Source organism: Heterocephalus glaber, unplaced genomic scaffold (assembly GCF_053883595.1).
Source record: "Heterocephalus glaber isolate CG9 unplaced genomic scaffold, H.glaber_assembly_v1.0 deba00001497, whole genome shotgun sequence".
NCBI classification, from domain to species: domain Eukaryota; kingdom Metazoa; phylum Chordata; class Mammalia; order Rodentia; family Bathyergidae; genus Heterocephalus; species Heterocephalus glaber.
Genome location: NW_028258320.1, coordinates 3,000,670 through 3,577,385, shown reverse-complemented (window position 1 = coordinate 3,577,385; position 576,716 = coordinate 3,000,670). Strand labels below are relative to the sequence as shown.

Genomic DNA, 576,716 nt, shown 5'->3' with positions numbered 1-576,716 from the left:
ATTTTATAAACATAACTATTACATAAAGTGCTATAGGTAACTATAACTTTTATAGATCAGAGACTAAAGGATTAAGATACTGTACATACATGCAGATTCCCCATGATAAATGTATTTATATATCGCAAATATATAAAAAATAAAAATTATAAACTATAATGCTATAAAAGCAGTCTTATAAATATCAATCAAGCCCCCAACTGACATGGACGGCTCACTGGTATTAGGGTTAGAAGAAAGTTGAGTTGTAAGAGGGCTCTTTGTATGAAGGCAAGGCAGAGAGGAGAAATATCCCATCAAGAAACTGAGCAGATGCTGCCGCACTAGGTGCTGGACGTTGAGAGATGAATCCCTTGCATTTAAGAGAGACTGCTTAGAAATCAAGACATTTTTGAAAGGCCCTGCACAGTAAGTGCAGTTTATACATCTCACATCTCTAGCAAATAGCAATGAGGATGTTTAACTCCCACCCTTGAGGGGAGGGGTCAGAAAGGAGATTGCTGGAAGGCTCCACAGGGGGCCACTGAAAGGAATTTAGGAGATGGTGTGGTGTAGATCAAATTTATGAGGGGGAAGCAGCAATATCTGTGGACACTGTTGAATTTGGCCACCTGACACATTTTGGGAATGGCGAAAGTTTTGACAGTCACAGGACTGGGTAGAGAAATGGAGGTGCTACTCAGTGATATGTCCCAAACTGATCATTTCCCTTAGTCACTTCCTCATTGCTAGGACATGATAGCCATCACACATAATTTAAAAGGGGAGAGGTTTATTTAGGCTCAGTTTCAGATGCCTCGGTCTACACAAGGTCAGCTTGCTCCAAGTTAAAGTGGCATGGTACAAAGGTATACTGCAAAAAATCTGCTGGGCAAAAAGGAACAGGGAGGGAGATACACCTTTCTAGGCCATGCCCCCAGTGACCTGCCTCTTCCCACCAGGCCCCACCTCCTAACAGCACATTCAGCTCTGAATTCATCAGTGGATTCATCTACTCAGTCCAGGGCCCTCAAGGTCTACTCGCCCTCCATAAGTCCCACATCTGAACACATGGTGCTCTTGGGGACATTGTAGAGGGAAACTCTAACACCGCCCAGCCACCTCAGCTACAGGACAGTTGAGGAGAGTTACTGGTAAAGCCATGACGTGGCTGCATACCCCATGCACCTGATGCTGGCCCCAAAGTCTGAGCTGTTCTAGGCTGCAGTTTGGCTCTCCCACCTCCCTGGGGGTCTCATGGAAAGGATACAGTCAGACATGAAGGGCTGATGGTTTCTAAAGTACAAGAGCAAGCAGCCTTGGGTATCTGGAGATCGAAGACCACATCCTCTGTGTAGTCTTTCCTAGGATCAGGCTCATCCTTGCAGGTGTGCTAATGGCCAAGTGCCTTCCTCTGGCCCCGGCTAGTGGAGTCTCTCCTATTGCAGCAGTCTACAGCCTTTAGGAATCCATACCAAGTCAGAAAAGAAAAATCAGTTTTTAAAAATATCTTCTCCAAGGTAGGTATCTGCCTACCTTTCTACCTGTATTTCCACTACCGTTATGGAGTTGGGAATTTTACCATGTGATGTTGATAGATGCTTCTATGTTGGAGGAGAAAGTCATCAATCTACGAGCATCTGTTGCCAGAAATACAGATGGTTCTTTCATTTATCATGAAGATGGAACCAGGAACTAACAGGTTTTGAAGAGGAGAGGGAAAAGGAATTGAAAGTGTTTGGCTATGGGATGCTTAATTTGGGAAGTTTTTCAGTTTGAGGGTTGTGGCCAGACAGGAAGAATCTGAGTAGAAGTTAAGGTAAGCTTAGACTCATCAGACCATTGCTTGCTCATTTGAGTCTTGGCTCCAGTCTTAAAGGCTGGGCTCTATTTACACCTGGTTTAAACCACCTGGGCTGGCCCAGACCCCGAGTAGGATGAGTTGGATGTGGAGAATATCATTGCTATTTGGCTGGTCACTGAACCTCATGAGCCTCCATTTCCTCAACTTGAAGTTGGTGAGGGGCACTCGCCCTTTAATCACAGAATTGGTAGGTAGAAGAAATACAAAGCCAATAGTCTGTGGAGGTTCTGAGCCTTGCCAGTGCTTCATCCCTCCTTGAAAGTTGATACTGGGAAATGGAGCAGGAAGGGAGCCAAAAGGGGAAAGCAAAGAAACTCTAAGGTGTTGAAAACAGACACTATGTATCAGAGGATAAGAACACAGATGGGGAATCTTGTTAGGCTCTCTTTCCTTGCTACCAGCTTGGAACAGAGAGTATATGCCTCATGCCAAGTGTCCAGGGACCTCAGGACTAAAACCAGAGAAGCAAAGCTCATACAAAGCTGCAGGAAAACGGGGGGAATTGACTGATTCATGCAGCTGCTTCTGGAAAACGTCACTGTCCTCACCACCAACGCTTGACAACTATAAAAGTTTGCTTTCTGATGCTGCTCTCTGGGGCAAAAGGCAAAGATTGGGTTTTCTGGTACCTGGGGTTCATCGCTCAAGAGCTTTCCCAGAGCTCTGCAGGGCAGACCCGGATGGGAGTCCAGCCTTTCCCATCCACACCCAATGGCGTGAGGGGTGAAAACCACAGGGGAAGAATCTCAAAGTTCAAGACAGGAACTGTGGGTAGTCTTGTATTAAATGGTTTCTATCAAAAGCAGAAATATTAGAAAAGATGGGCTAATTTTAAATTATCTCAGATTTTATTTGAAAATACCAAAAGAATACTCAATATTTATGAAAAGTAGAATACCTGAAATACCAAATACATTATATATGTGTATATGTATGAATACATAGATGTATCATCTGAGAATGGAGGGTAGGTGTTAGGAAGTAGGAAAAACTTGTTCAAATGGGAAGGGGGGGAGCAAAGGAGGGGGAAAGAATGAAAAGGGGTTTTAGAAAAGATTGAAGGAAAAACTGAAAATGGCTTTTGTACGTAGGGGTTGAAGAGAGGGGAGGGGAATGGGGAAAAAAGAATTAAGACATGTACAGGCAGGAATTCCCCGTGACGAATGTGATCGTTGTGCACAGCAAATATGTACTACTAAAATTTTTAAAAGCAAGAGAAAATTGTAAATGTTACAGGGTGAGAGGGCAGACTCATTGACTTCTTGCATTCAGTGTTTCTGTTGAAGTCAAAGTATTAAAGGAAAATAAGTTCCATTCTAGAAAAGTATATCCAGGCAAGGTAAGACATGACTTAAATATTCTCAGGCAATCAAGGTCTTAGAAATTTGACAAAACAACTTTGAACATGGGCCTTTTATGGCAAGTACATACCTTTTCCAGCTTTGCTGAGATATATTTGAGATTAAAATTGCATGTATGTAGGGTATATGATACAATGTTTTATTACATGTACTGTAATCAAGCTAACATATCCATCAACTGCCCCAAATAACAGTTAAGATTAACTTAGCAATGTGATATGTATTAACTGTGATCATCACCACCATGCTGTGCATTAGATGTCCAGAATTCATCCCACATAAGTGAACTTAATATCTCACCATTTCTCCACCCTCAGTCCCTGATAAAAATTTCCATTCTTCTTTCTGCTTTTAGGAGTTTGGTTTTTTTTTATTCCACCTAAATGAGGATCATGTAATATTGTCTTTGGCTTATTTTACTAAGCATAACATCTTCCAAATTTGTTCATATTGTCAGAAATGGAGAGACTTCCTTTTTCAGGGCTGAATAACTGAATACTCCATTGTGATCAAAATATACTCTGACTAGTTAAATTTTAAAAATTTTTAGTAAAACATTAACATTAATTTCCCTCAAAATACATCCCCTTGCTCAAAATACTCATCCCATCATTCTTGCCACTTTCTGAAGCAGCTCTAGAAGACCCCTTTCGTGACTCTTTATAAGGGGGCGATAAACACAAATGCTGCTGAGTGCCACCCAACCCAATGGAAAGGCAGGTTCATAAAAACACGATGGTGTGTCCTCCCTTTATTACTGGGTCTGCTACCCTATGACTTATCGCTCCTCTCCAAAGTTGAAATGACCATGGAAGATAATTTTTAATTGATTCAGGGCATTGCCACAAGAGCACACCTAAAGACACAAAGAGGACTAGAGCTACATCAGAAAGTGGCAAGAACAGTGCCATACATGATTATAGCAGCATAGCTCACAACAACTGAATCATGCAAACGGCCTCTAAGTCCAACAGATGCATGGATAGAGAAAATATTTGTATACGTATTGGAGTACTACTCTGCTATAAAGGATAAATTTGAGTCATTTGTAGGAAAATGGATGCACCTTGGATTCATAAGTGAAATCAGACACACAAGCTTAAAATACCATATGGCTTCTTATATGGGAAACCCAAAGAATAAATTAAAGAGCAAAATAAAAGCTGGACAACCGGAAATAGGGGGCTCACTAGTAAATGGGAAAGGGAATCCAGATGTTGTGGGTGGTGTAAAAAGAATTAAGATGTGTCATGGATGGAGGCTGGAGATTTAGCTCAGTGGCACTGCACCTGCTTTGCAGGTCCTGAGTTCGATCTCCGGTACAAAAAAAAAAAAACCGTCATGGACATCGTATGAACTGCCCACAGTGAATTCATTGTATATGGTATTCATTATATACCACAAACATGTATTAAAAATGGGATAAACGTATTCAAAGTAAAGAAGTATTTTGAGGAGAATTAAAGGGAATGTGTCTTTTAACGTAATTTTATTTAAACACTGTATTTTTGAATCATACCTCAATTTTATCCTCCTAAGTTTATACATTTTCTTTTTTTGATATTGTGAATGAGATTGCTTTTCAGCTAGTCCACTGTTACATAAATGAAGTGAATTCGGTAGATTTTTAGGGTACTAAATGAACAGCCAGGAATCTTTCACTTTGATATCAGGGTTATAGTAGCCTCATAAAATGTTAGGAAGTTGTTTGTTTGCTTGTTTTTGAAGAGTTTCATAGATTGCTATTCTGTGAATGTTTGGTAAAATTTAGCTATGCACCCATCTGGGCCTGGGCTGCTTTATTGGGAAACTTTGTATTACTTTTTCAATCTTTGCTGTTAGTCAGCTCATGCTTGATTTTTTTTTTATTCAGTTTTGGCAGGTTTTGTTTCTAACAATCCATTTCTTCTAGAATATCCAATTTGTTACTATATTATTGTTCACAATAATTCTTTATCCTTTCTGTTTAAGGTTTCTATTATAACCATGTCTCCTTTGATTTCTGATTTTTAAAGTCTTATTTCTCTAACCAAAAGGTTTATCAATTTTGTTTTTCAGAAAACCAATTCTTAATTTGATTTACAGCTCTATTATATAAAATAGACAAAGGAAATAAAACTATGATACAAATACACAAGCAAGCTATTAAAAATAATATATATTACGATGGCTAGATGTAAGATGTTAAAAATACATCCAAATATTGAACTGAAATTGGATTATCTACACACCGGCAGCAGGTGATGAGAAGATGTAATTAAGAAAAGAACCATTTGCAACAGACTATCAAGGAATTAAGAATAAGTCCTACAAAAAGTATAAGACCTCCATAGGGAAAAGAATTCTTAAATATTTTTAAAGAGCCAAACAAATGGAAAATTATAGCACGTACATTGATTGAAGGCTTACTGCTGGGATTTAACAGAACTCAGTAAGATGATTGTAAATTTTGTATGGAAGAGTAAATGGCCTATGTTCTCTGATAAAGGAATAGTACAGAGTGAGCATTACTATCTTGGGTACGACTACCATGATGCTATATTAATTTAAATTGTGTGGTAGTGATAGGATAGAAAACTGATAAATGGAATAGAAGGCCCCAAAACAGATTATAACAGAATATTGTATTCTGGGTGAAGGGAGGAATTTTCCAACAAATATAGCTGGAAATCGTCAATTCAAATAAAACTTGATCACTACCTCATACCGTATCCACATACTTTACAGAAATTAAATAATTCACCCATATTTCCCACTGAGTTTTAAAGGGTTTGTTTTTTGTTTTTTGTTTTTTGAACTTTGGTGTTGGGAGAAAATTACAACCCAAAAAGGATTAACTATCAAATATTCAAACTTAACAAAAAGTTTGTAAATTATCCCTATAAAGAACAAAGGAGATTTCTGCAATGTTTAATAGTAAAAAATTAGTGTTTAAAATATTTCAACAAATAAGGACCAAGTAAGCAAAGGAAAATGGACATTTTGTAGAAGATGAAACAAAAAGCACAAGGAAATGCTTATTAGTGATTATAAAAATGAAAAAGTCACAATGAGATACCATTTTATACCTATTCAGGTGGCAAGGACTTTGATGGCTCCAAAATATTCTAAAGTATTGGAAAATCTGAATCTACAAGGTTTAACGGGGAGAAATATAAATTGGTGCAATAACTTTGGAAGATGGCATTAATGAGGGCCACATTGTGAAGAATTCTTTGCCATATGTATGCAGGAGAATTGCTTGACTAAAAAGATTGGTGTTCTCTCCTAAAGCTGAGTTTTCAAACTTTTTCCAAATCTAGATAATCCCCTATTCTGCTCAAATACACATTCTAGATCCTGAAACTGGAAGACACAATAGATATAGTTTTGACCAGAGTTTTGAGTGGAAATAACGTGTCCCTTCCATGCAGAGCACTGATATACTGGTTCCAGATCCTCCAGAGAGCTCCTTTTCTTCCCTCTGACACAGCCACTGTCAACATTTGAGGTGGTGACCAATTTGTGAGCCTAGGCCTTGAGGGACTACAGTAAACAGCTTTCCCTGTTGACTACAAAGAACATCATGTATCATAAGTCAGATATAAACCTTTGTAGTCAAGTTTCTGAGTCTTCTGAGGGATATTTGTTACTACAGCATCTGATAGCCTATTCTGACTGATACATGTAACAGACTGTTCTAGTACCAATGTTCACAGTGGTTTTGGGAACAACCCAATTACCTAATTCCTAAAGGAGCATGAATAAACTGATAAATTTACTTGGTGGGAAGTTATTTATGGGAGTAAAATGACCACAATGGGCTGCTATCCCAGGCTCCTAGGGCCAAGAAGGTGAGCCGGTCCCAGCACCCGGAGGGAAGCTCCCTGCCTCCATCCCAGGCTCCTAGGGCAGAGAAGCTCAGTGGGTTCCAGCACCCGGAAGGAAGCTCCCCGGCTGCCATCCCAAGCTCCTAGGGCACAGAAGGTGGAGCCACATGGGTGCCAGAAGCACCCCCTGTGGAAATGAGAAGACACATAAACAAGCCTCAAAAACAGACTTCCAGATCACCTACAGCAACCCCAAAGGGAAACGAGATGGAACAATCTGATACTCAACCACCTGGACACTCTGAACTGGCAACAAAAGAGGATCTGGGAAAAATGAAATCAGAAATAATTACTCAGATAACAGCAAAGATTTTGCTCATGGTGCCAAGACGTGATTAACAAATCTAGAGAGGACACAGATAAAAAAAATAGGGGATCTGAGGAACATGATGGAATTCCAACATAGAAAACAAATGGAATCCATAAAACAGATACAGATTTCCAAGAGATTAAAAACTCCATTGAAAGTCTGCGCAGCAGAATGAACTAATGTGAGGATAGAATTTCACATATAGAAGATAAGATTCCAATTAGTGATGAGGAAAAGAAAAATTGCTTTAAAATTGTAAGGGAACATGAGAAATCAATCCAGCAGCTGCTAGACGATGCAAAGAAGAATAACATAAGACTGATTGGAGTCAATGAAAGAGGAGAGAGTGCAGGTGACATAAACTGTTCACAGAAGTGATAGCAGAAAACTTCCCAAGGAGGGGAAAAGAACTTGACATACAGATAAGTGAGGCATATAGGACTCCAGCTAACCTTAATCAAAAGAAATCTACACATAGGCATATAATAGTTTGGATTCCAGAAATCCAACAGAATAAAATTCTACAAGCAGTGAGAGAAAAGAAACAAATTACATACAAAAGAAAGCCCATCAGAATCACAGCAGACTTCTCAATTGCAAACCCTCAAGGCAAGAAGAGCTTGGAGTGATGTATTTCAAGCCCTAAAAGAAAACAGCCTCCAACCCAGATTGATGTACCCTGCAAAACTATCTTTCAAAATTGATGGAGAAATAAGATGCTTTCATGATAAAGAGCACCTCAGGAACTTCATGAATACCAAACCGGCACTCCAAAAAATTTTAGACAATACCCTAGGAAAAGACAATGAGGATCACAACCCCAGGAAACCCAGCAGAATGAATCCATTGGGTGTGACAAATTAAATGCAAAGGGGGAGAATCCAACAAAAAGAAAAAGTCATGACAAGGCTTTTAAAACTTTTGACTTCATCTCCCTAATGAGTGTATAATTCAATCTTATTATTGTACTGTTTAGTACTTTTCTGATTCTAGAATTGCACACCACTCCTTGTGCTATACTGGCTATTTATCATTTTCTTATGTCTACATTTTAATTGGGTTGTCTATTAATGAGCTCTAAGAATTCTTTATATATTCTGCTCATAGGTTATATGCATTGTAAATATGGCCTGTTTAAGGACTACTTTTCATTTTAATGATGTCATTTAAAGTTCTAAATTTTGATGGAATCTCATCAATTTTTTTATACATCATGGTTTTTGTATCCTAGGTAGTTCTTGCCTACCCTGAATTCATAAATATTTTCCCTTATAATTTCTTCTTAAAGTTTTATACTTTTAGGCTTTCTTATTTAGGTTCATAGATCCCTTCGTTATTTTCATGTATGGAAAAAAAGGGTTGAGATTAATTTTTTATATACAGATACCAGGTGTTCTAGTGCCATTTGCTGAAGACACTATCTCTTCCTCGGCTCTTGAATCGAGTTTGTATTCTATAAGATGCTAATGTTAAATAATCTTTCAAAACTCAGTGGACCATATATGTATGGTTCTATTTCTAGATTCTGTTTTATTCCAATGATCTATATGTCTTTCCTTATACCAACACTGCCTTGATTACTGTAGCTTTAGAAGAAGTCTTAAAATTGGGTGCTAAACGTCTTCCAACACTGTTTTTGTTTTTGTTTTTTTTTCTGGGTCCTTTGTACTCCTACATAACTTTAAAATTTCAATATCCAGTTCATTTATAGCAAGTATACACAGACCTGAATTTTTATATATACCTTGTGTTTTCTAATCCTGCTAAATTCAAGTACAAGTTCTAGGGGCTCCTAGAGATTTCTTAGTATTTTCTCTGTAGATGATCATTTCATCTACATATAAAGATTTTGCTTCTGCTGTGCCAATCCCTATCCTAGTTGTGTCATTTTATTGCCAGATTATTTTGGTTTAGACCTATGTTTCAAAGTCTAATGGACAGATGAAGAGTAGGCATGTCTGCCCTTGTTCCTCACTTTAGGGAGAAAGCACTGTATCGTATCCATTTATAGAAGGAGTTTTTGTTGGAAGTATGGAGTTACATGTCTTTGATCTGTTGAGAAGGTTCTGTTCTACTTCTAGTCTCCTGATAGCTTTTACCATGAACAGCTGTAGAATTTAGTCCAATACTCTTTCTCCAACTAGTGACAGGATCATATGGCTCTCTCCTTTCCTCTGTTAAAATGATTACTTTTAGGGGTGGATCTTCCAATGCTGAACCAACACTGCCATCCCTATAACAAAATCACTTTCTACATCCTGCCAGATCTGACTTCCAATAGTTTGTTTTGTTAAACAAATTTCTATGTTCATACTTTTTTCTTCTATTTATCCAGTTTTAGGATTAGCACAAATGTTGATTTCCTAAAATGAGGGGAGAAGTGTTCCTTCTTTTTTCTGCTTTGTTTGATATAATTTATCAATTAAAATGTTTGAGCCTGCTGTTGTCATATTAGGTTTTCAAGCTAGGAATATACTTTCTTTAATAGGTGCTATTCAAATTTTATATTTCCTCCAGAGTTAGTTTCATTGATTTGTCTTCCAAGGTACTTCTTAGAAGTTGTCAAATTTATTTCAAAAAAGATTTTTGTAATATGCTTTCTATATCCTTTTAAATTTTGTAAAATCTGTGGTAATATCTCCTAGATCTTAATATTGTAATTTAAAAAATGTATAACTGATATTGTGTAACAGGAAGAAAAGGTCTAAAAGAGCAGGGGAATTGGAAGGGGTAGGGGAAGGAAAAAAAGGGAAAGGAAAAAATATGAGAAGAGGAAAAAAAAATGGAAACAATGTCTTTGCAAATAGGGAAGGGTGGAGGGGAGGAAGGGGGAAAAAAATAACCCAGAGACTCATGTAATGGTACAAGATTCCAATGATGAATGTAACTGTACTGTATACCTAAAATGTACCAATAAAGTTAATGGGGAGAAAATGACCACAATGACATTTAATACTATTTGAGACTTAATGTAAATTGAAAAATTCAAAAGTTGAGTCATATTAGGGGCGGGGATTTAGCTCAGTGGTTTCACCACTTGCTGCGCAAGCGCAAGGACCCAAGTTCGATCCCCAGTACCAAAAAAAAAAAAGTTGAGTCATGAAATATATATTCTTATATATATATATTTCATATGCCATATGTTTATGAAATTTAAAACTCAAATGCAAACACTCCTTAGGAATATGTATGGTCATGGTAAAATTATATACAAAGCAAAGTAGAAAAGTAATAAATACAGGGTTCAGGGTGGTGTTTACCTAAGGCAGGAAGAGCTGGGGTATTGGATGGATAAAATCATCTTGGTATGTGTTGGTTATTATCCAAATCTTAATTTTGAAAGGATTGTCAGTGGGGGGAGTATTTTAGGAGAACTTACATTAAAATGGAAGCTTATTCAGTTTGATGATAAATGATTTGTGAACCAAGACTATAGCCAATCATAATCCAACTATAATTATCTAAAATTTTTTAAAAACATAAAATAACAAGATTGATCCTATTATCTTTGCAAAGAGGAGTATATAGATGGAGAGATTCTTATCCATCCAGAGTTTGAGTTAAAATGCTGATCTGAACCATCCTAGTATTAAGTCCTAAGAGGAGGGTAATCTCAAAGGATCATTCTTTTTAATTCTTAATACAAGTTGTATCAATAGGTTTCAGTGACATTTCCATATGCACATTGTGTACTGATTAAATACAGCTATCTTTACCCTCTCCTGTTCATCCACACTTCCCAATCTCTCGTAATAACTATTCTTTCAAGGTGGCATTTTCACCTACTATATGAGAGTATGTGAACCTTGTTTGTATATGTGGCTTAACTCAGTGTAATGTCCTGCAGTTCCATCCATTTTGCTGCACATGACAGGATTTGATTCCCTATGGCCAAATAATACCCTATTGTGTGTATAATCCATATTTTCTTTAGTCATCTACTGATGGGCACCTAGGTTGATTTCACATTTGTACTGAAATATAGGCACACAGGTATCTCTTTACTATACTGATGTAATATCCTTTGGATAAATACCCAGGAGTGGAATAGCTGGATCAAATGGTAGACCTATTTTTAGTTTTTGTTTTGATTTAGAAATCTCCATACTGTGTTCCATGATGACTGTACTAACTTTCCAACCAACCATATTTGAGTTCCATCTTTTCCACATTCTCACCAACAATTTATTCTTTGTCTTTTGACAAGAGCTATTCAAATAGGGGCAAAATGGTATAAGAGTTTAATGTACCATATTTTTCTATGAAGTTTAGTTGTTTACTATTAAAGCAAGAGATAATTTCTGAAGCATGGTCCCAGGGAACAGGATGGTGAACAAGAGAGCTCTCAAAGGCAGAGAAGTCAGTTTGCTGAGACATGTCAGCAAGTAAATGGTGCTGTGAAAGCCAGAAGGGGGTTCCTAATCCAGGTTGTAGTGAGAGAAGTTACTACCCAGTGAGATCTAAGTTGCAGGTTGGATCCATCCAGGTAAAGGGTTGCAATGCTCCAGCTCAAGGCTGGAAGGTAGAGGAAGATCGTGTAGTTCAGGCAGAGCAGTGTTGGGGTGAACATTTACAGGAATAAGGGAGAATCTTTGGAAATCTGATTGTGGTTTAGACCCAAGCCATATTGTCCAGTCCACTACCACCAGCAATAGAGCTGTGGCTCCATCTTTAGTGGGATGTCCCTAATGTGTTTTTTTTTTCTTTTTCTTTTTTCCTAATGTGTTTTTAAATTGCTTGTAAGATAAGTGAAAGAAAATATAGAAAATGAATGACATCTTCCAGAAACTCCATACATGCCATTATGATGCCAGAGTCTCATGAGCTTCTAACTGAACTGGCCAGAAGTTCACCATTCAACCAAGAAGTGTCCATTAGTTTCCTGATAGTAGATAGGAAGTTGTCTTTTATTCCACAAAGGAGACCCATATAGCTGGTGGCTGTCACTCATGTCAGTGTGTTGAGGGGAAATAAGTGGTTGTGTTCCAAATCACAGAAGTCTGGTGTTGAATTATGGATGTGTAGAACTATAAAATGGAGCTGGTAAAGTGTTCAGCAAATCTGTGTGTAATCATTGTATGTGCAAAGGTCACCTTGTGTCTGTTGCAACCAATAGGTTCCGACACTGATCTATATGGGGTATGGAACAGCATGGATCCAAGTGGGATCAGCAAGTAATGCAGATCACAATGGGGAAAGAGATCCTATAAGGATACATCAATTTCCCAGTACAAAGGATTGGCACTATCAGGTCTGCACCATATGTCTGTTTCTCAAGATAATGTGTTTGTAAACTAAGCTTAATATAATAGCCTACTCTCTACTTTAAATTTATTCCTACTCGTTTCAAAAATGAGTGTGCATATCATAAAATATTTGCAGTGTGTAAAGCCACTTGGTATAAAGTCTAAAGTTCAAGAACTCTTGAGTATTGACAATTAAGTGTTTAGTCCAAATATCTGAGCCACCAGAACCTTCTCTATAAATATGATGCAATTCTAATCCAAGAGCATCACATTTACATATGCAGTAATTGAGCTATAAACATGGGGATTAGTTACAAGAAGCCAACAATCCCAATGTCATTGTTCCAGCATCTGTTTGTGAAGGAACCCATACTAAGATTCCAGATGCATGTAGTTTATTTTGGATGTGATCCCAGGAAACATTGGGGAATGGGGACATGAAATTGGGAAGGATAGCAGCCAGTAAATGATGTATCACCTGCCATTATGGGCCCTTGTAGTATAGTCCCATTGAGGAATTCTGAGAGCTATTGTAGGAAATGTGTGTTGGAGTTATCCTACCCAAGAGGCAAGGCGGGGGGGGGGGAGCATCAGCTCCCAGAAATCATTAGTTGAGGCTACTAATGTATATGTGTCCTCAGGCAAGGAATAAGGTTCTGGGGGATGGAAATCAGGCCAGCATGCACTGAAGTAGAAGGGGCTGAAGAGGTAAGTAGGATACACACTGTCTGCTACACCCAGCTGGTTAGTTTTGCTCTTTATCATGCTATAGAGACACCATGCATGGAACGAGTGTCTTAGATGGCAGGAGGGGTGACTGGGTCACGCCAGCAGTAGCAAATAGCTCCCTGAGTATCCAATGTAAAGAGACTGAGCTGGCTGGTATGAACTGCAGGATTTTACTGATCACTCACTCCCACCCAAATATGAGAACCAGGGCCACCCAAGTCTGGATCCTCGTGGAGAGAAGTCATTCCTCAGGGTATAGGCAAGTGGGCTTACCCAGGAATGGGTGCCCACAAATGACCACCTGAAGCACTGCTTCTCAAAGAGACCCTGAGGACCCCTGCACCAAGTGCAAGAGGGAACGTGTTAGAGGTAGATTTGGGGCTTCATCCCATACCCACTGAAGCTGACCCTCAGCCTCAAATGGGATAGCTTCACCTTTAGGAAGAAACCCCAGCAATTCCAACACAGGACCCCTCGCACAGTGGCTCTTAGATTTTGCTACGCCTAGAATCACTGAGGGACACACCCAAGATCATTGGACCAGAATGCAGGCATGAAATGTGGACATTAGGACGCTTTGAAATCCCCTTGGGAATTCCAGACAATAGCCAAGTTCAAGAAATCAGTGCTCTAAATTAGCTCACAGCAAACAGATGGAAATGGTGCATGGCTGACCGAGGGAAGCTGGGCTTTGTCACCTTTAAAGTGCTTAAAGCAGGCTCCACTTTCCTCCTGGGCTTCAGAAGTCTTACCTAACTCTCAATTTACTGAGTGTAGAAAGGTAAAAACGCAGGGGTCAGAGAGCTCGTTGAATTTAGTTTTTTTTCTTTGCACAGAATGAGCATTCTTGATATTCAATGCCAGCATCCAGTGGGTGTCTAACAAGTCGCTGTTACACAGAAAGCCAGACATGTGGGGACCCAAACATCCCAGGCATCCTCACTGCCTGCCTGGCTAAAAACTGCATTCATAAACTCACTCGTTTTTCTTAATTTCAAAGAAAATTTTGATATTTTAACATCCTAGCCAGCCTCCTTACAAATAACAAAAGCAAGGATTTGGGACAGAAATGTAAAATATGTATATAAAAAAATCCACAAGCCAAGGGTTAAAAAAGCTTCCAAACCACCTATTAAAAACTACAAGCTTTAAAGAGAGAAAGACATACAAAATTTTGCACATACATGGTACGAGGCTGAAGTGCTTTCAACTTGTACCTCCAGTATGAAAATATGGTTCACCTGGATACATCAGAGGACTCGTGCGTGTCTATGGGTATTACCACAGCATTGGGCAGCTCCCCATTTATAAGTTAGAAGTGCCTCCTGCTTGATTTTTCTTTTGAGAAGTTTATGTGCAAAATAATGCCACAGTGAGCCTCAAGAATTATGGTTTTACATGCTTCTCTAGGGTATTTCATTATGTAGAAAATTGTTAAAGCTTGTTATTAAATATCTTCCGCTCTTTCACTTCAATGTGCCCTGTTACCTTCAGCTGAGTCCAGCTTCACTCTTGGGGTCCAATGAGCCTAACCCTTGCCTCCAAACAACATGAACTTGGCACTGTGTGGGTGAGCAGCAAAAACCAATGCAGTATCATCCTTTCGTGGGTACCAAGGACCTCTCGCTGGGTTTTGGTATGGGCAGCAGAGCTGTCAACTTCAAACTTTCCAAAAACTAATATGAAGGGCGATGGCTAAAACCATCTTTTAGAGGAAAATTAGTTTTCCTATGGGGTTTGTTTGCCAAATTATAAAGGCAATTCAATTGTACTGAACCCAAAGTATGCTTACTTTGATTTTTTTTTTTCCTGGAGCCAAGAATTACTGGCTTCATGTATTGCACAGTCTTTTTCTTATGATCCAAAACTCTCAGCAAAAAATATGAAATATTCAAGGTAATAGTCCATATTCTTTCCATCTCAGTTTCAGCGCAGTGGAGAAGAAAGCATCACTTGGGACATTGCGTGAAGTTTGCTGAGCTCTGCCTGCTTAGGGATTTTTTTTTTTTTTGGGAAATGCTCAGTTCTCCCTGAAGTGACTCTTTTGAATATAGCTCCTATTTCTGGCTTCTTTACTCTGCCATGCAGTAAGAGCTGATCTATCAGACTTGCTGCACACACACATGCACACCTGAAACTGGATTGGCCAAAGCTCCAAACTTCAGACTCTGTGTTCTGAAAGAGTGAAGAGCTGTTCCAAGTCTGTCTGTTATTCTGGTCTCCTATCTGTCTGCTCCATCTTTCTCTAATCTTCTAGATGGCAGGGTTCAAGTCAACAAAGTTCAGTCAGGAATGCAGAAACCATGCCAGTACTTCGAGGGGGAAATTAACCCGAGGTGGGCCTCAGCTGCTCTGCTTCCGGTGATGCCCTCCCCACCTGTCCCATTTCTGCCTGTGAGCAATGAGATGTGTATTCTGGGTTGGTCAGTCCTAGTGATAACTGAGTCCCTGGGTTCCAGCAGGAAGAGAGAGAAAGGCCCTTCCAACTCCAGGGCAGATCCGCTGGGGCTCAGAGCCTGGCTCGTGGCATCTTCTGACAAGCAAGTCTCACCACTACTCCAACTGGGGCTGGTCAGGACTCCGATACCTCATGGCCTTCATTTATACTCACCTTCTGAACTTGCCTCTCCACCAAAATTGCTCCCCTAAATTTCAAAGCAACCCTCATCCTGTGTCTGCATTCCTAGATAGGTACGTTAGCAAGAGAGGAGCAAAGCCTGGCTTAGCCAACAAAAGATATCACACAAAGAGTTAAAAGCAACAGTATTATAAGTTGATATTCAGATGAAAATAAAAATCTTAAGCTGCTTTACCTATAATTTGTCTACCTCCTTCTCCTTCTGCTCCTCCTTGCCCTTTTAAGAGAGTAAGGAGTGGGTATGTGTGCCAAGGCCCTTCCTCTTAACCCCAAAATGCATAACCAAGAGGCTCTACTGCTTCCAGTTCTAGTACAATGTGAGCCATCTGAAGTTTGGGTGGGTCTAGGACTGGGAGCCATTCGCCTTCTGGTATTTTAATCATCTATTTTTGTTGTTTTAGTGCATTTTCTTTGGCTAATACCACAATACCATAAACTGGATACTTTATAAAGAAGTGTTTCCTTTAGCTTACTATTCTGGCCCAAGGTCAAAGTGCCACATCTTGTGGTGATCTTGCTGATGGGGTTCCAGGGCAGCCTAGGTTGTCACATCACATTGTGAGGGACAATACTTAAGAGGAGACCTACTCTCCACATAACCCATCAGTCAGGCAGACGGATTGATCCATTCAGGTAGGCAGGGTCTAATCACCTCCTAAAGGTCCTGCCTGATCCTATCTCTTAATAGCTCATAATGGGGATTGAATTTCAGCCTGAGTTTTAGAGCAGGCAAACCATATTCAAGCCGTAGCAGCTATGTAACAAAATACTCTGAAGTTTAGCAGCTTTGAATATTTATCTTGCATGGTTTCTAGAGGTTGGGAATTCAGGAGTGGCTTGGTTGGGTGGTCCTGATTCAGAAGGCTGCTGAGTGGATGTCAAGCATCCAGGGCTGGAGGATCAGCTCCAGGCTCACTTGAATGGTGATTGGCAGGACTTGTTTCCTCCCAGGCTATTGAATTGAGGACCTCAGTGTGTTCCACCACCCATGGAGACCTCTGGATGTTTGAAACACATAGGAGTCAGCTTGGCCCACGATAAGTGATCTAAGAAGGGCAGAAAGCCTAAACTAGAAGCTGCCATTCTTTTTTTATAACTTAATTTCATAAGTAGCATGCTATCCCTTCTGTATGTTATTGGTACCAATCCTAATATAAAGAGGGAGGGGACCCCACAAACATGAAGACCACTAGGTGCCATCTTGCAAGTCGACTGCCATGACTTCTTAGTCCTCCCACTCAGCTTTTGCCAAAGACAAGTACTGGAAGTTCTTTGTCCACTTAACAATGAAACTGTCCTTGCTTTTCATTCAGCTCCTGTTTCTCTAAGGTGCAGTGTGAACAGAAGGGACGCCTGGCATTCTAGGGTCTCATGGAAATACTACCTAATGCTATTACACTATAATCACAGTAGACCAAGTGAGTACATTCACAGAATTTGGGAGTCAAGCACCATATTAAAGGTTTGAGGTCTCGAGTGCCTAGCTGGTCCAGGATCTTAAAAGTGAATTGAGTTTGGATCTTTGCTTGGCCTGCATTACAATTATCTTTCCGAGGGTCAGGGGAGACTCACTCTGGGACATTAGTGTGAAAGTGGCTGCACATATAATGAGTCCTTGTCAGCTAACCTCATTCCACATGGAGAGGGTAGGGCTTTTGCTAGGGCTGGAACAAGTGTAATTCAAAGCAAGCCCTTTAATCTCTGGTGGATATAATGGCTTTTTGCTGTCACAGTTCCTTCATCTAAGAAAATCATTCTCAACCACTGCTCAGGAATTTTCTACTTCTCCCAGGGAGCTATAGTTCGGATGCTGTTAGAAAACCAGTAGGGGAAATGATTTTGGTGCTGTCTTTGGGCAATAAAATCAGTCAAGTTCTGGGGAATCCAAAGGCTAAAGACATATAAGATTTTAGAGATTGTGAGAAGGGCATCCTGTTGTATTTCACTGGATTTTTGAAGCATGAATGTGGGGAAGTCGTCTGAGGGATTCTTTTACTCCATCAACAGAGGACTTCACCTCTGGTCACCGAAACGTGTGATGATTTCTCCCTCCCCACAGCAATCAGCAGGGTGCCCTTTAATCAGTTCAATTCTGATGTTATCTACTTGTATATAGGATCAGATCCCACAGGCTAAAATCCCAGACCCACAAAACTGCTCCCACACAGGTGTCACTGGCAGGAATTAGATTGTCTGTCACCGATACTTCTGACCAATCTATCATCAGGTTCTCCAAACCCACCTCCTTAGGTTCCATTCATTTGCTAGAGCAGTTCATAGTACTTGGGGTAAAAACCCTTAATTATATTTGTCCATTTATTATGAACTTTAGGGTATTACAAAGGCTACAAATCAAGTACTGGAAGGAGCAGCAGAGGGAAGAGAGGTTTGCGGGGAGTCACATGGGAAGGACAGAGCTTCTGTGTCTCCTCTTGGAACACCCCCCTCTCAGTACCTCCACAGGTTCAGCTGCATGGTAGCTACCTGAATCCGGTCTTCTTGGGATCTTGTGGAGGCTTCCTTGTGTAAGCATGATTCATTACATCACTGGCCAATTTAGAGATCAACTCACCTTTGATCTGTCACTCCCTAGAGATTGGAGGGTGAGTATTATGGTTTACATGAAATGTTCCCCCCAAGCCTTGTGTGTTCAGAGGTGGGGCTTTGGTAGATGATTGGATTATGGAGGTTTGTAGCCAATTTGTTAGGAGGTGGTCACCGAGTTGCAGGTCACCGAGGGCATAACCTGGAAGGGTTTATCTCCTCCATGCTCTATCCAGCTACCATGATGTGAGCAGTTATTCCTCTGGTATGCCTTTCTGCTATACTGTCCTGCCTTGGAGCCACTGGACTGAAACCTCTACAAACTGAGCCAAAATAAACATCTCCTCTAATTTGTGCGTGTCAAGTATTTTGTCCTAGCAATGAGCAACACAATAAAGGCAATGGAGCTCTGAAAGTCTTTAACCTTCTAATTATGCCATGGTTTTTCCAGTGACCCACCCCCATCCTAAAGCTATCTGCCTATTAATATACATAAGGCACTCACCACTCTGTACAGACCAAGAATTTTAGGAACTGTATGTATACCAGGAAGTTAGGATAAAGACCATATGTACTTCACAACATCGCAGGCAGGTTCTATGGTCATTCAAATTGGGCTTCTGCAGGGCTTAAGTAAATGGAAATGTCAGGGAGTTTATTGGGCTTCTTTGTTAAAAAATATTTTCTCAGAAAAGGCTATATTATATGGTAGTAATACCCAACCTCCGAAATCAGTGGCGCAAAGATTTCTCTCATATTTCATATCCATAATGGGTCCATTTGGGTGTTCTGCTCACTGTAGTCTGCCAGGGGCCCAGACTGGCAAAGTGAACTTGGCAGGTGATAATGCAGAAAGAGCCCTCCGGAGAGTCCACAGCAGAATTAAATACCCAGTCCCAAACAGACATATATCCTTTCTGATCACTTCCACTCATAATTCAGTAGCTCAATTGGTTATAGAACCCCACCCAACTACAAGGGAACAGGAAAGTCTTTTATGAGTCTGGAGCAAGGAAGGTGGGTGAGTCTTGGTAAACAGCATTACTGATGACCACACATGGCATCCCAATGAAACTGAAACCCAGATTTTCTCTTCTTTGACTTTCTTGTGTACCTTAATCTCCCCAGATAGCACTTCATCTGTGTTAGTGTCTACTTCATCTGTTAGTGTCCACATTTGGCAACAGCAGTGTTGGACTAGAGACCGTAATGTGTACTGTGTTCTGGAGATATCACTTATTTAGGAAATGCTATCATAACTAGGTGGCATGGGTCTAGAGTTGGTGCCATGGCCTCCATGGGTCTTATTTACCCTTTGGTAAGGAGGGTACCTTTTGGCAGAGAGGAGGAGACTTGACATTGGGATTAACTGTGCAGGCCTGGCATGATCCCATCCACTCCAGGGGAAGACATCTCAGGATGCTGCCACTGGGGGGGAGTGAGAAGGTCTCAGCAGAAGAGGACTTTATTCTTCCTACACTCTTAAAATTTCTTTCATTAAGAATCTCAGTGTTTTTTGAGGTACCCAGGGTTAGCAGTAAGAATTTGGTAATACCCTTGGATAATGGGAGGAAATAAAGTAGCCCATGAGAGCTAGGACTGGGGAGAAGGAGCTGTTGGGCAGGATTTATTATTGTTCAAGCATGCAGCCACCACCAGAAATGTGACCTGGAGCTGCAAGACATTTTCTATCCTCTTTCAACTTGCCAGTCTCCTAGGAGTGGCTGTCATTGCTTGACCCCGATGAGAAGCCAGCTAACGAGTGATAGATATCCAGGACTCCAGTTCCTAGGCACCAGCTTCTGGGGGCAGAGGAGGGCAGGAGAGTGAAGAGAAGTGAACAGACTCAACAGAGGTTATGGCTTGGGCTGAAGAAAATTGCAGTGATTGGCCAGGGTTTTTAAAATTAAGTTTACTGGTACATTTTAGATATATAATATGATGATATTCATCATTGGGAGTTTGTACCTTTACATGATGTATCTTGGTTCTTATTTTCTCCCCATCTCCCTGCCCTCCTTTAAAACCCTCCACCCCTTCTAAAATACAAAGACTTTATTTCCATTTTTTCCTTTTCTCACATTTATTCCTTTCCCTTCTTTCTTTTCCCCTACTCCTCCCACTTCTCCTTCCCCTTTGGATCTTTTCTTATTTCACATTTATTATGTCTTTTGATCCTTATTTACACTTTCAGTTTCTCATACCAGAGAAACTATTGGTGTTTACACTTTTTCTTCCTATTTATTTCACTTAAGATTATGGCCTCAATGTGCATCCACTTAGCTATAAATGTCTCTAGCTTCTCATTCTTTATGGTTGAGTAGTACTCCTTTTTTTTTTTTTAGTACTCCACTTTATATATATAAAAAAACACATCTTTATCCAGTCTCCAGTTGATGGGCAATTGGGCTGTTTCCAAGTTTTAGCTATTACAAACTGCCACTATAAACATGGGCAAGCATATATTGTTGTGGTATGATTCTTTTAATTCTTTTGGGAAGATACCCAACAGGCATAGCTGGCTCAAATTTGAGGTATCTCCATACTGACTTCCACAGTGGTTGCACCAGTCTGCATTCCCACCAACAGTGAAGGTTTCCTTTCTCCTCACAACCCTGCCAGCATTTGTAATTGGCTGATTTCTTGATAGCAGCCATTCTTTCTGGGGTGAGGTGGAAGCTCAGTGTTGTTTTCATCTGCATCTCTCAAATGACTAGTGATGTTGAACATTTTTTCATATGTTTATTTGCTGTTTCTTCTTCAAGAAATGTCTGTTCATTTCAGATGCCCATTTTTGGATTGGGTCTTTGAATTTAGGGGAGTCTGATTTTTTTAAGTTCTTTATATATTCTACATAGTAGACCTTTTTCTGAGGAACAGCTGGTAAAAATTTTTTCCCACATTGCGGGTTGTCTCTTCACACTGTTGGTGGTTTCTCTTGCTGAGCAGAAGCTTTTCAGTAGATGAAATTCCAGTGTTCTTTGTGCTAGTTCCTGTGCGACTGAGGTTTTGTTCATGAAATCTTTTCCTACACCAATGTCAAGAGTTTTCTAGCCAGTTTAATGTTTCTGTTTTAATATTTAGAACTTTAACCCATTTCAATTTTAGTTTAGTGCATGGTGAGAGATACAGGTCTAGTTTTAATCTTCAAGTTGAAACCCAATTTCTCCAGCACCATTTATTAAAGAGGCTATCTTTCCTCCAGTGAGGGTGTTTGGCTCCTTTGTCAAAGATGAGGTGGCTGAGTGTGTCTGGAGTTGTTTCTGCATCTTCTAACCTGTTCCACTGGTCCTCAGGTCTGTTTCTTTGCCAGTACCATGCTGTTTTATCACAGTAGTTTTGTAGTATAGTTTTGAGTTGGGGAGTGTGATCCCCCTACCTTGTCTTTGTTGCCTAGAATTGCTTTTGCTATTCTAGGTCTCTTGTTCCAACTGAATTTTTGAATTGTTTTCTCAAGTTCTGTGAAGTATGCTGTTGGGATTTCAATCAGGATTGCATTGACTCTACCTAGCAGTTTTGGAAGTATGGCCATTTTCACTATATTGGTTCTTCCTACCCAGGTGCAAGGGATGTCTTTCCATTTTCTGATATCCTCTTTGGTCTCTTTTTTCAGAGTGCTGTAGTTTTCAGAGTAGAGGTCTTTAATTTCTTAGGTTGATTCCTAGTATGTCACTGGAATTTTAATTTCCCCCAAGAGAAGGAAATTTTTATTTTCTCCATGGAAATGGAGAGTTGATTCCTAGAATTTCAATATTCCTTGGGGAATTTAATACTGTGAAGGGATCCATGTGGTTCCCATTTGGGGCAGTCTATGACCTTGGGCTGAGTGTCTTAGTCTATTCATTTCAGAAACTCCTAGAGCCAACAGCAGAACTGCCTGGTTCTCTGGTCCCAGAAATTTATAAGAATTGGTATAGGTGCCAGGAGGCAGCCTCCTGCACTGCTCGCCTCCCCTCCTAACCAGGTTTGCACAAAGTAGGCGACAGTAGAGGAGGAAACACTTGCGCCCCTTTCTAACTCTCCTTGCCATCCAAGGAGGACCTGTTACCTCACTGAGGTGCTGAAGTGTCAGTCGGCTCTCCTTTACTAGTTGGGGCGGGGCTGGGGTTCCCCCCCTCCCCGTCAGGCACACTGATCCTGCCCCTTAGGAAGAGAGAGCTCTGGGAAGCTTCGTGGTCTTTGTGATGTGGGTAACTTCACCAAAGCCTCTCCTTGCAGTTGAAGCTCTGCTTTTTCTAAAATCTGGTGGTTCCTGATCAGTAACTGTGGAGTTGAGGGAAATGGTAGCCCCTGCCTACACCTCTAACCCAACCCTGGGCTTAACTCAGAGCTCTGTTAAGAGTTTCCATGTCACTGGCCTATCTAGTAATAAAGAAGCACTTTGAGTCTAATTCTGCTTTAAATTTTTTGTTTTATAAACGTGTCCTCGAAGGTAGAATGGACCTACATTGTTGCTTAACCAATATCCTTTTCTCCTTCTTACTATTGCTATTTTGGAAAGAGCACTTTCCTTTTGAAAAATTTTTAGCTCCTACCAAGCAGTTTGAGTGGGAGATTGTCAATCACAGAATATAGGGCAGGTACCTGATTCAAGATGGACCAATCAGAGCAGCAGTAATGATTGGCCCTCGGTGATCACCTGCTTATTTTCTGCAAGTGCTTGTTGTTCAGCTGGTCATTGGCTCAAAAGTGCCTTTTTTCAGGTACTAAAGCTTGTAAGAGATAAACAAAGCAGCCAGAACCCATGAGGGAGTCTTCCATTGGAAACAAAATGCCCAAAGCAACAGAAATTTGGAAGAACCTTCCCGAAAGTTCATATAATCCCTGCTAATCCAGTATTCCTTAGATGTGCCCACAGCCTTCCTGAAGCCAGAAACATTTCCTTTTTGTCTAGGTGTGATGGGATTTCTGTCACAAGCAGGTGAGTCCTGACTGATTTAGACAGGGATTAGGGAGAAAGTGTGGGCATTTGAGTCCCAGCCATCATACTACCTTCAGCCTCAATCCTTAACAGTATGGATTAGATAAAGTAATAACACACAGTCAACAGTGATCAAATCTCCTTAATGGTTCAGCGGATCCTGTTAATTTCAGGGCTTTTGGAACATTAAAGCACCGTGGCAGAATTCATAGAGCATCAAGTGACGTGGGAACTGGGGAAAGCAAGGAGATTCTGCAGCATGAGGAATATCTACCTCACGGCCCAAGATGTGGAGTCAGAACTTGATCTCATAGGTTATGGGGACCCACAGTCTACCATCCTAAGACCCCTGACCCCTCTATTGAGGCAGAAGAACTCATCTGCCGCAGGCTGGTATTTCTTGTCTTGGGGTAGAGGAGCAAGCAATCCCTTATTTAAAATGACCTCAAGAGTTCCAGAAGCAGAATCTAAGCTCACTGCACGTCCTTAAAGGCATGAGGCTAGAGAGAATGGAGCAATGGAGTCAATGGCAACCTTGGATCCAGTTTACCCTTCCTCCCTGGTCCCTGGCCTTCTCATATCTGAAATGACATTTCCACTCAGCCCAGGGAAAGGCTCTTGAGCAACCTTTGCTGACTCATGTACTAACCAACACCGCCATCTAGTGGGAACCTTTGGAAACCACCTCACGGGCTGACCCCCAGGTTCTGTACCTCATTGACCTGGGGCAGAGATACCCATCCTCTGCCTACCCTCTTAAATTCAGGCTCTTTGCCCCTACTCTGCCCACTGTGTGTACATGAACACAAATCCCTACATAGGAACAGGGCTCTACAACCTGTGGGCTGTGCTTACTAACCAGGCTCTGTGTTCCTCAGCGAAAACACTGCTTGCCACCATGCTTCCTAGAGTCCATCCATCCACTTGGTATAAAGTAGGATGGCAGTGTTGTCCAAAAATAGCATTTTTTCTGGATCTCACTGCCTATTTTAAGTGGGCTTTCACCTCTTCACATTCCTACCCAGTAATTTTAGGAATTGTCAATGTTAACTATCATCTCTGGTCGTCCTGGTGACTGTAGTGTCTACTGTAATTTTTAAACTACGTTTTAGTTCACTGGGCTGATGTATCCTCTTGCAGTTCGGTGATGGTTCCTCTCTACCCAGACTTAATGAGCTACTAAAGCCCATGTGAAATGTTGGGGGCACTGTCACCGGATGGCCTCTAATGTCTGAGCAACTGGTGCCATTTTCAAGGGAATTGGATATTCCAAAGTTGCTGTTAAAAGGGCACCATCTGCCAGCAGTCATCGTTGATGGCCCTCCTACACACCCAGTGTCCCATGAGGGCATAAAACTGAGGTTTCTTCCTCTACAGTCCAAAGCCTGGCAAAGAATTCATATCAGAGAAAATCACCTATAATTTCATGTATGCTCATTTATGTCTCTACCTCAATTTCTATTCACTTCTCAAACCTCAGGTCAGAAGCGCAATGACTCCATTAGCAACTCTGGGCATAGTTCCACCAAGGCCAGTAGGGATTCTTTTCTGAGCACTTCAGTGTGAATCATGGCCAGGCCTGACACCCAGTGGGGGGAGGGCTAGAGAGCTCTGCAGTACTGGTCTGTTTCTCAGCTTGAGAGAAGGACATATAGTGCAGGATCCTCGGAGCTGAACCCCTGGCATGATTCCATGTGAGTGTAGAGGGCCAGGAAACACCTGACCCACCGTCATCTTGTTGCATATTACGTTTCTCCTAGAATCCAATGAAAGGAGGAAAATCAGAGGGGAAAGAAGATCAAGGAGGATATCATCACACCAGCGTTAACCTAAGTAGAACATGTCCACATTGTCAGGTCACTGATGGCCTCCTGACATGATGTCCTGCTTTCCTTCATGTAACATGGAATTGAAATTATTCAAATGAATTGGCTGACTTGGTCTCCAATCGGTTCTGCCAGCAGTGAGATAGATGAAGAGGTGTTTTTATTTTTTGTCTATTGTTGGTCATGCCTTTTGCAAGGTTGCTGCTGTCGGCATAAATCCAAAGGATGATGATGATTCTCTCCCATTGGCTGATGGCTCCACCCTGCTTTTTTGAGAATCTGGCCTGTCTGCTCCACCTATCTCCTGGGAATGGACAGGAAGGGGTGGGGCTTTCAAGGCTTCTGCAGGGATAGAGTTTAACTGGCCCCGGAAAAAGGCAAATGGCTCAGTTCTGCAGAGCAGAGACCTGGCGTTCAGCTCTCCTCCTGCATCATCGTCCCTGTGTCAAACATTATTCAGTTCTGTTTAGCGAGGTCTTGGTGCATTCCTATTGCATTCCAGGGCCTGTGCTGCAGTCAAGAAGTCTACAGTTTATCAGAATGCCATGGTTATGGGGGAAGACATAAAAGGTGAATCTAGATACAATAGGCAGGACCATGGAAGGAGGGAGGGAGAAAGCTATTCAGCCCATGAAAAGAAACAGCAGACATTCAGAAAGGACAAGATCAAAAATAGAAACTGGTATGACTATATGTATATATATACACACACGTATATACATATATACATATGTATACATATATATGTGTGTGTGTGTGTGTATATATATGAACTAAAGGTCAGAAACAACCCAATTCAAAAATGTGCAAAGGTCTTGAATAGACATTTTTCCAAAGAACATTACCAGTAAATACATGAAAAGATAATATTCGAATTATAATCAGTGAGATAACTACTTCACACCCATTAGGATGACTACTATAAAGTAGAAAATATTAGGAAGAAAGTGGAGAAATTAAATTCCTTGTGTATTGTTGGTGGAAATTGAAAATGTTGTAGCGGCTGTGGAAAATAGTACAGGAGTTCCTGAATACTATGGAGGTTGTCATGTGAGCTGGCACTTCCACTGCTTGGTTAAAAATGCAAAGTTTTGTAAACAGGATCTCAGAGAGAGGTCTGCACAATCACATTCACAGCAGGAGCATTCACCCCAGACAAAACATGGGAGCAGTGAGCTAGCCACTGACAGAGGACTGCAAAGGCAAAATGTGGCATTTATACACCACGGAATGCTGTCCGACCTCAGAGGCAGATCTGACATGTGCTACAACCTGGGAAACCTGAGGACATTGAGCTGAGTGAACTAAGTCAGACATAAAAGTAGGTGATTGCACTTATATGAATAAGTGGTCAAAATCAGACAGAATAGAATGGTTGTTCCCAGAGGTGGAAAGGGGAAAATTTTTTTAATTTGTGCATCAAAGGATACTATCAGAGAAAATGGGCAGAAAATATTTGCATTAGATGGGGCATTGGCGAGCACGGTGTAGAGCTTTCAGTCTTACAAGATGAAAAGAATTCTTCCAATAGACAGCACTGAGGGTTGCACAATAATAGGAATGTGCTTGATAATTCTAGAGCTGTACATGTATGACATAATTTTCTGCACACATTATACTTCATTCAATAATAGTTTTAAAACAATGTGAATATGCTTAATACTAAACTATACACTTAAAATGGTTAAGATGGTGTATTCTGCTATGCATTTGGGCCACAATAAAAATACAAATTGAAAAAGAAATACCCAAATACAGAAGAGAAAATGTTCAGAAGCTCCTGCTGGAACATCCAAGCAAATGCCGCTGCAGGCTCACTCCTTTGCTCTGTCGCAGCCTGCTCTGCTGTACGTGAATGGTCAACAACAAAACCACACAGTACTGAAATGGGCAAAGAACAGATGAGAGTGACGCCAGAGACACATGAAACACCATGGACATTCTAGACCAGGGGCCAATGTTACCCATGTGCCTGTGTTTCACCATGAAGATTTCAACATGCAAACTCGGAGGCCATCACCTTTGAGGTTTTGTAAATTATGTTCTCTTACTTTCCTCTTATCCACTGATCAGAATGGCTTGCTGCCACCTCTTTCCCATCTGGTCAAACCTATCATTGTCACACCTGTATGTCCATTATCCCCACAAACTGGGCTGGGTCATGAGTTGTGGTGTTCAGCTGTACTTACCCCTTCCAGGAAGGGCTCAAACCTAGGTGAATGTGTGCCTGTGCATGCTGGTGTAGTGGGGCTGCCAGTGTGCAGGAGTGCCATATAATCAGGGACATGACTGGAGCTAAATCCTGAGGAGGGATTTAGGGTCTGGCATGTCAGGAAAACAATGGGCAGACCAGCCTGGCAGGGACTAGGGTTCCAAAGATGCTAGGAGGGACTATTATGGAGGTCAATGGTCAGCACATTTGTGGTCAGGCTCAAGGCCATGCCCTGTGCTCTCAAGTCCTCCAAATGTCAGCTGCCTGTCCCCATCAGACCATGCATTGTAAGTACCTGTCCAGTGATCTTGGTTCTGTGGCAACACAATGCTCAGAAGGGGGTGGCATAGACAGTGTGCTTGGAGAAGAGTGAGCTGCCCGGGTCAGAGTTGTGGAGCAGATGGGATGATGGTTAACAGGGGTGATGTTTGGCAGAGATGCCTTGGTGTAGTGGGATTCAGGAGACCCAGGACCAAAAAGTGCAGGAAGAAGCAGCCCTGTAAGACCTGCCTCTCACAGGAAGGGGATGCTCGGGTCCACCTTCTTGGTGAACAAGTGAAGGGACCTGAGTTGCCAGAGTTCCAAGATTAGAACCTGGGTTTTCACAGCTCACGATCCAGTGATCCTTTTTACTCCTGTGAGCAGCAGCTGAAATGATGGGAGTGCTAAACTTGGGAGACCCAAGCTGAGCCCCAAGAACCATTCTCGCCATTCCTAATGACATATGCGAATCAAGCCTGGCCCATGTAAACTACTAGCTCTGCCTTTGGTACCCCAATAAACAGGGAGCAGCTGTCATATTTCCTCCATGTCAGATCTCTTTCGAGTGGCTCCTTTCTGCTTCATTCCTTCTCCCAAAACAGGGAGGTTGTGCTACTCCAAAGCTCAGGCTCCTGGGGCCATGGAAGGGGTAGGTATGGTGGCTTTCATGTAGAGTGGATTTTCCTCACTGCATAATTACACATTCTCACCACTGGAAATCTAGAGAATAAAGATAATTTTGGCTGAAGCAAACTGACCATAACCACATTCCTAAACACACAGCCTCATCAGATGAGAATGTAAAGTCTCACACCTGGCTTGGGACCCCCTTTCTGTGGTTTTCTTAAGGTTCTTCCCATTACAGGTCTATAACCTCAAAAAAATAAATGAATAAACACAATGCCCAACTCTTTCTCCAAATACGTACCCTTCAGGAGTTTAAAATGGAGGTAGAGCTTTTCCTAGAAATCTCAGGATAGAAGGAAGAAACAGTGGGACAAAGGGAAGGAATTGAAGAAATAATAGCTAAGAGTGTCTTCATACTTAAATAACCCACCCAGTAGTAAGGAGAAAATGTCTAAATGATACACACTTAGAGATATACTAGTGACATTCCTGTATCGTAAGGATAAAGACATTTCAAAAGCTTTCAGAGATGAAAAAGTTTTTCTACAAAGGAACAAGAATCACAAAGACATGAGATCTTATCCACAGTTCTGGAGGCTAAATGGCAAGGGGGCAGTGCCCTTGGAGAGACATGGCCCGGGCAGCATTCTGCATGCAAGCTATCAAATCAAATTGAAAAAATGTGCAAGCCCAGGTCCCATGAGATGCATTCTAAGTGCAATTATATGCACGAGAGATTTATAAGGGAAAAACACAAGAGATGGGATCCAGGGGTGATTGGGCAAACTGTCACCATGATGCTGATTCCACTGTATAAGAGACAGGGAAGGTGGGAGTGCTGAGTACTGAAACTACAGTGCAATTTTTAGAGAGTTAAAACAAGCTTGTGGGGAGATCTCCTGCCCAAGTGGAGTCCCTGTTTCCCAGCTCAGCCATCAGCTGGGGCAGTACGTCAGTCTGTGTGAAGACACAGGTGGGAGGAGAAGCTGCAGGTCAGTTATACTCCCTGCAGCACCTGGCACAAACCCCTTCAAGTGGTAGACAAGCTTTCCACTTCTGTCCACTAAAGATTGAACCACAGTACCTGGCATTCTGCTATAAATAAAAGCTAATTAATCAGAAGCTCTTAAGCAAATTGATTAGGTTTTTATTTTTTAGAATCTATTGAAAATGTACAGAAGCAATGTTAATGGACAGAACCAAAGTGTTGTCCCCCTTTTGACTTGGTGTATGATTCTTTTCACTTTGCCAAGGATTACAAGGAGATGGAATACTCATCTTTCCAAACAGGTATGCCTAAACATGAGCAAACAAGAATACATTTGTTTACAGTGCCATATAGGTAATACTGGAACTAGAGGCAGAAATTTTGTCATTCTTTCAAAAGCGTGGCTAGGAAGGGAGATTTTAATGTTTTATACTATTCATGTTTATCCTATACATATGATTAATTTTTATTGTTTTTAGATTGTATGTTCAAAAACTGCTCGAGATTTTTTTAAACTAGTTTTTTTAAAGTGTGGGTAGATCCTTTGGTTACTCAAACATGAAACAAAAACCTATACCTCATAAAGAAACTGAAGTCACTGTTAACCTGAATGCAGACATTTCTGGTAGAGCCTAGCAAAAGTGTTCTATGTAATAGCACAAACGGGACCAAACTTCAGCAAGCCACGTCCTTGGTGCCAGTGGAGAGATGTTTACAAATTAGTTTATCTGCCTCTGAGTTCTTTGGTCTTGGAGATTTTGGTTTTGATTTCCTGGAGGTAGTTCTGGGACTACACCTAGGAGCATAAAAGATCGTCAGGTATATCTTTATCTTACACTGGTAGTAGAATTCTCAAAATAATTACAAGTCAATGTCAAAGCTCATGCCCAAGAATAATCCCCAAAATAGTTATTCTAAAAAAGAAAACCTTAAAGAGTGAAGTCTCTGAAACGTTGAGGATTTTTTCTAGGGGAGAGGCTATGACTAAACGTTGTGGTATGGATATTGCTGTCAGTTACCTGAGGGCAAGAAGAAAGGAGAGAGAGCCAAAGAGGAAAGACCCACTTTCCTTAGCTGCAGGCAGGGGGAACCCTGGGTTGGCCAAACCTGGAGGAGCCCCTTTGTGAATGAGCCTAGATTTCAGGTTTCTAGATGCAGTGATATCCAGTACCTAGCATCATGTTTGCCCTCTGTCTTGTAATCTTCCTTTATTCTTAAGACATTCCTCAAGGTGTACCACAGACTAGTCTTACCTGTAAGAAGTGAAGGAAAGGATCAGTGTCCAGGCTTGGCCAAAACTAGTATAATGAGAGAAGCAACAGCCAGAAGCAGCAATCTACAGGTAGCAAGAAGAGCCTGAAAGAACTCTAGGAGTGTATCATTGGGCCAGGCATTCTCTAAAATATCAAGAGCAGGTCACTTTGGTAGAATGGACTTCCTGTGGTTCATGGGAGTGGTTTCAAACCCTTTTCTATTGGGTATGAAAAGGAAGACTGGCTCCTCAAAAGTGGAGAAATCAGATATCGGGATTAAAATTATTGTTCTGCAAGTAGGCATTGATTTCTGTGTTTAAAAAGATACATTTCTTTAGATTTTCTTGGGCTTTCAATGAGAATATTACATATGCTATATACCCTATGTGGAATGCTTCACTTTTATCCTTCCAAACCTTTTAGTTTTCTTACCGCCCTGCTTAAGATTTTGAATGGCACCCACTGCGGTTATAAAATGTATTTATCTCCTTGTCTGTTGATATGTGGGTTTCTTTAGTTTCTTTTCTTTTTTTTTTTTTTGTAATCTCCCATAGTGGAAGGAACCCAAGGGCACTCTACCACTGAGCTACATCCCCACCCCTTTTATTTTCTATTGAGACAGGGTCTCACTAAGTGGCCCAGACTGGGCTCAAACTTGGGATCCTCCTGTCTCAGTCTCCCAAGTAGCTAGGATGATAGCTATGCAACAAGTCCGGCTACTTCATTCTTTTAACAGTTTACTTTAGTTATTCTAGTTAGTTTCTTTTTCAATATAAATTCTGAAAAATCTGACTTAAATCTTCATAGAAACTAGGTTAAACCGGAGGAGAAATGACGTCTTTACTACTGATATATTTTAATACATGAACACGGTGTACCTCACCATTAATTTATCTCACCAATGTTTAGTAGATTTCAGCGTACAAGTCCTGTACAAGGTTTGTTAAATGCTTAAGTATTTAATTTTTTAAGCAATCAAATAGTATTTTATTTAAAAATTTGATGTCTGTGTTCACTGACAATGTATATTTACCTTTTTTCCTGTGACATTGCTAAACTCTATTAGTTCTAGGAGTTTTACTTTTGGTTTGTTGGTTTGTTTTGTTTTCATGTCCTTGAGGCTTTCAATATAGATCATGTCATATGCAATCAGGAATAATTTTACCTCCTTATCTTGATGCCTGCTTTTTCTTGTTTTACTGCACTAACTGGAACTCCCAGCACTGGATTTAAATAGTGGTGAGAGAATATTTCTCCCTTGCTTTTAGTCTTAAGGGGAGAACTCTCAATCCTAAACCACCAAATGTAACTTTATAATGTGAAATATAATGCCATAGGATTTTTTTGTAGATACTGTTAATCATATTAACAGTTCATATTAATCTTTTAATGCTTATTCTGAGTTTTTACTTTCTGCCGTTTACAATAAATTATCTTAATTATTTCCTCTATATACATTTTAGTTACATTTCCAACAACATTATAATTAAATAATTTTAAAAGCTGGAGAGAAAATGTTTACTAATATATTTAATCTTTTCGTTATTCCTCATTTCATCCTGGTGATCCAAGATTTCTTGTTTGTCACTTTCCTGCTGTGTCTGCAACTTCTCCTAGCCATTCTTTTAGGATAGATTTGTTGGTGACAAATTCTTAGTTTTTCTTCATCTGAGAATGTCGTCATTTTCCCCCTTCCTTGGTGAAGAATATTTTTTCTGGATGTAGTATTCTTGTCTACCAGTTCTTTTCTTTCACACGTGCAAAGTACTGTGGCATTTCCTTCTGACTCTTGGGGCTTCTGATGAGAAATCACTATCATTTGAATTGCTTTGCCCCTATTGATGAGGTATCATTTTTCTCTTACTGCTTTCAAAATTTTTTCTCATTATCTTTCGAAGTTTGACTATAGTTTTCAGAAGTTTGAAAATGTATAATCTTTAGCCACAACTTAGTTTTCCCAGCTTCTTAAATTGATAGTTTTGTGTCTTTGGGGTGGGGGTGAAAGTCCTGGCACCCCATTGAGCCTCCTTTGATGTCACCACAGCAGGAAGCAGTGGAAGTTCAAGCTCCTGCATGTTCTCCACTCACCTTCTGAAAGGGTGGGAGTTTTAAAAAAAATGAAACAAAACAAAAAAACAGACCTGGTATCTAAGAATTGGCCTCCAAAGGCAGAAGGTGCTGAAAAAACAATAAACCCAAGATTTCACAAAATGTAATTTATTAGGACTTCCAGACAGAAATGTTTCTTGGGGGCAGGAAGACAGGAAGAGCCCTGTACCTCAAGGCAGAAGGGACCAGTTTATATGCTAGACTAAGATGATTCATAATCAACTGGAATATACCCAGCCTTTCTCAAAAAGTATTAACATGTCCAACATCAGTTAAGAAACACTCCAGGCATCAGGGGCCAGCACACTTGGCTAACTCAATGACTGTCCTGTAGGATTCAAGAAAGATGTGGGCCAGAGTCACTGGTGAACAAAATGGCAGTTATATGTCCAAGATGGCTGCAGTCATGTCAAGCTGGATCCTCAAGGGGTCCCAGCACTCAGGAGCCTGAGTTAGGAGGATCACGGAGTCTTCAAGGCCAGCCTGAACTACATAGCAAGACCCCATTTCAATAAAATAAATCACCAGTTCATTTAGAAAAGAAAATCTGAATAAACTTATTTTTAAGTTGATGTCAATAAGCTATGGTTTTCCATGACAGTATTTTAAGTTTTCAAATTTACCAGCATAAATCTGTTTATAGCTTTCCTTTTAGGGTTTCCTGATACATCTGCAGCTATTGCTCCCTTTGTATTCATATGTATCATTTGTTCCTCTCTCTTGTTCTTGCTCTTTTTTCCCCTACTTTATCTCTGGTGAAGGTTCACAGCAACTGTCTCTTCAAAAGACCACATTTTGACATTTTGGTGATACTCTGTGTATTTTTTATTCAATTAGTGAATTTATTGTTGCAAAATACTGGGTAATAAACCACCATAACTCAGTGTGTAAACAGCAAGAATTTCCTTTCTAAAAGTTGACTCAGCTGCACTGAGCTACTATACTGAAATCTGACTCCACTTTGGAGCTTGTGTTGGGTCTTTTCTTGGACCTGGGATATAATCTTTTGGTGATCAACAGGCAGGCAAAAGATTGAACTGCAAGACCATATAATAAGTCCTCCATTCCTAACATTCACCAGCATTCTACTGGTAAGGCAAGTCAAGCATGAAGCCCCTTTCCACTGGCACAGGGAATTACTCTACTCTGCCCAGTAATCCTGTAGTTATCTTTTCCCTGTGGGTCAAGGGTGTGAATGTATACAGCAATTCTATTGTAGAGAGTAAAAACCTGAGTTCAATAAGTCTGCTGTTCAGTTATGTGCTGATCTTATCTTTATTGTCCTCCATTTAATTACTTTGGACTCTTGTTATTTCTTTGGTGGATGATTAACTCATAAATTTTTAGACTTCTTTGAGCATATGAGGCTGTAAATTTCTCTAAAGGTACTGCTTTAGCTGCACCTCAGGAGTTTGGGTGTGTAGATTTTCATTAGCCTTCACTTGAAGGATTTCCTAATGTTCCCAGCAATATTGCCTCTCTCCCCAAAACTACTAAATAATGTTTTTAAATTTTCAAATGCACTTTCATATCATTTTGTTTTACTTTCTAACTCAATTGTATACTGGTCAGCTATAGTCTGTATGATATTCTTTCAGTATTTTGTAGGGAGTTGTGGTTCATATGTGGCTAATTGTCATCAAGACTTCATATGTGTTTGAGTAAAGTTTATATTTTAAAACTTGGGTATAAGGTTTAATGTTTATTATACCACAATTAACATCTTCCAAGCTATTGTTAATTTATTACTTGATCAAAGTTAAAGTTTCTAAATTGGTTTATATTTGCCATAGATGATGATCACATTCATTTGAGGAAATTGGTCATATATATCAGGTCTTGATCATTTTTTAATACCTTTACCTCTCTCTCCCTTCTCTCTCCCCTTTCCCCTGCTCCCATTCAAGAAATCTTGTCTCCTGCCATCTCTATTTTTTTTTTTACTCTATTTCTATTTTGGGTTTCTCATAAGAAAAATCATGTGATGATAACCTTCTGCATCTGACTTATTTCACTAAGCATTATGGTCTCAAGATCCATTCATTTTTGTACAAACAACTCAAATTCGTCCTTTATAGCTGAATAATACTGATCTCAGAAATTTTTTTTTAAATCTTCTGTTGAAAATGAGTTTTGCTTTGTATACTTTGCTTTGTATACTGAGACTGTTTCATGTATATAATATTTAGAAATGTCACATTTTCTGAATTGAAATTTTATTGTGAAGGAACCTTAAAAAATTTTCTAGATAGTTTGTCTCATTTTTAGATAGCTACACTAGCTTTGTCTGGTTAGTATTTGCTTAGAATTATCTTCTTTCTACTCTTTTATATGTGACCTTTTTGTCCCTTCATGTTTGAAGTGACCACTTATGAACAGCATGCATACAGCTAATCTTTTAAATATAATCCAATTAGACAATGTGATCTTTTAAATGATTTAGCCCCTTGATATTAATTGTGATTATTGAATATTTATATTTACTTCTAGAGACTCTTTGTGCCACCAAATTTCATCCATTATAAGACACATTCAAATATCTTTGAAATTAGAGCGCTTCTTATAATTCATGGTGTAATTAGCATCTCTCTAGCAGAAAAAATTTAGATGTTTTCTACAACCAGTGTCATCTTAGAGCCTATGAAATACAGTATTTACCCTTTTCTCAAGTTTCTTTCCTCCCCTTTATGCTTTCCCATCTTTATTGATTTGTCTAAGATTTTTTTACTTTTTTCTCTTGTTTGTATGTGGAAGTTACATTCTATCTATCATTTTAGAGAGTACTCTTAAAATGGTACCAAGCAGGCTCGAATTAAATTTTCAAGCTAATCAGTATTGTATTTGAAACTTTCTAAAAGCTACCCCTGAGATAAGAACTTCTAAGCATTTGGGAAGTGATATGGAGATGTATGCAGTGTGATCAAAATACACTGTGAATGTTTCAATTTTTTAAAATGATTAGAGGAAAAGACACATTGCCATTAATCCCCCCAAAATGTTCCCCTCTCCAAACACACTTAACCTCTTGTTTTTGCCACTCTAAAGCATTTCTGAAAGTCCTTTTTCATTCTTTAACGAGGTATGATCAAAAATATGATGAATACAGCTACCAGGTGCCATCCAGTGGAAAAGCAAGCTGATAAAAATATTAGTGTCTTTACTTGTTCACCTATCTGGCATCCCCTCAAATTAGAATGATCATGAAAGGTAAATATTTTGAAACCATTCAGGACATAAAAACAGCCAGAGCAGCACAACTAATGACATGAAAGAGGACTTCCAGAACTACTTTAGAAGATGGCAAGGACAATGGAAAAAGTGTATTCACAGCAAGAGGGGGAAGTATTTTGAGGGGGATTAATGGCCAGGTACAAGTTTGAATGTTTGGGTTCCTAGGATTGGATAGAGAAGAATGAAATAGATTTGTATAACATGATACATTTTTCAATCTCTATATCCAAACTGAGTTTCAGATAGCAACCAGTAAGAATTTTCAGAGAAGGATCTATATAGTTTAGCGGTTTTGTTTCATTTTCAGCAAGAATCTGTTACTAAATTGAGTCTATTTTTTTTAAATGACTGGTGTTCCCCACTCCTACACAATACCTTGACCTACCAATCTGTAGGGCTTCATTATTTCTGTAATCATTAAAACTACATTAAGTGCTGTTGCTTGATGCTATGTGCTGTTTATTCTATTTTGGTAGTCATCACTTTTCTGGTTTTAAGATCTTTCTTCCTTGTGCTTGTTCTTCCATGCATCAATATGTCTAAGTGTGTTTCCTCCTTTCTTTATGCCATTCAGCGATGTTGTAACCATAAAGCTAGCCAAAGAAAAAACAGAGGAAGTGGATCTGCCAGAATTGTGCCAATACCATTTGGGGGAAAAATGAAAGTAGACTTTAATAAAGTAGTGATGAACTTAGTGAACAAAATTAGCTGAGAGCTAGTTAGGTGACTTAAATCAATCAAAACCGAAAGATCATAAAGTGTGATGTTTAAGTATGAAGTGTCCCCAAACACTCATGCATTGAGGACTCGATTTCCAATGTAGCAATGTTCAATGTTCAGGGGTGGGACATGGACAGGTGACTGGGTCATGAGGATGCTGACCTCATCTGTGGATTAATCAATGGACTCATCCACGTGAGTTCATAACAATGATTTTACTAATAAGTGGCCCTATTCAGAGGAAATAGGTCACTGAGGCATGCCACAAAGGGTAAATCTTGTCCTCAGACCCTTCCCTCTGGCTTCCTTGCACACTCTGACGCCTTGATGCCAAGAATTGAGCAGCTTTCCTCCACGATGCCCTTTTGTCATAATGTTTCTGCCTTGGAGCCAGCTGACCATGGACTGAAACCTCTGAAACCATGAGCCAAAATAAACCTTTTTTTCTTTAAGCTGTGTATGTCAGGTATTTTTGTCCCACAAGCCAAAGCTAACTACAGATTATGTAATTCAAACAGGAGGCAAGGACTCCATCTGAAGAGAGTGGACTTGGAAGGCTCCTGTAATCTAGAGATTTCAAAACCTGGACTCAGTACGTCAACCTGTGATGTAGGAAGAATCACACTGGATATGGGCAGCTTATGTTAAAATGATAATCTTTACATGCTGGGAATTTTGTATGCATGAATTTGGCACAGTAAAGTGAATGATAAATTGACTTGTGATTTTAAATCAAATGTGTGCTTGATTTGAAGTTGAATGCCATAACAGGAAATGACTTAACCATTTTAACACTGATTATAAATTAAGAGAATTTGTATTAAAGAGTTTCTTAACATAGGAAGGATTAGCTTCTTGGATCATAAGTTTATTAAGTTTAGGTACTCTAACTTTGTAAAGAAAACATGTAAATTTAATATATTTAAGTGTTTAAAGGAATTAGTCTGTTCAACTCAAGTTTACTTAACATCAATAAAAATCAAATTCCCCTAAGTAATTAGTCCAAATTATACTAAAGGCTCTTTGGAAATAATTTATGTAAAATTTACTGGGTTTAAATGCTACAATAAAATTTATAAGGGAAATTCTATCTTTCAAATTTTCACTTAAGATTATAAATTTAAAACTTAAATCCAAATAAGTGAAAATTAACCCCATGCACAAAAGGTGCCACTGGACATCAAAAATATCTAACATAGAAAATCTCAGGATTCATATTCATTATCAATGTAATGTCTTTCTGGCTCCTTCTGTCTCACTGTCTGAAATTCCCACTGGGTATAATTGAGCCATTTCACTCTGTCTTTCATGCCTCTGTTTTGTTTCCTTACCCAGAATATAGCAAAAACAAATACTTCTAAAGTTATCTTTTCCAATTCCCAGTTCTATCTTCATCTAGATCTGATCTATTCACTGGGAATTTTTCTTAATTTCAGTGATCCTATTTCTCATTTCACAACTTTGGACATTTCCTCCTTGAACTGCTGCCTTTGTTCTTAAAATCCCTTCTACTCCCCAAAACCTCCCTGGAGTGAGCAGGTACACCATGGCTTTTGCTGACTGAGGTCCCCAGACGGCTGGAGGTCTGGAACTTTCATGGCTCACTTTTCACACGTCACACGCCTGACTATACCAAGTTGTTCTCCCATTTATAGGAATAGGCTCTAGTTTCCAGAGTGGCATCAAAAAATGAGTGATCAATATCTATTGGTTAGCTCTCCATGGAGAATAATTTGAGCAATGGACTATATGAAACAGGGCTGAGCAGATAAATTATTTTTTCCCTGCTAATCAGAGGTGGTGTTTCTTTTTGAACACTTTTCAGACAGGTCTTAAGCAAACACGCCTGCTAAGTGACCAGCTGTGTTGGTTGGTCTTTCATGGCCTCTCCAGAAATAGTGCCTGGAGTATTAATGCACCACATACACAGCGTCAGTTCTTTTCTTGCCCCACTTTCTCTCTCCTTCACCTTCATCTGCTAAATAGAATAAAATTTCTCACCTCAATCCTTGTCTCAGGCTCTGCTTTCCACAGAACCACAGCTAAGAGTCTTTAAAACTTGATTCTTTTTGAGAATCTCGATCTTCTCCCATTTAAAAACTATCATTTATGAATGTACCTATCAGCCAGAAATTATAAAAATCTTTAAAATAATTATCCTAAATTGTTGAGAATCCAGTCTTGCTATTGATATTGCTAGTACTCATGGATTATTTCCTTGTGTGTTTTGTGATTTGGGGATTATGAGTTTATCTTCATTTTTAGACTGTGAGGCCACCCTTAGCAGAGCCGTATCAAGGGGAACCCTGAGAATCCTTAGCCGAGGTTTTGCCCTCCCAGAGATGATCTGTACACACTTTGTCACATATTACCAGCTTGGGAATTCAGTCACATGAGAAGTAAATGGCAAACTCTGCCTTTAGGGAGAACAGGCAGCCTGGGACATCCTGGGACATCCTTTCTCTTTACTCAGATACAAGTGAAGACCAGAAGGCTTCCATGATTTCCCTTTTTGCTGATGGGATGATTTGGGTTTGGGTTCCTACCCTTTTTCTGAAGATATAGTTGCTCCTGGACAGTGCTCAGCTTTAAGCGCAGAGACTTTCTTAGGGTTTCTGAGGCAAACAACCCTGTCAGGACAGCTGCAGTAGCAAACTCAAGACTACCACTCTGGTTTTCAGTTTCCTGTCCAGTTTGGCCTCTGGTGTTTGTATTATCTCAGCTATGCATTTAGAACACTATTTTTATCATATTTTAATGATATTTTATAATTGAAGTCCTTTGTAACCTATAATGCTAGAAACATGTAAGACAAGGTCGGTCTGTAGTGTAATGACTGAAGTGGAGTGCATTATTACCACTTGTCAAGTACTATTACAGGCGTATTAAATGAACTAACTCATCCTATCAATAACTGTATGAGGTAGGCACTGTTATTATCTCCTCTCCACTGTACCAGTCTGGAGAAGCCAAACTGCAGATGCCAAGATCAGAATAATTGCACGAGGACAAGGATTTTGATTAGGGAAGTGTTTTGTGAAATAGGAAATGGGAAAGAAACTGACAAAAACTGGGAAGGTCATTAAAGCATAATGCATGTCTAACCCAGAGTGAGGGAGAAAGGGAAGAGAAACATCTTAGACTGCAGAACAATCTTAGGAAAGTTAGGCAAAGCTGTTGGAGGGTCTTTGAGTCAAAGTGGGCTACAAAAGGAGTCGATGACTCCCTGGAACTGGTGGTCTTATTGTTCCTATAACTCTGTCCTTGGTGAAGAGAACCCCATGCGAAATGTGGTCCTGGCACAGGGGCTGTGGTGGATCCCAAAGTGCAGCATCTGAGTCCCTTGGCTAATTATGCTCTGTATCATGGTCACCCCACTCCCCACCACATACCTGGTACATAGAGAAACACAGATTCAAACATTGCATTTTTTTTCTGGGTACAAGTTATTTTTAATTTGATTCTACCAGGAGCTCTACAGGAGAGAAAATAAAACACTTGAAAGGACCTTTAAAGATAAGGACCTTCAAGGTCGGAGGAATATGAATTTGACATCGACCTTTTCAATGTACTGTTATGATGCATATTCCGTTACTCCTCTCACAAGAAATCTTTCTTTGGGGAGGTAACACGTATACATTTCCCCTGCCTTTCTTCCTTCCTTTTCCCTTTGTTACACAGATGTGATACCTGGAACACGGTGGTCATTTTGTAAACCCAGTATTTGGAGGGAGAAACACCCCTGAGGATGAAAGAGGAGAAATCTAGAAAAAGTCTAAGAATTCGTGACCTAATGGAACAATCGCCTCCACTCTGCAGGTCCACCCAGCTTTCTTCTATGTGAGAAAATAAACTTGTCTACGTCACTGATTTTTGAATAGCATTTACAACCAAGTACAATCCTTCATTGATATACAGCCCCACTCTGACAGAATTTGTGTCTTCATTCTTCATCTCAGTGGTTCCCCTTGGAAGGGGAGGATACGGTGCCAAGGATAAGAGTCAGAAGGAGACTCAATTTTCCCTGTTTTCCTTTATATTTTGGAGTTTATACTATATAGAAAGTAATTAGGATAAGTATTTTAGGATAATACTTGCCCGGTATATAAAAATTAAAAATCTTCCGCCCTATCACTGTTCCCCAGTAAGACTTTCAAAATGGCCTTTGCAATCCAGCCGCTTCACGAAAGCTCCTCCCAGGAATAACAAAGCTCGTCAATTTGAAGATGAGCATTTTTCACATTTCAGTAGCTCTGACATTGACACTTTGGTCACTGTTGGCCAGGTGGCAGCTATGGCATAGTTATCATTGCCTGCGCACACACAAACTTAGACCCTCGCTCTCACTGAATGACCTTTACATAGTTTGTTGACTGAAACACTGGGGGCTTGCTGTTGTCCAACACGGGGTCAGAAATAGTCTTGATTGTTGTCTACAAACCTTTTATTACTACCTTTTGCTAAAATCATCAAACTGTCTTATCAAAATTTATAAAATGTGCATCAGATTCTTGGAAGAAAAATCCAAGGACAATAGTGGAGTGTTCTTAGGAGTATTACTAAGGCTCCTGATAAACCCAGAGGATGACAGGCAGGGCAAAAACTGATGTCAGCCCTCCCTTGAAAAGTGATTACGTGGGCCTAGATTCTATGGGGAAATTTTAGTGCTACTTTAACTAATTTTTTAAAAATGTAAGTCAGATTTATTGAGGTGTAACTTACTAGCCAGGGTCTCGGCATTCAAAGTTGTGCCCAATCGAACACTCCTGCTGCCTTAACCTCCTGAAGTGCTAGAGTTACAGGCATGCACTATCACACCAGTAGAGTTAAAATTTTTATTTGACTTGTGCAGAGTTTCGGGGTACAAGAATGATTCAATACATGTGTACAATGTGTAATGATGAAATCAGAGTACTTAGCATTTTCATCTCCTTGGATGTTTAAAAATTTTTAATGTGAAATTATTGTACATATTCATAGGCTATAGTAGACTTCAAAACATACAGTGTATACTGCTAAAATCAGGATATTTATTTCCAGCTCTTTATTTGTGTTTGGAAGCTTCAAGCTCCTCTCCTAGTTCTTCATAAAATACACAATAGATTATTGTGAACCCTGGTCACCCCACTGTGCTGTTTAATACTAGAGCTCCTTCTTGCTAGCTATATTTTGATACCCATGATTCAAGTTGTTTTATTGCCCTCCCCTCACCTTTCATTGTGTCTTTAATTTGCTCTTCCAAGTTGACTGATGATGTTGCATGTCATCTTCGTGGGTTTGTTTGCTATCCATACATCTTCCTCAATGAAATGTCTGTTCAAATCATTTTTAACTGGAGTCCATGTTCTTATTATTGAGTTATAGGAATTCTTTATGTATTCTGGGTATCTTTTACAGGATATGTTTTGCATTATAGTACCATTGTCTCTGGTTTGTTTTTCATTTTCTTAATAGTGTCTTTCATACAACACAATATTTAAATTTTATGAAGGCCAGTTTGTCAGTTATTTCTTTTATAGCTCATTTTTTTGGGGTCTTATCTAATAAATATATGCCAAACTCAAGGTCTTAAAGAGTTTCTTGTGCCTTTTGGAGAAATTTTATGGGATTTATGTTATAACTAGGTCTATAGTCCATTTCAATTTCATTTTTGCATGTAGTACAAAGTATGGGTTAATGTCCAATTGTTTCATTACCACTTGTTGAAAAGACTATCCTCTCTCTGTTGATTCAACCTTTGTTAAAACTCAGTGGACAGCATAAGCATGAGTCTGTTCTCTAGTCTGTCCCATTGATCAGTATCTCTTTTTGCCAATTCATGCTATCTTGATTGCTAGAGCTTTAAAGTAAATCTTGAAATCAAGTAATGTCTGTCATCCAACCTAGTTGTTTTTCAAACTATTTTGATTACTCTTGTTGCTTCCTTCTCTTTATAAATTTTAGAATCAGTTCTTCTCTTTTTACAAAAAGCTGCTAAGATTTTGGGATTTGAGGATGGTGTTGAATTTATAGATCAATTTGGAAAGAGCTGACATTTTAACAATACGGAGTCTCCCGGTCTACACACACAGTATATCTCTCCATGTATTTAGATCTTTCTATTTCTCTCAGTAATATTTTATAGTTTTGAGCATAAACCTACACATTCTATTTGATTTATTGCTAAGTATTTCATGGGTTGTTTTGGTATTATACATTTTAAAATTAGAATCATTCATTGATAGGACATGGAGATAAAATCTGTATACTGAATTTGAGACAGTCACTAGCATCCACAGAGCTATGGGGTCAGCTAATGTATGGGAGGTTGGGAGGGGCTGAGGAGTCAAATTGGTTTTTAAGGACTAGGATCAACAAGCACATGAGAAAGTGGAGAGCAAGGAAGACAGTTATTACTGGGTGAGAGGCAAGTGTATGTGTGAAATGCATGCACCACTAAACTAATCTACAGTTACCATTCCTTTACTTTGTTAGCATAGTAAAAATAAGTCCAAAGCAGAGACCTAAGATGACAATGACACATGTGTTGCATGAAGTGAAATGATGAAGGCCATGGGGACAACTGGAACTCCACCTCCACACGCCAAGACACCAAGAGACTGGTCCCTGCCTCCTTCAGGAGTAGGAAAACTATGCTTTGTCTTTCATTTGGGGTCAGCATGGAATTTCTGTGCCCATGTGCTGTTCCCGTTATGCTTGAGCACATGACTAGAGTCTTGTTCCAGTGCTAAGAGGCCTCTGTCTAGAGAACACAAGACCCCATGAGGTCGATAACATATTCACCTTGCACCCCACAACCTGCATAAACTCAGCAGGAGCTTTTATTTTATATTCTTTAGGACTTCCTGTATACACAGTTCTCTGCAAATAGTTTTATTTCTTCTGGTCCAATTTGTGTGCTTTGTATTTCTGTTTTTCTTGTGCTGGCTAGACTCTGGTATGTTGAATAGGGCATTATTTCTCTTATGTGTGCACAAAGCTGATATGTAATAAATCTAAGTATAAAAGAGCTTTCAATAAATATACAATAAGAAAATCTGAATAACAAGAGACCATTTTGTCATCATTGGTAGCTATTTTCTTTTTCCAGTGACACCTGAAATAAAAGTGTATTTTACTGTTGATGGTGGTGGATACAATGAGATCGTACACTTAGAACAGCCACGTTAGTTATCCATAGACTCTGATGTGAATAGTGAGTGCATTTAAGTTGTATAATGTGGAGGCCCAGGAAAGGGGTTACGTGTGCCCAGGGAATTAATAGTTTGTATTGTTATCTCTTGTATCATTTCATTTAACTGAAGCATAATGTTTCAGTGTAAATTTGAGCCAGGTCTACTACTTGGCATTCTGTAAGGTTGGAACTAGATGTTAATCATGATCAATTTAAACAGGTAATTCTCAAGCTGAAAGAGATGAGATTTTAGCTTATCTACAAGCTAACAAATTAGCCTGACACAGTTGCAGGATGCTTCAGAGGACACAGAATACCTGGGCAAGAGACTGCAGACTGTACTGCTTCTGCCACAACGGGGAGTGGGAGTGTTATGTTTTGTGACTCCAAGAGGAGTCACTGCCAAGCCCAGATGCAAACTGAGAATATAATAGATTTGTGCCAAGCCTGAGAAATCCCAAACTGAGGATACTTGAGTCTTGAAAGGGGTTGAAATATACCTGTCTGCCTTTTGCCCCCCACACACATTATCCCTAATATCCTGGACATCAAACTCCCCTTGGCTCCCCAGGGAGACCCTTCCCCCTTCCAAGGCCATCTATACTCCAAACACCCAGAAGAAGATGGGGCACACTGTGGTCAGGGTTCCTACTCAGAAGAGACCCATAGAGAATTGAGTCCTGCAGTAATACACCCTCAGTGGTCACCTGGCAAAGGTAATTCTGAGTAGATCATAGTGCCCATCCTACAGCGTGTCCTGACCTGGGCCAGGCTGCCCATATGCTCAACACACCCGTTTCCCCTTTGCCTGGACTCTAGACCTGCAGTGTGACAACCCTTCCCAAACTGCTTTTTAAACATATCTACACCTACCATCCTTCCCTTCCATTCTTTTCTGTCGCAACAACCAAGGTGGCCTGACATCTTTTAAAGGAAAAGACAAAACCAAACACTTTTTGCAAAACCCCTGGCTGGAGAAAGATTGTCTGAGAATTATTAGGACTCAGTTTGGAGGGGATGAGAGTATCCAGCTGCCCCTGGGGGGGTTCTTTGCCCCAGAGAGCGCAGCTGGACTGAGGTTGGGGGAAATGACAGGAAGGAGAAGCATCCAAGATGTGTCTCCGATTCCCCAGGCTTCGGTGTGCACCTGTGGACGTTTACGGGCTGCTGCTGATAACTTGCCGCATGTGTCCCAATGTCTTCCTTGAGAAAACAGAGCCAGGGAATCTCTTGCCATCACTATGTCCCTCTGGATTTTACATGGCGCTATCTTGCCTTTCTCCAGCTCACTGCCTCTGTCTGTCTCACACTCGCCCATCCTCCCTTCCAGTCTGCTCTGGAGTTCATCTGAGTCTTCAGTCTCTGAGCCCACTCCATTTTATCTCCTCTATCAGCTCCCTTCCAAACTCCCTCCTTCCCCCATCCATCACTGCAAGCACTCTATTACCCTCAGCTCCAGTCTTGCCCAATTCTCCTTACTGAATGTCCCTGGCAAACCTCCAGTGTTGGATCAATTGTTCATGCTCCGCTCCTACTACCAGCCCACTCCAGCTACAGGGGACAATCATAAAGCAACGAGGCTTGGAGCAAAAGCAATCTCTCTTCTGCATTCTCGCCAGACATTCACTTCACAATCTCATCTCAGCAAATCTTTTGATGGTTGTTCCTCAAGTTCCCCTCAGATATGAAATAGGGTGGGCATTTGTTGGTTGACTTCACAGCATGCATTCTGGAGTTTTCTTTGAGGAAGCACCCCCTCCCCCTTTCTCAGTGATGGGGTTGGGTGGCTTTGGCCTTATTCTATCTCTAGGGTTGGACACTGGGATTAAGTGAATGAGCTCCCTTATTTCTCTGGCAGCACCAAATGGTGCCTCATGGATGAGCACAGCAACCAATGGGCCAGAGAGGCAACAGGAGGCAGCTGTTGGGGCTTCTGGGAAATAAGCTTCCTTTGTTCTGCAGGAGCCTCAGAGGAGACTTTGGGTGTTGCAGTGTGGATGTGAAGCCTAACTGTGGGAACCTGTGGAGCCAAAAGGGCCAAAAGAAACACAGGTGTCAGAGTCCTGATGGCATCCTCTGGCTCAGGCTGTGGCTGGCTATAGCAGGCTGCCTTGAGATTTCTAGAACTATCAGTCATGGAATGTCCTCATCGCTTGTATAAAGCCAGATGTGTCCAGCTGCCTGCTGTTTGCAACCTAACTGATGCCCCCTTCTAAATTTTTCCCTGCACCCCATTTCTCTATATCACCAGCACAAATGATCGTGCCTCCCAGTGCGAGGAGGAACTAGAAGTCATCCGGTGGGAGGTCCAGCTTACCTCCCTGTTGTCTAAGTATTTTGAGTCGGAGCCTGTCTTCCTCCTTCCTCCTAGTCTTTCCCCCGATGCTCTCAGGGACTTGGATTCTTGTATGTGTTTTGTCTGCCTTTTCTCCATTCACTTTTCATTTCATTCAGAGTGCATCCACTATATATATATATATATATATATTAAAAAGCCAGCCAGTACCTGTTCTCAACCTGCTGCTTCATTTTCCTGTCTCTTTTATTCTCTCTCATATTTACTGGGGGGAATTGTCCTACTACAAAGACTTCAGCTGGGGGTATGGTTGGGTGGGAATCTGTGGACTCTTCTGAGGGGGAGCTCATAACAGAGGTCTGGGTAGAAGAGATGGATCTAGCTTTTGTTCTTGTGGAAGCACTGTAGTTGGTGGGAACTTCCAATGAGTTGAGAGCATGGAAATGGGCTGAAGTGGAGTTTGTGAGGCATGGACATCTAAGGCAGAAGTAGAAAGGAGCAGGACAGAAGCTTGGTAAGAGGAAAACGGGGGGTGGGGTGGGGGGTGGCGGGGGCTAGGGTAAAATCACTGGATTTGACAGTATCGGTTTCAAAGCGACAGAGCGGGCCAGAATTGACCTTCAGTAGGTAAGAGTAATAGATGGGAGGAGAGGAAGAGGGAAGAGCAAGGACAGCTGAGGAGTCACAGGTGAAGCAGATACAGGAGAAGAGGCGGGGAAGAGACACTAACAGGAAGATGGCTGGGCAGCTCTGAGGCTCAGGTCTGGGGCCCTCCCTGAGAAAGTGTAAGTCAAGCCACAGCGTGGGTCCACTGGGCCATGCATCTAACCCCCAAGCCCTGTGGGTGGCCCCTACCAATGCTCACCCTTGCACATGCCAAGCAAGTTCCTGCAGTATCCGAGAAGAACCTTGGGTGGAGGTGGGGAGAGCTCTCTGTGCTGTGAAGCTCTGGACCGAAGCTTCCTAGAGCCCTGGAGGTTCCCAGGAAAGGTGGGGGAGGTTATCAGCTGGGCATCTGCCCACCCTAACCCCTCCGCCTCCCTCCCTGCCTGCCTTCACCATGATGCAAGCCATGGCTGGTGTTATTTGAAATGTGCCTCAAGGAGGCGTGAGGCAGCTTTAGCATAGTAAAGTAGATGAGAGTACGGTATGTGAACAGGAGATTAATCATTGCAGAGACAGAGGCTGGATAGGTCCGCTTGTAGGTAAAAGCTTTTCTCCGTTTCACTTTTTCTGAAATGGAAGCCAGGATCAGGATGGGAGCGGGGAGAGGTGTAGAAGTTATCACAGTGCTTGTCCTTTGACCTTCAGTTCCAGAAGCTAGGACAGGACTCAGTCAACACCTTCTGAGGTCCCCTCCTCCTTTCCTGACCGTGAATGAGCTTTGAACACTCCATACAGTCATGCCTTGGAACTCTACTGCTTTAACACTCATGGAATTTGGTACTCAATGCATTTTACTATGAAAATTTTGCCCCTGTACTTGCCCTTTGGTACTCAATGAGCAAGCTAGAGCTTATTCATGTTGATTTCCTCGGTTGCCTTGTGACTCACTACTCTTCAGCCAAAGCAATTTGTTTGGAACTCATGACTTTTTGGTACTTGTCATGGCTCCTGAGACCAATTAACAAGGAGAGTGTTAAGGTACCACTGTATTAAAATACAGCCCAAGGACTTGGCCGTTCCTTTCCTGCATGGACTTGTAACATCATAATTCCTCCACACTTACTGATCATGCACCAGGGAAAGAAATGATTTCTCTAAAGCTGAGCAGTGAACCTAAGATCCAGAGAGGCAGTGGCTCACTACAGGACTGCCAATATAGCCCCTTTTTTGGTTGTTTTTATTTTTAAAATAAATTTTACTGCACATATTTGAGGCTTACATCATGGGGTACATAGAAATCATATAATGGTTACAATGATGAAGATTAATATATGGATCATTTCACTTTTCCTATGCTGTAAGAACAGCCATAATCTACTTATTAAAAAATTCGTAGGAGAATGTATTTCTTACTTTAGTGCTCAGTTGTACATTAGCTCCACGCTTATCCTACATATGTGATACTATTTTGTAAACTTTGGCCTGTACCTCCCCATTTCCTCTCCCCTGTCCCACTCGGTAACTACTGTTTCATTCTCCCTCTGTGTACTTCAGCTTTATTTTTAAAAATCAATATATAAATGAGATCATGCAGTACTGTTCTTTGTGTGTGGAGACTTCCTTCCCCGGGCCAGGCTGTTACCCTTGGGTGATAAAGTATATAATGTGATCGTTGAGGGTGCTGTACAGATAGGACACCACCCCCAGGCTCTGTGGGACAGCACAGAGCCGTGCTCTTTCCTGCCCTCAGAACTGCTAGAGCAGGAGGAGGGGCAGAGCCAGATGTCTTCTGGAGACACAGCAAGGGCCCCCGGGCTCACTGAATCATGCCCGATGCTTCCAGGAGGGGCTGAAAGTAGATCTGGCAGGGAATCAGTTTATTGACACACAGGAAAAACAATATGGATGAGATGAGAGGCCATCTGAGATGCAGATAGATGATCCCAGCCCCAGCCCCCAGCAACAAGTCTGGCTTCTTTATTAGTGTTGACTATTTCATAGCATGGGATCTGCCCCGTGCACCAATTTTGAGGGGTGGGGACTTCTCCTCCATCTTGACCTAGGAGAAGAAACAGAGCTGTAAAACTTGGTTCTCTTGCCTGGAAAGATAACTAGAACCAGAGAAGGAAGGTGTGCAATCTTCTTGTTGATAAAAGTTTAATTTACACTTGGCCAGGTTCCATGTGAACTCAGGTCTGTAATCTCTTATGTGTGATTCCAAAATCCAAACTACTTCTGAAGCCTGGAAGTTTTTCTATGCTTTGTGTCAGGAAAAATATGACCACCTGATACGAACTATGTGTAACCATTATCTGAACCACTGTGTGAATGTTTTCTTCTGGATTATTTGATTACTGGAGGCTTCCCCAACCCAGCCCATGGCCTGCTCTCATACACTTTTACACATAAATACTATATAATATATAATGACTTTTCCAAGTTCCAAAGTCTCTTTAGCCCCTTAGCCTTCAGATAAGATTTTGGATTTGTGTTCTGATGTCCTTCTGCTCCATAATCTTTAGGGAAGGGATAGGGAAAAAGTCATGTTATATTTCATAGAAGTTATTTACTTAAAATTTGGCTTTGATATTGGCTGTGTCCTTGGCCCCGTTTCTCAACCTCTTTGAGCCTCATCTTAGATATTTCAAAGCAGAGCACGATCCTCTTTAATGTCTTTTGCAACTAGCACCCTGTGAAGTGGGTGAGACAGGCAGCTTCCCCTCTGCCATGAGGAAACCAGAGAAGTCAATGGGCCTGAGGTTTGCCAAGGAGTTGGTGTGAGGACTGGCAGTCAGATATGGCTGGTGCGGAGGCAGGGCTCTTTCCAATCAATCACCTGCCGAGTCCACAGTGGCTCACCCCTCCCTGGCTGCTGCAGGAGGGAGCGGCTCACACAGTGTGCTCAGCCTGGCCAGTTCCCAAATGAGCAGGAGGCCTTCTGAGGTGTTTCCAGAAATGTCAGCCTTTGTTCGCTCACTTATCTCTCCACCCCAATAATTACCCCAGTAAGATCTAACCAACAGCAATCACATAGCCAGAAAGTACAGCCTGATCTTGCCTGCAGCAGCCAGACCTGCATGAATGGCCTTGATTGTCTTAGGGAAATGAAAGGGTGTTTTCTGGTTCAAAGTAGAACCAAGTGTGAGTTACTGTTCTCAATGTGTGGGCCTACACAAGCATACAGTTCATACCTCCAGTTCTGTAGCTATGAATCAAATAGGCACATGTAATATCCCTTGTCTCTGTGGGCCTGGTGGCCAGGACAGCAGAGTCAGAGTGTGGGTGTCCATGTGCAGAGCTTCCTATTATACTGCCCTCTGCTTCCCCAGTGCCTCCCAGTGATGGAATCCAAGCAGGAACCTGAAGGCTAGAGGGTCCATAGAATCACTTTCTTAGGGCCAGAGCAGGACAAAGAGAGCTGGAAAATGGCTCTTAGACAGTTAAGTAAATGGAGAGCAAACAACCCAGAATCCAAAACAAATATCCAAGCATCCCCTTTTAATGACGGCAGGGAATGTCTTTTAGGGAAATGGTAACAGTGGGAATTCATGTCCTATAGTAATCCTCCATTGCTGTGTGACAAGTTACCCCCATAAGTAGTGGCTTAAAATATTTGTTATCTCATGCTCTTTCTGGGTCATGAATTCAAGAGCGGGAGAGCTGGGTAAGTCTTGTTCAGAGTCTCATGTAGTTGCCACGAGGATACTAGCAAGGGCTTTGCCTGGAGCTAGAGGCCTCTAGGAGGTTTCGTTACCATCATGTAGGCCTCTCCAGAGAGCTACCCAGGACATGGTAACTGGCTTCTCCCAGGCTAGGGAGGGAGGCATGGGGAGAAAGGAAGAGGTAAGGAGAAGGACAGTTTCGTTGATGACTCTCAGCAGTCTAACACCATTACGGCTGCCATAGCCTTTTAGTTCCTAGCTCAGCCCCCATTTAAGGGGAGGGGAATCAGATTCTGCCTTTTGCAGTAAAGAGTTGTTTAAGACTCTAGGCCTATTAAAACCCACCATCTATCCAGAAAGATCAGGAAAAATGATTCAGGGTAATTTCATAATAGGAAGCAGAGCTTGGGAGCCCTGTTGGAACCTGTTGTCTTGGCAATCCCTGTGCCTTCTCAACCTTCCCAACTCATTACCATAGTTACCTACCCGATTTCCCACTATTGTTCCTGGCTACCTATTCTTGGAAAGCAGTTAAACTAATCAGAGCTGAGGTGGTCATGGTCCTTGATAGACCCACAGATCCCTTCTGGGAGTCAGCCGATTCTAATAGAAGCTCTCCTGGAGGTGCAGTGAGCCCTAAGGAACAATGTCTTTAATCTCTTTCATGTGGGAAAGGATGATTTCAGTGACACTAGCAAGGTTCTCCAAAACAACGAAGCACTTATTCATTCTATGACTTAATTCTCGCAACAAAACTGAAACCCATCTTTAATTGCTAATGGACAAGAATGTTAAACCTAGTACTAGAGGGAGAGAGACAGAGAAAATGGTGGAAGTTGGATGTGAAACTCCAGGCTGATTCTCAGTGTGGGGCTCCAGTTGAGCTTGGCGAGAGGGCTCCTGAAGCCATAACCCACCACCCCATCTCAGCAGAGTGGGGAGCCCACTCCTGGACCCAGGGAATGGGATAGATGGGATAGGTATGCATTTCTTCCGGGCGATGGTGGAGGGAGATGATAAACACAGCAGTAAGAAACAACTATTAGATTGCCTCCAGGTCTCTAGAGGCCCAAGCTAAATATGCGTGAAGGCTGTGATTCTCAGAATTTTTGTCTCAGGAATCCTTTACACTTTTAAAAAGCACCAAAGATCCCAAAGGGCTTTTGCTTATGTGTCATATCTACTTCACATCAAATTTCTAATGGACTTAATTGGCAAAACTGTATGTAATCCATTGGTTGTTTATAACATGTTTTGAAATACATATGCATGGTGGACTGGCTAAATTAAGCAAATTATCATAGTCATTATCATGTCTTTGTGGTGAGAACACTTCAAATTTCTTAGCAAATTTTCAATAATATACTGCATTCTTACTGTAGCAACCATGTTATACAATAGGTATCTTGAACCATTTCATCTTTGTGCTATATTTAGTGATATTAGAGATGAATACTGAGAAATTTTTAAAATAGCTCATTTAAAATGTCAATACTTATTATACAACGTAATTTATGAAAGTGGCTGTTTTTCAAAACAAATTGGGAAGAAAAATGTCATGGTGTTTCATTTTGGTAAATTTTTTTAATGCTTGGCTTAGCAAAAGGCAATCAGATTCTCATCTGTGCTTCTACATTCAGGCACTCATGGACTGACCCATTGTGTGACCTATAGAAAATCCCTTGAACAGTCATAAGAGCAAGCATGTGGGAAGGCAAATAATATCTCGGCATTATCATGAAAGTAGTGTTGACCTTGGAAATCCAGTTTGAGAATTGTTGAATTAAGGAGGCATTACAAAGGCTATTCTTAAATTTGCTGATGACGGGCTCAAAGGAAGAGAAGCTGGCATCAGCACCTTGTGGCTCCGGGACCATGACTGACCCAGACACATATGGGCACCATGCTGGTTTGGGCATACAATGAGTGCAGCAAGAAGGAATAAACTGAGGAGCTGTTCAGGAGAGTGGGAAAGCTGCGTGATGCATTAGGATGGAAGGAAACATTGCCATGGTAAGATAATTTTACTATTCACCAATAGGAAGAAGCCTAAAAGCCAGTTTGCTCTTTGCCATGCTTTTTCTCTCCTGGAAACCATGAGTGTTCCAAGTAAACATTAGCTGCACTGTCAGCTTGGCACCCCGGGACAGCACTGACAGGAAAGAACCACCAGCTAGCCTTTGATAGGCACGCAGCTCAGATGAGAAAACAATCAGTTGTAGTTTTCAGCTAGTGACATGTTAGGGTTGTTATTATAATGGTGCAATCTAGCCCATCCTGATGGACATAGCCACCAAACTGAAAAGGCAAGTGAAGAATATGGAATCCACCATTTAATGCACATTTTTTAGAAGATCACAGTGCATTAAACATTGTGCCAGGTGCTAGCATTACAGATGATTTAGATTTGTCACCAGCTCTCAGAGGAGTGCAGGTCAGAAGCCATATAAACTATACCACTCTGCTGTCATTGGGACTATTAGCAATGGGCAGGATGAAAACAAAATCCTTGAGTCCCGAATCAGTCAGAGATTGCCATGGTCAGCCAGGCAGATGGCATAGTCACCTGGGGTTTGTGAAGGGACATTTTGCCAAAGGAACCATTTTTGAGATGTGGGCAGGGCTAAAGGGGCCAACAGGGATGCTGCGGCATCCTCGAGGAAATCTAGAGGAAAACCTATCCCATCCACTCCAGTCTGAAGGAATGAGGGTTACAAATGGTGCTGCTGACCTAATGAGAGTTGGAATCATGGCAGAAAGGTCATGTGACACTAGCTGTAGTTGAAGGGTACAGGCGTTGTCAAAAATGGAGCAAAACAGGGATCAGGAGGAACAAATACTGGCTTCTCGGTCTGCCTGCTTACTGGTCTCCTGCTCATGACTCAACTGGCCCACTCTACCTGGAAAGCAAACATAAGAGAACCCAGGTAATATATACCACATCCAGTTGGTAGCTGTCAACCGTTAGAGAAGAAACAACAAACATGTGACCTGAAATCTTTTATGGAGGGTTAGGATACAGCACATGTAGGAAGGAATGGATCAGCCGGAAATCAGATCACTGGAGACAAACTGTAAGGGGGAAGTTGCATCGTATTTTCTGACCTAGCCTCAGAAGTTATGCAAGATTATCATCACCCTATTGTGCTGGTCACAAGGAAGTTACAAGCCCACCCAGAAGCAAAGGGAGGAAATGAATTCCACCTCTTTTTAGAGAAGCCGGGTTCTAAAACAGCAAACCAATAGCCAGTAGCCACACCTGGCTTTTTACACATGAATTAAAATTCAAATGTGATTCACGTGACTAAGGAACTGCATTTTAGGTGCTCAATAGCCACATGGGTACTTGGAATGGTTCCACTGCTGCAGAAGGTTCTAGAACAACGAACAGGCGAGGCAGGAGCCATTACATTATCCTCTTCCAAAACTGCCATCCACCACTCTGACTTGCAGACAAAAGTACTTGGAATCTCTGGAAAATGAATCACAGTGGTGCAGTGACTCACATAATATTGTACACAAAGGCTGTCAGTAACTGCTGCTGTTTACTACAAAGAGGTGAGCACTTGTATGAAGGCTTGCAAATGACAGGTCATGATAGATAGCTCCAGGGACTAAAAGTAGGCCCAACAGAAGGTAATCACAGAAGGGTGATTTCTATACCAGGAGACTCCATCTTTGTGGGATCAAAGGTCTCTCTGAGCATGTGATAAAAGTTACTCCTCCCCAGAAAAAAAATGAAGATACACCGCCATGTATTTAGTTTCAGGGGTCTATAGAAACTCACTCCCAAAAAATCTAGCCATGGACTCTTCAGATCAAAGCTCTTGAAGATATTTTCATACCCCGAGCCATTACAACTAATGTCCATTGTGAATCCTTTTTAGAAGGTAAGGGATGGAAGACGGGGGAAGGAAGGAATAGTTTGGATAAGGAGAAAGTACCTACCAGCTGATCAGAGACCTGGGACCAGACCACTACTGGTAATTATGGTGTGTTACATCCTTGAAATGGTTCCCTAAAGGCAATCTTGTGCCTCTTGTATCCAAAATACCTAGCCTTAATGATAATTAATAACTGTTGAAAATAATGAGGCACATTTCTGCTCAATACAAATAAGATGTTATGGGCAGGGAAGCATTTAAGTAGAACATTAGGAACACTGACTTTTCCAGCACTAGAGGTGTTCAAGTAAATTTGCAATGATGTAGATAAGATTTAAACTTACAAGCTCAACTGAGTGTGCTAAGGTCTTTTCCAGGTCCGGAATTACAAGGATCAATAAAAGTGATAGTGTTATCCTTCACCTGGGCCTATCACATACAACTTGGATAAACAGGGTGGAATCTAGATAGTTTTCATGTAGCTGGTGCAGCTTGGTAGCATTTTGGGTGAGTTCAGAGTGTGGGGGTTTCCTTTGGAGGATACAAGATTGCCTGTGGAGATGTTTCAAAGTTATAATGTGCTATCATTACCTCTAGTGGTGTGCTCCCTGACCAGCTGGAAGATGCTGTTCTCATTATCCCAGCACCCATCCGACTTCTTCAAGTGGTCTGTAAGTATAAAGACAACTTCTTCCTTAAAGTTCATGTCTCAGACCTGCAAATAAGTGGTTGTCATCCTCCTTGCTCCCATACCTGGTTCTCCCGACAATTCAGACCTAGATAAACAAAGCAATGCACAGAGCTTGAGCAGTCCTGACTGGGTCTTCCAGGCCCTTACAAACAGACTTGTTGGACCCGTCCCACCAGTTTCCAGCATACTCAGATATACATTCATCTTCCACAATGTGTTATGTGAACTTTGGGCAACTCAGCTGAATTTAAAGCTAAAATTACCCCCAATGTCTCTGATAGTTTCATAACATTTGTAAAAGTCAGTTTTGTGCAATTCTTCAAGATCAGGAGCCATATCCCCACTTCCAAATATACAGTTAGTCTGTATATTTGGCAGTTAGTCTGTTCTGCTCACTGTTTAATTTTCAAAATTCTATGGCAATAGTTTTGGATAAAATAGGCATAATGGTTTGGTGTAATGATTCTTGATAAGTAAGTTCATTACTGAGTGTGTATTATCTAAAATCTTGAAGACTATAGTTCCATTTTTCAGAGAAAGGCATATTCCTGTCATCTGCAAAACTCTGAACTTGACTGTATAGTTGTAGGAATCAGATTATTCTGGATTTGAAACTCAGTTTTGAATCCTATCAGCTGGGAAAATTAGCTTCTCTAAACCTGATTTCTAAGTTGCAAAATGAGAATTCCATTCATGCCAGGATTGTCATGTTGAGTGATGGACTATAAAACAGGAAGCATTCCGAAAGTGATAACCCATCCATTCTGGGTGCTTTTTTTTTTCGTTTTTGTTGTTTTTCTTAATCAGAGGCCGGGACTGTTAATGCCCTCTGGGGGCACAATTGGAGACGTGTATCTTAAAAGAGGGAGCTGAGGGCTCACTCCGCCAGCCCAACTCAGCATCCTTCAGAGACCACCCCCCCCCCCCAGCACTCCGCCGGTCCTCGCCAGGCCTCGATTTAAATGTAACACTGGATACTTATATGTCTTTCGAAGCTCCATTACTGCAGCAAGCCACAAAGCTCTAATGTGGCGTGCCGTCCTTTTTGAGAGGTGAACATTACTGAATGGAGATCGCTGATGGAAGTGGTAAGACTGTTCCAGGACAAGTGTACCTTGAAGTGGAGTATGACTATGCGTACGGAGCAAATGACAGAAGGGTGGGGATAAAACAAGGGGAGCAGCACATCTTGGCGAAAAAGCCCAGTGATGGCCGGTGGCAAGTCAACCGGATGAGAATTCCAAAGCGTTTTACGTGCCGGCCCAGTATGTGAGGGAGCTCACCCACAGAGCCCTGCCACCCATGAAGCAGGCAGCCCGACTGCCAAACAATCCTATGAAAATGATCCAGAGTCTGCATCTTCAGCGATCCACAGAAAATGTGAACAAACTGCCTGAGCTTTTGAGTTTTGCAAAGCTCTCACCGTCTGTTCAGGGAACAGGTCTTATTGGCGATGCCAATCAGACTTTTGGACCCAACTATAATCCAGGTCAAATTCTCACCCTAAGCCTGGACGTGACCCACAACAACAGAAAGTTTAACAATGACACTCTCCCAAGATTTCCAGCCAGAACAGGACGCACTTATTTGATCACTTTCCTGGTCAGTAGTTCTTGGACCTAGAGAAAACTAGCGTCCCCCAGGAGCAGTCTTGTGATTCAGCAGGAGAAACCTCAGAGAGGATACATCAAGATTCTGAATCTGGAGACCAGCTCAACAGCAGCTCCACGAAGCAAATAAGGACAAATTCACCTCCAAATCAAGGAAGACCAGATTCTCCTGTGTATGCCAACCTACAAGAACTGAAAATATCCCAGTCTGCTCTGCCCCCCCTTCCTGGGAGTCCAGCAGTTCAGATAATGGAGAATGGGAAACTCATACAGATAGTTCATGACATTGTTACTACTATAACCAAGGAACACAGGAAAGAACTTGGAAACCACCCTGCTGGAGCTGGGATGTAAGCATGAGCAAAGATTTCCACAGTCAAGGAGATCAAGAGCTTCTTTCATCAGAAGAAAACTACCACAGCATTTGTTACAGCCAGTCAGACCAGATAGTCAGTGTGGTTCTTCTCCAAGGAGTTGGTCAGAAGAGTTGGATGAACGTGGGCATATGTTATATACCAGTGACTATACTAATGAAAAGTGGCTCAAGCATGTCGATGACCAAGGTAAATAATACTACTACAGCACGGATGGATCTTGGTCCGAGTGGGAGCTTCTGAAGTATAATGCTTCATCCCAGCAGCAAAGAGAAATAATTAAAAGTAGGAGCCTGGACAGGCAGCTGCAAGAACCAATAGTATTAACGAAGTGGAGACATGGCACCATTGTATTGGACACTAATGACAAGGAATCTCCAACTGCCTCAAAACCCTGCTCTCCTGAAAATGAATCTTCTCCCTCTTCACCAAAGCACCAAGACCCAGGTCAAGAGAAGTATGGATTGTTGGGTGCAACAAAAATGACTGAAAATGGGAAGAAGGTCCAAAAGAACTGGCTGTCTTCCTGGGCAGTGTTGCAGGGCTCATCTGTACTTTTTACTAAAACTCAAGGAAGTGGTACAAGTTGGTTTGGGAATAATGAGTCTAAGCAGAGTTCACAGCGGACCTCAAGGGGGCAAAGATTGAGATGGCCAGCAAGAAGAGCGCATTTGAGCTGAAAACTCATCAAGGCACAGAACTGCTAATTCAGTCTGCTAATGATGCCGTTGTTAATGATTGGTTTGAAGTTGTTAGCAGTACAATGAATAACCAGGCAGTAGAAACTGAGGGAGCAATAGAAGAGGAGATACCAGATTCACCAGGAATAGAAAAGCAGGATAAAGAAAAGGACCAGAAGGATCTTAAAAAACTTCTATGAAAGTATCTATCTAGCATAGATTCTTCAGAACAGAAAAACACCAAGAAAGACTTAAAGATGCCCCACTTTGCAAGCTGTGTGTGAAAAAGGTTATAGTAAAGATGAAGTATTTGGAGCCAATCTTGCTAATTTGTGGCCGAGAGAGAATGGCACAGTGCCAGAATTTGTGAGGCTGTGCATCGTGCGGGATGAAGAATAGGGTTGGGATGTCGGCGGGATCTCCAGAGTAAGTAGCAACATCGCCGTGATCCAGAAGCTGAGGTTTGCAGTCACCTGTGATGAGAAAGTGGACTTGAATGACAGCAGGTGGGAAGACATGTCAGTACTGGAGCACTCAATGTTTTTTCAAGAGTTGCCAGAGCCTCTATTTACATTTAATCATTTTAAGGATTTTGTTAATGCAATTAAACAGAACCAAGACAGTGCATTGCTGCTGTTAAGGATCTAATCAGACAGTTGCCAAAACCAAATCAAGACACAATGCAGATTCTTTTTAGACACCTCGGAAGAGTTGTAGACAATGGAGAGAAAAACCGAATGACTATCAGAGTATAGCAATTGCTTTTGGTCCCACTCTATTAAAGCCAGAAAAAGAAACTGGTAATATAGCAGTTCGTACTGTTTACCAAAATCAGATTGTAGAATTAATTCTTCTAGCATTAAGTTTCATCTTCGGACGTTGATTTTTACGGAAGATAACCTGTGGGGTGGAAGCTGGATTCCATCAGATTTCAGATCTTTATACGCAATGTGTTTTATTTTTGGACCAAGCAGTGGCTCTTTTGATTTGCGCTTTTTGAGGGGTCAGAAGGGAAGGGAGCATGAAGATGCCTGTTAGGCCCTCATGTTTGCTGCTTTCTTGCGAGGTGATAAAACTGTAATTCGAGATTCATTTTTATCATGAATGTTTGTATTTTATACTCTGAATTTCAGTAAAAATCAAAACTTAGAATTACAACCAGTCATAGACAAAAGAAAAAAAGGGAGTTGATTGTCCTACAACCACGGCCTGGATTAGGGTGAAGTGAGAGAGTGAAAGTGCAAGATCGGTCTTGTTTTCACTTAAATTTCTGATATTTCTTGATTGGGGGGGGCATGGATTTTAATCTTTTGAATTAACACATTGAAATATTTTTTTTCTTAACAGTTTTGACTCTCCAACCAGTACGCGTTTTCCTGGCCCTAGTCCTGCCCTGCCTACAGCTTCTGCACTGGTTGCGCCATGTCCTAAATTCGGGACTTTTCCTGGGTTGACACTTCGGAGCTGCAGCAGCTGCCCGCCAGAAAACTGGCAGAGCGATGGGACTACAGCTCCCAGAAGGCCGCGCGGCACGCTTGCTGATTGGCTGCGTGTGTCCCGCCCCTGCCCCTCCTTGCCAGGAAGACCCAGCAAGTCCCCAGCTAGTGTGCGCCGAGGTCTGACCGGCTGGGACCTCCCAGCTGTGGCCTGATGGCGGGGTGGCCCGTGTCCCGGATAATACGTTGGCTCCTGAGGTCCAGCGCCAGGGGCTGCAGCTCTGGGGCTCCAGTGACGCAGCCTAGCGCCACGGAGCCCTCGCGACCCACCACAGAGGTGAGCCTGCCCACGGGCGTCCGCGAAGTCCTGGGAGCTTGGCCCGAGTCCCCTGTCCTCACCCGGGAAGCCCCAGGCCAGCCTGTTTTCGGAGGCAGCTTATGGGAGGGACCCCGGCCGCTTAATGGGGGGTAATGTCCCCCAGATCCGCTGCATGGGCTCACCTGCTAGCCCAGGAGAAACCCCTGGCAGCCTACCTTCAGACACTCCTGTACCCCCAGTGATCTCCCCTCCCCCACCTCCAGGTGTCAGCTGCGCCCCAAAAGGGGGACCACTAGGGGTAGGACCTTGGGCCTAGGGAAGTGTTTTATTAGTGCCCCCCAACCCTGGCTCACCTCCAGCCTCTTCCTTAAACATTTTCGCTCCTATTCCCCAGTGGTGGGTGTTTGCCTGCGATTGGGTGTCCCAGTGACACCTGCCTCATCATGTGACACTGACCAAAAACATCAGCTCGATGGGTGCCACCATCAGTTTTCACTTTGTAGTCACAGGGCTCTGTGACCCAGCTTTCACTTCTCTGTGCCACCTTGGTTTCCCTTGGGAGACTTCAGCCTCATTCTAGAGGGGAACGGAGCAGGACCTCGGCTTTTCCAGAGTTGAGGGTGGGATCCCTCGTCCTAGACAAAGCCGCTCAAAGTGTTTCACATCCTAACAAGTTGGAAGTATGTTGTTTTGCTCCTGTGGTTAGAGAAACACTGAGGGGAGGAATGTCTCTTCCCTTGGTGGAACTTCTTTCCTAGAACCATCTCGTCATCCTCCTCGGTCTCCCAGGACTGGGTTTCCCATCTTGGAACTCTGGTACCAATCATTGTCCCCTCTCTCTTGCTCAATGAGGGTCAAGCTTCTGCCCAGACTGATTGCTTTCCATGGATGCCAGCCCCTCTAGGATTCTGAGATCAGCAGCCCCGTTGTTGGGAAGTGAAGCATTTTCTGGTGGTGTTGAACTCTGACATTAATTGAGGAAAAATTGGTACAGCAAAGGTAGCTGAGAGGCCTTTAAAGACTTGGAGAAGGGGGAAGTTTCTCCATTCCTTCTAATTTATTTTGTCACTTTCACGAGAAGGCCTGTGCCGGGGGACTTGATGTGTGGGGTTCTGTGATCCTCAGCGTGAACACAGTGAGGGAGATGGTGCATCAAAGTTAGTCACTGGAAAGTGAGGGAGAAGGAACTCAAATCCTGACACCTGTGCTCAGGCCGCCTCTCTGTGAGAGGACTAGTGGCCACCCTCGCCCTTGCACGTCTGAGGTAGCAGAAAGCACAGACTGGAGCAGACTGCAGGAGTCGAATCCAGCCCCAAACTTATGGGAGCCCTTGGATAGTGGGGCTCCTGCCTTCCCCGAATTTTCCCATAGGGCTTAATGTAGGGCTGTGAAGGCAGTGGGCTTGGCAAATGCTTTCGGTTGCTTGAAATGCAGCTCGTGAAGAATCACATGGAATAATAATCTGAGCACTGGACAGGGAATCCTACATTCTCATCCTCCTGTCCCCAGTTTCATCTGGCTCCTGGGTTATCACTTCCTGTCTGTAAATCCAGAGGGTTGGACCAGCCCATCTTATGCAGCAGGGAAAGGTAGAGATTCGTCTTTAAGCGGATCTCAGAGGTGAGGTGAGATGCACATGTCCAGCCCATCCACAGAGCTTGCCAGGCAGAAGCAGGGATGGGTATTTGGAACCCTGTCCTGCCTTCCCTTCCCACAGGGCGCCTCTCCCCATCCCGAGTTGGGGTCTGTTTTGGGAGAGCCAGAGTGGAAGGCAGCTCTGTTCGTGTGTCAGGTGTGAGAAAGAAGTGAAATGTTAAGTGGGAGCTGGTGTGCAGAGCAGCTTCCAAGTTGCACAGGGACCCTGGCATCCTGAGTGCAGTGGCCTAGACATCTTCCCAGGAGGACTTAGCCCAGCCCAGGTGCACCCCCTTTCTCCCTCTGAAGGTCCACGCAGGCTCTCTTGGGCAACAAGGGGCTGGTCTGAGGCCCTGGGCCTGCTCCCTGTAGCAGGGGCTGGGGTGGAGGTCACTCTGGATGAGGCGGAGTTGCCCAGCTATTCAGGACGCCAAGAAGGACCCAGTGCTGGCCAGAGACCAGGCAGGAGGGAAGTGGTGTGAGAAGAGGTAGGAAGGAGGACAGCAGGGTGGCCTGCGTGGAAAGGGGGCTCTACAGTGGATCCTCTTGATTTCCAGTCCACCCTTGAAACTCATGTCCCAGGGAAGTGAACTGTGGCTGCCAGCAGCCATAGGAGTGAGGGCCGCACACTTGGGGTGGGCATGGGGAGAGGGCAGGAGAGCCAGGATACTTGGCTGTGTCCTCTCGTTTGCTAGAGATCAGTTGTAGGGAGCGCCTGCTACACACCATCCCAATAGCAGGTAAGTGGGGCCACTGATATTTGAGATTGGAATGGATACTTTTTCTCCCCAGTAACCCTGCTACTCTCTAGACTCTAGCATGATTTAGGGACTGGCCTTTACCATTCCAATCAAGTGCCTTTGAAAGCAGGGACCCTCCCTTAAGTCGCTCCTTGGTACCACCCTTCCCCCCCCCCCCCCCCGCGTTGACTTACTGCTACCCACTATGTCAGGGACTCCTCCTATTGAGTTAGGATTATTATCTACACAGATGAGGAGACGAAAGTGGAGATTCAGGTGTGTGCTCCAACTTTACCTGCTCCAGAGTCTGTCCTTGGAACCCAGCACATTTTGCTCTACCACTGGAGTAAAATGGCACCCAGGACTGAGATCCCTGGGCCAATGCTGCTCAGGCCTGGCTGCAGAGTAGGGAGCCGAGGCAGAATCTTTGGGGTGAGGTTCTTGTTTCAACTCTTCTAGAAGCTCTTCAGGTGCCACCAAGCTGGAGAACCTGTCCTAGACTAAACCATTTGACAGCTTGAAATGAAGGACTCATTGTCACTCCTGCACCCTAGAAGCAGGCAGGTCTACTAGCTCATTGACACTGGTTCAACACTTGGAACCAACATACTGTGATCCATGCTGGGGATACTGAGGCAGGACAGCTTCCCACAGGAGAAACCACCCGGTCCAGGCTGGAGGCCCAGGAGCTCTCTGCTACTTTCCATGGGTTCCAGCCCATCCTAAGTGAGCAGGGTGGCTGTATACTGTCAGTTCCCTCTGAATCCTGGGTGCCTTCGACTGGTGTGAATACTTTTTCCTCCAGGAGATTGAAGGGAAAGGGGCAAAAGTAGAATGAAAGTTGGATGTGCAGCGTTAGAGGAAGGAAACAGGCTTCTGGGAGGGATGAGACTGGTTAATGTCCGAGTGATGAGCGTGCATAGCTGGAAGGGTGCGTGGTGGAAGGAGCTGGGAGGTCCAGGACCAGTGCCTAATTAGACTGCCCCTTGCTCAGGGTTCCTTTCTGGCTTCTGCTGAGTTATCTTGGTCCTCTCCCCCTTTCCCAGTCCCTGAATTTATTTTGTCCTCTTACCCAGTCACTCCCCTGCATGTGTTAAATCGGGGTGTGGAGGACGACCTGTTGGCAAGTGAAGGGGTGGAGTTTGGGGTGATTGACAAAGGACTGCATTGCACGTAACTGCTAATGGAAAAGAAGGTACAGCTCAGCCGTGAACCTGATTTTTAGGGACCTCCCAGAGCCTGTGGCCATGTCGCCTCCCCTTGGGTCCTACACAATGGCTGCCTAATCCCGCTGCTGGTACTGGGTGGGGTGAAGAATAAGACTGAATCAAGTTCCCATGGGCCCATCCCTCCACTTCCTTGCCAAGCCGAAGTCCCCACCCTCAGCTGAGTCCTAGGAGGTGGGCCTGTTCCCCAGCCTGCCGATGGGAGGGACGACCCCAGCTTCCCCAGGATTGCAGGGTCCAGATTGATGGGAAGCTGAGAAGCATCGTCCAAATGTCAGAGCCAAGCGAGGGCCAGCTCACCGGGGACCCTCCCCAGCTTCTCCTGCCCCTGTCCTTGCAGGAGCTGTCCAGGCGGCAGCAGTTCCTGCGAGAGCATGCATCCCCCTTCTCCGCCTTCCTCATGGACAGCTTCGGCCGGCAGCACAGCTACCTTCGGATCTCGCTCACCGAGAAGTGCAACCTCAGATGTGAGTGGCAGTCCATCTGCTGACTCGTGTATCTTCTAAGAGCTCCTCAGGCCCAGAGAACTGCCTCTGTCTTCCAGTTCTACCTCCCACTTTCACACCCTCCCCTGCCTTGCCTGGGAGGATAATAAGAGTCCAGGTTGAGTTTCAGGATTATGGACACTGGGTCCTACTTGAGATTAGACTTGAGAACAGAATTGCCATGGGGTTTAGGATTCAGATTACATCCTAGACCTCTCACTCTTCAGGGCTCCTGCTTCCCTTCAGTTCCCAAGCCCAGGATGTGGCCACTGGCAGGGGCAGTGGACATTATAAACATGTGATCCACACAGCAGTGCCCACGACAAGCTCTGCAAGCCACAGATGCCCCGGTCCTAGGACAGAGCACCAGTGCTACATAACCCTGTGCAAGGAGCACTTTGGGGTGTATCCTGCTAGGTGGGCTTCCTCAATTGGGTCCTTCCTCCTCCTCTTTCCCTCCTTCCTTGTTCCTCTTCATTCCCTCTCTCCCTGCTACTGCACCTTGCAATAAGTGTATTTCACAGGTCAGTGAATATACTTGTGTTTGAGAGATGTTAATCACACAAAATACGACATTGCACATTTTGATCTTACCTGTTTTGTCTCAAGAGTCCAATTCTAGACCCACTGTGCCAGTTTGACTTTGTACTCCATCAGGTCTTGACCCAACCCTTGGAAAAGCAGAACCGGAAGTAGTGGTAAAGGGTGGTTCCACCCCAGCTGACGACCCCATTCTGATAATAACCTGCAGCATACAGAGTGAATTTTAGTACACTTGTGGCTACAGAGGAGAGCAGCTTTCCCCGGGCCAGAAAGGCTTCCTTTACCTCCTGGCATGGCCAGAACAGTGACAGCCACAACTCAGAGCGAGGAGGAGGAGTGATGCCAACAGGAATGGAACCAGGGCCCTGGTCTGTCCAGACAGGCCCTGCCCAGCTGCCCCTGAGCTGAGGGAACAGCGTCTTGGCATCGCCTACCCCAAGCAAGGCCCTGCTGTCCACCTAGTTCATCACCTTTGACCCACAGCCTCGGCTCCCAGTGAGGGTGGTTAAGGCCAGATTTGGGAGGAGGGTCGCCAGCCTGGAAGAGATGAGCTAGGTGCTGAGGAGGAGGTGTGTACCACTCAGGATTCACTGAGGTCTCTGTGACCTCTGGATGAGGTTCAGGGAAACTCTGGGCCTCTCCACCTGGGGTACCCAATTCCTACCTCATCCCTTTGCCTCCTTCCTCTCACAGGCCAGTACTGCATGCCTGAGGAGGGTGTCCCCTTGACCCCCAAGGCTGACCTGCTGACCACTGAGGAGATCCTGACCCTTGCTCGGCTCTTTGTGAAAGAAGGCGTTGACAAGATCCGCCTCACAGGTGGAGAGCCGCTTATCCGGCGGGACGTGGTGGACATCGTGGGTGAGTTGGACGTGTGTCATCCTTCCTCATCCAGCTGTGCACCAGTGGCTTGCAGTCTCATGGAAATCAGAGTCTTCACCAGGAGGCCGCCATAACCAGGCTTCCGCTGTCCGTGGCTACTTCCTGTCTACCACTCTGGCTCTTTCCTCTCCAGTCCCACAGCTGGGCCTTTGCACTTGCTGTTCCCTTTGTCAAGGGCTCAAGGCTCTGCTATGCTCACATTTCATCTTCCTTGGTCACTATCTGAAGTGCACCTCGTGTACTTAACCCCCTCCTTACCCCATCCCCTTAACCTGACTTAGTCTTCTTCGTAACACTTCTCTCAGCCTGGCATTGTTTGCTTGCATGTTTGTTTTTCGATTGTCTGTCTCTTCCCTTCACTGGCATGAAAGCTCTGGGGTGGCTGGGGCACGGTGAGCTCACAGCAGTGCCCCCAGCACCTAAACCATGCCTGGAACATACTTGGCGCTCACTGGGATTTGCTGAATGAGTGAAGGGTGCGTCCAAGTACAGTCTTTGGAGTAAGACATACAGCCTACAGTACTTCTGTTTGAATTTCCAGCTATGTGTGCCCAGAGACAACTTTTACAGCTTCTTCTAAACCTTGGGGCAGTGAGAATACCTATCCTGTAGGGCTGTCTGCTACCCCAGAAGGAAATAATTATGGTGTGCCCCAATGTGGTGGGTGCTCATGAGGAGGGGGAGCTCTGCAGAGCCATGGGCTGCTTCTGAGCCCCAACAATGGACAGAGAACTTGCCTTGTGTCATGAGAGGTCAAAACCAAAGGACAATAAGGCTCCGTGTTCTTCATGGCTGTGCCCTACATGCTGCTCTGGATAGGATCTCCCAGCCCTCGGCTCTTTGTCTCATTTCCTGTGTCTGTCACTTTCTTCACAACTTGAGAGAGGTTTATTGAGGCTCATATTTGTAGTCCATGGTCTCCTGGCTCCAAGGCAGAACCATATGGCAGAGGAAAAGCTGCTCACCGCATGGGAGCCAGGAAACAGAAGGGTGGAGCTGGGGAGGGAGAGGCACCCTTCCAGGTCACACCACCTAAGAGCAGTTCAGCTACAGCACCCTATGTGCCAGTCCCCTTCCACCACCCTGCCTCTCAGCGCATGAAGCTTTGCGGGACATTTTTATCTAAACCGTAGCACCTGGTTCAGTAGAGCGCCTTCTCAGATGTCTGGTACTGTGTGTGAATGCAAAGATGAGTGAGCCATGGAGGAAGCAGCTGCTGGAGTGGGTTGGTGAGCCATGGGATAAGGGACGAGCGCTGGAGGTGCTCTGGGAGCCCTCTGAAAGCCCCCCCTCCCTCCCTTCTCCATGGCTGGCTTCCCCTGACCCCTCACTTCCACACAACCTTGGATCTTGTTGCCAAGATGGCCCAGCAGGTTGACTCCATATTCCAGCAGCTGCTCAGAGCTGAAAGACAGGCTGGATCCCTGGAAGAGCTGACCCTGCTGAGCCACTTCCTCTCTTCCCCACCAGGGAATGGGTTCCCTCTTTAATCCTTGTCTTGCAGGGCCTTGGGGAGACCAGAGAGCGAGGATCACTGGTTAGTGAGCATGAGACAGGATGACAGCATGGATACAGGAACCCGGAGCATTCCATAGGAGCCACCGTCTGGCATAGGGGGAAGAGTAGGAACCAGGAAAGTTGGCAGCCTGTTCCTGTTCTGCCACCCTCAGGCTCTGTGAACTTGTCTGTGTTTCTTACTCCGTGTTAGATTCCTGTGGCTGAGACAAAACCCTAACATACACAACTTGAATCAAAGGTATATTTTGACTCAGTTTCAGAACTTTCAGTCCATGGTCAGCTGGCTCCAAGACAGAGGGGCCTGGCAGAGGAAAGCCACTCACCTTATGGCAGCCAGGAAACAGAGAAAAGGAAAGAGCTGAAGAAGAGACATCCCCTTCAAAGGCACACCCCCAGTGACTCCCTTCCTCCAACTGGCCCCACCTTCTGCCACCCGATCATCAGTGGATCAATCATTATTGATAAAGTATTTAAATTCGTCCATTTTACTGATGCAGTCAACACCCTCACGATCCATTGACCTCTCTAGGCCCCGCCTGTGAACATTGCTCCCTGGGGGATCAGATCCTCCATACCTGAGTTTTTTGGGGGACACTTGATATTTAAACCCTAACTCCTTGGACCGCAGCTTTCTCATCTGGACCAGCCACTTTAAGGACTGTTCCTGCTGTGATATGACACATGTGATACTGCTTCTGGCTGATAGCTTGGGGTGGGCAAGGGTGATCACCACGTAGCTGCTTAGGACAGGAACCTGCCCCGAGTGACCTGCTCTTGAGGATTCGCCTGCACTCCCCCAGCCTTCTCCCCAGAGCTGCCAAAGAATGGCAGCTATAATGCCTCGAACTCCTGCAGGGCACTTTGCCATTTCTCAGGCAGCTTCTCTGGTCTTCCCAGACAGGCTAACTCATAGAAGAGGCCCGAGGGACAGGACGGGTGGGTGCTAGTGGGAGAAAGGAGAGAGCAGGAGTCATAATGGGAATGGTCACACACCTGTTCCCACCGTCCCAGGTGAGCTTTGAGGAATCTCCCCCAAGGGCAGAGGGCAAAGGTCAGTTTGGTGGTCTCCTTGAGCCTGCAGTCCCTGCCTGAAGGTGCGGCAGCCTTGGGAATGCAGCAGAGCTTCCCATGGGGTTTGCACCACACGTCTCTGGCTCCCTCTGTCTGCAGTCACTGGGGGCAGGGGAAATGGGTTTAAAGTAGTGCTGCCCACAAGGACTTCCCAAAGTGGTGAGACCTTTCTGTATCTGTGTGGCCACATTCGGCAGCCATTACCACATGTAGCCTCGCGCTTAGCCCAGGACTAATGTGACCATGAAGCTGAGTTTGTCATTTCATTACTTTGGAAATTTGAAGAGCCTCAGTGGCTGGCAGCTGCCACACTGGACATGTTAGGAAGTAAGGGAACTGAATATACAGGTTCTGTGATGATGTCAGAGGTCTTTGTAGAGCTGCCTTGGATCTAATTTCAGATTGACTTGTGGCTGTCTAATCAGGGCTGCAGCTTTATTTTCTTCCTCTTTTCCTTTCCTTCCTTCTATCCTGCATTCCTTCTTCCTTATAGGGAGTAGCCAGATCCCACAGCTTAGACCCCTGGGGAGATTTAATGCCACGGAGCCATTGACTGATTTTGAAAGGGGTGAAGTTTTGTCTTATTTTTGATGGGCTCCGGTTGCATAAGATCACATTAAATAAATCGCAATCAGTGCACGAGATATTCTTATAGCTTAATGTTATCAGTTAACGAGACCCACTATGCTCCCTCCTCCCACTTATTTCATTTTACTTTACGAACACTGAGGACAACTTTCATCAACCTTTCTGGCCTTCCTGTTCCTGCTCCCTTTCCCACCCCACCCCTGCTGTCTCCTAGATTTTCTTTATACCTCTCTTGCTTTATAAAAATTAATGTTTTTAAAATTTTATTAGTATCATACTGTGTATAGTCTTTAAGGGCTTGCTTCATTAAATGGTTGAGGGAGACAGGGTCAGGCTGGCCTTAAACTCTCAGTGATCCTCCTGCCCCAGGGGCTGGGGTTGCTCCACCATGCCCAGCTAAGGGCTTCCTTTGACAGCAGTGAAATTCATACCTATTATCCAGAGTTGTAGTTCTTTCCTTTTCTCTTTGCACTCCCGTTCCCTTCAGTGACTGTACCATACTTGTTCGAGAACACTGGAGTTGGTTCAAGTTTTTTTCTACTTTGTTCTGATGCACATTTCCTAGCATAGACTTTCTCCAGGAGCAGAACTGCTGAAGCATAGGACATGTGAATATTTAACTTTGGGTAACTATGGGGCCCTATCTAAAGTGGTTGTGCCAACTTACACTGTAAGAGATCCTGTTGGACATCTTTCTCAACACTTGTATTATCATTCTTGATTTTTGCCAGTTGAACGAGTATAAAATTACATTTCATAAGGTCTTGATTTGTATTCCCATGTTTAACAGCGATTTCAGGCATCTCTTCACATCTGAACTAGCCATATGTATTTCTCACTGTATTGTCTAATCGCGTCTTTTGTACATTTTTCAGTTTGGTGGTTCCTACGCGTTGAAGGTGTTCAACAAGAAGGTTCCTTTGTATGTGTTGCAAATACTTTCTCCTAGCCTGAAAAAAGCTATACATTGTATAATGAGTTGTTTGAACACTAGCAATTCTCAAATGTATCAATGTTTTATTTTATGGTTGGTGGGTTTATCTTATATTGATGAAACATCAAGGTCAGATCAACTGCCTGTGTTTCCACTAAAAAATTTAAAGTTTTACATGTAAGTCCGTAGTTCATCAGTGGATGATTTTTAGGAATCCAGTTTAGTTTATATTTTAAAAAGTGGTCATCCATATGGAAAAAATATTTTTATTAGTGTGTGTTAATTTTACACAGAAGGTTTGAACATGGTATTTTCATACGTGCATATAACATTTCTGATCCCATCCATCCTGTTCTCTCCCTTAAGGCCTCCTTCCTCTTCCCCTTATTCCCTTCCTCTTTCCTAATAATAATCTCACTTAGATGGCCATTTTTTCTGGTTCAGTGTATTGAACATTCCCCACTTCCTCCATAAATCTGACATGTAGGCATCAATTTGTTCCAGGCTCTGCTCTGTTCTGCTTTCTGTGTGCCAACATCATGCTATCTTAATCGCCATCGCTTCATAGTAAGTCCATTATCCATCCGTAGGGCAAGTCTCTTTTGCTTCAGCAATGTCTTAGTTATACTAAGCCTTGCACTTGTAAATTTCAGAATTAGTTGATCAAGCACCATGAAGAGTCAGGGGTTTTAACTGCACTGAGCGGGGGAGAAGGGACACCATCTTTGCTCATAGCCTCCCACACCACTCCTCTTCCATGGCTGTCTTTCTCTTTTGTCCTGCCCTTTACTCAGGGACCGCATTACTCAGAGCCCCTTATCTGCAAATCCCCTCTCTGATGGCATGCTACATTTTTGACAGCTGGGTTCTTGGAGCCAGAATTCCCAGGGAGCAGCCCCTCCGCCACAGCAACTTCTGAGTCTTCTAGCCTAATTTCCTCCATTCCTCTTTGTCCTGGATGTGGTGATACACTGGTCCCCAGCATTGTTAGTCTGAGTGCTGTACTGTGCATTGTTACTCCTGTCATCCTCCCCGCACTTTTATTTGCAGCCCTTTCCTCATAGTCCTTTTATTTTAACCATCTGGGCTGAACTCAATTTTATGCTAAGATCTTGACAAAGTTTTCTTTTTTTTTTAAAAAAATGGCATTTTCTGACCTTTTTTTCCCCCCAATCCATTGCCAGCTCTAGGAATGCTGTGTGTGTCTGTTTAGATTCTAAGTTTTCTATGCTAACAATCATAGCAACTGTAACTAAAGACAGTTTTTTATTTCCTATCTATATGCTTGTAATTTTCTTTTCTTGTCCTATTACCATATCCAGGACCTCAAGTTTACAGTGTTGAATAGCAGTGGCAAAGGGAGACTGCTCCCAAAGTTGTCCCATTTAGAATGTTGATTCTTGTAAGTATTTTTCACAAACTTTCCTTCAGGTAATGAAGTTTCCTTCCTAGTTTAAAAAGTTTTCTTTAATTTATCTGCAGATATTAGGATGATCTATTGGGGTTTGATTCTGGATGACATTTATAGCTTTTCTAACATTATACTTGGAATAAGCTCAACGTGAGCTGATATGTTATACTTTTATGCCCAGTTAGGTCTAGTTGACTAGTATTTAGATTTTTGCATCTGCATCCATGTGTTCTTACATTTATCTAAACTGATGTTGGTATTATGTGTCAAAGAATGTGTTTCCTGTTACTCTCTCATCTGTGAGATTTTGTATAAATTGGTAGTTATCACATCCTTGCATGTTTGGATTTCATCCTGTAAAGTATATGTGCCTGGTATTTTCTTTGCATGGAGCTTTTAAATGCTTCTGGTTTTCTTTCTTTGTTTCTTTTTTTTTTTTGGTACCAGGAATTGAACTCAGGACCTTGTGCTTGTGAGGCAGGCACTGGCACCACTGAGCTAAATCTCTGGCCTGCTTCTGTTTTTCTGATACTTGCTCTATTCAAGTTTTATATCTTGTTTGGAGGCAGTTTGGGCAAATCATTTTTATGATATAATTAGTGTATATTAATTGTAAAAGAATGCATTTCATTATGACTTTTTTTTTTGGTACTAGAGATCGAACTCAGGACTTCGTGGTTGTGAGACAGGCGGTGGAACCACTGAGCTAAATTCCCGGCCCTCATTATGACATTTTCACACAAGCAAATAATGTGCTTTGATAGTATCTACTCTCCCAAATACTCTTAACTCTCTGCGTCCCTTTCCCCAATGCTCCCCCTTCTATTTCCATGTCATATTTTCTGCTGTGCCTCACATATGAGAGAAGTCACGGAATACTTCCTTGCTGAGACTGACTTTATTTTGCTTAACAAGATAATGGTCTCCAGTTCCACCCATTTTCCTGCAAATGAGATATTTTGTTCTTCATGGCTAATAATACTCCATTGAATATGCCATGTTTTCTTCATCTGTGGACAGGGATCTAGGCTGATTCCATATCTTGGCTGTTGTGAATGGTACCATGATAAACGTGGGTATGCAGGTATCTCTAGTATGTTGACTAATTTCTCTGGGTGTATACCCAGGAGTAGTATAGCTGGATCACATAGTGGTCCTCTTTTTAGTTTTTTGAGGGACCTCCATACTGTTTTTCATAGTGGCTGTACTAATTTACATAGCCACCAACAGTATATAAGGGTTCCTTTTCCCCGTATCCTCACTAGTATTTATTTTTGTTTTCTTGATAATACTGTAGTCGTTCCTACTGGAGTGAGATGCAGTCTCAGTGTAGTTTTGGTTTGCATTTCCTTGATGGCTGAAAATGTTGAGCATCTTTTCATAGTTTTCTTGGCCATTTATATACTTAGAATTGTCATTCAGTTCATTTTGCTGATTTATTGGTCGGATTGCTTGTTCTTTTGGTATTAATTTTTTTAAGTTCTTCATATATTCTGCGTACTAACCCTGTCAGAGGGATACCTGGCAGGTTTTCTTGCTGTCCTGTTGGGTCCTGTTCAGGAAATTTGTGCCTGTGCCAATATCTTGAGGTGTTTCCTGTTTTCCTCTGGTACTTTCAAAGTTCCAGGTCTTACATTAAGGTCTGACTCATTTTTTAGTTGATTTTTGTACAGGGTGAGAGGGACCTCATTGTATTGTCTACCGTTTTCTCAGGACTGCTTATTGAAAAGGCTCTTTTTGCTAATGTATGTTTTGGCTCCTTTGTCAAGAATTAGGTGGCTTGAGATGTGTGAGTTTACTTCTGGATCCTCTATTCTGTTCTGTTGGTCTGTGTGTCTATTTTTATGCCAACACCCTGCTGTTCTTGTTGTGGCGGCTCTGTGGTATACTTTGAAATTAGGTACAGTAAAACCTTAGGTTGCAAGTAACTTGTTCTGTGAGTGTTGCACAAGAGGAGCAAACATTTCTAATAAATTTTAACTTGATAAACAAGCAATGTCTTGCAATCAGAATAGTACGTGATGCTGGACATCACATGATCACAGCTGAACCAATGGCTCTTCGTCTTTCCCTCCTCCTCCCCATGGGATTGTGGGTGATCATCTCCCAGCAAGAGGTTATGGAGGAGATCTCATACAGAGGAGGAGAAAAAGACGGAGGGGTCCCTCACTTCAAGTGAGATTAGGGAGATGTGTAAAATGTGGGAAACAGAATTTTGTAGAAAAGCACCACCTGGATAAGGCTGTAGCAGTGTGAGTGATGAATCTGTTTAATGACAATGCAATGTCACATTTTGGCAAAACCCTCAGGAGGTGAAAGCAAGTGTCATTAGATAAGTTCCCTGTGAAAGTTGCACTGAAAGAGAAATATTCCATTGAGCCAATAGATAGCAGTGATTCCATTAGTGATAGTGAAAATCATCCTACACAGTAACCGTCTTCTCGCTTATCTTCCTCATACCAGCATGAAGGTTTTCAACGGTAAGTGTGGGTTAATGTATTTACTTTTCTTTGTATTTTGTATTTTCTTATTTTGTGTTATATTACAGTATTGTAATCATTTTTATATGGATGTTTGTGGGTTGTAGAGCAAATCATCTGAGTTTCCATTATTGGGAGATTCGCTTTGATATCCAGGTGCTTTGTATTACAAGTCTTTCTGGAACAAATTATGTTGGCAAACCAAGGTCTTACTATTGTGAAATCAGCCTTGTTCTTTTTGCTCAGAATTGCTTTGGCCAATTGTGTCTTTTGTACTTTCATGTGCATTTTAGGACTGTTTTGTTTTCTGGTTCTGTGAAGAATGTCATTATTTTGATGGTGATTGCACTGAATCTTTAGATTGCTTATAGTAGTACCACAATTTTAACAATATTCTTCCCAATTCATAAACCTGAGAGTTCTTTCCATCTTCTAGTATTGTCTTCAATTTCTTTCTTCAGTGTTTTATAATTGTAGATGTCTCCCACCTCCTTGGTGTGAGGTTCATTTTCAGGTTTTCTTTTTGTTTTCCTGACTTCTTTCTCAGCGAGTTAATTATTGTGTATAGAAAAGCTGCTGGTTTTCATGTTGATTTTGTATCCAGTTACTTTGCTGAATTTGATTTTCAGTTCTAAGAGGCTTTTGGTGGACTCTTAAGGGTTTTCTAGGTATGAATCATAACATCTCAGATAATACAACTTCCTCCTTTCCTATTTATATCCCTTTTCTTTCTTTCTCTTGCCTGATTACAGTGGCTAAAGTTTCCCATAATATATCGAATAAGAATGGTGAGAATAGATACCCCTGTTTCATTCCTGATTTTAGAGGAAATATTTTCAGGTTTTCCCCATTCAGTATGATATTGGCTGTGGGTATTTTGTAGATAGCCTTTACTATGTTGAGATTGAGGTATGATCCTTCTATACCTAATTTATTTAGGGTTTTTATTATGAATGGATGTTGAATTTTATCTAAGGTTTTTTCTTCATCTATTGAGATAATCATATGACTTTTTAAGCTTGTAGTTACTTCCCTTGTTGCTGGGACGAAATAGCCCAACACCCAAAACTTACGGATGGAGAGCTTTATTCAGACTCATGTTTCAGACCATAGTTGGCTAGCTGCAGGGCAGGACAGGATATACAGGCTTTCGGCCATGTCCCCGGTGACCCACTCTTCAGACCAGGCCCCCATCCTAATAGCAAGTCAGCTGTAGCCCCCATAATGCAGTCGCCTTTCAGAAGTCCCGTCTTTGAGTACATGAGGCTTTGGGGAACATCCAGATATAAACCCTAACCATTCTACTTACCTGGTCTGTTATATTTATTTATTTGCATATGTTGAGCCAACCTTGCATCCTTAGAATGCAAAGGTTCAGTAAATCTTTGTTTTTTAATTGTCATTATTTCTGACTTCATATTTGTTGTTAATATTGTTTTCTTAATCTGTTTTACTTGAAATTTTGTCCTTTTTAAAGTCCTTTTTTTTGTGCTTTTTTTTTTAAGCATACATTTGCCAGTCTTCAGCGAGCCAACTGTTGGATTTGTTGAAGCTCCTTATTTTAGATTTGTGTTCTGTTTCATTATTTCTGTTTCTCACCCTGCAAGCCGCTTTCATAGCTTACTTTTTAGAACTTCTTAATTTTTACTTTGATTTGTCCTTTGATCCGTACACTATCTATGGGTAGTATTTTTAATTCAAAACATATGAGAAATTTTAACGTATATTTTATTATTACATTCTAATTGTATGGCAATCAAAGAATGTTAGCCATATACTTGTTCTTTAAAATTTGCTGAGGTTTATATTATGACCTAGTAGATTGGTAGTTTTTAGTGACTCTTTTTTGCATGAAAAAAATGTTCTCTAATTGTTGAGTATAGAATTCTGTATTCATCTATTGTATCTGGCTTGGTAGTTTCATGGTTCAGGCCCTTTGTGTTACCACTATCGTTGGTTTTCTGTCTGCTTTACTTGCCAATTATAAATGAAAGGGTGGATTTGTTCACTTCTCCTAGGGATACTATGCTTTTTGTTTTATATATTTGAGGCAATTTTATTAGTCATACAAGTTTAGAATTGTTATATTGTTTTGGTAAATTTAATCTTTTTATCATGGGCTGGTTTCTCTTTAATGATACCTTGGTTTTCAGATACATGTATTTTATCAAAGTTGTATCGGCTTCCTTTTGGTTTTAGTATGACTATCATATCTGTTTCCATCCTTTTACTTTAAACCTTTCTTTGTTCTTATACTTTAAGTAATTTCTTATCAGTTTATAGCCAACTTTTGTAGCTGCTATCAAATCTGGAATTCTCTTAATGAATGAGTTTGGTCCTCTCGCCTGTATTGTGATTATTGAAATATTTGGGCTTGTTTCTGTAATCTTATTGTAATTCATCTTCAGTTTTTCTTCCTCTTTGGCTTAAAAAAGACACACATGCCCCCACCTGCCCTCCAACAAAAGAAGAACGCTGTCCTTTTTACAGACTCTTCTACTCCCACGTTTCTTTAGCCCTGACCAATTCTTATGTTCTCTAGAATTTTACTTTGGGGCTGTGACGAATTGCTGCCCCCTGCTTCTCTCAGAAACATGTTCTCTGTCATCCAGTCCAACAAAAGCTTCACCAAGGTGGCTCCTGGCTCTTAACCCCCACAGTTGTGCCGCAAACATTTGAACTTTTTCCTGTCTTACTAGTCTCTCTTCTGAGAGTGTTAAGTGTGGGGCTTTTATGGGAAATCTTATTAAATCTTGTCAGCCAGGTAATTTTATAATGTTTTAAGCAATAGATTAGTACCTTTATAATGTTAATTGAATGCACATATTATTTTACCTGCAAGCATCTCTCCTCCAATATCATACGAACATTGCCTTTTCTTTTAGAGTCTGCATTTCTGTTCAGAGAAGTTCATCAGTTTGGCTTTTGCTCCATTAAGATGAGAAGATCTGTTCCTCAGGAAGTTAGTGTTTGTATTTTATCTCCTCAGATTCTTAAAATAGTATGTCTTTAAAAAATAGTATTTATTGAATGGGCTTTTCTGCATCTGTTCTGTTAACATTCAGTAGAATTTCCTTTTAATACTAAAACAGTTGTCCTAGGTTTGGGGGAAATCTGTTTCATTATTTCTTTAAATATTTCCTGTTCTCTGTTGACTCTTTCCTTCTAAGGCCTCTATTATCTGGGGGTTGGCCCTTCTGCTTCAAGCCTCCATGTCTCTTCAGTCGCATTTTATTTTCCTTCTTGTTTCCTGGGAGTTCCTCACTTCCAACTCACCAGTTTCTCCTGTGACTGTATCTGTTGTGTTCTTTGTCACAGTTATGCTTAGCTAATACTTCCCCTTGTTCCTGTTTACTATTATAGACTTTACTTTCATATTTTTAATATATTTTAAATTTTCTTTTACTGTGTTCATCACACTTATCTTACATTCTCAGTCTGCCTAGTTTAATACTTTTTCTCCTATTGGTATATTTTAAAGGACTGTTTTGGAGGGGAGCCCCAAAGTGTCTTTGGTTTGGCCATGAGTTGAGGTTCCCTGAGGGTTCCAGCTATCCTGTGTGGCTCTGGTTAGGGGGAAAGGTTTAAAGCCAGGTCCTAGTATTCAGCAGGCCTGAGGAGCTCACGGAAAGGAGAGGGGAGTGTGAAGTTGTTCACGCATGTTCGCCAGCTCCACATCTAACTGCCGTGTCCTTCCAGTGGTTCCCAAACCAGCTGTCAGAGCCTTTGCCACTGATGTCTTCAGGAAGGGGACTTGCAGTGCTTGGGCATCAGTGCAGGAGGCGAGAGCGGAGCTCATGCTGCCTTCCTTGCCCTTGACTCTCCACGTTTGTGCCAGTCACCATCCACCCTGGCTGCCCCTCTTCCTGTGAGTTTCTTGAGAATTTTTACGGTGCCAGATTGTGTGGTTCTCCAGGCTTGACTTGGCAGAGGGAGCCATAACCGCTGCTGATTTTCCCTGTTGGCAGAGCCAGAGTTAAAGTTCCTTTGTTTTTCGAACAACTTTTATTTCTAAAATTTTATTTTCTTTTAACAGAAGGAATGTATGTGTATCTGAGATAAGCAAAAGGAATATTGCTGGGAACCATTTGTAACCACTGTCAACATTTTGTGTGGTGTCCTGTCTGCCTGCCTTTTTCTCTGCATGCAGTACTTCCCGTATTTAATCCACTGTCTCTGTTTCGTATCTGCAGGGCATTGCTCAACCCCAGCATAGGAGTTTGGGGTCATGTTTCATTGCATAATACTCCAACATCTACAGAAAACAGTTTAACCAGTTTTGCACTGTTGGCTGCCTGTATTATTTCCCACATGCCTTTATTATCCATTTCCTAGTCTGGACGTGAAATTTCAGGTCAAAGCCTTTGCAAAATTCCATACATAACTTCACATGAGAGCAGAAACTGGGTATATGAGGTGTGATGGAAAAACATGGTGTGTTTAAATTTTTTTAATTAATTACAATAAAAGACACATTGCAATTAATCTCCCTGAAAATGTTCCTCCTTACTTTGAGTACACTTATCCCGTTGTTCTTGCCACTTTCTGAAGTAGTTCTGGAGTCCTCTTTCATGAGTGTCTTTAGTCGCCCTGTCATAGCTGCCTTCTTGTGGTCATTCTGATTTTGGGGAAGAGCCAGAAGGCACACCATGCCAGATTTGGTGAATATGGTGGATGAGGACACAGCATCATGTTTGGGTTGAGGTTTTTTTTTTGGTACTAGGGATCGAACTCGGGACCTTGTGCTTGCGAGGCATGTGGCAGAACCACTGAGCCAAATCCCTGGCCCCATGTTTGTTTTTTATGAACCTCCCTTTCCATTGTGTGGCACTCAACAGCAGCATTCACTGTATTTTTGATCACACCTCATAAAGACATGGAAGGGGAATTCCAGAGGTGCTTCAGAACACGGCAACAAGAGTAAGTGTGTTTGAAGTGAAGATTATTTTGAGAGGCATTTAATGACAATATCATTTACTATAGTAAATTTTTTTAACATTCACCATATTTCTTAATTGCCTTGTGTATAATTTTATTCTTATACTTTGAGTATGTGCTTTTCTGTGCAGTCCCACTAGGATAGATTTTTTTTTCTTAATTTGGCCAGCTTCTGCTGCTTTTCTCTTAATTCAGCTTCCCTTGTGCCCTTTACTCCTGGTTTCTGCTTTCACATGAAGCTAAGCCGGTTCTTCGTCCCTTCTGGTAGTTTGACGGCAGCACCTGATCCGAGGGCTTGAATGATCTAGGCAGTGACACTGTCCGTGTAGCAGAGTCAGCTAAAAGGGGACGTGTGTTGTGTGTTTCCCCACACTATAAAAGAACTTGTTCATTCGACACAAAAACCTTAGTTGTTGCTGAGTAAATCCAAAAGTCCCCTGTAATCCTACTGAGCAAAGACAGCTACTGTGAACATTTGGACACAGAGTTGGAGAGCTCTGTTACTACCATGAAATATTGGAGGCAACTAATGTTAAAGAGAAAAGATATAGCTCTTGCAGAGTTCAAGTTTAAGATCAGTTGAGCCCTCTTAGTTTTCCCTCTGGTCACGGCAGTGGATAGCGATGCCAGGAGCATATGTCAGAGCTGCAAGTGGTCACACACTTGAGCCAGGAATGCAGACAGAGGGCCAGGTCCCAGGGTTCGAGCCTTTAACACATCTGAACCATAGTACATGGATACTCTTTTCTACTGATTTTATTGGATTTGCATGTGAGCAGGCAGATGCTTTCCAATACCATTCTTTTCACTCCTCTGTTCATTTGAATGCAGCTCCTAGGAATCCATTCTGCTCAGTGTTCAGCCTGCTCATTTGCCTTTTATGTGTCCTGCTTTCCCTCAAGGTTTTTCCTTTCTCTAACTACAGTCAGCCCTCTGTATACCCAGGTTCTGCACCTGCAAATTCAATCAACCACCAGTCACAAATACTCAGGGAAAATGGTACATTGTTACTGACGTGCCCTGCATAATTAGGCCCACCTGGGTGGCAGCTGTACTGAACAAGGCCGACTTTCTTTTTCCTTGTCCTTGTCTAAATATTACGTAAGCACTATTTGCATAGCACCTATAATGTATTAGGTTTTATAAGTAATATTGAGATACTTAAGCATGCAGGATAATGCATGTAGTTTATATGCAAGTCCCCCACTGTTTTTGTTTTATGCAAGGGAATTTAACATCTGTAGATGTTAGTGTACCCCAACCAGCAGGTTCCTGGAACCAGTCCCCTGCAGATAACCAGAGATTATAATACATATTTTTTCAGGAATCTTAGTTTATTTTTGTTCTCAAGAGTCAGTATTTCTTCCAGAGAAGATAACTGCTTTTCATCTTTCTTGGTGTAAGGATTGATCCCAAGCTACATCCCCAGCCCTTATTTTTTGAGACGAGGTCTCACTAAGTTGTTAAATTACCCAGAATGGCTTGGATTTGTGATCCTCCTCCCTCGGCCTCCCAGAGCGCTGGGATTATAGGCAGCAGGTGGTGCCACCATGCCCTGCAGGACAGCCACCTTTAAAAAGAATCGTCTTCTGCTGTCTCTCTCACTGCTGCATCCTTCACCCTTCTGTTGGTGGCTCTTGTCTCTCTTTCACAGCTGTGGACCCCCTTCGGGCATGGGTTGTTGCTGGCTGTAGGTCTCGGGGTTCTGTTTCCGGAGTGTCACGGCACTACCGGACTTGTCCCCACCAGCCACATCAGTTGTCTTCTCTGGTGTCCCAGCCTGGCTTCTGCTGCCCCTGCCTGCAGGGTGGGTGAGGGCGCCTTGCCCAGCCATCTGCACACAACTCAGCCAGGCCGCTCTGTGCCGTGCCGGGCCGGGCCCCCTGCTCCTGGGAGTGTCACTGGTCCCTGCCTCTCTGTCTAGAGCCGCCTTCTGGATGCAGTCTGGGCCATGGTCGCCTGTCTCCCTCTGCTCCCACCCATTTTTTTGGTTTGTTTTGTTTTTTGTCTCAGTATTTTGTTACTCTTCTGGGGCACCTAGGACATCCTTACCTTTTGGTACAGTTAGGAATGTTATTTCTAGGGAATTTTGGCAGAATGGAGGCGTCAAATAGCAGAGAACCTGAACACGTTTGTGTTCGTGTTACACGGAGCTGCATGAACTGTATGGCTGGTTATCCAGAACACAGGTCTGGAGTCCGGTGCACACAGACTTGAATCTTAGCGGTTCTGACCAGCTGTGTGACTTCACGCAATTTTCTTAATCTCTCTGAGCCTCTTCCTTATTGAGGATAATTTACTCTGAGCTAATGTATGCCAAGACCTCTGCACAGAGCAGGCACCATCTCTTACATTTTGTGCTTTTTATTTGTGCATTCTTATTAACACTTTCTTGCTGGCTTGAGGCACCAGTGATGCATTCATGACATTTCATTGGGCAGCTTGTACCACTCAATGGCACCATACCAAGCCACCTGATGGACAATCATGCATGTACTACCAGTGGTTCAGAGCCGCCCAGCAGCGACATATGTGAATGATGTCCCTGTCGTGCAGTGGAGGTCACAGAGAGCCCCTTGTTCCTCTGTTTGGACCAAGTTTTGCCTCCATCGCTCTTCCTGGCCTCACCCGTCTTACACCCGTTCTCTCCCCAGCCCAGCTCCGCCAACTGGAGGGCCTGAAGACCATTGGAGTGACCACCAATGGCATCAACCTGGCCCGGCTGCTGCCCTCACTGCAGAAGGCAGGGCTCAGTGCCCTCAACATCAGCCTGGACACCCTGGTGCCCGCTAAGTTTGAGTTCATCGTCCGCAGGAAAGGTGATGCATTGCGGGGTGCAGGGCGGGTGTCCCTGCCTGGCCCAAGTGGCTGAGCCAACCAAGGGTTCTGGGCTCTGTGGATAAGCGCTTTCCCTCTCCTCAGGCTTCCACAAGGTCATGGAAGGCATCTACAAGGCCATCGAGCTGGGGTACCGCCCCATCAAGGTGAGGACTGTCCCTGCTGCTGACTTCCGCCTTCCTCCCTGCTCAGGTCTCCTGGCTGGGGACAGTGACATCTGCCCAGTGCCACTGAAGGGTGCCTCCTACCACGTCCGTGCCAGCTGCAGTCCCAGCTCCATCCCAACCCTTTCACAGGAATTAGGGAGAAAAGCAATGACCCCAGGGAATCCCTGAGACTTCAGGAGAATTGGGTGGGTTGAAGCAGAGTGGCTCCCCCCATAGAGGACCTTGCAGGCTCCTGCCACCCAAACAAAGGTCATCCCCGAGAGGGTGCTTGTAGATGGCCCTCACCCTCCCCGTGTCCTGTGTCCCCGCCAGGTGAACTGCGTGGTAATGCGAGGCCTGAATGAGGACGAGCTTCTGAACTTTGTAGCCCTGACCGAGGGCCTCCCTCTGGACGTGCGCTTCATAGAGTACATGCCCTTCGACGGTCAGCGGCGGATGGGGGCCTGGGGCTCAGGGGGTGGGCAGGGTGGGCTCTGTAGTGGGGGCTGCCATGGGCCCAGAGCCACACTGGGGCCCTCACAGGTGTGAAGGACCCACCTGAGCCAAGCAGGACCCCCTGTCTTCCCATTCTGAAGGGAGAGAAGCAGTTCCTCTGAGTTCCTCTGCCGGGCAGGAAGGACTTTGAAGACCCTAGGTCCCTGCAACTATGGTTCTAAAGCCTCCCTGTGACCCCCAATCAAATGCAGGCAACAAGTGGAACTTCAAGAAGATGGTCAGCTACAAGGAGATGCTGGACACCATTCACCAGCAGTGGCCGGAGCTGGAGAAGCTGCCGGAGGAGAAATCGAGCACTGCCAAGGTTAGGGAGTGGGTGGGCAGGGGACAGATCCGCCTCAGACACGAGTCGCCCATCACCCAAGTGCCTGGCTCCTCTGGAAGGAGGGGCTTCCTGATGCCAAGGAGAGGGAGCTCGGGCTCAGCAGCACCCCCACTCCCTGGCTGGCCCTCTACCCCCAGGCCTTCAGAATCCCGGGCTTCCAAGGCCAGATCAGCTTCATCACGTCCATGTCCGAGCATTTCTGCGGGACCTGCAACCGGCTGCGAATCACCGCTGATGGGAACCTCAAGGTGAGTGTCTGTCTCCCTAAGTACTCTGAGGCCACCCTGTCTCCATCTCCTCCCACCTGAGTTCCCCAGTGGGCGTGGAGACCAGCAGGGCACGCTGGGAGGCTGGCCATTGTGTCAGATCTTGGGAGCAGGAAGAGAGTGAACTCATGGCTCTATGGCACAGTCACCCTGATCTCTTCCCTCCCCTCCTCCTCGGAGTCCCTGAAGTAGTTTTCGGTTTGTTGCGAGCCCCTTTCCCGCACTTGGAACTCGCAGAGGAGAGGGGCAAAGGATCAGCATGCCCCTTTGCCCCATCTGGTTGGTCCCTTCCACCATGCCAGGGACTCAGCTCTGGAACCAGCATCCATGACCCATGAGTAATGAGCCCAGTGCCTGGATTCAGCCCTGTCCTGCAGGGAATGCAAGGACCCATCTGCTTTCAGACATAAAATAATCCCATGGGGATTCCAAGGTGAACCTCTGTCATGGGCGTGGCTCGCCAGGCAGCCAGGGTGAGGAACCTCAGGGCCGAGCACTGGATGGGGCAGCCTTGGAGCATCTCGGGAGGAAGAAGGAAGGGCACACACCTAGGGCTCGTAGTGATGGAAATCAGACTTGGGCTGTGGTTTAGAAGGAGTTCTGCTGGCAGTAGAGGGAGCTCTGTGAGGTTTTTGAACGAGGGGGAGACGTAACCCCCTCCACCTTGGGTATGAAGCTGGGAAGGCTCAGTAGCTGGCTATTAAGTGATCGGCAGAAAACTTTAGCCTGTGAAGGGAAGGTGGGATGGAAGAGTCAAAGGGCTTGGGTTGCCTGGAGAAGGGGAGGTGTCGATGTGGCTGCCGGACCTTGGGACCTGTTCAGGCTGACGGCAGAGGGACTGAGTTTGGGTGCGTCCAGTTTGACATCAAAAGGGACCATCCAGCGGGTTGTTGAAAAGGATAGAGATGTTCCTGGGATGGAGACAGTGGCCTAGCAGGAAGTGGGAGGTGGGTTTCTGAAGAGAATGTAATGGAGCCTGTCTAGAGTGTCTAGGCATATCAGAAACCATAAGGGACATTGAGGCACCCCGACACAAATGGCAGCCACCAGCGTCCCGCTTAGGTAGGAAGGCCAGGAAATGACGTCACTTGCCACTTCTGCCATGAAGGGAAGCAGCTGTTGCCAGGTGTTGAAGCAGGAAAGAAATGCCTGACCCCACTTTCCCTTCACCTCCTGATCTCCCAGGAAGAAGCCAACCAAAGCAGAGTCCACAGTTTTAGAGAAGGGCAGAGGGTGAAGCCTGGGGCCTGGTAGGGTAGAAATGGGTTATCCCAGCACAGGGTGAGCTAGTTACAGCTTCTAGCTTAGAATCTACTGCTGTCTTCTCTCCAGCGCTCTTCTGTCTCTGTCCACAGTGCCCTGTGCAGAGCCACCACATAGTAGGTGCTTTATAAGGTTTTGTGGAAGGAAGGTGGGTGTCTTGACTGCTAAGACGCCTTGTCCACCCCTGGGCCCCATAGCACCCAGCCCCTCACAAAGCTTGGAAGCAGGGAGCCATTGCCACCGACCCTCGGTGGCTGCTCAGACTTAAGGGGAGGGGCAGGCAGTGACATCCTCAGGTGAAGGGACCAGGTGGGGCTGTGCTGTGCCTGCTACATCTGGGGTCCTAGCTCCACCTGATTGGGGTCAACTTTCATGGTGACCAAGGCCATCCCCATCACAGAGGAAGACCTGGAGCTGGATCCTTCTGTGCTGCCTCTGTTGGCATCTACTTCCCATTCAGAGTGAATTGCATACTCGAAAGGAAATGTGACTGAGTGAGACACGGGCCTTGGAAAGTCCAGGTCTCTTCCTCCTCCAGCACCTCTACTCCTCATGGCCAGGCGTCCTGCCGTGGGTTTGATCGCCTGGCCACTGCCGTGCAGCCTGGGGCTGAGCAAGGTGTGTTGTCCTCGTCCCCACCCAGGTCTGCCTCTTTGGGAACTCAGAAGTCTCCCTACGGGACCACCTGCGGGCCGGCACCTCAGAGCAGCAGCTGCTGACCATCATTGGGGCCGCAGTGGGCAGGAAGAAACGGCAGCATGCAGGTAGGGACAGGCGGGCCACACCACCGGGCGGGAGGCCTGGTGGCATTAGGGGTGAGATGACAGAGCCCAGGGGGAAGCTCTGTCGGCCCTGCCGGTGCCCACCCGCTTCTGTGGGAGCTCTGGACTCAGCACACGATGATGGGTCTTCTTGGGAGACAGGCACGGCCATGCTTAGCAGGCCCCCCTAATTCTCTTGGGCTGTGAGCAAGGGAGTCGCTGCCTGCCTGTCCCCACACAATGCCTCTGCCAGGCAGCGCAGCCACTGGCTGTCCTCTGGGCTCTGGCCTGGGTGGCCTCCTGCTGGTGCATGGGGGAACCCTGTGTCAGGATGCCAGCAGCTGAGTGCATGCACCCAGGGCTGTCGGGCCACCTCTGGCCACCCACTGACTTCAGCAAACTCCCCTCTCCCACCCTCCCTCTCCCTTCCCTGCTGTCCTCCCCTCCCCAGGCATGTTCAATATTGCCCAGATGAAGAACCGGCCCATGATCCTCATCGGTGGGTGACCCATCAGTACGTAACCAGTAACCACTCCCCCTTGTCATTTGGGGGTCCTGTGGGGTGGGGCCCCTGCCACGAGACACCCCCAGCTCCTGCATCTCATCCTGACCTTCACATACTTCTCCATCTTTTCCTACCCCTTCAAGCCCTGTGTCTTCCCTGTCTGCTGCACCCTCTCACCACACACACCACGAAAGTGACCATTCCCTCCCACCAGAAATCGGCATGGGGCTTCTCCAAATCTCATGATCACTAAATTCATTCATAGTGGAACCCTTGATTAGAGACCTTGTCCTCGGCTCTGCAGTCTCCCAGCGTGGACACAGTGGCGGGCGAGGATCCCTTCCCCTGTGCAGTGAGGGGTGGCCCATGAATGTGTCTGTGGACTCCTGGCCCCGTGGGTTGGTGTGTGGTATGTCGGTGCCAGGCACAACTTGGGACAGCCAGCTATAACCTTACTGTGTCGAGGAGACAGCCTGGATCTCCACTTCCCAATATCCAGTAAGCTCTCAGGAACGTGGGAGCTCATGGGCTTAGACAGGATGCTTCCCATTAAATCACTCTGGGTGGTGTCCTGCCCAGGGAAGTGGGCTGGCCCATGAGGAGCTGGAGGGCTGCTGCTGCCCCAGCACGATGCCCAGTGAGAGCCACAAGGCCTTGTCCCCCTGACCATACCCACATCCATCTGTATACTAGACAGTGAAGAGCAGTGAGCAAAACCAGAGGAAGAGTTCTCTCCAGAGGTTGGAGCAGGACTGGGCCCTGTGCCCATGTTGGCACAGCGAGGCATTAACCTCAGGGATGGCGCAGTGCTGGTCTGCTTCTGGTACACCAGAGCTGCCTCGGACAGGGCCTCTGCCCTTCCTGTGCATGGGAACCACCTGGGGATCTTGTTTCAGGTTCTGATTTGGGAGGACTGAGGTGGGCCCCCATCCAAGTTCTTGGGGGGGAGCCTGGTACTCTCAGGCCCTGGCCCACCGTTTGAGTAACAGCAGCCTGGAACACCCTTCACAAGGCCTCTGGACTGGTAGAATCCGCCTGTCAGTTTTCATGGACTTTTGATGTGGTTGAGTGGATTTAAAATACATTGTTTCATTTATTATTGTGTATCCTAAATGATTACCATTGGCCAGGCGTGGTGGTGCACGCCTGTAATCCCAGCACTTAGGAGGCTGAGGCAGGAGGATTGCCGCGTTCAAGGCCAGCCTGGGCTACATAGCGAGACCTTGCCTCGAAAAAAAGAAAAAAAAAAGATTGCTGTTAACCCCTCATCGATAATATGAAGGTGTGAAAGTGACTATAATTGGTAACTTAGGATAAGCCTTAGCTCTAGTTTTAAGAAAATGGAAAGACATTGAAGGCGGAAGCCTAGACGGTGTGGGCTCTCTCAGCTGCTTTTGAGAAGGCAGGCCCAGCGGGCCACACAGCACCATGCCTGGCCATCCTGCCAAACTGGTGCAAACTTGAACCGAGTGTCCCCTGTCTACCTCCCATTTCCTTTCTTCTTGCTATGCTTTTTCTGTGCCCTTCCTCTCCCCAGTATGCAATGTGGGCTGGGAAGGAGGTGGAGAAAAGGACTGGTTACCTTCTGGGCTCAGTCTGTTTCCTTCCTGCCTTCCAGGGTTATTTTTGATGCTCCAGGATTCCCCACCAGCCAGTCCAGTCATCTCCTCCTGGGACCCTGTCCCTGCTCAGGGCTGGAGGCCCAGGCTGCTTCCCTCTCACCTGATGGCAACTTCGTGGAAAGAACACTGGGGCCCCCAGGCCCCTGCTCTGGCCTGGCAGCGGCCAAGGTCTGGATCCCCTCTGAGACTCTACAGCTCCCTTGCAGACTCCAACACCACCTCAATGTGCCTTAGCCCAGGGACCCGGGCTCCTGCCACCACCTCAGGACCCTGGGCAACCTCAGATCAACTCACGCATGTGGACGCGGAAGGGCGGGCAGCTATGGTGGATGTGGGCAGGAAGCCAGACACGGATCGGGAAGCTGTGGCCTCCGCTGTGGTCCTCCTGGGGCCTGTGGCCTTCAAGCTTGTCCAGCAGAACCAACTAAAGAAGGGAGATGCCCTAGGGGTGGCCCAGCTGGCTGGAGTCCAGGCAGCCAAGCTGACCAGCCAGCTGATTCCTCTGTGCCACCATGTGGCCCTGAGCCATGTCCAGGTGCAGCTGAGGCTGGAACCCGCACGCCACGCCGTGGTGATCCAGGGCTCCTGCCGGGCTCGGGGCCCCACTGGGGTGGAGATGGAGGCGCTGACCTCCGTTGCTGTGGCTGCCCTCACCCTGTATGACATGTGCAAGGCTGTCAGCAGGGACATCGAGATAGGGGAGATCAAGCTCGTCAGCAAGACCGGAGGCCAGCATGGGGACTTCCACCGGCCATAGAAATCCCACCCCTCCTGCACCTACAATTCGGGCCAACAGAAAGATGTCATGTTCCTGCAGTCTGTTACTAAAGCATGACCGTCACCAGTCAGAAGCCAAGGTCAAGCTCCCCTTGTTGCTGGATGATTGTAATAACCTGTGAAGCTCACTTTGTACAAAGAGGGACCCCAGCAGGCCTCAAAGCCTTCCAGGACTGAGTTAATGGAGGGTTTGCCAAGTGTACCACGAGATGCCTGGAAAATCATGGCATGTTTCTTAGGCTCTTATTTCAGCCTGGCCTGTGACTTATTTTGGGTTTTCACTTCTCCTGCTTCTATGGGGAAAGAACAAGGGCTCATTCCATCAAGGAACCCACTTTGACAAAGGAAAAGCACAAGCTTGCACCAAGAATGTTTCACAACTCCTCAGCAACAGCTTTGAGAAGTCACAGCCCCTCCATCTCTGCCATCCCTCCTACAAGACAGCCACCTGTCCCCTCCATTTGCCCAAGTCTGGGCCCCAGCCAGCCTGTAGGCCTTGGGCTCCTCTTACCAGAACCACGAGTGGGCTCAGCCCGGAGGAATCCTGGCGGACCACTTCTCCCACGCCTGGTCTGCTCCCACCCCTCTTTATTCTGGAATATATCAGGGAGAGGAGAGCCAGAGGTTACCTTCACTCTCTCAGCACCCAAATAAAGCCACAGTGCCAGAGTTGGAGATGCAAGACTAAGGTGTGTGTCTGTGGGGAGGGCACGGTGCTGCTACCCCCTCACCTCCATCCTAGCCACTCGTGGGGGAAGAGGGTGACGCTGGAAAGGCCAAGGGCAGGTTCTGTCTCTTACATACATGTGTCCTGGCGTGGATGGGGTTGGGCTGGGTGTTGCCCCCAGCTACTGAAGAGTGCATTAGAGGTTCCTGGTTTTCCAGCCCCAAACCTGTGCCTGGCCTGCTGGAGTCTCTCCTTCCTGTGCATGAGTACCTTTGAGTCTGGCCCTGGTGATGCCCCAGCCTTGCTTACATCTGCTCTGGGCCGAGGTGTGCTGGCACTGGCCAGTGTTCTACAGACAGCTTTCTGGAAAGCAGAATTTCCAGTGTCACCAATACTCTCAGGCTGTCCCTGGCAGACCAGATGGTCTGCGGAACGCCTGAAAATGTGACAGTTGGCCCTGCAGGACCTGGCTCTAGCACATACAGGCTGTCCCTGCTCCCTGCCCCACCCCGCATCCCCTTCTGGGAAGAAGCACAAGTTTCTAGGCAGTGTGGGGAGGGATGGTATGGATTTAATAGTTCTTAGTATTACAATATATTCTTATAAAAAGGTGCAGGTAAAAAGAACACTGCAGATTTTGCACATGAGCCTCATCTGTCATCTGAGAGCTGGTGGGAGCATCCTTGGCCTGAAGGTTGGTGGACGTCCCTGGGACAGGACAGGGGAGATGGTCACAGCTCCCCAGTGGTGGCAATGGGACAGGGGCCAGGAGAGCCTGAGCCAGAGCTTTCCCCACCTGGCTGGAGAATTTTCTCCCAAATGTAGTTCCCTAACTAGATAGGTTGTAAGTGCTGGCTGCTGCTAAGAAGGGTTGCATGAGGTTGACAGCTGGAGAATTCTACCCAGAGAGAGCCGGAGCAGGGGGACATGGGGGAAAGGAAGACCGAGGGACGTGTTAATAGCCTTAATTATTTAACATCAAGGACCAGCTCAGCCATCTTCATGGGCACTGGCCCCTTTCTGCTGACCATGGACCACCGTGATGGTCCACGGCATTGTTGATCTGGCTACAATGGCATCAACTAGTACCAAGAACCACTGGCCAAATCTAGAAAATAATAAATAGGAAAGAAAAAGGCTGGGCTCCGGAACAATGTATGCACCCTCTGTAAACAGTTAAACTGAACTTTGCCTATCTGAAGATGGACTGAGTCTTAAACTGCTTTCCTATTCCTGTCTTTCCTGGTGCATAGCCGGTTTTCCATGGCAGGTAGGAAGTCCAGGATTTGGATGTGCCTGTTGCATAAAAGTGGAGCCCTCCCCTGTTCCCTGGCCCTCACATGTTGGGCTGACTCAGCCAGGCCAGTTGGGGACAGGACCCTAAGAGGCCACCATCCCATGGTCTGCTTCTTGCAGGGGGAGCCCCTGGGGTACAGATGGGCCCAACTGAACTCTGCAGCTGCTCTTCCTAGAAGCCTTGCCTCACCTAGGCCCTCACCTGGGCCCCAGGATGGCCAGGCTTGCACTTGCTCAGATCCCTCCCACTGCAACACACCCGCCCACCCCCTCAAACCAACACACATGCTGGGCTCACCAACCTCACTTCCACGTGGCTCTGTGCCCACCACCCCCAGGCATCTGACTCAGCAAAGACCGGCAGCAGGAGGAGGAGCGCAGCCCAGCAGTCTGTATCCTGGCAGAGAACCTGAAGCAAAGGAGCAGGACAGAAGGGCCGGGCCAGGCTGGACTGGACTCAGAAGAGAAAGGGGTGGGACCAGTGAAGAAAATAAGAGCCTCGATGGAACTGACCTCACTCCCTCCATTTAGAAAATTGGCCTAAATACAGCAATCTTGGCCATCCCATGAGGACACTTCAAGATGGACAAAAACAAAGGAGAGAACGGGAGGGCCAGAAGTGCCCTGAAAGCCGGGGAAGAACCAAACAGCACCAGAGAGCAGGCACCCCCGACAGAGCCGGCCACTGTTCTCCATCCACGTGGCCCCAGCATCCCGGCCCGCAGCCTGATGTCCCCAATAGAAGCTGGCCTTAGAGATGGTGGCCAGTAAAGGCACAGGGCAGTTCTGGCCCCGAGGACTCGACTCCCCAGGCCAGGCACATGCCATTCCAAGTGGGTCTCCTGCAGAATGGACGGCCAAGGTGGCTTCTGCCCCATGGTGTTAGAGAAAAGGTGTGCTCGAAGTGACGATACGAAGTGGCAGACCGGGGAGCTCCTGCAGGAGCTAGGCCTTCAAGTGTTACCCTCTGGTGGGGCACTGTCGGCCACAAGGGAGGTCACTGTGTCGCTTTGACCATGGTCAGGCCCCGTGGGGCGTGGTCCCAAGGTCCCTGTGCCTGGAGCATGAGATGCGCTGATGGAAGTCTCTCTCTCAGATCCCCCTTAGCTGATTCAGCCAGTACCCAGGAGTGAGCCCTCATCCTGGAAGCTAAGGGTGAGTTTCTGGATGGTGCATTCGTTGGAGGGAAAGACCGAAGGGCCTACACTGTAGGAAGCTGCTACTTCGTCCTCACAGCTTCGGGCCCTGCCTCGTCTTCCCAGCATGGTGGTTTTTCTGGAACAGGCCAGCGCTGAGCTAGCTGCTGTGACACAGGATGCCTCTCCTGTTCCCATCCAAGGGGAAAGTTGGTCCCCAGGCGATCTAACCCCTCTGCCACTCCCCTCGGCTTGGCTCCGGAGGTCTGGGCCTGAATTCTGTCCTGACACGTGAGTGCCGGGGTGGGGAACAGGTGCCCGCGGCCTGGGGTTCCTGCGCAGGGCTGTCCCAGCCAGGACTCAGAAAGAATCTTGTTTAGGGGAGACGAGAGGAGCCCCTGAAGGTAAGCAGGGGAGACACCTGGTCAGGTGCACAGAGTCCTCGCCCCAGGGCCCAGCCCTGGGCTCCACACCCAGCACCGAATGGAAATTCTCTGCCTGCTCCGCTCAGCTGCTCAGCTCTGCGCCCTGCCCGTAGCTGGCTCCAGTGTGGCCAGTCCCCAGTCAATAATTTAGCCGGTTCAGAGCCCGCTCGCGGGTGCCCTCCGGGGCCTGACTCCCTGAGCGCTTGCGGCTGCGCTTGAGCTTGGACAAGTCCTTGTCAAACACTTCCCCGGAGCGCAGGGCCGAAACCAGGTCATCGAACTCGCCGCCCTCCTCCAGCTCCAGAGAGCCACCCGCCAGGACCTTGCGTTGTCGCTGCCACCGCTCACGCTCTCGCTGCTCCTTCAGCTGGGGGTGGGGAGACGCGGCTGAGCCCGGGTGGGCACCACGCTCCTTCCCGGATGCCACGGGTCACCTCCCTCAGCCCGGGGCTGACACCCACGGGCCCCTCCAGTGTCGGCCCGGCCCAGCCTCTCACCATGGCCTCCATGCGCGCGCGCCGCTCCTCCTCCTCCTTCCTCTTCCGCATGGCCTCTAGGTCCTGCCGGGCCTCCGAGAAGGCCTGCAGGAAGGTGTCGAAGATGCCGAAGAATTCATCCGGCTGCATCCTGCTCTCCTGCTCCCCGAAGTGCATCAGCGCCTTGGCAAACTGCGGAAGGGAAGGACAGGCTGGCAAGGTCACGGGCATGAGGGCTCAGCCCTGCAGTCAAAGCAGAGCCCAGCCCGAGGCTGTGAACTCCTGCATGCTTGGGGTGGGGAGCCCCATCATCAGGGGGATAGCTGCTGAGGAAAGGCTCGAGGCCTGGGATCACCACCTGGGAGCCTGTTAGAAGTGCTCAGCCTCAACACTCTTACCCTCCACCCCAGGCCTCCTGAATAAGCAGCCACGTTTCTGAAAGTCCCATATGGGTCCATGCCCAGGTTAGTATGAGCGGCAGCTGAGCTGCAGGTTAGGATTCTGACCAGTTCTATCATTGACTCTTAACTTCTCTGATCGTCCATGTTCCCACCTGTCGACTCTCGAATGGGACCGTAAGCTTTTAGCAGACCCATAAGGTGAGGAGAGTCATCCAGACACCAAAGTGGTGGTCCTGCTTGTCTTGGAGCAGGGACACGGTTCTTCAGGGCCCGGTGGCTGTCCCTGCTAGGCCGTCTGGTAGCCAGGGTGAAGGAGCTACAGCTAGTTGAGGCTGAGGTGGGGGCAGCAGGAATGGCTTGGGGGCATGCTCACCTTATCCCTGGCCTCACTGAGCTGGTCCTCCAGCTCCGAGAAGCTGAAGCTGGACACCGTGATGAAGTCACTCATGATGGGGACAAACTTGTCACTGGGCTCTCGCACTTGGCGTCGCTGATATTCCAGCTCCTGGGGAGGGAGAGTTAAGTGCTGTTTAGATAGACTCAGGGTGAGAGGAACTTGGCATTCACTCCATCTCCCCGATCACTCATCAGGACATCGAGCCTGCCTTTGGGAAAGGGAAACCCTACGTACATAGGTCTCAGGTTGATAAGGACCATGATAAGGACCAGGACTGCCGTCTTTAGTGCCTTCTCAGCCCAAGTGTGGTCTGAGGCTAGCAGCACCACCCAGAAATCTCAAGAAATGCAGGCTCTCAGCCCCTCACCCCAGGCCAGTGGAGCAGAGCCTGCATTTGAACAAGACCCACAGGTGACTAGCGTGTGGATTAGAGGTATCTTTCTAAAGATCAAAGCTGGTTCAGATGCCACTGGGCCATGGGCCACACTGAGTAGCATTTCAAAGGTCTGTGGAGTTGGATATATTTCCTTATACTTAAGCTTGGTCTCAAGCTCCACTTTCCTTTTCCCTCCCTCTTGCCTTCACAGTGAAGATGGGACTAGTTTCTAGTTCCTAGATTTGAGGGACACAAGGGTGACAATGTCTGAGCCATGGATAGTATGAGCTGAGAAGCCATCTGAGCAGGAATGGTGGGGACCAGAGCCATGGCACTACAGTCTGAATTATTTGTTTCTCCACCAAAGTTCCCAAGGTGAAGGTATCCGGAAGTGAGGACTTTTAAAGGTACCAGGTCATGAGGGCAGAGCCTTCTTGAATGGGATTATCACCCTTCTAAAAGAGACCCAGGAACTTTGCCCTTTCTACCACATGCAGCCACAGTGTGAAGGCTCCATCTTTGAAGAATAGGCCCTCACCAGACACTGAAACTTCTGGGACCTTGATCTGGGGCTTTCAGTATTGTCAGAAATAAAATTTTTTTCTTGCTTCTAAGCTGCTCCGTTCACTGTGTTTTGTTGTGGCAGCATGAAGGGACTAAGACACCTGAGTCTCCAGCAAAAGTCAGCACCCGGTCTTCCCTGGCCCAGGGACAAGGTGAAGAGACACAGGGCCTTCTGGTAACAGTGGTCTGCATTGTCTCCAGCCAGCCCTCAGTTTCCCCATCTACTAGAGTCACAGGGCAGACTCATGTTCATGCTGCCTTGTTGCCACGTGGGCGCCATATTCCTCAGTGATACAGAAAGTGTCAAATGGATGTCTCCTCTTGGGGTTGTCAGGGGTGTAAATTTAGTCACCCAATTACCCCTTCCTGAGGGCTGTACCACTGTGCCAGTTGTTCCAGCAGCCCAGCCAGGAGCTCTAGATCCCAGAAATGTCTCAGAGGCCACCACTGGATACAGTGGTGAGTAGGAGGAACAACCTCAACAGCATCCCCCCAGTCCTGGGCAGGGGTAACACACTTACCACCTCGACGGCTCTCAGGCCCTTCTTGAGGTTGCTCACCTCCTTCTCCAGCTCTGCCAGGCTGTCAGGAGAGAAGAGATGGCAAAGAAGAAAAATCAACTTCGGTGTGAGGAGCCAACGTTGGTTCAGGAAGAGGGGCAGAGGGAAGCACAAGGGCCTGGTGTCAGAGGGCTGACATGTGGCCCTGGCAACTCACTTCTCTCCAAACTGTCAGCTCTCTTATAACGGGATGAAAATTCTGCCCCACAGATCCTTCCAGATTAGCCGTTCCCTGCTGCACATCAGAAGGTCTCTAACACATGAGCTCTGGCTGAGATCTAATTACGTTACCTCCAGGTAATGCCAGCAGCTCACAGCCGGGGGCTATGGTTTGGATGCACCGCCAGGAGTTCACATTGGAGACCAAGTCCCCAAATTCATATAATGGTCCTTGGAAGTGGAGCCCGTGGGATTAGGGATAGAGAAGATCATCAGAGTGCTGTCCCAAGATGGCACTGGAGCCTTAGGAGGAAGACCCCAGCTAGCACACTTGCTCTGTCTTGCCGAGGGAAGCATTCAGCCCTGTGGTTATGTTCCAGGTACTGGGCAGACTGGGCACCATACTCTTATACTTCCCAGCCTCCAGAATCATGAGCCAGATGCTTAGATTTTTGTTTTATTTTGTAATGGCGATTGAACTCCCAGGGTCTTTGCACTGAGCTACATCCCCAGACCTTTTTAAACTTTGCTCTGAGACAAGGCCTTGCTAAGTCACTAAATTGTCCGGGCTGGGCTGGAACTTAGAATCTCCCTGCTTTAGCCTCCCAGAGGGCTGGAATCCAGGCCTGCACCACCATGTCCAGATTCGACTCCTAGGTTTTATGTATTAGTCAGTGAGTGATTCCATGATAGCGACAGAGAACAGACCGAGACACAGGGTATCTTAAGTGCAGTAAGCATTGAGTACTTGGTTAGCCATCACATTTCCGGTGCTACCAGACATGGCTTCTACTCACCCATATGTTCAGGCCTGATTTCTACAGTAGCTGCTGGTGTCCAAACCAGTAAAGGGCATGGTCCTGACTCTTCCAGATGGGTGAGTCTTTTGGCTGGGTCAGTACCCTTGTCTACACCCATGGCATGGCCAGAAAGTTATGGCACAGATCCTCCAGCCAATGACTGGCATGGTAGCCTGGAAGATTTCTCGGTGCCCTCACCTCTTGAGTGGCATGGCCAGGGTGAGTTTTCTATATTGTTTCCCAGAGTTCCCTAGTGGGGTGCAGCCCACGGTATCAACGTAATCATTCCTGTTACGGGCCTTCTGTCCATACCCGGTTCAAGTTCCCTACTCCTCGACTAATGTTTTCTAGAATCATCTCCAAAACAAGGTATTAAGAGCAAATTGCCTTTGTTTGGTTCTCCAGAAAGGAGACCCCAAAGCATTGCCCATCTCTAGTAGGTCCAGGAGGAAGGAAAGCCAGATGCTCATGATCACAGGGAGAAGGAAGCCCTGGAAGAGGGGTCTCTCACTTGACTTTGGCAGCTTCTGGGAGATGCTGTAGCTCCAAAGGTAGGCTCAGGATGTCAGGGAAGTGTTTCTCCAGGATCATGATCAGGTAATGGAGCAGAGAGATGTTTCTGTGGATAAGTCAGGCGAGAAGTGAGAAACCCGGGAGACTGGGCATGGGGGAAGGGAGGAAGCTAAGGTGGGTGAAAGGCAAACAGGTGAGGAGCTCTGGGGAGGGGACTGGAGGGTGATAACAGGGAGGGAAGGGGCCAGGTGGGCAAGATGCCGAGGAAGCAGGGGTCCCCACCTGTCGATGCTGGACTTGGTGTCGGCGATCTTGTTGAGGCTGGCCACCCGGAACCCGTAGGCACCCCCGCGCTGCCCCTTGTTCATGAAGTTGCCGATGGCCAGGATGACCTCCAGCATCTGCTTTAGACGTTTGCTGCATGTCAGTTCCCGGGAGGCCAGCAGGATGGCTGGGAGAGGGGGACAGGTCAGAGCCCTGCATAGACCAGGCCAGGACACTCCGAAGCTCAGACAGCAGCTAGCAAGTGTGTCTGAGACTGGGGGGGGGGGGGCAGAGACCTTACAATGTTTCAGGGAGCCCTTTCCCTTCTTCCTACCTCCAGGGAAGCAGATAATGTCACCAAGGCCAAGTCACCACCAGCCCTTTCTCAGAGTGTACCCCCTTCCTGAGAATGTATTTGAAAATGTCTCATCTTGCACACAAAGACTATTATAGTCTTGCTGACAGTTTGCCCTTGAATGGGATGCTTTTACTTTAAACCTAACACATCAAACTTTTATTTTATGCATCTTACATATTACGGAATTGCTTCTGCCTATTTTGAAATTCTGTATTTTATTGTTTTGGGGAAAGACAACTCCATCAATAAAATTATAATATGTTATCAAGGACAATATTCCTAGATTTTCTTCGCTCTATAAAGTAACAGTGTGAGCTAGAGTGGATAATGTCTTAGATTTGATGATGATATAACTTATTTGACACTCAAACATAATTAAAATTTTAAATACAATTTTTTTAAACTATATTAAAAATATAATTCTATTTAAAATTTTTTTCTCAAATTTTAGGCATTTTAACCATTTCTCCCAAAGCTTAAATGATAATTTTCCAGAAATACAAACCAATAGTCCATTCTGATGTGTATGCTCTGGCCCTTCCTTAGTTTGAATCCTTAGTGGATTCAAATTCCTACACTGAGATTTTGGCTCCTAGTTATAGAATATGTTTTCTGAATATTAAAATTAATGATAAGACTTTTAGCTAATGCCAAACAGAAAATTCCTAATGTTGCTTATCACGATGTTATAGTTTCAATATAAAATACCCCAAAGACTCATGTATCAAGGATTGATCATCAAGACAGCAATGGATTAATCCACTGGTGAGCTCATGGCTGAATGGGCTATTAAGAGATGAGGCCCAGTTGAAAATAGGGTTACTGGGTCTTTGAAGACTATAACTGGCTCCCACCTCCTTCCCCTCTGGCTCTTCTTTTGCTCTCTGCTTCCTGCCTACCATGTGGTAGGCAGCTTTTCTCTACCATGCCCTTCCACCATGATGTTTCTGCCTTGGAGTTGCATGACCATGGACTGAACACTCTGAAACCATGAGCCAAATAAATATTTGATCCTCTAAGTTTTTTTTCATAGGCATTTGAGTCATAGCAACAGAAAGCTGACCAATACAGAAGATAAAAGGAAACCCACTCAACTAAAGTCTGAAGAAAACATCAAAAGCAGTTAAAAATAAGTAACTGTACAAAAGAAGCCGTAAATGAGTTTTGTCTGTTGCACCTAAGTTAAACATATGCATACTCTATGACCTAAAAGCAACATCACTCTTAGTGGATATTTGAGCTGTTTCCAATTTTTTTTAAATTATAAATGGAAAGAGTAAATTATGTATATTATAGAATGGAGTAAAATGCAGCACTGAAAATGAATTCCCCACTGGGGATTAACTCACAACGATAATAATAAGCAAAAGAAGCCAGCATAAAATTATTCATACCATATTATTGCATGTATATAAAGTTCAAAACAGACAAAAGTGATCTAGAAGTCAAGATAGCTCCTCTCCTTAGAGGGAGGGGGAGGGATGTGTTTGGGAGAAGGATAGGAAGAGGCTTCTGGGGTTAAAAACATTCCATGTCTTGACCTGTCAGTCACATGTGGGGTTTCACTTCATAATAATGCATCAAATCTTAGGATTTCTGTATTTATATACATGCACATCATACTTCAATAAAAAGTTTATTTGGAAAAATAATTACTCATAAAAGTTTCCAGCAATTCATATTTCTTGGGATGGCTTTGGTAAGGCTGATTTTCTGTTTGAAAAATTTGCAAAGGAAGCCTCCTAAAAAATGCTAAACTGTTGGCAAAACAGAAAATGACAAGAATTCAAAGGAAATCAGTGTAAATGAGAAAACTCCCATCTGCAACCAGGATATTTTAGATACATTCACAATAATAATATATCCATGAATACATTCATGAGAATATTACTTTTGCAAGCGTATTCATCTTGACTCTGTTCAATAAACGCACTCACAATACGAATCAGTGAATTTGGCATAGGAGGCAATGAACATATTCATAAGGAGAAGATAGCCAAGAATACGATCATGAACATATTTACAGAAAAACTGGTAAATCTGTCACCTGTGGAGCATTGGCTTTTGGCAAATTGACCCAGAGCCACGCCCCTGCTGGGGGAAGGAAGAGTGGGTGTCAACAGCTCAGGACCCTGCTGGGACAGGCTAAATTTAGCTCCTTCAGGAGCATCTTCCCCAGGGAGGAGGAGGAGGAGGACTAGGGATCCCAACTCCTCCACAATCCTCTGCTCTTCAACTCAGATGACCACACTGGTCCACTTCTACACCAGGTATGATCAACATACACAGTGAGGGTTTAAATTGTATAAAGCAATTCATTACCATAAAAGACATATTGTCATAAATTTCCCTCCAAATCTTCCCCCTCACTTTGAACACTTATCCCATTATTCTTGCCTCTTTCTGAAGCAGCTCTGGAAGCCCTCTTTGGTGAGTGTTTTCACAAGCTGTGATCAAAAATACAGTGAATGCTGCTGCCAAGTGCCACCCTGTGGAAAAGCAGGCTTGTAAATACGTGATACTGTATCTCCATCCACCTTATTCTCCAGGTCTGGCACCATGCAACTTCTGAGTCTTCCCTAAAGCCAAAATGACCATGAAAGGTAAATGTTTTGAATCAATTCTGGGCACAGTGGCAGCTACAACAGCACAACTGAAGACACTCATGAGAGAGGACTTCCAGAGCTGCTTCAGAACATGGCAAGAAGGATGGGATGCGTGTGTTTGAAGCAAGAGGGATTTTTGGAGGGGGATTCATGCCAATGTCTTTTACTGTAATACATTTTTAAAATGTAAATATTCACAATATATTTCAATCACACCTCAAACAACTTCAGGCGTCTCTTCCCCACCTCACCCTTGGGCCATTCGGGGACAGTGGCCATTGCTCTAGGCGACCCAATCTCCCAGAGGACAGCTATAGAAGAGCAATTTTCCCTAGCAATTTTGTTCTCATCAGCACATCTTGTTCTGTGTAGCTTGATATTAAAAGGAGACTTTAGACAGCATGCACTGCTCTTCGGGGGAGTTTAGGAGGAGGCTGCTGGGCTTAGGCCCTCCTCATGGTGAAGCTACTCTGCTTCCTTAGCCCTAAATGGCAACTGCACACACTTACTCAACTAACCTGAGACACACAGATAGTTGAGTCTATAGCAGAAAGTGGAGATGAAGATAAAGATCCACCCATCACCACTGGGACAAAGAGAAACAGCCAGACAGAAACTCCTGATATTTTCCCTTGGCCCTCAGGCTGATTATGATCATAGCCTGCAGGTCCTTGGCTGTGTGAGGGAGCACACTATATGTATGTGTGTGTGTGTGTGTGTGTGTGTGTGTGTGTGTGTGTGTGTAAGAAACGGGGTGCAGGTTACCAAAAATATCTGCCTCCAGCTCTGCACGCTCCATCCTCCCCAAAGCAGCCCACTGGACCCCAGGAACAGCCTGCCTCTCTCTGGACTGGCATCTCATGGAGTGTTGACTGCCCCTCGTGTCCAACAGGGGGCGCCATGTGCTGCTCGGCCCCTGGCCCCGCACCCTCAGAATCTGGACATGGTTTATTCTGCTCTGTGATCCCGTCCTCACCCCAAATGAGCCAGCCAGCCTCACCCCTTCTGCCCACCATCATGCCTTCCTGCTTTTTCCCACAGCCTCCCCCACCACCCCACAGGCAGCCCCAAGGAAATGCCCACTGAGCAACACCTGGATTCCTATCCTGGCTCCATCACCCATCCATACCACGGTGACTACCACAGCCCACATTAGAGACAGAGAAAGGAGGCCCATGGGGTTGATGACAGCACCCACCCCCAAGGTTCTTGTGGGGACCCAATGAGACCATTCACATATGGTGTTTCACATAGCACTAGGTCCAGGGGCCCCAGAAATTACACATTTCTCATCTGGAAACATCCTGTGTTAGAAGGATTTTCCTGTTTGAGAAAGTCAGGCACCTCCACGGATCACTTCACACAATTTCCCAGTTTCTGGGTGGCTCACACTTAAAATGATATCCCTGGAAGTGTCCTATGTGCTTGGGACCTCAGCTAGATACAGAGGGAGCCAGGCGTGCATGCCAGGCATGGCTGTGTATCTGTGCATCCTTTCTGCCCCACGCTGGCCCAGATGCCATCAGACGCCCCTCCCTGCAGGGTCCCAGTGCTGAGGCATAGAATGTGTCACAAGGTTGGCACACGTGCCAATAGAAACCAGGGCATTTTTCCTGTCATGGTCATAGTTTTACATTCTGCCCTTGAAATTGATTTTTCTTTTGGGTTAAGAATAAGGAAGGCATCTCCCTCTGCCTCCGCACATAGGTCCCCCAGACGCCTCCCCACCCCAGGCCTCCTCCCACTGTCAGCCCTACCTTCCACTTTGGGCTTGGCCTCCACCAGCCGCTCCTGGAACTTCTTCTTGAAGAACAGGGCCTGCAGTCGCTGCTGGTAGTGGTCAATCCTGTGGGCAGGTGAGCTATGTCACCAGGCAGCCACCAACCGGGCAAGAAGGCAGCTTCTGCCTCCTCTTGAGCCTGCTCACCTCCCACCCTGCCCGGCCACCAGAGCCCACCTGCCCAAGCCCAGCCCCTCTCCCCTCCCCTGCAGCCCCAACCTGCTCATTTCATAGAGGAAGCGGTCAGCACGGGCCATCCGCTCAATCTCATGCTTGTGCTCCTCAAGGAGGTCAATGTCACTCTTCTCGGGGATGAACTTGAGGAGCTGCAAAGAGTAGGTGCCTGTCAGACAGGAAACTGGGGAACAGCAGATCCGAGGGTGTAGGGGTGGATGGTCAGAGGGTCCCTCGTGTGGACAGATCTGCTAGGAAGGGGGTGGCAGCGCACCTAGTTCTTCACGTCTTGATTTGCTTGGCCTCCTAAAATGAGCTACAACTTACACACAAAGTACACTATTCTGAAGTACACAGTTCAATAACTTTTGTTTTTAAGCAAACTTTATGGAGATATGATCTACATAAAACACACGCATTTTAAATGGGTAGCTCATTGAGTTTTGTCAAAACCCTCCACCCACTGAAACACAAGACTAAGATACAAAATATTCCCCTCCTCTTAGAAAGATCTTTGGCTTCACTTCAGAAAGCCACCCCCACCGCCCAATATAGCCTCAACTGAATTCTACCAGATCTGTCTACCAAATTCTATAGATTTGTCTGCTCTTGAACTCTGTATAAATGAACTCACACTGTATGCTACATTGTGAATGTGTCCCCCCAGCTTCATCTGGTAATGAAGCCTCTGAGAGATAATCAGGATTAAGTTGAAGTCATGAGGATGGGGTCCCCATGATGGCATTAGTGGTTTTATAAGAGACTCAAGCTAGGATGCTTGCTCCAAGTTACCACGTGACGCAGCACATACCCCTTACCAGATGCTGGCGTGAAACCTCTCGGACTTTCTGGGCCAAATTAACCAATCTCATGTATTTTGCCATAGCAACAGAAAACAGGCTGCAACATTCTATGTTCCTTTTTTACATCTGGCTGTTTTCACACAATCTAATGCCCAAGAGTCATCCATGCTGAGTCTTGGTTGTTTTGTTTGTTGCTTGTATTCTACTGTATGAATACAGGATTTTACAAATAAAGTTGCTATAAATATTCTTGTGTCTTTTAGCCACTGTTTACACTGGTTTCTCTTGCGTATATACCTAAGTGTGAGGTTACCAGGCAATAGGGTAGGGGTATGTTCAGCCTTAATGTGCTCTGCCAAGTAGTTTTCCACAATGAAATTGTACCAATAAGAATGTCAATCACTTCACATCCTTGCCAGCAAGTACCACTATCAGTTTTTAAAATTTTAATATTCTACTGCATGGGTAGCTTTCTCACCGTGGCTCGCTGTATTTCTCTGAGGGCCAAGAGGATTGAGCTCTTTACAAATGTTCACCAGCCATTTAGACATCCTCTTTCATAAAGTGTCTGTTCAAGTCTTTTGCTCATTTTTAAATTGCTTTGCCGTTTTCTCATTTGTAGAGTTCTTTATTGTGAAGGTGAAATATTTGTTACGTGTGTGTGTGTGTGTGTGTGTGTGTGTGTGTGTGTATGCGTGCGCGTGTGGTAGCTACCTTCTAAGGTTTGGCTTGTCTTCTCACTCTAGTAATACTGTCCTCCCTTTTGATAGACAGTAGGTTCTTCTTTTTAATTGATGTTATTTTTGCTTGGTGTTTTCTAGGTTTCTCTTAAAGAACACAACAAATAGAGGTAGATGAGATTTGGAGAAGTGGCTACTGTTGCCCTGACTTTGGCTTGTGACCTAAGAAAGATTTTACTTCAAATCTCCTTCCACAGCCTTCTCAGAGATCCCTGGCAGCTTTTGCCAGCCTTTCTTCAGAAAAGCTTAACCAGGGAAGTTTCTAGAAACCAGCTCTCCAACTCCCCCAGCTTGGTCTCTCCTGGACCCAAGAGTCTCAGACTCTCTGGGGGCTCCAGGGAGGGGGTGCAGCTGCCCCCAGGTTCAGCTCCCTTCTGGTCCTCACCTGCTCCAGCATGTCCTTAGCGAGGTCCTCCTGCTCATCCATCTTCAAGATGGCCTGCCGGATCTCCTCATTAGAAAGCTTCAACCTGAGGCAAAGTCTACCCTGAGCAGCCTGGCCCCTGGGCCCAGGGCAGCCTCCAACCCTTCCTTTCCAGGCCACATGGCCTCATCCTCTGCTCTCTCCCTAATGTGGACTTAGGAGCACTTCGTGGTTCCCCCTCCTCTGCAAAACCTTCTTCTCAGACTGATCTAACAGGACTCACTCTGCATACGCAGTGATGAGCATCTTATTTCTAAAGCAAGGCTTGAGCCCCTGGTGTGTTGTTTGATGCTTGGTCAGAAATGAGGGGGGCATTTGGAGGGAAAAGGGACACCTTCGGTAGGGACTGAAGGCGCAGGGCAAAGGGTTTCTGATCCTCTTTCTCCTTGTCCCTAAAACATCTACAGCATCTGCATGGGATGGGACTTCAACAGGCCCCTGAGGGGACCATTTCCCGCCCCCTTCTCAGGAGACAGAATGGCACTCAGTCCCTAAGGGTGCCTGAGCTCCCACACAGCTGCTCTGAGTGGTGTGGCTCCCCTCTGGGAGGGCTTGGTGAGACACCTAAGGGCACCCCCACAGCCCTGTGTGTCCTCCGGTGTGCACACTGTGGGGAGCTCTGGGGATTCAGCACGGCCCCCACCCCCAAGAGGAGAAACTGAGGCCCTGGGGGAGGTAGAAGTGGGGGCAGATGTTGCAGAGGTGCTGGGGGCGGCACTCAGCATAGCAGGGAGGCGGTGCCCCCTGACCCTGGCTCTGGGGTGGCTCTGCACAGAAGCTGTGCTGTTAGAGCAGATACTGCCCTGTTTGTTCTGCAGCCCGGGAAATGCTTGGGGGCTGAGATCATGGTGCTCAGTGGCCTAAGCCAAGCTGGGCCCTCTGTGGGCTTTGAGCGACTCAGCCGCCAGCAGTTTCCAGCCTACAGAGCCCCAGGCTGCGGCTCCATGGGGTTCCCAGCACAGGGCTCTAGATCTGTGAGTGCCCCTCCCCAGGGCCCAGCCAGGGCCTTGGAGTGCAGCAGAGGCTGCGATCACTGCTCCAAGGCACTCAGCTGGACCCCCTCTCACCCCAGAGAGCCAACCCCAACCCCCTTCTCTCCCACCAGGAACTCCCAGAACAGGTTCCCGGGAGAGCACGTACTTGGAGAGGAGGATGATGCAGTTCTGGGCCCTCCGGCCGTCAATGACCGACAGCTCTTTGACCTTGCGGGAGGCCAGGTAGATGTCCTCAGTGGAGCCCAGCTCTTTCTGCAAACAAGGAGCCAAGGGGAAGGACTGAGGGGCGGGTTCTCCCTAGTCCTCTGTTTGCCCATCCCCAGAAGCCACCCTCCTGCCAACCTGGGGATGCTCCTGAGAGAGAGAGAGAGAGAGAGAGAGAGAGAGAGAGAGAGAGAGAGGAGAGAGAAGAAACAGACAGAGACGGAGAGAGAGACAGAGACAGAGACAGAGACAGACAAAGGACAAGAGAGGAGGGTGTTTCAGAGCTGACTCTCACAGCCTGGATCGGGGGCTTTATCCTGGACCAGAGACGGACAGGGTGTGCATGCAGAACCCGTGGTTAGAGATCAGGCTATGGCCCCCTGGGGAAACATCTGGTGGACGGGCAAGATGAGGCTGACACTGCAGCATCAGCAAGGTGACCTGGCCCACCTCGGTCCCTGCAGGACCAACTCCCACTGCCCCACCCAGAGGGCCTCCCAGGCTTAGGGTGAGAAGCCCATCCAAAGGCCACAGCTCCTGACTCCTGGGCACTTCAGGTATAGCCCACGTGCACCCACAAGGTCAGCAGGGTGGAGACCAAGGCAGAATTCCACCCAGAGTTCCTTTCTCTGGAGTACAGCTGGCAGATTCTCAAGAAATCTAAGATCTCACCCCTTCTCCCTCTCGGGGCCCTGGCAGTGGAGGCAGGTGGCTAAGCAGTGGACCATTCTTACTCTAGACACTTCCTCCAAGCCCATGCTCCACACTACACAACTCCAGGGCCACCACGCACACCACCATCTACGTGAATTATGCCCCTGGAATTGTGCAGTGCCCAACCTGAGCAGCCTTACAGAATGCCTTGCTTGCCTTGGGCCTTGGTAAGCTCAAAAATCTAGAAGCTTCCTGTCACTCCAGGGGCCCTCCTACGTGCCACCCTACATGGCTGAGAAGGCAGGGGGTGACATGGACAGGCCCTCACTGCTGGGCCCCGGTTAGGGCCAGAGCCCAGGCAGAGGCTGAGAGTCGGAAGGTTCAGAGCCCAGAGTGACTCACCTGCTGAGAAGGATTAGTTATCAGCTCCTAGGCAGGCAGCAGCCACAGGTGACAGAGAATTAAACATGCACAACGTTAGTCAGAGGTTCGGTTACTGGGAAGAGCGGGATGGGTGTGGGGGTCCTAGCAGCTACTCTGTGCACCTTGACCCCATGAGACCCCATGCTTGGAGACACGAACCCCAAAGCAGTACTGCGCTCGCAGAGAAGCCAAACAAGCAGAGGGCAGCCAGCTCCTCCTGCATACACTGGACCGGGGGACCCCAGGGAAGCCCGGCGTCCCCACCCCGTGGCCTGCCTGTCCTGCTCTTCCTCTCCTCTGCTGAGAATCTGCCCGAAGTGAGTTCACCTTTCCTGTGTGGCAGAGACAGGAGGGACAGAGCGGAAAGTAGGTGTCCTGAGTCTGCTCCCTGCCCTCATCTGTCCTGCGACATCTAAGGGAGCCGAGGAGGCCCAGCCCATACCTCCCTTTCTGATGCCAAGGGAGTTGACATCACCAGCTCGGAACCTGCCTCGGGCACGGAGGGAAAGCTGTGGCTCCCACGACCTCTTTCCTGGGGCCCCAGGATGGGACAAGGAGGTGACTAGCCCAACGCCACCTCTGGGCTCACTCCTGCTTGGCTGCTGTGGCTTCAGTCACCGAGACAAGGCAGCCTCAGCCTGCTGAGTGGGCTCCGAGAGGACTGCTAGAGTCTTCCAATCTCAGCTCAACTCAGCAAGCCGGTAGAGACCAGACCTGGTCTGACCTAAACCCCACACCCATTCCCCCAACTGCCCCTGCGCCCCGCTCTCTGTAGGCTGGACAGGCCAGGCCGGACGTATAGCGTGAAGGGACACTCAGGCCAGAGGGAGATGTGTGACCGCCATGCCAGACCCACATGCTCCTCTGTCCCACTGGGGCTCTGACTCTGAGAAGCACAGGGCTACAGAATCCTTCCAGCTCCGGAGCCTCAGTGGGGCCTGGGGCCACGCCTGCCCTATCACGGCAAGGTCTACACTGCTTCCCGGAATTAGGAACAGAGAATCAGACGCCTCAGACACCACATTTAAATCTTTTTTCTAGGACCCCAGGACAGGGCTGGAGATGTAGTCCCATGGGTCCTGGGCCCTGACTGCCCGAGGGAAGGGTCATCCATGGGGCTGGACTTGGGAAAAGCAGGCCAGGGCGTCCCTTCCAGGCCTCCCCACCGGTACTGGAGTCCTGGATGTGAACCCAGGCTGAGCAGGGAAACCAGGAAGATGACAGCCCAAGCCCAGGGGAAGCAGCCCCGGAGCAGGCTGGTCAGGGAAAGCAAGGACCTTCAGGCAATCATTCCCAAACTGGAGCAAAGGGCCCCCAGCATGCAGCTACCCTGGGGTTCCTGGGCCCACACTCATCTCTAGAATCATCCAGTATTTGAAAGAGAGCTCTGAGAATCAGCATTTTTGGCAATTCCCATGGCACAGCTCCTTCCTGGCATAGTTTGAGGCCCATGCCTCAGGAATGCCCTGTTTTCGGCCACCTGCCCAAGCCCCAAACCTTTGTGGGGCTGCAGGCTCAGACTCACGGGCCGGGTGTGTGTACCTAGAGCCCGTAGGGTAGGCCAAGGCCTCTATGGGCCTTTGGGCTCCCCAATGACAAGGAGCAGAGACCTTCAGCCCCCTCCCAGCAGAAACCTCTGCTCCGTGGACACGTGAGGTGTTGGGAGAGGAGAATACAGTGGCCAACATGGATTGAAAAGTTACAATGACTCCTAGGTATCATCTGTGAGTCCTAGGCCAAAGACAGCAGGGAGCAACGGTGGCCAGGCCTTGAGATCCCACCTCCAGGGCTCTGGGTCATAAGAGAGAAAGGGCCAAAAGGCCATTTCATCCGTGGCTGAGTGAATATCAGCTGTGATGCACTGCGGCCACACACCTCCAGTTCCTAGAGCCACGTCGTCCACAGGAGTGTGGTACCACAGAGAATCGAGTTGTTCAGTATATGGGCAAGGAAGGGAAGAAGGGAGGGAGGGAGGGAGGGAGAAGAGGGGGAGAGAAGGAAGCAGCCAGGGAGGAGGGGAGCGGGGGAGAAAGGGAGAAAGGGAGGGAGGAAAGGGCGAAGGTTCAAGTTCAAGGGGTGTGTCGTGTGGAAGTCGAGACCCAAGCAGCCAGAGGGGGCGAGGTCTTACCTGATGCCTCTGATAGGCTGAAAACATTTTTTCAAAATCCTCTAGGTCCAGAATCCGAAATACCTGCATGTCATCAATCTCATTCCATATGGTACCAGGGACCCGCTCCTAAGATTTGGGGTAGAGAGGAGACCCCCGTTGGCTCAGTTCCTTCATGATGGAGACGCCCAGCACTGCACTGACCCCAGCTATCCCCCAACAGCACGTACTCCAGTGGCCAGGCTTTGGGACCTTCAGAAAGGGTGGCACTCCCCACTCCAAACCTCTGCCCCTCTTCAACACTCTGCTCCAGGACAGAGGCCAAGACACTTTCCTTCTCCTGCTTTTCACCCGGGGCCACATGGAACCACGTCCCAGATTCACTGAGGTGCTGAGCAATGAGTGGGCAAGTAGGAAAAGGGACACACTGTGCACCTCCCAGAAAAGCAAAAGCAAAGCAATGCTCCAGCACTCCGCACAGGCCAGATCTGTACAGTGCCCTGCAGGTGCTGCTGTGTGGCTGTCACTGGCCGGACCCACACACATCTGGGACTCTCTAAGCCTCTGCATTTCCCATATCTGAGACAGTCATTTTCTTTCCCAGCATTTTGCTCCTACTTTCCCAGATTCCAGAAAATGGATCCACACCAAAGGTTAGGACAGCCTGGGCCCTGGAGTGACTCTGCTCAGACCAGTAAGGCTGAGGCACAACTTCCTGTGGGTCAGACGCAGGAGGGCATCCCCATCCTTCATGACCGGGAAGGGCATACAGTGTCACGGTGCAAGGACACTCCACGGAAGCACTGCCCCGTCTCTGGGTAGGACCCCTGCACTGGTATCGACAAAGGTTTCTTTGTTGGCCAAGCCCCCAAATGTCCCAGAGTTCTCACAAGGGCCTGCTGATGGCTTAGAGGACAAGAAGACAGGCACAGAGCTCCAAGTGCAGAACACCAGCCCCCAGTGGACCCCTCCAGCTCCTCCTGGGATCCTCACTCTTCCGGAGCTTGCTGTTCCCGGAAAGGGACTCTCCGGCTTCCTCTGTGGGGGCAGCCAGACCTTCTGCCCACCGCCACCTCCTCCCGCCATCTCCCCCTCAGAAGGCCTGCAGAAAGAAGCATACCTTTCACTCACTTTTATTTTCCTAAACTCTGAAAAGGGGAGGCTAGGCCAGAGTCAGGGGGTGGGGACATTCCTGTGGCCTTCCGAAGGCCAGGGACCCTCATGTGGAATGCCGGGCTGAGAAGCTCAGAGCAGCAAAGGATACAGGCAACTGGCCAAACCCAACACAGACACATTCTTCTCATGGTAGAAACAACCATTCTGAGCGAGCATGCGTGTGCGTGTGCGTGTGTGTGTGTGTGTGTACACGTGCATGTGCAAAGGAGCATGCATGGGGTAGAGGAGACTGGGGAGAGGTTCTGGGTACCAGGAAATGGGGACACGGGAAGCAGAGAGGGGATGGGATGGAGACTTGTGTGAGTAGGAGGCGCCGAGTGACGCAGAGTCCCCAGCCCATGGAGTGGGAATCCCCCATGGAGGTCCAGATAGGGCGGCGTGAGGCACAGGTTCTGAGCCAAAGCTTTCCATCCCCTCCTTCCTGGTGGGGCCAGGGGAAGGAAGGGGCAGGAAGAACTTCCACAGGACAACAGACAGGTGTTTTCCACCCTCTCTTACATCTTCCCCGACACCTGCCCAAAGGAGCTGCAGGGATGACTGAAGCCCAGAGCCAGAGAGAGGTGGGCCTTTTCCGATGGTCACCACATCTTAATCTCTACCACGCCCCTCTGGGTGCCCACCTATTTTCATGATTCTCGAATTTAGGTTCTTCACTACTCTGCCCAAGACCCTGCCATCTGCAGTCTGGAGTGCCGGGAAGTCTGGCCCTCTGGAGACATCCTCTAACTACCAGGGAAATCTTTCTCAGGAATGTAAGTCATTATGTTTTTCCCCTAAAGAGCATTCATGGCCTTGGGGGCTGGCTAGGCAGCCCAGCTGGCCGACATTCCCATTATGTGGGCCTATGGGCAAACGGAGGGGTGCCATTCTTACCCTATGTCATGTGAAGGGAAACAGAATCTCGGAGCTGCTCACCTCACTGTGCTGATATGAGGATTCAAGCATGCATGGTAATGCCACTAACAGTAACTAATCTAGCAGTGTTACTAAGACTTTCTGTGTGTTAGTCTTTGTTCCAAATACTTTATGTATACAGACATTCCTCATTTAATGACTGAGTTCCGGTCCTACAACTGAGCCATTAAATGCATTGCTCATTAAATGAGGAATTGTATGTAGTATATACATTGCAATATTCAGAACAAAGAAATGGTCAAAGGAAACTCCAACCTGGTGACTTTGCTTTTATTTGCATAAGTCTTACACGCAGTACTGTAATGTATAACACATCATAAAACTACAGTGCTATAAGGTATAATCAGCAAAAATTACAGTACTGTACAAACAAGGTGTACTGCACAAAAAAAGACATTGAGGCTGTATCAACAAGATGTACAGAACTGTACAAAAAGAAAAAAAAGAAAAGGCAAGTCATAAGTCCAAGTGGCAGGGCAGGTTGCAAGTTCAAATAGCATGCCTCAGTCATTAAACAGGTAGGTCATTCAAGGAGGAATATCTGCATTAAATCAGACAATCCTCACAGCCATCTCTTGAGATGAATATCGTCACTGTCGCCATTTTACAGGTCAGAACCTGAAGCCCAAACTATAAAATAACCTACTGTTGGCACACCAGTGGGATGGGCTAGCAGGATCCCACATATCACTCACTGCCCCTCTACCCATCTCCTGCCCAAATGTCTACCATTTCTTTGGTTTGTTTTTTTTTGGTAGCAGGGATCGAACTCGGGTCCTTGCGCTTGCGCAGCAGGCAGTGAAACCACTGAGCTAAATCCCAGGCTTATGTCTACCATTTCTAAAAATGCTCCTCATCATCTACTCTGTCCACTTTCCAGTCCAGGAATGACACTGGCCACCTCAGAGTGATCAGGGATTCATGCAGACGTCACTATTCCTGGACCCCAGGCTAAGCACAAAGCTCCCTATATGAAAAGGTCACAGAATTATTAGTTACCCTGTCTATACACCTCAGCCGCCACTGACAAACGTTGCAGTATAATCTCTCGCCTCATTTTTAACTTGTAATACAGAAGCCCAAAAAAGTCTTTTTTTTCACCACAATAAAAATAACATCATCTCTGCTCACAAACATTTCTGCACAGCCTCCAGCTTCTGGTTCTGGAAGTAGTGAGCCTGCACATGAGCAGTTGGTCTTTCTGGCCAGGCAGCAGCACCCATAGGGCACAGCCGTGCATGCAATTGCTACAAGCTTGACCAACCTGGCTCCAAAGCTGCCATAGCTCACATGGACATGTTTTCAGAGGCCCCGGAGACTAGGAACGGGCTCTATTCATTCTCCATGTTTCCACCCAGATTGCACAGACAGGGGTGGACGGAATCTTGGAGATCATTCCAGAAGGGAGGGAGCTGAATGATTTCCATAGGTTTGGTTTGAGGTCAGACCCTCCCCTTCAGCCCCTACCCTGGATCTCTAGGTGTTTCCTGAATACACTTCCTAATGTGACAAATCCTAAACTCTCCCAGCGCAGCGGCATCTATGGTCCACCACCAGAGGGCGGCATCTAGCACACAGCTGACCACCCACTTCATTCCCTGGTCTACTTCACCACCTCTTCCCTGAGCTCACTGAAACTCACATGCAAGGTAACTGAATTCCCCACGAGTGAGTCCAACGGGTCCATGTAAGAGGGTCTGAGTGTATCCACAAGCCCCAGCTCTGCATGGCTGAGCCTGGAGTGTGGGTATGGGCTGAGCCAACAGAAACCCATGGCAATGCATGTGTTCACCGAAGGGACAAAGCCACCAGCCCTCTGAGTAGGAGCCACCATCATATAGAACCAGGGCCAAGACTTTGTCCAGGGTGTTCGAGCAGTAGGGGTCCACCGAGACCCACACTTTCTCTAAGCTCACTAGAGTCCAAGACAGGAATCAGCTCCTACTCGTGAGCCTGGGTCTGGGGATTATCTGGATAATGCTCGTGAAGGCCTCTCACTGTCGGTCTAGGTCTGTGCATGGCCTGGACATCTCGTAACAGTGCCACACGGTATCGCCACCTTTAACATTACTACGTGATTTGGAGTGCAATCTTTGACGACTGGATGGTGGTGCCTATGTAGGTAGACTATGTAGATCATGTAGGCAACAGAGGAGGAGAGGAAGGAGGCGTGCAGGCCTGAGCCCCACACGTGGCCAATTGCACTGAAACCCACGTGTACCAAATTTTACATGTGCTTGTGCAACGTGGCCAAAACACAGCGATTACTGACCATAGTATCTCAGCTGACCTACAGATGTGAGCACCCGTGAAGGCAGCCATTTATTGTTATTAGACAGATATGTAAGTTTGCTTACTTAATTATTAAACTTCAGCTTGCTGTGTTATTTGGTTGTAAAATGATAAGTTAAAATATCAATTAAGGAAGCCCCGTTGCCCGTATACATGAACCACGTTATATTATATATTCAGCCCAACAATCGCTCTTTGCTCCATGCCATCCAGGAAGCCAAAAGATTGGACCCTTGTGCTCTAGAACATGACCAATGTGCCCCCCCCCACCGCCATGGATGCCACATGGCTACATCTTGCCAAACGCTTAGTCCCTGGTACACATGTCCTAGTCTTCACCAGGATGCGAAGCCCAGCCCAAGCTGTTGCCCTGAAATGTCTACCCTGTACCCCAATTGTGCATCTCCCTGAAACTCCAGCCTAGCCCTGTCTTGTTTTATTTGGCAGTGCTGGGTCCCAGCCCAGGCTTGTGTAGGCCACAGCCTAACCTGGGCTCTGACTTCCGCTACTCTGCCCACCCCCAGCACACTCAAGTGTGGCTCCACCAACAGGAGCACTGCCACTATGTGCCAAGTGACTTTCCAGGTGTGGTTGTTCTCCAGCAGGCCAGGAGCTGTCTGGCTCCAGCAAACCTATGTCGGATGACCCCTGTGACCTCCCTCGCCGTCCTACCCAGGACAGCACAGGGAGGGACCAGCGCCCCCCACAGGTGGCAAGCCCCGTGCTGCTGTCCCATCCTTGCTGCTCACCTCGTTCAGCTTGACCCAGTTGAAGGACTTCAGCGGGTGGGAAGGCTGTGGGACGCGCTTTTTCCTGAGTGGGACATCACTGCTGGGGAAGGGGTCCTGAGGGAGGGCTGGGCTGAGGCCGAAGCAAGGCGGAGCGCCCGGGGGAGTGGGAGGCCCACCGGGAGGAAGGGGGGGCGGAGGCGGCGGGGAGCAGCAGGCAAAGGCGAGAGGGGGTGAGGGCGGAGGCGGGTCATCAGCTGTCCCGGAGGAGGACAAGGGGAGTGGGCCTCCGGGGGGAGGTGGGGCGGATACAGGGCCTCTCTGTGAGGGACAGAAAACCAGAAAGACAAAGCCATCAGCACAGAACCTGCAGCTCCCTCGGCACCCTCCCTCTCCTTTTTTCTCCTCTGTCTACACAAGACTCTGGGTCAGCCTCCCATCTCCCACTCCCATTTTTCTCTCTCTGCATCCCACCTATCCAACCCCCTACACAGTAAGATACAAAGGCACACACACAAATACACGTGGACACTGGACAATCAGAGTCGCTGTCATCCCAGAGAAATAGCGGGATGGATACATACAAGTGTACAGGCTACTGAAAGCTTAAACTGAGAGGGTGAGGGGAGCAGAAATCCCCCCTGCACTCTGCTGTCCAAGGTGGGCTTCCTGGGACAGTGTCATCAGAGGAAGGGGCACAGTGTTTTCTAACCGACCCAGAGGGACCCAGACATCCCCGATGGTCCCTTGGGTCCTGGCCTGAGCCCCCAGTTCCTGTTCTCCTTCATCATAGGGTCCTTGGCTCCACCATACACCTGCTTCCCCACCGTTCTGCAGCCCAGGTCTGTGCTGAGCCACATAAAGGAGGAAAAAGTGTCCACATACTGAGAGTTCACTGAATTGTGCCACCAGCTCTGCCACTTGTCCCCTAGCCTGGCGCAGCTCCTGGGACTCTCGGGCCAGCTTGTCCTTCATCTTGTTCAGCGTCCGCATCATCTCTTCCTTCTCCAAAGTCTTCGTCTCGCATTCCCGCTCCTTCCTCTCCAACCGGCTCATGAGCTCCAGGTGCTCTGGGAGGACACAAAGTGACCATGGGTGCTCTTCCTGGGGGAGGCAGTGGGGACCCAGGCTGGCCGGGGTGGTGGAGGAGGCGTGGGCTGCACACACGTTGGGCAGGGCTGCTCACCTTTCCGGAACTTCTCTGCCTGCTCTCGCCACTGTTCAACTTCATTCTCATTGATGAGCCTGGGTGCAGAAGAGGGGAGGGGCAACGTGGCTGCTGGCCATCAGCTGACCACTTCCGGAAGACAGCTCTCCAGGCCAGGTTGGACCATGGTCTCCGATCTGTGCAGCCATGCCCAGGAGACTAGCATTCTGACATTCCAGATGTCTCTCCAGGTGTCATTCCTGCCCAGTTATTATTATGTGTCCCCTTGGACCACGAGAGCAGAAAGGACCCTGAACGACCTCGATCCAATCCCTTTGTGCTACGGGTGAAGCTACTGAGGTTCAGGGACCAGATGGGGATGAGAGCCAGTTAACAGCAGAACTGGGACTAAATCTCGAGTTTCCCTTAGTTATACAAACTATTATGCCCCTTGTGAAAATAGGTCCATGCATCTGGGAGAAAGAAATACCAGCCCTACCACAGCCAAGGCTTCCAAAGACCAGCATGTAAAAGCCAGAAAAACTGCCCCTGCCCAACAGCACAGGAGGGGGCAGAGGGTGAGGGAAAACTATTGAAAAACTAGCAGGGCCTCATGTAGGTCAGACTCCTGTAACAAGGAGTTAAACCTAGACAGCGGGTACACCAAGGGTAAAATCCCAAGGTGAGATTCCTAAGAATCATTTATTTTATAAATGTGATGGGTCAGATCCATGACTTTTGGCCTCAACCAAATCGAGGATATAAAGAGGGGACAGGGCATGAAGAGGGGCCAGGATTTGGTGCTGAGATTTCTTTGGAGGGAGCCACTGCCCTGATCCTTGGGGTGCTACATCCTTTACCCCCATCCAGGGAAGGGCTTTCTTTGGTCCTTCCCAGAGTTTTGCCCCATGTTCCCTGGCTCTGGGAGGAAGGAGGGTAGATTAGGGTCCCACTCGGGGCCTGGCAAATCCACAGGGTGAAGGACAGATGAGGTTAGCACCGCTGTGTGGGACCCGCCTTGCACCTAGTTGGCAGGCACGAGAGGGCATGTGAGAGTTGCCCATGGCTATGATGGGCAACAGCCAACCTCATGGTGGGAATAAGGTGAGCAACAGGAAGTCCTTCCCAGGGTCTGTCTGGGAGAAAACTAGGAACATCAACACTGTAGGTGGGCGTGCAATGGGCTACCAGGGAACCAGGGCCTGGCAGGAGGGCAGGTAGCAGCCAGCCACCTTGGAAAACTCCATGAGCTGGCACCCAGCAAGGAACCTGTGATGCTCCCAGGAGCACAGCGATGCCTGCCCAGGTGCAGAACCCAGGGAGCAGGAAGCCAGCTTGCTCCATTACCTGAGCAATTCAGACCTTTTCATTTGCCCTTCCTGCCCCTAGGATACCTCTGGAAGAGGCCAAACCTGGTTGGCCAGTGGAAAGGCAGCTGGAAGACAGATAGGGTTGCAGGGGGAAGTAGAATGGAGAAAAGACGCAAATTGGAACACGAGTGCCCTTCTGGTTCCAATCTCCTGGCCTCAGCCAGTAGAGGAGAGAGGCAAAGCTAAGTCCAGTCTTGAATGCTGATTTACACCTGCAACCTGCCCTCCTAGATGCAGCAGCTTAAAGAAATCATAGAAATTCTTGCCCAAGGAGGAACAAAACATTCATCAGACCTGAGGGGTTGTCAGCCTCTGATAGCTGGGAACGCTTCTCCACTACCGAGTGTAAAGGGCTTGCAGGCAATAAAATCATAGCTGCCTCTTGGTTACTTTACTAAGCATCCAATATACGTCACCATCTGACTGCACAAATAAAAACGAGAAGAGTTCAAAATTCCTTTTCTACTTGGCTTTGGGACGCAATCTAATGAATCTCTGAGAGAGAGTGTAGCTCCTGAAAGACAGTCAGCTCAGACATTAAAAGTTAAGTAAAAGTTTAAGATTAAGGGCCGGGATTTAGCTCAGTGGTTCCACCACCTGTCCCGCAGGTGCAAGGATCTGAGTTCAATCCCCGGTACCAAAAAAAAAAAAAAAGGTTAAGATTAAAAATTAGTGTGCTAATGGGAGGTCTCATTATTAACTGATATAAATTTGAATTCATTTCTCTGCATCCCTCTCTATTCAGGGTCTCTCAGTAGCAAACTCTGACCACCCTATTACCAGGCTGGTGCTCAAATAGCCATGCTGTGTCAGGGGGCAGCAAGCTTTGTAGAGAGGACCACAGTAGACAGTGTAGGTTCCATGCACCACACCTGTCATATAGTCTTGTGCTTGTCTGTCTGTATAAAACACAAAAACTGTTCTTAGCTCATGGTCACACAAAAGCAAGATGGAGGCTTGGAGTTATCCTGTGCACCCTGTAAATGTGTGTAAATCCCCTCCAACCCATGCAGTGGGTTACTGAGAGTGGAGAACATACCCTGTACACCTGTACCTACTATAGGATCCTCTCTGGCCACACATCATGTTGCTACTCACATTTAAATGAAGTGTAACTTAAAATTCAGTTCCTCAGTCACACCAGGCATACACTGCATTCGGCTACCTCATTGGACAGTATGGAAACAAACCATTCCCATGCTTAGAGTTGTACTGTAAGATGACCATTTGGGGTTGACCAGACTGAGAGAGCTGAGGTGTCCCCAGAGAGACCCAGAGTGGCAGGTAGATGAAAAATGGCAAGACAGTCAATGGCTGGCCATTACTCACATGTTGACAATGTTCTTGACATTGAAGTTCTCCAGTGGGGCCAGGTCAGGGTCCACGCCCCGCTCGTCCTGCAGGACAATCTGCTGCAGGATGCGGTCCAAGAGCTGCCACTGCTGGAAGTAGCCACCGTTCCGCTTGTCTGAGGGACAACACGCATCACATCTGGATTGGGCTCAGGGGGCCCCGGGAGCCCTGCCCGAGACTGCTCTGGCTCCTGCTGGTGGCCCCGACTCCCACAGGAAGCTCCCAGTCTGACGGAGGAGGCACTGCAGCTGCTAACAACAGAGGCTCCCAAATCTAGTCATCTCTTCATCACCTGCACCTGACCTCACATGGACGCGCCAACCCTCCCAACATATTCCTTCCCTCCACAGATGCTCCCTGGCTGCCTTTCTTCCCTGTTGGGACTCTGGGCATAGTATGGCCTGGACATGCAAACAGATTTTTTCATTATCTATAAAAAGCACCTGTTCTAAAATATTATGTGCCTAATAATGAAGTCTCCAGGGAAATTTTTTTTAAAAAGATTTCAGGATTATCCATGTTAGTGCTCTGCAGAAAAGATGAATGGGACTGATTGCAGATGTGCATTGAGAGAGCATCCCAATGAGTTAGAGCGGGGATTTATGGAAACCAAAATTTCTTGGGGGAGATGTGACCTTGAGCTATGAAGACAAAGGCCTTGTGTGTTGTGCCTCATCCCCTACAGCCCTACCCCGGCTGGGTGTGGTCTTCCTTCTCACACAAGAGCCACTCCTTCTCCTCCTTGGCCCTTGATCCCAAGATTTCATCTCTACTGACTACCAACAGAAGTCAACCAGGGTAACCTGACGTCCAGTTCCGCCTCACCTCAGCAGATCACACCCTTAAAGCCCCGTTTATGAAGAGAATAGAGGGACCCACTCGTGTTGCTCCTGGGACAAAAGCACAGAAACTCCTGGGTGCAAAAGAAATGAGGACTGGTGGGGGATTTAGCTCAGTGGTTTCGCCGCCTGCTGCGCAAGCGCAAGGACCCGAGTTCGATCCCCGATACCAAAAACGAAAAAAAAAAAAAAAAAATGAGGACTCCCAGCTCCTCCCAGATCTCCCACGGAGACTCCCTGTGCTGCAGTTTGGAGACCTGATAGCTTCCTGGTCTGGCTCACTATCTCCACCTCCCTTGCCTTCCCAGGGATCCATCCACACGGGCACTGCTAAGTGGCAGAGCTGCCCATTTACTTTGCAGCCAGGTAAAGACAGCAAGGCTCTCAGAGGTGGAACACGTCTCACTCAAAACCCAAGAAAGGGGAAATTTCCCCTGTATCTAAAGAACTCACTCAGCCTGTAGGACGGAGATGAGAATGTGTGCTGCTGGTGTCACTGTGAGGTGCAGAGACAATGGCTTGCTACAGAACCTTACACTGTGCTGTACTCTGCTGCCCATGTGAGCCTCGGGGTGTAGGGGCACAGTGAGTGGAGAGGGACAAGCAGTAGGGGAGCAGAACAGGAGGGAGAAGACCTTGTTTCCACCCACTGAGCCCCGGAGGTGGCATGCAATGAACTGTAGTTGTTAACTGTCACCACCAGCACCCCCATTTTGGCAAGCCCGACTAGGCTGACCATTTTGGTGGACTACAAGAATTTTCAAAATGTTCTATTTTTATGAGACACTAAACTACCAAATATTACAGTGATAGCTGATTGCCAATTGCATTCTGGAGTAGTTATTAGCAAGTATGTGTCATGGATTCGTACACTGTGCTCACCTACCTATAAAGAACTTAACCTCCTGCTCCCAAGATGCTATCTGGAGTTTGTAAGGAGACACACACCCAAGAGGATTAGGGTGAGGGTCAGCAAGGACTAGACGGAAGAGTTGATAAAACACATCACACACACACACACACACACACACACACACACACACACACAAACAGCAAGCTCATCACATATCCGGGCTCCTCTCTTAAGCATGAAACTTCTTTTTGGAATTAACAAAAGGACTTCTAGGAGGCTGAGACAGAAGAATCTAGAGGTTGGAAGCAGCCTAGGTGACTTGGCAAGACAGTCTCAAAATAAAAAAGGGCTAAGGATGTAGCTTAGTGCAAAGGCCCAGGGACCAATCCCTAGTACACACACACACACACACACACACACAGTATTGAGTACTCCTGTCATGAGCTGACCACAGAGCTGTCTGATTTTGCAATGATCAAGCCACTGCTTGCTGGATGAAGATGTTGGAGTTGCTCAGAGCCAAGTCTCCAGCTCCTCCCCAGGGTGGCAGTGGATGTCCTGACCCTGAGAGGGAGGCGCCCGAGTCACGGGCCCGTGGCTTCCAAGGACAAGTGCAGAGCAAGACACAGTCAGACTCCCCAACACAGAAAGGGCCCTCCTAAGTCCCGCGTCTCCGCCTGCCCTGAGCCGGGCTCAGCCCTCAGGCAGCCAGGCGGCAGGGTACTCACAGGGCATCTGCAGACAGTGGTGCAGGACAGAGAGCAGGCAGGGGTAGGCCTCGGTGTGCTTCAGCTTCTTGTGGATCAGCTCAAACATCTGAGAGGCACTCTTGGTGTCAATGTGGACCTGAGGGTGAGGGGCAAGGTGACTGGGGAGAAGACTGTGTCTCCATCGCTGAGCCCCTCTCCTAGGAGGGCTCCTCTTCCCCTGCCTCTGGCCCAGGCTCGAAAGGAGAAAGATGGAGAAAAGAAGAGGGGAGAGAGGCTCATGACATAAACAAGGCTTTCTGCTTCTCAGCACTGTGGGCACCCTGGGCCAGATAACTCTCCCTGCAGGGGCTGCCTTTGCACTGTAAGATGCTCGCCAAAATCTCCAGCCTCTGCCTATCCAAGCCAGCAGCACCCTGCCCTTCGCACCCCTCCCTCGCCCCCAAGTGTGACAACCAAACTGTCTTCAGCTTTGCCAGATGTGCCCTCATGGGGGAGGAAAAGCACCTGTGGCTGAGAACTACTGATTCCAACTAAAGGGAAGAAGCAAGAGTGGATGCTTCAGAGTAGCACATGGCCTGTGACACAGGTCCACGACCTCAGTTCAAGTCCCTGATCTACTCTCGCCATGTGACAACTGCAGGCTGACTGTCCCCTCTAACCGTAGCTCATGAGGCTCAGACCCAGGCTTTGGTGAGAATACAGTGGGCAGTGGTGGGTTCTCCATGCACCACCCAGGAGGAGTTTCCTGTTTGGGGAGGATTTTTTTATAATATGACATTGAGCCAGTGGTGGTGTGTTTTCAGGATTGCTAAGCATGACCTGGTTAGGGGTAGGGAGAGGGGACTCAGGAAACTGCTAGAAGGCACAGAAAAATCATCCCAGAAAGGCCCTGGAGACTACTCATGCACAGGAGCTGGCTCTCTTTGCTTTGGGGGTTGTGGTCTCCTTGGGGCGATGACCAGATGGGACCCATCGGGAGGCCCCCAGAGCCAGCACCCCTCCAGGGCTCCAGAAGCAGGACCTGGCCATGGGGCCCCAGTGGACACTGCCCCCCCCAGCCCTGGACCGGAGCGGCTATTGCAAGGCTGCCTGGGACCCCAGTGCCACTGCCCCACCCGCAGTTCCTCACCATGTCAAACCTCCGGGCCAGCTCCAGGTCATCCTCATTCCGGACCATCTCAAAGAAGTCTAGGTGCCTAGACAGGGTGGGGGACAGAGAGGTGACTGCTGAGCCATCCGTGCTTTAGGGTTGCAGTCCCTTCAACCTCGGCTGCACCGGAATGCCTCATTCAGTTGAGCCTAGGCAAAACCATAGGCCTGCACCCCCTCCCCTCTGCTTTTAAGAGCCCTCGACCTGCCTTCCCAGAGTCCCAGCAGCATAGACCAGCACTTCTCAAATCTGACACGACTGGCATTTTAGGCTGTTATCCCTGGCTGTGGGAGGCTGATCTGGGCACTGCGGAATGTTTAACAACACGCATGGCCTCTACCCACGAGATGTCAATAGAATCTGCTCCTCTAAACGGGACACTCACAAATGTCTCCAGGTATTGCCAAGTGTCTCCTAGAAGATATAATTGCCCCCAGTCAAGAACCGCTGTCCTGTATTTAGCTTCCTCCACATCCTCCTACGGTTCCCAAGTCAGCCCTCAAAGGTAATCTCTGTCTTGTTTTCTAACCACAACAACATGGCGACTTGGTCCATCTCAGAAGGATCCATCTTCTCTCCCTAAACCCCCGGTCACAGAACAGCCCATACTGATGCAAGCAGAGGGCTCACTGGTAACACAGAGTTTCATTAGGTCCTTCCACCAGCAAGGGCTTAGCAGCATGCATTTGGGGCGGGCTCTTTCCATGTTAAGCAGGTGGGTCCTACAGGATGTTGAGCACCCTTGATCCCAGCAACTCATGGCATAGTACCCCCAGCAATCAACTTGAAAAGCAAAGAATGCCCCAATGTATTCCCAATGGCCCCCTGGGGGCAGCACTATGGATGAGAACTGTCACATTCCCCTGTTTATCACCTGGGGACTGAGACCAGCAGGTCAGCAGAGGACAGCAGAGGACATCTGTCCCCCTGTCTCCCACAGAGTTGATTCGGAACCTATGCTGGGCATGGCACGCGGTCCTATGGGAAGGAGAGCCTTGGCAAAGGTGCTTCCCACCCTAGCTGAGCACGGCCCCCACACATCTGCCCCGGGACCCACCCAGCAGTCGAGATCTTACTTGTCCAGGATGGCATTCTCATGTTGCCGGAGTTTGTCAATCACAGGCTGTATCCCCAGCATCAGAAACTCATACCGTAGATGTAGCCGGAACTCCAGATTATCCTGGGGGTAACCGAGGGAGAACCAGAGTCAGTGGGTGGCCTGGTGCCCCCAAGAGTCGCTCCTGGAGGCCCCATCACCACCCCACTCAGAGTCCCACCCCATCTGCAGCAAACTCACCCAGAGCTGCTCAAGCCTCAGAAGTGTGAGAGAGACAGAAAGATGGCCTTGACCTGTCATCTCTCAGAGCAAGCCCACTGCCCAGTCCTTTCGGGGGTCCTGCCTCATGTCCTTCCAGAGCCTCACCAGTTTTCTTAGCCTCTGGCCTCAAAGAGCAGAGCTATGAAGTGACACCAAGCAGGGGCTTCAGCGTCAGGCAAGTCCTGCCTTCAGTCTGTCCTGTCTCTTCTGAGTTTTGTGGTCTTGGCAAAGCCTTAGTTTCCTCATTCATAAAACAGGCATGACCCAGCTTACCTACGGGGATGATGGTCACTAAAATTACCAGATGCAGGACAACTACCAACTGATCAGAATGGATGTCAGCCATAGAGAGCTGGCAGTGACAAAGGTGATGCAGGTGTCAGGGACAGGTTATTCCCCCAGCGAGCTGTACCTGATGCAGGTTAGCAAGACTGTATCCAAAAACAAATGTGTGCTGGCAGAAACCAGGGAAAGGCAGAGATCACTAAATTGTTCCTCTTGCCCTCTTTGTTCTTCCAGTTGACCTTGACAGCGGCATCTGATTGCCTTCAGAGTTTAGAGCTTTCATCTGCTGTTCAAGTTCTTCTAATGTTGCTATTTTGATGGTCTAAGAATCCAATCCTGATCCCAAAGGAAAAGCCACGGCTCCTAACAAAGTGCTACAAGACCACCACCAACTCACCCAGAAAGTGTCCAGAAGCAGGCCTCTAGAAAGCTCTAGAAAAAAGGGCTAGAAGCTTGCCTTCCTCTCGTAGATGATCCCCTGCCACCCTGATCAGCCAGACTTGCTGAGAATCTGTCCTTATTCTGCTAATAGCACTGTTCTTCATAGCCTACACCGACCACTGAAGGAAATGCTCCATTTCAGTTAGAACACGCCATGCCGACTCCCTAGAAAAGTCCCCAGACCCCTCCCAGGTTTAGGTGAAGCAGGAAGAATTTTGTAGGCAAATAAAGTCAGAATTTGTCCTTCACACAGCTAAGAAGAACCACCGATAAGACAGATTGTAGGTTACACAAGGTTTGGGGCTGGCTGACATGCTGTTACCTTAGTGTCAGTAAGCCCCACTGAAGGATGGAAGAGGCTCTAAAGATAATTTGAATGTGATATGCTTCCACACCAACCAGATGCTGTGGCTCTTTTCTCTGCCACTTACTCAGGAAGGACACAAATACACACACACACACACACATGCACACGCACACACACACCCCGGTCCAGGGACAGTGAGACAAGGAAAGGGGCCTCACCTCCCCAGCACCAGCATTGAGGACAGCGTTGATAAAGGACATGATGGCTGTTTTCAGGTTCACTTCATCCCGGTACCGGCCCAAACTTCGGTCCAGCTCGTTTAGCAGAGTCTGGATGGGAAGGCAGAACAGGGTCAGGTTCAGGGTTCAGGATCCTAAAGATCAGGTTCTAGCCCTTCACCCCTGGCAGGAGTCCTGTCCATTCTCTCCACCCACGTCATCTCCCCAGGCCATCTCAGACACCTCTGCAAGGAGCTGCCACAGCCTCGCCATACCACAGCCTCAGCCCTGCTCAGCCCTGGGCTGTGTTCCTTCTGCAGAGCGGGGCTGCTTTCGAACTCCTCCAGATGGATCCCCGAGTTCTCCCTTCCCAGCTCAACAGCCCCACAGCTACCTTTTATCCCCTTTTCATCTTCTGCAAAGAGTCAGGGGCCGCACTCTGCACACAGCAAGTGCTCGAACACCTTTGATGACAGGATAAAAAAATAGCCCATCCTGGAGCATAAACCAGACTTGGGAACCGGTTCACATCTACAGAGGACCTCTCTGTGCAGGGCGAACACTTTATACTTATCAGCTATTTCAGTGGCCCTTTTCTATTAGGTCCCAAAGAAGAACAGAGGACAGTGTGGCCTGAGGTCCTGGAGCTGACCCCAGTGTCCCAGCTCTGGGCACTGGCCCCTGGCCCCAGCCTTGGACCTAAAGTCTTGACCCCAATAATCACACTCAATTCAACAATTCTTAACTGAGCTCCTGTCATGAACTGGATGCTGCGCTCAGAAATGCAGAGCCACGAAAAACAAAGCAAAGTGATACTCCAGGCTCCAGGAACCCATATCCCAGTGAGGAGGACCAGTCCATTTCCCAGCCAAGTGCACAACTCTTAAGCCCTGGTGTCTGGCGAGCTGAGCCCTCTGACCCAGCCTCTCTTCCTTCTGTGAGCAGGTGTGCAGCCCATGCTGTCCCCTGCAGCATGCATCACCTCTGCTCAGCTCCGCCCTGGCACAAGGCAGCCAGGCGCCCTACCCACCTGGAAGCGCGTGCGCTCTGCCGCGTACACCTGGTAGTGCAGCATGGCCTGCAGGACCTTCTTGTGGCCTCCGGGCACGAGGCACACGGCACCCAGGATCTCCAGCACGGCCACCTTGGTCTTGCTGTTCTCAGTGCGCAGGCTCTGTGCGATGGTGCTGATGGCCTCAGGCTGTGCCAGCACATGTGCCCGCCCCTGTGAGTTGTTCATCAGTGCCTTGATACAGCCGATGAGGGAGGTGTGGATGCGGCTCTCACAGGTGGCGTGGTCCATGCTCCGGAGGAAATTCAGCAGGCAGGTCAGGCCCTCCAGCTCGATGAAGCGGGTCACGAACCTAGGGGCCAGAGCCATCAGCAGAAAAGGCTGCCTATGTCTGTTTTCCACTTTTTATACATTTTGCAAACAGCTACCTTCTTACCTGTGTACAATAAATCCTACTGCAGTAGCTACTTCATTCATTTACAAAGTTTATCCAAAGCACTAAAATCCTACCATCGGTCAAGAACAAAATCTTGCATCTCATTTGCATACAGTTGACTGTCACTTGCATAGCTAAAATGGGATTAGGTAATGGGATGACTGGACAACTGAAGACTCATCTCCAATAAGAATGGGATTTCAGAGAATTATAGTGAGATGGCCACACAGGGAGGCCATTAGACCTATTGAGTCAAGGGACCAAGGCAGTGAAGTTACACTTCTGGAGTCCTTGAGAAAACAGTGGAGTTATCTTGAGTGTTAGCAGAAAACATTAAAACCCATTTAATTCAGGGGTTCTTAGCCTGGAGTCTGGGTTCCCCTGAAGGGTCTATGGGTACCAACGATTTAAGGGTTCAGAGACTTGGACAGGAAAAGAAAATTACATCCTCATTTCTGATAACCTCTAGCTGAAACTGAGCATTCCCTTTAGTGATGGATGTAGGCTATAAAGGACAGTACTATTAGCAGAATCTGTGACTTTGTCACCCAAAGAAATCATCAGTATTTTCATAGCAGATTTTCAATTCAGCAGCTATCTCAAAATATCGCTCACACTCAGCAGTACTTCAAGATGATGGTGGTTATCAGACCCGTTGCCAGCTCTTGCTGAAGACATAAAGAAGCACATTTACTGCAATCTCATGCATTTTTAATACTCGGTAGCTATATTTTAATTGAACTGGTTTATTTTTTAACCCTATTTATCTAGTTTATTTGGTTATTTTAAAAAATATCATTTTTGAGAAGCAGCCCATAGATTTATTCTGGGTACCAGATATCCATAGCAACACACACACTGAAAAGAGAAAGGTTTTAAATTTTCATTTAGTAGCATAATTAAATATACGAAGAAAGAGTCATAAATGGAGCTTAGGAAACACTACACATAGTTAATACATAAATGTATCTATAGGTATATTATACTGTTGTCCAAATGTGCCTAGAACAATAGAATATGCTCTCGGATTTAGCTGAACAATAGGTATTTTTTACTTTTTTCTATTATGCTTTTCCATATTCCACAACAGTTCTAGAATGACTATGCATAACTTTTGTAACTGGAATTTTATTAAAGGAAATTAAAATGAATTGAAGTGGGATGAACATGGCAACCCCTCCCTCTCCGAAGCTCTTTGCTTCCTGACTACCTTATGCTTTCCTGCATCCTTTTCCCAGAGCAACCCCAGCTAGCAGAGGGCCTGGGGACTAGGATGATGCAGCCTTTGGCTCCTAGGGCAGAGACCTCAGGACACATAGCATTTCTGTAGCCAATGTCAAGCTATTGATCTGATGTCACTGAATGTGAGGTTGGAAAGAGACATGCCGTTATCTAGTGTCTCCACTGTACATACCACTGGACACAAACTCAAAAGCAGAATGAACAGTAAAGAGAATGCACAGTAGCAGAACGTAGAAGAAATAACCAGGTAATTAGAGAGTGATACCTTTCAAGTACCACCTTTAATATACCTTATTTAATCATAAGTTTATATAATTTAAATTTTAATCAAAGCTATGTGGAACAACTGGTTTGCAAAACTGCCGAAGATTTAATGAGTTCTCACCAGCTGACATGAGCCCACTTCCAACAAACCACCAGGCAGAGCCAAGTGCATGGAAGTCCCGCGGTCTTGGTTGTCTTCAGACCCCCAAGCTTGTGGTGTGGGAAGGCGGAGGTGTCCTCCTTTGGGCTAAGGCTACCTATCCTCCTTTACTTGCCTACGTGATGGCTGAGTCTCCTCCACAGACTCCACAGACTCCACATTTCCCTCTAGTGGCTGGATATTTCTCAGGCCACGTGCCCACCTTCCTCCTGGCTGGGATACACAGTCCCTCTAGCCACTCTCTTTCTCTGTTCTCCCCCATACAACCAAGATTTGACTACTTGACTACCCTTTAGCGAACTCCTCAGGACCCCAGGTTTACTGGACTTGACTGTGCTGTCCTTCCCTCTTCATCTGCCGAGCCCCAGCAGCTTCCCAGCAGAGCATGGGTGAGGGGGTGGAGAAGGTGAAGGGACTCCGGGGGATTCTGGGAGTAGATCTCGGACCACCATGAGGGCAGGGCTTCAGGAAGTCAGGGGACAGCCCACCCAGGTGGGGAGGAAGTCAGGGAGGGAAATGAGCAGTCACCTCATGGGCTGTGTCCGGAGAGCCGTCTTCAAGTCTTCCACAACCTGGTTCCTCACCTCTGTCTGCTCCTCATCGAATGCATACAGACTCTGCATCTGCACCACCAATGGGGAAAGAGGGACAGAAGTCATGGCGGGCAACTCATCTCCCTCCTGGCCCTGGGGAGACTCAAGGACCACTCTGGCCTCGGGAAGGGCGGGGCCTCAGGGAATGGTTACTAAGAGGGTGTTGGACTCTGAGAAGACCCAGGTTCTGGGACAGGACTCTACTTTCCTCATCTGGAAAATGGGGAGACTCTGTTTCCCAAGCTTGTGCGATGTCCAGATGGGTTAATACATGTCTAAATGATTAGGGGACTCTGAAGTCCCACAGGAGAGAGGAAGGACTTCAAGATCTTGAGAATGCTAGGAAGCTGCTGAGCAGGGCACAGAGGGGCAGGAAAGGGTGGCTTCATGCTGGGGGCACACAGCCCATGTGGCTGTTCTAGGTGGAACCACAGCAGGAGAGGAGCAGCCACTCACCGCAGCCATGGAGTTGATGCGGTCAATGTAATAGTCAGGCCAGCTGGTCGCCAGTTTGTTGGGGTCCTCCTGCTCCTGGAACAAGAAGACAGTCAGTCTGGCCCAAGTGGCAAGGCAGCCCCCTGGCCAGAGACCCTGAACTTCAGCCAACAGGGGGCTGCAGTTCCCAGCCTGCCCACAGGGGGCGTCTTGAGGGCAGAGGCAAACTCCCAAACCTTCCATCTCTTCCCGGGTTAAAAGCAGATTAGGAAAACTGAATCTTACACCCAGGCGATGAGCTAGGCAGGAGCTATGCAGGTGTACATTTTCTAAAACGGTCTTTTTCTCTGGCCATATTTGCTCTGCCTGTATTTAGTAAAATATAACTGTATGGAGGTTGAGTCTAATACAAGTTTGTCCTTATATTTTGTACATCTTTCCTTTTCCTGATAATATCATTCTTGTATCATATAAAAGTGTTGGTCTGGGTTGGTTTGGAAATTTAAAAACTTGAGTCTTTCTCTCAGACAGCTTAAGAATGCTAATACAAGGCATTTGGGGCAGTGCCAGGTACACAGCAAGTACTTGATAAATACCTAGCAACTACCAAAAAAAGGAGTGGGGTGCTCCTGAGGCCTCGGGCTCTGGCAAGGGCCTCGCGCTCTGATTTAGTTGCTGTCACTTTTTGCTGTGCAGCTGGGAGGGAGAAGGGTTAAACCTCAGCCCCAAGAGGAGGCTTAGCTCCTCCCCTGGTGTGAGCAGGAATGGAGGGAGCCTGGTGGGTCTGGGTGCCCACTGGACCCCAAGTGGACCGGCACCAGGGCGTGACCTCGTCCTGCTCCTTCCTGTCCCTGAGCCTAGGTCACTCAGGACACGCCCTCCTGTGCTCTCAGCCGGTCAGCACCAAGACTCACCTCCTCCGCACCTCCCTGGGGAGCCTCTGCGCCCCCCACCCCCACCCCGCGCCGGCTCTGTCCACCAAGCTTCACTATTCTGTTTCATAAAACCCACACTGTCCACCAGTGGGAAAGCCATTGCTCTGTCTTCCACCTTGGGGAGGGAATCACATGGCCAAAAACAGCCACATCAGCACACACACATTTTCCTGTGTCAGCTGCCTCACTGCTACCCAGCTCCTGTGCGTTTAATGAGCACCTGATAAATGCCCATCACTCAGTGGTGAGGAAAAAGTCATGGTCTCAGCCTTGGCTGTAATACTCCAGGGCCAAAAGCAGCAATAAACGCTGTGGTAGAACAGTCCATACGAATGGGGGCCGACACGCAGGCTGTGAAGGGTGGAGCAGGAGTAGATTGGGAGGACTGAGGTATTAACAATCATTTAGGTTACAGCAGGTGGGGAGGATGCCAGAGACAGAGGAAATCCATGTGGGAAGGGAGAGCAGTGTGAGAAAAACCTCCCACAATTTGGTTTGGAAAACAGTGAGATGCTCTTATATTTTAGTAAGTCTTTTACTTTAGCTACATTAAGGGAACCCCATAGAAATCAATGTGGAAAGTGGAAACGTATGAGATAGCATTACTTCTGAATTTTATTTTTCCTTCCTTCCTTCCCTGACTTGAGCTTTTTAAAAGCCTTTTTCTCTCACAATGAGATTCCTGGACACAGAGATGTATTCTGCAGGTGCTTAATAAATGTGCACTGTGACCCAAGGCAAAAGCTTGCAGCATGCACATCCCTGTCTTCACAAGAGAAGGGCTACAAATGGGCTAGCACTGCCAAGAAACCAGAGGGAGGAGACAAAATTCCTTAAGCCCCTGGGGAGGCTGAGGCAGGAGGATTGCTGCAAATCAGAGATCAGCCTGCACTACATAGTGAGACCTTGTCTCAAAAAGCCAAAAATAATAATAATAAACCCAGAACCCAGCACGCCCCTTTCTAGGGAGGACCACAGTCAGGAGGCCAAGGTGCCTTGAAAGGAACAAGAGAAGAATGAGGACCTATGTGTGACCCCCAGCCTGGGACAGGGTAGAGGCGGAAGACCCATAGAGGATCCTACCACACTGCTGCCAACTGGCTTCTTAGGACGAAGCCGAGTGTGGCCCAGGGCTGCGCACAAGAAGGGAGTGAGACTCCTGTCTCGGATCTCTGGTCCACACCACTCTTGGAAGCCACAAGTGCCTCAGTCACAGGGTCTTCCAAAAGGAAGCCCAGCCCGCCGTGTGCACCCCAGAAGGACAGGGGTCTTTTCCTATTTCCTTCACTGTTGTTCCCCAGTGCCCAGAAGCAACTGGGGCACAAAAGCAGCTGCTGAGTGTGCTCCAGCCCAGACCCCAGGACGCTGCAGGGTTCAGAGGGGCACCTTCTTCTTGCTGCAGTAGATCTGCCACTTCTTCTCTGGAGGCAGGGCAAAGACAGCCTCCCGGTTTTTGTCGGTGAGATCCAGTTCATCCTGAAAACACAAGAACAAAGCTGTCTGAAACCCAGGAATGGCTGCAGTTAGAACACTCAGCCCTGCAGGGGACTGCAGCACCTCAAACCTACCCTGGGCCCACTCCCTTTCTCCCAGAGATTCAGTATGTGATGCGACATTTCTTTTCCTGCAACAGGCACAGCCTCAGCCCTTCTGTAATCACGTTGCCTTCCTTCCTGTCCACACTACATCTCCTCCAGGCCACCCTGTCCTCTGCCCTCCTCCTGCGTTGCTTTGCTTCTCCCTCATCCTTTACATTTTTGTTTTGCAGCACTGGGGATTGAACCTAAGGCTTTGGCAGGAGCTCCATCCTCAGCCCGTTCTCTAAATTTTGAGACAGGGTCTAAGTGGTTAAGTTGCCCAGGCTGAGCTTGAACTTCTGATCCTCCTGCCTCAGCCTCCTAAGGTCCCTCATCCTCTTGCTCAGGGTTTTTTATTTCTTATTTCCCAGCCCATGGGGCTGCTGATCTGCTCCACAGCAGGGCTGCCTATGGGGACAGCCCTTTCCCACCCAAGCACTGAGAGCAGGCTGTGCATACTCGAGGCTGGGGCTCCACCAGGCTGGTCTGCACTTTCCAAGAAGGTGGAACTGGGGAGATTCCAAGGCCATCATATTTGGGGGTCACTCTATAGGTACTTTGGGGTGACTCTGGTGTCTTAACAGGGATGGGACTGCTCCTCAAAACCAGCCGTCTTACTCTACTAGACTTCCCATTCTGGAGTCAGGACCTGTCTGAGAAGTCACCTCTAAATCCTAGGACCCCCACAGGAAGGGAGGACTCAGTACTCTCCCCAAGGAAGCTTTCTCGTTTCTTTGCTCAACACTTGCCTCTAGTTTCCTTGCAAGCAAGACTTGGCTCATCCTTGCTTTTGCTGAAGTACCTTGCAAGGATCCCGCTTAGCAAAGATGCTGAGTAAATATTTGTTCACTAAAAAAGAAAAGAGCACCTCTCGTAATATCCTTCTTTTAAAACTCATGTACTTGGGGCTGGGGATTTAGCTCTGTGGTTTTGGTGCCTGCCTCACAAGTACAAGGTCCTGAGTTGGATCCCCGGTACTAGAAAAAACCAAAAAACTCATGCACTCTACTCATGAAAACATCCCTAATATCTATCAGGCTCCAAATGCTGTTCTATACCAGTAAACACTTTATTCTCCACCCCATCCTGGGGAACGGTATAAATCAGGAAACAATGAGTTTTCCTAAACCTAACATGAGAAGGAAGCCAGACAGCTTTGCCATCTAAACCTGCAGGGTCTCATCTTACATCGGGCCTGTCATTTAAAGGGCTGGGTTGGCTTAGCCAGATGCATCTATTAGAAAATGCAAGGAGGAAAGCAAATTCCAAGCTACATAGCTTCTCTCCTGGCGTGACTCCTGGCCCTATGAGAATGGGAAACCTGGAGCTCACATGAGATGGGCTCACACTGAGAGCTGCAGGCCAGGGCAGTCTGGGTCTCTCTGGGTCTGCAGGTTTTGTCTTCCATCAGACCTCTGAAGAGAGCAATTGTGCTTCCTTCCTGGTCGGAGCCTGCAGTTTCACACACAGGGCTTCTCACGAAGCCAGGCTGGTGTGCTGCTCTGGACAGGCATTGCAAAGAGTCAGGAAGTCAGGTGCTAGGATGACCGACAAGAGGTCTGGCTGCCCGTGGCTAGGCAAAGGATACGGTCAGCCTGGCCTCAACCCAGTCCTGGGCATAATACAAGAATCGCTACCTCCATATTTCTAGCTAGTCATCTCCTATTCCAAAGTGCACAGTCTCTCCCCCAAAGAATCCCACTCTATCCCTTCTTCCTTCCTCCAAAATAAAAGGATCCCTGGGAAACTCCAGGAAACAGAGGGGAAGAGTTGGGATGTTCCTTGAGAATTCTCACCATCTTGTCAGGCCATAGAACCTGGTCCTGCCCTTTCCTACAGCAGCCAGACTGCTCCATTCTAGGGTCTGGATGCCAGTACTAGTCTCCATGGTATCTGCCCCGGTGACTATTTTTCCTACACACCTGGTGGCTTCTAGGGGGCCAGCCTCAGCCCCAAGAGGAGTTTGGCAAGGAGGAGACCCAGCATACGGGCTCCTGTCTCAGTCCCAGCCTGCTTGTGCTTCCTCTCCCCACCCCGCTGTGTGAGCAACCTCCCTGCCCCGCTACTGACCACAAGCTCCGCAAAGCAGACATTAAGCTCCTCCGGGTTTGGGATGGGGCTGGAGAACTCCATGTATTGCAGTGGGCGGTTGTCCTGGAGATTGATCTCGGGGAGCTCGCTGCCCCCAAAGCAGCACAGGAAGCCCAGGCCATGGCGGCTCCTCTTGCGGGGGGCCATGCTCACTGTGGGCCGGGCGGTCAGCAGGCAGGTGTCCTAGGTCCTCATGGCGACCTAGGCAGCAGAACAGACAGCACAGGGTGGTTGGGCATGGCGGCAAGTGGTCATTCTGCCCTCAGAACCTCTTGGACCCACAGACTGTCAGGGGCTCTCAGTCTAATCGTCAAGGCTCCCTCGCTTCTCCCACAGTTTCTATTTCCTCCACTCTCTCCACCTGGAGGCATTCACATGTCCTTTCCACCAGGCCAGCCCAGCCTCTCTCCCCATGCATCCTCCCTTTGTTCCCAGAGAGAAGAGGGCTGCAGCCCCAGAAAGCAACTCCCAGGTGGTCAGAGCTGGTCTCACCTACACTGTCCATGACTTGCATGTGGGACTCGATTCCCTGTCCTCAGGAAGACAAGATGGGTCGCTTACTCACTTGATTCATTTCAGGCTCTCAATTTAAAGTAGCAGGGAGTGAAGGGTAGAGGTGGGCAGGCAGGGAAACACTAAGCTTGTATGTGGCACAGCTGAGAGCAGGGGCCTTTAGCGGAACAGAGGGTGGAAAGTTCCAGTCTTGTTCAGTGTCCTGCCTGGCCTGCTATACACAGATATGTCAGGGTGAATGGGAAATCTCAGCAAGGTGGTGGTTCACCCGTCTATCTTGAAGGAGCCTGGTGGTCCTCAGAATGATCACCTGGGTGTTGTGAGCCCAAACCCTGGATAAAGGGATAGGGATGACCACTGGATGGTGCTCAACACGTAGAAAGAAACCGGTTAGATCTGCCTTTCATACCAGCCAAGAACAGAAGCACCAATGGACAGAGGCTGTGATGAACATCCAACAACAGGACAATGGTGGAACAGAAAGGGTTAAGTATCTGGCTTGCCACCGGTCAAGCTGAGTTCAGTGATGACCAGATCGAGAAGAACACTGGCCCCAGCAATGGATGTCCCATCGCCCCTAAGTCAGTAAGTCCAACCGTCAGTACACAGGCCCCCCGCTCAGGGAGGAAGCATGCTTAACCACTGGTCCTTAACCACTTACCAGTCCAATTACTTAAATACAGGATGACCAAAAATTGCATACATTTTTTGTAAATTTTTATAAAATAATATAACAGGAAATAGAAAAATGACGATTTTATCAAACGTATTCAATACAAGGATCCTCTAGTTGAAATGACACCTCCCCAAGCGACATTCGGGATAGTAAACAAACACGCTGCCCAAGTGACGCTCTGGGTAAACAGTTAATTGATCAACATACTTTCAGACCACCTGGACAGGGTCAGCAAAGACCCTCAGCTCATGCACCAACTACTGGGATGCCATGCTGTACTTAGAGATCTTAATTTTTAGTACATATACATCAGATTCTATTTTTAATCTCTACTCACTTGGGGAGGGGGTGTCAAGATATATTTTGAATCCCGATTCTTAGCTGTTTCTCCTAGATTGCGCTCATCACAGATGAGACGTGCCACCATGTTCACTACCTACGTCACCGATGAGACACTGACTCCAAGGACACAGACCTCAAGGACACAACAATCCCACCCATGGACCATCCTTCCAGCAGCTCTAAATCCATGGACTATGCTCTTACTCAGTTTTCTTTTCCATAAACACAACATGCGAGGTTGTTCCTAAAGCCTTTGGAACTCAAGATACACTAAATGTAAGGCACTGTGGACCAAGCTCTAGAATCTTATCATAAAAGAAAACAAGATAATGTAGCATAACTTGTTCCTAGTGAACTTCCGGTAACTCCCAAAGGACATTGCTTTATTTTCTAACTCTTAATCTAGCTAATAATGCAGTATAATCATATCTGGCCATTCATCTAAGCTATGATCCATTTAGAACTTTTTACTGCCTCTGTTTTTATTGTTATAAAATTTGTGATGGGCTTTTTAAAATAGGTTCAGGAAGCTCTCAAATACTACATTATCTAAGGATGCCTTGTATCATTGGCTCTCAAAGAGTAAAGGCTCCCTGAAGGCAGGGGCCATGGCTCCTACTTCTCTGCCATCCACCCCCACTTCAGAGTATCTTAGTCACTTTCCTTATTCCTGGGACAAAATTCCAACAGCTGCTCCTTAAAGGAGAGGTTTATCTTGGCTCAAGTTTGTACAGGTTTCAGTCCAGGGTCCGCTGGCTCCAACGCAGGGTGGCATGGAATGAGGGCATGCTGGAGGAGAAGCTGCTAGTATGTCATGGTGGCAGGGAAGCAGAGATCAAGGAAGGAGCCAGTAAGGGAGATATAACCTTCCAGGTGACACCCACAGTGACCCACCTCTTCCAACCCAGTCCTACCTCCTAACAGCAAGCCACCTATACTGCCCCTGTAATCCAATCTCACCTATGATTGATAAAATGAGGCTTTAGGGCAGTGGTGGCGAGCTTATGGCATGCGTGCTGCACCAAGTTGTTTGTTATCATTGAAAGCTCTAAAAGGGTCTCCATTGCTGCTCTCGGGGAACATCCAGATGTAAACCATAACGTTCTTCTGGCCCTGGCCCCAAAAGATTCATGCATATGTCTTTATGCAAATTGCATTTAGTCCATCTCTAAGAGTTGCCAAAGTCCTAACAGTTCCAGCATTAAAGTCTCCTTTGAGACTTAAGGCAAACTCTTAGCTGTGAGCCCCTATAAAAATAAAAAAGAAGTTCAAACACTTTCAACACACAATGACATGGGGTAAGCATTCCCACTCCAAAAGGGAAGAAGAGGGTGAGAAACCAATGGAATCAAAGCAAATTGAAGCACAGCAGGGGAAACATTAAATCCTATAGCTCTATGTCCAGCACTCAGGACAAGTTGTGGCAATGAGACATGAACTCCAAAGGGTTTGGTTGGCTCTGCCCCTATAGCATTGCTAGTGGTTGTAGCCCTCATGGATCCTCTCTTGGGCTGGCTCTGCTTACTCCCTGCGGCTTTCCTGAGATGTTCCACATTCCTGCCTTCTGTAACTTTCTAGAATCTTCACTGCACTTTTGGCTTCACTCTCACAGCTTCACACACTGCCCTCTCAGGAACACACACCCTGGGCTCCCAGGCCTTCTTCTGAAGTCTGGGTGGAAGCTTTCCTGACCCCACAAGTCTTGCTTTCTCCATGTCTATAAAACCAGCACCATGTGGATGACACCAAGGTCAGCTGTTGGCTTCAGCGGTAGCCATGCTGCTTTGCATCATGGCTGCTGAAGCCTCTGAGTGCATGGATAGCTGAGCATGGTAAATGAAATCCTGGGGAATCAATTCCCTAGGTGACCCTTCTCCAACAGAGTGTCTTGGGACTTCCTTCTCAAACCAAAGTCTTTCACTTTTGCAACTTTGAGCCTCCTAGGAGTGGGGCCTTGCAGATTTCTGACATACTTGCAAGCCATTTTTCGTATTATCCTGATCCAAAGTGCTTGGCTTCTTTTTAATGCTATTCTTTTTAGCAACCAAGCTCTCCTCTGCTACTACTTTATAGGGAGTTCCTTTCTGGTGAAAATGAAAACTTTTCAAAAAGGCTTTTTGTTCCTGATATTCAGGAACAAAACCTGCTAAAAACAGCAAGCAGTATCCATGCCACAGCTTCAACATTGGACTGCTTTGAAATGTTCCCCACCAGATCAATTAGTCTGCCATCCTTAATCTTAGTCTCCCACAAAGTTTCAGGACATGAGCAAAATATAGACAAATCTTCTGTCAGAGCATAACACACATGGCCTGGAGTCCAACTGCCATGGAGTCCTTGTTCCAAACAGAAACCACCTGAGCCTAATCTTTACTGTCTGCATTTCTGCCAGCATTCAGATCTTCTGAGCTCTGACCAGAATCCTGACAAGAATCTTGTATCAAGCTCAGATTACAGCATTCTAGGGCTGCTTCTTCAACTGGCCATCTCCAAACCTTTCCAAACTCCTCCCATGAACCAGTCCCAAAAGCTTCTAAACCACACAGTCAGGTAGTCATAGCAACAGCCCCACTTCTCTGGTACTAAAATCTTTATTAGTCACTTTCCTCACTGCTGAGACAAAATACCCAACATTTGCAACTTAAAAGAGAGGTTTATCTTGGCTCACAGTTTGCAGGGGTTTCAGTCCAGTGTCAGCTGGCTCCAAGGCAGGACAGCACGGCACAGGGGCATGGTGGAGGAGAAGCCACTCGTGTCATGGTGGCAGGGAAGCAAAGAGTGTGAAGGGAGGAGCCAAGAAGGGAAATATAACCTTCAGTGACCTGCCTCTTCCAACCAGGCCCTACCTCCTATCCTAACAGCAAGCCAGCTACAATACATCTTCCAAAAGTCCCTCCTATGATCACATGAGGCTGTAGCGGGACATCTGAATGTAAACCATAACACAGTGCTAAAAAAAGACTTGTGTTTAGTGGATGCTCTTGATCAACTGGGAAATGATTTATGTTCCAGGAAAAGGAGGAAAAGAGGGGTCCTTATTAATCAGTCAGGGAATACTGACTGAAGTTTGACAACTAGCAATTGATAAGCAATCAAGAATCTTTGTAGGAACAAAATGAGGACAATCCCAGAGGCCGACGGTGAGGAAGCAGACAGCAGGCTAATACAGCAATCATGCTGCATGGTGACAAAGACCTGGAGTAGGCTGGCAGCTGAGGAAGAAAGACAGACTTCGGGGTTTTCCATGACATGTGGTAGCAAGGACCCAGGGTGGGTAGGACAAATTCCCGGAGTCTCACTGTCAGTCTAAGGAGAGCACCAAGTCTGCAGGCAGATAGCGATGGACTACTTGAGGGGCCCCCTGCCCATGGCTGAGTTTGAAATGAGTTGCAGAAAAGAGACCAGATTTTCTTTGTTCACTATCCTCAGAAATGCAAAGGTGGCTGGTGAATGAGCCCAAGAATGGAGAAAACACTTGCAGAGGCTGTTGTGAGGCTGGGTTGGGGTTGTATAGACTGACAGACTGATGTTGGGAAGACCTGTAATCCCTTATTCCCACCTAGGGGTTGAACCAAGGCCTTTGCACTGAGCTACATTGCCAGCCCTTTTCTTATATTTTATTTTGAGACAGGGTCTTGCTAAGTTGCCCAAGCAAGGATTAAACTTGTGATCCTCATGCCTCAGCCTCCCAGAGCGCTGAAATTACAGGTGTGTGCCACCATACCTGGCATACCCACAGTATCCTTCTTTGCTCTTCTGCTCCTCAGCCAGGATTTCCCAGGAGGAGTTGGGGTGGGGGCTGGGCTGACAAACAGCCTGCACACCCTGGTCCAATTTTGCTCCAGCTGTTCACAGCCACAACTGCTCCAATTGGGCAATGCCCATGCCATACCTGGTGTCAAATATTTTAACATCTTCCCTGAATTTGGAGGGTGAAGACCTAAGCTCAGACCCTCCAGACAGGAAGTACAGTCCCCCAAGAGAAGGGCTTTGCACATTCAGAGTATGCTGCATATTTGTCCTTTTAAGGGGCTGCTGTTTGACAGCTCACAGGTCTGTTTATGTTTCTAGGATGGCCTTCTCCCAGTGACACCTGTTTCCATCTTTTCCTGCCTCTCCTTGTCGAGTCCCTATCTGAGCATCCCAGATTAAAACCACAGGCTCTCAGAAGGGAAGAGCTTCATGGTAGAGATCAGAAAATGAGGTCCAAGGAGGAAAAGTTCTACCTAAGGTCACACAGAGACAGAGCTGGGATTCAAACCCAGGACTCCAGCATCCAGGCTGCAGCCTGGTCACTACCCCATCAGAGCTCGGCTTCCCAAGTCAGTGAGCCTTTGTCCTTCTCTGGCCCCTAGCCCCTCCCATCCTCCCTCCAATCCCCCCTCCAATCCCCACAGCAGAGTTTAGAACTACCTCTAGTCTCCAAGTCCCCCTGGCCACAGAGGCTGATGGAGACGCCCAAGGCGGCCTACTTCTCCGTGGTTGGCAGGAAGCACTTCCATCTCGCACACCCCAGTTTCTTGCCCACCCCTGCTCCAGCATCACCCTCGCTCCCACTCACTGGTGGCAGAGGCAGGAGCAGAACTTGGAAGTCGGGCAATCTGGACTCTCACTGCTGGCTTTGCCTTCTTGCTGGTGACCTCGAGCGGTCCTTTACCCTCCCAGGGTCCCTGGGTCCTCACATGTGACACCAAGATCATCCTAGCATCCCTCGAATGTCTGTAAGGCATGAATGACAGACTGGGTAAGAAAAGCGGAGGCCGCCTGGGCACTCACTGGAGGTGTGGCACAGCCATTGGCCTCTGGCTTCTTCTGTGTCACCACAAGGCGAGGGTGCCCTGCCAGGGACAGGCACCAGGACCTGCCAGCCTTAGCCAGGCCAAATGAGGCCACCAGGGTCTGGCTTGGGAGGAACTGGCCCCAACAGAAATAAAAAGTCAGCCAGCCAAGAAACCTGGACCAGGGGAGCTGAGCTGTTCCCTGGGCCCTGAGCTCTCCCTAGTTAGAAAGGTAAAGATAGTCCTTGTTTAGTGACCTACTTGTTTTTGGTTTTTTTCACTTTTATTCTCATGAATTCATATTATCTGGAACTACTGTGACTATAATTTCTTCTGGTTCTCATTTATCTAGTCATATGTGTCTTTCAACCATTAGTTTTACTTAGTATGTATGTTGCAGTGCTAGGGATCAAACTCAGGGCCTCAGGCATGCTAAATAAGTACTTTAGCACTGAGCTATCCCCTCAGCTCCCTAGCTTTTATATTTTATATGAGTCTGAATATTGATCTTTAAATAGTGAGATTTAAATTGTCGGGCATTGGTGGGATGTGCCAGTAATCCCAGTACTGAGCCTGAGGCAGAAGGATTATGATGTTTTATACATCACAGTACTGCAAGTAAGGGTTATGCAAATAAAAGCAAAGTCATCAAGTTGGAGTTTCCTCTGACCATTCCTTTGCTCTGAACATTGCAATGTACATACTATATACCATTCCTCATTTAGCCACTAATTCAGTTAACGACCTAGTGATAGGAATGCCTGTCAACAAAGAAGTGACCTCTGAGGTGCTGTTTATGCTAATCACACTGATCTGATCATTGTGAAGATGTGCATGTATTGAAACATCACATTGTGCCCCATAAAAATGCACAAGTATGTGTCAATTATAAATAAAGTAAAACTTTTAAAGAAAGAAAGACAGGCAGATAAACAGGCAGGCAGGCAGGCAGACAGATCCTGGCCACTGACCCCAGGCAGGGAATGGGAAAGGTGAGGTACCCAGCGAGGTCCCTTCTGCAAAAGCCCTTTAGGAAGAGGAGCAATGGTGATTCTTGCCTGAGGGCAGAATTGAGAAGCAACAGGGAAAACAGGAAGCAAAGACAGAAGGAAACCCAATAGGCCTGACCTCAGGCCAGAGGGATTTAACCTGCCTCCAGCATTAGCCCCTTTCCTCTTGGTGAAAATCTCCCCAGAGAGGGCAGCTCCCTCCCCTCTGCATCCTGTCCCCTTCTGCCTCCCCCTTCCTGTAGGGACAAGGTCTTCTCAGGGCCATCAGCCCCTGAACACAGGCCAAGCAGCCTCAAGCACTGAACCATCAGGTCAGCACCTCCTATGAGGACTCCCATGGCCGGGGGGGGGGGGGTGTCTCTTCACTCCCGTGACCCTGCCAGAGTCACTGTCACAGGCCCTCCATGGCAGAGAAGAACACTGCCTTAGTTGCCTTAACTCTGAGGCTGGGATTGGCTCAGCTCTGACAATTACATGTGTGGGTCCGGGTACCACAGTGTTCACCTCTCTGGGACTCAGTTTCCACTCTGTGCCATGACCGGCATAGACTAAAGACTCTACTCTGCCAGCCTAAACTTTCCCCTGTCCAGCTCAATCCTACTCCCAAAGGTCTCCCAAGACGCTATCTTTAGCCTGTCCTGAGCACCCCACACACACACATTCCACCCCAAGCCAGGAAGGACTTCCTATTCCTTGATTTCACTCCCCAATTTGGTCTACAAAGGTGACAATCCTAGTCCCCAAACCCTGACGCCCAGCCAGCCCACACACCAGCTTTTGCATTTCAGGACTTCAAATGTACCATATCTTCAGTGCTGACTCCTCAGTAAAGGCAAAATCAAGCTAAGAGCTCAGACTCCAGGCTGTATCCATATTTTATCCCACAACCATCTGAGCTAGGTGGCTTCATTTGAAAGAAGTTATTAAAGCAGCAGCAACAGAAACAAAAATATCCCCAGTTTGGGTAGGCAAATTAACTTGCATAAGAGCACACAGTCAATGGTGTAGCTAGGATTCCAACCCAGGACTGCCTGACTCCAAACTGTTAAGCCATGGGGTGCGTGTCAGATACCTTGAGATCAGCTCTGCATTTTTTCAAGTGCTCTAGAGATTCCAATTCCATAACTCAGGACTCCATTTCCTGTGAGTCAGGCCAGGTGTCTCATTGGTCCTGAAATCTAACTTCAACTTCCTGATGACCCTATGAGGTCATCAGAATCCCCTACAGTTGGTGACACTGAGTCTCTGTGAGCTGCTACACGGCTTGGTCAACAGCACCCACCAACTCAGAGACACACAGGTAAGGCCTGGGACTCTATGTGCCATGTTCTTGTCACAGAGTCAGCACTGGCTCATCGGCCTCTCTTTAGTCTTGGGACAAACATTGTGGCCTTGGGGCATTCAAATTGCCCTCTGCTATCCCTTTCCCCACTTCCACATATGAGGTGACAGGAAAAGGGCCTACCTCTCTTTGGCCACATCCTTGGTAGCAAGCATGGTGACAGTCATTTCTGCATTATCTCATCAATCCCCTATAACGCTTCACCTGTGTCACGGCCCCTCCTTTCTGATGATTCCATCAATGCCCCCTAAGGCCAGGCAATCTGTCCAAGAACCAAGTCCTACCAGCAGAAGGGGCTGGCTTTGAGGACATAGTGTCACCTTCAAACATATATGCTTATTACCAGCTTTGAGCCCACATGCTGGACACCAACCTGAGTGACAAGACATGGTCCCTTTCCCTGAGGAGGAATAGTAGAGGAGCATGAGGAGTTCGAGGCAGTGGTAATACTGAAATTAGAGAAACCTACGCAGCCTTCAGAGGGGAACCTCGTCCATCAGGTGTGGGAATGGTAAAGGGGAAGTCACGGCAGGTTTCCAGGAGAAGGTGACATCCAGCCAGTCTTAGAAGAGACGGGAAAATTAAGGGTACAGAGGATGGGATAAGGCCTTCCAGGCAGGGGAAGAAGAAGATGCTATGTGTGAAGGCCGCCAGTGGCTCTGTCCTTTGGGAGCTAAAGCAGTAGGCAGAGGGAATGGACGGGGTATGGAGTACCTTCTCTTGCCAGCAGAGCTACAGGCATCCTGGGGAGCCTGCTACTTTGCCCTTCTCTCCCCACCAGGTCCCCTGGGGCTGGGACTGGGAATGGGTCGCAGAGCTTCCCAGAGCTGAGGCAAGGAACACGAACACGAGGAATGTAAACAATTTCCTGTTCCTCAGGCCAGACTGCTGCCTGCGCACTGGGCCTTCTGTGCTGCAGGGTCACCTAGGAAATGGCCCAGGCTTGGCTCCCCCAGAAGGGGCTGTGCTTTTCCACCTCAGGCTGCACCACTGAGCTTCTGCTCATCTGCACCATGCCTGTGTGCCCCCACCTCATTCAGGCTCGGGTCCCTCATAGCCCCATCTATGCCTGCTTCCTCTCCAAAGCTGCTTGAATTATCAATGCCCAGCTCTACACTACAATCAATCTCTTTGGGTTCTATTCAACTGCCAGCAGCTCAAACTGTGTGTCTCAGTCTCCTCTATAAAATGGAGGAAATGAGAGTACATGTTGCATAGGGTTGCCATCCAGATTAAATTTCTTAATACTTGCAAAGCACTTACCGTGCCTACTAAAAGTAAATGCTATCCACAGCTATCTACATAAGCCACTGTTTTATTCTAAAGATATCTGAGGGGTGACTGCATATATTTCAGAAAGTTTTCTTTATGAGTTTTATATAGTATTACAGGGGTAAGCAACTATTCCAGGGGCCAAACATAGTCTACAGACTGTCTTTGTAAATACAGTTTTAGGAAAGTCCGCTATGTATTCACTATGGCTATATTCGTATGAGGAGGGCTGAACGGCCCCTAAAGCCATAAATACTCCTGGCCTAGCACAGAAACCATCTGCCAGTTTCTGTGTGATTAGGCTGAACCCTGTCCATGGACAATATCTAATTCTCTTTCATCTACATAAACATGCTTGGTTTTGCCATTCTGGACTCCTCCCCCGCCCGGTCTGGCCCGTTCAATCTGGAATGCTGTGCTCCAAGTCTAATGATTCTAATCACAGTAAAGCAGCCATCATCATCGCTTCTGGACCTACAATGTTTCAGGTGTGACTCCCACTTTTGCCTCCCAGTCTTTGCAGAGGAGAAAATCCGAGGCTCAGAAAGATGCTAAGCGTGAGCCCTGGCCTCAGGCCCACCCCAGCTGCAATGTCGCAGCACGGGGTCCTGTGCAGAGGCGTCTTCGGGGAGTGAGAGCCCTCCCAGTCCTCCAGGCCTCGGGCAGGATCTGAGCCATCTGACTGACTTGCAGAGTGAGCCTGGGCCCAGACGGGGAGGGGGCCGGAAGCAAGCTCTTTCCAGGACTGGGGAGCTATTTTTAGCAGCTGCCTAAACTACAGTTCCTACCTCTTCCCCCCGCCCCCACACACACACTCTGGGAAAAGCAAAACAAAAAGCAAAAGTAAATGCTCAGCCCGAGTCCCCTCTGTGTTGCCCAGGGGTGGAGGGCAGAGAAGAGCCAGGGAGACTGAGGAGCAGAGGGACGAGTCACAGGGGCACCCTGCCAGGGAGGGCGAGGCTGGGAGCCCCTCCACCTGACTTTCTCTGACTCAGGGGTGAGAGTGGGAGCTGTACATTCTCTAATCTGATTTTCCATCCTGGGAGATGATAGAGAACATAGGTTTCTGTGTTTCACCGGGCAGGACCGGAGATGGTGGACCAAAAACACATTCTCAATGGAAGATGTGCTGGAGGGGGCCTGGCTTGACCAAAAGTCCGGCCGAGTGAGGACTGAAGGAAGGACTCCTTCTGAGACCTTGTTTCTTTCACAGCTAGCCGGGGGCGTGACTGACTGGTAGCTGCTAGGCCACTCCCAGTACCCTCTGCAGCTATCAGATACACACTTCAGCTGCTCCAAAAGATACTTAACTGCATCTACCTTGACCACAGAAGGCTTGAATTTGAACCGATCATCAGGCTTAAATTTGAACCAGTCAGCAGGCTCCAATTTAGACCAATCAAAGGCCTGCTATTGCTACACCTAAGTAGAACACCACACTTCCAGAGTCAGTCTAAGAGGCCTCCTAACTCTTCTGTCTTCCTAAAGCTTCCCTGTATGTCTGCTTTTGACTTAGATAGTTCTCAGGTAGTGTGGCTCAGAAGGTCCTCTAAATCTACTTGAGATTCTTATCCTAGTAGTGTGGGCAGAGTGGGTTACATTAAAAATTAGCGGCAACCACCAGGGGTTGCTAACCCTCTAGAGTTCCAAAGACCAGCAGCAGTGATGACCAGCATTGATCAGTGGCAGTACCAGCAGAGGCCAGGGATGACCAGTGTCAACCAACAGCAGCATCTTGCATTGGCAGTGACTAGCAATGACCTTCATCGGTCAACAGTGTTAACTGATGGCAAAAATCAGCAGTGACCAGCAGCAGAGACCAGGTAAAGGGAGCTCCTGATAGTTAAGAGTTAGCCTTGGCAGCTGACAAGCTGCTAAGGGTGGCTGAAAGCCCAAAGCTTTAACAATAAGGGCTGAGGACTGCTAGCAGAGCTGCACTTGGCTGATTCACAATTTCCATCTGCATCAAAAGGACCTTCATCAGCTTGGTGCCACATCCAGGTTTGGATCATAGGACACAAATGACTGAAGTTAGAGATGAGACTGGGCCAGATAAAGGAAGGCATAGTGTGCTGGGTTGAGGAGGAAGGAGTCACTAAAGTTGAGTGTTTGGTTTATGGCAGAATAGTTCATTGGCCTGGAGTTGCGAAGTCTGATCAGAGCTTTGGACAGATCTTTCTGGGGTCAATGTATAGGGTAGATGATAGAAGGGAGAAGCAAACAAAGGTAAGTGTTAGGGGGTGATTCTGCCCATCTAAGAGAAAATTTACAGCTCCTTAAGCAGTCCAGAATGGACAGAAGGTGCTGAATACCCAAGAAGTCAGGGAGAGGCTTCAGGGGTGAGATGCCTGCACCAGAGAGAATGAAGGGCCTGGTCAAGATAGACTAGGCACATAAAAGAATTGGACTGAGACTGAGGGAAGTCCAGGGGAGCTCTTGGACAATAGTTGTAAAATGAAAGAAGGAATTCTATAATCCACTGGAGCCAGAAGTCTGGGGCTCCTGGTCGAAAGGAAACACCTACACATTACCACCCATCATTTTCCCCTCCCTGTTTCCAGGAAGCCCAGCCCCTGCTCTGGTTTAGTCCACACAGGTGGACAGAGCAGCCTGCAGCTTCCTCCAGTGCTCTGAAGTCAGGTCTCCTGGCAGAGCCCTACCATTCTAGAGCCTGGGCTGTGGGAAGCCCCCACTGGCCACTCCACCTGGTCCTCTTCACCCTGGTCCCAGAACAACAGGCATTCTGTCACCCATGAGTGCAGGACCCTGGGATGTGTGGGGCCTGGCACCTGGGCTCTGGGCTGAGTCTTCTCCAGCTTATGATGCCCTCTTATACTGCAGCTCCTCAGCATCCTGCATTCGTACCATAAAGGCCTTGTGTGTGCCCCAGGACCTGGCTGGACAGAAATCCTGGTCCACAGGCACAGTTCGCCTCCTCCGGTGGCAAAGTGGGGAGGGTAGGAACTGGGAGAGGTGAGCATGGGAGCTGAGCTCTGTCCTAGAACAAAAATGTGTTGGAAATGTAGAGCTTCAGTGACCCCTCCCCTCCCCTCTTGTTCACACAATTTCATCTGTTCATTCATTCAGTCTAACAAATATTTGTTGAGCACCTAAGTACTGTGTGCTCCAACCTGGGAAAACATATGGGAAGCAAGAGTTCAGTTTGGTAGGAAAAGGGGTCAGTTAAGCAAATAAACAAAACAAAGTGGGGATTTGGTCATGATAAGGGAAATGCAAATGTCAATCTGAGGAATGTTTGCAGAATGGGGGTTCTGGTCTACCCTGGCCTTCCGTCCACATCGCTCATGGGGAGACATCATAGAGCAGGAGAGCAGGGAAGTAATCGGAGGTGCTGCTAAAGCTGCAGGACCAGAAGTCCCCCTCCATGTTACTGATTCTGCAAAAGACTGAAAACACCTCAACTATTAAAACATAAGGATGGGCTCATAGAGATTGGTCAGAAAGCTAAGTAGATAGCAACACTCTTAAACTGCATATATATTTTCTCGTTTCTTCTACCTAAGACAGATCTGTGCCACAGAAATCTACAGGGTGTGAAGTGACGCTGGTTGAGATGATTCAGATCCCATGCGTTCCCATTAGCTCATTATTCATTTATCTGGTCATTCATTCATTCAACCACCATTGATTTGTTTTCCAGCACTTACACTATGCTTGACACTGACCTTGGTGCCAGGCATAAAGAGACAAATTAATCAGACACAGTTCCTGACCTCACAGAGCCCGTCTCCAAGTTCAGGGTCATCCTTGACTGCTCTTTGTCTTTGATCTCTCATGCCCCATCCTATTATTCTGGCTGTCCTCTTTCCAAAATGTCTAGGATACATTTGTTTCATTTCCAAATATCAAGCTCCAGACCTGGTCCAGCCCTCCGAAACCCCGTGCTGAGACCTGTGCTCACCTCACATCCCCACACTCCCTGCCCAACCTCCTGCGAACAACAAACAGAACAGTGTTTCTAGGAGAACCCTGATTCCACCTTCCCTGGATCAGATTGCTCAAGGCCTCCCAGTCCATGCTGAAAGCCACTTGCTTCAACTTACAGGACTTGGTGATTTGGTGCAGCTCACAAATTCCATATCAGTCAAAATGAGATCTACATTGTAAGTGGTGAGGATAGGAAAGAATTGGAACTCTCCTACTCTGCTGCTGGCAGAAATGTGAAATGGTTATGACTACTACAGAAAACAGTTTGACAGTTTCTTAAAAAGTTAAACACACATCTACAAATGATCCTACCCTTCCGCTCCTAGGTATTTCCTCACAAGAAATGAAAGCACATATTTTCACGTGGATATCTTCATGAATGCTTATAGCACCATTAAATGTAATAGCTCTAGACTGGAAACAACACATATGCCCATGGACAGGTAAGCCAATAAAATGTGCAGTACATCCATATGGTAAGCTACTACTCAGAAGGAACTACTGCTCCATACCACCCATGGATGGACCTCAAAATAATTACCCTAAATGAAAGAAGCCAAGGGAAAAGAATACATATTGTATGATTCCATTTACCTAAATTTATAGACAAGGAGGTCTAATCCACTACAAATAGAAGCAGAGAAATTGCTGCCTTTGTAGGAGGTGGAGGGAGGGCGGGCAACTGGATGATAAAAGAGGAGAGAGAACTTTTGGAGATGATGAACGTGTTCACTGTGTTGGTTGTGGTTTCAGGGTATGTACATAAGTAAAACTATCAAATGATAGACTCTCATCATGTGAGGTATATTGTATGAAAATTATACCTCAGTAAAGATGTTAAAAAACAAAACAGTTCTGTTCACAGCCTTACAATATCAAGCTACTAAGGACAAAGCCACTGCAGCTGGCTACTCTAGAAAAGCCGCTAACAGAAGATACTCAATAGATCCTGGGGAAGATCTCTAAGCCCAAAGGGTGTGTTGGGAAGCAAGGAAATTCATGCTTAGCCTGTGGCTACAACACTTAGTACCATGAGCCTTGTTCCCTCTGGGACGAAAGGTGTAACAAAGTCACCTCCCCAAACTACTCTGACCCCAAATGAGGAGCAGGTATCAGGGGGCCAGCTCAGCACAGGGCCAGTCACTCACCCTCAAATTCTTCCCCTGTCCCAGCCCCAGGCTCCTCTTGGCAGTAGCTGAGGTTAAAGGCATGGTCCCTAAGAGGACTGAGAGAAGCCAGGGGTCCCTGGGACTGAGTGAGGAGTGGGGAGAGGCCCAGGGGAGCACCCAAAGGCACAGTTTGGTTCCAGCGGTCTCTGGCTGTAGGGCTGGTTGGACAGCAGCTGCTCCCCTGGGTAAGAACAGGACTCTCACAGCCTGGGTACCAGTTCAAGAGTCTGTGAGAAGCAAACGAGGGGAATGGAGAAAGGTAGCCTTGAAGCGGCGTTTTCGGGAACAGCCAGGCCTCAGAAGGAACATGGACTGGTTGATGTGATGGGTTGGAATTAGCAAGTAGAGCACATTCCAGTGAGGAGCACGGGAGATGGGGTGGGGGGGCATGGGAGGCAGGGCTTGACTCTACGGGCACAGACTGCAGAGGTGTGTGGGAGTGGTGTGCACATGTGTGTTTGGTGTGACGTGTGTGCAGGTGATGTAAGTGTATCTGCACATGTGAGGGTGTGTGGTGGTGTATGCACATGTGTGGTGTGTCCATGTGTAGGTGGTATACATGTATGTATAATGTGGGGGATATGTACATGTGTTGAGCATGTGTTACGTGCATACATGCTATAGGTATATATGTGTCAGTTGTATGTATGTTTTGCGCATGGAGTGTAGGTAATATGTGTGCATGTATGGTGTGTGTTTATGAATGCGGTATGCACATGTGTGGCATGCGTGTATGTGTGTTCATCTCCGAGAAGCAAATACACATGATTTCCAACCTCTAAGCAGAAAGACGACCCAGTCACTCCCCAGTTCCACGCACTGAGGAAACAGTAATACTTCTGAAAAGCAGTCTCCACACCAACCTCTAAGCACCCTTCACCGTTGACAAAGGCGGTGCCCAGGCCTAACGTAGGGAAATGTTAGTGTGGGGAGTGCAGTGTCCTCCCTTCAGTTTCCCATGAATCACACTGTGGCCTGGCGCAGGGAGCGTTCAAAGGATGCTCATGTGGCTACAGGCCAGGGCCCGAGCACTCACACAGTCAGGTGTCATTTCCTCTCACCGTGACCTGGGGAGGTCAGCACTTCTGACCTGTGAGGCTACTAAGGCTCAAGTCCAGCAGATGATGCCCAATTAGGGCTGGTTCCTTTAACACACCAACTAATTCCAGTCCAGGTCTGATTCGGCTCTGGAGTGTGCGTGCATGTGTGTGTGTGTGTGTATGTGTGTCTCTATAGCTAGCACCCTCTTTCAGCCTCTGCTAGTCAAAATTAGGGGGATGTGTTTCAGCTGCTTCCCCAGCAAGCCTAGGATAGAAAAAACATTAATGACAATAAGGTATCCCAACATGTCATACTTTAAAAAATAAATATCCAACACATTTCTAGAAAGAAAGATGCTAACATTTACAAATAGCTTAGGCTGGGCTCAAACTTTGACATTCATTAATCATCTCAACATCCTGCAAAGATGGCACTGTGAGAAATTAAGGCTCAGAAAAGGCTGGTAACTTGCACAAGTTAGTAAAGCTCATAAAGCACATGAACCTCCATTGGATAGATTCCAGAACTGACACAGCCTTCCCGCTTGCCGAGATGGAAGGGGGAGCACAGCTGCAAACAGTAGGCACCCCAGCCCCGCTTCACCTGTCCCCCAGCCCGGCTCCCAGGAAAGACTGGCACCTGCAGAGAGAAGCCTAGCATCCAGCAACTCACCATGCACCAGGAAGGTCCGGGCCGCCCCATCCTCAGGCTGCCCGCTGGGCACACACAGCCACACTTGAGTTTCGTTTAACACACTCCCATCCCTGTCTGAAACTTTTAGTGAGTTCTGCACAAGGCACTCTGCATCTTCCCCCTTGCACTGGGCCCTGCAAATCACTCAGCTGGTCCTGCCCATCTCTACAGACACCAGTGCAGGAGGTCTATGCCAGGAAGCACAGCCCTGCCAGCCACTCCCTATACACTTCCAAAAATGTTACCCACAGTCCTTGAATGGTCGGGAGTGAACCCAGACAAGATACTTTAATCTGGGGTGGCTTCCTGCCCCCGTGGCCTTGATCTGCCACACAGTCACTGCCCAGCTGCCCCCTCCCTGTCCTTCCCATCTCAGGGTACCCTTGCCAGAGGGACGGGAATTCCCAGAGGGCATGGATGCCACTGTTTTTTATCTCCAACTCCCCCTAGGGGGAATCTTTCTACACTCACAGCAAGAACTTGATAAGAGCTGATGGATAAATGAATGCTGCTCCTGCCTGAGTCCTTGACCCCATCCAGCAGAAGGCACTGCATCAAACCAATGGCATTGCATTCAACGTACACAAAGGCAGTAGGTTTCCCTGCAATTAAACCCTAGAAGTGGGAGACGATCTTACCTTTGAAATATAGTGAAGGATGGCTCTGCTCCATCTCTGTGAGTCTCAGCAGCACTGTCCCCATCCCATTCCCATGTCCCATCTTGGCCACCTCCTCCCATCCAACCTGAGCACAGCCTACCCTCTCCGGGCAACCTCCTGACCACTCCAGTCCACCTGAGTTCCCCCACACACCCAGAGTACTGTCTGCACTGCATTATACACTACTGCTTCTGGGCACTTCACATTATGTTTTTTTTTTCTGGTTTATACTCTTTATACCAGTGAAACTTTCACCCATCTAGATTCGACTTACAACAGCTCCTGGCACTGTACTACCTGTGGCCGGTCCTCAGTTCTCAGCAAGTTCTCCCTAAGTGATCACTAATGGTAGTGTATGAGACGGGAGAAATAAGGCTTCACCGAGGCCCTTCCCACCCCTCCAGGGTCAGCCAGGGACAGAAGGTGAACAGACCTTGGCCAGCACCCTCCAGTGGTGTCTCAAGTGACACTCAGCAAGGGAAAGGAATGCTCCTTTAGAAATCCACAAGGTCAAGTCAGACCTTGGGATTTCCAGACAAACACAGGGCATTTTGATTTGTTCGCTTCATTTCTGCTTTTAATGGCACCCTCTTCTCTGCCAATAAAGGGCATTTCCCATGCCAAAGGTGTAGGGATCTTTTCCCACTGTGACTTCTGAGGATGAGCTTCCCATAGGGCAGTGAGACTCTGGCTGCAGGACTTCAGACTCCAGAAGCTGGGATTTCTTCTAGGAACCCAGGCTTCTCCAAACGCCCAAAGCATGCTGTATAGACTCTTTTTTCCTACCCTGCCATCCCTGCAGGCTCCACCCCAGGCCTCTCTTCTGCAGGGGTCCCTTCCCAGTGCCAGCTGCCCAAGGTCCACAGCCCACCTCATCTTGGATGCAGTGCTGCTTGCTGTCACCTCTCCGCTCCTCCACCCTCCACAGGCCCTTTGCTCATTTCTCCAGCTTCATGGTATGAACACATGCAGTCCTACCCAGCTGTCCCCATGCTCTCTGTGGCCTCTGCCTCCCCCCTGGACCTGGACCCCTGCCCATGGAGCTCCACCCCCATTCCCCTGACACCCACCAGGCTGCACTTCCTGCTGGAAGTCTTTCTGGAGCCCCTTCTCCCTCCTTGACACTCTGTTCCTCCCGTGATCAACATCAGGCAGATCTACTGCTTCCTGAATTACAGTGTCTCACACTGGGCTGAGACCTTCTTCTATCAGCATCTTGCTTAACAGGAGTCCTGGTGCCCAGCACACAGCCTGACACTTAGCAGATATGCCAGACTCTGCCAAGGTTCAGGACCCAATATCTGCCCTTCTCCCTCAAAATAAACCCTTCCATCTCTCTCAGCAAGGATCCCTCTGAAACCCTCCTTTCCGATCTCCAATCCATATTTCCATTCAGAAGTGGCAAAAAAAAAAAAAAAAAAGAAGAAAAAGCCAAGCATGGTGGCACATTCCTGTAATCCTAGCACTTAGGAGGCTGAGGCAGGAGATCATCATAAGTTTGAGGCCAGCTTGGGCTACGTAGTGAGTTCGATGCCAACCTGAACTACACAGTAGTAAGACCCTGTCTCAAAAAAAAAAAAAAAAAAAGAAATGGCAATCCAGGTACCACCAAATCCACCCCCACCCGCTGCCAGGTCTTCTTCCCTCCCCTTTCAGACCACCCCCGCTTTCCTCTGGGAATGACACCACAGGCTTGAGGTTCAAAACCACGGAAGTGTCTTTAACTCTTCCCTTATCTACCACATGCCAGGCATTTGTGTGCATTATCTAATTCAATGTTCACAAGAACGAGTGAGTGTTAGCACCATTTTAAGGACACCATGCATACAGAAGTCAAATGACCTGGCCAAGGTCACAAGCACACGTCTGTCTGGGCTGGGACTAGAGGCTAGTGTTGACAGGCTGCCTGAAGGCTTTTGGTGTCCTTCCCCAGAGCTCTTTTGTAGATTATTCAGCCTCCACATCCAGGTGATTCACTTGGAAATGCTCCCTGTGTCAACACTGCACTCACCTGTGTGGACTCTGGCTTTCTGTGGGCACACAGGGCACAGCCGCATTGTCCATGAGGGGGTCGGGCATACAGCGATGCCCTTACCACATGCTCGCCCTGAGCTGGCACAGGCTGTAAGCAGGGAGCTGCCTCTGCAAGGCACTGTCCCTCCCCCTGGCATGGTGGACCCCATTTCTCCTGGGCTCTCCTACTTTCTTCTCCCTCCTTGGCCCCAGGTTAAAAACCTCCCAACAAACTACCTGCATGGACAATAGCTGGGTCTCCCAGCTCTCTTCTCCCCCCATGGTACCTCCCAGTTTCCCACCTGGAGCAGGAGGTCTCAGAAGGCCTCTTGAGTCTCCTGGCTGCCTGAGCTCTGACCTTCTGATCTGCAGATAAGGGGTAAGCACCTGGGCATCTGCACTTCACCAAGTTTCCCGGGTGATCTGCTTACAAGTAGTTCAATTCTTGCTTGGCTCACTTCTGTCCTCTTTTGTAGCATTTTTTCCAATCTTTTTCACAATTCACTTCTTCTTTCCAGTCTTTCGAGCAAAGCTCTGAGGCTCTTGTGCCTGGCTACACCTTGGAGTCACAGGCATTCTGAAAAGTACACACGCCCAGATCCCAGCCCAAACCAATCAAAACAGGTCGGAGTGGAGCAGGCCAGGAAGGTGAGCAGCTGATCCTGGTTCACCCAGGATTGTCCAAGCTTTCCGTGGAAATTCCCACCTCCCAAAACCTCTCAATTCAGGCCAATAGTCATCACCTTACCCGTGGCCTGTATTTGTAAAGTATCTCCAGGCAGTGCTAATCTAGGCAGCAGAGCTGCCTCTACCAATCAGCTGACCTCCCCCAGCATTCCGTGTCAGAGCTCACCTGCCTTTAGTTTACACTTATCTCGGATATCTCAAAATGCGTCCCTAGACCACAGCAGCAGCACCCAAGAATTTGTTTTAAACATTGAAGCCCTTTTAAACAAGTACTATCAACACCTATGATTTATTCAGGTCCCACCTACAGGCTAGGGCCACTGTCAATGTCTCACGTGTGCTCGCCCAAGTTTTAAGAGACACATGAGGTAGTCATTCTGGGGTTGATCCCCTGGGGTTCACTTCTCAAAGCAAAGTCTCTCATTTATTTTTTTTGGTGCCGGGGATTGAACTCGGATCGTCGCGCTTGTAAGGCAGGCGCTGGAACCATTGAGCTAAATCCCTGGCCCCAAGTCTCTCACTTTTGCAACTCTGAGCCTACTAAGTGTGGGTCCTTACAAATGTCCGACATTCCCTCAAGCCATTTCTCCTATGGTTCTGATCCAAAGTGCTTGTCTTAGTCACTTTCCTCATCACTAAGACACAATACCCCACACCCACAATTTAAAGGAGAGGTTTATTTTGGCTCACAGTTTAGAGAGGTTTCAATCCATAGTTGGCTGGCTTCACGTGAGGATGGCATGGCAAAGGGGCATGGCTGAAGAGAGCTGCTCACGGCACAGTGGACAGAAGCAGGGTGAGAAGGGAGGAGTCAGGAAGGGAGATATAACCTTCCCAGGTCAGGCCAACAGCAATCCACCTCTTCCAACCATGACACACCTCCTAATAGCAAGTCAGCTACACTGCACCTATAATTCAATCCCCTTCCAAATGCCCTGTCTATGACTGTATGAGGGTTTAGGGGAACATCTAGATAGAAATCATAATATTCTGCCCTGGCCCCAAAAGACACACATGCATCTCTTTATGCAAATTGCATTCAGTCCATCTCTAAGAGTTGCCAAAGTCCCAACAGTTTCAGCATTGCCAAAAAATCCAAGGCCAACATCGCCTCTGAAACTCTTAGTTGTGCTATCCAAAAGAAGTTAAACACAGCTGACATACAATGCCATGGGATAAATATTCCCATTCTAAAAGGGAGAAATGGGAGACAAACTAATGGAACCAAAACAAGACTGAAACACAGCAGGGTAAATTTAAATCCTGTACCTCATGTCCAGCACCTGTGAGCTCCAAACTATTTGGCTTCTTTTTAATCATTTCAGTAATGAAGCTCTCCTCTGCTCCAACTTTCTTAGCCCCAAAGTTACAGAAGCTTCCTTTCTGGTGAAACTCAAAACTTTTTAAATCTCTCATCCATGTCTATTACTCTTATTCTCAACACAGATCTAACTGAACTCTGCCAACAATTCCCATGCCACAGCCTCAATGTTGAGCTGCATTCAAAATTTCCTCCACCATATTAATTAGTCCACTGCCTTTAATCTTAGCTCCTGCAAACTCTAAGGACATGAACAAAATGTAGAAAACTTTTCTGCCAGAGTATAAAACATGGCCTGGAGTCCAACTGCCAACGGAGTCCTTGTTCCCAACTGAACCCCTCTAAGCCTGGTCTTTACTGGCTACATTATTATCACCATTCTTATCTTCTGAGATCTGACCAAAATTTCCCATCAAGCTCACCTTACAACTTTCTAGGACTTCTCTGGCTGGCATCTCCAAACCTTTCCAAACCTCTCCCATGAATCAGTTCCAAAGGCTTTTGAGCCACATGGTCAGGTAACATCACAGCAATGACTACACTTCTAGTACCAAAATCTGTCTTAGTCACTTTCTTTGTTGCTGACACAAAATATCCTACACCTACAATTCAAAGGAGGAAACGTTTATTTTGGCTCATGGTTTGTAAAGGTTTCATTCCATTGTCGGCTAGCTCTGAGGTGGGATGGTAAGGCAGAGGAAAGCTGCTCATGACGTGGTAGACAGGAAGGAGGGAGGAGCCGGGAAGAGAGATATAACTTTCCCAGGCCGTGCCCAAAGTCCAGGACCCACCTAACACAAGTCAGCTGTAAGGCCCCTGTAATCCAATCACCTTCAAAAGATACCACCTATGATTACATGCAGCTTTAGGGGGACATGTGGATATACACCGTAATAGTCACTGTCGCTGTGAGCCCTGTTTAACACCTCCGGAAGTGGAAGCCAGAGAGGCTGTACAAAGCAGGCAAAGCCACGCTAACACCAGGTGTGCCTCGTTCATGAGCCCATGCCTTGCCTTGCTTCCAGGTGCTTCAGGAAGCACCACAAATAGGTTGCACTTACTGACTTGAGCTAAGCGATGACAAAGGAGTTAACAGTGTGGCCTGAGCTGGTGGTAGAAGCTAAGGCTAGGAGGTCTAGGCCCCCAGGGAGCATGTGGAGCTGATCAGAGACAGCTTGATTTTAAATCCAGTGCAACAGTTCACATGGACTACGCAGCTGGCCCTCTCATTAAATTCAGCTCTAACTCTGTACAGTACATGGTGCTAGGGGTTTGTGGGGCCCGGACACAGAACTTTTCTCTTCTTGCTCAGGGTCAAGACCAATGGAGAAATAGCTGCAAGCAGCAAATAGGGGCCCAAATCACAGCCATGTCTCTGAGAAAGTAGTTGAGTCTGCAGCTTTCGATCTCTGGCCAGTGGATTTTCCAATATCCCACTCATGAGCAAGATCAATTCACACACCCAGTTGCTGGCACATGAAGCTGTCAGTGGACGTCCTCCCCGATGCAGACGCCTGACCTCACCACCCAGAGCTGGCCAGATGCACCCACCCTGCAGGTGGCAGATCCCAGAGAGCAGAGGAGGAGTTGGCAGCCCGGCTCATGACTTCTCCCAGAGTCTAGGTCAAATGTCTCTTCCCTTGAGGAAGTAACGGGAGGGAGAAGCCGGAGTGAGCAGCCAGAATTCCCCACCTCGGTGTACCAGCCCCGAGCCACCCCCAGAGATGCTGCCTTCATCTAGACAGGGAGCTGTGCATTCTCCATTTCTCAAAGTGCCCAGGTGAGGCTGAGATGCTGCCAGTATCGGGCGGCAGGGAGGACCCTCTCTTGGCAATGGGAAGACAGGGAGGTCCCAGGAAAGGCTGGGTTGTCCCTATTTTGCAACCAGGGAAACAAGTGCTCAGGCAACTTGAGAAACTTGCCTTGTGCCCAGAGCTAGTAAACAAAAGCATACGGATGAGTAATGGCAGTCAACAAATAAGCTTTCCCCGAAGTTAGGGTGGACTGAGAAGTTTTCAACCAGATTGGATCCAAATCAGCTAAATGAGTGATTCTCAAACTCGAATGTGTATCAGAAGCATTCTTTGAGAAGGCTGGGGGCAGGGTGGTGGGTTCTGGATTCAGGCAAAAATAGTAAAAGCACCAAAGGGAAAACAAACCATGTTTTAAAGGGTGGAGTGAACCATGAGGAGAGGACAGGGTCTGGGCACAAAGTGTGGCCACAAAGGGGTTAGGATGCTGTCACCTGAAAGACAATTTCCTTCTCTCTTACAGTCTATTTCCTTTCCTCCCTCCTTCCTGATCCACACTTCCTGTGTTGTTAGAACTGCCCTCCACCCCCAGCCCTGCCCCAGGGACTCAAGGAATCTTAGCAATGTCTCCAGTTCTAAGTGCTGGAGGAAAAGAAGTAAAATAAAAGGGGGACCCCTCTCTGGAGGCCTGTATAGCTGTGCAACTTCCCACCGCCCCTCAGGGTCCCCTCCACCCAAGAGATGCCCATTCTGAGCCAGCATCAAAGTGGAAGCTCCCCAAAGCAAGATGGGCACTCAGCCTCCCCCCATCACCCAGCCACAAGGGCTCCCTGCCATCTTTGCCAACCCAGGCCTGGCCCTCTCCATAGCTCAGCTCAGGGCTCATGCCTGGAGTCTTCCAGGACTGTGAGCCTCACAGGATGGCAAGAGGCCCTTCCTCCACAAGCTCATTCATTCATACATTCATTCATTCACAAATGGTTACTGAGCACCTCCCCCATGACCAGGCACCATGTTCATCCTGGGATCCCATTGTGCACAGCTGTTTGCCCCCTGCAGGAGTGGCAGAGAGCACTGGATTTGGAATCAGATGAGGGGAGCTCACACAGGCCCTTCTCACGCTCCACAACCCCCCTTTTCTAACACAACCAGAGTTAGAGGCAGTGGTTTTGAGACAGCTGGTTTTCTGCTCACCCTCTTGCACACAGAAAATCCACAAAGGAAAACACGCTGTTTCAGGCTCAGATAATGCATCGCATGACCACATGCTGTTCTCCCTAGAGGACTTTAGAGGTTTGTTAACCCTCAAGGGGATGCCAACCTCAGGCACTGCCTGGACCCTGTGCTGAGCATCTTAGCTTCATGACCATCTCAAGTGACATTTATTGATCTGCTTGGATGTGCCAGGCATTGGAGAGGACCAGGCAAAGAAGATGCCTCCCTGAGGACCTACAGCTCAAGGTCTGCCAGGAGAGCCATGTACATGAACAGTCCTAACATAAGGCAGGAGGCACACAGTGACAGGAGCAAGGCATCATGGGAACAGAGCAGACAGCATCCAACACAGTTGGCTATTTGCAAAGAGGACCACAGGGAGGGCTTCCTGGAGGAGGTAACAGCAGCACTTTGGTTCACAAAAGAGAAGTAGGAAGAATGAAGTTGAGTCTGGGTGACTTGGTCCCTGGCACTCCAGGCTCATCTTGATGACATCTCACTGAACTTGCCCATGTCCTCCCACACATGCCTCCCTTTCAGAATTCCCAGGTCACTGCTGCTTTTGAAGAAATGAACCCAAATTCATATGCACATGGCATGTCTGTGGCTAGATGTTTCCCTGCTTAGGGCCATGGACTTGCATTGGCACAACCAGATGTACATACAAGGGCACAGGTGTGTGCTGTCATGGTTTGGGAAATCTTCTTTCATGAGTGACTTTATGAAGTGTGATCAAAAATACAGTGAATGCTGCTGCTGAGTGCCATCCAACATCAAAATCACCAGGAAAAGGAAACATTTTGAATAGGTTCAAGACATCAAGGCAGCCAGGACAGTACAACTCAAGACACTCAAGAAAGAGGACTTCCAGAGCTGCTTCAGAATGTGGCAAAGATGATGGGATGAATGTGTTCAAAGTGAGAGGGAGCATTTTGAGGGGGATTCATGGCAATGTGTCTTTTACTGTAATACATTTTGTAAAACTTAAACATTCACCCTATCTCATAGTTATAGATGGGAGAGGATCTGAAGACCAGTACAGAGGTAGATTTCCTATGACAATACACACATGTGCCCTTACATGTACATCTGGTTGTGCCAACAGAAGTCCATGGCCCATTCTCTGGGGATTGTATTCATTCCTCAAGGGGCTTCATCTCATATCACCAAATGCCAGCTCTAAAATGTTCACCCAAGTCTTCACCCAAGACTCTGTCCTCAGAGGCAGCAAAAAAATCTCAGGAACACAATGAGGTCAAGAATTCAGAATTTTCCAGATTCAAATTTGGCTCTGCCATTAACTGGCTGTAAGTCCTTGGGAAGGTCACCTGGCTTCTTCCTTCATAAAAAGAGTAGAACAAGACACAGCTCACCACGTGGTCATGAGGAATGAGTGAGAACTCAGGAATCTACATTATTTCAGATAAAGGACAGGGAAATATTTAAAATATTTCTCAACATATTTGTCCCTGGGAAATCCAAGTAATTAATTTTTCCCCTGTCCTTTCTCTTCGTGTACCTTCTAATAGCAGCGCTTGCCCAGGACCTTATTTCCCCCAGGAAAAGAAGACAGATGGGTCCCCAATTATAAAGGGCCATTATGGTGTGGGGAATGGTGAAGGAGAGGTAATGATGTTTTCTCCAGACTGTAAGGGAGATGGCAAGCCTTTGCATCTCCACAAGGAAAAGCCAGTCAAAGGTGAGGATTTCATTCCCTACTCTCCCTCCAAGATGAAGGGACTGTGGTGTCATTAGGAATACCCCAATGATGTGGAGAGTCCCAGAAGTGGGGCACAGACTGGGAAATGCCATGCCCATGGGGGGAACCCTGCCCCAGAGCCACAGGGCTCTGCCTGAAGTTGGTCAGTGACTGCTGAGGAAGTTACCTGGGGGCTGCTCTCCCACAGGTCCATCCTCTCTTTCCTGACAACAGCTGGACATGTGAACCCTCCACAGAGACATGGATGTCCTAGAAGAGCCCTGAGCCTCAGCAGTGGGTGTCAGATCCTCCTTCAAAAGCCCAGATCAGACCTAATCTGGTGCTGTTAGTGGATCTCAGCAAAAGTCCGGGAAGCAAAGGGAACAAGACATAGCTCAACAGAGATCAGCAGTGGCTGGGTGCCCTTCCCTGGCTGTCCTGAGAAAGCTGCTGCTTCCCTGGAAACCAGACCACATGGGGTGATGCCCTCACAGGGGTCTGCACTGTGGCCTGACAGGACCTCTATCCATGACTACTGTTGTCAACCAGGGTCTAAAATCCCTTCATTGCCAAGTTAAGGTTTCTATGGCAAGTTATCCATGATAGGAAAGAGCTTTTATCTGCACTTCTGAGTGTGATGCCTTCATTTTCACTACTTATTTCATTCAGTGTTCAATAAATAGCATCAGTTACTACATCATCATCATCATCATCATCACCACACAGCTGATCCCCAGAATGACAGGAGGGAGGAGAGAGGAGGATCCGCAGGCAATAGGGCCCCTAGTTTCAAATCTGAGTCCTACTGGCTGGGGCAGGAGGAGAGGGGAGAAACGCACCTTGAGGACCTAGCTCTCTCCTTGGGTTCACCCTCTCTGGATCTTATTTTCCGAAAACCTCGCCAAGCCCCCAGGTGGAGCCATGATGGCCTCCCAGCCCCTCTGCCCCGCACAGAATGGGGACCTGTCCTGCTCTGTTGGGTCTCGTGGACCCCTTCACCTCCCACCTCCCAGCCACCCTGGGAGGAGGGCACAGTGAGGACCCAGGACTCAGGAACTGGCTTTCCCACTTCCAAATTCCAGCACAGTGTCGAGTTTGGCAAGTTCTTTGACCTCCTATGCTTCAGTTTCCCCATCTGAGAATGAGAAGGATAATAGCAATCTGTCCACCAAGTAGTCGTGGGGATTGAATTAGTGAGAAGTGCCCCATGAACAGGGGTGTGCCAGGCACCTTGGGGACACTGAGGGTGGATGAGGGCACCACCCTTTCCCCTCCTGTGGGTCCCCAACACCAATGGCAGCCCCTCTCTGGCTGTGTCTGCCTCTGCCTCCCCTTTATTCATCTTCCACACAGACCCATCCGCATCCACTGCAGAGGCTGTGTATTTTGCATATTTGTTATCTTTCTCCCAACAGAATGAAAACCCCGTGGGGCGGTCATATCCACCGTTCATTGCTGTGACTAGAATTCCTGCCCAGCACATAATAGGTCCTTATAACAGAAAATGATTATATAAAATCAGCTTACCAACTGGATTAACAGGCAAGCTATGTTTTCCACGAGTCCCAGTTTACTCATCTAGAAAATGGGGTTGATGTTTCTGCCCCCAGGGTGGTGAGAGGTTTACAGGAAGTAACATTGGTGAACGAGCCCACTCTAGCCCTTGGCTGATGGGCAAGGACCAGCATTGGGCCGACACAAGCAGGCCTGGAGTGGTTAATCCCAGGCTCCCCTTCCCCCAAATCAAGGAAAAGTTGGGGCTGCAGGGCCCTGGCAGCCGTCCAGGTGGAAGACGGATGTCAGAGGTATGTGCCTGCTGGGTGGCCCTGGTCCTGATGTGGTCTTGACCCAGGCAGCTGGAGTCGCCCCTCCTTCCTGTTGGGAGACACTGCAGGGCCTGAAGCAGTGGGGAGCAGGGGCTGAGCGGTGGGAACCTCCGCCTGCCTGGGTCCCACGCCACATCCTGGCCTGGGAGGAGGTGGGCCTGAGGCCCAGACTTGTTTCCAAGCTATTCCCCAGAGGCCTGCTCTCCCGCCAGCCCAGTTGCGCCACTTGGGAGAGGGAAAGCACAGGCCTCAGCACAAGGAGGCTGTGGGCCCACAGCCCCAAGGTTAGCCCTGGAGTCCCAGTGCCCCCTGGCAGGGGAGGCAGAGTATACCAGGGCCAAGGAGCCTCACAGGGCCAGGTCACAGGGGGACACACCACAGGACAGTGGCTCCAACCCAGGGCTTCACCTTTTCCAACTTCTTACAGTGCTCCAGTTCATCAGCAACTTCCCCCAGAAGCTGTCCCTGTCCAAGACTGATCCAGAAAGAGAGAGGAGCTGACAGGTGTCTTCGACACATGGGAAGGTGAAATCCATGAAATCCAGGGCTTGCCTGCCTGACGTCCAACACGCACAGTCAGCTCTGAGTATCCTCTGTGCCAGGCACTGTGTGTGTGGAGCAAGGACTCTGCAGGGAGGGGACAGCAGGACCTCCAGAGAGCTGCACAGGTGTGACAAGAGCACGCAGGAGCAGATCTAAGCACCTGGGAGGAGGGAGGGCAAGAGACACCAAGGCGCTGCTACATGGAAAGAATGCAGGAGCTGGTGAATGGGGATGGCTGCTTCTCACCAAGGCCAGCTCAGAATGGCTGCAGGGAGACACTGTCATCTCAATCTGCGGGAAGGTTTACTAGAAACAGAGCCCTGTGTGGGACAGAGTTCTGTGTGCATCCCCAGTACTCAGACCGGGAACCAGCCCACATGTAGAAGGTGCACGGGAAATGCATCGGAGTGCCTGATAACCAAGCAGACACCATGCAGGAAAGAGCACCACTGATCCCGAAAGCCTGGCTCATCTCTTATCCCACTGACACTCACAAAAATTCAAGGGCCGGGGATTTAGCTCAGTGGTTTCGCCACCTGCTGTGCAAGCGCAAGGACCCAAGTTCAATCCCCAGTACCAAAAAAAAAAAAACAAAACAAAAATTCCTATTGCCACTGGGCACGGGGCACAGGCCTGCAATCCCAGCACACTGGGAGGCTGAGGCAAAAGAATCACAAGTTCCAGCCCAGCCCGAACAATTTAGGCCTTAGTGAGATCCTGTCTCAAAACAATTTTTTAAAAGGAATGGGGATGTAGTTCAGTGCAAAGGCCCTGGGTTCAATCTCCAGTAACACACACACACACACACACACACACACACACACACACACACACAAAATCCTATTGCCCCATTTCCTCTTGGTAAGTAGGAAAAAACTCACAGGCTCTAAATCTCCAACTGGCACCAAACAAGGGATCGCCCTGTCTCCAGCAAGGGTGTCTGTCCATCTTGGGACACCTTGCCCCTCACCAGGAACAAAAAGTGGTTTCCCCACTCACAGTCACATTTCCTCAGCATGCCCTGGGCACAGCCACAGGACCACACCCCACCGTGGACAATGGTTGGAATCAACCGGCAGTCAACACCAAGGTATGTGGCTCAGGATCTACAGGAAAGCAGGACCTCACAGTCCATGCTCCCCACACCAGCCATGCACCCTGGGAGGAACGCACAGCCCCTCCCTCCTTGCGTCCTCCAGGGATCACAGTATCCAGTGGGAGACCCCCCATGGGAGAGGGCTATTTAGACACCAGCCCATGAAGCTAGCCTTGGGTAACTGATCCAGTCACCAGCCACTCTCATTTCCTTCTCTATGAAAATCTGTCAAGCTCATACCTCCCTTCACATTTCTAGTATTGATTCACATACTTCTAGAATTCAGCCAATATTTAGTGAGGATCTATCATGCACGAGACCCTGTCACTGGGACTATCCGGTGGTTTGCATGTCTATGTCTCTCCAAAATTCACGTGTTGGAATTTAAACTTCACTGTGGTGGCATTAAGAGGTGGGGCCTTTTGGGAACTGATTAAATCATGATGCCTCCACCTTTGTGAATGGTATGGCTGTGGGTCATGATATATTGACCTGACTGGACTGAGAGATGCCCAGGGGACTGGTAGAACACACTTCTGGGTGTGTCTGGTGGGCATGGCCTTGGGGACTATATGTGAGTCCTTGCCCCTTCCTTTCTGGAACTGTTCTCCTGCTTCACTTCCTGGCCACCACGAACTTTTAAACATTTTTGCTCTGCTAGGCCTTTCCACCCTCATGTTTCTGCCTGAAGCCAGACAACCATGGACTGAATCCTCTGAAACCATGAGCCAAATTAAACATCTCTTCTTCTATAATGTGGGTGTTGGGTATTTTGTCTCAGTGATGGGAAAACTAACTAATACAAATGGACCAGTGCCTTATAAAAAGCCCAGAGGGATCCAGCTTAGGCTCTTTGGGCTTTCTGTCCTTTCCACCATGGGAAGACAGTGTTTGTCCCTCTGGAGCTGCAGCAACAAGATGCCTTCTCCAGGCACTATCCTGCTGGCACCCTGGTCGTGGCTCAGACTCCAGAACCATGAAAAATAAATTTTTGTTTTTTAGAAATTAGTCTGTAGTATTTCATTACAGCAGCATAAATGGACTAAGACAAGGTAGGAATGCAAAATTCAACCTGTTGTAGAAACTTATAGCTTAGTGAGAGGAAGAACAGTGTTATTCAAACACTGGGCTAAATGTGACATCGAGGGGCAGAGAGGAGAGGGAACTGCACCTACCTGAAACAGGGGAAAGAAAGAAGGTTGAAGAACTTTAAAGAAGTGGTGACCTTTGAGCTGAGTTTGAAGGGTGGCTGGGTGTCCCAAGTGCAAACCATCAGGTCACAGGAAGAGGGAGAGTTAAGAATGTGAGGGATGGGGCCTGCAGAGCTTGGGAGGCTGGAGTGTATAAGGCCTGAGAAGTCACCCATTAGGGTCCATCAGGGTGGGATTCACCCTTCCTGGATTCTGGAACTGGGTCTGGGATTTTCCAGATTCCCCTTGGGTTCATTAAAAGATTTTACACTCAAGGAAGTTGAGGGCAGCACACTTCACAGAGGGAGAAGGCACTGAGTAGCAAGGGGCAAGCTATTCCAAGCATGGGGACCCCAAGGAAAGGAACTATGGAGCATCTTCCGGCTACTGGCTTGGGAGTCCAGAGAGCACTGTCACACACAGAGAGCAAACGTGTGTGGAGCGATCAAGCGCCACTCTACAAACTCAAACCCACTCTTGTGTCTCTGGAAAAAACACCCCTCGGGGGCTGGGGGGCTGTTCCTCCCCTCTTGCAATGCCACTCCCACTGCCCGTTCTCTGATGTGACTTGCAAGGGGCTTCCTGCAGCATTTTACATGTGAGACAGCAGAAGCTTTGGAAGGGGGCCAGAGGCCCAGGACCCACAGCAACGTTCTCCCAGAGCTACGTCTAGAGCCCCACCCTGGAATTCACACCACAGATTCTCCTCTCCTACTACAGAGCAGTTGCAGAAAAACCCTGGTTGGTTCTTGGTTTCTTCTTAGTTTCTGCTGCAGGTAGTAGCTGTAGTGGGAAGAACAGCTGCAAAAATGCATTACAAAAATAAAAACAAGAATTTCCCCCAAACTTAGCCAAGACTCATCAGTGAAGATTTCCCCTAAATGTTGTGAAAATCAATGATATTTCTCAGTATTCTAGAAACGAATTCACAATTTCTCAGGAGCTTTATCCCAAATGGTCCCTCTGAAGTCTGGCATTTTAAAAAAAAAATCCTCCACCCCTTTTTCAAAGAAAAGACGTTCCTAACAGCCATCCCAAAACATTCAGACGTGCCAAGTTGAAGTTACGAAAACCTATGGTTGTGCATACTCACTACCATTACTTGACTACCACCAGCATGATTTTTCATATTCCACATCTGATCTTTATGGACATTTCCTATGTATGTCTTATGTACATTTCCTACATTCAAACAGTCCTAACATAAAGTGAAAAACATCATCAGCAAAAGCTAAAAGCAAAGAAGCCAGCCTGGTGTATGGGGGCTAGAGAATTTTTGGAGGGTCAGATGTTACTGGATGTGGTCTCCAAGAAGGAGGAACTGTTGGTTACAACAGTTATACACCAGTTTCTTGAGGATCCATTGAATGATGCAAAAGACAGAGGAAGAGATGAGATTCCCCCAACCCCAAAACGCTTCTCTGTGGCTTTAGAAGCCCCCAGAGACGTTCATCTTTTGAGAGCTTTGTTTTTCCCAAATGGCTTCCACTTCTTGCTATAGAAGGAAGGGAGCCCTGATATTCCCAGGGGTGAGAAGAAAGCTTTCAAAAGTCAAAATACATCAGCCACCAACCATCCTTTAGTTGGACTAGCCACACAGTCCAAGAGCTGGGTGTACACCTCCTCCCCTCCCACTGCAGCAGACAGCAATTGTGGTTTTGTGATTTCTCTCCATCATCTCTTAGGGCAGCCAAGTCCTGAGCCTACAGACAGGCAGAAGCTGGACCAAGATAGATGTCCTATGGGAAAGCGCATGACATAGACTTTATCCAATATTTACCAATACAGCCACACCTTCAGGGCACGAGAAAGGTGGGCATCTGCCCATCTCCCATGAAAAACCGGAGCCCATAAAGCCCAAATGAGTTGCCCTGGGCCAGCCAGCAGTGGCAGACAGAACCCCATCTCTCTCCAAACCCATTCTACCCAAGAGGTACAGGGATCATATCCAAGGGGATGTGCTGTTTCCCTGCTCTACTTTGCTCTACCACATTGTGCCTGTATGTCCTGCACACCTGGGAGAGGATGTATAGTTAGATACTTGGCACAGATCTGGGCACATGGGGCCAGTCCTACCTGTGCTCCTGGAAACCCCTGAGCTCAGTTACACCTACTGAATGACACCCATGGCTTGATGCTGGTAGTGGAGGCCAGCATCGCCTCCTTGGAACCCCATAGAAAGTGGGTGAGCAGGTGGATATCAGTCAGTTTTCTTGTTTCTGAGACACAATACCTGATACCCACAACTTATAGGAGAAGTTTCACTTGGCTCATGGTTTCAGAGATTCAGTCTATGGTTGGCTGGCTCCAAGGCAGAATATCATGGCAGGAGGGTGTGGTGGAGTGAAGGTCATGGTGGCCAGGCAGCAGAGTAGGGGAACAGTGCCAGAGAGGAATGGGTGAGGGACCATACACAGTCCCCAAGGTTATGCACGAATGTTCCACTCAGACACACCCAGGGGTGTGTTTACTGATCTGCTGGGTGATTCTTAATGCAAGGAAGCTGACATATCAGGATTAATGGCCACAGTGGGCTTGCATATGAATGCACAGCCAGGCCCAGAAAAGTGCCCTAGGCAGAGCTGGGCTGATTCCCAGCAGTGTGGTTCTCTATTGTTCCCTTAAAGAGCAAAATCTGTTGTAAATTCACACCAAGACTGGACATGGATACACAGCATCCTTGGACAGGGCTCCCCTCGCTGATGGCAGATCAGCAACCACAAGGCCACCCCCAGATCTCCTCTCATCACTCTGCTCTAGCAGCCAGATGTTGGAATAACCCAGCTCTGGGAAAGACTAGCAGGTCCCAAGAAAGTCTCTTTTGTCTCTCCTTTTTCACTTTTCCCCAGCTGGCCTTTCTCCTTGGGCTCTGCCCACTCCAAAAACATCCTGGAGAAGGAAGGAGGAGCAGCAATTGCTCTGGACCCTGCCTGGAGCTGTCTCCCTGACCACGCGACTTCCCAGCCACCCTACTGCTGAGCAGACACCAGCACGTCCCTGGCTCACACCTTCCCCTCTCCTAGCACGTCCTCCACGCATGCTGACACAAGCTCCTCTCCCAAATTGAATCTTCAGGGCCATCACTGTCAGGAATTGGGCTTTGTTTTCTTAATTAACTGAAATACTAACATGGATGCCCAGGAGCTGGCAGGGGCCTAGCCTTCAGTAGCTGCTACAAAAAATTCTTGCTTTGAAATCTGGATCACTCATGCCCTGCTTGCGGGGATGTCAAAACAAACAGGGGTACTTGACCACAGGGTGCAGGGGCTGGGCAGGCTCAGGTTACAGGCCGGGACGGATTTAGCTACAGGATGCTCCACTGCCCAACAGGTGATGAGATCCTGCTTTCCCAAAATGGCACAATTGAACCCCAAAAGCCCCCTGCTGCAGTATGGGCTGCAGGGAACAAAGGGAGAGGTCACTGGGGTTCATGCCAACAATGTTTCCTGGTGGGCGTGGAGCTGGGGGTGGGGGAGGCAGTGGAGACAGAAAAGTCCTGCTCATTCCTGCCCTTGGGGAGATAAAGTTAGAACCAAATAACTGGAGTATAGCATCAAAGGGTCACTAGTGAGGCATGTGCAAAGTGACCAAGTCACAAAGAGGAGGAAGTCACCATGTTAGGAGTAAGAGGTAGAGAAGGTCATGGCAGGACGTGAAGGGGGACATCTGACCGAACAGGGAGTTGAGCTCTTAAGAGCAGATGGGATGCAGAGGTGGTGGAGGAGGAAGGGCATTGCAGGTGGAGGAGAGGCTAGGAGGCAGGAACAGGGACCCTGTGTTCATGGAAGCCAGGGCGGTGGGCTGGCAGGGGCTCAGTGGCACAGAGAGACACACCTTCAGGGGACATGCAGATCACAGACAGCTGGCCATGCTTTTCATCAGAGGCTGACTCTGCCCAGGTCCACAGTTGGCAAACTGTAGCCCACAAGCCAAATTCAGCCCCTGTCTGGGTGTAGCCATTATCACTGCAACACAGCAACACCCATTCCCTCACAGGTACTCGATGGTGAGACAGTGATCTGTGGTCCCCATAGCCCCCCAAATATTTACTATCAGGACCTTTACAGGAAATGCTTGCACACTCTTAACGTAGAAGATGGACAAGGAAGGCAGGGGTGACTGCCCAGGACCAGCTGAGGCATCCTAACCAAAGTGCAGATGCCCTGGTGCATCATGCATAAATTGGCTGACCCCAAGTTACCCTGGGGCAAGACTCAAAAGCCAGCAGGAAAAAGAGATCCATGAGGATACAAAGGGCAGGTCCTGCATTTCCCGTCTGTCTCCTCTAATGCCCAGCCTCACCTAAAGCTCAAGAGACCAGGCCAGCACAATGTCCCCTCCATGGGCTCAGAGTGGCAGGGTCTGAGTCACATCCACAGATGCCTACATCAGGGCCACGCTATGGGCATCTCACCTAACATCTGAGCTCAACCGCTACAGAGGCTGGAAGTTGTGAAGGACTGGGGGACACTGCTGTTTGGGAGGAAATTACACAGCATTCTGGGGAAGCCCACGCTTCCCCTTGCAAAGCCCTAGACAGGAGCAATGGTTTCTGGGAGTCAGAGAGGCCATGTTGGAAACAGGGAGCCTGGCTTCAAACTCAGGGCTCTTCTCTCCTGACTTGCCTGATCCTCTCTGGCCCTCTGGCCCGGGTCCATCCTGGCTGGAATGTTCAAATCCGCTTTGCCCAGCAGAGTCCAGCCTGCCCCAAAGGGAAGAGGTATCACCCCACGTCCTCATCTGACACCCTCACCACATTCCTCCCTTCCAGCAGGAGAATCAGTGTCGCCTTTCTGAGTCTTTGGGCCTTCTGAGCATACACTGGAGGACCCCATTTAGAAGCAAAGCATCTGAAAGTTAAACACTATCATTTTAGGAAACCACCCGGGGTCGGCTTGCAACCCAGTAACCAAGACTCAAACCTCATGCCAATAGTAGGTTGTATGGTGGTCATTCACGCTTCAGCATTTTGAGATTATTCTTAAAATGAAAACGAAATGTAACATTTTCCAAGGAAGAGAAAATTCTCAAGCAGAGTTCTCAGACTTGGAAGAAAACATTCCCACACTCCACCCAAGGGTCTTGGGCCCTGGTGTGGAAGACTCTGGATGGGGTGAGGACACAGGACATGGAGCTAGGCTGGCCTGGGCTTCTCCCAGCCTTTGTCCCCTTGCGCATGAGTGGCATGTGGGAGACCATCCATTCAACTTTGTTGACCAAACAAAAGAAGGATTACAAGAATGAAGAGATTCAAGCTCTGACTCTGCCATTTAGCAGTTCGGGATCCTTTGACAAACTATTTAACCTCTGAGCCTGAGTCTCTTCTTTGGTAAAATTTACAAAATTATTCATGGCTCAAAGAATTCCTGCCTGTGGTGAATGAGACAGGAGGGCCTCCGGCAGGGTGACTCGTGTGCTGGAGATAGAGAATAAACGGCCACTACTGTTGTCACTTTGTAAGGATGGCTCCACTCCCATGCACCAGACAACTTTCCAGTGCTTCACCCTCTCTCACTTTCTGTTTTGGTAAATCCCCAACCCAGAGCCTGGTACAAGCAGGAGCCTGAAAAGCATCTGTTAGAGCAGAATTCAGCAGAGGGCTTCTCTGATTCGGAAAACCCTGGCCCCGGTGAGTGCCAGGGGCAGAAGCTATTACGTTAGCCTCCTCCATGGGAGGCCACCCGTTTGGCACCGGTCCCAGCTCTCCCGACCTTACCTGAGCATTCAAGGCCAAGGAGCTCACCTGTATCTGTGCCACAGGAAATGGAGCGGGGCAACCCCCTGCTCTGCAGGGTAATGGCTCTGCACCCCTCTTCCTGTGGCATAGACCTCTCCCCTCTTTCCTCTTGTCCCTGCTTCAGGTTGCGTGGGCCTCCCCCCTAGGCAGTGTTCCCAGGCTTCAGCAATAACAGGCCTCCATTCTTCTGGGCCTGGGCAGACCTGCCCCCTCCCTCTGTGACACTGGGCAGCGGCCCCCAATCTGAGGGGATGACATAGACCTTTCTGGGGCCTAGGGAGCAAGCCCTGTCCGGTCTGTCTCTCACTCCAGGATGCAGAGGAATTGGCTCGGATCCTGGGCTGAAAGTGGCCCAAAGGGTCACTGACTTCGGCCTCAGGCTGCAAATGTCACTTGGCCTCGGGCATCTTCCCAAACAGCCCTCCTTGACCACACTTTGTTTTCTCCAAATGAGGGAGAGAAAAATGACATCTGCCCCTCCCCCACTCTTTCCTCCTTGGGCCAGGCTCCAGCAGTGTCCAGATGTCAACCCCCAAGGGTGACAGCCCCTAGGAGGAGGGGCCAGGGCTATCCCCAAGTCCAAGTCTGAGGGTCACTAACCACTGGACCTCCCAGCCCCACCCCTGTCTCCCTCCCTGCCTTGTGGATGGATCGGGTCACACTGGCAAGAACCACCAGGACTCAATCAGAGCCTGCAATCTGCCCGCTAGGGAGCAGGATGCAGCGGGATCAGCACTCACTTACCAAGTTCATCCAACTATTTTCCTACTTTCTTTTTAGTGATCCTGAGCTCAGTCCTCAAGAATGATCCTCGTAGGTCCCAGAGCCACTGCAGAGTGTTAGGAGCCCAGGGTCACCGTGGGGGGCTGGGGACAGAGCTCTTCTGTGGGCATGGACTTCTGGGGCCTGCACTCCTCCAGAGGCCCCACCCTCAAATCCAGCCCAGGAGGGTCCCAGCTGCTGCCCAGATCGAACCCCACAGTGGCAGGGCTGGCTGTCAGAGTCAGAGCATAGGGCTGTCTCTTAAAGGGGCAGCCTGCCCAGAGCCCCAGGGGAAATGCTAGGACGAATGGAGCAAAGGAGGATGAGGCAGCGATCTCCAGGGAAAAGCTCTGAGCATGCACAGATCCAAGGTGCTAAGCATTGACAAGCTCACCCACCCCTCTGGCTTGTGGGAAACTTTGGCAGAATGGCCCTTCCCAGGGCAGGTTTCCACCTGCAACTCTGGTACAGAGCTGGACTCACCAGAGGGCAGTGACTCACCTGGGGACAAACATGAATGACCTACAGTGATGTGCAAGCCACTGCCCCCAGTGCCCTGTGGGAGGGAACTGCAGAACTTGAGGCCACGGGTACTGTTACTGTTGTGGTTCCCTTTGGGAGGATGAGAAAACCGAGTCCCAGAGAGAATAAACTGCCAATCTCAAGGGATGTGAGTAGAAAAGTTAAGATTTCAACAGAATCGAATGTACTGGGCTTCAGCTCCTCAGCTTTTGGAGAGAATCCTGGAAAGCCACGCTATGTCAACCCGCAACTGCTGCTCAGACATGGACCAGTGTCAAGTTCATGCCTTAGACCTTCGAGACATGAAGGTCTTGAAAATGGTCACTGGAAGGAAACACCCCCTCCTCTATGGCTGACACCCACATTCCTGGAGGGAGGAATTATTTTCTCACCTTCGCGGTTGTTTTTTCAAAATATTTTCTCCATTCTAAAAGAAGCAGTTACTTTTTATAAATAAAACAAACATAAAAATTTCACTTCTTATCTCCTGCTCAAATGTTGCAAAGAAGCTTAAATACTGCATGTTTTCCTTATATGCAACACCCAAAATATAAATAAAGAGCAAAATAAAAGATAATAGGAAATAGGAAGATAGAGCTTGTGCAAATGGGAAGGAGACCAAGACTGAGGGAGGGAGGGAGGAAAGGGAAGGAAATGGAAAAGGAATTAAGATATGTTATGGACAAGTACAGGAGGAATGTAATCATTATGTGCTGCAAACACGTACTAATGAAAATGAAAACTGAAACAAAGAGAATCACCTCCCCCCAATAAAACAAACCAAGCCGGACTAGAATGAGAAGATGCGTGTGTGCTCCACGCAAATACAGAGGCAGGAAAACATCCAAAGCAAGAGACTGAGACAGCAAAGCTGGGATGAAGTCCACTGGAGTTCAGGTTCACCGAGGATAGAACTAAAGGCAGGGTTTTGTTTTTTTTTAATTTTTTAATTGAAAAGCTTTTTTTTCCAGCCAAAATGGAAGTCAAAAGTTTTTAAAATCTTAGTATTTAAAAAAATTCAGTAACAAAAACGTCCAAATCCCTCATATATGATTCAAGAGACTTCATAAATTGACCACCAACTCCCTCTGCAGCTTCCTGCCCACACACTGTGCCCCACCTGCCCCACCCAGTACCCAGGCTGGACTGTCACAGACATTGATGACCGGGCCTCCTTAGCACTCTGCAGTCTGCTCAGGCCTCACATGCTGCCGGGGATGCCCTTGCTTCCTTCCAGAAAGATTCTGGCATCAGCAAGACCAAGTTCAGTTGTCCCTACTGCTGTGGAATCTTCCATCTCCTGGAGAAGAACCGCTTGCTCACTTCTCTGAGTTCCCTCCAGCATTGCCCTGTCTATGGCCTGAATGCCTGTGACTCCCCAGAATTCATATGTTGAAGCCTTACTCCTAAAATGATGGGATTAGGAGGTGAGGTTCTGTGAGGTGATTAGGTCATAAGGATGAGGCCCCCATGAATAGAATTTGTGCCCTTTTATAAAAGAGACCCTAGAATGCTGCCTCACATTCTAAAAGAAGTAGTTACTTTAATAAAAAAAAAAAAAGAAAGAAAAGACTCTGCTTCCTATCTCTTACTCAAATATTTCAAATGAGCCAGACTAGGACAGATAAGAACACAGTGCCAAGAGAGCCACCTGTGAACCAGAGATTAAACCCTCACCACATATCAAATCTGCTGTCTGCTTACTCATGGACTTGCCAGCTTCCGGAACTGTGAGAAATATGTCTGTTGCATACATTCCCAGTCTCTTATTTTGTCATAGCAGCCTGAACCGACTAAGATCCCAGGCAGAGCAGAGCTGGCATCACACTGTATTCTAGTTAATTCAATGTCTTTGTTTACTTTCCTATCCCTGGCACCTAGTAGAAAACATTTACACTAGTAATTATCATTATTTAAAAGGTTTGCAGCACTTCACCTTCTCATTTGAATGTCATCAGCGGCTGGCCTGGGTGGGAAGCAGCAGTGTCCACTGCAAGTCGTGGAGGAACTGCATAGTGTCTGAGGTCCTTGTGGCCCTGCTCTTTGGAGTTTGGCTTTGCCCAGTCAGCCTTCAAGGGCTGGCCGGGCTCCCTTGCCCAGTTTCAGCTGGGCAGACTGTTCCCATCCCCTGCCCCTGCCCTCTGCGTGCTCCCCAATGTGCCCACCCAGCACACCCTTCTCCTCAGTCCCCCTCCAGCCAGGCGCAGGCCCAGTGGGCATGGGGCCAATGCTTCCCAGCTGGGACACAGCACACACTCTCTCAGCTAGTGAATGCAGCATGGTCAAGGTGACAACAAGGCCACAGCTTCCAGTCAGAACCCACAACAATTCTGCCAGCTTTGGGACAGAAACCCCACGAAGAGGGCAGGAACCAAAGGTGCACAAAACTCTAGAGCCAGAAGGAACCTGATGGGTCACATTGCGCAAATCCCCTCTAGACGGCCAGAGAAGCGAGAGCCCAGAGTGGAAAGGGACTTGTCAGAAACACCTAGTGAGATAGTGGCTAAGTGACAAATAGCTCCTGGACCTTTCTCATGAGTCTGATCCAAGCAAGAAAAAGGCAACTTCAAGAGATGGCCCCAAAATAAGTCACAAAGGTCAAATCTGCAAAGCTGTCTTCAATGATAACAGTGATTCAAATGAATCTTGAATCCACTAACTCACAAAGAAAACACAGCTAGCAAGAAAACAATCAAGATAAAGCGGAGGAAGGTGTTTAGCAACAGTGTTCAAATTTAGTCCCTGGAAAGGCCAGGCCATGACCTATTCCAGTTCCTTCCACAACCTCTCCCACAGCAAATAGGGCTACAGGTGCAAGTCCACGTCTGTGCTGACTTAGCAGAATGCATCAGAATGGGGACACCAGGTTGATATTTTTTTTCCATCCTCAGATAAAATTATTTACAGTGGTGCTGATTATTGATGCTTAGTCAAAAATTATTGGTCCCCACTCCCGGCTCCAGGCACAGACCAGATGGTACTTGTGTATAAGGGGGGCCATATGACTAATTCTGGTCCCTGAGCTAAGAGCAGACATTGTGTGTTTCCTGGCTCATTTTATGTTTCCACATGCCTGAGCCTGGGGCCAGATACTATGTCAAACACCAGTCTAGATGTTGCTGTGAAGGTGCTTCTTTTTGGATGAGATCAACATTTAAATAAGGCCACTTTGAATAAAACAGATTCTCTTCTATAATGTGCATAAGCCTCATCTAATCAGAAAAAAAGATGGGCTCCCAAGCCAAAAGGAACTTGGTCCCCACACTGCCTGCAGACTTGAGCTACAACCTCAGCTCTTTCCTGAGTCTCCAGCCTGCTGGCCTGCCCTGCAGAGAGTGGAGCCAATTCCTTATAATAAATCCAGATGGATGGATGGATGGATGGATGGATAAGGAAAAGAAAGAAAGAGGAGAAAAGAGAGGAGAGGAGAGGGAGAGAAAGAGGGAGGGAAGGAGGGAGAGAAGGAAGGAAGGAAGGAAAGAAGGAAGGAAGGAAGGTTGGTTGCTTCTATTCCTTCTGTTTCTCTGGAGAACCCTGACTAATATATGTGTTCTTAGCAGTCTAGAGCTTTTAATCCGCAAGATCAGGCTCTTTTCCTTTGTTGTAGCAATCACCAACATTTAAGATGGCATCTGTTTTGCCAGCCTAGGATTTTGAGTGACTATAATGAGCAGGAAGAGCCCCTCTGTTAACTGAGGATAGACAAATAGTAGGAGAAAGAAATAAATAAACTTATGTCGTTATAAGCACTGGGATATGAGGATTGTGTTACCCATCCTGACTGAAGAGCTGGCTGTTCGTCTTAGACTTGAGGTGCCAGGGTGTAAAAGAGACGTCCAGAAAAGTAATAGAACCATAAAAGGATTTTGATCCTGCTCCCATTCCAATGCATTCTGCCAAGTCAATGCAGAAAGGGACTTAGACCTGCATGTCCTCTTTGTCGTGGGAGAGGTTTCGGAAGGAGAAGGTCGTGGCACTGAGAGTCCCAGGCCCACAGCCCTTCCTCTAGCTGCACAACTTCCCCAGGTGTCTGTCCTGGGGTCCTAAGAGTCTCAGCCCCAACTTTAACCAGAGTTGTGTAAATGCATCAAAAGTGGAATCTCACTGGTGAAACTTCCCTAGAAAATGCTCAGAGTTCTCCCAAAGAATCTGACCTGAGCATGGAATGGGAAGCTTGCCAAAGAACAAAAGTTTCCACTATGGCAACAAGAATGTGAAACATGACCTAAAAAAAAGAAAAAGAAAAAAGAAATCTTGGTACCAGAAATGAGACGATAAGTATTTGTAAGCCAAAAACCAAAGGCCATTCCCTTGTTCTTGTGAGGTTTCCTGCTGGAAGGTCAAGAAGACCACAGAGGGGACTGGAACAGGGAGGGACGTCCTTCGCTCAGATGCAGAAGGGGTACATGTGCAGCTTTGGGGAAGCGGCATCACACAGCACTGAAGATTCCTTTAGAAGTCATCTCCTTCCACAACCTCTCCCACAACAAAGGAGGGATATAGGTCTAAGTCCATTTCTGCGTTGACTTGGCAGAATGCATTGAAGTGGGAACAGGATTGAAATCCTTTTAGGGTTCTATTTCTTTTCTGGATGTCTCTCTTACACTCTAGCATCTCAAGTCTAACATAAACAGCCAGCTCTTCCGTCAGCATAAGTGAGATTATGCTTGGTAATGCACAATCATATTCCAGTGCTGTAAAACAGCAGAGATTTTTTTCTTTCTGCTGCTACCTGTGTATGCTAGGCTGCTGAGACTCTGTCTTTCTTGTCAATAGATACCTCCATTCCTCTGACCTTAAATACACTGCAGAGAAAAACACTGGGGCAGAATAAGATGCAATGGGCTCGGATGATTAAAGGAAGAATCTAGCTTAGACCGATGGCTCTCAGCTAGAGGTGGTTCCCAACCCTATCCCCAACCCAAGGAACTTCTGACAATTTCTAAAGATGATTTGAGTTATTTCAACTGGGGAATGCTACTAGTGTCACTTTATACAGGACAGGGATGCTCCTGAACATCCTACAATGCACAAGACAGGTCCACACAATAATGAATTCTCTGGCCTAGTACCAAGGTTGAGACATGTTGGTTGAAACTTAATCCCTAATTATAAGGATGTGAAGTTTTAGAGAAAGAGCAGGAAGACGATTTACAAAGTGATGTACTTCAGTGGAAAAAATATTTTCGGATACAGATAAACTCACACTGACTGTGGCACAGAAGCATTCTGCAGAGTAGCAAGGTTCATAACTGTAGGGAACTAAGTCTCGTTGCTGCTCTCCCTTCCTTACACAGGAGGGAGCCAGCCTGAGAAGCAGAGAGGAGGGCCCCATTATTTAGAAGTTACCTTTGGATTTGCAAAATGGAGCAAGGAACAAAGTGGAGACATGAGGCTGAGGAACACACAGAGTGGACGGCTCCACATGATAAAGAGAGGGACTTGTTCGGGTTGCTGGGGAGAGAGGGGGAAAGCCAAATGGCTTAACTTTTGGCCAAGCCATCTCTTTTAGAACAAGGATGCCTACTATTCAGTTTCAAATTGCTTGCACTGTTGTACTATAAACACCACCATCAGTCTCCCCAGACTGCCTCCCCATTTACCATGTTTATAAAGTCCCACGTGCAAATGGCGTGTGTGTGCATCTGTGTAAATCAGAGACCCGGGGCTAAATTCCACATGTGAGTCAACACTGAAAGCCCACAGTACATGACACTTGCCATGGGCTCACTGTGTGCCAGGCGCAGCTCCAATGTTTGCCACACAGCCTCCCTGGATGATCACAGCAGCCCCAACTGGGACAGCACTGTTATTTCATATTAGGGAGAGGAGGTCTAGGCAGAGGGACGCTGAGCCACTCACTCAGGGACACCCACACAATGGGTGAATCCCGAGGGTCTGGCTCCAGAGGCCATGTTCTGCCTGTGGCCAAGATTAATAATCATCTCACTGGATGGGAACGGGAACTCAGTGTTGGAGCTGACATGAAAAATCACCACCTCTTCCTTGGGAATCTTGAGACCAGAGGTTCTCAGATGTTAGTGTGCACCCGGATCTCCAAGTGAGACTGAGCTCCAGCACTGGGCTGTACCCCCAGAGGGCCAAGATTTGGGGAGCCCGTGGCAGGCCTGGGGATTGGCCTTTCTAACTAGTTCCTAGGGGGTGTGATGCTGCTGTTCCTAGAGCCCCAAAGACCCCACTATTTGAGAACAACTGCCCTTCATTTGTAAGGGACAGATTCAGCCCATTCACCCTGAATCTCTAAGATAGGATTCCTCAGGTGACATCTGCTCACCATATCAGCTACTAAGTGGCTTCAAATTGGAGCAGGACCATTCCAAAAAGAATAAAGCAGGGGAGGGAGGAGTGTTGTGTGGAATCCAACCTGGAAGACTTCCTGGAGGAAGAGCTAAGAGATGCAGACTGAGATCAGCATCGCTGATTTCCTCCAACCTGCTTGATGTACACCAGAAAGCAGGGCTCAGGCACTGAGCTCCTTCCCTTGGGCAAATTCAGCTGATCCCCTCCTCATGAGCGCTAGGAAACTCCCTTGTTCTTTGGAGAGTCTTGTGAGAAGTATGTGGTTAGGAGACATCCACTTCACAGTACAGCAGCAGTCAGGAGAGAGATGAGCGAGACACCACAGCCCTGTCGCCAGGTAGTGTAGACCCTGCTTGAGGTTCTGGATTTTCCTGATTCTTAGTTTCAAAATCAGCAGCATGGAGCTCTACCAGCAGGATCTCCGAGTTGTAAAAACCAATATTCTGGGAAGCGTTTCTTATAGGGTCCTTCTACCACCGAGCCCAGTAACAACACGAGTGCACTGTTCACGGCCAGGGTGACCAAGCCAAGGCTTAGGGTAGGACTTGCTGCCTTGCTGCCCACAACGAACACAGGAGTCACGAGGTTGAACTTTAGGTCCTCCTCATTTACAAGCTTTTCCGAGCCACGGAGCAACCCAGTGGTTTTACTGGGCTCTGATCATATCCCAGGGTTTTAGGGCCCTTCTCCCCAAGTTCTGAGCTTTTCTCTACCAAATCTTGCCCAAGACCCCTTTCCATCAACCCGGCTCCAAACTTCTCTCCTGCTGAGCACACGTGGTGATTCTAAGCAGGGGATCCAACCAGGATACAAGGCTGTCTCACATCTGTGCTTACGATACGCACTCAACCCTCCTTAAAAATGCACGCAGAGAGAAAAGACTGGAACTACTCTTGCCAAATACGAAGTGGGAAGGCATGTTTCCCACGAGTGGTCTGTGGCCAGGTGGGAGGCTGGGGGCCAGGAGGTGGAGAGGCCAAAAGATCTAAGCTCCTTTCTGTCCTCCAGCGATGGACTTGTAAGGAGGCTGACTGTAGTTTTGTCTTCTGCCTCGAGGCATTTTTCTATAATAAACCTGAATTTTCTTTTTTTAATAATCGAGACAGAAGGTTGCTTTTCTTCTTTTCAACTTCATTTCCTTCTAAAGCTTTTCTTGATTATAACCCTCTCCACATCTACTCTGCTCACTCAACTCACGCACTTCCTCTTGGCTGTGTGCCTGGTTCTCGCCCTGCCTCTGAATTTGCCTCTGCAGCTTGCTGAAGGTTCCTGAGCAGCTTTTCTCAGTATGGACCACGACTCCTCCCACAAGTAAGCTGAGCACCCCAAGTAGGAGGAGCTGCTTCCTCCCCAGGCAAGAGTAGCTGGATCATTGCCTACCATGCATTCTTGGGGGACCCATACCCACCCCCAAATCTCACTTACAGAGATCTGCATGCAGTTAGTGGTCCTTGCAGAGCAACTGCACAGAAAGTGGTTTGTGTGAAAAGAACCGTGTGCACACACATGTACGCACACACACACACACACACACACACACCCCAATCCGCCTCTTTGCTGCTTCTCCATCCAGAAGAAAATGCCATCCGGTTCGTGCCCTCGGATGAACTGGGAAGGCAAGCTCCCCGCTTGTGGCTGGGGAGGGGGTGTCGGGGCAGCCAATCTACTTCCCTCTGGCACTAAGGCCCACACTTATTTTCCTGGGCGGGACCACAATCCTGTTTCCCAGTGTGAGGAAGCTTGCTGCCTGGGTGACACACACTTTCCCCAAGAATGCTTGGCTTTTCAATAAGGAATTCTTGTGTCTTTGGGAATCCTGGAACCAGGACAGGGACTAATGAGCGGCTGGCTCCAGCCTGGGCTCGGAAAGCCTCTGGGAGGTGAAGGTGTGTTTGTGGCAGAGCAGTGGCCCACAGGGCTGAGACAGTTTAAGTGACCAGCAGCGCAGAAACCACCTGGACCCCACAACCAGGGGTCACCTTCTCCCCCGTGCACTGAGGCAGACCCCGAATAACACTCATGGAAGCCAGAGAGAACACAGTAGAAGCTATGTCGATAGTGGTCGGATTTGTCACAGAGGGGCTTCTTGGCACCAATCAGGTGCAGGGCAGAGAGGATGGGTTGTGGGCTCAGGCTCGCCCTACTTTGGATCCCCTCTGTGCTGCTAATTAGCTATATGACTCCAGGCAGGTCACAGAAACTCTCAGAACCTCAGTCTCCTCCTCTATAAAATGGGCTCACACCCACTTCCCAGAGCTGTTGCAAGACTGAGACATGTTGGAACGTGTAAGTGCTTAGCCCAGAGCTTGGCACACAGTGGGCCTGCAGGAACAGTGGGCACTGTTGGGGGAACCGGAAAAGGAGGAATGTGTGGAGTCCTCAGTGTGCTGGGCCGGCTGTAGAGCGTCTGGCATAGCCAGGAAGCAGGAGATACAGGACAGGGCAGCTAAGCCCAAGTTCCTGTCCCCTCCCTGCATGCTCGGCAGGGCCTGTACCTGTCCTCTTTGTCCTGCCTAGGCTCCCAGGCCTCCAGGAAAGGTGCAAGGGAGTCCTGTGCTATCTGGAAGCACACCAGGCTCTCAAGAAAAGCGCCCAAGCCTAGTCTGGGGAACTTCAAGCTCTGAAGCCCCCAGAGAAAGCCATCCTGGGCACTCACCACCCCAGGGGCCCCCGTGACCTGGGCAAACAGATCACCACCCAGGGCATCCTCAGGGAAGGCCAAACACAGACCTGAAAGTACAGAAAAGCAACAGGAGGAAAGTGGTTTTCCTCCAAAGAGCTCACATATGTGATGGGATCATGGGGTGATTTTAGGAATCCACAGTCCCTGGGTTTCATCCGGGCAGACTCTCCAGAGGGGACAATGCAGGGTGGAGCTGTCCTTTAGTGTCACCCACAAGTCTCCCCAGCAGGCCCCTCATGTCCCCGAGGTGGTGAGTTTACATAGCCCCTATGGGGTAGCTGCTCAGGGCGGCTCTGGGTACGGGGGTTTATGGGCTCCTGTGCTTGCAGAGCGAAGGCAGAGAGAAAACAAAACAGCCTCCACATGAGGCTCTCATTTTCTTTAGCCACGTGAGAATGGCCCTGTGGACCCAGCTATAAATACCAGCTGCTACCACCACAGGAGGAACACACACACACACACACACACACACACACACAGGACAAGTCCTTCAAACACACCCTGGTCTTAAAGTTGCAAATCGACATTTCTACGAATATCTGCCTTGAACATCGGGCCACATGTCTGAGGCCTTGGCAGGGAGCTGACACAATGTCACCAGGTAGAGGCTGAAGCTGCTGACACCATCGTCCAAGCCGAACCCACCAGTGGCGACAGGCAGGACTGGGGAGGGTGCTACAGCAAACCCTTTAGAGGAAGTAAGAGCAGCCCAGGTGACCCAGGACACCACGACTGGGTCCTTAGAAGCAGAGCTGGGGACAGAGATTGCAGACTGCGCCTGTGTGATTTATGGTGGTGGCCTCTCTCGGGACAAATGGGGATGGAACCAGGTGGACAGAGGAGGAGCTGGGCACTGCATGTTTGTCCCGGGGCCCAGGAGCAGGCTTTTGTGTCCTTTCTCAGTTTGTGACCGGCTCCTCTGGGGCAGGGGACTGTGACTAAGCCGAGAACAGTCCTGACATGTGTCAGCCATCCCCTGGAGTGCCCACAGTCCCGGGCATCTTTGATAGAGTCTGTGTGACCAAGGGCCTTTTTGCTTAGAATTTGTTATTTTCTATTGACTACAAAGGCTTGTGTTTCGCTTTGTTTTTAGTTTGTTTTTCCTGGAACGCTTTTGGAATCGACCTGCTGAAGAGAGAAGCAAAGGTGGGATCGATGCAGTGCACAATGCTGATTGCCTTGTATCTCTTCTTCCTCTCCCATGCTCTTCCAGCCCTCTTTGTGGGAGGCAGGAACGGGCTCCGTTAAAGCTATTCAGCTTCACCAGACGTTGCCTCGGTTTGAGACCTCTATTTCACAACGTTGGCCAGTTTCTGGGTGGGACCTCTGTAGAAGCTTGTTAAAGAGCAGAAGTAGCTACAATGCACTTCTGGTGTTTCATCAGACCCTTCTTCCTACCTGGAATGCAGATGCGAAGATACAGTGGGAGGCAGCGGGACTGCAGCCACCTTGCAACCAAGAAGCCCTGAGTACAAAGACAAAAGTCTCCTTCTAAAGAAGACTGGAGTAGAGAGAGAGGGAGCCTGGATCCCTGGTGACACTAGCAAACCATTCCACCAACTCTGCACTGCTCCTGCTGAACTTGTTGCATAAGAAAAATAAAAACCCCTAGCCGAAAGAGCAACTCTACTCGGATTTCTGTTCCATGTAGCTGAACACAAACTGTAACTGATACAAACCTCAAAAATTAGCTCTCTGGGGTGTCCCGGGAGAAAAGTCCCCTTGGATAAATACACAGGGGAGTGGTAGTTTAGAGGATGCGAAGCCAGTTTGTTCCTGCAGTGCCGCCCTGGGCACTGCAGTGTTGCTTCTGTTTCTTTAACCACAGGACTGTGTTTTCTCCAGGACCATTGTGGGAAGCTGGTGTTCTATTAGCTCAGTTCAAGAAGCACAGCAGAGATGATCGATCGCTGCGGTTTCCTTCCTCCTGAACGTTCCCTTCTGACAGCAGCCCATGCAGGTTGCTTGATCCACAGAACGCAGGCGATGAACTAGGAAAACTAAGAGACTCGAAGGCCGGCCCTAGGATCTGGTGGCGCTGCCTCCTCTTTGCAAGCAGTGATTGACACTGACCTCCAGAAGAAGTGAGAACGGGGTAGCAGCCAACACAGTGTGAGTGGCATTATCATGTGCTGGATGCCATGATTTGCAGCAAGGGTCCCACGCAGTTATTGTGATCATCCAGAGAGGAACAATGCCTTTATTTGGCCCAGTTTACAGATAAAGAAGCTGAGGTTCTTGGAGAGAAGGCAGGTGACATACCCAAGATCACAGGGATACTGCATGACAGAGCAGACTTTGCCTTCAAAGCCCACCGAGGACGTGGTGCTTTTCAGGGACTCGCTTACTGGGCTGGGGACTCTCAAGGTCAGGGCTGGAGTCTCCAGGAGCCCAGAGAGTTGTGTATTTTCTCTGTGCTCACAGACTGTGTCTCCACCACACCGGCCCATGTGGATGGGGCTCTGCCCTGTATCCCTGCTCTCCAGGGAGGCAAGACGCGCTCAGGCCAGGCTGATGGTGCAGACCAAGGGGGAGGTGGGAGGGAAACTCCAGGTGAGCGCCACACGAGGGCTTCCTCAGCTTCTCACACTTCTGTATCACAGCCCTGAGGATCAACACGGTGTGTGTCACTTAGATCAGCTTGGGCCAGGTCTCCAGTCCGGGGAACAACACTTGAGACCACCTAGTGCAGACGCTTTAGGGAAGACACATCCACTCTATGGACTGCAGTGTGTTTAGAGCATGATAAACCACGGACCCCCAAGTCTCATTAAAAAACAGCTTCTTCTAAACACAGAACAAAGCACCTGCCCCATAACCCTAAATACCAGTTTCCTTTCCTCCCTGAGCCCCTTCCTGGCTGACTCATCTAAGCCCCTTGGAGCCAATCAATCAAAAACCATAAGCCAAAGTGCCCAGAAGCTAGTACAGAGCAAATAAAAAGAGACCCCTCCTTGCGCCTGACCTTTCAGCTGTAATGGGTAGAGACACCTTCCATCTACCCCCTGCCCTGCTCTGCCATGCTTCTCTCCCTGAAGGCTGAGTTTCCAGTGCCCAGCGAGATCTGGCCCATGGGAAGGAAGGACAGGTGACTAGAGAGCAGGAGGAGAGACCTCAGAGAGTTATTTCCAGTTTCCTTTCTGTGACCCCATGAGGCTGGCAAGGGGCTGTGATATAAATGCTCTCCCTTTCTCTCACCACATCAGGAGCAGGATTGTTACAGCTTCCCGGTATGGTTCATCTCTAGGTGCCTCAATACTGCCTCTCCTCCCCAGTGGCTCTGCAATAGTCTTTTCCTTAAACTCTTTTTTTCGCACCGGGGATGGAACTGAGGTCCTTGTGCTTGGGCAGCAGGTGGCGAAACCACTGAGCTAAATCCCCGGCCCTCTTTTCCTTAAACTCTTATCGGTTATACTCTTTGAGGAGTGTTGTCTGCCTTCTGCCTGTAGCCCTATTGATACCAACTACAATATACATTCCCAGAGCAACCATCCGCACAGGGTTTCTTCAAACAGGTCTCCAGTTCATGAGATTTTCAACTTTTTAATTGAGGTGAGTTATATGTTGTGTAATTGAGCAAGATGCAGAAAGGAAAGCCACCCATCATCATTCCAATCCCCAAGGCAAGCACCATACACTGGACAGAGACTCACTGTGGCAGCACAGAGAGCTGAGATGCAAGGGTGGGGTCAAAGGCAGAGGCTCCACATGCAGGACAGGGAACTTGAGGCCAACACAGCCACTTGGGTTGGGATCACACCAGTTTCCAAGGAAGAGGAGTGGTGACAGAGCAAGGCACCTAAAGGAGCTGAATCCACTGCATTTCAAGAAGACATTCAGAGACGTCAACATGGCAGCTCTGTCAAGTCAAAGGAAGTGAAGGAATTCCCAGGGGCAGACATTCTCCCACTTCTGGGCAGCATGCCTACAAAAAGAGCAGAGCGCTGGCTATACATGAATTAAGGCCAACGAGAAGTAGAACTCTGTAGAGACCAGGCAGTGCTGGTCAGAGAGGGAGATTCTTCCATGCTGTGGCAATGAGAACTACTGGAGACTGTTGGTCCCATGTCCTAAGAAAACAATGCCAGGCTGGGGCCTATGGTCACTTTCAGGACTTCCAAGAAAATATCAGTAACTCCTAAGTAAGGAATGGAAGAAGAGGCAATGGGCACAGGAAGTGAACCCTGTGCTGCTTAGGGTTTCTATTATGATGACCCTGTTTCTCCTCTTCACCAGCATATCAAAATACAGCCCCAGCAAATCCTCCAGTCAGAATGAAAAAGGCCAAGATTTTCAGCTCAAAAACAGCAATTATGATGGGCAAGTGTTATCCCACATAGACATTTGGATAACAGCCTATTTGGAGACCTCACAGCTACCTACAGTGTCCCAGATGGACCTGAAGTAAGTGACAAGCAACTTCATGTTCACGCATTAGCCTCCCTGGGAGATAGAATGGGAGTTTCTGTCCATTCTATAAAATTAACTTTATCTAAACTACAAAATATTTTGGGTATCTAAAAAATATAGCCAGTGCAATAAATATTTGTGTATCCATCAGTCAGTATAAAAATTAAAATAGTACAAATGTACATACCCTTCCCTACAAGGGGTTGCCTCTCTGAATTTTGTGGTTATTTCCCCAAACACAATTTTATACTTTAATTACATACACAAATATTTATAAATAAAAGAGCATTGTTTTGCATAATTTTAAACTTAATAGCAATGGCATTTTTCCTTGTTTCTGGGCATGTGTTTCCCTAATATGTCCCTCTGGTGCCTTCTTTTCTTCACTGCATTCCACAGTGTCCTACTACATGTGTATATCAATTATTAGTCAGACTTCCAGTTGATGATAGACATTTGGGTTGCTTTGTTAGCTCTGAAAGACCATGCTATAGAGAATATTCCTGAACAACTCTCCTTCTCCCATGTATTAGACTTTCTGTAGACTTACATTGAAGTGAGATCGCAGAGTCATAGGGCAAGTGCAGCATCAATTTTCCTAAGTGATACCAAATCGCCCTCTGAATGCTCATCTCAATTTAATTCTACTCTCAGTGAAATGGAGCTATCTTTGGACCTACATCAAATACAAGGAATATGAATTTTCTTCCAATCTGATGAGTGGGGACTGGGGTCTCCTTGTGATTTTCATTTATGTGTTTCTCTGATTCCAAGCCTCTGATTCTGAGCCTCTGTTCGAATGCTGATTCTTCTAATAGCATCACCTTCATGTTGGAACTACACAGCTATGCTTGGAGAAAGTGAAGGACTTTTTTCTCTTAAGTTATAAACATTTGAACAGGTTGGGTACTTCCTTACTCTGTCACTAGAAAGCAGGAGGTAAGAAGGACAGCTGTGGCTGGCAGCAGAGGGAGGGACCCGCTTTGCACCCTGGCTGTGAGGCAGACAGGCCATAGCATTAAGGATGAGGCACGTGATGCAGAAGTCCTGGCAATGCCCAGCCGATGTGGGAGTGCCACCTGTTTCATTTTTGTAGTACTGAGGATTGAACCCAGGACCCAGGGCCTTTGCACTGACCTCCATCCCCAGCCCTTTTTTGTTTTTTCTTTTAAAACAGGCTCTTGCTAAGTTGTTAAATTGCCCAGACTGGACTCGAACTTGCAATCCTCCTGCCTCAGACTCCCAGAGTGCCAGAATCACAGGTACGGGTCACCATGCCCAACCAGGAATGCCTTTTTAACTTGTTGGCACTGCCTAAGAAGAGTTCTGAATTTTTTCATGGTCCACTTCCTCTGGAAGACACACAACCACATGGATGTCACAAATGGATGGACTCCTGGGAACCACTGGGCTGTCTTCCTGCTGCAGAAGGCAGCACACATGTTCACTACCCCAGCAGGGGAAATAGCCCCTCCTGTGACAGCAACCTAGATCCTTCCTTCGTGACACTCTTGAGCACTCTGAGGACTCATGTGACTCCCGTCTGGCATGAAGATGGTGGCAGACAGAGGAATTAGTTTGCAAGTGCAGGAGACCAGGGGCCACGTGGTATTCAATTTCAGCCTTCAATCTTTGTTTCCAAAGGAAAAAATGTATTCCACACTGGACCTGCTTCTCTAAGCCTTAATAGCAGAGTAATATGGAAATAAGAAGAACTTCTGGTTCAGAATGTAGATGATATCTAGAAAATACCTTGGAGCTAGGCATGGTGGGGCACACCTATAATCCTAGCACTGAAGTAGACTGAGGCAGGAGGATCACAGGTTCCAGCCTAGCCCGGGCAACTTAGCAACTTAGTGAGGCCCTGTCTCAAAATAATAACATAACAACTGGGGATGTGGCTCAGTTTGAAAACCCTAGGTTCAATCTCTAGACACACACACACATACAGCAAAAGGAAAAAATAAGAAAATACATTAGAATGCCTCTTTTCTCTGAAGCCTTCCATGATCTCTCCTCTTCTCAAAATGACCTTTCCTTTTCTGTGCATTATTGCATCAGCACCCTGCAGTGCCTACTGAAAGAAAACTGTCTGGAAAATAATAATAATAAAGATGTAGGTGGCACATGATGTGTTCCATGGTTCTGAGTATTTTGCATGTATTAATTTCATCCTCCTTTGGAGGTCGGTGCTATTCCTGTTACCATTTTACAGAGAAAGAAACTGCAGCTCAGCTTCCAAGTATACTCACCTGGTAAGGAGTGGAATTAGAATTTGTGTCCCAGTAGTCTGACCCCACAACTGTACTGGGAGGCAGGATGCCACCCCAGAGCTGCTGCTGGACACACGGGAGTCGGCCAGAGCTTCCTGCTCGAGTGGAATGCAGCTCTGGACTTCACACGAAATTAATTACCCTTCCTACCCTTATCTTGGACACCCACATCAAGTCCTTAGGGCCTTGAAGAATTTGCTGGTTCCCTCCCTATTTATTAATAAAAGCTCCAGTCCTGCAGGCTCACCACACATCCGCTGTCACCTCCCGTTAGCAGAGCCAGAGCCCCAGTGGCAGAGTGACTTTTGCTTCCAGACTCACTCCCAGGACCTGGCTCAGCACACAGTGCCCTACACCCATCCCCTTCTCAAATGTCTGTTGAATGACCACAGCTATTAGCAACCAAGAATTACATAGCTCTCTGCAGTGTCCCAAGCACTTTGACATGCCCACCATCACTCAGACGCACCCTAGTCCTGTACCCCAGGGATCACTGTCATTTTCATGTAACACGTGGCTGAGACTGAGGCTTAGAAATGCAGTTGCTTATCATAGGTTGTTCAGCTAATCGGTGGAAGGAAGGCAGGAATTTGAACCTAGATCCTGATAACAAATGCCGTGGTGCAACATCTCTTGCCACTACAAAAGCTGATCCTTTTATTCTGTCCTTTTTGTGCACGCACAGCACAAACACACACATATAGACACACACAACAAACTCTTTCTGGACCAGTGGATTAGTAGTCAGCTCAGAAAAAGCAGAGAGAATCTAAATTCAGCTCTTGCTCTGGACACACAAATGGCTGTGTGAGTAAAGGAAGGGATCTGTGGATGGATGGAGCACACAGTCAGCATGTTTTTCAGGAGAACTGACTGGGTCCGTCCCCAAGCTGGGTGCTATTGATGCCACAATGGCTAAGCCACCAACCTGGCTTTCTAGGAGCTTTGTTGGAAGATGACTCTCAATGGTGACTGGATCTTGTCAGAGTCCCCATTTGAGGGGGAGTGGTGTGGGGAGTGAAGGATGAAAATCATACAGACCTGGTCTCTGCACAGAAGAGACTGGAAGTCCATCTGTCTTAGTTGCTTTCTTGCTGCTGGAACAAAATATCTGATGCCCACAAGTAAGGTGGAAAGGTTTACTTTAGCTCCCAGTTTGTAGAGGTTTCAGTCCATAGTCAGCTGGTTCCAAGGCAGGATGGCATGGCAGAGGAAAATCAAAGAGGAGAAACAGTCCATGGTAGGGTAGGCAGGAACCAGGGAGACTTCCTCCTCCTTTCCCTTTTTATTTCATCCAGGCTACAAGCCTATTGCTTGGTGCTACTCACACCTAGGTTGGGTCTTCCATCTTCAGTAAATTTACCCACATCCAGAAGTGTGCCAAACTAACCAGTGGACTGATCTAATATCACAGACCCATCATCCAGTCACCTCCAAAAGGCCCACCTATAAGTTTTAGAGGGAGATCTAGACATTAGCCATAACAGCATCGTATCAAGGCAAACTCTAAATAGACATGTTGTGTTTAGAAGGAGTTAAAAATAATATGTACAATCCCAGTGACCAGGACAACAGTGCCCACTCAAACTTCCAGGAGGTGAGCATGCATCCTCATTTACCTGGGACAGTCTCCATTGACTAGTGCCCCTTTCACACTTGAAGAGTCCTGGTTTAGACAGTAAATTATATGGTCACCCTTGCCTTCCAGGAAATCCATGACTTTCTCCAACAGCCCCCAGTAGGCATGCAATTTGGCATTCCAAGGTCGCTGAGTTGCCTTATTTCTGCTCCTTTTGGCAGACTTTCTCCTCTCAGTCAACTTCACCCCATATCCTCCACAGGTCTCAAGAGACAACCCCCAGTCTGCGTGTGTGTCTTTGTCTTCGGCTGAGCACAGAAACCAAACTAAGTCACGAGGGACCCCAGATTCATGAGCTTTGGATTCAGGCACCACCCGTTTCATATCCTGATTCTGATATCTGCTTCCTATATGAACTTTGGAAAGTTACTAGGTTTCCTCATCAAAGACTCAGTCTTCTCATCTGTGACAGAGGTTGATAATATCCATCTCAAGAGATTGCTATTGAGGAGTAGGTGGCATAGATGAAGTGAAAACACCGAGCTCAGAGCCTGGTACACAAGGCTGCCTCTGTCACAGGCTTCTAGAACATGTGAGCTCCCAGACAGAAAGGGCACAGGGAACGGGAGCATCTCAGGAACCCTAGTATATTCCCAGCTTCGGGCCACTGCACTATCAAAATGTACCTGCTTCTTCATCCTTAAAGACAATGGGAAACACCAGACAACTCCTTCATCAGACTGTTCAACAGTACCTGCAAAAGCTGAACATATACATTCCGAGCAGCCGAGCACGTCCACTCCCAGGAACAAACCAGCACAAATGTGTCCATGTGTTCACGCAACAGGTGCACAAACAGTCACAGCGAGACTATTCACAACAGCCCCAAACTTGGACAGCATCCAAATGTCTAGCAACAGAAGAACTGATAAACAAAGGGTGCTGTATCTACGTGATGGAATATTGTACCGCAGTGAGAATACATCGTCTACAGACAACATCGCCGTGAGCAAAAGAACACAGACATAGGAGTTCGCACGATGTGATTCCAGTTCTATGAAGTTCAAGAACAGGCAGCACTAACTCATGGTGCCAGAAGTCAGGATATGAAAGGCAGTAACCACACAATGGTGTACAGGGGGCTCACTGGGGAGGGGAGGGGAGGGAAGAGGAAGAGCTTGGGAGGTTGTGTTTCTTTTTTTGGTACCAGGGATCAAACTTGGGTCGTTGCACTTGTGAGGCAGGCGGTGGAACCACTGAGCTAAATCCCCAGCCCAAGCTTCTGTTTCTTGAGCCTGGTTCTGGTTACACAGATGTGTCCTTGCTAGGCGAAACCGCTGAGTATTTTCTGAATTAGATTGAACTTCAATAAAAAGTTAATATAAACTCAAATTTTATATTAAGGGGGAAAATATATTTCTTTCTTTGGTAGAGAGCTGCATAGGCTCTCTACCTAGTAGGAAGTAAATACTCAACAAAAAGGAGAGGGACGCCTTACTTAATAAATGTTTGTAGGGTTGCCGCTCTGTGTCAGACTGGATGCCGGATGCTAGGAAATAGCATCCTGCCTGGTCTCTCTCCTCCCTCTCTGCTTCCTTATCATCATCATCATCATCATCATCATCATCAATATCACCTGTACCAATGTCAACATTTCTTAGATGTGTGCGTCGTGTGTTTAAGTATTTGGTTCCTTTTTTCCTCTTTAAAAAAACCACATAATGCATTAACTTTATGTTCATAAGAATTCTTTTTACAGATGAGGGAATAAAAGGACAGAGAGATGAAGTAAATAGTGCAGGGTCACACAGATAGCAAGAAGCCATCAGCATCTGAAGCCGTCTGAACCCAGGACCTGTCTGTGCACCAGCTCTGCCAACTCAGCCCCCATTCAGGCAGCCATGAGCACCAATAGTACAGCCTCTGCCGGGCAGTGGGGATGGTAAAGTACCAATTGTGTGTCTTTGAAAAACGGAGCAGTTCCCAACACTATCTCTGGGCAGCTGCCAGAGTAATGTCTCACAGTGGGAAAAGGTTGATGAATATATTGATAGAGACTAAAAAGGAAAAAGAGTTGAAATGTCTGATCCTTCTATTGCCCCAAGTCCACAGAAACTCTGAGTTTGTTTCAGGCTAACTTCAAAGCTGCCTCTGCCCCTGTGGAAATATTGACAGATCTCCCCCACTGATCTGAAATTGCTCTTTTCCATGCCTGCCCTGGTCGGGGACTTGAGGCTGGGGGTCATGGTGTCTGGGGGGAAACGGAAGTGAGTGTTGACATGGCCCCGTGGGTTAGATGCTGAGCTGTGGAGCCTGGATCCCTGAGCCTGCATATCAAGCATTCATCACATGGCGAGCTTTTCTTTGGCACTCAGGCTGGGCGATCAGTGTACATAACCTGAGAGGTGGAATGTTTGGAGTCCAGCGCCAAAGACTGCTTGTGTTTGGGACAAAGGAATAAGAAACAAACACCTCACAGAGGAGTCAGTTTTGGTAGAGACACCCATGCAAGCATGATGTGAATACTTAGGCAGGCAGGGAGGAGGTTCCCAGGGGCCAGCAGGGTCCCCTGAGACCACCTCCTTTATCTCAAAGAAGCCTGAGTAAAGTGGAAAGAAATTTCCAAGGTCAGCATGTCCAGGCCCCTGCTCCAGCTTGGCCTGCGACAAAGCCACCTGGTCATGCTTCCACCTAGATACAACCACACCTCTCAGATTAGCGCGGGGTAGGAGACAAACACCAATGTTGCAATAAAAGTCAAGACATGAGCTCACCCTGCCCGGTTAGGACACAAGTGTATTTGCTGCAGAACCAGTTGGGTGTCACCTAGAAAGACACCAAATAAAGCATGGGGAAAAGGCACTTTTTCATAGTTCTACCAACAGTGATCTAGAAAATTGGACTCCTCCAAAACAAATTCATATAAAGCAGAGACACCTTACAGAGCTGGGCCAGGATGCCTGCCAAGGACTGAGCAGGCACTGCCCATGTCACTGTTTCAATGGACCTGCGAGGAAGAGGATGCTGTTAGCTCCACCGTGCAGGGGAGGAAACTGGAGCACACACAACGTTGGCAGCTTATAGGGCAAGTGATTAAATGGCAAAACAGGGTTCTCAGGAGGCAGACTCTGAGACAGAGCACAGGGGCAGGAAGTTTAGCAGAAAGGGCCCTGGGGATCACAGCTTGGAGGGAGGGAAAGAAAGGCAGGAGGCAGCACTGGGCAGAGGGAGCAGAGGGCTTTCCATGCAGCCTCAGAAAAGGCCTCCACTGACCTCATAGGGATCGGGGAGCTGAGTCCCCATGTTAGGGCACAGGGGCCAGGGCTGCAGGGCTCCCCCAGCCATTGGATGCAGGGTGACCAGGAGGGCTGTGTGGTCAGCGGTGACCATGGCAGAGCAAGTGTCTGCATTCCAAGAAGGCTGACCATGGCCAGTACTCCCTGCAGCTTGGGGCTCAGTCCCAAAATGGGTCTCGGTGGCACAGCCCAGTGTCTATGATGCAGGGATTTGGACCCAGACAAACAATCTGAATATAGAGTCTAAACACACAACCATTATACCTCGCTGCCTGAGTCGCTCCATCAGTACTGTTGCAATGTAACATATCAGTCTTTGGTGCCTCCTATTGTATCACCTGCATATTTAATACTTGTGGAGACCCAGGAAGGTGAAGCTAATGAAGTGAGAAGGGAGGGCTGTGCTGTCATTTGGACCTGGAATGTCCCCCAGAAGCCCATCTGGTCCCCAGCATGGCACTATTGGGAAATGATGGATCCTTTAAGAGGAAGTCTAGTGGGAGGTCTTAGGTCCCCAGGGCTGTGTCCTTGAAAGGAAGAGTGAAACCCCAACCCCTTTCTCTTTCCTGCAGCCCAGCCACGCAGCCACTACCTGCTCCCCGCCATGATTTGTGGTCTTTCCTCAGGTTCAGAAGCAACAGGGCCAATCCACCATGGACTGAAATCTCCAAAACTGTGAGTTGAAATAAATCTTTCTTTCTTTTAAGTTGATTGCCTCAGTTATTTGTTACAGTAACAAAAAGCTGATCAACATGGGGAGCCACAGGGCCTATATTCCATAGGTTTCCTAAACCTGGGGACACACGTGACATGTAGTTAGAGCGCACGGTGGTCACTAGGCTGTGGGCACCTGTCACTCAGCCTATGGGCCAAAGCGAGGCTTTCTTGGGTGATGTAAGATGCTTGATTGGGAAGACTCAGCCTGATCATCCAGGATACAACCTCTTTTAATAACTGATGGATGAGGAAATGAACATCCTAGCCAGTAGAACGTGACCTCAAATATGTAAAGCTACATATGTCTAGGTATAAAGAAATCAGAAAAATTAAAAGCTAATTTGCTCCACTGTAGGGATAACCTTGATATATGGTCAGGAGGAAGAGAAGTATGTTACAAAGAAACATGCACGCTAAGACTTGGTGTCAGTGTAAACCGAACACCGAAGCACACCCCCTCCACACCTGCGTACACACCTGTGGCTATTTGCATGAACAGAGCAAAAACTAAGCAAGGCCATACTATTAGGCTATGACACTAATTTCCAGGGTGAAAGGGGATGTGTGATGAGCTTTCTACTTATCTTCGCATGACACTGACTCACTTGTTTAAGCAGGGAAGGACTGCTTTCATAAGATGTAATAATAGCCTTAAAAAATTATTCACATAGCATCAAGTGCATAGTGGGGGCCTATATGAAAAGACTATTTCATTCTCTCTCCTCCTTTCCCTTTTAGGAGGCAGCTCCTAATTGTCCATTTGGGGATGATCCAAAGAAATATTTAAAGAGTTCTATGTATGTTCCCCATAGCCATTAAAAAAGAATTTCGTTTTAACATTGTTCCACACATGATATATAGATAGATATAGGTCCAATATATAGATATAGATATAGATATAGATATAATCTGCCACCAAAACAGATCTGACACTAAAATCTATAAAAACTCTACAACTCATTGTGCAGTCAAATAGCAAAGTGGAGGATTATCTGCTGTTTGCTATTATCTGTGACCATGCTTCTGGCTCCTCCCATGCTAATAAAAACTAACCATACCCAACCAACTCCCAATTATCTTGGCGCATATACATGAAAAGCCTAGAGGAGCCAAAAGTCAACTTTTCACCACATCTGCTGAGAAGAAATCAAGGAGTTGGGATTAAGTTTCTTCCTTCCGTGTCCCTGGCTACTCTCCAAGAGAATCATCCCAGATAGTAGGGGCAACCAAACAGTGGAGGGATGACAGCAGAAAGTGTCCACGTAGTCTAAACCGGGTAGCTCTGGCTCATCTGCTTGACTGTGGGACTAGCTCATGGAATTTCATCAGCTCCTGGCAAGTTTTATTCATTCTGAAAGGGTTAACTCACTCTTGAGTTATTCAATCAAAGGTCTAGTAGACACTCTTTTCTTATCAGATATGGACTCTACCATGTAATCTAACTTTGGTGAGCTCCGAACATGTAGACAGCACAAAGGAGACTTGGTCCTTCCTTGGCTGTAACGCAATGTGAGAAATGTCACAATGGGGCCATGTGCCAGGTTCATGGCAGTAAGGAGGAAACTGCAGCCCTGAGAAGCCCTGCAGAGGGAATCTGGGAGCAAGGGGACATCGGAGCAAACCCAGAAGGATGACCCCAGAAAGACAGGACTGGGAAAGGGTCCTCCAGGAAAAGGGAACCATGAAAAAGGGCATAGAGCTGGGACATTTTTGAAACTAGATTCAATGCCATCAAACCTCAGCTAAACCTCAAGGACTGGTAGAAATTGCTGGCAACCGCAACTGGCCAGACAGGAGCACCCGCCTCGCACACCCAGGGAGTGACCTGTGCTATCTTTCGAAGATACTCCACATCTCAGAAGCCTCACGTCAGTCTTCCCCATGCCAGCTTACCTATGCCAGTATTTTCCTACCACAGTACCTTAAGATGCTGGGTTTTACTTTTGACTTTCGTCTACTTGGTTTTGTCTCTATTTGCCTAACTCCCAGAAAGTACAGCAACCATCGTCAGCGGTACTCTCAGCTGGGGGTTGAGAATAGGTCCCGCCCACTCTGTGAGGGAGGCATTATTTTATTATCACCCCCATTTCCCAGATGAGAAACCAGACTCGGGGAGGGTAATTTAGAAGGTCTTACAGCACGTAAGTGGCAGAAGCAGGTACCGTACATAGATGGTTCTGATTTTAGAACCTGTTTTGTAACGACCATGCTGTCATGATCTTCCCTAAGTTACTACGCTTGAGATCCAGAAAAAGACCAAGAAACCTTTTACATAAGGAGCCAGACAGTAAATATTTTCAGCTTTGTAGGCCACACAGTCTCTGTCACATCTACCGTACTCTGCCACTGTTGCATGAAACCAGCCCGAGGCAATTCGTAAACAAATGAGCACGACCGCTTTCCTACAAAACTTTATATTTGAAATAGAGTGACAGGCTGGAACTGGCTGTTGAAGTTGCAAGATCCTTAGCCATAGTATTTTATTCACTCATTCATTCATTCAACCAATAAGTGTCTTCCCTATGCCTGGCTCTATCCTAGGGATACTGGGAGCTCCACCAAGCATAAATCCTAGCAAGGCCTGACCTGTTCGTTTTGCCCATGCCTGACATCCTCAGTACTAACTTTGGCGCTTTTCACCCTTCCCTTAGATCAGTGGTTCTCGACTTAGACTCAAATCATCTGGGAAACACACAGAAGTATAGTTGCCTGGGTCCCACACTCCCCGAGAGTCTAATTTAATTGGTCTACAGGAGGCCCAGGGAGTGATGCTTTCACAAGTTCTCTGTGTGATTCCCATGTTCAGCCACAGTTAAGACCCATGGATGGACAGCTATTTACTTGCTATATGAAACAAGGTGGATCTTGTAAGCCCTCAGAGTTTGGGCTACAAAATGTCGCTGATACCAGTGTTGTAGTATTGTTATGATGTTTAAATGAAACTATGTGCCTTTCAAACTGTAGAATGTTAGACACAGTTGAGGTGCTGCGGTCACTAGACAGCGCCATTGTTATTGGGTTACATTAGGTGCTGCCTCACTGAATTCTTTCAACCAACTTTTGACTTTGATTCTTTGAATCAAGACAGTGTTTGGGATTTTTCAGACAAGATCTATGGAGAACTCCCCAGTGCCCTGGTTCATGGGTGAGCAAGTACTGACCTTTCACTCAATCCAGCTGAAGGTCACGTGGGGTTGCCTTTGGCTTGGCATGGGGACCACTAATCTGTGCTCCACTTTGTATTAAAGGTCTCCATCTCCAGACTGAGCTATCTGACCTTTTGGGCATTGTCCTTAAGCCTCAAATAATTGGCTCATTTCCTTTAATTTAAAGACAGATGCCCAAATCCATGTGCTTTCATGAGCGTAGACCTGGACACAGGAAAGGAATTTAACATTGTGCAGAGCACTGAGCAGTTTCTCAGGGGCCCTTTTCATGTAGGATGTCACATTCAGAACAGCCCCAGGAAGGGTGAATAGTTGTTTTTCTCATTTAACATCAGAGTTCTGATGGTGCTAGAACTCAAATCTTGGTACATTTCAGTCTAAAGCTCTTTCCACAAACCATGGAGAATCCTACAAATCGTTCAGCTCCTCTTAGGCCAAGATTTAAAGAGATGTAAAACTGCCTAAAGTTTTACAGGCTTCTCCCCGCCACCCCTTCTCCTCTTCCTTCTCCTCCTCTTCCTTCTCCCCCTCCTCCTCCTAATGGCTTCTGACTATCCCCACAGCTTGGGCAGTATCAGCATAATGATGCCCAACTTCAAAGCAAAGGTACTTCCTCCCCCCAGCATCTTGACTGTGAAGTTTCAGAACCTCATAATGAAATGAAAAACAAACAAACCAAAAAATGTGCAGAGAGAGTTGGAGAAATAAATGCTGCCAGGAGAGAGGAATTCACTGACCCCCAATCTGGGCCATCTCAAGAGAAGTTGGCCACTGACTGTGCCTCTTAAAAGCTGAAAAGTCATCCCAGGTCACCGTTAAAGAAAGAGCTTGAACAAAACAAAAACAAATGTGATCTTCGAATCTTAAATGTCAACTTGAAGGATAACTGAGAAGCTCTGGGATGGGCTGAGAGGACCTGCAGCTGCTTGCTCTGGCATTGGATTTTCCTTTTCTCTGGTATTGCCACTCCCCTGGATAATGTATCAAGTGGAGGTTCAGGGTGCAGCCCCCACCCTCACCCACCAGAGATGTTTATGGTGGCTAAAGCTCCCATTCTTTACAACCCATCACCTGCCCCTGAGCAACCTCCACGATGCCCTCGGGTCGGCCCCTGGAGAGTCCATTGGCTCTCAGCTGTCCACCCCCCGCCCCCACCTCTCTACCTTCCCTCCCTCCCAGAAAACTCCTACACAGGGAAGGTTTCCGGGTTAGACTTCCAGGAGCATTCTCATGGACGATCCTCTCTGGTCACCATCTTAGAGGAAGAAGGGAAGGGTGTCCTAGAACTTCCAGCCATTGGCCCACCATCATAGAAAATCTGAAGCAGGATTTGGGGGATTTAGGGAGGGGGTCCTTTCCAAAGAACATTAGCTCCTGGTGGCTGAAAAACAAAAACAGAACTACCATATTCCCCCTTTTAAAGGTGTGCATGCAACACTCTCAGCTCTGCTCTTAGTCCTCTGGCATAAATGTCACTTTTATAACAACCTGGTACCCATCTTCATTTCACAGATGACGATGCTAAAGCCCACAAGGGCTGGTAACAAGTCCCCAGCTGCTAATTCACATTGGTCTCAGACCTCTTCCGGCAGCTCTGCTCAGAAGTCTGCACTCTTCCCATCATGCCAGGCTGTATTTGAAGTCCAGGGCTAAATGCCACAGCGTCCTCGACAGAGTCTCTGGCTGTGTCATCAACTACCAAACCCAATGACACCCCCAAGTTCTTTCTGCTGGGTGTATTTTTCCTTTGGAGTTCACGAATGCCTGAGAATGTGTCTTCCTGGACCCATCTGATCTCAGAAACGACAGGAGCAGCCAGCCGAGCTAGAGTTGAAGGAGGCTCAGGGTCAGCCCGGGTGGCAGGGGCCAGAGCATCCACCCAGGGTCTGGGATATGAGCTTGTGAATCATGCCCCAGAGCAAGCCCACAAGGGTCCACTTCTTTCTCACTCTTCTCTCTGCCTATGTTGGGACAAGGGTATTTCTGGGAATCTTACTCCAAATGACTCGTTCTGCCCCTGGGTATTTAGTCTTCTATTTTTAAATAATGGGAACAAGTAAGAACATTGAAACCTGTTGCTTCCATGGGCTCCAGTAAATGACAGAAGAAAGCCTCCACCTCCCACTTCTGCTCAGTCCTTAGCCTCACCATCCCTGGATGGGGAATGGGGAGTTTACCCTGTGCTGAGTCAAACACATTGGGAGGCAGAGAACTGGGAAAGAGAAGGACTGAAGAAAGAAAGCATAGTATTTCCACCTCCCCCACTCTCCCCAGCAAACAGCCCCAGGACCTCCCGCTGGCCCTGCTGAGACCCAGGAGAATTTTCTCTCCTCTTTTCATCCTGATGGGGGCACAAGTATTCCCTCTCATCTCAGGATCTGCAGGAAAAGTTCTGAAAACTCAGCTAGGAGTCAGGAGCCAGAGCGAGAAGCAACCAGGGCACAGGACAATAATAGCACAGTTGTTTTTTTAAAGGAGGACCAGGGGGTGGGATGCAGTTCCCAGCACGGGGGAAGAAACGACCACTTTATGCTTCCACGCCCAAGGCCTCCAGTGCACATACGTCCCACGGGAACCCAGCCACCCATTTACACACTCGCTAGTCCACACTGCCCGTGGGCTCACTTCCTTCCTCATCGAGCTGCAGTGGGCGACACACTCCTGAAGTTAAGTGACTCCATTTCTGACACTGCAATCTTTTAGGGCACTTCCCTGGGGTCAATTTGTGTAATTTCTAAAAATCCTTCCCAAATCTCAACTTCCTGTGGGTCTGTTTTTATTTCCAGATTTCCTCCCCGTCCTTTTATTCCCTCGTTTTCCTAGGACCTAGGGAGAGAGGGAGAGAGCCCAGTAATCTTCTTCCCACCAACCAACCATCGTCAGTTGGCTCCATTGCAAAATATAAAACCAGAGATCTGAAAGAGCAAAGCTGAAAACCCAGGCTCTCGGAGTGCTCAGGTCACTTGTTTGTGGATCCAGCTACTGGCACCACACTCGGGCTGTGCTCTGTGCGACCCAGGGCTGCCAGGTCCCTGGTCCCCAGGGACAGCCCACAGCCCCTCGCCTGGACCCCCTAAGGAGAGCACTGGTCCCTGAGTCCTAGGGAAAAACTCCAGCAAGAAACTCTCCAAACTCACAAGCTAGGAAACACAAACCCCAAAATCTTTAAAAGATGGTAAGATACTTGCTTTCCCATGTGACCTTCAAGGAAGATCTACCAGGACTCTGCCCTGAAAAGATGTGACTTTCCTCTCCACCTACCCAAGAACTTTCTGAATCCACCACAGAGCTGTGGGAGAAGTGGCCACAGCAGAGAGAGAAGAGTTAAATCAAGCCCAGACCTCAGCAATCTGTGTTCAATTTTGATAAAAATCTCTCTCACACTCCCCGCCGCCCCCCTTCCTCCATTCCTGGGCTCAGACACGGCTCTTTATGTTTGGAGTTTGCATCTTGTTTGGTGGACTGCACACGGGCTCCCAGGGAACCTGGCACCCACCCCACAGCGGGCACATGTGGCAGAGACGTCCATTCCTCTCCTGAGGCAGGGCTGGACCCGGGGCCGGTGTCTGGCCACCACGATGCCCTCCTCCTCCTTCTCCTCCTCCATCCTCCTCATCCTCCTTCCCAGTACCTGCTGCTGGACCAGATCCTTCCTTCCCTAATTAAGCCGGAGTCTCACCTCCTGGGAGGTCAGGGCCCTGCCTGGGCTGTGGCCGCAGGTGCTAGAGTCCTGGAGTTGAGTCCCTTTGTGGGGAGGGGGGATGTTCCCTCCCTTCCTGGGGTCCCACTCCCCGGAGATCAAGATCCCAGCGCTGCTGCTGCCCAGCCTGCTGGCCAGAGGCCAGGCCTACAAGTGGGAGCAGGGGACTTGGGAAGACTTCTGTCCACCTCGGGGAAGGCACAGGCTGGACAGGGAAAAGCCACTACCAGGTCGTTGTGAGCTAGGGTGCCCCATCTGTGTTTAACCCACTTGTGACACCAAAAGAAAAAAATTTTTTAAAGTTTGCCAAGGACACTTCCTGTGTCCAGCTGTAGCAGGGCAGGCAGACAGGCATGCAAACACACGCGATCACAGACCTCCACAAGCACAGGCCCTGGGAGCCCACGGGTCCTACAAACACTTTGGAGAAACAAAACATCCCGCCCTCAGAGGTGCAGCCTCCCCAGCCCGCTCCGCATTCTCAAGAAAGTAGAGGCCAGGCGAGCGCAGTGCAGCACGTACCCCGAGTGCCCCATGGCGAGGCGCGGCTCCCAGCTCTGTCGTCCGGGCTCAAGCTCCGCAGGCTCCGCGCTCCGCTGCTCCGTCCTCGCTGCGCCCGCCCGCCCGAGACTCGAGACTCCGCCGGGGCTCCCTCCTCCCTCCCTCGTTCGCTCCCTCCCGGGCCGGCCCGCCCGCTCTGACGTCAGGCGTCTCCAAGCAGGGTATTTATGTCAGGGATCCTCTGAATGTTCCCTAGGTACAGTTCTGATCGAGGCTCCTTGGGATTTGTAATTTTTCACACTTTCAAACAGGACAGAGGGCCCGGAGCAGTGCTGTTCCCCCACTTTGGCAAGGTGCCCTCTTGGGGGGGTTCCCTGTGTTTGCAGAACGCGGGCCAAGGAGGCAGAAGTGGCCCCCAGGGGGTGAGCTTCCCCTGCTCCCCTCTGGGCACAAGGGGAAAGTCCGGTCAGGGGTTGAGGGGTCCCCTCCCTGACACTGCCCAGTGTGGCCCCAAGAAGGCGCTGGGCAGGACAACTGCGGGCTCCGGCACTGCAGAGCAGCTAATTAGAAGCCCCGGCACACACCCTAACAACTTTTCCATTTCTTCTTTGGGAGTGTGTGTATAAAAAAAAAGTTTATTTTTATTAAATTATGTTCCACACTCCCTGCCTCTGTATAGCTTTTCCAACTCAGTGCCAGTCAATTCATCATACTTCATTGCTTATATACAGAGTCGGAGCCGTCTACAATAGCTCTTATTCATACTTTTAAGAATTGCATTTCATTTTTTAAAAATGGGACTGTAGTCGATCTCCTTGCCTGAACTGGAAATTACCTCAGTCTAGGGCAACCCATCTCCCTTGTGATCTGCAGCACCCTGGGGGTGAATATTTGACCTCTGTTTCCCCACACCTGAGAGGCAAGTGGTACCCTTCCTAAGTGGCAACCCATATAGAGTCTTCTGGGTGTTGAGGTCAGGATTCTAGAAACCTCGATTCTCCACCGTGCTGAAGGAGCTTGGGGGAAATGGCTTGTCTTAAAGGCCATCCTTCCAGAGAAAAAGAGAGGGTAATGCTTTATTCTTCGTGGTTTCCAAGGACTGGAGAATGAATTTAAAGGTAGTACCCATGAGATGCAAATTACTTACACAGTTAGCTAACATTCATGTGTAGAGAGTTGGTGCCCCATTAACAAGAGGGGACAAGAGTAAATGAAAATCATCACTGTTATGGTTGATATCTGGATGTATCATCAGTGGGGTTTTGGGGAGGTGATTAGGGTGTGATACTCATCAGTGGATTAGTCCACTGATGAATTTATAGCTAAATGTGATGCTGGGAGGTGGAGCCTGGTTGGAGGAGGTGGGGCCCTGGGGGCATAACCGGGAAGGTTTTATCTCCCTCCTTCCTCCCTTGATGGCTCCCTACTTCCTTCCCACCATGCCATGAGCAGCTCTTCTCCACCAGGCCCCTCTGCCATGCCGTCCTGCCTCGAGCCAGCTGACCATGCACTGAACCCTCTACAAACTGTGAGCCAAAGTAAACCTTTCATCTTTTAGGTTGTAGGTGTTGGGTATTGTGTCCCAGCGACAGGAAAGTGACTAAGACCATCACTGAAGCACAACTCTGATGAACATTCTGTGAGCCAGATAGAGTGAAGGTAGAGGTGAGCCTCAAACACAGTGAAAGGGCAGCAGGGACTCAAAGCTCTTCCCTTTGGCAGCAGCTGGTAGAACTGATTGCTACAGCGAGCCAAGTTCTGGGGCTAAGGGGGCAGAGCCAAGATATTTGATCCAAGCCACAGAGGGCCATAGAGCCCTGAGTTCAGTCACCGCTGGATTCCACATCATATCCCATTGTCACCTCCCTTCATCCCCTCCCTTAAGCAAGACTCCCTTGGCAAGGTGAGCTCTGCTTTGTAGCTAGTACTGCAAATTGACTTCCAGGAGCCATGGAGAGACCCCTTCTCTCCTGCCTTTCTCAATCAAAAAAGCTGAAATCTACAATATTTACCATCCCAGATTCCCTGTAGTTAGGAATTTGAGAGCCAGTTCTGGCCAGTGCGATTGGAATGCAGAAGGCAAGGGTCAGTGTCCACAAAAACTCTTTATGAAAAGGTCAGATTCAGGTGACATGTCTTCGGCTCTTTGACTTATCCTATTATTCTTCCTTCCATTTCTTTTCCCTTAGAGTGTAGATATGATGTCTGGAGATGCAGCAGCCATCTTGCAATCTTGAGAACAAAACCCACTGGCTCTTGGATGGTGGAGAAAGTAAGTAGAATGAGCTAAGACCCTAGATGACATCCATGTGTGGCTGGATTCTGTTCTTGTTGAGTGAGAAATGTGTTAGGTTATTAAATTGAGTTTTCTGTTGTTTGTAGCCAAATATAATCTTATCTGATACACACCCATCAAGCACCAACACATAAGGCTTTGCAGCTCACTACTCCTCTGGCCAGGGGCACCTGTTTGATTCAGGGACCTCTGGCAGCTCACTAAACCAGGCCAGCTGCAAAGCACATCGAAGATGCAGCTGTGGTGGCGAGAGAAGCCTTGGAAAAGCTCCCTCCTTGCTCATTATCAGCTGGGAGAGCTCCTGGTCATTTCCTAAAGAATGAATGCGAAGCTTTGGAGTCCATCATCTAAGCAACCTGAGGCTGTCTGTCGTGACGTATGCCTTTCTCTGACTTACTGACCTGGGCTTGTAACCTGGATGTTGGTAAGGAGAACTCAAATGTTAGCATCAGAGACCTTGGTGGAATCCCCACCCCCACCTTTCACTCCTATGTAAACTCAGCTCGGCTCTGGCTTGGTATCTGTGATGATCAATTTCATGTTTCAACTTGACTGGGCCATGGTGCCCAGGTACTGGGTCAGACATTATCCCAGATGTTTCTGTGAATGTATTTTTGTGGATGACACTAACATTTAACTGGGTGAATTATGAGGAAAGCAGAGAGTTGAAGGCCTCGTTGAACAAACACAGTCCTCCTTGAACAAGAGGGAATTCTTACCACCTTGGACTCCAGCTGCATGTCTCCAGCCTGCTGCATACCCCCAGCCATCCAGATCCTGGACTCACCAAATCTTCACAATTGCTTGACCCAACTGCTTAAGATCAATCCCTCTATCTCTCCCTCCCTCCCTCCCTCCATCTCTCCCCATACCCTGTTGGTTCTGTTTCTGACAAATGCAGGGTTTTTCATCAATAACATGAGCTGATCATTCCATCCCAAAGGATTGTTATAAATTAGGGGAAAGTGCCTACCTTGACGCATTCTTCTAAAACGGGAGGAGGAGAATCACTCAGAATTTTGAGATCTCTCTCATCGTACTACAAGGGCTCTCAGAGCTGACTTGCTGAGCCCTAGCCTATGCTTCTAGAGATGCTGAACTCTGTTGTTAAGGATGCTATTGAAGCCCTGAAGGTAGAATCAGCTCGCTCTGAGCTGGACCTCGCTCAGCTCTGACCCATCCATCACTCAACAGGTCTTCTGACTGTGGGCTGTCCTGCTTCTCTCTCCCTTGGTAAGGATGTAACCTCCACTGGTCAGGACAGGACACATGCACTTCTGTTGGCCAACAGTAATGTCCAAGGACACAACAAAAGAGATAAAAGGCCCATAGCCACCACAGTTCCTTCCTACAAAGTACCTGGCAGTAGGACATGAACTGGTTGCAGCCTCAAGATACTTCAGTTTCTTGTTGTCCTGGGGTCTAGTAGGAAGGCATAAGAATATGGCATTGGGAGAGCCTGAAGATGGTGCCTGCCTAGAATCCCAGTAGTTTGGAGGCTGCGGCAGGAGAATTGCAATTTTCAGTCCTACCTAGGCAAATGAGGTTGATCCTATCTCAAAATAAAAAATAACAATGGCTAGGGATATGGCTCACTGTGAAAGCCCTGGGTTCCATCCCCAGTACCACAAGTAAAAAGAAGAAAATGAGAGAGCAAGAGAGCAAGAGAGAGGATGAAGAGGGAAAGGAAAGGAAAGGGAAGGAAAGGAGAAAGAGAGATAAAGCAGGAGGGAAGAGGGAAGAAGAGCTTGGTTTTTATTCCTAGGTCTGCTTGTTTAGTTAAAGCATCATTTAGCATCTCTGCCAATACAGATTAATAGGATCAATGCCATGGTGCTAGAGTGCGGATTAAATTAGAGACTCTTTGTACCTCACAGATGGCCACACTTTGTATGCACCTTTTTTTCTTTGTTCCCTTTTCCATCTCCACCTCCTCACCCAACTCCCACACATATCATTCCTGCATTAGCCAATACTGAGAATGCACTTAACGTTAGCTTTAATTCCCCAGGTTCCTGGCATTCACTGCTCTGTGAATCGTTTGCCCAGAATTAAGAAATCTCCCCTGGCTCAGACATGACCACACCAAATAGACAACGACTGGAAAATTGCCCCTTTAAAGGCCATCTCCTTCCAAGGCAAGGGGCCACATTTTTGAGAAGCCGTCTCAGGTTGTTTGCAGTGTCTTTGAGGGTCCGCTCTGCTGCCTCGCCTACGTCAGAAGACTAAGTGTTTAACCACAAAACATACAATCCTGGGACATCGTGGTGGCGGCCCTGGCCCTCCACCCCCATACCCAGGCAGGCCACGTGGATGTCTAATCTGGTATGTGGCCCCCTCCGAGGCCAGCAAGACAAACTTTGGCCCAATGTCCCACACCTGGCCAGATGTGGGATGGAATATCACACAGGGAATGGAGTGTCTGAGTGAGCAGGAAAGGGGGTGGAATGCTTTCCTGACACCCACCCCCACCCCACTGCCGACGGTCCATGATTGGAGTCCAAGGTCCTCAGGCTGGAAAAGGCCACACTCTCTCGTAGCCAGAGCTGCTTAGGTTTTTTTCTGGAACCAGAGTCTTGCGCCATTGTGATCACATGCAAACTTCTAATACATCCCCATTTGTAGTTGCTCGAAATCCTTTAAACAATCTGTTCAGAGCCAGCTTAGAGCAGGGACTTCAGTAAGAGGTGTGACACATTTTCTCATTCACCAGTTCAGTCCTTTGAAGGAAAATATCTTAAAAATGATAAAGTGATGAAATCAGGGGTCTATTCCTAATGACCATTCAGGCACCGGGCTGTGTGTTGCAGCCCATTCATTCCTTTGGGAAAGTTCTCTTCAGCTGTGTGTACACAGTCATGTGTACATAGGTAATGGGGGAAACATATCTTCTTCACCTGGAGAAAAAGCACAGGCCACCTGCACACTCAGTGTCTCCTTCCTGCTTCGGTGTGTTAATATCTAGAAGCATGAGTCTTAACACCTGGTTGGTCTGAATGGCACCAATAGGTGTGTTCACCGCTGCACATCTGTGGTCTGGGTCCCTGGTGCGGAGATTTTTCTTGCTTTCTTGAAAAGAAGAATAAAAGCAAGAAGCAAAGAAATCCACATCTAGTGCTTTTGTTCATTCTGTACTGAGAAGTGCCAGACCCCCCGGTGAGTCCTGGGAATGCATGATGAATAAAACAGAGTCCCTATGCACAAGCAATTCATGGCTTACTGGATGGACCATTTGACCAATCTGTACTATGCTCAGGTTAAAAAATTCACATACAGGGTGAGGATTTAGCTCAGTGGTGCCGCCACCTGCCTCACAAGCACAAGGTCCTGAGTTCGATCCCTGGTACCCCCCCCCAAAAAAGTGCACACACACAGTTTCCAGAATTGCTGTGGTTAGGAGCTGAAGGGCAACAGGGTTATCATCCTCAGGGGAATTCTCTAGATGAGAAAGAAGCTGCCTTCCCTCTCCACTGATACCTTTCTGGCTAATATTTACAAAACATCTCCTATAGAATGCCAATCCTTGGAAACGGCTTGCCAAAAGGGAGAGGAAAAGGTTCATCATGGTCATATATGTTTGATAAAATTTATCCACTCAGCCAGGCGTGGTGGTCACACCTGTAATCCCAGCATCCAGGAGGCTGCAGCAGAAGGGTCCTGAGTTCAAGACCAGCCTGGGAAACCTAGAACTAGTGTCTCAAAATAAAAAATGTAAATGGCTGGGGATGTAGCTCAGTGCAAAAGCCCTGGGTTCAAACCCTGGTGCCACAAAACATAAAAAAAAACAAAACAGAACAGAACAAAACGCATGCCTCCACCCCAGATCCTCACAGTGCATATTAGCACATCGAAGGCTGTGAGAATTCCTGGGGCAGGAGACCTGCTTGACTTCGCTGAACACAGTATTCCTCAAAATTATTCCCTCACGGGACTCATTTGTCAAATAACATCTATGAACAACCATAAGTTTAAGAAACATTGTTTAGTCTGAAGGAGACTAGGAAAAGTCTCTAAAAATAAACACAAGTGTAACATGATGCTGAATGGGAATTTTTAATGAGGCAGCAAGATACAACAGATAAGAAATTCTATAATCATATTCCAGAGTGAGAGCAGATTTTGAAAGGCAAATATCTGGGGATCAGCTTCAGGCCTCAAAAAATCCGTTTCTCTAAGAAGTCTTGGAAGTGTGGATGTTGAGAAAGATCGGTAGGACGAGGATTTCTTTGAGAAACTGCATCAGACTTCTTTTCCCCATCCCTATAAGATGGAGCACTTGGGTGGGGTTGGGAGAATCACTCAGGGACCTCACTAAATGCTTCCCAAAGTTGGAAATTATGGACAGTGTTGGGCCCCAGCCTGAAAACCTAGGATAGAAGCAACATAGATGGTGGGTTGATTTCTTGCCTGGCAATCCTTGAATGGCCTGGGACAAGGCTTAATGCATGTTTCTTGGGGACCATGTGTGGGCCAGTGAAAGAGAAAGTTGATCAAGAACTATGTTTAGACCTTATCCAAGAGAATTACCTGGGAGAATTGTTGGGCCACGGTAACAAGAATTGGTGTGAAGTGGATCAATGGAGAACCAAACCAAGGAGAATGGTTGTTCAAAGAAGAGAATGCACAGGCAGAGTCACAGAAGTTTCTATTAGAAGGAACCAATTGAACAGTCTCTTAAGAGTGCACCAGAGAGCTTACAGAAGAAAGTGTGTGATGCTGCCATTTTACAACTGTACCCATCAAATCTAGCCTTCCTTATGGATGAGGAACTTCCAGCTATGGCTGAGTAAGGAGATCAACAAAGCTTATCTCCCAAATCCTCTATAAATCTGGGTATCACTGACAAAAGAATTCATTTCACACTCTAGAAATCAGCCAAAGACATATGACAAGCTGAGAAATGGATACAGTGTTGGATTTGGGGAAAGAATAGTGGGACTCTTTGGTGTTCTGCGTGGAGACAGCATCATATCATTGGCTGCCTATGCAGACACAAGGGTGACCTTTAGGAAGCCAAGCTTATAAATTAAAAAAAAAATTAAAAGCAAAAGTAGGCCGATACATCAGTGTCCACATACTTCATATCTCACATATGTAGCCAAGCCAAGTAAAAACAAGTAGCAAATGGAGTAAGAACCTTCAAGGAAGAACAAAATTAGACTCCAAATTTGCCACAACCAATCATCTGAAATGTCCAGTTTTCAGCAAAAAGTAGAAGATACAAACAGTAAGGCATGACCCATATGTAAGAAAAAAATACAGTAAATAGAAATCATCTTGTGTGTCCTCAAATGCTGAATTTAGCTGACAAACACTTAAAATCAGCTCTGATTTAAAGGACATTAAAGGAAAGAGTGACAACAATGGATTAACAAATGGTGTTTCTCAATTAGGACACAGAAATTATTTAAAATAGATCCAAATGATAACTTTCAAGTAGAAAAGTACAACTAAAAATAAAAATTCACTGGAAAGACTCAGTAGAACATTGCAGATGGCAAAAGAAAAAAATCAGTAAACTTAAGAATAGATCAATAGAAATTAACAGTCTGAAGAACAGAAAGAAGAAAATTAATGGGCCATCAGAAACCTGTGGAACAACATAAATGATACCAAAATACATAATAGGAATTCCAGGAGAAAGGGGATAAAAAAAAAAGACAGGGAAAAAAATTGAAAACACAACATTAAATTTCCAAAATTTAATAAATTTTTAAATCTACTGATCCAAGAAATTCAACAGAATCAAATGGGGTGAATAAAGAAATTCATTCCTAGACAGTCACAGTCAAACACAAAGAAAAAAATATTAAAAGAAGTGAAAGAAAAATGACCCATCACACACAGAAACCATCAATATGATTAATGTTTGGCTTCTCACCTGAGAAAATGGAAGACAGAAAGTAGTGGAATAACATATTCAAAGGGCTAAAAATATTGTTGACCAATATTGTATATCCAGCAAAATATTCTTCAAAAATGTTGGCAGAATTACCAACTTCTCTTTCGACTTCCATTCTTTCTAGCTTCCAGCTTCTGGTAACCATGGTTCTACCCTCAACTTCTTTGAGGTCAACTTTGAGTGAGACCATGGTACTTGTTTTTCTGTGCCTGGCTTAGTTCACTTAACACAATGCCTACTATTTCCATTTATGTCATCACAAATGATGGGATTTCATTTTTATGGCTGAGTGGTATTCCATTTTACATATGTGCCATAGTGTCTTTTGAAATGTCAAAAGTTTTAAATTTTGATGAGTCCCAACTTATCGTTTTTAATGGATTATGATTTTGATGTCATATCTAAGAAGTCTTTGAAACCGAACATCACAAAGATTTTCCTCCTATTTTTATTCTAGGAAATTTTAAGTTTTAGTCTATATTTTAGTTCATTTTTAAAATGTGGATTTTCAACTTTTCAGCACCATTTGTTAAAAAACAAACAAACTGTGCTTGCTTCAGCAGCACATATACTAAAAAACAAACAAACAAACTATCATTTCCCCCACTGAAATGCCAAAATCAACTGCACAGAAATGCAGAGTATTATTTCTGGACTTTCAATTCTGTTTCATGGATCTACCAGAAATCTTCTTTTTGTTGCTGACTATATTGCACAGATACATCATGTCTTATTCATTCAAAGATCATATATAGAGTCTAGGTGCCAATTTTCTCACTAAACACCATACTGTCTTGGTCATTGTAGTTTTATAGTAAATTTTTGAAATTATATAGTATAATATTTCCAAATTTGTTCTTCATTTTCAAATGTTTTGCTTTTTCTAGGTCCTTTTAATTCTATATAAATTTTAAAGTAAGCTTGCTAGTTTTTTCTTTGCTAAAAAACCAAAACTCCCTGCTGAGATTTTGATAGGCAGTGCATTGAATATATAGGTCCATCTGGGGAGAAACGTGATGGTCCTAGGCTGTTTTGTGTTGTTAGAACAGAATGCCTGTGGCTAAGTAATGTATAAGGAAAAGAAGTCAATATGGATCACAATTCTGCTGGCTGGGAAGTCCAAACAGCATGGTTCCAGATCAAGCTAGGGCCACCCTGTCTGTGTCACAGCATGGCAGAGAAGTGGAAAAGGAACTTGCCACCTGCAGAAGGAGTCAACCCTCAGGGCGGGCTTGCTTTATACCAACCACTCATGTAAGAACTTACTCCAGAGGCCAGCATTAATCCCTTTTGAGGAAGCGCTTCATGGTCTAATTATCTTCAGTAGGCCCCAGACTCTGAAAGGTTCACCACCTCGAAAATATCTACTTTGCGGACTGAGCCTCCAACACAAGAACCTTATGGGGTATACTTGAACCATACCCAAACAATGGCAGGCATCTGACCCATACTGAGTCTTCTAGTCCATGGACATTTGGAATATGTTGCTTAATGTCCAAAAATTCGAGATTTCTTTTCGTTGTTGTTTTATAATTTTCCTTTATGGTCAAATACTGTACTTAATATTATTTCAATCCTTTTATATTTATTGACACTTGTTTTATAGTCTTATAATGGTTTTCCGTGGACATCATCCCAGTATGCTAGAATAGTATGAACATATACCAACTCCCCACAATGAATGGAGCCACTGTATACTGTAAATATGTACTAATAAAAATTTAACAATTTTTTTAAAAAGAAAGGAACATATTTCATAATGATGGGATAGTCAGCCAATGGTTACAGAATACAGTGATTTTCAAGCACATCTGAAGCACTTCTCAAATTTTCTGAGACCATCTACAAGACCATAAAACACATTAACACACACACACACACACACAGTGTTAGTGATGTGAAGTTGGTTCATAGTGTTGTTCATATATTGTACATCCTTGCTAATTTACTGTCTAGTGACATGATCAATTCTTGAGAATAGAATATTGAAATCCTCCTCATACCCGCTAGAATGGCTACAATCAAAGAGATAGACAATAATAATAAGCATTAGTAAGGATGCGGAGAAATTGGAACCTTCACATATTATTGATAAGAATGTGCAATTGGGTAGCTTCTTTGGAAAACAATGTGGCTGTTTCTTAAAATTTTAAGCACAAGGCTGAGGATTTAGCTTAGTGGTTTCATGGCCTGCTGTGCAAGCGTAAGGATCCGAGTTCAATCCCTGATACCAAAAAAAAATTTTAAGTACAAGCTTTTTATCCAACCCAGTAATTCCTCTTTTAGGAACAAGCCTAAGAGAGACAAAAAGATATATCCACACAAAGACAGGTAAGTGAATTTTCATTATAGCATTGTTCACAATACCCCAAACTGGAAGCAATCCAAATGTCCATCATCTGGTGCATAAATAAATAAGACATGATATATCCATGCAACAGAACAATATTTAGCAGCAGAAAGGAGATTTCGGGTACATGACACAGTATGGATGAACTTCCAAAACATTATGCTAAGTGAAAGAATCCAGATACATGGTATGATGCCATTTATAGGCAATATCCAGAAAAGGCAAATTTATAAAGACAGAAAGCAGAGCAGCAGTTGCTTCTGACTGGGGGGAGGGTTAGCTCCAAATGGGCTAGAAGAAAGTTTTTATGGTAATGGAAATGTTTTCACAAAGTTAAAAATCAGGATACTTTGTACAACTCTATAATTCCACTAGATTATTGAATTATACATGTAAAGTGAGTGAATTTATGGTATATCAATTATGGTATGTAAAATTGTTTTTGTAAAAGACAAACTTCTTGCCTCTTTTTCCTCCCAACTCCATTACTGGAGAGAAGGATGAGTGGGGGAGTCAGGCCAGAAAGAAAGATTACATCCTTTCCACTAATGTAGGAAGTTACAGAGCAGTGGATTTCAGCCAGGGAAGAGGCATAGGGAGGGATCAGAGAAGAAGATATTCTTACTTTCACTAAATTGTCTCAATAAATTGTCTATTTAAAACCAAGACAATGCTATGCTCCCTAACACGTTTTCAGAACGTTCCATCAACTACTAATGAACAAAAAAGTCACTGGGCCTGAGTTTTTACCTAATAGCAGGAAAAGACTGAAGTCCCATCTGCCAACACACCATAGGTATAAGAAAATAGCAAGAGAAAAAAGAGAAGTTGATTGTATGATCACCACCCATGAAACTTAATTTCATAACCTCTAATTATACAAAGATCAGAAGCACAGCAACATGACACAAATTCAGCGATACACTGAGATTCAAAATGTTTGGAGAACACAGAAGTTTGGATGAGGAATCTGCTAGACCTGGCTTTGGGTCTTAGATGTGCTATTCAATAGCTATGTGATTTTGGGAAAGTCATCTTCTCTGATCTCAAATCCCTTATGTTCAAAATGAGGACAGTATTATCTAACTCACAGGCTTACTCTAAGCATGAAGTGGAATGATGAATATAAAAGGACTTTGAGGGAGGACCTATCATTCTGAGTGTATTAACCAGGCTTCAGTCAGGAAAGATGAACCACCATGAGTAATACAAAATAGAAATTTATTTCCAGGAGATGGTAATGCAGTCTATTAAGGCTGCCAACTCCACATCTACTATTGGGCCCAAAGTATGCAGAGCTGGAAGGTGGGTGTGAAATACGGATGTGAAGTGAAGGAGAGCGGACTCAGCTGGAAACCAGAAGGGCAAATTGGAATCATGTCTGTATCTATCACCTCTAAGATAGATGACACAAATGACCTGTGGACAAGCTGACACCTTTACACACAGCTCCGCCTGCAGGTGGTCCAGGATTTGGAGCAGGAAGGAGGACACCAGGTGGGAGCTGACAGTACCGTGTGCCCAGTTTCCACTGCTCCCCAGCAGATCAGCCACGGTGAGCATGAGTTGGAATGGCACCTGTGCTACAACAACCTGCAAAGTGTAAAATGACACTAGCTTCCCTTCTACTTTTCAAACTATAAAAATGCAGCCAGATTGTAACCTGAAGCTGCACAGAGAACTCTGAGAAACATGGTTCCCGATGAACTAAATTGAAATACATAAAACAAGGCCACCACAGTCCACCCCATGAAAATTTGGCACCCTTACTCATTTCTTTGAATTGCACTCTCCCAATAAAGACAACAGCAAGATTATGCTTTGCCCCACATGATGCAACCATCCCACATACCACCAAAAACACTGTAATCCTCTCCTTTCTCTGTAAAACAGGATACAAAATTTTCTGAGTTCCTTCCTTTCCTTTGCTTTTCCTTTCTTTTTGTTGCTGTTGTTGCTGTTGTTGCTGTTTCTGTTCATCTTTGGGTAATGCTCATTCCTCTTTCAGCTGAATCGCACCCATCTGATGGCAGGTGTGCCTAACCACTGAGATAGAAAGTTAACTATTATTAATACATCTCACTTTAGCCATTAAAGGAATAGGGGGGAGCTGGGGGCAGTGGTGCACACCTGTAATCCCAGCACTTGGGAGGCTGGGCCAGGAGCATCACCATGAGTTTGAGTCCAGACTGGACTACACAGTGAGCTCGAGGTCAACCTAGACTGCATAGTGAGACCCTGTCCAGATAGATAGATAGATAGATAGATAAATAAATAATAAATAGAGAAGAAATGGGGAGAGAAAAATTAATAGAGTCAGAAAAATAAAAAAGAAATAGTAATAATTATTCCTCATTTCTGCCACTGGCTATATGATTCTAGCTGCTATTTAGAGTTATCTTTTTTTCTTCTACCCATTCAATATTTCCTCTGACTGTAATAAATATTTTCAGCTGGAAAGTTTCCTTACCTGATGTGGAAGACCCAACCTTTAACCAAACAGGGTTTGGGACACTCACATTTCAGCCTTATTAGACCATAGTAGTTTACCATTGAGATGTATCAGAGAATATTGGAGTTCCAAGAGGTGTCGCAAAGGATCTCCCGCAGCCTTGACCTACTAACCTACTCCTTGTTCATCCCCACAGCTTGGTAAGCAACAGCCGATTTCCTCTGGACAATAGCAAGCACCTTGGCTGGCAGAAAAGCCTGCTTCTTTGCTGGCTGACCCCAGGGGGAGGATAGCCCCAACCTCTGGTTTGATGTTGTGATGAACACACTCTTCCTTTGGAGACTGAGTCTTTTAGATAAGAAGAGCCCATGGGCACAGGGACAAGAAGCAGGAGTTTCACTAGCAGTAATAATGAAAGAATCCACTCCCACTTCTATTCCTTAATCTCAGGACCCCTGCGTCCTGACGAGGAAAAAAAGGGTACTTTAATTCACCAGGGTTTCCCAGAGAAACTGGAACAATAGGATGCATGTAGACATATAAGCAATTAACTATCGGAGTTGGCTCTTGTAATTAGGGAAGCTGAGAAGTTCCACAATTTGCCATTCTCAAGCTGGATGCCTGGGGGAGTCGATGATGTAATTCACTCTTGACCCAGAGAGGCTGATGCTATAAATCTTAGAGCCTGAAGGTCCAAGAACCAGAAGCTCCATTGTCATAGGATGGGAGAAAATGGATGTCCCAGAAAAAAGAGAGAAAATTCTCCCACCCTCCACCTCTTTGCTCTGTCCAGATTCTTAAGTGATCTATGATGCCTGTCCACATTGGTGAGGGTGGATGTTCTTTATTCACTGGACTGATTCATATGCTAATCTCCTCCAGAACCAGCCTCACAGACACCCACAGAGCAAAATAAAAATGAAGGACCCCTTGTTTAAAAATTTCTAAGAATTTCAAGATACTTACAATAATGTATTTTAAAGAAAACTCAGTGCCCTGTGGAGGACATGTCCTATGAAGCTATGCAGGTCACACGTGCATGAAGCTAGCCCTGGGCAGGAGGATGGGCTTTGGCACCTTGGCCTCTTGTTGGTGCAACTTACACCTCACAACCTGCCTGAGCCCAGCTGTATGTATACCACATTGTATTTGGCAATGGAGTGATGGACACATACCCAACTTTGTGGTTTAACGTGCCAAAGGCACCCAGTTGCTGATAGGCCACAGTGATCCTGGAGGCCCATGGTCAGGTGTTCAGCCCCTACTCAGGCCCAGCAACAAGGCAAGGTTCTCTCTCCAAGGATGATAGTCATCCATATAGAGTGGCTTATCTTCTACTTATTAAGGGCCAACCAAGATTTCATGGGGCAGTCAGAATGCCACAGACACTTCAACCCCGCTGGCTTTGATGGCTCATACGGTCCAAGTGGAAAAGTAATGTGCACAGCAGCCCACATCTGCTGAGGTGCTTTCTCTTGTTCTGGGTCCCACTCAAAACTTTGTAAGCATGAGTTGAGAAATTATTCAAGTTTTATCATTGAAACATGAGTCATTAGAGTGCCCACACAACAGAACAGACCAGAAACTGTGAATAGATCCTATGACCCCATTATCACCAAAGAAAAGTCGCTCCGGCTGCAGGGTCTATGGATGTTTGCTGAGAAACACTGGATTCCTTGAACAGAAAGGGTAAGATGTTAATAGGCTAGAAGGCCAGGCAGTGTAGTGGTTAAGACCAGCACTCCAGAGTAAAAGCACAAGAATACTGGTGTCCAAGTCTTAACTTAACCTCTCCGAACCTCAGAGGATAGTTATCTGTCAATTGTGCCTGCTAATCTCTGTGAGTTATGTAATAATAGTCATAGCAACTTCATAAGGTGGGTATGGAGATCAAATGAGCCACACATAGGAACCACAGGGCCAAGGCACAGAGGAAATCAATGCATAATTAGGTTTCCTTACAGATGAACAGAAATAGACCTCTCCTGACATGGGCAGGGAGAGGTCATGAGCAAGGCCCCCAAGAAGACTGTAGATTCCACATGGAAGTGGGTCTCTGTTTGCCTTTGATTTGAGTACAGGGGAGAGGAGTGAACCCAGGGTGTGCTCAAGTTACTGCTCTGCCATTCCAAGCTGTGAGACCTTGGGACAGTCGTGCACTGTCGCCGGGCATCTGCAAGTTCAGGCATAATACAGTGCAGCTGAGACCCATGATTTCTGGGGCCTCTCCTATCTCCAGCAGTATGAGACTGGGTGGTGGCCCCTGACCGCCATGAAACGTGTGTCCCTGCCTCCCTGCCACCCTTGGGACCCCACCATAATCCCAGCAGATACAGCATTGGCCAAGTCCCCAAAGGGGCTCTGTGCCCCAAGAGCAGGCCCAGCAAAGATAAAGAAGAGGTTTTCAGCATTTATTGAAGCAGTGGAAAGGCTCCCACATAGACAACTGAACTATTTTAAGCCCTGGCTATTTTCTTTTTCTTTTGAAGAGTGGGTGGATTCTAAGACAAACAGACTAATGAGGTATATGTTAGCATGGCCACAAAAGCAAAACAGTCAGATTTCCCAACACAACACCGAGTTTGGGCTTGGCATGGGGGGGATTAGAAGGGAAGCCCAGTGGTCACCCCATTTCTCTTGCCCTGGTGTCCTGACTTTCTAAGCCACCAGCCTCTCATTGAGCCTGGTGGGAGAGCTTCTGAGAGGGTCTCCACCCTGGAGGCAGGGGGTGGGGGCAGTGAGAGTCCCTCTCCAGGCCCTAAATTAAGAGTAAAAACACCATAGACACTTAAGTAATTAGGGAATAATTTAAAACAAATGTGTACTGGAGTCCACACAGGCAAAGAAGACTTGGCTCTGCACATGTGTAGCTCAGTGAGAGTACAGTATTTGTGCGCTCTGTCTTCAGTGGGGGAAGAGACTCACCCCACCCCTTACACACACACACACACACACACACGCACACATGCACATGTACACATACACCCATACACACACACATATGCACACATACACAGAAAAAACCCTCATTGTTTTATTTGTTGTTCCACAGAAGTCTCTAGCCCACTGCAGCTACCCTCAGACAAAATTCCCTGGTGTTATCTGCTAAATAAGTTTTGGCTACATATAGCAGATAATCCAAAATAGCAGTAGCATAAATGAAAGAGAAGAGTTTTGTTTGATTGGTTGGTTGGATTTGGGGGAGGCAGGGGTTGGTAGTGCTGAAGGTCAAACTGAGCCTTGCACGTGCTAGGCAAGTGCTCTACCACGAAGCCACTCCCCCCCACCAAGCCAAGAAGGTTATTTCTTGTTCAGGTACAGGAAGTCTATAGGTAGGGAGCCCAAGGCTGTGGTTTTGAGGCTGTAAGGATGTACTCAGAAGTACCAAGGATGAAGTTGGACCTTCCAGGGATGTGACTGACCTTGAACATCCATCAGGTAGGCAAAGAGAAGGGCATCTGCCCCAAACTCCCTATATTGCTTTTCATTCTTTTATCCTGTATAATATCTACTGTGTGGTCATTATGTGCCAAGCACTATGCTGGGTACTAGGGCCTAGTATGACAAGCAACTATGGTCACCTTCTTGCAAAGTTTGCAATCCAGTGAGGAAAACAAGTAAGAAGTAAACAAATCCAATTAAAATTGTGGCTGGGTAGGACATAGGAGATGGCCAGGATAGTGGATATCAGGAAGATCTACTCTATACAGGAGGCATGGTTCAGGACACAACTAGAAATCCACAAAATTGGCAAGGGAGGAACCTACATAGATAAAGTCTCAGGCCAGCCAACATCCTCCAGAAACACCAAGGAAGGAGAGAAGCTGGGATTTGAACTCAGGTCCTTGAAAACCCAGGCCAGGCCCTTTGTCCACATAGCCATACAACTGATGACAGCTGACCAATCTGGAGCATTTGTTCAGGTTAGGGAGTGCAGGATACTGTCCCAAAACCTCAAGGCTAATGCACAGTGAAGAACCCACAGATCCACGGGGTGGGGGGGCACCAGGGCCACAAAGGGATCACATTACATTCCCCAGACCTAAAGGCTCTGCAGACTAAACAGCACAATTTACAGTCAGCTCTGGGAGAGTGACGTCTCCCCTTCCGGTTCCACTTTGTTCCAAAGGAATCCATGTATGCTCCTCTGAGACTTTCGACAGAGGCCTACAGGACTGAGGATCTCGGGCTCAAAGGGGACCATTGTGAAAGACGCTGAGGTGGGGCCTGTCAGGAGGAAGAGGAACTAAGTGCTGTTGCAGGCCTGAGCCCCACCAAGGGGCCACCGCAGATAAATCTCAGCAGAATGCATCTGGAGAGGACAGATGACACAGAGGCCAACCAGAAGGCTGACAAACTGACTGCCTTATGCTCATTCACGGTTTTAAATAATCAAATAACTCAGACCCAGGTAGACAATCTTAATCCCCAGAAATAGCTTGCTGTATAAATCACCCACAGAAAACTATTTCCACCCCTTGGCACCAAATCTCCCTTTTGTAGTAGAAAGCAGTCATTTCTAAAAGATTAAAAATAAGCCTTCTCCAAACAATTCAGATAATCCATGATCACTACTTTAACAACTAGAATCCAAACCTTGGAAAGGGTGAGCCCTTTTTATACAGAGTAGCATCTTTATCTGTGTCTAAGCTGTGGCCTTTTACCGTGACCAGAAGGCTAGGTTTTATGACAGCTGTGACCTGTGTACAGATGGCAATGTGGGGTTTTACATTCTCATCTAAATGCACCACCTGTGCATAAGAGGACATACACAGTTACTATCAGTGGGCTCCTCACTTTTGCTTTATTCCCCTCTTTTTTTCCCCAACTTAATTTTGTTTTTTAAAAATTAATTTTATTGGTACATTTTAGGTATACAGTATAATGACATGCATCATTGGAAATTTGCACCTTTACATAATCTCTCTTGGTTCTTATTTTTTCCCCCTTCCCCTGCCCTCCCTTCAACCCCTCCATCCCTCCCTATTTACAAAGACTTTGTTTCCATTTTTTCATTTTCTCATATTAATTCCATTCCCTTCTTTCCTTTCCCTTACCCCTCCCACTTCCCCTTCCCCTTTGCCCCTTTTCTTCCTATTTCACATTATCTATTATACCTTTTAGTCCTTATTTACACTTTCAGTTTCTCACACTAGAGAAACTATTCGGTATTTGCACATGTGCGTCCTATTTGTTTCACTTAAGAGTATCGCCTCAATGTGCATCCATATAGCAATAAATGTCTCTAATTTCTCTTTTCTTGTGTGAGTGTGTTTCCATTTTTATTTGTTTCCAAATATAAAAAAAGTCAAGATTCTTACACCAATTATCTCACATGAGACCATGCAAAGCAACTCATTGTATACAACCACCATTTCTCCCCGTACGTTTTTCTGCTTTATTATACTATGGTATGACTGACAGAAAACTGGATGTCCTGTTCTTAGTTGGAAAATGACATCTTTACAAAAACATGCAGGGCAGTTCCTACTTTGTCTGTGAATCAATTTATAATAACTGTTTACTTTGTTTATAAAGGGGCACATGGAACTGAAATTTAGCCACCCAATTTTACTCAGCTACCCCACAAATAAGCACAAAGGACAGTATCAACACAGTAAACTTCAGACTTGAGATAGTAGACATTATTTATCTTTAATAGATTCAACTATTTAGGCCTAAAAGTGTTGGCTTTTTCTCTTAACTTCCTTAGGACTTTCCCCTCTAACTTTGCAAGACTAGGTTCCAGAAGAACCCTCGTGTGAAAACGATGCTGTTGTAGCATACACATTTTTGCTAACTGCACAGCCTAACAACAGTTGGGTTTGCTAAATAAATGGCACTGAAGGAAATCCTGACCCAAGTAGCACTACTTAGTTCAAATGTTTCTGACCAAAGAAAATTGTACAACAATATTTATACTCTAACTTAAGAGATGGCTGACAAACTGTACATTTTTACATGTCAAATACATAGTCTGAGTTTATAAAATAAGTTCATGCATTATTACCTCTAAGAATATATCATGTACAAGAGAAATCCCCCTAAGTTCTTGTGACAGCCATTTCAAGTGGAAGCAGCCTTATATACAAAAACAATCCAGTTTCTCTTTTAAGTATATAATTTAAAGAAATTTCAGAGATTACTGAGAAAATCTTAGTCCAATGGTGACTGGTAGAAAATGTTGATTCGTGGGATTTAAAATGTTTCCTTTTTTAAAAAAACACCCAGAATACATAACCTCTGTACAAAGAAGAATATAAAAATTCTGGATGCCCATGTCTGATCACACTGCATAATTTAGAATGGAACAGTACTGGTTGAAAGTGTCTCTACTTACTCCTTTGACAGCATTAATTTGTGAGCTAGCATTTATATTTAATTCAGCTGCATTTATGACACAAGATCTCATTTTCAAAATGGCACCAATTTTCCTTAAGTGTAAGGACTATTTTTAGCATCTAATTTCTCATTTTTGATGGCTGAGTAGTACTCCATTTTATTAAAAAACCCCACATTTTCTTTATCCAGTCTCCAGTTGATGGGCATTTGGGATGTTTCCAAGTTTTAGCTATTACAAACTGTGCCGCTATGAACATGGATGCACATATATCACTGTGGTATGATTCTTTTAATTCTTTGGGGAAGATACCCAGTAGGGGAATAGCTGGGTCAAATGGGACTTCCAGTCCTAGTTCTTTGAGGTATCTCCATACTGATTTCCACAGTGGTCGCACCAGTCTACACTCCCACCAGCAGTGGAGCAGGGTTCCTCTTTGCTCGCAGCCCTGCCGGCATTTGTTATTGGTTGATTTCTTGATAGCAGCCATTCTTTCTGGAGTGAGGTGGAATCTCAGCATTGTTTTCCTTTGCATCTCTCAAATGACCAGTGATGTTGAACATTTTTTCATGTGTTTATTTGCCATTTCTACTTCTTTGTGTGAGAAATGTCTGTTCATTTCAGATGCCCATTTTTGGATTGGGTCTTTAAATTTGGGAGGTCTCATTTTTTAAAATTCTTTATAGATTTGAGATATAGTAGACTTTTGTCTGAGGGACCACTGGTGAAAATTTTTTCCCACACTGTGGGTTGTCTCTTCACACTGCTGGTGGTTTCTCTTGCTGTGCAGAAGCTTTTTAATAAGAAGAGATCCCACTTGTTGATTGTTTGTGCTAGTTCACAGGCAACTGAAGTTTTGTTCATAAAATCTTTTCCTCCACCAATGTCTTCAAGAGTTCTACCTAACCTCTATTCCAGCCAATTCAGCGTTTCTATTTTAATATTTAGATCTTTAATCCATTTTGATTTTAGTTCAGTGCATGGTGAGAGATACAGGTCTAGTTTTAATCTTTGGCAAGTTGAAACTCAATTTTTCCAGCATCATTTATTAAAGAGGCTATCTTTCCTCCAGTGAGGGTATTTGGCTCCTTTGTCGAAGATGTGGTGACTAAGTATGTCTGGAGTTGTTTCTGCATCTTCTAATCTGTTCCACTGGTCCTCAGGTCTGTTTCTTTGCCAGTACCATGCTGTTTTAATCACAGTAGCTTTGTAGTACAGTTTCAACTTGGGAGTTGTAATATCCCCTTGCCATGTCTCTATTGGCTAGAATTGATTTTGCTATTCTAGGTCTCTTCTTGTTCCAAATGAATTTTTGGATTGTTTTCTCAAGGTCCATGAAGTATGCTGCTGGGATTTCAATTGGGATTGCATTGAATCTATATAGCAGTTTTGGAAGTATGGCCATTTTCCTTATGTTGATTCTTCCTACCCAGGAGCAGGGGATGTCTTCTCATTTTCTAATATCATCTTCAATCTCTCTTTTCAGAGTGCTATAGTTTTCAGAGAAGAGGTCTTTGATTTCTTTTGTTAGGTTGATTCCTAGGTATTTCAGTTTTTTGGATGCTATTGTGAAAGGAATTGTTTGCCCTATTTCTGTCTCAATGAGTCTGTTGTTCCTGTGGAGGAAAGCTATTGATTTTTGTGTGTTGATCTTATATCCAGCTACTTTACTGAATTTGGTTATTAAGTCTAGAAAACCTTCAGTGGAGTTCTGGGAGTCTTCTATATAGAGTATCATGTCATCTGCAAATAATGACAATTTGATTTCTTCATTTCCTGTCTTTATTCTTTTTGTTTCTTTCTCTTGTCTAATTGCTGTGGCTAAAGTTTCCAAAACTATATTGAACAGGAGTGGTGATAGTCAACTTGTCTTGTTCCTGATTTTGGTGTGAAGGATTTCAGTTTTTGACCATTGAGTAGGATATTGGCTGTAGGTTTTTCATAGATGGCTTTTATCACATTGAGGTAGAGACTGTCTATTCCAATTTTTTGTAGGGTTTTTATCATAAATTCATTTTGGATTTTGTCAAATGCTTTTTCTGCATCTATGGAGATGATCATATGGTTTTTGTCCTTGGCTCTATGGATATAGTGTATTACATCGATTGATTTGTGTATGTTGAACCATCCCTGCATCCCTGGGATGAATCCCACTTGGTCAGGGTGTATGAACTTCTTGATGATCTTCTGCATTCTATTTGCCAGTATCTTATTAAGGATTTTTGCATCTATGTTCATTAGTGAGATTGGCCTATAGTTCTCTTTTTCAGTTGGGTCTTTCTCTGCTTTGGGGATCAAGGTGATGCTTGCTTCCAGAAATGAATTTGGGAGTATTGCTTCCCTTTCAGTTTCATTGAAGAGTTTAAACAGTAGTGGCAGCAGTTCCTCTCTAAATGCCTTGTAGAATTTAGCAGTGAAGCCATCAGGGCCTGGGCTTTTCTTAGTTGGTAAGTTTTTAATTACTTTTACAATTTCATTGATTGATATTGGGTCATTTAGAATTTTTAGGTTTTCTTCATTCAACTTTGATAATTCCTACATATCTAGGAATCTGACCTTTTCTCCTGTGTTTCCCATCTTATTGGCATATAGGTTCTCAAAGTAGGTATTGATGATCCTCTGGATTTCTGCTGGGTTCATTGTAATTTCATTCTTTTCATTTCTAATTGCATGGATTTGGGCCTTTTCTTTCCTTTTTCTGATAAGGTTGGCTAAGGGTTTGTCAATTTTGTTTATTCTTTTGAAGAACCAACTCTTGGCTTCATTGATTTTTTGTATTGTTCTCTTAGTCTCCATCACATTGATTTCTCCTCTGATCTTTATAATTTCCTCCCTTGTATGAGCTTTGGGTTTGTCCTGTTCTTCTTTGTCTAGAAGCTTGAGGTTCAACATCAGGTGGTTTAATTGGGCTCAATCTGTTTTCCTAATATAAGTATTCACTGCTAAGAATTTCCCTAGTAAGACAGCTTTCATTGTGTCCCATAGATTGCAATATGTTGTACTGGCATTGTCATTTTATTGTAGGAACTATCTGATTTCTTCTTTAATTTCCTCTGTGACCCACTGGTTATTCAGAAGTGTGCTGTTCAATTTCCATGTGTTTATGAAATTTTTGCAGTTTCTTTTGCTATTGATCTCCAATTTCATCACACTATGGTCTGATAATATACAGGAGACAACTTCAATTCCTTTGCACTTACTTAAACATGTTCCATGAGTGAGTATGTGGTCTATTTTGGAGAACAACCCATGTGCAGCTGAAAAGAATGTGTATTCTGATTTTGTGGGGTGCAACATTCTGTAAACATCTGTTAAGTTCATTTGTTTAAATGTTTGATTGAGTTCTAGCTTTTCGTTGCTTATTTTTTGTCTAGTTGATCTATCTATTTGTGACAGTGGGGTATTGAGGTCCCCCACTACTATTGTCTTAGTGCTTATTTGATTTTTCATGTCCTTTAGTATTTGTTTTATATAGTTGGGCACACTAGTGTCTGGGGCATATATGTTTATGATTATCATTTCTTCATCTTGGATTGTTCCCTTTACAAGGAATGTATAGTGTCTTTCTTTGTCTCGTGTAAACAGTGTTGGTTTGAAATCCACTTGATCTGCAAAGAGGATAGCTACTCCTGGTTTTTTTTTGGGTTCCTGTCACATGGAGTAGTGTTTTCCACCCTTTAACTTTCAGTCTTTGAGTTTCTTTTTGAATTGTGTTTCTTGTATGCAGTATATTGTTGGATCTTGCTTCTTGACCTATTCTGCCAGTCTATTTCTTTGGATTGGTGAACTGAGGCCATTAACATTGATGGTTATAACTCATACATATTGACTTATCATTGTCATGACTTTTTCTTTTTGTTGGATTCTCCTCCTTTGCATTTAATTTCTTGTAGTGCCCAATGGAATCATTCTGCTGGGCTTCCTGGGGTTGTGATCCTCACTGTATTTTTGTAGGATATTGCCCAAAATTTTTTGGAGTGCTGGTTTGGTATTCATGAAGTTCCTAAGGTGCTCTTTGTCATAAAAGTATTTTATTTCTCCATCAATTTTGAAAGATAGTTTTGCAGGGTACACCAATCTGGATTGGAGGCTATTTTCCTTTAGGGCTTGAAATATGTCACTCCAAGCTCTTCTTGCCTTGAGGGTTTGCATTGAGAAGTCTGTTGTGATTCTGATGAGCTTTCCTTTGTATGTGATTTGTTTCTTTTCTCTAACTGCTTGTAGAACTTTGTTCTTCTGTTGGGTTTCTGGTATCTTAACTATTACATGCCTATGTGTACATATTTTTTTTGATCAAGGCTAATTGGAGTCCTATATGCCTCACTTATCTGTATGTTAAGTTCTTTTCCCCTGCTTGGGAAGTTTTCTGCCATCACTTCTGTGTACAGTTTTTTTATGTCATCTGCACTCTCTCCTGTTTCTTCATTGACTCCAATCAGTCTTATGTTATTATTCTTTGCATTGTCTAGCAGCTGCTAGATTGATTTCTCATGGGTCCTTACTATTTTAACGAAATTTTTCTTTTCCTTATCACTAATTGCATTCTTATCTTCTATATCTGAAATTCTGTCCTCACATTGGCTCATTCTGCTGCATAAACTTTCGATGGATTTTTTAATCTTCTGGAAATCTGTTTACATCTGTTTTATGGATTCCACTTGTTTCCTATGTTGGGATTCCATCATGTTCCTCGGCTCCTCTATTTTTTTTTCTGTGTCCTCTCTAGATTTATTAATCATGTCTTGCACTATGGGCACAATCTCTGCTGATATCTGAGAAATTATTTCTGATTTCATTTTTTTCCAGATCCTCTTTTGTTGCCAGTTCAGGGAGTCCAGGTGGTTGAGTATCAAATTGTTCCATCGTGTTTCCCTTTGAGGTTGCTTTTGGTGATCTGGAAGTCTGGTTTTGAGACTTTTTTACTTGTCTTCCCGTTTCAACAGTGTGTGGCAGCAGTGGGGCGGGGAGGGGAGGGGGCGATGTGTGATGCTGGTGCTCACACGGCTCACCTCCTCTGCACTGTGGGTGGTGGTACAGTGGCCCAGAAGGTTCACCTCCTCTGTGCTGGGGCAGCTCTGTTCCCCTCAAAAAAGATTTTGTGTAGAAGTCACAGAAGGTGGTGGGCAGCACTCAGCCTGCAGACGAGTGCTCAGGAACTATACTTTGGTGACATGATTCGGCTCCTCAACTTAATTTTGAAGGTAAGGAAAAATAGATACATGTTGAGGAAAAATGGGGAAAGCAAGCAAGAAGATGGGTTGAAGCTAAACTTGTATGATATCGATCTCCTGGTGGAAATTTTACCAATTCTTCCACGAGCTGTGTCTCCATTACAGTTGGGCAACCCTTATAATGAGGCCAGGTTAGAGCCACTCAGAGGGCCTTGCTCTGTCCACTTATTCTTATCTGCAAGTGTTCTTGGGACAACTTCCTATCTCACCCTGCGGTTGTGAGTCCAGCTAATTCTGCTGGTTTTGATTCACCCAACATGTTTCCGTTCCATATTTCAGCAGCAGCTAACAAAATCACACAGCAATGTGACAGGACAATGGCCTCAGGAGGGCAACATACATGGATTTTGGATCCATTTGCTGTACGTTTTGCTAGTAGTTATGTGACTACAGTGAAACCTCTATTTCCTTCTCTGCAGGTGGGAATGATAGGAATACTGACAATGCAAGGTGTGCAAGACTCAGTGCATGCCCACAAAATTCTGGATGCTCTCTTGGTGATATTTATAACTATTATCATCATTATGTCCAAAGGGAAAACCTTAGAATGGCCAGTACTAAAGTATGCTCTTTAAGGTCAATGATTCTTTCTTCAACCAAATCACATATGCAAATTGCCAATACATTATTTTCTACCTTTTCTGATAGTTCTAGAAAACCCCTCAGTGAGGGAGACCCTTCCAGGACAGATCCTCAGTCCCCTGCCCTGACTGTGGGCAGAAGGATGGGGTCTCAGGTCAGAGTTTGAATGTTCAGTTCCAAACCAAAGACCTAGGCCCAGGCAGGTGGGAAGCAAAGCGATGCACAGCAGCTGGGCTGTGGAGACAATGTCCACACCCCCAGATAGTCCCTTGGGGCCCTTTCCACCATATCTCTGCACATCCCTTGCATTTGGGGGCATGATTTCAACTGCCTGCACCTGTGTCTCACCACGCTGGCCCTAAAACAGAGGCAGGGGTTTGCTTATGACCTTCTCTCCGCTCCAGAGCCCCCTGACCCATAACTGTAGTGTGAGGAGCACTGAAGTCCCACTCATAAGTCCACTGAGCAGCAGGACTTCCAGCCAGGGGTCCCCTGCAGAATGGAGCTGAAACCTCCCCCTACAAGTCTTTAGCCTGAGATAGCTCCTACATTCTTCTCCCTGTGCCTGCCCAGGCCCTTCCTCCCTTACAGGTACCCCCAGGATTCAGTTCATAGTAAATCACTCATACATATATCTCACTGCATTGGGGCTACCGCTGGGGAACCTCACTGGAGGTGCAGGTCAAAGTGAAGAAAGAGCCAGCCTGGAAGCTCCTGATCTTGTTTCAGCTAGATTAAGAGTCTACATTTCCCATTCTACTTTGTCTTTTAGAATTTTCCCCCTTTTATTATTTATTTAGTTTGCACAGTACTGTGGAGGATTAAACTAAACTACCTCCTCAGCCTTTTAAATTTATTTTTGAGGCAGGGTCTCATTAAGTGCCTAAGTTGCCCACACTGGGTTCAAACAGAACTTGTGATCCTCCTGCCTCAGCCTCCCAGAGTGCTGGGATTCCAGACATGCATGTACCATCATGATTAGTTTGCTCCCTTTTTAGATAAACCAAGACACATTGGTCAACAAAGTTCTTCCAAGTTCACCACTTGTTGATGAGAAAACAAGTGAAGGGAACAGCAACGTTCCTATCCTGTCCTCTCTATGCTCCTTCATCCATGTTCAGTAACCAGGAGCCCAAGCTTGAATTCAGGAGCTCCTGATTTGGGATGAAAATGGATTGTAGCTCTCAGACACTCAAATAAGCACTGAAGAATTGGATGGGATGCACACTGGGAGAGACAAGGAAAACTTAGAAATAGCTCCATCAGCCAGGTCTAGTGCCCTAAAAAAGCCTCTAGCAACTCCTGAGTTGCCATAAATAGCCAATCAACACTTTGCAGCCCGATTTAATAGCACCATGACATCCCAAATTGATATAATTCTAGCCCAAAGCCAAGAACCCTATTCTTTCTCCAGCACGTACAGTCTTATTACAGTAGAGGCAGGCTTTCTTGCTTCTAAGCTTCCTCAAAATACTGAAAACAACTCATTACTTTGGAGTGACCCGAGAGCCTGGAAGCTCAGGCAGGGGGAGGGGTTTCAAGGGTTGTTGTCATCCATGCTGATGTCCCTGTCAGAGGCATTCAGAGCAGGTACCAATGCATAGAGTCAACTGTGCTGATTTTTCCTAATGTTCCTGGTAAATATGGGCTCCTAGGAGGGTGGTGGGGCCATGTAACTATAGCTCCCAGGATTGGGCCCAGACATCTTCAGGTGGCTAAAAGCTGTTTGTTTCCAGGGGTTCAGAGGTACGGGGGTGGATGGCACTAGAATCAGATATCAATGTTTCCCCTGTGACTCTGGCCTCACCCAGTGGGACACAGCGGTTCCTCCACTGCCCAACTGCATACCTGTTTTGATGGTTTCCTCTGCAAGAAAGGAAAGAGAGGAATACAGGCAAACCTACTTGGTGGGCAAACTAAAAAACTCACTCCCAAAGAGCCAGTTAGGAGTCCTCTCCTCACAGAGCTCAGCGTGCATATGCAGTGCTTCTGCAGATGTAGACAGCAGCAAGACCCGGAATCCCTAGCCAGCCAACTCCTGCTGGGCAATTTGGGGAGGGCACCTCAGCAGCTGCATAAATGGCTTGCTTCCATGGTGCACTACTTGTTTCTTTTTACCTTGCCCCTAACTTTTTATGGGATTCTGCATGTAAGGCCAAAGTTATAGAGCTAGAGAGAACACACTGTATCCATGGGGAAATCATTACACTGTGTGTTTGAACAGTCTTTAAATTATTTCTCTGGAAATAGGGCTGGTTTCAATGTGTTTATCCCTCTGCTTTGGTTAGCCCTTGTTTGTGTTCACTGGGCATTAGCAACAGATGAGCAGAGGCAGATTCCGGCATTTGGCTCTTTGAGACACACTAGTTGCTTCCACATTTCTAGCCCAGATAAGGTCAGCAAGAGCTGGGAAGGAGGCTGTAAGGTATTGGGTGGGGGCGGAGGGACAAAGGACAGTAACACTAGAGATAAAGAACTCACTGCGGAGAAACCTAAGGATCTATTTTCACTTACCTAGTTGAGTACATGTGTGTATGCATATTATAATTAATAGTATAGTTCATATTAGTCCATATTAATATGTATACATTTTTTCTTCCTGATGTCCAGTTAACATTGTAGGAGTCCTATATCAAAGCTGGGGCAATGAAGAGATGATGACTATGAAATTATGTCCAGAAACATCATAAATAAAAGCAGTATGGAAGGTCTAGGTTGAGTCTTGTCCAGTCTCCTATGTGAACAGAACTTGGACCAGAACCAAAAGCCTACTCCATTTTAACTTTTCAGGGTTCTACAATAAAGAAAAGTTAGTGGTGAAAAAGAAATCCCCAGGTCAGCCCAATACAGGGGCTCTCTTGGAATTAGGAAGCAAGTGGCAAGGTGTGAGAGAAGGCGGTGGGATAGCATCAAAGTAAATAGAGCAGGTTCTGGAGGTCCAGAGTCCAGTCCCTGGAGGTAGCAGGGGTTCAAATCCAGGCTCTGCTACTCCCAAGTTATGCAACTTTGAGCCAGTGAACATCTCAGCGCTTAAATTTCCTCATCTGTAAATTGGATCTAACAATAGCTACCTCCAAGGGTTGAGCGAAGAATCGGGAGTTAAAGAAGCATAGCATTTAGACTCTCCAACCTCCATCATCGGAGATCATCATCTGTCCTCTTTGTGATGGCAGAATGTCAACTGTGAATATAGCAGAGCCTGCCAGGTGCCTCCCAATAGCCTTTCACTGAATGACATCAGAATTTTGCTCACGGAGCCATGATTCAAAGCTCAGCCAGCAGATTCCAGGCTTAAACTGCATGGCTGAGGAGGGTTGATGGGCTGTGACATTCAGCAAGTTAGTTGGGAGTGAAAATGTGAAGGACAAGTCTTATGTGTTTCCTGGGACACCAAGGAAGTCTTGGGAGCCTTAAAACTACATTGTGGTGCAGGGAGTTGAGGATGGCCACTCCAGGGCAGGGTGGAAGAGGAATTCCAGGGTGCACAGAGACCATGGTGGGGAAGCTGATGGTGTTGTTTTAATCCTCCACATGAATGAGGAGGGAGACTGCGACTGTCACAGTGTGCATGTAGATGAGGGTAGAATCCAAGCATCAGAGGATTATGAATTCACCATCAGTGGAGAGTTGGCAGGAGTCATGTCAATGACCAAGAGCAAAGCAAGAGAAGTGGTTCTGACAAAGAGGGAATGGTGAGCTCATTTTGGGATATTAAATGAGGCACATTTAGTGGTGGTTAAAATAGAAGTCTGTTGCAGTCCAAGAGAGGGCATCTTGCTTCAGGTGCAGGCTGGGGAGGGGTGTAACAGCTCGGGGAACTCTCACAGTGCAGGAGAAGCCAGCCTGCAAGGGCTTCAGCTCTTCTCCCAACGCACGCAAAGCATCCGATGCCATCAGCTCCCAGATCTTCACAGAGTCCTGGTACCCTCTGTGGCTTCTCTGAGCCCAGCCTGGAGCCTGCCATCTAGTGCCCTGGCTCCTCACAGAGCCCTCCTCAGCCCTGGACTGTGATCCTGTCACCAACCACCAACCACCAACCACACTGCCCAGCCCTCCCTCTGATCTCCATCCATGGTGGGCAGCCTCTCTCCGCTGGTCTCTCATTTCCAGATGAGCTGGACCAACTTGGGGAGAATTTGCTTTGATCTTGTGACCACAGGAACAGCTCCCCTGGGCCACATGCAGACTCAGCCAGGTGTGGCCAATGGGGTCCCAGGCGCCAGGCAGGAGGGCTGCCTCTGTAGCACTCCTGGTCCTCCGTGTTCCTATCAGCTGGGCCTCTGTGGGGCACTTTTCAGCAGAGAAGTTTGATCCGAGGATTGATGTTTGTGGTTTTATATCCAACCCAGTTCCCCTTATCCCCACTTCCTGTTTCCTTACCTATCTTTCAATTCAAGGATGGCAGGGATTGGGGGGTGAAGGAAGTAGAGGTGTAGGGAGGATTGTTAAGAACACTGAAGATTTGTTTCAAGTTGAGTTTTTGTTGGGAGAAGCCAGGAAAAGTAAAACCTACATTGAGCTCCAACAGACAAGATTGATTTTGCCTGGATGCTAGGTTATCTGGACCGGCAGGGAGTATTTTTCTACACCATGGAAAATAAGCAGCAACTTTACAATCTACAGGTCCAGGTCACAGAAGGGCACAGAAAGAGAGAAGGCTTCAAAATACAGCAAGAAATATTTGCATCACACATAAGAAAGAACTCAGCAATGAGAAACAGTAGGAGAAAGTTATAGAAATAATATTTGTGGAAGGCAGTTTCGGTGAAGGCAAAAGAATGAATAAGCTGAGCCTTTATTCCAGGCCTACTGACAAATATCCAGCAAGAAAGTTAAATGTCCCTAAATTCCAGGGAAACTTAATGGTTCTGGCCACATGGTGCATTAGTTAGAACCATCTGGGCTTTGAAGCCAGATGAATGTAATATTACATCCCAGCTTTAACACTCATTAACTGGGTGGCCCTGCCCATGTGGAAATAACCACACCAAGCCTCAGTTTTCTCACCTATAAACTAAGGTTCATGGGAATCATTGTGAACTTGCAGGATTATTTTGCCTACTTGAGAAAATATGGAGAAAATAGATGGAAAGCCACCCACACATAGTAGGTACTCCTTTTTAAAATTTGGATTGGGTCTTCCATTTACTCCTGCTTTTCTGAGCACATAAGGAAGGCCAGTACACTTAGCTCTGGTTTCCATTACAGTTGAAAAGGCATTCAAATCTGACTGGGAGTGAAATGCAGATTCTCAGGATGGAAAAACAAACTCCATTGTCTGCTTGTTTATAATTAGTGACATATAACCCATTGCAGCTAGGACTGGCTGTGACTGTGGAGGGAAACAGAGCTACAGCTCTTTTCCAAAGGCCCTGTGAAGTGTCTAGTTTGTGCTCTGCTTTAAGCTGCGGAGTCTTTAGGACAGCAACAACCATGACCCATTGTAATGAAAGTATGGTCCAGTTCCCAGGGCAAATACTCAGCACTCAAAGACCCTGGGGAATGTAAATGAGAGGAAATTTCATTTCAAAGTAGAGTTGAAGCCAATCCTTCATCTTTTCATTGTGTCTCCAGTGCTTCCCATATTTCATCTCCTAAGGACAACCTCAAATTCTCTCTCGGGCCAGAGCAGATTTTGAAAACATTCTATAGCGGGAGCCTCTCAAAAGCCAAAGGAATGGAGTTGCTATTGTGTTTGTGAACTCAGCATGCAAGAACAGCAAGACAGTGTCTCCTGAGGCAAGTGACAAGGATCTACCACCCGAAGGCCTTTCCAGAGCAGGGTGCATCCACTTACCCTGTCTCATCTGGGCTGTTACTGGAATTCTATAAGATGACACCCTTCATGATTGTGGGCAGAGAGAGCCCAAGCAGTTGGTAAAGAACCCTGACCCTCCAGTCACCCACCAGATGCAGCACCCTGCCTGATAGCCAACTTCAGTATATATGCATCTGAGGGGCTGAGTTCTTGGGAGCATTGAGGCACTGAAGCTTATGTACTTCTGATTTTTTTTCATGTCTGGTTCCAGAAGGAACTCAGAAATCTTGAGAAGAAATCTTAGATTGCTGACCAAATACCAAATCTCCAGCTGGGATTCCATTTCCTATATCAGTTAAGGATGGGGAGGGTGGAGAAGGCCTCCAGAGGGGCAGGCAAAAGGCATGTGACCAGACTTTGGGCAGAAGTACATTCTATCATCACCTGGCAGGTGTGCAGTGGTCTTTCTACTGAATGCATGAAATAAATCACCTGGGGTTTCGCCTGTTACACAGCTCACTCCACTGGTCTTGTGAAATAGGTCACAAAGAAACTCATGCTTTCAAAATCACTAGTAGATAGGTTTTTTTGAATGTTCCCAACATAAAGGGTAAATGATATATATCTGAGGTAATATACATGCCAGTTACCCTGATTCAATCATTATACACTGAAAACACAAATTGAAATGTCACGCTGTACCTTATAAACGTGTACAATTACTATGTGTCAATTAAAAATAAAAATATACTTTACAAAAAACTACTAGCATAATTAGCATTGTCCCTTTGGAGTTTTCTTAGGTTTTGGTGAACTTCCTAGCACAGCCCAACTTAGGTATCTGGTTACCAGCATTTAAGCCAAGTGATAGCATTAAAGCCATCATGCTAGCACCTTCAGGGCAGAGGATGCTGTAGTTCCTGAACTGCGTTTGAAGACGCCACAGAAGGATGAGGTCTGATGCTCTGGGTACAGTAGGAGGTCCACGGGACCCGAATCAGTACAATGAAATAAAAAGCCACTAAATGGTTCCCTAGTGACCCAAGTTAATCAGATTTCACCAAAGGCCTAACCACACTGTGGAAAAGAGTTTACATATGGGAGTCGCTGGCTTTTTTGGATCCACATTTGATCTCTTTCTCCTTTGAAGCAAAATATTTCCCACAGGGTAACTTTTTAAAACTCTGACCATTTAATTTTGGGGAACAAAAAAAATTATATAAAGGAACAACTCAGCTTCGTGTGTTTCCTCCAGATCCCCTGACTTTCTGAGATTATGTATTCTGCTATTGGAGAGCTTTTTACTTGCTCAGTTATACAATAAAGTCTTTGTTGTTCAACATTCTATTAACCACAACCCTCTAGTAACCAGCACATCTGTAACTCCCCCGGACAATAATTGTTGTTCATAATCGTGACCCTGGGGCTCTGAGGGGTCCCGAGTGCCTTCTGATCCATCAAAGGGAACATACTAGAATGAGTTTGCAATCCCAGGGCACATATCAACTAACCACAGAAGGCAGGAGTCCAGATAAATGCTAGGTAGGAGAAAAACTAAAATGGGAATTTCAAATTTGCCACAGGTAATTCTCTGTGTGGATAATGAATATCTACACTCCATCACTTGGAACCTCCCTGCCTTCAGTGCAGTTCTCCATGGTCAGCGTGGACTTGAACAAAATACTTGTACACAGATTTTGAAAGCACACAGCCACAATGACAGATATCAGGATATCCAATTCAGCAATGCTGTTTGTCTCTACTTTTGTATTAGCCATTGGCCAATTAGAAGTAGTTCAAAAGCTTTTAAGATGTGAAGCGAGCTGAGTTTAGCAGTGCGTGAGATGTATTCTTTCCATTTGGCTTCTTGTACATTATGATTCCCATCTGCTGACCACACAGCAGCAAAGTCTTAGGCTCTTTCCAGGATGGTCAAGACCAAGTTTCACATGGAATACTTCATGGGAAACAAAGATCAAGGAAGGAAAAGACAAAGGGAAGACTGAAGTAGAGAGAGGCAGTGTTATGATCAGAATGATAGGAGCCCCAAACTGAAGCTCCTGTCTTAAATAAATGTAACATTGCCAGAGACAGGTTAGGGTATGTTTCCACAACATGAACTTCAGCCTGGAGGAAAATCAACTCATTCAGCCCCAAGAAAAACTTCAATACAAGGCAAATTCAACTATTACCAAGGACTGGGATTGACAACGTGTAACTGTTGATTTGCATGTGGGAGAAAATCACTTCAGTTGGAGAAGACTAAAAGAAGATTCTATGCATAATTATCAGAAAGGGAAGGGGAGGGGAAGGGAGAGGAGGGGAGGGGAGGGAAGGGAAAGGAAAGAAAGGGAGAATATTAAAATTTCAATGTATTCAAGTTTAAACAACAGAAACAGGGGTGATGGTTTCCACCAGGTGCTCATAACCCAATCCCTACAAGGAAGTTTTCAAAAGTTTGTGGTACAATTGTCTTCCCACTTTCTACCCTCCTCCACTTCACCCAGGTTTAGTCTTATTTCTATATGAAACTGTAAGCTTTTTTATTTCTCCTTTAAGATTTCAGAAGGACTATGTTTCTGAGTCAGGAGGTGTTTTTTTCCAACAATGACCTTTTCAGTAAGTGATCTAAAAGGTGTATTTTCTATATGCATCATATTTTCTAGTTTAGTATCATGCCTACCTCTGATCCTACAAGAAAATAACAGCCTATCATGGGATATGGCAGCCTTTCCACCTTCCAAAATCCATATATTCCATACAAATACTCTACATCACCCCAGCAGTCTACCTTAGGGTTTCTCACCTGGAATACCTCTGGCATTTGGGCTCCAACACTCTCCCCAAGTGTGGTCTGTTTGGATGTTTAGCAACCCTGGCTCTGTCCAACAGCAGAAGTCTTTAAGATGACCACACTTGCAAAAATACCCTGGGAAGGGACTTCTGTGTCCCTGCATGAGGACCATGGGCTCCGAACCAGCAATGGGGAAGCCGCTTGCAACCACCAGAACCAGGAGATTCAACCATAATTTCCTGGCTTCACCATTCCTATATTTTGCTGATCCATTACTACATTACTACATTACACTCATTTTGCTGATCTTCACCTAAAACCATAAGCTCAGTGACAAAGATGAGCAAAAAGGACTTGTTTCTGCCTAGATATTTAACTCTCAAAAATCCAATGTCATGAGAAGTCTGACTTGCGGACAATTTTTCCTCCATATGCAAATCTGCCATTTGGACACTGCCTGTCAGTCTCACCCCTTGTCTGCTATCTGCTATCTGACCCTGGAATCCCTCAACTTCTGGTTGTTCTGTGTCTGAACTTTTACATAACATTTGATATCAACCTGTCTCAGCTTCAACAAGCTTTGCACACCACCTGTGCCCCCCGAGAGAGCTCTCTCTGCTTCGCTTGACTGCCCTGTATTCCTCCAAGCTATTTCCTACCAGCCGCAACTCTCAGGCTGTGCTGGAGTTCCCAGAGAGGATGGCTGTTGATTCCTTTCCTCCTTATAGGTATGCACAGGCTTCTCCATCAAGACAAGGGATCTGGGTCTCTTCCCTTTGAATTTGCGGTGTCCTATGTTTTACATTGACCAACAGAATGGACAAAAGGGACAGCCCAGAACTTCTGAGACCTGGTAGTTTCTGCTTTCTCCCTCTTCAAAGTTAGCTGCCATGTGAGAAGCTGGATGAGGACCACCACGTTGTCAGGAAGCCTGAGTCAACTGTATGGACAGACAGTGAGAGACAGCACAGAGTGGACAGACAGGAACGAGTGCTTAGCCTTCCAGCCCAGCCACCTCCTGAATGCAGCCAAGAGTCCCCAGCTGACACCACAGGGAATAGAACTCAGTTGAGCCCAAAGCTGAAGACGTGATAAAATGCTGTTGTTCTAAACCACTAAATTTGGGTGGGGGGGAATTGTTATGTAGCAATAGATTATTAAAACACAGGCCAAAGGTACGGTTAAAAATCTCTCCTAGGATGCCTATAGTGTAATGGTTTAAATCTCTTAATTTGGGCAGGATTCTCTTAAACAGGCTGCCAACTCACGCGAGGAAAGAAGTCTTGCCTGCTGCCACTCTAGCTGAGCCCCAGCCCTTATCCACTGACATTTCTGAGAACTCTGTTCAATAGGATTCCACATCTTTGTTTCATTTTGTCAAAGAAAGGTTGTTTTCTCTGTCACCCCAAGGATAACCTTTTCTTCATGTACAAAGGATAAGAGGATTCACTGTGACTAAGCATCCTAGAAATTGGCAGTCTGCTCTTGTGATGTTAACTACATCCTGGTTTTTATCTAGTAGACACAATTTTTCTTCGAGGGATGTCTTGGCGACCATGTCCAAGATTCCATTCTATTCTTCCAGAAATCATTTTTTTCCTAAAGGGTAGACTCGTGCTTAAATAAATCAATTATACAATTTGTATGATTTATTTCACCTTTGAACATGAGTTGCTTATCTTAGCAAATTTTTAGAATATCCCAGTGTTATCATGCTTGGTGCCAAAAAGTGTTATGTCTCTATTTCTGTGTTTTATTAACTTGGAGGAGTTCACCATCATACTTGGAAAATATCGAAAAGGTTATGAACTGCCCATTCCTATCTTTGCATAATCCTGCCCTTTGCCTTTAGGATTTCAAGGACTTTCCCATCCATTTTCAGGGACTTGCTTTCTTGTGAAGCTTAGAAGTCTGTAAGATGTAAATTTTGGTTTGCAATCTCTGTTACACAACCTTACCCCCTACCAAATCCCTTGTGAACCAAGAAGGGAAAGAACAATTCTAAATTAGGCATTATTTTGGCAACTACTTTAAGACTTGCTCTAATTTTTTAAAATAAAATTAATACCAATTAGTTTATACATTCTTTTGAAATTTAGACACATCAAAGTCTAAAAGTATTGGGCTGTTTAAAGAGATTATTTTACCAAAGACTGCTGCTTTGGTGGTATTACTTACTATCCTGTTCCCAAGTTCCCTTTGAAAACACTTTGATGGCGTGTTTATAGAGGGCCTCTGTGCTCAACATGGAGGCAGAGGGCAAGGATTTGAAACCATGTTGGAGAAACCAGAGCCAAAGTTTGAGGAAAGAGTTGGGTTTGTTGAACTGAGATCTGTTTCTGTTTGCATTCTAAATGACCAGGAGGCGTGATAGCACCCTCAGCCTGTGGTAGTGAACAAGACAATATGAGAATAAGGAATAAAAAGTCTCGTACATCACAAAGTAATAACAGTTCCACAAAGACACATCCAAAGTGAAAATGGAATGCTTGAGTAACGGACCTAGGAGTTGGGGAGCATTTGGGATCGTGCAAGTCTGCCCCCATTGGGAGACAGTGCTCAACTATGCCATTGAGGGACATTCTTCAGTGGTGAGTGACAGTGGAGAGAAGTGGAGCATTCTTCATCTTTTCTGTGGGTGTGTAGCTCAGAGAGACCAAACAGCACCACAGAAACATGGTGAGACACCCACTTCTCCACCCCTGACTCAAGCTAGGAGTTTCACACACACCATCTCAGTGAAGCCTTGCAACAGCCAGAGAGGAATAAGACCAGAAATTAAGGAAACAGAAGCTCAGAGAGTTAAAATAACTTGCTCAAGATCATTTACTCCCCAGGAGATAAGCTGGGATTTGAACTCTGATGACTCAGAGACCTTTCCTGTTCACATGACAGCCAAGAATAAAGCCAAATTGGGGCCGGGGATTTAGCTCAGTGGTTTGGACGCCTGCTGCGCAAGCGCAAGGACCTGAGTTCAATCCCTGATACCAAAAAAACAAAACAAAACAAAGAAAAACAAAGCCAAATCAAAGATGTTAGCTTGATTCTGCACCAATAGACCCCTCTCCCAGAGTGGCAGAGAGATATTGCATGCACAACCTGGATAACAGAGACCAGTTAGGAGTACACATATTCATGTAGCTCTGAGCAGATGGTGGCTCTTGGTCAAATAGTCATCCTAACACCACCACTGCCAAACACACCCACTCCGTGCTGGACCCAAGCATAACATCTGACAAGTCTTCCAGATCTGTGTTCAATTGGACCTGTCACTAATAAGAATGATAATGATAACAACAGTAATGAGTTTAAATTTATTGAGCAATTTACTACAAGACAGGCACTACACTTCTATAACCATTAACTCTTGGAGTCCCCATAGCAACCTAAGGGTCAGGTACTACCCATTATAGCATTTCACAGATGAGAAGCGAAGGCACAGGGAAGTTAAATGTTAAGTAACTTGTCCAAGGTTACACAGCTAGCAAAGGCTGTAATCTAAAATCAAAGTGATTTGGGCTGGCTTTCATATTTGTGTTTTTAACCACACTCTTCTATCTATCTTCTCAATACATCTGATCCTAAGACTTACTCAGGGTGCACTTAAGAATACTGTTCCCAGTGCCCTTCTCTGGAGAGACCAAGTTAGGAGGTTTGGATTGGGGCCTAGAGTCCTGTAATTTTTTTTAAAGCAGCCCCCATATGATTCTTATGATAAATACTCCACTTCTCTCTGCTGTCACTCACTGTTGAAGAATGTCCTTCAGTGACATAGCTGAGCCCTGTCTAAAGCATCATTTGTTGCAAGGGAGTGAATTTATTTGTAAGTATGAGAATAACTCCCATAGAAAAATGATGTTGTTTTGTACTTTCTCCCTCTAACATTCATAGCTCAAAAGAAATGGTGTGAAACAAACAGGGCAAGGATGGAGTCCAAAGGCTGTTTCCCTTAGCATTCCTGCTCTTCCTACTCCTACAAGGCTTCCCAAGCACATTTATACAGCCTCTGCCATTCTGCAGATTAATTTGTCTTCTGTTGCCAGAGAGGCTTAAGAAAAAGGAAGGGCTCTTAGAGGATGAGGTGGAGGAAGCCCAGTCCCCTCCACAGTGGTGGTATCTGGAAAGGGAAGATGCACTCTCACTGCCAACTAAGGGATTAGCAAGATTGGGGTGGGGACTGGGTCCAGAATGACCTTGCCTGCTCTGTCAGTTTGAGTCCTCTGAGGGGCAGGCACCAAGATAAGATTAGACAGGCAAGAGATTTATTGGGGAAGAAGGGTCAAAGGGAAGAAGACAGGGGATGAGCAGGAGAAACGTCAGACTGCAGTGTAGGCCTGCTGTCTTTGAAAGAGGGTAGGAAGGACAAGGTTAGAAGCTGCAGATGGCAGCAATCCTGGAAAGCCTTGGCCAGGCTGATTCAGAGTCCCCAGCAGAGATGCCAGTTAGAACAGCCTCACGTCACACAGGGTGGCACCGCTTTAGTGCCAGCGCCCTGCTTGGTCACTGGATAAATGCATCCCTGAGCAAGAGTGGTGTTGGCATGAATGCAGTGGTGGGTGTGCACCTGGGCCAGCTGGAGGCTCCCAGCCAGCTGTGCTCGCTGCAGCCGGTTCTCCAGAAGGAGACCCGAGTGCCCACCTGCATAGCTGTTATCCACACATGGCTAAGAAATAGGTGCTCAATCCTGAAACCACAAGGCAAGGAAGGGAAGGCAATATAATGAGAAGGAGGCCAGTCAGTAGACTACTGCAAAAATTTAGCCAAGAACGGAAAACAATTTAATTTGAGGAAGTACCTGAAAAGAAAAGCATGAGCCAGACTCAAGAGAGCTAAGAAATTCAGAATGACACCATTAGGAGCACAAAATGGCAAGTTATAGGCTATGGAAAACTATTGCATAACATATAGCTGATAAAGGATTTGTATCCAGAAAGAATTTTTACAACCCAATACTAAAAGATAAACAACCCAATAAAAAAGAGCAAAAGATATTAATATGTAGCTCACTAAAGAAGATAAATGGATGGCAAATTTTATGAAAAGATGCTCACTATCATCAATCAAAAATTAAATGATACTGAAATGCTTACCATACTGTTCCTATTAGAATGGCTATAATTATAGACAATACCAAATGTGGATGGGGATATGGAAAAACTGAAACCTTAACACAACGCTGGTGGGGATGTAAGATAGAACCACAAGCTGTGAGACAGTTTGGCAATTTCTTAAGAAGTGAAACAACTGGGCATGGTGATACACACATCTGTAATCCCAGCACTCTGGGAGGCTGAGGCAGGAGGATCACAAGTTCAAGTCCTGCCTGGGCAACTTAGTAACTTAGCGAGACTTTGTCTCAACATTTTAAAAACGGCTGGGGATGTAACTCAGCGCAAAAACGAGTTAAACATACACTTACAATATAACCCAGGAATTTCAATCCAAGATATCTACCCAAGAGAAGTGAAAACCTAAATCCACACAAAGACTTTTATGAAAATGTTCATAGCAACATTTATCAAAATAGCCAAAAACTGGGAGCAACTCAAATGTCCATGGATATGCAAAATGTAGTAAACTCATGCAATGGAATATATTGATAGATGCAATGACATAGATGAATCTCATAAACATCAAGTAGGTGAGAGAAACCAGCCAGAAAAGACCTTGTATTGTATGTTTTCATTCATATGAAATTCCCAGAAAGGGTAGAACCACAGAAAGAGATGAAATAGTTTCTTGGGGACATAGTGGGAGCATAAAGAAACACAAAGGAAATTCTGATAAAATGAGAATGTTTTAAAACTGGATGATGGCTGCACAACTATACTTGATGCATCAAAAATTTATGAAATATACGTTAAACCTCAAAAAACTGTTAAGAAATTAATGGTGGTACACACCTCCAGTCCCAGCACTTGGGAGGCTGAGACAGGAGGATCATGTTGAGTTCAAACCCAGCCTGGGCTACATAGTGAGTTCAAGGCCAGCCTGAATCTCACTTACATAGCAAGATCTTGTCATGAAGGAAGGAAGGAAGGAAGGAAGGAAAGAGAGAGAGAGAGGAAGGAAAGAAAGAAAGAAAGAAAGAAAGAAAGAAAGAAAGAAAGAAAGAAAGAAAGAAAAAGGAAGGAAGGAAGAAAGAAAGAAAGAAAGAAAGAAAGAAAGAAAGAAAGAAAGAAAGAAAGAGGGAATTTAAGGGAACTAAGAAGGCAAAAAAGATGTGATATGGTAACCAACCTAGTCTGGACAATAAGGCTGTAGAAAGTCTCAAGGATGATGCCAAAGTTTCTGGTGAGAGTCACAATCTTATTATAATGTTTGAAATGGGAGGAAGAGATTTGGAGTTAAGCTTTGCACATGCTAATTTTGAGCTGGCTGTTGAACACGTGGAAATTTCTAGTCCAGATGGACTGGCCAGCCCAAGGATCATGAAAGGGATGAGAGTGGGAAGGAGATTTGAGAATTATGCACTTTTAAGAGGGAGCTAAGTCTACAAGAGTGTCTGAGATCATCCAGGGAGGTGGGCAGTGTGAAGGACCCTTGTTCAGGTAAAAGATGTTTTCAGCTAATTAGAAATAGCCTAAGGAAGGCCAGCTTCCATAGAGTGTGTTTCAGTATTTGTTTTATAATAGTAAGTAACATTCTTGTATTTCATGTATTATTCCTGTAGCTTATGATCTTAGAAATTGTGCTTTAGAATCTCAAACGTGCAATGCAGAGGTAATTTAACCCAGCCTGTACCACCAGGCATTAACTATATATCCTATAAATGGATGCTGAACTAGAGAGAGATTAACAGCATCTGAAGAACTACTACAGGCCAGACAACATCTAAACATTTCAAAAGCTGACTTCAAGAATGTTATGATGTAAATTCTGAGGTGGGCAGGGAGTAGTAAAGGAACTAGAAAATTCATAGAGTCTAGGAGGATCTTTTGGGTTGTTGCTGCAAATAAGCCCTTGCCTGGAAGTAAATATAAGGAAGTAAATTTGTTCAGGCCAAAAGGGCTTCTGTTTTGTTTCAAGAAAAGTGAGTTCTTGTGGGTTTCTTTTTTTAAGCTTGGATGGGTCATTTTGCTGCTAGTAAATTTCATCCTGGTTTTTTAAGAGGTGTTGCATGATAATTTTCAGAAACTATTAATATGTTGTACAGTTTCTTGCAGGAGGTGGTACTGCAGACCACAGAGGCTCGTGGGTGCTTTTGCCAACAGCCCTGCTGTGTGGGAAGAAGAGGAATGGGATGTGGATCTGGGGCTGACATGGGAGTAGAGTTACCGGTGGGAGAAAGGCAGCTCTGTGACCCTGACCAGAGAGAAATATCTTGTTGTCTGAGAGGGACAAGTAGATCAAGAGGCCTTGGGAAATCATTGAGGAGGATTAAAAAAAAAAACCGAGGACACAGAAGTGAGGACAGAGATACCATGTTCTGATACCATCCAAGTGACCTAGTGTGTCTAGGTGACAGGGGAGATGGAGTGGATCACCAGCTCTGCAGACAGGCAAGGGAAGGAACCCACAACATGTGCTTTCTGTGTTAGGTCTGTGTGACCTCTGGCTAATGTCATCCTTCAAGTTTGCCCCTAATAGAATGTCAAGTTGTTCTTGCTCTCCCATAGAATGTCAGCCCGGAGCTGCAGGCTGACGGGAAGGAAGGAAGATGCTACTGCATCAGCAACCACAGATCACTCTGCAGATGTCTCCAAAGATGCCCACAAAGCTAGATATGCCACACCTTCAGAACTGTCTCTGGCAACTGAATACCACTATAAAACAGCAAAAACTCATAACCACCCTTTGAAAGTTTTTTTTCCTTTAGCATTCAGGACAGATTTTCTCCAAATCCGAGTTGTTGGTTTTTTTAAGCTCAAGATTGTCTTTGTAAATTATTTTAAAATCACTTAGTTTGAAAGAATTTTGTAGTCACCCTCTGTGATTTTTTAAAATCCATGTATAAATCTGGGTTACTTCTGATTTATGCAAGTTTCATTAAATTAATTTCACAGTATCGCTTTAGCACTTTAAAATCTTAAATGGATCCCTGCCATTGTGAAAGAAAATCTTCATGACTTCAGAAATTAACCAGATAATCTCTGTATATCCTTGCCCATTGTCAGAGTCACAGGAAGAATAACAAGCTCACAAAGAGATTCTTACATCGTTATAACCACATCTTGCTTAACAATTGTTCTTATTCTTGTTGTTCTTCAAGGTATTACTGCCAGGATATAAGCAGCAAAAAAATCCAGCTGAGATGTAGGTGCTTACACATCCCCAGGCTGGAGATATGGCCCAGCAGGTGCTTCCAGTTCACCCTGGTCCTCTTCCCACTGACTGAGTTTCACATCTTTTAGCCTTCCATAGAACAGTTGGCTCAACAATCTGTCCTGGGCAGGATTGTGAATTCTGGTGTCTACGTCTGGCTTGGATGCTTCTGATTTATGCAGTTATGATCATTTTCTTTAAGAAAAATCTTACTGGTAACTCAAAGGTATTTTTGTACATGTTGAGGGACGGGGTTTGATTTTACTACATATTGATTTCCTTCTTGAGAAGAGCTTTATTGAGCTTGTCTAGTTTGCAATCTGTCCCGTCTCATCTGATACAGAACGGGCTAGGGATGATCTAAAAGCAGAGTTATCACCTTCTGAGATGTAGTGGAAGTCAACCCAGCTTCTTTTAACCCTTCAGGATACTATTTACTCTCAATCTTAGTACTAGAGTTTCAGGTACACCTCATCAGAAAGGTGTAGTGTGTCCTAATCTGTTGGTTTGTTATAGGCTTTTGTATCACCTTCTGTTTGTTCTCATTGACCGCATTTGTTGAAAGATCATATTTGTTTCTCATAAAATTCATCTTTTATTACCACAGTTTTTCAGTGACACAAAAGACTCATTTTATGTTTTCCAATGTGTCTGCGTCATAGTTTACACTTAAGAACCAAATTACTGCCCTAGGTAAACCCTTGCTATCAAAGCCTGTCTGCTTGATAGAAAATGTTACCTACACAGCCTCATCCTCATTTGGCCTGTGGTGTCACTGTGTGTAAAATCAGATTTTTCTTCCTTAAGAGTCCTACTATCAAATATTAGATGCAGCTTATAAATTATTCAAGGCAGATTTATAAAGATTGCTTGTTCTGATGTCATTTATAATTATGTAAACTAATAAATCTGTACTTACTCGGGGTGAAAATACATATTTTTCATTAACTATTTTTAATTTTAAAAGGCATGGTATTCATGTTTTACATTGCACCTAAATCCTTATTCTTTTTTTCATCGGCTTCAGGGCAACACAGAAATGAAATTTTATATATTCCTTCTGAAGCAAACTGTATATCCCAATATGCATCTTTTGTCATTTTTTATGATGTAACTTGTCCCTCCCTGTAGCCTGAGTAGGGCTTCTGACTGCTGCACCCAGCACAGTGTGGGGGAAAGCATGCTCTGTGACTTCCGATTTAGGTTGCAAGAGTTTTTGCTTGTCTCTCTCGAAGATATAGATATAGACATGGTCATAGACATAAACAGCTATCTCTTCTACCTCTGGGAGACACCAGCCCCAATCCATGAGGAAACTTAAACCAGCCCATGAGCAAAAGTCTGCATGGAGAGGCCCTGATGGAGAGTGGCTGGGGTCCCCGGAGAGGGCCAGCATCGCTAGGCAGGCATTGAAGTGAAGGAGATGATATTATCCCCAATTCCAAGCCATCCAGCAAAAGCTCCAGACATTGTAAAGCAGAGACAGACCTTGTACATTCCTCTCTCTATTTTTTTAGCAAAACATTTACTGGTACGCTACATATATACATACTATATATATATGTAAGTGTATATATATGTATATATATGTATGTATATATATGTGTGTGTATATATATATATATATACATAAAATGATAACATTCATCATAGGGAATCTTTTTTCTCTTATTACAAATTCCCGATTGCAAAATCCATGAACAAAAAATGGCTGTTTTATGCGAACTCATTTTAGGGCAATTTGTTATACATCTATAGTACCTTCAGCATGTTCCTTTTCTCTTCCTCTCTTTTCTTAGTCCTTTCAGGCCAAAGTAGAATGGTGCTGAGACTGTCAAAAAAGAGATGGTAATAAGGCTGGTGTGAGTATATTTCTTGATATTCTTGTTTTATTTTTTTCCTCCTATTTCCTTTTTTTCCATAAAGCAATAATTAAGAAAGTGCATCCTGGAGCCAAACTATATGTATTAGGATGCTGGCATCATCCTCTTACTAACTGTGTGAACATGGGCAAGTTATTGAGCCCTTTTTTGCACTCTACTTTCTCACTTGTAATGTAGGCATAATAATAGTACCTATTAGAGGGTTGCTAGGATAACTAAATGATTCATATATATAAAGGGCTTGGAATAGGGCCTAGTATATAATAAGGGCTCATTAAAATATTAGCTGTTATAATTTTACCATTAAGGAATTTTATTTTATTATTTTTATGGATTTAAAATTTTTTTAAAATATATTTTCGGAATGTAAATACTAGAAATTTTAGACACAAATAACACCAATACTCTTCTTTTCTTTTCAGTGCTAGGGATTGAACCCAGGGCTTTGTGCATACTAGGCAAGTGCTGTACCACTGAGCTACACCCCCAGCCCATGAACATTATTTTTAGATTCATAATTACTGCAAAGATACAGGAGATATTTAGTGTCCATTCCGAAAGAAAATAAATCAGTCTGAGTCAAGTGTACCCTAAGAGATGAGAATATTCCAATTTTATATTTGATAAAACTATCATTCTTTAGATCAACAGACTACTACACTGATATCAAAATTATGAGTATGGAGACTAAATAACATTGTATATGTAATATAATGTGAGTAGAAATGATAGGGTGCAGAATTGCAGATGTTAGAATCAGTAGTAACAGACTAAAAAGATAACTATGCTTAATATAGTCAAGAGGCTAAACAGTGAAAAATGAAAGAAAAAGCAGAAAAACTATAGCATGGAACTGGAAACCATAACAATGATCTGGAATGTATGAAAGCAAGCAATTAAAATTCTAGAATTGAAAAGTGTAATAACCAAATTTAGTAGCAAATAAAGAATTAGTGAATTGGAAGATTGGTCAAAAATGTTAACAATGAAGCAAGGAGAGACAGCTAACTCATTCAGAAAATACAGAAGCAAAGCAAAGGGGCATGAAATTTACCATGGGTGCTTAATTGGATTCATGAAGACAAAGTTAAACAGAAAAGGTAAGAAGCAGTATTTGAAGATTGATGGGTGAGAATTTTCTAGAGCTGATAAAGAATATAAATCTAAGACCTATGCCCAATTCAAGGAGTATGGTGAATGCAAAACAAGATAAAAGGTTTACTCAGGTGCATTTGAAAGAAACTGCAGAAAACCAAAAACAAAGAGAAAAATCTTAAAGTAGCCCAAGAAAAAGACACTACCTTCAAATAAGCAATAGTTAGATGGACAGCTGACTTCTCATCGGCAGCAATGAAAGGCAGAAGCTAGTGGATTGATAGTGCTGAAAATGCTATTAGTACAGTTGGTGCTCCCTATCTACAGGCTCTGCATCTGTAGATTTAAACAACTACAGTTTGAAAATATTCAGGAAAAGAGACTGTGTCTATATTGAATATGTACAGACTTTTTTTTCTTGTCATTTAGTTGCTAAACAATACAAACAACTATTTATATAGCATTAACATTTTATTAGGTGTAATTAACTTAGAGATAATTTGACGTACGTGGGAGGATATATGCAGGTTATGAACAAATATTGCACCATTTCATGTAAGGGACTTGGGCATCCAGGGCTTTTGCATCTGTGTAGGGCATCCATGGATTTTGTATCTGAGCCAATCTCTTTGGATATAAATGGATTACTGTCACTAATCACTAACCAAACATTCTTCACCAAGAAAAGTATTCCCCAAGAAAGACATTTTTTGACAAACTCTGAGTTAGAATACCACTAAGAGATCACAGTAAAGGACTTTCTAAAGGTTGTCTTTGAGCTCCCAAATCTCAAAGTAAATCATCAGCTTGATCAAGCTAAATTCTTAAACACTTTTTAAAAACTGATCTTTGATTTAAGAAGGCAAGGAGTGGGCCAGGGGTTTAGCTCAGTGCCACCATGCCTGCCTGACAAATGCAAGGTCCTGAGTTAGATCCCTGGTACCACAAAAAAAAAAAAAGAAGAAGAAGAAGAAGAAGGCAAGGAGTGATTTTCAAAGTATACCATTTTGACCTGAATTTTACTCTTGATATAAGTCTACATAAAAAGTGTTACATTGTACTACTCTCTGAATAGTAATAAAACTAGATTAAGAGGAACCTAACTCAGAAGTTGTCATGGTTAGAAAATACAAAAGAGAGAGCAACCATCTCCTTTCATAACTGCTATGGGAGGTAATAAATTTACATATCATATTCCATAAAAGTCAGGTCTGCTTAGAAGGGCAGACTGGATTCAATGCTACAAATTATGCTTGTCTTTTCCATTTAATAACAGAATCATAAAGATGTTATGGCACTTATTAAGTAAGTGGTCAGTGTCGTTCTGGCTACACAGCACACATGGTCATGTTGACAAACTGTAAAGAATCAAAAAGACTAAATCATAGTATTTTAGGGTTGTAGGGTACTAAGACATGGGAATTCTTTCTCTATTATTCCTGAGAAGCTTAATCAGATTTGTGGACAAGAAGCTCAATGTTTTCTGCTCCATTACAGGTATTCCCATCTATTTGAGCCCATACTTTCTTCATATGACTTGCTCTTGCAGGAGAGGGCTGAGATAGGATCTCACTTTGTAGTTCAGGCTGGCCTCAAACTTACAGTGATCCTCCTGCATCAGCCTCCCAAGTGCTGGTATTATAAGCATGCACCACTATGCCTAGCAACTTGCTCTTATTTGTCCAGCTCAGTTCCTTCCACAGCAACACAGGACAAATGTGTTCCCTCTTTTACATAACAGACCACCAAATACTAAAAAACAGCATCCAACTGTGTTTGGATAATCAGAAGATAAACAATCTCATTCTAGGAAAAAGGGAATAGAGGAATGAGAAATAGAAAAAGTAAAAAAAAAAAAGAAATAGAAACAGTCAAGGTGGAGAAAAAGAAATAAACTTTACAAAAATGAACTGAGACAACACAAATTTTATAAGGAAGACTTCTTTTTTGACAGGGTCTTGCTATGTAGTGCAGGCTGGCCTTCAACTCATTGTATAGCCCACATTGGCCTCAAACTCAAGACAATGCTCCTGCCTCAACCTCCTGAGTGCTGGGATTACAGGTGTGCACTACCACACCCACTGAGACTTTTCTATACTTGACTATTTTAAAATTTTTGAGATTTCATGTGATGGATTAAAAATAAGAGCATGCGGGCCAGGGATTTAGCTCAGTGGTCCCACTGCCTGCCTCACAGGCGCAAGGTCCCGAGTTCGATCTCCGGTACCAAAAACAAACAAACAAACAAAAAGTATGATTATGTTGTAAAGATACAAATCTATGTCTCAGGTTGGCCTAAAAATACTTCTTGTTGTTGAGGTAATGGCATTCAGTTCAGAGATAAGTTTTGTGAAAGGAATATCAATCTGTGTCCTTAGGTTTTGACATAGTACATTATAATAAAAGACTCCAGTTCTACCTAGCAAAATGTCTGGTTGTAGGGAAATATAAAGTCTGGCGAACCCTGGTGATATAACTGCAAAATGCACTTATGTCCATGAAGGAATGTATTCATCTGGGAATGAAGGTGAAACAAGATGCTAATCACTGAGCATCGCAATGGACGCATTAGCAATTATTATGATCAGGATTAATATTATTGGGGAAAGGCTGAATGTTAATGTCTCTTTTTCCTGCCAAGGAATTTGACACCTACCACTTGGAACTTGTGCCGTGACTCCACATGTGTATGATAATATAACAAATTCCTAGAGGCTACAGCTACTAGAATCTAGTACCTATGAGGACAACTAAGAAAGGATAACTTTCATGTCCTATAATTCTGCACTACTAAAAGCATTCTCAGAAAACCTGCTCAGAGAAAATTCTTCACTTGATCTTAGCCAAAAGGCCGAGAAGCGATAAGAGAAAATTCTTAAAGAATGGACCAGGCTGGAGAAAAATCCACAAGCAGATGGTTACCTGTCCATTTCACGGATACAAATATTCACTTGTTAGTTCATCACAGCAACAACTTGTGCTGCGTTTCATAAGAAACCTCACAGGAGAACGGGAAGTGTATTAGTCAGGTAATGCTGTGATAACACTATGTAACAAAACTCCACAGTTTATCAACAACAAGCATTTTATTTTTCTTATTCACTGGTCCTTGGCCATTCTGCTTCAGGATACAGTTTGCATACTCTAGGTCCAGGATGCAGATTAGGTTTGGATTTGTTCCATGTGTTTCATTCTGGCCCCAAGCTAAAAGCATAGAATCTAGTGATCCCAGACTCTTTTCATGGGCAACACAGGAGCACAAAAGGTCAGGCTAAACTATGCCTACCTACACAATGCTTCTCTGTTCAGGTCACTTCCACTACAGCCCATTGGGCAAGTCCATTGGCAAGAAAGTGGAGCTTGGAGAGAAGTAAACTCCTCCTACTGTGCGATCACTCCATTAAGATGATGGCATTCAATTCTAAGAAAAGTTTTGTAAAGGGAATATCAATCTGTGTCAGGTGGAAGGACAACGCAAAGCCACAAGGCAATGAGGATAGATGTATAATTCTTTCACAGGAGAGTGAAGGGTTGGAACTAATCTTTCAGAGTAAGTACTCTGTGCTTTTTTGGAAAGGCTAATCAAGTTAATTGCATTTTATAAATTCAAGGATAGTATGTTAGTCTAAAGTCTGATAGTGGCTTCTTAGCCAGGGAACCCGTAAACACTAAAGAAGCAACAACAATGAGAAAGTCATCAATCCTAAAGTCAAGGGATTGGAGAACAGCTCCAGCTCTGAGCGGAGGTCCCCATTGAGGACTGTGCAGATGGAGCTGCCCCTGGCCTCCAGTGGGTGGGCTGGGAAGGGAAGCCACACTGCTCTTCTGCCTGATTTGGAGCCAAGCAAACGCACTCAAGCTCCTTAGTGTTGCCAGCGGCATCAAAGGGGGTGTGCTGCTTGCCAGCAAAAGTACCATTAAAAAATAGAAATGAAATATAAGAAAAATAAAAGTTGGGATAAAATGTCTAAGTGTGTTTATGGGAGGACATATCCATTTCTAAGTGATGTAATGGAAAATCTATCTTTGGTCTACTCGAGTCAAGGACATTTTATAAACTGAGTAATGCGACAATTTGTGACAAATTCTAAACCCACTAACCAAATTCCCCTGCCCCTGGGAAAAGGGTAGCTAGAATTCTAAATAAGTAAAATTATAGTATAAAGCTCTAGGGAAAGGCAATAGCTCAGAAAAATTAAACAGGATATAGATGTGTGTATATTTGTGTTTGTGTACATGAATAAATACATACATAGAGATAAAACACATGTGTGTTGATTTTGTCAATGAATACTTGTCAAAGACTAGATTTTTTATATCTTGTTTATTCTTTACTAACATTCATTAAGTCAGCCTTTCTGATTATAATTAAGTTTGTCTTCAGTTCAAATTTCTTTCGCCTGGAGGGGGATTCTACTGGAGTTATAATTCTGATATAAGAATATGGAGCATCAAAGACTGGCAGTGGTTAAATGAAAGGCAGGGTCTTCCAAGGTTAAGGAAAAACATCTTCCAAAGACACTGAATTCAACTCAGTAAACCCCTCACATCTTATATAAATAATAATTTAAAATGTATCAAGGGCCGGGGATTTAGCTCAGTGGTTTCGCCGCCTGTTGTGCAAGTGCAAGGACTCGAATTTGATCCCTGGTACCAAAAAGGAATCACAATGCATCATAGACCTAAATGTAGGACTATTGGTACAAAACTATAAAACTTTAAGAAGAAAATATGGGAGGAAAATCTTCCTGATCTTCTCTTAGACAAAGAGCTCCTGGATGTGACAGCAAAAGCATGACACATAAAAGAAAAAATACTAATAAATTAAGACTTCATAAAAATTATACAAGAAAAACAAACAAGTAATACCAATGTAATAAGTGGCCCAGAGACTTAAACTTTATGAAAAAAGATATAAGGTGACAAATAAGCCAATAAAAAAGATGTTCAAAATCATTTTATTAGTAAAATAAAAGTAATAAGAACATGGGATGCTAGTATCCACTAAAATGGCTGAATTTTGAAAATGTCAACTCCAAGTGCCAGTGAGAATTCAGAGTTGTTGTAATTCTCCAGTATTCCTAATGGTAGTGCAAAATGTTGCAGTCACTTTGGAATTCTTATAGATTTAATCCTACATAACCATGTAACCTAGCAAACCTCCTCTTTTGTGTTAACCCCATGGAACTGAAAGCTTAATATGCTGATAGAAGTAAATGGGCAAACAAACTGGCATGTCCAATCCATGGAATAGTACTCAACAACACAAAAGAACAAATTGTTGATACATACAATAAAATTGATGAATTACAAATGTATTACACAGGGTGAAAGAAGCCAGGTTCAAAGGTTACATATTGCACGTATTTCATTTATATAATATTCTATAATATTCTAGAAAAAAGAAAACCTATAGAGATGGAGAGTAGATTAAGGAGTTGTCAGGGGCCCATGTTTGGGGAGCATTTGGCAACAAAGGTGCAGTATGGGATAATTTGGTGGGGGGATGTTCTGTATTCCAATTGTGGTGATGGTTATATGACTCTGCATTTGTCAAAATTCACAGAAATGTGTTTTTTAAAGTAAATTTTATTTTTCTTACTCTCTGGTCCTTGGCCATGTAAATTAAAAAGAAATTTTTAAAATTTGACTTCACAAACATTTAATGTTTAAGTATTCTATTATAGGCACTGGAGTAAAGGCCACATAGAATACAAATGAGAAAAAGTCAGAGTTCCTGCCCTTGAACAAATGTAATAGGAAGGCACTAGGATAAGGGGAAGAATGACATATTTTCACCAAAAACTACTAGACAGCAATTAATATAAAAAAGCTCACATAGAGACAAAAAGATTTAAAGGTAGGAGTGGCAGAGTCATCACATAACTCTGATAAGAAATGAAAACTTATAGGATTTAAGGGAAACCCCATCAGATAAGCATAGTTTAGTAGGCAAGAATTGGAGATGGGAGAGAGGAAGGGTCAGGGCAGAAGGAAGCACAGAGAAGCCAGTGGCTGCTGGTGCATAAGCAGGAGGAGTAAAGAGTGGCAAGTGACTTTGATTTAATTGGAGGAAAAGTGGAAGGTGTTGGAGCTAATCTGCAGACCAACTTGGAATGGCTTGGCAAGATGTTCTTAAGGACATCTGGGGAGGACAGTGGGGAGCCATTAAAATATTTTCAGTAGGGCTTCACTTTAGAGCAGTTTCCCAAATGATCATGGAGCAGTTAAAGAATTATACAGATGGGAACCCAACACATTGCTTGGGAGAGTTAATGCCAGTCTCTTGACAAAATGCCCTTGCTTTAGCAAGTGATCAATAGAGAAACATTGCAGGGTACAAATGTTTAGTAGATAAAAATATGGAATATAATCAACAGCATACACTGACATCATAAAACACAATGCAGACACAGACCAGGGATCATGAGGTAGATGGCAACACTAAGGGTGTGGGTGGTTGGTAACTGTGATCTGAACATCTATATGAATGTCAGAGGTCATGTGTTCCTATGTTGAGTGAGTCTCACATGGTCTTCTATGATTCTGTAGTGTGCTATACTATTCTTTAGAGATTGATCCTGTTACTCAGATCCTGTAAATCATCTAAGAGACTCATACAAATGTTTTTGGTAACTTCTCTAATATATTTTATGAAAATGAAATTTCAAAGAAAAACATTACTAGTATTTCTGTAGGAGACACATCTCTTTCATCCACCCCAGAGATCCCCAGAACTTGGATGGACAAAGCTCTGTGTACCAGTGGTATTCTTAAATTGCCTGTTCTCTATTTTCCCAAGGGCTTTCTCTGGATATCTGGGCATCAGCACACTGACTGTGTGGGTCGGAAGTGCTGGGGAGGGAAGTATTTCCACTCTTGGGAGTAGTTCTCCACTAAAGAGGAGCAAGAGTTGTAGGATAAATACTCTAGCTTCCTCACCACATTATGCACAATCTTCCAGAGGGTCCACTTGGGATTGAACCCTAGTTTCCCACCATGATAATCCACCATCAGTGGCCTCATTGTTGGTTTTTCTCCCTTCCCTGTCTTCTTGAGATCACCTCCCAAATCAACTCCAACTCCTACACATATCCCTGTCTCAATGTCTGTTTTGGGGAGGGGAGTGAAATCTAAGACAATGCTGGCCATGCCCCAGGCAGGTTTTCACCAATCAGTAAATATTTATCAAGCACTTACTATGTGCATAGAATGGACATACAATGGCAAGCAAGGGTAAATCGAATTTTTCATTCAAAAGACTCTCCATTGTAAAGTCCAGGGGCTAAGAGTACACATGGCTCAGCTGAGAAGTCAGGGGAGGCTTCTCAGCGAGACTGATACTTCAGCTCAGGTCTTAAAATGAGGAAGTGCTAGGAAAAGAGAAAGGAGAAAAGCATCACAGGCTGTGTAATTTAGGAAACACTGCCCTAGTGTTTGGGGGACTAAAAGTCATGGAAATGAAGGAAAAGCAGTTGGTTGAAGGGCCAAAGACTGACTTTCCAACTTTCAAAAGACTCATTTGAACGTGCAATAAAAGGTGAATAACCATCTAAATGGAGAACTTTTACAATTGAAAAAAGATGATTCCTAGATTCATTAGACGCTTCCCAGACACCCTGAAACTAATTGTACAGTGGACTGTTTTGCTTCCATACTTATCTCTCCATCCAATCCTGTGTCTGTTGTCTTCCTTGGCTACAAATGTTAATGTGCTCCTTTTATCGCCCTGGGAAACTGGTGACCATCTTTTTCTTCCCTGAAGAAAGGGGGTTCAGAAATTGAAACAGTGACTCTGTATTTGTTTCTAGTGCTTTCTCTTGTTAACACTCTACTCAGTCTGCAGGTTTTCTTTGTGCTATTGGGTGACAGGAGAGGGCAAAGTATTCTTTGCCATGGAAATATGAGCCTCAGATAAAATTTTTTTTTAATTTATAGGGTTTTTATTTGTTGCTTACAATGAGCTATGTACCCATCCTCCATTCATCAGACATGTAGAGCTCTTTGGCATGTGCCTAAAACTTTATTAGTCACTGGAAATACACAAACAAGATGCATTTCTGTTAGGCAATCCCAGACATGACAGAGGGTCAGATAAGTACAGGCGACATCAACAGCACGATAGTACTAATATGAAGGAACATAAGATGTAGCTGCACAGAGGAAGTGCCTGGCTTTGCCCAGGGGAAATGGGGTGACAGTCTTTACAGAGCAGGTGACCTGTGAGCTGGAACTTACAAAGGAAGAGCACAGCTAAAGGCATGGGAACCTCAAAAGCATGCTTGGGAATTGCAGGAAGTCAGTGGCCATAGGGGCAGGGAAGTCTGGGGTGGAGGACATGGTGAGGGCTATGAAGTTGATATAAAGGTAATTTGGGACCAGGTTTGAAGGACATTTGGACTAGATTCTATTTGTAACAGGGAAGGATTGGAGGCCTTCAAAAAAGGTTGGACATGAAGTGCTTTGCATTATGGCATCTGGTAGCAACTGCAGAAGATGGAACAAAAAGGAGGGAGAAAAGAAGTTGGGAGACTTAGGCTAGTTCTGGCAGAGACTACCAACCAAACTAAAGCATTAAGCAGGGAGGGTGGAGTCCATGGGAGAGAGACAACAGATATTTCTGGAGGCAGGGTTATCCAGATTTAGAAAGCTTGGATGTAGCCATATAAAAAAGAGGAAGTAGCAAAGGGCAACTTGCAAGTTAAGCCTCTACCACTGGATCTATCACTATGTTCCAGGATGTACAGATCAAAAGTATGGCTCTGGAGGTCCAGTTTAAACAGGCTCCAGGGAGTATGGGAGACACCAGACTGCAGGAGATTGAGAAGGGACTGGAAGATGAGGATTTAGAGATAGATTAGTACAGATCCAGTTGTTAAACATCCAGATTCGGGATGGATAAAATGTGGTTGAATTTGGGGACAATAATAATATGTATCAGATAAGGCACTCTGCTGTATAAGCCATTTTCTTTCATAATTCAAGTTATGTTACTTGTTGGTCAGCATGTTTCCTAATTCTGAGATATGCAGAGAAACACATTTAAATAAACACCCAGAGGAGATAGAACAGAGTGGGTAATTTACTTAGAAGAGAGGCCTTCCAGAGATATTTTTAACTCGGCCCATCCCTTGGTTCATGGCGATGGTGGTAGAAGGGCCAGGTTGTTTATGAGGAGCCTGTATATAAATACACAAGCAGTCATGTTTTCCATTCAAAACTGGAGGCTTCCCTCTGGGCTCTGAAACTGTCATTTGGTTCATGAGCTACACTCTGTAATCCGCCAAGAGCTTGGGCTGTAATTCCATGTGGCTGGCCACCAGCTTCCAGCCCTAAGTGGCTTTGATGTTGCTGTTCAGGGGGAACCCCAGGAGGGCTGCAGGAAGAGGATCAGACAAATTGGGGGAAATAGGACCTCTGTCTTTCAGCCAGAGAGGTAAGGCATCAGCTCAAGAAAACCCAGGATGATGGTAAAAATCTGAATTCACCATCAGACAGGAAAAGGAATGTATCACAAAAGTTTACCAACCCCAGTGATACCCACTATCCTATAAACCCAAGTACTGGTAATGTTTTGTGAGTTTCACTCGCTGTATGTGGAAGATGGTTATGCTAATGAAATTATGCTTTAAATTAGCTGAACATATTCTCAAAAGAAAATCTTTGCTGAAATTATATATTACAGATTTTGTGGTACCCTTGCTTTGCAATTTAACAGCATGTTATTATTTAGCATTTAATGAGTACCAGAAATTGTTCTGTGTATTCTCCCCTTGGTTCAGAAACAATGAAATAAATGGCCTTTTTAGGCTGAGTGGTATTAAGGGGTTCCCTATGGTGCTGGCCATCCATAAGATTGGTAAATGGGGGCTCAGCTAAAAAGAGGATCCATAAAGTATCCTGCACTGAAAATATGCTTTCTCTTCTGCATCTTCAGTTCCTTTCTGTAAAATCCCGTTAGGGGCACTAAGGAACCATGTGGTGCCCAATGTCTTATCCCAATATTCCCAACTATAAGGGGACAGGTTGCATCAGCTGACCTCTGCTCTATTCATATGGCTATGTTCTAAGAAGCAGGAAGTTCTGACTATGGGCCTTGCTCCTTGGAGGAAGTTATTAAACAGAAGACCCTGGAATGGAGTTAGTGAAGCCTTCAATGTAATCCAATATTCTTGTTCTTCTGATAATAAGGGGTGGGGATGCTCATGCTGTGATCACGAGGGATTTTTGAACTAACAAACCTAAATCCCCCAAAGCCATGGATAAAATAGGGGAGGGGGGAAGTGTACTGCAATTAGGCGATTTTATGTACATATTCTATATCAAAATTACCAGCCCATAAAATCTTTACTGGCCCCTCTTTAGACTTATAAAGTAAAATGATGCATTTTATAGTTGTAGCTAAAGAGGTAGTTGAAAACTAGTACTGGAGTATACTGTAGTTTCAACTCTTCCTTAAAAAACAAAACATACAAGTGAACAACACCCAGCTAACTTGCCTATAGACTAATTCAGTTCAGATACAACTTAATGTCTTTCAGGTTTGAGGCTTACAATCCCTGGCTAATTTGCCTTGTGTAGTTATCTGTTATTTTGGCAGCTGTGGAGCAAAAGAATTGTTTAAGCAATTGAAAAGCATCTTAATTCCCATGTTTAAACAAGTAGGTGAGGTGCAAATAACAATACCAAATGTAAATCCAGTTGTGGAAAAGTCTGTGGCTTGGGGATTTAATCACAAAATCTAGTTTGTACCCATTACAGCCATCTGTTGGAGGTTTAAGGAAAACTGTCAGAGGCCTGACCTGGGAGTAACCGAAGTTGCTTTTACCAGGAACAGAACCAGAGGTTTGAACTAGGGCCTCAAATACAGTGTGTTGTCTTTAAGCAGCACTGTACTTTAACCAGGTTGAATGGGAATCCTTTCAGCTGGGGCACAACCCTCCTGTTCACCACAACCACTCCTATGGCCTTTTCGCTATCGGTTTAATATATTTACAACCTAGGTATGGCTCCAGGAGGTACTGAGTTTACAATCCTAATATGTCATATATACAAATTTATGCTATTATCTCTGTTCTTTAAGAGGTGTTTATAACCAAAAGAATCCACTACACAAGTCAGAATCCCACAAGTAGAAACATTCTCTATTCACAGATACCATGTTAACACTTTTGCCTGTATGCCTCTGTTTAATCTCTCTGATAACTCCATCACATAGCTATTATTATCCACCCCATTATTGGATAAGCCAACTGAGACTTAAAAACATAAATTGTTCATCCAAGGTCACATTCTTAGGAATGTGATAGGCTCAGGACTTGAACCTATACTTCCTCCTCATCAATGCATTTAATTATAGGACCCAGAGCTCAGGCAGAAAATGTAAAGTTCCCACATCCTGGACCCATATGTTTCCCTCCTGCCCTTTGCAACAGTCCTCCATGTCAAAGGCCAGTAACATCCTCACCACCCTCACTGTTAGTCTAGACTTCATGATTCAATGGTCAAGGTGATCTTTTGTAAATGTCCTGTGCTCCTTTGCCTCTTTTTCATTTCACTCTCTTGGTAAAATGCCTTATCATCTGGGGCTGCCATTCTTTACTTTTTCTCTGGCTTGTGCCTTCAATCTGACCTTCTCTATTGGATTTACCTCCTTACAGGTGAACAAAAGACCAACCCTTCCTTACCCTGGTTCCTCTAATTTTCACCTTTGTGTTTTGCTTCTTTATAACCTTCACAAACAAGCTTCTGGGAAAGTAGCCTATCTTGGCTACCTCTGATTCTAACCTCCCTCAGCATCCTGGACCCTGACTTTTGACCTCACTACTCCACTGAAACCGCAATCTAGATTACAAATGCCTTCTAGTTGCGACATAGAATGGACATTCCCCAGTATGTACGTGCTCTCCACTGCTGACACGTCCTTCTCAGAACGTTCTCTGCGCTTCACTTCCATGACATAGCATTTCCTTCTGTGCTCTTTTCAACTCCTGTGCAGCCATTCCTCTTCCCTTCCCCCTCAAACTATCAGTGTTAGCATTTCAGCCTCTGTGATCTTCAGTGATTTGGTCTCTTTCTAGAAAAACTGCAGTGACTCCAAAATCCATATTTCCAGGCATGGCTTTCTTCTACACTTCATTCAACTGCCTGTTGTAGTCCCACGAGCACCAGAAATTTATCATGTCCCCAACTCATTTCTCCTTCTTCCCTAATCTGTTTTACCTGTCCAGAGAATATTTGTGTCATGCACCTGATAGCCCAATCTTGAGTCACCTTTTCCTCACCTGGTGATAACGTCCTAAAGTCTATTTAATAAATACCTGGTTCTCTCCTCGTCTGCATCCATGCCATTGCTGTCCCTGTTCATACCTCATTCTTTCATCTTATTATGGCATAATTTGCCTATAGCATCCATTCTTATGTGTATAGATAAGATAGATCTATGAATTTTGACAAAATAGTCATGTAACCACAACTACAACTGAAATATGAAAGTTTTATCACCTCCTTCTAGCAAAAAAACCAAAACATGTCTCCAGTACTCATTTGTAATTAACCTTTTCCCTTCCTCTAGCCCTTGAAAACCAGATTTTTTTTTTACCAGAGTCCAGCACCTCCCACCCCACATAACCATGTTGTTGGGCGTGTCTGCAGTTCATTCCCTTTTGTTGCATGGAGATACCAGCTTGTTTATTTCTTCACCAGCTGAAGAGCATTTACTTAATTTCTGGTTTTTGGTAATTGTGACTAAAAATTCATGTTTAGGTTTCTGGGGAACATAAGTTTTCATTTCATTTGGGTGAGTATCTAGGTATGGGTTGCTGTGTCATATGGTAAATATATGTATAACTTTACAAGAAACTTTGAAACTGTTGTTCAAAGTAGCTGGCCCATCTTGCTTTCTTACTTGTGATGTTTGAGAGTTCCAGGTGCTCTGTGCTAGCACTTGGTATTGTCAGTTTCGTTTTCCTCATTTAGATCATTAGAAGAGATGTGTAATGGTATCTCAGCATGGTTTTAATTTACATCTCATTAGTGATTAATGATATTAAACTTTTTCATGTACTCACTTGCCAGTCATATATCCTTTTTGGTGAAGTGTTTCTTCAAATGTTTGAGCTAAAAATATTCATTCAAATATTTTCCCCCTCTTTTTAAACATTACATTGTTTTGTTATTTTTGGGTTTGAAACTTAAAATATACTCTGGATCTAAGTCTTTTATTAGGTACATGTTTCGTAAAAGTTTTCTTGCATGTCTTTTGAAAACTAAGATAAGAGTAAATTCACATGCAGTTGTAAAAGGTAATAGGAACTTGCTTACTGCTCCTCGTGTTTCCTACAATAGACATCTTGCATATCAGGGCATTGCAGTGATAGAATCATCAATATTATTCAGTCTTAATTGACTTGCATGCTTTGTATGTACTCATTTGTGTGTTTTGCTCCATGCAATGCTATCACAAGTGTGATTTCTGTGACCAACCCTGCAGCCACACACAGAACGATCCATCACAAGGATTTCTTTACAACCATAGCCACCTCGGTTCCTCCCTGGCAACCACTAATCTCTCCACCTCTGTAATTTTGTCCTTTCAAGAATCTTACATAAACTGAATCATACAGTAGTTAACTTTTGGATTTGGTATCTTTTACACAACATATTTCTCTGGAGTTGTTTTGTAGCAAGAATTCCTTCCTTTTTATGATGAATAGAATGTCACAGTTTGGTTAACCATTGAAGGACATCTGACTTGTTTCCAGTTTGTGACTATTGCAAATTAATTTGCTACAAATACTCATGTACAGGATTTTTTGTGAACACGTTTTAATTTCTCTGGGATATAAGTCCCAAGAGTGCCATTGCAGGGTCTCAGAATAGCTGCACTTTTAGCTTTCTAAGAAGTTATCAAAACTTTTTCCCGAGTGCCTGTACATTCATTATATAGTATGCATTTTACATTACATAGTCTCGTTGGTGATGTGCGATTCATTTTCTCTGCATCTTTGTCAGCATCTGGTAGTGCCTCTATTTTATTATTTTAATTTCAGCCATTCTGATGGGTGTACAGTGACATCTCCTTGTGGTTATAATTTACATTTCCTCTGTGGATAACGAGGTTGGATATCTTTTCAGGCACTGTTTTTTGAGGAGCCATTCCTTTCTTGACAAAACTACTACATGGGAAGCAGTCCCCTCCCTCCAGTCTCATTCTTTCCCAAAACAGAGCTAGACAGACCCGCCCCACGCCAACCGCAGTATAGTCCTTATCCCTTGGTTGTAATTTTCTGTTCAAAATCTGTCTGCTTCCTAGATCCTGATCTCCAAGCAGACCAGGGCAATTTTACTCAGCCCAGGATTCTCAGCCAGAATACAGCGTGTCACAGATGAAGCACTATTTTTTCAATAGATGAATGATAAAAAGACAAAATGGTTTCAGTACTAAAAGGAGGTGAAGGCCCAAAGAATGGGTTAATGAACCTTGGCGAGATACGTACGGCGCTGATTTTCGCCCCTCTAACCTCTGCCCCAGGGTCCTGCCCACACGCATGCTCTCTCATTTTTCCCCAACCCCGCCCCTCAGCTGCTCTCTTTGGCTCGCCCTTCCTCGTCTGCGACCAATTAGGGAGAGGAGGCGGGATCGCGACTGCCGCTGTGCTCTTCGGGTAGTATCCCTAGTTACTGTTGCTAAGGCTGCGGGTCGCAGAGGGTGGTGGGAATAAGAAGTTTTGGAAGCCAGGCCTGAGCGAGAGGCCAAGGGTCAGTCAGAGCAGGGGAGGAGATGGTGAAGGAGACTATCCAGATTTTCGCGAGGTTAAAGCCCCCTTCCCGGAAGCACCAACAAGGGGTATGCGCTGAGCAGCTGGGCACCGGCGAGGTGGGGCCTCGGGGCGCGGGTGGGTGGGCTCGAGGGGCGGGGGTGGGGAGCCTGCGACAGCGCAGCGAAGTCCTGGAATCCCTCACACGCTGCCCTAGATGCGGTACCACCCTGTGAGGGAAGCGACCTACAGAGCCCTGCCCAGTCCCACGCTGCACAGCCCTGCACAAAGCACACGTGTTCACCCGGGGCGCTCTCGTGTGTGTGTGTGTGCGCGCGCGCGCTCGCTCCTGTTCGCACACACGCACAGACTGCGCCTCTACTACGCATTGGCACTTACTGCACCTTTCTGGAAATCTGCTACCCGCCCCCCGCCATGTATATTTTCACAGTTGGCCAAAACATGTGCAAGCAAGGAGATACATGCTTATGTCTGAAGTGATGCATACTTAGGCAGACACAGATACACAAAGCTGACACACATGCAGTCGTTTGCATGCAGTGAACCATCAGGAATTTCTTGCCCAACTATACAGTCACTCGCCAATATAAACGTGATCCATGAGGTACAGTCGTTGTAGATAGGTATTCGTGCATCCTGGCACAAAGACTATAAACCTCACTCAGAAAACATTAATGAGTATTTCCCAGGTGCTTCCTCTACTGTGCTAACTTGAGAGGATTACAGAGAATGTTAAGACGTCCTCCATGCCCTTAGCAGATGCTCTGTGTGCTTCTTAATGTATTAGAACTTTGTCCTCTCTCTTGTGAAGGGAGCCTTCTTCCTATGACTTGCATACTTGCTACTTGACAGATGTTTTGTCAGCACCATCTGTTTCTCACAAGAATCTTGCAAGGTGGATGTCCTTTTACTCATTTTACAAATGAGGAAAACTGAGTCGCAGGTTAAATAATGTCACCTAGTTGGTGAGTACCAGAGCTGTGATTTTAATTAAGAATTTTTTTATTACAAAGCTATTCCCCTTTCAGGCAAAAAAAAAAATTTTTTTTACTTCCAGGTATGAATTTAGGCAAGGACAGTTTGGGTCAGATTTGTGAGTACTTTGAATAGGTGTATTAATAATGTTTGCTGTCTAGCTCATATCTGTGTTGTGAGTATGTATGTGTGTAACATCCTAGGGTCTCAGAATTTAGCATTTGCCTCATGTAATTTATGTATTTAAAAGAATATAATGTCTTTATCATCACCATCGGTTCTTTTTTCCATAATACACATTTAGGAGAGGATACATGAGACAACTCCAAAAAAAATTGGCTTTTAAAAAAGGAATGAAGTAGTATAAAAAGAATCATGGGTGTCTTCTCATTTTATTTCCTGTTGCAATTACCTACACAAAGATTTTTTAAAGTGCATGTAAAAAGTATATTTATGCAGTATTTAAGTCCCAGATTCTTAGCCTAAAATGTTGAGTTTACACAGATTCTGGCAGTTAGAAGCAGATGCTCAGCTATGGGAAAGAGATGTTGGGCTGGGGAGTTGATGGAGAGCCTTAGATTTAATATTGAATGTTCTCTTTTCTTAAAAGGCAGTGTTTGGATATTTTAATGTGCCTCTTTTTACATTTCTTTAGTTGTCTGCAGAGTGGATTGATTCCCCCCCAAAAATGTTTTTAGGTTTTTTTATGACGTCAGATTCTGAGATGTAACATGATGCCATATACACAAAAAGAAGGGAATAGGAATAAATATCAAGTTAGCATTTCCCTGCCCTCCCTTAGAAACCCCACAAATTAGCACCATATCTTGTCCCCCAAAAGACTGTATGGTTGTTTCTCTAATTGCAAATGCTGTCTGTAGTATTAAACAGAGTGACTCAAAGACTTATTTCTTAAGGCATTAGAAATTAAATAATAATTTATAGATCATTAAAGAAGATGCATGGTATGAATCTGTCTGATAGTTTTAACAATGGCAATGCTTTTCTCTTGTGCAGAGCTTTGTACATCTCAAAACATTTCATATCCACCCTTGCATGTGTCTGTCTTCTAAAAAATAGCTGTCCTATCTCAGATAATAAATATTTTTATGACTATGGGTAGAAAGCTAATATATTAAAATTTTTGACCCTAAGGAATTTTCTTAATGCCTCAGAATAGCTTAAACAGAGTTAGTAGGGGCCGTTGTTCCCACTCCAGTCAATTCTCCTGTGTCTGCTGAGCACAGAGAGACACATTATTTTTTAAATGTATGCCACTCCTCACTCCTGTGTTTCATGTCTTACACACTCCTTTCGTTCACCTGTCTAAACTATTAAACTTTTTTAATGTAGTGCCCTGTAGGATATACTTTTAAAATCTCTCTTGAGAAAACTTAGCCAGAAAGCCTTGAACTTGATGTCATCATTTTCTACCAATAATTTTATTTTTCAAAATGACTTTTTAACCTGAAGTCTTCACATTTTAAATATGAGGTTTCAATAAAAATCTGCTTAGGAAATTATTAATACTTTCTGGAGATTTAGGTAGGATTTTACTTGCGTAGGAGTATGACTTTTTCCCTATAATCAAGCTTCTAAATGGGTCTTAAACAGGAAGTATTGCCTGTTAGAATTTTATATCTTGGTGAAAGACAAGAAAGTCTTTTTAAAAAAACCTTCAAAATCTAATGACTAACTTTTTATGGTACATTACAAAATACTTCCATTACACCATTAGATCCCCTGTAAGGAAGGCAATTCTGTTTTCTTCATTTTATATGTAAAGAACCTGGATTCTGAAAGTGGTGGCTGGTCACACAGCTGGTAAATTGTGCTCGGCATTCAGACCTCAAATCTTAGGCTTGTTTTCTGGTCAACAAAAAGAAGAGTAGGTAACCAAGAAGAGAATCAGAGAATGTTGCAGATGTAAGGGCTCTGATCAACACCTCCTCCATTTCCCTATCAGCTTAGAGGGGCTAAGTGATTTCTCCCAGGTCACTTGCCAGTTAATAGCTGGGCTGGGATGACAAGGTTAAAAAGGACATCAAAGGGCCGAGGATTTAGCTCAGTGGCATGTGCCTGCCTCACAAGCACCAGGTCCCGAGTTCGATCTCCAGTACCAGAAAAGAAATGACATCAAAGACATAAACTACATGTATCTTTTGAAATTACATATCTTATCAAATGCCTGAATATATTTCATGGAAATTTGGGCTTCTTTGAACATAATTGAAATTTGAGCATTCTTGTGAGCTCTCTAAGAAGGCTCAGAACCATTTGTATCTTGGTGTGTAGCAGTTTGGAAATGCCCAGAGATATTTATTGGTTGAAGGGAAATGTTAATTTCTTGATACACAACATGAAAGCAATACTGAGACAATATGTTGCTTTCAGGACTATTAGTTTTCAGTCACAACCTCAGAAACATTCATATGCTCAGCTTTGAATATTAAGTCATTCAAAGATGATCTGAACGTTTTTTTTTTTTTTGGTACCAGGGATCGAACTTGGGACCTTGCACTTGTGAGGCAGGCGCCGGAACCACTGAGCTAAATCTCCGGCCTGATGATCTGAACTTTGATGTAGCATTTTTTCCTTTTGTTCACTTCCAAATATTTGCATCCACATGTAATTCAAAGAGGAAAATTATCTAAATTGTACTGTATTATGACATTTTATCTTAAAACTACGGTGATACCTTGGTACTCAAATTTTTTGACTGAAAGCATCAAGTACCAAATAAAGGACCAATACCTGTCAAATGGGTTGAGTACCAAATTTGACAAATTTCAAAGCAAGTACCAAGGTATGACTACAATTTTTGTACCATTACAATGCAAGTCATAATAACATGGTCATAGTTTAACCTGTAATTTTACCATGGTGCATTCATTTATTGTCCTTGTATTTGCAGATTTATTCTATAGATGAAGATGAAAAATTAACACCTAGCTTGGAAATTATCTTACCACGTGATTTGGCAGATGGATTTGTGAATAATAAGCGAGAAAGCTACAGATTTAAGTAAGTTTATCACTCTCCTCCTGCATTTGTTTCATTAGTGAACTAACTCCTGCCCTGCATTAATATCCACCGTGAAATCCTGAGCCCAGTGTCTTGTGGAGAAAGTAGTACAGCTGTCTTGACTAGTAAATAGAACTCAAGTTCACTGATATGCTCAAGGTTGAAATAGAGTATATGGCTATGTCTGAGGTCCCAGCCTTTCTTTGCTACCTGTGTTTATGTAGTGCTATCCTTTTCTTACTCAGCCTGCTGTGGTTTAGTATTTACAGGAGGTTCCAGTCCATGATGAAACTTTAGTAAAGACCTTAAAGTACAATCTGCGACCTGTTTAGATGAGCTTTCTTTGTAGTGTAAATGACATGCAGATCTTACCTGCACTTAGGTACCCTGGAAGCATGTGCTGTCCAGTGTAACAGTCATGAGCCCCATGCGGCTCTTGAGCACTTGAAATGCATCTAGCCTGAAGTGAGATGTACTATAGAGTATAAGATATATGAAGGCCTTTTGAAGACCTATGAAAAAAAGAATGTACAATATCTCAAATTTTTATATTATATATTGTAATAAATTTTCAAATATATTGAATTAAAAGATACTACTGTGATTAATTTCACCTGTTTCTTTTTTACTTTTTAAAAACACAGTAACTAGAACATTTCAATTTCCATCTCTTCTCGTATTTATGGGCGCATTTTCTCTCTCTTGGGCCATGCTCACCAGGGTTTGAGGGAAAAAAAAAATCAAATAGGCACTGTGGGTCGTCATCAGTGTCTTTGATTTGAATACTCTTCTGGTAGCCAGGCCTTGCAACTTTGAGGATTATGGCTATTTCACACGGCCTTTGTTCTCCAGTTTCAGATGAAACCATTTCTTTTAATCCCACTTGTGATTTCTGATAAAGTTTGAGCCCAAGTTAAATGCATCTGTGATATCTGGCTGGAAATGTGGGGGTAGATTTCTGGGCCCAACTGGAGAAATCCTAGTTGCTGACTTACATCTCTCTCTAGACCATTTTATGAAGACCCTATTTTGAGACTACCCCTGTCCCTCTAGATAAAACCATTCCAGACATTTTATGGTTTGGGCCCTGTTTTTTACTTTCTTTGTGTGTATGTGTATGTGTGTGTGGTGCCAGGGATTGAACTCAGAGGCTCACAAATGCTAAGCATATGATCTACCACTAAGCTATATCTCTAGCCCCCTCTTCTTTTCCAAATTTTTATTTGCTCTTATTTTTTTTTAATCTCATAAAGAATTCTCTTTGGTCTGCATAATTCTTCCTCTTGCCTCTCACATCTCTCTCCTTCCACATCCACCTCCTCTTATTTTGCCTCCTTTTCTAAGTACAGGCAGGAGCTGCTAATCCGTGGTTGCATAGCAAGGTGGTCCTTACCTTGACTTTGTGACTTCCTGTCGACTCTCATTGTGTCCTTTGAGGAGTTACCTTGTAATACATGGTGTACTTTTTCTGAAGGGTGTTCTCGCACTGATGTAAGCATGCTACATATCTTAATGGCTGGGACTTCATGGAAGCTGGTGTAAGCAACAATTTGCTGAAACATTTCATCCAGCATCATGTATTAGATGAAGAACAATTGACTGTGTCTGTATCTACCACCCCTTTCCAAAGTACTCTTCCCATTCTGAGTATATAAACAGAGTACATTTCAACAAATGCCTATTGAAAGAGCACTCCTTGCTTATTTTTAAATCTCTGAATTAAAAATACCACTTTTAATATTTAAAAATTAATAGTCAATGTATACATACATTCAGAGATAAATATTGAAGCATTTTTAGGACTGCTTTCCTCCAAGAAAATGAGCAAGCACACTCTGCATGCTTGCTGTTTTCATTGCTAGGAGTAAAGCAGGGAGCATCCCAAAGGTCCTGGTCTTTCATGGGAGGAGAGAGGTAAGCAGATCAGTAAGTGCAGTGTATGTCAGGAAGTGTTATGGGCCTTAGTGAAAAATAAGGCTGGGGAGGAGAAGAAAGGTGCTGGGGGGAAGTAAAGGCAAAGGTGGAAAGGAAGATAGGAAGCAGCCATTCACATAGCTGAGGAAAGGGAAGTGCAGGCTAAGTGAATAGCAAGACCTAAGTCCCCAAAATGGGAGTGTGCTCAGCATGTCTGAGGAAAAGAAAAGGCAGCTAGGTCAAAGGGGCAAGGGCAGCTAAAGCCTGTGGAGCCCTCTGGGTCCTGGTGAGCCCTGAGCATTTCCCCTAAGCACCATGGGAAGGCAGTGGAAGGTCTTGAGCGTGAGAATGAAATGATCTCACTTGTGTTCAAGCAGGATCACTCGGTGACACTTGGAAAATAGACTGTAAAGGGTCAAGGGAAACCAGCAGGGCTTCCACAAGAGAGACTAGGTAGAACATTATGCTGGCGTGGACCAGAGTCATAACAGTAGAAATGTCCAGGATACAGTCGGCCTCTATATCTGCAGTTCTGCATCTGCAGAACCACATTCTGTGGGTTCAAAACATCTGAAAAAATTGATGTCTGCACTGGGCATGTACAGACTTATTATTCCCTAAACAGTAGAACAATTTTTTACATAGCATTCACACTGTGTTAAGTGTTGTAAGAATCTACAGATGACTAACAGCATATGGGAGGATGTGCAGAGTATATGCAAGTACCATGCCATGTCATACAAGGCACTGGAGCCTCTGGTTTTGGAGCCAACCCTTCAGGTCAGGGGCTGACTGTAACTGAACTCTTGATGGATTTTGAAGGTTAAAGGTAACAGAGTTTGACAGTGGACTGAATAGAAAGAGAGGGGTCAGGGTTGACCTGAAGGTTTCAGATTGAACTTTTACAAGGATAGAATATCATTTACTGGATAAGGAAGGTTGCTGGAAGAACAATTTGGGGGGCGGAGAATAAGTATATACTGAGTAGAAATAGCCTATTCAACATCTTAATAAAATAAAGGACCTTCTAGGAAAGCAACGTTATATCTCAAGGCATGGTACTGATGAGTTTCAGGACTCCGAGCAATTACTTTATCTTTGTGAACTTCAGCTTTCTCATAAGCGATTAAACTGAACTGTTAAAAGGTCTCCTAATTCTGATTCTATTTTCTCTCTAGTGTTTTTCAGAAGAGAACTGATCAAAAGACCTTTTTCGATTGCTATGCAACTGTATGAAATAAAATATTTGGGATGATATACGATGTTTAATATATAATTCAGGATTATAAACTTTGAGGCTAAAATCTCCATTCTAAAATGTGTGGGAGAAACCAATAAACAAAGGGATATAAATTGCTTGTGGTTCTACTGTTACTTTATATGATGGAGGATATCATTTTTTCCCCAAGGAATTCAATACGCTTTATAGGTATTGTACTAAAATTACATTTTAGTCTAATTTAAACTTTATTAGAAGTGCTTGGTACATGGTAGGCACTCGGTATATATTTGTGAAATAGATTAGAAAATGATCATGCCAAAAATCGTTTTAAGTAAGGTACCTTCCAGAATATATTCTGCATGTGCCAAAGCCCCTGCCATCTCTTTTGATTACTTGGTAATAGATATAATTCCTGGTGCTCAAGGGGGGTGGGGAATTTGGCTGATCAGTTCACCCCATCAACAGCAGCCTGGTGAAAGAAGCTAGCCCGCTTATCTATCAGTCTCCTCAAAGGCACTGCGCTCAGGCACTGAAGTAGACCGTGCTCTGCAAAACATTCCCGTGGGCAGCCGTGTGTGTGTCGACCTCTGTGTGATGCTGCTGTGTAGGTGTTGGTCTTTGAGGCTCTCGAGAACTGGTCTAGGCACACTGCACAGTCAATACTACTGTCTCAACTATGATCTCATCTCCTAAGTCCTTAGAAGGGGGCCTCTAGAGTTCACTAGTTGCTTCTTTAAAATGGAGGTTGATGAGCTACAGGGATCTATGGAAGTCAGTGTTGATTAAAGACAAATTTCTTGCCGTTTTATGTTTGCAGGCTAGCACTAGTCTTCCCTCTGAACTCCTCATGAGTAAAAGCAGTCTAGCATTTCACCTACAGCCTCCACTTAAATCGAACACGTGCTCTGTTGACTTGCAGAGGGGGGCACCTAGGACCAGAGTGGCACAGGATGCCCTGCCCTCAAAGTGTGTGTTTCAAAGTTTTTGCATCTGTCTCCCCACAGTTTTTAACTTCAAAATTTAAATATATAGAACACATGGAAGAACAAACCAGTCGACATTCATATACTCTGTGGGAGACTCATCTTTTACTAACATTTTATTCTGTTTTCCTTGCTCTTGTTCTCTGTCTCATCATTGAAATATTTTAATGGGGGCCATACTTGGTGGCAGCTTAAGTCCCCATAAAAGAATAGATTGTGTGTCTCCTGTCTCAGGTGTCCTCCATGCTAAGTCGGAGTGGCACTGGGAGAACAGTGAAGTCAACCCCATCCCACCCCATTCCCTTGGCACTGCCAAGCTGATAGACTTCTCTTTGCAGAACAGGTCTGTCTGAATTTACTTTCTGACTTGTGAACTGTGGCCAAGAAAATGAAATGAAACCACCCTTAGAATTAAACCGTTGATCCTAGGATGCAGAACCTAATTAGTAGAAAATAAACTACTGTTCAAAAATTTGAAATTAAATTTGATAACCATACAGTGCACAGCCGCATCCTTTTCTCACAGGTCAGATATCAGAAGTTCTTTGGCTGTTTACATCCTGGGTTTCCATTTCATGCGGTTATCTAGATTTGAATTTGATGCCATTTGTAGACACTGTCCCCCTTGAGAGCTGAAAAACACACAGTTTATTATTGGGTTCAAAGCTGCTGCAGTTTTTCAGAGGGATTTATTGTGCAGATCTTGTCAAAGCAATACTGTTTACTCACCATTTGTATCAGGAGCACAACAGCACACTGTGGTGGGATCACAGCGTAGACATTGTGTTCAGTTAGGCAAGCCTGGTGACATAAACATGGGGTCATGTACAAAGCTCATAGAAAAACAAGATTCATTAATCCAGTCGTGTTTGAAGGGTCAGCTTTTAAATAATTACCATTTTCACATTGCAGATTTCAAAGGATTTTTGATCATGATGCAAAGCAAGAGATCATTTTTGAAAACATTGCCAAACCAGTCGCTGAGAGGTAGGACTTCCCAGATTTTATGGTTTTGCCTTTTGTCTTTGATTCTCAGGTAATGGGAATGTGCTTCAGTGTGCCAGTGGTATACTCAGGCTTTGGGGCATGTGATGATGATAGCATTAGTAATATCTTGTAGTCATGTAGGCGATGCTTTAGACTTCAATTCTGAGCCTCAAAACCACCAGTGAGACAGAACAGCTCTTATTACTCCTATTTTAAAAGATATGGAAACCAAGGGTTTGCAGAGACCCAGTATCACTGCTCGGGATTGTGTGGCTCCTAGTGGCACAGCCCTTAGTTGGTTTTCCCACTGATATTTCAATGTTCTTTCTCCAGCCCAATATTTAAACATGTAGTTAGATGGACAAAGTGTAAGGAAGGTCTGGGTGGCACCCAGAGGCTGAACGGTGGTTGGCTCTGCCACATCTCAGTGTCATTTCAAAGCTTGGTCCTTACTGTCTAGGTCCATTTGCTCAATAAATCTAGGCAGTTCCCAGCTGCTGACTATTGGAAATCAAAATTACTAGAGTGTCTTGGCAAAATCTCATCGGGAGACAGTCAAGCCCTGTGATAAGCACACCATCCTCCTGTAGGAAATCTATACTGACAATGCTGCTAAGATGGCTTTCTGACCCTGGCATCATACTGATGATTTTAATGATCTGATAGTCTCCATATAGATCTGCTTTACAATTGAAATGAAAATGTATCTGCCCAATGAGCTGGGGTTTCTAGTGCACTGATCAGTGTACCCTGTCTGTGGACGCACTGCTGGCCACAATTTGCCACATTTTTTGTCTCTCAAGCTCCTGTGTTTGGAATCCAAGCCCCTCCCATGTAATACTCTCCTCCTGCCCTGGGAGGAACAAGGTCAAGTAGCTTTTGCTCTTTCCTGTGTAATTACCCTCAGGTGACTCCCTTTAGATTACGTTCGGGACTCCTTGATCAGATGTCAAACGTTTCTAAAATTCCTTTCCTTTTAGTAAGCCTCTGGGTTAGGTCATACCTCGGATAGCTGGCCTCATGTTTTATACTGAGGCCTCCTAAAATGATGTGGGGAATGAGCCCCAGATTGGACTTCATGGATTCCTGGGTCTTCCTCCCACTCTTCGCTCTCATCCCAATCCCACCTCCTCCTCTGGCCATTGCCCCTTTCCTCTGCTGTCCTTTATAACATGTTTATTTGAAATAGTTGAATGGATCCACTACTCCACATCCTCTCTTGAGCCTGTTCTTATCAGGTTTTGCTACCCAATGGTCCACGAAAAACTCTTTTTATCACTCAGCTATGGCTTCTGGCCATTTCTCAGTCCTCCCCTTGTTTGAAGTGTCTGCTCTTGACACAGTTGATTCTTCCATCCTCAATCCACATTCTTCACCTGGCTTCTAAGAAGTCACACTCTCCCGGTTCCCCACATAGCTTCTTAGCCACTCCTTAGTTAATCCTCTTTGCTTCCATTGTATGTAGGCAGCGTCAGTTCGCCCTTGCGTTCGCCATTGCTGTTCCCTCTGCTTTGCTGTCTTCCTTTAGAAGGGTGTGCAGTATTGGCCTCAGCAACCTGACATTCTTGCTCATGTCCCACTGTCTCACTGAGGCCTTCTTTGACTGTTTGTCTTGGTCACTCTCTCATCCCTGGGACACAATATTGGACACCTACCAACTTAAAGGTGGAGAGGTTTATCTTGGTTTACATTTTGTAGGGGTTTCAGTCCATAAATGGCTGGTTCCAGGGCCTCACAGCATGGCACAGGGGCCTGGTGGAGGACAGACGCTCATGGCATGGTGGACAGGAAGCAGAGAGAGAGAGAGAGAGAGATCAACGGAAGAGCCAGGGAGGGAGCTAAACCCTTCTGGGCCACACTTCCAGTACCCGCCTCTTCAGACCAGACCCCACCTCCTAACAGCAAGTCAGCTATGGCACCCCCCTAATCCAGTTGCATTCCAGAAGTCCCACCTGTGAGCACATGAGGCTCTGTGAGGACATCCGGACATAAACCCTAACACTGCCCTATTTAAAATCCCCACCCACCCCAACCCCATTTCCCTTTCCTCTTTCTCATCCTTCAGCACTCGTTACCATCTGAATTACTACGCAGTTTGATTACTTACTAGGATTTGACTCATCTCTGAAAGAGTTACCAAGTAAATTAACTTGCTAAATTAAGAGCCTGGGGAGGAAATCACTTTTTTCATTGACTTTAAATATATTATGTACACAGTCACACATGTTCACATTTCAGGCAAACTTAAATTGTGAGACTTTGAAATAGCAAAACATAAAATATTATTAAAGTCTAATTTATATATATTTAGAGTAATATTTATGTCCATAAATTGAAAACTAGTTTCTGAAGTATTACAGAATTTGGCAGGCCCATGCATGGAAACTGTACCACTTTAGATATTAAACAGAAATGTCTATTCCTTACAATGTCTAGTCTTCAGGAACATAACCTAAAATACAACCACTCTAAACTAGCTATTTAAAGTGGTTCTATTGGATAACATATTCCAGCTTAATTCTGGTTGCTGTGTGTAATTAAAGCTAAATAAAACTCATCACATTTCTTTCTGAAATTCTACAATTCAGAATCTAATTTAGACTTGTTTTCTTATCTAGTTCAAACCAGTATTATTATGCCAATACTGTAGGACTTCATGGATGGAGAGAAATTGTAAAGCTTTAGCTTTGTATCATTGAAAATTAAGTAAAAGAATAACTGTGGTTATTTATTATTTAGCATATCTCCAATAGGACATAGTTTACATGCTGTTCCTTCTGAAATTTAGTTTTTCTGGAATGTATCCTGTGTTTATCAGTAACATGTAAAAACTGCCTTTTATCATATGAATTTCACTTATTGATTTTTGGATGAATTTTTTATAAAGTTGAAATTTATCAAGTCCACAAGTGTTTATGGTATTACAGTATATAAAAGTTTGTTGTTTTATTTTATATTTTGCTTGGTATTATGCTTCTCAAACTGGTGTACCATGATCTCGGGGATATGTGGTAGTTGATCACAGAATACTTTGTAAGTTAGCTTGGTACATCATCCTGGAGTATTAATTTCACTTAGAGATTTAGGGAGGAAAACTTTGAAGTGTAGACTTCGATGAACTCTTATCACATGCATCTGCAAATCTGTTGAATTTGAGTTTTTAATAGATCTAATTGTATAATATTACCTAAAAATTTGGGATGTCAGAAATTCACCTTACATAGTGAGCAATTTTGGGAAGATTTTGAAGTTTGGGTTTTTGAAGGAACATGTTGGTATTCCCAAAATGAATAAGGTACATACTTCCAGGAAGACTGCTCCTGCCATGCTTAGACTCTCTTGCTGGTGCCACTGGCTAGATAAAGACATCTGCATCACAACCAGGCTGCCCATGTTGCTTTTTGAAAAGCTTTTGGTTTTCTTTGAGCCATCACTTTTTAACCTTTGGTTTCACCAGTGATGAGCAAGATCAAGTCAGCCTTTCAGTGTATGCAAAGAGGAGGGTGAAGGAAAGGAGAAGTTCCTAGGGCTCCATACCAGCCTTGGAGAAAAGCGTGGTAGAATCCTGGCACCTGTGCTCTGGCTGGGCAGGAGGCCGGGCTCATGCAGGGATTTTCTTATGGGGCAGCAGGGCCACATTCAGCGGGGACAGGGCTCAGCAGGGCTGTCCCGTGGTGCTCTTCAGGATTCCGACTTTGCTGGTGATGTCATGTGATGCAAAACATGCCCAGTCCTGCTCTCCAGTCAGAGAAGAGGTCCTGCACCGTCAAGACCAGAAAGCCAGAATTGGGAAGGAGGGCCATAAATGACGAGTAAATAAAAACGTCTTACTATCAGTTGTTCACCCTTGTGTATTTGTGCTTTTACCTCGTCTGGTTCAACATTCTTGGCATCAAGTAGAGTAATGTAATTTATGCCTCAGCCCTGTGACTATCTCAGTATGTGAGTGTGGGTCAAAGATCGCATATCTGAAGCAATTATCCCCTCTGAGAAAGGGGAATGCTAATAATACCACATTTTCAATGCGTATAAATGTACTTTGTGAACTTCAATTATCCCATTCAAGGTATGAAAAATTTAAAATATTTATTCTCTTTTCACTTTAAAAATATGCCCAGTAACTTAGTTTTGGTCCAGCCCAAGATACAATAGACATATTTCATTCCTTTCACTGAATATGGTTAAAAACTCTTGATATTCTAGAAAAAAGAAAACTAAGAAGACTCTGAGAGGTGGAGAGAAGAGGCCAGAGCAGCCAGGGCCCTTGATTTGAGCCTGAGAAACAAGGTGGCCGAGTTCTCTGGGCTGTTTCCACTTACGTATCCCAGACTGGACGCTAAAGAAACTGATGCCTCAGAAGTGTGATAGCAGAGAAAGAGGAATGGGAAGTCTTTCTCCCTTGCTTGGACGTAACAACTCCATCTTCCATCTGTATCGTCAGTTGAAGTCACATGGGGTCCTGGAGTCCACCACCATCCAGCAGTAACAAGGCCGATCCCAGCCTGCTGTGGGGTCAGTGAGCATAACAGGCTGCCCCCACCTTTCCCACCCAGCTGCTGTCCAAACTTGAAACCCCACCTCCATCCAGCAGGAATGAATCTTCTCCACAGATGGCAAGAGAGGCAGAGTGAGGACCCTGGATCAGTGTCTCAACAGTACTGAGGTGACCTGAAATTAATGAGGGGCACTGAAATTACCCAGTCTTAAGAACAGAAAAAAAATAGACTGAAAAAAAATGAGAAGTCCTTCAAGGACTTATGACAGTGGTAGCGAACCTATGACATGAGTGTTTTTCTTTTAAGACAAAAGATGTTAATGTACGAGTTGTTTTTTTTTAATGAAAACCTCAGTATTGAGGTTTAATTTGCAGTATTGGCACTTTGCAGTAAATAAGTTGGTTTTGGGGTGCAGTTTGGGCACTTGTCCCTAAAAGGTTCTCCGGCACTGACTCATGAGAGCTATACTAAAAGATCTAACATTTTTGTCATCAGACTCTTTAAAGGGAAAGAGTGTTGATTAGAGAAGTAATGGCTGAAAAATACCCAGATTTGGTAAAAGGCTTTCCAAGAAACAGAAGAACCTCTAATAGCATAAACCCAAAGAATTCACTCCAAGAAAAGTAAAAATCAGACTTCAGAAAACTAAAGACAAATTAGAAATCTGAAAGCCATGAGAGAAATGATACTTAGAGGGAAAAAAAATCACCTGAATTACAGTGAATTTCTCATCAGAAACTATGCAGTTTGGAAGGAAGTAACAGAATATTTTCAGTGCTGAAAGGAAAGAACTGTCAGCCCAGGACCCTCTATTCAGTATAATTATTCTTCAAAACTTAAGGGAAAATAAAAACATTTTCAGATAATGAAAACTAAGAGAAGCATACCTATCCTGAAAGAAGGTGTAAAAGAAAGTTCTTGGAAAAAAAAAGAAAAAAAGAAATATAAGAACATTAAGAAGGAAAAACAAAAGAAAGTAAAAATGTGGATCAATACATAAACTTTCCTTCTCTGTAGTTCTCTGAATTATGTATGACAATTGAAGCCAAAGAGATAGCATTGTCTGGCAATAAATACATTATAAATGGGGGCGGGTAAAGGGGCTTACAAGGAAGTTAGTTTTCAATATCACTCAAACTGATAAAATGTCAGTAGGGGGATCTTTGTGATGATAGAATAGTTCTGTATCTTGGATGCACTGGTGGTTACTGGAATACACATGATAAAATTGAACTTACACTCATACACACGGTCAATGTCATGTTCCTGGGGTTTGATAATGTACTATAGCTAGATAAGATGTGACCATTGGGAAACTGGTTGAAGGATATACAGAACCACTTTATATACTATTGCAGCTTCCTATAAACTTACACATATTTCAAAATAAAACATTAAGAAATAGTCTCAGATACAAACTTTCAGTGTTATTTGTTCTATGGTGTTCTTATATGCAGTAAATTAAGTCATCTAAATTATTAGACTAGAACTTTGCCCCGATGACCTCAGTTTCTATTTGAGATGCACCAAAGTGTGCCTACCAGTAAACATTTTATTTTTTTCCTTACGGTCAGTTTCAAGCAGAAAACACTGGTCGCCACCAAATTATACAAAAACTCATTGGGTCCCACAGATCCATTGGGTTTCCAGCCATGGTGGCCCTTCACCAGATATGGGGAGGACCTGTTCTTACCCCTGCATTTCCACTTGCTGCTACACCGAATTTTCCTTGGTTACACTGCATTTCTGACTTTTGTGATCTTGCTGTTACTCCTAAATTTAATCCTTTAAGTGTAACACTTTTTAAATTATGTCTTCAACTGAGACCATTACTGTGTTATTCAAAACAGAAACACTAACAGGTCACTTTAAACCCATGAGATTATACAACGCATGGCCTTACATCCTGCACCAAGATCTTACCAAAGGAAATAGCATTGTCGCTGCAGGTACAGTGAGGGAATTTGGAAAGAGCAATAGCAGTTGATTTAACCAATAGAGATTTAATTAATGATGCATGTTTTAAATGCAGATTTTAGTATTCCAGGTAGACAATGGTGTTTATATCTGAATGCCTCTTTTTAAGAATAATTGATGAAGAAATTGTTTGAAACCACTGTTCTTGCAATGATAATAAGTTAAAGCTGTGGATAATTCATTTGGTAACATGCTTATGGTAGGGGGCAAGGCCCAAGAACTGCATGAAACTATTTGACTGTGGCCGCTGTGAGTTTCTTCTCTGCTGAGTGTGTACATGTGATGAAAGTTCCTAGTTCAGTGGTAAGATAAGAAACAATGCTTGAACTGAAAAGTCCTTGTGTTTCCCTAATACAGTAAAAGAGACTGACCTGTAGGTCTGAGACGTACTCCCATAGCAAGAAGATCTGAATCTTAGCCTGGGGTCCTCAAAAAGCAGGTCCTGAGACTAGCATTCCATGAAAGTAGATGATTTTAAAGGAGAGACCAGGAAGCACCAGGAGGAGAGGGTGGAAATGAGAAAGGAAGGAAAAGAAGCCACTGCTGGTTCACTGCAAGGCCGGTTAGCACTGTGAGTGACGGGTCAGTCCCACGGGCACCCTCGGGAGACCACTGTGTAGGACCGAGCCTCCAGCGATCCTGCCCTAGGAATGAAGAGGCCTAGTGTCGAGCCACGTGTAATCATTGGCTGCAGGCTGCTTCCGGCGTGTTAACTCCGTGCCACGTGGAGCCTCACCTGGGCACGTGTTTAAACAGGCACCTGTGGTCCGGAAAAGTGTGTGGGCAGGAAACCACAGGTGCTGGCAGTGAGAAGCCATCAGCGTGGATGAGAACAGGAAGTCCTGAGTACACAGGGCCAGGCGCCACCTTGCGACTTCTGCTGCAATACACCCAGTTGCTCCCTGCAAAGTTCCTGGCTTCTCAGTGGTTTTCCTGACAACTAAGCAGGGTAAACAATGTCCAAAAGAAAGCCAAAAAAGTAATGTCATTTGTGCCTGCATCTTGTTATGAGGTTGGGTCCTCCAAAAGCTGTGATACCAGAAAAGAGAAGACAATGAATCTACACTGAGTAGGGGTGACAGCTCTCCTCAGTTCTTCCCAGTAGTTGGAAATTCACATACTTAGTCTTCTGTCCATTATTTTTTTTCTTTTCTTTTCTTTTTTGTGTTGCTGAGGATTGAACCCAAGGCCTCCTGCATACTAGGCAAGTGCTCTGCCAATGAGCTGTACCTCAAGCCCTGCCTATTCTTGAAGATAGTAGGAAACTCCTCTCATTTGTGATGAATTAAAAACACTACTTTAAAAAATATTGTTAGTCCTCAAACACACCAAGCATGTTCTAGACTCAGGGCCTTTGCACTTGCTACTCCCTCTGCCTCCCAAGTGAGCTCCTAGCAGGAAGGTATAAGCCAAGACGGCTCCTGCTTATAGGGTAGGCAGTAGCTGTTTTATCTAGACTCAAAATGTAGTGCTCCTCAAAATGTAGTCCCTGAACCAACAAGATGGACCTCACCGGGAACTCGTTAGAGATGCAGATCTTGGGCCCCACCCAGACCTGTGAATCTGAGTAGCCAGCCTTGGAAGCCCTGCAGGTGATTCTAATGCACCAGCCTAGGCATGAAGCTGAAAGGGACAGAAGACACCCATAGTATTTATCATTTGTGAAATCCTTCTCAGAGATCTGAAACATGCTCTAAACAACTTTGCAATTCTGAAATTGCTACTTGTTGGCTTATGATTTACATTTTACTTATTTCTAAAATAAAGCACCAGAACCTAAAGCCAGAGCTGGCTTCTCCTACATAAGACCCGTGTAGCAGGACAGAGCCTGTGCTCATCTTCACAGGACGATTACAATGTAATAGAGCAATCAGAAACTATTTGGGTTAAATTAGGAACTTTATTATTATTTTCCAGAAAGTTAAAGATTTTATCTAATGAAATAATTGTGGAAGCCAATGCATTAAGACCATGGACTTTGGAGCCCATACAAGCACAGTTCTGGTCCCAGCCATAATACTACCTGTGGCCTTGGGCGAGTTATTTAATCTTTCTGTGTATCAAATTTTTACGTTTAAATGGGGGAAATGATACTGTAATATCTACCTCATTTGCCACAACAACTAAATGAAATATACATGCAAACCAGTGCCTACCACATGGTACATGCTTGGCAAATATTAGCTTTTGTCCATTTTTGGCTCCCCAACGACATTATTATAGATTAATAATTGATTATTCCAACTCAAGATTTTACCAAGCTATCAATATTTTTATTTATGGATTTTTTCCCTTTGATAGTTTTTAAATTTGGTTTCTCCTGAGGCATAAATTTGCATTTCTATCTCATATCTCTATTTTAAGAAGAGGTATTCAAAGACACTTCTGGTTACTGTTACTCACCTTAGTATCTTCCCAAAGAGTGATATATGAAGAAAGCAAACAGAATGCCAGAACTTCTGGAAGATCCTTCGTACACAAATGTATACTGATTGATTACAACTGGCACGACTTTTTTTTATAGTGTTTGAATTTATAATTGACTAGCAGAAGCACAACTATACTTAAAATATGTTGTTTAAATTGTTGGGGCAAAGACAGCAATAAATTTATCGCTTTGTCACTTATAGATCTAAGTATCTTCATTTGAAATTCTTGGAGCAGAGCTTATTTAGAAGAATTTCTGTAATTCTCAGTGAATTTGGGCTTAACTTTTATGCTTTGTTATGTATTTTTGGTCAGAATTTTTAGTGTACTTCTTGCTAAAAAGCATGATCAGGTCTATTTATTATTCAATAACACAGAGAATACATTTCCTTTTTTGTAGCACTGTGACAATTTCAGAGCACTTTGTATATATTATCTCAGTTAACTTGTACAACAATTCCATGGATTGATACGTATAGTTTCTCTCATTTTAGTTGAGAAAATCAGGGCTCTGAGCATTTAATTGCCTTTTGCAAGGTCACACATTAATTAGGTTGTAGATCTGAGACTAGAATAGATCTTCCTTTCACAGTGTTTTGATCACTTAAATTGCTTTATCACACTCAGCATTTATGTGCTTCCTTCAATTTCACTGAATTGCTCTTGCTAAATTCACCAATGCTGTTCATGTCACTGAATCAGTGGACATTTTTAGTCCTCCTCCTACTTGCCTTTCGGCAGCATCCAACAGAGTTAACTCTTTCCTTCTGGCTGTTAGGAACAGGAAAAATGGAGATGTTTGTTTCGTTGGCTTGGTTGGTGGCAGAGAGGCGTAGGAGGTGGAAGGCAACTTTCCCTTTTACTTCCGGCCCTGGATTTTTTATTCCTGCACACCAGATGTCTATGGTCTCTGTTGGTCCCTTAGCTTGCCCATGCTGTGTCCAATTTCCACATGCTCCACATGACATTTCTTCCTTTTGTCCATAAAATGTGTTAACTATTCTTAGTAATTAGATCAGATAAATTGAACTTTATTCACCTTTTATTCAGTTAATATTTATTGAGTACTAATTATATATCAGGCACACAAGTAAATCTTATCTTCTTTAGGGGAATTGGAATTATAAAAACAAAGGCCTCGTTTAGCAAGATCAGTCCAAGACAGATGGCAATTCAGGCATGATGACACACTGAAGTGAACGCTATTAAGCTATCGGAGAAAACATTTGGGGCCAGGGACCTCTTATGTCCTCTCTGTGTCTGCCATCCTCACAGCTTCTGATGAGGAAAAACTGTCTCACCCGTAGTTCCATTCCAGTGGGAACCATGTGTGACCCTGTGACCTTGTCCACTGCATCGGTGGCTGATGAGATCACAACAAGAGTGAGTCAAGGGCAGACTATAAAGGCGCCTGGGGCTTAGGAAGTGGCTCAGGGCTAGATGCATCCTGAGTCAGTCTTGGCAAAGGAGTGAAGGGAGAATCTGGACAAAGCAGGCTGCTGGCAGCAGGAGGAGAAGCTGAAAGGCTGTCAGGTTGAGAAGGAGCAGAAGCATCCAGAGAGATCACTGTGGGCTAGAAGGGGTGACAGTTCTGAGTCAGGAGAAACTCTGACCTAGATGGAGATAAACAAGGAGACGGTCTGAAGCAATCCAGAGCCCTGGTGGGAATGACTGTTTCCGCATCCCTCGTAGTCTTTGTCTTAGGCACCTTCCTCATCTCCGGGACACAATAACTGATACCCACAATTTAAAGATGGCAAGGCTTTTTTGGCTCATGGTTTGGAGAGGTTTCAGTCAGAGTTCGGCTGGCTCCAAGGTAGAGCGGCCTGGCAGAGGGGCTTGGTGGAGGAGAAGCTGCTCGTGGCCTGGCATGCAGGAAGCAGAACATCAAGGGAGGAGCTGGGAAGGAGATACAGACTTCTCAGGCTATGCCAGCAGTGCCCCTGCGTCCTCCTCTGACCAGGCCCCATCTCCTAACTGCTGTCAGCTCTAAGCCCCATGATCCAGTCACCTTCCAGAGGTCCCACTTGTGATCACAGGAGGCTTTAGGGGGACATCTAGTTATAAACCATGAGAATCTTAATTTCCATCCTTCTCATCGGCTTTAAATCTATTCATTACACCAAATGCATCTAATTATATCAGGATCATATGTTCTATATACACAGTATGTACTTTGTTTACATCAAATATTGGCCCAAATAAGGATTTAGATGTTTTTGAGTTCTGATTGTATATCCAAAAGCAAAGTGATAGTTGTGTAAATCAAGTCTAATGATTGAATCAAATGAGTTTATTGAGCCTTGTTCTCTAGTGTGAGGTGCACAGGTAAAGCTATCCGGTCACCTCTCTGCCCAAAGCCCTTCAGTGGATCCCCATTTTATGTAGAAAAACAGTTCAGCTCTGTATGAAAGGAAGTTTCTTAACAAGACCATCAGCTCAAATATACTGAAATTTACGTCTGGGAATAATGTCTCAGAAATTTGTCTCAGTGTTGTCGCAGAGTATAAAATTGTCTTAGCAACTCCAGCAATAGTGGTGTCAACAGAAAGCACATTCTCAAAATGAAAAGTTACCTAAATGCCCTGTGATCTTGTATTTGTCAGCAGTGACTGACTTTACTTTCTGTTATATCGATTGAAAATGGAGCTGTGGAAAATATACATTTTGATGATCTGTTGAATGAATATGTAGGAAAACGGTCAGAATATTTGCATGATCAATCAAGGTATAGTAATAAAATATTGTTGTTTTTGTACAATATAAAATTATAACACCAATATGTATTTTTGCAATATGGAAGTTCATCATACTCGTATAAATACAGTACTAAAATATTTTTCAAGGGAAAAAGGGTGTTTTTCTCTGCTGTTCGAACCAGGGGCCTTGCATTTTTTTTTTTTTTTTTTTTGGTACCAGGGATCGAACTTGGGTCCTTGCACTTTCAAGGCTGGTGACGGAACCACTGAGCTAAATTCCCGGGCCTTGTAGCCAACTCTGCCGAGGTTTTCCATGATCTGTTTATCTCTTACAAACAAAAGGGGCTTTACTTTAAAGCCCATCCCCCCTTTACTTATTCTGCCTCAGATTTTAACATTCCAGACACCTCCAGCTTCATGGGTTTTGCTTTGGATATTTTCTCGGCCTGGATTGCTTCACCTCTAATATCCACATAGCTCACACTGTCACCTCTTTCAGATCATGGCTCGAACATCACCTTCTAGTTGACCAACCTCGTTCAAACTGCAGTACATTGCTCTCCCCCACCACCGCAGCACTCCCGATCCCCCCACCTTATTCTACATATTTCCCATGTACTTATCACCTTCTGAGGCTTGACTGACTCATGTACTCTGTCTGTTGTATATTATCGACTATTATGGCAGTTTCTCTACTATTATGTCGGCTTCACATGGATAGGGCTCTTTTTTCTGTTTTGTTCACTGCTGATTTCTGAGCACCTGCAATAATGCCAGCCCATAATAGATGCCCAGCGACTATCTATGAAATGAATGAAGTCTGAAACTCTTAGATAGACATGCAGTTGTTATGTGAGCCCACATTATTCACATAACTGCAAGGTGCTTTCCCTTGTTGTACAGTAGGCAAGTTATATTCTTGATTCTTCAGATTGTTTATAGCTAATGCTTTTATGTTTCCATCCATTTTAATTAATGAAAATTCCCCATTATAAGCCATATGTTCAATGCATGCTAATTAAACATTGTACTTCATATAATTGTAGCGTATTAGGAGGCATAAAAGGCTTTCAGAATGCTAAAAGCTTTTATAAAAGCTAAAACCAATGAAATAAAAACAGAAAACCTTCCTGGCTTAGTTCTTTAGTTGCTTATTAAGAATATTTACCTCCTTGAGATTCTATTTTGCCTCAGTCTAAATGATAACAGAAATACAGTATGTTTACACTTTACCTAATTGTCTTAGGGAATATTCTTTTTCATAAAATATCCTTCATGCATGGCTCTCTCTAATATTGTATATCCAAAAGCAAAATGATAGTTGTGTAAATCAAGTTTAATCATTTAATCTAATGAATTTATTGAGCTTGATCCTCTAGTGTAGACTAACTTGTGTTCACTTTCAAGCAGTAGAATCTTTGACAATCAATATTCTTTTTTCCCATTTAAGTTGACTTTTTCAAAAGAACCAAGTTTTCTTCTAACTGAGACAAAATTCAGGATTATTGTTGCAACTGGGAATTATCCTTTTTTTAAAAAAAGCAGACTTGTTACATGATACTTCAGAGACAGAATTACTTCTGTAATCGAGGAAATTGTATTGACAGCTGTTGTGCTCTGCTCATGTCTGGTAGAGGGAGTATTTATGTCGGGACAACATAATCTGGATTTCCCAAGGAGCCACCGAATTAATGAATTGCTTAAGTAGCACACCAAAGCTATTTTTTAAGTGTAGAAATGATATAAAAATTTGATTAGTGTCTTTCAGAGTAATTAGAAGGATGAAAATCATGGCAATAATGTCCTACCTGCATTCAATGAAGGGATGGCTCCAAAGACTTCCTAGTTTCAATGTGATATTAATATGATGTAAATAATATTATGTGAATCAGAATTTTAGGGTACTAAGAAAATATTAAGACAGATACTAACAAGTTTCAATTCTGTAGCAGCCCAGCCTGTTTTTATCCTTATTCTTCCAGTGAACTTTCCAGGTCACATGGAAAAATGACCTGTCTCATATTAGTTCACAGAAGATGCTCGATGACAAGAGACAGAAACTCACCACAAAGCAAAGAAAAGGGAATTTATGTTTTTACTTGGCTGGAAAATCTAAACATGTGTTTATTTCAGTTTCAGTCTCTTCCATGAGATTGATGGCTCTAGGTTCACAGGCTTGTGGTACCATGACTCTTAAAACAGGACACCACTGTCCTACTAGCTGTGCAGAAAAATCTGTGCAGGCATTCTGGAGTCACTTGCTGTCTTAATCACTTTTCTCGTCGCTGAGACAAAATACCCGACACCCGCAAGTTAGGGAAGGAAAAGTTCATTTAACTCACAGTTTATAGAGATTTCAGTCCGTAGTTGGCTGGTTCCAAGGTGGGGTGGCATGGCAGAGGGACATCACAGAGGAGAAACAAGTCCATGGCGAGCAGGCAGGAGACAGGGAAGCAGCAAGCAACAGCAGCAGCAGCAAGCAGCAGCAGCAAGCCTGCCTTTATATTTCATCCAGGCTACACACCCTTTGGGTAGTGCCATCCACACCCAGTGTGGATAAACAATCCGAGCATCACACTCTAGATCTGAAAAGACCCACCTACGAGTGTATGAGGCTTTGGGGGGACATGTAGACACAAGCCATAACACTTGCCTATCTCCAAACCAATCATGGTCCCTAGAGGATGAATGGCTCTGACACCCTTGGCCTCTCTAACCTGGCTCACCCCCACCTGCACCACTGGAGACAGGGAGAGGTTTCACCAGAGTACAGGAAGCTAGTGACCAGAGAAGAGGGGTAAGAAAACAAGTGGGATGGATAAAGCTGTCTTGGATTAATAGGCTAAGTAAATGAAGCCACATCAACTAGAAAATGACTCAGAGTTGAAGACTTCTAGGGATGATTATCAAAAATAAAGAACAAAAACAAAAGCAAGCCTTGTTCGCATTTTGACTGTTCCCTTTTGAGGTGTCTGAAATTCATTCATCTACTCAACTATGGGAGGTTTATAGTCATTATATTTTGGGTTGATTGTAGTTGTAAATTCCATGTACTAGATTGCTACTATGTGTTAAGCTTTAAACACTTTGAGATATTTTGCATATACGTGTATCTCATATATTCTGATTGTGTCAGTGAGGTTCATCTGTGAGTAGCACAAAAATTTAAGATAATGGTGGCTTAATGTATTATCTCACATGAAGGACCCTGGAGGTCAGCATCCTAGGCTGAGTTGGCAGCTCCATGACCACCATGGACACATGTTCCTCTCCCGTGTCCACCATCCCTACCCTAGAGCATTGCCTTGTGATGTGACGGTTGCTTAAGCAACTCCAGTCCAAACATGTGCTTTCTTGGCCTCAGCAAAGGGGAGAGAAGAAGGTTGTTGCCCTTCCTTTACAAAGAGGATGATTAGTGTTCCTATACACGTTTCCACGAAGGTCCTATTGGCCATAACCTAGTCACATGGCCATGCCAACTAAGTGAGGCAGGGAATTGTAATTTTTTCAGTTCTTTAGTAACCAAACTACAGTGTGCCCAGCTAAAATCTGTGGTTTGGCTTCGAAGGAAGAAGGAGAAAATGACTTTTGGGAAGCAACCAGGAGTCTCTGCTCCTCACTGTATCTTGTAAGATGTATAACAAACATTGATTATGGAGCTGGAAGACCATGTGTCCTGAGTTAGGAAAGTCTTAAAATCTCTAGATTTGTGCTAGTTTGATGCCCTTAACAGCTTTCTTTCTCCCATCTCTAGACCTCATGCTGTTAAACATGTGCTAAAGATTTTATAATAGTCCTGATTCATCACAGTCCTGATGGCCCTGCCATATGAATATGTGCATCTGGGCAGCAAGGCTATGTATGACCACTGCTTTCCCATGCACCCTGCCACTGTCACCTCAGTGACCAACTCTTCCCTACTTGCATGTGGAGGTGGAGTTGTTTGCATTGGTTATCCCTTTGATGCTGAGAGGTACTTCATTTCTGTCCTAACTAGCTGGTGCATTGCCATATCACTTTTAAAAGTGAGATTTAACATATTAAGTACAGTACACTCTTCTCTCATGAAAAATGCCAAGTATAGCTCTTCTTTTTCATTTAATGTATTATAGATCCCTTAAAGAACAGTAAGAGTACATTAATGTTGTATACTTACTAGTCTTGAATGGAGATATTAAAGTGTATATAGGGTGACATTACTTCCTTTAGAGATTACAGGATAAAATGAGTAACCAATAGAGGTTCAGAAATACCCCAGTAATATAATCATTCCTCTTTGTGAGCCATATAAAACCACAGCATTATTTGAGCTGGAAACATGTTCAGATATGTTTAAGGCCTCATCATGATAAGACATGAAACACAATTTTAGCATATTAAAAATGTTTTTGCCAATTTACCTGCAGGTATCAGCCTCTCCAGGATTAAAAGTATAGGCTAAAATAAGTGCGTGAGAAGCCTTCTTAATAAAATTCTTCTTGAGCATGATTCTGAATGATCTTTTACAGGGCCCATGAAGGAACCCCAAATGCATAGTGTTTCCATGTAGACATCGCATCCTGTTAAAGAAAGAATGGTGACTATTACTCTGGGGAAAGTTAGGTGATTTAAACAAGTTAAGCATAAAAATAAGCATTTTATTTAGTTTTACTTTGTCTTTTGCTCTACTAAAGATACTGAAGAGAGAAGTGAGAACCATGGGGTTGGGGGTGGGTCTTCTTAATTCATCTGGTACCAGGTTGAGGTGTTCTGAGAAAAATAATTTATCACTTTTCTTTTCCAAGCAAGGAATTTGTTGGAGGAATCTTAAGGAATCAATGTTTTTATGTGGAGTGATATCTACTAGATTGGTGTAGTTAATTAATCTAGGTTAGCCTCATTTCTTGATTTATGTAATAGAAATTCAGCCTGTGCCCTGTTAAATTGGCCACAGTGTTACACAATGACTGTAAGGAGTGACAATTCCTATTTCATTTTCTGTCACAGTCCTCCAGGACTGGATCAGCCCAGCAAGTGCAAGGTTCCAAATGCCTTCAGGATGATGCCTGTGTGGATAAATAGTATTTTCCCCCTAAGTGGCATATTTTAAATTGTGACACATTTTATTGTCCCATTTAATGCTTCAAACAACTTTTCTCTCAAAGCATTTTACTAATGCAAACATTTTTTTCCTAAAAATGTAAATAGTTGTTTTCTTTCTTATTAATGGAATTACAACCAAGTTGTCTTTGTAAGATTGTTTCTTATATGGCTGCAGTAAAGTGTATTGTTCCATTGTCAGACATAGAAATTCTAATGATGTACAAAATTAGGTAGCCAGAAACACTAAGACATTCATATAGGAAAAGTGGAATCACAGAAGCTTTGGGTTGAAAGGAACTTCAAAGGTGTTTGCCTAGCCCCAGAGAGTAGCATTTATAAAAGTGAGCAGAAGATTTTCTATATTCACTTGCTTTTAGCCTCAATTTAATTCCACTCTGAGGCTTTCTGATACGGACTTTATCAAGAAAGACGACCAGAAGGAAGCCCTCCCCTTCTTGCTGTCTTGCTGGACGCACCTTTTTTCTTACCTTCTCTTCCTTTCCTTTTCTCTCCAAAGTACCCACTTCCTTTGCCACTAAGGCTTTTAAAATCTCAGGCTCAGTTTGCCTCTTTCAGAAATGTCTCTCCTAACTCACTTCCCACCTAAGGTTGCCAGATTAGTAAATGAAAATATAGGACACCCAGTTAAATTTGAATTTCAGATAAACAATGAATGAGTTTTTAGAATAATTACATCACAAATGTTGCTTAGGTCATACTTGTAGAGAAAACGTCTTTGTTGTTTATCTGAAATTCAAACTGAAGTGGGAACCTGTGTTTTATCTGACAACTCCACTTCCAGACCTCATCCCTGTGATCCCATCACTGAAGTTCACACTTCCATCTGTAGCTGGAACTGCAGAGTCAGACCTCCTCTTTTCTTTTGCTGGCTTCTGTGCCTAGCTGCAGTCCCCCAACTGCCACTCCGTAGCTTTCTCCCACCAGTGGCCAGCAGAGCTACTTTGGCTCCTCTTCCACCCCTGGCCTTTGCATCTAGTCTATAACGTGTCCTTGACAGTCCGACTTTCCCTCCTTCCCTCCTGCTCCCCCTTTCTCCTTTCTGCCCATTCCCACAGAGCCCTCTTTCAGCTCCTTGATCCCAAGTTCCCTGCCCCCCACTGGCCCTGCTGGCCTCCTGCTCTGGGCTGTTCTGAGTTACTGTACCAGGTTTCTTCTTTCTCAGCAGAAACTCTTCCATGACTTCCTGTCTTCCACAGAAGGAAAGGCGAGTCCCTGTTCAAGCCCTCAGGTGCCAGACTCCCTGGAACTGGCTTCTGCCTCTCTGTCTAGCAGCCTGCACACCCTGCTCCTTCAGATTCACTCACTCTTTCACTGTAAAATAATATCAAAATCTGCCTCAGAGATGTTTTAAATTATGCAGTCATTTGGCGTACAGATGAAAAGGAAGCATTATCTTAGCTTTTATCACTACATTAGTAAGTGTCACATTATAAAGTTTATCCTAATAAAAATTTAATGATATTCTAATTATATATACAAAGAAATGTTTTGCTTTTTCTCCACTTAACAAATGACACACACACTCTCTTTGAATTAATTAAGTAATAAAAATGTGGATTATTAATAAATTTTAAATGGCACCAAGCATTATGTTTGGTTTTGGGACCAAATGTATATGGAAATGTGTATTATCAGTAAACTCTATGATAGCAGGATTTCCTGACCTAATGTTTAATTCTTGCATTTTGCATTTAAAAATTAACTAATGTATTTCTATACTTTTTACTTTACATTTCTAAGCTCCAGGTTGCTATTCTGAGGCATTTTTTCAGTGAATGTATTTTAGAATCAGATAGTCTTTATTCATAGCAAATGAAAAGCCAGATTGTGTCTAGTCCTCCACTTCCTCCTGAGGATCCTGCCTGTGTTCTATTGTGGAAACCAGGGCTTTGGGAACTGAGTTTCTGAGGTGAACCTCGTAACACTTGTCTTTATGGGTTTGGCTTGGAATCAAAGTACTGTAGCAGCTTCTTGGGAAATCTGAGAAAGGCTACCACTGGTCCCGGTAATGCTTCTTTTCTCATTCTTTTCTCCTGGGCCTTAATAAATTGAATAAATGATGAGTTCCTGGTCCCTGGTTTGTATCTAGAAAAATGAAAATTGGGTTATATTAATTGAGAATGTCTATCTAGGCGATTTCGTCTTTACAGGTGGCACCGATCCCTGTGCTGTAATTAGTCACAGTGATGCCCACGTTAAGATGCTGCACCCTTCAGATGGGTTTCTCCATGTCTGCCGCAGTTCTCCTGTCTCCTTCTCCCTGCTTTCTGTCCTCACAGGCTGGCCTGAGTGAGCCATCATCCAGCTCCCTGCACCCTGGATTCTAGAGGCTTTGGCCAATGGAGAACCTAAGCAGGTAATCGGAGGAGAGGACAGTGGTCTTCTCCCTGCAGGGTCTCTGGTTGGCTGGTTTTTTTGGACTGACGATCAATTTCCTTCTCAAAGCAGCCTACTCTGTATAACTTTCTCTCTCCTGAATTTGAGTAACCTTTTCTTCCCTTGCACTTTCAGGCCTACTGGTGGCAATCGGTTTACTACTGTTAACCCAAGATTTCAGCACTGTTCCTGTTGGTCCCCTTTATGCTGATACATCTTCGTAAAAAGGCCCTCCATGAATGGAGTGTTCTATCCATTTCCTGTTGGGACCTTTGTTGATATAGTGCTTTTCCTGGAGTAACTAATTTCATCTCGTGAATTAGAAATAGTATTCCCATTCTATGAGAAAGGAAAGGAAAGCAAGCCAACATTGTTTGGCCTGCAAAAGCTGCTGGCTAATATGTGGCAGAACCAGGATTTAAGCCTAGAAAGTCTGGCTCCAGCCTGCATCATTGTGACCACCATGCTATACCCTGGTATGATAATACGAGCAATAAGTGATTTCATTGTTGTTTGGGGAATATTCATACTCAAAAGATATATTAAAATTAATCATGTTGATGACAGATAAGGGTTGATCAACCAAATTATTATCTTTCCTCACCTAGCACTTTCATCTGCATACTTCAAAAGATGTTGATTTTTTTTTCTACCACCCAGGAAACAAAGGAATGATATTCTTTGATGTTAAGGAACAAGGTGTTCAATTTTTACTTATTACCCTCAGCCCTATTAGAGAACAATTCTTTGCTCTAAGTACTTTCTAAACTCTCCACAGCTCAAATTTAGTTTCTTCCTTGTTTTGAGCACCAGGATTAGAGTTAGTATTCATTTCTCACAATGACCTAGTTTTTACATAATTCTGCTCCTGTCCATTCATTCGCAGAAGTAACGTAGTCATCCTTTCGTTGTTCACTTCGCACTGGGGGCTGTGTCCCTTCTGCCCTGCCCCCTACAGACCCCTCATTATTCATTGTTCATTGTCCTCCATATTCACCCATGGCGTATGTAACCTGTCACATTTTCCGTCCTCGCCCTTGTGTGTGGCGTGTCTATCGAATGCAGCTGCGGTGTGTTGATTCTGGACTCTTGCTATCCTTGGTTGCTACACTAGGCTGCTCCTGGATGACTTATTTGGCAGTAGAAATCTTTTCCAACACAGCAGTTTCTTAAAGGATAGCTTCATTTCTTCGTGCTAAAATACTGAAAATAAAGAAACAGCCCTGTTAACAGTCCCTCGGGGAGCTTCAGGTCATTAAAGTGGCACAGAGTGATAGCCTATAATTATGCTGGCCCTGGGTATACATGGACTTTAAAAGTGCAGTTGATTTTTTTTTTTTAGGAGCTCAAATAAGAAAAACACAGTTATGACTCAGGTGTTCTTGTTAAAGATAGCACATTTGAAGGCGGGGCTGTTTATAGCTTGGTTTTGGGTAGTTATTCTGTAGTGAAGTTCCTGTTCTTGACAAATTTGCTCTGCAGTCATTTTTCCTAACGTGGGTGGCTAGGTTATGGGAGAAGGCCAGGGTTTCTCTGCAGTTCGCACTTGTTTTCTGAAAGCCCATTTGGTATTACTGTGGGCTAAAGCTCCCAAACTAGGACGTTTGCCCAGAAATTCAAATCCGTGAGCACAAGAAATCTTATCTGTCTTCTCGGACAACTTACCTTGCTGCTGTGTTTCAGATTTATTCTGATGTAATCTATAGTTTTAAGACCATAAGAGAAAGCTGCTTATTAAAAGTTCTCTGTTTTACCAGAGTTGTATACTAAGCATTTTTTTCCACAAATGTCTTTTTGTAAGCACAGACTATATTTTAAAGTTTATTTTCAAAGGTTTGCTTAAAGAGGGAAATTTGGGTTGCATCTATTTTTCAGGGCAAATTGCCAAAAAAGAATCCATGAGGTGATATCTTTTGTTTAAAAATAACTACATTTAATGTCCTTTGAGACCCAGACAGATCTATTTAGCCAAACCCCTCATAAAATATGGTTTATTCCATTGTCCTAGCAAAGATTTAAGAATAAGATGCCATGTTGAGCTATTTTGTTTATTTTTATCAAAAGGCTCTTTCATCTGTCTTCCAAATATGAAAGGATATTTAAGTACAGAGATATTTTAAAATCCAACCCTTATTACAAAAGAACAAAATTTCAAAAAATAGTCCCTAAAAATCAATCAAAAGAAAAATAGACCTATGCAGCAGATTTTTGCTTTGCCTTCATTAAAAACATCAATATCTGTGAGTTTAATTTGCAGCAAATGAAGAGTAAGTACAAAGAATGCCCAAACAGAAGAGAAAAGTAGGAGAAATATTTCTAGATACTTGAAAAAAATGGAAGGAGCTCTGACTATTCAGCCTCCATAGCTGCCATTAGTTCTCTGTGCTGGCAACTGCTGTGTCCCTCCTGGGATTAGATCCATGGTCCGGAAACACTGCTAATCTTCTACCTCTTTCCCTGCCATATACTCAGCAAAACCCCTTCTCTGCTTAAACCTGATCATCCACCGTATCTCCAAATGGACTGCTGAGTAGCTCTGAAGGAAAACTGTGCTGGCTGAACTCGTAGAAGTCCACATCTAGTGGCCATTTAGGGTTCCCATACAGTCCGAAAATGCTTCTCTCGTGTGCTCACTTTCTCACTCTCACCCACTTTAATTCGTCTCGAGCTTTCCACATTCCCTTCCCTTTCTCTCCCTCATCTGCCTCACATTTCACAGAGTAACTAGACCCATTTGGCCAACCACTGCCTCCTGCGACCACCAAATCAGCCCACCTGTGTCTGTACCTGGTTGCGGCTCCCTTTCCATGACACTGGTCAGAGCTCTCTTTCCTGTCTCCAGCCAGTTTGCCCCTATTTCTTAAGTCTTTCTTGCCTTCTCTAATATATTGGACTTTCAGTTTTCTTCTCACTGATTTTTCCAAACCGATAGGATTATTCTCATCAGTAAGATATTCTATCTCTTGTCTTAAAATAAAACAATGTCCTTTATTTACTCACATGCCTTCCAGCTGTTTTCCATTTCTGTGCTCTTTTCCAGAAAAACAGTATTTTTTGACCCTGTCTGGTTGGACTCCGTCTTCTCTGTCCACCTTCTTGTCAAGGTCACAAATGACCTCTATGTTGTCAAAAACAGTGGTCACATGTCTGTTATCGTCTCACTCGATCTTTAAGAAGACAAGGCGAATTTCTTCCTCCTCTTGGAAACATTCTTACTCTTGCTTTCCTAACCTGACCCTTGGTGGTTATGGAAGTGTCCCCACCCAAGGTTCCCTTCACTAGAATCTGCTGCAAGACAGTAGCTGACTCTGGGAGACTTCAGCTGCAGTCCTTAGGTCCAGCATAGTAGGAACACAGTCTAGCCTTCCTTGGTTTGTATCCAGAGGAAGACTGAGCATCACAAGGGCACTAGAACTGGGACGTACTCTCACTACCTGAGATCCCACCATTGGGCAGTGTTGGATTGGAGCTTCCCTTTGGTTAGTTAAGTCTTTCTTAGAACTGAGCTATGTTCTGAGGCTCTTCCTATCCAATGCTTCTGTTACAGTTGAATGGGCCAAAAGTAGTCCAGGTTCTTCTGCACAACAAGGAAAGAATTGCCAAGTGTACACCTTGTAGTATGTAGTAAGTAGCTATATTTATTGAAGATCAGGGGACAGTAGCAGGAACAGGGAGAAGAGTGACGGGAAAAGGGGACTCGAGCAAAAGGAGAAAAAGACTGGAATATGAAGGGGAATAAAAAGGGACTCGATAACTCAGGCTTCCAGTATTGATAGGGTCAGACACCACTGATCTAAGGCACCTCCCACTGTCTCTCTCACTGATGTCAGTAGTCTGCAGGACCTCCTAAGCTTCAGCCTGGGCAATCATTAGGATGGTGTTGTGTTTATAGTTAAATGGAGAGAAGGAAAGTGGCTCACACAACTTCCTTGCTTTAGGATTATGGAAGCATGGATAATCATTAGGGTGGTGTGGCATTTACAGTTGAATGAAGGGAAAGGAGTGACTCTTTCAGCTCCTAACTGTACCACTTCCATGCCTGTCCTCTTTCACAGGTGTCAGACCTACATCGGATCTCTGAAGCTCTCTTCACCTATTCCTGTTCCCTCCTCCTCTCTCTCGTGCACATCTAAATGTATCTTTGTGTCAGCTTCCCGGACAGCCCGAAGTGGCTCACGTACTTCTCATGCTACCTTCTTTCCTTACCTATGCCTTTGCCCTCTGTCTTCACTGCTGAGCCTCCTTTTCTTCACGGACCCTCATCACGGACAGTTCCATTCTTAGACTGACTCTTCTTGATCTCTTTGCGATCTCACTCATTTCTGTGACCTTAAATATAATTTTTGTGTCATTGACTGTCCAGTCTGTCTCCAGCTCTGATCCCTTAGAATTCCATACTGTACTTAGTCACAGTCTCCACTTGGATATTGATGGTAATCTAAAAGGTAATGTGTTTTGAAGCACTCTTGGTCCTCCTTATCAAGACCTGACCTCCCTCAGTTGTCCTCATCTGAATAAATGACTCCAGCCATTCTAGATGGGTCACTTTCCCCATCTCCCATCAGCAAGTCCTATCAGCCGATCTCTTACGTATCTCCCAGATCAGTCCCTTTTCTCCACCTTCACTACTGCCACCCTCCGGAGTGCCCCCCGCCCCCCACAGCACTCTGTCCCACCACACTCATCACTGCTCCCACTTCATTCACGTCTCAGTACCCAAAACTGAGCTTTGAAAAATACACATCAGATCCAGTTTTTCCCTGTCATTGGAACTACAGAAGCTCTTTGTCAAACTTAAATAAATAAAACACAGGCTCTTTTATATTGCTTATAAAACCCTAAATGATCTGGCCTCTACCCACCCCTCAGATCCACCTCTTCCTGTCCCCAGCCTCAGCCGCAGTGCTTTCCTTCACTTCCTAGGATGAGCCAAGATTATCTTGAGCCTCTTATCTCATCCCTAGGTGTTTGTCCTCCTCATCACTCAGATCTTGGCCCCAATGCTACCTCCTCAGGGAGGCCTTCTCGGTTTGACTAGTCTAAAGTAATTAGAAAGTATCCAGTCATGTTAGGACAATCACCCTTTTTCGTTTTCTCAATAATACTCACACTTTCTGATCTTTTTCTTACTTACCGTGTCTCCCCAAGTGGAACACAGTTTCCTTCCCCTTTCTCTCTAGCTTTCACTACACCCAAATCACTCAGCTCTGTACTTCCCTAGGTAGCAAGCACTCATACTTACCTGTGAAATGAGTGCATTGGCACAATTTTATATTTCACCTCCATGAACGTATTTTTTCCTCTGGAAGAAAAAACTAGTGAATTTTCCCAACTCTGCATTTCTAACCTTGTAGCTCCTCTGACATCCATCCTTCCTTATGCTGCACTTTTCCTTGAATTTGTACATAATGCCAGCACAGTTACAATCCCATTAGAGCGCATTCCACGGGGCATGCTGCTGGCTTTGTGATAGTGGAATTTATCACAGCACCAGAAATTGCATTTCCAGTCCACAGAAGCTGAGGATGAAGCAGCTAATTGTCCGTTGCTCCATGGAATAAGAAGCCAAGAGCTCTGATTCTGAAAGAGGGTGTGAGACCTAGCGAGATCCACACTGCCTTCTCCAGGCTCCTTGGTGTTTTATATGGAATATTGGCCTGGGGATTTTTGTTTGTTTCCAGATAAATGCTTAGTGACTTGAGTATTAAAAGAAGGGATAGTTGGAGACAAGGGAAAAATTTAAACAGTTATTATTTGATGACAAGGAAACATTCTCGAGTTCTTTTTTTTATTATTTAATTCAGCTGATCTACTTTCTGTGGCAGAAACAAGCACACCACCAGGTACTGTTTGTAAACATGAGAATACACAGGGCCAGGGCCAGAGGGCGAAACAGGTCAAAACAGAACACAGTTCCTATTATGAGATCTTTTGTGCTCATAATTTTTTTGTGATCACAGCAGTGAAGGTTTCTGTTTTGTTTGTTCATTTTTGCTTTTAATCGGGCATCCTTCTGAAATGTGGAAACATTTCACTTTATTATGAAAATATTCTTTCATTGTAGTGACAGTTGTGTTCAAGTCCGGCCATTAAATTTCTATTTTAAGGGTTCGGTTGTTACAGTGTGAACATGTCTTAAGTTACTTTGAAGTCATGAATTCAGAATTTTTTCTTGGTGTCTCAGACAAAAGAATTTTTACCCTCTCTCTTATACCCATAATACTTGATACATGGCCCTTATACTGTAGTTGTATTTGCCTGTGTCTGTAACTGAAGGAAGGAGGCGGGATATGTTTTATTCACTTTTGGATTTTCCCACCTGTAATCTCCCTCCAGTCTCTATCATTCTTAATTTGGTTTCTGGGACCAAGGAGTTTTCAATAGGTCTGTGCAGAGCAGTCATGTCTGTTCCTTCCTTAGTCTGTTACTTCCTTCCATCATTCACCCCATCATGTCCTGCCTTTGTTGGCAAAGCTGTGTGATTAGTCATCAACTGTTCTAGTCTTTGTTGAGTTGCCAAAGTAGTGTGTGAATCTGCTTGTTCCCTGCGTGTTTGTTGTATTGCATGGTCTTCCAGTTCTTAGATTGAGATCTTCATTGATGAGGCCATCTTGTCTTCCTTGCCGATAAATACAGTCTGTGCATGAAGAAAAAGCTTACCTATTTCCCTTCTACATTTTTATATATGTTTCAGTGGAGTCTGTGTTGGTGTCATCTTGTTTATCTTCTTAGACTCTAATTTGTTTGAAGCCTAATCTAAATGAGTCAGTGCTGTCACTGAAAACCAGCCCTGTGACAGGCACATAGGAATTCCTGCCGAATCTTAAGGTGCTGTGTCTGCTCTTAAGAAGCCAAAGTTTGGTTGGAGAATGAAAAACTTGCTGTGTTGCTTTATTTACAATGTGAGAATTTTAAAGATGCATCAGATGCCTTGATTGTAAGACTGATCTCAAATTCAGAAGTACAAGCAGTCTGGACCGTGCTCCAAGAGATGGAATCCTGAGGATTTTGAGAAAAAGCCAAAGGACCTAAAGCTTGTTTGACTAGCTTTTCCTCTTCTGTTACCTTTTCCCCCATTTCCCTGGCCTCCTCTCTACCATTGCCATGGTAAGGCAGCTCACCCCTGGTGGTAGAAGTATCAGGGAAGATGCTACCTCTCTAATGTTTCCCTTAAAAAATTATAAAAGGTAAAGAAGGGGCTGGGGATTTATTTAGCTCAGCGGTATAGCGTCTGCCTGGCAAGCATGAGGTCCTGAGTTTGATTCCCAGTACCAAAAAATAAAACAAAACAAAAAGTAAACAAGGCTGTCTAAAAAGGGACACAGTTATCATAACTTTGCAAATGTGAACTTATACAGCAGTGCACCCAGCACTGTTTTCCACACAAGGAGGTACTGTATGTACCAATTAATGATGGGTCCCTTTTTTCTTATCTGTTTTTCTAACAGTAGAACTGTAATTGTATATGCAAAATGATGTTGGGGCCAATTCTGTCTTTGCAAAGATGTTAGTTGTAAATTTATCCCATTATATTATTTCAACACGTGCTTTATTATTTATTTTTGCTGTTAGAATGCTGCTAGCATTTGTTTATTAAGGATCAGTACACAAATGGTAAACGTCTAGCAGGAAATATTGCTGTCTGGCTGAGGGTGCTGGGACCTTGTATGATGTATTTCTTCTGTAATTTTATCCCCTAGTAGAGGCTCCACCATGTCCTCTTGTAGCCTCCAGAATGTCATAGAAACTTGAACCGCTTTTAAGTTAATTCTTTTAGAGCCTAGCCTTTTGCTCATCTTTCAGACTTTTACGGTGCCCTGACGTGTCTGAGGTTTAGGAAAATTAGGCTCAAGTTGATGAGGGGGTCTAATATAAGTCTTTGTTGCTGAGTGAAATTCAGTGGTTTTGGCTCATGGGAATTTGCATAAAATTGCTGGTTCATTTGATTCAGTTCCCTCTGGACTACACCCATAGAGTTTTCTCTGAGTTTAACTGGGTGATTCCCACCCCACACCAAACTCAAAGTGGAACACAGTGGGAACTTTGAGGTTTATACCTCAAGCCATAACTCATCATAGAGCTTTATGGGGTTTCGAAAAAACAAAACAAAACCCAGCCTAGATTTTAAATCTTTAAGTGAAATATTTATTGAAACTAGACTAAACAATCTAGAGTAGTAGGGATCTTCAAAGTCATTTGGCCAAACTCTCCACCTGATACATGATTCCGGGACACAATTTGAAATTGATTAAAAAATTTATAGCAAATTAACATCCTGTAGGATTCCATATTTATCCTTTGGGAGGGAGGCTGTTGACTTGGTGGTTCAAGTATGCTGCATTCATATGAATTTATTTTCCTGTGTAATCTATCAAGAACCAAGGGAGATGTGTTAAACCTCCAGGCGTGCTTATAATTCTACTTGTAATTCTGTCAATTTATGCCTTACATTCATGGAGCTTATGTTATCTATTTAGAATTGTTACATCTTCCTGAGACTCTTTCCTGTTATCCTGTGTAGTGACTGATTTTATCTCAAACAATTCTTTATATCTTAAACTTATTTAAAACAACAATAGGTCTGTTGTATCTTATCTGAAGCCAACAGTATAGAATAGCACATAAAGAGCACTAAAGGGGCTGGGCTGGCATCCCTTGTGAACACACAAGGAAATGTGTGAATATTCACACTAAGTGGAATATATAAATATATTCTTCCCTTTTTTACTTTCTTCCAATATTCTTGTACATTAGTTGTGTCTCTTTGTCAGCGGGGTATGATTTTTATTTTTTAATCCAAGTTTTAGTCAATTGTTTCTATTATAATTGTATTTATTCTAGTTTTTCTGTTCCTTTTCTTTTTCTCCCTTTTTTCTTATCATCTGTTTTACTTACTAGCTTTTCTTTGTTTTTTTCCCACTGCTTATTTGGAAATCTTATATTCTCTTCTTTTAATGTGATTTTTAAAAATTTATAAGCATCCTTGATTTCATAGACTTTAATTAATATCTCTAATCTTCTGATCTATGATGAATCATTATTTTCCCATTTTACCTTAAGGTAAAATGGGTTTTTTTCCTGTTTTTCTGTCATTGTTATAAAAGATCAATGAGTATTTAGATTTTCCCCATTTCTACAAGCTTCTTCACTCAGCATTGCCATTTTCAGGTCTCCTTTCTGATCTCCCTTTCTTCCTTCCTGAACCCATCCTTTGGTGGCTCTTTCAAAGAGGGTCTGTGAGTGAGCTCTTTCAGTGTTGATTTCATTTGAATTTGTGACAGTTGTGTTTTCTTGGTACCCTGAAGATATCATTCTATCATCTTTTACAATGACCCTTGACTTAAAAACTCAGTTCATTCCCGAGGGCTGGTTGTAACTCAAGTTGATCAACTAAAGGCTCAGGCTTCTCTACACAGCCTTCAAAGTCTCTTTCCTGTATACAGGCAGATCTCAGTGTCCTTAGAGAGACATTGGCCCAGGATTTCTCAGTTAACCCCACACAGGAAAGGACGCTGTCATGTTCATTCCAGAACTCTTTAAGGGTTAAATCTGTATCAGACCATCTGGAAGCACAAGTGGCTGGCATTTGGGTCATAACTCAAGACTTTGTTCATAAGTTAAAACTAAAATTCTGGTCATAACCCAAGTTGTTCGTATGTCAGGCTGGTTGTAACTTGAGGCTCCACTGTAATTTTTGCTTTTAAGAACTCTGCTTTAGTCTATTTGGTCTTTTTTTAGGAAATGTCTCTTTGCGTTCTTTTTGAAGAGTTTTCCTTTGTGTATGTGTTCTGTGGCTTCTCAATGATATGTCTCAATGTGGATTTATTTTTATCTATCCCACTGAGAACCCATTGTGCTTCCTAAAGCTGAGGATTCATGTCTGTCATTAATTCTAGAAAATTCTCAGCTATTCTTTTTTTGAATATTTTCTTTCCCCCATTCTCTGTAGTGCCAACTTCTGTAATTCATATTAAACATATATTTTCCTTCACATTTAGTGACATCTCAGACATATATTTTCTATCTTTTTATTACTCTTCGCAACATCTTAGATAATTTCCTCAAATATCTCTTCTACTTCAACAAGTCTTTCCCCACTTATGTTTCATCTTTCATTTAACCCTTACATTGAGTTTTTAAATTTTTAATGATTGCATCTTCATTTTAGAAAATCTGTTTGGTCATTTTTTTCCTACCCTTGTTTGTCAGTTTCTTGCTATTTTATTATTTTATATTAGCTTAGCTATTCAGTAGTCTTAAACACATTTACTGTGGAGGCTTCTCTGGTTGTTCCTGTAGGTCTAGCTCGGCTGCGTGTGGGTCCCATTGACCTTTTCTGTGGCTCGTGCCCTTGTTGGTTTCATTGGTTTTGACTGTGCGCTCGTCTCCAGTGGAGTTCTGTCCATCTCTACCCGTATCCTGTTGTGTGTTGGTTATGGGCTTGTCACTATGGTCTTAGACTTATTTTTGCTTCTGCCTGCTGCTCCAGTGCTATAATAATCCTCAAGCCACTTTTTAAATTAATCTTAATGATTGAGATTTGCAGAGCAGTTGGGGAGTATAAATTTATACCTCTGGATAAGTCAATGTTATAAATGCTGAAGAGAGACTTTTTCTTTTTCCATGCTTGGTGTAGGCAGAGTTAATCAAGTTTTCTTCTTCCTATATTAGTAGGTAGATGATTTTTTTTTTTTGTCTTGTACATTCTTGTAGTGATGGCCACAGGTTTATACAGATATCTCAGTTCCAACTACCCACTTCCTGCTGGCCTAAACCGGGAGAGTCTAAGAAAAGCACTTTCCCCACCCCACATTCCTATGTTTGCCCCAGCATTAACTCATGGACTTTACTTTCTTTTTCATTTACCTCTTTGTTTTGGTCCCTAGGTTCCTTTCTTATATTCTTGCGAAGTTAACTAAACATTTAAAGACATATATATTGTATTTTATCCAGAATGTCTAAGTAGATTTTTAGAAGAAAAGATTTCAGGCTTTCTGGGCAGCTATAGTGGAGAACTGGAAGTCTCAATCATATTAATTTTCTTGCTTTGTAGTAATGCAGTTGGTTTGTTTATTGCTATTGAGCTTCAGGACTTTCTATTGATCCTTGTTACATTTTGTTTAGTTTTGGTCCCTCACTCTACCTCTTTCTTTCCTCAATCCTGAATCACTTATCTAGTATGTTAATTTTACCTCCTAGCCCCGAGTCATTTGTAAACTTGATGTGCACACCATCAGGTCTTCCATAATTGCTTGGAAAAGTTATTGAACAGGAGTAGTCCATTTACCTAGCCTGGAGACACTGCCACTAAAGATCTCTGTCAGTGGATATTGATCAGAACTCTTTGAAGCCATTCCAAATGTGTCCAGCTCTGTTATTCATTTCAGCTTACATTTCAACATTTTGCCCACAAGGTTTCCTCTTACTGAACTTGCTCAGCTCAGTCCATTTCAGTTCAGCCAATATTTTTCAAGTAAAAATTATGTGCCACAAAATAGACATGTTGACCAGTGGAATAGAACTGAGCATGCAGAAATAACTCCACACATTCAAACATCTGACTTTTGACAAAGGGACCAAAAATACACACTGGAGAAAAGAAAAGGTAGCCTCTTTAACAAATGGTGCTAGGAAAACTAGTTATCCACATGGAGAAGAATGAATCTAGACACTTAGCTCTCACCCTGTATTAAAATCAAATCAAAATGGATAAAAGACCTAAAAATAGAAACATGGAATCTGCTGGAAGGTAAAATAGGTAAAACTCTTGAAGGCATAGACAAGGACTTTCTGAACTGAACCCCAGCTGCACAAGAAATAATAATGAATCAGTAAATGGGAGTGTATCAAATAAAAAAGCTTCTGTACAGCAAAGGACTCAACCAACAGAGTGAAGAGGCAGCTTACATAATGGGAAAGAATTTTTCCAGCTATTCCTGGCAATAAGTACACAAGAAAAAAAAAGTTCAACATCTTTGGCCAATACAGAAATACACATCGAAACAACACTGAGATTCCATCTTACTTCAGTAAGAATGGCTATCATCAAGGACTGGCCTGCTTCCTTATGTTGACCTGCTTGCTCAGGTTTTCCTACTTATTCCAAGATTTCATCTCATTTTTATTATTGGTCTTTGAAAATATATTAGGCAAACTAATGACATAATCAGACTCAGTGAAAGAGCTTAACTTAGTTAAGCATTAAGTTTTTATCTAGGTTACAAATTTTAGATTTGATACTTACTTTTTTCTTTCTGTAACCCCAACTAACATTCTGTTTTGTTTAGTTTTGTTTTGTTTGAAACAGGATCTTGCTATGTATTCTAGACTGGCCTTGAACTCACTATGTAACCGAGGCTGGCCTCAAACTCATAGTGATCCTCTGGCCTTTGCCTCATGAGTGCTGGGATTACAGGTGTGTGTCACCACACCTAGCTCCCAACTGACAGTCATTAATCAGAAAGTCCCGTCAGCATTTCTTCTTTGATGCATATCATGTCTTTCCCCATTGCACTATTCCCACATTTATTGCCCATCCCTTATCTTTTCTTCTATGATAATGCGGTAACCTCTTAAATGTTTTCCATTTCTCCTGACTTTAATTTTAGTCTTGTGCTTTCTGAATTATTGTTCATGATCTGGTAGGCTTCAAAATCATTTAACTTATTTATGATTATAGCTTTTTAATGATATAACATAGAACAGATAGTATGAGGGCCTGTGGCATGTAAGAAGGGTAATTTTCATGAAACTTTTGTTTTATTTATCAATATGCCAAATGTTAATTTACCATCTATATGGGAGATACTGAATGTATGGTTGTCATTTGGAGGGGAGCTTATCTAGCATTTGAACCTTTCTCTTGTGATTAGAATACTCTATATCATATGCATCTTGATAGAAGGTAAGGCTGCCTTCATTATCCTACACTTGATCTTAGCCAAAAGGCCGAGAAGCGATGGCTGCCTTCATTATGGAAGCTTCAAAACAGTCTACGTCTGTCTGCTTTCCCAGCATCCCTTGCAGCTAGGGGCTGGCTTGGGACCTAGGCTTGCTTCATCAGATCCCTGAAATTGATCTGAATTGGTGCTGACAGAAGCAGGGAAGATGCATACCTTGGCTGCTAGTGGTGGCAGTGGCTGCACCTTTAGGTTTCTGGGCAGCAGCAATGATAGCTCCAGCAATGGCATCTAGTGACAGCAGTGGGTTCCCGCCAGAATGGTCCTGGGAATAGTTGATTGGAGTATGATTCTGGATATCTGTTTTCCTTCTGTTCCTGCTTTTTTTTTCTGAGTCTGATATTTTAACCTACTTGGAGATTTTATGATCCCTGTGTTTCCTTTCAATTAATTTCTTTTTTCCTTGCTATGGTCTGAATTTTATCACCCACTCTTACCCTCAGTGCCATTTCACATGTTGAAGCCCTCTCCTCCTGATATGACTGTGTCTAGAGATAGGATCATTAAGAATTAATTAAGATTAAATAAGGTCATGACACACAGGACTGTAGTCTTAGAAGAAGAGGAAGAGAGAGCAGTCTTTTTCTCTCTTCTATTGGAGGATACAGCCAGATGGCAGCTACCCACAAGCAAGGGAGAGATCTCACCAGAAACCAAACCCTGACTTGGATTTGGACTTTCCAGCCTCCAGAACCATGAGATAAATGTGGATGGGTTATGCCACTCAGTCTAGGTAGTTTTGGAACAACAGCCCAAGATGGCCAATGTGCTCTTAACATAACGAAGAGTTAGTTTAGTTACCCACATTTAAGAACTTCGAAATTTCTTTCCTTTTTTTTGGTACCAGGGATCAAACTCAGGACCTTGCACTTGTGAGGCAGGTGGCAGAACCACTGAGCTAAAACCCCAGCCCAAGAACTTTGAAATTTCATAGGGTTGTCATAAAGGTTAACTGAGATAACTATATTACCTGTCCTATGGTACATTTTCAGCAAATGCTGGTTGTGCTACTATTATTACTAAGTTGTTGTTAAAGACAAAGGAAGATGTGGGGAAGAAGACAGCCCTATCAGTGAAGGGAATTAGCTGGAGATGTCAGGGCTGAGGTGGGGACCACAGGGATGAGGAGTGCCTGGAGAACAAGCCAGACAGGAGTGACACAGGAACATGACCCTCAGCTGACGTCCAGGATGGAGAACAGGTCTTTCTTCCCCAGCCAACCCCAGCCCCAGGACCAATGCAAGGGTAGGAGGCCAGACCCTCACACCAGCTCCATCCCCTCACCCAGCCAACTACAAAGCCATGCGTGGATTCTGTCACCTGAGCCAAGGGGAGCCTGGGCCCCCCTCCAGCCACTGCAGTCCTTCATAAAGAAACCAGAGACCGGTGCTCGGCATGGATACTGAGTCTGTAAGTCCTCTAAGTCCTTTCAGGTCCTCCTCAAAGAACGTTTCCTAAGTGACACCTGCAGTCACCCCAGCAGAAACAAGCTATGCAGGATGCCTTCTCCATATTTGCTTCCCACCTGGATCACAACTTGTATGTTGTGTGTACATCATTACCTTCACTCCAGCTGGACTCTGAGGTTCTTAAAGACAGAGATCCTGGCCTGACCCATTGATATGGCCTTGCAGTAATCCACAGTGCTGTGTTGACAGACACATGATGGATATGGAATGAAAAAGCAGTCACTTTACAGATAGAACAGGCACCTATTGCACTTGACTATTTCCTGAAACTGATCAGGTGTGATCCACAAACAGCAGGTCTAGCACCCTCCTGTGGTTGGCTCGGGGAGGGTGCTGGAGGCCTAACCTAGGCAGTATGCACAGAGTGGGTCAGGTTGCTGTTACTTCTAGGGGAAGAGGACTCACTAAAGGTAACACAAAGTGAACTCTGTGAGTGAGCCAGACCCTGAAGTCAATAAATTCCAGCATTTGCTGAGAACCCCTTTCTTTAGCTATAATCCAGGGTGACATTATGATTGGGTGTAATCATACCAACAAATTATTGCTGTAGACATGAGGCTCCTCTCCTCAGATGCACCCCAAGCCCTCCCTGGGCTGCCTCCTTTCTCTCTCTGGGAGAGCCACATACTGGAGAGGGCAAGGCTGTGTCCCCATGGAGCAAGGACCTGCTCACCCATTTGAGCAGCTCTTGCCATACAAAGCACTCTGTCCAGTGCTTTTCCTGAAGAGTGACGTCGCTTGCTCCTGCCTGGCTCACTCAGAAAGGTCGTTTGCAGGAAAGAGACGCAAATAAAACGTACACTGCCACCCCGGCACCCTTTCCACAAGTCTGAGTGTGCTGGGGCTTGGCCCGCACTTGCCACCTTGCCCTGGCTGGGCCACCCCAGCCCTGCTGGCTCCGCCCTGTGTCCCCAAGGATGCAGGCACACCTCCTGCCCTGCAGGACTCTGAGGACGCAAGCTCTGTTCCCGGGAGCTACCCCTTCACATCTCCTATGGGGGCCAAAACCCAAGTCCCCTCCTGACAGAGCAAAACCCGAGTTTTTATTATAATTAAAGTTTTCAAAGTAACTGGCTGGGAATGAGAAGTAGCATCTTCAAGGGGAAATAAACTGAGGACAGACCTGTGGGAGATATGGGAAGTATTTTAAAGCAGAGGAAATGCTTCCCCACTCCAAGGGGGCACGGATGTATAATGAGACTTCTGGAGAGAAGCCTAGACTCCGCGCCTGGCGACATCGGCGCATGCGCCATATTGACCCCGTGAGTGACTCCGTGTGGGCGGCTTTAGCCCGTCCTCCGGATCAGTGAAGGGGAGGGAGTGTGAACTGGGAGGCGGGGCTTCCTGTGCACACTGGATGCTTTGAGAAGGAGTTTAAAAATGACCTTTGAAACATTGGGTTTGTTTTGTTTTGTTAGATTTGCTCATTTACTTTTTCCCCCGGGGCCTCTTTTTGCACTTTCTCACAGTATCCAAGCGAACACTTTAAGAGGATATATTTTACCCTTTATTTCACACATTAAATGGTGTTAAATAAAAGCAAATAGGTAAATACTTTTGGAGAAGGGACTTATTTAAGTCACTTTCTAGCCTTTAACTACAATAAAAATTGTATGATATGAAGTCGCTCAGTATTTAGTTGTAGTACTAAATGTTTCAATAAATTTTATGGTTTAAAAAATGTTTTCCTAATACATTTTATTTTTAGTAGACTCTATCTTTTATTTCTAAAAAGGGCCTTAAATACAATAGTATTCACATAATTATATTAGTGCTTTGAAACTAATATTGACTATTACTTAAAATTATATTGGAGAGTTTGATTATGTGTTTCTTATGTGAGAGTTTAGTGGAAAATTAATTTAATCTGGAAGACCGGAGTAGAAGCATTCAGGGAAAGTTACCATCCGGTAGCATGGGATTCTGGGTGCTCAAAGCCTATGCAGTGATTAAACTTGACCACAGGCTGGGGGTGTGGCTCAGTGGCCTGCACCTGCCTGGCAAGCACAATGTCCGGAGTTCAATCCCCAGTACCGAAAAAAACAAAAATAATAACAACAACAACAACAAAACTTGACGAGAAATGAAATGGCTGCTTTGTGGGGTGATGAGCTTCTCATCCTGGAAAGTATTCACAGAAGGCCGAGTGACCCTGTATTAGGAATGCCAGAGTGCACTGGGTTTCTGATTCTAGGGGAGATGTTCAAGAGGGAGAGGCTTCTGAGGGCTCTTTGGGTTCCACAACAAAAGCTGTAAGTAGTTTGGTTTGTCACTGTCACATCCCGTGTTTGAACTCATGCTGCGTTCATTCTGCTTTTAAAAAGAGAACCAAAAAAGAACTAAAAGAAGTTGTTCCTAATTATTTAAGATACAGTTGAACACTTCTAATTTTCTAATTTTCACATAGGGCAAAGAATTTATTCAGGTTTTAAAAGGTATGCAAAAAGGGCTCTCTAACTTTTTCATCTTACCCCCAGGCAAGAGAAAAGGACATAAATATGTTTTAGCTATTATTTTTGTCTTCTAGATCTCCTGTACTTCAAGCAATGCATTCTTGTTTATATTTTTTCTTTATGTATCAAATTGAAATATGTTCCACATATTTTTATGTAGAATCAACTGTCACAGAAAACAGAGTCTATTCTGAGTCCAGAGTGCCCCGATTTGCTGGGAAATAACAGCAGAGGGCTGGCAGTGATAGCTCCTTCCACACGCAGCCGTCTGTCATTGAGATGCTGAGGGGTAAAAAGGGAGTGTAGTAGTTTTCAGTCTCAGAATCAAGGCTGCCATCATGTGGGGAAATTAGAGGTCATTGTTATGCCATTGTCGAAGACTGAGTGATGTTTCCAGAAATAGGGATTTCAAGATATGCTACTTTCCGTGTCTTCTTTGTGGCCCATAGTCCTCCACCCTAAAAATGCTAGCTTGGGCTCTGTGAACTGCTGCTTCACACCCCGCCAATCACGAAAAAGCCGCTTAGGTTGGTTTCTTATTATATATGCAGTTAGCACCATGGGAAGGTGTATTATGTACAGCATTTATTTTACTTCTTAAGAATTGGTATTAATTCCAGTCCTAATTAGCCTCACCAGAATGTAAACCCCATGCGGAAAGGGACCTGGGCGTGTCTGTCTTGACCCCCGACCCCTTGGAGAGTGTCCATGCATGCAGTCACCAGAGAGAATTCTTGCACCAGGCCCTGTGGCTCATTATGCTTATATGTCTAGCCACGTTGATTGAATTGCTTGAGATTTCTCCCCTAAAACTGCTCTCTCATGTGATATGACCCATGTCTCTCCCTCATCCTCTTTTGCTGTCATTGTAAAATACTCTCTCTGATCTACATGTTTAAGGGAAGTCAAATCTCACAACTGTTTACCAAAAAAAAAAAAAAAGCAGTAATTACTTCTTCAGACTTGCCACTCTTTACTTAATACTTGTCATTCCTTCCCGTTCACACTCAAGTCTTAGAAGCAGTTGTCTGCCCTGCTGCCTTGGTCCTGTCCCCCCAGAGTGCCTGTGGTATCTGGATGGTACTAGACGCCCCTCATCAGCATGCTTCTTAAGGCTTCTCAGAGCCAGATCTGAAAGTGCCACCTTTCCCAGGTATTTGGCACCCTGCACCTGGCCACACTTCTGGTTCTGCTTCCAGCACCACACAGAACTTCTTCCCGGGCGAACCGAGGGACTGATTAGTTTTATTTCTGAGTCGGCAATTGATGGCCAAACTCCCTGCTGCTCTTCCTGTGATCCAGCTATAATCACCAGCTAAGGAGCAAATCCTTGTCTCTGACTTGGTCATTTTCTCCTCCCTGAAACAAAATACCTGACACTCACAACTTAAAGGAGAGGCTGATTTTTGACTCACAGTTTTTAGATAATTCAGTCTATAGTTGGCAGGTTCCAAGGCAGGAACTGCATGGTGGAAGGGCCTTGGCGTAGGAGAGTTGTTCACCTCGCGGCAGCCAGGAAGCAGAAAGAAGGGAGGTGCTGCGGAGGGAGTCAGACCTCCTGGGTCACACCCCAGTGACCTGTCACTTCTGACCATCCCCCAACTCTCAGCAGCAAGCCAGCTCTGAACTCTGGAGGGGATTAAAGCACTGATGAGTAGAGCACCCCATGATCTAGTCACCTCCCTAAGCCCCACTTCCAAACACAAGGCTTTTGGGGGACGCTGCGGACCCATAGCATAACAATCTCATAGTTCTTGTCTTTCAAGGGTCCCTTGTAAATATCATTCTAGAATTTACGTTTCCTTCTGTCCACAAGTATTCCAACGCACTGATTTTCCCATCAGTGTGAGAATGTCGTGGTTGCCCTAGTGTGATCTCTAGAAAGATACAGAGTTGAACTCCTTCACGCAACTCCTGGGACACAGCTGTACTTCATGGACTCATCAGGCAGAAGCCTTCAACTGCCCAGGACTTAGTCTCTGAGGACATGGGGGAAACCAGGCAGGGACACCAGGCAAGGAGAATCCCTGCTTTCTTGGAGTTTACTCTGAGCTTGAGTGTTTCATTGTCCAAGGGAAGTTTTAAAAGGACTTCTTTTAAATTGGTTTTAAATTAATATTGAATAGATTAAGCTGTGCATTTTCAAACCTACTTCAGCCTAAAAACCTTATGAGGTAATTTTGAGACCTAGTCACTGTTATATAAGAATAGTCTCTTTCATTTATTATCTTATTAACATTTGATTAATTCAAGTTTAACACTTGGAATTTGCCTAAATGCTTAGTTCTGATCCCAGTTTGGGGAACTCAGTTCTCATAAGCATTTTAAACCTCTTTTGTCCATTTTGACCCTGCCTTCTGCAAACACTTCAAAAGCCCAATGGGGAAGACTTATAAACCTAACAATCATTTTAAGCAACTACACAACTTAAAAATAGTATTAAAAAAAATAGTATTAATTGAACATATACATGTATTAAATCAACTTCTCTTCACATCTCAACACTATTTCTAATATTAATTCAAATATGCTGAAACCCTTCAATTTAATATCACAAGTTGGAAATCAGTTATGTTTCAAATTGAAATAATAATCTCTATCAGTATTTCAAACTGTTTAAATAAACACACAGAATAGCCCATTGATATGAAAAGTACTCTTAAAACTCTTTTGTAAAATGCTAAACTATTTTCTAAACATATTTATAAAATATTGGTAAGACCAGTTTGGATTTTGCAGCCCATGGAAAAAGCAGCAGTTTACTAAATAAATACATAAGCACTAGCTTTTTGCATGAGGTGCTACGAGATGCTTTCATAGTGACTTACAGATAGTAAAATGGAAACTGTCATTTGCCTTAGAAAACCATGCAATTATGGAATCATTTGTAATGGCTTTTTTTTTTTTTCATAATGGCTTTTTTGACCAAAATAATTGTATTTTGATTTTTTTATTGATTTTTTTAAAGAGTGGAAGCTTCTGGATCATATTAATCTAGGAATAATTAGACAATGTTATCTCATGCTATTAGTATTCTGAAGTTGTTAAAAAGTTCTTTTAAGAGGGCGTGTGTTCAGATTATTGACATTCATGTCATTTAATTGAATAAGCTGAATATCAGGGCTCCTTAGCTCCAAAAAAAAAAAAAAAAAAGTCACTCGTGATGACCTGGAAGTAAAAGTTCTAAGATTTCTAGTGTTGAAGGAGTTTCACTGACAAAATTTTGTGAGTATTTTATGTATCTGAACGTGGCACTGGGTGCTTCAGAGCCTCCAAAGGGATGTTGACACCACAACTAGGTAGCTTACAGCCTCATGGTGAGTGAGTTACCCACTATCCTGTCTGATTTGGTGATTCCTCAACTGGCTGGGCAAGACCCCAAGGTTAGGACTTTCCCTTCAAGTTATAGAGTAGGAAGCCTACTCCATGCACACAGGTCTAACGCATCAGTTTTACAGTGTGCATGATGTGGTACCTGGAACCGTGCTACACAAAAAGGGGCACCATATATTTGTTGGAATGAATGCATGAAAACAAATGAATGAATGGAAGGCCAAATAATAGGCTTTCAATCAATTTTTTGATTGGAGATATTGATAAGACACTTTGTACCATGTGCGTGAACTTACAGGAAAATATGATGTAGCCAGGTGGCCAGTTTTCATCATGGCCAAATGTAACCCATTTCTTTTAGTCTATTTTAATCGTACAAAATACAGCTTCCTTGATTCAGATCACTGTAGAGTTATTTTGATCGGCCTTGACTTTCATTTACTAATCCAGTAAAAACGTCAGTTTGACTGCCCTCTGACCAGTGCAGTGGCAACATATAGAACTAGCCTTTTCCTGTAACCTACTGTTTTTCTGGCCTTAGAATTGTGGCCACATTTAAGAAAAGAAAACCAGATTAATGAGATGATATCCCAAATAGCGTAACAAAATACGACATATATTTTCTATATGTGGCACTTTCTTGGCCCAGGTACTCTTAAGTAGCTGTTGGGAAATTTCTGTAAAATACATAGAGAATTGGTCCTATTGTCTGAGTCTTATGGTACAACATAACCTCTAGGTCAGGGGACCACATGTTCAAGTCACATTGGGGCCAGTTTTCTGGTTTAAATTTCAGCACAAAGGATTTACTGGAGATATTGGGAAGATTTCTTGACAGAGCTATTTAATACCAGAATGAGTTATTAAGAGCAATTGTGGATTCTCTTGGCAGGCTCTGGATATAGTTCACTCTCTCCTCTGTCTGGCATGGTTTGGTTGGGCCTACCTGAAAGCAGACTGCTGGTTTCTCTAGCAGTCACCAAAGTCTGTGTGATCCGCTAGAACTCCAAAGCAAGGCCTAGTACTTAAGCAATTCTGGAGTGTTTTCTTGCGCATTCACATAAGACACACACACCACGTAGGGCTTTTAAACTTGAGCTTGGCTGGCTGCCCCTGCCTGAAGACCTTCATCATTGAGTTTTGTTTTCATTCACTCTGAACTTTTTCCCCTGAGCGGAAGTATGTGTGCTTGGCCTCAGCTCACAGGGAAATTATTTAATGTATAACTCTGAACTTAATATGTTAAGTAGTGGTAGGACAAAATAAGCCTTTTTTTTTTTCTTATTTGTGAAGCAAATTATGCCCTTCAAGAGAGGTGGGTGCTTATTTCCAACCTAACAGAATTTCTTCTCTAATTTCTCTATCCTAGAAGTTTTAGGGGGCAAAATAAATAGACCTGAAAAGATGTTTTAAGTCTGTTAGAATTTTTTTGTTCTTTCAACTGTTATAGAATGTTCAAGATATCTGAAAAGATCATGTATTTCTTTTAATTTGGAAATAGGTGCTTTCTATATATTTTAAAATTTTCTGGTCTAAAAAATGTCTTGAATAGTCATAGCATTTTTAATGCAGTGTAGAAATGTTTTCAATGCACTGTGAATATTCAACTTTAAACCACCTGAATATTTAAATGACATAGGCTCAGTTTCAGCTCTCCTTCTATATTCATAATGTATATGGAAAACATTATATCAGTGTATAGTTCTTTTAAAATAAAGGTAGATATTCTAAGCAAGGCGAGAATTTGGAGAATTGATACATGTGTCCTTTTTTTGTTCCAGCTCAATGCTTAACTTTTCAGTATCTAAACTTACCACATAGCGTATATAAAGTGCATAAGTTAAAGTTATTAGGAGCACTATAACTTCTCAGTTTCCCATGTGTTTAAATTTGAAACTTCAATGTTGCACTAATGGAATTTTGTGTTTTATATGTATACACACAAGTCTGCTAGACAAATGTTAAAAGTGCCAAAATGGAGCCAATCAGGATTCAAGAATGCTCTCTAAATGTGACTTTAGGGTTTAGGTTTCTTATTGAGATAACTTTTTTGGTTTTGGCCAAAGCTGGCATAAATGTTTGGTCTTCATTATGTGGGACGAATGTTAGTATTTGCCAAACCACACCCTTCAGTCTTATTTGAATACTGGATGTGACTTTACAGACTGCTGAATAACTATGCAAAACAACCATTTGTATTTTTATCATTTATTTCCATCAAATTCCTTTAGTACTTGGAAATAAAAATGAAAAATATATTGATTATGAAGCAAAATAAACTTAGAAAGCTTAACTAGATTTAGAGAAGAGACGGTGATAATTGATTTCCCTACATATCTCTTCTAAGTTTGTCAGAGAAGAAACCATGTAATTGTGTTCACACTATTTGTTAAAATATGAGACAAAGCTAATTTCAGCCACTCCTTGGGAATTTTATTGTTTGGTCAGGTTTGCTATGTTGTTTTAAATAATGAATAAAATTCTGTTTGACTCTGAGCTTCCAAGACTGGAGGCAGTGATTGATCCAGTAAACCTTCTGTCCATCTGTCCCTCTTTCTGAACTTCTCTTCCTTCCACAGGTTTTATTGAATGAATACAGACTCCTAGCCACTCTGCGCTAGGCTTAGGAGATACTGACTTGATTAAGATCCAACTTCTAGCTGCAAGAAAGATACAGCCTTCTGAGTCAGATAAATAAGGAGATCAGTCAGTTCTTGAGCAGAAGGTACAATGAGAGGAAGAGGGACATAGAAGAGTCTCTGTCCTTTCTTCTTGTGGTGGCAGGAAGGTGAACGCTACAGGGAAGCTGTTCAAAGAGGGCGTTCAAGAGCAAGTAACGAGGGAACTGGGTCTGAGAGCTGGAGATGTCAGAGTCATCCAAGTAAATGAGTGTGCAGAGAAAGGATGTGGCTGTAGCTGGGTTGCAGAGCCAGGTCAGCAGTGGTGGGGTGACTTGGCCTTCCCTACAGAGAACAACTTAAATTCAAGTATGAATGAATGTGCAGGAGACTTGTTGGGAACTGTGGCTAGGCCCAATAGCTGGAGAAGGGGTAATGTGAAGATAATGGGAAATGATAGGTGAAAAATGTTCCAGGTTATGAAAAGCCTCTTGTGGCATACAGAGAAAACTGGTTCTCATCCTAAAAGCAATCAAAAGTTGCCAAATTGGGCCAAGGATTTAGCTCAGTGGTTCTGCCGCCTGCCTCAAAAGTGCCAGGTCCTGAGTTCAATCCCCAGTACTGAAGGGGAAAAAAAATGTTGCCAAATAATTTAAATCAGAGCAATAACCAGTTATATTTGTATAGAAAAGTCATTGCAGTGGCAATGTAGACAAGGAATGAATTGGACACACACAAGACTTATTTAAGGTGGTGTTATAATAATGCAGGGTTTTCAGAGACAAAGGCTGTGTAGGATCTAAATAGGCTGCATAAATGATTGAAATGGGCCAAGTTCAGAAACTGGAGAACTTGGCCTTAAGGCCTGTGTAAATAGACGCAGCAGTCACCTCTTGGCTTCAGCCAGTTGCTGCCATTCGGGAAGGCAGAGACCCCACCACACACACACTTACTCTGTTGCACATTCATTATTTACTTTTGGCTCACAAACAGGTGTCAGACACTTTAAAAAACATGAGTGGATCAACACTATGCTGACCAAACTAAATAAATCTTTGGGCCAGATACAAACTGAGCCAGCATATCACTGAAGTGTGTTCTTTTGAACATTAATCTCTGAAAAATGAGTTCTGTGGTTAAATAAATTAGAAGCAATTGGAACTTGACAAAACTGATTTTGAAATTCACAATGAAAAGAAAATGTGGAAGAATGGCCAAGACAGTTTTGTAGAAGAACAAAGATGAGTAGACTTATCCTACCAGAGACTGAACCATATTATAAATCTATGATAATTGAAACTATATATGTGTATATGTATATATATACATACACAATACACACACACACACACATGTAATACAAGTGATATCTCAGTTCACGAACTAAATTCTTTCCACAATCCTGGTTGCAGACGAATTGGACGAGAATTCAGTGTTAGGTTTCATGTTGCCCTTATGGAAAAATCTGACACCTTTATGTGGGAGAAGTAAAATTTTGGACAGCTTTATGTGGGAGAAAAGATGAACCATCTTAATATTCATAAAATAGAAATAACCTCACAATTAATAAGAGAAAAAATAATCCTTTAATTCATTACAAAGTAAGTTAAAGGCCATGAACGGACAACTCCTCAAAGAAGAAATACACATATGAAACCATACATAATGTGCATATGAAATCTAAAATATGAAAAATATATTTAACAATATTGCAATCAGATAAATAAGAATTTAAAACATGAGACGCTGCTTTCCCTCTTTAAATTGGCAAAATGAAAATTTGGCTGCATCAAGGGTAAGTGAGAGGGGGCCGGGGATTTAGCTCAGTGGTTCCGCTGCCTGCCACACAAGCGCAAGGACCCTAGTTCGATCCTCGGTACCAAAAACAAGAAAAGAGAGGGGGAATTGAGAGAGGATCGTATAACTTTGATTATCATTACTGAACTCCATTTATAAGAGATTTTGAAAAAGTACTGATTTCAAAAAAAGAAGTTTTGTTCTGAATTAGAAACAGTTTGTTTCTGTGCCTGTTGGGACTTTAACCTTCAACATGTTTCAGTTAGAAAAGGTATCTTCTCTTTTGGTGTGCTTCAGCTTCACAATAAGCTGATGGAATGTGAAACCAGCTATGCTGAACAAGAAGCCATAAGCTGGGGATTTAGCTCAGTGGTTCCGCCACCTGCTGTGCAAGCACAAGGACCCGAGTTCGATCCCTGGTACCAAAAAAAAAAAAAAAGTAAGGGAGGGGATAAGGAGAAGGAACTGTCCAGTGTCCTTTGGTAGAACTATTTCGGAGGACATCTTGTCAGTGCCTGTCCAAACAGACCTCGGGCCTGGGCCTGAAGCAGATGCTCCACTCTGAGGCATCACTGGAGGAAAGTGGTAAAGGCTGCTGTCCTTTCCAGCCTTGTTTGCAATGGAGAGAAATCGGGAGGACTCCAGCTGTGACCAGTAGAGCCCCGATTGGTACGAACGTTTGTACTGTGGGATACAGTACGGACTTAGAGTGTGGAAGAATGACATGGATCTGTTTATGCGAGCAGTCACATTGCAGCATGGACAGAACGAATCTCTCCACAAGACACAGAGTATACGAAAGCAGTTATCTAAAAGGGAAAAAGACAGGAAGTGATACTGTATGTAAAAGGTCTGGAAGTATGCATACGAAAGGGATAGTAGTGATTAACTATGGGGAAGGCTTGAGGATGGGGAGCGTACTATGTTTCAGGGACTTTACATATAATTGACTGTGCATATAATTTAAAATGTGTTAATAAGATGTATTCATGAACTTGTGAATCATTTGTGTAATCAAAATAAAGTAGTTCAGTGCTGTGAAAAACTTGAGCCTGCTTGTTTTCTAAGGAGGAAGCAGTTAATAGGAAGGGAGAAATAGAAATACAGGCAAGTTGTTAATTGATGGAGAAAGATCCCCGGGAGATGGTGGAGAATGCAATCTAGAACTCGTTTGGGAGAGGAGGGTCCATCTGTGGGACCAGAAGGGAAGAGGAAGAAAGGAGACTGACGGAGATGAATGTCCACGTGTGGGGCGAAGAGAGGAGCTGAGGAACTTCCTATCCGATGGCCTCCGCCTATTCCGTGTCCCCCTGCGCCCTCACCCTCATCCTGGCGCTTCCCGTGCCTGTCCCTGGCTGTGGCTGGCTGACTGGCTCCCCATCTGTGCATTGCCAGCACTCTGAATGCCAGCAATACTGTATCTCCCCACCGCCGGCCTCTTTCCTCACTGGCATTGCGGATGCCTGTGCCCACGAGTCCTGCAGTGCTGCCTTGAGAACAACCAGCTTGTAACAAGGGGCCCCCAGGGAGCCAGCTCCTCCTGTTCAGGGGGGCCTCAAGTGGCTGGCCACAGATCCAGTTCCGGGGTGTTCCACTCTATGCTCCAGAGTTGCTTGTTTCCTGTGCGTTCAGAGGACCCCACATTCCCAGCTCTCTGTCCAGAAAAGTGTGTGAAGCTGCCCCCCACCAGCATTCTGTGGAATTTCTTTTCTGTAGCCTCACAAAGCCCCTCGTTGTTCCTCCCTAACAGTGAGTGAACTGTGAAGTTTGGGAGAGCGATGGGGAGCAGCTCAGCCCCTTGCCTCTGCTTTGGATTGGAAGAGCCTTTCAGCAGCCGACCTTACGTTTTATGTAAGATATACTTGGGCACCCCTTACATGTTGCAGTCCCTTTGTGCTCCTGGGGTTCTGGACGGAATTGAAAAGAGTTTTCAGATGTCAGGCATCAAAGGAGATTGAGGAAAACATCTGCATTCTTTTGTCCTCTGTGCTAAGTTTGACTTTTCTAGAGGCTGTGCCCTAGTCCCTGGTACTTTCTCCCCCTGATACCTGCATTCAGGAGGAAACCCTAAAAAGACTGGTCCCTCTTTTCAGTTTCCATGCAACTCATCCTGTTATTAACACGTTGCTGACAAAGACACATCCTTTGCTTCTCTGAATTGGAGGACACAGATTTTCTGTTGTGGTTAGTTTTCTGTTCTCCCTGTAGCCATCCCAGTGAGTGGTAAGTGTTACAGAGCAGTATGTTGCAGGATTTTGTTATGTAAGTAATGAAAGTCGGGTACTCCAAAGGAAAGTATTGTAGATCTGAACTACACTCATATCTGTAAGATGCTCACTACATGCTGTGTAGGCAACAAGGGCGTGGTTTTAAAATGAGAGCAAAGGAAGAGTATTGGAATGTCTAATTTAAATACATGTAACTTAATCTGTTACATTGTTTTTTGTTTTGTTTTGTTTTGTTTTGGTACCGGAGATTGAGCTTGGGTCCTTGTGCTTGTGGGACAGCAGAACCACTGAGCTAAATCCCCGGCCCCGTTACATTGTTCTTAATCTGTTTATTCTGATCAGCTCTCACATTTTAAAAAAATTGAACCCAGTAAACTTAATTTCTAAGATTATGATTTGTTTTTTCCCCTCTGAAAATCTGGGGCAACTTTGGGATGGCTACTTAATTAGGTGAGATTCTAACAAACACACTTATTTATTAGGTTTTTTTTTTAAGAAAAAGAAGGTAGATTAATTTCATAACAGCTAGGTAGTAGAAAGAATATTATATTTGGAATAAGACAGACTTTGATTTCAATCTTATCACTTACTAGGTGTATCTCGATGTAGTGAACTTCCTTAAGACTAAACTCTCTCCTCTATAAAGGGGGATAATAGAATTATAATTTGCTTAAAAGAAAAAAAATAAGAGTTCAGTTTTGATTAAACTGGGTTTGAAATGCTGCAGGAAAAAAATACATATGTAATTTTGCTTGACTTCTTTATTAGTACATGTGAGCAGTGCATAATGTTTCCTGGTATGGAGGTGGTGCATGTACATGGCATGTCTTACTTTCCATTTCTATTTCCTTCATCTTTACTCCCTCCCCCTCCACCCATTGCTTGATCCCCTTCCCCTTTGAGAAAGATCTGTCTCCCACTTCCTCTTGTCTATCTTTTATTTTGCTCTTTATTTACACTTGGGGTTTCTCATATAAGAGAAACCATATGATATTTAAGCTTGTATGTCTGGTTTATTTCATTCAATATTATGGTCTCAAGGTGCATCCATTTATCTTTCTTTATGGCAGAGTAGTACTCCATTGTGTGTAAATACCACATTTTCTGTATTCATTCATTTGCTGATGGACATATAGGCTGCTTCCAAGATTTAGCCACTATGGATTGTGCTGCTATAAACACAGATATATGTGTATTACTATAGCATGACATCTTTAACTCTTTCAGGAAGATATCTAGAAGCGGAAAACCTGGGTCAAATGGAATTTCTAGTTTTACTATTTTTAGGAGTCTCCATACTGATTTCCACAGTGGCTGTACTAGTTTCCATTTCCACCAACAATGGAGAAGGGCCCCTTTTTCCCTGCAGCCTCTCTTGTTATTATTTAATTTCTCGATGATAGCCATTCTTTCTGGGATAAGATGGAATCTCAGTGTTCTTTTAATTTGCATTTCTCTAATGGCCAGTGATGTGAGCATTTCTTCATGTATTTATTTGCCAATCATATTTCTTCTGTGAAGTATCTATTCATTTCTCTTGCTCATTTTTTGTTTGGGTCTCTCATTTAGTTGGGTCTCATTTTTTGAGTTATTCATATATTCTAGATATGAGTCCTCTGAGGAATAGGTGGCAAAAAAAATTTTCCCATTCTGTAGGTTTTCCTTTCACTCCATTAGTTGTTTCTTTTGGTGTGCAAAATTTTAAAATTTGATATGACCCCATTTGTTGATTCTTGGAAGTATTTCCTGTGCAACTGGAGTTTTGTTCAGAAAGTCCTTGCCCTCGCCTGTGACATGTTTTGTCTGGCAGCAAATTAAGTCTCTCTGTTTTAACATTTAGTTCTTTGATCCATTTTGACTTTAATTTAGTACATGGTGAGAGATACAATCTTGTGCATGTGGATAGCCAGTTTTCCCAACACCATTTATTAAAGAGGGTATCTGTCCTCCAGGGTATGTTTTTAGCTTCTTTGTCAAAGATCAAATAGCTGAATGTGTCTGGGGTTGTTTCTGTATCCTCTCTTCTGCTCCATTGATCTTCAAGTCTGTTTTTGTGCCAGTACTGTTCTTATCACAGTAGCTTTGTAGTATAGCTTCAGGTCTGGGATTGTGCTACCTCCCACTTTGCTCTAGTTATGCATGCTTGCTTTTGCTGTTCTGGGTCTCTTCTGATTCCATGTGAATTTTAGAATTGTTTTCTCCAGTTCTGTCAAGAATGCTGTTGAATTTTTTATTGGGATTGCATTAAATCTGTATATCAATTTTGGAAGTATGGCCATTTTGACTATGTTGGTTTGCCCATCCAGGAATAGGGGCTATCTTTCCATTTTATGATTTCTTCTTCAATTGCCTTTTTTAGAGTACTATAGTTTTCATTGGAGAGGTCTTTCACTTCCGTAATTAGGTTAACTTGTAAATATGTAATTTTTCTTGGTGCTCTCAAGAATGGTATTTTTTTTCCAAATGTCTTTCTCAGTTGGTTCATCATTAGCGTATAACAACACTATTGATTTTTGTGAGTTGATTTTGTACCCTGCTACATTATTGAATGTGGTTATTAATTCTAAGAGTCTTTTGGTGGATTTTTTTATGGACTTTTATGTAGAGGATCGTGCAATCTGCAGATAATGATAATTAGATGTCTTCCTTTCCTATACATGTCTTTTTTATTTCTTTTTCTTGCCTAATTGCTCTTTCTACTGTTTTGAATACTGCATTGAACAGGAATGGGGATAGTGGACATCCTTGTCTTGTTTCTAATTTTAAAGGAAAAGCTTTCAGTTTTTCCCCACTTAATATGATGCTGGCGGTCGGTTTGTCATAAATGGCTTTTATCAGATTGAGATAAAGTTCTTCTATACCCATTTTTTCAGGGTTTTTTAATCATAAAAGGATGTTGGATTCTTGGCAAAGGGTTTTTCTGCATCTGTTGAGATGATCATGCAGGTTTTTGTCCTTGCTTCTGTTTGTATAATGTTTTGTTTATTAATTTACATATGTTGAACCATTGTTGTATCCCTGGGATGAAGCCTACGTGGTCATAATGTATAACCTTTTTGATGATTTGGTACATTCTGTTCACCAGTATTTTTTGAGGATTTTTGCATTTAGGTCCATTAGAGATTGGTCTAGAGTTCTCTTTTTTGGTTGAATCCTTGTTTGGTTTTTGAATCAGGGTAATGGTCGCTTCCAAGAATGACTTTGGGAGTACTCCTTCACTTTCAATTTCATTAAAAACCTTGAGAAGTACTAGTGTTAGAACTTTCCTGAAGTTTTTGTAGAATTCAGCAGTGAACCCATCCGATCCTGGGCTTTCTTAGTTGATAGGTTTTTATTACTGCCTCAATTATAATGCCTGTTACTAGATTATTCAGGGTTTTTAAATCTTCTTGGTTTAGTTTTGGTTATTCATATGTATCTAGAATTCTATCCATTGCTTGCTTTTTAAAGCTAGAGGGGGTTTTTTAGTTCATTGAACCCATGTTGTGAATAATACTTGGCAAAACAATATTTCACCTCTACTAACCATAAACTAATAGAATACAACTTTCATACAATCTTGTGGACACCATTTCCTCTTGCATTCCTTGTGTCTCTTTGAATGTGCCCTGGAAGAAATCTCACAGGCACCTGGCTCCTCACCTCTGCTTTTTTGCCTCTCCAGTGACCTGTACAAACCCACTAGCTGCTCCCCATGGCCCAAGCAGACAGCTAAGAACCAACCCAGCCCATAGTTCCTTGTGAACAAGAGGTTAAGGGAAGAGGAACAGGAAAGATCCTTCCTTTCTGAGAGACCTCAGCCATTTCACATCTTTCTGCTCCAGACTCTCAGCTCCTAAGTCTCATTAGATCATCGTGTATCCGTGATATCACAAAGGCCATGACAAGGAATGATGGACAACTTCCTAAGATGTGTATTTATCTTTCTATTCCAAAGGGCAATGTCTCCTGTGGATTGTTACCCATTAGAATCAAAGTGTGTTTGAATTTTCCCAAGAATGTGCACAGTGTCTTCCATTTCACACAAAATTGGTATCAAGGGCTGGGGATTTAGCTCAGTGGTTTTGCCACCTGCTGTGCAAGCACAAGGACTGGAGTTCAATCCCCGGTATCAGGAAAAAAAAAAAAAATGGAAGCAAGGTAGAAGTTTACTTGGTAAATGAAACTGGAAGTATAGGGGAAAAAAGGCTTGTGACCTCGATATAAACTAGAGCTCTATATGGCCTGTTATGGCTATGTCTAGGTGTTCCCCCAAAGCTTCATGAGGTCATAGGTGGGGATTTTTTTAGAGGTGGCTGGGGTCTAGAGTGTGTGATCTTGGGATTAAGGATGTGTGATTACTAAATTAGTCCACTGATTGGTTTGGCATAGTTCTGAGTAGGACTAAGGGTGTGAGTGCTGCCAATCCTAAGGGATGGTATCCTGGATAAGATTTAAGGACAGGAAAAGGGTCTCACCTCCCTTGTTTTGCTGCCTTCTGCCTGCCATAGACTGTTTCTCCTCTATGATGCCCCTCTTCCATGCCACCGTGGCTCAGAGCCAGCTATGAATGGAGGCCTCTATAAACCATGAGCCAAATAAACCTTTCCTCCTTTTACTTTGGGTGTCAGGTATTTTCTCTCAGCAATAGGAAAAGTAACTAAGACATGGACCAATCTGTGTATAATGTCACTTTTGAAGATACCCAAAGGTCAGCTTGTGTTTAGGCTTTCAAGGATTTGCAAGGGGTCGTGGGGTGCATTTTTAATGTTTTGTGAACACCTTAAATATCCTTTCTCCTGCCTCTCCTGGTATCCTCCACACAGAGAGCAACCTCTGCTCCCTCCTCTGCCATCCTGCCATTCCACTGTCTTTCAGGGCTCTCAGACAGTTGCTCCCCATATTATGGGCCCCTTTGTCCCTTTACTTCTAAGCCTGGCTTCCTGTGTCTTAGCCTGGATTCTTGTATTTCTTTTTCTACCAAGTCGGCTGTTGAAGTACCCAGCTGCATTTCCTCTCGTTAGGGAAAGGACTGATTCCCCGGGAAAATAGTTTTTCCATTTGGCCTTTCTCAAGAGAAATCTTCAGAGGACTTTCTGTAAATTCCCCATCCCTTTCTACAAACATTCATAAATTAGCCATTTTGGTTCTGTGTTATAGGTTAATGTATAAATTAGAAGATTGTATACCTGAAATATATGCACATGCTCACATATTTAAAGATCCTTATCTTTGTAATTATTTTGTTTCATTTTGCATTGCAAGTTTCTTGGGAATAACCAGCTCTCCCTCACCGTAGTAGACTTCCCATAATGCAGTGGATGCTGAAGAAACGCGGTTGAACAGTTCACCAATATGGAACTCAGTGTTGCAATTAGAAAAAAATATTTTCTGTTTTCTTCTATACAAAGAAATCTAAGTAATCGGTTCAGATTCTGCCCAGGTAAATTTCTGTAAGCAGTGAATTTTCCCATTTGATTGTCTAAAACTTGGTTGTTTCATTTTAGTTACCTCCTTCCATGTCATCTGAAAATGATTACATATTTAATGTATCTAACAGTTTATTCTCAAGGGCCACAGAAAAATCTTCTGTCAGAAATGCTACAGTAAATGCATTTTTCATAATATAAATAAGATAAAAATGTAGCCTTCACTTTTTAATACTGTTTGCTGGACTTCAAACTGAAACATATTTCAGACCTGGACTGTGTTCAGAAGAGGTCATTTTCTTCTCTTGAAGTTTTGTGCATTTCTGTTACGTTTCCAGATTTAAGCTGCTTATTATTAATACTTAAACAAAATGGTTTCTTCAGGAACTTGGGAAATAAACAGCCTCATTTAGAGAGCACTCTGGCCTGGATTTGGTCCATAAACTTACAGCTATGAAGCTGCTTAGCGAGCTTCAGATCTTGAGGATTCTTTCAAGAGAGACTGTTTGGATTACACATCCCATGATGTGTTTGCCTCTTGCTGAGTTTAGTTTGAAGTAGTTGAGACAAGATTGTGACCAGAGCTCTGAGAATTATAGAGTGGGGAAGGGTCTCCACGGGTCTCCTTTCTCAGCCCCTGCATCCAAGGAAGAGAACTGGCAAATCAGTAAAGGCCGTGGGCAGTAGTGATGTCTGCGCTTAGGAGAGCACAAGTCCTGGGGCTGAGCACTCAGACTGATATTTTTTCAAAGTAAGTTCAGTCCAGATACACAGTGCTGAATCTGACCTGTGGGCCTCTTGTTTGTGACCCTAGTCCAATAATTAGTATGCCCGCAGATGCTTACAGAAAGCTCTGACTGATGATCCTAGGTGTATAGATGACCACCTAGTCCACATTTGTAGCATTATTTTTCTCACAAAAACATATTTAGGATCTGTACATTTTTTCCAGTCTGGATACTCCTGCCTTGGATATTCCTCCCCCCAAAAGTAGCTAGGGTAAGCCGTGTCACTCACTATTTCTCTACCAGGATTTACAGTTACATCAGTGTGTTTTAGAGGTGAAGCTGGAAATTATCTAGGCCTGATCTTGGCAGATGAGTATTAAGGAAAGACAATGTTAATCGAGGAGAAGTGAGGTCCCTCAGAGCAGGACATGCATGCTGCGCACCTCCAGGGGGCAAGTTCTCAGGGGTCAGCAGGGGGACTGCGCTGTGACTGGCACCATGTTCCTGCGGGGCGAGGCAGGCCTGCCTGTGAGTCTAGACAGGAAACACGCCTGTGGGAAGCAGCCATGTGCTGAAGACGCTAGGGCGCTGCAGTGCAGATAAGCTTTCTGTTCCTGGGCAGAGACGAACTGCCAGCTTGAGACCCTGGCCTGAGGCAAAACAGTAGAGATGTCTTTCAGACAGCTATAAAAGCTTTTAGGGGCCAGGGATTTAGCTTAATGGTTCCACCGCCTGCCTTGCAAGCGCAAGGACCTGAGTTCGATCCCTGGTACCCCCCCCCCCAAAAAGCTTTTAGTTGTGGCTGTTTCTTGGCATGTAAGAGAATCCCAGTTTAAAGAAAAGGAACTTCCTGACTCACCTGAATGGGTTACCTCAGATCATTGAAGAGAGCTCTGTAGGAAAGAGGGCCTTCTCCACTTAAACCCAGTCTCTGACACAGCCAGGGTCCCTTTTCCAGAAGCAGTGGACATGACATCTGGCAGCTGTGGGTCAGAGGCTCCACTGAAAAAGAAACTCCTTCTTCTTGTTCTCCTCCCCCTCCTCCCCCTTCACCTCCTCCTCCCGCAGACGTGAGCATCTCACTTGCCCTACTGGAGGTGCACATGTTATCAACAGCACAGTGGTTGTTACCGATGGTCCAGGCCCAAGCCTTGTGCCCTGCACACCTGATTCCATCCCCTCATTGGCACAACTGGGTGGGGAGAGGACTCACTGCCAGAGGGGGAGGAGTCTGAGAAAGCGTTCGAGAACGAGAGGAATCTCCTTCAGGTCCCCAGTCACCCACTTTTCCCAGAAAGTTATGTCTTCCTTCCTTTTGTTTGCTCCCTTCTCTTTTGCCACCCAGGGAATGTCCCATGTGCAAAAGCTTCCTGGGAAGCATTTGACTTCATTTGTGGGGAAGTAATTTTTATATATGGCAAAATTGAGTTCTGTTAAGTATAGGTCGCTGTTGTTCGGGATTCGAATGCCTCTTAAAAACGCAGGCTGCTGAATTTATGCACACAAAGATATTCTGAAGGTGATCGGTGGAGTCACTTACTATGTTCCTCGATAAAAGACAGTGGGTCGCATCAAATTGCTGCCTTGGACTGCTCAAGAGGGACGGTGGCACTTTATTTTAGGATGAGGATGACAGTGGACAGAAATGAACTGTGCTGGGTGTTTCAAAACAAATGAGTTTCCGCTATGCAGGCTCTCAGAACCAACCGTGAGAGGCGAGGTGGGGTAAGGAAGTAACTGTATACTTTAAAATACAGATTTAATTTTCATTCTGTTCTAGATTAGTCTTACTGACATTAAGCAAAGATTTTTATTCAAATTAAACATAAATGTAGCATAATTTATTAGCTTAAAAAATTCTGTCCTTAGTACTAATCGTTTGGTTTGTGTTTTCTGAGTGAACTATTTTGTTTCTGTAAATAGCTTATAAAGTACAAATATGTCTTTTCTTTTGATTCTTAATCTTTCTAAGGCTAAGTTGTTAGACCTTACAATTAAACCAAAGCTACTTTTTAAAGGTACCACCTCACCTGCCCTGCTCCCCTCCAAATGAAATCAGCTTTACCTGATTGTCCATTGCAGCCTGGTCTCGAATCACACAGCTGTGAAAGCATCATTTGTCTGTTTTCCAGAAATTCTTTAGAGGGTACTCTTCTGTTGGATGGAAAACAATCAGAAGGCTTCTAGTGACACCAATTTTAAAATTCATGATCGTGTTCATTTTTCCCCCCACTATGCTATCTCTTCCAATTTGAGGGTCTAGAGTTATTTTTTTTAACTTTGTGAACTAAATGGTCATTACAATAATAATTTTTTGTTGGTTACTTTGACTTAAGTGTGTAAGAAGGTGCTTATTAAAGCCTCTCATCGGGGGGGGGGGAGACAAAATATCTCATTTCATGCTGTCACTTCCAGCCAGTCTTCAGCTTAGTCTAATTAAACAAATATGGAGTAATAAAAATGAAAAACTAAATTTAAAAACGATTTGTATTTTTTTCAAGCGTGGAAATCTGATGTGTGTGGAGTAATACACCAGTTTATAATCTCTCAGAGGATAGAAGCTTTATTTTTGCTTTATTCATACAAATATTACAAGATAAGAACTGACAAAATATCTTAGCCTTATAATTTAAACTCCTAGGGGAAATGCATTTTACAAAAGGAAGGAGAGGATTTCTACAATGGAAATTCATTTGATCATCTAACTCTGGATTTATAAAGATTGATATATTTACATGTCAGGACTGTCTCTAGCTGAGATGGTTTAAGCAGTAGCCTGTGTTGTTGATTTTAGGAATATTAGAAATATTAGGAAATATTAGAAATATTTATCACCAAAAATGTCCATCCCATTGTTCATTGCTGAAACTTATCATTTGCGTTTTGTTTCTTTTACTAATTACCATTCCCGCTATCTTTTAAAATATAACAGAAAAAGGTAGCAACATCTAATTACCCACTATTTAGTATAGATTCTTCTTTACCATTTTATTGTTATAGCAGCTTTGTTTTTTTTTATAGCAGCTTTGTTGAGGCATAATTCAATACCAAAAATTTTACCTTTTAAACCATGTAGTTTAATGGTTTTTAGTACAAATGTGCAACCATCAATAACCATTATTTAATTTTAGAACATTTTTATTAGGGCTTCCTAAAAAGAAGCCCTGGCCTCTACCCATTAGTGGTTACTCCCATTTCCTTTTTCCTCCCAACACACACCAACCACTAATCTGTTTTCTATCTTGATGGGATTTGCTTATTCTAGACATTTCATATAAGTAGACTCTTACAATGTATGGCCTTCTGTACTGGCTTCTTTCTTTTACCATAATACAATCAAGTTTTATTCTTATCGTAGCTTGTATCAGTACATTCTCCCTTTACGTGGCCAAATTACATCCCATGGAATGAGTGTGATACATTTTGTTGTCCATTCATCAAAATCAGAAATATAAATGTCCATACGAATCATTTGCCCACTTTTAATTGAGTTGTTTTGTTATTGCATCGTAAGAGTTTTTATATGTTATGGATTATGGACACGATGTCAAGTCCCTTGCCAGACAGATGACATGCAAATACTTTGTCCCATTCTATGGGTGCTTGTTTCACTCTGCTGTGTCCTTTGAAACACGAAAGTTTTCAATTTTGATTAAGTCTAATTTATTTTTTCTCTATCTATTTGTGTTTTTGGTGTCCTATCTGGGAACCCATTCCCTAATCCAATGTCATGAAGATTTATTCCTATGTTTTTTTCCTAGGACTTTCTTAATTATAGATCTTAATATTTGGTCTAGGATTCATTTTGAGTTATCCTTTGTACATGATATGAGGTAGAGGATCCAGCTTCATTCTTCTACATGTGAATTCTTTTGCAATTTCTGCCTTACCCCTCACTTTTGGCTTTTGCAGTCTTAAGACGAACCAGAGGTGAGATAAAATGCCCTTCTCAAGTCTTATCTGAGCATGCACATGACCCTGAACATATCTGTGGCCTTTTAGAGCCCCTGGTATGTATCAGAGCTTTTCAAATCACCTTACAAACAACTTATTCCACAGATTTTTAAGTTTTTGGTCACATCCTTATTTACCTCACCGGTATTGCAGCCTCAGGCAGCTATGATGTTAAACACTTGCCACTGATTATTTTCAACAAACACCCTGGCAGTAGAGCTGCTCACCAAGTGAGGTCTGAGCCCAGTCACAGACAGTTTCTGTACTGAACGTGGGGCTTTTCCAGGGAGCTGCCAGGAAAGTCAGACAGTGGCAGTTCTTCAGGGATGGGGCTTTTTGAGGAGCTCCGAACCTACATGGCTCCCTTTAGTGGTAGCTAGGCTGCTGCTTTCCACAGCTCCTGTGGTTTCAAGGATACTGTTTTTCAAGACTATCATGGACCTATGGAAAGAGGGCTGGGAATTTTCAAGGTAAAACACCACAAAACTCCCTGTTTCAGCTGTTTTTCTTAAGTACTCCTTGGATTGTTGTGCATCTTTGGATGATTTCCAGAGTTCTGAAAAAGTTGATTCTGACAGTTTTGCCCCTGATTTCATTGTTCCTGTGAAAGAATGGATTTTCAAAAGTTTTTACAAGGCCAATTCTCTCTCTTTATTTTTAATTCTTGTACTTTCTAAGGACAGATGACACTGGAAGCACATGAAAATGCCTAGACCCCAATGAAGAGTAAAGAGAAGGTTGAATTGGATTGAGGAGGTTTCTAAACAAAGGAACTAGAGACAGAATTTGCCTGTTGACATTCCTTTATTAAATTTTTATTGTAGCAATGTAATAAATAGCCATGGGAATATCTATAGATGGAGCCTATATCCTTTTTATTTTACACAATGTTCTTTGAGCCTATACCCTCTGGTTTTCTGTCCCACAGTACATAGGGGAGGAGGACCACATATTAGAGGCAGACATGTGGGGACAGCCAGCAGTGAGAAAGAAGATTTAAGAATAAAAAGATAGACATAACAATCAGTGGGACACATGGGACATACTAGATACCTCACTTCATAGGCTATACTGTGTCAAAATGAAAATGTTAATTTGTGCTGTGTATTCTTTGTTACCTATCAAGAATCAATACAGTATTTATGATCTGATACTTAAAGTTATAGACTTCATTTACTTAGAGCATTTATGGCCAAGAAATACCACATTCCCAATTGATTTTCCCAATGAGACATTTCTGTTTTGTTGGTGACAAACTCTGTTGGTTAAAAGAGATTCTGTAATCACCCACCTAAATACATTATGGTAATTTAAACATCTTAACAAGCTGAGAATTTCAACAGTGCACTGTCACCATGTGTTGAAACATGAAGAAAAAAGATTAAGATTTTCAAAAGTAGAAAGTTAAACCACACTGTAGTAATGCATTTTTGTTCCCTTTCTTACTAAGCCCATTACGTTTTTAAGCACTGACAATACCTGCTACTGATCAAAAGATGCATTCATTTGTAGCTAAAGATATTATTGTAAGTTTCTGCTTGCATAAGATGCTGAACACTTAACTGACCACTTCAGAATAAGCTGTAGGCAGAACATTTGTGTCTTGAGAGGAAATAATGGTGATAGTTTACTCAACATCTAGGGATGAGAGCATAATGAGGCTTAGAGAGATCTCAGCAGAAGTCGTAGAGCAGAAATCCCAATATGAACAGTCAAGAGTGATTTCAGGGTAGCCATGTATTTAAAAAACCACTTACAATGTGGATGCCATTAGCTGACATCATCATAGCTGGCTTGTTGAAAACATCTTGCAGATCAAGGAGCCACTTGTAACAAAAAGAAAGGGAGAAAGAAAGAAAAGCTGCAAGAGTTTACTGTTCTGTGTACTACAGATAAAAGACCCACATTTGAAAAAGTCTGAATTATCATGCACATTGTTAAAAGCCTGTATTACAGGTGGCAGCCTGCAAAGGCTGAGCACATTCAGGGTTCTTAAGACCACTGTCAAATAAAGGGCTACTTTACAAGGCTGCAAACACTAATGATCAGTATTTCTTATCAGAAAGTCATTCCAAGAAAGGAGAGGAGCAGAATTCTTGGAGGGTTTTCCAATTGGCACTAAATATTAAGTAGGGAATTACATGACAAGGTACATAGTGGCAGACACAGTGTGTGCCTGGTGTTCTCAGAAATAACTCACATGGTGAGTATTCACCATGTGAGGTATCAGGTGTCAAGTGGAGAGTCAGTCAGATTATAGGTGTTGTTTTTCCAGGGCTTTTTTCCCCAACATATTCTTTGATTCAAGTCCAGTATACTAAAATATGAAGAAAATGTAACCGGACTCTATTTGAGTTTCATGTCCTTTTCAGGAGGAAGGGTTTGATGTGTTGATATTCCTGGATTAAAATGTAAATTCTAGCTAGGTAGTCATTTAAATATTTCTGTAGAATTTCCTATTAATGTCCTTACAGTAGTATTTCATAAGGTTAACATTAGAATATGAGCCATCTAATGCAAATGCAGGTAGTACTTTTAATTTTAAAAGCTTGCCGTTCCTTTTTTGCAGTGTCCTGGCAGGTTACAACAGTACCATCTTTGCATATGGGCAGACAGGAAGTGGCAAGACCTTCACCATCACAGGTGGGGCTGAGCGCTACAGTGACAGAGGCATTATCCCACGGACGTTGTCGTACATTTTCGAACAGTTACAAAAGGTATGAAACTAAGTTCATTTTGTATTTGATATATTCAGCAGAAATTTACTGTGGACAAGAAAATTACTGTGACATTATATTATATGGTGTCTAATCGAGAAAGTAGTATTGTGTGTTAACTCTGGCCTTTACATTTAAGGAAAGGTTAAGGTTTTTTGGAGAAGTGGAAATTAAGAAGATGCATTTCATTAAAGGTGTGCTGCTTCAGCAAAAGCTCAAGGGGAGTTCCTTCTGGTACACTCACAGGGCTTAAAAGAGTAGACAACACTTTTCACCAACTAATACCTTGTATTCCACACGAAGAAATCAAGGAATACCCTTTTGCCAAAACAGACCTGTCTTTTAGCTACTAAAGCACCAAATAGAATAGTATGATTGTTACTTTTCCACACTTTTGTTTGTTTGGTTGGTTTTTTTTGGTACCGGGGGTTGAACTTGGGTCCTTGTGCTTGCGCAGCAGGTGGCAAAACCACTGAGCTAAATCCCCAACCCTCCACCCTTTTAATAGAAGCCAGTTTACCAGAGTACAAATCTTATTGTAAAGCGCATTCTATACAGAGACGTTCCTGTGTCTATATGTGTGTTATTTATTTGGTGCCTCCAAGCACCCGTTACTTTATTGTTATTTGGTACAACACCGAATGCAACTGACAACCTAGGTGTCTATTTTATAGTTAGGAGAACTGAGCCTCCATTTAAATATTTTTCTCTGCTTCTACATCTTATAAATAGCTAATCTGGAGCTCCATCCCTGGTCTGTCCAGCCAAACTCTGTGCTTTTTGCCACTACATGCACTACTTCTACAACTCCAACTGGCTTTATTTTATTGGCTATGTGTAAACAAATTCTCTATAATGAGTCATTTAATTTCTGTGGGTTCAGTTTTTCCCTTTCTGAAAGTAGAGATTGAGTTGTCCTCTAAGATCTTTACCATCCCTTCTAGATCCAGCAATTTCTTGGTTGTATTAATTCTGTATAGCAAATGTGTTAACTAGGTCAATGTAACAGTTACTCCAGAATTTCTCTACTGTATGCAATTTGCATTTTGAGTTGCAGAGATGAGAAGAGATCACTGAGATCTGCATAATTCTAATTGTCATCCATAAAGTAGCAATTATCCATTAGTTCAGCTCATCTCTCACTAACTCAAGCACACAAACTCTGCATGCCAGAAAATGTTAAAGAGAAAAGGTTGAGGATAGTGTATATTCAGGATCCAGAGCCCTTCTTTTTAATTACACATTTATTCTAAGATTGCCTACTTGTTTTAATTTCTAATAGTTTCGTTTCTGCGGCCAAACACAGAGGCCTGTTGACTTGGAAAGATCACTGGGATGGTGCGGGCTGGCCTGGTCCCAGGAAGGATGTACGCCTGGCAGCATGTGGCCTCGGGGCAGCTACCTTATGCCTCAGTCCTGTGGAGCTGCTCTGATGGGCTGGACAAACTGTATTTAAAGGTATTGTCCAGTTCCTGGCTCACAGTGTGTGCTCAGCACTTGATAGTTATTACCACAGCCATTAATATTCTAATATCTGCATGTAGCCAAATGATCCCGGCCCAATTTCAGAGGACGCTTTGAAACTCTCAGAACAAACGAAGCCAATTTCCCTGATTAAGTTAACAGAATAAACAAATCTCCTAATGGAAAATATTTTCTGTCTCTTTTAAAATTTCCCTTTGGTTACCGAAGTGCAGCTCTAAAACCCTAAATGCTTCCCAAGTATTCACCATCTGTTAGGTTCATTGTTTTAGATCTGTTTGGCATGGACATTACTCTAAACCCTATTTTATTCTAAATGATCCTAAATAACTCCCTGGACTTAGAGAAGGCCCATTGGACCAATTTATAGCCAGGACAGCTCTTTTTAAATGGACAGATTTCCATGATGGGACACAAGACATTCATTATAACCACACTGGACTGGTGTGAAACAGGCAACTTAAAGTCTGTCATGAAGTTTGTCCACATGATATTGCCGAGAAATGCAGACTGGCACCCTCTGGAATTCTTAAAGGAACTGTTTGACTCTAGGAAGTCCTTATTTCAAGATAAACCAAGAGCCTAGTGGGTACTGAGTCCTGAAATGCCTGTGAGTGTGATATGAGCACATTTTCACTGATTTTAAGAGGAGAAAATTGATTCCATTTATTTTCAAAATCACTGCTCATTATTTTTGAGTATTGTGAGGCTCAAACTTGTTTGGGGGCAGAAGAGAAGGGCTGTCTGCAGGAAACATGTGTGTTACATTACGGTCTGGCAAGCCAGACCCTGAAAAGGAGTTATGAGAAAAGGTAGCTTGCCACATAGCCCAGTGAATTTTAAGTGTGTACTCCAATAAAAGTCTAGAAAATGCAGAAGCCGGAGGAGTCAAAGGCACTATCCTTCTCATCTCAGGCAGCGGGCCTGCTATTTTCCTGACTTTTTATGATTTACTCTAATTTCTGAAAGAACAGAATTTCTCCACTGAAGACTGAGCACACATGTTGGCTGTTCTTTTTGCTTTTCATTTCCTTTTCTTTTATACTCACATACTTAACTCTCCATTTGGAGGCCTCTACACATAATAATTTAAAAGGATTTCAGTAGCAATAATAATAGCAGCAATGATTCGTTGATACCTGTTATGGAGCATACATATCTTTGGTAGAATTGTAAATATAGAGCCTTATTTCTCCATCACAAGGCTTCAGAATCAGAGTAATTATTACCTGATTTATTATCGCAATAAAATAATTAAGGATAAGGTCTGCAGGCTCACTCAGTTATAAATGGAAGATGGCAGCATTCAAATGCAGATCTGTCTGATACTAAGAAGAACTCAGAACTCTATACTAAAGTTTCAGACTATAATCTTGGGGATATTTCATGTGTTCAGATAAAGGATCCCTTAGGGCCTTTATCATGCTCTGAGAGTCTTCCAAAGAGGAGCAGAAGAGATGGATGGATGGATGGATGGATAGATAGTGTTGTTTTGTTTTTTCGGTTTTTTTTTTTTTACCATGGGATACTTTTTTCGAGGAATATTTCATGGACTATTTTGGGAACCACTGGATTAGACTAACCACCACAGAGTCTCTGATACCTGTGCTGAGCCAAGCCACAACCCAGAGAATGATGTTGAAACGGTCCCTTCACTAAACCGGGACACTAATGTGATCATTAGGCCGTTAGTCGAGGATAAGCATTTGAGTTGTTCATGGCAGCAAAATGTTCAGCATCTGGTTGAGAGAAACGTGCTTAGAGGGGATTCAGCCCACATCATCACCTGCACAGAACATCAGGATATGGCATTTCTGCTCTAGCTTGAGTGTTTTTACTACAATCATGTGTTGGCTGGGAGTTACCTTGATTTTTCACATAGCATTTTATTGTTATGAAGAGGTAACGTCTTTATTTGGAGAGTTGGGGCCATTTTAGGACAAAAAAATTATTGATTTTTAAACTAAAGAACACACAGGGCTTAATTGCCCCAGTTCCTTGCTTCAGTGGGGTCTGGTTGTTGGGCTCACAGCTGGTTGGATGAGGATTTCAGCTTTTGGTTCGCAGGCCACTGTTCTCTCCTGGCCTCTAGGACCTGGTCCTCTTTCCCTTTGAACAAAGCCTGTTAAATGCATCGCTTGTGATGGTGAGACTCAGTCAGAAGGTCTCCCGCTGCAGATTCTGTGCCACTATCCACTTTGACCCCCGGCAGCCTTCTTGCCACAAGACCCAAACATAATCTCTTCTTTGGGGAACCATGATAATATTGCAGAAATGGAGGCATTTGTGCTTGGGAAGGATCAAAAAGAATTATTTGATATTTTGCATTGAAAGAAGAACTAGGAATTTTCTCCAGAACTGAGAAACATTCCCGCAGCGTTCCAGCTCAGAGGGAACAGGTCCTTGCTGTCTGTGGGCAGAACAGAGGTGAAGTCGGGTTACCTTGACTTTCAGCTTCATGACATTGATGGCCACGTCATTGCATTTCAGCCACGGCCACATAAAACACCTTTCTCTAACCAGCAGCTGAAAGTTTCTGATTTGCACTCTTGGGCTGGGAAATTTAACCCAGTAAACAACATACAGACAGAGAACTGTTAGTGTCGGTCCACTCCTACATGACTGCACTAAGCTGTCCTGGATCCCCCGGACTTTACTTCCTATTATCTGTCTATGTCATCAGAAATTTTTGAATACTAGAGTAAAAAAAAAATATGATGATAGAAACTACTTGCTACTGAAATTTTTGAACCAAAGTAATAATGATCTGTGTTCTCTTATGAATAGACTATTCACAAAATGTAAGCTTGTTTTTTCTTAGTAACATTTTGGGGGGTGTCTGGGAAGTGAAAAATGGTGTGTTATACAGTTCTGCAACCAAGTTGGCTCATTTTAAGTGTATATTGACTTTTTATGTATAATGTGGAACCAATAAAAAATAACAGACTGAAGTTACTTGTAATCATGGGTGTTGGCCATTAAAAAAAAGCTTCCTGCATATGGTAACTGCCAACTTGAAAGTGTCACAGTCCAAAAATGTAAACCATATAAAGTGAGAGAGAAAAGGAAAGAAAATGTGAGGAAACCATCATGATAAATGTATTCATCCTTCTCTAAGCTGAATTGTTATTTATAGTCATTAAATAATGGCTTTCCCTTTTCCAATCAGGACAGCAGCAAAATGTATACAACACACATTTCCTATTTGGAAATCTACAACGAATGTGGTTACGATCTATTGGATCCAAGACACGAAGCCTCCAGATTGGAAGATTTGCCGTGAGTAGCCGAACAACAAAGAATAAGGGAAATTATTTACAGATGTTCCCTTCCATTGTTTCTTTGAAACTTTGTATGTTTCTGGTCTCAATCATAATTAGTAAATATGGGATAACAGAATCTTTTCATAATATAATGGATATTTTTCAGTTATGACAAATAGACAGTAGTGGTGGGAACTAAAGTTGCTCGAAACTCATTTCATGGGAAAATCCCTCTGGGAATTGGCATCAGAGCATGCAGACAGTTGTGTCTGAGACTGGGTGCTTAGGGAACTGGTGGGGTCTGGTCCTCCACTCCTGTCACATGGAACCTTTTATTCCTCTCATCAGTGGCTTCTTCTCGAAGAAGTATTTGGATTAGAGTTCAAACAGCAACAAGAAAATCCAAGAGGGAAAATAAAATTTTAAGTTCTCCCCAGTTGCTTCTCTATCAGTCATACTAACAATGACAGTCATTTGATCAGATTGGCAGTGATGATTTGATAATTGAAATATTGTCTTCAGAACTTACCCATTAATGGAGTAAGTTACCCTGCCAGAATTTATATAGCACTGCTCAGTACTTGTTTGAAATCTACCCAAATTAGACATGTCAATTGGTAACAATTCACATTTTTTTGTCCAGAAATCATATACAGAAGCTTCATATAGCCAAAAAATGTATTTTAATATTCCTCTTATTAAATATTCTAAAATAAGTTAGAAATACATATTATTTTCTATAAAGAGATCAACAACCAATCATTTTAATTTGAAAAATACGAAGAAAAATAAAGGAAATAATTTATATTCCTTATACATTGTATTTTTCCATTAATGTAGGTTTAAAAATTTTTGCATATCATCTCTTTTATGCTTATAATATTAATAAGAAGGAGTTAGGAAAGGGTATTATTATTTGTATTCTAAGCATTTGTATAAGAAGTAAGGGAAAGGAAAGATTACTGACTCCATGGAAGAAAATGGCCTTTAAAAAACTATTAGAGCTGGGGATTTAGCTCAGTGGTTCTGCTGCCTGCCTCGAAAGCACAAGGTCCCAAGTTGGATCCTTGGTACCAAAACCCCTCCCCCCACAAAAAACTATTAGAATGAAGTTTACAAAAAAAGGTAAAATTTCTTTCACAGGAAGCCTGAGAACAATAGCATTAGACATGAAGGTGGGTGGGAGGCTGTGTGTGAGGAACTGAGCGCTGGGTCTGCATGTTTGCGCCCCACCCATTCACGTGTTAAAACCTGATCACCAATGGTATTAGAAAGGGGCCTTTCAGGGTGAGATGTGATTAGGGCCTGAGGGAGGAGCCCTCCTAATTAAATTAGGGTCCTCATAACGAAGGCCCCTGGGAGTCCATTTGTAGCTTCCCTCCCTCGTGTTGAGGACACAGTGAGAAACAGGCATTCTCCCATTTCTCCGGTTGAGGAGAGAGCTCTTACCAGAACTTGGCTGTGCCAAGCATCCTGATCTCAGACTTCCAGCCTCTATGGCTGTGAGAAAGGAATTTCTGTCGCTTATATACCCAGTTTATAATATTTTATTGTAGCAGCCCAAATAGACTACCGCACAGCATCATTAGAAGTAAATCAAGAAAGGCCAATGGAAGCCAGCTTTTGAGGGACAAGCCTTTTAGTTTGTGATTGATCTTTATTCTAATTGACTTCTTAATTGGCTTTCTAGCCTCTAGTGTGACTCATACACCTTCAGACTAAACCTTGTTTAAAATTGCTTTCAACAAATCACACCTACACCTAACAGCTTGAAGGCTGATAACAGTAATCCCAGATTGGAGAAGGGGAAAGGAAAAAGGGAGAGAAAAGGAGGGGAGAGAAGGAGATTATAGCAAGCACTCTGGGTTTGATTGAATTTGAAAAGGAGGGTGAGTCACAACAGGTTGGTGTTCTCATTTTGCTCGTTGAGGAGATAAGGCCTAGAGGGGAGTGACTTGTACAAAGTTTGAGAAACAGCTGGTTCACAGTAGAATAAAGGTTACAAACCAGTTATGCGCACTTTCATGGCAGAGTAGCAAAATAGGCTTCACAATTTTTATGCTGGGGCTAAAAAAATGAAAGAGTCAATTAAAAAAAGAGATTTCCATCCAAAAATGTAATTAGGTGATGATGAACTTTACACATCAACCTTTCATGTCTGAGGATGCTGTACTAAATGTTTATATTTATGGTAAAGTCCCCTGAGGTAAGAAACGTGCCTCACTTGGTTTGGGATGCTCCCTACTGCCTATGCCAGAGTCTTTAATAATTTATCACCATGTTATCTTTTACACTGAAACTCTGAAATTGAGAAGGTGAGAGAGAAGAGGAAGAAGGACAGAGCATGAGCTCTATTCCTCTGAATCTAATTAATATGATTTGCTGCAGCCTAACAGGAAGAACGAGGGATGAGAAAAGCCCACTGGACTCTGAGAGGGGATGTAATATGAAGAATACTTGATTAGAAGTCAGGAAATTTGGGTTCCATTCTCACCTGCAATTTTAGAATTTTTTTTCGCTTTTCTGTGTTCTCTTTGTCTTAAAACATGGGCATTGGATTAAATAATACTAAGCAACCTTCAAACCTCCATGTCTGTAGTTCAACAGTTGATGATTTTCATAGGATAGGACTTATTTGGTGATTTTTCTCCATTTCATAAAAGAATAAGAATTGATTTAGACCTTTCTAGTGTTGTCTCTCTAGAAAAGAAACACGGTGATTTAATTCACTCTGTCCTCTGCATTTCTCACCATCCTCAGGATCTAGCAGTCACTCCCAAGGTTGGTGAGACTGGCTGTAGAGATGTTGGTAGCTTTCTTTCTCAAACTATGGTACTTCTTTGGTAGCTCCGTCCTTTTGTTGGACAATCTTCTGACTCAGGTTAAAAGTGATCTTGGGTACAAAACAGAGATTTTCAGTGAACTACACATAATACACACACTTGGTGGGAAGATGTTCTTTTTATTCTAACATTTTGGACTATAATTACATGACAACAAATTCCATTAAAATAAAAATGTCATTAAGAAAGAAGACTCATTTATCCATTATATGGAAAAGTTTGGTGTTAGTTCTCTGAAAAATTCAGGTGTAAACCCACCTACGTAGGCTCTTTCTAGTTGGTAGAGTTTTAATTACTGCTTTAATTTCATTGCTTATGTTTATGTTATTGATATGTTTAGATTTTTTTTCTATCTTTTTGGATCAATTTTGGTAGGTCATATATGTCCAGGAAATTATCCATTTTGTCTAGATTCTCCAGTTTGTTGGAATATAAATTTTGAAAATAATCTGATTATTCTCTGAATTTCAGTGGTGTCTGTTGTATTTCACCTTTTTAGTCTCTAATTTTATTAATTTGGGCCTTTTTCTCTTTGTGAGGTTGGCTAAGTGTATATCGATCTTGTTTATCTTTTCAAAGAACCAACTGATTCATTGGGTTGTGTCTTCAGTTTTAATTTCAGTACACAAAAATCGGTAACATTCCTCTACACCAATAAAAATTCACTGAGAAAGAAATCAGGACAATAATTCCATGCATAATAGCTTCAAAAAAATTAAATGCCAAGAAATCAACCTAGCCAAGAAGAGAAAGACCTCTATAATGAAAATTACAGAACTCAAAGGAAATTGAAGAAGACATTAGAAAATGGGAAGACATCCCCTGTTCTTGGATTGGTAAAATTAATATTGTTAAAATGGTTATATTACCAAAAGCAACCTATAGATTCAATGCAGTTCCTATTAAAATACCAATAACATTCTTTCACAGAACTAGAAAAATCAATGCTGAATTTCATCTGGAATTAGAAAAGACACAGAATACTCAAAGCAACTCTGAATAAAAAGAGCAAGCTGGGAGATGTCACTACCCCAGACCTCAAGCTATGCTTACAAAGCGATAAAAACAGAAATGCAGACCAGTATCATAGAGTGGAAGACACAGAAACAAATCCAAGCATCTACAACCATCTGATTTTTCACAAAGAGGAAAAAACATTCTAGAAAAAAGACAGTCTCTTTAACAAATGGTACTGAGAAAACTGCAGAAGATTGGAGCTAGATACCTATCTCTCATGCTGTACTAAAATCAAGTGAAAATGGATCAAAAACCTAGATATAAATGCAGAGACACTGAAACAACATAGAGGAAACACTTGATGCCATAGGCAGAGGCACAGACACCCTGACCAGGACTCCAGAAACACATGATGATTCCTGCTCATCAAAAATCAACAAATAGGGAGACATCAAATTAAAAAGTTTCTGCATGGCAAAGGAAGTACTTAGCAGAGTGAAGAGACAACCACTGAATGGGAGGAAACCTTTGCTAGCTCCTCTTCTGAAAGAGGATTAATATTTAGAATATAGACAGAACTTTAAACAACACCGGTAAAACAGTGAACCCAATAAAAAAGTAGATGAATGAACTGAATAAATACATCATGAAAGAAGTTCAAATGGCCAAAAAGTATGTAAAAAAATGTTCTGAAATCCTATCCATCACCAGAGAAGTGCAAATTAAAACTATATTGAAATGCCATCTCATCTCGGAATAGCTATTATCAAGAATATAAAAACATGAATGCTGGTGAGGGGGCAGGAAAGGGGAGCACTCTGCATTGTTGGTAGGAATGTAAACTGGTGCAGCCCCTATGGAAATCAGTGTGGAGGCTCTTCAGAAAACTATACAAAGAAATACTGTTTGACTCAGATATGCCATTCTTGGGCATACTCCCCAAAGAATTAAGGACTACATACTATAGAGAGCCATGAACAACCATGTTTATAGCATCAGAGTTCACAATAGCTAAGATGTGGAAACATCCTAGATGCCCATCAACAGATGAATGGATAAAGAAAATGTGGTATATGTACACAGTGGAATATTATTCAGACATAAAGAAGAATAAAATCCTGTCATTTGCAGGGAAAATGGATGGAATTAGAAACCATTGCTTTAAGTGAAATTAGCCAGGCTCAGAAAGTTAAATGATGCATGTTTTCTCTTACAGGAGAAACCTAAAAAAATGTATTAATTAAGAATTGGGCCGGGGATTTAGCTCAGTGGTTTCGCTGCCTGCCTTGCAAGTGCAAGGACCCGAGTTCGATCCCCAGTACTAAAAAAAAAAAAGAATTAAGATCAAGGGAAGAGGATGAGAAACCAGGAGGCAAACTTTTTGAAACCAGGAATGTGACAAGTGAGAAGGGGAAAAAGAGAGAGAAGAAAAATAGAATTGTTAAATATTAAAACAGAAACACTAAACTTGCTGGAAGATAAGTAGAACTCTTGAAGACATTGGCGTAGGAAAAGACTTTATGAACAAATCCTCAGTAGCATGGGAACTAGCACAAAGAATCAAAAACTGAGATCTCATCTTATTAAAAAGCTTCTGCACTGCAAGAGAAACCACCAACAGAGCTAAGAGACAACCTACAATGTGGGAAAAAATTTTAGCAGCTGTTCCTTAGACAAAAGGACTACTACCTAGAATATATAAAGAATTTTTTAAAAAATCAGACTCCCCAAATATACAGACCCAATTCAAATATGGGCATCTGAAATGAACAGACATTTCTCAGACAAAGAAGTAAAAGCAACAAATAAATATGAAAAAATGTTCAACATCACTGGTCATTTGAGAGATGCAGATGAAAACAACACTGAGATTCCACCTCACCCCAGAAAGAATGGCTGCTATCAAGAAATCAACCAATAACAAATGCTGGTGGGGCTGTGGGGAGAAAGGAACCCTTCTCCATTGTTGGTGAGAGTGAAGACTGGTGCAACCACTATGGAAATCAGTATGGAGATACTTAAAAAACTAGGATTAGAAGTCCCATTTGATCCAGCTATTCCTCTGCTGGGTATTTTCCCAAAAGAATTAAGAGATCATACCACAGTGATATATGTGCACCCATGTTTATAGGGGCACAGTTTGTAATAGCTAAAACTTGGAAGCAGCCCAATTGCCCATCAACTGGAGACTAGATAAAGAAGATGTGGATTTTTTATAAAATGGAGTACTACTCAGCCATAAAGAATGAGAAACTAGAGACATTTATAGTTCAGTGGATGCACATTGAGGCGATACTCTTAAGTGAAATAAATAGGAAACACATGTAAATACCAAATAGTTTCTCTGGTGTGAAAAACTAAAAGTGTAAGTAAGGATCAAAATGTATAATTGATATTGTGAAATAGGAAGAAAAGGTCTAAAGGAGTAGGGGAAGTGGGGCGGGGAGAAAGAAGGGAAAAGAAAAAATATGAGAAAAGGAAAAAAATGGAAACAAAGTCTTTGTAAATAGGGCAGGATAGAGGGGATGAAGGGAGAGCAGGGGAATGGGAAAAAAATAAGAACCAAGATACATCATGTGAAGATACAAGATCCCAATGATGAATGTAACTGTATTGTATACCTGAAATGCACCAATAAACTTAATGAAAAGAAAAAAGAAAAATAGGATTGAAATTGATTAAGGTCAGTTAAATGTACAAACCCCATCATCATTTAATATTAACATGCACTGAAAAAATTTAGAAAAATAAAGAAGATTCCCATATCCAGATTAATAGGCTATTTATTTCACATATATTTTATACTACACAATTTCAAAATGACTCAAGAATTGTGTTGTCCTGTGGTGTGAGGAGAATGGGGTTTGATCGGTAGTCACTTTGCTAGTTTTCTGGGTGGTGGTGAGAATGGTTTTTTACTGAGGTTATAAAGTCATTCTTTATGATGGAGTGTGACTTTGGCTGTATCTAGATTGAGTATGGATTATTGATCTGGTCTCACACACTCTTGAGCGAGGCCAAACTCTAACTCTGAAATCCTGTCTGTCTGGTAGACTGGCTTCGTTGCTGTGAGCTGGAGTCTCCCAAACACCCTGAACGCCTTCCAAAAATAGAAGACAAATGTCATTTGATCTTGGTCGCCTTCCCTTGTAATCATCTATTTGAGAGACAGTGGCAATAAACACATCTGATTCCTTCTGCATTTTACTAATAGGCTTAATCATATAAAATCAAACTCAAGGTCATTTTGATGTTGTATAACAAACCACTACTGAGCTTTCTTACCACTGATCAACATAGCTTCTTCAGGTATCACTTGCTGGTCCTCTTCTTATATACACTCTGCCTTTTCTTATATTTTTTTATATTCTATAGCATTGTACCTCTCTGCTGTTGCACAAGTTTTTGCCTATAAAACTTATGGTGATTTTTGTATATAAGATACCACGCCTCCAGATTAAAGTCAATTGCTTTTTTGCAAATTTTGCTATAGTCATTTGAGTGAATATAAGAGACACTTGCTGACATCTAAATTAGCAATTAAAAGTATTTAGTTCAAAACTCAACCAAAACTGAAATACATAATTGAACAGCCTTATAGCTGTTATAGAAAGTGAATTCATAATTTAAAAGCCTCCCAAAAAGAAATCTCCAGGTCAAAATGGTGTAAGAGAATTCTAACACTTAAGGAATTATTTTACATGATCTTTTCCAAGAATTAGAAAAGAGAACACTTCCCAAATTATTCTGTGAGGATATGATTAGTCTAATAACAAAACTAGATGTTAGGGCGTGTATCTGCATGCCTCCCTAGAGCCTCATGCAGTCATAGGTGGGGCTTTTTGGAGTGGGTGGATTTAGCATATGTGAATGTGTATTAAGGGTATGATGTTGGGATTAAAGGAGTGAATACTGGAAGCCCCGCCCTGGATGTGGGTGGCACCAGTCAGTAGGCGTGTAGGCTGGATGGGTAAAACCGAAAGACAGGCTCCCTGCTTCTGCTTGCTGCTGTTGCCTTCTGCCTGCCACAGCATGAACTTTCTCCTATGCGATACCACTCTGCCTTGAAGCCAGCCAAATGTAGATTGAAACCTCAATAAAATGTGAGCTGAAATTTACTCCTGTAACTTGTGGATGTCAGGTATTTTGTCCCAGCAACAAGAAAAGTAACTAAGATACTAGACAAAGATATTATCAAAATTTAAAAAAAAAACAGTAACAAGAATACTGCATATTAATAGGCTCAGAAGTTCTCAACAAAGTATTAGCAGTTGAATTCAACAACATATAAAATGAATTATACATCACAACCAAGTCGGATTTATTTCAGATTGCAAAGGTAGCTCAACACTTGAAAAATCAGTCAAAGTAATCTGCCATAACCATGGGCTAAAGACAAAATTATATGGACTTCAGAAAAAGTATTTGATATCATTCATGATAGAAATCCCAACAACTTGAGAACAGAGGAACATCGCATCAACTTGTTAAAGGCACCTACAAAATCCTACGACTTCCATCATATGTAATGGTGAAAGACTGAATGATGTCTCCCTAAGAGCAGAAAAAAATCCAATAATGTCCACTTTTACTATTCTTATCCAGTATAGTCCAGAAATACTAGCCACTGCAATGAAGTAGAAACAAGAAAAAATTTGTTACTATTTTCAAATGATATGAATATCTACCCATAATATTCCAAAGAATATACAGTCTATTCTGGAAAAAAAAAAGACAGAGGTAACAATTTCTAACTCATCAAGGCCAGTAATACCCAAAGACCAACAAACACATAAATACATTTTTTAAAAACCCAAAATATCTTATGTATACAGATGCAAAAATCCTCAACAAAATATTAGCAAGTCGAAGCCAACAAGGTATAAAAAGATTCTAACCAGAATCTTTTAACATATTCTAACCAGATGAGATTTTATTGTGTGTATGCAAAGACTAGTTCAGCATTCAAAAATAAATTAATGTAATCCACTGCATCAATAGGCTAATGAGGAAAAAAATCATAGGATCATATCAATAGATACAAAGAAAAAAAAAAAACTAGAGAAAATCCAGTGTCCATTTCTGATAAATACCATTAGCAAATAGAAACAGGGAGATTTTTCTCAATTGGATAAAGAATATCTACAAAATCTTTGTGTGTCTAACATGATGCTTAATGGCAAGACACTAGAGGCTTTCCCCTGAAGATCAAGTACAAAGCAAGGATGTCCCTCTCTCCACTGGTATTCAGTATTTTACTGAAAGTCCTGCCTAATGAAGACAAGAAAAGGAAATTGAGCATGTTGGGAAGGAAGACATACTGCTGTCTTTGTTCACAAGATGATGTGACTACCTATGTAAAACATCCCAATTAATCAACAAATCCTGAAGTAAGTGATTATAGCAGGGTTGCAGAATACAAGGTTAATGTGCAAAAGTAAATTGTTGCTGGGCTCATAGGCACACCCTTGTAACCCTAGCTAGTCAGGTGGCTGAGGCAGGAAGCCTGATACAGGTTTTACCTTACCCTGAGGCAGCAGCCTGGGTAACTTAGTAGGACCCTGTCTCAGAATAAAAGTACAAAAAGGGCTAAGATAGCTCAGTAGTAGAGTCCTTGTCTAGCACATGTGAGGCCTTGGATTCCATCCCCGTTACCACAAAAAAATAAATAAATTGGTTTCCTACATGGCAGCAATAAACAATTGGAATTTGAAATGAAGAACACTACCATTTATATTAGCACTGAAAATAAAACACTTGGTATAAATGTGACAAAGCATGCCCAAGATCTTTATGAGAAAAACTGCAAAACTCTGATGAAATCAACAAAGATTTCAATAAAGGATTTTCCTTGTTCATGGATAGGAGGACTCAATATACTTAACATGTCAGTTGGACTACAGATCAATTGAGTCCCAATAAAATTCCTTATGAATAGCAACCATGTGATTATAAAGTTTACATGAGAAAGCAAATGACCCAGAGTAGGCAGCACAACACAGAAAAAAATAAGGAAATCAAAAGATGAACACTGCCCCACTTCAAAATATGCCATAGAGTTATAATAACCAAGGCACTATAGCACTGACATTGTATCTTTTACAGAATTAACTGGAAAGGAGTTATAGACCTGTTGTTATATTTGTATATCCAAATGGTACAATTTAAAGCTCTAAGTCTTCTGGAAGGTAGCATGGAAGAGAATCTATGTGACCTTGGATTTGGCAGTGAGTTCTTAGATACAATGCCAAAAGGATGATTCATGAAAGAAAATGTTGAGACGTTGAAATAATTAAAATTAAAAATTTCTACTCTGTGAAAGATACTGTTAAGAGAATAAAAAGGGCAAGTCACAGACTGAGAGAAATTAATTGCCAAACACTAAGCTGATAAAGGATTTGTATCCAGATGTACAAAGAACTCTTAAAACACAACAATAAGAGACAAATGACCAAATTAAAAATGGGCAAAAGATCTGAACATTTACTTCATTAAAGACAATATAGAGATGGCAAAGTGTATGAAAAGAAGCTCAACATCATCGGCGAATTACGAATTAAAGTAACAGTGAAATCCCACTACATACCTGTGAGGATCACACCATCATTTGTTGAAACCTATAGAATTTACAGTACAAACAGCAGACCCCAATATAAACTATAGGCTGCAATTAGTAAAGCAGCAACAAACAGGAATGAACTACTGATAACGATCAACAACACCCATGAATCTCCAGGAAATTTCGCTGAAAGGAAAAAGCCAATTCCAAAAGGTTACATTTATATGACTCCATTTACATAATATTCTTTAAATAGCATAATGGTAGAAATGGAGAGCAGATGAGGTGACAGGACTTGGCGGGAGGGGAGAGGAAATGGGTACCTGAGGGAGGGATCCTCACCATGACAGGCAGTTCTGCATCTGCACCGGGGCCATGGATACACAGAACTACCAACATGGTACGCTTGCATGGAACTAAATCCACGTATGCACACACACGTACACACATATACAGGCATAACTGGAGAAATCACCATGCCAGTGTTCTGTCTGTGATATTTTAATAGAGTTTTCCAGAATGTCCTCATAGGAAAAGACTGGGCAATGGACACATGGGATTTCTCTGTGCTCCTTATAACTGTGTCTGAATCTACAATTATCTCAAAATAAAAGGTTTAATTTTTTTTTAAAAAAACAGCAATTGGTTCTATTTATATAGAGACATAAGCATACACATGTGCATCTTAAATCCTGTATTTAGTACTTTCAAATGAGGATAGATCTTCTGTTTCTGCAAACACCTTTTGTCACATGCTGTAGTGGGAATATAGTTAGAATCTAAGTATGTGTCATGAAGTAAAACAGTATACATATTGGTCTTAGCTGTAGGGAAAATAGTCACCTTACTTTAGCATAATTTTAGTATCCCTAATAGGAAAGCATATTCCACTTAAGATTTCAGTGCTTCTCATGGCTATTACTGTAAGAGTCAGTGAACTCTACATTCAGTATTGAACTCTTGGCTGAGTTGTGTTTTTAATAATTAGTCTTCAAAAAGGAAAAAGTTGCGAGATGTTAAACTGAAGTCACTGCATTTCCAGTCCCCACTGGGTGGAAAGCACTGCTGGCTACTGCAGGAGTTACAGAAAAGATTCTTGCACAGCCTCTGCCCTCGAAGCTTACAGTCTGGTCAGGGGATTCATTCATACATTCATCGCACATTCATCAAGACCCTATTCTGTTCTGGACATTGTGCTCGGCACCAGATTTACTAACATAGTCTGTTGTTGGGGAAATCATAGCAGGGTGGATGAAACTAGGTAAAACTGCATGTGGTAGGAACGCCGTGAAAAACACTGTTTAAAAGGCACAAAGAATGACAAAAGCCTGAAGAGAAAAAATCACATGAAAGCCACATTGGTGCAGAGGATGAGAAAAAGACCCCTAGAGAAGATGGCCACAAAACAGTCTGCGAGTGAAGGGCTGACATCAGTGTGGAAAAAAAGAGGGAAATTTGAAAGCACAGAGCTTGTTCTGGGCTAGTTTTTGGACCTGTGTAATTGCAACCCGATAAGGGATTGGGCAAGCTCACAAAGACCGAAAGGCAGGAGTGAAAGGACTCATCAGGCAAAATGTAACCTTGGAGGGATGTCTGTATACCTAGATCTGTGTATATCCATGTTCCTTGAGAACTGGAACATTGTCAGCAGCTGTGGAAGAGGGAGTAGCAAGCCCTTCAGGCCTAGAAAATGATCCTCTTCCCTCTAAAGCCTGGCCTGCTCTAGGGTAAGAACAAGGGAGAAGCTGGCTTTTATTGCTATGAATGGTCAGTTGAGATCCTTCTCCGTGTCAGAAATATCTTAAGAGGTTGTACTGATCAGCTTCAGCTACCAGAGCAAAGTACCACACAGATCAGATGACCTAAACATCAGACATCCATTTCCCACAGTTCTGGAGCCTGGGATGTCCAAGGTCAAGGTGTTGGCAGATTCAGTGCTGGTGAGGGCCTCTTCCTGGTTTGTGAATGGCCACCTCTTTACTGTGTCCTCACATCGGGGACAGAGAGTTTTAGTTGTCTTTCCCTTTCTTTTAAGGATAGCAACCTCTACCATGAAACTCCCATCCCTATGACTTAATCTAAACCTAATTCACCTAAACCTGAAAGGCTTCAACTCTGAATATCACCATGTTGGAGGTTAGGGCTTCAGTATATGAATTGCAGGGGATGGAGGGAGCCACATACAGTTGGCCCATAATAGAAGTGTTGGCATCCACCAACTATTGCATTGTGTGAAGGCCTGGTAAGAAACAGTTATAGCATATTCACTCCTATACATGGAATGTAAACTATGTCTGTGATATTTAGGGGTTTTAGGCACACAAGATTAATTAAGGACAGGAGAAACATTGTCATCTGAGTCAATTCCATTTTTCTTATGCTTTACATATAAGCAAATATATAGCATTTCTACTATTAGGTGAAATACACTTTCTAAATTATACATTGTATTTGTTCTTCTTTGGCTTATTTTCCAGTTTTTGTAATAGCTCTATGACATAATTTACACATCATCATTTTCATAATTTGTTCTTAGTTTTGACAATATGAATCAAAAGCATAAGGAAACCTAAGAATCTCCCCTACCTTGGTTCTGGGGAGGGAACCCAGGGCCTTCACATTGGGCTACATCCCCACCCCTCTTTGCCTTTTTATTTTGATACAGGGACTCTCTAAGTCACTAAGTTGCTCAGGCTGGCCTTGAACTTGAGATCTTCCTGCCTCAGCTTCCCACAGTGCCTATATTACAGGCATGTGCCATCACATCCAGCTCTAAAGCAGTTCTGAATAATTCTGAACTTGTTTGCTTATTTTATTCTGCCTTCTAGAAGAATATACAGCTCTTAGAAATACATCTATTAGAGTTCAACTAATGGGGAAAAAAGTATAGCTTTTTCTTTTCAGTACTGGGATTGTTCCCAGGCTGCACTGAGTTACATCCTGAGCCTTTTTAATTTTGCAACAGAATCTCACTAAGTTTCCCAGTTTGACCTTGAAGTTGCAATCCTCCTGCCTTTGCTTGCTAAGTAGCTGGGATTATAAATATGTGCCATCACACCTGGCCTCATTACAACCTTTTCAGAGTACCAATACCATATATGCCGAACCATTTCCCATCCAGCAAGAATCTCAGTTCATTTGGGACACTGTGAGGAATTTAAGTCACATTCTAATCATCAGTGAACTTAACATTTAGTTGAAACGTGCAACCTGCCAGCAAAACACCTGGAGAGACCTGTGTAAAACACTGCTGCTCTCTACTGCTGGACACCAGTGTGCACAGAGAAAGGGCACACAGGTGAGCTGCAGCTGCAGTGGCCCCATGAAAGGTGCCCGTGGCAGCCAGTAATTTTCTGTCACCACCCATGCCAGATCCTTTTCTCACTAGTGTCTCTGCTCCCTGTGGCCCTCAATGATTTTCTTATTTTACTGACACATGCCCAGGTGAAAGTTCTGACTGAGGCAGGAGTTGATGGTGCTGCCGAGGTGCAGACAGTGCCAAGCTTTCCAGAGGGAAGATGTGGGGAGGAGCCGAGAGGATGATGTCTAGGTGAGGTGGGTGAAGGGCTGGCATCACACAGCTAGAGTGTCGCTGGGGCTCGCTGGTAAAGGTCACATAGCATATTAATCTCCCTGCTCTGAAACTTTCATTGCAAGTGGCATAGGTATGCTTCAGCACATCACTGTAACTGGCGCTTGTGTTTTCACGTTGAATTGTAGGGTGGTTGAAGACACTCTGCAGAATAGACGCTAGTTATTATGAACCAGAGAAGGGTCTGATGCTCTTCAGGCTGGCAGGCTACCTATGATCTCTCAGTATTTCCCTAAATCAATCCAAGAAGCAAGCCCAAGGAATAACCCAGTTAAAAAACAAATAATGCTTAAACATCTTTTACAACAGCAAAAGAAGGCAACATGTTCAGGAAATGTTCACTTTTTTTTCTGAGAGAAGTAAAAGACTTGAAAATCAATGGAGAGCTATTAGTCTGGTTTTCAGTGAAATGTGAACACTTGAAGAGGCATTCCCATATAGAAGTATAGGTTTGATGCAATTTGGAACAAAATATGAAAGACTTTTTAAAACAGATGGGATTTTAGAGTTTATCTGAAAGAATAAACAATCAGGAGAACAAAGAAATGTCTAAACAAATAGAGGAGAAAAAGTAGTGACATTATATATTCAAATAAGGTAAAAACTATGATAATGTAACAGTGTTAGACCACTCCGAGATCCAATGGACAAAGAAAAGAGAACAGATAAACCAAAAGCAGGTCCTAAAATGTGTAGTTGCCTAATGTAGGTGGAAGGAAATTATTCAGTCAGTGGTCTTAGAAGTTGGTGTTAGTGAATTAACACCTGCATGCAACAGCAGCTCAACTTAGAATTGCTTCCTTAACCCAGTAGTCCGTGCCCCCACGCCCCCACAGTAAGAATCGTGTAGACAAATGGCCAGCTACTATAGGAGTTCTGGGATGCCAGCAGGGTTGCCTTCTGTGGGTCCACTCAGCTGTTCTTGGCAGGTGGCTCTAGCCCTTGTGCAAAATGGCCCCATGTCCAATATCATAACCACACTTCTAGAAGGAATAAGACACTTGCTGACTGAGGCTTCCCTTCCACAGTCTTTGCCGGAAGTTCCATCCAGTGACTTCCAATAACTTATTATTGGCCAGGACAGTGAACAGGCCACCCCTAGTTACAAGAGTCTAAAAAACTCTAGTATTTTACATAATTTCCAGAACAAAATCAGAGCCTAATAGTTGGGGAGAATAGGAAGTCAAATCCTATAGAGGCAACCTACAGTGTGACAGTGTGAGCCGAAATTAGTTATGTAGGGGAAAATCCATTTAAATCCCTCACAATTCTATGCATGCATAAGCTGAAGTAGTAGAAAAAAATGAGTAAATTTTTATCTAATCCCTTGTTTGGGAAAAATTCTACCAAATGCAGAAAAACACAAAAGATTGATAGATTATAGCAATTTAAACTTTTATATGTTAAAACAAAATAAAACTTTCCAAGACAACCAAATTTAAAGAGCAAATAAATATAAAACTTACAGAACACATACTAGAAGTAAAGATTTTATGGAGGGTTCAGACATATGAGTTCACCAAATAAGTGGACAAGGGACAAAAAAATACAAGTTAGCAAACACATGGAAATAGGGTCAAGCTCATTAGCCATTCAAAGAATGCAAATTAAAACAGAACATTATAATCTAACAAAATAGCAAAGATTTAACAATCAGTTTTCAGTGTTGTTAAGGTAACTTCACTGCCTGAAACGCAGTCTCAGATAGTAGACATGTAAATTGGTATATTTGGGGTATATTTATGAAAATATTGGTATGTTTTCAGAAAGTGTCTTACTGCCCACCCCTAAGGTAGCTGTCACTTGTTGAATTATAATGTGCTGCTTAGTCTACAAAGCTCTTTCATCCAGCGTGTTATTACCCATCAAATACCCATCAGGCATCTTTCTAGACTGGGTCACGGAAATGAACAAGGGACTTCGGTACCCGAGCGCTGCACAGTGAGCTACTGCAGAAAGTGATACTGTCATCCACTAACAGAGGAGACTGAGGGACAGTGAGAGCTGGTCCAGTCCTCACAGAATGCTTCTGCTCGCTGTGCCATGAACCTCCTAGGGCCAATGAGAGCCTTAAAGCTGATGGGAACTTTTGATCCAGTGTTGCCACTTAAGGTAGCTTTTCATCTCAGTGACCACATCATACCTGAGAAAATCACTGCAGAGGAAAAAAGATGAATTTTGACTCACTTTTGAGAGGTCTCAACCCACAGTCAGCTGGCTCTGTGGTTTTAGGCCTGGGAAGAATTAGAACATCATTGCAAAAGGGCGTGGTGGAGGAAAGCTGCTTATCTCACAGCATTTGGGTTGGAGAGAGAGGGAGGAAAGAGCCAGAGAAAAGGGGAAGGGACTGGGGACAAAATACCCTTCAAAGGCACAGCCCCCAGGGATGTACCCTGCAAAACTATCTTTCAGAATCAATGGAGAAATAGAAAGAACTACCAAAGAAATTCATGATCACCAAGCTAACTCTATAAAATGTTCTGAAGGATATTTTAGAAAGAGGTAGTGAAGACCACAATTCCAAGAACACCAATACAAAGAAGCCACATACTAGCTCATAGAACATACTTAAATAAATGCAAAGGAAGTGATCTCAAGCATATTATCAGACCATAGTGCGATGAAATTGGAAATCAATGACAAAAGAAACCACAAAAATGCATAAACACCTGGAAACTAAATAACACCCTCCTCAACAACCAATGGCTCATGGATGAAATTAAAGAAGAAATTAGACAGTTTGTACAATTAAATGATAGGCCAAAATAACATATCAGAACTTATGGGATACAATGCAAGCAGTCCTACAAGGGAAATTTATAGCAGTGAACTCAAACATCAGGAAAACAGTGAGCTCAAATAAACAACATAACTTCTAGAAAAAGAACAAGTCAAACCCAAAGCTCATACATGGGAGGAAATTATAAAGATCAGAGCAGCAATTAATGCAATTGAGACTTAAGAAAACAATACAAAGAATCAATGAATCCAAGAGTTGGTTCTTTGAATGATTAAATAAAATTGATAAACCCTTAGTCAACTTTATCAAAAGAGGAAAGAAAAGACTCAGATCCATGCAATTAGGAATGAAAAGGGTGAAATCACAGCAGATCCTGCAGAAATCCAGAAGATCATCAATATCTACTTCAGAAACCTTCATTCTAATAAGATGGAGCACACAGGAGAAATGGACAGATTCCTAGATACATATGAATTACCAAAGCTGAATCAAGAAGATATAAAAATTCTAAATAACCCAGTATCAGTCAACAAAATTGAAGATGCAATTAAAAACCTACCAGCAAAGAAAAGCCCAGGTCCTGATGGACTCATAGTTGAATTCTACAAGACATTTAGAGAACAATTGCCAATACTGTTTAAATTCTTCAATGAAATTGAAAGGGAACCAGTACTCCCAAAGTCATTCCTGTAAGCAAGGATTACCCTGATACCAAAACCAGAGAAGGATCCAACCAAAAAAGAGAGCTACAGACCAATCTCTCTAATGAACACAGATGCAAAAATCTTCAATAAGTTACTGGCAAACAGAATGCAGCAAATCAGCAAGAACATTATATATCATGATCAACTAGGATTATCCCAGGGATTCAGGGATGATTGAACACATGCAAATCAATAAATGTAATACGCCATATCAACAGAGCCAGGGACAAAAAACACATGATCATCTCAATAGACACAGAAAAAGCATTTGACAAACTCCAACACTTATTTATGATAAAAACCCGACAGAAAATTGGAATAGATGGTCTTTATCTCAATCTGATAAAAGCCACCTATGACAAACCAAAGATAAACTTGAAGCATTTATAGGTAAATGGATGCACCTTGAGACCATACTCTTAAGTGAAATAAATTGGACACACATGTGCAAATACTGCATTGTTTCTGTGATGTGAGAATCTGAAAATGTAAATAAGGACTAAAATGTATAATAGACATTGTGAAATAGGAAGAAACTGTTGAAACAGGAAGGGGCACTGGGGGGAGGGGAAAAGAAAAAATGAGAAAAGAAAGATAAAATGGAAACAAAGCCTTTGTAAATAAGGAGAAGAGGAGTTGAAAGGATGGGAAGGGAAATAGGAAAAAATAAGAATGAAGATATATCATGTATAGCTACAAATTCCATATGATGAAACTAAACTTAATTAATAATAAGTAAATAAGAATTTAAAAAATAAAATGCAGTATTATTTAAAATAACCTCAAATTGGAAACAATGTAAATATCCAGTCATAAAAGAATGACTAAATAATATATACCAACCCTAGAATATTGTGTAACTGTTATAAATATATTTCTAAAGAATAATGAACCCACTGAGAAGGAAATTAGGAAAAACTACCATTCACAAGAGCACCAAGAAAAAAATTACTTAGGAATTAACCTAAGGAAGTGAAAGATCTCTACAATGAAAACTACACTACTCTGAAAAGGGAAATTGAAGAAGACATCAGAAAATTGAAAGATACCCTCTATTTCTGGATAGGCAGAACCATACTTCCAAAGGACCATATTTCCAAAATCGACATTACAGATTTAATGCAATCCCAATAAAAATTCCAGCTGCATTCTTCCAAAAACTGGAGAAAACAGTCCTAAAATTCATATGTAACCAGAAGAGACCCAGAATAGCAAAAGCAATCCTGCATAACTAGAGCAAAGTGGGAGGCATCACAATCCTGAACTTGAAGTTATATTACAAAGCTACAGTGATAAAAAAAAAAAAAAAACCAACATGATATTGGCACAAAGATAGACATAAGGATCAATGGAACAGAATGGAAGATGCAGAAACAACTCCAGGCATGTTCAGTTATTTGATCTTTGACAAAGGAGCCAAAAGCATACACTGGGGAACAGATACCCTCTTTAATAAATGATGTTGGGAAAACTGGCTATCCACAGGCAAGAGATTGAATCTAGACCCCTATCTGTCACCATATATTAAACTAACATCAAAATGGCTCAAAGAACTAAAGTCATAGGTGTAGGCGAAGACTTTCTGACCAGAACCCCTGTTGCATAGGAAATAGTTCTGAGGATCAACAAATGGGATCATAACAAGTTATAAAGCTCCTGCACAACAAGGGAAACAACCAATAGAGGGAAAAGACAACTGTTAAGGCTTGTTCTAGATGCCCCCCCAACCTCATGCAGTCTTAGGTAGGGTTTTTTCAGAGGTAACTGAATCTAGAGTGTGATTGAGTCATGATTCAGTGGTAGGCCCAAGGGCACTACGATTAAGGGTGTGAGTACTATGTCCCCTAAGTAGTTAGAATAAAATAGAAGGGGCAGAAAGATGCTTTTAAAGTCTTTTGTTCCTTTTGCTGTCTTCCACCCTCATGAACTGTTGCCCGATTGCCATGTGTCACCCTGCCTTTGAGTCGGCCAATTATGGACTGAAACCTCTATAAATTGAACTAAATAAACCTTTCCTCCCTTAACTTCTGGGGTTGGGTGTTTTATCTCAGCAACAAGAGAAGTAACTACTACAACAACCTACAGATAAAAATAAAATTGTGCCAGCAATTCCTCAGACAGAGGACTAATATCTAGACTATATGAAGAACTCAAAAAAAAAATCAGACCCTCCCCCCAAAAAGACCCAATCAAAAACTGAGAAAGTGAAATGAACAAATACTTCACAGAAGAAATACAAATGGCCAATAACTACATGAAGAAATGCTCACCATAACTGGCCATTAGAGAAATACAAATTAAAACAACTCTGAGATTTCACCTTATCCCAGAATGAAAGGTCATCATCAAGAAATCAAACAAAAACTAGTGCTGGCAAGGCTGCAGGGAAGAATGAATGTTTCTACATCGTTGGGAGAATATAAACTAGTACAATCACTATTGAAATCAGTATGGAGATTCCTCAAAACACTGAAACTAGAAATTCCATTTCACCCAGCTATTCCTCAAAAGAGTTAAAGACATCATATTACAGTGATCCATGCATACCCATGTTAACAGCAGCACAACCCATAATAGCTAAATCTTTGAAGCAGCCTATATGTACATCAACAGATGAATGGATAAATAATTTATACACAGACCTTCTGGGCTGCCATATCACTGGCCCCTCAGTGCCAAGGAGCAGAGCCTCCCCCAGGGCCCAGGAGGTGAGCCATGAGGGCACCAGCAGCATACCCCTTCCCCCTCCGCCACTGAAGTGAGAAGACACATAAACAAGTCTCAAAACCAGACTTGCTGATCACCTAAAGCAACCCCAAAGGGAAACAAGATGGAACAATCTGATACTCAACCACCTGGACTTCCTGAACTGGCACAAAAAGAAGATCCAGAAAAAATGAAATCAGAAACAATTTCTCAGATAACAACAAAGATTATGCCCATAGTGCAAGACATGATTAATAAATCTAGAGAGGACACACATTAAAAAATAGAGGAGCTGAGGAAAATGATAGAATCTCAACACAGGAAACAGATGGAATCCATAAAACAGATGCAAACTGATTTCCAGGAGTTCAAAAACTCCATTGAAAGTCTACACAGCAGAATGAGCCAATGTGAGGACAAAATTTCATAAATAGAATATAAGATTGTAATTAGTTACTAGGAAAAGAAAAATTGCTTTAAAATAGTAAGGGACAACAAGAAATCAATCCAGCAGCTGCTAGACAATGCAAAGAAGAATAACATAAGACTGATTGGAGTCAATGAAGAAACAGGAGAGAGTGCAGATGACATAAAAAAACTGTTCACAGAAGTGATGGCAGAAAACTTCCCAAGCAGGGGAAAAGAACTTGACATACAGATAAGGGAGGCACATAGGACTCCAACTAGCCTTGATCAAAAAAAATCTACACATAGGCATATGATAGTTAAGATTCCAGAAACCCAACAGAAGAACAAAGTTCTACAAGCAGTTAGAGAAAAGAAACAAATCACATACAAAGGAAAGCCCATCAGAATCACAGCAGACTTCTCAACACAAGCCCTCAAGGCAAGAAGAGTTTGGAGTGATGTATTTCAAGCCCTAAAGGAAAACAGCCGCCAACCCAGATTGATATACCCTGCAAAACTATCTTTCAAAATTGATGGAGAAATAAGATACTTTCATGACAAAGAGCACCTCAGGAACTTCATGAATACCAAACCAGCACTCCAAAAAATTTTAGACAATATCCTAGGAAAAGACAATGAGGATCATAACCCCAGGAAGCCCAGCAGAATGAGTCTATCAGGCATGACAAGAAATTAAATGCAAAGGGGGAGATTCCAACAAAAAGAAAAAGTCATGACAACAATAAGTCAATACGTATGAGTTATAACCATCAATGTTAATGGTCTCAATTCACCAATCAAAAGAAACAGACTGGCAGAATGGGTCAAGAAGCAAGATTCAACAATATGCTGCATACAAGAAACACAATTCAAAAAGAAACTCATAGACTGAAAGTTAAAGGGTGGAAAACAATACTCCATGAGACAGAAACCTGAAAAAAAGCAGGAGCAGCTATCCTCTTTGCAGATCAAGTGGATTTCAAACCAACACTGATTAAGAGAGACAAAGAAGGACACTACATCCTTGTAAAGGGAACAATCCAAGATGAAGAGTTGACAATCATAAACATATATGCACCAAACACTAATGCAGCCAACTATATGAACAAATACTAACAGACATGAAAAGTCATATATGCACTAATACAATAGTAGTGGGGGACTTCAATACCCCAGTGTCACAAATTGATAGATCAACTAGACAAAAAATAAGCAACAAAATATTAGAACTCAATCAAACTCTTGAACAAATGAACTTAACAGATGTTTACAAAGTGTTCCACCCCACAAAATCAGAATACACATTCTTTTCAGCTACACACGGGTCATTCTCCAAAGTAGACCACATACTCCCTCACAGAACATATTTAAGTAAGTGCAAAGGAATTGACATTATCCCTTGAATATTATCAGACCATAGTTCAATGAAATTGGAGATCAATAGCAAAAGAAACTGCAAGAATTTCATAAACACATGGAAATTGAACAGCACACTTCTGAATAACCAGTGGGTCACAGAGGAAATTAAAGAAGAAATTGGACAGTTCCTATAATTAAATGACAATGACAATACAACATATCGGAATCTATGCAACACAATGAAAGCTGCCTTACAAGGGAAATTCACAGCAGTGAATACTCATATTAGGAAAACAGAGCGAGCCCAATTAAACAGCCTGATGCTCACCCTCAAGCTTCTAGAAAAAAAAGAGCAAGACAAGCCCAAAGCTCATCCAAGGGAGGAAATTACGAAGACCAGAACAGAAATCAATTCAATGTAGACTAAAAGAATGATAAAAAAAAATCAATGAAGCCAAGAGTTGGTTCTTCGAAAGAATAAACAAAATTGACAAACCCTTAGCCAATCTTATCAGAAAAAGGAAAGAAATGGCCCAAATCCATGCAATTAGGAATGAAAAGGATGAAATTACAAGGGACCCAGCAGAAATCCAGAGGATCATCAGTACCTACTTCGAGAACCTCTATGCCAATGAGGAAAACACAGAAGAAATGGACAGATTCCTAGATACATATGAATTACCAAAGATGAACGAAGACCTAAAAATTCTAAACAACCCAATGTCAATCAATGAAATTGAAAACGTAATTAAAAACTTACCAACTAAGAAAAGCCCAGGTCCTGATGGCTTCACTGCTGAATTCTACAAGACATTTAGAAAGGAACTACTGCCACTACTGTTTAAACTCTTCAGTGAAATTTAAAGGCAAGCAATACTCCCAAATTCATTCCTGGAAGCAAGCATCACCTTAATCCCCAAAGCAGAGAAAGACCCAACCGAAAAAGAGAACTATAGGCCAATCTCACTAATGAATGTAGATGCAAAAATCCTTACTAAGATACTGGCAAATAGAATGCAGAAGATCATCAAGAAGGTCATACACCCTGACCAAGTGGGATTCATCCCAGGGATGCAGGGATGGTTCAACATACGCAAATCAATCAATGTAATGGAGCCTACTATATCAATAGAGCCAAGGACAAAAACCATATGATCATCTCCATAGATGCAGAAAAAGCATTTGACAAAATCCAACATGCATTTATGATAAAAACTCTACAAAAAATTGGAATAGACAGTCTCTACCCCAATGTGATAAAAGCCATCTATGAAAAACCAACAGTCAATATCCTACTCAATGGTCAAAAACTGAAATCCTTCACACTAAAATCAGGAACAAGACAAGGATATTCACTATCACCAGTCCTGTTCAATATAGTTTTGGAAACATTGGCCACGGCAATTAGACAAGAGAAAGAAATAAAAGGAATAAAGATAGGAAATGAAGTCAAATTCTCATTATTTGTAGATGACATGATACTCTATATAGAAGGCCCCAACAACTCCACCAAAGGTCTTCGAGACTTAATAACCAAATTCAGTAAAGTACCTGGACACAAGTTCAACACACAAAAATCAATAGCTTTCCTCTACATGAACAACAGATTCACTGAGAGAGAAATAGGACAAACAATTCCTTTCACAATAGCATCCAAAAAACTGAAATACCTAGGAATCAACCTAACAAAAGAAATCAAAGACCTCTTCTCTGAAAACTATAGCACTCTGAAAGGAGAGATTGAAGACAGTATCAGAAAATGGAAAGACATCCCTTGCTTCTGGTTAGGAAGAATCAACCTAGGGAAAATGGCCATACTTCCAAAACTGCTATATAGATTTAATGCAATCTCAATTGAAATTTCAGCAGCATACTTCACGGACTTGAGAAAATAATCCAAAAATTCGTTTGGAACAAGAAGAGATCTAGAATAGCAAAATCAATTCTAGCCAACAGAGACATGGCAGGGGGCATCACAACCCCCAATTTGAAACTATACCACAAAGCCACCATGATAAAAACAGCATGGGAGTGGCAAAGAAACAGACCTGAGGACCAGTGGAACAGATTAGAAGATGCTGAAACAACTCCAGACACACTCAGCCACCTCATCTTCGACAAAGGAGCCAAACATCTTCACTGGAGGAAAGATAGCCTCTTCAATAAATGGTGCTGGAGAAATTGGGTTTCAACTTGCCAAACATTAAAACTAGACCTATATCTCTCACCATGCACTAAACTAAAATCGAAATGGATTAAAGATCTAAATATTAACACAAATGCTGAACTGGCTGTAACAGAGGTTAGGTAGAACTCTTGAAGACAATGGTGTAGGAAAAGATTTTATGAACAGAACCTCAGTTGCCCATGAACTAGCCTAACAACCAACAAGTGGGATCTCTTCTTATTAAAAAGTTTCTGCACAGCAAGAGAAACCACCAACAGTGTGAAGAGACAACCCACAGTGTGGGAAAAAATTTTCACCTGCTGTTCCTCAGACAAAGGTCTACTATCTAGAATCTATAAAGAACTTAAAAAAATCAGACCTCCCACATTTAAAGACCCAATCCAAACATGGGCATCTGAAATGAACAGACATTTTTCAGAGAAAGAAGTAGAAATAGCAAATAAACATATGAAAAAATGTTCAACATCAGTGGTCATTTGAGAGATGCAAATGAAAATAATGCTGAGATTCCATCTCACTCCAGAAAGAATGGCTGCTATCAAGAAATCAACCAATAACAAATGCCGGCAGGGCTGCGAGCAAAGAGGAACCCTGCTCCACTGCTGGTGGGAGTGTAGACTGGTGCGACCACTGTGGAAATCAGTATGGAGATACCTCAAAGAACTAGGACTGGAAGTCCCATTTGACCCAGCTATTCCCCTGCCTGGGTATCTTCCCCAAAGAATTAAAAGAATCATACTACAATGAGATATGTGCACCCATGTTCATGGCAGCACAATTTGTAATAGCTAACACTTGGAAGCAGCCCAAATGCCCATCAACTGGAGACTGGATAAAGAAAATGTGTGGTTTTTTTTAATAAAATGGAGTACTACTCAGCCATAAAATATGAGAAAGTAGAGACATTTATAGCTAAATGGATGCATATTGAGGCAATACTCTTAAGTGAAATAAAAAGGACACACGTGTAAATACCGAATAGTTTCTCTAGTGTGAGAAATTGAAAGTGTAAATAAGGACTAAAAGGTATAATAGGTATAGTAGGTATAATAAGAAAGGTATAATAAAGGTATAATAAAATAAAGGTATAATAGGTATAATAAAAGGTATAATAGATAATGTGAAATAGGAAGGAAAGGGGCAAAGGGGAAGGGGAAGTGGGAGGGGTAAAGGAAAGGAAAGAAGGCAATAGAATTAATATGAGAAAATGAAAAAATGGAAACAAAGTCTTTGTAAATAGGGAGGGATGGAGGGGTTGAAGGGAGGGCAGGGAAAGGGGAAAAAATAAGAACCAAGAGAGATTATGTAAAGGTGCAAATTTCTAATGATGAATGTCATTATATTGTATACCTAAAATGTACCAATAAAATTAATTTTTTAAAAAAATTTATACCCAATAGAGTAGTTCTCTGCTATAAAGAAGGATAAATTTGAGTCATTTGTAGTAAAATGTGTGTACCTTGAGATCATAATGTTAAATGAAATAAATCAGACACAAGCTTAAGTATCATATGGTTTCTCTTATGTGAGAAACCCAAAGTCTAAATAAAGAACAAAATAAAAAATAGATAAAAGGAAGTATGGAGATATATCTTTCTCAAATGGGAAGAGGAAATCAAGAGATATAGGAGTAATAAAAAAAGAATAAAGGTGTGTTATGTACATGTGTACATGTACCAGCTCCACAGAAGGAATGTAAACATTATGTACTGCAAGCGTGTACTGATAAATTTTTTTTAAAAGAAGATATAAGATCATGCTATAAAGTTAAGGGGAGATTAAAGGATAAGTGACATGCTTATATTTATAATTTTACCACAAAACTACAAGTGTGTTTAAGAAAACTAAGGCAGCTGGGTGTGTTGGCTCATGCCTGTAATTCCAGCACTCTGGAGGCTGAGGTAGGAGGATCCCCACAAGTTCAAGGCCAGTCTGGGCTACATATGGAGTTCAAGGACAGCCTAAACTACATAGTGAGACCTTATCTCAGAAAACTAAATAAATCAAAAGAAAAGGCAATATATTAGCACATTACCACTGTCCTTGTGATGAGACTCTTTTTTTACTATATAAAACTGACTTTTCACAGATAGTATGTGTTGCTTGTAGTTGAAAAAATAAACTATGTTACAGTGGGAAAAAAGTCAATAAGAACTTGTAAAATGCAATGACATAAACTAAGAAGTATATAAAATTATTTACTTGACAAAAGAAATGCTGTGGTTTTATATAAAATTACTAGTCTATTGCCCATACATTTATCCATTCCTATCATTTTCCCAAATTTGGAAAATTTGAGCACACAATTTGTGATTTTACAACTACGAATGAGAAAACAACTATTAAAGAAGAAAACATTTTCTTTGGAAAAACAAAGTAATTTTAAAGAAAGTAACTTTTAGTGCACAACTCTGTAATTGCTATATGGAATTAACCCAAAGAAGGCATTTCATCAGTGGTGGATTATTTGTGGGCTTGGCTCATCTGAAGGAACATGGTATGGCTGAATATTATTAGAAATTAACAAACAATAACAAGCATAATGTTTAACACCTAAAATACTCACTTTTGGAAAATCATGCAAATGGCTATGTCCTATAGACAACAGGCAAATGGATGACAAGCCATGATTAGGTAAATTAGATTTGGGAGACATTTTTAAATGTTGAGAGCTTCTGAGAAAATGTGTATTGGGCTGAGAGAAAAATGGAGGTTGAGAACTGCTGAGCTAGGGAACATTGTCTTCATTGAAGTGAGGGTGGTGGCCCATGTTCTCACACGAGAAACATACTCATTTTTTTAGAAGAGTCTGGGCGCCCCTGATTTCCATGAGGTCCACCTGCTCCCGATTTAGCTAGAGGTCAAGGTAGCTAAATGAGAGCTCTGTTCTGCATGGCATCTTTGTGTGAGTCGCTGAAAGGCTCCCCACCAGCTGGGGGAAGATGGTTGCAATAGGATGAGTCTCTTAGAAGACACTTCCTCCTTTCTGATAGTCACTTGCCGTGATAAATACATACAGCCATATGCAAATGGCACCTGCTTGGACCCAGTGCCACTGTGCACTGCACAGTCATATTGGACATTTGCAAGTAGCCAAAAAATGGAAATCAGCATGGTAACACTTGTCTGTGACATGAAAACAAGAAACCAGCCAATGCAGTAACTCCTGGGAGGCTCCTGTCTGGCAAGTTGGCCATTGGAATGCTGTGGAGATCCAGTGCCCGTGGGGAGGGTCCTTTCATTTATGGCTTCCATTATTGAGAGGGAGAGCTCAGCTATTGTTCTTTTGTATGTCTCTCAGTCTGTTAAAAAGACCCCACACTCCTACTACCTAGTCAAATAGAAAAGATTCTCTGCTTACAGAGAAAACACAAAGCATGTTTCTTCCCCATCATCACACAGGCTGGGGATGCTTAACAGAACTTTTCCACTACAGTATCCAAGTTAAGACTATTGGTGACTTTTTGCTTAAATCTAAACATTTTAGAAACATTTTGTAAGGAAAACTATTCACAGGCTCATTCAAAGAGAATCAAATAAATAGTTTGGTGAGTTTCCATCTTGGAAGTAGGATGTTTATTTAAGACACTCTAATAAAGCCCTCTTTCAGGCCCATAAAACTTATAGTCTGAACCAAGTGGTGAACTAAAGACTCAGGAAATAGTTATTGATGTACGAGACGGGGGGTGGCGGAGAAAAGGCCAGTGTAGGAAGCGACTTGATGAGAAACTTTTAGTAATGATTCTTATTTCCTCCAACTTTGAAAAACAATTACACTGGTTGTAGAATTTAAAACATTCTCACTACACAGTGGGCTCTTCCAACCAAGGAGTAGGAGCCAGGGCATGGCAAGTAGGTGGGGCTGACACATTGGCAGTAGGACTTAGTGCAAAAGAGATTTTCATCGAGGACCTGCAGAACAATAAGGGAAAGTCTGGAGCCTCATGCCCAGGGGACTGGGAAGAAACCAGGAAAAAATCTGTGAAGAACTGGCAAGAGAGACGCTGATGGAGAGAGAAGGTTGTGTCTCACAAGGATGCCAGAGCTGGAGCCTTTTATGGGGTACACAGAAATGAGCACGTAGCAGGGAGAGCCATGAAAGAAGCCAAACTAGTTTGGACATCAATCTGCCTCTTTATTTACTCTTCAAAGCCTCTGTAGACAAGAAATCAGAACATACTGAGTGAAACATGATATGAGAAAAAACTCAGAGAAATGCATGCAGTTGGGTACAAAAGACAGCTGAAAGTTCTGTGCAGAAGAACCAGGGCCATGTGCAAATTGTACTGTGATCAAAGTGACAACGCTGGACAAGAACCTGGAAGTAAACATATAAGTGTGATAGTTCTGGAGTCGCCACATTGGAGAGCAAAGGCTCTAAATGATTTAGAAGAAAGTAGCTTGGCCAGATGCCACTGATGACATTTAGCAAAAACTTTCTACCTTACACTTATAATTATTCTACATGAATAGAACCCTAAATCAGTCATGCATGAGGTTATCTAATAAACAAGCATGCTCAGAACTACATCTTTTGATTTAACAATATTATTGGCCCTGCCATCCCCGTCCCCATTTGAATGGTAGTTACTGTTGTGATTTCTGTTGTGTGGCTTGGTTTACCCACAAGCTGCATGGTCAGAGAGAGAAATGCCCTTCTGAATGAGGCTCTTATTCCAGGTCACAGTCACCTTGCCTATTGGTAGATGTCACTCACTGGTGTCTCCAGCTACAGCCAATGAGATGCACAATTTTCCCCTTTGGGCATGAGATGGAACATGGTGGGAAATGAACAGAGACCAGAAAGCTCCTCCTTGTGTCTGCCTTGATGGGTTATCAAAGATGAGGCCAGTGGCTCTCAATCTTAGCCACACATAAGAATCTCCTGGAGATTTATGCAATCTGACACACAGACAGTACCCCAGATCAGTAAAATCAGAAATTCTCATGGTAGACACCTGACAGCAGTGGTGTGTGTGTGTGTGTGTGTGTGCGCGCGCACACGTGCACGCTCGCACGCTCATTCTAACACTCTAGGTAGTTCCTTTTGAGAAGAACTGAATTGAGACAGTGCTGGTGCCTGGCATACATTTGGTGCAAAATGAGTGTGAACATTGTCCTCTCTGAATTGCTTCCTGCTTCCCCTCCCCCGCCCCTCCCTCCAGCCCCTCCCTGTTCTGAATTTGCACAGCACTTGAACCCAGATTCCTGTGGTCTGTCTCAGTCTTCAACATGCCTCACACTGTGACTTTGCCTCAGAGTTGGAGAATTCATTGACTTAATGCTGCAAAAGCCAGAACTCTTCCCTCTCATCATTTATTTCATCTTCCAGTGTTACTACTTTCACCTATATAGGTGAAAGATTTAGATCCCTAGAATCCCTGGATTTAGGAAGAATTCTGACTTCTTTGTCCCCAGGGGTTTAATTTAGCCAAACTTTTTTTTTTAGCACTTCAGAAGGATCAGGGTGGAAATAAAGTTTAAGAAATAAAGGAGCTTCTTAAAAATAGAATACAGCTCATCCATTTCGATTTAAAAGGTCTTCATATTTTCCAAGCACTTTCAAACTCCTAAGCATTTTTAATCAGCTCACTTCTGAGTCTTATTAAAAAATAAATAAATTATACTTGTTTTCATTAAGGGAAGGAATCTTTTTCCATTTTTGCAGATATTGTTGAAAGAGACAAAAAGGAGTCCAAAATTCAGCAAAGGAGCACATTATTAGTGACATATTGGTCACAGATGTGCTGGTAGAGCTACATTTTTTTCCTCCAATTAGTATTTTAAGTGCCCACAAATTACCTATGAAAGGCTGGATAACTTTCTTACAAAACAGAAAGGAGGAAAAATTTTACTTTGAAGGTATTCTAAATAAGGTCTTCTAAGTACGGGCAAAAGTGACACCTGTCTGTTTGCTGTTTTTTTAAAGCAGTGCTACATAGATGATGCCAGCATTATTTTAAATTCCAAATGTGTTAAGCAAGTGAAACTACATGCAGATACTCTTCGGTAATACCTATGAATGATAAATTTCCTTTCTATAACAATTCATAAGAAAACCAAGAAAGCAAAATCCCAGAGGCAGAAGGGAAACTCTAAGAATTTTCATGGCTTGAATCTGGAGGCCTTTGAGACAGCTTGGGAATGTTGGCCAAGTCCTCAGAGTTGTGTAAGGAGAATCTTCATAAGCCAACTAGGGAAACAAGGTTAGGATTCACCAGGGAGGAAATGGTGCTGGCACCAGGATGCCCATCGAGGCCTGGGTAGTAGATGAATGTGATTCCAGATCCCAGGCTGTGGCTGTAAGGAGATGATGGAAGGGAACAGAATGCCATGAAAGAAAAAGGATGAAGAAGTAGATTTGACAGACATAGAAGTGATGACAAGCTACATCTGTATTATAAGATGTCTTGATAATATTTTACTCACCTTGATAAGAAAGCTATATAGGAGAATAACTCCTGGAGAATGGCAGATGCCTTGATTTTCAACATGTTTGAGTTGATGAGCTAACAAGTTTGAAATGTCATGTAAATTGAAAGTGACAAGAAATCAAACACAAGGATTAGTGTGTTACCTATGTAAGAATCTTAATTATGACAAAAAAAGATGTGGCCTGGCTTCCTGATACATAGATAGAAAGTTATCTATTTGCATTTTGATTCGGTAAGAATATGCCTTCTTTTTGTTCCCCGTATATAAAAAATTAACCTCAACCCTTTATTTCCATACATAAAAATAACTTGAAAGTATCTATGAACCTAAATATGAAAGACTAAAACTATAAAAACTTTAAGAAGAAATTATAAGGGAAAATGTTTATGAATTTAGGGTAGGCAAGAATATCCTAGGATATAAAAAACATGATGTATAAAAGAAAAAAATTGATAAATGAGATTCCATCAAAATTTAGAACTTTAAATGACATTGTTCAGAAAACGAAAAGTAGTCCTTAAACAGACCATATTTATAATGCATATAACCTATGACCAGAATATATAAAGAACTCTTACAGCTCATTAATAGACAACCCAATTAAAAAGTAGACACAAGAAGATGATAAATAGCCAGTACAGCACAAGAAAAGGTGTGCAACACTAGAATCAGAAAAATACTAGTCAGTACAATAACAAGACTGAATTATACACTCATTAGGGAGATGAAGTTGAAATTTTAAAAGAACAAATGTCAGCTTAGGTATGAACCAGTTAGAACTTTCTAATACTGCTAATGTGAATGTAAAATGATAAAACCATTTTGGAAAACAATATAGAAATTTCTTCTTAACAGTAGTTAAGAACCAACAGTCCTGTTCTTAAATTTTTACTTGAGAGGAATGAAAACACATGCTCACAATAAATTTGTACATACAAGTTGAGTATCCCTTATCTGAAATTCTTGGGACCACAGTGTTTCAGATTTTCATTTGAAATCCACTTGATCTGCAAAGAGGATAGCTTCTCTTGCTTTTGGCGGCGGGGCGGGGGGGGTGTGCTCCTGTAACATAGAGTATTCTTTTCCACCCTTTAACTTTCAGACTATGAGTTTCTTTTTGAACTAAATGTGTTTCTTGTATGCAGTATATTTCTGGATCTTGCTTCTTGACCCATTCTGCCAGTCTGTTTCTTTTGATTGGTGAATTGAGACCATTAACATTGATGGTTATAACTCATACATGTTGACTTATCCTTGTCATGACTTTTTCTTTTTGTTGGATTCTCCCCCTTTGCATTTAATTTCTTGTCATGCCCGACAGATTCATTCTGCTGGGCTTCCTGGGGTTGTGATCCTCATTGTATTTTCGTAGGATATTGTCTAATATATTTTGGAGTGCTGGTTTGGTATTCATGAAGTTCCTGAGGTGCTCTTTGTCATGAAAGTATCTTATTTCTCCATCAATTTTGAAAGATAATTTTGCAGGGTAATCAATCTGGGTTGGAGGCTGTTTTCCTTTAGGGCTTGAAATATATCACTCCAAGCTCTTCTTGCCTTGAGGGTTTGCATTGAGAAGTCTGCTGTGTTTCTATGGGTTTTTCTTTGTATGTGATTTGTTTCTTTTCTCTAACTGCTTGTAGAACTTTGTTCTTCTGTTGGGTTTCTGGAATCTTAACTATTATATGGCTATGTGTAGATTTTTTTTGATCAAGGCTAGTTGGAGTCCTATGTGCCTCCCTTATCTGTATGTCAAGTTCTTTTCCCCTGCTTGGGAAGTTTTCTGCCATCATTTCTGTGAACAGTTTTTTTATGTCATCTGCACTCTCTCCTATTTCTTCATTGACTCCAGTCAGTCTTACGTTATTCTTCTTTGCATCATCTAGCAGCTGCTGGATTGGTTTCTCACTGTCTCTTATAATTTTAAAGCAATTTTTCTTTTCCTGGTCACTAATTGCAATCTTATCTTCTATACATGAAATTTTGTCCTCACATTGGCTCATTCTGCTGCATAGACTTTCAATGGAGTTTTTAAACTCCTGGAAATCAGTTTGCATCTGTTTTATGGATTCCATCTGTTTCCTGTATTGGGATTCCATCATGTTCCTCAGCTCCTCTATTTTTTAATGTGTGTCCTCTCTAGATTTATTAATCATGTCTTGCACTATGGGCATAATCTCTGTTGTTATCTGAGAAATTGTTTCTGATTTCATTTTTTCCAGATCCTCTTTTGTTGCCAGTTCAGGAAGTCCAGGTGGTTGAGTATCAGATTGTTCCATCTTGTTTCCCTTTGGGGTTGCTTTAGGTGATCAGCAAGTCTGGTTTTGAGACTTGTTTATGTGTCTTCTCATTTCAACGGGGGGGGGGGGCGGGGGGGGGGGGCGGGTTGACCTTCTGTGTGCTGATGGGGGTGGTATGGTGGCCCAGAAGCCTCCTCTTGTGCACTGGGAGTGGCTCACCTCCTGTTTGGTGGCAGGGCTGGTACGTTGGCCCAGAAGCCTCCTCTTGTGCGCTGGGAGCAGCTCAACTCCTGTGTGCTGGCGGGGGTCAAGAATGTGCCTTCTAAGATGATTGAATGACCTGATTACAATGACAGGCAGCTTTAAATCTGAAACTTGTAATGTATTTTTTAGACCCAGTGCTATTTCAGACATTGTCAAGGGAATGTCAGTGTTTGATGCTAATCCAGTGCTGTCTGGTATCTTGAGTGTTATTCAGTTTTATAAGTTCAAGACACGCTACTATACAATTTTTAAAAATAATCGTGTAGGGAAGACTTCAAATTTTTTTCCTTCTCAACAGGACCCTGTTTTCTTGCTTCTCATTTCTCTAGGAAAGTGACAATTTTGGAGGACCCTGATCAGAACATTCACCTGAAAAACCTGTCTCTCCATCAGGCAACGACAGAAGAAGAAGCTCTGAATTTGTTGTTCTTAGGAGATACCAACAGAATGATTGCAGAGGTGATAAAACTTCTCTGTGCATACTGCTTTTCTAATACTAAGAGATAGAATGGTAAAAATGGTCTCATCTGAATCTCACGTTGATCCAGAGAAGTAAGGAGACTTTTCTAAGGTTCCCTAGCTAGTTAATGAGCAGGGACTGAAATCTAGACTTCTGGATTCTCAGCTGCTTTTTCCACTTTACTCCATTGTGTGCCTTTTAATTTTCATTTTTATATTTTTAAACGTTTTTACAAATTGGTTTACAGCTAATCCACGACAACCTATAAAATATCTTAATTATAGCAAGTTTTGTGTATTTTGCAGAACTTAAAAATATATAGTTTATTCTTCTTAACCTTGTATTATCCATATAGTTTCATTTAGTTGGTGAATTAATATTGGTAAAGCATTCTAAAACACGTTAAACACAGGAAGTACTCTATGGGTTGGCACATCTGGGAACACTACCATGGTGGGTAGTAAAAGTATATTTCCATGCAATATTTGGGGCATATTTATTTCAAAAAGCATTCACTGTTTGTCTGACATTCAACTTAATTGTAGGAGCTGGGATTAGCCCAGCGCGGCAGAAGCCCAAGCCTTAACCAGTTACCAGTCAGAGATGGGGGGTCCTGAAGCCTTCATCCAGCTGCAGTGAGCGGTAAGGAAGGGGGGCTGGCGGTGGTGGTGGAGCAGCCCCCACCTAACAGCCTGCTGTCCTCACTGAGGCTTGCTTTGTAAACCCTGCCTCCTGAGTTCCATATTTTACCTTCTCTCTGATGCCAAGTGATGATGGCAGAGGATAAGCAGCCCAAGAACAGCTTGCGTCCACCAAGGGAACCTCTTTTGCTCCATGTTTCCCTCTCAAATGCACTGCCTTTGATGCAAAAAGATAAAGGGAAGCCAGATCCAGATAGTGAAATCAACGTGTTGACTAGGCCTTTAGTTTTGTTGTTGTTGTTTACTAATTTAATACTTTCCAATACATTGGCAAGCTTACATAGATAATGTGCCACATGTAACATGTAGTTAAGTGCTCAAATTCTTTCATTTGAAGAAAGTTTACATAGTTTTAACTTCAGGATATCTCTTGTTTTGTTTTAGAATATTTTGTGTTTGTGCTCAGTGCTTCAGTGTTTTACCCACGTGATCATCTGTAATGCTCTTGTTTGTTAAAATAAGTGAAGATTACAGAATGAAGCAGATTAAGAATTAGGGCATATAATGATGAAGGACTTAGCATGATCCACTAAAATCCTCTTGCTCTGAATGCAGCTTAACAAATGGCAAACCAAGAGGTACAGAACATTGAGGCACACGAGAAAGAGCAAAAGTGGCTTCATAAATGCTACTGGAAAGCAAGTGGAAGAACCTGTCCCTGCCTCAATGCCACCCTCCCTCCAGATGTGACTCATCCATGCAGAAGTAGAGGCCTTGTCCTTCCTTGTTCAACTGTGACAGGCCCCTGACCCCGTTCCACCATGACCTCCAGCAGCATTCAGTATTTCAGAGTTATGCATTCAATTTAGCTGACAGAATACAATGTTGCCACATTGTTTTGTGGAGTTTTGAGGGACTTCTTTTGTGAAACTCACCTGTCACATCTTCCACCTTACAAAATCCCAAGTCTTTTCCTCTTACTTACTGATGAATGTGTCTAATAACAGTATCCTTAAAAACAGAAATCCAAGGAAGTCCACTCCTAACCATGCTGGTTGTGCATTAATTTTTGTTTAATTTATACATTTTTCCTGTCTGGTATCTGATATTTTGAAACCATGTCCAATAGTTGGAGTGTTTCTGTGCCTGCTCTTATTTTTTCTTTGGTAATAACAGGTGCCATGTTATATTGAGAACCTGTTCAACAGACTTAGCATTGTTGCACATGCTCTCTCTATATTTTAGTCCTGATTCTTACTTTATAGATGGAAACTGTGGCTGAAAGAGTTAGATTTCTTCCCCAAACTCACACAAGTAGTAAGCAGCACAGTCAGGGTTCAGCTTCACGCCCAGCTAAGTGAGAAGTGTATGTTCTTTCCTTATTCTATGAGCACAGGAATCAAATCAAGATATGTCAGATATTTTAGATGAGGATATATTTATGAGTTATTTAAAATATGTACCAAGTATTTAGCCTTTTCATTTATCTCTTGAATCCAATGAAAGAAAATGCACGTACATTAAGAATACAAGTGAAGGGTAACCATCAACCCCTGGAAATTCTTTATTTTTCACAGTCTCTAAAAAACCATGTTTTGGATTACAGCCTAGCTGTCAGAATGTAATTTGTCAGCACAGAACGAGCTTACCAGGATAAAAAGAACACACTAATCATTTTTTTTTAAAAGAACTAAGTTCCCAATTTCCCATTTACACAGAGAAATCCAGAGGTTTCCATGGTAACCAGCAAACATTTACAAAACAAAGTTTCGATCTCTTGGACGCAAAGTGGAGGGTCCTTTCCTTCCTTGCTCTTTACTCCTAGGCAGCGTTTTAAGGAAAAGTTATTAAGAGTACCCTCATCCTCTTCTGATTTATTCAGAACTCTTGAATAATTTCTGCAATCTTACCGATGTTTTGAATAAAACCTGATTATGTCCTTAGGGTACTTTCCTTTTAAAGTTAAATTGCCAGGCCAAAGAGAATAAATATTATAAAAGCTGAACTGTGTATGACCCAGCCTCATGGCCCACCAGTAGCCAGTATAACTTGATACTTTTGTGCCTTATAGTTGAAATATTGATACCAATTAATCAAATCTTATTGAAGGTGTTCTGATGTTTTGTAATGTTTTGTCTTGCAATACTGGGGATTGGAGCCAGCCTTCACACTGAGCTACATCCTCAGTCCCTTTCCGTGTTTCTTCACATTTTGAGACGGGATCTCACTAAGTTGCTAAATTGCCCAGGCTGGGCTCTAACTTATGATCCCACTGCCTCAGCCTCCCAGGGTGCCAGGATTATAGGTGTGACATTCTGCATGTGGTTGGCAGCTCCACAGCTAGGACTGTTTGCAGTTGTCCCTGCCTTGAAGGCTCAGCCCCTCACAGGATCTACAGCTCTCTGCGCAAGTGTAGTCCCAGGATAACCTGCATTAAAATACCCTGTGGTGGTTAAAAGATGCAACTTCTCGGATCCCATTTCTGGTGGGTGGATTCAGAATCTGCAGTGGAGCCTAGAAATGTGCATTAAAATGCACCTGAGCAGATTCAGCTTGGCCATTGAGAAAGCTAAGTGAAATCCACTCCCAGAGAATTATGTGAGCAAGTCCGCATTCTACCCTCTTGTCAATACCACAAAATTTGAAAGGAAAAAAAGAAAGAAAATTCCATTTTAATTTGCATTTTCGATTACCAAATTCTTGATTATCTTTATTGGCCATCCACATATCTTTTTTTGTTCATTGTTCTGTTTCTCTCTTGGAGGGTTGGATAGGTTTGGTTGTTTTGTACTCCATGAGGGCTGGAGCCTTGTCTTGTGCACCTGGAAACAGAGGTGGACCAGTCCTTCTGTAAGTGACTGTTGAATGAATCAACAATAAGGATAACTTTTTGCCATATATTTAGCACTTACTTTCTCATTTTATAGATTTTCTTTTAATTTTGTTCCTTTTTTAGGAAAGCCAAATCAGTCTTTTTATTTTGTTTTCTGTTTTTGATATCATGCTTAGAAAGTCAAGAGTTTCACAGATGAATAATACAAACTATTAGAAAGCAGTTGTTGTTTTGTGTTGAAGTTTGATGCCCAGCCATCTGCCTCATTATTCCCATTTGGGCCTGGGACATGGAAAAGACTGGTCATCATCATGTTGGAATAGCTCTTTTATGTTATTATTTATTGTATCTATTGTAAATTAACAAAGTGTAGCTATATGTATTTATGGAGTACAGAATAATATGATGAGTCGTAAATGCAATGGGGATAATTAAATTAAGCTGACATATCTGGCATCTTTTGTTTTGTGGTAAGAAGTGAATCTCAGAGGGTTTTGGAGCATAGGCATTTTACCTGAAATTTGAAAAAAAGCCAGAAAGCCAAGCTAAATTAACAGCCAGGGTTCCTATTGAATCCTCCCTCTAGAAATAGCCTCCACTGATTAAAAAATACCATTTAAGTATTTATTTTAGGGAATCATAGGTCTGCTCAAAGTGAATCATTAGGCCAGCAGGGGACTCTTTTGAGAGCCACCCTGGGAAAGAGAGTGGTATCTAGGGTTTTTTCTATCCAAACCTCACAGTAGTGTCTGTTAGGGTTAAATTGTGACAACCCCTATAACAAATCCATGTTAAAGTCTTAACTCCCAGAACTTCAGAATATGGACCTTGCTGGGTCATGGTCTTCATATAGGTGTCCAAGTTAGAATGAGGTCGTCAGGGTGGACCCAGAAGACTGGGGAACTGTGGAGACAGATGCGCACTGAGGGAGACGCTGTGTACACCTGAAGGTAGCCACCTGCCAGCCCAGGACAGATGCTTGGAACAAATCCTCTCTCACAGCCCTCAGGGAGCCAACCCCACCAACCCCTTGATTTCAGACTTCCAGCCTTCCTCACTGACTGTGAGGTCACAGATTTCTGTTGTGGGCACTACCAGTCTATGGGACTATGTTCCAGCCTTCCTAGCAAACAAATTCAGGGACCAAATGAGCTGTGTATAATTTTTTATTCATTTGGTACTTGGGGTAGCTCTTGACCATGATGGATTCAGGAGCTAGAATATGCTGTATACACCCTACAACATTTACTGGGAAACTGCCCAAAGGGGAACTTTAGCAGACTCTGTGCTGACACTGGGAGAGTCCATACCATAGGTGACTTCATTTCTTCCCATTGGGCCCTTCCCGAGTGGCCTTGGAGGGAGTCCCTTCCATCAGTGTTGGTGCCCACTCTGATTTCTTCACCACACCAACACCCAACGCTGCCACGTAGTGGGCTTTGGAGACCTGGTGTCTGACTCCTGGTTCCATTTCTTACCAAGCATATATCCTCAGACAAGTCACATAACTGGGCCAAACCACATTTTCTAGCCAATAAAAATCAGAAAAATGGTACCCACTTTGTATGGCCAGAATAAGAACTCAACTAAATGGCTCTTAGGAAGACCCTGAAATTCTCAGCTGACAACCATTTAAAGGCAAGACTTTTGTTCACCTCCACTGTCTCAGCACCGGGCAACTCACAGGTGATCAGTTGCAAATTAATTACTGAGTTGAGGGGAAAGGAAGGCCTGGTGAGTTAGGGTGATAAAACCTGTAGCCTCAGGCTCAAAACTGAAAGTGATTTCATGGTACAGTGTGAAACCCCAGGAAAATCTGAATTAACACTCTTGATTTATCACACTACACTTGCTTTTAGGTGACTAAAATCGTCACTTTGGAGGCCCTGTGGCTAGGCAGTATATTACTAGTCCCCCACTAGTTTTGCCATAGATACCACCTCTGACGTGTGGGTCGTGATGACCATGGTCACCTAGGTTAGTTTTCAGGAACTTGAAAGTGTTTTTGTTGAAACCACCTACTCCTCCCTTGGGCCTGCACAGGCAAGTGGCTTCTTTGACATCAGGGGGCAGAAGACTCCATCCTCAGACCATGTGTCCCATGGAGCCACTGCCAGGATTGATTATGCACACACGGGCCTCTGGTTACTTCCCCTCCAGTCAGCTTTCTTCTTGCCTCAAGTCACCCTGCTTCTGGTACAGTCCGTATGCATGAGTACCCTGAAACCCTGTACCCAGGGAGGTGGATTTGAGACTTGCCTTCTCATGAATAAACTCTTTCTCTTTTGCAAAGCTCATGACATCTGTGACTGGCAGACTGCGCAGCGGTGGCTAAGTGGGCCGGGTTCACTGATACTCGTGCCTGTTGGTGAGTGCAGAGAACACCACAGATGACTTAAACACTTTTTAAAAAATTTGTGAGCTCCAAACTTTTTCAAATCATTGGCCTATCAACCAAGTCAATAGGCTTTCTAAATTATTTTCCCAAGAGCTATTAGAGGTCTTTATACCTAATTCTTTGCTTGAAAGCAGGCATATCAGATTTATCAGAGTAGTGCTGGTGTGTCTTGTAGGCTCCCAGCTTGGCATATTATCAGACATTTGGACTGAGCTGTGTGACCTTGTAGAAATACAGACCTTTGGGAGAGGGTATGAGTCGAGCTTGGAGGTTTGTGCCAGAGTTTTAGGACCTGTTGTTGGATATCATAAGGAGAATGCAGGAGGGAAAGAACAACTTCACTGTGTGATGTTTGTTCACCCCACATTAAAGCCCATCTCCTTGTGTGGTGTGTGTGGGAAGCAAGAGGGATTTGGTTGCAGTGAGTGTTTAAAATTATATTCTACCACACCGTTAGAGAGACACTAACACCTCCTCACAGTATTTTATTTGAAACATATATTTGTTGTATATAATCAGCAAGCTTATGAGAAGATTTGTGAGCAAAATACACAGCAGGAAAAATACATTTTGGCCCTGATCTTAGCATAATCAGAAAAACATTCTCGTATTATTAGGTCCTAAGAAGCAGCTAGAAACCTTATCAAAAGGCATGTTGGCACTTCTACCATATTTTCTAGTTGGTTGTGTATAACTACTAGACATAGAAGGAAGAAAACTTAGAGTGTTTATGGCAAGCATTTTCTCTATTTTATATATGAAAAATATGCAATGTTATATAGTCCTTCTGTGTTTCAGCATAGTTTGTATCCTGCTCCAATCTAACCTGACTTAGTGTTATTATATAGACCATACATTTTGAGATTTAAAACACTGATTAAAACAAAAGAAGTGGTACAGTAACAGGCATCATTAGAATGTTAGCATGGACAGACTCCATAAACATCAGTAGAGGAACACAGTCTTTTGGCTATAAAAATTTATTCTGGGAGTTTCTTCTGATCTTTAAAGTTCTCATCTGTAATTAAACATAGCGGAAGAAAGTCATTTCCCTATTATCAAAATTCTCAAAAACAGCAACAAAACAATGAAAAATGGAGGAAAAAGGCTGTCTTCAGTGGGACAAGGAAACAGCCATAACCTCAAAGTATGGGAAAAGCTGCCAAACACTATGAAATTTGAATTATGGTGAGGGAGGGTGCTGAGAGCCAACACATGTGTCCTACAACCTCAAGCAGGATAGAGTTTCCCCTAAAGAAAGGGTCACAGTTCTCAAACACAAATCCAATGATCTTTTGGTTAGAGTGATGAGATCTAAGAGCAGAGGAGAGTATGGAAGAAGAGTCTGGGAATACAATATAGATATTCATCCTACATTATAGAAGGTGGAGCCAAAGAAGAAATCTTAAATACAGGCCATTTTTATGGCCAGTGGGCTAGGCCCATGCCAAGAAAGATGGACTTTGACGGGTGGGGTTCAGGGAGTTTGTGATTTCAGGGGCTTTACTATGAGCTATTCCAGACACATTACTGCATACTATTAAGGGAAGTTTATGCTCTTAAGGCTAAGAACATAACAGATATAATATAAAAGTATTTAGGACGCAAACCCAATATGAATATTCCTCACCCACCTCCTAATTCTATTCTTTAGAAAAGAAATGATCTTGTTCAAAGATGAAATTATCAGAAAGAAAATAACCCAAGACCCATCCATGTAGACAGAGTGGGGATTAGGGCTAAGGAATATACACTGAAAGCTAATTCCAGCAGGTGCAGTGGACGTGTCTTTCATATGTAAATATGTCCCCTAAATACTACAATCTTTAGTTCAGAACTATCTCAAAATTACAGCAGAGTTCAAAGAAAATAATTACAAGACAAGGCAAAGAAAAGCAAACCTGAAGAGTTCAGGAAAGAAATGAAAGAGAAAAAAAGATAAAAGTGCCATTAAAAGTGAAAAGAGGAGAAAGAAGAGGAAAAAGAGGAGGCAATGGGGAGAGGAGGTGGAAGAAATGGAATTGGAAAATAACTAGGGATATACAAGAAATGAAAGAAGGTAATAATTAGAGAGACAAAGGAGAATCCAGTTATGCATAGAAACCAATTACGCATGACAAGAACAAAGGCAGCCAAGAAAATATGGATAGAGAGAGAAAAAGGTTTCCTGAAATTTGTAATTACTTGAATCTGAAGATGAAAAGGACTTGCTTTGTCAAAGGAAAAATTGGAAGGGCTCAACTCCAAGACATACTGTATTGAAGTGACTCGGTTCCAAAGCCAAAGAAAGAACACACAGGCATCCAGTCAGAAAATACAAATCAACAATGAGTGAAAATAAACTAGATTGTTTTCAGACATGCTCATAGCAACACTGGGTGCCAACAGACATGGACCAAGTCCTGAAGCCTGGATGTGAAATCCCCAGTCATTTTATACTCAACCAAGTTGTGAAGTTGTCCCTGTAAAACAAAAACAGCAAACAAATATTTTTAAGCATATGTGAATTCAGGAAGAAAAAGCAGCCAAGCCTCCTTTTAAAAACTATTTGACAGTGAAGGCTCTCCCACTAAGAGTTAAACTGAAATAAAGAACTCAGGAACTGAGAAATCTTACAAAAGGACTGTGGGATGCATTGAATTTATTTATTTTTAAAATATCTAATAGCTTTAACACATAACATTTTTACAAGTCATTAAGAAAAGATCCTAATAGAAAATTGAGGAAAAGATCATTACTCCTAAAAGAAGATTTTTAAAAAATTGCTAAAATATTTAGAGTCACTAGACATCAAAAATACGCAAATTAACCCTTCAATGCCTGGTATTCCAGTTTCGGGACACTCATGACAATAGAAAGAAATAAAAATTTTTTCTCTTCAAATTCTTGTTCCTTGAGTTTTTCTAGATGACATATATAAATTTCATGCAACAACTCAAAAAATTGCAATCTTAAGTATAAATGGGTTAAATCAAAGATGCTAATACTCTGACCGATCACAGTGTTAAAAATTACTTAATGTTGTCCATGGTTGACAGAAATACGCACTCTCATGCAATCCTGAGATTGTTGCAAACAAGTTTACATTTTATGGAAGGAACACTCTAGAATTTATCACATCAAAATATTGAGCTAGATGTGTAAGAATGTTCAACATGGTACAGTTTATTTAAAGTAGTACAGTAAAATAATAGAAACAACTGAAATGTACACAATACTAATGTAGCCTAAATGATAATACATTTAATGAAATGTTACACTATGGTTATTAATAACATTTTAGAAGATGCTTGAGACACAGAGAAAATGCTAAATTGGTAATAAGTTAAAAATACTTTGTATGCATAACAGGTTTCTGTGTGTATACCTGGATATCAAAAAGAAGGGCACAATCTACTTCGTAGTAGTCTCGTGTCCTCTACCTCTCCCAGTATCCCAATATATAAAAAAAAGAATACTACTTACTGTTTTTTATTAAATTTTATTTTTATATATTTTTAGTACATGCTAATTTTACAAATACTGTTTCATTGTAGCATTTTCATGCAGGCATATAATGTATTTTGATTCATCCTCCCTATTAACCTCTCCTTAAACCCACCCTGCCTTATTCTCTTTCTCTTGTCTAATAATAGTACTAGTCTCCCTTCTACTTTGGTTATCTTTGTCTTTTGTTTTACAGTCCAATATTAGGGAAAAACATATGATACTTTTCTTCTGAGTCTGGCTTATTTCACTTAACGTGATGATCTTAACATGATTTTTCTGCAGATGACATAATTTCTTTCTTATTCGTGGCTGAATAATACTCCATTGTGTGCTTTATACCATGTTTTCTTTATCCATTCATCTTTGATGGGCACCTAGGCCCAAAGTTAAATATTTTGATGTCTGTGACACTGAATTTATTTAAATGTGGACATAAAACAACAACTGTATAAATAACGTCAATCTTGCAAATAAGAACATAATAGATCTAACAAAAATCTGAAGTTAGGTGGAAGAAGTATTATAACAATGAATTTCCTTACATTTCATAGCAAGGAATGAATACAGTATAAATATACATACGTATATGTGTATACTATATACTATAGTTAATGTAAACTATATAGTTAAAAAACAGAAAGCATAATGGCCCAAGTCCCAATGTGTATTTTTTCTTACCTGTAAGGAGATCATTTTAGAAAAAAAGACACACGTCTCTTGCCTTGATGATAGATATAAATCTGCAGCTCCTTTAGTGCATTTTTTAAATTAAATTCAAATAAAATATAATAATTTTCAATTAACAATGATATGTATCCTTTTGTTTTGGTGAAAGTACTACTGTCCCTCTATTTCTCTATAAAGACATGTCTGAACAATATTTATCAAGTATCAGTAGTGCTATTTTTTGATTGGAAGAGGCTCACCTTCACCTTTGCTCTTTTTTCTGTTGATTGGATTTTGACACAGGGAGCGTGCTAGAGATTACCAGGGCTCCTCTGGACTTCCAGCCCATTTCTTTGGCACACACTCCCTTGAAGGCGTGCGTGTCCATAGGATTGCCCCAGCCAGTGAAGCATGAGAGAGCTGTGGTGTTATTTTACGGGCAGCCTCAAGTCCTGGCATGCAGTTTCCCTGCTTTGCTCCCCCGTTGCTGCACCCATGAAGCTCCGTGGGGACATTGGCCTTGAAGGGTGTCTCAGCCTCCACTAGCCTTGCTGGCTGAGTGTCAAGTACCGGAGCCTTGGCTACCATGAAGCCATACCAGGCAAACCTGAGATTACGATGCTGTGTGTTGGTTTGCCACTACAGCCTAACTGGATCTATTTTTGTGAATGTAATGGGTATATATTCATTTCATGAAATAATAACTCCTTATCCCATCATAAATTCAAATGTTACATGCCTTTTTAAAGCAGGAGAACAATGTTTATATTAGCGTTGTAAATCTCATTTATTTTCCAAAAGGATTTGAAGCAATTTACAATATTAAAAACATATAAATCTGGACAAAAATAGAGAAAAAAAGTTTCCAGAGGTAAACTGAATTCAAAAGGGTAAAGACGGCATGATAGGAATTAGGATGAGATGATTATGGCTGTAGAAGACAAAATATAGTTTTGATTCTCGAAGCTGACAAGTGAAGACGAGGGAAACTTTTCAGCATTTCAAGTGATATACTTTTCATTGTTTCAAGAGTAAGCTTCCAGGCAGTGAATGGTAGGTAACATGTAGATAGGTTTACTTGTTTAAAACCTCTTCTGTGACTGGATGGGTGACATCTTGCCTATAACTTTGAAAAATAACACAAAACCTTTTTATTTCTACCAGCCCCATGTATCAGAGAGCTTTTATTACATTGTAGCTGAGTATATCAGGATCCATCCAGGAACACAGTATTTGAAATGGGAAATCCAGTGCAGGTAATTGTGTTCCTTAGGAGAATCTGAGAAGCCAAGCAGGGAATAGGGTGCAACCCAGAGATGACCAACAGTGGGGGGCCACTAGAGGTAAGTGAGCAGGGCCCTGCAGGAGGCCTGGGCAGCAGAGTGATGCTGTGAGCAAGACAGTGGGATGCCCATGCTAAGCAACGGGTCTCGGAAAATGCTGCCTTCAGAACTGCGCATCTCTGCACAGCAAAGCAGGGGAAGAAGGGAGTGGATCCAAGGACGAAGAGGCCTATCATTAGCCTCGGCAAAGCTGTTTCTGCAAGAAAGTGAAACACTTAATTCAGACACATTGGTTGTGGCTTATCTTACAAATCAGAAATTCACAGGAAGACTGGTAGGAAGTCGATTTGGGCTGTCCTTTCCAGCACAGGAGCTGTTCTTCTAACAAGAAGGCTGATGGATATTTTTAATTTTTACCGGCCTGACTTGTATCTATTTCTCATGCTGGTTTCAAGCTGGGAGGGAGGATATAGGGGTCTTATGTGCCACCAAAGAAACCAGTGATGAATTCGATTTTGTGTTTGGGGAAGCCATTTGGAGTTTTCCCAGTTCTCTAGAAGAGATCATCGTGGCCAGAGAGAGAACTACACAATCTTCCCAGTGTGCAGAGAATGCTATTGGCTAATAAGACGGAGTGAAGGAATACTCCTAACACTAAATACCTGGGCTCCTGGGCATCTCTTCTGTGAGTGACGCTGTCCTCAGATTTCTGTCTGTCTCTGACCTGGATGTCCATGCTCAAAGGTTGCACTGGAGCTGTCACAATCCAACCCAAAAGAATTTCTTTTGTAAGAATAAAGCTATACAGATCCACATCTGAATTCTGCATGGTGTGTTAGCACCACCTGTACCCATACAGAGCAGTAAAGATATTTCCAGTTCCTCCATAATCTCAAAGTGCAGAGTATTATATACAAATGGTGTACTCTAAAGGTTTGAATAAACTACTATAAATTCTTGAGAAGCTCAAACTCCTTTGGCCCTGATAATACTCCAGTTATGTGCATGGTCAGATTTAGACATTTTTAACCCAGACTGAATTTTAAAAGAACAACAACAAAAAATTAAACTCAATCTGAAAGATGAAAAAATGGTTCTGGGAGATAACTGTGATGTGTTACTTACTGCCATTAGGGGCTAAATTTAAGTTTAGCTATTCTTCTGGCTATCAAGTAAAACCAAAGTAGGAGGGATCATTTGGGTTATATCATTTTCATTATCTGGAGAGCAGAACTTTGGGCTAATGGATGTTATGGTGATCTTTCAGGATGATTAACAGAGATAGTAGTTGAACTTAGTTCCCATTGACGATACTCTCCATAGGTAAAATTCCTTCTCAGTTTGGCATAGGTACTTCCATTTAGCAGACATAGATTTTTTATATAAATCCACTTGACTTTGATTTGCCAAATCCTGGAGAAATGAGCTATAGGGAAGCAATCTTCTGAATCCTGACATGCAAAGACGAAGCTTCAGCAGCACCATCGCTAATTCTGACATTCCATTTTCCTAATGTTATTAAATCAGCTAATAGATCTTTGAGGATGTAGGGGGGAAAAAACCATCAAATTGATTCCAGACTTCTTAGGAGGAATATATAGTAAAATATACTAGGCCATTTTTATCATAAAGGTGAATCATAGTTACAAAACATTCTCATATGTTCCAGATTGCACTAAAGCTTTTTAAACTGTTAAATAAAATTGATGTGCCTAGTCTGTTTTTCTCTTTTACAAAACTACCGTACTTTGACAGTATGCTAGATAAAAAAAGGACCTATGATCCTGAAACTAGGGGAAGTGATTTTCATTGCTTTTTTGAAAAGTCAGGTATTTTGTAAAGAAAAACGTCAGAAAGGAAAATGAGAGGTTTCAGATTATTAATTCCAGTGAAAGGATATCTAGTTGGGAAGATTTTAGGCAGTATGTTCTCAAACAACCCTAGCAAACATCAGGGTGACTGTGTACGGGGTCAAGTGCTAAACCACGAGCCTTGGTCAGGCCTCACAGAACATGTCAGGGCCACTGCAGCCCCGCCTCCTCCTAGACGTCCACCCGTGGGACACAGAGGAAGTTTTGGGGAATGTTATGTCAAATAGTGGCAAGGCATTTTAGTGACAGTTATCAGGTAAGCTCTTGGACATTCTAATCGGGTGTTCAGAGTCAGGAAATAAGGATACAGGAGTCGTTGGAATGGACATGGAGGGTATTGGACAGTAATATGATCGTTTGCGGTTCACAGAGCCCTTCAATACCCAGTAACTCTTTAGTATTTAATATAACTGCAGCAAAACAGGTCTTGTTGTGGCATTTCAGACATGAAAATCAAAGCTACATGCGAATTTGCTTAAGTTTTCGATATTAGCAAGTGTCAGAACCGGGACTTGAAACCACGTCCTCAATGCCAAATTCCTAAGTTTGGGGTGTGTGATTTTTCACTGCACTACAGAGTCTATCCAGTGAGAATTGGAGCTGTACAAAAAATGTCTCCAAGGGGAAAAAATATGATAGCTGTAGCCCAGGGAACATCTATTTTTAGAGGCTAAAGAGGGTCCAATAAAGGAAAAGGGGAATGAGTGGTTATGGAGTAAGGAGTAGCCAGAGAGCATTTGGCTGTAGAAACCAAGGGATAAGCAGGGACAGGGAGCTTCTGGGATGAGAAACAGTTAAGTTCTCAGGTATGACCTTGACCTTCCTTTTAAAAATACTTTTACTATAGGTACCACTGGTACCAGGGATCGAACTCAGGAGCTTGCGCTTCTGTGGCAGGCGGAGGAACCACTGAGCTAAATCCCCGGCCCTACTATAACTTTTTTCTTAAAAAGAAGGCAGGTGGCCTGCAGGCTGTGGGTTGAACACACCTGACCTGGAGGACCAGAACGATTGTGCTGAGATCATATTCCTGAACATTTTGCTTCTTTCCCTTTCTCTGCATGTTCACTCTTATTTCACACATTCGGGCTCTAGGTCCCGACTAGATTACAGTCTCCTTGAGGGTGAGGTCCCCTTCTCTTTTTCCTTCTTGTCTCCGCAACGCCTAACCCAGCTCCCTCCACAAACCCATCGGCAGTGCAAAAGCTGTCTGCGTGCACATGATTAATCAACCCTAGAATTTTTCCAAAGGCACAATCTCGTGCCAGAAACACATTTGTTTAAAACATGTGCTTAGATTTGAATGAATCTGCCTAAATGGTGCCATCTGTTCTCAGGCAGTTTCAGAAACATTTTAATATGGCTTTACCTTTAAAAAGGACAAGCGATCAGGCATGGCCGTGAGACATGAAGACATCCTTAGCTAAACACAGAGCAGACACGAGCACATCCAATCACACACACTTGACGCAGCTCTCCATAAAGAGTGTTGCTGAGGCTTAAGAATTTTTATCTAAGAGGACACCAACCACTACCTCATGCCGAAAATATTTATGAGACATTACAAAACTATAGGCACAGTCTCCCATATTACTGCACTTTAATTACAGACTCCAGAAATGCAATTTAATTTTTTGTAACTCTCATATTCCTTTGAAATGGGTATGTGCTTGCAATATTTGTTAATGGTCCACATTCGATTGTGGTTTCAGCACATCAGTTTCGAAGCCGAAAGCAGCTGTTGAGAATCGTCTCTGTTATTCGTGTATATCGGTTGTTAATTTGACTTTCGTTACAGTACTGTGGGATTTATTGTTGTGTGAATATAACAGTGAAATGAAACCCATGTTTAAGTTCTACAAATAACTTACAGTTACTTCCAAAACACCTCAACTTAAGTTCTAAATTTGAGTTTGCGGTTTTACATGCAGTTATTTGCTGATCCACTTTAGCATGCAAAATCACACACTGGCTAGATTTAGGTATAGTTATTGTGGCAACGAGTAATGGGTCAAATTTGCAGGCTATTTGCCTCGCTAGCTAATCATTATCACCAACACTGTGCCAGCATGTTGACATCTGTGTATTTTGCTAGTGGTTATAAATCAACCATTGTGTGTATCAAGAATGTATATTTACACAAAGAATTTCTGGTTGAAATAGCATCCATATAATGTTACCCCGCCTGTGCATCCATACTGAAATGCTTTGGTTAAATCCCATTTTGCAAAGATGGACATCTGAACGTATTTATTCACACGGACATTCATTTGGAATAGTCCTCATTTTTTTAGTTATTTGAGCAGGTGATCCTGCTAACTCATCTCTCATGTCTTGAGTCAGATTAATCTCTTTCTTGTGGAAAACAGAAAACCGTAAAATGTACAAATGTGTGCCCAACATTTAATGTTTTCACAACCCAGAATTTCCTTCTAATAATTTTGAAACAAAATAAATAGCATGTTGCAGGTAAAGCCGAAGTCCCTCTGTTGGCCTTTCATTCCATTCATAAGAAGGCAACCACTATCATTAATTTACTGTATCCTTCTGGTCCGTGCTTTTATATTTTTAATGATCTACATTATAGTTCCATGAACAACAGATAATATCACTTGTGTCATTATATAAGCTCTATCATAGTGTTCGTGTCATTCTTTACCTTGCTGTTTTCCTTCAGCATTCTATTCTAAAAAAAAAAAAATCTATGTTCATTTTTCCAAGAGTTGTTTCATTTTAACGTCTCTGAAGTTTGAATTCCCCAGTTTACTAATCTCTTTTACCACAGATGTCCATTCACATTGTATAACTTGTCCCAATATTTTGCTCTCCTAAGTAATGTTGCAGTGAATGACCTCATACAGGTGTCTCCTGGTATACTTCCCCAAGATTTCTCTAGGAAATATACCTAATTGTGTGTTACCGGATTGTGGATTACAGGCAGTTGCAGCGTTGCAGTGTATTACCAAATTCTCTCTTCTCCCAAAAATAAGACCTAACTGGAAAATAATCAACCCTGAAAACTAGAGATCAGAAATGCCAGCCCCAATCAGCCTATTCTTGCCATACCTGCCATCACTATTCCCTTACTTGGTGTCTATTGGGTAAGGCAGATAAGACAAGGATAGACTGATTGGGGTTGGCTTTTTTTTTTTTTTTTTTTTGAGACAGCCTCTAGCTATGCAGTTCAGGCTGGCCTCAAACTCACTATGTAGCCTAGGCTGGCCTTGAATTTGAGACAGTTCTCCTGCCTCAGCCTCTCAAGTGCTGGGATTACAGGCATGCGCCATCACACCCAGTGGGGGCTGGCATTATTGACCTCTAGTTTTCAGGGCTTGTCATTTTCTAGCTAGGTCTTATTTTGGGGAAAACACAGTTCTCTCAAAAAATGTTCTTCATTTGTAGTCCCATTAATGGTATATATAAATCCCATCTCCTACCTCCTCCCTAGCGCTTGTTCTGTTAGACTTTATATTTTTAATGCTTGCTATCTCATGGGTGTAAAATAGTTTATCCTTATGGTTCTAAGTTGTGTAGTTATTATTTATAATTTTGAGCATTTTTCTTATTTATGAACTGTTTCCAGATTTCTTCTTTATGGGTTCCCTAATCTTATTCTTTGCCTATTTTTTTCTGAGTTGTCTTTTTCTTATTGATTTGTAGGCATTCTTTACTTCAGATATTAATTATTTTGTCAGCTCTGTGTATTGCAAATACGTTCCCTTGGTTTTTTAACTTTGGTTTTTTTTTTTGGTACCGGGGATCAAACTCAGGACCTTGTGCATGCAAGGCAGGCACTGGAACCACTGAGCTAAATCCCTGGCCCGGTTTTTTAACTTTATGGTGTGTTTTATCACATGCAAGTTTTGACATTTGGTGTTATTTGGTCAAATATTTCAGTCAATTTATTTTTCTGTTTTATGTGTTATCTTGAAATGTCCATTACTGCCTTGGGTTGATTGATATGCTTCCATATTTTCTTGTATTAGTGTTAAAGTTGTGTTATTTTTCATGTGACTTTTTGTTGTTGTTGTTTTGCTCTGTTTTTAAACTTACTGTGTAGGCCATGCTGGCCTCGAACTCACAGCAATCCTCCTGCCTCAGCCTCCTGAGTGCTGGAATTACAGGTGTGCACTAAAACACCCACCTTTGCTTTTTTTTTGGTCTTTTTTTCTTTCTTTTTTCTTTTTTGGTCCTGGAAATTAAACTTAGGGTCTCACACCTGCCCGGCTGGTGCTGCACCCCTGAGCTACATCCCCAGCCCTTCATGTGACGTTTTAATTCATTCTTGAATTTATTTATGTGTACAGTGTAAAGTCAATCTAAATGTATTGTTTTCAAGAGAAGGAACCATTTGCCCCAGCACCATTTGTTAGTCAGTGTGCCCTCGCTCCGCTGTGGCGTGAGGTCCCCTCTGTCCTCACAGACCTCCTCGGTGAGCACAGTGCTCCACAGGCCCAGCTCTCTGCCCCCGCCCCAGTACCACCCTGCTGTAATACTCACAGCTGTGTGGTATAATTGAACGTGTAGAAGAACAAGCCTCCCTTCCTCCTTTCACAAAATTAATTTTCCTTTTGTGTGAAGATTTTCTCTTCTGTGATTTTTAGAATCAATTTAAAAAAGAAAAGAAAAGAATCAATTTACCTTGTTCTGTAAATGAAACCTGCAGCATTTTTATTTCAATTACACGACATAGATAGCTCCATAGACATTTACACATAAAGTTCTAGTTCTCCTGCCTATGCCATGGCATAGCACGTCATTTATTCAGGTTTTCTTTTTGTGTACTTTAATATTATTGTATCACTTCTCTGTAGTTTGCATTCTTTAATGTACATAACCCTTGTTAGCTCACTGTCTTTGTTGCTATTTTGAATAACATTATATTTTTCTAATTAATTATTGGTGTTATTACAACTTAATCAGTTTCACATAATAATCTCACACCCAGTAACCCTGATAAACTTCTTGGCTTCTATCACTTTGTCTCTAGAAGTTCTTGCATTTTTGAGGTAGAATGCTGTATTTCCTGCACATAAAGCCATGTTAGTCTCTTCCCGTCATTCTGCCTTCCAAATCTTTTTCTTGTTTATTCTGTTCTCGGGCTCAGTGGTGAGCAGAGGAGTGATGGCAGGCATCCTCCTCGGCAGGTTCTGCTCACAGCTGTATTAATGAGTTCTTTATGGCTCACACTCTCCCCGCCATCCCAGGCAATTACCATTAAGCGCTGCTGGTATGGGTGGCCAGGGTCAAGGTGTGGATTGTAGCTGGAGAGCAAAATAAAGTGATCATCTTGATAAAAGGCCTCCATCTTTACTGCCTTAGAACTCTTGTCACTTCCTTGGTTGCCCCATCTACACTTGCTGTCAGTCATCCAAGAGGTAGCACGTGGAAAAGAGCTCACTTTAAAGGTCTCAGCCACAAGTGTTTTTGTTCCATTTGACAATGTTGTCCTCATGGGGAATGTGTTACCATTAGGAATATAAATTCAAATCTTCTGATGCTCTTCAAAACTTCTTCTCACTTTTCTCATGATTTTTGTCTTGCCTCTTCTGTTTTATAGACGCCTATGAACCAGGCTTCAACCCGTTCCCACTGCATCTTCACTGTTCATTTATCAAGCAAGGAGCCGGGATCTGCAACCGTCCGACACTCCAAGCTCCACCTGGTCGACCTGGCCGGTTCCGAGCGAGTTGCCAAGAGTGGAGTCAGGGGCCAACTTCTGACGGAGGCCAAGTACATCAACTTGTCCCTGCATTACTTAGAGCAGGTAATGCGGGCAGAGTGGGACATGGCTGCAGACCCTTTGTCAGGCATATTTTGCAGCAGGCTCACATTTCTGTTTTGTTTTGTTTCTTTTTTATTTTGGTAATATATACATAGCATAAAACTTAAAATTTTAATCATTTTCAGTAAACAGTTCAATGATGCTAAGTATACGTAAAAGGCCTCCTGCTAGCTGGTTTTCCAGGCTACCGTAGTAGATCAGCTATGGGAATATTCTTTGGAGGTGACCAAATGTATTCAGCTCCCAGTGACTTCTCCTAATCAAAAATGTTGACCCTGGGGTGATTCCCTCTCTCTGAGCCTTGGCTTCCCTCCCTACCTCTGCTCCATATTGACTCCAGTCCAACCCCGAATGTGCTCTGTTTCTAAATTTTGAATTTGACTCTGAGGACAGAGAAAATGATCTGAGTGTAGCTACATAAATCTTCCAGGAAAAAAAAAAATCTTCACCTCTCAAATGAGTGGATTGAACGAGATGATTTTTCAAGTTCCTTTCAGCTCTGTGAGTAGAAGGCCTGTGAGTTGAATGTTAAAGATGGCTGGGATTTCTAAATTCTTTTAAAAAAAAAAAATATGATCAAAACTGGAGTGGTGAGTACAGAGTCTATAGATGAGACAGGACTTGTTAATGGATGTTGAGGCTAAAAGATTTGAGAAAAAAACCAAAACATTTAAAACTGCATAATGAACCCTTTTGAGAGTGATATTGTCCAACGCTAACTGCTTTCTAATGGGCATGCTGGCTGAGACAGCAGACTGCAAGCAACCTCTGGGAGTCTGTCCAAACAAGAGGCCCATGGCTAGCTAGGTTCTGACCCAACGAATCCAATGACACAGTGCCCAGAGAGCAGGGCCTGCATGGCATTCGATCATTTCTGTGTTTTTGATGAGAGTCAGCAGTTCTGAGCACTTTCGTTCTCAAATAACACTACTTATCCTTAACAGAGCTTTTTACTTAATAGAACATTTACAGAACAATGATATGAAAACATAATGAACTGTATTCAAAATGCTTTATTTGAAAGAACAGTATCATCCTGCCTCTGATAGTACCGCTGTTTTGATTCCCATTATGTCCATCTGTTTGTACAAAATTGCATTCATCAGTTGAAGCCAACTTTGCATGAATTGTAATCTCTCAAGAGAAGTGTTCTGCCCTAAACCCTTTTTCTGTCTTCGGTCTGCACAACCTTTACAAGCTGCTCTTTGTCACTCTCTTCACATTTCTTCTCTTCAAAATTCTTAGAACATCAAAATTGCATGGTTTTCTTAGTGGCTATGTAGCATTTGATTTTCCATATCAGTATTTATCTAACAAGTATTTATGCAGACTTATTACATGCTAAGGGCCCTGCTAGAACAAAATAGAAACAGTCCTTGCCTCAGAGGTCTTGTGGTCCAGCCTGATGTAGTGGTGCATGGTCATAATCCCAGCACTCTGGGAGGCTGAGGTGGGAGGATTATAAGTTTGACCCCAGCCTGGACAACTAAGTGACTTAGACCCTGCCTCAAAATAAAAAAAACATTTAAAGACTAGGGATGTAGCTTAATGCAAAGGCCCTGGGTTCAATCCCTAGTATCAAAAAGAAAGAGAGAGGGGGGAGAGAAAGAGAGAGAGAAAGAAAGAGAAAGAAAGGAAAAAAGGAAGGAAGGAAGACAGGAAGCAAGAAAGAGAGATGTTGTCATGGTTCAGTGCAGGGAGCTGTGCAGTAAGTAAGCGTGATGAAGTATATGGCTGTCGTCCAGGGGATGGGTGTGAGAGCACTGGCCATGGGGGATGTGACTTGGATGGGGGATGGGGGAGTCTGTGACAGCTCTCTGAGGGTCTGATGCTAAGCAGAGACTTGAAGAATGAGGAGGAGTGAGCTGGCCGAGGGGTCTGCTTGCTCCGGCCCAAGGGGACCGGCTTACTGGAGGTCCCGATGTCATTCACATGCCATTGACCCTGGCCCTCTGTGATTAGCTTATCTGTTTTATTTTCTCCCACTTTAAGTATTTACCATGATGTCCAGCATCTTTACAAGCAAGAGGGGGCTCAGCACAAGATGAAGGAGAGAGGAGAGATTAGCTCGTGGACAAAGCAGAATACAATGTGGGAAAACTGCAGGCTGTAGACACACTTGATAGGGTCGAGTAAGTCTAGGAGCAGTAGGTAGAGCAAGGAATTTTGGGATAGCACTCAGAAAAGACAGTGGGAGAGACCCAAGAATGACGTGGGAATAAGAGTAAAATTTAAAAGAGTGGGACGATGCTTAATGAAATAACATGACTCAAGGATGTTTATGATCAGATTCTCTTTATGTAGTACTTTATTACATGGCTGAGGGGCCTGATGTGCAACGCCGCTTAGTGTGACTGGCTTTGTTCCCTCCTTCATTGACACACTGGGACTGAGGGTCCACTGGGTGCTGAGTTACAGCAGGCAAAGGCACGAGCACATGACTGCGAGAGGCCGTGCCATCGAGTTAGCAGCAGCATAGCAAAGCGTAGGAACACCTACAACACAGTTAAGATAATGCTGCAACAGAAATCCATAGATGCCTCACTAATTGATTATGGCATCGCCATCTCAGTTCCAGCGTAAGAGATAGAGGCACGGACTAGGAAAGAGTCTGTTAATCTGCCTTGCCTTCCTTAGGCTGCACTGGTTTAGGAGCACAATTCCGATCGCCCTCTTGGCCGTGACTGGGAGCCCTCACGCCCTCTAGGAGGGTCCCGCCTGTCCGGTTGAACGCACCTTCTTATGCTCAGAAGTAAATCGCTTTGTATTTGCCAGAGTAGCGTTGGTTTTGGAGTCCTCTTCATGCGTGCAGTATTTTTCCAAAATGTTACCTCAGAAAACATTTCCAGCCACAATAACAGGGTTCACTTTGGCCCTAGAGATGGAGTTCACGTCAGGCAAAGGCAGGGGCCAGGCACACTTGTGCTCCCGCTGTGAACCTCACGGAGCGGCCCGGCATGACCCAGGGTCGCTGTCAGCCCAGGCATGAAGGGAGAAACGGCTGGGAACCCAGAGGAGCCGCCCTCCACCTCATCAGAAATCAGCAGTTACTCAACAGATGCGCGACTTTTTCAGAGTTTCAGTTTCCATTTGGCTCCCGCTGAATGTGTTGTGTTCAGAAAAAAAAAAAAAAAAAAAATTAATGGGGCCAGTGCTGGTCATAACTGCTCCAAGTTGGTGTCGGTTTCTGAGGATAATTTTTCATGCCTTTCTGAGCTCTTTAAATGAAAATCTCTTTATTTCATTAAATAATAAGCTGAATTATTGATGCCAACCACACCTTCTAGGTCCTTACACACAAGACTAATGTGAAGTTCCACTCTGTCACTTAATGAATGCCCAAAGGAACATTTCTCATTGTATTTATACAAGAAACCCAAAATGGAAGCGAGCATTAACACGCACGCATGCACGGACGCGCGCACGCACACACCAGGCTGTAGGAAGACTACGCCCTGCCTCTGTGCTTTTCCGATCACTGGGTTCCTGCCCAGTTAGGAGAGCCCACAGCAGTCTCCTAAGTGCCTGCCATTTCTGGGTCACTGCAAGCCATCCGCCCCAAGGCCAGGCTCACTGGTGCTCTGAGGCTCCTGAAGAGCCAAGAGAGCTGCTCAGGGTCCTCTTCTAAAGAAATGACCCGGCCCTGCCTTTGTGTGGTTAAAACCAATCTCCAAAGGGATTATAAAGAGCAGATGTTTCCTAAAGACTCCTGCACAACACTGAGTACTTTCTGTTTCACTAAGAACTATCCCAGACATTCTATCTATTGATATGATATGTACATCTGTTGGTTTAAAACATTTATTCAAGACAGGTAGGCATTGGAATCCCTGTTTAACTTATTTTGGTACTATTGGAGAGTGAATCCAGGGAGAGCTATATCTCCAATCCTTTTAAAAAATATATATCTCTTTTTTAGACAAGGTCTTGCTAAGTCACCTAGTTGCCCAGGCTGGGCTTACACTTGCAGTTCCCCTGTCACAGCCTCCTAGAATGCCAGGATTACAGGATTTACCACCTCACTTGATTTCTAATCTCACTTTTACACATGAGGAAATCAAGGCTAATAAATTTGAGAAATGTATCTAAGATCACACAAGTGCGGAACCTGGACTGGATTCGGACTCGCAAATCCTGAGTTCCTTCTTTTATCATTAAGGGCTTCATTTCTTCCATTTTTAAAGACCATAAGCTAATCCACAATTCCATTTTTATTTTTGAGCATTCTTTAGCAAAGTTTAGAACTCCTTCTGGAGAAGACATTGGAATTGGCTCTGCAAGGTCCACTCTGGGGGAAAAAGAACCCATCCCAGCTCTGAGGGTTGATTCTGATGCTCTAAGCAAATTGGAGCCTGCCTTTCTCCTGGCTCCAGCAATTGGTTCAGGGTGGGTCAGGACCCAAGCCAATTCCCAGAAAAGCTCAGGACTTTTGTCTAATAATTAGGGAAGAAAAGACCTTTCTCACTAAAGTTAGGAATGAGAAAGCACGTAGCATCAGAGCATTTGGCAGCCATCCCGGGGCTATGGGCAGAGGCTAACTTCTACCATGTAAAAGAAGGAACAGGTGTATGGGCATAAACTAAGTTCTGCACTGACGTTTGGGTCATTTGGGTCATTTCTAACCTAGAGCCTCTTCTATTTCAGTTAATGAGAAAATAATTTTCTCTTGTGACTGCAACCAGGCTGGGTTACATCTTCTGTTATCTGCAACCAAAAGCAAATTCAGTCAGTAACATACAATTTAATAGCAACAGGAAGTTTGACAGGCATATTCTTCTTTGTTATCTAAGTGGTCAATAAAGCCTTCAAACAGAAAAAAAAAAAAAAGGTCAGTATTGTCTCCAGGAGCAGGAAAACAACTGTGGCATTTGCTTTATGAAAGAACTTCAAAGCACTTAGAGAAATGTTGAATGCTTCCTTGATGATTCATAAATAATAACACTGTTGTCTGTGCACATCACTCAGATGGACCCCTGTTCGGCCAGGCATTTGGTGTTTTAGCCAACCTTGCCGGTGTCAGAGATGTCATTTGTCTTCTTGGCCCTTCGGGTCTGGAGCTCTGTTTCACATCTCTTGCCACTCAGACTTCGCATGTTCCCCATCTCCTTTCCAGATACTCTGGAATTAGTTCCCCCAAATCTCATTCCCTACTAAGGACCCTCATGCCACTTTCCTAGGAGAAACCGGTTCATCTCTTTCTTCCTTCATGGGACAAAATGTGTTAAGCACATGTTGTATTCGTCAGAAAATCCACACTAGCTATTTTAGGGATCATAGAATTTGCTGAACATAATCAATCTCAAGAAAATCCAGAAAACGGGGCTTGGCTACTACCCAGCTGGGAGCAGAGCAATGAGAAGACACCGAGCCACACCCCTGAATTGTTCAGGAAAGCACTCCTGTTACCCCGTCTAGCACTTCAGACATGGAGTCCAGGCCCGCAGACCCAAACACCTCCACCACCGCACGTCGCCACCCCTGACCATCCTCCTGGTGGCCACCTCCCCTCCTTGCTGTCCTTGGAGGGGTCTTACGAAAAATCTGAACTGCAGGGGAGAGGAGGAAATGGAGTTTTATAGGAAGGTGGACTGGAGTGGGGGTTTTCTTGAGAGCTGAGTGAGACAACTGTGTTTCTGTCCCATGTATGAAGTGCTGGGCATTGTCCCAGGCAGCGGGATAGAGCTACGACCAGGAGAGGTGACACTTGTGGCCTTGAAGAGCAGAAGGTCCAGTGGGGAAGCAAATACCAAACAAGAAAACATACTCAGTTTTAAAGGGTGGTAAGTACTCGGGGAAGCATAAATGAGTACAAGTCTGGAGATAGGCGTGTTCTGTTTGTGGGGAAAAGCCCTTGTGAGGACACAGAATTTGAACCAAGATTAAATGACAAGAAGCAAGGAGCTGTATGAAAATCTGGGGCAGGAGCATTCTGAGAGGCAGGAAGGAACAGCACATCCAAAGGCTGTAGTTTGGGGATGAGTTTGGTGTGTTGTACCAACAGCAAGATGGCTGATGCAGGTGAAGGGCACAGGGCAGGAGATGAGGTCGGGCAGGTACCAGGTCACACAGGAGCTGACTGGTCACCCTGAATGTGTTGGGAAGCCCTGGAAGGCTGGACGCAGGGAAGTGACTTGGTGTGACTTATGTTTTATAAAGATTCCTCTGGCTGCTAGGTGGAGAATAGACCATGAAAGGGCAAAAGAGACTGACTCCAAGCCAAAAGAGACTGTGGTCCAAGCAAGGCACCGTGGAGGCTTGAACTGGAGCAGTGGTAAGAGGACAGGGGAGAGTAGTCATTCTAGATCAGTTTTGTAGGAAAAGGTAATGAAATTTCTGGTGGCTGGGAAGTTGGGTAAATCAAGGACGATGGCCAGGCTTTTGACCATTAATGGTGATGCTGGTGCTATTAATGATGGGTAAGGCCTGGAAAAGAATCAGGCTTGAAGCAAGAGGGGACAGGAAATCCAGAAGATAAATACAGGTGGAGATGTTAGAGTTGCCAAGAACATGGCAGTTGGAGGAATACATTGAGTTTGATGGTGCATATTCAGGAGCGGGGGTCACTACAAAAGGGGATTGAGAACAGGGTTCTGACTGTGGGAGAAAATGGGCCCTTTTACAGTGTTGGTGAGAATGTAGACTAGTACAACTGTCACAATCAGCATGGAGATTCCTCAAAAGAGTAAAATTAGAAATACCATTTGAGGGCCAGGGATTTAGCTCAGTGGTGCTACTGCCTGCCTCACAAGCGTAAGGACTCAAGTTCGATCCCTGGTACCAAAAAAAGAAGAAAGAAATACCATTTGATCCAGGTACACCACTCCTCAGTGTGTTCCCAAAAGAATTAAAGACAGCAAAGTAATGTGATACATGCATGCCTCTGTTTATAGCAGCGCAATTTACAATAGCGAAGCTGTGGAAATGGCCTAGATTCCTGTCAGTGGATGGATGGATAAAGAAAATGTGTTGTGGATACACAGTGGAATATTATTCAGCCACAAAGAAGAAGAAAATCGTGTCATTCATGGGAAAAATGAATGGAGGCCATCATGTTAAGCTAAATGAGCCAATTTCGGAAAGTTAAATATCACATTTTCTCTTAGAGGAGCAATCTAAATCAATAAATTAAAGGAGAGATGACAGGAAATTAGAAAGTAGATGTTTAGAGATGGGGAAGAAGTTTAAGGAGAAGGAAGAAGCAGGAAAGGATTATAGGGATGAAAATAATGAAAACCTTTTATAAGCATGTACCAATACACTATAATGAATCTCATCATTCTATACACACTCAATACACACTTAAAAGATAAACAGAGGACAGGGATGCTCCAACACTTTAGAAAGAGGGAAAGGAAGCGTTAATTAACTTTTCTAAGGAAAGATGAAAACCAAGAAAGCATGGTGTCCCTATTACCACAAGAACAGGGGCTTCCCAGAGGCAGCAGTGCATGCCTGTCTGAGTGCCTGCCGCTCAGCTCCGAAGTCCAGTGCGGCGGCAGTGCATACTTGGGGTAAAGTGGCATCCTGGTGACAAGGCGAGAGTCATCTTAGCGTCATGCGGTAGTGCCACATAGCATGGGAGGTATGCAGATGAGTGGCAGCAGTGGATGCTGACGAGGGAGGGGAGCAGGAGCAGAGTCCATGCGAGCAGAGAGCAGTTGTGAGGCTGGGGGCCAGGCTCTGAGCAGGACGGTGACAGTGAGGACAGAACATGGGACTGGGGATTTGGTGAGGCACGAGGGAGCTCTGGTCAGGCTGCTCATGTCTGCTAGAAGGGCGGCCACTGAATCAGGAGGGACGCGGATCTGAAGAGAAAGGAAGAGGTGCAGAAGCTTCCTTTCTGAGGGTACAAAAGTGCTTATGAGACAGATCACAGGATTTCTGGGTTGCAGTGAAACCTGAGACTGGATTTCAAGTGAGACCAGTGGTATAGTTCATTTGTGTTTGCTCAAAACAGTCTTCAAAAAACAGTCGTCTCATTTTGTTTTATAAACCAAAGGAGTAAAAAGGTTGTGATGATAGAAATCACCAAGCCGGGCGGAGAGAGAACTAGCACAACAGGTGTCAGCAGAGGTATCTGGGAGCCAGGATCTTGCGATGCCCCTGAGGTCACATTCCAAGGGCATCTGATTCCAGCTGCTCTGCGTGGACCTCCTGGCACGGGAATCTCCCCAGGGTAGCTTTGAGCCACTGGTGCCCCCCTCTGGGGACAGCCCTGGCTGTCCGCATCCTTCTACAGCCATCCATCCACCGAGTACCTGCCCAGTAAGACACTCATGAGGGGTGAGGTGAACAAGCCCGAGTAGAAGGAAGCTAAACTACCCCATCACTCACGATGATAGCAGACACGGTAAGCACTCGTTATAGTTACTTACCAAAAGTAATTCACACTCTGTAACTCTTTCGGCCATCCCAACTATTTATCCCTGTTTTATGTCAGTGGAGACTGAGGCAGAGGTGCTGAGGGCCATTCCCTGGCAAGACGAGGATTTTCACCTAGACAGTCATGAATCAGAATGTGGGATCTCAACCTCCACCCCATGCAACTTCCCATAGTTCCTATTTGCTGTTCTGCCTCTCCTACCTGGGAGCCCTACCGCTCAATTTCGGTGGGACTAAATTAATCAGGCATGATTGTGGTGTTTTTATACAGCTTTTCCAATGGCTGAAAACAGAAAAGTAGCGTATCCAATTCTATAAAAGTTGTGTCATCTGTCCAAGAATTACAGGGCTCACCGTGCTGTGTTGATGCTACTTTTGCTTCATTTCATCATCACCACTTTTTACTGAATATTATTAAGGTATTTAGTCTGTGCCCAGGCTCTAGGTGTCACGCTGTGTTTAGTCACTCTCACTTTGTGCAGTTTGTTGCCGTTGAAACCCCACTGCAAGCTGTGCCTCTTCAGCCCTGTAAGGCCCTCATTCCTTCTCTTTGCCCCAGGTCATCATTGCCCTTTCAGAGAGGAACCGCTTGCACATTCCTTACAGGAACTCCATGATGACCAGCGTCCTCAGGGACAGCTTGGGGGGGAACTGCATGACCACCATGATTGCAACACTCTCCTTGGAGAAAAGGAACATTGAGGTACGTTGGTTCCTCTTGCTGCAGATCTTATTCAGAGCCTCCCTTGCCAGTTTGGAAGATGGAGCTGAGGGCCCTAGGTGAATCAGTACACTATGGAGTTCACAGGTGTGGGTTACTTGCCAGCACTGTAATAACCCCTTTGGAGAACTGGCTTTGCACGGCACAGAGTGGTTTGAAGAAGCCTCGTATGCGAATTTTGGAAGCCTGCCAATGAGTTTGTTCTCAGCCACAGAAATGAGAAAGGTGACCCCTCAGCCCCTCTTGTTCAGTTCTGCTCTTGACTAGTAAGGCCTGGATATCTCAGAGATATCCTATCCCTTGACAGATCCTGGGGAGCAGTGCCCAGAATGCTTTCGAGGGGGCTGGTGCTGAACGGCTTTCCTGGGTTGCTTTAGAGCCTGCTGACATTTCATGCAGTTTGGTTTGATGTTTGGGGTCCAGACACTCTACAGAGAGGAAAATGGGAAGCAGCAGAGTGCTTCCCAAAACAAGGCCCACCCCTTAAGGGCAAGGCATTTTGAAAAGCCCCTCTTTTTGGTCTATTACAAATATTTATTTTGTAGTCTTTCGTGTTTATGGATTGTGGTACCAGCTGATATATATTTCTGGTTTAACAGATTAAAGTTGAAAACACACACCAGTTGCCATTTAGGATGTCAGGATCCCCCATATTTTCAGTAGTGGTCATTTTATTAAGCCAAAACCAAATTGTTGCAGAAAACAGCGTCCTAGAGCAAAGCTCCCTCATTTGGAGGCCTAGTTCTTCATTGTGGTTTTTTATACACATCATTCTTTAGGTATGCATCTTTTTTCTCCTGTGAATAAAACTTAAATTTTATCTTGACAGAAGTCTCTCCCTTTGCTACAGCATTTCAAGAAGTGATTTCTGCTTTTTTAGGAGTCCATATCTACCTGCAGATTCGCACAGCGAGTGGCGCTCATAAAGAATGAAGCAGTCCTTAATGAAGAAATTGATCCCAGATTGGTATGCTCTTTAACTATGTTTACGAAAAAGGAATATCAAAGATTAGCTAAATCCTAGAGGGGCCACTCGCTCCTTGTGAGGCAGTGTTCCAAGCTCTTGGAAATGCATTGGCTGATTAAATTCTCAAAACAGACTGAGCAAGAGAAGCTGTCTCTGTCTCCAGAGAACAAAGTCAAGGTATAGTGATGTGAAATGACTTGCCAGCCTCTCAGTGGGAATAGATAGGGAGGCAGGATGGGCCCCAGGGCTTCCCTGCTGAGCTGCCTCTCACAGCCATCAGTTAACTTTCCAGACACATTACGTAAGAGAGCATCTTTCACCTTTTCATCCTCTTTTATTAAAAAGAGGAGTCCTAATGGTTGTTAAATAAAAACATTTTTGTAACTGTCCCGTTACTTATTCTAGAGGTCTTTTAAAAATATAAGTTGAATATATGGGAAAATTATCAAATTTCTTATTCTATAATAATAAATCTTGCTTTATCAAAACACTTTCATAAGCAAAAACATCTGCAAGTTATAAGATTCAACTATTCATTTTAAATGCAAATATTTTGTTTTTTCTCTATTTTGTTAGTTTTCTTTAAAGGAAGTACAGCACTGAATCAACTCATGCCCACATTGAAAGTGTTGAAAGGAGATACCTGTTTTGTCCAATTCCATTAAATCAAGAGTATATTACTTTTCAAATCACCCAGCTTTTCTTATTTCTCTAAAAAATAAACTGATACCTGCATTATTTTAAAATGTGAAATCTTACCAACAGTACTTCATTTACAGATTTCTCAAATTTTAAAAAAATCTCAAATCCATCATTACCCATATTAATTACTTTCTCTTGGTTATTCGCCTTTTTTCCCTTGAATTCATTCCATGTGTTCTATCCTAGTCACTTTCGGTGCAGGCCTTGGTCAGATACCAGCATCATGCAGGGCCCTGGCTAGGGAGAGGGCCAGAATGCAAAGGCACAAGTCAAGAGGCATCGCACTTCTAGGGTGACTTATTCTGCTCTCCTTGTCCTTCTAGCAGCCCCATAGCATTTCTGTGCAGAATGAGAAAGACAATAATGGCGTTATTAGCCTGAAGACAAAAATTAGCTCATAATTCAAGAAAAATAAACACATTAGGCATTGGAGAGTTTTGGCTAGAGAAACTTATCTCTACATGAACTTGAGGAATTTAAAGAAAGGCAAACATTGTCACGTGTCTGATGTAGAGCTGTAAAAGAGTTGACGAGAAGAGAGATCAGAAGTGAAAAGCTAATATCTGATAATAGGACAAATTGCTGAGGCCTCCCTGGTACAGAATACTCTGGCAACTGATAAGTGTTGTTTCCTGGTCTCTTTATTAATTGTACCTAAAAACTGACATTGCTGTTATCAGTACAGAGCTCGTCTGAAGTACAAGTGACAGCTGAAAATTTGTCCTAAAAACCACCCAAGACACAACTGGGTGGGAGCTCCTGTGTTTTACTCTTAAATTTTAATGGCAGATGTGGAGCGTCCTGTACAATCAAGATCACCAAGGATCTGCCTTGCTTTCTTTCTAGGTATTGGTACTTCAGAGGACACAGTGATAAAAGAACTGTGAGCCAGACTAGAGTCTGTGGCGATGGGGCTTGGGCCAGAATCTTTTAAGGATTGCTCTAATTCCAGAGTTCCTGCAGTAACCTGGTGGGAGGTGTGACTGTGGTCATCTCAAACCATGAAAATTTGGCTTAGTTTGGCGATTTCAATTCAATAAGACAGAAAATTAATTTGGTATTTGATTTGACTTTAGAAGTCTTAATAGGAATAGAAAATATGACATCAATATTAATTTAATAGAGGAGAATGCAAATGAATGACTCATAAGGTTCTTGTCTGAAGATTTTCACTCTACATAGTTTGATGATTCTGAGAATGTTTTCAAAAAAGATGCAAATAAAATCAGACCACCCTGTGCATTTAAATAAAATTCTAGGAGCATGACATGTTCAGAATCCCCAGAATCATGTTCTTTGGGACTTCTGGTCCTGTTGATATGATCCAGACAATCCGAACTCACCTATATAAAATTTTACAAGCATCTTGGAAATACTTATCTGAGGTTTAAAGGGAGTAAAAGGATTCTCCAGAGCCCAGAAACAAAGCTAAAGGGTATAGTTGTCCTGGAGCGGGTTAAAGGTGTTCTGACAAAGGGATGAAAGTCAGAGCCCTTTTTGCAAGGTGAAGATTGAACTTAAGACATTTCCTTCCCTAACAGAAAACCAGTGAAAGCGTGAAACACAAAAAAGAAGCCATCCACAGGCATAAAGAGGTGTTAAGGCAGCTTGTCTGCTTTAACTTGGATTCTAGGTAAAACAAAAAGTGCATTGTAGAAAATTTGAAACTCTTAGTCTCTACCTGTCATGAATTTGAATTCAACTTTACATACTCTCCTCAGTCTGGAAACCACCAAGCAAAGAAGTTAGAAAATGAGCAAAGCTGCCAAATGGAGAAGGAAGGAGGGAGGGAGCGGGGGGGGGGATCTGTTTCATTTTGGTTTTTGTTTTTTTGTGTGTGTTTAGTTTTTAGCATTACCAGATATTCAAAGAAGAGGAAATGCTGATTTGATGACTTTTTGTTTTAGGAAGTTTTCTTATGGTATCATGATATTATGGTATCATGACCTAGTTGGGTTATTTCAGGACTTTAAAGATAATCTAGCACTAGAAAATATATCAGTATAGGCAAAGGAAAAATAAGAACAAATAAAAGCCAAATTTAGGATAATGATAATGAGGCATTAATTTAAGGAAGGCTATATAGGATGAGAACTTCAGAAGGGTCGGTGATGTTTCTTTCTGAAGTATTGAGTATATGGGTATTCACTTAAGCTAAGCAGTGGGTACAATGATTCTTTGATACCTTTTTGTGCATTTGAAATAGTATATACTAAAATAATCACGGGAATTAAGGTGATTCATCACCTGTACAACTTAAGGGAGAAAAATCGTCGTCTCATCACTAGTTGAATAAAAAGTATTTGATAACATTAAGCATTCATATGTTGACAAAATTCATCAAACTCTGAATATAAATGAACATCTTTAAACTGACAAAGTATATTAACCAAAAAATTATAATAAACATTTTAAAGGTGAAATACTAGAGGGAATAAAATAAGGATGTCTTAAGAATTATACTTAGAAGTTCCAGCTAAGACAATGAAACAATAAAAAGAAATACAATATATGAGAACTAGAAAAGAAGAAAAGCATCTGTCATTACTAGCAATTTTTATTGGTTACAGAAAACATCCAAGAATATTTAATGATCAACAGAGCCACAAATGTTCAGAAAATTGTTTCATACATAATCCATACATAAAAATGAATCTCATTCCTATACTCTAGAAGCCAAACAGTTACAAAATATAATTTTACAAAATTCCATTCATAAAATCAACAAAAACCTTTAAATTCTTGGTACATGTTCTAGCTAAAGACACATAAGATACTTATAGAAAATTATAAATTTTTATTGGAAGGAGTCAGTGGAGATGTTTACTAAACTCATGGATGAGGTGGTTCAATACAGTATTGCTAATTCAATGACTTACCAAGTTAACCTTTTAGATAAATGTAATTCCAGGAAAAATCTGAAGAGGGTCTTTGGCAGAATTTGACAAGCTGAGTGTAAAGTTTATATGGAAGAGCAAATGACCAAGAATAGCCATCTCTGTTCTTATAAAAGAACAAGATGGAAGGGAATTGTCTTATTTAGATGCACTTTATTAGCTAAAAGTGTGGGCTTACTATATATATAGACAAGTTGACAAATGTCTTCAACCAATAGCCCAGAAACAGGTTTATATGTGCAAACATATTACATAACATAATTATAATAGCAAACTTTGTATGGTACAATATAAAAATGAAATGTTATCCTTGTAATACCTTGTACACAATAAAATTCACATAAGTGTGAAAAGCAATGCTATAACACTTTTAAAAGGCCATATAAGAAAATATTGCTATGGTTTAGGGTAAGACAGATTTTGAGAAGACACAAAGGCATAATTCATAAATGAAAAAGTTGCTAATTAAATGATATTGAAATTCAGAACTTTCATTTAACCAAAAAACAAAAGCCACAAAGTAAAAAACATGGCATAGACAGAGAAAAAAAGTGCACTGCATAAAATCAACAAAGCATTCACATCCAGAATAATAAAGAAACCTGCAGAATAATAAGGAAAAGAAAAGTATGTTAACTGATACATAGGCAAGAATGTAAATAAGTAATTCTCAGAAGAAGAAACCCAGCCAGCCAAGGTGCACATGTAAAGATGATCAACTTCACTGATAATTATGAAAATACAAATTGATATCATTTCCTGCCTACCAGTTTGACAAAATCAGAGTACCTGTCAAGATTACATAGTGATAAAACTGTGAAGAAGCAGGAATATATGTGTGTGTGTGTGTGTGTGTGTGTGTGTGTATAGTTAATAGGAAGTTAAGTTTTTACAACTCTGAAGAGTGATTTAACTCCACACCATAAAGGCAAAACGCCTATACTCTGCTACCAAGAAATGCTAGTTTTAAGAGTACACTGTAAGGAAATTCTCATATATGAGCCCAGAGAGATTTCTCACATTCACAGCAAGAGTAAAATCCTAAATGCCCATCAACAAGACACACAGATGAACAAAATTCAATGTATTGATACACTATATATTCATGAAAATTAATGAACTACAGCCACATGAAACAATGTAAATAAGCTCAAAACTGTAAAGCCAAAAAACAAGCCACCATGACATGCAATAATGTAACATTTCCATTTTTAGTTGACGGCATGACAAATGGTACCATGCATTATTTACAGGTACGTCTGTACATACGGAATAAATGTGTGAAAACATAGAGGGATGTGATACTCCCTCAGTGCCTCAGCATGATCCCTCAGGAAGGATGGAAAGGAAATAGGAATAACAGGCTCCAGTTACACGTACTGTTTTACCTGTTAAAAAATAATTCCAGAGCCATTTTGACAAAATTAAGACTTTATAAAGCTGGCTGGTGGCTGCAGCCGTGCCTTTTATATCATTCTCTGGCCATTTTGGTGTCCTTAGAACAGCTCCAGTTCAGAAAGCTGTATGTTCTCTACAAGTTGGCATTCACTCGTCCACCTTGCCCCGACAGGTGATTATCTGCCTGCAGAAGGAAATCCAGGAACTGAAGGACGAACTGGCCATTGTCACCGGGGAGCAGAGGACAGAGGCGCTTACAGAAGAGGAACTCCTGCAGTAAGCTCTCACATTCTTTTCCTCTCACAGTGAAAGTTTGTGTTAACTTCTCTGTTGGCCTCAGCATTCAATTCACCTCAAAGCATGCCAGTCCCCTGGGACAGTCTGAAATTGCATTGAGGCGCCAGTTGAGAGTGGCAGCTTTCCATGAAAAGCTGTTGAAGGCTGGCAGTGTTTTTGCCACCTCAGCTTTGAGGAAGTAAAGAACAGAGCATGGCGAGGATGGGAATAGCCTCCTGCCAGCTGCAGAAAGGGCTGGATGATAGTCATGCAGTTGAAAAATACACCGAACTGTAGGTCTCAGATCTGAGAGGAATTCAAGAAACATCCTTTGTATGCAACTGCATCTTGCTGCAAGCACCAGTTTATCCCATGCCAAAATAAGCTCCATCCCTTAATAAATAGATGGCCCATATATTACAGTTCAAACAGTCGAGCTGCAAATGAAACCAAGTATTGAGGACTTCATACCAGCATGGCATCTTCCAGAGCCTTTAGATTTGCAGCCATGTGGCCTATCGGTGGCACAATGTGGCTTTCTTTCTCTCTGATCGTGAGTGTGGTGGTAGGTTCTTGTGTTGCTTCTGTGATGCTTATTCAGTATTAGTGCAGTTGTGATGATGGACGAGGCTTAGAAGGCAGGGCACTCTGTTTCCAAATAAGAAATAGAGCTACACAAGGTTTCTGAAGATAAACTGCCATTCCACCTAATTCTCCTTCAGCAGAGAAAATGGTAAATAAAAGAGACAATAAAAGTGGTTTTCTTGGGGCTGAGGGTGTATTCCAGAGGTAAAATGCCTGCTCAGCATGCACAAGGCCCTGAGTTCAATCCCCAGCATGGCAAATGAAGTAAAAGTAGTTTCTTTAAACTACTGTACAGTTGCCCATGAGGTAGAGCTAACACTGGAAAAGCCTTCTGCAAGGTTCCTGTTATATTCAAAGCCCCCAGTATGGTGTTTCCTAATTCTAGCACTGTGTTTAGTACTATGATAACCCCAGAGGCTTTCCTTACAAAAGTGCTTTGAGGCATATTTGCAATTAAAGTGAAATATATTGCCTAAAACTCACCTTAAGAATTTCATGTCACTCTTTGAAATCACTTAACAGCAGGCTGAGAATTCCTTTATCCTTTCCCCTCAAAGAAGATATATCTTCTGCATCTTGATCTTCAAGTCAGGATCCAGCCAGGAAAACAAGAACACTCCAGGGCTTTCAACAAAAGAATTTAATATAGGAAATTGCACACAGAGACGATGATTTTGCTGAGCAGCTAACAGAGAGAGTTACAGTTCCCAGACATCAGAATGTAGAAGCTCCTAGAGCCCTAGGACTGGAGAGACAGTAGGACGAAGTAGTGTTACCAAGACCCAAGACCTGGAGCTGGCAATAGGAGTTCAGCCTGACAAGTGGGGCTGGACACGAGTGGTAGCCACTGATGGGACGCAGGTACTATTCAAGACACCGTTCAGGGACCATCCTTGACCTCTCTCATCCCCCTTCGGGGCATCCACCAGTGCCTCCCATTGGCTAAATTTAGCAGGAAGCCAGTTGTTGTTATAGGAGTCAGGAAATGTATTTTCCTGTGATTCAGAATCAAATAGGAAAAAGATGCAAACTGGACCTTAGTGGAACATGTCAAATAAGCATCAATGTCTTCTCTAACTTTTATATATCCTGTATGTTGCTCAGGAGGCTCAGTTTAGTAATATTTTTTTTTTTTTGGTACTGGGGATCGAACTCTGGACCTTGTCCTTGCAAGGCAAGAGTCAGAACCACTGAGCTAAATCCCTAGCCCCTCAGGAGGCTCAGTTTAAGGGTAGGATTTTTCAGGGTGCTGATTTTGACACATAGACTAGTTCGGACTGCACCAAATCCAGAGAAATCTAGAACTGACATAAAGAAATGACAGCTAATGAGCATCTGGCAGGGTTGTTATGTGGGGCCATTTGTCCTCTAAATGCCCTCCTTGTGCCCTTCCCCTTCGCAGGGCTTAGGATGGAGAAACAAGGAAGGGGCCCAGGTCACTGTCACAGATAAGCTCTCCACAGCAGCTGACATCCTAGGCTCTGCCCATCAGCTATTCCCAATGAAAACAGTGAGAAACACAAGCACCCACAGCCTCATCAGGCCCCATTTGAAACTGGTAGCCCACACTGAGGTAACAAGATGAGCCCACATCAGGAAGGGCTGGAAATGGCAACACCAGGACTGCTAAAAGTCTGAGAGAGGCAAGAGCAAGAGGAATTTACAGTTTACAGAGGGAGAAAGCTAAGCTTCCTGATAAGAGTAGTATCTTTAGAAAAATAAAATATGATATTACATCATATGAAACAAAAACAGAATCAAGAGGAATCTTGGAAATGAAAACAACGTACTTGCTGTCATTAAGAAATTAATAGCTGGCTTAGTTGCAGAATGAAAAAGAAACAACCAAGTTGCAAATTAGTGAGTTAGGAAGATCAGGACTAAGGAATTGTAGCCAGAGTATGAGATGAAATGACAAAGAGAAATTTAAAAGAAGACCCGTGGAGAGTAGCTCTAGACTTACCACATCTAGTGAACAGAAATTTGTGGAGAAGAAAATAAAGATAATACAGGAGCCAATCACTGAAGAAATAAATATCTAGGACCTTCCTAGAACTAAAAGACATAAAACTTCAGAATGAAAGAGTTATCCGGTACTAAGCTGTATTGTAGAAAATTTTGAGAACCTTAAAATATAAGAATCTTGAAAGTTCCCAGAGAGGAAAAAAATTAGCAGAAATTAAGAATCTGATTTAGATCAGACTTCTCATCAGCAGCTCTGGAAACAAGAATTTCAAATGCCAAACAAATGAAAAAGCAAAAGCACTTTAAATCCAGCCAAATTAGCATCCAACTGTGAAGATGAAATAAAGGCATTTTGTAGACATACAAGCTTTCAGACAGAAAGGTTACAACCCTAGGGCCTCTTTCCAAGAACTACTGAAGATTATACTGTAGCAAAAAGAAAAATGCAATAAAGTATTAGACACGACCACTATCTTCTTTATGATACTTAATACTGTATAATGTTTACATTATATCATTTATTAATTGTCATTCATTCTATATTGAATTTTTCAGCTTAAGTTATTAAAATAACAAGCAAATGAGCTGGGGATCTAGCTCAGTGGTTTTGCTGCCTGCTGCGCAAGCACAAGGACCCAAGTTCAATCCCTAGTACCAAAAAAAAACAAAACAATACCAAGCAAATGCTCTAGTCATGGGAGACTGAGGAATAGAGTGAAGACAAAATTGTGGCAACAAGGGACTCTAGATCTTGGATTGAATCCTGTTGACCTATAGACAACAAATAGACAAGTATAAATCTGAACAGGTTCAACATAGAAAGTATATAGAGTTGCCATTAGTTTTTTGTGCATGTATTCATCCAGCATTTGCAAACTACCATAGGCTCTGAAAAGAACACAAAGATGGAGCTCACAATATGGTGATGACAGACATGCGCACAAGTAACAATGATGCAATGCACGCATAATGAGAAGATACAGGCAAAACACAGCAGCTCAGAGAAATAATGATTGATTACCCTTGAGCTCAGGAATCATGCAGAAAAAGTTCAAGTGCTACTAAATAATGCTCAACTTAGTGATTCTTAATGAAACAACCGAGAGACTGCACTATGTATAGCAATGTGTCTGATTAGTGATTTCTGATCAGCAGTTAGGGAGAACCAATGTTGCAGACCACATCTATGCTGCCAAGACATAGGGTTTCACAACAAAGCAGTAATTTGGTGCTTGTTCACACTGAATTGTGAATTACTCAGATCAGTGTTTTGTTCTTACTGCTTTTTTAATACTGTTGTTATTGTTTTTCCATAATTAGCTAGATTGGGTGTTAGTGTAACCTAAATGTTGACAGGTTTAAGAGTCCATAATCATCTTAAATTGAGAAAGATGAATTACAACTCGCCCCTAATGTGACACTGCTTTTTAACACCATTGGTGTGTCCTTTGTCATCTAGGGCTCCTGGACATTCACTCAGGAATGTGAGTCAGCTGCAGTCTGCCCATAGTGTCAGACTCTCAGGGGACGGGGTGGAGGGGGAAGGCAGTGTTGGGCGAGGAAGAGCTCCCAGCTGAGCAGGGCAGAGTGGCAAGAATGCCCAAGTCTGCCTCTCTGTCCTGGTGGTTCCCGGGCTTGTGCTGCCCCACATGGCATAACGACTGTCCTCTCAAGGTTTCTTTGAAGGATGGCAGGAAGCAGGTAAATAGATCTGCTGTTTATGTAGCATCTCAAGGCAGCTCTGAGATGTCTGCTAATATCCAGCCCTATCAATTTTTGAACCATTTCCCAACATTTCTATTCTTAATGTAAATATTTGTTGCATTGACTTAGATGCTTTAATTGAAGAGGATTTCAGATGTCAACCTCCAGTTATTGTAATATTTTTAGTTTACTTCTTTTATTTCACCCTGGGTAAATTTGAAAAGAGACAGCTGGATGAAGGCTGGATTAGCCAAGTTAATGTTTATACACAACTTCTTGGGTGAAGATTTGATTGTGTTTGATTCTCTACACATATACAGCTTTGTTCTTCTGGTAAAATAATAAGCTTGTAGATCTTTGGCTAGAATAGAAGCACTATATCCTGGCCCAAATCTGTGTGGAATATTTTCTGTATTACAACATTTTACTTCTCAGATGGGATTGAATTGGATTTCATGGACTCAAGTTCACCCAAAGTGTGATACATCCAAACATCAGGATCTTTTTCTAACAGGAAAAATAAAACCTATGCATATCAGTTAATCTCTCATCCTGAATTTATTGAGTACTTATTAGGTGTTAATCACAGTAGTAGATGTTTTTAGGATTTAAAGAGTATAAGGTACAAAAAGTAATGCAAAGGAATTATAGTTTTATTGGGAAATCTAACACAGATACACACAAACAATATACATACACGTAGACATGAAACAGAATAGGCTTTATATTAGTGGAAAGAATAAATGAACACAGAATTATAAAAATTTAATTCTAATTTAAATTTTACCCATTTTAGTTTTTTTTATATATATATATAACTGCTTCATTGTGTGTAAAGTGAGAGAATTGAACTAAGTACAGCAGTATCTTGCCAGGGATAGTTACTATGTCCATGTTTTTAAAATTTAGTGTCAATTCATTATTATGTATGGTTTAACCCATTATTTCCATCTGTGATGATAAAAGTAGCTAAATCATTATGTAGGAATTCAAGAAATGGGGGAGTCACAGCAGGTGAGGCAGAGGGCACCTTCTGACAAAGGCGCCAGAAGTGTGTGGGGGGCTCAGGAGGGCTTGGCCTTCCAAGCACTGGCTTATGAGGGTCTGGATTGAAACTGGCCCGGCAAGAGCCTGAGGTTCTCATCAAGGAACTGAAGAATAGAGTTGCACAGATAAATGGTGAGTTCGTGATGGACAACGAAACCTGACGTTCAGGAGCTGTGTGACTAACAAAGTTAGTATGGTCCAAGAGCATTGCAGTTCAGACATTCGATAAATGCTTATTGAGCTCTTTCTTTGTGCTAGGCCAGGAAAGATGGGAATACAGAAAATAAAGTCCTTGCCCTCATGAAGATTACATTCTTGTGGAGAAAGACAATACATAAGATGAGTAACTAAAGTAGAGAGCATTTCAGATAGCAGAAAATCCAAAGAAAAAATTAAATAAGAGTTGCAATTTTAATAGAATGACTATGAAGAAACTTACAAGATGAAGGAATTTTTTGTTTTGTTCTGTTTGGATGTTGTTGGGTTTTGAGGGGTTGTTTGTTTGTTTGCTTGCTTTTGGTCAGGGCTCACTATGTACTTCAGGCTGGCCTTAAACTCACTATGTAGCCCGGCTGGCCTTGAACTCACGGCAGTCCTCCTGCCTCAGCTTCCTGGGTGCTGGCATTATAGGCATGCATCACCATGTCCAGTTTCCTGGATTCTGGAACTTTAGAGAGGGAGTTGAAACTGAAGATTTAAACTTTGGAGTGTTCAGTATTGAGTTGTTATAAAACTGAGATCAAGGCCAAGGGTCGGCATGGAAAGGCTGTGATCTGTTTGAAGTCAGTAATAGTCAGTATCCACAGGATAATATCTTCCTACATCCAGGCTTCCTCTCAGGGGGTCAAGTCTTTTTACTTTAACCATTCCATTCATCAGATATTTAACAATGGAAGAGGGGGGGACTCTAAGTCTTTGTGACTTAAAGTAGTGTAGAAAAATGAGACATTAAAAGCTAACAAGGAAATAGCATGAATAGCTTATGAGAATATATTTACTAACTTAGATAAAATTGACAGATTCTTAAATGACACAGACCACCAGCGCTTACTGAAGAGAGAGAGTGCCTGAATACTACTGCATCTGTATTGGAAGCTAAATTCATGGTTAAGACCTTCCCACCAAGAAAACCCCAGGCAGAGGCATCACAACAAGTTCTGCCAAACATCTAAGAATAAACAACACCACTTCTACATAATCTTTTGTGGAAATAGAGGAAATGATTCCCAGAGTGTTTTATGAGACCAGTACTTCCTTTATATCAAAATCAAAGAAATAAATTACAAGAAAACTACAGGCCAACATAAATCTTTAACAAAATCCAAATCAAGTACAACAAAATATAAAAAGGGTCATAAATCCTGACCAAGTGGAGATTGTCCCAAGAACGTAAGACTGGCTTAACATTCAAAATTCAATCAATATAATTCATCATATCAACAAATGAAAGAAAAATGTGACCATTTCAATAGATGCAGACAAAGCATTTGACAAAATTTCACATCTATTCATGAGCAGAATTCTTCACAAAATAGGAATAGGAGGAAGTTCTACAATTTGGTGAAGTTTACCTATCTTGATTATAATAATTAATAGTGAAGAAAAGCATTATTTCTCCCTAAAATTGGAAACAAGATAAGGATGTCTTTTCTCACAACTTAATTCAACATAATACTGAAAGATCTAGTCAGTGTACTATGGGAAAAAATAAACAAAACATAAACAATTGGAAAAGAAGTAGTAAAACTATTTAAAGATAATATGATTTCTACATACAAAACATCAAAGAATCGACAAAAAGTTGCTATAACTAATAAAATGAATATTTGAGGTTGTAAGACACAAAGTCAATATATAAACTCAATTGTATTTCATATAACAACGTACTTCTGTATAACAGAAGTTGAAATAAAGCAAACATCATTGCCATTAGCATCAAAAAATGTAACATACTTAGAAATAAACCTCACAAAATACATACAATATTTATGTGCTTAAAACTATAAAACATTAATGAGAAAATTTTTTAACTATATACTATGTTCATGGATTGAGTTATTCAGTGTCAAGATATGAGTTCTCTTTAAATTGATCTATAGCTCTAATGCATTTCCAATCAGAATTCCAGCAGGCTTCTTTTTGCATGTGGAAACTGAAAAACTGACTCTAAATTTTATATAAATGTAAAGGGTGACATACATAAATTTATGTGCTTTTACATAAATGTAAAGGACAGTTAAAACAGTTTATAAAAGAATATCACCCATACTTTATACTGTGATATATACAAATATTATTTGAACTAGATCATAAGTCTGAAGATGTATCTTAGTGGTAGAGCATGTGTCTTCCATGCATAAGGTCCTGGGTTCAATCTCCAGCACCACAAAAAAAAAAAAAAAAAAAGAGGAAATAAAATGAACTGCATCATGGACATTACAAATTATAAAAGAAAAAGTGATAAAGATCAAAATTTAAAACATTGTCTCTCTGGAAGATTCTGTTAAGGAAGAATTTTAAACAATGTATTTTTGTTTTCAAAGTATTATTTTTAAAACACAGATCTAATGCAAGACCTGGATCCAGAATACTTACAAAAATTACACACCTGAGTAATAAGAAAACAAACAGTAAGAACATAGGCAAAATATTTGAGCAAACATTCTGTCAGAAGCTATACAAATGGCAACTAAGAACATGCAAGCTCACCATCATTGGTCATTAGAGAAATAGAATTTAAATGATGAGATACTATAATTATTAGAATAGCTTGTAAAAACTGAGTAGAGCAAGTGCTGATGAGCTAAGAACCTACTGTAGAAAGACAATTTAACAATGTCTTGTAATATGAATCATGTATAAACCTTGCAGTCCCTTCTAGGAATTTATCCATGAGAAATGAAAACATAGTCCACACAAAGACCTCTCCATGCATATTTACTGTAGCTTTACTTACAATCTCCCAGACCTACAAACAATCCCAGTGCTCCTCAATCCATTAGAAGCTAAGCAGATTATGTGATGGCCGTGGAATGAAATCCTACTTAGCAATAAAAATGGAACGGACCATTGATACATGCACAACTTGGATGAATCCAAAAGTGTTACGCTAACTGACTTTTAAAAAGCTGTTACCTGATTTCTTGACAGGATTTCTTCTTAAAAGTAATATTTGGCAAAATTAAATATTAAAAACTAAAAATAGTATAAAACCCAATGTACAGTATAATAAAACCCAACATCAGAATTTGCTTCCCAAGGGCACATTTATGCTAATAAAGTTTCATTGACATCCAACCTTCCATATAAGTGCAAACAAAGACACCTAAAGAAAGAGTCTTAAATCTCCATTTCCCATCAAGTAAATCTCACTTTGAAGTACAAGTAAGTTAGATCTGTATTCATTGTTTTTGCCAGGTAAACCCTGGTGTAGGTTCTGCCGGAACCCTGTTGGACCTTACCTGAGAGGAAGAAGAGTGACTCCTGGCCAGGGGTCCTCAGGAGTCTGGCCCAACAGGAGCCAGGAGCAGAGAAACAGACACAGAGCTCCTTGAGGTGACCTGCAGGGATGGACACCTGGGTGCAGATGGCAGGAGGCACTTAGAGAAATGCACTGATCAGGGAATGGGGGAGAGATTGTATAGAGGAAGCAACATACAGAAAACCATCACTGATTTCTAAATTTTAAAGGAAGTATTTAAAGGTGACTTCAGGAGGAGTCATTTCCATCATGTTCAGCTTGCAGTTCAAATATTTTTTACTGGCTAGTCTAATAAAAGTTTAATGGGATTCAGTTCCCCAATACATTTGCATTGGATTACAACCATAAAGCAAATTTCAGCTACAGGTATAGTGGCTCTCTTGAACCTGAAATTTCATAACTTGTGCTCAAAATTATGCAACAGAATAAAGTCAGAACCATCTCCATTTAATTGGAAACCCATCATCACAGTGACTCTCAAGTCTTGTAATGTGATTCTCCGGCTATCTAAAAGATGAAATGAAACAAGCAAATAAATATCCCATCATATTTGAGTTAAAATGTCCCAGTGAGAATCAGATACCAAAGCACTTTTTTATGGAGAGTCTCTTGTCAGTGTGTGACTCTGGATCAATAGTGCTTTATGCTTTTTATACTCACTCTATTGTAACTGGCCTCCAAAGTGGTTTTAATTGTGAAATCAATATTAAAAGCATATTTCAAAGTGGCATATGCTGCCTGAGTTTTATTAATATGCCAAGCCTTCCTGATTGCTGTCTGAAAGTGTCTTCCACTGTGGAGGTAGGAAGAGTGGAGTGTAGGGAACTGTACCTAAAGAAAGGGAGGGGGGAGACAGAGACAGACAGACAGAGAGACAGATAGAGAGACAGACTGAGGGGGGGGAGAGAGAGAGAGAGAGAGAGAGAGACCCAACCTATGCCCATGCAGGAGTCTGAACAGTCCCTTGCTAATTGATGGAAACATGGCTAGACTCCCTCCTACGCTGATTGCTCATCAGAAAGTGAAAGGTTTCAAGAAAGTCTGGACCTAATTTCTTGTCATTATGGATGAAATTTTACCAAGAATAATGACCACTCCTTACTCTCCAGAACCTGCCCTGTGACCTGCAAAGGCACCAAATAGCCTGGCCCTGGGCAGGCTCCGGGGACTCATTTCCTCCCAGGGTTCTCCTCCCTCACCGGCCTCCCTACCATCCCCTTACTTCATTCCTCAACTGTCTCTATCAGAAAGACTTCCTGGGCCGCCTTACCTGAAATTCACCTCCACCTGTCACTCTTCATCTCCTGCACTCAACTATTTTCTTCATAACAATAATTGTCCATCAGCAATTTCCACTCCCTGCTCCGCGAGTGAGCTTCCCAAAGACTTAAACTGGCTTGATCACATTGTGTCCCTGGAGCCTGAGATGGCACTTGACCCATGGGAGACTCTCGGTGAATACTTGTTGAATGAACTAGTGGACAGTCTGGCAGACCCTCAGTCCCTCTCAGGCTGCTTTCATAAGTTAGTCATTGCAAATCTCTTGGACCTCTGCTCATTTGATATGAGCTTATTTGGTATGAACAAGAGGCCTCAGCACCAGTCTCTGTCGACAGAAATCACTTCCTGACGTTGAGGTTCAACGTGCATTGGTTTGGTTTACTCTGTTAGGTCTTGTGGATTTCATCTCACAAGAGTGAATGACTAGGGAAACTTCTGAAATACCCAACATTTTTTCCAAAACTCTTCTTTGAACATTTTTTAAGAGTCACTAAGATCAGATAGAGGAAATATATTTGAATGGACTGAAAGTCAAGAGATTTGAAGTGTAATCTCGACTCTCCTTGCAGCCTAAGGAGATTAGCAAACTTAAAATGGTCTCTCCTCTTCTGTATGCTCCAGTCTTCTAATCATGTGTGCACCAATTACTTCATCTCTGTGTACCCCAGTTCTGCCCCTGCTATGAGAGAATAGCAATGATACCTACCTCATAATGCTGTGTGTTAGTTACTTTTCATGCCCGGGACAAAACATCTGACATAAACATCTTAAAAGAGGAAGGATTTATTCATCATTTCGGGGGTTTCAGTCCATGGTCAGGTGGATCCAAGGCAGAAACATCATGGTGCAGGAAGCTGTTCACTTCATGGCAACCAGAAGCAGAGAGATCAGGAAGATCCCTAGAGAGAGGAAGGAGCTGGGGTCAGGATGCACCACCTCCACCCAGGCCCTGCCACCTACCAGTGTACTTACCCACGAATTCATCAGTTCTCCAATCCACTGATGAGTTTAGTGCCCCATAATCCAATGTCTTTCCAGAAGCCCCACCTCTAAGCGCAAGAGCCGTTTGATGGACATTTTTGATCCATACCATAACGAGCTGTTATGAGGAATGTAGCAGTAATTCATTCTCTATAGAGAGCACACGCCTGGCCCGTGGTCATTCCATCAGTGTTAGCTAATACTATTTGTATTCTCTCTGATTCTTTCATGCAATTTTTATTTTTGCTGACAAATCCACTTCACTAACAAATGTTTTGCCTCTGGGCAACAGAGAACTTATTTCTGCCTACTTCACTGTCACCATGCTTTAATGTCTCTCTGCAAAATCTGTACACACTCAAGCAGGCACATGCAGATAAAGTTCTGGATTACTGGGATTATATGTGGTTTTTTTCCTTATCTCTTTTAGTTGACTGTATTTCCTAAAACTTCTGCAGAAAAACAAAGTTTGTCTTTTAAGAGAATTAATCTCATTTGCCAATTAGATACCTCCAAGAGACAAAATAATATTGTTTAACTATGCACAGCAGAAAAAATGCCCTTCTTATTAACTCTACTTTTACATTGTATCAAAGCTAAATTAAAAAGAAATATTGTCTCGGCATATAGTAAATTATTACACAACATACGTAGTTGGTTCTGAGATCTAAATTACGTCTGCTTCTGGAATGTTAGCTTTAAATTATTTTCATAGTTACTATTTGTGTTACTTTGTGTATTTGCACTGTAGTATTATGTGTTTTTAATCCGTCATCTCAGATGGTTGCTTTTCTTATACACTTGATGTAAGGCTGCAGACCTAAAAGACTAAACAAAGCAGGAACTATAAATTGCTAGAATGGAATATTCATAAAATGCTCCAAATTGGACCTGTTTGGTTTGCATCTCCCCGTCCAGTTCCTTAACCACAACAGAATTCCACATGCTCTCTGGATAAGAAAAACTGGCCAAAATTCAAATCTAAAGTAGCAGCCTGAATCATAAAGACAATTGATGCATAAACTTTTATATTTCTACTTAAAACTGAAGTGGCGAATTTCTTTAAAGATCTTTGCAATAGGTGTTTGTAGGTTTATACAATGCAGTATGCATAAGTAGATAAGGCTAACATACTCACTGTAGGAATTCTAAAAATACAGACAGCTGTAAAGAAGAAAACGTGTCCATGTCCATGCCCGTATCTGAGTGAGTAAGAAACGTGTCAGGGCCAAATCACAAACTCTTTATGTGACAGTGATGTTGCTGAAGACTTTTTCTCCTGATGACTTTGCAAGGGGCTTATAAATGTTATGTCCAATTTTGAGATGTGGAATCCAAGCCTCTATTCTTTCTTCCACCCTCTTCTTCAGGATTCCTGTCAGCTGGAATTCTCTGTGTCTCTGTGGAAGTTCAGCATGAATATTTTATTTTAATACCTTAATGCTTCTTTCATGTATTGCCCTGTTGTTTTTATTTTGAACTCTCCGTTCCTTCTATCACATATTGGACATGTCAACAAAACCTTCTGTTTTCCATTTTCTGAATTTAGTGTTTCAACATCTGCATGATAGCTGTACTAAAACTACTCAAACATATTATAAAATTGGTAGTGAACATCACAAAATCATATAAATGGGCAAGATGAATTGAGTTGAGATTTGTTGTTCTGAAAAAGATTTTATTTGTTCACTTGGGTTTTGTTTGTTTGAGGTAGGGGTGGTGCTAACTTTCTGCATCAATTAGGAACCTAACTTTTTTATATATCTTCTAATTTATCTAATTTGCTTATAAATCTGTGGGCCAAGTAGAGTTCAGAGGGAACAGTTAGTCTTAGCTTCTTCCCCTGAGGGTTGTGAAAGGAGATGTTGAAGATTTTCTTCTTTTATTTGATTCCCTGGCCTTGCTTCCCCTGAAAATAGATTGAGATACCTCAGTCTGTCCCAGGGCCTTCCCCATCACTCAAGTGTTACTAGCACCTCTCTGCACTACACTAGAAGCTGCCAGAGGAGCAGAAGAAACATAAAGCCTGGTGCCTGCCCAGAAGGGACTTCGTAGGGATGCCTGGTTTCTGCTTTTGTTTTTGGGGGTGGTTTTTGGTACCGGGGATCGAACTCTGGTCCTTGGGCTTGCGCAGCAGGCAGCAAAACCACTGAGCTAAATCCCTGGCCCTGGTCTCTGCTTTTGAAGAAACAAATAAAAGATGAAGACAAGTAATGACCAGGTACAAAATGGACAGTAAAGAGCAGAAGTATAAAGAAGGTAATGAAAGAAAGATTAATTGCTTACCCAGATAACTGTCTGTATAGATCATTTTTAAAAATAAAATTAAAGTAGTGACCTGATTCAAGAATTGTCCATTTACAATGTCAGTAGTAATCTGGGAATTCCCCCGAACTGCTCCCAAGCCTGGGTTTAGACACTTTGCTTTCATTTTTCAGCTTTTTGTACCAAATGAATACCCATCTCCTTGATATTCAGGTGCAGATCTGATAACTTGGGAGAAAATTCAAAGTTTTAAAAATCATTGTTATTAAAGAACTCCAGTGCAGGAGTTCTGTGCACTGTGCTGATTAAGTTAATGATGCCTTGAAAATAGAACAAAAGATAATTTGTGTTATTCATTCGACTGTAAGATGGTATTATCTTTGAATTTGGCTAAGCATTAGGATACATTCTCCTTCTTTTTCAATTGATACCTATTAAAGATGGCAGTTTGGCACTGTGGCATCTAGGGACAGATAACAGAATTGTCTCTGAATAACATATAAATCTGGGATTAAAATGTATATCCAACCCAAGGCCCACCAAAAGAAAATGGAAGATGCTCCCAGGAAAGTACTTCTCATTTCTGCTCCATTTCTAGCTAACTCAAGCCCAAGCATCCATAGCCCTTCTCATCTGGCATTCCCAAGCTATCTGTAGAAGCTGGGATTTATTGCCTGCCATTTCATCTTATAGACAAAAGACAAATACCTCCTGAGACAACCCCAGGAGAGGCTCCCAGCCTACCCTTACTGGACTAGCGAATAACATGTGCTTGTTCTGGCAGCCCAGTGCTAAGACACTGAGCTCAGTGATGACTTGAGCCAGGTACATTTGTACTCTCTTTCTCAAGGCAATCATCCTTCTTCCCATCCTTGCAGCCTCATTTCCCTGGTGATTCCTTTTGGGTCTATCACTAACTGAGCATATTTATGACTTTTGCCACATCCTCCAAAATGTGTCATGTCAACGTCAAAGTAGCTACTACTGATTGGCGTATCCACAGCTTCCTGGAGAAGTCAAATTTCCTCTCCTTTTTCCTGAGCCCTCCTCCTGTTAGTGCTTTGCAACTGCTCTCCTTTGCAGGGTGTTTTATAGATCAGTCAACAAGCATGTGCTGGGCAGAGCACAGGACTGTATATGCACTTCTCTTTCTCACCAGAAACCCCTAGTGGGGCTTTGCAGCCACATACTTCCTCTTCCATCTGCAGCTGACTTTGTCCTGTGTTCCCTGTCTAGTAGCCAAAACTCTGCCTGCAACAAGAGCTGCTAATTATCAAAGAAACCCAAATTAAAATGAGATGAAATTTTTTGCAAATCCTATTGGTAAAAACAAAGACAGTGATATCCTGTGTTGGTTGTGAATGGGTGGTAGAGTGGCCAGGGCTAATGAAGACCGTGGCTAGGGAAATCCATATAACATTTCTAACCTGTTCCCCCTAGCTGGGAAGCCCTGAAAAGCATTTTTACAAGCTGTTTTTATGGGTATACTTTTAGGCCCAGTAATTTTACATTTAGAAATTTGTCCTTAAGGACACAAACACAAAGCTGTCTGTACAATAGTATTTATCACAACACCATTTATAATGAGAAACTGGGTCTTGGTACATCTAATGGGATCTCATTCATCTCCCTGGAAACATGTCCAAACTATATTGTTAGTTTTATAAGACAATATTATGGCATACTCTCACTTTTGAAACAAAAGATACATATATGAGCATATCATATGTTTGTATATATGCTTACAAATAAGTCTGGAGAGTAAACAAAATTTCACATTGCTATCTCTGGGATCCAGGATCAATCCTTTTGTCTTCTGTATTTTCTGATCTGTTTGCGTTGGGAATGTATCAATATATGATCAAATAAAATAAAGCTAGTTAGAAAATATTTTAAAGTTATTAAAGTGAACTATTCTCTTCCTCGTAACATTTTTCATAAGTTATAATGAAATAACTCAGCAAAGAGGTAGTGATGATCATGACACTAATAAATGCCATTTATTCAGCATTTGCCAGTAGGCATTATATTAGATGTTTTTATACATATAGTCTAATAACATTTTCACAATAACTCCATGAGGCAAATAATATTCAGCCAGCAGAATTTGAATCTTGTTTTGTCTGTGTCCAGACTCCTCTTTCTGGGCCCTTGAGCGATAAAGATGTGAGTTTATAGTGGTGACTTAAGCCTAAATTCTGCTTCTAAACCACGTTCTAGAACTGGCACCATTTTTCTGTGCTGATCAATATCAAAAACTAAGTCCTGTCTGGAATTCTGGATTTTCTTCACTGTCATTCCTTCTCACTGTATTCTGCAGAAATGATCTTTTCTGGGATGTCTAATAGGAGACAAGGAAAGGCCTTGTCTGTATCTGTCCCCTGGTGGGAAAGGTATCCCCCTTTTCCTTTAATGTATGAAGTAAATATCTACCCACTGCCTTTGGCTTGGTTTGTGTGCATGTTAGAAGTATAATAACCACTGCTTGATTTAATATCAGATGGTTTATGTTGAAGAAGCCACAACTGACAAAACCCAAGGGTTCATGCCAATAATGAAATTCCTCACAGTTCAAGTAATCATGAGGCCACTAACCTATGAGGTATATGCCGGAAACAGAGAGATAGAACCTAATTTTTCTATTAGCCACCCTTTGGGTCGAATGACTGACCTGCCCGACGTTTGTCCGTTCATTCATCATTGTCATCAGCTACAGAGGAAAAGTGGAAATGGAGGGACTTCTTGTTTCAGTCAGTCTCAGTTATCCAAACATGTTCTCACGTGGCTTCCGCGGGGCATGTCTCACAACTAGACGGCTGCTATGGAGCCCTGGGTCACCTCATGCCAAGCCTTGTAAACCCGGGACATGAGTTCCCCTTTGGGAATCCCCAGGAGGACTTTCTCCTGCCTGTGGTTTTCCTAGACCCTTCCCTAGGTGCTGCACAGAACTTTCTTCCTTGGCCAAGCTGGGCTGTGAACCTCCAAAGCATCATGTTTCTTCACCGAGTTAGGAAAGCAAAGATTACACAATATTTGTCTCTAAAAGATTTGAGTTTGATATTTTCATATTTTAGCACTCTGAGTGCTCATTTCTTTACAAATACTTCATCTTAAAAATGGTTTTCATAACCATTCCTTGCAAATACTGGTTAGGGTTGTAATAGCCTCATGTGTAGAACTAGTGTGTGCTGCCAGTCCTTTTTCTTCTGAGTCTGGGCCAGGTAGTTTTTCTTTCATGGTCTGGTCCTGTCCTGTCTGACTCGTGTAGCCCCTGTGCACTTATACTGGCCATGCTTTCCAGTTGGATTGCAGACCCTGCTTTCATTGTAAGGGCATATTATCTGCTCCATCCACAAGTGCCCACAGTCAGCCTTTGACAGTGCAGAGGCAGTTGGACAATCTCAAGGGTGTACTGATGGTATTGTTACTGCCTCAGCTGCTTCTATTCTTATGTGCTCAAATCTATCCAAAGAAGGAAACTCTGGAAGACCCAACTTGAATCAGAAAATGCTCAGCCAGTGACTTCTGCAAAGATGCCCCTTAGGAAGCTGGCTCCTCAGGCCAGCACGTGTGTGTTACACAAAATGAGGCTCTTGTGCTGGGCCGGCAAGGTGGGAGTGACTGAGGTGCATTGCCAACAGCCACTGGCTCTAGACAGTTTCAGTTGTGTAAGAGAAACAAGGATGTGAATGTCTGCAATACCGGGTACCAATTATACCTCTTGCAAGAGAAGTGCTGGGGCAATTGGAGAGGACAGAAATTACTTTGGGAAGAATAGAGATGACTCTTAGCAGATCCATGAGCCATGACAAGACATAGAAAAGCAAAGTTGGACCAGGGAATATTTCAGTCAGAGGGTTCAATGTGAGCAACGCTATGTGTCTGGTTTCCTTATTTTAAAGATACATAAACAGATCCAGAGAAGTAATGTGAATTGCAAAGTTTTCTACCAAGTTGGACGCTTGCCTGAGAAAATCAGTCTTCACAAATTCTAGCCCCCTAAGGGCTCTAAACAGTTTTATAACTCTCTGAATTATTAGCTTCAAAATCAATCGAAAATGTAGTGCATTATTCGTGTGGAAACATTCAGATGCTGTAGGCAGTGCTTGGAGTACGTTTTACTCTTTCAGAAAAGAATGGTAACATTGGGCCTCGCTTCGAGTTTATTAGTAGTGAATGAGTTATTAACTAACAGCAGTTGCTGAGGCCATCCATGTGCCAGGTCTGCGCACCCCAGCCATGAGCACCCACACATCACTGTGCAGCGGGAAGCCTGCAGGCTTCCTGGATTTCAGCTTACAGTGCCCCTGTTTAGCAAATAAAAATGCAGGATGCCCACTTGAATTTCATACAAACCACAAATAATTTTCTAGCATAAGTATGTCTGGTGCAATATTTGAAACCCTCTTTCAGCTTTGTTTTCTATGACCAGAGTTTTATTTTATTTGCATAATTTCTATAAATACCTTTGCCTTAAAAACAGTTAATACTATAGTTGTAACTTAAAAATGAAAAAAGAGTACTATTAAACACCACCACCTCAAAGATTTTTATAAGAACCCAGGGGAAATTAAGGTGAATAGAGTTGGATGTTTTATTCATCTTTATACACCCAACACCCAGATAATAAATAAATAAATGCTCTCTGAATAAATGTAAAAATGAATGACAGCATATTCATGACTTTCATTCTCTGTCTTCTTAGAATCTGCCTTTGTGCAATGACAATTTAAGCCTTAAATGTAGTTCTTTCTAACATATCTCAGGGGTAGCGAACTGAGAAACATCTTGCACCATGATCAGCATTTAGCAAACAGTTAATTTATACCACATGAAGAGAGACCCCCATTATCAGGTGATTGTTGAAGACAACAACAACCCAAAAAGGTTGATGGATTATCTGCTAACATGGTCCTAACTCACATCTCTTGGCCCCTAGCTGTGCTTCCTGACTTCTAACAAAGGCTGGCTATACAGCAGTAACCTCAACTTTTTGCAGATTAAATATCCCAGAGGTCGTTAATGGCTACTGCGCCTCTCTCTCATTTTATAAAAAATTAGATCTCTGAGATAATTCATGAGATATAATTCACTACAGATGAAGTTTCTCCACTTCGGTACAAAGTGTTTTTGGTCCTGACACTACACTTTGAAGATATTAAAACCAAAACTAAAACCATGGCCTACAGCTCATATTAATTATCCTTGAGTAGTTTGTGGAATCATTTGAGTTCTTAAATAGTCATCTAATATGATTTAAAAGGCCTGTCTCCATCTCAGGGCTGCATCTACACTTTAATGATTATTTTATTCTCAAAATTTGTATGTACTTTGAATTCTAATAGAAAAAAATGAATGAATATTGAACACAGATAATAAAATAAAGAAGGACAAGGCATGAATGGCCATTGCATTTATTGGATTACAGTTGATACATTGGATTCTTTTGGTCCAGACAGCTCTTCATCAAAATTCCAAGTACTTGCTTCGAAATTAGAAAGTCTTGAGTGTGAAAACATGAATATGCTGTCTCATTCCTCTCATTATTTAATGCTTTCTCAATGTTAATGCTCTTTGCTCATTGGAAATTCTTTAAAAGAAGGAATGAGACCCTTCATCAGGTCCAAGAATATATGCATTTCTCTCTTGCTTTCCTCCATAACCTTTTCGCAGGAAAAGTTTGCATATACATGGAGCTGGATATTTTTTAAGACTTCCTGAAACAAATGTTTGTTCTAATTACAATTTTATATGGGTTATGCCATTTAAAGAAGGCCCACAATGTGAAAATGTGAACTTGGGGAAATAATAAATTACAGCATTGCCTAACACCTGGTCCCTGAGAGCCTGCACAAAGAAAGGCATAGCCACCTACCACTGCCAGCAGACCCGGAAAAGAACAATTAGATCATCTTGGCAGATCAGATCCATCTGAGCGCAACAGAAAGACCAGCTTTAGGTTTTCCCTGTGGCTTTTACTTCAGGAACCCAAAAGCAAATAAGGGGGCTCCTTCTCCCAGAGCACTGTCCTGAGGAAAAGGAACCTTGAGTAGTTATAAATTCAGTTTCAACAAATTTATTTATTACCTAGGTGTGGTGATGCACACCTGAAATCCCAGCACTTGGGAGGCTGAGGCAGGAAGATCACTTCAAGTGCAACCAGCCTGGGCTACACAGTGAGTTCAAGGTCAGCTAGAACTAGAGTGAGACCTTGTCTCAAAAAAGAAAACAATTTATATATTGAATTTGTCAAATATCCTCTGAGAATTGTGAGGGTTTAACTTTTGTTGTTGTAGTTTTATGAATAATTCTTGTTCCTTGTTCAGAAGTGATGATAGACCAATGAAAACAGAACTGATAGACAACACTTGTGATTCCACTATTTGAAGATAAAAACTATTATGATCTGGTTGTAATGCTTCAGAGTTACCAACAAATAAATATAAATACATAGGACTCAGACTTGACTTGCTTTTTTTTAACTTGTGTTTTTCATTTGATTGCGGCAGCTTTCTATATCAGTATACATGAATCTCTCCAGCAGGGTTTCTGTGGGATCCCCCGTCTTAGTCACTCTCCTCATTGCTGAGATGCCATACCAGACACCCACAGCTTAAAGGAGAGGAGGTGTATTTTGGCTCATGGTTTCAGTGTACAATTCGTTGGCTCCAAGGCAGAAATGGCCTGGTAAAAGGACCTGGGTGGAGGAAAGCTGCTTATGCCGTGGCAGCCAGGAAGCAGAGAGGGAAGGGAGATGCAGGGAAGGAGCCATACCCTTCTAGGTCACCCCCCAGGGGCCCACTTCTTGTGACCAGACCCCACTCCTAACAACAAGTCAGCTGCAGCAACCCATTAATCCAGTCACCTTCCGAAAGCCTTACCCCTGTATACCAGAGGCATTGGAGAGACCATCTAAATCTAAACCATAACATTGACAGGTACAACTTTGGGGATTTTTGAACTCCTCCACCTAAGTGTTTTATACAAACTTTTGTGGATTCCATGTATATGTTTTGTTTCTGAAAAATTGCATTAAAATTATATTACATTTTACTTTAAATTTAATTGATAGATTTGTTGAGATTAGAGTCTTGCACCTTCCCATTCAGCAGCATAAGACTCCCAGTGTGTTCTTATCCTCTTTGTTCATTCTCTAAATTTGTACTTTTTTAATACAAGGTGAGATTGAAAATACAGAGAATGTTTCAATTTTTAAAATATTACCACAGTAAAAGACACATTGCCATTAATACCTCACAATATTCCCCCTTGCTTCAAACACAGTCATCTCATTGTTATTGCCAGTTTCTGAAGCAGTTCTGGAAGTGTTCTCTCATGAGTGTCTTTACCAGATGTGATTAAAAAAAAAAAAATACACTGAATGCTGCTGCCAAGCACTATCCAACGGAAGGGCAGGCTTATAAAAAACATTATAGTATATCCATCTTCATCCAGCATATTCACCAGATCCGGCACCATGAGACTTCTGCCTCTTCCCCAAAGTGAAAATGGCCATGAAAGGTAAATATTTAGAATTTATTCAGGACACTGAGGCAGCTATGACAGCACAACTAAAGATATTTATGAAAAAGCACTTCCAGAATTGGTGCAGAAAGTGGCAAGAACCATGTGATCAGTGTGTTTGAAACAAGAGGAAATATTGTGAGAGAGACTCATGGCAACGTGTCTTTTACTCTAACAATATTTTTAATGTAAACATTCGCTGTTTATTTGGATTATGCTTTGTATAGCTTCATTGTTTTAACAATTTAATGATAATTATCTTTAAATATTTAATTTACTGTTTTTAATATTCTTTATTATTATCCTATTGCACCTTAGGATCTGTCTTTACCTTGTAAACTCATCACAATTTAATGTAGAACACAATGATAATGGATTATTAAATTTACATAAATTTGCTTTACATTCATTATTTGAGCACATTTCCAAACAGCTATGTACTTTTTCCATATGACAGAATAAAATAATGTGTTATCCAGTTTGTAATAGCTAAAACTTGGAAAAAGTCCAAATGCCCATCAACTGGAGACCGGATTTTTAAAAATGTGGGTTTTTTAATAAAATGGCATGCTACTCAGCCATAAAAAATGAGAAATAAGAGATATTTATTGCTAAATGGGTGCACATTGCAGTGATAGTCTTAAGTGAAATAAATAGGACACACATGTGTAAATACCGAATAGTTTCTCTAGTGTGAGAAACTGAAAGTGTAAATAAGGACTAAAAGGTATAATAGGTAATGTGAAATAGGAAGAAAAGGGGCAAAAGGGAAAGGGAAGTGGGAGGGGTAGGGGAAAGGAAAGAAGGGAATGGAATTAATATGAGAAAATGGAAAAAAGGAAACAAGGTCTTGGTAAATAGGAAAGGATGAAGGGGTTGAAGGGAGAGCTGGGGAAGGGGGAAAATATAAGAACCAAGAGAGACTATGTAAAGGTGCAAATTTCCAATGATGAATGTCATTATATTGTATACCTAAAATATACCAATAAAAGAATGTACAGTAAAAAAAAATAATGTGCTATCAAGTGGAAATATATCCACAAGGATTTACTTTGTATGTTTACATAGCAAAATCTTTTTAGCCTAGAGGAAAGATAGCCTATTTAATAAATGGTGTTGGAAAAACTGGATTTCAACCTGCCAAAGATTAAAACTAGACCCATACCTATCACCATGCTCTAAACTAAGATCAAAGTGGATTAAAGATCTAAATATTAAGACTGAAACACTAAACTTGCTGGAAGATAAGTTAAGTAGAACTCTCGAAGACATTAGCATAGGAAAAGACTCCATGAACAAAACCTCAGTAGTACGGGAACTAGCACAAAGAATCAACAACTGGGATCTCAGCCTATTAAAAAGCTTCTGCACTGCAAGAGAAACCACCAACAGAGCTAAGAGAGAACTTACAATGTGGGAAAAAAATTTTAGCAGCTGTACCTCAGACAAAGGTTTACTATCTAGAATATATAAAGAGTTAAAAAAAATCAGACCCCCCAAATTCAAAGACCCAATCCAAAATGGGCATCTGAAATGAACAGACATTTCTCAGACAAAGAAGTAAAAGCAGCAAATAAATATATGAAAAAATGTTCAACATCACTGGTCATTCGAGAGATGCAGATGAAAACAACACTGAGATTCCACCTCACCCCAGAAAGAATGGCAGCTAACAAGAAATCAACCAATAACAAAGCTGGCAGGGCTTTGGGGAGAAAGGAACCCTTCTCCATTGTTGGTGGGAGTGCAGACTGGTGCAACCACTGTGGAAGTCAGTATAGAGATGCCTCAAAGAACTAGGACTAGAGGTCCCATTTGACCCAGCTATTCCCCTGCTGAGTATCTTCCCCAAAGAATTAAAAGAATCATACCACAGCGATATATGCACACCCATGTTTATAGCAGCAGTTTGTAATAGCTAAAGCTGGGAAACAGCCCAAATGCCCACCAGCTGGAAACTGGATAAAGAAGATGTGGGTTTTTTTATAAAATGGAGTACTACTCAGCCATAAAGAATGAGAAACTAGAGACATTTATAGCTACATGAATGTATATTGAGGCCATACTCTTAAGTGAAATAAATAGGACCCATGTGTAAATACCGATTAGTTTCTCTAGTGTGAGAAACTGAAAGTGTAAATAAGGATGAAAATGATTAAAATGAATAATTGATAATTTGAAATAGGAAAAGCTCCAAAGGTATAGGGGTGGTGGCAGGGGAAGGGGAAAGGAAAGAAGGGAAAGGAAAAATTATGAGAGAGAAAAAAAATGGAAACGAAGTCTCTGTAAATAGGGAAGGGTGGAGGGGGTGAAGGGCGCACAGATAATGGGGAAAAAATAAGAACCAAGATACATCATGTACAGGTACAAGCACCCAATGAGAAATGTAAATGTACTGTATACCTAAAATGTACCAATGAAAGAATAAAATAAAAATCTTTTTAGGCTGTCTTTTGAAACTCTTACAAGTTTTCTACCTAATTAAATATATATGTGTGGGCTGTTTTTTTTTTAATATGAACCAAGGATGTTATTTAACATTTTTGCTAAAGAAGTCAACTGAGAAACATTTATGTATAAACTTTAATGCTGTCTACAAATTTAGTTTCATAAGACAGACTACAGAAAAGAGTTCAGAGATTTGGAACAAAGGGGTGGGACAAAGCTGCTAATACTCCTTCCCTGATGAACTGCCAGGGAAGCCTGTGAACTCAGGAAAACTTAAACCATGGACATGGAGTTTTGGTAGTCAGCTCATCTCTACCAGGCCCTCGGTCTCCCAGATTTCCCAGTAAGCTTCCTTCCCTCTCCATGATGCACTCTGGTTTTATCTGTCTAAGGCCTGGCTTTCCCTCCACCCCCTTCCCACTCCTTTCTCCCACCATCCTCTCCTTGTTCTGCCACCTCCTTCTGTTCCCCTGACTTGGTCTCTGCATTGGTCCCACTGCCCCCGCCAGAGACTCTGGGGGCCCTCTTCCGTGTTTCTCTGACCTTTCCCTAGCTGTCTTTCTCCCTGCTGCATTCTTTTCTAAACTGTCCGCACCATTTCACTTCTATTTCCATGTCTGCCAGAATGATGGAGGCCTTTTCTACTGTTTGCTGTCTCTGCTTCTTCCAGCCACCAGCTAACTCACTTCTCGGTCCCCTGCACCCCTCAACACCCTTCTGCTCCTGAAGCCTCATGTATATGGATTTATGTAGATAAGTGGATTTGTGTTTATGTACATTTGCCTATGGCAAACATGGGGTTCAAAGGTACATGTAGAATTTAAAATGGGAGTTACTAATCTATCGGCTGATTAATTTATATTATTTTAATTTCCTCCTTTGGCCTTGAGCATAGTCTTTATGTGCTTGAACACCATATAAATAATACAATTTCCTTTAGCTGCAAAAGCATAAAAGTAATCTTTATATAGGAATCGATTTGTTACTTTAAATCTTCCTAAATCTGCAGATAGCTCTAAGTGAGGGTAAAAGAATAAATAGAAACAAAGGGGGGCTATGGGGAAATGGGAGGTTGGCCAATCCTGAGGGACTGACCCACCCAGACCCCAAGCTAAAGGCTCCTGTGCCTTTCCTAGCACCCTGACCACTGCTGCACAAGTGCACAGGGCCAAGGGCCCAGTAGAGAGGTGCACACAAGAGGGCTCAGTGGTGGGGCCTTTGTTCTTTGCCAACAGATAGCAGCCAGGCCTGGGCTCTGGCAGGGCTCAGAAGGACATGAGATGGGGAAGGTGCCAGAAAAGGAGAGGCTCCCTGGAGCAAGGCTGAGCCACTGTCCCCAGCTTCCCTAGCACAACGCAGCAGCTCATGCAGGAGTGGGAGGTGCAGCTGGAGCTGGGCAGCAAGGGAAGCCCACAGAAGTCTGGGCTCTCAAGCTGTGTGTATGTCACAGGTGTCTCAGGCAGCACCCAGGACAGATAGGGTGTGTCCCTGTCAGCCAGAGGTTGAGAACAGGTGCATCAAAGAGGTCACAGACACCTTCTGTCTCACCAAAGCCACACGTGCAATCCTAATCTTTGTGGGGTGGAGAAACATGGAGGAGGGGAATAGATTCTTCTAAGGATATCAGCTCCTCCAGCAGCTCCAAGCGGAGGCGTTTGTCTATGGCATAGAGAGGAGCAGCTCTTTGGGCTCCCCAAAGTGCCAATGGGGCCACCAGGATGCATGGACTCTAAAGGGGACAGAAAAGTTGGGTCCTGATGAACTATTGCTGTTGCTGCTTCTGCTGCCCTATGTGGCAGAAAACTGTAGTGGCCAGGATGGGAGAGGTCACCTGGGGACTGCTGGGACCTGAGGCTTCCTGGAGGGACAGAGATAGCAGGGCATTCTTGGAGGGCAGCAGCATCAGGTGGTGAGCTCCATCTCCTTGTTCACCAGCAGCAGATGGGGCCCCTCCCTCTCCAGAGGAAACTGGCCCTTGTGCCTGCAGCAGCCTTCTGCAATGCGCACCTGGAAGCTGGTACCTGGGGGCCTGGCTGCCTGGGAGGGTTCTCCAAGCATCTACACATCCCCCGCTAAGTCACATGCTGGTTGCTCTACTGGCCAGTCCAGTTCTTTCTCCCACTGCTGCAACTCCTGGAGCTCAGTCAGTTTGTCTGAGTGTCCTGGGCACTGCAGCCAGACCCCCCGGGTTTTCTCCCCCAGCCTAGTGCCTTCTAGCACATCGGTGGTGGTGCACATCTGCTGCTTCTGGCACGCAGCTGGGGTGTCAGCTGCCAGCTTGAGGTCAAGCATACTGGCCTTGGCCTCTTGCAGAAGTGACAGGGACACGGTGACGGGAAGTCCCAGGCTCTTCTCCCGTCAGCTTGGGGTCTAGGCCTCACCACCACACCGGCCAACCACTCTCATGAGACTGGCCCGCTATTTTCATCCTATTTCCTCGTGTTCAAAACCACTGAGTGTTCCTGAGCCTAGTGAAGTTAAAATGTTTGATCCTACAAGGTAGATAATATACACCTTTAAGTAAATTAGATACATGAAAATTCAGGTTGGCAAAACAAAATTAATTTTTATTATTTTCAGGAACCTTCATGACTGCATTTTAAAAGAACTTGTAAACCATATCTTTAAAGTTGTCTTAGTTGGTTTAAAAATTACTTCAAAATACTTTTTGAAAATTGCATAAATGGAAGTACATGCCCATGAATGCATATTCCTATAAATATGCCATATCTTCATCATTCCAGAGGCAAAGCAGTCTGGATCTTAATTTTTATTTTCCACATTTGCTATTTCAAATCACTAAAAGTACAAGAAGCTGTGCATCTCTGCCTTTGAGGCATTTTTGTGGAAGTGAAAGAAATACACCTTACTAAGATAAATCTTGAAGGAAAACTCCGCATAGGAATTCCCTCTGCATCACCTAAAGCATGAACTTTCTGGCCCCCCAGTGTTGTTGAAAAGAGCTCATTCCAGCAGAGTGGCTGGCCCTAAACTTCATCCCTTGCCCTCGAGGAGGGTCCGTGTTTTTCACTTACTGCTCGGGGTCAGGGGAACATGCTGTATCTCTGTGACTTGTCGCAAAGCAGGGACTTCTAAAAGGAAAAGTCTTGAAATAACCACCGTTAAGTCAATTTGGAATGGTTCTTTCAGCAGAATCTTACAAAAAAACAAACATGGAGCTAATGACCTCGAAAAATATTTGAGTGGTTTCCCTCGGTCATGGGCCTGTTGGCACAATCTCAGCCTTCAGTTTTTCATGTCCTATAGATCATAGTTAATCATAATTGTGAATTTGCTGCTGTTATCTGAACTTTCCTTTTGTAAATGACATGCTTTGCCAACACTGTGTCACATCCCACAAGAGAAGCCCATCTGTTTGCAAAGTTGAAATGTGGTCTTCCTTTGCCCCCCATTATCAGGTCTCAGGGATCCCCACTGTTACGGCTTGTTGAAAACTCTTTTCTTTGAAACACCAGACACAAGTTTATGTGATGGCTTCATTAGCTTCGTTTTCTGCACCTTTATTTGCTGTAAGAAAAGTCTGTAGGCTAGTTCTGAATTGAAAATACAAACGTAGGGCTGGAGATTTAACTCAGTGGTTCCACTGCCTGCCTCACAAACTCAAGGTCCCGAGTTAGATCCCCAGTACCAAAAAAAAAAAGAAAAAAGAAAATACAAATGTATGCCAAGGACTATGACAAGAGGAACACAAAATTTCAAGTTGGGAGTCTTTGTGGTAGGAATAGAGGGCACAGATTCCTGATTCAAAAGGCCTGTTTTCAAACCTCTGCATCTTAGTGTCTTATCTAGTAATAATATGCAAGTTTCTTAACTGTCCTGAGCTTTCTCGTCCTCATCTGTGAAAGAGGGATAATAATTCGTGGGCTTTTGGTATCAATGAATAGCAAAATACATGTGAAAGTATCTGACTTCTAGAGTGGATGTTCAATGAAAATAATAAAATAATTGGAAGAAGCTGGTTATAAAAAGAACCAGCTATGGTCATCCCTTTAGTTCATTTAAGCAAGAACACACAGGTAGAGTCACCAGCCCAGTGCCCATGGGTGGCCGTCCAGAGATATGTTTCTCTTTCATTTAACATTTCAACTTCCTTCCTTCTTTGGTTTTCAACTTCCTTCCTCTTTGGTATGAAGAGATAGAGATATATTCTTGTGTATTTATTCCGACTGCCTTGCCACAGTGTTTCTTAAACAGTAGCACATGCACAGATCCTCAGGAAATGTCATCAAGTGCAGGTTCTGGCTAAGTGGTCTGGGCTGGGGCTGAGAATCTACATGTCTAAAAGGCTCCCGGGGAGACAGCAATACAGACAGATAGGAGAATTTCCTACTTTCCAATGTAGGAAAGTTATGGTTAACAACAATTAATTGAACATTTCAAAATAGCTAGTAGAGAGGAATTTGAATGTTATCAAAGAACATGATAAGTGTCATGATAAAAGAACAAAGAAATGATAAATGTCTGAAGTGATAAAGGAGTCAGTTTCCCTGATCTAATCATACACATTATACATGTGTGCTGAAATGTCACACTACACCCCATAAACACTAACATTCCTATATGTCAATTAAAAATAAAAATATTCTTTTAAATGGTAAAAATAAATGTCTCCCACATTATGCCCAGGAGGTGAGTCCAGTGTCCACCCTGGAACAGCAAAGCCCCAACAAGCCAGGTATCACTCTCGTTGCTCCTCGTAGCATCTTCCTCCATCAAGCTTGTAGTTTAGAGACAGTATGAGCTTGCACATTTTACAGGTGAGAAAGTTGTGACCCAGCAAGGTTGGTGGATTAGTTAAGATCACTCAACCCCATGGTTCAGCCAAATTTCTTAGCCCACCATGACCAATTATTTTCAGTCATGTAACTATTCACCCAGTTTTTGTATTTAGTTTTATTCCTTGAAGTTAATCGTTACCAAGTTTCCTTTTATTTCCCTATTTCCCTATTTTCTGGTTCTTTTTCAGATCTTTGCTCATGTCATACATAACTAGTTTATCAGCATCCCCAGTGCCCAGCGCTGTCAGACACATCTTTAGAGGGGTACTTACTGGTCGAGGTCAGGAAAATTTTGGTCCTCTTTGGTATAATTAATATCAGCTAAGCTCTTAAATCAGAATTATTTGCCAGCTCTTTGGGATGAGCTATCTGTTCCTCTCCCAAAACCATTAAGGAGACAGAAGAGGTAAGAAGTGTCAGCTCTGGTGATTCCATGGTTCTACCGCAGAGCAGCCTGACTCACTAACTAGAACTTTTTCATCCAGTTTACTTTCTAATTGAGTACTAGAGGACAGGGTCTCATGCTTTGCACTCCCTAGCCTTGTTTTTGGTAAATCCCCTGGAATAATATTGTGCTGCTGGCAAGTCCTGTTTGCTTTGTCTGGTTACAGAGCCACAACTGCCCTCCTGCTCTGAGAACCACAGTCCTGTAAGTGTCCGTGTGGTTTCCAAACAGGCTGAACCCTGTTAGGTTTCCTCTTCTTAGCTAATGTTCCACTCCTCTTAGCTATCAGCTGTCCCACAACCAGGACCATAGGGACACAGTTTCTAGCCCTTTTCTAGAAGCTAATGCTGACAAGACTATGGCAAAGATTACTTGAGATTAATGAGAACAGCTTAATGGCAGCTAATATATACATGAAGAATTTATTTTAATCTTTAGACATAACATATCATTAAAATATTGCAGAAAAGTGAGTTTAGCTTGGATCACATCTCTCTTCTCAGGGATATGATAAATATTTTGGAGTTAAAGGCAACTGGCCAGAAATTTCAGGATTGCTGATCTACTCCCTTCCCACTCTTCGCCCCTCTTCCTCCTTCTTGTCTCCCTTCCTTCATTCTTTCATTCATTCCTTTGTTTCTTTTTGTCTTCTTATGTGTGTTAAATAGAGCACTTGCAGAATCCCTGAAAGGAATTCATTGCTAACCTAACCATGTGTATCATGAGTAATTGTAATTCCCTTGAGCATACCACTTCACTGTCCTTTTAAATGACTACTTAACTGTGTACATAACTATGCCATAATTTATTTAGCTAATCTTCTAATATGGAAAATTCTGATTCTTTCCAACTTCTGTTGCTATTACAAGTCATGCTGGTCAAGGGCTTTGTTAAGTTCTATGCAACTGCTCCTCAGTTTTTTCCTGCTTGTTCACCTTCCTGTTTATCTCCTCAGATAATTCTAGGAGGTGTGCCTTCTCTTCATAAGAGTATATTGCCCAGTGCAGTCTTTAAATACATTTACTAACTTGGCTATAGTATGGTTAGCACTGTGCTTCAAAAGTTAGATTCCAAGAACAACTGACCAGTGTTTGAGTACCAGCTCTGCGGCTTGTTTCTTTTGTGACCTTGGCAAGATAAAATTTAAGTTGTCTGTATTTCAGCTTCTTCATCTATGACTTGGGATAATAACAATAGAATCTTATAAGATTGTTAAAGGAATTAAGGAAATAGGGTATACAAATTGTGTAGGAGTCCATCTGGAAACCTAGCTAGTTAGTGATGAGAAGCTTGCTCTGTCTTAATTCATGTTGTTTCCACAGAAAATGGTCATAGCTAGAACGTAGGTGTATATTTTGTTTTTGTTTTGTCTTTATTTTTGTCCAGGAATATAGGGAGCAGAGAGGGGAGTACAGTGGTCTCAAGAGTGAAGCACATATTAGGTAATGTGGTCAATCCCAAATGTGTGGCCAGGTATCAGGATCTATGACCAAACTAGGTCCCAGGCTGGCCAGGATTCCTCACTAGCAGTCACTCTCTTGGAGACAGAAAGTCACCAGACATCTAATACTTACCCGCCCTCAGCCTGTCTGTGAGATCCACCACATGGCTGAGAAGAACTGAATGCTGTGCATTTATATCCACTTTGCCAAAGGGTTCCTTTCTCTTCTTTCTTTTCTCCAATGAAAGCAGAGAAAAAGTCTCCTGTTGACTTGGGCTTTCTCTAAAGATCAGCCTCATAGTGCTCACTTGGCTCCTCTTGAGCCTTTTCTGGAAACACCCTCTGCTCCTCAGAGGGGTTCTGGCAGCAGGGCAGCCCTGGGCAGGAGCGGGGACTAGGTATGAACTTGGGAACTATTTTGAGAGACAAGAAAATGCAGAGAATCTGAGGTCATTCATCCACTCTTAACTACTAGAAAACTTAGTACATTGGAAATATCTGAATTAAGCATTTTTTCTGCATTTTAATTATTACTCCAAGTCCTTGCTTGATAAGAAAAAAAGTTCAACAGTAAATCAAATGTGTGAAGGAAAGACCAGGCATTTTTCTTATCTAGAGAATCTCAGTGGTTTCAAGTGCTGAGAACAAAGCTGCACATAGCAAAGTCCATTCTCAGATATGAGTCTAATCTAGTCCTAGAACAAATAAAGCAATCCACTTCTTATACTTAGGAGCAGGCAATTCTGACCCATTTCTTTGGCTCCTGTCCCTGGCCATCATTCTGTATTGCAGAATTTCTGCTAAGTATTCAAGAACAATGGAAGTAAATAACATTACTGTTTTTAAAGCCTCATGAAGATGGGGATTGCTGATCCAGGCATCCTCATAGGTTACCCCCAGGTCTCTCATGAGAGGGGCAGAACATCACAGTATGGACTGTAATAGATCCATTAAAGAATGAACCGCTCTGCTCTGTATGTACTGTTATGAAAGATGATCAGTAGTAAACACTTTAGAAAAATAATAACGCAACTTTATTCAGAGTGTGATCTCATTTTTGTAAAAGCGAACATCATCTACAGATATTACCTGTAGGTATCTACTTTACTGAAAACTAGATGAATGCATTTCCTCTGTGAACTGTGGAGTCCTTGAAGCAGTGAGATTAAATAGAGTGGGAATGCAACAGGGGGCCAGGGAGAAGAGCCTTTGCTTTTTAATTCATTCACATCGGTGTTGTTTGGAGTCTTGGTCATGAATACATATTTTAATAATATTTCATACAAAAAATTTTTAATCTTTGTATCAAAAAGGAATCTCTCCAAGTGTCTGATGGTTTGAAGCTTTATTCCACACAAAAAAATGTCAATAAGCAAATAGTACAAATGACAAGTAACCCTCTACCCAAAGAAACTCTCAAAATTATAAAGTGTCTCACACTTACAAATGTCAGCTGTCACGTATTATGGATTACAGGAAGAGATAAAAGTGAAATCCAAGGCTGCTCTGGGTTAGAAATCATTATATGTTGTTTGTGGGGTGACAGCAACAGTGGAAGGGAAGTAAAGACAGTTTTTAAAGAGGCTAAAAGTATGGAAATATTTTCATCATAATGCTAGAGAGATACACTGTGGCTGTATTAGGAAACCCAGCATCCAGTGCCACCCTTAGCCTTTCTTATTAAGAGTTTCAGTCCACACAGAGGGGCTGATTTCCATGAAAATGAACCCATTTGCTAATGAACAAGTTTGTATTGAGAAGCTGATGTGGCCAAGGGACAAAGATGAATTAGAGCCAGGCCTGGCCTCATAATGCTTACACAGTCCTGGGAGGTGTCATCAGGGTCAAGGTGCTCACACAGACTGTCAGATACAATGCTGACCCCGGACGGACATTACAGACCAAACCAGGACTTTGGCACACAATGGTTGGATGGTCCCTCCAAAGGGAGGTGTTTGGTGTTCTGTTTTGTTTTGTTTTAGAATAGGAAAAACATGAAAATCATTGTAAGCAAATTGAAGAGAGAAAGTATCAGTGCAGAAAGGGGATGAAGAGGCAACTGAGAGAGGAGGGAGGTGATTAATGGGGGAACAAGCATCCCGTCCAGGGTCCAGGAAGAAGGAAGAGCGCCTGAGGGTGGGACAGCTGCCCGGAAGGAAAGGGAAGGCAGGAAGCTGCTTGTGCCCACTCTGCTTTCTCAGTCTGGAAAAACACTGCTTCACTGAGGGAGACTGGCGGGGGGGGGGGGGGGGGGCACGCGGCCTGGGGTCATGGAAGGATGGAAGAGCCGCCATGAAGACGTTCAAGTCACCCTGGAAAGCGGAACAGGATTGTTGGAGATGAGCAAAGCATCACTGAGGCAGGAGCAGAGGCTGTGTGGCATGAATTCTTAATAAAACTAACAAAGAATTATGTTTCTTCATTTTCTCCAGCAGTGTGACAGCCAGGCACAAGGCAAAGAAATTGGGCTTGTCTAGAATGGGTGGATGTAGAATGGGTGTAGAAATCAAATGATTCTTAAAATGAACACTCCCTATGAAAAATCATTGGAAATTAGTCAAATGATTACACCACTGTATATTTCACCTTGTAAATATATTTTCCTCTTCATTTTTAGAGTCAAATCAGCTAACAGTATTTCTGTGAAGAAGTAGAAACTATGCCCTGTACTTCAAGTGTCAAACAACCAAGAAATACCATTAGAATTTCTGAAGTTTCTAGCTCATAGTTGCTTCTCATTCATTTTGTATTTTTAGGCTGGAAAAACTAATGACATCCTTTTTGGAAGACCAGGATCCAGAGAGTAGACTAGAGGTTGGCGCTGATATGCGTAAAATTCATCACTGTTTTCATCATTTAAAGGTAAATTTAAATGTTTCCTCCCATAGAAGTCATTTCCTGCCATGCTCAAACTGCAATAAAAAACCTTTCTGGTTGACCAACCCTTGGAAAGTTCAGATCCAGCTTCACATGTCCAGAAAATGGTGCAAGCTTGGAACCAATGATGTGATTATCATTTTCTTCTGAGAGTGCATCTTACTTGTCAATAAATAAGCTCAGACCTGGCTTTTAATTCTTTGCCAGGAATCTTTACCTTCCACACAGAATAGTTCCATGATCAAAAAAACCCTATTTTTTTAAGCAAGGACAGGAGAAGTGTGACCTACATTTTTAAAGCAATTTTGATTTATTCTTACAATTTGCCAGTTTTTCTCTGCCTTAGTTTTTACCTTTCATGGTGAGGGAATGGGAATGTCATCAACTCCTACTTCTCCTTTACTTATATTTTTGCATACTCAATAAGATAATGAACATTTGCTCCGAGTCTGCTGTAGCCCAGGCATAGGGGAGGCCAAGTTAAATAAGTGAGTCTTGGAAAAGATAGGTATGAAAAGAATAATTCCAATATATGATACGTACCACAATAACAGCATGAGTTATGTGCTGTGGTGTTACAGAGAAAGGGAAGAGAGTCCAAAGGAGATGGTGGTGGAGTAGAAATTTCCCAACTTAGGGAAAGAGAGATAAAGAGAGGGCAGGAGCAGTGAGGAAGGCGGGGAGGGGAAGCATTTCAGACAGTAAAAGCAGCTGCATGAAAGACAAGAAGGCCGGGAAGGGCATGCTTGACTGATGTGTGCACGGAACTGGCAAAGGGAAAAGAGAAACAAAGAAATCAGGTACAGAGATGTAGATGCTAAGCTTCTATTTCAATTCACAGAGACTTGTGAATGACAAGAAGACCCTTGGGAAGAGTACAGGCCCCTCTGAAACCAAAAACCAAGACTGCCAGGAACCCTTGAGAGAGGAAGAATACAGAAAGCTCCAGGACATACTGAAGCAGAGAGACAATGAAATCAGTATCCTTTCTGGAGCAATGGGAAGTTGTCCCCTTCCTGCCTGGAGAAAGGGGACAGATAGGTGTCTTCGTCCTGCCACATCACCCCGTGCCCCACCCTGCTTCCCATTCCCACTGCTGCTTTCTATTGAGAATAAAACATCCTTTCTGCAAACCAAGCGCAGCGCCTAGTGAAAAGGAGGAGCTATAAAAACAAGGCTTCCCTTTCCTTTTAGCCTGATATAGTTACTCTTACAGAGAACATCCCAGCTCATGGAAAAGTATGAGCTTTGTTACACCATCTCTTAACAGTACATTTTTTAAAAATGTATTTTTGACTACTCTGGGGTACTCTTTCTGTTCCAGTCCCGAGCCAGAAAGTGCTCTGGTTATCTTTAGCTAGCTGACCGGACACTGGGCTGACCGCAGCCTCCCGCAGCCCAGAATTTGTGGCTGGTGTGTGGGTGAAACTTAAATGGCGGCTGAAAAATGGCAAATGGTATTTAGCTTATGAGGAACAGAGATTGATTTAAATGTAACTTTTTTTATTATTATTTAAAAGCCAGATCTATGGCTCTGGGTTCCCCTTACAAATGTTCCCAAATTTGGAAGTGAGTAAAGATGACTGCTCAAGACAGAACCCTTCTTGGCTCCAAGAGGCGGTGTATTTTGGGTGCTGAAAGTGGTCACAGCCCACGAGCGTGCTCGGCTCCAGTTGCAGATGAGGTGGTTACTTCTAAAGAGCCCCCGCTGGGGTGGTTAGACCTCAGGACTCCCTGATATTTCTTCAGCACTGTTTCTCATTTTACCTTTCGAGCTCCTTGTAAGACTTGACATTTTCATGACATTTGCAGCATTGAAACACACATGAGAAATCATTTTGGCTGGCTCTTTATAAACATATTTTTGCTCACTTTTTAAAATTATGAAAAGACTTTACCGTCAGCTATTGTGCAAAAGGCATAAAAATAGTCTATATAAAGGAAATCCCATAATAAAGAGGTAGAAACAAACCAAACACAAAGTAGGCTCACTGCCTGATTAACTTCAGTCTCTAATTTTAGTTGAGTTTCAGCAGAGCCTGTATGTCAGGTTCAAGTAAGCCTTGGCTGCTTTGGTGTGCAGCCAGGAGGTCCAGCCCTGCCTGCCTCCCCCATGAGCCCTTGTCTCCAAGTGAGCGCTGCCCACAGTGTCGTCCCTCGCATTCCTTCTCCTCTCTCCTACCCCATCCATCTCCAGGAATGGCCTCAGCAGGGACCTCAGTCTGAGCTCCGCTTCTTTCTTGGCCTTGGTCCTAGTCGGGGATCTTCTCCCCTAAATACCACTATCAGCTTCTTAATTCTCTTCATGGCTTATGACTGTCTGTGCATGCAGGAGGAACAGAATGAGACATGACAGAGAGGGGACAGTCCAGGCTTGTTCGTATATGTTTATTTAAAAATGAGGGTGAAAGAAAGACATACATCATCTCCCTCCTTCGCTGTGGTGAACCCAGTACCACTGTTTATGTGGAACTACCCTCGATTCTTCACTGACTGAAAAATTCAATCAGGGCTCCTTCCGTCTGAGACTCAGATTCAAAAAGATGGTGTGTAAGGAGTCAGAGTAGAGAGAGTACTGAGCTGGATTCCATCCTGGACTGAATTCAGGCTCTCCCTGAGTTAGCTCTGTGACCACTCAGGTTTCCTGCCCTTCAGGAGCATCAGACCTGTCCTACCAACCTCCCTGTGCTGAGCAGAGGCAGGGAGTGGGCACTGTAGATCATTTTCTAATGCCAGCCCTGCTGAAGTAGACAATAGGTGAAAAAAGAAAAAAGAGCAGCTAAGATATAATCATCTCAGAGGCTGCACTTATCAAAGACTAATGACCAAGGAAGGTTCCTGAAATGTCATAGTTACTCAGTCAGAGTGGAGAATATTTTCTTTCTTTTGTTACAGAATCTAGAAGGCTATGACTATGACAAAAAAATGAGAAAAATTATTTCGGGGCGGGAGGTGTGATCATACTTGTGTCTTAGTCACTTTCCTCATTGCTGGGACAAAATACCTGACACCCACAATTTAAAGGAGGAGAGGTTTATTTGGGTTCACAGTTTCAGAAATTTTAGTCCATAATTGGTGGGCTGAATGCAGAAACAACATGGTGGAAAGGCCTGCTGTGAAGGAAAACTGCTCAAGTCACAGCAGCCAGGAAGAGAGTGAAGGACAGAGTTAGGGAGGGAGATACACCCTTCCTTCCGGGTCACCCACGTCAGGGACCCGCCTCCCCCAGCCAGGCCCCACCTCCAATCAGTAAGGCCAGCTGTGAGCTCATCAGTGGACCAATTAATATAGCACCCCGGTGACCCAGCCACTCTCCCGGCACAGGAGGCTTTTGGAGGACCCCCCCAGATCCAAACCATAACAACTTGACCTCAGCAAAAGACACAATCAAAATGAACATGAACATTATTGAATGTTCTGGGAAGGGGAGTGAAAGTGGTATCATCTCAGTGACTTCATTGTCGGTCTGAGTAAAGCTCAGCTGCACCTTCAGAAAACCTACAGCAAGGTATATTTCAGTAGCCAGCACAGTATGGGACACAAAGACCTCAGTTAGGTGACAATGGGGAGTGGGGGAAGAGAGAGCAGAGGTCAGAAACAAAGGCAACAAAGGAGACAGATGTGAGCTGTGATCTCTGTGAGCTGTAAATCAGAGAATATCATTTCTCTGATTGAAAGCTTGGAGGGGCTTCCCTTCATACTTAGGGTAAAACCCAAACTCCTTCCTCCAGTGTATGAGGCCCCGTGTGACTTTGCTGTGCCCATTCTGACTTACTTTCTTATGCCACATCCCCATGTGTGTTTTGCTTCAATCACGGTGAGCCTCTTGACCCCCTAATATGGGGTCATTACTGCATTTGAGGCTGGGGAATTCTTTCTCGTGGGATCTTTCCTGTGCATTGTAAGATGTAGGGTTGTAGGACTGTAGCATTGGGAACCACTGCCGAGTCCATTTCTCTTTAGGGATTTAGCAGTTTCCTTGATGGCTTTCCTTTGTTGGTTCGTCTTGTCACTCAGAGCTCAGCCTTAACCATCACTCCTAGAAAGGTCTTTGTGATGCGCAATGTACAGCAGCCACCTTGGTTTTTTAAAGTCACTCTTGGCTTTTTAAAAAGTAGCTGCCTGGCACTCTCTCATGGTCTGTGTATGTGTGTACATTCACGCATTTGTGCACAGGTGACATCTGTGTTTCCCTCAGCAGGAAATCTGCTGCGTGAGAACAAGAAAATAGTCTACTCTTAATTGTTCTCCATCCATGCCTAGAATAATATACCCATCTCTAGAAAACCCCACTGAGTGAGGACAGGATGGATCTTGCTATTGCAGTGTCTGGATTACCGGAAGTGTCTGGTGATGTCTGAATCGGTGAGTGCAAAGAGGAATGGATGTGCTGGGCAGAGCCACGTTCTTCTGTTCACTAAGGCGTAAACACTAAGATGCTGGAACACTTCTGTCATGTACACTTGTTTTTTGAGGCAATGTGTGGAAGCCACATCAAGGCTTGTGAAAAAAAAAAACTAAGCTTTCAGAAATCATGAACAAGTTGAAGTTAAAGCTGAGGAGGAAAATGGAGGTCACATTATTTCCATGCTACTTGCCGAAGAGCAAGTGCAGTCCTGGTACCTCCCTCCCCTCATTTCTGAGTAGCAGCCTGCTCTACCACACCACCCCATTTCCTGGGACTCCCATCTTCACAAAGCCAGTTCCGGGGATGGTGAATACCTCAGAGTTCTGAGCTTCTCAAAAGGGACTGATGATAGTCTTTCCTCCTGTGGACGGTGCCTAGCCTCCCAGAGCTCCAGATTTCTCAGACCCAGAATGAAGATTGCAGTGGGACTAATAGCTTCCTAAATTGCCCACAGCTGTCTTCAGCGCTCCAGGCATAGCTAAGTGGCCCACAAAAGGTGCATTTTACAATAGTATATCTGTGCTAATAATTCACTTCAAATTCGTCAGAGACCAAAAATTAATACTTAAGCAAACAAGGTCACTGGATGGTGGAATTTTCCCAGGTAAAAGAGGGATTCACTCACAGAGAAAGACATTGCTCCAGTGCCTACCAGTACATAATATTTGTTTTACTTTTTATTAACTCTTTTGTAACTATTTCAAGACAACTTGTCTACACTCAGAACATTTTAAAGACCTCTGCATTTGCTATTTATTCATATAACGGTGCCATGGTGAAAGACTAATAGCCTCCTAATTGTGCATAACTGTATAGAGGCCCCTGGGAAGTTAAAAATCCTCCTTTAGTCAGCCTTTACCACATATGAAGTAGCAAATATTGTGAGAATAGCACTTGCATTGAGATCATTTGTGTTTTCATCATTGTAATATAGGAGTACAACATCCTTAAGTCCAATTTTAGATATTCTAGTCAACATGTTAAAAAAGGAAAAGAAGAAAACTCAAGATGCCGGCCTCTTATCTAGCATGGATAGAAGTGAAATCAGATCCTCGCAGGGCTCGCCCTTCCCCTCTGGGAACCCACAGGAAGGACAGAGGACGTCGTCGTCTTTGGTTCCAGCACAGGCCCAGGACTTCGGCGCTTCCCGGTACAGATCCAGCTTGCTGCACAAGAAAACAGGTCAGTTTCTAAATTCCAAGGTGTTTTCATTGTCTGTCATAGATTTCAGCGGGCGCCCTATAGTTCTAAATGTGCGAAGATGAAGGCACTAACGATGTATTTGTTTGAATTATTTTAAATTAAATACCAGTTTCTCAAATGAATGACTGAACTGGATAGGGCCAAGTATGAATTTTTACAGCATTCACAGGTGGAGCTTGATGGGTCCAGAAAAAAAGTAGAAATTTTTACTCCAGAAAAAGCAATGAAAAACTTTCCTCCGTCAGGAGGGAAACAGTAAAGTCAAATGTGGGATTACTGACTTGATGCTATGTTTATCTCTAACTCCAAAAGTGTTACCCACAGTAAAAGAATTGAAAAATATTGTCACAACCTGAAAAGGCGGTAAGTGAACAAGACTCTGCCAGATGGTAGGGTTTGACAGTCAGGCCCACTCAGCACCACTCTTCGGAACCCGCCGGGAGCCGGGCTGCTTGTGTGTCTTGCTCCCGGTCAGACCCGCGTGACGTGATGTGCAGGCCTGTGGCTGCGGCCTTGCCCTCGACACTGGGGAATCAGAGGCAAGGGCTGTGCTGGAACACAGGGGCGAAGAGCTCCCCCATGTCGGCCACATACCTTCGCATTTCCCATGTAAATATTTGTTGGGAGGACTACGTGACCTGCCTGGCTTCCCAAAGGAATATTTAAAGAGCACGGTACTCATTAAGAAACACACTTTTTAGTTAACAAAGACAACATGAGAAGCGAGGAGATATATTTTGTGACATATATCCCTGTACCTTCACCAACACAGGAGAATACATTTTAAAACCCCCGGAAAAAGACAGTGCTGCAGCAGACAGTAAAAATCACTGCTTCCTCCTCGTGAGTAGAGCTTTGCTCTGGATAGCAGCTGGTTGGGGAACAAAAGGAGGGCTATCTGGGTCGGTGACTTCTTCAGTTTAGCCATCCATTTATTCACTCCCCTTTCACCTAATATATATTTTCTGAGCACATGATTTATTTTATTTTAGGCACGATGCTAATTATTGTTATGGCAGCAGAGCTCACATAGCTGTTATATACACCAGGTACTATGCTAAGTTCTCTGCTTGAATTAACTCACTTAAATCTTATCCTTTGAGATAAGTTTGGTTTTATCTTTATATTGAAGATGATGACATACATAGACAAACATAATCTCTGCTCTCAGAGTACTTAGAGACGTACAGAGAAAAAGAGTCACTGAACAGCTGATCGCAAAATCATTCCTCTTTATTACTGAGGGAGCATGTACCAGGAGCCCCACCTCTAATTAAGACCAGAAAGATCCACAGTGGGGAGTGAGGGGACAGCTGTGAGCAGAAGGAATATTGTCCGTACAGGGAATCAAGTCCTTTCAGAGCTCACAAGGCTTCTGTGGTGGAAAGGAGCATTCCAGGAAGTGAAAAGGCCAGGCATGGCTGGCATCTGGAAAGACAGGTTGGTTGATGTGAAGCCCAGCTAGCAGGCCAGGGTAGGAGTCCAGGTAAAGGATGGGGATGATGCGGAAGTTGAGGGGACAGGGCTTGGTGACTCACTGGGCATGGGGATAAGGCAGGGTGAGGATGGTGAGGCTCTTCACAGAGGTAAGGAACAGCGAATGGCTCCCGGGGCCCTGCAACACCTGGCGCTGTTGGGCTTTGAGAACGCCACTGTTGGGTCTCGGAGAACAGCACCCCACAGTACTGCGCTCTGGCGTGCCGAGTACACTGGACGCAAAGATGTTGGAAGGGCGGCAGAAGCAAACTCTCTCTAACCTTCTCCTGCTCTTCTTTCTCCTAGTCCCCTTTCTTCCACAAGTCAGGCCATAGAAATTAGAACCGTCTCTCCCAAAGCCGGCCATATTACCTAGAAATTACTCTACCCAGCCCCCGCCTTCTGAGGCAGGCTCATAAAGAAATTGTCAGACCCCCCCTTGTCTGATCATGGTCACAAGCTCCTCATTCCAGGAGTCCTTCCCCACCCCCGGGAGGAAGGACGGCCACACAGAGATGCAGGAGGAATCTGAACAGAGTGGCCTTGCTGGGCTCCCCCACTCCAGCCTCTTATATCAAAGCCACCTCTTTGCCCAGTCTGATTTCTACATGGCTGTCATCCACCCTGAGCAGAAAAATACAGCTGTCCCTGGGTCCTTGGGTCTTCATTCTGAAAGTTTTCATGTCGCATAAAACTTTGATTAAACAAAACCGCTGGGCTTTTCTCTTGTGAGTCTGCCTTTGTTCCAAGGTATCAGTCATGATGCTATGATAGGTGAGGAAAGGTATCGAGCCCTTCTGCCCCTGCACTGCTGAAATCAGGGTCGCAGTCAGTCCCCGAGTGAGATCCCCGGGGCAAGTGACGGAAGGAAGGAGCTGTTTCCTGGCCCTCACCAAGGACACGGATTTTTGTGCCTGTGCAGAAGTGGCCTCCAGGCCAGGGTCACTGCCCATCTTGCCCCGTGCCACATCTTTTCTTTTTCTATTCCTTCTGGCTCACACACTCTCCCTTCTCATAATTCTTCCCCACAGCATCTCATCATCTCTCTCTTCCCTTATAATTGTAGTCAACTTTTTCAGTAACTCTTTTCCTCCCTTGATATTGCTATCGAGATAGACAATAGTTTTGTTTGGAGAACGAATGAAGTTTACTTGAAGAGAAAATTGCTGAAAAAATAATGGAAATTGTTTGTAAAGTCCAAGTACAAATGAGGTAAAAGTTTTGGAGAAGAGCCTTCTATTTGAAAAGATTTTTGAGTTGTTTTAACTGTCATTGGATATAGTTCTAGCAATAGAGTAAAAGTAGGCTCACAAATGGACTGATAATGATCTAAACATTTGGGGATGAGATTGAAGGGAATCGACTTTATTTTTTGGCAAAAACTACAAATAGGATGAAAATTGATGCAGATAATTACTGTGGCTGCGAAGCAACAGGTAATGGGATAGTTGATTACAATGTTTAAGATTCCGGGAGCTGATTAGACTTTTATTATTGCAATCTTTTATATAGGAGAAGCTTATGTAAACTAAAGCAAGCACCAAAAAATTAATAAGCATGTTGTTTTGAAAGTTTTTCTGTATCATGTAGGTATTGCCCAGTTTCCATTAACTATTCCTGGGGCTGTTTCTAATGAAGAAAGCAAGTAAATCCAACCATCTCTGAAACTGTTGTGATGCTGTCTCCCCTTCCTTCCCCAACTCTGCCCTTTCCAATTCACCTCCACTTTATGCTGAGAATGAGTCCCTTTGAATTAGAAAATGAAGCCGAGTTTATGGTTCACTAGAGAGCCCTGCAGAGTCGGCATGTAAGCAGCCTGGCAAGGCCAGGAAGGTCAGGGGCTTGGGGGTTTTCATTGTTGTTTTGGAGGTTAAATGTCTGTTTTGGTTTCTTTGAAATAAGAAGGGATTGTTCAGCTCCACAGTTGGAAAAGAGTCATATTGTTCTCTTTAAAATAAAGAGAAGTTTTAAGGTTGAGTGGTTTGGGGTTTCTCTTGTTTTCTTTTTTCCCTTTTAGCTCTCTGGCTGCACATTCCAAATAGTCACCTGGAACCAGTCAGTATTCCAAAGTCCCCTGAATCACCACATCCTTTAACTATTTGAGGTGCTAACAGAACCTGCTCATCACAGGTGCTATCACTGGCACTTTAAAGGTGGAAGGAAGTACCTCAGTGGCAGGGCACTTCCTAGCATGCAAAAGGCCATGGGTTCCACCCCCTGCACTATAAAAAGAAAAAACAAATTAATTAAGAACCAAAACATATCCCAGAAGCATCAGACCCTTTTCTCTGGCTCCAGGAGAATTTGTTGAATCCTTGCTTTGTGCATTAGAAAGGTCCAAGGTACATGTTGCAAGCTGGTACTAACATGAACTGAAGAATGGTCTCTGACTCCTTCCATTTCAATAATGGAGACTGGCTTTGTACCCAAAGAGCAGAGGATGAAATAACAAGTGCTTTATGCAGAAGCTGTGAACAAATGTGAAAATCAAAGGGGTCGGCAGATGGAGAGGAGTACTACAGAGCAGGTGACATGGAAATGAGGTCTCAGAGGATTGATAGAATGTGGAGATTCAAAGGCATAGGGAAAAACATTCCAGTCTTTAGAAACTAATGTACTTGTATGTCTTCTTTCAAGAAATGTCTGTGTACATCATTTTTAATCAGATCATTTGCTTTCTTTCTATATAGTTGTTTGAGTTGTTTATATATTTTGGATATTAATCCCATATCAGGAATATTGCTTGCAAATATTTTCTCCCAATCCATAGATTGTTTCTTCACTCTAATGTCTCCTGTGCTGTGCAACTGCTTTTTATTTTGGTGTAATCTCATTTGTCTATTTTAAGTTTTGTTATCTCCACTTTTGGGGTCAAATTTTTAAAAAAATTATTGCCCAGATTAATGTCAGGTGGTTTTTCCCTATGTTTTCTTCTAGTAGTTTTATAGTTTCAGGTCTTATATTTAAGTCTTTAATCCATTTTGAATTGATTATTATAAGGTAAGATAAGGTGCAAGGTAAGGATCCAGTTTCCGTATATATTTAGATATATAAGTCCCTGATTTACGAATAAGTTCCATTCTGGGAGAGTTGTTCCTAAGTCAGATTCATTCTTAAGCCAACAAAGTGAGTCTTACACAGTACACCTGTGAAAGTTCACAACTCAAATGTCTGTAAGTCAGGGACTCACTATATATATAATATATATGTTTCCCAACACAAGTTATTGAAGAGACTATCCTTTCCCATTCTATGTTCTTGACATCTTTGTCAAAACTCGATTAATTGTGCACATGTGAGTTCACTTCCCTGTTCTGTTTCGTTTGTGGATGACTGTATTTTATGCCAGTACCATGCTGTTTTAATTACTATAGTTTTGTAGTATAGTTTGAAATCAGGTAATGTGTTGCCTCTAGCTTTGTTCTTTGGGGTTCATGATTGCTTTGGCTAGTTGAGGTTTCTTATGATCCCATATGAATTTAAAAATTTTTTTCTATTTCTTTGAAAATGCCATTGGAATTTTGATAGGGGCTGCATTGAATCTATAGATGGACACTTTAATAATATAAATTTTTCCAATCTATCAAGTATATAAAAAATACTCACCATCACTAATTGTTAGGGAAATACAAATTAAAACCACAGTGTCGTATCATTTCCTACCTGTCAAAATAACATCAAAAAGATGAACAATAACAAGTGTTGGCAAGGATATGAAAAAATGAAACACTTATACACCACTGGTGGAATGTAAATTAATACAGCCATTATGGAAAGCTATATAGTGGTTTCTCAAACTCTAAAACTAGAATTTTTGTATGACCCAGAAATCCCACTCTGGCTCTTTTCCCAAAAGATTTGAAATCGGTTAGTCAAAGAGATGTCTGCATTCCCATGTTCATTACAGCCTTGTTCACAATAGCCAGTCTAAGTGCCATCAACAGATGAATGGATTTTAAAGGTGCAGTGGACATACATGCAGGAGAAAACAGCCGTCACATGCCTCCACTCATCTCAGCCTTTAGGTGAGGTCTTCAGCTGGGTCTAGCAACCAAAGTAACACAAGACGGATTAGGAGCAGAAATGCATGTAAGTTTTATTGGTTTTTACATGTACTTAAGGACCCTCACAAGGGAGTGATAATCATGAAGAAATGGCCAAAGAAGAAAGTTTTTAGACAAAGAACAATAAATCTGTGAAGAAATTACAGGACAAAGTAATCTGGACTAGGAGCTGTAAGTTTAGGGGTGTCACCAGGAGATATACACAGGGCATAAAGCTGGTGGGAAATCGGGTGTTTATTCATTCAGATCTACTGCAGCAGCAGTCTGGGCTCCAGTGATAGATACGTTCTCTGGCCCTGGGAATGCACATTGATAGATGTATTCTCTGGCAAGGAAGGCACCTTTCCCAAGGGAATCTCCCTGACCTGCCATGTGTAGAGAAATGCAGGTCAGACAGCCCTTTCTGTACCTATAGCTTCTCCAGTATTTCCAGCCTGAAATGATCAATATTCCACATCAGTATATTTGGAGCAATCATGCTTAACTCCTTAAATACAAAATAGAACACTATTCAGCCTTTAAAAACTAAGTGTTGCCATTTGGGACAGCATGGATGGAATTGAAGAGCATTATGCTGAGTGAAATAAGCTAGGCATAGAAAGACAAACACTGTGATTCTCATTTGCTTGCAGAATTGAAAATAAACTCAAAGAAGCAGAAAGTAGAAGGGTGATTACCAGGGGCTGGGACAGAAGGACAGCGAGATGATGGTCAGAGAGTAAAAAGCCTCAGACAGAAGGAATTAGTTTTCCTTTACTTTGAGATATATTGAACAGTATGGTGACTATAGTAAATAATAATGTATGTTTCAGGGCCGGGGATTTAGCTCAGTGGTTCCTCCACCTGTGTCGCAAGTGCAAGGTCCCGAGTTTGATCCCTAGTACCAAAAAAATAATAATAATAATAACAATAATAATAATGTATGTTTCCAAATAAATTTCAAATGTTCTTGCCAAAAAATGATAAGTATGTGAAGTGACGGGTATATTAATTTATTTATTCTACTTTGTATTCATAAATCATAGCATCACTTTGTACCTCATGAATATATACAACTAGAATTTGTCAATTTACAGTTAAAAATGAAACTTAGAAAAGGATAATGAGATCAACAAGGAAAAGCTATGTAAACTTGATGGGATTATTTGTTTAGCTGGGCATTAGAAATGTACAGGAAGTCTGAAGATACAAGGCTAGAAAAATGAGTGGGACATTGCTAGGATAGTTGCTTCAGGGAGAGGGAATAGAGGATCTGATGGGAGCTTCCTGTTATAACATTTGTGCCTGCATAATGTCTAATTCTTTACATTTCTGTACTGAGGAAGTAGGGCCATGTTATGGAAGCCTTTGAATGTCACACCAGGGAGCTTTCTTCATTTCGTTATAAGGGAACAAGCAAAGCAGAAGGGGCTATGGTGATAGCTGTGCTGCGGGGAGATATTTCTGGAAGAACCCTTTAGGGTGTATTGGAGATGAGGTGGCTAGAGACCAAGTAGAGGTTTAGGAAATACAATAAATCGGGGGTAGGACTAATAGGAACAGAGGAGGAGAGGAACATAAAGAGATTCTAGGAGGCAGGTTGCAGCAGCTCCTGTGGCACAAAAGTCAGCTCTGTCTCTTCCACCTCTTCCACTTCTCAGTGCTCCTGGCACTAATGATGCAGTGCTGGCACAGAAGGGGAAAAAGGGAGCATCTGTGGGATGCTTCCTCGAACCTGGGTTTGCTTTACTTTTGTTCAAAGGATTTCTCTAGAGATGAGAATCTCCTGTTTATAAATATTAAGACACCCAGGCTTCCACCAAGTTAAAAAGGAAAGCTCAAGCAGAATGCACCAGAGACAAATTCTCCCATATAACAACCAGAGAGAAAGAATACAAATCAGACAGTTTCTAAGGTCCTTCCCAGCCTGCTTTGTGTAGGCCTCAGGCACATACACCAACCTCTGCTTTTCAGATCTCTCACGATCCATCCCACCCTCTCTTTTGGAACTAACTCACTGTGCTTTCGTCTTTGTGTTTCTCCATAATGCAATTGAAGAAGCAGTCAATAAAATGCTGAATCAACACTGCCATCCTTATAACAAATCCACTTTCTACATCCTGCCAGATCTGACTTCCAATAGTTTGTTTTGTTAAACAAATTTCTATCTATGTTCATAATTTTTTCTTCTATTATCTTTATCCAATTTTAGGATTAGCACAATGTTGAGTTCCTAAAGTGAGGGGAGAAGTGTTCCTTCTTTTTTCTGCTTTAATTGTTTGATATAATTTATCAGTTAAAATGTTTATGAGCCTGCAATTGTCATATAGGTAGGTTTTCAAGCTAGGAATATACTTTCTTTAATAGGTGCTATTCAAATTTTATATTTCCTCCAGAGTTAGTTTCATTAATTTGTCTTCCAAGTTACTTCTTAGAAGTTGTCAAATTTATTTCAAAATAGATTTTTGTAATATGCTTTCTATATCCTTTTAAATTCTGTAAAATCTGTGGTAATGTCTCCTAGATCTTAATATTGTAATTTTAAAAATGTATAACTGATATTGCGTAACAGGAAGAAAAGGTCTAAAAGAGCAGGGGAATTGGGAGGGGTAGGGGAAGGGAAAAAAGGGAAAGGAAAAAATATGAGAAGAGGAAAAAAATGGAAACAAAGTCTTTGCAAATAGGGAAGGGTGGAGGGGGTGAAGGGAGGGCAAGGGAAGGGGAAAAAAAATAAGAACCAAGATATATCATGTAAAGGTACAAGATCCCAATGATGAATATAACTGTATTTTATACCTAAAATGCACCAATAAACTTAATGGGGAGAAAAAATAAAAAATAAATAAATAAATGTCCATCACCTTCTCCAAGTTGTGTGGCTAATCCCACTTCTGCATAGCACAGTATGGACTGAACAGTTTAATCAAGGGTTATTCCATGTATTTCCTCAGAGAAATGCATCCCTGCATCCTTTGTATTCGAAAAGTCTACAAATTAAATTAATAAATGACACTTGAAATTAGTGGGGGCCATGCATTTGAGAATGAGTCAGCACACAGATCTCTACTTTCAGATCCAAAGTCATACCCACCCCCAAATGCTCCTTTTCTCTTATAGTCTTTGTGTCACAATAATACCTTCACACCTAAAAACAAGCAAACAAACAAAAATTACACAAGTAAAGGTCAATGTGTCATCTCAGGGGAAGTAACTTGCCCTTCAGTGGAATTCAGCTTCTAATGTTTGATCAGATAAGAGCTAATACCCATGAGCACCCATGTGCCTGCCCTGACTAGCTATCTAGCTGTCTAGCTACTTACTTAACTATCTATCCATCCATCCACCCATCTCCCTACCTACCAGTCTATCTGTTTTGGAAATCATTACCTATGAGCACCTCTGGCACATTTAATCCAGCAGAAGAGGGAAGTAGGTGGACAGAGCTGTTTTTCATGTCATGGAAGCTCAAGAAAGGGGCCTGTGTGGTTGAGAATTCCTGCAAAAGTTCATCCAATCAGCCATCAGCTCCAGGCACTTTGAAGAAAAGAAGATGTGATCAGCAGAGGAAACACAGATTCTAAACTTGTGGAGAATTGTGGAGAATCCAGAGAACCGTCCAGAGAAGTATCAAGGAGGCAGGGAGTAGTTTGATGAAATGGGTACCTGTTCCTTTTAGACATTAGAATTGCCCAGGGTGTTGCCGGGGTTGGGCATCTAGAATAAAATCAGAAAGCCGGTTAATGCTCAGTGATCAGTGAAAGCAAGGAGATAACTGGACATGAGGGCCACTGGTGACATTGAGGAGAAGCCAGAGGGAGATATAGCCAGATGGGAGGAGCCTAAAGGGAAAAAAGCTACTTGTATGGGTTGTTTGCTTGTTTCTTTCCATCAGCATGGGTGAGTGTTGTTCTGGAATTACCAAGAGAAAGTAAGTGGAACAGAGATCAACATCCTCCTCCACGCACCTGGTTGTAAAAGGAATTATCTACCCCTTTTTCCTAACCTGCCCTGAAGTTTGGAGTGCAAGGCAATATTTATATTCAGTAGTGTTCATACAGTAGGTTGCGAATTTCCTGCTCAAGCAAATAAATTACGCAAAGCTCCTTTCTAAAACTGCTGGAGGGCACTGTGCTCAACCCTTAGAATACCATAGCCAAACAATCACGGAAGACCAGTTGGCCAAGGCCAAGTGATCTACTTGTATGCAAAAAAAAAAAAAAGATGATTTTGGGTGTGAGAACCCTATCTCTTCACTCTAGGAACTCTTATAAACATTAAGACTGAGTCAGGACACAGATAATTTTCATTTCATTGAACATCACATTAAAAAGTTATCATCAGTTGATTATTTGGAGCTCGGGTTGCATTTTCTCAGAAAACGTTGGGTTGGTTTCCTGGGAGGGGAGTCTGAGCGTGATGTTTATTGGGGCGAGCCTGGGGACCCACCCTTGAGGGACTGAGAGGACAGACTCAGGGCTTGGAGGGAGGAGATGAACTGTGCTGCACCTGTGTCAACTGACAGAGGCCTCATGTGACCTAATCAGGGGCTCTGGAACTGGACAGGCCTGTCCAAGTGGAGGTCAGGTGACATCCTGTTGACCCTCATGCCTGTCAGTCATTGGATATGGTCCTGGCCTGCAAGGAGCATGGCTTCGACAAGGTAGCTTTTGTCCAGCTGAGCAAATCCCCCAACAGGGCTGACAGTGAGAGTGCTCCTGGGCTGGGCACCCAACACCTAGCAGAATGAGCCTTTCATTCTCTTGCATCATGGTACTCACCTCGGTCATTTTCCAGGATTCCTAAAACACCAGCGTAATCCCTAGTTTAGCGCAATTATATATAACTTTATAGCCCATAATGTAACTATTGTAATATGATCCACAAAGCTGAATAAATATAGGAATTGCATAATGTAATCACTATTTTCCCATTTCATGACAAAAAATTTTCTGCATTCCAATTTGGGATGCCAAAACACAAGTTCTGTCACCTTGGCCAGTAACAAAATCTCTCTCTGTCTCTGTCTGTCTGTCTCTGTCTCTGTCTCTCTCTCTCTCTCACACACACACACACACCCCACAGAGTCTTGCCCAGACTTTGGAAATGAACATTTCTCTTTTACCAATCATGTATCAACTCTGTAGAAATGTGAAGCATCATACTATTCTAGATGAGGTGGAGAATATAAGACATTCCACTATAAGAACCCTGGGAAGCACAAAGAACTGTCCTTGACTTCAGGAGCAGTGGCTCCAATTAATTCATTTAATAAAAACTCATTGAGCTTAAGCTCAGTACCAGGCCTTCTGTGGTGTTGGATTACAAGGTGAATGAGGTCTAAGAAACTTTGCAAAGCAAAGGCACAGAGGCATCGGACACGTGGCAGCTTTGTGACGTAGCAAGCCTTTGGTTTGACTGGACTGTAGGATTTGTGCCAGTAGAATAGTGTTTCACAAGAAATAAAGCTAAAGAAAGACCACTTGGGAGAAGCTTAAAAGCCATGCTTCCAAAGTTACAACTATTTTCTGGGCAGGGAGGAGCCACTGTGACTCTTTAGCAGGAAGGTAACATGGTCAAATTTCTTTTACAGAAAGATTCCTGGTAGCAATACATACAGCAGATTGAAAACTGGAGGAATAAGAGATAGGATGCTTTAGTACCAGGCAAGCTAAGAAATTATAATGGCCTGAACCAAGTCAACCACATGACGGATTCAGCAGATGAGACAAATATTTGAGCTGCACGTCAAGAAGCACTGATTAGAATGGGAGATGTACATTGTAGAACCTCTCCCAGGTTTCTGAGTGGATGTGTCATTTACCAGTGAATGCAGAGAAGCAGGTCTGGAGGGAGAGTTGGTTTGCAAAATTATGGATGCATTGAGAATGAATATGAGATGGGAATGTCTGAGCTATTGAGTGTACAGCTGTAGTGCTCGAGGCAAGGAAATAATTTGAGATACGAAATGTATCATTGACTTATGGTAGCCATGAGGGTGAACAAGATGGCCTCAAAAATGAATAGCAGGGCCAGGGATTTAGCTCAGTGGTTGCAGCGCCTGCCTCGCAAGTGCAAGGTCCCAAGTTCGATCCCCGGTACAAAAGAAAAAAAAAAAAAAGAATAGCAAAGAAAAATAGGACAAACACAAAACACCTGTTGACCCCAATAGTGACAGGCAGGAGAAGGCTAAGGCTGCAGAACCAGCAAAGGAGAATGGTAAAAGGCAAGAGCGAGGTCTCATGGAAGTGGATGTGGCTGACAGTGTTGGATCCCACAGAGAAGTCCAAAAAGATGAGAGCTGCACAGTCTCTGGATTTGAGGAGAAGCAGTTTCAAGGAGCACAAGGACAGAAACTCCCAGAGCCAGGTTGCTGAAGGAGTAGAGACGGAAATGGTCACGCACGTTACTGGAAGTCAAGTAATTTTGAGGCTGGAGCTACTAAATGGAGTTCATTTGTGGGTGTTGAAGTCATTTGAGATATTGGCAGGAAATGGGTGGAAAGGAACACTGTGAGCCAGGAGCCCAAGTGTGCCTAGGGTAGCTGGGAAATGCGTTTACTCATCAGGCCAGTATATCCCAAGTAGCCTCAGTGGAATCATGGGGGAGAGTGGGCAATACAACCAAATGACACAGATCTCAAAGGAGGAAAGGCTTTGACCTTGGTGTTTAAAAAAGAAAAAGGTGATTTTGAAGTTCTACTGAGGAACCAGAAGAAGCCCAACACTGTCTGCCCACCCCCCCGGTATCTACATTGCAGGACAGTGAACATCTGATCCTTGATAGCGCTCCAGAGGAGGCAGTAACCTTCTTGAGGAGAAAGTCAGATTTCAGTGAACAGAGGAAGTGGAAGGAAAAGCCCATGAAAATGTGGAGCATGTGGGAGTTTACAGTGGAAAAAGTTACAGAGAGCAAAACGGAACGGGTTCTCAGGGCAGTTAACAGTGGAAGGAGGGATGGATGGGGTGAGCTAGGGATAGGCAAGAAAGTAGGGAATGGGTGAGCCAGCGACAGTTGCCTGGAGGGGCTTGCATTGTGTGGGTGGCCAGAGGTGACAGGGCTACAAGTCATGGTATGATTGATTATCCTTAGCCTGCAAAGTGTAGCAGGGTCAGTCTCTTACTGGTTTTTTAATGGCATGCTTCTGGGAATTCCCTTTGAAATAAACTCTTCCTGAATGAGGGAGGTGGTGGAGAAGGGTAGAAGAGCTCAGCTGGGTTCTGGAATGTTCCATTTCCAGTGAAATCACAGGATCCCATTGAAGTTAGGACCAAGGTACTGTACAGAAAGGCTGGGGAAGGCATTGGAAAATCTCTCTCTCTCTCTCTCTCTCTCTCTCTCTCTCTCTCTCTCTCTGTCTCCCCCCCCCCCTTGGCCCAGCACACCAGGGAGGCCATAATGGCCCCATGTGCTCATCTCCCTGCTGGGCACTGACTTGAGGCCCAGTCCTGCATCCGTGGCAGTAGTTCTGTGACTTCATAAAGATGGGTCATTCCTGTCAGGTGTTCATAAAACCAATATTATATTTCCCAAATTACACGTTCTTAATATGTCTTCACTATTCAGAGGCCCTCCCAGCCACCCCTCGGGAGGTCACATACAGACACTAAAGCAAGGGTAGAATTGAGTCAAGGAGATTCTTTTCCTGGCCTGTGTGATTTGGATCAGACACAGAGCTGAGCACACTGAAATGTCCGATCTGACACGCGCCCACTTTGACTTCCCTCTGACCATAAGGGACTCAGACTCCATCCGGGGAAGAGACAGTAATTACACTGAGCAGCAGCATCTGGCTTCCCTCTGGAATTTCAGAATTCCATCAACACTTCCTTTATCAAGTACGATACTCTGGGGTGTATACCCACAAAGATGAAAATGGTTTCTGCCAGAGAGTTCCATAGGGAATATATTTTGTAAACTGATAGACCCTGACTTTATTTGTAGCGTAAGACACAATTTTTATAAAGCCTCTACCAATTGCTCTGACACCGCTCTCCTCCTACACAGTTAAGTCTGTTTGGTTTTCCTGCTCATGATTGTGTTGGTGGTATTTAGTACAACTGTTGTGTGTGTACAAGGGAAAAGGAATGTGGCTGAAAAGGCCTGTCTCCACTATGCACGTATGGTTTGTATTTTGATTAGAACCTCAGGGTTGTTCAGAAAGCCCTCTGGCTCCTATAACCCTGGTGCTTCACCTCCCTCAACTGGAAAGCTTGGCCCAGAAACACTACTTCACTGCATCTCAGGCTGATCCGGGTCTTGGCTTTGACTTCCTGGTTCCCTAATGGCCAGTGACAGTGACGTGACCTTTATGCAAATATGTGACCCGTGTTTCAGTAAATTGATGAAGTTCTTTGCTTTTGGTTACTTAGCTCCATTTTGGGGAACAGAGGACTGTCTACTGGAGATCCTAGAGCCTTCCCTTTCTGAACCCCTGGAACCTTGAAGCGCTGTGTTTCATGCTGGGCACTGTTCTGAGACTGCTGAGCAGGCTCCATCCTCCCTCTGGGCCACCAGATTTTTCAAATGAAAATAGAGGACAGTTAAATTTGAATTTCAGGTGAACAGTTAATTTTATTTTTTAGTAGGTTCCATGTAATAATTAAGACATACATTATATATATTTAAAAATCTTTTCACTGATTATCTAAAATTCAAGTTAACTGGGAATCCTCATTTTTCTGACAACCCTACTTGAGGCTCTGTTCTTTGTAATGCCGCTTCGTTGGTGGGATCCTTAGCCTCTAAGAACTTGCTCCCAATGAACAGGGAGGTCCCTGTGGGTGCATGCACACAAGGCCTCTGCAGGTCTCTTTCTGTTTTGGGGGGCGGGGTGGTCTTAATGTGATATTAGCACCAAACACTTCAGCTTTCCATGCTTTGTCTCTCATCTCTTTCTTTCTAGACTGGCAAAATTTCATGTTTCTGAAACGAGGGAGACCGGGTATTATAATGCATAACGTTGTTCAGACTTTTGCCTCCAGATACCTGTCTACATCTCATAGGAGGCCTGGGCTCTGAAGAACACTGTTGGGAAAAACATTCCACACAATATTACCCATGAACGTGTTTTGCTACATGTAGAGTTCTGCTGGAACTACTATGTGCAGCTATTTACTCTTCAAATGTATTGTTGATGCCTCTACTTGCTCACACAACAGCATAATAAACTTCTTACCTTGTGAGTGTGCTTGTAGAGCCCAGTCATTTGTACATGGTTATTCTGGGAAATAAGTTTTATAACCAAGACTTAGAAATCACGTGACCTATTCCAATGGAAGGTTTTTGGATGCCCAGAAATACTCCGAAGTTTCCTCAAGTTGACAACTGAAATATAAATATTATTTATATTTACAAAATATACATATTATGCATATATATGAAATATATACATATTCATATATACATAATATACATATATATGAAATATACATATATACGAAACATAAATATTATTTATATTTAGTCTATTGCATTGAAATAAACTCCACTCTAACTTGGCCAGCCATACAATCAAGCTAGGCGTAATGATATGGGAAATAATACTGGAGATGAAATATGAAATACTATATCTCCTAACCTGTTAGCTTTATGATATGCCGAGCTCTTGTTCTCTAGAAATCGAAGAATGAGTCCTAGGAACAATGGAGATTAAGAGTAGAAAGATATTTATTGATAGGAAAGCTCCTGAGGGATAGGAAGGGTCCCGAGTGAGTAACCAGGGACCCCACTTTACAGAGGAGTTTTTTTGTTTGTTTGTTTATTTGTTGGTTTTTTGTACCAGTGATTGAACTTGGGTCCTTGCGCTTGTGAGGCAGGTGCCGGAACCACTGAGCTAAATCCCCGGCCCTACAGAGGAGTTTTATAGGGTGAAACCCAAGTGGGTACAACGTGGGCCACAGCCGTGATCATTCAATAAGGTTTCAAGTGCAGTCACTTGGGTAATAGTGGTCCACTTGGGAAACAAGTCACGTAACAAGCATGGATGGAAGGAACAAAGATTCTCCTGGGAAGTGGTGGGGCCAGAGGACTCTGGTCACCCACCGGGGTGGTTGATGTCTATCTAGACTTCATTAGGCCCAGTATTTGTTCTTTGAGGAAGTTTGTGGGTCTGGTCATCTTGTCTTTATCTTGACAACAGATGTGTCTCCAACAGATGTGTCTCCAGTCATAGCTGTGGTGTGTTTCACCTCTGTCCTGACCCTCTCAAGGACCTACCTAGCCCTATCTGACTGCCTGTAACATTCCTACTTCACTCATCTGTCTATGATAAAAGGGTGCTCAGGAACCTCTCAAGGCAGCCAGTCTTGGTATGGTCCAGAACTTATTTCTGTGCGTGATGTCACACGCCACTGAGATGTGAACAGACACAACCAAAAGATAGCCATGAGTTACTCTAGTTTTTCTATCTTCACTGCATGACAAAAACCAACTCAGAGCTACGCTGAGTTTTCAGGGCATGGAATTCCCCTTCTGCACTCGTGTTTTAAGATGTTTATGGATCGTTTTTAGTTTTATTTACCATGGAAATGGTTTGAGTGACATTGCAGCACAGGAACAGCCTCCCCCAAAGCTCAGCAGGTGGCAGATAGTGGTCGTTGCCAGCAGTATCCTGTCACCCCTCCCTTGCCCTTCAGGCCTGAGCACTGATCCGTGCTCTAATTGAGGTGTAAGCCCTGCCTGTTCTGATGCACGACATCCTTCTCTTTTTCTTTCATGGAAATGTATATCAGTGTTGCCAAGCTGACACCTGGCATCTTCTTTTTCACAAGGCTGTGTAACACAGAACTTCATATTTCAAGTCCCACGTTGCTCAGATGCTTTCCCCTATATTACAGTAAAACTTTCAATGAAATATGTCATCTCGGGATTTTAGAACCCACTGGTATGACTGACAGAGCAATTGAGCCTTTGTCGCCTAATGCAGATAACAGGGCGACTAAATCATTTTGGACACAGCTGCGCAAGTGTACCGCAGACACACAACACACACAGCACCCACACACACAGTGCGCACAAGCCTTGTGTGTTTTTCTACTCCATCCTATCCTGTTCTCATCTTTGTAGTCTGTGCTAAATTAAGTGAATGCCCCGCCATCCTAACTGACCCAGAGCTATCTAAAAGGTTGATTTACTGATTCATAGGTTAAATTTCAATTTTTTCCCATTTCATTGGGCTCAGCAGCTACTGGCTGCTGGCTTTTCTCTTGCCCTTTGTGGTCTTCCTGAATGCCTTTGGCCCACTCTGTTGTATAAACACTAGCAGGACAGAGCAGCATTTGGAATGCATGAGATAATGGAAAAGCAATGGTCTGCCTAGAGTGGGTTCTTTGCGATTTTTCTCACTGAAGCCCAAGACAGTTTTCTGATAATGTCCTGCAGGGCAGGGACCGGACTCAGCTGTCTCTTGCTCTCTCTGATCGCATCCAGCTCTGCTGAGCTGATGGTGTCAGCTTGGCTCTGCAGCAGACAGGCTCTTTTGAAAATGTTTTTCAGCAGAAGCAAAAACCTAATTGATTATCGTGTTCATCTCATGACTTCACTGCTCATTACCCCTCTCCACTTTAATTACATATCCACTGTGAGATCATCCACCCCTGCCTTTAGCAGAGAGAACCCGCAGGCCCCCATTAGCCCTGGACTCATTGCTCCATGTTCAATTAACCATTTCTGTGGAATGGTTTTGTTTTACTGAAGATCAACATGGGCCTAAGACCTCGTGTTTCACCCAGTGGAGGCAGGTGACGGTGCCCTAGATGGTGTCTTAAGTGACCAAGGAGAGGAATGCCCTTGTCTGTGTTAGGATTCTGCTGCGGCCAGTGTCATGTTTCTCCTCATACTTCTCTCTGTCCCATCTTCTCCTAATCCCTAACTAAAAACCTGTTGGGGGTGCTGGGAATACTCTGCCCAAAACACAGCTCTTCTCTCCTACCCTTGAAACTGCCCAGTGGTAGTTTCATTTGAGCACATGAGATAAGCACCTTAAAAAGCTAAGATGAGGGCCAGGGATTTAGCTCAGTGGTTCCGCTGCCTGCCTCACAAGCAAAAGGTCCTGAGTTCGATCCCCAGCACCAAAAAGAAAAAGCTAAACTGAGCTGGGAGTAATCCCAGCATTCGAGAGGCTGAGGCAGGAGGATTGCTGTGAGTTTGAGACCAGTCTGGGCTGCATAGTGAGTTCAAGGCCAGGATGAACCTTGTGTCACAAAATAAATAAAATTAAATTAAAAAACTAAACTGAGCCAGACATGGGGGCACACACTTGTAATCCCAGCACTTAGGTAGGCTGAAGCAGGAGGATCACAAGTTTGAGACCAGTCTCGGTAATATACATACATACATACAGAAAATAATGGGCTGGGAATGTAGCTCATTGCAAAGGCTCTGAATTCAATCCCCAATACTGAAAAAAACACAAAAAAACAAAGCTGGAAGTAGTAGCCACCATTCTTTCCCAGTGTGTTTCTTTGGCCAGCTTCTCTCGGCTATGGTAAAGAGAGTAATTTGAGGAAGCACACTTGGCTGGGTTCTGCAGCACAGTATGTCTCCCAGGGGCCTGGGGAGCAGGAGCACCACTGGGCGGGGGACAAGGGTGCAGAATGGAGGGTGGAGGTGAAGTTTGGTCTGAAACATTGCTACTCACACCTTCCCATGGAGATAGCCAGGGCCTCAAGCTGTCTAACCCCGGGGTCGGGAGAGAGGCGGGAGCAGCCCCAGTCAGCTGCTGCCCCACAGCGGATTCTGAAATCTAGGGGGGATGTCAGATAGACAGCCCCAAAGTGTGCCGTGGCTAAGGGGTTTGTAAGCTCATTCTAGGTTCCAGGTGGTGATGCAGCCACATGAAGACTGCCGTAGAGAGTGAGATCTTTTCACTCCACTAGTAATGCTTGCTACTTTTTCCTTTGAAAAAATGAGAACCTTATAAACAACACTGTTCCCTTTAACCATCCAGCCCCCTGCCATTTCCCCTGCAATGACTGTGAGTGTGAGATCATATCCCCTACTTCGTTATTATTATTTATTTTCAAATTACATATTATTTTAAAATATATAAATAACATATTAGTTCATATACATATACATGTGTTATAATAATAGAAATATATTTAATGTTTCTATATAAATGCATATTCACCTAAATATATTTATATAAAATATAAATGATACACGTATATAAATGATATATTTACTTGTATTTATAATATATAATATGTTTATATGTTACCATATATAAATAGTAAGACATTAATAAGATTATTTTAAAATATATAAATATCTAATATACAAAAATGTAGCATATTGGGCTCAGGATTTAGCTCAGTGGTTCGACCGCCTCCCTTGCAAGTGCAAGGTCCCAAGTTCGATCCCTGGTAGCAAAAAAAAAAAAAAAGTAACATATTTATTCTATGTATATAAAAATGTATTCTAGTTTTTTCTTTATCTATATGTCCATAACACTCTTTGTAAATGACTTTGTACATTTTCCTATAAGCTCATTGATTCAGCAAGTGTTTGAGCGCCTGTGAGGTACTGGAGCTGTTCTAGCTGCTGGCGGTCACACTGATAAGGCAAAGATCCTTGGCTGTGTGACTTACAGTGTGGTAAATGCTATCATTCTGAAACTGCTTTTTTCACTTCCTATTTCTTGGAGGTTTATCCAGAATCGCACCCGCAGATCCCTCTCAGCATTTTAAATGATACACACATATGGTGGCATCACAGTTGATTTGTATATTAGCATTCCAGTAGAATCGATGTCTTAGAGTCTCAACCCAGCACACTGGCCCGCTGGGTGCCTCTTCCACGCTGGCTGGCAATGAAGAGGCACCCCCTGCGGAGTTTCCTTCTCTCTCTGGGCATCTCCCGCGTCCCTTGGTGATGATTGTAGTTATATTCCAGATTGTCAGACCAGACATACACAGCAAGGGAAGTATTTGAGAGGCCTGCTTAGGGAAAATTGGTTTTCTACTTAGAACCAGGTGTCAGAGGTTTAATGATGACGATGAAAATCAGAATGGTGATCGGAAAGGAGAAAGGAAAAACGTCGTGGGCAGGGAACTCAGAAGAAGGGTAGTAGTGGGAGGACATGGCAGGGTTGTGCCTGGACCACAATACCCTGTGACTGCTTCCGAAAAAAGCAGCAGCCATTTTTAGGTGGGACCAGATCAAACACAAGGTCAAGGGCTGTTTGGGTGTTAACCTCCTGTTTTTCAGTTTCCAGTGCGGCTCCTCTTCATGTTGTCGCCTGCTCCCCATTTTTAATCCTCCTGAGCAGTTTAAGCTGCCATTCCTATTTCCAGACATTTGTACTTGTAGAAAAAGCCCTTCGACCTGAACAAAGAGAATGAGCTTGTACAATCCCCGAGAATAGTCAGTCCCTCCAGCCGGGAACACTGGGACCCCTTTTGACGGTCACTGGTGACCTGTGGCCCAATGGGGGAGAGAGAGGGGCTCTTCAGCCCCAACCCCAGGGTTTTAGTCCAAGAGGAAACAGACACATGGGATTTTGGAAAAGCTTTGTGTGTTTTTTTAAGGAAAGAACTATTTTCAGAGGTGTGTATGGGGGCTAAGAGAACCAGCAGTGGGGGCTCCCACTTGGCAGAGTCCTGCAGTGGGGTACACAGCCCCTCTTGACCCAAGCACATCCCCTGTCCAGCTATGGGCTTTGCCACTTCTCATCCTCATGCTCTCACTCATGCGTTCCTCTACCTCTTCTTGTAATGCCCATTCTCTCTCCCCTTTATTTAAGAGAAATCATCTGACCAACTGCTCCTCATCCTGGAAGTCTCTGTGTGTTGCCACCTCTGAGAAACTGCTCCTCATTTCCAAGTTGAGACAGGTCGCCCTGCCCAGGGTCTCTGTCAGCCTGACATCTGACAGAGGCCTGTGCACGATGGGTCTCATTTCCTCGAGGGCTGGACCTTGGCCCCCATATCCCCACTGCCCACCCCAGCACGCAGCTCATAGTAAAGATCTTTTGCCCTCAAATCCTTTGTTCTTTCTTCAGCCTCTCTCTGTCATGTTCTCTGCATTCATTGTTTCCAAAGCATTTATCAACTGTTTTTTAATTAACATGTCTTTTTCCCCATTTCTATTTATTTCCACTTCTCTGTGCCCATGAAAAGCTATGAGGCTTGAATATGACAGTGTTCTTCATCTAAAAGGGGAAGGGAAGTCCACCTTCACGGAGAGTGCTAATCAGCTTTTCCCTTGCCAGCTGCTTTTTAAAACAATGTGTTTAAATGCAGTTAGAACCCAAACCGTCCATCTCCCCTTCCTCTATAATTTTGTTTGAATATATTCATTATGTCAGCTCTATAATGTACAGCCCCCAGCCTGGAGCTGGCCTCCTGTTTTTATAAATGAAATTTTATTGGAACACAGTCATGCTTATTTGTTTACATATTGTTTAAGTTGCTTTTGGACTACAGCAACAGACTGAGTAGATGCAATAGAGTCAAGAACCCACAAAAGAAAAAAAAATTACTCTCTGGTCCTTTACAAAAAAAAAAAGGGAATAGTTTGTTCTAGAAGAAATTGTATGTGACCATCAGCTTCTCCTTGCTGTTATAGCCTCAGCTGCTAGAGCATTCATTGTTCTGTCCCTCCCTTTACCTTCAACGTGACCAGCCCTCCCCAACCCCAACTTTGTATCTCCTCAGGCAGACAAATGTCAGGCCTGATGGCTTTGGAATTATCAGAAGGGACTGGGAGGGAGGGGAAGTCTTGGTCTCCATGGTGGCCAGTATTTCTCAGCGCCAAATCTGGAGCTCCCTGTAGCCAGTTGCTGAACATGGGCACAGTACTGGCTGAATAGATCCTTTCAAGCTCTTTACATGACTCTGATGCACCTTAAAGTTGAAAATCATGGAATTCTTATCTTTGTAGACATTCTACTTTCCTAAGTTACAGGGTAGAACCTGCCTTTGAAGATGAACAACCAAGAATGTGTGTCCCGATAACCATGCTGATGTTGTCGTTATCAGCAGTGCATAATGTGTTTCCTAGGTGTTCACTGATAGAAACATGAAGAGGATCTCAAGAGGACATGGCTGTATAATAAAAAGGACAGGGAGATGGCCTCTATGAGATGAATATTTGGGAAAACAGGAAGCTTGAGTACTTGGTGGCAGGAAGAGGAAGGGAAGGAAGGACAGGAGAGCAAAGGATTAATCAGAATGACTTAGGTACTGTCCCTGTCCTTCCTTGTGGAAGGACCACAGGAAACTGTCTCTTAGGATGGTATTTCTCACTTGGATGGAACAAGTTGGGCGTCTGAGCCTGCCTAGACTAGTCTCTAAGAGCTTTGAAATCTGTGCTAAAATGGACTGATTGGTAAATTGACCCAATTCTTGGGCCCTCGTTTTTCACACATCCACCTGGGATATTGAGAAGTTAAAAACAAGGCCCCTGAGCCCAGGCCCAGGGGTCTGTCAGAAGCCGTCCATCCTGCAGGTCTTCCCAACACTCAGCTAATGACAGTGGGCTTCCACACACTGACTTCTCTACCTGACGGCTCTGCCAATCTTGGCGCCAACAGATCTGCTTTTCTTGGACCAGAGAGTCATCTCAGAGCGGGAATGGTGCAGCGCTAATTCAGTGCATTAGCTGCACAAGGCCGGTGTTTACGTTGGACCGGATCCTGTGGCTGACATTTTGGCAGGCTGGCTCCCGTCACCGAGGAACTTACTGAAATTGCAAAAGGGAGTCTGCACAGAACCAGCAGTTTTCCATTTTTAGTGTCGTCCAGCTGCTGCCCGTGGAGGAGCTGGATGTGGCCTCAGGGCCTCTGCAGTCAGGCCCGCCTATGTAAGCAAGCCAGGCACCTAAAGTTGTAAAAGACCAGTTTAGAATCCTTCTTTTGTGACCCTAGCAATTCATCTAGTGTGGTGACAGTCTTATAAATCTGGTACAAGTGTGAGACTTTTTAAGTAATTTGATTAAACACTGCAAATCAAAGTAGAATGTCACAAATTTCACAGTTGTCTAAAGAGTCTCAAAAATACAAAGATGAGTTCCTGAAGCAAAAACCTATATTTACACAGGCTTTGACTCATTTTAGCCATATAATAAATTAACTGAATCTATCCTCATCATTCTGAGTTCAATGTGAAAATGTTAATAATTTATCACTATTAAATGGCTTCTGTTGACTTCAGACATTGAACATAATGGGTAGTTTCTCCATAAACAAGATGTTCCCATAAAAATAGATTAAGTTACTCTGTAATTATCTCAGACTTACAAAGAGAGGCTCACTCTTCTCTAAACGTCATTCCCTTGAGTGACAATGAGCAGGAAAAACAGCGGAGGGGTCTGGGCTCCACTGCACTCAAGGGAAACAGGAAGTTACTTATCTCCTCACAGGGCTGCTGTGAGTCTTAAATATGTTATCATTTAGGGTTAATACGAAGTGCTTGAAGTAGTGGCTGAGCAGAGGAAGTAGCTGAGAAACATTAGTACTGCTCTATCGTTATTCTTATGGGGACCAATTAAGCCACTTGAAACACATGCTGTAGATGTGGCCATGCTGCAGTCCGGTGGCAAATGAGGTGTGATGTGACAGTGAGAACCAAGGGACCTTGGGTAGCTCTCCTTCAATAAATGATAAACAGGAGCCAAAATAGAATTGGATAGGGATTGTGTGGGATTGGAAGAAGCAGAGCAGGCAGTCTAGGGGTTTAATGAAAGAAGAAAAATAGGCTGACACTTAAGGGAAAGATAGAATCGAAGAAATAATTAGGATGGGGGACTTGCAGATCTAGCTCAAGTTGCCCCCGACCACAGCAGCCTGGGAGGAAGTGGCTCTCAGACTTGGCTCTCATGCCTGTCTCTCACTCTGGAGCCTCCAGCCCTCTGTGGGTATCCCAGTGCATTCATTTTAAGAGCACACAAAGAGCATTGCATATTTGCAGGAGACCAAGGGCTTCCCCACCCCTAGCTCCATCCCCCAATCATGGCAGCTGTTTCCTCCTCTCCATAGAGTATAGTCCTGACAGAAACTCCACGAGAGGGGAATTCTCTAATCACAAAAAAGTTGGAAGATGCTAAACAGTAAACTCTCCCCCTTCAAAAGCTCTTTTGCATTAATTGACTGAACGTCTAGGAAATCCCCCTATATAACTACGTGTTTTGGTTAACCCAGTGATGGTGAACCTTTTAGAGCTTTCCGTGATAACAAATGGCCAGCACGCGTGCCATAGGTTCGCCACCCTGGGTTAACCTATCATTTTTTAGACTTGTTTGATCCAGCATCTCTCACCCCTTTACTTGCATAAAACCTTTCACCTCCCACAGAATCCCGGCTTCCTGCAGTGTACTATAAGTCAGACACAAAGATGGCCATGGAGGAAACGAGAACAAAGGACAGCAATGACTGCCACCTCACCAGCCCTGGGGAAGCTTCCACCTTGGGCTGGGGCAGGGTTTGGGGAACAGGGTGCTGGTGAGGAGTGCTCAGTCCCAAGGGACCCCACCTGTTCTTCCTCACGTGTAACAAGTGCTTCCTCTCCCAGGAGCCAGACGACAAGGGCTGTGCCTCCTCGCTGCTGCAAACCGTCCAACTGTGGGAGTCTGTCCCATGTTGGCTGCACTTTATTTAGGGTGGCAACATGACAAGCAGCTCAAATGGTCCTACACAGTTATTCCTCAACTAGTGGCCTTCAAAGAACAGGAGCGCTGTGGAAGCAGTGTCTTCATGACTGTGGTGTGTCCACTCTGTGGCTCTTCGGGAGTGCACTTATCTCGTCTGCCGAAAATGTTCTTGGTGACTAGTTAGTCCCGGAGTAACCGCCAGCGTGGCATGTGGGAGCTGCGGATGCAGATGGTTTTTTCTACCTTGCTTTCCTTTCCCTAAATAAATTCGGCGCTTCCGATGTCCCCATCTCCACTCCCCCTTTGAAACTCCCGTGATGTGAAAACTATGTCTGGAAGCAGATTAAGGGTGAGCCAGGCCACTACCCGCCCTGTTTGGGGACTTTCTGCAGGCTCACTGTGCTCATATCCCTTTATCTTTATCGTCTGGAAAGTCGTGAGAGGCATTCCGTATAGATTTTAAGTATTTCCTGGGAATACTTCACCATTCATTTGATTTTCTTTTTCTACAAAGAGGACCAAGGATTGAGAACAAGGAAATATCACAACAGATTTTTCTTTTTGCCTCCATGAGTAGAATACATCTTCTTTTGCACCTGAACATTGGGTTTTTCCTTTCACAATTCTGAATTCTAGGGACATTGGTTTGTTTGTTATAAAATTCAACACATACTTTTATTCAAATTACATAGTTCTCTTCACTTCTGTTACAAAAACATGGTTTCAAGTGTCTGCCTTTTCTACTGCACCAGCATGCCTATTGACCACTGAAGCCTTTGCTATGGTTTAGCAATTCCTTGTCCAAAGGCCCACATGATCAGGAATGGGTCCCCAGGGTGTCAGTATTGGGAGGTGATGGAGCCGTGAGGAAGTGTGGCTTCGTAGGAGGTCTTCAAGTCAATGGAATGGTGGGACCGGGACCTCTTAGCTCATACGCCTTTGCTTCTGGCCATGCTGTGAGCAGTTCCTTACCACTGCCACCCAGCATTCCCACCTGGGGCCCAGAGCAGTGGGTCCTCCCAGTCTTCCACTGGAACCTCCAAAATGAGAGCCATAATCAACCTTTTTCTCTTTATAAGTTAATTATTTCCATTATTTCATTATAGTTACAGAAAGCTGAACTGTAACACACCTTTCAAACATATTTTCTTACTGAGTACCAAGTGTTAACTTCTGTTTATCACTTACTTGACTAATAAAGCTCTTATTGTAATGGAAAGAGGTTGTGTCTTCTTCTTAACATGCAAACAGCCTAGTGCCTAAAACTGAACAGTGTTCCTGGGACTAGGTCCACTGACTGAGCGTGCAGCTTTACATTCAAAAACATATTAAATTCTCTTGAGTGCAAAGTAGCATACTAGGGACTACCCAGAGTCACTCATTGGGTATAATTTTCCTTATTTTCTAAATATCAAGTCAATAAACATCAGACAAAAAAGAAAGCAGCAAGAGTAGGGGAATCCACATTTCCATGTTTACAATCCCTAAACAATTAAAGAGGAAGTGGGTTCTTTAGCAAGATTTTTTTCCAAGAATACCAAGAAAGTTCTTAATGTTCTTGGAAACAAATAATGTTCCTCATGTAGAAAGTTGTGCAACAGGCATCAGGGAAAATTTTGATGAAAGATGCCAAACCTCACCAAGCTGTGTGCGAAGAGGCCAACAGAAGGCTCTGCAGCCCAGCAGGAAGGAGAGTCCAGGTTGAGCTCCAGCTTCCTGAGAGCCCATATGGGAAAGGCCAGGGCCCAGGCCAAAGGAGAAGCTTTACATTCAGTGGGATGTGTATAAACTGAAGATGTCTTATGTGCTATGGTCTGAATTTTAGTCCCACCAAAAGTCATGTTGAAATTTAGTCCCTGTTGGGAGTTATTAAGAGGTGGGACCGAGGGAGACTTTTAAGACATGATCAGGTCATGGAGGTGCTGGATTATAGATTGGTTAATAGATTGGGGGACTATCTAAAAAGTGGATCTTCTATAAAAGCCTCTCTCCTGTGCATCCTGCTGGCCATGGGATGCCCTACATTGCCTTGGGACTCTTCAGAGTCGCCACCCGCAAGAAGACCTTCACAAGGCATAGCCCTTGACCTTGGTCCTCCAGCCTCCAGAACCATAAGCTGAATAAACCTTCCTTCTTTATAAATCACCCAGTCTGTAATAATCAGTTATAGCAACAGAAAACAGAATAAAACACTATGGAAGCAAGAAAATTATTCTATTTGGAAAATAGTTTACCTAGTTGTTTTTTCTTTTTGGTAGTAAGGAGGTACACAAGTTCTCTGGCATAAATAATTCAAACTCACAGACAAACCTTGCCCAAGGCAGTAGTTTTAATACTTCCACTCAAAAAACATTTCCCAGAACTACTAAAAAGGGATTCAGTAGAATGACTTGAATGTTAGGTCCTGGTTCTGTTGAACATCACATAGTGAATATCGAAGGGAAACAGAGGAGGAAGGAATCTAACAAAAATAGCAAGCTCTTAGAACAGCAGGCTTACAAATAGCAGAAAAGTCTGTTCAGTGAAGGAATGGAATGACAGGAGGAATTTCTAGTCTTGGCTCTGTCATTAATTACACAACCTTGGGCAGGTCACCTCACCACTTTATCATCATCACACTGACCAATAAAACCTCAGTGTCCTCATCTGTAAAATGAAGAGCTTGAACTATTGGACCTCTAAGTTCCTTTCCAGCTCTAAAATTCCAGAACATGCATGATTTATTTTGCTGGAATAGTTTCTGACTCATTCAGGATTGAGAGTGTTAGAACTAAGAATTCTCCCGCTGGGGAGGAGGAGTCTATTCCCTGGGTTTGGTAAAAGGAGGAAGGGTCCAAGGTTTTCATCATTGCTTTCACTTCATCAAGCATGTAATGTATGCCTAATAAAGAAGACCCTGAACTATATCCGGGGCAAATAGGAGCTTCATTCCTGCTTCAAGGGGATTATTTTCTGTCGTGAAGTAGTCAGCATCGCAAGTAAGACCTAAGTTATGGTTCAGATGTCCAGGAGAAAAGCAAATCACATTAAATATCACAAGTACTGTGCTTTGGGCTACAATTTTTCCTGTAAAAATCAAGAGCCTTCAGAAAGGATCAGGCTCTGGGTCTGGATCTAAAATAAACTCCTGGTGTGGTTCCTTGGATCCTTCACCTTGAAGTCCATACTTCAGCTGGAGACCAGCAGAGACAAGCCAGCACCCCACATACACAGAGCATGCAGTGGGTGCCCTGGACCTGGTGCCCAACTTCAATGACTGCAGTGAACACTTCCGTTCAAAAAGGGAGGAAATTGCCATGACAGTCACTGGGTCATAGCAACTGGAGAACCCAGGCAGGCACGAATTGCCAGGTCCATTAGCACCCAGTCATCCTTCCTGGGGGTTGTTTTCTCTGGCTCCTGGCTCTGCCATGAGTCCTTAGTTCTACTCTCTGGCTCATCCTTTTGTTTCCATAAGAGGTGGCTCATTTTTGAACAAACTGAACAAACTGCTCAGCTTCCTTCCTACCTGCAAAAGGTTGAGATTCCACAGCCTTCTTTACAGGTTGCACTGTTTCCTTCAGCCCAAGCTGATATTAGCTTCCTGGGTATCAATATAGCGCTACCTCAGTTGGTCAAACGGTTCAACTGTTCAAATAGCAGTTCCAAGAAATATCTGCTCTGTGTTCATATCTTTGCTGAAAAGTTGAACCAAAATTCTGACTTGAAAAAGTCTGCACAGGCCAAGAGCGAGTCACACAACACATCTCACCTTGGACCCAAGGGTGACGATGCTTCAGTCTAAGCACCGCCGCTCCCACCCAGACAACATACAGTGCTTGTGTGAGTGTTAAAACATTCTTCACTGTGCTTTTTTTGTACTTTATTTGCATAAAATATCATAACCATGGCTCCAAAGAAAGTTAGTGAGACCAGCAATACAGCTAAGAGGAAAACTTTGAGAACAACGATAGAATTAAAGAAATCATTTTGGAATTTGTTAAAGTTCTGGAAAAATGAATTTATAAGTGTAATCTGGGGACCTCAGAACCAATTATTTGGTTTTCTATCATTTCTTATGGGAACAGTTGTCTGTATATCATCCACTCGGTCAGCAAACACTCACACCCATGACCCTCCTCAGGGAAGCCCTTCTCCACCTTCACCCCTTGTGGGCCGCTGTCCCACAGTGACCTTACAGTCATGAGAAGCTCCACTGTGTAGCTATGCGTGTCCATGAGGAATGCCCACTGGTCCTTTGAGGAACTTTTGTCTGTCTGAAGTAGTCAGAGAAGTACGTTAGATCTTTGTGATGTCTTAGCAAGAGATCTTACAGTCTTGCCCTGCATGTCAACTTTTCCAGGAAACCATTTCTTAATTCAAGAGCCCTTTGCTGGCTGAAGAAACTCTTCTGGGCCCTTAAAAATTCTCCCAGCTGCCACTCACAAGCTGAACGATTTGTCCTTTAGTGCACCACTCTCCTCTCTTGTCTTAATATAGGCTAGATTAAGCCTACCCAACCACAGAGTTTCAGGAAGTACCGAGGGTTGCACTGAATTGATTAACACCATCTCTATCTCCACAGGATTGCTGAGGACAATTTTGCTGGCCTTCCACTACTACATACCAAGAGACTCCTTTCCTCCAACTTTAATATTCCCCTCCTTCTCCTTTGAGCCTTCACCAAGAGCCTCTTCATGGCTTCTGTCAATATTGTCTTCAGAACGCTTTGCATCCCCTAACAGACTCTGAGAGTAATTTCTGGCTCCCTACTGCTGCCTGGTCCCAATGCCAGTGACACATCTTACAGGTTTTATTTATAGAAATGCACCATCCTCGTTTTAGGTATCAGAAGTACCAAAACCCTCTGATTAGCTATTGCTAAGTAACAAACCACTCTAAATAAGCTCAATGGCTTAAAGTAACAATAATTTTGTTATATCTCACAGTTTCTCTGGATGGGGAATTTGGAGAGGGCTTGGTGGGGTGGGTCTGGCTTACAGTTTCTCAGGTGGCTTCAGTGCAGTGGTAGCTGGAGCAGGAACGGTGGGGAGAGGCCAGGCCAGCAAAGTCGGTCTTTTCAGGTGGTCTCGGGGCCTCTACAGGTGGTCTGAGTTGGCTTCCACACAGTGTGGCAGCCCTGGCATCACAGCAACCAGAGTACTTCCTTAGCCACTGAAGACTCCACGAGCAAGGAAGTCTTCCAGCCATCAAGGCAGGAACTGCACTATCTTTCGGGACCTGGCTTCGGCAGCCCTGCAAATCACTTGTGCCACATTCTATGGGTTACAAGTGATTTGCAACCACTGCCACCACCCCCCAGATTGAAGAAGAAGGAAAGCAGACACCATCTTTTGGCGGCAATGGATGAGGTTTTAGAAGAATGTTTGGCCACCTTTGGAAAAAAACATCGAGTGCAGAGAGTGGTGTGCATGGGGGTGGTGAAGGCGAAGTGCCTGCCATATGGCCTGGCACTTGTGTGGGAGCTGCAGGACCACTGATGCCTTTGTCGCTCAGCTTGGGCTGTTACCCATTATCTGTATGGGGCTCTTTTCCGAGCACCATCAGAATCTTCTCAGATGAGCCATTGTTTTCACCTCCTTTCTTCCCCCTTCATAACTTGTATCAATGTCTTTGACCGTTGGTAGAACATTTTTATAATTTTATGTCTCAGAAATTCACAGAACCTTAGCGGTAGAATACACCATATTTGTCCTATCAACCAACCATTTTATGGTGAAGGTGACAAATCCAAAGCTTAGCACAGCAAGGTTAAAAACTGCATCACAAACCTTACTGGGGACAGAATCGGAGTCAAAAACCATTTGTATGGTTTCCAACCCAGCACTTCTTCCCCTGGGGCACTCCTGCTTGTGCCATTGACAAGGATATGTGAGCTCACACTTTTGCCTTTGGAGGGAAGGTTTCTATTCTCCTGATTGGATGTTTTCCCAATGCATTCTTGTTTCACACCGTCTGGGGGCATTCTGCTGCAGCACAGTTTGTGCTCCAGTGCTGTGAGATTCTGCGTAAGTGTCTGGGAGAAGATGCTGGAGCTCCGGAGCACAGAGCCGTACACAGAAGAAAGCGATGCCCACTTCTGCTCTCCCCACCCTTGCTCATCGGAAACAAGAACTCTGATGGCCCAACAATCCTTTGCACTTGCATTGCTTTATTAATATCCCGGGACAGATGCCCAGGGCCAAGTCTGTCCTTTGAGCATGCACATTTAGCTTCCATTTAACTCAGGAAGAACTTTTACATATATCCAAGGGCAAAGCTTGGCCAGAAGATAAGAACAGAAACGTCAAGGGTCAGATGCGCCACCAGCGGTTCATTTCCGAATGTATTTTTCTCCTCCTGCTTCCCCTGAGCCCCGTGCATTAAAGAAGACCTTCAAGTTTCTTTCTGAGATGACTGATAAGGATACAAAGTCACAGTGCCTCCAGGTTTGCAGGAAGTGGTTCTGTAAGGTTTGGTGTGTTCATTCACAAGAGCTCTGCCCTCCCCCTGCTCTCGAGCAGCTGGCTGTCCCTCCAGCTGTTTTCTTAGTTCTACTGAACCAGCCCCTGGGCTCCACCCCGAAGCCCATGACACTCAAAGGCACTAAGTACTTCTGCACTGGTCACAGTTTTCATCCCTTTCTCTTCTTCATTTTTCCCATCTGAACATTTTGCTCTCCATTTTTATTCTGGCTGGAATCATAGATATTTACCCTTCTCTCATAAGAAATAAATAAATGAGTTATCTGTTAATAACACAAATCACACAGTCCATGCAGACCCAAGTTCCAGCTGACATGGCTCTCAAAACCACTGCCATGAATATCTCTGAGTGTTTTGTTTTCTACTGGGGATTGAAGCAGCCCCATAGCACTGAGCTCCATCCCCAGCCCTGCCTCCCCCACCCACCCCCCCACATCAAGTTGCTCAGTCTGGGCACCAACTAATGACCCTCTTGCCTCAGCCTCCCAGAGTGCTAGGATTACAAATATGCACTACCACATTTGGCTTATCTTTAAGTTTTAAACTATCAGGTGTGTTCATTGAACACCAATTTATGTGTCTTAGACAGAAACAATGTGGAAGATTCTTAATAACTTTCCTTAGAAAAACAGCCTCAAAAAAGAAAAAAAATACAGTAAAACCCCACAACAAAAATCCAAATAGTCAAAGGCAATTAGAAAACAGATTTTATATAAAATCAAGAAAAATCCTAAATACATTAAAATGTATTTCTAGTTATTATCGCTTTAATTTTGTTGAAGATACGGAGAGTAGCTATACCCTAAAGCAACTTGGATTTCAAATATTGTCCCTGCATGTAAAATTGATGTCCCGGAGCAAGACAGAGTCTCAGACATCAGGTGACTGGTCTCAGGATCTTAGGAAATAATATTAATTGGCAAAACTGCCACCAATGCCATTCTAAAAAATAAATTTTTGATTCCTCCCAGATTAAATAAAATTAATGAGCACTGGCTCATGCCAGTTGAGCCCACAACAGACAACGCTACAATTCACAAAATATCTGTGGACAAGAATTTACAGTATCATGTTTGCCAAGCAAGCTGGCATTCTAATGCTTGACTGGGGAACAGGTGGCCATGGCAGCCTTTCTGTAATAGGAATGTGTGTGGATTTAGAGAAATATTGCTTATGCAGCAGATGGTTACTAGTGCCGACCCAGTGCTGACCACTATGCCAGGTCCTAGGGAATCAAAGACGTAGTCCCCCAGCTGCCAAGTAGACAGGCGAGGATAACAGTCGATTGCCAGGCAAAGCAGAGAGAGCAAGTCCCAGGCAGATCTGGTGGCTTGGACAGAAGCAGCAGGAAGTCGGTAACTGAGTGTGGGTGAGCTCAAGGTGTCAGACAGGAGATCATCACACTAGCATCTCGAAGCGGGGGCAGCGGGGGTCCCCATCCCCGCTCTGCCTGCTGGGGCTGCCAGATGCCCAGTAACACCTCTTCTGGGGAGCGCTGCCCATCCCAGGCAAGTTCTTCTTGGGGCATTTCCTTTCCCAAACCCCAAGAATTGGATCAGGAATGTAACTCAGTAGGGTCATCATACCCAATTTTAAAAACTAAATAGGATAAAAATAATTGCAAGGCAAAGTGTTGTCTGTGAGGTTTTATTTTAGATGAGTGAATGGATGAACGAATGGATAGAGATGGATACGTAGGAGGACATAGATGTAAATGCAAGTATACCGTCAAGGGTCCTCCGAATACATATTGGCCAAACGGCAAATGGCCAAGTGTTATGGGTTAATGTTCACCTGAATCTGAGGCCAATGCCTCATAACCCCATGAAGAAATAAATTCCTGAGATATACGAATAAAGCAGATTTTATAATAATGATTATTATAGTTCTGTTATTAAAATTAATGCTTCGATTTTTAGAAGTTTGCTGTTTCAAAGCAGAAGCAGTCACCTCTCAAATGGCCAGGTATGAGATTGTCTCTGCAGCCCTTAAACTGCCCAGTGCAAACATAACGGGCATGAGCCTGGGTTACACAATGGATCAAGGTGCTTTCCAGGCTCCTCCGTTCTCTGATATTCCTTCTCTTCTTAACACTTTCGTCCTCCTCGTCTTGTCTGGGTCTGCGATGACTAAGGGAGGGAATGCCCCGGGCTTTGACACCCATGGTGGAGGGGACAAAGCAGAAATGGACAAAGAAGCTGGGCTGAAAAGCCATCTCAGCAAAGTCTGTTGTCAGTCCCACAGCAAGCTCACAGCCTACAGGGTGGCCCTCCGGGGCTGTCCCGGCTAGGGGACATGGGCCAGTCTCTGGGTCCTGGCTGCCCTCAGGGACCTTGGGGTGTGTGTCCTTGGGGGTGGTGACTCTTCATGGGAGGCCATTTCCCAGCAAGGGCTGTCTGTGGGCCTTCAGTCCCAAACCGGGATGTAGGTGACCCTTCACAGCATCCCCTGAAGACCTACTGTGAACCTAGACTCTGGAACTGTCTTCTGTATTAAGAAATTTTAGGGTAGCAAAATTGATATTCTGCTTTTAACTCAACCTTAAAAGATGTGAACATTTCCCAATAGTTCTTTATATTTTGTCAGTCATAGCTTCAATTGAATTAAGTACCAAAACATAAATTCAGTTCTTAAATGAGAGGAATTACAATCTAATTAAATTTTCATTATTTATTACTCTTTAAATTTATAAAAATTTGTTGGCTCAGAAAGCATACGATGTTGTGCTTACTGTAATCTGTATTTTGTTATTCTTTATTATACATTTTTTTTAAAGTTGTTTTATATAGAGCATCTGTTATTATTATTTCCTTTTAGTCTTACAGCAATAAATGTACATTTATAATTCCATTTACTTAAATAGATATAGATACCACAGATCACATAAAGGGATTTTTCGCCCTGGTTGCATCTAGCATACTTTACTTATAGTTCAAAGTGAATATTCAGATACTAACAATAAATTCAAGTGGCATGCCTTGTTTTATTCTAATGTTGCTGGGTTAATGCCACCTATTGAATGCTCTTGTCACCAGTCACTCACAATTCTACAAATAATGTTGAATTCAATATTCGCCCATTTGGACTTCAAAGATTGTGACCAGAACTAAACTTCAGGGTTCCCCTAGTATGCACATATGTGTGTATTCTAGAAAATATATATTTCTGTCTATGTCTTTCAATCAAAAACCTTGAAGAACATTATTTCTATTAACTCACTATAACTGCAAAATTAACTGCCTCAAAACTTACTGGTGTAAAGTAACAAGGATTTTATTATAGCCCATAATTTGGTGAACCAGGAACTTAGACAAGGGCCAGCTGGGTTATTTTTCTGTTCTACGAAATGTCCAGGAGAGTCACCCAGCAGCCCTTGAGGGCAGGGCTGAGGGTCCGGATGGCTCATCTGCCTGCCTGGTGTCCTGGAAGGGTGGGTCCGCTGCTTCTCTGTCTCTCCATGTAATCACAGGGCCTCTCGGGCAGGATGGTCAAACCACCTACACGGAAGTTCAAGCCTCCCAGAAGAAAGAAATGAAAATCGCTACTCTTCTCTTACGGTTTATATCTTCAAGCCTCCCCACCACCCCTCACGCACTCCTAGGCGGGGCTTCTGAAAGAGGATTGGACTACAGGGGTGGGACACCTGACTTGCTGTTGGTGGGCAGGGTGTGATTTGAGGAGTTTTTTATCTCCCTCCCCAGTTCCTCCCCTTGCTCTCTGCTTCTTCTCTGCCATCCCATGAGCACCTGTCCTCTGCCAGCCCCCTCTGCCCTCCATCGTGCCTTGCAGCCAGCTGACTCGGCACTAAGCCAAAACAAACTCTCCTCCCTTCAACTGTGGGTGTTGAATATTTTGCCCCAGTGATGAGAAAGTGTCTAAAACAGCTTCTTAAAAGATCGGCCCAGCAATCATTTCCACCAGTTGATCAGCAATAGGATTTTTTTTCCCTTACCTACACAGTAAAGTTCAAGGTCCCTAACCTGGCATTGGCCTGTCTACATTTCCAGCTTTTTCTGCTGCCCCATCTTCCACCCTTTCTTGCACAGGGTCCTGTTCCACATTGCTTCTGGCTCCTCGCTGTGCTTTACCACCTTCCTTATTGATCCAAATAGAATTGAGCCGCTTTGGCCTTGAACTGCTCCTACACTTTTCATACTGTTGCTTTTATGACCCTTTATCGATTATGCCTTTGCTGTTGCTGCACTGTAATCTCCTTGGAGGTGCAGATGAATGTATTTGAATGTATTCGTCATTGTAAGCCTTCTCTACTTTTTGCCTTACACCACATACACTTAATAAATAATTTGGATCTAATTATTTATTAAGCATTACTCTAAGTCAGGCCCCGTACAGAAAAGAAGTACCTTGAAATCGTGGCCCTGACAATGTATCAAGGAGATGAGCCAGATGCGCCTGTGTGCACATGGAGGGCAGGGCACACTAAGTGTAGCCTGAGTGACAGAGGGAGTTAAGTCCCTTCAAGTCGCTTCTGCAAGTGTTCCCATCAGCTACTGGGCCTGATCTTCATTATCATCTGTCACCCTGTACTGAGTCCACATTCATGTTTAGCCTCCTCCACTTGTCATGAATTGAAGAACATGGGATATGGCTGATTTATTTTTTTAATCCCTAGTTCCTGACCCTCAGTCAGAATTCAGTAAATATTTTTGGAATGCACAGAGCAGCCAGTCTCCGAGAAATGTCACGTTTTGATACCTTGTCTTCCATCAGAACCTGTCTCGTTTCATCCACTGACTCTGAAACGCTGCTGTGTTTTTCTCCAGTTCCTTTTCTCTTAGGGCTAATATTCTGGATATTACAGTAACAGGCCTCAAGTTTCGCCTCGGGGTCCTGGATAAAGGCCTGGAAGAGCAGCTGAACTTTTAAGTCCCTGTGCCCTTGCTGTTAGGGTCAAACCTGAGATCTCTTTCAGATGCTGGAAATGCACTGGCCCAAAGTCTGCTCTCTATCAGTGGATCTCAAATGGTTATCGTGAGGGTATGGCTGCCTTTGAAAATGCTAGCGGGGAAAACGTGGCATGCCAGATGAAGGTACACCTCGGCACAGTGACTCATTATATGATGTGTCGGGTGGGAAATCTTAAGAATCACTGTTTCTTCATAAACCCAGCTACAGAAATCAGACAGGGAGTCAGGTGGGGGTGAAATGTCCCCGAGACGGGGAAAGGGGCTTCAAAGAAGTGCAGTGGTGGGGAGGAAAGGATCTTGGTGCCACAAGGTTAGTAATGGACACTGTTGTTTTCGGATGATTCACTCAGTTTGTGCACCAGCCAAACATTTCCCTACTCACTCTCCTACCAGTTGGGCTCTCTGGTTCCTCTCAGAAAAGGGTAGGTGGAGAGCCAGAGGGCTAGAAGGGGACTAGAATAGCAGGGGAAGATCTCAGATCTGACGGCTGTTTTGTGAAAAACTTGGTCTCTTTTACAGAAGGGAGGGGGAAGGGATGGAAGGTTGAAACTCTTAACTAAATCAAATTTTGGTATTATTTGTTATTTTTATTATCCTTTCTTTTTCATTTATAAACAAAAGAATTTGACGAAAGAATGGAGGAGCCAGAATAGAGAGAGAAGAGGCTTGGCTTCTGGTTCTAGGTTGGTAAAGAACAAACCACGTCCCTTCCCTAGGGCTCAGTTTCCTTGTCTGTAATGTGAAAGCCAGGATGACAAATCCACAGAAAATGTGCCCTCTCCCTCCGCACTCTGGCAGACATCTGCAGTGGATTATGGTCCTCTCCCAGCAAGCGAGACCCCAAACAGCCGCTACGAATTGATGGGAAGGAGTCAGCCCCCAGGATGAAACCTCCCAGCCATTCCTAGTGCTAGCTAGGAATGTTGTGTCACTCAAAGCATGTGTTCATGAGCAGTGACATCGTGGGCCCAGGATGGCCATGAGGAGCTGTTCACCCAAATCAGATGTCAACTGAAATTCTCAAGGCATCCTGTCTGCTTGGGGATATGGATGAGGTTACACCAACAGACATAACTCCCATGTCCCCAATGCTTGCCCCTGTGCCTCTACTTCCACCCTCGCCCTGTTGCAGAGGCCCTCTCTGGGCATCTGGCCTTGCTCAGCGCTGGTCTTATAGTTCCACAGTGGTGGCCCTGCTGTGCAGCTTGGGAGGCCCCTGTTGTCCTCCTCTCTCCATGGTACCCTACTCCACCTGAAAACCTCAAAAAATACCAACCCCTTTAACCCCCGTTCTCACTGTCCCAGAGCCATGCTGTGACCCACCCTGGCATGGGCAAGTGACACCCTCACAGCCTCTAAGCTATGCCCTGTGGCTCCTGGCTTTCCTCATGGAGATGACCCTTTCTGGGCACAGCCTGCAGTCCCTTGCTCCATGGTGCTCAGCCTGGGGCTCTAAGGGACTAGGGACAAACACTGTACCCTCTTGTTCTTTGGAGGCCGCATGTCTCCTCCTAGCTCTTCCCCAGCGGGTAGTGATGGAGGTAGTGGTGGCAGGAACCCATGTACAGATGGGCACCACAGGGGACTGCCCTCCTCAGGCACATCCAGTAATGTTGGAATTTCAGCTTAGTCTCTAGTAGGGTGCTTGTTATGTAATTAATAGTTAACAGGAATCTGGCTGAGAATCAGGCTCCATGTCCCTAAAACCCCATTCAAAGCCCCAAGTGGGGATGGACTGGGATCTAACCATTCCTGACAGCTGCGACCCAGGCAACCTCTTCTTAGTAAGACCCAGAAAGCTAAAGATGTTTGTGGTTTACATAGCTGTGTGCCACCAATCCCAGCAGGGATGTGTGTGTGTGTGCGTGTGAGTGTGTGAGTGTACGCACATGTACGCAAAAGTTCCCTTGTCCTTACCTCTAAGAGCTCACAGTGTCCCTGCAGCAGCAGAGTTAAGGATGCATAGTGACTCGGGCATCCCAGAGGCTACATAAGGGATGGATCAGGACAGGCTCAAAGCACAGTCTTGGGGAAGGGTGTGGCCTCAGAAGACAGTGAGGGGTGAGGGGAAGCTGTCCCCAGAGACAGGGGAGACCCCCACCAAGGCACAGGGACAGGAGACTGTCCTGACAGAAGCAAAGGATGCCTGTTGGGGTCCTCAGTGATAGACATGAAATTGTTGGGTTTGTGCAGAGCCTAAAAGCAAAATAGAGATATTTGGATTTGATGCAGAGGCCATATGGGATTATTTCTGGCAATATGTCCTGAGGGGGATTTGGGAAGATTAATCCAGGAAGCATTTATAGGAGAAACTGGAGAAGGACAAACTGTCTGCAAGATTAGTTCAAAATGCTTTTATGCAATTCATTCCTCAAGGAGTTTTAAATTTAATTAGAAAATAAGGCGGCAATGTGTATTGTACATACCACTGGCACATGTGTGTATCTTCCCTACGAATGCTTTAAAACCTATTTATTTTATATTTTGAAGAAGTAATGCATCCACATGGCTCTTAAATCAAAACAATATAAAGGGAGTTGCCCTCATTCCCACCTGAAACTATGTCTCCATCACCTCTCTTAAACATTTTCGTTATTTCCTTTTGCATGTTTCTGGGGTTTCTTTATGCAAACTCAAGCAAATATTAATGTGTATTTTTATCTTCCCTCTTTTTTAAAAAACAAAAAAGCATACTATACACAGTTGCCTTGGACTTGGTTTTTCTCACTTAAAAATCAGATCTTGCAGAATTTTCCCACATTTTTTGTCAGCTGCAAAGTATTTCATTATATGGAGAACCAGCTCCTTCACAGGTTGTTTTTAACTATCTTTTGCCATTATAGATGGTGCTGTAAAAAAAAACCACACAACTTTATATTATTTCATATGTGTGCCACATATATCCATAGAATAAATTTCTACAGACTGACTGCACAGTCTACATGCATTAATAATTTTAACGGAGATTTCTGCATTGCTGTCTTTGGAGATTTTTCTATGCATCTTTGCATTTCCACCATAACAGCTGGAACTGCCTGCTTCCCTTAGCCTTGCCAACATGTTGGGTTATCACTTTGATGGCTTTCTAGTCTATTAAATGAAATATTTGTGCAGCTCTAATTTGCTTTTCTCTTATTTTAAGTGAAGTTGAGCATTTTTTTTCATATGTTTATAGCCCCACTGAATTTTAATCTCTTTAACTTAGGGAGCTGATTTCATCACTTCTGTATCTCTCCAAAAATCTTCCCAAATGCCTTGCTACCAAGTAGATTTTCAGTCAAGATTTGTAAATCCAATAAATGTTTGTATGAATAAGTAGTTAAATGATTGAATAAATGCTCATGCTATTGTAGTTATAAATCTTAAATTAGGTATGTTCCTTCCCTCAAGAAGCATAAAAAAGAAGCTTAGGGCCGGGGATTTAGCTCAGTGGTGCTGCCACCTGCCTTGCAAGCACAAGGTCCCGAGTTCAATCCCCGGTACTAAAAAAAAAAAAAAAAAATGATAAGCTCACAGCACAGTTACAGAATTAACATGTACATGTTCAGAGAGGGCACACAGTACTCTGAGCATGAATAAATTACTTGCCTTAGGCTAACGAGGGGAAGAATCTTACATAGAGTACATTGCTCATCCCCAGAAAGATGAGGGATCCAGGAAATGGAAACCTCACAGTTCATTTCCATGGGTTTTTCTTCATCTAAAAAGTGCTTTGGAGCTGCTTTGATTAAACCCTTTTTGTAGAACCAATTCATAGATCAGAAGAGAGACAAAATAAAACCCTAGCAAGTATTTCTGTTTCCTCAGGCTCCTTCCAGCCTCATTTCTCCTCAGAAGCCACCCAGTACTCAGCTCCTTTGGGTGGTACAGGCTGTCGTTAGCTGGAGTCTCAAGCTGAGTTTCTTTGCTTCTCTGTTGTTGAGCCACATTCCCACACCAAATGCCATAAGCCACTAGCAAAGCATGTACTACTCTCCACTTGTTAGTTTTGTGGACTTTATGGAATTCCATTCTTCAGGAGTCCATTTGCCAACTGTTTTGTTTTACGCCATCTCTAGTCAACCAGATGCCACTGCTAGCTGGGCAGAGGGTGAGAACCATTGTCAGCAGGGCCCCGGTAGAATTTCCCATGGTGTACTGGTGCCTGGAGTGACTTTCCCAACTGCTCTGCCCAGGCTGAGCTGTGGCTTGACAGGAAGGCCTACTTCAGAAGCAGGAAACCCAGCCCCTGCCCACAAGGCTGCCCCTTGCCCCTTAGTCACAGAAAGTCTCGTAAAGCTGAGCCATAGTCATGTCAAGCCCAGTACTGGGTCAGGAGCTACAGTCCACTCTGAGGAGCAAAGAGGCAGAAAGGGGCAGCAAAAGAAGGACGAGAAGGTGGAACTTGAAATTCAGGTTAGATTCCTGTCTCCAAATCCTCTGTGACTAAAACCAATCCAAACAAACTCTACCAGGCCCCTCAGCAAATACAGAGTGGGGACTCTTCGGTGTTTCAAATAGTCCCGTTGGTGGAGGTCAGCTGTGTAAAATAAGAACACTTAGAAAATTAGGATACTTGCAGACTTCCTGTCACTGGCTCCTTCCCTTTTTGTTCTTTTTGGTGCCATGTGTGCACATGCGTTTTGAAATGGCAAGTCAAGAGGAAACAACTCTAACACATCCTCACCAACTGACAACCAGTGTAGCCTGCGTTCGCTGTGACACTTCCACCCCAGGACACCCTTGTGAGGCAGGAAGAGCAGTTACTCCATTCTCCACTCCCCGTTAGGCTTGGCGAGGTTTCGTGACTGGCCCAGGGTCACCCAATTCATAAAGAGGAAGCAGGGCTTTGACTTAGGCCTACTGAACTCCAAACTAAAGCTCTTTACAGAATTTATTTCTTGACTCACTGCAAAGTTAGTTTCAGTAGAGGAATTCTAGCATTGAGAAATGTAAAAGATGTGGGATTATCCTCACTTTCAGTGACAGAAAACCATCATAAAATGCTTTTTGTGATGCTCTAAAGCCACAGCAATTGTCCTGGCTCCACCCACAGAGGTAAATGAGAAACTACTCTGTCTGGATGACTACCCTGCTGATTCTGCACATGGCTAAGGGCACCTTCAGGGCAGGAAAACTGCATGTTAGCGGTGGAACCACTCTGTACGGCTTGCTAGGTGCCCAGAGGTATGCCTCTGAGGCCACAGTTCACAGATCACAACATAACAACACACAGTTCTCACCAAGCCTTACTTAACCTACCATGTATCACAGGATATGCAGACAAATCTGTCCACTTACTATGTTGCTGTGATCAGTTATTACCCCATGGAAATAATTGAGAGTCTGGCTAACATGAAATACAAGGTTAGAAAGATGTCCTTTATTCATGCAAGTAAAGAAGGGGGTTTCTTGAGCATTTACTGTGTGCCAGTTATCTTCACTACTGGAGACCTGCAATTAAAAAGACTTCTTAACCAAGAAGGAAATTTGCTTTGAGAATAATATTTTAACTTCAGAACAGCTATCTGTATTAATGTTCCCTGCTTCACATTTATTCACATATTGTGGCTTACATATAACCAAAGATTTTAAAATATTTCAAACTCTTAAAAATCACTTTCTCTTTAAACATTTCCCTGTCAAAGATCCCCTTCTGGTTGTTGCCTTTTTTCAGATAATAGCTTTTCTACAGGTCACATAGAAATAAAATGAAGTCTCTAAGGAAGACTTCTCTTTTTTTATTGCCAAGGATTGGATTTTCCAGACAGCAAATAAAGAACAGAAGTGGGTGGTATTATCATGGTCAGAATCATGGTCCTGGATCAAAACTCAAATGAATTTTCCACAAAGAAAATTATTCACTGAAAAAGATGTGTCCTGCTGTACTCAGGTTACCAAATTAATCAGTGAAACTCCTCAACAGAGGGGAAAATAAATGTACAAGTTATGTCAGAAATAAACCTACCCAGTGTTCAAACCCCAATTTCTATTTCATTTCAACCCATACATCAGCTGGAGTCATTCATCCCTTACGGTGGGGATCGACATCTTTCAGATAAGGGAAATTTGCAAAAAAGCTGAAGCTTATCTCTCTCTTTTCCATTTTAACCAATTTTGATAAAGATCATTCTAAAAATCCATTTCATACGGCCCTGGCAGGGTAAGGAGTGGGTAATGCTATTCTGTGTTTCATCTCTCCCTGCCATGGTGCCCTAAGCTCCACATCCACAGGTGAGCAGCGGAGGCTGTGGAGGACTCAGAGCTACTGGACGGCCCTGGAGCATGGCTCCTGAGGTCATCCGTTAAATGGGAGCATGTGCGTGGCAAGGGTGTGCACCATGGCGCTCTGACCTCATAGGTGCCATCACACATGTACAGACAAATTAGCAAATTCTTACTTTTTTACCCAAGTCAATTTATGCTATTCGTTTTTTCCTTTTCTTTCTCTTTTGCAAATGTCTTATGCTCAGTCAGTGATGGGGAAACACACCACCTTTCTGTAAGTGGAGAATCTCTTAGAGTTAGCATTGTATTGCATCAAAACAAAAGGAGCACATCAGAGAGGGTATGGGAATCCCCCAGCCAGCCTGGCCCGGGCTCACCTGTCAGTGCAGAATGTGGGAGTGTTTGATTTCTCAGCAAGGTCAAGAAAGCCCAGGCAGCTACTGTTTTAAAAAATTAGATTGCTGCATTAGAATATGTTGATGTTTATATGGTTTGGGAGCGAAGGGAATGTTATTATTGCTAATTATTCTTGTTCTTTACTTTTCACTATAGAGAAGCTCCCACAAATCTGCCTGATTTCCTACCCTAAATGGCTCAGACCATGGATCTTGTTTCTGACGTGTAGCTCTGCTTAGTTCCCCAATAATACAAAAGGCAAGAGTGCAACAATTCATCTTCAAGTCATTCCTCATTAGCCATTTTAAGGGTAACAATTTGGGGATCATATTTTCGCCCAGAGACATGAAAGCTCCTGGCTAGAGGAGAAGAAAGAGCAAAAGGCCGGCATTGAAGGAGAAGAGGAGGAGCCTGCTGTGAACCTGAGAGGGATGGACAGGGAGAGGAGCTAAGGGCATCGGGAGGGGTTGTGCCACCAGATAAGGAGGTGGTGAGCTTCCGTGAGGAGCTGAGGACAGAAACCAGGCTGCAGGGGCTGAGGTGTGGGGCGGGGAGCACTGTTCCAGGAGTCCACTTGTGAAGGCCAAGAAGAAGCGAGTCAGTAGAGGACTGAAGGCTCGGGCTCCAGGGAGGGATTTGTAGCTGCTTCTTACTTGGGGGCGCAGAACTCGAGGATGTGGACTTGAGCATTGCAGGTGCTAGGAGTCCCCACCTTCAGACCACAGCTGGAATCCCCAGATGTCAGCAACGTTGGAGGCTTCACTTAAAGTTGGGGGAAATGGAGGGACCTACAGTTTACTTCTCCCCTAAGGTTTCCTTGGCATTTGTTTATTCTCTGGAAGGGCCACATGAGCACCTTCGATTTAGATGCTCAACAAGTCCCTAGATAAGGGGACTTGCTCTCCTCAGAGCTAAAGCACTTACATTGGGAGGCTCGAGGTATGGAGACCTTTCCACACTGCACAAATTTGTTAGGAGAGGATGTTTCCTACTCTCACCCCTCCTAATGGCATTGAGGGTTAGGACACCCAGGTCCCTTTGGATAGCCTGCAGCCATCATGGGCACACATTCGCAGAGCATGGGTGGCTTCGTGGAGGGCCTGTGAAGTAACCACAGGTAAGGGAAACCCAAGGCATGGAATGTCTGTCCAGCCTGGCTGTGTGACCAGGTTCCTCATCCAGAGAGAAAATGGTAGATCCATGTGGGCCGAGTGCATGGCCAGACAAGAGGCAGCGAGGAGGCTGGGTGTGGGCTACAAAGGCATCACGGAAAGCAAGGAGCGAGAGCAAGGGTGGGCGGGGAGCAAATGCAGCTGCACAGCATGCAGCAGAAGCTTTCCTGGGAAGAGGTGGATCCACACGCTGGCGAGGCTGCCTCCAGAAGGAGACACGGAGACTGAAAGATATGGGAAAACGGGAAATGAAAACAGAACAGAGGGGTGTCACACTTCCATTGACATTCAGAACACTTCAGATTGCATCCTGAGCTGTTGCTGGACTGAGGGTTGCAGACTTCTGGCCAACTCAAGGCCTTAGCTTTGTCATCCTCACCTTTGTAATTTCCAATTGTAGCTCCATGTTGAGTTTTACTATACAGCATAAATTAAAAGGTCAAGGGAGGAATGAGCTCTGTGGTGCTCCAGTGAAAGAAAAAAATGGATCATCTTAATGCAATATGATCTTAAGGGAGACACATTGAAAAAGGCAGCAGTAAGGGAAGCTGAGGCTTCCCTGGAAAGCCAGGTGCACACTGGGAAGGGTGTTCTCTTTCACACCTGCAGGCGTGCTAGGAGGCAGGGTGGCTTTAACCTCTCTCTCAAAATGTTTGGCTTACGGAGGAAGATGGGAACATCCATCAGTAAATCGTTATCCATGTAGGCGAAAAATGATGTATTATTCCTCATTCATCCCTAAAGTACATTGTTTCCTAGACCCGACCCTGTGCGTGTGCCACGTGCTCCACGTCACCTGGTCACACTCCTGGGCCTCACAGGCATCATCCTCAGGTAATGTCAAGGCTAAGCACCCAGCAGATCTCAACTTGGAGGCTCTGAGACTGATTCCTTCAGATGTTCTGCTGGGAGGAGTCCACAGTGCTCCTGCAGAGAAGCCGGGGACCTCCTGTGTCGTACGCAGGAGCACCAGGCAGGGATTTGGGATGAACTTATTCCCGTTGTGCAGCTCACTCACATGGTGCTGTTAATGCCTCGGTCTTCATTCACATAAGGTTGCTTTTAGACTCTGAGCTGTGAACTTCAAGCCTTGACGTTCCCTATGCTGCCTGCTCATCCACTCCTCCCTGTGCCCTACTCCTTCTTGGCCCTGCTCCTTCTACTCCTACTCTGCTCTGTGATCCACTTTGGCTGTCCCTGCCACCACTCTGTAACCAGAAACCACACTCTGAATGACTTTAATCCTTTTAAATGTATTAAGGCTCATTTTATGGTCTCACATATGGTCTGTTCCGGAGAACATTTCATATGCCTTGAGAAGAATGTGTATCCTGCTGTTGCTGGGTAGTGTTTTACGAGTGTCTTGTAGGTGTAGTTGGTTTACAATGTTGTTCACATCCTCTATTTCTTGTCGAGCTTTGCACCACTGTCCTATACATTATTGAACACAGGGTATGGAAATCTTAGAGCCCCTTCATCTTTCTTAGGGCTCTGTTGTTTGTTTGTATGTAATCACTTCATCTTCCTGTTGGGTTTACCCTTTTATCTTTATAAAATGTCCCTCTTTATCTCTAGTTACATCTTTTGTGTTTTAAAGCCTAGTCTGTTTCATATTAGTATGGTTTCTTTAGCTTTCTTATGGTTGCTGTTTCCATGATTTTTCCACCATTTTACTTTCAACCAATTCACATCTTTGAATGTAAAGTGTCTCCTAAAGCTTGTGGTTGATTCTTGTTCTTCTATCCGATCTGACAGTCTCTGCCTTTTGATTGGACTTTTTAAACCATTCATATTTAATGATATTACTGACACAGGGGGATTTATATCAATCATTTTAATTTTTATTTCCTACATATCATATGTTTTTTTTTCTCTTTCATCTTTAATGCTTTAATGAGTTTTTGCTGCTATCTGTATTTTGACAGCTGCTGATGCCATAAATATTTGGAAATGTGGTTCACCAGGAAAGAGGCCCTAACCAATTAAATTTGCAAATGTATCTTAAAGCTGATAACTCCCACCCAAACTTTTGCTCAAGTAGCTAACAGGAACAGAATCTGATTTACATAGAAACTTTCTTTTGCCATAAACTAAAACAAACTGTGTGTCTGGTTTCCTAAGATCTGTTATCCATTAACAGTGATAAAATGATCAATGGAAATAGCAGTTCTTGGCTGAGGTGTAGCTCAGTGGTAGAGCACTTGGCTGGCATGCACAAGGCCCTGGGTTGAATTCTCAGCACTACAAAAAAAAAATTTTAACTTTTTAACTAAAAATACAAAGGTCATTCTTGTAAGGCCTTTAATCCCTCATAGGTGCATCACTGCATTGAATTCAGCAAGTTGTAATGATCCCCAGGCAGGTGATCTGGGGCCTCCAGGGAGATCTCATCATAAGCCCTGCTCCATGGAGTGGTGCTCATAAGGGCCCCACTGGCCTGGTCCCCTTAGCCGGCGTCACCCAGGCTGTGTCCAGCACCCGGACTGTGTGCTGCCAAGGAATGCCTGGTGAGGTGGAGGGAAGGAGCGGGCAAGTGGCTGTTCTGTATTCTAGATTCCACTTTAAAACAGACCCACATGATTTCCCATCATATGTGAGGTAAAGGATCCAAAAGATCCAAAAGTAAAGACAGTCCCTGGGACCCTCATATTATACTCCATCCATTGGCTAATCTAAAGCAGCTGTTGGATTTCATTGAGATCATTTTTTCCAAGAGGAGGGTGAACCTCCCATATGCACATGGTTCCTTCATCCTCCAGATACTTCACGGCCAAAATAAATGTGTTTTCATTTAGGACGGAAATACATATGGTCTCCAAATGCCTGATAGTCTATCTCGTTAATCAAAGTCGGCAGGAGAGCAGTCTTGCATCATACTTCGGGTCCAGAGCTGACCACCTCCTTCCAGAAGAGTCATTTCCCTTCCAGAGCTGAGCATCTCATAAAGGAAGTCGGGGGTCAGAGGAAGGGGCCCCATCTCTTGGCTCTGCTCTTCATGCTCCTAGTCCCTTCTTGATGGTCCCTTCCATCCTCTCTGACCATAACATCTATGTAGTGGAAACATAAATACAGTCATCTACAGACTGTCGAAGTCATAAATGTGTACACTAAATAAACAGATATGTGAAACATAAAGAGGGAGGCGGTGGGAGATCACTGCAGTGACACCTGCGATAAATTTAAGGAGAGCAATGATTTGACAGAGATGTAGGAGGAAGACGAACGATGGCTCAGGGGAGAGAAGACAGTCATATGCAGGAAGGAGCGAGCTGATGTATTTGGCCAGAACATGAAACACCAGCTGGAGGATAAAGCCAGATGCAGAATGACAGCACCTGACAGAGTCCAAGGGCTGGAATTTTTATTTAATATAAGAGACAGTTGGCAGTCACAGTGAGGAATCTGAAAAGAGAGGTGATGATATAAAAATATGGTTAGATAAGTTAAATAATGGCCAACTGAGGGATATCATACAGTTATGTTTTAAAATGCTTTTGAAGAATTTTTTAGTTACACAGGAAATGTTTCATATCATGAGAAGTGAAAAAGATGAATGCAAAGTTTTATCTATAAAATAATTTCAGTTATGTTACATAGATCTAAACATGCATAGAAAAAAATCTGGAAGAAGACAGACTAAAAGGTGATCGGCATTATCTCCAGGGAGTCAGATTAGAGATTTTTTTTTTTTAAGTTGAAATACTCAAGTGTTCTACAAAGAATAGATCGTTTTAAAATCTAAAAGAAATTCATGCTATTTTGAAACCTTTATCAGAGGAATCCGATTGGGTGTTAAGTTGGAGTGGAAGAGGCTGGATGGCGGCAGATCAGTCAATAGAGCTTGGCACCATGTCCAAGCAATGAGTTGGAGTCTTGGTCTCATGCTGTGGAAGGCAAATAAAGAGAAAAAATGGGAACTCGGTTCAGAGGAATAACCATGAGGTTACATGTTACACATTCAGAGATGACAGCAAAAGCCAAATGTCATAGGAAATATAAAAGTGCTACCCATAATTCAGTGGAAAATAGGGAGGGTCAGGCAAAATTTAATTCCCTGTGGTCCTTCACTTTTGGTGTTCATGAGGTACAAAGTTAAGCCAAGGGCTTTCTATTTGAAATACTACTAGAGGAACCCTTAATAGATTTTCTTACTGAGGGCTTTAGTTTGCTGAATTTTTTTAAATGTTAAATATTTCACCCATGCTAAAGACCCAGTCTTGTCTTGATACCTCCAGTCTGCATCTAATCATCAGCTAATGAATATTTACTCAATACTTTCTCTGTGTAAGTTATCAGCCCTTAAAATCTATTAGGAAAAAAATGCCCAATACTATAGAAAAGAAAAATATGCTAAGGGATAAAAGACAAGGACAGGTGCATTACTCTGGGCATCTCAAGGACCTACCTGGTAGCCCTCCATTATCTGGTCCTGCACCACATCTGTGAGCTCATTCACCATTATTCTACAGTATCCACCTCCACCAGGCTGCCTCTCTTCACAGCTGACCACACTTTGTATCAGTTAGGAATGCTTTCAGCTGTGCATTTTAAGGACAATCATTTTCTTATCAAGTTCAAAGGTAGGTGATCTGAGAGTTGGTTAAGCAAGTAGGTGACTGACACTGGGGTCTCAGGTTCTTAGCATATATCAACATAAATCATTCTTAACATATTAATTTTTACCTCCATTTGAGATGTCTCATGGTAACAAGATGATTGCTGTAGCACCAGACATCACATAATATTCATATTTAGGAAGGAAGAGAAAAGAATGAGGCTAGCAATTTTTTTTTCTTCCATTTGTCCCTTTATCAAGAAAGCAAAAGTCTTCCCAGAAGGCATCCCAATCCCTGGCCTAGACTCTATTGTATGTTTTCTTTGGACAGTAGTGGATCACACCATTATCCTAAGCTGCAGAGAAGGCTAGGAAAATGGATATAAGCCTTCTGTGGTCTCTAGCACAGCACTGTCCAATGTGGTGGCCATTAACTACATGTGACTCTGGTATTTGAAATGTGGCCAGTCCAACTGAGGCTCTGAGCTTCTGATTTTAATGACCTCAATTTAAATTTTAAAATGGAGGCACTAAAAGCAATTTACCCATTATATATACCTTTAATATTTTTTGGCAGGACTACATTTCACTTTACATTGCATGGTGTATTATATTTGTCATTGTTTCTAGTATGACACATAAACATTTAATTGACTAATTTTTTGGCAGGACTACATTTCACTTTACATTGCGTGACATATTATTATATTTGTCATTGTTTCTAGTATGACACATAAACATTTAATTGACCAATTTTGCCAGTATGGATAGAAATATTAAAGGACAATAATTTTTTGGTATTCGATTTAGTGTTTGGAAAATCCTTAAGTATTTTCACATTTCATAATTTTAAGTCTCATCAAATATAATCAAGTGTTTCACTCTCAATACTTTAAAGATACTATTCTTTTGTCTTCTTTATTTCCATTATTATTAAGGGAAAGTATGCTACCAACATAACTGACATTCCTTGGTCATCATATGCATTTCCTCTGGCTCCTTTTAAGACCTTTGTCTTTGTTGCTGTTAGTATCACTATGATGTCTAGGGAATAAATTTTGTTTTTATTGTTCCTAATCAAGACTTACTGTGCTCCTGGATATCAAGATTCATGTATTTATTCTTTCTGGAAAATGTAGGGCTGTTACTTCTTCTAATACTGCTTTTCCCCATTCTCTCTCTTCATAGCTTTGGAAACTCCTATTATACATATGCTAGACCTAATTATGCTGTCATGATTCTCTCAGCTCTCTCTCTCTCTCTCTCTCTCTCTCTCTCTCTCTCTCTCTCTCTCTCTCTCTCTGTCATTCTGTGTCTTTGCATCAAAAAGTGCCTGGTGCCAAATACTTACATATTTTTCAATTACTTGAATTCATACATGTTTTAAAGCCAGCTTAAAATTTAGGTTCATATTCCTGCAACAACACAAAAATGTGTGTGTATACTAAGACAGCTAGTTAGGCACCATGTTCCAGCAATAATGTCTACTATATTCAACATTTCTTTCCTTTCAATTCCCAGTGATCACTTTCTGGTTAGTTATATCACTCAGATGGTCAGGCAGTCTTAGGGGTCAGTAAAGGAAGCTCAGAATGGACAAAGGTATCAAAGGAGAATACAGACAAAATACACCAAAGTGCCAGAGAGGAAAATGTTAATGATTAAGCAATATTTACATACAGCAGAGAGGCAGAGAGGTATGAAAATTGAAAACCATGTACTGTGAGTGCCAGTTAGGAAGTAACTGGTAACTGTTGTGTTCTGCCTTTATTTTTCATGGCATTTATTGGTTCTTTACAAGCCACAGAATTACCAGAAAGCATAGAAAATGGATACTCAAAAGCTATTTTGTTTTACAGTTCTAGGAATTGAACCCCAGAGCCTTGCTCATGCTAAGCAAGAGCTTTGCCATTCAGACTCAGAACTCTTGAGTGATTGATTAATGGATTTTATGTGGGGGGTTGGGAAATATATGAAAATCACCTTCTGGTAACCATTAATTCTATGGAAGGACAAGAAGTAATGGATTCAAGAAACAAGAAAAGCAATTTTAAATTGAAAGTAATTTGGAAAGGATATAAAATCTGAAAATCAGACAGTTTGACCTAGAGCCAAATCTCCCGAGCAGTTTATAGTATCTTCTTCAGTAGTGTAGATGAATGGGCAGCTATTTAGAAGGATTAATTGGAAGTCTCAAACTGTTCTTCCAAAAAATGCACGCTTGGACCACAGAGCCATTCAGTCCACTCTGGCCCATTCCTCCTTATTCTAGTCCTGTGCAGGGTTATTCACACCTGAGGCATCAGAGAAGACAAATTGTTTTTTCAAATCAGTTACCTCTTTTGCAACTGACCAAGAGGTAATGATCCTTTCAGTGCTTCCTCAACCAAAGACTAAAGTAGCCGCTGCCCTCAAACAGGCTCTGCAATGGGAGGTCTCAGGATGTGCCTTCCCCCCAGGCCTGTCTGTCACTAGATCACATTTATTTGATATGATTGTTATGTCTGTCAGTCCATCTGTCTAAGTAACTAGCTTTGGGCAACGCAGAGGCATCTATCATTACTGGTTCTTTAACATATTTGTGGGTTAAATCAACCCAACAAAGATATTTCTTCCTTGACCTCAATTCCATTAGACCCAAGTGATTTAGAAGAGAGATGGGGAAGGGGAGAATGTCCAAGAATTATACATTGTAGGAATCTCATGCTACACTTGATCTTAGCCAAAAGGCCGAGAAGCGACGTAGGAATCTTATGCTGTTGGCTGCAAAGGTTGATTTCTGCATCAGTTCTGAAATGAATTTTCCTGATCATTTGCTTTCTGTGTCATTTTTACTGTTTACTTTGTTGCTTGGCTTGCACCGGGCCAGAGCTTGACTTTGGTCCACACGTCTGGAAAGCATAGTACAGTTTGCCCTCTTTCTACACATCCTACTCTCTTAATAAAAATGTTTCTTTTTCCCTTTAATGCAGAACGGTTGATCACAGCATTTGGTAACAGGGCAAAAACTGATAATTTAGTTAAAATGAGTCATTTTTGCACCAGACTGGGAGCCCCAGTGACTCATAATTATAAGTTCAAAGACTGGTTGTTTGCAACAAGAGGAAGCCCAGCCAGAGGGACTTTCAGCCTGCTCACTCTTTGCATTCTTTATATCCAGAGAGCAGATTACTGCCCAAGGCAACCCCGAGCTCATTAGTGAACCCAGGGATGGGCAAGACTGCTTCCTGAGCTGGGCAGAAAGGCCAGTCCTCCTACCAAGTTGCACCAGCCACCAACAGTTAGCTTAGCTTGAGCCATCTGCCAGGGAAGATTTTCTGCCACAGATGAAGGCCAATCGAAGTTTTTAAAACAAATTAAATTTAGCTTCTTCTTCATCATGCTACTTAACTTTTTAGCGCCCTTTCCTTCTTCCTCCTCTTCCTGACATACAGCAGATGGGGGCAATTAGGGCCCCATGCCCTTGGCATTGTTTTCTACACTCAGGTTCTGCTCCAGCCGTAAAGAAAAGAAAGGATTTTTTTTTTTAAGTGACCTATTAATGCAAGTTCTGAGAGAGAAGCTGCTCATGTGCTGCTGCCACATGGCAAGAGCAGCCAAAGAAACCAGAGGACAGAATAGTAGGAGTTCTGAGGCCAGGAGGAAATGGGACAGAGCAGAGCAGGGGTTTCACCAGCTGCCAAAAGGGTGTGGAGCCCTCAGATGTCCCTGGCTCCTGGAAAGGGGAAAGGAGGTACTGGTGGTGTGTCGTATCCCAGGTGACATGACAAGGCATGTGCTGTCCCCAGAGGGGCATACCATGGAAAGAGCCTCCAACTGGATCTTAAAGGCATGATGGAGGAGAGTGTGACAAGGCTGAGAGATTGGAGCAGGGCTTGGAAGAGGAGGGACCATGGTCTGGAGACACGGTGCTGCGGCAGGGACCCAAAGGTCAGGGACATGACCTGAGCCAGGTTTTCCCAATCAGGCTCGCTTCTTAAATACGAAAAAGATCATTTAAGCCTTTGCTTACTGCCAGCCATCTGCCAGGCTCAAAGCTCCTTCCTTGGCATTTGTTGACATAGATTTTTTTATATTTAACAAAATAGTCTTATTACAACATAATAGAAAACTCAAAGGAGCACAGCCCAAATGCTGATCCATAAACAGAAACCCTGTCCAGCTCTGAGGGTTTTGAGAAACAGTTTACCTTGCTATCTCTTAGGTTTTATATCATTGTCACACTTCTCGGTATCCCAGATCATTTTCTCCTAATGATGCGACATGAGGGAGAGAAACAAGCATCTATCAAGGGCCTGCTGTGAACTATGGACCATGGATATTTTCCACGTCAGTTCCTCTAATCTTCTAAACAGCCTATGAAGCAGACATCATTAGCCCCATTTTGCAGATGAGGACACTGAGGATACCACCTATTCATAGGCTCAGGAACTGGAGGCTCACCGGTTGCAAGGACTTCCTTTATGGTGTCTTCCCAAATCCGGAGCTACTCTATGGTCAGTCATCTTTTCCTCAGGCACCCTGGTCTCCACAAACTCACCTCAAGAGGTTGGACCCTTGCTTTCACTCAGTATCTCTTATTGACCACCTGACATGTGCCAGACACAGGAAATAGTCAAGCCACACCTTCTAGAACCTTCTTTCGGGTAGGTTTTTACATCCAGAATGCCCAGTGCTCTTTTCACAGCCTGATCATTCCCTTCTCTCAGACTATACATGCTCCTCGCCCGGCTTCTCTGGGTTGCAGGAGCCTCACCATCTGTGTCTGTTAGTCTCAATGTCAAGCTGACTGGCTTAAGTGACTCCTACAGAGGCTCCTAACCTCCTCTTCAATGGATGTATTGCTGAATGGGCTCTTAGGAGGTGGGACCCAGTTGGAGAAAGTGGGTCATGAGGGAATGAACTTGGGGACTTTATCTGTTCCTGACCCCTTCCTCTCTACCTTCTTCCTCTAGTTTTCTGCTTCCTGGTTTAGCACTTTTCCTCTGCCATGAGCTTCCTGCTTTGGAGCCAGCCAACCACGGACTTAAACCTCAGAAACCATGAGCCAAAATGAACTTCTCCTTTAAGTGGCAGGTATAAAGGGTATTTTGTCCCAGCACTGGGACAGCTGACTACTACAACATCCCAACCCCACAGCCACCCCCACTTTTCTGCCACAACTCTACACACACACCCAAGTCTACCAATTTCCACTTCCCACAGGAAAGCCAAGGACCATGGGAATGAAGCAATGAACTCAAGATCGTAACAATTCTTTCCCCCAGAACTTCTGTCAGGGACTCAGCTGGCTTCCTAGGAAGCAAGAACTTTAATTTGGATATTCCCTATAGGAAGTTAAGCTACAGAAATAATCCAGAATGCATCTGTGAAAGTCACTTCCTCAGACAGGCCTTCCTCTGATCCCTTTCTATCCTTGTATTTTTATCATCCTTCTTCACAGAGCTAATGAATAGTATATTTCTTTGCTTCTCTTGTCTGTGGCCCTCAGTAGAATGTAAGTTCTCCAAAGGAAAGAAGCCTTTGTCTATCACTGTATTCCAAGCTCCAAACACAATAAATGACATAGCACAGGTGTCATAAATACTTGTTGAGATGATTAATTAAATGTGAAATAGCATTTATGCACCAAGACACTACTACAGTATTATTTACATACCACATATATAAAACAATGTAAATGTCCAATCTCAGGGAATGGCCTATAATGATGATGTATTACACAGCTCTAAAGAGTAATATTTATGAGGATTTTAATGAGTTATAAAAAAGATGATGAGATAGTATTAAGTAAAATATAAACAGGCTACAAAATTCTATGCACATTATCATCCGAGCTAGGTAGTAAAACATCCTAGGAAGAACTAGGAGAGGGAAGGGGTTATGACTGATTTATTTTTCTTGCTTCTTTGCAGCACTCTGTATTTCCCAAAATGTCTGCAAGGAGCAAGCTATACCTTGATAATTAGAAAAAGTAAAATAATGACCTTTCATGTGTTCTGCCTCATCGGGCAACTGACCCCATGTGAGAGTCGATATCTGTAGGACTTTCCTCCTGGGCTGGCTACTTCTCTCTCTAACTCCTAGAGGACATTGGATTTAAGAAAAAAATTCCCCAGAAACCTTCCTGAATGGCTTAATAGCCATGGCTCCTTGGGGAACTTACTGTTCTGTTGAGGAAGTGCAAGGCAAATATATTCATATTTGCGTGTGGCAGCTAGTTTGGCTCCCTTCAGAAATAATTGTTTAGAGACCTAAAATTCAAGAAATAAAAACAAATCATGACCACAAAACTGAAAACCTAGTGAGAAAGAGTGAAGGGCTTTGGGAAGCTGAGCCCAGCCAGGTCCCCAGGAGAGAAGGGCTAGTATGACAAGTCTGCAGGTGGGTATAAAAAGAGGGTCTAGTCCTGGGGTCAGAATCCTCACAGAGGAGCAGGCTGGCTCAATAGGCAAAGGCCTTTGTATGCAAGGGTGCCAGTCTGGGACCTATTAACGGACCTACTTCCCACAGGACTGTAACTTTTCCTTTCCAGTCTCCTTTCTCTCAGCACCAGAGAAGGAGTGGTGCCAACATAGGTCAGCTTTCATTCCAACATAGGGGAGCTTTCATTCTGTCCCACACGTGTGTACCTGTGGTTTCAGAAGGATCAGAGAGTATAAAACAGGAAGATAGGGTAGGAGACCATTGGGGTGGGGTGTGTGGTGATACATGAGCTAAACATGGAATAATGAGTTGATAATCATAAAGATCCAAGGAAAGAACATTCCAGACAGAGAAGCAGGCTGCAAGTAGAAAGGTCCAAAAGCAGAATTAGTATTGCCATGCAAGGGCAGCAAACAGGAGGCATGGGCAGAGGAGACCTGGGCGGGGCAGGAGGAGCAATAGGTGTGAGGACCTGCTGGGCCAAGGTTGGGGTTCCTTTGGGTTTGGGGGTTGCCATGGGAAGCCCCTGGAGAGCTTAAAGCAAACAGCATGAAGCAGGTTTTCGGAGAACGGCTGACAGGAGCTGCTGACAAAGCTGACGTCACACTGGGCTCGAGGAGCAGCCTAGAACTTCTGTTTCAACAATTGGTACCATTTACTACTATGGAAACACTTAGGGGAAACAGCATGGGGTAGAGTTTGGAATGGAGTATGAAATGTGGGGGATAAGTTTGAGATGCCAGTTAGACATGTAAGTAGAGATTTCAAGCGAAATCCCAGGTTGGCCATCAAAGGAGAGGACAGGGCTGAAGATACACATTTTGGAGCCATGAGGCCGAATGATGAGAAGTATGCCCGGGCCTGAGTCCTCCTCCACTATGGTATGTGGGCATTGGAAAGAGGAGCCAGGGAAGCAGAGAATTCCAGAGGGAGAGTGTCCAGAGGCCAAGGAAGAAAGTGCTTCCGGCAGGAGGGAGCCGAGCTGCTGTGTCTCAGGCAGGGTAGACAGGTTACACTTTCACAAGCATCCAACACCACATCTACACCACGTCTCAGTGGCTCATGACGAAATGTATCTCTCACTTGCGTTGCACAAACGGTGTAGGCTGATGGAGTTCTGGGGTCCCAGGCTGATGGAGGCCAATCGGGGATGACCCCATTGCCAGATTCAGGCAAGAGAGTGGAGAATTTACGGGGCTCTTCAGTGCCGACCAGGACGCCACCCTCGTCACTGCCACTCCCGCCCACTGGCCAGCTCCGGTCGCACACACCTCCCCATCTGTACTTGCTGCCACTTACTATAAGTCAACTGAAATAAATACAGAGAGAAAACTGACCACCGGCTTTGGTGACACGGAGATCACTGGCCATCTCGAAGGGGCCGTGTCAACGGAATGGAAGGGAAACAGCGCCATAGGACTGATTAGGAGAGAGTGGAGGCTTTGGAAATGCTGAGTACAGAAAAAGCTGTTGAGTGTTTTCTGTTAAAGGGACCAGAGAAGTGGAAAGACAACTGGAAGATGAACAGGGAAAAGGGAGAATATTGTTAAGAGAGAGAGAGTATTTTCCCCCTGAGCATCTGAATGCCCTACTCTGCCCATCCCACTATAAGTAGATGTGCTTTTATTCTCTTTCACCCATGACATCAAGGCCTTTGAAAACGACTGTTTCAGCCTTTCAGTTTGTACAAATTTAAATAAATCTCCATCCACCTTCAACCAATTCAACAAGGCTAATAGAAACGATAGAAGAAGAAGAGAGAGAGAAATTGCTCAGGCAAGGGAGAAGGTGTATGGGAAGAAGGAAGGTGGGAGGCAGCTTGAGGGCCACAGCCCAGGCGAGGGCTGGCTTTGGTAAGAGGGTGGATGCCAGACTCATTGTTAGCAGCCGGGAAGGCCAGGCCTCCGGGTCCACGTGAGCATGCACAGAGATACCGAGGCAGGGAGGTGAGGATGCCAGGTCCAGTCGCATCTGTTTTCTCCGTGAGATGAGGCTGCCCCTGTGGAATGAGCCTGGCTGGATGGTTGGGAGGTGAAAGCAGCAGAGCCAGCCTGACCACTGAAGCCTCCCTCCCTTCCTGCATCACTCGCCCGTAATTCGCTGCCATCTTCAGCTTCTCCTACTGTGTTAAGTACTCCTTGCACTCTAAACAGCTCGCTGCAGGTGGGTTTTCAGATGACTCATTATTACTTACCATGTCAATTATAACTCGTTCCTACACTCTCACTTTTTATAGCGTGTTCCGTATTTGTTCATTCATGCTGTCAGACTTTTAAATGAATGGTTCATAGCTGCCATCTTCTGTGTTCTTTATTTTTATTATAAAATGTACATGCAGAGCACTGCAGTGGAGATACATCCACGGTTTAAGGAAAACAGTTTCACCAGAGACATCTCATCCCGGCCTGTCTGTCAGTCAGCAAGGGTTGTTTGGAGTCTCCACTGTGTTCCAGGCAGTGAGCTGGGAGCTAGAGTGTTTTGGAGATCTCATGGGCTGGTGGGGGGGATCGTGGAAATGCATCCTTATCAACGTATGCGTCGATCTGAAGTGGAGATGTGTACAAAGTGCCACCTGCTCTTATTAATTTCACAACAAGGCATAGGCACCACTATCTTCATTGTATCCAGAAGCCGGAGACATGGGGCTACAGAACTCACAGCTCAGGCCCTGTAGCTAGTGATTGAAACTGGAAGTCAGACTCAAGTCTTCCAACTCCAAATCCTACCTCATTTCCCCAACCCCTGAGCAAGCAAGACAGAAGAGCAGCCTGAGGTGCCATGGCAGCATCTTCTCTGGTCATCTGAGGAAGAGAGGCTGCCAGCGAGATCTGTGGGAGACTCCTGGAGCCCCTGCCTGGAACCTGGGCAAGAAGGGAACCAGGGTAGGGTAGGGGCTCTGGTCCTAGCAATTGGGCCCAAATTCCCCTGGCTCCCAAAGGAAACTCTCAGGTCCTGCTGGGAAGCCTGCACACTCTGTGCCGTGGGCCCCTCTATACCTGGATGCCTTGCCATCCTGGCCCCGTGCAGGAAGGACGCCAACCCCCTTTCCTCCAGCTCCTGCTCCTCCATTCCCCAGGAGTCCCTCTGATATCTGACCACACCCCCTCTGCTCCTCACAGCAGCGTCTACACCAAGTGACTGTGGGCGGGTGCTGGGTGCCTTGCCTGGCCTACCAGGCTCAACGACTTTTCCACATAACCTGGCCCTGCCCCTTTTTCTGCTCTGTGCCTGCTGCGCCCCCCACCCCAGCCCCAATACAACCAGTTCAGTGCATGAAACATTTTATCATGGGTGGTTTTCAGAGCCCACATTCTGTATAGATTAGGGAAAGATAAACACATCCAGCACAGTTTGGGAGCCAAAAGGTCTTAAGAGCAGAGTCCAGGCTTCTGCACAATTCTGTCAACTCTGCCTTCACGCCCGAACCTCACCCTGCCCCGAGCTTCCTCAGGTGCCTGGTCACAGAGTTGTCTCGCTCCTCTGACCTGTGCTGTGTATCCATGGGCTTCGCTCCGCATGGCTGCCGCCAGCCCACCCCCAATTTCCTTTATTTCCTTACTGTCTTTAACCTCCTGACCCCACAGGACTGTGATCACCACGTTGTCTCTACTCGGTGGAGACTTTCTCTTACCAGCACAGCAGGGAAAAGGTGTGTTTGGGAGAAAGTCCAAGTCCTAAAGATACAATGGAGGTTGCCAGAGGCTGGGGTTGGAAATGGGGAGATGTCCGTCAGGGGTACAAACTTTCAGTTGCAAGGTGAATACATTCTGGGCAATCTAATATACAGCACGCTGTGAGTATAGTTAGTGATACTGTATTTTATGCAGGAAATTTACTAAGAGTAGAAAATTTACTAAGTGGTCTCACCACACACACACACACATGCAGAGGGAACTGTGTGCAGCGAAGGATATGTTAACTGACTCGATTGTGGTAATCATTTTAATATATAAATAAAATCATCATGTTGTATATCTTAAATATACATATATTACTTTTGTCAATTATACTTCATTAAAGCTGGAAAAATAAAGATTGCCACCACACACACACACACACACACACAGAACCACACACAAATGCTGGAGTCAGATAAACCTGGCATCGAGTTGTGGCTTTGCCACTTGCACTCGGATTCCCTTTTAATCTGTTTCAACTCCAGTTGCCTTTCCCAGAAAATGGGCCCAGTACTACCTAGTTGATAGGACTGTTGAGAACTGAATGAGACAGCATGTGTAATGCATTTAGCCCATAGAGAATTCTCAGTAAGCTTAGTTCACCACCACCACAGATACTGCTATGAAGATCGAGTTAGGATTTTCTTATTAGTTAGTGTTCGCAGTACGTAATAGTCAGGTTCATTCTTGGGGATTAGTACATGTATATAACACATCTTTTTTCTTTTTCTTTTTCTTTTTTTTTGAGACAAAGTCTTGCTGTGTAATTCAGGCTGGCTTTGAACTCACTATGTAGCCCAGGCTGGCCTCAAACTCATAGCGATCCTCCTGCCTCAGCCTCCCGAGTGCTGGGATTATTACCTCCTGTCTCTACCTGATCCCTTTACCTACCTCCCAAAGGCCTGCTTTCTTGTTTCCTACCATCTCTCCTTTATTTTTACTTATTCACTCATTTATTTACTTATATTTTAGGTTTCTCATATGAGGGAAAGCATGCAATATTCAGCTCTCTGTGCCTGACTTACTTCACTTAGCATGATGGTTTCAAGTTATGGTTTGAAGGAAAATGGGTGGAGCTTCATTTGTAAAGTATGGAACTGTGCCTGTCACATGAGAGTGCACACAAAAATTAACTTTCCCCTACTGTTTTTCCACCAAAGAATTAATATTAGCATATTTATACTCTATTTTGCGTTATATTTACCTCCAAGCCAGGGAAATAGAATTTTACTTAAGTCCACACACATTTCAGAGAAAAGGCAACTGTGCTACTGAACTAGCATGTAATTCTTTAAATCTCTTTTTTAAAAGCATATGAAAATAAGTTGGAGAATAGTGGACTCCATTCCTAATTTAGGCATGGACAGGAAACCTGCTTCCATTTTCAGAACACACAGGACAGCTCAGCCATACTTTAGCCTCTATCTGTGAAGTGCGCGCTGGCCAGGAACTAGACTCGGCCGTGGCAGCCAGGCCACAAGACTCTGCCGACCACGCCCTTTAGAAATGGTCCAGGACATCTTAGATTTGGGGAATGAAAGCCTGTGTTTCAAGTTTTTCCAGAATCTGGAGCCTCTTTCTAAGCTAAAGAGAAATCGGCCTTTCTGTTCAGTGGGCCTGTCAACTGCCCTTTCACTCACAAAGAGTTAGGACATACATGTGCTGCCACCCAAACTCCATAGAATTAGATACTGAGGCTTTTTTAGCCATATTTCCGGGCTAAAATCAGTAGAAAAGATCTAAGAGGTGCAGGGTGGCCTGGCAGCAGGATCCACAGCATGCTGTCTTATTTCATGGAAATGTTGCTGGCCTCCAGATTCCTGAGTTCATTCCAAATCCCAGAAATGCCAGCATGACCCAGGCTGCTTTCCAAGCTCCGTGCCAGTGTCTGTGCACCAGTTACTCCATGCCGCCCACATGGACACTTCTTCTTGAATGAGAATCCTCAGAAATCTCCAGAGAAGATAGGCTAGGAAAATAGTGCTTTCTGCAGATGACCATGAGGACCACTGCGTATGGTCTGATGTTACTGCCAGAAACCGCAATCTACCCTCAAGTCAGGGCCCTTCCCTCAGCGCCTCCAGCTGCCCACTCACTTGGCATTCGGGCCCAGGACAGAGCTGCAGCACCAAGAGAGTGAATCGCTCACGGTTACCAAGACAAGGGAAAACATGGCCTGTCCCCTCGATCCCACCCAGCCCTTGAGGTCTCATCTAGGGCCTGTGCGAGATGCTGGTGGGATGTGTGATTTCTGGCACCAGGAGTCAGGAACCCGTTAGATTTATTTAGATGTGGTGCCACCATTGGGTGGGTCTCTGAAGGTTTATGTGGCTTTCCACTTCAGATTTTCCCTTCGCTGTCTTCCCTAGAGGTCCTGCCAAGCCCGCCATGCTTTGGCCTGGTCCAAGCCAGCCCTAAGATCTCTTCTAATTAAAGGTTCTCCTTTGACATCTTTCATGTGGCAACCTGGGAAACTCTAAGGCAAGTCCTAATCGGAGAACTCTAGCCCAGGTGATACCACATGGCTTGAAACAAGCCTCTACCCCCAGAGCCTCAGGCACTGCCATGTTTCAGAAGCTGTCAGTCAGACAGAAGTAGATGAGATGAGTGTTCTTGGTCGCTCCAGAGGATCTGATCTCTGGTCTTCACATCTGTACTCACTTTGGCCGTGGCTAAGTGGTTTTTGTCTTCCCCTCACCCTCAGATTCCATATCCTGTCGGACCCGCCCAACCCCTTAAATTGTAGCCAGGCTGCTTCTGGCCCCTGCAAGTAAACAGAAACAGGACAAATGGCACTGCTTCCTGTGGTGACCTCCATCAGCCTGGTGGCAGAGGACTCCTTAACAACTACTCATAGGCTGTTCCCTCAAGATCCAGCTGGGGCAAGGACACCGCTGCTCCCAGGGGGAGGGAGGGGGCCGCATCATCTGCATGTCAGTTCTGAAGGCGATGGGACAGGCAGCACAGGAATGATGAAAGTGACAGCAGTATGTATTATTAAATGGCACTTGTCATTTAACTGGTTAGTAATCTGGAAGCCGTCTATTAAAGAGCTTCTACGCCAGAGATGATTGACTGTAAAGGCTGCCCGAAGAGCTGTACCGAAAGCGCTAAAGCTCTCATTAGTTTCCTGGACAAAAAATGCTGAGTGGTTAGCAGTGTTTCCACTCCATAGGTGTGGGAGAGGATGCATATCTACAGTCCTCTTCCATGTGCCTTCCAAAAGAACTCCTCCTTCCTATCAGACAGTGTCCTCCCTCTGTAGGGGAGGGAGGCAGGCACAAAATCAGACCCAAAATGAGATGTCCCGTCTCATCTTCCTGGGAGATGCTCCACCGCCCCCCCCCCCCCCCCCGTGGATCCTTTGCTCTCCACCCTAGAAGCCATCAGCTTGTCCTTTCCCCGGGGCTGCTGGCAGACACTGTCATTTCCTCTTCATGGCCCTGGGACATCCTGGTCCCAGGCACCATTCACAAGAGTGTTGCATCATTCACTTTCCCTTGACCCTCATGTCCCTCCTGACCTGTGTGCTTCATGCTCCACCTTAGCAGATCATCTGCAGCCAGCTCTGCTTCCTCGATTGTCTACACCCAGCCTTCCTCTTCTTCCTGTTATCCCATCATTCTGACTTCTCCATACAGACAAGGATGAAATTCTCTTCCAGTTGTTAGTGTGAGGATATTTCTGTTTGTTTCGCCGACGTCAGTGCTCACTGAGAAATGCCCATGCTTATACATTTCATGTCAGATACCAAAGGGATATGTACTGTATCCCTGCTCTGTGTCTCCTCCTTGTGCACATTTCTGTATTCTGCATAGCATAGGTATTTGTTGTACCACTGTGTCAGAGCCAGTCCTTTACCTTGCATTTCAAGTTTGCACATCAAGCCACACACCACGGTCATTGTCCCAAACCCAGCTTCCCTCCCACCTTAGCACCGGATGTCCCACACCCAGCTCCAAGCTGCTTGTTGCCCCTGGTCTTAGACTGTGTTTCAAGACCCCCTCACTTTGGGAACAACCCCCCTCACTTTTCATCACTCCCTGTTGGTCTTTTCTCCCTTCTCTTTTTACTCAAAGAGAACTGAAGCCTTGCATTAAATGTCTCCCAAAGAAAATATATTTTTGGCTCCTACTCATTTTTGAAATCATTTTTCAGCATGAATAGCACAACCCTCTGTCATTTGAGTTTTGTCAATTTTTGAGCAATAGCTTAAGCAGCAGTAGGTTGTTTGGGAGTAGCCAGGAAAATAAGCTCTGGTCCATGTGCTCCAGAACTAAAAAGGAATCAACAGCAGGTCCAAAGGCAGAAGCTTAAACTCTCCACATCCCGTGTTGTCCTTTCCATTTGGTTTCCATGGGACCTTGTTTTGGGGGTGGGAAGCATTTCCAAAAGCACTGGATCTTATTCTTTGGAAAAATAAAGAACTGAATTTTAGGAGGACAAAAAAAGGAGTGCATTAAGAGGTGGGTAATGGACTGGCGCATAAGAATGTTGATGCCTGATGCTTTCAGAAACCAAATCCAAGGCTAGTTTCCAAAGCCCCTGTTGACGGCCATTTCTACCAAAGCAGCCTTTAATTGGCATTAAAAAAAATCCAGAGGAGGTTATAGCTTTTTCCAACCAACCCACCACCTAGAATGCAGTGTCATGTTTTAGGGGGGCTCTTGTAGATTCTAAGTGATCCTGTGACTCAGCGAGCCAGCAGGGTTCTCCTCGGCATCCATATTTTCAAGGATTCTGTGTTGAGACTGAGACTGAAATGTACTAAAAGCAAATAAGTAGGAGCTAAAAATGAGCATGGCAGGTCAGAACTGCTAAGGCCCTAACCCCTGATAAGGACCTCATTGTGACAGACAACTAAGTTGGGAAGAAATTAAAATTTATGGCTTGGCAGGACCTAATAGCTAGTTGTCAATATATTATGAAATTTGTCTTTGCTAGCCCTAAATACTGATACCTTCCAGGGGAGAGTTGTATTTTTACAATACCATCTTAGAGTTGGGATTCATCTCTAATAGAGGGCTGGTACTCAGGGTGACAGGTAGTAGGGAGAAGACTGTGTTGAATTTCTAAGTTCACACCATACAGGTGCGATGAACCTGCCCAGTAGTGTGTGGTGAAGGAGGAAGAGCAATGTGTAGAGTATGCGCTACCAAAGGGGTGGGGACAGAAAGCATCTGAAACACTAGCCCATTTATTCATTCATTTGAAGACATTTGACCAAGTTCCTCCTGTGTGCCAGGTACTAAACAAATGCTAAAAATATTGCTGCAAACAAAACTCACAAAGCTACCAGCCCTTACAGAGCTTACAGGTTCTCGAAACAAAAATAGAACTCATCAATGTGCCAAGTAAACTAGTCAACAAATTCAGGGTTCTGTTTCTCAGTAATACTGTAAAAAAATCAAGGCTCTGGACATAATAGATACAAATAAGAGTCCAATCTCAGAGAGAAATCTGCTGCCAAGTCATTTTCAATGCCACTCCCATCCCCTCCCTGTCAGGATTTTCCCTAGAAAAAAACTGATCTAAGAGCAGATCTGATTGCCTGTAAACACAGAGCAATGTTCATTCCCTTTGTAACCTTTTCTTTAACTAGATCTCAGTTTCCTCATCAATCAAACTGTTAAGAGAGATCATGGAGAAATGTAACTGAAATAATATGTAAGAAAGTACTTTGCTGAGCACAGCCTATGTAAGGAATTCACTTTTTAATCTCTCAAAAGACATTCCTATTGAGTGGCAGAACCACCTACCTTGGTCAAGTCGCCCTTTAATCCACACTTCCTGTTCCCCTCCACCTGGGCTCTTCCCCTTCCTCTGGGTGAAAGTCAGTTGCCCCCCCACACCCTGTAGGCCGCTCCCCCCCAGGACAAGTGTCCCCTCCTTGTCTCCCCTTCCCGGTTCTGGACATATGCCTCCCTCTAGCAAGCAGCACTGCAATTATTCCTTCACTTTTCTTCCTCCCTCACCAGACTTTGAACTCTTTAAACACAAGGATCAAAGCTTTCATCTTCTTGTTCCATTTTGCAGCTCTGTCACACGCCTCACACAGCCTGTAAGATAAATAAACACTTCTTGAGGGAATAAACAAACAAGATGACTGTCTCATTAGCAAGGTGAGCTTTCACACTCCCTTCCCTCCCTTGCTCTTTCTCTTTCTAATGCATACAATGTGTGCTTACAGACAAGAGCCTGCCATGGGAAGAAAAGCCTGATATCTAAATCTCCAGGGGACAAAGGATGCAGAGACATAGCTTGAATAAATAAAGTCACTCATTAATTTTGTGGGTGACCCCAAATTGGGATAAGAACTGATATATGTAGTACAAGTTGAAGAGAGCCAGAGGTAGACCCTGAACAAGCAGAAGGGGATGGGGAGGAGGGGGCTGGGTTGGAGACTGGCTCGTGCTCAGCTGCTTCGAGGGACCCTGGGTCTCATCCCTGTGCCCAGCCATCCAAGAGCTCTTCGAATCTAGGCCTTGCTTTCCTTCCAGGGGAGGAGCAAGATGGGCCAAGCAGCCTCACCCTCCCTGGCAGACACTTAGGAAGCTGCCGGGATGGTCATTACACCAGTGGCCGCTCCTCTGTGGTCACCACCATCAGTAACTCCACTTCCAGAACCCTTTCTCCACCACAGCTGGAGGAAAACCCCTGCCATCTTCCTGGTGAAAAGCCCATGGCACTGCAAGGTCCCTAAGTGTCCTGTTGCACTCTGTGCTATTGAGGCTGAACCCAGGGCCTTCACGATGATACCTCCCCCGTGCTTTTTTAACTTTTGTTTTTAGTTTGAAACAAGGTCTTGCCACATTGCTCAGGTAGGGCTCAAACTTGTGACCCTCCTACTTCAGCCTCCCAAATGCTGAGATTACAGGCATGCACTCCCATGCCTGGCCCCCAGTACCCTTTAAATTGTCACAGTAAATATTCCCAAATATTTCCTTCCTACAGTTTATACTTTACTAAATTTTGAATCTTTGAAAATTGGTGATTTGTGTATCTATGCTGTGCTTCTGGCCCCAGGTTCCTTAGCAGGATCTCCAAGTTCTCTGAAACTACCCTCCTGGGTTTACCTCCTCTGCGCCCCTCATCCTTTCTGATCCTATCTGCCTAGGAAAGCAGTGACAGTCCGTCCCTGCTACCATGGCAGTGTCATGAGCCCTGCAAGACCTCCGCATGGCCTTCTACCCTGCTGTCCATCTGCATTTTCCACCCTGACAGATGGCAAAAGGCCACAAACCTTCCCCTTTCTGAGCGCCTCTCCACCTCCCGGTTCCCTGGCCCCCACCTGCTTGGAAGAAGCTCTCTGGCCATCTCCTCTGTGGGGGGTGACTTGGGAAGTCCCCCCAGAGTTTTCCTGTCCCTAACTGCCCAAAACAGACTCGTGCCCTCTCCCCACGCATCGTCACACCTGGGCAGACGGGGACAGCAGCGGAGAGGAATGAGTCCCCCATTCCTGGTGGCTCTGAGGCAAGGGGAAGTCCCTTGCTGATGTCTCTTGTGCACCGTGCTCACCAGCCCACCCAACACTGCCATGTGCAGGACAGATGTGGAGCAGCCCATTTGCTTCTGCTTGGAAAGGGGCTGCTGTCACTGTGAGCCTCACCATTCAGACATTCTTCACGGTGCTATTTTTATCTCGGTAATCATTAAATTGATGTCAGATGGGCTGGTCCAGTCCTCATGTCCAGGCTGGGAGATGAGATTCTGTGGGTTTTCTCCGGGCGAGCGATGTTGGTGTCACTCATATGAAGGAGAATCTGGTACCCAAATCCTCACACTGAGCCTCGCTGGCCCCGGCCGTGTTCCTGTGGCCATCAGAGCATGGCTCATCTTCATACCCACCTCACTCCTGGCCCCCATTCACTGAACACATGCCGAGCACCATCTTGATGCCAGGCATTGAACAGGATGCTAGGGAGTCACAAAAAGATCTCTACCCCTTAAGAAACTTCATGTGACAATGAGAAAGCTTGTCACGTGAAGTGACAGTGGACCGGGCAAGTCACAAGGTCATGAATAAGGAGCATGGTGGAGGGAGATTTGTTCCACTTGGGTTTCTGGGAAAGATAAGTGGACCATTGGATGGAAACATGGCCCTGGGCAGAAGCATGTTAAACACTGGAGATTTGTCCAAACTCAGCCGTGTATTCAGCTCTCCCTGAGAGGCCCAGGCACATCCCCTGCCCTGATCCCCACCCTGGGAGGTTGTGAGGACAAGGACCGGACACAGGGATGCCGCCATATTGTTCCAAGGATCCTGACTCTGAGTCCAGACTCCAGAACTGGAACTCTGAGCAGGGCCCAGAGGGGAGAGGTGGCCTGTAGTGAATGATGTGACTCAGGGTGCTGATGCGAGACACAAGCTCGGGGTCCTCATCATGGGCCTTGTGAATGAGAACTTTGTGCCTGCATAGGACCAGGACCCCTCCCCGGCCACAGGGAGCAGGGATGCATCATTCTATGGAAACTGGGAGCGGGATTTTCTAGACTCTGTACCTTTCAGTCTGGGTTATAACTCTTGTGACTAAATGCCTGGAAATTCAGAATGAAATTTAACAGAAAACCAAAATGGGGCATAGTGGGACTGCAGGGAGAAATGTGGCACCGAATGATAGCAGAAAGTGCATTTGCAGATGTTCTGAGCCATGCAGGGCCTGGCGCCCTGGTTTTCATTTCTTCCAAGCAGACATTCCAAGCCCCACCCCCAGAGTCACACGGACACCAGGCAGGCACAGCCCTGCGGGGTGCAGTGGTGGCAGCGCTGCGAGGGCCTGCGAGGGCAGCCAGCTGGAGAGCCCGGGGCCACCTGTCTAGTCAGAGCCTCTCTGCTGTGGGCCTGGTGGAGCCAGGGCTGGCTTTGCGGTCTGACTAAAGTGACAATGAAATTAATAGGATCCTGATGTTGTGACTGAGGCCACTTCTCTGTGTCTCCAAACAGGGATGAGAGGGGAAATGTCATTAGGATGCCAGGAGGCTTTTGAAATCTTCAAGAGGGACCACGCTGACAGCGTTACCATCGATGACAACAAACAGATTCTGAAACAGAGGTGAGGCTATGTCGGAGAGCAGCTGGCCCTCCAGGGCTCAGCCAGGCCAGCCTAGAGGAAGGAGATGGGCTGTCTGTCCCTTCTGATCTGCCCAGCCTCACTCTGTGAGAAAGGCATGATGAGGGCCGGGGATTTAGCTCAGTGGTTCCAGCGCCTGCCTTGCAAGCCTAAGGTCCCAAGTTCGATCCCTGGTATAAAAAACAAAGCCAAAAAAAACTGTTGCAAAATTGTTTGGCCGGGGATTTAGCTCAGTGGTTCCAGCGCCTGCCACCCCTGTACCAAAAACAAACAACAACCACAAAAAATACTGATAAGATAAAAGAAAGGCACGATGTTCATTCAGCTTCACATCCGACTGTGTCCACTGTGGCGAGATTCTCTTCCACTTGTGCAAGCCTCGTCGCCCCAGTACTATTAGGGTGAGCAGCTTTTAGGACGGGGTCTGTTAGTGACCCATTAACCTGCACACAGTTCTCACACTGTACATTAACTCTCTTCAGCCTATGATGCTACTGATGCCATTCTGTTCCCAAGGCAGAGAACCAAATCTACGGACCACATCACACTCTGGGCAGTGCAGGCCCACCAGCAGTCATTCTTAGCCCTCCTTAGTCTACGGATTCACAAGCGTGTCTTGTGACCCAGAGTCCTTTGGTGAGTTCTTCGGCCCACTGTCAGAGCACCCAGGACTGTCTGCTGATGTGCTATCAAGCAAGACAGGGTTCGAGACCTTTAGAGAATGCATAATTTATTACAGCCCATGTGTGGATTCAGCAGACACAGCACACAGAACTTCCAGGGGCGAGGCCCAGCGCCCAAGGAAGAGTTCCCAACTGTCACAGGGAAATGACAGGTCACAGGTAGCTCTAGGTCTTAGCCTATGGGACATCTTCAAAACTGATTCGCTGGATCTCAGTGACATCTGATCTGGGAGATATGTGCTCATAAACCATACCTCGAGGCAGCCTGAGAAGTAGGAGAGCTAGTGCGGAGCTCCAGAGGACAGGGGGAGGCAAGGAGCCCTGAGAAGAAGCAGAAAAAGAGTAAAGAATGAGGGAGAGTGGAGCCCTGAAAGCCAAGAGGAGATGGGGTCTTCATCATTTTCCTCGTGGCTGGGACCATGCATGGCTCAAAGGAAGAGACGTTTACTCAGCTCACATTTCAGAAGCTTCCGTCCTGACCTGGTTGTCGGCCTGAGGGGAAAGCAGGCTCACAGGGTGGCAGGAAGGAGCCAGACAGGGATGGGCCCTTCCAGGCGCCGCCCTGAGCGACAGCCTCCACCCAGGCCCTGCCTCCTGACAGCAGGTCGGCTGCAGCCCCCAGAATCCAGTCACCAGCAAAAGCCCACCTCTGAGCAAGAGGCTTTTGGGGATGTTCTTGATCTAAACCATAGGAGATGGCTACAAGCAGCAGCACACTGTCAGTGGGGTTGAATGCCACAAAACAACAAGCAGAAGGGAGTGGAACAGCCACATAGATGTGGCCACTAGTCCATCAGGTGGCGTGTAGGGTGTGAAGAAGCAAGTGGGAAGGAATTGAAGGAGCGGAGGAAAAGGAGGACAAGCTGAAGACAAGCACAGATAACAGCTGTCACAGCCAGCAGGGCTTCCGCTGGCCCTCAGCTGTGCCCATGCCCGAGGCTTCTTAGCTTCCACAGGCGGCCCATCATCCTGGCTTCACGGCTGGGCCTGACTCGCCCTGGTAGTCTGATCTCACCGAGGGGGGCCTGAGCACACCTTTTTAAAACATGTATTCCGGTAACAACCAAATTTGCAAACCACTGGCGTGAGCCAGGTGTAATAACACTCACCTGTAATCCCGCATTCAGGAGGCTGGGGAAGGAGGATTGGAAGCTAAGGCCAGCCTGGACTATAGAGCGAGGCCCTGTCTCAAAAGAAAACTGCGGGCTTTGACAGAGCCCAGAGACCTTGAAATGAAACACCGCTGGTGTAAAATCCCCAGAATTCTACCAATTAAGAATATTACCAATTGAGTCTTTTGTGCCCTCAAGGATAAGAACTCCCGGCTCAGGGAGATCATGATACTTCCTCTTTCTTACTCTAAAAGTGGCCTGGATCTTGGTTGTCTTTGTACGGAGGTTCGGGTCTGTTTCCAGGGGAAACAGGCAGCCTGAGCAGGCTGTGGCCCTGAGCCCTGACGGCTCCTCATCCCCACCGAGCCATGTTGCTGTAGCTCAGTAGTCTGACAGCCTCTGAGACGCATGCTTTGGGTTAGGGTATCTGGCTGCAGTTCTGGTGAGCACATCTTCTCCATGGCCATTGTGTAAAAGAATGGATGAAACTCTCACAGAGCTTTCCTCTGAAAAGATATTTTCCCGGCGGTAAATCAGTCTTTTTAAAATCAAATGAGAAGTCGGGAGACCAGCCCACATTTTTACAAATTGCTACATCTGTTTAATGTTACTTTAATACCCATCATTAAAACACTACTGGGGACCCAGGAGGGAGAGAGTGTAACCCAGAACCTACCCTTTCCCTAGGCTTGGCGCTTTTGTTTGCAGTCATGGAGATTCTTCAGTTATTAGCTGTTACCAACGCATAGATGCCTATAGCAGGTATTGAAAGCGTTTCCTGTAAAGACAGCTACACATGTCAAAAGCAGGCCCAGATGCTCACAGGGGTGACCGTGTGCCACCCTTAGAATGTTCATCCAGTCACCCTGTCCTCTTCCATACATTCGTCCCAGTCCCCCCAGTGACAGGGAGGGCCCGTGTGGACATCTATCTGCTGGTGGACCACAGGGATTGGGCTCAGCGTGGCCTTCAGTTACTGTTTCTCCTCTGCCAGAAGTGTCCATTTCCTCAGCATCCACGCCCCACAAAGTGCATGAAAGAAGGACTGGGACTCGTTGCCCCTCCCAAAAGCTTCTCTAGCGCCTAGCAGGTGGGTTCTAATCCCAAAGGCAGGGGTTATCAGCCCATCCACTCCCTCAGGTGACTGACTTAGAGCTGCAGGTAGGGACTCTGAGTGGCCTGCCCTCCCCATGATTCTCAATAGAAGGCTTCTCTCTCCTCCCCACCCCCCCAGTCCTTGGCTCCACATGCATCTCTGAGCTCTGGCTCCTGTGAGGATCTTGTGCTGCCTGCCTGAGACATTGGCATATTAATAGGATGTTTGCCCTTTGAGGACCTCGAGCCAGTGAGCCAACTCTTAAGCAGGAGTTTTCAGTAGAGGACAATAGCAACTGACAATGCCTACATTTTGCAGGCCTGACTCCTCCGCATAGTCTGTAGTAATATCAAGAGAAGCTGGTGCCCCCATGCTTAGCAAATATCAGTGCCCAGGCGATGCACAGCTGAATTTCTTTTGTTCAAACCCTTCTCACAAACTGAGTCCCTCAGACCCAGAGCCCCATTAAATAACAAAAGAAAAAATGAATGGGGAGATTAACTGCAATTGGAAATAAGGTGTTGCTGACATGCACAAAATCAGGAAAAGCAACCTCACTCAGGCTCTTCCCACATAGAACAGAGCAGCAATCTGAAACCAACAGGAAAACTAGACCAAGGGTGTAGCAAAGTCTTGGGCACCATCTGGAAATAACACGCATGGCAAAAAGGAGATCCCTGGCTCCTGTGAGACCTCAGTTCTAGCATGTACTATTTTCCTTCTTTTTTTTTGTATTCACACCTTGTCTGCTGCACTAGAATTATAAACTCGTAGCAGAGATTAGATTAGAATCTTCTCAGCCTCCCCACAGTTTTAAAAACCATGCCGGACACAGAAATAGTAGGCGGAAAACTATTTCGTTTGAGAATGATTGTTTGAAATTGACTTTGAGGACTGTTAGCAGCCAAGAAAACTGCTTGGGCAAACTTACAGCTTCCTAGAAGCAGGAGAATGGGTCTGGGGAGGAGCCGCCTACAGGAGACGAGAGTGTGTGGCCATTTAGGGGGCAAAACCGAAAAGGGTTGTGGGAATTTAAACAGTACAAGGGAAACAAAAGGCGAACCTTTCCCACAGTGAAATGGAAGCAGCCAAGGTGCCATGTAAGGTATACAGAGGAAGGAAATGACCCGGGGAAGGAGATACAGGCCCGTGCTTCTGCTTCCCTCTCTGATGCAGAAGAATGTTGAATGTTCACTCTACAAAAAACATCAATATATTGAGTGCCTCACTCCAGAGAAGAAGACTAGAAAAGGCACCACAGAAGCCCCTGACCCTGAACCAACACTGACCCGGCCCACTGACCTAAAGAAACACTTTCCCCCAGCATGACAGGACCCATGAGCACAGAGGCTCCTGGGGACCCCGAGGCTCAGGACCAGCAGCAGCTCTGTTAGGCCCCTGGTGAGAGCAGCCGCTGCCCTGTTCCCATGAACAGTGTGTGGTTCTAACAGCCCTGGGCAGATCACGGTGCCCTGGCCCTCAGCTGCTTGCCCGGGGATGCCTGGCTCTTGCCAAGGACAGGATGAGCTGGTCTCAAAGTTACATGTGATTCTACCTCAGTTTCCCCATTCTTTCCCCTCCCTCTGAATTTGGGAAAGTTGGAGCTGTGGCAAGTGTCCTTAACCACTGCCTCCAGGGATCTGTCCTAACCCTTTTGCCTGCCAAGAGGATAATCCTCATCCCCTACGGTCAGCTTGCAGCTCCTGGCATCACTCACCACACCCCCACAGCGTTGGCAGCAGTCAGCATTCACACACACAAGGCACCTGCGCATGTGCATGCTTTCGACAGCCGCCCAGCCTCGCCCTGATCTTGGAAACCAGGAGCCTGGACGCAGCTGCTGCGAGGCAGAGTGGCACAGGGTCAGAGCCTTGCCTTGCCCTGGTTGCCTGGGTGCACCAGGCAGCCTACCTGCTTTCATTCCACAAATACTTGTGGACCCTTCCTCAGCACAAGCCCATGCTCTGTGCTCCAGGGAGGTAAGAGTGAATTAAGCACACGAGGTCACCGTCTGCCCAGAGCTTACCATGTTGAAAGGGCATCAGAGGAGTCACCAAGTGCTTCCCACACCGCACACCCTCTGCCCCTGAAGGGGTCAGGAGCCCGTGGTGCAATGGGCACATCACCCGAGGCAGCCTGTTCAGTCCAGAAGAGCTATGCGAACACAGTGACGTCGCGGTGGAAACACAGAGGGGTTAGGTGGAAACGGGCTGGGCAGAAAGAGGCTCCGAGGCACAGCAAGGACTGTCAGATGACCGGAAGTGACACGTGGTGGAACTGAAGCAAGGCAGGCCAGCCTGGAAGGGTGGAGGTGACGGAAGAGCTGGAAGTCAGTGCCAACCAGAGCATGACGAGGTGGAGAGTGCATCACCCTGCCGAGGCATCTGGACCCTGTCGGAGGTCACAGGGAGCCCTGTGGAGCCCGGCAGAAGAGGAACGCAATGGGGCATTTGCACTGATGGGGCAGGCTGAGGCGTAGGGAGCAGCCTGCAGCCAGGAAGCATGGACCAGGAGCAGGAACAGGAGCGAAGCCAGGCGACACGCACTGGAGTGGTCTTGAGGGTGTAGAATGGCAGCGGCTCCAGGACTCCGTGAAGGGGCTGCGGGAGACAGGGCAAAGGAGACAGCGAAGGCTGTAGTGTGGGCCCCGGGAGCAGTGGGGCAGGTGGCAGAGGAACAGCAGGGTCGGGAGGCTCTTAGTCATCTGCAGGGCACACACCAGGCAGGTACAGTGGGTGAGGAGCCAAGGCAGGGCTGAGATGGAGACGCAGAGTGTTGGGAGAGGGCAGGGAAGACACCGGCGGCCAGGATGGGGAGCACAGGGCCTGGGCAAATGCCCAAGGGTTGCCAGCGTGCACGGACCAGGCTGTGGAAGACGTCTGCAGAGGAGCGTGAGGAGGAGCTGCATGGGAGAGCCAGTGTCACAGAGGCCAGTGGCAGCGTGGGCCCAGCGTCACCCGGGCTGGCTGAAGGACAGCCCGGCACTGTGATCCTCCCTTCCCAGGCCAGCCCTGGCCCTGCACCCTCCAGCTGAGCCACCCGGCTTGGCTTGCAGGGAGACTTGGGGTGTCCGGAAGGTGCAGTGAGCAGACAGGCCTGTGGTGGTCACCTTCATCCCACCGCTTCCGGTCTTCTCCTCTTCCTCCTCATCTCCCCTCCTCCCTCAACACTTTCCCTTTCCTCCCTCTTCCTTCGAGGCTGCGCCTCCCGGAGTTTGTCTGGATGACCAGGGCCCAGGACCACATGTGGGCGGGTGGCCTGGAGTGGTGAGAGCTCGCAGAGAGAAGGGAAAATGGTTTCGGGTATTCGGCACAGCCCTCAGACCACACTTCTCCGGTGGAAAGGCTCTTTATAGCTCTGGGCTGGAGGACTGCAGAGGAGGTATGGGAGCATCTTGTGGCTCCCCGCAGTTTCTGCCAGCTTTGGAGCAGGGCACTGACCGCAGTGCCAGGCCCCCAGACACATCTGAACACCGCCAAGCCTGCAGATGCCAGCCTGACCTCTTGGGGCTTCTTTGGGCATCTCTAAGGTGGAAATGACCCCTTCTGCACATAGTGCCTTCCCTCTTCTGTCCCCATCCAGTATTGGCATGCATTTCAATTTTGCAGTCTTGCTCTTATATTTTCCTTATTCCCAAGACTACAATTACAAGAGGATTCACTCATTGAGCAATGCATGACTACCAAATCCTATGAAATCCTAGGTACTGGGGACAGATAGCAGTGATGCGTCACAGTCCCTCCTTCAGAAGTAGAGTTGTTCTCTTCTCAGTGGCCTATACCAAGCCTCAGAGCACACCTGCCCAGCAGCCATGACCAGCGTGAGCCCATCGAGCCCAGCACAGTGACCTACACTTCCTGTGGCTGTTCAGTGAATGGAATTTGCACCACAGGGAGCCACAGTTATTTCTAGAAGGTGGCAGACCCCTACTGAGGAGAAGACCTGTGTAATCCACAGTAAGCCTAAACCAGACAGCCTGCAGGAGGGAGCCAGGGTGAAGTCCCAAGGAAGCTAACATGGAGAGAAAATTTAGTCCCTTTCCCTGGAAACTTCCTCTCTGCAGTCCCAAGCCAAGCAGACAGATTTGGAAAATAACAGTGACATAATTCACACTTCTTTCCACTGCGCACGGTGCAGCCATGGCAGACTGGCCACTGCCTATGTTGTCCCCTCCCTACTTCCTCCAACACTGTCCTGCACAGCTGGAATACTCACAGATAAAACAGTATGACAGCTGGAATCTGAGGGATCCAGCAAGATTTGGGACAGAGAGAAGAGGATGGGCACAGGAAGACGACTGCAGTAAAATTGGACAATAAGTGAAATGTGGTGGTGGCACATGAGAGTTCACCTTACTATTCTATGTTGTGTATATTTGGAAATTTCCAGGATAAAAAGTTTCCTAAAACCCCGATGCATCCACCAAACCCAGGTCAAACTCACCTTGCATGTAAAGCTTTCCTCACTATACCCAGCTTGTAGACAGGCCCCTTCCTTGTCAAGCTCTACTGGTGGCATGACTACTATTAGCCAAGACAGCAGAATGATTTTCTGTCACCATACATCATGTAATGTATACACGTGTATTACTACCACCATGTATCATGTTTCATAGGTTCATCATGTTTCATAGGTTTCATGGCAGAAAAGAGAAAAAGTGGAAAGCAACTCACATTTTGTAAGGACCTACTATGTGTTTTTGATACCCATATCCTGTACCGCTTTGCTAGTGCAAGGACAGTCTTCTTATGAGTGTCTCATAAACTTATGTTAGAAAATGCAGAGCACTGAACAGCAGCACAACCACCTTGTGGACTAGGATGTATCCATAGAAGAGTTTCTCATAGGAGAGTGAAGGACTTGGAATGCTAAGGAAAACAAAATAAATGAGGGCCAAAATTACCTCTGTAGTGTGACCTCACTCTATGAAAACTTGCTGGAAGAAAAGGCTGGATGGGTGTGTTTATCAAAATGTGCTTATTTCTGGGTAGGGGATTATTGAGAATTGCTTTTTTAAATGATATATTCAAAATCTGACTCGATAATTATATGTAAGGAGAGTCAGCAAGCTTTTTCTAAAAACCAGCCAGGGGGTGTTCTCAGCTTCATAGGCCATGGTGTCTCTTTGACATCCACACAACTCAGGCTGTGAGCACAAAAGCAGCCATAGAAGATACTGAGTGGATGTGGCTGCGCACCAACAAAACTTTATTTACAGAACAGGGGTCAGGCTAGATTTGTCTGCAACCAGTCACAGTTCACCAATCTCTGATACACTACTTTGTAATTAGGAAAAAATACTGTGTGGCTTTTGGCTGTAAGATCCTGGTACTGTGGTCGACAGATCACTCACAGACACCTTACCTACATGCCTTGTTCTGCCGCCCTTGCATGAAAACACGAGAGAAATCAAACATCATAAATTAGAGAATATGAGATGAACATCCTATGCTGGAATGGCTAAAGTTCCATAAAGTTTGATAGTATTTTAAAGACTTCTGAGAAATCTATTTTTAGGACATAATGTGTGATGAACAGAAAAAGGAAATTTTTCTTTTTTGTCTCCCCCCGCCTCCCTTCCAGATTTTCTGAAGCAAAAGCCCTGGGAGAAAGTATAAATGAAGCAAGAAGGAAAATCGGTAAGCAAATGCAGCTCTCTGAGCCTCTTTTACAAGCCATTTTCCTGGTGCCTGCAAAATAGCCATGGAGCCTGTTTTCAGGAAGGTCTTTGCCAGGGAAGCTGCTTTGAGCACACGGAAGAGTGTCTTCCCTCTCACAGCCCATCAGGAAAAGCGCTTTCTCTTGTCTAGAACGCGAATCTTTCACCCTCATGCCCGGGTCCTAGCAACCCAGTGAAAGTTCTGCTTCTCCCTGGTTCTTTCAACAGCAGCCCAAGGTGCCACCACGTGGGGCTCCAGTGACCTCATGCATATTTGCAAGCGCTGCGAAGTACTTTCACAGCCTGCCAAGTTCATGCTTAGCGTTTCTGACACAGGTGTGCATTTTTAGCCCCATTCATAAAGCCAATGGAGAATGAGGGGCAAATATGAGCCAATGTGTCGGGCTGGGGGGACCCAGGCTGCCAGGTAGGAGCCCCACTTAGGGGAGCAGGCCTGGAAAGACGAGGGTGAGGCAAGAGAGAGACTCATTGCATGAGTCTCAGACCTGTTCCGCTGATAGAGAAGCATCAGAGACCCATGACCCGGGGTCAGGGCAGCTGCACAGCGAGGATCCCTGTGCCTTCACCTCTCCACTCAGGAAGCTGCTTCCCCCACCTCAATCCCCCTCACTCCACAAATGACCGCATGGAAGTAGCTGTGAGTGTCCCCTTTGACTTCTCCTACAGAATGTACAAAATCAGGATAGCCTTGGAGCTTCTAGGCTGGGGAGTCAAGAGCCCACCCTGTACCCAAGCCACACCCACTGACCACACAGAAAATCCCTGCTTCGTGGAGATCCTTACTCTAAGGTCCTAGATAGCCTAGATCAGCAGTGGCAAACCTATGGCACATGTGCCACAGAGAGCTGTTTGTATCATTGGAAGCTGTAAAAGGTTCACCATCACTGCCCTAGATTTCCACACACGCCCCTCACCGATACTCAGCACTGTCTTCAATGATGAATGTAAGGGGCATACACAGCAGAACCTGCAGTGCACACCCGAGGACACCATGCATTCTCTCGTTGCACCACAGAGTGGCGGTCTTTGTAAAATATCTTTTATGCTCATCATTAGTTCAGAATTATGGTAGCTATTAGACTTATCATTAGATCTTATTTAATGCATTTATAGAAAGTTCATAGATCTTTTTATCAGAAAAAGTTTTTAAATTTTTATAAATTTTATAAAATAGTTTAAATTTTTATAACTATTAGGTTATCATTGGTTTCTCTTTAAGATCTGTGTGGTTCATTATTATTATTATTATTATTATTATTACTATTACTATTATAACTTATTATTCTGAGGAAGCGTCCATAGCTTCTTCAGACTTGCAGAAGATCCTTGGACTAAAAACAACAAAAAGATTGCAATCTCATTCTTGGCCTGATTCTCAGAATCCCAAAAATAGCATGTGGACTACTGAGGTTAGAAGATTGTGTGTGTTTCTGGAGGTAATATGCATAGCTTCTCCAATTCTCTAAGGGGTCAGTGATCCAAACCAGTAAGGAAAATGATTCTAGGCTGATGCCCTCCACACGCCAGGGCTTCAGGCAGAAAGGCAGACACTTTGCTGAGGGCATCCTGTCCCCCAGCCCTGGACAGCAGTGCAGCGGTGTCCTATCTGGCATGGGCCACCAGGAGGAGGGAGGAAAAGGCCAAAGGGAGCAGATTTCGGTGGCTACAGGCCCATTTGTCAGTGCTGTCTGACCCTTTGGAGGAATAGGAGAGAAAGCCCTTTTATAAACTATTTCCTCTCCACGAACATAAAGACTTGCTCCTAAAAATGTCTAACTCTGTAAACCAAAATAAAACTGTCCCAACACCAGCAAAATGGACTAATGATGGAAGGTACCCATTCATTCCTTTTAGAGCTTTCAGTGATAACAAATAGCCCTCTGGGGCACACGTGCCATAGGTTTGCCACCACTGCCCTATACCATTGCTTAGTCTTTTCGCTCTGTGGTTGTTACCAGTGATGATGAATCCTCCATCATTTGGTGCAGTAACATATGCGGGTGAATCCCACTTGACATATTTTCAAGGTTGGGCAAATCAGAGGTTGTGTCCTGCCAGGAGCCAGGGGCCAAGGGAGTGGGGACTTATGTGACCTCCCCAGGGAGGATTTTGTTTTCCACACACAAAGGGTCCAGATATGTGAGCAGAAGCCCTGGGCAAGTAAACCTTGGTTTTGCAGAAAATAACAAGTAGAGTTCACACCAACTTTGAGATCCAAGCTTCTGTTGCTACTAGGCAAGTGGCGAGATCAGTGCTATTAATGAAGGCACTGCACTCTTTCATTCCAATATACCCACATTGTTGGCTCTGACTTATCTCTGGGCCTCCACCCTTCTAGCTGTGTTCTTGATCCAATGGGACCCAGATGATTGGACCCCTGAGACTCAGCTGAAGACCTTAACTCCGACATGGTGTTTGTTATGACTTGTATCTAGATATCCCCCAAAAGCGTCCTGTGGTAATAAGTCATAGGTGGGGCTTTTCAGAGGTGGCTGAATCTAGAATGTGCGATCCTGGGACTGATTCATGGTTCGATGCTAGGATTAAAGGTGTGAGTGGTGGATAAAATATAAGAGACAGAAGGCTGCCGTCATCACTTGTTACTTCACTGCTTTGCTGCCTTCTGCCTGCCATAGACTATTTTTCCTCTGCAATGCCCCTCTACCATACCACTCTGCCTTGGAGCCAGCCAATTTTGAACTGAAACCTCTACAAACCATGAGCCAACTAAACCTTTCCTCCTTTAACATTGGGTGTCAAGTATTTTGTCTCAGCAACAAGAGAAAAGTAACTAAGACAGTGCTTGACCCCAATGGGGAACCCATCACAGCATCTCAAACAGCAGGTGAAGACTGAGGCAGGCTAAGATAGAATTGTATACAGATGTAAAATTTCCAAAGCAACCTAGAAGGAAACTGGCTTTGGGAAAATCATGACATGAGTGCGTGCACTTTTCCTAGGGACAAATCAAATCGAGTGGAATCTGCCATCCTTGAGGAGTCCTTTGGGGGACTGGGAGGTGGGAGCCCACAGCACAGATGCACATGATGTACCCGGGACAGTTGCTCAGCACCACTCCCGCCCATGCCACATCTGGCCTCAGTACCTGCAGGCCGGCTTTCAATGCTGGGTAATGAACTTGTAATTCGCCTTGCAGAGAGGAAACCAGAGCTTTGTTGGTGAATTACAGCTCAACCAACCCACACGTTTAAAGTTCAAGCTGCCTCTGTCTCCTTAGGCAGTTTGGTTTTTCTCTGCCATTGTGACCTAGAGCTGCCTCTTGATCCCCAGAGATGCTCATTTTGGCAGTGGCCATGTAACATCTCTTTTTCACATGGTGTAACCAGTTAGCCATGACTTCCATGCTATTTGCTTTGCTTTTAAGAAGGCAGGGCAACGAGGTAGATCAACTGTCACCATAAACTCCTCTTTGTCCTTCTCCATAAACACTTGTACCAGTCATAATGTTGAATGAGTGGAAGTCAGAAATGGAAGAAGGAGCCAATTTAGAATCTCTCTGAAAAATAACAGAGTCCTTGTCTCTATAGGAGAGCCACTGCCATTGTATTGACCTTTTCCATACCTAAGAGCAACAGGCTGCTTTGGGTCATGTAGGCTATATTTTGGACATGTTCCTGTACACCCCACTTCCATCCATTCATTCTCTTAAAATGCACCGAGCTCAAACTGTGGGAAGAGTGGGCTGCTGCAGAGGCCAACTCACCAAGCAGGCATCTTTCCCTGGTTAGAATTCTGGCCTCAGTCTCCCCACATCAGACTCCTGCACTGGTGGCATTGTCTTTACAGTGAATGGCTGTTCTCTTGCACCTGGCCCATGCCTAATCCAGGCCAGGAACCAGCTGCTTTGGAGGCAGGGGAAAGAGCCAGACAGACACTCCTGGCCCCTCTTAATCTCCCTGCATGAAAACTGACATCACAGCAGGCTCCATAGAAGGGCTTCACTTGTAAGCCGCTTGGTAGCCAGTTTGAACCATAGAGAACATCAGAGAAGGAGCTGTTAATGAGAAGAGAAGAAAAAAGTAAACACTCGAAAAGCCAGCAGTGAAATGTTACGGAAATTTCCTTTCCTACTTTAAATTCAAAGAAGGGCTCCAAGCTGTTGTTGAACCATGCCTTCTTTAAATGTTTCCCTCACGCATTTGGGATCTGGGAAATCATATCTCAGATCTGAATCTCCATCAGGAGAACAAATAGGATGATTTCTGCTTATGTTCAGTTTGGTGTGTGTTCTGTACTTAGTCTCTGTTGCAGATTTAATTATGGATCTACCTCCTGCACACTGGCTTCAGAGTAAAGACAATGTCCGGCTCATTTTGCTAGATTATCATGACCCCTTTTGTTACTGTTTATTGCCAGCTCCAGGTAACAAGGACAGTAATAATAAGAGCAGCCTCCACCATCAATTGAGCTCTTGCTCCTGGGAGGCTGAGAACTTGATCCACATGATCTCATTTGGTCCCCACATGGAGGGACAGGACCTTTAAGCTGGGTACTGGCTGAACATCCCTAATGCAAAAATCTGAAATCCAAACTGTTCTGAAATCTGAAATGGTTTGAGTCCCAGGCGGTGAATTTTGGACTTTCAGATGAGGGATGTCAAACCATTGACGTCTATGAAATATTCCAAATACTGAAACCCTTCCAATCCCCAGCATGCAGACAGGGAATCTTAACCTGTGTTACCATATGTTGTAGATTCCATCATGCACAGTTTTTATCCTCTTCACACCTGTGCTATCAGGATGCATTTAACTGTCATTTGGCCATTTTTTCATGTTTTAAAAGCTTCTGAAATGAGGGTTGCTTTTATGGGTGAGGTAGCCTTAGGTTCTATGAAATGGTATTTTCATTATTTCACAGATGTTTTTAAAAACTGGAGTTTCAGTAAAGTGGCCTAGTAAGTGGTCAAGCTAGAATTAAAATTGATTTCTGTCCAACCCCCAAACTTTTAAATACTAGATGGCATCTCCGCCAATTCAAATTTACTTGATTTTGGCATTTTTCTCCTTAAATTTATATTTTCACTAAGTAATGACTCAGTTTTCCCAAACCTTTGGCCTCTACCCTATGTGTATGCCCAACCAAAGCCTCAAACTAGACCCTAGCTCTCAGCATAAGCCAAGAAAATTAAGAGCCTTTGTGACATGATTAATGATAGGTAGCCTTTGGCACAGGGTAATGAGTTGTGGGAGCAAATGGGTCTGACCCCCAGCCTGCTCCGTTCCCCAGTCAACCAACCTCAACCTGGGTTGCATCTACCCATAGGAAGGCATGTGTCTTAGTTACTTTTCTGGTTGCTGGGACAAAATACCCAACATTCACAATTTAAAGGAGGAAAGGTTTATTTCAGCTCACAGTTAGTAGAGGTTTAGTCCATAGTCATCTGGCTCCAAGGTAGGGTGGCATGGCAGAGGGACATGGCAGAGAAGAAACAGTCCATGGCATGTTGGAAGGAAAACCTGCCTTCCTTCTCTCCCTTTGTATTCCATCCAAGCTATGAGCCCACTGCTGGTTGCCACTCACAACCAGGGTGGGGCCGCCACTATCCACACCCAGAACTATACTAAACCAACTTAGTTATTACACACCCTTAATCACACACCCATGATCCAGCCACCTCCCAAAAACCCCACCAATGAGCACAAGAGGCTTTGAGGGGACATCTAGTCACACAGATGTCCATAACAGCCTGCCTTTTTCTATTTCACCAAAGATATCATATGGGCTAACATGAGCCCTCCTGGGATGCAGTGGCCAATGAGGCCTTCAACTATCTCTTTCGATGGTCTGGAGAGCAGAATCAAAGGGTAGTATCTCCCGGCTCTGTATAGTTCCAACTGAGAGGTTTACTGGTGCTTTAGAAAACATGAGAGAATTCAGAGCATGAGCTTAAATGAGGTTTAGTAAGAATCAATAGAATGAAACATTTATGCCTAAGTACAACACAGACCAGATATCCTGATCAAGGACAAGCATAGATGTAATCAGAGACCAGAAAATATTTCCGTAAAGTAAAGCAGTGCTGTATCTCAGAAGTAAGAGATGTAAAAGCCAAGACATCAGCTTTTCCCTCTGCACAGCCTTCCATGCCTGCATTGCATTGCATTTCCTCTGTAACCCCAGGAAGAGAGATGTTTCAGGGAAAAACAGCTGAAGTCATGACTAAGAAGTTACAGAATGGGCCAAGTGTGGTAGTGGTGCACACCTGTGACCCCAGCTATTCAGGAGGATGAGGCAGGAGGATCCCAAACTTCACACCAGCTTGGGCAACTTAGTGAGGCCTTATCTCAAGATAAAATGAAAGAGGGCTGGGGATGTTGCTCAGTGGCAGAGCACTGGCCTAAAATGCCTGAGGCTCTGGGTTCAATCCACAGTGCTACCAAAGAAATAAGCAATTACAAAGCAGATTTTTGTTTTATTGTTTCACCACGTATTTATTTTAAGTAACAAGCCCTACTTATGCACGAGTACTTAATTTGATTTTTGTAATTACATCTATCAGAAGTTTTGATTAATTTGCACCCAATTTGCATTGGCCAGGATATTTAATTGTAAACATAAAAGGAAATTTATTGTTTCATGTAACTCAGGAGTTTAATACTGCTGGCCTCAAATGTATATTCCTATCCCTCTCTCCCTATCTTCCCCTTTTCTCCCTTCTCTCCTCTCCTCTCCCTTTCTATCTCTGTTCTGCTTGACTAAGTTGTCTGATGGCCTCTCCCGTCTAGTGCCTCTGCAGGTTCCAAGTGTACATGGTCTGTGGAATTCATAATTCTGCTAAAAGTCACCTTTCCCAAAAACAACACTGGCAAAAGCCCCTGGAGGGTAGGAGGATCCCCCTGGCTGAAATCATGAACCCTCACTCTGCACCATCCCTGCCTCTAGGGAGTGAACCACTCCAATGCACTGGTCTAGGCCATGTGCCCACTTCTTGGTTGACACCTTGCCCGTCTGCACCACATCCATAGAGTGAGGCTCACGAGAAAGCAGGAGGTCACTTTCTCCAAAGAGGCATGCATAAATCACAATCACTGCAAACCTTATAGAAATGTATCAATGCCCTGGAACAAGAGGTGTCCCTAAAGGAACGGATAGTAGTTCTTATCAGAAAAGATAAGCGACTTATACATTGGGGCGGGTGGAGAGAAGAAAGCCATGAATGGGAATTTAAAAACTAGCTGTAGGTACAGCCGCTTCTGCTATAATGGAATAACTGCAAAATGACACATTACCACACAGCAGGGATTCCAGGAAAACAAAGATTGGGGAAGACCTCTCAAAACCCATGCTACTCTCCAGCTAGACCTCTTAAGAAAACTACTACCTATCCAGAAAAGATTTTATGAACAAAACCTCAGTAGCACGGGAACTAGCACAAAGAATCAACCACTGGGATCTCATCTTATTAAAAAGCTTCTGCACTGCAAGAGAAACCACCAACAGAGCTAAGAGACAGCCTACAATGTGGGAAAAAATTTTTATCAGTTGTTCCTCAGCCAAAAGACTACTATCTAGAATATATAAAGAACTTAAAAAAACAGACCCCCAAAATATAAAGACACAATCCAAAAATGGGCATCTGAAAATGAACAGACATTTCTCAGGTAAAGAAGTAAAAGCACAAATAAATATATGAAAAAATGTTCAACATCACTGGTCATTCGAGAGATGCAGATAAAAAAAAAAAAACAGAGATTCCACCACACCCTAGAAAGAATGGCTGCTATCAAGAAATCAACCAATAACAAATGCTGGCAGGGCTGTGGGGAAAAAGGAACGCTGCTCCACTGCTGGTGGGAGTGTAGACTGGTGCAACCACTGTGGAAATCAGTATGGAGATACGTCAAAGAACTAGGACTGGAAGTCCCATTTGACCCAGCTATTCCCCTGCTGGGGATCTTCCCCAAAGAATTAAAAGAATCATACCACATTGATATATGTGCACCCATGTTTATAGCTGCACAGTTTGTAATAGCGAAAACTTGGAAACAGCCCAAGTGCCCACCAAATGGAGACTGGATAAAGAAGATGTGGTTTTTTTTATAAAATGGAGTACTACTTAGCCATAAAAAACAAGAAATTAGAGACATTTATTGCTAAATGGATGCACATCGAGGCCATACTCAAGTGAAATAAATAGGACACACGTGTGTAAATACCAAATTGTTTCTCTGGTGTGAAAAACTAAAAGTGTAAATAAAGATCAAAATGTATAATAGATAATGTGAAATAGGAAGAAAAGGTCTAAAGGAGTAGGGGAAGTGGGAGGGGTAGGGGAAAGGCAAGAAGGGAAAAGAAAAAAATATGAGAAAAGGAAAAAATGGAAACAAAGTCATTGTAAATAGGGAAGGCTGGAGGGGGTGAAGGGAGGGCAGAGGAATGGGGAAAAAATACAGGATACATCATGTGAAGATACAAGATCCCAATGATGAATGTAACTGTATTATATACCTAAAATGCACCAATAAACTTAATGAAAAAAAAATGACCTTCCTATCCTAAGAACAATAACGACTTAAGAAGACATTATCAGATGCCTAACACATAAGGAAACACTATAGAAAATATCTGATTTTTACTTTCCAAAAGGAGAATGCTATAAGAGAAGAAGGAATAAGAAGGATCGAGGCTGCTGATTTTTGGAGACATAAACAACAGCAGGAAAGTGGGGAGGATGGGCATAATCGGCATCTCTAAGGGTGACATCCGGCCACCTGGGTCCCGAAAAGGAGTGTTCCAGGAGTATTCTCAAAGGAAGGTCAGGGCCAGGGATTTAGCTCTGTGGTTCTGCCACCTGCTGCGCAAGTGCAAGGACCCAAGTTCAATCCCCGGTATCAAAAGAAAAAAAAAAGGAGGTCAGTCCTGCGCCAGTTCACTGTGCATTCAGCTCCCTTTCCCTAGTGATACAAAACTTGTAACCAACTGGGAAAAACTCCTGTATTTATTAATGAGCCCATGTGATGAGACTGACATCGTTTCCCTGTCTGCCAATTGCTTGTGAACTACTTCCGGTTAAAGAAATGTAGGTTTAGAAGAACTTACTGTATACTACGTGATGTTGTAGAAAGGACTGATATATTGTAATTCAGTGCTAAAGAGACTCAAGAAGGAAGAAATAATTTTTGGTCATGTGAAAGAACGTTTTGTCCAAAAGGTAATTAAATGGGTAGAGACCTTGGGAATATTAAAGAGTGGGATAGAAGAGCATCTTTCTGACAAGACTCACTATCTAGAGATAAAAAGAGCAAAAATGGCTCCTTAAGGCCCCTTCAGTAACAATGCTGCTGGTGTCACTGAAATTGCAGAATGCCCCACGGCAGGCAGTCATCTGACTGACAGCCCATACCAGTTTGACTGATGTCCTCATGAACCTGACTGAATGCTTCACTCTCATAGTTTGGAGATCAAACAAAAACACAATTTGATCCAAGCTGGAGGGCTGCAGGGTGCACCAGCTGACAAGAGGTAACACTGACAACTGTCACATAGAGGAGGAAGCAAGGAGTCAGTGGGGATGTCAGCAGATAAAGACAGATGGCTGCCTCCTAAGAGTCCTGACACTGCGATGTTACCTTAGGGACCAAACCATCGCGGGACCTGGCCTCTGCTGGACAGAAGTGGAAGGCTACCCAGGCCAGTCACGTTACCCAACCCACATAGGCAACTTATTAATTTACCCCGGCGGGTGTCCTTTTTTAGGGAGGAATTTAAATCACCCCCCTCTACAGTACCTCTTCCAGGGAACAAAGTAGTTATCGAAAGGCTGATAGACGGCTATCTCCCAGTACAAAGGGAATCTAAACAAAGAGGAGTAATAGTTCTGACCGGCAGGGGCTTGTGGACATGAGAACTCACAATTCACCCACTGCCCACAGGAACAAGCATCCCTGCATGAGTCCTAGCCTGTGGTCCAGGCTGTCTTGTCTGGACAGTGCTCACTCACCATTACCAGCGTGTCTCGTCTGCTCCTCAGGCCAACCTGCACAAAGGCCCTCAAGGATGAACCCCAAGTCACTTTGCGTGGTGTTTTGGGTCATAGAAACAATCACTTCTAGTTTGGCTTTTTGATTTTCAGGAAGCTGAGCTAGCTCAGGCTTAGGATGTGTGTGCAGTGATGACAGGAATCTCATCCAGACACAGTAATAAGATCAGGGCCCTCCAAGCCAGAAAGGGGCCCATCAGGAACCAGGGTGCTTGCAGCGTCACAGCTCCTCTCCCCAGTGCCCCCTCAGAGCCTCTTGCTCACTTGCTCTGGTCTGCCAGGACTGTCACAGCTTCAGTCTGCCTTGGCCTTAGCTATACCCAAAAATGTCCTTTATCATTCAGTCCCAAAGTGAATGAGCTAATTGTTTGCTTTTTTCTTAGCTCAAAGTCTAAGAAAGAGAAGCTGGCTGGCTGGACTTATGGTTTCTAGACCTTCAGGACAGTGTCCACTGCCAGGCCCAAGAAAGAGCTGGCTTGGGTTATAAACTGAGCTCTGGTTCAGACGGCTGTGGTCATCAAGGAAAAGAGGTTTTACGTAACAGAAAGTGGCCTCCAAGGCAGCAAAACATGTGACAAGGGAAGACTTTGCTTCTAAAAAGAGGATGGGTAGGAGTGTGGTTGATACCCGGTACCCTCTGTTTCAGCTCTCAGGGAGCTATGTGGAGATTTTTGCTAATTAACTCTTACAAGGTGACATTACTTTCTTGATTTCCAGGTTCTCTGAGAAGCACCTCCACCATTCCCTTGTTTTGCCAACAATAACAGTGACTAGTCTTTGTAAAATGCATTATAAATTACAGCATTTTTATTGTTTTTTAGATAGTCACATCTATTCATCTTGTCTTCTGTAACTTCCTTCATTGCTTTTGTACTTAGGAAGGATCATTGTAACAGTAATAACGATGGACTTTTTGTTACCAAGTATCTGCTTAATACTCTCCTAAATATTTTTGGAGGTTTTTTTTATATTATTCCGTTTTTCACATCCAACCCATTTAGGATTTATTGTGGAAATAGTATAATCTGAGGCTCTGAGCTGAGCCTTTTTCAAATGACCAATTTTCCTGACATCTATTTCAACGTAATGAAATGCCTTAAAATTTCTTACCCTCCTGGGAGAATCATTTCAGATTTTTAGAAGGCAGCTGATGCATTCTAATCTCATCACAGCAGTAATGTGCATCCTTGACATGATCATTTTCATTCTAGTATTTCAAAAATAACTTTGCTGGCAGACACTGTTACCTAGGTATCAGAATAACCCTGCAAGCAAGCGTCAGCTCTGTGTAAACCAGGCAGCTTGTGGATGCTGAGGGAACCCAGCATCTCTGTAAGTCTGTGGTCTCTCCAGGCACAGCACTCCTTTAAGGGAAAGTGACTGTCTTTAAGTACACGGTGCAAGCTGGGCTCAGCTCTCGATTTGCTTAGCAAGATAACTGGTGATGTGCTGTTTCGTTCCTCCAGAAGCAAAATGCATTTCATTGTCTCCAGTTCTACCACTGTAGCCTAATAGGAGTGGGTAGGGCTCTGTCAGGGAGGCTGAACAGGAATCTTGTAAATAGCAGAGGGTGTGCTGTGTCTTTGTCATCCACCCTGCAAACACTGGTCCATCTCCTGCTAAAACCCACTGTTGGCTTTGAGAACACACAGGCTCAGATAGCTCTCCTCCCACAGCAGCTACTCGACACAAGATGCAGATGGCTCCACACTGGCTCTGCTACTGACTTCCATTGGTAACACGATCCCTGAGCCAGGCCTACTCTTTATTTTAAGGTCTATATCATATCTTATTTAAGCCAGGCCAAAAATATACAGGTTACTCAGTACTTCTGTCAGGTAGAGTCTGTTATTGGACAGCATTTGAAAAGCAGAGGTGTTCCTGATCACATAGCTAAGCAGGCATCCACAGGGCAGAAGCCTAGCTGGGAGTTTACATGAGGAAATAGTAGCAAGAGGCCCCCAGTGGGTGGCCGGTGGCAGGACAGCCAAGAGTGCTGTGGGGACTTCCCAAAGCTTGGGGTCAACATTTGGACAGAGCTGAGATTGTCCAGAAGGACTGGGAGTAAACAGAGAAGCCATGGCCAGCCATTGTGTGTCTAAGCACAGATTTCAGGCCAGCAAGGGTCAAAGAGGTGCAATCCCCAGTAGGATGGTGACAGCTAACTTGATAGAGGCACGGTCACTATCCTCTTATTACAAGTGAAGAAACTGAGGTTAGCGAGGTTAATAAACGTGCCCAGTGATACACAGATAGTAAGAGTGGACTCACTACTTTGGCTCCATTTCTGCCAGACTCCAAGGTCAACACCTTAGTCAGGTGCAGGAAAACTCACAGCCTACCTAAGAAGGAGGTGTTAGATCACTACCATTAGGTCCCAGGAAAGGTCACTTCTCTTCTCTGAGTTCAAGTTTATGAGTAAAAGAAAGAAAAGTCACCCATGAAGGAAGTCTCTCCCCTGTATTTACCCCCACGGAGATAATAAGGAAGCAGAGAGTGTGACAGGAGGTGGAAAAGGACTAAGCCAGTCAAGAGATGGTGAGCCTCTGATCTGGAGTTTAGAAGGTCCTGGATTCTGGGGCAGGGGAGTTGTTTTTGTCCTTTTTAATTGTACAAGTAATTCATGGGTGCACTTTGCCATAGTTTAAACAATACATTAAAACAGTAATTCCCCTTTATCTGTGAGGAATATGCTCCAGGATCCCCATGGATGCTTGAAACCGTGGATAGTAGTGAACCCTATGTACACCATGTTTTGTCACATCTATGCATACCTCTGACAAAATTTCATTTATAAATTAGGCATAGGAAGAGAGTAACAAGAGTAACTAATAATGAAATGGGGCAATTTTAACAATATGTAAGGGCCGAACAATTAAATTTTTAAAAAATCTATTATAATAAAAGATGTATTACTATTAATCCCTCTCAAAATATACTTCTTCACTTCCAACACATTCATCCCATCATTCTTGTCACTCTCTGAAAAAGTTTACAAGACGTGATGAAAAAATGCAGTGACTGCTGCTGCCCAGTGTCATCCACCAGAAAGGCAGGCTGGTAAAAACATCAGGGTTTATCCTCATCCGTGATTACATCTCAGGTGGGACAGATGAAGCAGGAGTCTTCATCACACTTGTCAGAAGAGCACACAATTTAAAACTTATGGATTCTTTATTTCTAAAAATTTCACTTAAGATTTTCACACTGTAGTTAACCACAGATAACTGAAACCTCAGAGAACAAAACCAAAGGTGGCCAAGCCTATTGTATCATATCAAAATGTAAGAGTCCATCCTTGTTCCTCCTCTAGTACTAGCCATGTCCCTCTCTCCAGAGGAGTGTTGCCATTTTCACCAATTTCATGTATCTCCTTCCATCCTCTTCTGTGCATAGACAGATAGATAGATAGATAGATAGATAGATAGATAGATAGATAGATAAACAGACAGACAGACAGACATTTACAAGGGTATCTTGTTTCATTGCCTAAATGGGACCATATACATGTTATTCTATACCTTGCTTTTTTCTACTAACGGTGAGTATGGGTCTACCGCTCACCATTTTTGATGGTGACTAAACTCTGACCTATTATCTTAGTTACTTTGTCATTGCTGGGACAAAATATCCAACACCCACAAGTTAAAGGAGGAAAGGTTTATTTTCACTCAGTTCATAGAAGTTTCAGTGTGTAGTCAACTGACTCCAAGGTAGAGAGTCATAGCAGAGGAGAAACAGTCCATGGCAGGGTAGGCAGGAAGCAGTAAGCCTTCCTTCTTCTTTCCCTTTTCATTCTCTCCAGGGTACAAGCCTATTGACTGATGTCACCCACACCCAGAGTGGCTCTTCTCTCTTGAGTAAGTCCATCACCCACACCCAGATCTATGCTAAAACCATCAATAGACTCATCCAGCAGCACACACCCATGATCACTCCCAAAAGCCCCACCTATGAATGCATGAGGCATAGGGAGGACATTTAGATATAAGCTATAGCACCTATTAAACTACTCCTTTATTTTTAAAATTTTCCCCTTTTTCCAATTTTTCTCTATCACAAATGAGGCATGCATTTTTGTGTACAACTATGAGTGTTTCTTTGGGCTAGATGCCAAGAAGCAGAATGAGATTGAACAAAAGTGTGTGTGTTTAATTTTCATAAGTACTTCCCAGTTGTCTGTCCAAGGGGTTTCATTAGTTTACATTCCCATCAGCATGTGACAGGGCCCATTTCCCTTCATCCTTGCTTATATGTGATAATATCAACCATTTTAGTTTTTGCCAGTTGGAGAGCAAAAATATGGTATTTCATTATTGTTTTAATTTACATTTCCCCAACAGCTGGTGAAACTGAGTGCTTTTTTTCATATATGTGTCTCGTATTCTTTGCCATTTGGTTAGTTGGATTTCTCTTGTTGATTTGTAGTTCTTTGTGTCCTCTGGATATTGGGCCTTTGTCTATAGGATAAGTAGTAGATGTTTTCTTCCAATCTGTCTCTTATTTTAATTTCTCTTAAGATTTTTGGAAGAATCATAGGGCAGTTACTTTTCTCTGTTTTACACAAGATGCTTTGCATAAGACTGGTTTGTCTGCTCTTCTTTTTTTGAAGTTGTTCTGAATATGGAATTATTGACCCTTCTTCACCACAACCTGTCCTAAGGAAAATATCCAAAGTAACCTTAGTCACATTGCACTGATTGTCACTAAAACATAATAGTCAAAAGTGGAGGTAGTGAGTTCTGATCACTTGTCTTGGAGACAATAGCCATCCATGAATAAATGACTGTTTTCTACAGATGGTTAAACCTTTTGCCAGACCACAGTTGGATGATTTTATTGCTGAAAATGGAATGAGATAAGCACTGACTTTATTAATCTTTATTGAAGACATGATTAATGATGCTTTAATATTTTAAAATTTTAATTGTGTTTTGCGAAACAACTTACTAACACATGCTGAGATGATGCTAAAGTCTAGAAAACCTCCTAATAAACTGCTAGCGGTACCTAGCAACTCATTGGCAAATACTAGGTCCTGGGTTACTCCCTTTTGTTGGAAGGTGAAAGAAAATAATTAAGGAATGACTATAGAACTGGATAATGTATAAAATAAACTTAATAGTAGGGCCGGGGATTTAGCTCAGTGGTTCCGCCACCTGCCCCCAAGCGCAGGGACCCAAGTTTGATCCCTGGTACCAAAAAAAACTTAATAGGGACAGATGTCAAAGAGATGTTTATTAACTGCCTGCACTAGCAGTCTAAAGCACGGCCAGCTCCATGTTTGAAGGTTATGAAATGATGTGTTCCTTGAAGTACAAAGGAAAGAATGCATCAAAGGGAAGGGTTGTGAAGGGCTTAGCTTCACCTCACTGTATGAGGTAACTAGAACAAACCTTTACTGAAGCCCACAGGAGAAGGGATGTCATGCTAAAGGAAGGGCTCCAGCCCCATCCATAGGGGCAGAGCTGAACTGAGGAGAGCTGAACTTTCTGGGCATGATTGTGCCCTAGGCAGTCTGCAGTGAGCCAATAATAACATGGTCAGTCATGTGTGTCTTAATGATGGGGATATCTTCTGAGAAGTGCAACATGCAGTGATTTCAAGGTTGTGCAAACATCATAGCATGTACTCAACACAAGTCATGGTGTCACTAGGCACCGTACTATGGCAAGACCATTGTCAAATGTGCAGTTCATCATTGAGCACAACGTCATTAGGCAACACAAGACTGTACATTGGTGCTGTTGTCAGTGGGAAGATTGCAGCTGAAGGACTTCGGCAGGGTGGACCCAGAGTACTGTCAAAACTACAAAGCTGCATGCTCGCTTTGGCAGCACATATACAAAACTACAAAGCTGTTCAACTGCTAAAGAATCCAAGAACAATGGTCCCAAAGGAGAGAGCACCAGTGATGAGAAGGGTTTGGTGGTGAGGGAAACAGCAGATTTGGCCATAGTCTACGGATCGGAAATTGACCATTCACAAATTACACTCTGGGTAATGAATAATGAAAAGATGAATATCCCCAAGCCAGCAAGTCTCTCACCTGCTTACCCCCACTGGGAAACCTCTAAGGCCTACCCAGCATCAAACAAAAATGATCCTGCTCCTTAGCCTCGCATTCCAAACCCTAAGAGTTTGTCTTAGTCTCTCTCCACATAACATTATTTTACCAGGCTCCTTGTAGCCAGGGATGCCTGATCCTCATTTCCTACATTGCTGCAGGGTTCAGCCAGACACAGCATAGTCAGTACACCAGGCCAAGGGCCCCAGGCCTGAGGAAGATGCCTGCATTGTTCTAGCATGAGAATCTTGAAACGATGTATTAGTCAGCTTTCCCATTGCTAGGACAAAAGTACCCTACATTTGGGACTTAAAGGAAGAAAGGTTTATTCTGGCTCATAGTTTCAGGAGTTTCAGTCCATGGTCAGCTGGATCTGAAGCAGAAACATCATAGCAGATGCTGCTCACTTCAGGAAGCAGAGCACAGGAGAAGAGCACCAGAGAAGAAGGAGCCAGGGACCAGATACAATCTCCAAGGTCTCACCTCCATGGCCCACCCAGGCTCACCCAGAAGTCTACTTTGCTAATCCCCTAGGCATTTCTCAGGTCAATCAAATTGACAATCAAGATTAACTATCATGAACAGCTGGAGCCCTTCCTGCCTTCAGATGGTATTCACCTCTGTTGGCACTGGTTGAAGGAGTATGTAGCCTCCTAGTGACACCTCATTACTGGACAGCTGATATCCCTTAAAAAGAATGGAAGAGCTTCTGATGTCATAGCTCTGATTCCAAGGTGTCCCTCCAAAAGGGAAACTGAGGCACCAAGAGAGAAAAGAGTTTACCTCAGCATGCAAAATCTAAGCCTGGGTTTACACACTCTGGTTTCTATTAAAATACGATCAGGGCAAAATTAGAAGCTGCTACAGCCACCCCCATCTATCAAGACGAATACCAAACCAAAACCCCAAAATTGCAACCAGGCCTATAAGAAATCAGGCCCCTGGGTGTGGTGGCTCCCTCCTGTACTTCCAGCACTCAGGAGGCTGAGGCAGGAGGATCACCATGAGTTCGAGGCCATCCTGGTCTACATAATGAGTTCAAGGCCAACCTGGACTATATAGCAAGACCCTGACTAAAAAAAAAAAAAAAAAAAAAGATTTCCAGGCCCGGTGGTACATGCCTGTAATCCTAGCACTTGGGAGGCCAAAGCAGGAGGATCATCACAAGTTCAAACCCAAGTGGGCTACATAGTGATTTCAAGCCAGCCTGAACTATATAGCAAGACCCTGTGTCAAAAGAAAGAGAGAAAGAAAGAAAGAGAGAGAGAGAGAAGGAAGGAAGGAAGGAAAGAAGGAAGGAAAGAGAGAAAGAGAGAGAAGAAAGAAAGAAAGAAAGAAAGAAAGAAAGAAAGAAAGAAAGAAAGAAAGAAAGAAAGAAAGAAAGAAAGAAAGAAAGAAAGAAAGAAAGAAAGAGAGAAAGCAATAGACCAGCTAGAATGTTTCATTTTCTCTGCTCCTCTCTTTGCTGGCTTTGGTGCCAAAGAATTAGCTCTGTTTGTAAGAGACTATATTAACTGTGGCCAGTGGTGATATTGTTCAGACATGGAGGATGAAGAACAAGAAATAAAGGACAGGGCAGAAGCTGTCTGAGCCCCCCCACTCCCTCTCACATACCGTGCATGCACCTGGGCGTGATGTTGTCATGTGCTAGTGCCTTCCACACCCTTCAAGAGCACTCTCGGACCACACTCGGGGTGCACAAAGGCAGCCTGGAGCTGGGGGATCAGCACAGCATGCAGGGCTTCAGCCAAGGATGCTGCCATCCACGTATGCCCTCCTGATGCCTTCTCCTCTCAGAGCGATGGCTCAGGCACGTGTCCCCCTCTGCCCACAGTCCCCAACGGGATAAACTCCAGTTGCCCACAGCAATCACCAGCTTGCTTTCGCCCCTCTATCGGTTGCCTTCCCTCCCTGTTCCACTTCCCCACTCTCTCATCTGTGTTACAGGGAGCCTTTCCCAAACAAACTACTTGCCTGTGCTTCTGGGAGAAACGGCACTAACACAGAGGGGGACCAGACCCGATCCCCAGGGAGGTATCGCATGTGTGCTGAGAAGACAGTGCCCGGACCCCAGGCAGTTCGGCTGAACGGGGAGCATGAGTGTGTAGGGAAACTGCAGAGAGGGCTCTGGCCCCTGGACAGCTTTCTAAAAGCCACTGCCGTCACTGAGAGTGTCACTCTTTTAAGAAGCAGAGGTGTGCTCCCTGACACCCACGTAATTCTTTTCTGTGCAGGATCTTAGCTCACCATCATTCGCCCCTTCCTTGTGTGAATACCATAGTTGGTGGTTTCCTAAGAGCCAGGTGAAAAAAGCACGAACTTCACTAGACACCGGCCCCCAACTCCGCGTTGTTACAGTAACAACCCACCGAGGATTGTTGACATTAGTCTGCTGACATGTAATCAATCCCTGGAAAACAGATTCCTGCAATTTCTGTGGTGCAGAAAACCATTACATCAAGCAGGTTGTCTCTAGGCGACGGGTTCCTAGGGCCCGGAGCAAGGTTCTCACCAGAAATGACATAGCCACTCCCCCTTGGTACCCGTGACTTTGAAGAGAGAAGTCACAACTGTTCATCACCATGGAGAAGCCAGAGCTGCTCCCGGCGATGGTCAGATCAGAACCCTCTTCTGCTCACGAGCTTGTCCCCCTGACCTTCTCCCCTCTCACCACACACTCAAGCAGCTCCCAAACAACTACTATGTCAAGTCGAGGCCCTTTGGGATAAAGAACAGTCCACAGATTCCTCTGTTAATTCCTTGGCCACTACCCTGCCTTCCTGATTCTGACCAAATCTAGATCAGGTGTGTTTGTTTTGGACCCCATGAGGCCTGGCCAGTGCGCCCAGTATAGAGCCATCTGCAAAATATTAGCTCTTGATATTTTTAAGGAGGGTGAAAAAGAACACATTTAAGCAGATTTCGTTTCTTCAGCGCTTTGCGAGCTGGGATTGGCATCCATCGGAAATATAATCATCCACTCCATGTCCTTTTCCAGTTTGCATGGCCTCCTCGCCTCTCACCCACCCTTATAGACCACCCCGTTCTTGTTCCTGGAGGGGTGACAGCAGTAAAGGAAATTTCTCCCAATGAGTCCCACATGTCCCAGGACTCACAAGCCTATGACAGCCAGATAGAGCTATCATTCCTTTTTATTCTCGGATTATGGTAGCCAAAGTCCTGCTGACTTTGCTGCTGCAGATTAATCCATTCCACTCCAAATGAGTCCTTGTCCTGTCCCTGAGGGGATGTGGAGCCCACCACTTGCAGGCCCTCCGGCTTCCTTGCCTTCCTTCCTGCTGCAGAAGTGACATCTGCTGGGGACACTGTCCTCTGAGGCACTGTTGCTGGTGGCTGGAAGCAGCCTTAGAGACCCAGTGTCCCAGGTCACTACATCTGACCAGACCAGGCAGACTGCCTGGAAGCCCAGGCTGATGGAAATGCTCCTTCGAGCAGAGCTAAAAGCTGCTTCTGGAGATGGGGGGCTTGGGGGGCTTTGGCACAGGGGCTCCAGGGCTTTGCTCCTCTGCTGGGGTCCCACATCCCCTCCCCCAGGCAGCAGCCTGCTGTGAGTTGGGTGCCCATGGCAGTGTCTGGACTCACAGCCTTCAAGATAGCTCGGAAGAGTTTATTTTCCCAAACTGTGGGTTGTTCAGGCTTAAATGACACAAGCGGGCCTGTAATCAAAGAGGAACTGCTCCCCATGGACAGCAGCTTGGCCCACCCTTTCTGGAAATCAGCGTTCACAAATGAAAATGCCATCAGCCTACTGGGAAGATGGGTCTTTCTTGTTGCAGGCTCAGCCCAGCTCCTAAATAGTAGCAGTGCCTTTCCTTGTCACCAGGACTACTATTCAGTACCTGCAGGAGGATTTTCATTCAAGGGCAAGGTGAGAACAAGATTAGGCTGGCACACCCATCCCTCCACAGCTGGCCTTCTATTCCTAAGGTGCCAGAGCAGGTTCTTCAGCGAGAATGCACACCCCCTATCTGCACTAGATTGTGGGGGCTGACAAATTTAAATTGTTGAGTGTAAGACTTGGGGATCCAGGAAGTGATGCTGCAGGTCATGTCCAAAGGCAATCTGGAGGTTGAATTTCTTCCTCAGGGGCCTCAGAGTTTTTTCTTTCTCTTCAGCCTTTCAGCCCACCCATATCAGAGAGGGTACTCCAAGTCCACACCCTGAGATGGCATTCACATCTAAAAGCACCATCTAGACAAGCACTTGACCAAACATCCGGGTACCACAGTCTGGCCAAGTTGATCTGTAAAACTAATCACCGCAGCATCCAAGCATGAACACTGCTTTTTAGGCTCAGGACAATCTCCATGCATATTTAGGGGGAAATACTAGCTAGCTGTGTGGACACACATTTCTGCTAAAGAAACACCCAGCCTGTTTCTGAACACAGAACACTGAACAGAATGCCTAGGTGTTGCCTTGAAGCAGTCGCTGTTCCGTTTTTGGGTTATTTCATTTTTACAGTTTCCTCAGGAATAATGGTGGCTCTCTACCCTACACATACAGACCACAAACACTCCATCAAAATGATTAGATTATCTCAGACAGAGCTGTTTTCCTCCAAGACAATTTCCAGACTCTCCTGGAGAAAGTAGAAGCTGCTGCTAATTCTGGAAAATATTAATCTTCCCAAGGTCAGAAAGGTAAAGTTCTGGTCTCCTGGCACCTGCCAGGCCACGGGAGCAGCCAGTGACCAGCACCCTCCGTGAGTGACAGGAAAGCCACTTCCTCTGCCATGAGGACCACAGACAAGTGCTGTACCCTGGAACACACACCGACACATGTCAGGTAGAGGTGCATTCTCCATCTGTCACCAGCCACGGGAGACTGGGCATCCCCATGATAGGAAAAGCCACGATTCAGGATTAAGGCTTTATGTGAAAGACAAGATTGCATTTGCAAGTAAACCTAGGAAAGTCCTCATACATATTAGTGTATTCACCCAAACAAAACACTAAAGAACCAGAACAGGACTTGGCTGTCGCTGTGCCAGAGCTCTTGCCTAGCGTGTCTGAGTCCCTGGCTTCGATCCCCAGCACTGCAAAAGGCATAAAAGTAAAACAGAAAAGAACCACGGTATCATTTGAGTTGACATCAAGTTGCATAATGGTTTCGTCCCTTTCACTCCCACTTGTATCATTTCTTAGATGTGGAAAGTTTGTTAGGATCTCTCAACACAAAGCTTGTAAATTATTGAAATTTTTCTATTTTGTGGCAATTCCTTCTGTTTTCTTCCCTCAGTATTCACTCACTGCTGATATACCATGGAGTTGTAGGCTGCACATAGATGCAGGACCAAAACTTGTGGCCCTGGCCCTTCTTACATAAGCTCCTGTGTCCTGCTCACCCTCTGGAGAAATGTCATCCAGACGGTATGCACTTCCCCTCCGCTGCCATCCTCTCTCCCAAAGCTTCCCTTACAGAAATCCCCTCTGGATCTGAAACAGAGCCAGGGACACTGGAATTTCATGTAGGCAGAATTCAAATGGGGGGTAGGGGGAGACTTCTTCCTGGAATTTGCATTCCTGAAAAGCACCCTCAGCAAAAAGACTGGGCAGGTCTGTCTCTACCTCTCCCCTTCTTCTCTCTTCTTTGAGAATATTTAACCACAAAGGAAGCAGAAGGAGAAAGCGCTCTAGTATTATTTTCTGGAAGGAGAAGGAGAAGGAGAAGAAAAATAACAGGATGAGGGTAGGAATCATCGCAGGCTCTGAAAACAGGACCATGACCACCAGCATTCCAAGCCAGCTTATTAAAGAGTCATTTACTTCCAATTACAGAAATCAATCATATTCAACTATAAAGAAATATGAAAGACCCCATTACTGAAAAGCATAATGGTGAATTTAAGGAACTGGCACAAGGTTTAGTAAACATAAACTACATTTGTTGAGATTTGGAGTTGTAGTCAGTAACTACCAGAATGCCACAGTTCTGCCTTGTGCAGCCCTGATTTGAACAATTACGAGGACATGTAACTGTCCCCTCCTGGAATGGGCAGAGGCACCAGGGTGAAGTCTGCTGGAGCCGAGATAATTTGTGCATTTATGCCTGAAAGATGCTCCGTAGCAGAGAACAGGGAAACGCAGACAGTGTGCAGTGTTTCAGCATCATCAAGGCCTCGGAAACAATCACAGTGGGAAGGATGATCACCGCCACCGCCTCTGCTGCCACCTTTATTGTGCTCCCACTATGTGCCGGGCACTGTGCTGTGTGCTGTGCTTACATTTGATCTAATTCTTGCAGCAACATTGCAGGGTGGGTGTTTTCAATGAAGAAACTGAGGCTCAGCAGGATTAAGTAGCCCAGAGTCCCAGAGAAGTCAGTGCCTATAACCAGTGTCCACCCACCTGTGCCCAAAGCCCACGTCCCTTCCACTGCCTGAGGCCTAGGATTCCCTCGGCAGTTTCTCCTGCCACTTTACCGCCCCTGCTGCTGAGTCTTCACTGCTCTTCAGCTGCCACGGCTCCCTCGGATGGGTCTCCTGAGCTGCAAGCCCCGACCCCATCCCCCGACGCCATGGTGGGTGACTGCAGCCCAGGGACCCTCACAGGTCAGACGGAGGCCCCGCCCACTGCCCCAGGAAGAAGTGATGTGTGTGCGGCACCTGAGAAGTGACACTGGCATCTGGAGGCTGAGCCCATTTCCATGCACTTTTGCCTCATACTTCCAGACTCCCAGATGTGTTTCTCCTGATCCCCAGCCCCTTTGCGAGAACAGTTCCCACAGCACCAAGCACCCAGCCCCGGGTAAGGCAGTTCCTTCCCAGGCCAGCTGGAGGACTGAGTGGCTGCAACCCTGAATCGGGGTGTGTTTTCTAGCAACTGAGTTTTTTTTAAAAGCATTAATTGATTTAAAATAATGACTAGAATAAAGTTTTATCTTGGAGCAAAAGAGTTGATTCTTTGTGCCAAAGAACAATGTAAAACTGGCTCTTTTCATGTTTTGGTCTAAGTCTTTGCAAACGATACACATTGCAGAGTCAAACACTGGAGAGCTGGGGTTGATTTTATACCCTGTGTGTGAACCCTGCCCTCTGCCTGCAATGCGGGAGCCGGAATGTTCTCAGGCACCCCAACACTGTCCCCCACACCACCCCTAGGGACACAGGGAGGAGGTCAGAGGTCACATCTGCACAGGCCCTGCCTCAGCCCACATGGCATCCCTGACAACCAGAGCCACGGGCTGAAACGGAAAAGATTGTGATCTGTAGCTACTCCTCCCAGGCAGGTCTTGGAAGCTGGCTGTGTCCCTCCCTCGCTGAGATAAGAACTTCCAAGCATCCAAAGAATCATCTTTTGAATGGGTTCCAACATAATCACCAGCCCTGAGCTCCCTGAGATGTTTAGTACTTAACAATTCGTGCTGGTTGCTGAGCTGAAAATTTTCCTTCTGCTAACCTACTTACATCTCCACGTTCGTATGAGCTTTTAACAAATTTGCTTATTTACTTAATTCCCTGGATGTGTTTATGGAATATGATCACATACTGAACTAGTGATATCAATAAGCTCCTTAGCTTAATTAAGCATATACAATAGCAAATTCCTGAGCTTCAGACAGAATGTGCTAATCTTGTGTGATGATTATGATTATGCGGTAGCCTGGGTGAATGTCCCATAGGAACAGAAACTGGGTCTCCCAGACATAGTATCATTTGGTCACTTTTTATAGATGAGAGCATCCCTCAAAATGTGAGCATGGTGTTCTGTCCTGGTGATAAGGAAGGGGCTATATGACAGCCCAGACCGCTGTGTGCTATTTGCATCCTCGAGCCCAAGTGCTCATCAATTCTTGGGCACGTCCTCCCCCGCAGGATAGGGCCAAGGTGAGGAGCAGCTCTAGGAAAATTCCTGTGGGAGGAAACTGGAAAGCTCCAATGATGTTTTTCTTGAAATTGATTTTTTTTCTAGAGTGAGCTATTTTTTCCTCTCTCTGTGACTTAATTATGTTATCAAATATGATGTTTAGCACACTCAATGGAAGCAGAATCTCGAGTGCTGGAGAATTGAAATGTCATTTTGGAATGAGGGGGCTTACAAACATTTGCCCGTGATGGATGGGGGAGAGAGAAAGGGAGGAGAAGGGGATGAAAAAAACATGTGCCCAAGCTGGTCATGGTGGCACTACCTGTAGTTCCAGCTACGAGGAAGGCTGAGGTGGGAAGACTGTGCCCAGGAATTCTAGGCCCTACGCAACATAGAAAGACCCCCTCTCACAAAAACCAACCAACTAACCAAAAACCACTTGCCCAGAATTTAGCCCACCCCTGGTCTCCCACTCTGTGTCGCTCGGCCGGATCTTTCTCTTCCGTGAGCCCAGGAAGGGCCTGTCTCCCTGACCACACAAAGGGCTGAAGGCTTCTCCGAGCCCCTTAGCGCCCACCTCAGGCTACCGGAAGTCCCTGAGTGGATGCTGCTGTACTGCCCCTCCACTCTCCACCCTCATTTCTGAATCAAGCTAGGGATGAATAGCAGAGCTCTGCCATGTGTCCTGATCCTGAGCCATTCCCCTGCACCCCAGTCCTGTCCCTGAGGCTGGGTAATGAATACTTCCGGTCAGCACACCTGACCAATGACACTGCAGGTGCGGCAGGTGCCCACTCTCGGTTTTCAGTATGCTGTAGTAACATCACCGTTTCCTCTTAAGGAGACTATGGCAGTGGGTTTTTAAGCTTTAATTTTTTTTCTATTAATATATTCAAATACGTACGCCATGAGTCATACACACTTATTAAAGTACAATGTCTTCTTTTGTCTAGCTTGGGTCCCACTTCTCCTACCCAGTCATCCTCTACCCCATCTCCACTCTCAGTAACCAACATAACGTCTTGGATAGTCTCCATGCTCATATGATCATGTACATATGCACAAGCGCATGTGCACACACACTCTTGAATTAGACACACGCGCATGTAAAGTTCTAGCCATTGTTCAACTGAATAGATTATTTATACCCTCATCCATTTCTTTGCTTTTTTCTCCTTTCCTGCTTTCTGTTGAATTGTTAAAATTTAGCATTCCCTCCCAGAGACACCCATCCTCTACCTTTTTTCTAGTCTTCTGTTGTACATATTTTTATTGTTTGAGAGTTTAGAAGTAACTATAACAATGTCTATCATTATTCCAAACATATCCCCCTCCCCACCACATCTAAGGTCATAGCTTGTTTTAACTTCCCATGGAACATCCCACCACTTTATCTCCATCTTGTTATTGCATAAAGCTTTAGTTTACTTACACATACAAACATACATGCACACATACACACTGAGTTTTCCATGGTGAGTAGTTGAATATTTCCTTTGTATTTTGTGTTCCCCATTGTTTCTTTCATCTCCTATCCTTTCTCTGTGTTCATTTTTCTTTCTGCTCACCAAGACAGCAACTAGGTGCTTTTTTAAGGGCTTTACTCATGACCTGATTCAATCTTCAAAAACAGATATTGCTCTTTTTTTCTGATGAGGAAACTGAGGCATGCTGCCACCTAGGGACTCACTCACATGTACACAGGAAGTGCCTGGCTGGCCCAGGAGCAGAGAGCCTGAGCTAGGTTCTGAGGGAGGGTCTGGGTGTGAGGTGCTCTTGGTCCTCATCGTCCCACCACTCAGCTGTGAGTGATGGTTTGGTGTGGAGTGAAACACAGGGTGACAGCCATCCCTCTATTGTCTCCGAGCTCCTAATGATGCCACTGAGGGGTCAGCTGTCACCTCAGCTGCTCCTTTGCCACCCCCCCTAGAAGCTGTCCATGGCAGCTCTGGAGGTTCACTGTGACATATGCAGTGGTAGGTTTATTTCTGTTTATTCTGCTCAATACTCAGAGTGCACTTTCAGCAGAAGGGGTTTATGTTTTTCTCCAGTTCTGGAAAATCTCAATGGCTGTCTCCTCAAATATTGCTCCTTCCCATTGGTTCCATTCTCTTCTCCTCGGACCCCTGCTAGACAGACAAGGAGCCCCTTGGTCCCTTCTCTGTGGCTTCCCCTTGCTCTTTCCCATTTTACCTCTTTGATTTCTTTGCTACCATTCATATCTCCATACTGTCTTCCAGTTCAAGAATTTTCTTGAACTATGTCTCATCTGCAGCTAATTCCCTTAGTCCCTCCTCTGTTTTTGTAGTTTCAATTACTATTTTTCATTTTAAAATTTCTTTATTCTCCATTCTTTATTTATATCTATTTGTTGTGTGATTTCATATTTCTTTTTAATAAGAAAAACTATGCCACCATTAATCTCTTTGCATAGCCACAACATAGCTTAAAGCCTTGGGAGTACAGACTGGCACAGGCACCACAGAGAGCAGTGCTCACATTAAGTGTGCAGGTCTGCTGAGACACAGTGGGGAAATTCCTCTCAGGTTTATAAGATTATTTATTCAAGGTCATTGTAGCACTGTGTGTAAGTGGCAGTGGGGGGCAATTCAGTTGTTTAACTGTCAGGAAATGGAGTAAAATATTGAGGTGTACACAGTGGAATGTATGTAGCAGTTAGAAACTGGGAACTAGATACACATCCAGAGCAAACCTTAACACAAATTATAAAAAACACATATAATAAAAAGATAGATATCAAGCCTATTAGAATGGTTGCCTGTTGGAAGGAGAGTGAGAAGAGAACACAGGACATGAGGCTTGGGATAAAAATATGTGCATACACACATGTATGTATGTATATACATATGCATGCATATATACATGCATGCTTATACAAACATGCATATATACATTCATGTCTGTAACGCTCATATTATGTGTGTGCACATCATGTGTATACACACGTGTGTACATATATGTGTGTTGCATACATTTGTGTAGTAGTCACTTTCCTATCCCTGGGACAACATGTCAGACACCTGCAACTTAGGAGAGATTTATTTGGCTCCTGGCTTCAGTGGGTTCAATCTATGGTCAGCCATCTCCAAGGCAGAAATAAGGGCCTTGCAGAGTACAGCTGATCATTCTATAGCAGCCAGGAAGCAGAGAGGGAAGGGAGGAGTTGGAGACAAAACTGCACCCTTCTGGATCATGACACCAATGATGTACCTTCTCAACCTATTTCCTAACAGCACACCCCAACTCCTATTCAGTTACTGAACTTGTCAATGGATGAGTCAACTAATAACCATAGCACTCCCATGTTCACTCAACTTCTGATCACATGAGACTTTGTGGGGATATTTTAGATCCAAACCATAACATTCTGCCCCAAAAGGCTCATGGCCACCTCATTACACAAAAGGCATTTAGTCCATCTCTAAGAGTTACCAAAGTCTTAACAGTTCCAGCATTGCTGAACAGTCCAAGTCCAAAGTCTCCTCTGAGACCCAAGGCAAACTCTTAGCTGTGAGCTCCTATAAAAGTCAAGAAGTTAAATTCTCCAACATACAATGGCACAGGGTAAACATTCTTATTCCAAAAAGGAGAACATGGGGGATAGAAAGGATTTGAACCAAAACAGGATCAAACTCCAATGGGGTAAACATTAAACCCCGTAGTTCCATATCCAGCACCTGGGGCAATTGTGAGTTCCGAAGGGCTTGGACCTTACCAATATACATACATATGGGGGAAGTTTTGCCCCAACTGATTAGGATGGTGTGCCCTAAACTGAAGAGTAAGATTAATTCAGTCTTCCATGTTTCTACATTAATAAATGTCTTTATCTGCCTGTCCAGAAAATCACTTTCATTGGAACTCATTCATGTCCCAACTGTTGACTTTAGTATCTTTTTTTAGCACTATATTATTCATATTTTTTATTCATTTTTGACATTTTGGCTAGTAGATTCATTTTTAGTGAAGCATATCTTATTTCCTTCTCTTTGTGCTCATTCCTCTCTGACTGACAGAACCTCTAAACCCCCAATCCAGGCCCACCTCCAACTAAGACAGTTTGGAGAGACTGTTCCATGGCAGTATTGGGACATGGCCGATCCTCTCATAGAATCAGAGAGGCCACTTGGCTTAGCAACTGGAGGGAGGCTGGTTTGTGCCTCTCCTCCTTCTTGGGTGGGCAGCAGGATGGGGACCCCACATCCCCAAGCAGAACCTGGAGCACCCTTCCTCAGTCCCCTTCCACTCACAGGTTAGGATGTGGGGAGAATCACCCCACCCACAGCTTCAGACTGTGTGCCTGGCTCTGACCACATTCCCATGGTGCACTTTAGGTCACCTTCTTGCTTATGGAACTAAGGAGCCTTGCAAACTCAAGCCTTTGGCTCAACTCACTACTTTTCATTTCTGTCCTACTTCCAGACTTCAAAAATATATCTTGTAATCTAAGCCAGCAATGTCTTTTTGATATTTTCTTTCTTATTTTATCCACTGCTGGTAGGAAGAGGTGGTTTGTGCCTCCACAGATTTTCACATTATACCAATGAGTTTGAATAAAGCCTGATGAAATATATATTAGCAAGGAAAGATGGATTGTCTGATTTTGAGCTTTCAAAGGATTTACATACTCCTGTTTGTTGGAAATCCATCTAAGGATTACATACTTAATTTATTCCAGGCCCATTATTTTTGCAAACAGCCTTTAGGGATCTAACATTTTGGTTATCACAGATCCTCTGTGTTAGTACAAAGAAACTGACTTCCTACGTCACAGCTGAAATCAACACTGAATTCAGAACCACTAACTAGACCTCCCATTTCAAAGAGGAGGCCCCTCAGGCAGGAAACATAGTCTGTGAGTTCTCCCCACAGTCCAAACCAACTACTGATGTTTACTTCTAGTTTACTGGGACACTAAAGTGGTGTAGTCAAATGGAAAACTAGATTTTACCGGGAACCAGAGCCCCTACCAGTTACCTAGGAGCTCAGGCTCCAGGATGGACCCCACTCAGGCTCCCAGCCCTCCCTCCAGCCCCTGTCCCAGTCTGCATCTGCCTGGCTCCTGTGCCCCACTGTCCCAGCAGTTCTCTGGCTGGAATGCTGCTCCACCTCCCACCCCACCCCAACACCCTGATCCTCCTGAAGCTACTTCAGTCTTACCTCTCTTAATGTTGTATTTCCTAAGCCACCTTCCCTGCCTCTAAACTTAACCCCTACCATTGAATTGACATCAGCAGCTTGGCCTTCAGTGCCTGTCGTCCTAATAATGTGGTATCCTTCAGTGTCTGAAAGTGCCTTAACAACTAAACTTGTGTGGCATATCATATATGCCTCCTCCCAAGAAACTTGAGATCTGGTAAAGCAGATGTTATTGTGGTTATATTATTATTCTCATTTTTCAAGTGATGATATTGAGGCTCTTGGGTAGTTCAGTAGCTCACCCAACTAAGAGGTAAGAGAATTGGCATTTGAACTCATCCCTGGCTACCTCTACATTTGTAATTATTTCCTATTATAACTGAATGGCAACTCCAAGTGATTGGTTCTAGCTGGCTGGTGTACTGCGTTGAAGATCCAAGCTCAGACTCAGAAGAAAAGCAAACCAAGCTGGGCATGGTGGTACATGCCTCTAATCCCAGCACTCAAGAGGCTGAGGCTGGAGGATTGCTGCAAGTTCAAGGCTAGTCTGGGCTACATAGTGAGTTCGAGGCCAGCCTGAATTACATAGCAAGACCCCATCTCAAAACACCAAAATAATAAAAAAAGAAAAGAAAAACAGTTGCTGTGGGCTCACTTATTAGTAGCTTGGTCTTCAGCAAGTGTTGGAAGGTGGGAGCTGGTGGGAAGTCCTCGGGGATGTGAGACCCAGACCTCTCTCAGCTTCCTGCTTGGCAGTGTGATGTCTTCCTCCCACACTATCCCACCATTGCCATCAGCCAGGGGGCCCTCGCCAGAACCTGCACCATGCTGTTTGGGCCTTCATGCTCCAAAGCTGTAAGCTAAGGGAACCTCTTGTCTTCCTCTGGTTGGCCTTCCTCTGGTGTTTCATTCTAGTAACACAGCAAGCTAACACACCAACCACAATGGTGGAGCAAGGTCGGCCATGGGTCCAGCATTTAAAACAAAGAGCTTGCAGGCCATCTATTTTCTGATCCCGGTTCGGGCTAACTTCCTTAGGCTGGGATGGAGTTTCCCAACGGTTTGTATGTTCCACAGCACTTAGAACACAGGGGTGCCTAACATATAGTAGACAAGTGATAAGTGTGTGTTGCTTGGTAGTGACACAGACATCGCAGACAGCGCAGGGCAGCCTGCAGCAGCCAACTCTCCTCCCCCTCTGTGCGTGATCTCATCCTGACACACACACAGAACAGGTGGGGTTCAAAGAAATTGTCGTATCCCAAAAACTGATTATCAATGTATGGGATCAGTTTTGCTTTCACCTAACAATAATACCTGCAAACTAAGTAACAGAGAAGGCATGTGCCCTGCTGGGGTTGGTGGTCATGGCCACACATCTGCCCTGGGGTGCTCCTAGGAGAACCCACTGCCTCCCACTGCCACCCACTCCACCAACAACTGGATGGAAAAGGGAGAGAAGGTGTTCCTAGCATGTACTGTTGTAAGTTACCAGAGGAAAAATTACTAACTACCTACAACCAAAGTCATCCCTCCTCCCCTCCTCCTCTGTCTTTCACCCCCAATTTGGGCTCCCTGCTTCCCTCCCAGAGCATCTCCTGCCTCAGGCTGGGAGTTCTTTATTTCCGTTTCATCTCTTTTCCATACCGCTGGATGGGGATGTGTCCAGGAACCTAGGCCAAAACCAGCAAATTTATTACCACAGTAATGACAGCGAGCTGCATGCTGAGTGAGTTCTGCAATCCCCCTCACCTCCGTCCTTTGCCAAAACCTGTCGAGCTGCGAGATCCAGCAGATTAGAGACTGTTATCTTCACTGAAGAATGGCTCTGCCAGAAAATGCAATCAGGTCTCAGTCACAAGGCTATTTTTGGAAACTTGTTTGGGGATATCACACACGCATGTGCACGCACACACACACACACACACACACACACACACACACACAAAATACCATATGGTGGGAAATGTTAGTTCACCAAAACTGAGCATTCTGACTTCATTGTAAAACTACCTTTATCAGTATGTAACATGATAAAGACCTGCCTTATGTCCCCCAAGGAGGCCTCAGTGTTCTGAGAGTATTTATGTCTGTGGAGTTTACAGAACCTGGTGAAATCCTCTTTATTGCCATTAGCAAGCTAGCGGCTATGGAGAATCCTCAAACCTCTCATTCAAAAATACTTCCCTAGGGTTAGGGGAAGAGTTGTTCCATTAAGGGGCAAGGGAAGCCATTAACTGTGGGTAAGGCCTGGATTTGGGGGCACACCACAGGGGGTCCCGTGGTCAGGCACGAGGTCAGGGAGGCCGGCCATGGGGAGGTGGTTGTCCAGGCAGGTTAATTTGCCTCGTGAGTGCTCTAAGGGGGAAGTCACCTTCCAAGCGCTGTAGGAAGACAGTTCCCAGGCAAGTGGACAGCCCTTGGTACCCCCTAAAGAAACAGCCAGGGCACCAATATGCCTCTGCTCTCCGTTGTTAATGGCCTTCTCTGACAGTGTGTCATCTAGACTGAGGGCCTGGGGACACTGCTCCTGCCTTCCACGTGTCCCCCCTGAAGAGGATTATGCATAGAGATGAAGCCAAGAGTTAGCCCTTAGCAACTGTCGAACCCTAATTCTGAATGGAACAGGGTGGGGACTTTGGAGGCTGTTGAAGGGCCGTCAGCTGGAAACCCAGCTGTGCTTTGTGACAATTCCATCCAGCCATGCTTGATGCAGATTGGAGTCAGCCTAGCGCGAACCTTGTGTTCCCAGCTGCTCTGTTCCTCTGATGGAGACAGCAAGGGTGAGCCCATGTGACCGTGGCTGGTGCAGAGTCAGGTCAGGTCCTCTTGGCTCCAGGACAGTAGTACTGATCACTGAGCCAGGTCCCACCTCCCCAAATCCCCCTCGACCCACTCCTGAAGCTCCCACACGGCCCCACTCAGAATGAGGGGCCAGTTATGGCTTAGTCCCAACTGCTGGCTTCGTCTCTGTGCAAAATCCCCTCCGGAGGGTACACGGAAGGCAGGAGCAGTGTCCTCAGGCCCTCGTGCTAGCCGATGACATGCTTGGAAGACAAGGCTCCCTCCCAGGGCCCAGAGAGCACAAGTCTAAGTGGAGGCATCGTAGCTTCCTGTAGGAGTGAAGGGCGTCCCCTGCCAAGGAGGGAGGGTCCTCTTTCATGATGATCCTGAGGACTGAGCAACCCCGGTAGCCGGAAGTCACATGAGCAGTTCCTTCTGGCAACTTCGTCCATGGAACAGCCCAGTGCACACAAGCTGGAGAGGAAAGGCTGGTTTCCTTCTGTAGAGGGGAGTCCCGCATTGGGTGGGGAGAAACCTGAGTGGCCTCTGACATCCCTCTGGGTCACCATGTCCTGAGCTATGACAGCTCTGAGGCTCTCGGGAGTGACCTGGTCTCTCGTGACCACTTCACGGTCTGCTCCTCTTGGGGACACTCAGTTCAGCCCTGGCCTTGGAGGTAGAGAATGCACTTCCGGGATGTGAGGGCAGGCCATCTGGCTGCGACCTCTGTCACTCCATTGATCATCAGGGTTCACTGGGCTGATCTGGCTGGCTAGGCGGGGGTTCCCTTCCTCCCTCGCTGCCCCATGTGCGTCCCTCCCAAAGCTGCACACTGGGTCATAGAGAACGACCACCCCCGATAGAGGAAGACTGCTTCCTTGGTCAAAGGTGTATGGGTAGCCATGCTCCCCTGCTAGAACTTCCAAACAAGCTCTGAGAATGTACTTCCGTGAGCAAAGAGCTGCACTAGGCAAGGGACCAGTGATGTTCCCAGGCTCTGCTCACCCCCAGGGGCTGATCACATCCTGGAGCAGGGGAGCAGACAGCACTGACATTTTCACCCGTGTCTGAGTCCCGGCCATAAACAACCCCGGGCTGCAGTTTCATGTCTCTCACATGCAAAATCACAGGGCTGAGAGACTAAAGAGCCTGGAGGTGACTGCATCCCAAGCTCCACTCGAGCAGGAAACCCCACTCTGACGCCCTGCACGTGGTCACAGCTTCTGCTCAGCACTTGCAGGAAGGGACCCCTGCTGTGCCAGATTGAGGCCACATTGAGACAACTTAATCCACTCGGGGCCAGTGCCCACTGTGAGCTGCTTCTTCCCCATATGGAGACCCAGCCTGCCATCCTTCACTTGACCTCTGTCCTCAGACAAAAACAAAAATAAATCTATTCTAAGCCAGGTGTGGTGTTGCATGCCTGTAGTCCTAGCACTCATAAGGCTGAGGCGGGAAGATTGCTCCAAGTTCAAGGCCAGCCTGGGATACATAGTGAATTCAAAGCCAACCTGAACTACATAGCAAGACCCTGTCTCAAAAAAAACTGTTCTCTCATTCACATGGCAGCATTCAGATAGCCAAAGACATCCCTTACCTCTGTACTTCCCTGCCCTCCAAGTCTTTTCTTCCTCATTGAAATGTCTTGGGTCACCTCAGATATTTCTCCTATGACATGACTTCAGACCCTTGCCATACCAGCCTCTGCCTTCCAGATATATTCTATTTTGCTGATGTTTCTCATGAAGGAAACTCTGTAATAAATGCCAACTGTGGTCTCGCCACTGCAGAGTCCAGGGCAGCTGTCACCTCTCTTGATCTCCGCACCACAGCTTTATTAATCAGCCAGGAATTACATAAATTTCATACCACATGATCAGCTGTTGAGATTATCATCAAGGAAAACTGCTATCTTTTTTATCTGACATAGTTTCATACAGCTGAAAGAAAGAAGTGGATTTCACACTCTAAGCTGTTAAAGACCACATCCTGCCTACCCATTCATTAGTCACGATGGAACGAACCATTTAAGAGAGTGGGGCCCTGGCTAAGGTAATGAGTGGCCAGCTAAGATCCTGGACCCCTCCAACCCTGAGACAACAGAACCCTGAGGTGAACCACGAATCCTCCCGCACGCGGGGCCATGGAAGGGGTCTCTCGGGAGCCCCATGCCTGTGCCTCCCTCGCTCCCCTTGTTCTTCTTAGCTGGCCACATGCTTCCAAGGCAAGGTCTCCCTCATCCCGCTGGAAACTCATTGGTACTCTCCTCTGTCTTGGGCAGGTCACTTGAAGGACGCCATCACACAGCGGCACATGCAGCAGGTGGCCCTCGGTGAGTACCAAGCCCTGTGTACAGGAGGAGGGGTGAGGGGGCATGTGGGGCATGTGTGACCTGGCCACAGGGTCATCCAGGAAGGCCCTGGAAGGCGGAGGAGGGTGTGTGGTTCACTTTTTAAAATGCCCAGAGGACAGTGTGAGCCCAAGCCACATTGCTGGCCCCAGGACTGAAGGACTGAATAGTGCCACCTTCGAGGGTGACGCTGTGCCATGTGCCTCCTCTGGGAAGTTGTACCAGGTGACTTTGAGGCCTCCAAGCCTGGCCCCACACTCAGCCAAGCAGGTCACTGGGGGTAGAGTCGTCCCTAGGGCTGCCACCAGGCCCTCCAACATCTGGTCCCTTCTCTCACCTGCGTGACACTGGCTCGCTGATGTGGAAGGTGCTGCTCCACTCCAAGGGCAGTTTCCACTTCCGGCCTGGCCAGCATGGCCCTGGCTTTCAGGGCAAGGGTGCCCTGTCCGCTCTGCCCTGGGCTGATCCATCTCACTGGGACAGGCACTCCCTGGCCCCTTGAAGAGTGGCTGTGTGTTCTCAGTCTCCACTCATCTCCTGGGAGCCTCTTTACATCTGGCATAGGCATCAGCATCACAAGGGGCCTGAGGGTCAAAGCCCCCTCTGCCTGAAGTAATCAGCAGACTTCAAAGGAAAGCGCAGTGGCTGGAAGGCTCATGGAGAGCACGTGAAATACCTATTTATTTTAAGAGCGTACTGTATCCCAATTAGAGTACAAGTGTTAACGTCTCACCGCTGTCATTTGGGGGTTAAATGCCAGGTTGCCTCCCCAGAGCCTCAGGAGGTTGTCTGTTGGGGTCTGGAGCCACTACCATTGACCCCCAAGTCCCAGGTGGGGGAGGCCCACCCTGTGCTGCAGCTGTTGGTTCATGGAGCTGTTTCCTGCCCCTCCCCATCTGGCTGCTGGCCATGGGCTGAAGCCTGGGACAGAGCGCTCTGTGAGGCCAAGGCAGCGCCCGGGCCTCTGGGACAGCCTGGCCTGTGCCACCCGGCTTCAGAGGCGGGAATGCAGAGGGACCGGCGCGATGTCCCACCTCCCTGTCTTTCTCGGGCACTCTTTTCCCCGCTTTGTTCCGTGCCCTTTTGTTTTCTCTCCTCTCCAACTTCCTGCCTTCCACATTAAGTGTCTGCCTTGTTACTCTGTCTTCTTTCACCTCGCCTAATGTTCCTAGGTCTCCACCTAGGTGTGTTGGGGGTGGGGCAGGGGTCAGTGGGGAAAGGGTTCTGGTCCAGCCAGGAGAGGCTGCCACCTGTCTTCCTAAGAACACAGCTCTGTGTTACAGAGACGACCCCAGGCCCCAGAGGGACAGACTGATGTTGAAGGGTCAAAAGGAGGGCAGCGATCCGGTGCCAGGAGCCATCCACAGCTCCCCACAGCACAGGAGTTGACTCTGAACACTGGGAATTTCGGGAGCCACAATTAAACACGGTTGTCACGAAAAACCAAGTGACATAAGCTCATGAGTAAGTTTTACTTTTTAAAGAATGGTAACAAATACTCAACATTCATCACTTCCTAATTAACTTGCTACATTTCACCATTGTCCATGTTTGTGGCGTTAGCGACGTGCTCCGTATCTGCAGAGCGGGGACACCGCAGTATGGTGGGTGCCCTGCGTGCTTTCCCGAGTCCCAGTGTCATCATACTCAGAGCTTGACATCAGCCACAGCGGGACAACGAACGTGCACCACGGAAATTGGCAAATGTTATAAACCCAGACTTGTTTTCAGAGAGTGACTGTTGACTATTTGCCGCCACACCACTGGCCCACAGACAGTACCCCTTTCCCAGCCACGTTGGGGGCTGTGTCTGTGTGTGTGTGTGTGTGTGTGTGTGTGTGTGTGTGTGTGCACCCAAACACTCGGGGTGCCCGCATCCTCTCACGAGGACTTCTACTCTCTTTCCTGGCTGAAAATCTAGATCACGGCTGTTTCCTCACTTAGCACCTGCCTGCAGCCTATGAGCACACATACACACCTACTGAGCCTGGGTCCTTTTGAAAATCAGTGGACAAGGAAATGAATGAAGGTGGGAAATAAGCAGGAGGAGCAGAGGGGACCCTGTGAGCGCCCTGGGTGTGACAGCTGGTGCTGAGGTCACCCCTTAAGTATCTGTGCCAGTTCTAAGAGCATCTTCAATGAGCAGAAGGTACTGACAGACTTGGAAAGGGACTGACTCCTGTGCTGCTTGGGAAACAATCAAACAAGTATTTTTCACATAGGCATCAAGTGGAATCGACAGTCGAGGCTGCTGTGCCATACTCATATCTGTACTGCTCTGTTGTACTCCATACAGGATCCCATCGAGGTGATCAGCAAACATTTCTTCAGTGTTTTACGGTGGGCCAGGCAGGATTATAAAGTCTCTGTGTGCATTTTCCTCTTGGTGCTCACAACATCACATGAAGTAGATACCACTGTTCTCAAGTCGCAGCTCAGGCCCCAAGGGTGCAGGAGCCCTGCCTGGCTCTGCTCAGTTCAGAGCCCATGTGTGGCCACCACACTGCACTGCCCGGGGCACTCTGCCCCACATCTCAGAGTCCACAGCGGGGCAGAGGCATGGAGGCAGCCCTCGGAATCTGCAATCTAACCAGGACAAGAGGACAGAGACAGACACAGATAATGCCTTCTTCAAACTCAGACCTGAACAAATAGGCGTCCTCTTCCCGTTCCACCTCGACCCCTCCATGGAGGACTCCTTCCCTGACCCCCTCACCCGCACTGCTCCCCCTCCAGGCGTGGACACTGCTTGGCACTCCGGCCTTGTTTGGTGATGATTTGAAGCTCTCCACTCTTCTTTCCTGGAAAGCCAGGTGCAGTTGAATTTGTCTTTGTAGCCCCAGCAGCCAGCACAAGCAATAAATAGGCCAAGTCAGTGGGCAAACGAATGCTTCCCAGGTGGCTTCCAGACTCACACATCTTGCACAAGTACAATGAGACATTTGAACATAAAATAAAATAAGTCCATTTAAAAGAAGGAGAAGGAGTAAGTGCTTTTGGAAGCCACCGCTGAGCGAATTACACACACAAGCCATAAATTTGGTTTGCCCTTGTCTAGCTGCTGAGCAAAACTAGAAGCACCCACAGTTACATAGTTTTCATTTTCTGACAGCAGGAAGCACACTAACTAATTTATCTGCAGAAATAGAATTTCCTCCTGGAACTAAACACAAGACAGAATTTATCGTGTGGATCCTCGTAAAAAGGACGTGAGCGATGTCTTCACCTGCAGTTTCACGAAAGATCCAAAACGTTGTTCAACCATATGATTCTTGTACTGACCCTCCATGAAAGCTAGAGGCCTGGCATCAAGCATAACTCCCAATGCATTTCTGTGTGTGACCAACATAAGACGTAAGGGGCACACGGAGCAGGATAAATAAAACTGGGAGAATCCAGCCCGGTGTGTGGCCATGATCGGTCTCTCTCTCTCTCTCTCTCTCTCTCTCTCTCTCTCTCTCTCTCTCTCTCTCTCTCTCGGCAATATGGGACTGGGTCTTGGTCCCTTCACAATCAAAGCTCTCACAAGCTAAAAGTGAAAAGACATCCCACTACAAGCAGGCGTGAAACGTGCCAGATGAGAGGGACAGGTCATCAGGCTTGGGAAAGGACCAGCAGGAGTGGCCCCTAGGGCTTGTCACCAAGCCTCAAAAGCCCTCAGGCATGGGCCTTCACTCAGAGAAGACAGTGTGCAGTTGGGGTATGGGCGGGTGTGGGTTGGGGTGTGGAGTGTATGTACCGTGTGGTATAAATATGTTGTACTGTGTGGTATGCACATGTGATGTGTTTGTGATATGCATTTGTGCACGTGTATGTGATATGTGTCAGGGTGTGTGTGTGTGCGTGTGTCAGGGAGAACAACTCTGGGGCCCTGACTGGGAGCAGCTGAGGGAAAGGCTCGCCCAATGGGCCAGGCTCGCTCTCTTGAGCCCGGGACCTGAGCTTCCCCTCACGGGCAGTTGAGGCAAGAGTTAGCCAACTGCCTGCCCAGAATACAGTCTGCAGCTACCCAACCCAGCCTGCCCTGGCACCCGTGCCCGCCTCCTCCGCCCGAGCCTGGAGGACCCTTGCCTTCTCCTGGCCCAGATCTGGCACAGCCTGGGAGTCCCACGCAGACTGAACCACACACTACACACCCAGCCTGGGGTAAGCGGCCCTGCTATCGTGTTCCTGTGGTGGGGTAGGGGGCTGTCACTGTCCCTGAGGACCCCACAGATGCGCCAGCCCGGGTGGCCCATCAGAAAGCAGCTCTCCGTTCCCTGCGCTGACCCCTGGACCCAGCCCCAGTGCAAATGTCGCTCCCTGAAAGTTGGAGGGGTCCACACAGCCTCCACAGGACTCAGAGCAACTGATGAATAAGAAGAGAACAGTGGCACGCATGAGGCCCACAGCTCCAGGGGCCCCTGGACCTCCCCGAACGCGGCCTCTGGGATACCAGTCTGTGTCCCCTCTGTCCCCGCTCACTGCCCCAAGCAAAGACCTCCGGAACAAAAGCAGCCCCCTCTGTGTTACCCTTGTTCCCCATGGGGCCTGGATGACCCTGAAATTGGGCAGTGACCCCAAAAATCCCCAGCAGGGGCCTTATTGAGGGTTGGAAGAATCAGGAGAGCTGGCCCCAAGGAGCAGGCCTGGGCTTCAGGCTGCAGAGCTTTTATCCCGAACAGAACTCCTGCAGGGACCTCTGGTGGCTCCCTGTTGTTCTTCAGAACTCGCCCCCATGTGATGTGAAATTGCATGAAGCCTCCCGGGGGCAACAAGCGTGAGAGAAAGCAACAGGCCAGACTGTCCTCCACTGACTCCCCAGGCTTCCGGACCTTGGCCAGACAGGCTCCCCAGTGGGACCGAGGGGCTGCAGGGCCCTGGGGACCATCGAGAGGGGTGGGCAGGGTCCCCAGAGTTTCACCCACCTGGTTCAACCGGAACAACTTCTACTGACTCCACCGCTCAGCTTGTGCATGAAGAGTCTTGTGCACCTTCATTTACCCGGCTTCCTTTCCCCAAGCTAGCTCAGCACCCCCTGGCCTGCAGAGGTCTGTGCAGGCCTCTGAATGCTATCTATTCAGTGCCCAGCTCCGAGCCTAGCTGCCCTCGTCAGTGCCCACTGAGTGAATCGGGGAGTACGTGTTGGCCTCCCAGTCGTGCAGGCAGCGCCAGGGCTCTGTGCCGAGGTTCCAGCACGTGTAATACAGGGTGGTTAGACCCGGTGCTATCCCAGGACCCCTGAGACTTGGCTGATACACACAGATTGCTTGTTGAGTGAGCAGATGACTGTCGAACCCTCCCCAGCCCCCCAGTGCCACCGTCAGTGCCGCCGCTGAGAAAGCAGACACCCTCGGGACACATGGGAAGCACACCAGTCGTGTGTGGAGACCCACGGTGAGGCCTTGAATGGATGAGATGCCCTTGTCCTCTAAGAAGTGAATGTTGAAAGTGTTGAATGTGGCAGAATGCGGAGGAAGTGGCGTCCCCATAGCAATGAGATGACGCCTCAGTGGGTTCCAGGAGAATTCAGGTAGTGGTATCCAGAATGTGACAGTCCTGCCACTTAAATCAGCTCAGACCCACATGTTGTGCATGTGGGGTCAGCTTCAGTGGCACAGGTCCTCAGCCAAACTTCCAGGGTGGCAGTGGAGGCTGAGGAATCTCTGCCCCATTTCCCCGCCCCCTGGGTCCTGCCAGCCTCCTGCCCGCCTCCTGCCCAGGGGTCTGATGCCACTCAGAGCTTCAACAGAGGCACAGGAAGAGAGCCCTCAGGTCATGCGGCAGTCGGGCTCTCCCGCCAAGCGGACCCCCAGGACACAGGTGACGTGTGGGGAGTGAGTGGGCTGCAGCCATCACAGAGGCTGACACTGACACGTCCTCCAATCTGCCGCCTACAAACTGGGCCCAGGAAAGCCGGGGTGTTGTTCCAGCGCGGACCCCAAGGCCTGGGAAGCAGGGAGGCCTTGGCAGCTGTCCTCCTCTGAGCTTGAACATCTGAGAGCTGGAAATGGGCAGGAGAAGAAGGCTGCACACCCTCCAGGGTCCCGTGCTGCCACCCACGTGGAGAGGCCGGTCTTCCTTACTCTGTCTACTAACTCACTCGAGGATGCCTTCCAGAAACGCCCTCAGGGAAACATGGAAACTTCGCGTCACCAGCCATGGGACACCTGTGGCCCTGTCAGCTGTCACATCACACAGTGCAACCAGGAGAGCTCAGCTCGAACTGTGACTCTACCTTTTGTAGCTGTGTGACGTTGGCCTGTAACCTTCCTGAATCCCTTTCCTCAGTCATCAAAGGCAGAAGAACTTCTGCTCTGTGAGCCTGTCTGTTTCCAGCAAGATGCATGTGCAGCATGTGACAGAACCAGGGCGGAGTAGGGGCTCAGGAAATTGTTGTGAACTCTGGCTCTGGACCAAATAAACCCCACACCCAGGCAGTGGGCACAGCTTCTCCCCTGAGCCAACCATGGCTCCAGGGAGAACTGGTGAGGTCACCGCAGCCCCACATCCCTCTCCCCAGGCCTGCACACCACAGGCACTGCCGACCAATCTTCCCTGCAGAAATATCAGAGTCAGGCATGGCACACCTGTCATCCCAGCACTGGGAGGCTGAGGCAGGAAGATTGCTGACAGTTCAAAGCCAGCCTGGGCTACATAGTAGTTCAAGACCTCCCTGAACTACAGAGCAAGCTGCTGTCTCAAGGAAGGAGGAAGAAGAGGAGGAGAACAAGAAGGAGATGGGAGGACAGGAGGAAGAAGAGAGAGGAGGAAAAAGAAGGAGAAGAAGAAGAAAAGAAAGAAAGAGAGAGAGAAGGAAAGAAAGAAAGAAAGAAAGAAAGAGGGAGAGAGAAAGAAAGAGGGAAAGAAAGGGAGAGAGAGGAAAAACTCGGTCACTGACTCCCTAATTTCCTTCCTCCTCAGCCTTTAAGGGCCAGAAGAAGGAAAGGCGGGACCACGGGCAGCTGGGAGAGCCCCCCCTGACCACGGCTGTTGCAGCAGGTTTGGGGCCCTCTGGACCTGGGGTGTCCACAGCTGACTCTTACCCCAGGCCCCCTTTCTGGGTCTCTGGAGGTCCCTGGCCAACATGTCCCTCACCGGAGACATGCACATCGTTCAGACAGTGGCTTCCCACTCTGAGCCTGTGCTGGGGCTCAGGGTCCTGTCAGCAGGAAGGGGCTCCATCTGCACAGTGTGGTGGGCATCTCGTGCTGACAGCAGGGCTGAATGAGGCATCGTGGGAGCAGGAATAAAGGCCTGTTTACAAAGGTGTGAGCAGAGGAGAGAAGAAGGTAGGAGAGGTGGGTTGGAGAGGCGAAGGGAAGAGCAATAGGTCCAGCACACGAGCAGCCTAGGTATCCAGCTCCAGTTTCTCACCCCTGAGGCCCCACTCCCCCACCCAGGTCGCCCTGTTAGAAATGATCTTAGAGCCTGTAATCCCAGCACACCAGGAGGCCAAGGCAGGAGGGCAGCGAGTTCGAGCCCCAGCCCAGTTAACATAGCAACTTAGCAAGGACTTGTCTCAAAACAAAGACCAGGCTGGGGACATAGCTCAGTATGAAGCCCCTGAGCTCAGTCCTCGACACCACAGAGCGCAAATGCTTCTGTCCCCTTGAAGAACCCTGGTCTTAGGTGCTGTGCCCAGGCTGGCTCACACTGCCTGGTGCGAACTGATTACGAATCAGCCATGACAGAAGTCTTCACACCACAGGACAAATCATGGAAACCCCCTCCCAGACCTGCTTGTTAAATACTTACCAACCCTGCCCTGACCCCAGGCGACCCCAGCCCAATTCTCCAGTGCATGGAGCCACCATGCCAGGCCCACGGGGAGCAGCAGGAATCCTCACCCTTGCTCCTAGCAGGCCTCAGCCATGTCCTGCTCCCCAGATGGGCTACACGGGAACCCTGTCCTGCACTGTGGCCCTCCTCGGGCCCCGGATGCTCATCCAGGTTTCCTGGAGGTCTCCTTCAAGCCCCTCAGCTTCCAAGGGAAGGGACAGCACCTCCACCTCCGCCTCCCCACCCAGCAAAGGGGGTGCGTGGGCTTAGGGCGAAGTGCTAGCTCTCCCAAAAGCTTCTCTTCCACATTTACCTTGGCCCTCTCCTCCGGTTGATGGGAGCAGTTGGTGGCTCAGCCTGCTCTCGCCATCTGACTTTGAAAACGTGCTGGCACTACTGTGTGGTCTCACAACTCATTTTGACTCCAGTATGTGATAAATTATTGCCAAATGAACAGATTGATTTACAAATTGGCTACTGATAGACATGTTTTCCAAAAGTAGAGAGAGACACAGCTTTGTTCAGAGTCAAGTCCTAAAAGTCCTAAAATTTCCCTAATAAACCAGTCAAGAGAATTGACAGCCCTGCTAAGCATCATCATCCGGGGTCTTCATGGGAGAAAGCCCCGCTTCTCAGGAGCTCTGCCTTCCCAAAGGTGTGCATGCCTGAGAACGCTGGGCCTGATGCGATAAAGGTCGTGAGCTTTAGGGATGCCAGGGTTCCTACAAAGGCCTCTCCGGAAAGCCGCTGAGACTGAGCCCCAAGGTCACCGAAGGTCTGGAAGGCTGGAGTGACAGGAGGGAAAACTGCAAGGTACTGGTCTATGACAGAAACCCTGACCCAAAACCACAAGCAGTTCCTACAGAGGGGGAGAACGTCACAGTGGGCTGGGAAGCTGGTGGCGGCCACCTGAGGTGGGAGCCCTCAAAAGGAGGAGGTCTTGGAGATCAGAACCAGAGGTCACCGTCACTCTCCCAGGCTCTGAGTGGCTACAATGGGAAAAATGCAGACTGGAAACCCAAAATGGCTCTGGGTTCCACAGGAAGGGCTCTGGAGCCGTGACAAGAGCCCCCATCTGAGCAGAGGCAACCATGAAGCCACATCCAAGCCAGCGACAGACTAGGATGGCTTTCCCGTGTGTGGAGCATGCTCCCAGATTGCTGGGTGGCCTTGTGTGCACCGCCCTCCTGACTGTGCGGTCTCTGTCCTCCACATGGGACAAGGAGCAAGCACTGAAGGACAGAGGCCGCCATCCCAGGCACCATCGTGGGCAGGGAGGCCCAGGGCGGTGTAGGGAGAGATGATTCACACCAGAAGAAATGGGATGGCCCATAGCAGGGCTGTCTGGGCCTACATGATTCTGATTTACTGGAGCGTGGCCATTTCTTCCCTTGGAGAGCACCCTGCTGTCCCCAAGGGAAGGCAGTGGCGGTAAGTGCAGGGCCTGTGTTGGTGGGACAAGTGCATCCTAGGAATGATCAGGCACAGCCATATGTCCCCAGGCCACAGAACCAACACCAAGAGAGATGTGGCGCTGGGCACCCGTCAGCATGCGATGACTCCAGCTGACAATAAATTTGAGCCATTAAACAGGGAATGGTCTGATTGGGAAGCTGGATTCTTGCCTTGAGCTGCTGACCATTGTGCTAATTGAGATACTGACACCATCAATCTCTTCAAAAAGAGACCCTTTGACTTCTCAGACAAGGTGAGGCTGTGTGTTGATCTATGGTTCTGTGAGACCCTTTAGCCCAAGGAGGCCCAGTGTGGATGTTGAGCAAATGAATCATTGGTTGGATAGCTGAGGTGACCAGCAGGGATGCCTCCCAGTTCCGATGTCTCGTCTGTCATGGTGAAGCCACATAACTCCCTGCTTCCTCCCACTCACCAAGCAGCAGCTATGTTGGACCCATGGTCTTTGCTCTACAGAAGCCCACAGGGCCCCATTCAGCTTTGGGACGTGGTTGAAATTTCAGTATTGCCTTCCTGAGCACTCGTAGTATGGCCAGGTTGACAGGCAGGCTGGTTCTGAGTATCCCATGGGCCCACCTGGGAGAGTGGCAGCTCCAAAGGGCAGAAAACTGCCCACACCCAGCAGGCGAGCTGCAGATACCCAGAGGAACTGGGGCATAAGCCATGGATTTTGGTTGTTGGTAAAGGGCAGTCCCTGCAGGCCAGCATCCAGGAAAGCTCCAGCTGCAGACCTCACAGAGAACACGTCCCTTGCTGCAAACCTGGAGATCCTCTTCCCCGGATCACAGTGGCCCCCAAAAGTCCAGAGGGTGGGCAGGGATGCTGGGGACACACTCGCTCCCTAGCACTTTCCACGCGAAACCCCTGTGGGTCCTGCAGTGCCAGGAACTCCTGCATGGGGGACTGGCATAGAAGGAGCTCAAAGCCTCAAGCAGTTTATTAGCAAGGGGAGGCCTTGGGATCTGCAGGGGACCCTGCTGACAAATTCTAACCCCAGGGGCCGGAGTGCAGCCTAGCTGTCTCTGCTTTCACAAGCTCCTTCAGAGACTCTGATGTGCACCCTAGTTGAGAACCACTGAACCAAAGAAATGAGATAGCACACATTTCCAGCTTCCTCCTTGTGTGACATTCAGACCAGAAGCCACTGGAATAAAACAAAACCCTTTTTTCTTGCCTGTCTGTCTCTTGGGAGCCAGCCGTCCCACAGAAGAGCAGTGTGGCCTCATAGCCCACCGGGCCTCTGTCCTCCAGGGCTGTGGTCCTGGCCAGAATTCTGCCCTGAAAGGAAGGCTCCCTGGGCCTCCTGTCAGTGCCTGGAGGGTCCATCCCTGGCCAGGGCCCAGTGGGGACAGAGACCTACAAACCCCGAGTGCCCTTTCATTCCTCCCTCCTGCTTCTTTGGTCCCTCCTGCTTTGGTCTCCTTTCCTTTGAGTTGCAGCCCTGTCCCTCTGCAGAGGGGACAAGGAAGACAGGCCTCAGGAGCAGCCCAGGACATCCCCCGGCGGGGCCACGACGCGCTTCACTAAGCAGCCATCACCTTTGGCCACAGGCCCAGGGGGTTGCCATGGCAGCACGGGTAGCTTGGTCTTGGAAGAATGTTGTGCCCTCATTCTGGCTGCCTGGGATCCCTGGCCCCAGCCTGTTTCCCGGATCCTTTCAATAGGCTTATGGCACCCTGGCGCCAGCCCACAGTGCCTATTCTTTAGTTTAGAGTAGCTTTGTCTTGGTCAGCATAAAGCAGCTTGACTTAGCCACAAAGGAATAGATCAAGCCATTCCTCTCCTCACAACTCTCTAGCCTCTCATTGCTCTCAAGGTCAGCATACTTAGCATGGCTACCAGGACCTCTGAGATATGGTCTCAGTTTCCTCAGTGACCTCAGCTCCCTTGCAGTCCCTCCAGACTCCCTTACAGTCGCTGCTCACTGTTCCTAACAAATGCCAAGCCTCTCCTGCCACAGGCCCTTTGCATGTGCTGCTGTCCACTGTGTCCCCTGATCTCTGGACCTCCAAGCCCCCACCTGGCACCTAGCATGGCAGCACTGCACCCTACCTCTGCATTTGTACCCAGCTTCGTCTTTCCTCACAGCACCTTTCAACCCTTTGTTTTTTGTTGGTGTAGGGCCTGTCTTTCCCACTAGACTCCTCTGGAGACGGGGCAGCCACATCTAGTGAGTGGATGCCTAGACCTGGCCTCCAAGCCTGGTGCTGCTAGCTGGCAGCTTTGTGGCACTGCACACGCCACCTGGTCACCATGAGCCAAGGTGAACCTGTCCACGAGGCAGAGGGGACAATGCCTGCCAGGGACAGGTGAGGAGGACAGGGCGGTGCACAGCGCCTGGGACCGGGTGACACACACACATCTCGTGTCTGTTCTCCTGTCCACTTTGTTCAGGGCCCAAGCGTCCACACACTTCTGGGGCCCCTCCCAGCCTGTCTGTCATCTGCCAGGACCCTGCAGGGTGCCCATGGAAAGGACGGAAATGGTGCCAGCCAGGGGCAAGGTGGGAACTTCCGTCCCACAAACGTGAAGACACTGCAAAGCCACACGGGAGCCCATCTCTCCGCCCTCCCAAGGCTGCGCGCAGCCGCCCTCCCCTCCCTCGCAGTCCTCAGGGGAGCCCTTGCTGAGGGCTCCAGAAGTGTGAAAAGACTCACAGCTCTGCAGGGTTTTGCTTTCTTGAGATTTTTTAAGCAGGCTGGAAGACGGATGGACCCATTCCTGAAATTTTTGGGAAAGGAAATATTCTGTCCACTTAAAGCCCGGCTGTTATTAGTCTGATGCTAAAACACCGCCCTGAGTGCATCTTGTGTGGCATTTTCAGAGGACACAGGACAGGGCCAGCAGGTCTGTGTGGCATGGAGCATAGCCATACGGAGACTGAGCAAAGCCCTGGGGGTCCAGAACAGAAAGACCCCCATCCCTGCCCTCTGGGCTTCCCGTGCCCGTGACTTGGGGGACCGTTGGTGGGCTGCACAGGCTGCTTCCCCAGCTCGATGCCACTGTGTCCCGAGCTGGGAGGTCTGGGGGGTCTGAGTCCCTCTGCTCAGTTCACACTTGTCACTCACCACAGGAAGACGGAGGAACTGGTCCCGGAAGCTACAGGACAGAAGAGCCAGAAGCTAAGAAGAGGACCTACCCAGTACCCAGTTTGTAGAAGGCTCTCAGAAAAAGATAGTTGTTTGTCATTCATTTGCTACGGAAATAGAGAACTTAAATCTCCAAAAGCTAAGGACCCCTTCCCTGCCCAGCACCTCTCAGACCTGTGTGGAGTATGAGGTCCAGGTCCAGGCTTCTTCGGTTAAAATAACCGGAAAGTAACCAGGTCGCTGGGACCTCAGAGGAGGACGCTCCTGAGGTGGTATTTTGTGGTTGTTGTTTTCTTCCTGCATTTAAAGGACCATCAAATTAAGAAAAAGAACATGTAGTACCGCTCCAAAGGGCCAGTGAGGAAGAGAAGTCAGCGCGGGAGGGCCCCGCCCCCGCCCACAGAGAGAACACGGTGTCCGCAGTGAAATGCACTGTCCCGCTCGGTAGTGAGCTCCCTGTCGTGGGAAGCATTTGAGCAGAAAGCAGATGACCGCCTGCCAGAGAGGTAGTGAAGGACTTTTCTAACCCAAGCAACTGTATAATTTGATCAGACAAACGGGGACCTGACTCCAGTTCCCCAGAGTTAGCCGATTGGCTCGGGCAGGTTAACCTCCGAGAAGTGGAGCATAGAAGACTCGTTCGGCCCTCCACGGAGTGAAAAGCAGGTGCCACAGCCTCTCAGATGTCCTCGGTGCGCTAAGAAATGCAAACTCCACAGAGTATGGGGACAAACAGACCTTGCACACAGGGTGAGCCCATGGCCACGGTGGGTCACGGTACCCGCCAGCAACCTCGTGGGGCGACACAGGATGCAGCACCAGACGGTCACCGCTGAGTGCCCAGGCCTCACCCCACCCTGTGGCCAAGGCTGGGTGCCCAGCTGCATATCCACAAGGCCTGGGCTGGTCAGCCTTGAGAACCACAGCTTAGAAGGGGACAGGAGGCTGGAAACTCCTGGTTCCCCCCGGGGCGTAGGTGCTTGGGCCATGCTGTCTTGTTTGCAAAGAACTCTTTCCCAGAGGAGGGCCACGCGGTGTTGGACGAGAGGAGAGGAGTGGATGCCGTCGGGGTTAGGAGAGGAGGGAGAATTCCCTTCCTGGGACAGCTGCCAGGCAGTGGGGGGCGGAGCGGGGGTTGCTCCGGAAGCCGAGCAGATGCTGCCATCCAGAGGCCCCCGCAGGGACCCCGCTTCATCCTGGGGTGCGCTTCACCTCTGCCCTCTGCCATACAACCCCACTTTCCCTTTTGGTAACGCGGGCATCTTCTTTCCGCAGGAATCTCAGAAAACACGGCCGTGCCCGGGGTACCAGACCCACAGGAGGAGGAGCTCCGACTGCAGCTGGAGGAAGAAAAAAAGAGGTGCCCTTCTTCTCCGCCGCTCACGGCCCAACCCTGACTCCAGGGCAACCTGGGGCCCCCAGGGCTAGAACTCCAAGGAAGTGGGTTCCGCAACCCGGCCTGCAGGGCCTGGGCAGGGCCCGGGATGAGGAGCAGCCGGCCTGTGTGCTGCTGCCACCTAGAGGAGGCGAGGAGCATGACCCCAGCTTTACCCCCTTCCTCCGCCTCAGCCCTGGGGACAGCCGACCTGCGCACAGCCACTTAGGGGCCCAGAGCGCGATTTTACTGGGGTGAGGAGCGAGCGGCAGCCATGTGGCTTTGCAGAATCCCGGCAGCCCGGGCTAGCGCTTAGCTCCTTTAGGCATGCGTGCGCTCGGCACACTCGCTAGCTCTGCACCGTGGAGCGGTGTTCTGGGGACACCACACAGGTCACCCCCTCTGCATCCGGCTGCTGATGGACAGCGTCATGGAAACACCCTCCCCGCCCCCACCCCAGCCCCATGTTGCCCAGGGGTTCAGGGTCAGACTGACCCTGTCACGAAACAAAAACACCGTATTGTAACTTTCGGTCCTCATCATGAAGATGAACCAACGAAATAGGCAGTTAAGAGTGGTTCTAGAGCCAGTACACCCCGGTTCAGATCGCGGCCGCTCTGTGCCCAGTACAGGACCCGGGCCCTCCGCATCTCCAGGTCAGAATCCATACTAGGGAGATGGGAAGGGTTGCAGCCTCTTTACTGGCAAGAGGAATAAGTGAGTGTGCATTGCGTGCCTGACCGACTAAGGGCTCAAGGGAAGACGGTTCTCATCCCCTCATCCCACACACAGACCCCAGTGCCACTGGACAAAATGCCTGGCTCTGCTAGGCCTGGGGCGTATCCTGGCCTTGGCTGTCTGCACCGGGGCAGCGCTGCTCAGCTTCTAAGCAAAAACCCCTTGTATTTCCAGCCCTGCCTCTGGGCTGGAACCCGCAAGACTGTAGTCACCACCTCTCCTCTGCTCCCGCGGCAGGTACAGAACAAAGTTCACACGCCTCAAAGCCCTGAAGGTGGAGATCGAGCACCTGCAGCTGCTCATGGACAGAGCCAAGGTCAAGCTGCAGAAAGACTTTGAAGCCTGGTGGGCAGCAGAGGCCAGCAGCCTGCAGGTATGGTCTGGGGACACCAGGCAGCTGCGGAGGAGCTGTCAGGAGACAGGGGAGGGCAGGGGCTCACCTGAGTAACAGGGACACGGGCTCGGGGGTTCAGGGGCCTCCAATAACCACTTGAGTGAGGGAAAGAAGGGGACGGAAGAGGCAGCTCCCCAAACCTAGGGCTGAGGCACCTTCGCTGTGTGCGACAGTCTCCAGGGACAGCATACTGCCGTTTACTGTGTTCCCTGTCACAGTCTTGGATACAAGCACCTAATTAGGGAAACTCTAGAAAACACAAAGAAAAAAGTAAAAATCATGTTGAACCCTCCACTCAGTCTCAGGTTCAGCTGTCCTCGGGTAACTCCTCAGTTGTGGTGAGACAGAAGTGACAAAGGACACACACATGTCGTGTCACCTGTGGGGCTGCCAGGTCCCTTTGAGATCGCCTCTCAGGCTGATCACTTCATTTTAAGGACAAGGAAACTGAGAGCCAGAGAAGATATTCACCCAAGGAAACACAATAACCCCAAAATCACCAGTACCTCACCAAGTGGCCATGTGACAGGGCTGTAGAGAAAACTGGATCAAATTAAATGCACAGGATAACCGAAAAGATGTTGAAGCACAGGTATCAAAATGGTTTAAAAGCTAGGTTACAATATAATACTTTGTGTTCCATTTTGTAAGTATATTAACTAATGAGATCTAGGCATCATATTATCAATAATAGTTTCAATTTTGCCATAATTTCAAAGTCACGATGAACACACTATTTCAAGATTTCTGCACCAACAGTGATAACATGAGAATCTATGTGACTTCTTCTGGGGACAAAGTCACAGGTACTGCTAACACGGCTGTGGTTTGTTGTCTTCATTTATTAATTTCAAGTAGAAGTCAGGGTGGATAGAGATACAAAGGTTCCCGTCCACATCTGCACTACTGGTTTCCGTCTGTGGGCTTCGAGTCACCAGTGAGTGAGGCTTGCAGCCAAAGCTGGTCCCCAAGAGTGGCTCGGGAAGTGTCCGTGAGGCTGACATATCCACGAGGGTTATAGTAGAATCGTAGCCAAGCATCCCTATCCCTGGATGTCACTGAAACAAAAGGGGTCAGATGATGGTGACAGGGGTGGCTTCCGGAAGAGCTGATTGTGTGCAGTGCTGCCCAGCAGTTTCTCAGCGTGTGCTACCGGTGGGCCAGACGGGAAGCCTCCAAGCTCATCAGGACACAGCACTCCGTGCCAGCTCCCTGGAAGGCCAGGGAGCAGGTGGGAATCACCTCGTAGCTTCCAGTGCTGGGTGTTCCTTGAGGGTCACATGGCATCCTGCTGAAACACAGCCCGGAAGCGACTGGAGACTCTCAGGTTTCCCAGCACCCTGAGGCAGAGCTGTGCCCCTTGTGAGGTGCTCAGTGTCACCAGGAGAAGATCTGTGGGAAAGGAGACAGGAAACCAGAAGGTTTTGCAGAGAACTATCAGATGGCGTCACTCATCTTTCTGTGTACCAAAAGTAATACCTGCTTGATTCAGCAAACAAAGAACAGAAAAGCACAGAGAATAAACCAAGCATTCCCCATAATATACCATCTAAAGATAATATTTTGATGCCTGACATTAGAATCATAACTGTGTCTGGATTTCTGGTTTGCCATATACATTGTACATGCCAGCTTTTATAACTGGCTTTCCCCCTTACCAGTCACACCAAGAACGTCTTCCTGTGTCATCAGATTCAAGCTAACTCTCTTCCCTGGCCCAGCAGGTGCATTCTCCAGCGGCAAATCCACTGGGTCCAGTGAAGCCTTTTCCCCAGACCTCTGAATCCCAGCAGGACCGGTCCCAGCTTCCGTCTAACAGAAGGTAAGGAGAGAAGTCGCCAGCAGAGTTTGGGGACACAGAGAATGCTCCTTTCCTCTGTCCTTACCCCTTTCTTGCTGCTCTGTCTCCCCAGAGCCTCCCTGTTCTTAGAGGAATCACTGCTGTTGCTATTAATTGGTCTCATACTCAGGCAGGTAGCTTGCAAGCTCACATAGGGCATGGCCTTCAGTCCCTGCTCTGACAGCCATGAGACCCCCACTGTTATGGCTGTGTCTAGACGTCCCCCAAAAGCCTCATGCTGCCATAGGTGAGGCTTTTTTGAGCCCTGAGGCTGGGTAGCCTGGATACAATATAAGGGACAGAAAGGCTTGCTGACAGTTACTTGTAGTTGGTTGCTTGCTTGCTTTTGCTGTCTTCTACCCTGCCGTGGACTGTTTCTCCTCTGCCTTGGAGTCAGCTGATTATGGACTGAAGCTTCTACTAACTGTGGGCCAAATAAACCTTCCTTCCTTTAACTTTGGGTGGCAGGTATTTTGTCTTAGCAAGGAGAAAAAGTAATTAAGACACCCACCATGGTGGCAAGAGGCTCTGGTCCTGCCCAGCAGGAGCATGACTGGCAGGAAGAGTAAGAGAGCACAGCAGGGGTGAGGCAGGGACCAGGGAGAGGGGTCTGGAGATGGTGCAGAGGAGCCCAGATGTAGATGCTTTGTCCTGGTGAGGATGCAGGAGAGGCCTGGACAGCCTCCCACTCTGCCCTGTGAAGGCAGCCCAGCGCCCACTTCCCTCAGTGATGAGGTGTCCACTTCCCACACCTCGGACTGAGGGCTATGTGGCTCCCATCTCCGTCTGCCTCTGAGCAGCGAGCCAGCCCTGGGCTTGGAAGGCTGCCGAGGTCCCAGCCAGAAGTGTGCAGTGGGGCTTTGAAAGCACAGAGGCACTGGCAGTGTCCACGCTGTGACATGAGAGACAGGCACTGTGCACTGGACACCCTGGGCTCCCGCTCAAAACCCATCCCTGGGCAAGGCAGGAAGAAAACATCACATGAGTCCCAGCCCGACATCTGCCAGACACCCAGCCCCTTCTCCCCAAACTGACAGGGGCACAAGAATCAAGGCGTCGGAAGCGTCACAGCCAGGGGGAGTGACAGCCAAGTCGTGTGGCACCCTGAGTGCAAACAGAAACAGAAACTGAGAGTAAAAACTGAGAAGAGGCCAATGAAGACTGGGCCTCAACAATCTCGCAGCGACGCCATTGAGCTAGTGCAAAAGCGTGTGTCAGGGACAACTAGGTATGTGTGAACCGTCCGTGCTGTTTCTTGCAACTCTTCTGCAACCTAAAAACCTACCAAAAAAGGCTTGTCTAAAATATGAAAAGGCCTGCCGCAGAGGCCCTCATGCCAGGCGACAGTTCCCACATTGCCAGCTTGATCTCCAGGTTCAGGAAACAGCCTGTGTGTTCCCCTCAGCCCAGGAGCAAGAACTGGCCAACACTTGGGGGGGGGGGGCTAGCAGGGTGTTTTAAACAGCAGTGTCATAGGGGAAAGTACTGATCAGTTGGACTTCATTTAAATTTTAAATGCTGCTTTATAAAATACTGGTGAGAAAACAAAAAGACAGACTGAGCATGGTAGCACACGCCTGTAAGCCCAGCACTCTGGAAGGCCAAGGCAGGGCAAATGAGGGTCAAACCCAGCCTGGGCAATTTAGCGACTTAGTGAGAACCTGTCTCAAAATTTTAAAAGGACTGGGGATGTATATAGCTCAGTGCAAAGGGACTGGGTTCAATCTCCAATACCAGGAGAAAGAGACAAGAGGAAGGAAGAAAAGGAGGAAGGGAAGGAATGAAAAGCCAAGCTGCAGATTGGGAGAAAATATTTGCAGAACACACATCTAAAAAGGACTGTATCCAAAACACAAAGGATAATAAAGTTCAACAATAAGAAAATAACTGAATTTTTAAAAAATAAGTGAAAGATCTGAATAGCCACTTCGCCAAGGTGACACAGATGGCAAACAACTGTAGGACAAGATGCTCAACATCCTATGTCACTGGGGAATTGCTGATTAAAAGAACGAGATGCCACTGTATCGGGTGAGAACAACTGAAGTCCAGATCACTGACCACACCAAGTGCCAGTGAGGAGGTGCAGCAACAGGACCCTAATTATTGCCAGTGGAGATGAAAATGATATGGCCATGTTACAAGATGGTGGATCAGATTCTTACAAAGCTAAATACAGTCTCACTTCACGGCAGGCCAATCCAGCCCCTAGGTATTTATGCAAATAGGTTGAAAACTGACAGTCACACAAAAACCTAAACATGACTATTTATAGCAGCTTCATTAATAATTGCCCAAAACAAGAATCTACCAAGATGTCCTCCAAAAGGTAAATGGATAAATGACTGACTGTGGTATATCCATACAATGGAATATTACTTAGCAATGAAAAATGAGCTTCTGAGCCATGAAAAGATGTTAAGAAACCTTAAAAGCACACTACTTAGTGAAAGAAGCCTTTTTGAAATGGCTGCATACTACCTGATTCCAACCATGTGACCTTTCTGAAAAGGTGAAACTATGGCCTCAGTAAAAATATCAGTGGTTAGCACAGACTTATGGGGAGGGAAGAATGAACCCCAGGGACATTGAAATATTCTTTTTTTTGGTACCGGGGATGGAACTCAGGACCTTGCACTTACAAGGCAGGCAGCGGCACCACTGAGCTAAATCCCCAGCCCTTGAGACAAGTTCTAAGTCACTAAGTTGCCCAGACTGGGCTTGAATTTACTGGGCTCAAATTTGCTGTCCTCCTGCTTCAGCTCCTAGAATGCTGAGATCCCAGGCGTGCACCATCACCCCCAGCTAGTGACACTATGCTATTCAGATATTGTGCTGGTGGACAGATGGTATTATGCACTGTCCCGATCCATACGTCCCTGCAGCACCAGCAGTGAAGTCCTACATAAACAATGGACTTTAGTTCCCTATAATGTGTCAGTATTGGTTGTTGACTTTATCACTTAACGTCAGTGATGCCAGGTGTTACTCATAGGGGAAACAGGGAAGGGAGGAGGGCCTTTGAGAGCTCTGTATCTGCTCAGTTTCCTGTAAACTTAAAAGTAACCTACTAATTAAAAGCTAGGAAGGCGGTGTAACTAGGCAGCCTCGCACTCCATGGTAACAGGGGCATCCAGCCCGTGTCCTGCACCTGGCGAGGTCCCCTGTGCACCTGCCACCTCTGCAGATGCTGGAGTTGGATTTGCTACCTTGTCCCACACCCAGCCCTGCCCTGAGAGCCCCGGATGCACAGAGCGCATGGCCCAGCCCAGGCAAGAGGACGGAGCTGGCCCAGCCATTGCCACCAGCGCCGGAGAACAAGTGCCTGTCCACCCAGGGACTCTGAGCCCCATGCTCTTCCCAGCCTCATCTCTTGCACAGCTTCTGCCACTGGAAAGATCCTGCTCCACAAATAGGAAGGCCGAGCTCTGCTTTTGCTGAGAAGCGGGGTGGCCTGGGGTGTCAGGGACATCCCCATGAACATACTGCTAGACACGAGGCTCCAAGGGGGAATTTCCATAGGCTGCACTTGCCAGGAAACCCTTCAACTGGATTCAGATCCTGCGCCCAGAGCTCCTCCCCAGCCCCTTTTTGGTGGCTGAAGTGCTGTCCTGGAGGCACTGGGCCTGGGCGGAGATAACAGAGTGTCCTGAACCATGCTTTAGACACCCCAGCCGAGGGTGGTGAGCTCCCCAGCCCCTCCCCCCCATAGTTCGAATGCCAGGATTTGTGAGTGGGGAGGGTCCACTAGACAGCAGAGAGAAGCTCCCTGCTGGGGACTGGACAGGGAGCGGGCCGGGGGCTTTAGAACGGAGGCCATAGGAGCCCTCAAAGCCCCACCTGAGGAGGCAAGAGGAAGACAGGAAGGGAGTCTGTCACAGGCACCGCGGCATCTCAGCTCTGTGACAACCCACAGTGGCGGGCCAGCTGCTGCCGCTTCTCCATCCGCCAAGGCCACAGTCCTGGCTTCTCTTGCAGTCACAACATCCCTTGCCACTCACGGAGGGCCCTGGTGGGCTGTGAGCCACTGTGCAGTGCAAGTGCTGTCACTGTCCCCATCCCGTAGATGAGAAAACTCCAGTGCAGAAAGCTCAAGTAACTTGCTCAGGGTCTCCTACTACTTGGTGGTGAGACCAGGATTTGAACCCAGGCCTGTCAGAGGCTGGACCCTGCCCTCACTTCTGGTATCAGTGTGTTCAGCATTAGCAGCTGCCCTCTGGGGACACGGGTGCAGGAGGCTCAGTAGGAGCTGGCGTCTCCCGGCCCATCTGCTAGGACACTTCACACGGATGTGCGGCCCTCACAGCCTGGGCCCCTGCTTGCTCCCCACGTCCACACAGCCTGTCTGCCCCCAGGGGCAGGGTCATCACAGAGCCCACGGAGCCCCTCAGGGCAACCCTCTGAGGCCTGGATAGCTGGACTCCCAGCAGTGGCTCTCACCGCTGCAACGGACAAATGCTGAGCTCAACCCCCTCGAGTAAGGAAACCGAGGCCAGAAAAGGAATGAGATTTTTTAACTCTAAACTAATAACCAAGAGCTCACATTTAAACCGGACCTCAAGCTCCACAGCTAACGGCTCCTCCTCTCGCTGCCTCTCGGCCTCCCTCCTCTCAGCCCTTCTCTCTCCCCCGCCTTCGCCTTGTCTCCCCTGCTCCCCTGCCCACCTCTGTCCCCTTATCCCCTCACCTTGTGGCCCCATCCAGCCTTCCCTGTGAGCCAGGGCAGCCGTGTGCCGACTTGGTCCTGCAGCCTTGCGGTGCATTCCCAGCTGACCTAGACCTTCGCAGCTGTACCTGAGGCAGGACAGGAGAGGAGGGAAACCCTCTCTCCTCTCTCCAGACCTGCACCAGGAACCACCAGGAAGCCTGAGACTTGGTCCCTGTTCTCCAAAGAAAAGCGGGCAGAACCTGCCACCTTGTGGCGGGCTCCGGTCCTTCGGCAGCCTGTGCAGACCCAGTACAGAGAAGGGGCCTCCCTCTCCAAGGGTGAGGAGACAGTGCCCCGCTGCTAGGAGATGATTTCCTCTCCTGTTTATTTGACCCACAGCCCTGAGCCCAGAGTCTGGCCGAGATGGGAGAGGGCAGAAGGCTGGACCTGGGCCAGGAGCTGTGTGTTGTTTTGTTTTGTTTTGTTTTTCCGGTACCGGGGATCGAACTCAGGACCTTGCACTTGCCAGGCAGGCAGGAGCGGTTCTTACATGGGGACAGAATGTTGTCGCCTGTGGAGCAGACTTGGCAAAGCCAGCTCAGCGGAGCCCCCTCTCAGCCTGGCCTGAGTGTCCCCAGCTGTGAAAGGACGTCTTGCAGGCGGTCCCCTAGGCCTCTTCCGGCTCTGACCGTGTCCTGAGCGGTGCCCAAGCACCTTGGCCTAGGGCACAGACCCCGGAGCCTCACGGCTGTCACAGGCATCAGCTGCACCGCTGAGCAGATTCTCTCCACACCTCCGGCTCCCCTCGGGCCCGGGGACGACGACATCCCCTTCCTACCACGGAGAGGACTGGTGCTCGGCGCTGGCACGTGGACAGTGACCGTGGAAGACAGCTGTGACCACTGTCGTTTGTTTCTCAACTTCTGCAGCCAGCACTTAGCTCCACAGCAGAGGTCGTGTAAACGGCCCGAGGGGGATGCTGGGCCCCTAGCTCTGCCTGCCCGCTGCTGTCACTGAACGCCAGAGACCCGGCAGCTCGTTGGTTTTCAGCAAACGTTTCTTTGCCACAGTCCTTGAGGCTGGAAGTCCAAGATCAGGGTGCTGGCAGATCCGCAGTCTGTGAAGGCCCTTGTTTTCTCCCGCATCCTCACCTGGCGGGAGAGGCAGGGAGCTCTCTGCCTTCGTAGGACCACTAGTCCCCTCCCGCAGGCTTTGTCCTCGTGGCCTAATCACCCCTGGAAGTCCTCCTCACACCGTCACCTTGGGGGCCTACAGCACAGCCGACTCAGTTCCTCGTGACACTCCCTGCCTGGGTTTGGACACCTCCTTCCTGCTGTGTCCGGACAGACAGACAACAGACAGACCTAGCGCTCTGGTTCTCTTCCTCTTCTTAGAAGGACGCTAATAACATCACGAGAGCCCCGCCTCTAACTACTGTTACACTGGGGCTTAGGACTGCAACATGTGAGTTTATGAAGCCTGAGTCTCTCTTCTCCAAACCTCCTCAGCCTGGTGCTCATCTCTGTCTTTGCAGGGACCTGACCGGCAGGAACACCCCGCCCACACCGTGCCCCAGCCCAGTCGGCCGGGAACAGTGCAGCCCCAGCACGCGGCCGGAGGTCAGGTCTGTGTCTTCCCCGCCCTCTCCAGGCTGTGTCAGCCCCTGCCTCACAGAGGGGGCCTGGAGTCACCCAGCTGCTGCCCCCAGGACCCGAGGTGTCCGGTCCAGTCACCACATAGGCAGCCCAAGGCCAGCCTTGCCCTGATCCGTGGGAACCCTGGAATCTCACAGTCCCACCTGCCGACCACACACCTGGGCATCTTCTCCTGGGCCCTGGGGCCTTGGGCTTGCATAGTTACCCCAATGGTCCCACGGGCCACCAGCCCCTCTGCAGATGCCCCAGAGCCTGAACCCACCTGCTTCAGACTGAGCAGAGTTGCTCAGGCCTCTTGCCAGGGTGTTCTTTGTGCCCTCAGGCTGGAATCACCCACTCGCCTGCTCACCCTCAGACTCCCCTTCTAGAGCTGCTCACACCCAGCCCAGGAGTGCACGGTGCTGAGCTGCCCACACCAAAAGACTTGTGAGGGCTGAAGGCACAGCCTCTGCCCAGAGCAGCACCAGAAAGGAGGGAGGGAGGGGGAATTGCTTGTGCTTCAAAGGAGGAGCAGGCCGTCGCCACTGCCTGCTGTGTGGGCCACAGGAGTGAGGCTGGAGGACTGGCAAAGCCAGGGAGCACCCTGCTCTGAGCTGTCTTTTGGGGGCAGGCGCGAGGCTACAGAGGCAGCAGAGGGTGCATGCATCCTCCCTCCCGACCGGAACTTCCTGTGAGCCCACGCAACACTTCTGCTAGCGAATCTCATTGGCCACGTGGAGCTGCAAGGGAATCTGGGAGACTTGGGATTTTTAGTTGCAGCAACTTAGCTGAATGTGGTTCTGTTTAGGAGAGATGGGGCAATAGTTATCTCTGCCTTGGGAGCAGCTAGCTCAGCCATGATGGGGGAGGCATACATTTGGGGGAGACATCCTAAAATCACATGTAAGTTGGGGCCAAAAAGAGAAATGGGTAAAATGAGGGTGATTTGGAAAAGACCAGGATTGGTAGGGGAGAGAGTGGTCCAGGGCGAAGGGACAGCTACGGCAAAGGACCTGAGACTTGACATAGTTGAGGAACAGAAAGGTCCGGTTAGAACACACAGGACCTGGGAGGTCAGAGGACAGAGTTTGGGTTTTATTTAAGAGTGATGCAGAGAGTTAAAGTCAGGAGTGCCAGGCCCCAACGTGCATGAGAAAAGGGTTGGTGTGGCTGTGACGGAGATGGGAGGGAGGGGCAAGGAGCCAGCTGTGTAGTGTCGCAAGGCTTCCTGGCTGAGATGGTCACCACCCGGAAATGCACTCTGGAAGCGTGAGCCCGGTCACAAGCTGTAGTAAAGTGTGGCGTGTGCTTGTCCCCAGCATCTCTGAGAGGCCGACGTCGTCCATCCCTCTCACCGGAGACAGCCAGACAGACTCCGACATCCTGGCGTTCATCAGGGCCAGACAGAGCATTCTGCAGAGGAAATGTAAGTGCACCCACCTGCAGCTCCATGAGGCCAGGGCTTCCGCTCTGCTCGCCAGCACTTGAAGGAAGGGAGGGGTCAGACCCACAGCAGGCAGAAGGCAACGGAACTGACTGTGGCCACCTCAAATGGGCCAGGCCTCAGCTTCCCCTGGGGACAGGGTCAGAAGCGCTAAGATGGCCTTGGGTGGCGGCCTGGGTGGTCCTCCTGCGCTTGCCAGAGTGCTGTCCCTCTGCCGGGCCTCCGGCCCTTCGTGTCCTATGTCCCTGAAGGCCTTGTCCAGACAGGAAGGGGCTGCTTGATGGTTGGTGATCTGTTGCCTCCCTGGCTACAGACCCCCTGTTGCCTGGAGTGTGGGCAGAACCACTGGAGGCCCAGCCTGTGAGCCCGTGTCAGTCACAGAGGAGCCGCAGGAAGAGAGGAAGCTCCTTCCCAGCCTTCGTCAATGGCCTGTCCCTTCCTCTTGGCAGCTCTTGGCCGTCTGTGGGCAGCCTCTTCTGCCTTCCGTCCCCCAGTCACCAAAAGGGACAGGCCCAGGCCCCTACCCCAGCCCCGCATTGAGCTCAGCACGGCCTTCCGGGCGAGGAGGTGCCCTTCCTTCCAGTGTGTGTCTTAGTTCACTCCGCATCACTGTAATGAAGCCCCCGAGGCTGAGAACTTAATAAGAAAAGAGGTTTATTAGGTCATAGTTCCCGGGGTGTAAGGGCAGGGTGCCGGCATCAGCCCTGCTCTAGTAAGGACGCGGTGGTGCCTGGGAGGAAGAGGGAGGATCCTGGAGAGAGGTCAGTGGTCTGGGTGGCTCTTACAGCGGCTCGCTCTCATAAGAGCTGGCTCAGGTCCCAGAGGGCAACTCTAGCCGACTCTGAGGCCCAGCTCAGTGGCCTGAAGATGCCCCTCTCGAGCCTCTGCCAGCATGGCCAGGCTGAGCCGAGCCCTGCATATGCGCCCTGCAGGGCAGACGCCACTCTCTGTCTGATCTAGTGGGGCACTTGAGGTAGGAGTGGCTTGCGGATCACATGGCTGAGCCCTGGGGGAGCATCCATGCCCAGACCACAGGAGCAGCTACACCCTCCCTCGTTCACCAGGCCCCTGCCTCTGCTCTCTGACACCTCGACCTCTCCTTGGTTTCCTGGTCTAAAAAGAGAGGAAAGAAAGCTAGATTTGGTGACCTCCAAATCTTCAAATGATCCACATCAGACACTGAACGACAGCGGACAGGCAGTCAGTCAACAAATGCTGGATTTATTGGGCACCTCCTCTATGCCAGGCACCACTATTCATGCTGGGGCTGCAACAGAGAACAAGACAGCCGTGCCTGGATCCTGGCAGCCACATAGGCAGGGCAGGTACAGTGGGAACCTGCTCAGGAGCCAGGACCCAGGCACCAGAGTCTGCCTGGTGCTTTAGGAAGCTCGCCCTGGCTGTCACACATGGTGTAGGTGGCCCTGGAGAGTGCAGGCCAGGGACAGGTGACGGCTAGATGGGGGCCAGGGAGGGCTTGAGGGCCTGGGCGCCCCCCCCAGTCAGCTGAGTGAGAGGTACCACGGAAAATCCAGGGCCAGGTGCCTCCTGGGCTGCAGGTCTGAGTCGCTGAGAGGATGGGGGGCCCTCTCCGGACCTAAGAAAGGCAAGGAGGGGCAGTGTCATGGGGACGGAGGGCTCTGGTGGCCCCTGCCACCCAAGGGGAGGCGTTGAGCAGACGGGATGGGGGACGAGCCCCACACGCAGAGCCAGGATCAAGGGAAAGGGGGGCCGTCAGGTCTTGGGGGACAGGTTCCTGGGGAGCACCGACACACAGCAGTGGAGAGGACACCGAGATGCCGAGAAGGTCCCTCAGGGGACTGCAGGGGCAGCAGGCAAGTGCGTGCGTGCGGCTCAGCGGGTCTGCAGAAGAACTGGCTCCCGGGAGAGTCCATTGTGGTGGGAAGGTGGTCAAGGCAGGCAGGATGGCAACCACTGCCCCTTCTGTGTGTCCTGGTGGTCATGGACCAGCACCGCTGTAGGCAGCAGCCCTGTGTGCTGAGGGCAGTATACAGGGAAACTGGGGCAGGGAGCAGGCAGCTGTCTAGGAGGTCAGCTTCATGCAGGGGCAGAGAGAGGAGCTGGGGCCAAAGGGAAGCAGGGGGCCGGAGAGGCGCTGAGCCACACTGCCTTGGGAAGTGGCAGCGACCAAGGTGCCCCCACTCCGCTGGGGGAGTTTTCCTCTCGGCTCAGGAGAAGGGACCATGATGGGCAGGGCCGGGTGTGGCCTCCACACTCCCTGCAGCTGGGAGCTGTGCTCTCCGGGAAGTAATTCCTCAAAATGCTCCAAAGTCCCAGGACCCCATTTTTGTTTTTGTTTTGTTTTTCTGTTTGTTTGTTTTTTCTGGTTTTTTGAGACAGGGTCTGGCTTTGTAGTTCAGGCTGGGCCTGAACTCACTGTGTAGCCCAGGCCGCCCTCTAACTCAGTAATCCTCCTGCCTCAGCCTCCCGAGTGCAGGGATCACAGGCGTGCCCCACCACACCTAGCGTTCCATTTTTGTTCCTAAAGGAAAAAAAATAATCCAGGTTTCCTAGTGACCATGGCCCCACAAAGGAAGCCACAGATGGGTGATGAGGGGTCCCCCTCTTGTGGGCTGGAGCCCAAGGGCCAGCAGGCTTGGCCTCTCCAGACACAAGGCCACCTCTGAGCACGGTCCCCTTGCCCAGCTGCCCTGAGAGGCAGGCACAGGCTGCAGGCACCACCGTCTCTGCCAAAGCAATCAGCCCTCCCCCCGGGTCGCGCTCAGCTCAGGTCCCTACGTCCCAGAGGGCCAGGATGAGCTGACTTGATTTAGGATTCGGGAAACTCCCAGGACACGTAAATCCCAGCCAGGGGCGCGTGTGGACAGGTCTGTGTCCTGGGCACCGGGCCTTCGTCCTCCTGGGGTTAAACCTGCTGCTTCCGATGGCCATGGTGAGTTCACCTGTGAGGAAATGAGGTTAAGGGCTGTCTGAAGTGCCCTCCAATCCCCTCACGTCTGGTTTAGAAGTATTTCCGCCGGAAGGAGCCTCAGCACCGCCACACACCCTGCAAGTCCCCTCGTCAGAGAGGTGGCAGCAGGAGCCCCACGGAGCTTCCCAGCCTCTGCGGAACCCCCTCAGGACGGGAGGGAGGGGGCGCCACTGAGTGTCCTTGGCCAGGTAGCCACCGTGGGCCTCCCTCGAGGTGTCCGTGGGGGGCGGAGTCAGCCCTTGCCCATAGGGGAGCCCCGCATCCGGGGATGATGCCGTCAGAGTCTCACTGGTGGCAAGGCCCAGGGAGCTGCTGGCCAGGAAGGTGACCGCTGCACCAGGACCTGTGACTGTTAATGCCAGTGTCAGCTAGCCTTGCCCCAGGCTGCTTGTCACCAATGCAGGGGGACGTCAGACCTCAGGGTGATGGGCAGCCACACGGCCAGGGTTCCCCAGTCCTGTCCCTAGTGGTCTCTCAGTCACACCATGGGTTGGGACTGTCCTGGCTGGAATTCAAGGACCGTGGTTCTCGGTCCAGAGCCCAGCACAGGAAAGCACAGCATGGGGTCCCGAGGCACCACCCAGAGGTGTCAGCTCTAGAGAGAGCCGGGCTGGAACGAGTGGATCCCCGCCCAGAGAGAGCAAACTTGCAAAGGACGAAGGAGGCAGAGCCTGGGGGTACATGTGGCCCTGGGGGCGGGACACACCAGAGGACAGAGGATGTGGCCAGCAGCCACCTCCTTCCCTTCGTCCCGGGTAGTCAGTGCCCTCAGGCACAGCCTAACCAGCAGCACTGTCTCCTTTCAGGCCTGGGGAGCAACTGACTTTCCGATGAGAGGTGAGAGTCTAGCCACCGTGCTGCCGTGGAGAGCAAAGGCCCTGCCCCTCACTTGGGACTTTGGAAGTGACCTGGGAGCGCTGGGAGCAGCTGGTGAATTTGAATCTGGGGGAGCAGCCTCCTGCCAATGGAGTGGTCCGTCCTTCCTGTGGCTGCGGGAGCTGCTGGCCAGGCCAGGTGGTGCCAGGAGCTGGGGCGGGAGGAGCTTCAGCTCACTGTTTCGGTGCTGTTCCGTGTACATAGCGAGCAGCCTCAGAATGCAGTGCGGGCTAACGATTGGGGTCTTCACCATTTACCTGCCCCTGCCCGCCACCCCCTGGTGGAGGAGCCCAAGAGGCACTGTGCCAGGTAGGGCAGGACTTCAGAGCCCTGCCAGGCGGCCACAAGGGGCATTGTGAGGGCCTCGCCCGATCTCCCAGCCCAACCTCCACGGTCACCCTCTGCCTGGATGACCTGCAGCAGCTCTGAGCCAGCTGTGTCCCCGAAGCCAGGCACCCTGTGGACACCGCAGCAGCAGAGGACAGCGGGCAGCTCCCGAGAGCTGTGCAGAGAGGGTAGGGTGGCACCTCAGGCCTCAACTTCTCCCCAACCACTCAGGGCTCTGCCTGGCAGCAGCCCAGCACCTGCCCACAGGGAAACAGAGCCGCAGGCACTGGCTCGGCAACTTGGGGACTCGGGTCCCGAGGGTGGGCACTAGGCCTCCAGGAGGCTTTGGACAGCTGCTGCAGGCATGGGGTCCCCTGGGAGCAGTTGGGGTGGGTCGTGGAGGGTGGAGAAGGGTGGCCCTGAATATGAGGGCAGCTGAATAAAGGCGCTTGTGCAGTGGTCCCCGTGTCTGCCCTGTATCACAGGACCTGGGGCCCCCAGAGGCAGAGTGAGTAGCATGGTACAGTTTGGTTTTTTCCTATTTAGGACTAGGTAAAAGGATCATGCAGGAGAAGATGAAATCTTACCGTCTCAAAGCTAGGCAGGCCCAGCGAGCTCCTCTAATCCACAGCCCAGCACCCCAGTTTATATGACAGGCGAGCTGGAGCAGAGGGGACACCTGGTTGCTGTTTCTAGCTGGACAGTGGCTGATGTCCCCTCCCCAGGGGCTGCTCCCGACAACCCAGCTGGAGTAGCCCCAGCCACTCTGTCCATGTTCCTTTTTTCTTCATCTCTACCTGGCATCTCTTTCTCTTCCTCCTGTCTTTATAATGCAGCCACCTCCATAGGACTGAAAGCGCATGACAACAGCAATTGCTTGTCTTGGTCACAGCCATGTCCCCAGCATAGAGCCCCTCAATTCAGGAGCAGCAGAGCCAGGCCCAGATGTGCTTCTAGGCCAGGGTCACTCCCTGGATTCCCTCGCACAGGGATTGTGACCTGTGTGGGGGGGGGAGGGGGGGAATCCGGCCCCTCACAGTTCTGTGGCACACAGTAGGTCCTCAGGAAGGTGTGTAAACCAAGAAGACCAGTCAGACCCCCGACACCCTGACTCTGGAGGCTCCCCAGATGCACACACATGTGTTCACATGCACACAAACTGAGGGGCCCTGCCCCTCACAGCTCTGTGCACACAGTAGGTCCTCAGGAGAGTATATGGACAGGGAGACCAGTCAGACCCCAAAAGCCAGATTCTGGAGGCTCCCCAAATATGCATATGTGTGTGCACACTTGCACACACACTCAGGGGTGCAGAATGTGCCAGAGCCCCTTGTGAAATGGCACCTGTGTTCCTGGGATGCCCTGGTGCCCTCGGCCCTCTGGAGCCAGCTGCTCCGGTGACCTTGGATCTCCCCAAGACGTTAGCTGCTGGATCGGGGTCCAATCCACAGAGACGTGTGGTGTGGCCCCATGCAGTGCAGAGCCAGCCTCCTGGACCAGTGACTGAGGAGGGAGAGGAAGTGGAGATCAGGAAAGGGGGACAGCATCCCACTGGGGTCAGGCACTGCCCACGGCAGTCACCTCCTCACCAAGCTCCCTGACTGCTGCCTTTCCTTCCTGTTCCTCTCCCTCCACCCCTGCAGGGTGTCCTGGGGGCTCTTCCTGGCTAAAGGCGCCTGCTGTGTCCAGATCTGTTCTATGGATTCGGACGTAGCAAAGGCGTGTGTTTCACGAGCAGTGTGGAGCTCTCAAAATCAGGCTCCAAGGCTGGGGAGAATGGGAACAAACGGCCCCCATTCAGCCAGAACCCCCTTAACCGTGCTGCAGATCGGAGCTCAGGGAAAGGGCTCCCGTGAGGGAGGAATCCTGCTCCTTCCCAGCACACGCACGCACAAACCTGCACGCACATGCACGCTCACGCTCCCCTCTCCCGGAGCCCGCCCGGAGCCCGTGTCCTCACCGCTCTCACAGCAGGTTGGGCCTCTCTCAGCTCTCTGGTCCCGAGGGCGGTAAAGACCCGTACAAGTGCACCGCCCCACTGCACCCCGACACCCCGCCGTCACTGGGGAGCCCTGCCCAGGACTCGCTGCTTCAGCCCCTGGGCTGTGACCAGGCGGCTGTGTGTGGACGGCAGGGTCTGCAGCTGAGCTCCTTCTGCTGCCTGTCCTTCCCCTGACGAAGCGGACCGGGCCGGCAGCCTTATTTACCCTCTCCGTCCCAGTGGGAAGGTCCCTCCCTCCGTGCAACCCTGTGTACTGAGTGGGCCTCGAGCGGAGGCCTAGCCCGTCCTCCCCGTCTCCGGCCCCTCCAGATGGATGAGGTCCGGCCGCACTCTGTTTACTCTGTGTTCTCTGCCCATCGTGCGTGACATTGATCTCAGGTTTTGTTTTTCTTCTTTTTCCTCCCATCTCCCTATTAGTTCAGCCTCAGAAAGCCCCTTATCACCTCCGGATGTCAGGCCATTGGGCCTCCCTGGCCAAATAGATTCCCCATTAATTGATTTTGCCCTCCCTCCCCCAGGGAAGCACAAGTGGGCTCTGCCCATTAGCAGCAGTAATTCCTGGAAGGGACCATAAATCACACTGTGTCCCCGAGGGGTGACGTGGGGGGGGGGGGGCTCGCATCCCTCAGGGTCCACACCAGCCAGAGGGGCCAGGTCCCAGCACACGGGGACACTCAGTGGGCTGACATCTCCCCGACCCCATACCGCGTGGCCGTTTCTCTGGTTGTTGGGGCCGCAGGGTCCCCCCGACACCGGACGTGCTCCTGAGAAAGATGCTCTCCTGCACCCCAGCCAGGTTCAGCCTTGCTGGGCTCTGGGGGCTTGGAGAAGCCTGAGGGTGAGGGACAGGGCAGAGGAGAGCGCGGGAGCACCAGGCCGGGAGAAGGAGCCGCCAGGAAGGGCAGGAGGCCTGCACGCTGACTGCCCGGCGGCGCACGGTTTCTGCACAGCTGGTGCCAGCACACGGTGGGGCCTCAGTACATCGTCTGTACCTGAGTGGAGAGCTCTGCCCACACGAACCCGGAGCTGCTTCCGTCAGGACTGGAAGGAGGCGGGAGGGAGGGCACCGAGGGGCCGCTTCGGCCCTTTCTCTCCCCAGCCCGCCACCGGCGCCCCTCTGCTCCGGCCCACACCCCATTCTCCCTTCATCTCCTCCACCTTGGGACGGCCCTCATCAGCTTGGATGGGTCCAGCCCCTGGAGGACGCTCGGTGCTGGAGAGGCTGCCTGGGGCCGCTGCAGTCCTCGGCACCGGTGGCTGGACTTTGTCCGTGACCCGGAGGACTCTGGCCCTTGCGCTTCTCCAGGGCAGTCAAGGGGTCGATGGCCACACGGCCTTCAGGAGACCCCAGCCCTGCCCACTCCCACCT

General features: G+C 44.6%; 3 protein-coding genes, 2 long non-coding RNA genes and 1 pseudogene across 22 annotated transcripts; 3 read left to right on the top strand and 3 right to left on the bottom strand.

Moving 5' to 3' along the window:
* The first annotated feature begins 56,067 nt into the window (after positions 1-56,067).
* On the top strand, positions 56,068-58,624 carry LOC101723215 (rho GTPase-activating protein 12-like; annotated as a pseudogene).
* A 598-nt stretch (positions 58,625-59,222) lies between these two features.
* Mocs1 (molybdenum cofactor synthesis 1) lies at positions 59,223-87,565 on the top strand. Of its 5 annotated transcripts, none has more exons than XM_004846628.4 (11): positions 59,223-59,438; positions 63,362-63,488; positions 64,743-64,910; positions 80,526-80,690; positions 80,794-80,855; positions 81,189-81,300; positions 81,563-81,675; positions 81,834-81,944; positions 83,869-83,989; positions 84,438-84,485; positions 86,110-87,565. In XM_004846628.4, the coding sequence occupies exons 1-11, from the start codon at positions 59,316-59,318 to the stop codon at positions 86,868-86,870; spliced, it is 1,911 nt and encodes a 636-aa protein (XP_004846685.1). In that variant the 5' UTR covers positions 59,223-59,315; the 3' UTR covers positions 86,871-87,565. The 5 variants fall into 5 exon arrangements, with proteins under 5 accessions (XP_004846685.1, XP_004846686.1, XP_004846687.1 ...); XM_004846630.3 differs by having other exon boundaries at positions 59,224-59,438; positions 84,438-84,500; XM_004846629.4 differs by lacking the exon at positions 84,438-84,485.
* LOC110349609 (uncharacterized) lies at positions 85,561-86,254 on the bottom strand. The gene is made up of 2 exons (XR_002395688.1): positions 86,074-86,254; positions 85,561-85,713 (listed from the first exon to the last, which is right to left on the bottom strand). It is a non-coding gene; the product is annotated as an uncharacterized LOC110349609 (long non-coding RNA).
* Positions 87,566-88,108: 543 nt separating the features above from the next.
* Positions 88,109-196,649, bottom strand: Daam2 (dishevelled associated activator of morphogenesis 2). Of its 8 annotated transcripts, none has more exons than XM_004846631.3 (26): positions 196,513-196,649; positions 130,019-130,240; positions 127,758-127,847; positions 125,458-125,532; positions 124,937-125,031; positions 122,325-122,658; positions 121,295-121,405; positions 119,802-119,905; positions 118,705-118,771; positions 117,594-117,711; positions 115,150-115,288; positions 112,490-112,548; positions 112,189-112,373; positions 111,325-111,624; positions 106,214-106,321; positions 104,065-104,091; positions 102,950-103,056; positions 101,771-101,855; positions 99,888-99,994; positions 99,646-99,734; positions 94,943-95,111; positions 94,659-94,766; positions 93,150-93,210; positions 91,665-91,796; positions 90,912-91,082; positions 88,109-90,781 (listed from the first exon to the last, which is right to left on the bottom strand). In XM_004846631.3, exons 2-26 carry the CDS (start codon positions 130,184-130,186, stop codon positions 90,554-90,556), a joined length of 3,237 nt encoding a protein of 1,078 aa, XP_004846688.1. In that variant the 5' UTR covers positions 130,187-130,240; positions 196,513-196,649; the 3' UTR covers positions 88,109-90,553. The 8 variants fall into 8 exon arrangements, with proteins under 8 accessions (XP_004846688.1, XP_004846691.1, XP_004846690.1 ...); XM_004846634.4 differs by lacking the exon at positions 196,513-196,649 and adding an exon at positions 184,573-184,592; XM_004846633.3 differs by lacking the exon at positions 196,513-196,649 and adding an exon at positions 149,927-150,061.
* Positions 196,650-256,098: 59,449 nt separating this feature from the next.
* Positions 256,099-575,263, top strand: Kif6 (kinesin family member 6). 7 transcript variants are annotated; one of them, XM_021259875.2, is made up of 22 exons: positions 256,099-256,287; positions 260,109-260,218; positions 265,250-265,324; positions 323,919-324,066; positions 328,718-328,827; positions 362,133-362,262; positions 381,005-381,211; positions 390,171-390,314; positions 391,213-391,299; positions 396,469-396,572; positions 429,295-429,400; positions 430,257-430,395; positions 434,787-435,005; positions 501,903-502,011; positions 510,504-510,559; positions 544,725-544,775; positions 558,392-558,476; positions 559,467-559,602; positions 561,348-561,445; positions 567,646-567,735; positions 569,065-569,171; positions 572,949-574,838. In XM_021259875.2, exons 1-22 carry the CDS (start codon positions 256,222-256,224, stop codon positions 572,963-572,965), a joined length of 2,394 nt encoding a protein of 797 aa, XP_021115534.2. In that variant the 5' UTR covers positions 256,099-256,221; the 3' UTR covers positions 572,966-574,838. The 7 variants fall into 7 exon arrangements, with proteins under 7 accessions (XP_021115534.2, XP_021115533.2, XP_087040609.1 ...); XM_021259874.2 differs by having other exon boundaries at positions 561,345-561,445; XM_021259876.2 differs by having other exon boundaries at positions 256,110-256,317; positions 561,345-561,445; positions 572,949-574,841.
* LOC110349610 (uncharacterized) lies at positions 267,377-287,719 on the bottom strand. The gene is made up of 4 exons (XR_002395689.2): positions 287,403-287,719; positions 281,324-281,482; positions 272,169-276,123; positions 267,377-269,992 (listed from the first exon to the last, which is right to left on the bottom strand). It is a non-coding gene; the product is annotated as an uncharacterized LOC110349610 (long non-coding RNA).
* Positions 575,264-576,716: the final 1,453 nt, after the last annotated feature.

What these genes read in the sequence shown, in the direction of transcription:
- Mocs1 (XM_004846628.4), top strand. Translation starts at nt 59,316, where the DNA reads ATGGCGGGGTGGCCCGTGTCCCGGATAATACGTTGGCTCCTGAGGTCC. An exon ending in AGAAATCGAGCACTGCCAAG is followed by an intron (nt 81,676 to 81,833) that starts GTTAGGGAGTGG and finishes CTCTACCCCCAG; the next exon opens with GCCTTCAGAATCCCGGGCTT. An exon ending in CCGGCCCATGATCCTCATCG is followed by an intron (nt 84,486 to 86,109) that starts GTGGGTGACCCA and finishes CCTGCCTTCCAG; the next exon opens with GGTTATTTTTGATGCTCCAG.
- Daam2 (XM_004846631.3), bottom strand. Translation starts at nt 130,186, where the DNA reads ATGGCCCCCCGCAAGAGGAGCCGCCATGGCCTGGGCTTCCTGTGCTGC. An exon ending in TCTACTGCAGCAAGAAGAAG is followed by an intron (nt 125,533 to 127,757) that starts GTGCCCCTCTGA and finishes TTCTTGTTCCAG; the next exon opens with GAGCAGGAGGACCCCAACAA. An exon ending in GCCTGAGAGCCGTCGAGGTG is followed by an intron (nt 91,797 to 93,149) that starts GTAAGTGTGTTA and finishes CTCCCTCCCCAG; the next exon opens with GAGCTGGAATATCAGCGACG.
- Kif6 (XM_021259876.2), top strand. Translation starts at nt 256,222, where the DNA reads ATGGTGAAGGAGACTATCCAGATTTTCGCGAGGTTAAAGCCCCCTTCC. An exon ending in AAACAGATTCTGAAACAGAG is followed by an intron (nt 502,012 to 510,503) that starts GTGAGGCTATGT and finishes CCTCCCTTCCAG; the next exon opens with ATTTTCTGAAGCAAAAGCCC. An exon ending in CAGAGGCCAGCAGCCTGCAG is followed by an intron (nt 559,603 to 561,344) that starts GTATGGTCTGGG and finishes TCCCTGGCCCAG; the next exon opens with CAGGTGCATTCTCCAGCGGC.